Here is a 444,561-nt window from a genome sequence, read left to right as displayed (position 1 = left end):
ACATTAACAGCATATACCTAAGATGTTCATGTAATGACTAGACATGCAATTGTGTAAATAAAGAAACTTTCCATTTTTAGAGTACCTTTCAGAATCCAAAGGATATGATCATGCATAGTGCAATAAATTTGTTCTGTTCTGTGCCTACAGACATTTATTTGAAAACAGTGCCACCTACTGTGATAAGGGTGTGCAGACAACTATAGCTTCTTAGGTTGTTTTTTTGTTACATTTTAAATGTAATTAAATATCATTAAATATATGTGACAAGATTTTAAGTACCACATAAATCATGCCATTAGAAACATTATTTACTTTTCTGAAAAATTGAAGCATTATCTATTTTCAACTGAATAGCCATATTATCAAGTAGTAAAGGTATACGCTGGATCATGGAGAAAGCTAGGAAGTTCCAGAAGAACATCTACTTCTGCTTCATTGACTATGCTAAAGCCTTTGATTGTGTGGAGCACAACAAATTGTGGCAAGTTCTTAAAGAGATGGGAATACCAGAGCATCTTATTTGTCTCTTGAGAAACTTATATGCAGGTCAAGAAACAACAGTGAGAACTGAACATGGAATCACTGATTGGTTCACAATTGAGAAAGGAGTTTGGCAAGGCTGTATACTGTCACCTTGCCTATTTAACTTGTATGTGGAGCACATCATGAGAAAGGCAGGATTAGAGAAGTCACAAATTGGGATCAAGATTGCAGGGAGAAATATCAACAACCTCAGATATGCAGATGATACCACTCTAATGGCAGAAAGTGAAGAGGAACTAAAGAACCTGTTGATGCGGGTGAAGGAGGAGAGTACAAAAGTTGGCTTGAAACTCAACATCAAGAAAACAAAGATCATGGCATCCAGCCCTCTCAATTCCTGGCAAATAGATGGGGAAGAAATGGAGATAGTGACAGATTTTATTTTCCTGGGCTCCAAGATCACTGTAGATGGGGACTGCAGCAAAGAAATTAAAAGACGCTTGCTCCTGGGGAGGAAAGCTATGGCAAATCTAGACAGCATCCTAAAAAGCAGAGACATCACCCTGCCAACAAAAGTGCGTTTAGTCAAGGCTATGGTATTCCCAGTTGCAATGTATGGCTGCAAAAGGTGGACCATAAGGAAGACCAAGCATCAAAGAATTGAGGCTTTTGAACACTGGTGCTGGAGAAGACTCTTTCGAGTCCCTTGGACTGCAAAGCGAACAAACCGGTCAGTCCTAGAGGAGATCAGCCCTGACTGCTCCTTAGAAGGCCAGATCCTGAAGATGAAACTCAAATACTTTGGCCACCTCATGAGAAGGAAGGACTCCCTGGAGAAGAGCCTAATGCTGGGAGTGATCGAGGGCAAAAGAAGAAGCGGGCGACAGAGAATGAGGTGGCTGGATGGATTCACTGAAGCAGTAGGTGCAAACTTAAATGGACTCTGGGGAATGGTAGAGGACAGGAAGTCCTGGAGGATCATTGTCCATGGGGTCGTGATGGGTCGGACACGACTTCGCACCTAACAACAACAAAAAGGGAAAGGTATCCCCTGTGCAAGCACTGGGTCATGTCTGACCCTTGGGGTGATGCCCTCCAGCGTTTTCATGGCAGACTCAATACAGGGTGGTTTGCCAGTGCCTTCCCCAGTCATTACCGTTTACCCCCCAGCAAGCTGGGTACTCATTTTACCGACCTTGGAAGGATGGAAGGCTGAGTCAACCTTGAGCCAGCTGCTGGGATTGAACTCCCAACCTCATGGGCAGAGCTTTCAGACTGCATGTCTGCTGTCTTACCACTCTGCACCACAAGAGGCTCTTTATCATGTAGTAGTGGGACAAAATTCAACCCCAATAGCACCTTAAAGACCACCTAAATTTTTCTGTGTATAAACTTTCATCAGATACAGAAGAAGTTCCAACAGCCATTATATCTTGTTTAGAAGATGGGATGGTCAGCTGGAGTTAGAATGCAGTGCTACAATGCAAAATGTAATCAGCTTGAGTTAGAGCTAGGAGCTATTCATAGAGGTGGAAATGCAGAAGATTAGCATTTGTAATGAGATAAGAATCTATGTCCTTATTGAGCCCTGAGGGTTCCATTGTCCTAGACTTGTGAATGAATTTAGCAATCTCAGATTGTAATCTCCCTTTGAAACTTCTCTGTAGGAGAACTGCCATTCTTAAATCAGCATGGAACGTCCTGGAAGATTTAAATTTCCCACTGGTTTGTGTGTTAATTCATTCTTTTTCATAGGAACTGGCCTGTCTGTCCAATGTAAATAGAAGGGCACTAACACTTGATGGTGTATAAATTAAAAGATGAGCTAGGGAATCAACCTGAGACAGTGTGTCTAGTTTTGTTAGGTACAGTGATTGCATTGTTAGAGCATGTTGGTGAACAAAATTGGCACCCTTGTTTATTGCAAACCCTGGTCCCAGAGTCCTTGTACTGTACTGTTTAGGAGTAGCGGACTCTAATCTGGAGATCAGGGGTTTGATTCCTCACTCCTCCACGTGAAGCCTCCTGAGTGACTTTGGGCCAGTCACAGTTTTCTCAGAACTCTCTCAACCTTGTCTAATTTACAAGGTAACCATTGTGAGGGGAGAAAGGGAAGGCAATTGTAAACTGTCCTGAAACTCCTTAGGATAGAGGGAAGTGGGATATAAAATCAACTCTTTGTTATGTAAAAAGTGAGAAGCTGCTTAAGGTTAGGGAGCTATCTGTGGGTGAGAGGTCTGCCTCCCAGTGTTAGCCTTCCTACTAGAGTTACCAGTACCCTGGGTTTCAAATTCTAAAGTGAGATTGGAACCAGGTATGCAGAGTGTGGAGGATAAGATCTACATGTTATCCATCCTCTATTGGCTGAAGCTAACCTATGACCTGAAGCGCTTGTCTGCTTTGATCTTGAGACAACTTTCAGTCAATTTGGTTTAAAAACTGTGAAGTGTAAACTATAACAGCTTGGCTTTATGGAACAACAGTTAGCCAACTTACATCAAGATCAAGCTAAATCCATAATCAAACAGAGGGCCAAGGACATTGGTCAGCAAAGGGATCTAGTCAATACACCAGAGTTTCTGTGTCCAGATAAGATCAGATATAAGCTTGCTCTGGACCCATATCTGTCAGGCATAGAACTGAACACCCATAGAAGGGCCTTTGCCCAAGCAAGATGTTCAGCTCTACCCACAGCTATGTTGGAGGGGCGTTACAAAAAACACCCCCAAAAAACAAAAACAAAACCCTTGCTCAGAGATATTGTCCTTGTTCCAGTGGATGGATAGAGACAGATGAACATGTGCTTTTGTTCTGCACCATTTATGATGCCATCAGATGCAATTTTATCCAGCCAACACCTACCTAAGAACTTCCCCTAAGGAGAAAATTAAGATGCTGCTTCAAGATGAAAATAGGCAAATAACTCTTTGCACAGCTAAATTTTGCACTGCCGCCATGAAATTGTGTACTATGTATATGGATCAAAAAGTTTCTGTTTGATCAGAAGTCAAAAAGTATAAAGAGCCAATTGCCATTTTAAGCATATTTTAATATTCATTTTAACATCTTAAAGTTCCTGTGAAGTCAGACCTTTTAATTTTTTATAACATTATTATTGTTTTCTCTCTTTTTGAATTGCTTCAATTTTCAATTATGGGTATTTGAATTTTGGTCTAAATGGATTGATTGAGAGTTACCAGTACTTGGAGTCACAAAGAAACCGCCAGTTGTGTACAAATGTTATTTATGTGTACCTTACCTTTTCTTCCCCAACATAAACTTCTGTGTTCTTGGTAGATGGTGTGTACTTTCTATATAGAAAGTAATGTGTCATATTTTGAGCATATAAATATTTGTTTTAACATATGTACAGTGGAAAGAGTGCACTGAACTTTTAAACTCTTCATTTCTAAAGTAGAACATTGTTCACATGCTGCACCTGCATGTTTACTGCCCAAGTGCAATCGTTTTCATTCATTTAAAGTTTCTGATTTTAAAGTTGGGAAATTAGTGTGGGGAAGAAGTTTTCAGTAAGTCAGCAAGTATAGGAGACCTGCAAAGTACATTCAGAAGCCCAGATGCTGAGCTAGCATAGGTTTTAATCCTATTCATTCCCTGCTGTTCACTGCCTACTGAAAGCCATCAGGCTTTTTTTGTGATTTTTTAATCTAGACTACATTGGCATAATATTGAATTACTTTGAAACTGACTTGCAGCAACTATTTTGAAGCTTGTTGTTGTTAGGTGCGAAGTTGTGTCCGACCCATCACGACCCTATGGACAATGATCCTCCAGGCCTTCCTGTCCTCTACCATTCCCTGGAGTCCATTTAAGCTCACACCAACTGCTTCAGTGACTCCATCCAGCCACCTCATTCCCTGTCATCCCCTTCTTCTTTTGCCCTTGATCGCTCCCAGCATTAGGCTTCTTCCTTCTCATGAAGTATTTGAGTTTCACCTTCATGATCTGGCCTTCTAAGGAGCAGTCAGGGCTGATCTCCTCTAGGACTGACTGGTTTGTTCGCCTTGCAGTCCAAGGGACTTGCAAGAGTCTTCTCCAGCACCAAAGTTCAAAAGCCTCAATTCTTTGACGCTCGGCCTTCCTTATGGTCCAACTTTCGCAGCCATACATTGCAACTGGAAAGACCATAGCCTTGACGACATGCACTTTTGTTGACAGGGTGACGTCTCTGCTTTTTAGGATGCTGTCTAGATTTGCCATAGCTTTCCTCCCCAGGAGCAAGCATCTTTTAATTTCTTTGCTGCAGTCCCCATCTGCAGCGAATTTGAAGCTAGTATACCTAATAGTAAAGTAGGTGGCTTCCACCAATGATAGAAGTCACAAAAAACTGTAGACGAGTTAGTGGGTTTTGCATAATGATGAAACTTAGTCATATATACAGAAAAACAGGACTTTGTAAATTAAAACAGGTTCTGATGAGAACTAAACATTTTCCAGAAAGTATGAGTATTGAAAAGAGAATCAGTTATAAGGAAGAGAATACACAGGATGATGGGCAAATTGGCTTGCAAGTAACTGTACATATTCTTTGCAGAGAGATTTGGGGATGGGGGATTCCAAATAGCTCACACATAGACATGCACAGTTTTTACAAGGCCCTAGCAAGGTGCCAATGATAGTACAATGTTCTAAAATTGAAGAGCTGGAACAACACTGAAAGAAACAGAGGTGGATCTCCTACAAACAAGCAACATTTTTGCTTGTCTGCTCTGGATTCAGAAATATATTATTTTGTCCATCACTATCCAACACTGACTAGGGCAGAGTCTGCACTTACTTTGTTTATTCCATTGTCAATCCTGTTGAATTCAGATCGCTTTGAACTCGAGTCTTCCTCTCCCCCCCCCCCCCATTGAAACAGGAAAGTGTTCTGCACATGGTTCGGGAGGCTCAGAAGAGGGGGAGGAGGCAGAAAATGGGAACTCTTTCTTCGTTTTTTTGAAGCGGGGGGAGGATCCAAGAAGTCAGAGGAGGGAGGAAAAAATCCTTTCTTTTTTTGAAGGGAGAGGGACAAAAAAAATCCAAGACTGACAGAAGTTGAGAGAAATTAGGGGCTTCTCCTTTAAGGCAAGTTTGTCACATGACCACCTGTAGCCAATCATGGATTCTCTACCACGGTGGAGAGTCCAGATTCAAAACAGTGCGATTTTAAAATATACTGAGCTTTAAAAGCACTCTAAGATATCACAGAATAAAGGTAAGGTCACTCCGGATCAATCCTTCTTGCTGCAGAAGGAAAATTTAAATCGTCCCAAATCCAAACGGAAATCGCATTCTGTGTAGAGGGCAGGGACTGAATCGATCTGGGGTTGGAATAAAAGTTCCGTGCAGTTTACACCTAATAGGAATTACAGCGTAATGGGAGGGACATGAAATAAAAATGAAGGCCTGTAATTTTTCTTGAGCTACTTTTATTAACACTAGAGAACATCAGTTGTTCTACCCTATCAAGGGTGTGCTGCCAACAGGGAGAGAGCACTCTGCCAACGAGGGTCAATCGTAGGGTTTATCTGTCCTCTTCCTGCTGCTTGCTGGGTAGACGAGGTGCTGGCCTCTCAGAATGGCCCTGCGGTTGGTAAGTTGTCCCATCTCTTCCTGGCAAGGGAGGGAAGCCAGCTGCTTCCTTTCCTTCCTGTGTTGGTCTCAGGTTTCAGCTCTCTGCTTGAAGGAAACACAGATGAGCTAACACAGGAAGGCAGAGAGAATCACCATTTCAAAAACAGAATGCCAAGGAACAGACAAAATGCAATGAATGTCTTAACTCAGTCCACTGAGTCAAGGGTTAATCTAGGCAGTCCAAGAACCTCAGCAGAAGGAGCAGTTCCACAACCCAGGCCTCTCAGTCCTTATTCTGTGATGACTCAGACTCCTGCAGTCAGCAACTGTCTTGCTAATATGGTGTGGTGCCTTTTAAACTGGAGCTCTCTTCCAGTATATAGCTGGCATTGCTTAACTGGCTCAGGTAAGCCAGATGGGTTGACAAGGCAGGGAACTGCACCTGGAGGCTGGGCAGAGAAATGAAGAGATCCTGCAACAACTTTGGCATCTAAACCCTGGTTTGTCTGCCTGAATGCTGGGATGTTTTCTTTGCTTAATGTTCTTTTATCTTGGCCAATGAGCTCAGACTCTTCTAACCAGAAAGTAGTCACATTCAGAATCCATGCCTTATTAGAAGAGCTTGATGGAGCTGGGCATGTGTAGCTTGGAGAACAGAAGAAAAAGGGGTGATATGATAGCTGTGTTTAACTATGTAAAAGGTAGACATGCTGAAGAGTTGAACTTGTTTACTGCATCTTTAGCAACAAGGACTACATGCAATAGATTCAAATTATGGGAAAGGAGGTTCCACTTAAATATTAGAAAGCATTTTCTGACAATGAGGGCTGCTGATAGATGGGATGTGCTGCTTTGGGGGTGGGGGTGGAGTCTATTGGAAGATTTTAGGAGGAGATTGTATGAGTACCAGTTAGGTGTGTGTGATTTTTGAGTCCCCAAGAAGGGGGAGGCTGGACTGCATGGCCCTTTGTGTTCTTTTTCAGATCTATGTGATTCTAATCTGAGCACAAGGCAGGCTGAATTATCAAATATTTAATCATATCATCAGAAATGTGTTCAGTATAGAAAATTAGACCTAGTGTATGGCCTTTTTAATGTGTAGGGCCCATTTTTTAAAATGTATATATCATCCATTCCTTTAAAAGTGGGCTTAGTTGCCCCGTGGTGGCCATGGGACTCATCTGGATGAATAGTGAAATCACTGAAGGCTAACAATCTGGGGCGTTCCAGCACTATTGTAGATACCATCTCTAGCAACTCTTGACAGGGCAGCCAATAGCTATCCAAGTAGTAAACCAAAAGGTTCTCCAGTCTATCTCTGGTGCCAACCACAAGGAACACAATCGATATTAGCAACAGTGGGCATTGGGAATGTACAGAATGAGGAATACTGTCAAAGGACAACTGCTACTCCATCTTACCCACAACTTCCCACTCAGGGTGGATGAAGGCCCGCAGGCCTTCAATACCAATTGAATACCAATTGAAACAGAATAACATGATCAGAATAATTCAAATCTTAGTCAAGCATGCCAAGTCATATTATTCTTTTGATGGATCATTTAAAATGGCAACTGCTGAAGGCAGTAGAAAAGAACTTTTTCTTTACCTGTAGTTAAAAAGAGCAGAAAAAGGACGAGAAGAGAATGTATTATTCTGGAGATGACTGGCTACACATCAACCACCCCTCCAAAACTACACTTATGTAACGTACAGAATAAAAAAACCAAAATACCCTTTTTTGCTGTACCATCTGGATTTGGGACCAGATTTGGTTTCTCAGCTAGCCTCAGTCCACAGCAGTAAACTTTATAGTCAATGTGATTTACTGTTTAGTGGCAGGCTAGGATCTAGGGAACCCAGATTCGAATCCTCATTCTGTTATGGAAGATGGCTAAGTGACCTTGGTCCTACCACATTCTCATCCCAACCTACCTCAAGGATTACGATGATAAAATGTAAGCTGCTTTAGGTCCTCACTCAGGAGAAAGTGTATAAATAAAATGAATAATAAATATAGCTATTGTGCTATAACATTAGGCAAGGTGGAAGTTCCTTGTCCTCAGAATTCCACAATCTTGTGTTATTAGGCAGAGTTCATTTCCCCCAAGTGATTTCTCATGGACCCCCAACCTCTCTGAATACTAAACAGTAGGTTCAGGCTTCAGTAAATTTGTAATAGTGTCTAAACTTTTATAATTCAGATTTCCAAAAAAAATTTATATAAAGAGCCTGTTTAAAAAAAAAACTTTATTGCATATAAAGTATCCAGTGCTTCTTCCAACAATTGTTGAAGTTGGTTCACAGCATCATTCAGAACAGTTTATTAAATATGCAATAAACTACAGCTATGAGCTCCATCTTAGTTCCTTGGAGATGAGTTGATCTGAATGTTAGCTATTCAGTTGAGTCCGACTCTTGGCACTCCTATGGCACAACTGCCGTCATGATTTCTGATCTTGCACCATTTCTTTTACTTGTGTAATGTTCTGACCAGTGTCCATTTTGATCATTTCTGACCACATTCTTTGTCAGCCTGGCTTCCTTTTTCCACTGACCAGTCCTAGCATAATTGCTTTCTCCAATGAGTTAGATCGCATGAGATGGCCAAAGTAAGTATGCTGGAGTTTTGTGAAATAATGGATGTTCATTATGTTTAAAAACATCATAATCCAGAACTAATGCTATTGTAAATATGAAACATATAGGAACTTCTGTGCAGTTTATGGATTTAAATTTTGCAGTACTCATCTGTAGGAATTGACCTTATTTAAATGATATATACTTTTAAGAGGTAATGTACACCATCACACATTCCTGGAGAAACTTGATGTATACAAATTAAATATAGACACTGCTGAAGTAAACAGATATTTTTGTGTGTGTTAGTCAAAATATTTCCAGCAGAGGTCAGCTTTACTCAATCTCTCTCTCTTACATACACACACATACACATTACCTCACACTTAAAATGTATTCAAATTTTGTATTTTTTCTGAAAGCCTAATGAGAAACATTCAAACACATGAATGCTCATATGTAGAATATGTATAATCTATTATAAGAGTTTCTGATAAAATGTCTGCGATGATGATACTGAACAAAATATTTGGACTGTGTGTATGTAAGTGTGTGTGTGCATTTATATTGTCCAAAATAATGTCTGCTTGAATGCTGGCATGTTTTCTTTGCTTAATGTTCTTTTATCTTGGCCACTGAGAAGCTCAGACACTTCATGACTTATTGTGACACTATGAAGTAATGATCTTCAAAATGTCCTGTCATTAACAACCTTGCTCAGATCTTGCAAACTGAGAACTGTGGCTTGCTTGACTGGGTCAATCCATCTCATATTGAGTCTTTCTCTTTTCCTGCTGCCTTCAACTTTTTCTGACATTGTCTCTTCCCATGACTCTTGACTTCTCATAAAGGGACCAAAGTACAATAGCCTCAGTTTGGTAATTTTAGCTTAAGGGGACAGTTCAGGCTTGATTTGATCTAGAACCTACTGATATGTCTTTTTGGTAGTCCATCGCATCCATAAAACTCTCCCCCAACACTACATTTCAAATGAGTCACCTGACTTCCTGTGAGCTTTCCTCATTATTCAAGTATGGGAGGGAATTCACACATCTACTTTTTTCCAAATGTACCTGTCCACTACCCTTTCCCAAAAGGCCTGTTGCCTCAGCAACAACTTCAACATAGCTTTGTAGGTTTTAAACCCTGGTAGACTACTGCTCTGGAAAAAGACTATGGCATTGTGGTCTGAACATTTTCATTGATACTGGGCTTTTTGCAGCAGCATATAATCTTGGGAAGTGACCTGACCAATTTTACAAATTATTGTTAAAGACGGTCCTTAATTTGCTAGAACTAATCAATTTTTGCAAGAGACAACTAGGGATATATGTGATTCTACTTTTAATAATAATAAAATATCATCAGCTTGTGACCTGCAAATTCATAAATCTAAAGAAATGTGCTGTGGGGCAAGAAACAGTGCAATTTTGTCTGCTTTTATTGTCACCCAGATGTTTCATATAGCATTCAAATATATGAATCTTCAGATGTGGCAGAATATCAAATGAAAACTACAGTATGGAAGAGTTGTCTACATTGGTGTAAAAGTCAGTAAAAGGACACAAAGGGTTTTTTAAAAAAACATGGACAAAAACAGATAGCAGATGTTTGAAAAAAGATTAATTTTAAATGTCAAAAATATTTCTATGTCAAATATGTCAAAAATATCTCACTCATTATTTCATTACATTCCAGGTGAATTTTTGGGGGAGAAAATATGTTCAAAAGTCAGGATAGAAGAACATGATATAATAAACGTGATGCTGGCAATAAAAGAGCATCTGTGGGCAGAGTCCTTCATTTTCACCCAGCAAAATTTACTCTGTTAATTAATATCATCACATTTAATGTTTCCTGTTTTTGCCACTGGTGTGAAATGGGAATGGGGAAATACACCAGTCCAAACGCGTTTCAGACTGAAGCGCCACAAGCTAAGTTTAGCTATTGTATGACCTTATACTCTGTAAAGAGATTCCTTAATAAGCTGAAGTTGGTCCTTAAATATAAAAACCGTCCCTTGAAAAAGCTGTAGGCAAAACGCGTCAGGACGTGTGAGATAAGAATAAAAGAATTACTGAAACTGAGACGACTCTATATAAGTCCAATTTGGATATTTTATTGCCATATTGGTTTCCCAGTGCATCTGTATTATTCTATATTTGTTTCTTCACAAGGACCCACCCCTCCCAGTTCATTATTTTGACTGCCACAAGGCAACCAATAAATGTTTTAAATAAATAAATATACCCATGGAGGATTGTCTTGTGTATCAAACTTCTGGCATACACTGTTTACTCAGATGCAGTTTCATCATGACAGGTTGCTAGCATGCAGCAGCCCAAACAGTTCAGTTTAGCCTAGGCTTGTCACCGCTTGGGAGCTAAGCAGGGTTGGCCACAATTAGTATTTGGAAGGGAGATCACCAAGGCAGACATGCAGAGGAAGAAAATGGCAAACTGCCTCTGCTTGTCTTCTGCCCGGAATACCTTGTGGATGGGATTGCCAAGAGTCCATTGCGACTTGAGTCCACTCTCCTTTGAAATAGTATGTAGCATAGTTACATCTAGGTTGCTAACAGCCTGAAGAACTATTTTGTCCCTGACACAGAGGTTTAATGAGATGCTATTTTCCAAGTGGTTATTTACCTCCATGTCATGAAAAGCTTCAGCTCCCTATTTCAGTACAAGAAGTCTCTTTTAAAAGAGCAAGATCCTTTTTTGTCCAGTTTGACAACCCTAATAACTCTAACATTGGTCTTTGACTTTTGATTAATGTTAAATGCCGCTGTTATCTGTGATGCTTTGTGATGGTATCATGATTTTATTGGGTAAGCTGTGTCCTGTGCAGTTAGAGACATGACACGTTTTAAATACAAGCATACTGTAAGTTTCAGTGATCTGAATTTCCTTCATGCCCACCATCAAACACAAATTGAGATCTCTCGTGCAAAGGACAGTGCCTTGCCAATTATTAAAAATATCACTGTGTGAACCAATTCAAATGCATGAAGATTTAAAGGAGAGAGGAACCAGGCTGATGAAAATGACAAGCTCTTTTTCAATACCCTGAGGAAGGAGGCAGACACTAATACAGATGCAATGGAAAGATCAGATAGGGAAGCAACATTTGTTAATTGTAACCAAAAAGATCATTCTGTTTTAGGTGGTGAGGTTAAAATAACAGCCGTGACTAAATATTGTATGCACAGTTCTGTGGAAATAATAGTGGAATAGTGGAAATAATATGAATGTGCTTTATATAGATTGCAGGTGATACAGAAACTTCTGAAAACTGAAACATGATTTTAAGTCTATTTTCCTAAATTATCAGTTGTTTTTAAAAATCTGAAGTATGTCTCTGACTTTTATTCATACATATCAACAGTGAGGGAGAAATGCAAAAGCACCTTAAGTGGCAAGTGTGAAATGTCTTTTTTCCTGTTCACTATATTTAAGCTTCAACAAAAAGAGATTGTATTCAGATTTCTAGCTATAAGTTTTGTTATAGCCACTTCATGAAAATAAATTTGAGAAATCATGTTATTAGAGCCATCTACAAAATGATGTTTTAATGTGGATATAATAAACTGTTTTTAATGTGGATATAAACTGTTTAATCAGTTCTTTGTCCAAGAACTGCAGCATGCTCTACCTTGAAAATGACCTTCACTGAATTCATCAGGATAATCTTGAGTAATATCGAGTAACATCATCAGCTAGAAAATAAAACCTGTGGTTGCTAAGATAAAAGTACTTAACATTCTGTGCACAATAAGACAGTGGACACAAATAGCCAATCTTGTAAGATTATCCCATCAAAACAGAATCAGTGTATAAGGTATAAGCTTTAGTATTACAAATTATCTGTAATATATAGAATGATTCTACATATCTTCAGATTACAAATTAATGTTATGCTATGCTTGAAGGAGAAAAACAGTTAGACCAATTCCGCACAAGGAATTTGCCCCCTGGACAGCTTTTCATTGCTCTTGGGTTTTAGTGCTGCTTCCACATAACATTGGCAGCAACCTGGAGCTCTTTGGTGGGTGGCATTTCATAAGATTTGCTCCGCGATGAGGGAAATCACCAAATCCCAATTTCCCTCATCTTGCTATTTCTGCAATACAGGGCACAAACAGGCAAGCCTATGTGGAGGGAGAAACGTGTGACAGTCTTGGTAGGGGTTTGCCCACCCTTGCAGCTGCCCTCCCCTCTCCATTTCCTGACTGAGAATTTAAAAAAAACATGGTCTGTATTGCTGCAGGACTGCAAACCTACGTCCCCTCAATAAAAAATAAAATGTTATCATTGTGCTCAGTAATTTTGGGATCAAGCACCCAAAACACATTCCTGTGTGTTTCGGGAAGGGGTATTAATGGGGAAAGTGTGTGTTTGTGTGATAAACAGCCCTTTCCCTATCAGCTTGGCGTCTGTGTTCTGTGTTTTAAATCTTTACTGTGAAAACACAATCATTGGTGTATAGTGGCCAGCCTATCACAAATGGCCAGCCTATCACAAATTTACCTGAAAATAGATACCGTTAAAAGAATCCCAAAAAGAGATCTAAGGGAATGTTGCATTGTTGTGGCATGATTCTACATCAACGCAGAAGTTTAAGGGTTTTTTAAAAAAATGTTTTGTGGCATTTCCCCATAGTAACGCGTAAGTGGATTTTTAAAATATATATATTTCGAGACTCAGGGGGAAGGAAGTTTGAGTTCCCCAAAAAACAGCTGTGAAGGGATTGGTGGCTTGCCTTAATTGACAAGCTGAGAAGCGGGGAGAGAAGTTTGGGTTGTTCTTTCTTCTGGCTTCTCCGTCACCTCATCAGGAGGTAAAAACCTGTGATGAGGTGGTGGGAAAATGCAGGAGAGGTCTCCCATCAGGAAGCTTGCAAATGTGCGGTTTCCAATCGCACGTTTGCAAGCAGGAGGCGGAGTGTGTTTTACACCTCCATGCAGAATGGGTCTTACTTCATTATGATGTCAACACACACCCACATAATCACTATAATCTTAAAAAGTAAAATATGGAACCATTTATTATAGACATTTTCAAGTTGTCATAAGCATTAACAAAATCAATCTATCATTAGAAATCTTTGAGACAAACAAGATACAGACAGGAAAGCCATTACTTGATCTCCAACTGTTTTTAAAATTGTTCACAGCAGCTGTATGAGGGGCTCAAATCAGATAGGAGAAAGAGCATGAGTGAGGCCATTAAATTCCCCCATGTCACTTTGTCAACTGAAATTGTCTCCCTTTCTTTGAAGCTCTTACTTCAAGGAAACGTTGAGTATATGATGTTTTCCTAAAATACAACCCTGATGATACTAAGTAGAAATTTCTTATGTTTTCTTAATCATTCTGTGAAAACTATTCTTTAAAGAAAATGGGATAAAGCTGAATTTAGCTGTCCAGTTTAACTGTAGTTAAATAAAAATGTGTACAAACCAGACTTCTTCCTCTCTTCTCTGTTTTTTTGTGTGCAGAGCATGATATAAGATTACTAATATCTTAAACAAGTCTAACTACAGTTGTCTATGACAAATGCAGTCACAGCTTCCCTTCCTCTAGCAAGAATCTTAAATAGGATTATAACCTGATTAATGGTACAGTCCTAAAGAAAACTATACACAAGTTTTGGTGAGCTTAGAAGTGTGTACCTCTGTTTAGGACTGTACTATATGAATCAGAGAAGAAAACTGACTCCAGTTATATTGTGGATTAGTATATAACAGATAACCAGACTCAGTCCTAACCTACCTGCTCCATCATGCTCTGTGTGAGGAGGGAAACAAAAAGAGGAGGAACCTGGTGTGCCCATCATAAACTGGGTTTGTGGACTTTTTATTTAATACAGTTATACTGGACAACTGAATGCAGCCAAAGCATTTTACCTAAGAAAATTCTAACATGTTTCTGAAAGCCTGAAAGGATTGATATATGCGTGTAAACACTGGGCTTTTCCACATGTGATAAATATCATAGAATAACAGAATCATAGAGTTGGAAGGGGCCATACAGGCCATCTAGTCCAACCCCCTGCTCAACGCAGGATCAGCCCTAAGCATCCAAGAAAAGTGTGTATCCAACTTTTGCTTGAAGACTGCCAGTGAGGGGAAGCTCACCACCTCCGGTATAGTTAAATATAGTTAAATGCTTACCTTGTAGGGATTGTATTCTGGCTGCTCCGCATAACAATGCCCACATCCATTGTCTGGCCAGCTCACAGCTCGCTACATCCTCCATTTTAAAGTGTGAGGTGAGGAATCACATAAAGTGGATTCACCAACTTAAAAAGTGCTAGCTACCAGAGAGCAACCAGCAGAAGAAAGGTATGGAGGTTCAAATGCACTAAGGTCCCCTGCTTTGTCCCACCCTTGCACCTGCCTCCCACTCCCTTGTTACCAGGGCCAGGAATTTCTTTTTTAAAAATAGCGATGTGTAGGCAATGCCAGAAATAAAAGAATATTTTTCAAAGTTGTAACCCTAAGTGTGCCTCTCAAAATATTTCTCCCCCCCTCCCGCATCCCCAATCAGGAATTATATTAATTTTTACATGTATCAAACAATTCGTGATCCCATAAGGGGTGACATTAAAAATGCACTATGCATCTATGATTCCATGCATAGGCATTGCTAGGTAGAAGTATGATTTAAAAAAATAATAATAGTGGGCATCACAGGACCTTTAAACTGCGTCAGAATATGGAGGAAGAAAATTGGTTGCCTGAATTGATTGACAGATGGAAGTGAGTCTCATATAAGGCACATTGCTTTCTTCCGCCATTTCCAACTGCAGATGTGGAGGGTGAGACGTGCAAAAAGACAGCAAAGGCGAAACAGCAAAAAGGTGAGAAGGGGCTGGGAAGCAAGATAAAATTTAGCGCTTTGCCATTCAGCTGGTGTAGTGCTATTTTTACTGATGTGTGGAAATGCCCATTGTATTTTATCTTGACAGTTTAACTGGGAATATAACTTGGGGGGGGGGGGTTACTGACCATGGGGCACAGTAGTTGTCATCCAGCATCACCTCCTGAAGTCAGGTAACTGAAGCACAGTGTCCCTAACTCCCAACGCAGTCAGCCTCTCCATGTGTATACCATGGTTTATTGGCATCAAGAACTATCAACAAGGAACACTTCTCCGGTCACTCTTCCAGAAGAGATAGTCAGGGCAACCTATCAAACCTAGGCCTGATTCCAGATTGTAATGGGTTTGGATAATCTCTCCTCCAAGCTCATCTGAAGCACATTGTGACAACTCCTCTCTCAATCTGTTCTTTGGTATAAAATTACTGAATTGAGCTATCCTAGGATAAATATATCAGAATGCAATCTATTTGTATTAATGAGTTAAATATTTTACATTTATAACATCGGGATTAAATTGAAATAGTTATGTTGCTGTTTAAACAATGTAGAGGATTTAATCAATCCATTTTAAAGATTGTGTGTCTTTTTGTGGATTATTTTAAAGGAAATCATGGCTACAGATTACTCTGTTTGAACTGTAAAATTAAACAAATCATGTGACTAATTCTTGCAAGACAAAAATATTCTTTAATACAGATATACTTTAGATATGCTACTACATGTTTACATAGTAGTAGGAATCTGGCATGAACTGAGAGACTCCTGCCTGAGAAAGAGAATTAATGGGAAATTCTTACCGCATTCCTCACTGTGAGATCTTGGAACAGTTCCCTAACAATGTGAAATTATTTGCTGCCACCATGCTGTATACACTCAAAGCCAGATGGCTCATTATGGCCACTGACAGTACAGTATTTAAATTTTGCATTACAAAGTCATTTGCAAAATAAACACAAGGCATTTTCTGTTGCAGCCCTTTCCTCAGATACGCTTTAAGGTTTCTGTGATTGACTGCATAAGGGCTTGTTTATATCTTCATAGAGCCGTCAGTGATCAAGTTGGTTCTCGTTTGTACTCACAGAGGTTTATTTTTCCCTGAGAAACTATCTTGTTGCATTTCTGAACTGCGCAAATACCATGTCTGAGTAAATGTGTTACAAGCCCCTTGTAGTGCATTGGTAGGCTTTGTAATTAAAATGTTGATAAGAATTCCACTAGGATAGCCAATCTGGTCAGTTGCAATGAGAAATCAACAGGAGTCTTTAAGGCTAAGAATTTTATTCTAAGGTTTGTAAGGTACTGTCTCTATCAGATGCTTGAAGTGAAACATTTCTGAGAGAGAGGCAGACATACATTCATAGCTCCACACAGATGGGGAAGAAAAAATAATTGTAAATCACAGAGTTGAAGGAATTATAAACCACATACAAATGACAGTACAATCTCTGACACCTGTACCTGTAACTTTATTATCATAACTTGTCCTACTACATTGGTTCTTGCCCTACTGCATTGTTCATTGGATGTCTTCTATAAAGAGTAATCCACAAGTCTCCATGAGAAGGGTGAGTTATAAATGAAGTAAAGTCTTCATAACTGAAAATGTCATTGCTGGATCCTTAGGATCCGACCAATTTCTACCTCGTTTCACATCTTGCATTCGGGGGGATCTACTAAAAAGGATTCTCGCCCTGGCCCAACCTGGTGGAATGAGCTCCTGGAAAAACTAAGGGCCCTGTCGGAATTGTCAGCTTTCCACAGGGCATATAAGATGGGAGGTCTTCCGCCAGGTATATGGTTGAGGCCAGCACAGGGTCTCAGAGTTACCATCGGTGGATCCCAAATGTGTGTGTCAGGTCAGAGCCCTTGCTCCCAAGGAAAGAGCTTTTGACCCATGTGCTGAACAGGAGTGGTGGTGGAGGGTTTTCTTTCTTTTGGGGGGGGGATTCCTATCAACTGCCATCTTGTTAATTGTATTAAGGCTGGTTTTTAGGAGTTTAACTGTGTTTTATCATGTTATTGTTGTTGTTGTTGTTAGGTGCGAAGTCGTGTCCAACCCATGGCAACCCCATGGACAATGATCCTCCAGGCCTTCCTGTCCTCTACCAGTCCCCAGAGTCCATTTAAGTTTGCACCTACTGCTTCAGTGACTCCATCCAGCCACCTCATTCTCTGTTGTCCCCTTCTTCTTTTGCCCTCGATCGCTCTCAGCATTAGGCTCTTCTCCAGGGAGTCCTTCCTTTGCATGAGGTGGCCAAAGTATTTGAGATTCATCTTCAGGATCTGGCCTTCTAAGGAGCAGTCAGGGCTGATCTCCTCTAGGGCTGACTGGTTTGTTTGCCTTGCAGTCCAAGGGACTCGCAAGCGTCTCCTCCATCACCAGAGTTCAAAAGCCTTTGACGCTCGGCCTTCCTTATGATCCAACTTTCACAGCCATACATTGCAACTGGGAATACCATAGCCTTGACTAGACGCACTTTTGTTGGCATGGTGATGTCTCTGCTTTTTAGGATGCTGTCTAGATTTGCCATAGCTTTCCTCCCCAGGAGCAAGCGTCTTTTAATTTCTTTGCTGCAGTCCCCGTCTGCAGTGATCTTGGAGCCCAGGAAAATAAAATCTGTCACTACCTCCATTTCTTCCCCGTCTATTTGCCAGGAATTGAGAGGGCCGGATGCTATGATCGTCGTTTTCTTGATGTTGAGTTTCAAGCCAACTTTTGCACTCTCCTCCTTCAACCACATCAACAGTCTCTTTAGTTCCTCTTCACTTTCTGCCATTAGAGTGGTATCATCTGCATATCTGAGGTTGTTGATATTTCTCCCTGCAATCTTGATCCCAATTTGTGACTCCTCTAATCCCACCTTTCTCATGATATGCTCCACATACAAGTTAAATAGGCAAGACGACAGTATACAGCCTTGCCGAACTCCTTTCTCAATTTTGAACAAATCAGTGATTCCATGTTCAGTTCAGTTCAGTTCTCACTGTTGCTTCTTGACCTGCATATAAGTTTCTCAAGAGACAAATAAGATGCTCTGGTATTCCCATCTCTTTAAGAACTTGCCACAATTTGTTGTGCTCCACACAATCAAAGGCTTTAGCATAGTCTATCAAGCAGAAGTAGATGTTCTTCTGGAACTCCCTAGCTTTCTCCATGATCCAGCGTATGTTGTCAATTTGATCTCTAGTTCCTCTGCCTCTTCGAAATCCTGCCTGTACTTCTGGAAGTTCTTGGTCCACATATTGCTGGAGCCTAACTTGTAAAATTTTGAGCATAACTTTGCTAGCATGAGAAATGAGTGCAATGGTGTGGTAGTTTGAACATTCTTTGGCATTGCCCTTCTTTGGGATTGGAATGTAAACTGACCTTTTCCAATCCTGTGGCCATTGTTGAGTTTTCCAAATTTGCTGGCATATTGAGTGTAGCACTTTTACTGCATCGTCTTTTAAGATTTTGAATAGTTCAACTGGAATGCTGTCACCACCTCTAGCTTTATTGTTGCTCAGACTTCACATTCCAGGATGTCTGGCTCCAGGTCAGTAGCTACCCCATTGTGGTTATCAGGGATGTTAAGCTTGCTCTTGTATAGTTCTTCTGTATAATTTTGCCACCCTTTTTAAATCTCTTCTGCTTCTACCATTTTGGTCCCTTATCATACTCATCTTTGCATGAAACATTCTCTTCATATCTCCAATTTTCTTGAAAAGATCTCTGGTCCTCCTCCTCTGGTCCTTCTATTGTTTTCTTCTATTTGTTTGCAGTGTTTATTTAAGAACGCATTCTTATCTCTTCTAGCTTTTCTCTGGAATTCTGCATTCAATTGGGTGTATCTTTCTCTTTCTCCCTTGCCTTTCACTTCCCTTCTTTTCTTAGCTATTTGTAAAGCTTCCTCAGACGGACATTTTTATTTCTTGCATTTCTTTTTCTTTGTGATGGTTTTAGTTGCTTTAGTTGTAGTGTTGCAAACCTCTGTCCATAGTTCTTCAGGCACTCTGTCTATCAGATCTAATTCCTTATATCTATTTGTCACCTCTACCGTGTATTCGTCAGGGATCCCCCTTCAAGGATTGCTGCCTTGCCGTGGCAAGGGGGCTTGGGTAGCTCAGTGAAGCTATGAGCTATGCCGTGCAGGTCCACCCAAGACGGACAGATCATAGCAGAGAGCTCTGACAAAAGGTGATCCACTGGAGAAGGAAATGGCAAACCACTCCAGTATCTTTGCCATGAAAACCCATGTTATTGTAAGCCACCGCAAGTCAACCAAGAGTGATGGTGTAGAAATCAATCAATCAATCAAACAATCAATCAATCAATCAATAAACAAACAGTTATAAGTTGCAATTTATGTATGTATGTATGTATGTATGTATGTATGTATGTATGTATGTATGTATGTTGTGGATTTATGAATGCTTATGTATTGTGCCAATAACTTGTGTTAAATTGCCATTTCAGTATTTTCAATGTAAACCACCCTGAGCTGAAAGGGAAGGTGGTATATTAATATATAAACAAACAAACTGGTAGCCAGCCCAGAGCACAGGTGTGGTTCTGTTTACAAATCATCTGAAAATATTTCTGCACTGTCACTTCCTGTGCTGTGGGAGTGGCCTGGTGATGTCATATCTGCTGGGAGTGTCTAGGTGAAGTTGAGACATCTGAATATAAATCATATTTGCAAAAAAAAATTAACTTGATACATCTAATGAATTTTTTGAAAAGTATTCTATAATGGGTTTGAAACAAAGGGGGACCTGGATTCAATAAATCACGCTCTTCATTATAGAGATTTTGAGAGTCAAAACTCCCTTTGTCAGATACAAGTCAGAATGTCACGCTGTTTGATTTTAAATTTACATGAGCACTTGTATCTGTTATTTGTCTATAGTGGCTTGAAAAAGATTTTAACAAAAAGGGTTTATATAGCTGGGCTTTTATTGCCTTCACGCTGCCACAATCTTTACAACAAGTCCATGGTGGGAGGTGGGGGGAGCCCTGAAGTACCCACTCTTCATTTTCATCTTAGCCTAGTAATACAAAAATGGACATGGATACATTTTTACAAAACATCAAAATCTCAAATTCTAATTAAAGCAAACAGAAAAAGGATTTTGCTTCACTGCCCAAACTTTTAAATTCCATCTGCAGTCTTTAAGATGAGGCTGATGCAATTTCTTATCTATGTTAACAAGCTTTAATTAAACCCACAAGTAATAGTCAATGTACTTTAAATGTTATATATCTCTGAGAAGGCATGCAAATGTTGGAGAGCATTTTGTGTCTTTAAAACTCATCCTTTCTTAATTAAAATGAAATATTATGTCTATAAAATGTGATGTTACATCCTTGCATCTTTCAACAATTGTACCATATATAAGTCCTATGCCCTCATGCCTAAAGGTAAACCCTCCTGAATAAAGGGAGACTAACATCTGAGTAAACATGTACAGGCTTGCATAATAAGACTGATATTCAGTGCATACTATCCTGGGGGGGATTTGTATTGAACTAAGATGTCTAAATAAACATGCAGACAATTAAACTGCATTATAAATTTATGTTACTTTGCATTAAGTTTTCTAGCACCAAGCAGCAACTCCTTGACTGAATGAATGACAATGAATTTAAATTAGGAGAGATGTGTGATGGACTGGAGTTGCCCTGATCATTTCGACAAGCTGCTGGTATTTTTTTAAAGGCTATATTTCATTTTGAGGAGTCAATACCATCAAACTGCTTTATTTCATATATACAAATGTATCTCACCTGAACTGCAAAACCTGCCTCACCCTGTCAGTGCTACTTCTGCAATTGTCTTTAAAGTTCCCGAGCACAATATTGTTTGACACTGCCCGTAATTTCGGCCAAAAATTGCACCCATGGGGGGCGGGGATTTTTTTTTTTAACTTGAAGAGCATGTAAATGATTAAGCACCAGCTCCTACGCCAGCGTAAAAGGTCTTGAGACATCGAATGAACAAATACTCATTGCTACTGGAAGAAGCGTAGAAAAATATGGGACTGGAAACCTGTGGGGAGTGAATAGACCACTACTGGGACTTCAATATTCCATTAGAATTGAAGGTGTGCGGAATGATGAAATTGCACTATTAAATATAGCGTTTCTGCATACTGCAACATTGGTCATTGTGCGGAATGGCCCCAAAATTTGAATCCAATAGCCCCTTTAAGTCCAACAAAGTCCAACAAAGATTTATTCCAGGCATGAGCTTTCAAGTGCATGCACTCTTCCTCATGAAGCAAGAAAAAAAGTACAATAAGATATACAAGGTTTAAAAAGCAAAAGAGAAAACCAAAGCCATGAATAAAAATGTAGAGAAATTGGAAATGAAAGATAAGCAGCAGATAGAGAATGAACACTATTCAAAGGCACGCAAGAGAATATTAAATTGAAAGTAAGAAATAAAAGGTAGGCAGCAAAAAGAAACCCAAAGCAGAGAAACAGGATTGTATTTACATATGGCGGGGGATTTATCTGTGAGGATTACTCTGTCAAACCAAGGGGACTACCCCCCCACACACACACACCTGGAGAAGAAATGAAAGAAGAATATTTCTATCCTCAACAAGCTGCAGGGATAAGGTGGCTCCATTACTTCACAAGCCAAAGTAGAAAGGAGCACAAGCCTTATAAGTCTTCTTAACAATTTTGCTCTCAAAACTGAGCAACATATCTCTTGGTAAATTTTTGCAAGCAGCTGCTTTAGAGTATACTCTATAGTAAGGTGACCAGATTGTCCCACTTTTGGAGGGCCATCTGGGGGCACCTGGCAAATTGTACTTATGTTGGATTAAGAAATATATATTACAATACTATTTTTGTGTTCTAGGCATTCTATTAAAATTTTGTTGCTCCATATAGAACAAATTTCTAATCAAGAACCCCCCCGGTCAATGGTGTCCTGCTTTACCAATGTTAAAATCTGGTCACCTTACTCTATAGTAGTGGTTCTTAACCTGGAGGTCGGGACCCCACTGTTGGTCAAATGACCGGTTGCAGCAGGGCAAGCAGTTTGGCCAGGGAGGGTGCTGCTACTGTTGCTGCTTCTCCTGCAGGGGCCTGCGTTCAACCACCAGCAGCTCCAGCAGCGCCTCCAGCGCAGTGCACTCTCCCACCAGGCACTCCAGTTGGCAACACAGCTCGGTGGCCTTGGGCTCCAGGGGGTGACGCAGCAACTGGGAGTGGCCGCCGAGCTGTGCACTCAGCCTCTCCAGGCATGCCTACTTGCTGCGCAGCGCGTCCCACTTTAGGGCTGCTTCCCCGTGGGCTAAGCTCAGCTTAGCCACCACCAGCCACAGCTTGGTCATCCCCTCCACAGGCTGCCACTCCTGTCTGTGCCGCACTGCTAGCTCCCACACCAGGCACCTGTTCTCCTACTCCGGCGCCCACCCCTGCCCCACACAGGCATACAGGTGGCAGTTCAGCTCCTGCAGCTTGTCCTCCTCGTACCACAGCTTGCCCTGCATGTCTGCACCTCCACCTGCTTGCCTCGCTGAGTGCACTTGCCCCAGCAACTGGTGTGCCCGCTCTGCTGCACTGTTTTGGGTCTGGCTTCAGCTGGCCAGGGATTGGGTAGCCAAGGCCGGACGGTCTGAGTAGGCAGCCAGAGAGCAGCCCCTGCTGGACATAGGCCCCGGCCCAGCCCAGACACAACAAGAAGCTCTGCCCACCTTTGTTGCCTCCTCCAAATCATGGGTTTTCTTGGCTTCTCCCCCACCCTTATCTCCAAGGGAGACCCAAAGTGGCACACATCTCTTTACTGATGTCTCCAAAACAATTTTTTTCTGTGGGAGAGTTCCTGCACACAAAAGCTGAATAAATCTTTGTTGATCTTAAAGGTACCTCTAGACTCAACCAATGATTTGGAAGAACAAAAATTGTCATTACTCAATTCATACCTGCCCTTCTCTCCCATTTCATCTACACAACAGCCTTGCAGGGTAGATCAAGATATAGCATTCATCTGTCTGGAGAGCAGTGGAAAAGAGCGAGATCAGCATGGTGGAACAAGAGGCAGAACTGAACTGAGAAATCCCAGGAAAAAAAAAACAATTTATATACAATCATGAACAATGGATCTTCATGCCATTGGTCAGTTTCAATTTAATTTCTGTGAAATTAATACACACTTGCATAATTTTATGGTTGGGGTTCACCACAACATGAGGAACGGTTTTAAAGGGTCACAGCATTAGGAAGTGTAAGAACCACTGCTCTATAGGCCTTCTCTATAGCTATATCCTCATCCGATAAGTACTCTTCTAGGGATGTCAGTAGTTCTTTTGGCAAATCTTGTTTACCGTAATTTTCCAACATCCGTTTAATTCTTAGAATCATAGTGTTGGAAGGGGCCATACAGGCCATCTAGTCCCACCCCCTGCTCAACGCAGGATTAGCCCTAGCATCCTAAAGCATCCAAGAAAAGTGTGTATCCAACCTTTGCTTGAAGACTGCCAGTGAGGGGGAGCTCACCACCTCCTTAGGCAGCCTATTCCACTGCTGAACTACTCTGACTGTGAAAATTTTTTTCCTGATATCTAGCCTATATCGTTGTACTTGAAGTTTAAACCCATTACTGCGTGTCCTCTCCTCCGCAGCCAACAGAAACAGCATCCTGCCCTCCTCCACATGACAACCTTTCAAATACTTAAAGAGGGCTATCATGTCCCCTCTCAACCTCCTTTTCTCCAGGCTGAACATTCCCAAGTCCCTCAACCTATCTTCATAGGGCTTGGTCCCTTGGCCCCAGATCATCTTCGTTGCTCTCCTCTGTACCCTTTCAATTTTATCTACGTCCTTGTTGAAGTGAGGCCTCCAGAACTGCACACAGTACTCCAGGTGTGGTCTGACCAGTGCCGTATACAATGGGACTATGACATCTTGTGATTTTGATGTGATGCCTCTGTTGATACAGCCCAAAATGGCATTTGCCTTTTTTACCACTGCATCACACTGCCTGCTCATGTTTAGTTCTTACATTTCACGCCCTGGTTTCAGTCTCCAAAATATCTAATTTTGCTTCTGCAGAAGTTTTCCAGTCTTGTAGATCCAGTTCAAGGTATTCTATTTTGTTTTTATGTTCTTCCAGCTGTTTGGTGTTATCATTCACTACTGCCTTAAGCCCATCAATCCTGTCAGAAAGTTCTTTTCTTTTTACAGTCTTGAATTGCCTTGATTTGTTGGTTATGTAAGCTTGCTACAAATGCATTCCTGAAATGCCAGCTTGTGTCCTAAGGAACTGATTGTTTCCAACTATCTGCTGTATTATTTAGAAGTCTCTGCAATTTGTAGTCATATTCCAGCTGTGATTAGCAATATACTGACATGCCCAATGTCTGCCAACACTTTTATTGCACATAGATTGGCCTTCTTTAATAGTTGATTTTGTTTATTCATTCACAAGCACACTGACATGATGGCATGGCTGCACCCTACAAAGAAAAAACTGACAAAGCACCTGTTATTTCCATGCATACCGGACATTAGGAGATCAATGTCTATCTTTCTATTTACCTTTCCTCTATTATCTAGTAGCAAAGTGACTGGCTCCTGTGCCACTTATGAATGCAGCCAACCAGATAGGAAAGATAGGAAACTTTCCAGGTATATAGAAAAATATGACTTCGTAAATTTACCAGAAGTGGAACAAAAATGAGAACCATATTTGTTCCCAGAGCATAGAATGTTGAGAGTAGTTGAGAATCAGTCAGAGGAAAAGAGTGATTGCAGATGAAAAATTAATCCCCAGTAAAAAAAAAAGGGGGGGGGGAAACTCGGGAACTCTCTAGGTAAGCAGAACAATGCTACCTTTTAATTAAAAAAGTAGCACCCTCAACAACTGTCTTGGTGAGGACAAATTGCTCATTACGCTCTAGAAGCTAAATAATGAAGTCCTATACAGCAGGAGGCTCCAACATGGTGCCTACATGCCATGGCACCCACTGACACCTTTTCAGGCACCTGCCAAATATTTTTAGGAAGTGAGTGGATCCAGGCAGGGCTTTTGCCCCGCAAGGCTTCTGATTGACTTATTGGGGATTTAATCATTTGTTAGATTTGTAGATTTGTTAAAATGTAGATTTGTTAAATTTGTTGCTTTGACAGGTGCTTCCATGCAGCAGAAGGATCCGCACTGTTAGTGATGTTCAGCAGTTACAGTCATTTTGTGGCTGGCTCCACCTCCTGTGTCAGCCATTTTGTTGCAGCCATCTTGTGGCTGCACCCACCTTGCTATGTCAGAATTCTTAAAAAGCTTGTGGACCCCTGTTATACAAGCAAGACTAATCTTGTCAGATCTTAGAACCTAAGCAGATCAGCCCTAGTTGCTACTTGGATCAGAGACCACCAAGGAAGTCCATGGTTGCTATGTAGAGGAATACAATAGCTTACCAACTCTGTCGGTCTCTTGCAATGAAAACCCTATGAAGTTGCCATAAATTGACTGCAACTTGATGGAACCACCATGTCCATATAGAGTTATTTCAGTCAAGTCAATTAATTTCAATAACTGTATAGGACTGCACTGATGAAGTGCTCAGCACAGCTGAGCTTCAGTTAAAGGGAGAAAAGAAACAGAAAACTGATATACTCAAAACACATATGAACTCACCATTTACTTAAGGGAAAATTTCATCTTGTGGAAAATTGCTCATATGAAAATCCCCATGTATTTTGAAGGTTGGTTCTTCTTATATTAAAATTTAATCAAATAAATAATAGCAAAATGATGTAGAAAGTCTCAAAGAATATTGTACTCTAAAGATTAATGAGTTTATGGAGTGATTTTTTTTTAAGTTATGGAATTTAAAAAAAAATCACTATCCATAGGACTAGAACAAAGTTTGAGTCCAGTTGTACCATACACATTTCTTCAGATAGACCATATTCATTTTGAGATATATGAGATCTTCTGGGGGTGTTCAGAACTGAATCTGCTGTCTCATACTACCAAGCTATGAATCTTTCCTATAAGCATTGCCTACACATCCTTGAAAATTATTTTTCCATGAAATATTCATGGCAACAAGAAAATCCTACCCAAGCAGGTTACTTGAAATCTCTGTATACAAAGGACATTCTGTATTTTTTCAGGATTGTCCCTCATGCTAGTATTGGGGTTTGATAATTTTGATAACACACTATAACATGTTTTTTTTTTCTAATATGTCTTTAAAGAATAAGCATACAATTAAATTTTAAAGCAACAGAAAACAACTTGTTTCCGAATCAGTCAGTATAGCAGCAGAATGCTACCTTCAGTTATGTATACTAGCAGGGGGTTGGGCAGAGATCTTGGATATGAAAACTGGGATGTTACATTCGTGTTCCTCTGTGAAATATTAGCAGATATGATATTTGCCATGCCAGCTATGACCATCACAGCTTGCACAACAAAGATGATCTTTGTCAAGGCAGAAATTGTGTTGTGATGATACCATGCTGCTCATATTCTCTTTGCCTACTCTGACCATGACTCTTGTGGGAATAAACTCTAGACCATTCAGGCTTTGCCTACAGATCTGTAAACAAACTGAAAGCAAGCAGATGGACCTAGACAACACTGTCATACAATGATGGCATAAACAGAGAGAATTAATGAGACCATGAGTTTACTGTTGTTGCCATGTTGCTCATCAGGATCAGGACTCCTCCTGGAAGTAAAACCTAGGGTAGCAGTTGGCATCAAACCAAATCTCAGTGGTGCAGGCTAGACCAGATGGTGTGTCCAAAATGAGATGGGTTTGCTGTCAACCTGCAAGTCACAAATGGATGCTGCTTCTTGCTTTCTGCTTCATAGATTACTAATAATAGATGGGTGAGTGAATAAATTCATAAGTATGCAGAATTTGTCTGTGGATACTTAAATCCTTCCTTCCTTCATTCCTTCAGTCTTCTATCTAATGATGGGGAGCAGATTATAAGATGGGAAGGGGAAAGGGAAACAGAGAACACTGAAGATATCAGGGCTTCCAGGAGGAGGAAAGAGGAGGAGGTAAGGAGGAGGATAGAGTAGAAAGTAAAGTACTCAGTTTAAGTTAAGGTGACCAGATTGTCACAATTCTGGAGGGCCATCTGGGGGCACCTGGCAAATTGTACTTATGTTGAAATTTAAAAATATATATTATAATACTATTTTTGCGTTCTATGTGTTCTATGAAACTTTTTGTTGCTCCATATAAACCAAATTTTTAATCAAGAACCCCCCCCCCCGGGTCAATGGTGTCCCGCTTTACCAATGTTAAAATCTGGTCACTTTAGTTTAAGTTATATGTTAGATCTGCATGCCTCTTGTCGTGTTACTGCTACCCAGATCTCTATGTATAGCCATCACCACTCATGGGTCATGTTGGAGCTGGGTAGCATAACTCCTTCCAAGTTATGGTCATATCACTTGAGGTAGCAGATTGAGTTGAACTGGGCCTAATTGCAACAGTCTGTGCTCAAAGCTAAATCCAAACTGCCTTCTGCACATGAAGGTGGTATAGCAGCCCTTCCTTACACCTGCATGAAAGATCAGAACAGGATCTCATATTTCTTGGAACTGAAATTAGTTTACCAGTTTTGTGGGAATCATGGCAGTATGATTCCTGCAAGAAATAAAACAATAATCATTCTCAATATGTAAAGTAACTAAGTTCCAACTTCCTTCTTATTTTCCTGTTTAGAAATTATTTGGAAAATAATACCTAATTATTCTCCCCCCTGTGACTCTCCCCCCTATATCCTCTTTAAATTCAAAGAGCATCTGCAGCAATAAGGAAAGTTTCTTTTAATTGATCATGTTTATAACTAAGCAAGCTGCAACATTTACTTTTGTTCCAATCAGTCTGAAAAATTAAAATGAAAGTGATTACTTCTGTTGTCTTGAAGGTGAAGGTATCCCCTGTGCAAGCACCGAGTCATGTCTGACCCTTGGGGTGACGCCCTCTAGCGTTTTCATGGCAGACTCAATACGGGGTGGTTTGCCAGTGCCTTCCCCAGTCATGACCGTTTACCCCCCAGCAAGCTGGGTACTCATTTGACCGACCTCGGAAGGATGGAAGGCTGAGTCAACCTTGAGCCGGCTGCTGGGATTGAACTCCCAGCCTCATGGGCAGAGCTTTCAGACTGCATGTCTGCTGCCTTACCACTCTGCGCCACAAGAGGCTCATTCTTTACCAGTTCTGTTGTCTTAGTCTATTCTTATATGCAAAGGTTATACTGTTTCACATTTCTAAGCAAACAAACAACTCTCCTTCTTTCATCACACAGCAAACTGCTTTTGAAATGAGGAAGAATGTTCAAAGCACTGTCTGATATGGCTGTTGAAACCTCATTTGGCAAGTTCAAGCCCCAGAGATACAGGGTTATCATAGAATCATAGAGTTAGAAGGGGCCATACAGGCCATCTAATCCAACCCCCTGCTCAACGCAGGATCAGCCCAAAACATCCTAAAGCATCCAAGAAAAGTGTGTATCCAACCTTTGCTTGAAGACTGCCAGTGAGGGGGAGCTCACCACCTCCTTAGGCAGCCTATTCCACTGCTGAACTACTCGGACTGTGAAAAAATTTTCCCTGATATCTAGCCTATGACGTTGCACTTGTAGTTTAAACCCATTACTGCGCGTCCTTTCCTCTGCAGCCAACGGGATCAGCATCCTGCCCTCGTCCACATGACAACCTTTCAAATACTTAAAGAGGGCTATCATGTCCCCTCTCAACCTCCTTTTCTCCAGGCTGAACATTCCCAAGTCCCTCAACCTATCTTCATAGGGCTTGGTCCCTTGGCCCCAGATCATCCTCGTCGCTCTCCTCTGTACCCTTTCAATTTTATCTACGTCCTTCTTGAAGTGAGGCCTCCAGAACTGCACACAGTACTGCAGGTGTGGTCTGACAAGTGCCGTATACAATGGGACTATGACATCTTATGATTTTGATGTGATGCCCCTGTTGATACAGCCCAAAATGGCATTTGCCTTTTTTACCGCTGCATCACACTGCCTGCTCATGGTTAGCTTACAATCCACAAGTACCCCAAGGTCACACAGTGTTACTTAGAAGAGTATCCCCCATCCAGTAGGCATGCTTTTCATTTTTCTGACCCAGATGCAAAAATTTACACTTATCTTTATTAAATTGCATCTTGTTCTCATTTGCCCATTTTTCCATTGTGTTCCATCTCGTTGAACTCTGCTGTTTCTTCGTAACTTCCAATTCTATGATTCTATCATTGTTTTAGTGGCATAAATTTGTGCATAGAGCACATTTGGAATTACTGTAGCTATACACCTCAATCATTTCTATAAATCATCTCTAAGAAGGCCTTAATCTTTTCCTTAAATCACCTTCACATGCTGGTCATTCTAGCATTATGGCATTCCACCTACCCCTCCAAGATACCTTAACTTAGATTTTACTTTTTCCCAGAAGAGCCAAATTTAGTTCTGTACTGAGACACATTTGGCCCTAGAGATATGGGTTGCATGCGTATACCTTTATAGGAAAAATTGAATCACAAGTCTGATGCTCTGAAAATCTTACAATATTTAACAACAAGCAACTAAGATGTGCCTTTTGCTAAACATTTGGAAACCAATTTGACAGTGTTATACCCCAAAATATATGGAACTTCATAACTTCCCTCATAATGGGTGTGGGGGTGGATCCATGGTGATTTAATAAAAAGCATATTTTAGGAAAATAATAACTAATCGGTGATCTACAAATCCATTCAAAGGAGTTAAGTTTTCTTAACAATCACCTATTATGCTTGTGTACCCTATTACATAATAGACTGGTTTCTTTTGTTTGTTTTCAGTTTTTTTTTCAGGGCTGACAGTAAAATCCTTGAAGGTTACTTGTTTAAACATGCCTGTTTCTAGGGAATTCAGCTGTTCTTGTTATAATTCTTGTAGTCAAAGCCTTGAGCTACATTTTCTGTTGTCTCAAGCAATCTTTTGCAGAAAGGATGCAAAAGTCACCTAATAAGACTGTAGTGTTTGCATGGGACGAAATCTGAGCAAGGTTCACAACCAACAAGACCCATTCTAATTAACATAAAGATCAGAGTATGGGGGTGGGGTTAATATTGTAAATAGCAGCAGTGACGAAACATAAAAATTGGCATGGGCAAAGGGAGAGGAAAGCTCAGAATTAGTATTTTTTCTCTACCCTTTAAAAGTCAGGAGAGAAATCTGCTGTACCGGGGTCTCATGCATATGTGCACATGCATGCACACACACACGCCTCCCCCTCCCCAGACCTGCCCCATTCCTAGGACCTTCACATAACTGTTCCTGGTTCCAACGATATTGCATATTCTTCTGATAAAATAACCAGCTGGCATACATTTTAATATATTTAATATATTCATGACATACATTTTAATATATTTGATATGGTTTCTAGTAGTATTTTAAACAATATCTGGGCCAGATGGCATATCATGTCCAATGGGTGGTCCCAATGAGAACTTGCATCAGGATTCCAGCTGTCAAGTTAATTTAGAAGAATGTCAAGTCAATTTAGAACAATCATAGCAGCCCATAGCAGCTCAGCAAAGGGCACTATTTTCCTCACCCAAAATGACTCTGGGGCATTATTTGCCCCATCAGGGAGACGCACGTGCAGCCCTAATAGGACAAATAAAGGCTTCCCTGGGCTGTTTTGGGTTGGGAACTCTTCTTTCCTCCATGCCAGAATCCATATCTCAATCAGACCCCAGTTTCACATCTAAACTGAGTTGTCTCAGGGAACATGCAGAGGCCATATGGCTGTAACTCCCTGTCAGGGTCAGCAGGCATGCCAAGCATGGCCAGGCAAACAGTGGGAGATGAGGAAGATTTGCTGCACGAAATATGGCAATCTTTGTTGCTGTATGATAGTGTTGCTCCTATCACTGAAAGCACCAGCATCACACCAGTTGGGTGCTTTTAAAGGGGTAGGTCACTTAAGCAAATAAAAAATACAGCAACAGCCACTGATAATTTCAAAGGGCACAGAGTGTTCTTGAATAGATTCCCCAAGGGATGTTTGCCTTGGGCTAGCAGAGCAGGCAGCTCTATCTTGTAATCATGCACTGCTGAAGGAGACAGCTATCATTATTGCCTGTCAAATTCACCTACCTCTGTTGCATACACAATTCCTCTTCCTGTTTATTACATCTAGACAATTTGCTCCAGTTTTTAGGATCTAGGATGTCCTTTTCCTCCATTAGGCAATGGAGCCATTTATATGTACTTATTACAGCATAGCTGTAACAGCTGAAATAGATCCCAATTCTCAATGGCATCCTTTCTGTAATAAGTGTGTTTACTATCAACAACTGGTAGACTTTCCAGCTGAAAAGGATGATACACACAGCACCTGCACTGTATTATATGGCCATTATACTTGGCTAATTTTATTTCTTACTTCTTTTATTCAGTGCTTTTCCTTTTCCTTCAACTGTGATCTCAGATTTTTTTTATTTTTTTTTGATTAAAACATGTTCACTTCGAATATTGCAACACAGTGTTACAGAGATTTTTTTTTAATTTCTCGTTGCTCAATATATCAGATGTAGGAGTCAGCCTGGGATTCGATTTTGTATTGATAATTATGCCTTTATTGCCATGTTTCATCATAATTGTTCAGTGCACAATTTTTACAGTGCCGTTCTTTAAAGCATGAATTCTGGATCTTTTGACGTGGACGTGGATGGAGGCAAGCACACAAATGTCCATGCTGGTATCAGTCTCTAAAGTACACACGAGTACCCACATGAAAGCTGCCTTATACAGAATCAGACCCTGTGTCCCTCAAGGTCAGTATGGTCTACTATGACTGGCAGAAGCTCACTGAAGCCTTTCACATCACGTGATCCCTTTTAACTGGAGATGCTGGGGATTGAACCTGAGATCTTTTGCATGCCAAATAGATGCTCAACCATTAAGGCTGCCAGTGTGGGTTGCCAACCCAGTATTCCTACTGATCTCTAAACTGAGGTCAGTTCCCCTAGATAAAATGGCTGCTTTGAAGGGTGGAGTCTATGGCATTGCACTTGAGCTCCCTCCCTTCTCCAAAGCCCAACTTTCCCAGGCTCCACCATCAAATATCTAGCTATTTCCCAAGGAGAAGCTGGCAACTCTATCTACCACTGAGCCATGGCCCCTTTCCTAAATAGTGTCATTTTATAATATATTATTACATCACGCTTCATAATATATTTTGCATTTTTCCTGTATAGAAAGCAGTTAAATTGTGGATCTAGTTGGTATTTGAACTTGAAACAAAGAACTCTGTCCTGAACATGCATTTCATTCATAAGCTGAAACTTCATAGGAGTTATTATGCTATAAGCTAACAATATAGTATAGATGAACAGGCAAATTTAACCAAAGGCTTTACTTGGTTTGCCAGGAAGGTGTGTGTCCAGGGGTGGGGGATTACAGCATAGCTATTTCGTATAAGCTCCCATCCGCCGACATTCCTACAGGAGGGAATATTGTCCAAAATGCCATTGTGGCCCATATAGTGACTAATTACAGAGAAACACGCTTAGGGGAAGGCTTCAGATCTGCACCACTAATCTGAAGGCAGTGAAAATGATGGTTGTTTTACATCTTAAATCCTCATTTCTCAATAGAACAAACCTGGCAGCATTCTGTGTTGGCGCCATTGTGACTACTTCGCCTTGCGGAAAAATAATGCACCCGGTGCCACACAATGACAACATGAATGCTCTGTTTACCCAATATCTATTGCAATCCTGTTATAATTTAAAATGCTCCTCTTTATGAAATTAGGAACTCTGGAGTTTGATTTGTCACCCTGCCAGACCTTTTAGATGCCTGCATTAGATCTTCTGTTCAAACAACCCAGTTTGACAAGAGTGGCTTAAAATGAGTCAGGCAGAGCCAGCAGGTTTCAGTCAGCAATCCCCAGCAGACATGGTGCTTTAGTCTTTGATTAATTTTGCTTGTGATGGAGGCAGGATTAGGACATTTCCCTGCAGGGTCTGTCTTTCTGTGATGCTCCTCGGAGTCTATGAACAGTGAAAGCTGACTAAGAACCAAAACGGTTCATAGTCTCACAGAAGGGATGGATGCAAAAAAAAGGCAAAATTCTGGACAGGAATCCTCTGAAAGAAGAGATCAGAAAGGAAGATAAAAAAAGCCTAAGGGTTTTAATGTTCACTGGAGAACACTTTGTATTAGATATTATTTAAACATATAAAGGCAGAAAAAGGCTTGTCAAATCAATATATAAAAGATGCAGGCTAGAGGTGAGAAACTCAAAAGGATCTCCCTTTGCGTCCGAGGTTTTAAGGGTATGTCTGTGAGGCAAGCCAGTGAGTGGCACAAGGCAAAGCAGAGCCAGGCACTGAGGCTGCCTTTTGGGATGGGCTGTGAGAATATGAGAAACAGAAGTGCTAGAGTTTGACTGTTCCTTCTCATTTTGAGCGCCTTCAACGGTTTAATCAGGACTCCAAATGATAAAGTATAATAGCAAACAAGTTTGTCCAGGCTCCAAGGTGCTTAGGTATAAAGACTCACTTTGCCAGGGGAAAACATACAGGCCAAAGCATGCACCTCCCTGAGTCATTCATTCATCTTTGAATGCGTGCCTTGTACATTTGGCACTACTCTGGTACCAGAAGGATCGCCCTCTTAGTCTACTGCAGCAAACAAGAGTTTTGTGACACTTTAGACTTTTATTCCAGCATAAACATTTATGGACTGGACCCCAATTATTAAGAACCAGCATGGTGTAATTCTTAAAAGTGGCAGGTTCTAATATGGAGAACCAGGTTGATTCTCCACTCCTCGAAATTAACCCTACAGTCACAGTTCTCTTAGAACTCTCTCAGCCCCACCTACCTCAAAAAGGTGCCTATTGTAGGGAGGGAAAGGTGAGAGGCCTTAAGGTAAAGAAAACAGGGCATACATTACTATTATTATTATTTTATTTATATCCTGCCTCCCCCGAGAGGCTCGAGGTGGGTTACATAAAACAATCCCATTAACAATATCATAAAAGCATGAAAAACACATCTGCTGAGGCACAGAATCGATCATTACTATGCCTGTCATGGAGATGGTGGTGGAAAGCCTCCATCAAGTTGTGACCAACTTAAGGTGACCCCCATGGGGATTTTCAGGCAAAATGCAATACTGCCGGCCTCCGTGGTCTCCCATCCAAGTACTAAGCAGGGCCGACTGTGCTTAGTTTCCGAGATCTGATCAGATTGGGCTAGAACCAGCCAGCTCATACTATGTATTACGAAAAGGCAAGGTTTCATTTCACCAGGTTCTTTCTACATTCCACGGCCCCTGAACCCTTCTGCTTTTTAAAAAATATCATTTTAAAATGAAGCGATGGGGAAGATCCACTCGGCAACTGAAAAGATCTAGTCCACGAAAACTGGAACCAACTGTTGTTAGTGTTTAAAGCGCCATCACACTCCTCTTTATTTCCCCTTTCCATTGTTCCTGATTACTCATCCAGAACGCAGAATTCGTAAATCCAGGCACGTTTCTGGCCTCGCTCGCCCACCAATGCACAACCGGAACCAGCGCGGCAGCTCTCAGAATACCCGCGAAGGGAAGGGAAGGGAAGGGAGGGAGAGGCCGGCGGGGCGGAATGGTGGTGGCTCCCGCCGAAGCCGATACCGCTCTATACCTTAAGATGGCGCTGAAGTACGAGCCCCGAGCTCCTCCTGCGGGGACGTGTGAACGGGAAGGGGGGGGGGGAATAGGAAGTTGAGTCGAGGCCGTCGCTCTGGACTGGGGGGCAATCGGCTCGAGGTCAGTGTCTTGAAAAGCACGAATTAGCCGTTCAGCTTCTCACAGGCCACTCTTAAATGTGATGTTTATTGTCTGTGCCCCCCCCCCCCCGGGTCTTTTCCTTTGCCTTCCTATCCTTCGGAAGCTCACGCCTTGAATAAATCTTTGTTGGTCTTAAAGGTGCTACTGGACTCTGATTTTATCTCTGCAATAGTCTGGTGAGCCTAGCCACACTCACTTACACGCAAGGAAGTTTGCTTACGAGGGCGACGCCAGCTTTGTGTCTCCTTCGACTCAGTGCTGCGGTAGCCTTAAGCAGGGAGCTGAGCTCTGCAGCCAAAATGGCGTGGGGGGGGGGGGGAGGCTTGTGGAACGGCGGTCCAGGATTTGCCAGCTGAAAGGATTTGTTTCGCTTTCCCTGCCTGAGTGTTTCTGAGTCCGGCTCATTTCCTGTGACACTCTGCTTGACAGCTAAACAACTCTTTCACTGTTTCTACTGAATCCCTTGATTAGCAAGTGGGAAATGGTTCCCTACTGACGGAGTTATTGACTTACATTGGAAAAGAGAATCATTGTTTATTTTATTATGATTGTTATTATTAAAATGTATAGCCTGCCTTCCTCCCAAGACTTAAGGCGGGTTACCTAAAAATATAAATTCCATAAAATCCCGTAAAACCCCTTAACCCATATAACTCCCAAGGTACCAGGCCCCTCCTACCTCCCACAGTACCTCTAACAAGGGGTGTGCTAAAGGTTGTATAGGGAGTAAGATAAGAAGTGGAGGTGCTAGTTAAATTCATATTACCGGCAACCAAGATTATAATAAGCAGGAGAAGGTGATTGGTTGAAACATGAGGCCAGCCCACACTTGTGATTCTCCAGTACATTGATGCCAGTGGGTGGATTCTCTTGTCTTCTCCATATTCTTTTTAGATGACCTTCCATTTGATTATAGGCAAGACTAGACTGCTTAAGGCTGCAGGTGAGGAATGCTGTTAGATAATGCTTTCCCACTCACACACAATCCCTGCAAGTAAGAAAGGTAGCAAATCAGAATGAAACACTTTCTCCCAGAGTGTTTCCTGCTGTGCTTGTTTCCCAGTTGTGCAACTTTCTGGCAAACTGTGTGGGATATACTGATGTATATACTGATATATTGATGTATTTACTTCCTGTGTACCTTGCCTTTTTCCTCAATAGGGACCCACAGCAGCTGACATTGTTCACCTTGCCTCCATTTTATCCTTGCGACAGCCTGTCAGATAGTTTAGGCTGTGAGTGTTTGACAGGCCTGAGTTCATGAAACAGGCTTCCATGTCCATTTAGGGATTTAAACCTGGGTCTCCCAGTTCCTGCACTGCCATGCCAACCATTACCACGTTCTGACACTGTTTTCTTTTTGCTACCTCTCCTCATTTCTTCCTGTTGCAGGTGTAGACTAGGCTTTCGGAATTATGAACACAGTGATACCCAATGGGTATTGCAATATGGGCTGAGAGGAATTGTGATAAGCTCTTGGGTGAGGTCTTATTAGAATGACAGCATTACCAGGATCAGAGTTGCTACCTAACCTGGGAGAGCTGGCTTATCCTGCTCATACCTATTTTCTTATGGAGGGTGGTTCACTGACTGCTATTAGCCATAGTACCTCTGATTACCAATTCCTGTGGCAAAACAAAAGTAAATAAACAAAAAACACATTGAAGTTTTGATTTATTTGTGCATGCAGTGCTTGTTGGCTTGTCAAAAAGCTCCTGTAATCCATTGTAGGATGCCAGCCTCCAATATTTTAGGATCACTGTAGTTTTACAGCCAATGGGTGTTATTTCAAGAAGATGTTTTCCAGATGATCTATTGACATTTGAACAATTCCATTGAACTTACTGCAGCATTTATAATTGTAAGCCAGTAGGAAAGCTTTCTTGTTGAGGCTGGAACATCTAAGTTCTAGAAACAAACAACCTCAGCAAGCCAGAATTAACTGTTGTTTTTTAGGACAGCACAGAACAGAATCTTAACCAGGTCGAGTACGATCTATGGCTCAGTCATCTGGGAGTTGATTTACTGCAAAGAATGTGCCCCTCCTGCTTCCAACGCTAGGGCTGGGCATCTTTACAGTTCTCAGCCACCTGGAATAGTGTTGTCTCTGTGTTTCATATATCATCAAAAGAATAATGTGGTTGCATGACAATTTAGAGTTATGGTAGCTAGTAGTTGTGTTACACAAGAAGGTTTCATAAGCAAGACAGTATGTTGCATATCAGAGAGGATGAGGCACCTTGTATTTGCCTGTGTCCACTACTCTGAATGCTGACAAGAAGAGGATAAAAATAATGCTAATGCAATAATAAAAGCATTATTTTTAACATAAAGATTCTTTCTTCTTTTTTGTGAATGCAGATATATCAAGGGATTTGTGGCTTGAGAATTTCTTTAGTATTGCACATTAGAATTTGTGATAGCATACAATATTGCAGATGAAACTCAAATACTTTGGCCAACTCATGAGAAGGAAGGACTCCCTGGAGAAGAGCCTAATGCTGGGAGTGATTGAGGGCAAAAAAGGAAGGGGACGACAGAGAATGAGGTGGCTGGATGGAGTCACTGAAGCAGTTGGTGCAAAGCAGTTGGTGTGGGGAGAGGAATGGGAAGGCGACTGTAAGCCGCTTTGAGCCTCCTTCGGGTAGGGAAAAGCGGCATATAAGAACCAACTCTTCTTCTTCTTCTTCCGGTGCAAACTTAAATGAACTTCGAGGAATGGTAGAGGACAGGAAGGCCTGGAGGATCATTGTCTAGATTGGTCAGATTGGTTGGACACAACTTCGAATCTAACAACAACAACAACAACAACAGTATTGCAGAATTATTCAAACATCATTCTTTTTTCAAGTTCTTTCACTGGTAAAATTTAGTTAGCATTTTCTTTCAAATCCCCAGTCTTATCAACAATTAGAGAATAAAACCTTTAGCTCCTAGTAGAGAAAACAAAACCTAACTCAAGCCCGCCACAAGGAAACCAAACACCTTTAACTTTTAAAACAACGACTTATTTTATTTTCTACACCCCTAACAGTTTTTAAATCTTAATGTTTTACCATGTGTAATTTTTATATCCTGTCTGTGACCTTATAAATAATAATAAAAGAACCTAAACACATCCTAGATCAACAAAATAAACAAATTATTTTCCCCCTCATTTTTGACCTAAAATTTGCTCCAAAAGCTGCTGTCAGCCATCAAAATTGAATGAACTGGAAGTTAAAATCCAGCACTGAAATATGTTCAGGTGTGATGGAAGAGCTCCTGGCTGCCTCCTGTCTTCTCTCTGATGGTCCTATTGATAGTAGTTGGAAGCTGGAGGCATTCTCAGAAAACCTCCCTGCCTGTGTTCATGCAGGAGTGATTGGATTCCAACCTCCTCTTGAAGCCAAATACCTTTACTCAAAAGCACAAAGGAGCATATGAGGCTGCTTTGTATGGAGTCAAGTACATGTAGCTCAGTAGCAGATACTTTGGCAGGCAGTGGCTCTCCTGGGTCTCACACAGTGAAAGCTTTCCTGAGTCATCAGTTAACTTTTGAAATTTCACTGTAGACCCCATAGACTGAACTAGGAACTTCTGCTTGCATGCTATGTGTGTTGTGACTGAGCTATAACACCTTTCCCAAACTACATCAAAAAGTATAATTTAGTGAAGCAGAAACAAAGTAGGGCAGAGGGAGGAAGTCATGGGTGGAAAAATTTGGACATGAAAACAGCTGATGAAGCACAGAACAACATGCTCCCAGTCGATTATCTAGATAAAGGAAATTGCTTGAGAATGGGGATGTGTAGTTAATAGAATAATTCTTTGAGCCTCTCCGTCCAACAAAAAACTATCCCTTCGTGATGCCATTTGAGGGGGGGGGGGGCTGAAAAGCACGCCTGAGGCTTTTTTGCGTGCTGAGAGCCATGCACTTGCACTAGCTCCAAAAATTGCCGGTTTGTTCTCTAACCAAAGGGAGAGAGAAAGAGAGGTAGGTATAAGTGAACGGTAGAGAGAGAGTTTAGAGAAAAATAGAATAAGAAGCAAATAAGTCAGAGCAAGCCTGGGAAAGGTGCGCTCCCAAAGACAGGCAGGAAGAGAACTGGCTTGAATAGGTGATCCCTCTCTTGGAGACAGGAAGTTAAGTTTTTTGTCCTGCCTCCCTGAGAAAAGGGCGGGAAAACCATCCAAGATGTCCTCCCCTCAGAAGGAGAACATGACATTCCTCAAGCCTTCATTTCCATCTGGCAAGGTTTCTTCTGCCACATTTAGCACTTACGCCTCACCTTCTCCACCCCTTGTCTAAATGGATCCATATTTCTGGCTCCCCCTTTTAAATATTTATTGTTGTTGTTGTTGGTTCTTATATGCCGCTTTTCTCTACCAGGAATCTCAAAGCAGCTTTCAATTGCCTTCCCTTTCCTCTCCCCACAACAGACACCCTGTGAGGTAGGTGAGGCTGAGGGAGCCCTGATATTCCTGCTTGGTCACAACAGCTTTATCAGTGCTGTGGCAAACCCAAGGTCACCCAGCTGGTTGCATGTGGGGGAGCATGGAATCAAACCCAGCTCACTAGATTAGAAGTCTGCACTCCTAACCACTACCCCAAGCTGGCTCTCATAGCAACTCATAGCTGCCTGTGTTTGTGTAATTCTTTTTTTGCTGATGAGCTGTGGTGGAGGGGAGGGTGGTGGTAGGGTTACATGGAGTTTGTTGTTACATGGGGAAACAATTTTAACATTTAAGTGTGGGGGATTGTTGTAGCCAAATAATGTCCAACAATTCTTGTACTAATTTGCTTATTGATATATTTCTAGCAAGCTGTAGTGCACATGAACATGAACCACAGTCTTCATCTCTTCAATGTTCGTGAAACAATATACAATCTGGTTTTAAATCTTAAAAGAGCTGCAGTATTCCGGTTAGCTCTGACTTTCTTGGTTATGCCCTATCTCTGAGACTATGCCAGATGTAACCATACTATTGGCTACCACTTAAAAAATTTGTAATAATTTTCCGGTCCAGTGAGCCATTGCATCCAGTGGCTTAAGTCTTGGGGGGAGCTGACGGTGTTCTTCTATGGGGCATTTTCAAAGCAGTCTCTGTATGTCAGCCATATTATCTGTCTATTTGTATGAAAAGGTTGTGCTGACTAGATCAATAATTTTCAAAGAGATTTTCGAAGATATATTTTACATTGTACATGATAAAAGTCTGGCATCTTTGGTTAATTGATTTCATTGGTCTTATTCGTGATGCTGCTGATTTATTTTAAAGCTGACATAGGAAAGGGCTTGGGTGGCAGCAATATGCAGAATGATTCAAACAGGTACAATCTCATAATAGATACCATAACTGTAATATTTGTGCTTCTTGATAATACTTTATTTTAACAGGAACGGCAACTTAGATAACCCCCCAGAGAGGTCAAACTAGTGAAAGCCATGAAGGAGGTGTCTGGAGGGGGTGTGTGGACCCATAGATGTTATTGGGTAGGGCAATGCGTGGTGGAGGAGCTCCCTTTTGCAGGCCCTGCTGAATTGCGGTATTTCAGGGCCCTAATCTCTTCAGGGAGCCCGTTCTACCAGGTGGGGGCCAGGGCAGAAAAAGTTCTGCTCCTTGTTGAGGACTGCACGTAAATTAGGTATTTAAGAGATGGTGCGGGACATTAGATCTTAACAGCTGATTCCAGAAAGCCATGTGTGCTTAATAAAATATCATTCAGTATCCCCTGGCTATAACCAGCTATTAGCATGAAGTTTAGGGATTATTTAAGAACAAGACATTATTAAAAATGGGAAATTGAAAAATGAGGCCTATTTCCTAGTTTTACAAACAGGCTATTAATTGATGTAAATTATAATTCATTGTAGTATCAGGACTTAAAGTATAAGTAAGGATTTATTGTTTTGCTTCCTAGAATGTAGCACTGGCCATGTTTTGATATCCCATATTACATTTATATGAATATTATGGCTACTTTACAAAATGATGAATGAGAACGCAGGGAGTACTAGTTCTAGATGACTTTATTATATGTTAGATTTATAACATACTTTATCTATGTAGGTTTACAGTAGAGAACATCGCTACAAAACAAGGTTATAGCTTGAGGAATATTTGTAAACAATAAATATAAAACATACATTTAAAATATATTGGCTACAATACCTCTTACTGCCAGCCACTGAGGGCCTTTCTTTACAATTGGTTTGTTTTGTGAAATAAATGCACTGCTGTTTCACATTTTAGTACAGAGTCCACATACTTTCTTTTCAGGTTAGATTACTTTTATAGAGATACTGTACCTAAGAACACCATATATTTTCCTAAAGAGAAAAACTACCCTTAACCCTCACCAGGCCATATCTGTTGCTTTTGTGATTGTCTCGATTTTGGGAGTATTGCAGGTTGACACTTAGGACCATTTGCAGTGGTCATAGAACTCTGTGGTAGTTATGTAATTCAGTTACAATTGACTTGGAACTAATTTCAGATTTGTATTGAATGAAAAAGTATAGCAACAGCAGTTGTGTAGTATAAGGAAACCTGGATCAGTTGAGACTAATTAATTATAAGTTATTTCAGGTGTTATTCATAATTTTTCTACTGTACTTGCCAAAAGAATTCTGCATGAATGAATTAGAAACCATGTACTTGATTGGCTCCATTGCCTATTAATATCGGAGCAGGTTCAAAATGTGAACCTTAACTTTGTGAGAAGTCACTTTCGTGGTTTCTCCAACATGGGTTCAGTTTCTGTCTTCCTTGATCCGTGTGTTTGCTTTCTTTTTATGCCTCCCTTGTCACTGCATCCTTGGTCTCTCACCTAGCCTTTCTCACTTGATCACCCGTCTTCTAAACTTAGTGTTAGTATGTGGTTTCTTGGGTCCAGTTCTGAAAAATGTTCCAGTCTGTCAGAGACCTGAAATGTCAAACTTTTGGAAAGTTCTTTATTCATTTCTAGCTTCCAATTATGTCTCATTATAATTCTACTTTCCCTCAACATGTTGTTAGCTAAAATTGTTACTACACTTCTAATAACGTCATATAGCCAATTGTTTTTAAATTGGTATAAAACATAACAGTGGGACTAAATAGAGTTTCTGTGTAATTACCTTGAGGAGATGAGTTGATTTCTGAAACCTACCAGTAGTTCATCTTTTTAAGTGTAGGGTTTTATTGTTGTAAGATGTCTTTGAGTAGGTACCATGCACAGTTTAGGTGTTGTAGTGCAGCAGGAAGTTTTTAGGCACTTGTGTTACTCAACATTAAGGGATTCTCTGTGCTAGAGATGGTGGTACTGAACAACTAGATCAAGTTCTAACATATGTATTTTGGATAACTAATGATACATCATTCTGTATAATTATAAAGAATGGACAGGTGAGTTCTGCTGTCAGCACCAAACCAGTCATCATCATATTGACCGGGGAAGTCAGATCGGGTCCCTGTATTCCTTTTGTAATCTGTACCCCCCCCCCGGGACAACATCGTGTGGAGTCATCTATTCTGACACTACGACTGTGAGCAGAAGAGTTGAAGCTTCTCAGGGGAGAGCTGGGTGTTGATTGTTGCCGCCATCCAATTGTCTTGACTGTATTAATTGTATTGGGTTTTAATGTTTTTAAAATATTTTTAATGTAAACCGCCATGAGCTGGCCAGGCTGAGAGTGGTAGGTAGGTAGGTAGGTAGGTAGATAGATGTATATTTAATCCCAGTTAAATAAATTTGTTTGAACATGCCCCATTCTGCACTGGATTATAGCCATAATCCCTACATGCTAAAAATTGTATCATGATTAATTATTTTGTTTTTCTCAGGGTTAGGTTGCTTCCAGCTGTCACTTCCCCACCAACTCCCTCAACACACTTCATGAACAATTATATCAGTTTTCTTTTAATTTTCTTACTTATTTCTAAGCTGCTTCAGATATACAAAGAAAGAGGGTAAATATATTTAAAGAACAAAATAGAAGATGAATTGATGATATCTATTCATCTATCTCAAAATAGGAGAAAGAAAAAATTAAGGGTGAAAAATCAATGTGGACTATAGGCTCCCAAAATATAAAAGATAGCTCAAACTACTTTTTAAAAAAATGTAAAGCCTATTTTTAGAAGAAGAAAAACCAGATTCCATATATTAATTTAGTGCTTTTCTTCCAAACTGCAAGCAAATTTGAAAGCTTTTAAATCACATTACATGTTGTCTGTAGTTTATGCTTTCTGCAGAAAACATTAACATCTCATCAAAATACAGAACTGGTTGTTACAATAATTTTGATCATCTACAAATATTGTATGCTAGGCAATGCAATAAGATAAAGAGAATTTCAAAGCACAACACTTTGCATTATGCCTTTGTGGTATAGTGGTTAAGAGTGGCAGACTCTAATCTGGAGAACTGGGTTTGATTACTCGCTCTTCCATACTGGGTTAGCTTGGGCCATTCACAGTTCTCTCAACTCTCCTACCTTCCTCACAAAGTGTCTGTTGGGAAAGGAAGGAAAAGCAATTTGTAAGATGCTTTGAGAGTCCTTTGGATAGTGAAAAGCATATTATAAAACCAGCTCTTCTACTATGGGTGTAATTCTTAGTAGCACATGTCTGCTTGAAACCAGGATTGCTAGGTACCTCTTGGCAACGTGTGTGTGTGTGTGTGTGTTGGGGGACTTTCCAGCAGTGGGGAGAGTTTGAGGGGGGGGGGCTTACTGGCAACGGGATGCCTATTCCAGTGTTTTCACTGGTGACATCACTTCACTTCTATAACATTACATCAGTAGCAATGTGATGATGCTCTGGTACTTGGGCAAGCTGTTTTTACTATAGCATAAAGAATTTTTGACCAAATACCAGAGCATTGACATATTGCAGACAATGTCATGACATCACTTCGAGTGCGCGCCAAAACTGCATTTTTAGTGATGCTAGCCCAGGGCTCTTTTTTTGCTGGTGAACCCCCAACCATGGCAGGGGTCCAGCAGCCTTACTTGAATCCTGTAGTGTTAATATCAGCATATGTGTTAGTGAATTTTAAAAGGCATTGTGTTACTTGAATATTAAACTGTACTTTGTGGGTCGAATTCAATTATTGACCTTGTTTTTTAGTAAACTTTTTTTCCTCATTGCTATTTAGTGTCTGTTTTCTGGTATATAATGTATGGTTTGTAATTAAAATGTACCATGCATGTAATTGCAGAAGAATGCTTTATTATTTCAACAGAATAAAGATGTTCCAATTCCAGAGCTGGACACTGCAGCTAGCAAAACATTCTTCAAGTTCGCTCCAAAGACTATTGTGTGAGGCTGTTAGCAGCTTACCGGTGTTAACTTTATTCACCAAGGTAAATACTATTTGAGTAAACTTGATTAAGTGACTTAAAACAGAAGTTCTAAACTCATAATTTTCTTAAGAAACACTATTATAATGAAAATCAGAGTTTAGTAGCACCTTTGAGACCAACAAAGATTTATTCAAGGCGTGAGCTTTCGAGTGCAAGCACTCTTCCTCAAACTCGAAAGCTCACACCTTGAATAAATCTTTGTTGGTCTTAAAGGTGCTACTGGACTCTGATTTTATTGTGCTACTTCAGACCAACACGGCTATTCATTTAAAACTATTATCATTATAATCTCAACATAGTCCAGTGGAGATTGGAACCATGAACAGATAAGATAGGCTTTTCTACAAACCTGAAAAGCCTTCCTCCCCCCCCCCAATACATTGAGGGGTTAAAACCATCCAAAATAACAGGGACTCTAGCATTGCCCTCAGTGGCCATTGCCAGGAAATCCCGTTATTGGAAATAGACGTGTTTCTTGAATTTATGATAAGGGATTTATTTATTTATAAGCGATACGAGAGGAGGTAACAAACAAGATATTCTACCTATGTATATGAAGATAGTATCTTAGAGGCCATTCTAAAAATAAAAAGGAATTGTATTGAAAAACAAGATAAATACAATTTAATCTCATTCAGTCATACAGAGGGTTGATCAGGTGTGATAGAAGTTCAATTCTGGGTCAATAAAGGGTATATCTACCATCCATAGAATCAATCATAGAGTTAGAAGGTACCTCCTGGGTCATCTAGTCCAACCCCCTGCACTATGCAGGACACTCACAACCCTGTTGCTCATGCAGTGTAACCTGCCACGCCCTTGAATCTTCACAGAAACAGCCTCTCCATCAGATGGCTATCCTGCCTCTGTTTAAAAATTTCCGAAGATGGAGAACCCACCACCTTCCGAGGAAGCCTGTTCCACTGAGAAACCGCTCTTAACTGTTGGGAACTTCTTCCGGATATTTAGACAGAATTTATTTTGAAAAAAACCTCTAATGGCCCATTAAGAGTATCTCCAGAGCTGGTGAAAGTCTCTGGATGACTTCTTAAGAGTGGACTACATCTGCATTCTGGTTGGGAAGGGGAGTCCAGGTATTGAGGATCCTCTGTTAATCAGATTTTGATGTGCAAGCAATTAAAGACAGGACGAAGCTGCTAGAAGTATTACTTCACCAGGAAGAGCATAGAGTGAAATAATACAGAATAATTAATTAGATCAGCTGCTAGTCCTGTTCCTTTGCTCCAGTTACGCTTGGGTGGGGAAGAACATACTACCCAGCCCTCTTTGTGCAGATAATTGCATCACTTTTGTGACAGTCAGGAGATCTCACGCTGAAACCTGACATCAGATAGAGCCTTCCAGTTTGACCTATTTCAGTCATGCAAAGCATTATGGGTAGCCATGTGTTTGGCCTGACCTGTCTTGTTTATAGTGAACCAGAAATAAAAATGTAGAATTGCAGACACTTTCCTCTTTGCACAGCAAAAGACATACCTAGGGCATATCAACACAGGGAAAAAGTGATGTCCCTTGCAAGTCCTTGCAGGATTCTTGCCATGCAGTTGGGTTTTTTCTAGGTAATGTCTGCCTGGGCAAGGAAAGAGGGGTAGATAAAGGTCAGTTGACTCTTGGATGAAAATGAGAGAAGGAAACAGGAAAATGGGAGAGGCTGTGGGGGCTTTTAGAGAAAGGAGAGAAGAAATAATGGAGAAGGGAGAATTGAGATGCCCTCTTGTAGTCTTTGTAGATCCTTATTATTTGCTAAGGTATATGCAACTGGTCAGTTGTTCTTACTGGGAGTAGGATGGGATCAAAACCAAAACAGAGAAAGGAACTAAGCATTGGGTTGAATTTATACTAAACTGGCAATTTCCAATGATTTTTTCTCCCCACTGTAGACTCACCTCATGCCTTTCCTCAGGGTGGCAGTCCCCCAGAAGTAGCATTTTCTGATGATCAGTGGGAAGACAGAGGCATAAGTGTTATGTTCTGTTGATGGAAAACTTAGTCTGGATCCAGCCCAGTGAGAGTTATGCAGTTATTAGAGTAATGGACTAGGATCCGGTAAAACCAGGTTCAAATGCCCACTCTGCTATGTTGTAGTATTTGGGGCTAATCACATACGTACAGCCTCTTGTCTCTTGAAGAGTTGAGGATAAAATGGAAGAGAAGGATATAAGCTGCCTCAATAGGGAGAAAATGAATAAAGTCAGTAAATTAACCAGTGTTAAGTTTTCTCGAGCTACTTCTGACTGACATTTAATGAACTCCCAAATGTCCTATTGTTAACAGATCTTGCAAACTGAGGCTCATGGCTTCCTCAATTCCTCAATCCATCTCATGTTGGGTCTTCTTGTTTTCCGGCTGCCTTTAATTTTTCATAGCATTATGGTCTTTTCCAGGAAGTTTTGTCTTCTCATAATGTGAGAAGTATGATAGCACCAGCTTGGTCATTTTAACTTCTGGGGAGAGTTCAGGCTTAATTTCATCTAGAACCCACTTATGTATCTTTTTGGCAGTCTATGGAATCTGTAAAATTCTCATGCACTATCACATTTCAAATAGATCGCTATGTATTTTTTTACTTATTGCACAGTTTAGTAGCATGCTGTATGACAATCAGCTTTTTTACAGGGTTCTGAGTAATCAAGGTTTACAGTTTTATATGTTTACAAGTCTGCGTTTCACCCAGGAAACTAGAAGCCAAGGCCACAAACAAGTTACAAATGAATGTGTGCAGGAAGAGTCAATTGCTGCTTTTTAACTAAGAGATACTGGAGGAGCTAGACCTAAAATACCCACAGGAATAAGATAAATGGCTGGTTGTTGTCAATTGTATCTTGGGTCACCCTGGCAATATTTATTTATTTACTTTGTATTTATATGCAGCCCTTCCCTGATGGTTCAGGGCAGCTCACAAAAGTAAAAATACTACATGATCTAAAAAAGATCTTTTGTAGATATGTAGTTTATTGTTAAGTACAGAAGTGTCCCAACTTGTGTCTCCTATTCCCACAACCCAGTTGGTTGCGCAAATAATTTACCTACTGACAGCAGCTAAACAGTTGTTTTCAGGAAATGCCCAAGAAAGGGCTAATAACATATTCTTTTACTTCACCCATCATAAGATAAGCTTCTAGGTAACACTGTGTGTGAACGAGACCTTGGGGTACTTGTGGATTGTAAGCTAAACATGAGCAGGCAGTGTAATGCAGTGGTAAAAAAAAAGCATAGGCCATTTTGGGCTGTATCAACAGGGGCATCACATCAAAATCACAAGATGTCATAGTCCCATTGTATACGGCATTGGTTAGACCACACCTGGAGTACTGTGTGCAGTTCTAGAGGCCTCACTTCAAGAAGGACGTAGATAAAATTGAAAGGGTACAGAGGAGAGCAACAAGGATGATCTGGGGCCAAGGGACCAAGCCCTATGAAGATAGGTTGAGGGACTTGGGAATGTTCAGCCTGGAGAAAAGGAGGGTGAGAGGGGACATGATAGCTCTCTTTAAGTATTTGAAAGGAGAAGGGCAGGATGCTGCTTCCGTTGGCTGTAGAGGAAAGAACGCGCAGTAATGGGTTTAAACTACAAGTAAAACGATATAGGCTAGATATCAGGAAAAACATTTTCACAATCAGAGTAGTTCAGCAGTGGAATAGGCTGCCTAAGGAGGTGGTGAGCTCCCCCTCACTGGCAGTCTTCAAGCAAAGGTTGGATACACACTTTTCTTGGATGCTTTAGGATGCTTTGGGCTCATCCTGCGTTGAGCAGGGGGTTGGACTAGATGGCCTGTATGGCCCCTTCCAACTCTATGATTCTGTGAAGATTGTCAGAGATCAATGAAGATGGGGCTGCTAATACAGCTATGAAATCTGAATCACTGGGAGGCACTGATACACCTATTCTTCGTATTTTTATTGGATTCTTTGTTTAAAAAGGGATGTTCAGTATTAGCTATAAAGAAGACTGCATTAAAGAATTGGTTATCTATTTCATTATGTATTCTACTGCCCACTGGCTTCAGTAGATGACCCCATGGATTAGCCACAAAGGATCCTGCTCTTCAGAGCAGTTCATCTGCTAGACAAATGTTTGGTTTTGTCAGAATGCAATGAGAATTTATAGAAAAAGGCTTTTAAAAAAATGGATAGAAAAGACTGCTGGCTTTTTCGAATGAGTGGTAAATCTGATTCCAGAGAATTTTATTTAGTTAATGTGATCCAATTAAGCCAAGTCAAAGCTTTATTGGGTGCATTGTTCAAAGCCGTTCTTTCAACGAGAAAATCTTAAAGTTGCAGGTCTGTCTCTGCCAGCTGGCTGTGCAGTTTATAATCCAGAAGGCAATGAGGTGATGAATAACAGGATTACTTTTAGAGGTTAATAATTGGGTAGAGGAAAAGCCTTTTGTGATGCTTTAGCACATGCCGAGTCTTAACAGTTGGAAATTTAAGGGCAAATTTTCACTGACAAACTGGAAATAGTATTCCAAACTGCCCCCTTTATTAAATGTATCCTTGTGTTAATGTGCTTTTTTCCTTTTTCTTTCTTTTCTTTTTTTGAGTAGAGGACGTGTGGGATCACTGGCAATTGCAGAGCAAAATTATCTCTCTAAAATGCAGGCTTCTTATAATAACCTAATTTTTTTGTTCCCAGCTTGGGCCCACTCAGTCCAGCCTCAGAGATGTTTTTAAGTAAGGATGGCACAATACACTGAAGGGATAAACTTCCATTGCATGTTCTTGGTGCCCAGCAGGTTTGAATGTTTCTTCTGTAGAAAATTCAGTTTCCCTTTTACAGTTGAAGCAATTGAGGCCTCTTGGAAGGAAATTAAGGTTGCCTCAAAGTTCTTGAGTGTCTGTTCAGAGCAGCTTAAAGCAAGGCTGCTAAAAATCTTAACAGTGAGGATATTCTTAGTGGAGAGGATTCCCACTGGAGTTATATCCTTTTTTCTGAGACTGGGATATCATGCAGTGGCTTTAGTATTTTTTATGGTAGAGGTAAGGAGAGAAATGCCTTGTTATCATCTTGCTTTTTTGAAATATGAATAGTACATTCTAAAGTTTTATGGCCCCTGGCAGTAGCTGAATAAAGATAGGGCCTCTTTGAAAGTTATTTCTGAGATTTGAAAATGAAGTTTCTCCACTTGGCTGAGGACAGTTCTGATTTAAGTGGCCTTAGACTTTCAACTTTAACTGTATTTAGAGCTACTTAAGGGAGCTTCAGTGACTCACTGACAAGTTCATGTCCTTTTGCTCTCTTACTCTGCATGCATCTTATCATGGACCATGTGATTTGTAGACCTGATATACTATGGCTTGTAGGGTGAAGCATGGGGGGGGGGGCTAGATAATTAGTATTCTAATCTTCCTTGACTGTGCTCCCCTTATCTTTTAATCTGTATTTTTCTGTATTATAAAATTCAAAGTCATCTGCATAGTAGGGTACAGGCACTGATGAAGATCTTATTGTAGTCAATTATCTCCTAGCATCATTGTCTGTTTCATTTTTCTCCTTTTAGAAACCATGTCCCTTATGTGATGAAGCCAAAGCTGTTCTAGAACCATATAAGCATAAGGTAATTAATATAGTCCTATGTTTATGAGAGTCCAAGAATACACAATATAGAGATAAATTTTTATTTATGATTTATTTATATTTTTTATTATTAAATTAGAACTTCTTTTTGGAGAATGAAATTTAGCTTGGCTTTCTTTGTAAACTTATTTCTTTCTCCAAATAATTATTTCAATTGGTTTTCATTTTAATTTTCATAAAATAGATCATTCTAGAGTATTTTCATTCTTTGTGATTTAACTGAAATGCCACCTATCTGAGCCATTTGTGTAAGAACAAATTCTCTCTTTCATGTTAATCTTGATCCCTCCCCCTCAAAAAAATATTTGGAAAAAATAGAGACCAGTTTTGTTTTGTATTTTGCATGCCCAGCACCCATAACTCTCTGTTATATCCCACATCTGGTAATTCTGTCGTCTGTTCTGCATGGATTTGGGCCATATTAAAACTCAGTTGCATGGATGAAAAGGAAGGTGCAGCAACACCATAATCAAAACTGTTCATCACAAATTATAACTGGAACAGAAACTGAGCATCTTGGCAGGTATTGCATGAAAACAATGGAAATTGCAATCCTAAATATACTTCTATGAAAATAATATATGTGACAACTTCCTATTTAAAAGGATTGAATTACAAGAGTGCATTCCCATGTTACAGGTGATAGTAATTGGCTTTTTTACTCAGAAGAAATAAGTAATAAAGAAAGTCACTGTAATTTGGAGGGAAATGGATTTTGCTTCTTGATTGAAGGGATTGACAAGTGGTCTCAGCTAGGCAGAGAAACCAAAAACTGCAGTATTGGTTAACTAAGCCTGGCCTCCCTCCAGCACCAGCAAGCTTTGCTAAGAACTGCCAAAAATCCTAGTAGGCAACAGCAACTTTGAAGACAACCTGTGCACGTAGCACCTGAAGGACTATAAGTTGGCCAGTCTGTCCCTGTACAAAGATAAATGCAGCAAGAAGAACCAACTACAAACTGTGCCTGACAATTTGTGCAAGGAAAACTTCAGATGCTGAAACTCAGCACACTCCAGAAAGAGAGCTGAAATACATGTTTGATTATCTAACTTGTTTCACCTAATTCTTGAAAAATGTTCTAAGTTACTGAACTTGAAAAAACAAACACCCACCCTAGAAAAATACTACTGTTCTACTTATACTGGAGGCTTGTAAAAATCTGTATAATCTACAAGATGTAGATTTCATAATCCCTCAGTATTGTGTACCTTGGATATAAATAGTTTGAGAATTACATTTGTGAATGCCCGTAATACAGATTCTTACTGGAATCCCCGAATCTAATTCTCAAAATGCTCCCTGCTTTAATAAAGCTTGCTTCATTTTGATAGAAATAACATTTTCTTTAAAATTTTATTGATTGATTGATTTGATTTTTAGGCCAACCCTTCCTGCACAGCACACGTTGATCACACTATGATCAAAGTCAGCTATTGGTTAATAAACAGCCTATACCCTGTTCTTAAATGTATTTTCTTGGAGCTGAATTTATTATTTCAGTGCTACTTTCTTTTAAAATATGCATGCTTAGATAGCTTGTGTTGTTGCTTGTTGTTGTTTATTTACTAATTATTTGTTTCTAACAGTTCATTTTGCAGGAGGTGGACATCACCCTCCCAGATCACATAGCCTGGTATGAAAGGTACAAACATGACATACCAGTCTTTCATTTAAATGGGCAATTTCTGATGAAGCATCGTATGGATATAGAAATGTTGAAGAATCAATTACGGAATATAGAGTTGCAAGATGGCAGCAAGAGGTGAAGTGAGCAAGTTGCAAGCAATACACAAATAATTTTGTGCTGCTTCCCAAATAAGTAAAATATTAGAATTGTAAGAAGTTAATGAAGATACAACTTTACACGTTCAACTTGATTTTGTAATAATAAAAGCCATCAGACTTCATAGCAAGGTTCCTTCTATTACATATGTGAATCTCTGGCGTCATATTCCATTCTTCTATTATATATGTGAATCTTTGGTATTGTTAATGTAAAGCCTAAATGGCTATGTTCTTCACTGACAGAACCTTGTAGGCAACCAATTTTAATATCTCATGTTCAAAATGGGAAAAGAGCCCCTGCTTCTTAGGTGACAGTGACTTTGCAAAAAATGATTGCTAGGCGTCCCAAAGCAACAGCATCACTTTTCTGACAACTGGGTTTCGTTATTGTTCTCCAGCAAAAAGATTTTTTTAAGTTAGTTGTTTGTATGTACTGCAGTCTGTTCAGGTACATTTGTTCATAACATTTCAGATCTTTAATGCTCAAGCAATATATCAGATCAAACCTATGAGTAAAATAGAAGCAACAGAACAGAACATCAATTAATCCTGAAGTAAGACTGAACCTTCCTAGTATGCCTCTGGGTTCTAGCCTCCATTTTCTGTTTTTTATTCAAAGGGATGAAATTATCCTTGGAGGTCAGCTAGTGTCCCTCTGTTGAATTCACACTATGAATCTTGAAAGCAATGGCATGTGCTCACACACGTATAAAGATGTTCACATTCTTTGAAACTATCACTGGTGATATCTTTAACCGCTCCTGCGGAGCGGATTAAATAAAGGAGAAAGGGCTAAAGGGGAGGAGATAGGGCAGGCTCTGTCTGGGATGAAAACTCAGAGGGCCCAATCAGGAACCGTGAAGCGGCTCCTGATTGGGCCCTCTGAGTGTCACTCGAGGGCCAAGCAGCCAATGGGGAGCCGCGCAAAGCAAGTCTCCCCATTAGATGGTTGGCCCAGCTTCACCTGGCCTGGCCGGGGAGTCGCCGCTCAGAGGAAGAAGCCTTCCCCAGCGGTAAGTCCTCCGGCCGGCTTCCCCTCACCCAGGGAGCCTTCTGCCGGGCCCTGGGGCAGGCTTGCCTGCCCCTGGCCCCGGCAGAAGGCCGCAAAGCCCACCCCCACCATCCCGAGCCTTCTGCCGGGCCCTGGGCCACCCTCGCCTGTCCCTGGGCCCGGCAGTAGGCCGCAGAGCCTGCCGCCCCCTTCCTGAGCCTTCTGCTGGGCCCTAGGGCAGCCTCACCTGCCCCTGGGCCCGGCAGTATGCCGCGTAGCCTGCCGCCCTCTTCCCGAGCCTTCTGCCGGGCCCTGGGGCAGCCGAGCCTGCCCCTTGGCCCGGCAGTAGGCCGCAAAGTCCCCTTTCAGGCCACCTACCTTACTCTGTTCCTTCCTTCCTCCCAACATTCCCTTTATCCTTCCCTTCCTCCCAGCATTCCTTTTGTCCTTCCCTTTCTTCCTTCCTCCTTCTCCCATCTGCCTCTTTCTGGCTACCTGTTTCTCTCCCTCTTCTTCTGTCTCTTCTGTCTTCCTCCCTTTCTTTCTGTTTTTCTCTCTGTCTCTCTTTCTCCTTTTCCTCCTTCCTTCGCCCCATCCCTCCACCCACCCACCATGCTAGGGCCCGCTGTATTTTGCCCACAGCGGGCTTAGTATCTAGTTATATGTATGTTACACAAGTAGCGTTTGAGTCCAAGCACCTTCTAAATAAAAGAGCAAATTAAAATCAGGACTCTTGCTTTTGTTTTGTTATTTTTGGGGCAAGGGGTCTCGTCTTGAAAAGCCACTTGGTAGATTTACTGGCAAATGACCTGAAATTCAATTCAGTAATCTGTCCTGCCTTCCCCTTGGTTCAAACAATTTGTCTGGAGATTTGAAGCTTTTTTACCAGTTAGGAAGCCCCTGAAACATTCTTCAGGCTTTGAAAAAAAAACAGAAGTGGTGCAATCATGCAGAACATGGTTGGGAAGCTTAGCGATGTACATGCCCACCTGGGGCACCTCCCCATCACACTGTCTCCAGGCTCATCATTGGCCATTTTGGGAGGGGGGGCAGGTTGACATGACCATATCTGGTCATATCACCCAATAAATGCTTGACAAATTTTAAACATTATATATTGTCAAGTAATCCCAGGGTTTCATGAAACTCTGGTTGAGAAATCCTACTATAGAAAATTGAGGGGGGGGGTTGCAACAGGGTACAATGCCATGGAGTCTACTGTCCAAAGCAGTCCATTTTTTCCTGAAAGATATACCAAAGCATGTACACGTGAATGACCAAGACATTATAAACAATGTCTACTAGGCTATCACTAAAAACCTTTTTAAAGCCCTTCCTGAATGTGCCCCAACACTTGCTTTGTGGAACATGACCTGGCCTATCACTTAGCCACATCTAATTATAACAGTTTCTCACCTGGGTACTTAATGACAGCCAGGGTTTCCAGCGCCAAAATGGTGGGGCTAGGTTATCAAGCCCCAGGTGGTGACTGGAGAAGACCTCATGGGATTACAACTGATCTCCAGAGGATAGAGGTCAATTTACCTGAAGAAGATAGCCACTTTGGAAGGCAGACTCTGTGGCGTCATACTCCGCTGAAGTCCTTCTCCTTCCCAAACTGTACACTCCTCAAGCTTCACCCCCAAATTCCCCAGTATTTCCCAACCCAGAGTGGGCAACCCTAGGTGGGAACAAGTGATAAGCATTGATTTGCTCAATGTCCTATGATTGAACGAGCCTTTCCAGGAAAGGCTGACTTATCAGTGCCGTAATTACATATAATTATGCTGGCTGTCCAAAGAAAGATAAAGAGAGGCTATGACGTTCCCAGGGTATATAGATTGCAAGACAGTGTTCTTTTTGTGTGTGTGTGTGTGTTCTTTTCTTTTGTCTGTTCCTTTACTGGGGGGGTGGGGGGTGGGATTGCAACTAATCACATCAATTTATTTGTATTCATTGGCAGTTTTGCCTGGGGCTGACCGCTCCCTCCACCCTCTGCTGGGTGGGCCTTTGTGCTATAGGTGCACACGGAAGGCAGGAGCTAAAGGCTCTTGGCTTGTGGATCGAGCCAGGGGACTCTGTAAGTGTTCCAGGGTTTGCAGAAGGGGTCTGCTTCCTCTTGCAATGGATCAAAGCGGTGTAGCTGGCAATGGACCTGAGGCTGTGACTTGCACTGTCTGTGGCATGTTTGTGTTTTTACTTCAGAGTAACTTTAAATATACATGTACCAAGTGCAAGTTAGTAGTGCTCCTGGAGGAGAAGGTAGAAAGCCAGAAGAATGCCTGGTCACACTATTCTAAAAAGGAGGGTGAAGAGTCCTTAGAAAGAACTCATGGAGCACTTTTTGGAGGGCAATAGGGAGAGGTGGGAAAGGTATCTCACCAATTAGAGGAGAACCCAATACAAGAGGACAGCGTATGGTAGAATGTTACCTAAAGGTGTTGAAAAATAAGGAGATATTCTGCCCCTCTGACACTCATAAATCATTTCCAGGACTTGTCCATACAGAGTGACTCTGGACCACAGGATCAAGGGTTATTCTCCCAACTCCCCCGAAGCTCATGGACCATGGATCATACAACCGTGATGAGTCTTCTCTTGCGAGGAGAATCATGCTCAACCTGGCAAAATCATTTCACGTAATGTGGGATGGGAGTAGGATCACTGTAGGGGTAGTCTATAAACAAGTAGTTTCTTTAAACAGAATGTCAGTGGACAAGTAGAAGAAGAACTGGCCCATTCTTAGCTGTATCCCTGAATCCTGGGTCTATTCCCTGTGGATCTTTTTGGTGACTGGATGTATGAACCCTCTACATTCTGTGTAGGAAGACACCTCATCCATTGTAGGTACCAGACCCATGCGGGTATCATTCCTGAAGAGGATAGGCCTGGCTGAAGGTGAGTTCAGTACAGTTATAACTTATTTTAGTCTTCTATGCCCCCCCCCCAAATAACCCAACCTATGCTTGAAATTTGCTGCGTAAGGCACCATCTTCCTCAGCAAAGTTATTTATTTATTTATTATTTATTTATTTATTGCCCTCCCCAAAGGCTCAAGGTGGTTTACATGAAACAAGAAAATGATACAGGTAACATCATTTATGGTAACAACAAGGTGATAACATTAACATAATAACAACAACAATAACACCAAATAATAGTGGAAACTGTAAGGAGCCTCAGCTCAACTCTTACTGACACCCAGTGGGTTGGGCAGATTAGTAGCAGTTCTGGTAGTGGGGGGGGGGCTTGGGGGCCAACTGGAAGCGATGGTTTAGGTCAGAGGTAGTCAAACTGCGGCCCTTCAGATGTCCATGGACTACAATTCCCATGAGCCCCTGCCAGCATTCGCTGGCTGGGGCTCATGGGAATTGTAGTCCATGGACATCTGGAGGGCTGCAGTTTGACTACCCCTGGTTTAGGTGGACCTCAACCAAATGCCTGACGGAGGAGATCCTTTTTGCAGGCCCTGCGGAACTGTTCTGGTTCCATCAGGGCCCTGATCTCCTCTGGGGGGGGGCAGAATGGAGAAAGCTCTGGCCCTGGTTGAGGTCAAGCGGGCTTCCTTGGGGTCAGGGACCACCAGGAGGTTGGAGGTGGTAGAGTGTAAGGTTCTTTGAGGGGTGTAGGTGGAGAGGAGATCCCTCAGGTATACTGGGCCCGACCACATATGGCCTTAAAGGTGATAACCAAAACCTTAAACCTGATCTGGACTTCAACCGGGAGCCAATGCAGCTGCTGGGGGATGGGCTGGATGTGGGACCTCCGAGGTGTTGCTGTGAGGACCTTGGCAGCCACGTTCCAGACGAATTGCAGTTTTCGGATCAAGGATAAGGGCAGGCCAGCGTAGAGCGAGTTACAGATGAAAGGCCAGCTGCATGGTTGAGGTAGGAGAGAATACCTGGCCTGCCCTCCATGGACCTGTAGCTTCATTCATGGAAAAAGAAGGATGTCTCAAAAACAAGCAGCTCTCTGGGGTCTTACAGTTTCTCCTATCACATCAAATGAACCAAAATAATAATTTGATAAGACTGCATTAAAATGCCATATCTTCATTCAAAGAAATTATGTTTTTATTAGATTTAGCTGGGCTACAGCAGCTTCCTTTGCTAGTCTTAACAAAGGAGATCCTTGCCTTTCTGAGAGCAGCTGTCAGTGGGGGGAAGACTGGCCCTGCTGAAACCAGCAAGAATGGGTGAGCCATACCATGCTGCCGAGATCATCTGTGGGCCCATGTCTGGTTGAATAATGAAATGAGTAAGCCATACACTTCAGTTGTGTTTGAACTAACCCAATGTTTACAGCTGAACTGAAGAATTATAAATCTAACCTCTGCTGCCCTTATTTCTATATAATTGATCTTACAGAACAGTGTATGCCTCATTATCCTGAAGTGCAGCTACCCTGAGCTGGCAATTGAAATGAGGAAAGGACCGTGCAACCACTGTGTGAGACAGCCCTTGATGCAATCTGCTGTTACCCTCCTGAACACATAGACACAACAAGTTAAGAGGGCTCCACTTCAGTGTAAGTGCACTTGCTTTGAATGAAGGACTAAGACGCACTCTACACAATGGTATTCAGTCTGAGCCTCCAGTTAACTCAGTCTTTCAGAGAAGCCTTTTAAGATCTCTTTCTTCTAAGAGGAACTCTTTGAAGAACTGTATTTTCCCAGCAAACTCAAGAGTATTTTTAAAAGGGTAATTATTCATTAATGCTGAAAATTAAATATTTCAGTAGCCAATTTAGATGTTAGCTTTTCTGTAAAGATTTTTGGCAAAGACAAAATGTTGGTAAATGGAGATTAATATTCCCTTTCTGTACTCTCTCTCCCTTGCTCTTTAATTCCTCCCCTCCCTTCATTCATCTCAACTCTTTGATACTTCTGGGTGCTTTGATTGCAATTTGTGTTCTTTTTACTGAGCACTTTGAACATTACAGTTATGAGCACATTCATCTTCTTAGCTGGCTGTATTGCAAGTGAGATTTTTAAAATCTTTGTGGCACAATTACAAGTCCATGGTGCAAAACACAATTCTGTTGAAGCAAGTTACAATAAAATTGTTGTACTGCTCTTTGGTGTGATAGCCTTAGTCTAAACTTTATGCTTCAGTGGTTTGTGCTCATGCGGTTGCACACAAGGCTCTTCTCCCTACATAAGAAACGATCATAATCACCTACACAAAGAGACAAAATGATGATGAGAATCAGCCCTCCCACACTTCAGGTACCTAGCTGATACTGTCTTTGATCCACTAATATATGGGTGTAGCCTTGATCTCACAATGATATTTGATTCCAACTATTGGATGTGGATTTTCCCATCCATAGTTTTGGGGTACTGATCAGCCTTGCTGGATAAAGGGATGGTCGTGAGAGTTCTGCTCTGCACTCATGTCATGGTGGCAAAGACTCCATTAGCTATTAGTGGCAAACAATATATTCTGGGTCACAAAACGATATTTGTTCCAGCAGGCTTTCAAATATCCTTTCCTTCCTAGTTGGGTTGCTTCCCAACTGTGTGTGCCAATACTTCAGCTCTTGAGGTTCAGCTTCGTTTCATGTGGCACTGGCACTTCTTGGCCAGGCATCTGGAAATCTTTACATGTTCCTGATTGGGAGGTACTCATGATATAAATGGCAGCAACCATACCAGGAAAGGAAGCCATCAATGAAGCGTCAGAGAGGATCTATTCATATGCCATTTTCAGTCCTGTAGAAGTTAAAATGGAAAGCCTGTGCCAACTTCCACATACATCATTCTGGACTCAGCTGGTGGAGTGTACAGGTGCACTGAACCTAGACCTGATTTTTGGGGGTGGGGGTGGGGGTGGGGTATGCTGCTGTTATATGTGTGGAAGCTGTATCCCACTTTTCACTACCCAAAGTAGTCTCCAAGACCGTTTACGCACTGGGAACTTCACTGTTCCAGCTCCCATGCAGGAGCACAAATTGGGGGTGGATGAGGTGCAGTGGGCCAAATGCTTCCCCATGTCGGCGCAGGAAGAGGTGGGGCAACCTGCCACGACTAAAACTCCAGCCTGCATCCCAGCATGAAACCTCCAGTGCATAAATGGTCCAAGTGGCTAACAAACATCTTTCCCTCTCTCTCCTCACAGCAGACACTCTGTGTGGTAGAAGAGGCTGAGAGAGCACTGAGAGAATTCTGGCTGACCCAAGGTCACCCAGATGGCTACATCCTGCACCTGTCCAGTTTGCCAAGGGCAAGTTCGTGTAATACTTGCTTTCTCCTAGAACTGCTACTGTGTGGAAAGCATAGAATTCTTTCCTAAAGTTACCTTAAGGCAGGAGAATAGCTCGAGCCAGATGGTAGCTGAGCCTGCAGAGTTATTCTAGTATTGGATGGTGCACAGGCAGCAAAATTCAGATGAGAACTGTCTTCTATCTCCTCCAAGGATCCCACTGGGTTTTGGAACTCAGTTATGTAGAATATATGGGGAAGGGGGGGTCCTTAGGGTTGCCAGTTTAGGATTGGAAAATTCCTGGAGATTTGGGGGGTGGAGCACTGGGAGGGCAGGATTTGAGTAGGGGAGAGACCTCAGCAGGGTATAATGCCATAGAGTTCACCCTCCAAAGCAGTCATTTTTTTCAAGGGGAACTGTTCTGTCATCTGGAATTAGTGGTAACTCGTGGAAATCTCCAGGCTCCTCCAGGAGGCTGACAAAGCTTTTCCTGCCAGTCTGTGAAACGGTATGTGCTTTCAAGTAGAGTAAACGCAGCGAGAATTCTGCATTCCCGTTTCAGAAAGCACCTGAGGCTCTGTGGTCCTTAACTTTCATAGCTTAGAAGTCACAGGGACATTCTTAGTGCTGCCCGTTTGTACCCTCCTGCCCCTTTTCGTGTTTCACACGATCACCACAACCCACCCGCTGCAAAGCATGCCCGTGACTCTCAACATCTTGTTGCAAGGAGAAGCGAGGTTTGAGAAGATACGCCCCCCCCCCAAAAAAAAAAAATCTGAAACCTGTTTGTTCCCCACACGGCCGGTGATGGTTTGCTTGGCGGTGGTGCAGGAGGAGGGATGTCCGCAACTTTCTTTCGGGGAGAACAAATACACCCGGATTGGGCGCAGGGGGTGGGGGCAGGTTGCGCGGCTGCTGCGCCTTCCTCAGCCGCCCGCCCGGCGCTGGGTTCCAGCTGCGCTTCCGCCCTGTGTCCACCAGGGGTCCTCACCCCTCCCGGCGTCCCAGCCGCCCGCCCTTTGTCCTGCCGGCGCCTTGTCCCCGTGGGCGCCCGCCCATCCCGAGCGGAGGCGAGGCGAAGAGGGCAGCCCGGCTGCCCGTCACGAGAGGCGGCCATGCCCACCGCCCGCCCCCTGCCCTGCTCCGCTCCGCTCCCTCGTCCGCCCGCCGGCTTCGCTGCCGCGCTCGCCTAGGCTGGCGCTCGGCGGGAGGCCAATGAGCCGGCGGAGGGGGGGCCAGACGGCCGCGGCGGCTCGGCTTCCCGTCGCTGGGGCAGAGATGCTTCCGGGCGGCGCTCCGGGCGGCTCCGCAGGCGGGACAGCCGCGCCTTGAGCACGGAGGCAGCCCGGCGGGGCGCGGAAGGGTGAGTGCGTGGGCTCTTTCCCCGGGGGAGGGCGCTGCGGGACCCCCGGGCGGTGCCCCTGGGCCCCTGAGAGCGAGGCAGGGCTCGGAAGGCCACGCCGGACTCTTGCTGCGGACCGCCGGTCGGTCCCTTGGAGCTCCCCTTTTCGCGAGTTCCAGCGGCGCTGGCAAAGTCGAGCAGGCAGTGCCGGTCGTGGGAACAGCCACAGCGACAGAGTTCGGGGGAGGTTCGCGGGTGGGCGCGATCTCGACCGTGAGAACTTTTAAGGAAAGGGTTTCTTTCCCCCCGCCCCGCCCCCGCCATGCTCCTGGCAGAAATTTCGCTGCCAGCTCTGTGCTTCAAAGGACAGCATTGCTGTGTTTCAGTCTACAGAGGTAATGATTACCAGCCGAGATAATTATTCTCAGAAGAGGCCTGTGAAACTGGCCAGAGGATGCTCTAAATAAACACGACGGCACTCCGTCCACGATACAGGAGGCAGTTGCTCTAGATGCGAGTTGTGTGTGTGTATCTACAAATATAACGCCCCTCATGGCAACAATTGGGTTGTAAACACAAACTGACAAACCCTGGATTGCTTGAATGGTGTTACCAATCCATCTTGGTGTCCGTTTTCTTTGGAGCATAGGAGGAGCCAATAATTTTTTTTTTCATATGGTAAAAATATTCTTGCAGCAATTGCACAGGTTATTTCAATATGTGAAGAATGTTCCTCCCCCTCACCATATAACTTATTTGGCAATGGACAGGTTTCAGCCAAACTGTAAAATGTAACCTTTTAAGTCAAACTGAGATCCTGTATCTGTGTCAAATCAATGTTTGTTTGCTTATGTTAATATATGCTAATTTATCGAGAGGTATGAATATTCTGGCTGTGGTATGTTTGCTTTGCCACCCTTGTTTATGCCAGATATGGCCTTTTAATATGTGTGTTGGAAGTATGAAATTGTCTTGAACTTCTGCTAAATGGGGGGGGGGGAGCATCTGGTGAGTGCTGTGTGTGTTCCTTTGTGTATGTGTGTTTGTATTGGTTTACAGGTCTGAGTCTGCCTGTGCCCGTGAACTTTACAAGCATTCAGTTCAATATCACTCAGTGCGGATTCCACACTGCTTGCTAGTTTACAGCTTGCAGTCTGCCACCCAGCCCATCTGTTAAAACACAACATGCACACTCCAGCCAAGGCTGAGGAATCCAGGAAAGGATAGCAAAACAATACTGGCTGGCCCAAGCCTGTATACTTGGAAGTAAGGCATTGTAATGTTTAAGTGGAACTTGTTTCTAGGTAGGCATGTTTAGGAGGACAGCCTAACAAACAGTGGGTTAAGAATCAAAATGTATGCAGTGAGATGATACCCTGGCAAATCAAGTTAGTTTCTTTAAAAAAGATCCTGCTAAACTGCTTTTAATGATAGGCTTCTTCTGAATGGCTGGTTTGTTTGGACTGTTTGAAGGCTCAGAAGCAATTATCTAATTAATCAAATCTTGGGTATTGTTTCCTTCCCAAATTGATTAATTAAATGGTGCACAGAGTTTTCCCTACGAAATGGCAAGTTCCAAGCCGTACAGTAAACCATGTCTACAAAAAGAATGGATTCTTATTTGTATTATTATGTTATTTATAAAAACTAAAAGTACAGATATTTATTTAGAAGGAAGTCCAGTACATTTCAGTTATGCTTACTCCCAAGTAAGCGTGCCGATAATTTTAACTTGAAATGACTAAACAGTCATTGATTAAAAATAGCATTTCTCCTCAATAATCAATGATTCTCCAGTCCTTTCCCAGGAAAACATAAATTCTTTCTAAACAGAAGATGCTTTCACTGGTTAGAGTTGCATGAGGGGGAAATATTTCCATCCCTTTCTGGTTCTTTATTTACACTAGCTACAAAAATTACAATCCTTGATGATGGAAGGAGAGACAACCTTGTGCAAAGCGGATGTTCTATATAAATTTGGTGTATATGTGCAAAAGATACATATGCTGAACAGATGGATTTCATGAACTTTGGGGGGGGGAGATGGAAAACAAGCCACGTGCTTTTTGAAAATTGGAAGAATTCAACATGGTGTGGGTAAGCAGGTGGGGAGGGTTCTTGGACGGAGCCTGTGACACTGCTAGCACAAGGGCATCCTTATGACAGAACAGCTGCAGTATCTAATTTGCTGGGATATTTTCCATCAACTGCATCTCCCAAGCTGAATTCTGGGAAACAGCAGTTCCTTACTACTAGATCCGGGACAGTAATTTGAGTAATTTATCTGGTACTGCAGAGCCCTCTGGGGCAGACTCATAGGATCTGGAAAGTTCCTTGTTTTGAAAAAATTCTGAATTGTGCGTTATGTATCTGAATGTGTTCTGTTGATAATGAAACATTGGTTGCTTATCTCTGAGAAGAGAGCAAGAATGTTTTGTGGGATTTACTGGATGGCAGCTGTTGCTGTGATATTTCTAGTGTACTATGAGTTTGTGTTTATCTTATTGGGTAGTACAATAGAGAAATACATTTGCAGAGAGAAGGTTGCCTGACTGGTTCCTTATAGCAATCTAAAGATGCAATGATATAATTTTTAAAAAGGGCACGTGTCCATGTTGATGATGATATTGTTGTTCTTTATGTTTTGGTGTTTTAAAAGACATGATGTCTCACTCCAGCATATTCTGGAACACTTATTTGAAGAGCTGTGGAAAAACAGATATTGATTTTAAAAACATGGAAGAGATAATGGCGCTGGAAGTTGAGCTTAATTTTAAGCAATCACTCCTTTTAATGATTTGAGGGGCACAAGTTCTGAAGTTTGACAGAATCCTATCAGTGGGTGTTTGAAGAATTAAAGCTGGTTTATATGTCACTGTATTGGTTTGTTTTCTGCTGAGCTTAAAATGCATGTTGTTATAGACAGGGAACTGAGCAGTGGCTCCCCCGGGGGGGGGGAGCGGTGAAAGGATCTAGGGGGACAGTGAGGAATTTGGGGGCTGTAAAGGGGTAGTGAGGGATTGGGGCAGTAGGGGGCAGCAGTCTGACTCTCCCTTTGGCTGCGGCATTTTCTTATCAAGAGATGTTCCAAAGTGGCTTGCTGTTACCTGCCTCTGGATAGTAGCAACCCTGGACTTCCTTGGTGGTCTCCCATCCCACTGCTGACCAGGGCCAACCCTGCTTAGCCTCCATCTTTCTGTACTGCTGGAGTCTTCACCATAGACCACAGTCAAGCTGACTTTTTTGACAGTATTTAAAAAAAACCCACAAGAGAGCACCTTTCATCAGAGTTTTGTCTTGTCCTTGTTTATAAAATGGCAGCTATTCAGCAAATGTTTGCTTCTCATTGTCTGCCTGCTTCCATTTTAGAAGGGAGGGCCTCGATGTTTTGTTTAGTCTGGAATTCTTCATGTTTCCTGCAAAGCTTCATGCCAAGCGCCATGCAGTTTGGGCTCATCTGGCCTGAGAGCAGTGCCACTGGATTAGATTGAGAGACACCTGAGCTGTTATGCTACCACCAGCAAAGAGAACTGGGCCTGTGCAGGAAAACTCTGACTGCTTGCTAGTTCTTCATGGCTGCTCTGATGACAGCTGAGGCAGAAAACCATCAGCCTCATCTGTCATCTGACACAGAAATGATGAGGCTGTAATGTCGACCTTGAATAATTTTGTGCCAAGTGAAGCCTGTACAAGAATGGGCACTGAACTGGACTCCAAATTAGTTTAGCAAGAGCTGTGCTCCTCAGCAGAGCTGGAATGAATAGAATATTTCAGATCTGTAAATCATATTTGAAGTGTTTCATTACCCTTAACGAATGCATTAAAACTTGCACTTTGGCTAACTTTGACCTGATCGCAAAGTTGCAGCTTCAGCAAATGGGTGTAGTATGGGAAATATTGTATGTGGTGCCAGAATAAGAAAAAAAAAGCAACATTACTCCATCAGGTATTCTATCCCTTGTGCCAGTGCGTGTGTTAGTATCGAACTGGACTCAGGATTAATTAGTTAGGTACACTTTAGTGGCCACAATTGCATAATCATATAATTGGGCATCTGAGTTTCAAGCTTCTTTGCATTAATTTTAATCCATTTGGAGCTTGTTTACATGATTAATTATTCTGTGATTACAGACCTTTAATTTGTCACAATCAGATTTGTTTACTAAACAGACACAAGGAAGTATACCCTTGGATAATTACAACATCTTGCTTATTCTCTGTAGTAATAACCCTTTAAAGAGTATCATGGGCATGGCCTTGGGTGTAGAGAGTAGTCCTGAAAAATTTACTACAGATATGCATAATCAGTGGGGGTAATGGTGGCATATCTGTGAATTGTGACCTATTTGTGAATCCCTGCCTGTGTGAATACAAGGTATTTGTCAAGATCAAAACCAACAGTATGGGAGTGGGGTGGGGAGCTTGAATGGTATGTGCAAGTCACCTCTGTTCAGCCTGCCATTGTTATAATTGGAACTTGGATGGGTAAGTACAAGACTGAACAGGGAGACCACTTAAGGTAGTTTACATGGTCTCCTGACATCTTTGTGCAGACTAAGTGACTGAGGTTGCAAGGGGCAGTGTTGCCTTATTGCAGCCTATAAGAATACCTGTTTTATATTCAGAATTAATATACAGTGTTTATAATATTAGTTTTAAATTACCAGTAAGCACAACCAGTTAATGCAAGGGTCCTGAAAATGGCACCTGTAGGTTTTTGCACAGAAGGGCTTCTGACTGGCAGAAACTTTGGCCACCACAGCACAGGGGTATCCCCAATGTGACCAAAGATAATACAAAAAATAATTTATGTTCATTTTAAAAAGCATCCTGCTTAGGAGAGCTTCTGCCTGAAATGTTGAAGAGGTATGGTTTGGACTGTGTATAACCTTCCCCCCTCCCTCCAAATTATTATGGTTGACTCCATCACCTATGGCTTTTGTTCTGTGGCTGGCACACAACCCTTTCTCAAAACTTCAAAAGAGCCTTCCGGCTCAAAAGTTGTGTAATGAAACAAACGAAGGGTGCTTGCACTCGAAAGCTCAAGCCTTGAATAGATCTTTGTTGGTCTTAAAGGTCCTACTGGACTCTGATTTTATTGTGCTACTTCAGACCAACACGGCTACTCATTTGAATCTATCCTTAATGAAAATCTGTTAACTTTTTAAGCATTGAAAAATTCATACTGTTATTTTGAATTCTGACTTTGCCATCTACGTGTTCTTTAATTGAATAGCTTGTAATTTTTTTGCAGCTATTGTGTTCATATTCAGCTGTTGAAAAGCTGCTTTGCATTAGATATGGATTTGGAAGACATTCATTATACATTAATGGTGCATCTATCACATTGCCTGTTAAAGGAAATGTCTTTTAGTAGTGAAGGGCTGCCTGCTTCTCAAGATATTTTGATGTTATTCATATTGCAGCATTTGACATGAGACAGTCACTGTTGGTTTGCTAGAGACTCCAGACATGTGAAAATGCACTGTACATGCCCACAGACTTGTGAGAGTCATTAGGAGAGCAGGATGTATGCACACATCAGTCTTGCTTGTCTGGTCAGAGAGAGACATGAAATACTTTTATCTCAGAACATCCCATCCAATTCCACATAGGTTGGTATGATTCTACATGCAGAAAATAAAAATTGGGGATTTTTAACACTACTGTATTCAAAATAACAGTTTCCTTAATTTTCTTATTGCTCTTTTCATCTGCCTCATTGTTAGATATAGTCATTATTTGTATTAGAGTTGCCACTCTTAAGTTAGAAAATATGTGGAGATTTTTGGGGTGGAGTCTGGAGAGGGTGGGGTTTAAGGATGAGAGGGATTTTGTAGGGTGCAATATTGTAGAGCCCAGGTCCCAAACATTTTGGCACATGGGAGCCACATTAGCGTGCCCACTGCCTAAAGAGGGCCACATCTTAAACCTAAATGTAACAAAATTATTAACCTACTTATTTAGATCAAAAGTAAACATTCAAAGGTAAATGAAGAAATTTTAAGTTAAATGCAATCCATTTTGGAACAATATTTTACTGTGGAATTTAGCTACACATGCTTACCTAGTCAGTGTGATTTTTTGTGGCTATTTTCTGTTAGCTAAGGCAGTGGTCCCCAACTGTTTTCAGGCTGGGGACTGGCGGCAGCAGGGAGGGCGATTGCCCGGCCATGCATGCCGCGGATGCGTGAAAGTGCCACGCAAACGCGTTTCCGGCTGCGCATGTGCATTGCGCGTTCACGGCCCTGCTTCTCTCTCCCCACCCTCCCACAGTAAGAAGCTTGCCGGGCCGCAAGCTTGTGGCCTGGGACGTTTCTTACTGTGGGGGGGCGGGGAGAGGGAGCCGCGGCCCGGTGCCAGGGGACCACCAAGCTAAGGCATTGATATCTGAATTAAGGTTTGTGACAGACACTCTTAAAATGACATGTATATGTTCATCTGTAAGTCTTGACCTACACTTTGATTTCACATCTTGGAAATGGTTTGTTCGCAGATGTATGTGATGTCAAAGACTGAACATACCTGCAGCAAATTTCTTTAGGTTGATAAATATATCAGGTAGGCCAGAATAGAAATCTAACAGACTATTTTCTTTGTAAATATCTTTGAGAACGATCACTGGCTTGCAAATCAATTAGTTCCATCTGAAAACAAAATTACTTGCATTTTCTGGTGTTACTTCAAATGGATTCTGAAACATTTTAATTTCCTTTCCAAGCTTATGGCAATCAATGAATCTGTTCTGAAATTTTACCTGTAATACCAGTGCTTTGATGTGTCTTTCAACATTGAATTGTAAATTCCCATCCTTCTCAAATTTTAGTCCATTGCAGCATGAGAAGTTTGAAGTTACCTTCACTAACTAACTTGCTTCAAAAAATGTTTAGTTTTGCTTCAAAAGCTTTCAGTTCACTATTCATGTCACACACAAACTTTTCTTTCCCCTGAAACGTTAGATTCAATGTGTTCAGATGCTCTGGGATATCTATTAAGAAAGCCAAATCAAAAATCTATTCAGGGTCAGAAAGTGCTTCCTGACCTTTTCCTCTCTCCTTAACACATCAGTTTAATGATGAGGAATTTGCCTCTGCTAAGCCACCTGAGTTCTGCATGGTACAGTACATCCCCATATTTTGCATCTTTCTCTGAGATAAAGTTTTGAAACTGACAATGAGCAAGACCATGATGCCTGATGTAATTAATGCTAGATACAACAACACACACTTTCCCACAGAAAAATCTTACTATACAAGGCTTGCTTATAGATCATGCAGTAAATTGCATGGGATGTGTACAATTTAATTTCAATATCTCTTCATTCATTTTTGCAACGACACCAGTTTTACTTCCCACCATAATTCTTGCACCATGAGTTGTGATTCTTTTCAATTTATCCTAAATCAGACGAAGATTTTCTGCTGATTTACACACCTTCAATAATATGTTTTTTGCAGCTGTGGTGACTTTCAAACTCTGCAGTGCACACAACTCTTCTGTAATTCTGAAGCTGGAATCTATCCCCCTGATAAAAATTAGGAGTTGAGCAGTGTCTATAATGTCATAGCTCTCATCTAATGTCAAAGAAAAAGATCAGAGCTTTTTGCCTTGACAAGCAGTGACATATGCAGCTCTTCTCCTAGTTCTTCAACACACCTGGTGATTGTAGATGCAGATAAATTGACACAACTAATGCAAGATACTTTCTCAGGGCATATTTCCTCCATTAGTTTAACCATGTACTTTTAAACAAATTCACCATCAAAGAATGGTCTACCACTCTCAGCAATACATTTAGCAACATGATAGCTGGCCCTCACAGGAGACAGGTTCTCTTTAACATGCTTTCTAAAATTATTTTGTTGCAAAAACATTGCCTTTTTAAAGAGTTTATCTTGTTCACTCTTTGATATATTGAGTAGCTCTTGTGACAGGATTCACAGTGCCTTTTAATATTGTACGCCTTTAATACTGAGACAGTTTCAAGACATATCAGGCAAACTGCTTTATCCTTGTTTAAAACAAAGAAGTACTCAGTAGTCCATTTGTCATTAAAGACAGGGTGCTCATCTGCAATTTTTGTTTCTTTGAAACAGAACTTCCTTTTGCAGACATCTTACAGGGTTTTGAGCAGAGCATCAGTTGCAGAATTTCAGTGTCATAATTGCATAAATAAAAAATATGAGTAGTTTAATCTAGGTGCCTAACGCCTCCCTTTCCCATTAAATCCATTTGTCATTAAAGACATGGTGCTCATCTGCAATTTTTGTTTCTTTGAAACAGAACTTCCTTTTGCAGACATCTTACAGGGTTTTTAGCAGAGCATCAGTTGCAGAATTTCAGTGTCATAATTGCATAAATAAAAAATATGAGTAGTTTAATCTAGGTGCCTAACGCCTCCCTTTCCCATTAAATCCACTCTAGATGCTATTTGCTGGGGGTTTTCAATTAGACCATGGCAAAGAAGAGAAGAGACCCCTGTCTCCCCCTCCCCACCCCCATCCACTACAGCAGGGGTCCTCAACCCCCGGTCCACGGCCCGCAGCGAGAGGAGGGGAAGAGGCAGGCACGGCCGCCGGCACGCCAGCGACACAAACGCGCACGCACGGAGCTGCCGCGCATGCGTGTTTGCGCCACCTAGTGGCGGAAACGCGCATGCGCAGCAACTGCACGTGCACGTTTACATGCAGCTACGGCGGCCGGGCCGCCGGCTCTCTTCCACCCTCGGAGGCGGTCCTCGACTGCAAGAAGGTTGGGGACTGCTGCACTACAGTTCTCAGAAGCACTGGGCTATATACACAGGCTAGGAACAATGTAAAAAAAATGGATTGTGAATCTGGTCTACCAGATGATAGAGCTGCAATCCTAAGCACATTGAATACTATGAGATTTATTTCTTAATAAACACAGTCCCTTGAAGGATAAATATATACCTGCTAATATGTTTTAATTTTAGTATATTAAAAATTGGGGGTCCTCCAAAAAAGGGCAAGTAGACAGAAAGAGTGAATGAGGGCAGCCTTCAACCTACAATATGTCATTAAGCCTTCCACCTGGATATGCCATTAAGTTGGCTTCAAATTTTATGCTGGGTGCACATACAAATCACTGTTTGCCAGCCAAGCCTCAATCATGAAAAGTAAAATGGCAGCCAGAGGGAGTGAACTTGGCTGGAGTAAGATGTGAGAAGGGGAATCCAACAAGCTTCCCTGCTAAGAAAGTACTCAAGGGGCCAGTCATTGGCTCCTACAAGCACAGATGCGTAAGAAGACAGGAGTGAGTGAGGAAGGGAGGAGAAGCAGAAGCAAGCAAGGCCAGAAATCAGAGCAATCAGCTCTGGAGGGAATGCTTTTGCTTGCTGTAGCAACCTCACCAGTAACTTAGTTAGCCACTTGCTTTGATGAGTGGAACCTCTAGAAATGTTCAGTATGCAAAACACTTTGTATGCTTTTTTTGCAAAAATACCTGGTCTTTTATTGTCCTTTTCCTACTGGTAATTCATGGAGAGGGGGACTTAAAAAGTTGAGTGGTATGGGTGCCTGAGCTTTGCTGGCTAGCAAAACACCTAGAATGGCCAAAATGCTATTATAGAGGATGTGAACAACAGGGGGCTGACAGAAGGAACCATGGGAACCCAAACAAACAATGTTGCTATTTTGGCAAGAAAGGGACGGGATGAACAGCAGTAGATGGTGCCTCTTGAGGCAGGAAGAACAGTATGGGTCTGAGGGAAAATGCCCTGAGGGTGATAGCAGCAGACAAGCAGGTTGGAGGGCCACACAGCATGTGGCCTGCGGGCCTCTGGTTGGGGAACGATGCTGTAGAGTCTAGTCATTTTCTTCAGGGGAACTGTCATATGAAGCTCAGGTGTAATATGGGGAGATCTTTGGGCTTCCCCTGAAGTTGGCTACCCTAATCTGTATGCCGCTGAAATGGTTAAAGATGGATAGATGCTTCTAAAAGAATAGCTATTGCCATGACTCAGTGGAATTATATGATGAGATTTGTCATTACAACAGAACTACTGATGCTGCAATTATGAATGGAGGCCCTGTGCTATTGAAAAAGATGGTCCCAAAACTATCTTAGGTCATGTCCTTCAAACAGCCTGCAACATGTGCCCCACAATACCGGTATAAAAAGAACTTTTGAGACCCTAGGATTTCCTCAATCATAAAACTGTTAATTAAAAAAAATCAAATTGATATAGTACTTGTTCACCCATGTAAATTGTGCCCAGAACTTACTTCTACAGATAAGTAGGTTCCGTATTGCAATGTTCTACTTACTTGAACAATGATGTTGCACTAATCTATAAAGACAGTTTCCTATTGTAGTGTAAGTTTTTTAAAAACTAGATTGTTTTGACATTTATTACTCCTATTCCTTCCTCCCATTCAACCAAGGAAGTTCTCACTAGTTCTCAGAAGCCATCCATCTGGAGGAAGAGTTGGGTGTCATCTGCATACTGATACACCCAAGGCCAAACCTTCAGACCAGCTGGGCAAGAGGGCACATGAAGATGTTGAATAGAATTGAAGAGAGGACTGCCCCCCTGTGGTACTCTGCGCGGGAGTTAGCAGCAGTACAATTGCCCCTCTCCAATAGCTGCCCTCTGTCTGCGACCCTGGAAGAAGGAGATCAGCCATTGGAAGGCTGTCCTCCATATTCCAGTGTTGACAAGCCAGCAAGGAATAAAGTCAGACATGGGCAGAGGTGAGAAGGGCCCTCAGTGAAGTATAATGCTATGGATTCTATCCTCCAAAGCAACCATTTCATCCAGGGTAACTGATCTCTTTAGCCAGGCAATGAGCTGTAATTGCAGAGGATCCCCAGGTCCCACCCAGGGACTGCCATCCCTACACTTAACTCCAATGAAGATCTATTATGGCCCCCATGACTGTTAATATTCTGCACCCCTCATTTAGGCCATGCCTTCTGTAAGTAGCTAATCACATATTTAGTTTTAGACATGCAGATAGCTGATTTATGCTTTGGCTGACTTCCACTAATAGAGTTATATGTAAAAGGATCTTAATGAACAGAAGATTTCTTGTTTGCTGCCGGAATGTAGAAAGGAACTAAATCCAGAAGTTGGAAGTAATGACTTTCAAGGCAACTATTAAATGGCAACTATTACTGCTGTGCAGGATTAGTAATCTGTTATGTAAATGACCTGTACTAATCTTAACCAATAGCGGGTATCCAGGCTGAAGGAGCATTACCCACCACTTCTTTTACTTTGATTATTTTTACCAATTTTTTTGTGCAGAATAAAAATAGATTATGGAAGATATTTTATAGAGCATTTTATAGATATTTTATACAGTCAGCAGAGAAGACAAAACTTCTTTGATATGCCTCTCTCGAGTATTTCCCCTTTCTTCAGGATTCTGGATACAAGTTTCCTCTCAAATTTAGATTCTACAAGGTAAATGACACTTGGGTCGGGAAAGGGTTATACATACCATCTCCCACTTATCCAGAAGCTCCTTTCCTTATTTATAAAATGTTATGAGAATAATGTTGCACATTCCTTCGTGTGTGGTCTTATTTAGCTCTTTCAAAAGAAAAAGTTTGCCTTCTTTCCTCTACCATTCTTTAAAATTGTTTCCATTTTAATTACTATGTTGCAAAGTCTGTCACAGAAACCCTTCTCATTTTTAGCATAACCTTTGGGATGCCACTGTTAGACCTATCATTCCTCTGACAGCTATTTAGAATTACCATAATAGTAATGGAGAAATCAGTGTCTTTAAGCCATGTACCCTATGTCCCTTATGTTTATTTTTATTTTATTTATTTATAATTATATTTATATACTGCCGCTCATGGTCTTGCAGCGGTTTACAAGAATGAATAAAATACAATAAAATCCCCAACAATTCCCTTAAAAACAATATAAGATTACACTAAACAAGATGGCGAACCATAAAACATCAAATTTCCCCCCTCCATTCAGCATGTAGGTCTGGAAACTGGGAGCAAGAATCCTAGCTAATCTTTGTTGGTCTCAGATGGAGATCTCAGATGGTACCACCGGGGACATCGCCCCATCCTCAATCATATGTTTGGCAGATTCATACCTGCAGAGCGTAACATTCTGCGGGGGGCATAAGTAGATAAGAGGCCCCGCAGATAAATAGGACCCAGACCATGTATAGCCTTAAATATGGGCCCTCCAAGATGTCCCAGTGAAGGCCCTTGAGGCCGCATTTTGTACCAGCTGTAATTTCTGGGTCAAAGCCAAGGGCAGGCCCACATAGAGCTGAGTGTGATTATTCCTTTCAAAGGCACCTGTGGAGATAAATAAGGCAGGTAAAGAAGCAGAGGAGGGGAAGAATAGGTATGCTTTTGAAAACTACTTTTTCTCTCAAACCTTATGTTTTCATTCACTTGGGGATTATTAATATGTGTATCCCCAAGGCCAACAAAGTTTCATGCAAGCACACAAAAGCTTATATCTTGAATAAAACTTGGTTGGTTCTTGAAGGTGCCATTGGACTCAAACTTCAGGCCAACATGGCTACCCACCTGAAACTATCCAGGATGGCCATGTTAATAAATTGGGGGTCCTATTCTCACTCTGGGCCCAGCCACCTTCATTGTGGATATTATTGCTGACTGTATCTGGATCCCTATAACAGGAATTCCTCATGTGCTTCTGTACCTGGGGATGGTCAGAATGGTCCCATTGAAGTTCACACTGAAGATTTGCCGTGCACTCACTGATGGCTGGAGAAAGAGGCTCCGGGCTTGCGAGTGCTATGGCACTTGGGTTCCATGCATGAATCACAAAAGAAATGTACAGTAATATCAATAAATGCTTGAATGGCAGGTAGGAAATGGTAGCTTTTCCGGGGAGAAAACAGGAAGTTAGTGTGAGTTTTTATAGGAGGTACTCATTTACCTCTATGTGTGCATGTGTGCGTGTATGTGAGTGAGCGAGCGAGTGAGTGAAAAGAAGAGATCTTCTGGATCAAAAGCAGTAGTATGTTAGTATTAACAGCCTGCCTTACTGGGAGAATAACCAAAACCTTGCTTGCAAAACTGCAATAATACTAGCACAGTGATCACCTCTACCAAGATCACCTAAACGTTTGACAGCTGACAAAAAAAGCCTTATAACCTGCCATTAGACCAGTGGTCTCCAACCCCCGGTCCGGGGACTGGTGCCGGTCTGTGGATCAGTTGATACCGGGCCGCGGCTCCTCCTCATCCTCCTCCCCGGCTGCTGCTCACCTTTGATGATCTCCGGTGGCCGCCATGGCTGAAGCTCCCCCTCAGCATGGCAGTGCACAGCTGCTGCTGGCAGTACCCCCCCAGTGGGCGGTGGGAAGTCAGGAGCACCAGCGGGAAAGCCAGCAGGAAAGCAAGTGGAGCAGCAGCTCAGACGGTGGCAGCGATGTCCCTTGGCAAAAGACTACCCTCCCGGGCCTCAGTAAAATTGTCAAGCGTTGACTGGTCCCCAGTGATAAAAAGGTTGAGGACCACTGCATTAGACCATTCATTGACGTCTCAAAGAAAATTTAAACTCTTGATAATTTAATATCTTGCTCCACTGTCACAGTCAATATAGCAACATAAAATCAGAGTCCGGTAGCACCTTTAAGACCAACAAAGATTTATTCAGGGTGTGAGTTTTCGAGTGCAAGCACTCTTCGTCAGACAGTCAGTATAGAGCAGCCTTTCTCAACTTTTTTACCATTGAGAACCTCCTGAAACATTCTTCAGTCTTCTAGAAACTCCAGAAGTGCTGTGTACATGCCCACACAGAGCCCCACCCCTTCTCACCCCATCCATGCCCATCATTGACCATTTGGGGGGGGGGGGTCAGGTTGCTGTGAATATATATGGTCATATCAGCTGATAAATGCTTTAAAATTTTTAAGAATATATTTAAATGAATTAACTCCCACCCATTCAGGTAACCCTTCCAGGGCCATGAAGAGACCCCAGGGTTTCCCAAAACCCTGGTTGATAAAGCCTGGTTTATAGAATAGATATCCTGCACTTTGTCTGCTTTGTTTGTATTCCTTTGTCAGGATAATTTTCAAACATTATGCTCTAAAATGATGAGAAAAATTATGTACTCATTGATGTAGCTGATTATGTCCTGTTCCTTGAATGGTGAAACTGAAATCACGCTTGAGTTCAGTGGCACTTTTAAGACCAACAAAGTTTTATTCAAGGTTTGCTTTCATGTGCATGCATACTTCTCCAGACACAACTTTAAGTTAAGTGGGGAGGAGGGGGGCTTCAGCTCTGAGCTGCCATAGACAAAATCCAGTTAAGTCAAAATATTCTCAGGTACCCCACAAATGAAAATAACAAAATATTTTATTCCAGATATTCAGAATACTACTAAAAATATTTCGAAAAACTGAACTTTTTTCTGCACTACTGCTAGAAAAGGAAACATGCTTTGTAACAATCTTTAACCGCTCCTGCGGAGCGGATTAAATAATTCGTTAAGGGCCCCGAGGATGGGCCCTGTCTGTGATGAGGAAGGGTGCCGATAGGCCCCTTCCTCCGGACTGACAATTGGAGGGCCCAATCAGCAGGCACAAAGCGCCTGCCGATTGGGCCCTCCAGTTGTCACTCCGCCGGCAAGGGACCAATTGTGAGCCACGCGCAGCACGGCTCGCCATTGGTCCCTTGCCGCCGGACTGATGAATCAGAAGGTGCAAAGTGCCTCCCGATCCGCCCCCCCACCTCGGACCCATGCGGCCGCCCGTCATTACCTCCCAAGCCATGGAGGCGGCAGGTTCACGACCATATATGGTCATAACACCCAATAAATTTTAACAGTTTTTTAAAACTATGTAAAAATCAATTCTGACCCATTCGGGAATCACCATACAGATTACAAAAAGACACAACCCTTTTACTTCATCACAGTAGATTATTATGAGTTTGTTCTGGTAGATTGTTGCTGTGTATCAGGGTTTCTGTAGAAGGGCATCTGCCTTTCCAAGTCTTTTCCCATGGTCTTGTTTGTACACTGAACTTAGCGTGGGAAACTGCAGGTGAATGTGCCCTAAGACACTCATATCCCATTAAAACTGTTGGGCACTTTGTAATATAAACACTGCAAACATCTCATAAAACTATGCTTGTGTTCTGAAGCCATCCATAGACCAGAACTCTCAAATTATTCTCTTGTTGAATTCTGATTTCCTTACATTTAAAGAACTGAACTAATCTTAATACAGTTTAAAAACCATAAATAGGGTTCATGGGCAACAGGTGATTGAAAGTATTTTTGCTGAATCATGTTATCCCCAATAAACCAGATATTTTGTGTATCATGGTATAAGGTAAAGGTATCCCCTGTGCAAGCACCGGGTCATGTCTGACCCTTGGGGTGACGCCCTCTAGTGTTTTCATAGCAGACTCAATATGGAGTGGTTTGCCAGTGCCTTCCCCAGTCATTACCGTTTACCCCCCAGCAAGCTGAGTACTCATTTTACTCATGTATCAAGGTATATCTAAATTAAAATACTATTTTTCAATTTTTCAGAATGTGAGGCTCTTCCATCACTGGTGCCCCTCCTTGGCCTTCAGCCATTGCACTGCTTTATTTTTCTGAAGTCACCCAGACCTTGGAATTGGGAGCCATTATCTAGACTGGAGTTGGAGTACCATTTCCCCCAGTCTCCCTCTATATCCTTCCTGGCCCTTCTCCTTTCTCCCACTGGACAGTTCCTAGGAGGCCATTAGTCAGGCCTTCTCTGCCCAGGTCCTCCTTGCTTCTTTGGTGGCTGGATTACTTTTGTGCCTCACTCAGGCTATCATGGTGGCTTTTTACTAGGTGCTTTCATGCTTGCCAACTGGCCTGATGCTGAACCCACCTGCTGCCCAGGGTACTGTCCTGGGAGTTCTGGCTGAGCTAACAGTGGCTGCCTAAGGTATGAGAGAGGTGAGTGGATCCTGCTCAGCTCTTGCAACATTGGGGAGGTCCCTGGCTTTGCTGCAGACACCTAGGCCAAGAACAGTCCAGGCACTGGCTCCAGACACAGTAATTTCCCAAAGAATATCTTGGAATTCTTTAGAGTAACAGAATCTGGTCTTTTAGCAGTACCATGTTTTCTGGTGCCAATTTGAGCCTTAGCTTTGGATACTTATAGAAATCATCCCTCATGCTAGATTAAGCAGTCGAAACAAGATGCCCGGGGTTATTTGGATGTGGAGATGGAGGCATGCAGTGATGATTGAATCTGAATCTGTTATGAGAGCAAGAATTTATTCAGTCACCAAACAAAGTCCTCAACAGAAATAACCTAAGCTTATGAATATAGGGTACTCTGCACAGATGGTGGCAGAGCTGTTGCCATTAAGAGACGTTACTGGGCTCACATTTTCCAAGGCAGTTAACACAGATTACATATGTTGCCATCAAACAGACTTCAAATTGCTTTTACTGTTGTTGTTTTTTTAAGAAGATTTATGGGGACGTTCTACTTTAAGGAAATCTTCACAGGACAAGTGACCTTTTAAGTTGAATTTGAAATCCATATCCTTGATCAAGACTGAGCAGCTGACTTAGAATTTCCTTCCCTCCTCTTTCTTTTGATACTTTTCATAACTGTTGGGAAAGTGGACTGAGTTCCCTCAGAAAACAGCAGGATATTACACTGGTTCGGATAAAGGATCTTACATCGAAACACACAAGCTCTTTGAAAATAAATTTTAAAAATGAGAATGGAATAGCTTGGCCTGATAGTGCTTTGCCCATGAGGGGTTCATCTTCATCCTGACATTCTCTGCTGCCATGAAAAGGCACAGCTTTCTTTGTTGCTGTCTGGCAACCATTTTTCCTGGTGCCAGACGTGACATTGGAGTGGGGGGATATAAACACATTCTGGGGCAGATTGTTAGTCTTCTGTGAGTTTGCCAGATTCTCTTTTTTCTAGTTGATGAAGAACCTAGCATTGATAGAAGCTTCATGTAAAAAAGGAGGATGCATAGTTCTCCATCTCCAGCAAGAAAGCAAAATAAGTTTTTCTAGTAAAGCAGAGCTAAAAACTCATCTGGATCCTGGAGCAGAAAAGGAACTTTATTATTTAAAAACAAATTGGTACATAAATGCTGTTGTGTTTATGTGTAAAGACTGGCAATGGAGAAAGGCAGGTATAAATGAATAAAATCAATAAAGTAGTGCAGCTATGGGGATGAGAGTTGGACATAGAATAACAGAATTTCTATGTATCCCCTTTGGATATTGACTTCCTTGATAGCTTTAACAAAGTTGTTCACTCTAGCCCTTTCCAGATAATTTAAAATCAAATCCCCCTTAGTGCTAGCTGTGATCTAGTAGCATCAGGGCACCTATCCAATTTGTAAATAATGAGATGGGTGGTAGGCTTAACATTAAAATAACATAACTAGAGCTCGTTAAATCAGGCCAGAGTTCTGTCTAGTCCAGCAACTTGTTTCACACAGTAGCCAGCCAGCTGCCCTGGAGGGTCACCAAACAGGCCATAGAGGCCAAGGCTGGATATTACCTCCTGTTAGAAATGAGCAGTGGCTCATGATAGCTCATACCCTGCCACAAATTCTGTTAGTCTACAAGTTGCTACTGGAATCTTGTTCTTTTTTTATGGCTTCAGTCATTAATATTCAGAGGCTTGCTGTCTCTGCCTGAGGAGGTTCCCTTTTGTCCCTATGGCAACTGGTCATTGATGGACCTCTCCTTTCTGAATCTTGTTCCTTTTTAAATCCATCTATGCTCATAACCATCACTGTGCCCATTGGCAGTGCATTCTGCAGTTTAAGTATTAGTTGTATGGCCTTGTGAGGGATTTTGTTTTCAGTTACACTATTTGGAAGGGGTGCTTTCCTCCTCCATCTGCGTTTCAGACCATGCACAGTTATTTCTCAGGAGCACCTATATTTCTCATAATTAAGTGAATCTTGCCCCTCCCTTTCAGTTTAAAATGGTGCCTTAATTCTTTTTCACAGCTGCTGGTACAGTGGTTCTCAACCCTCCTAATGCCATGACCCTTTAATACAGTTCCTCATGTTGCAGTGACCCCCAACCATAAAATTATGCAAGTGTTCTTCACAGAATTAAACCAAAACTGACCAATGGCATGAAGATCCATTGTTCATGAGAGTATATAAATTAGTTATAAACTATCTATAAATTGGCAGGTACCTTCAGGAGGAGCGGCAACAGTGGCGCCCCCCTCCCAAGCTGTTCGCCTTTCCGCAACCCCTGTGAAAGGGTCGTCTGACCCCCAGGTTGAGAACCACTGTACTGGTAGAATGTATTGAGACAACATGCCAAGAGTACACGTTTGAATAACTTGTTAATATGTATCCTGATCCATCACTTAATGGTGGTGGGGTGGACAAAGAGAGGTCTCTGTAAGATTGTGTACAAGACATCCTCTCTCTTCAGAGCTTACTATCTACGCAGGCCTTCCTCTCCGTTGTCCCTCTGTGAGTTCTTCTTTTAAATGCCATCAGTGGATCAGCTCATCCTTTTCTGTGGATTGTTTTGCTGTAAACTAAAATATTGTCTTCTGTTTTGTGTTTGTGTTTTTGTGTGTTTTTGTTTGTTTGTTTGCAGTGTCGCTAGTTGTGCAGATAGGCAGGGCATAGCATTTTGGTATTAGATGTACAGGTTTGTAGCTTGATATTGGGCTATCAACTCCAGATGGGTAAATTGCTGGAGGAAGGAACCTCAATGGGTTTTAATGCCATAAGAGTCTACTCTCCAAAGCAGTCATTTTCTAAAGTCTGAGTTTGGAGATCAGTTGTAATTCTAGGAGCTCTCCAGTCCCTGCCTAGAGGTTGGTAACCCTAGTTTAATATTGATAGCAGAGTACAAAGCATCAGTGTGTAAATACAAATCTACGGAAGGGCTGTGGTTCAGTAGTAGAGTATCCACTTGGCATACTGAAAATCCCAGGTTCAGTCCCCCGCATCAGTTAAAGGGTGTAGCAGTAGGTGGTGTGAAAGACCCTAGAGCAGGGGTAGTCAACCTGTGGTCCTCCTGTTGTCCGTGGACTACAATTCCCATGATCCCCTGCCAGCAAACACTGGCAGGGGCTCATGGGAATTGTAGTCCATTGACATCTGGAGGACCACAGGTTGACCACCTCTGCCCTAGAGGGTCACTGCCAATCTTGACTAGACAGTACTGACTTTGATGGATCAATTGTCTGAATCAGCATAAAGCAGCTTCATGTGTTCCCCTGAAATACCATTGCAGCAGGACTTCAGATAGTTTTGTTGATCTTAATTTTCTTTTTTTGAAGGTGCACATCTGTAGTTCTGGGCTTAAATAGTGTGGCAGATGAATGTTAGACCTTCAAAGAATATTTAAATGGAAACACTACACTTTCAAAATGTTCACAATATGGCATGGGCATGGTAATATTTATATCAGTATTACAGATGTGAGTATTAACACACTGTGCATTGATTGAGGAGAACAATCACATTTTCCCAGTTTGGAAGGAAATTATGGCTTGTAATTTTCCTAGCACTCTGTGTCTCGGCAACAGAAATTCTGCCTTAAGGAAGTATATTAGTTTCTTCAGAAATGGATCCTCTGGCCATAGCCTCAGCCTCATCTTCTAATCTTCTAATTATTTAAAATGAGAACAGTGATAATTCTGCAGAGCTGTTGTGAGGACAAATGAGGTGGTAATATGTTGCCCTTGAGACTTGAAGTAAAGTTAGACTACAGCTCTGGACAATTTTAAAACAAATGCTTTACCGCTTGCTTGGCAATTTGTTTGCTGTGAGAAAGATCTGCTATTTGTTTGTTTGTTTGTTTGTTTGTTTTGTTAGAAGATTTATAGGCCACCACTCCTGGCCAGCTGGCTTGCAGCAGCTAACAACAGAATTTAAAACACATAAAACACAACAATTACAAATATTACAACCACACTAAAACATCACCACCACCACCCCATGCACCCACCTTTAACATGTCTGACAGGATTGCTTTTAACATACTTGAAATACGAATAAAAATTCAAGTTTTCAGAGGCACAAATGGTAAGTGTTACCTGTAGCAGCTAATCCTCTTGTGTCAGGTTGATTACTTCATAAACACACTTCTTCCTTCGCCATGGACTTTTACACTGAGAAACGTCTCTGTAGCCAATTAGTTGTTTTGACCTTTCCTGGGCTCTCACATTGTCTTCAGTCATAAAAAATAGACAGCTGCACTCATTGACTAGAGGCATGTATTGTTGAGGGGGAAACTGTGTCACAAGAGATGAGAGTGACAAAGTAAGAAAAGCTGTTAAATTGAACAGACTCTACTCCTTCAGGGAAGGCAAGGTTTAGGAAGCTGAAAACTGTGTCATTCACTTTGGGCATGTGCAAGAAGAAGAGTAATTGTGTTCAGCTTCTTCATAATTTGAACCTGAGTTTAGGTATTGTGATACCCAATGCACCTGGAAAAGTAAGCAACGTGAGAAGCAGCATTTCCATTCAACTTCTCTGGATTTAACTGCCTACTCTGATGAATGTTGATACATACATTTTTTTAAAATAGCCTCCTTTTTACCTTATGGAAATCAGCAGTTTATGTTAAAAAACCATAAAGCATAAAAGCTGATGAGTTAAAATCACAATTTGAAACTGCTGATATTTAGAAAAAATAAACCTCTGTCCCTCCTACATCCATTGGGATATGTTGTGCCCTTAGTGAATAGCAATGCAATCCTAAGTATGTATACTCAGTGGTAAATCCTCAGTGGGTTCCGTGAGGCTTACTCTCTAGAAAGTGTGCATAGTGTTGCAGTCTGAGTCTTTATTTTGGGGGGGGGGGATGTTTTAGAGGAGAATATTACTCTTTGTATCTCTGTGAGTCCTTGACTATTGATGTGGTGCTTTTGGATATAGATTAAAAAACTTATTTCTCTCCCCCTTCTCACCAACAGCTAGATACTTTCCACCCAGGAAATAACTTGTTCCTCTTAATAAAAGGCTAAGAGGGTGCTGGGAGGAGCTGGGACTCATCACCTACCCACCAATCAGGGAGGCTGTCCCATCCCTGATTGGCTGTCCATCCAACAAATAGCCAATCAGGAGGGATGTCCTGCCCCTTGTGTGACCCCCTCCAACTTTTTCCATATGGAAGAGGTGCCAGCCACTGGTAAGTTAGGCAGGTAGCTGGAGCTGGGAGGGAGAGTTAAGGGCCATGGACTACAGACAGGGACAGTGAGGGTGAGGGGAGGAGGGAGGGAGGCCCTGCCAGTGCTCCCACCACACTGAGCAGCTCCAGCCATTGCCATGCAAGGCCTTGACAGGGCTACTGGGGGCGGTGCGGGGAGGAGCAGGATGCCCGCCAGCACTTCCCCCAGAAAAGGCCCACTAAAATCTCAGTGGGCCTTTTGGGGGCTGGTGGGGGGGCCTTGGCTGGACTGCCCAGGGTGGGGGAGAGGGGGCCTAGCTCTCATTGCATTCCTGGCTTTGCCCCTAGTTCACTCATAATGTCTATATTCAACCCAAACACTTTATGAAGCAAATAGGGATGCCAAGCTTTGGTGGTAGGAAAAGAGGCAGATGTGCTGTGGCACTAGGTAATACCATAGGGCATTCAGAGTGTTGGTTGAGGTCACATCTGAGTTTACACCTAAAAATGACATCATCTGAGCCAAATCATTTCTGTCCCTCCACTGCTTTCCTGCTGGCCCCAGAGGTAAGGGTGGCCAAGCAGCAAGTGCCATTCCTAGAGGCAAATGCCTTGCTTGGTAACGGGAGCTAGGGTAACAAGAAACTCAGGAATGTTGCACCTTTAGTCTCTCCCCTCCCCATCCCAGATATATTTCCTCTCAGCTGTTACCAGAAATGGGATAGATAAATGTAGTGTATGAAGGAGTGATGGTACTTCAGGCATAATAGATAACTGTGTAATAGCAGGAGATATCCATGTAGTGGTGGGTTTTTGCTTTATACTTTAACTGGTTAACACAATATGTTTCTTGCTTCCCTCCTTCATTAGGGTTCACTGTCTTTGATCAAAAAAATAGACAACTGTACTCATTTACTAGACTTGGGCAAGAGCATAGTGGTTATACTGGATCCAGCATTACTGCTGGAGAAGAAAGATAATGCCATTGATTTCTACCAGTTAGTTTAGCCCACGAGAGGGCCTCCTACTTTAACTTGGTTGAGCTGACCAACCTGGATCCATGGCATGGAAAAATTGAGACTAGACTACTGTAATGTACTCAAAGTTAGTTTGGAGACTTCAGTTGGTTTAGAATGTTGCAGCTTTGTTATTATCAGCATATTACCCCCATTCTGCTCTTTCACCACTGGCTGCCCTTCAGTTCTTGGGTTCTGTTGAAGGCATTGGCTATCATGTGGACCTGTGGACCTTTAGATTTATGGACCACCTCTCCCCCTGTGCTTACCTATGCAGGGCCTTCTGTAGGTGCTACCCTTCAAACAATCAAGATCAGTAACAGTCCATACATGTGCATTCTCCAGCCTGCTTTTATTGGATTGATTAAGGTTTGTCTTGTGGCGCAGAGTGGTAAGGCAGCCGTCTGAAAGCTTTGCCCATAAGGCTGGGAGTTCGATCCCAGCAGCCGGCTCAAGGTTGACTCAGCCTTCCATCCTTCCGAGGTCGGTAAAATGAGGACCCAGCTTGCTGGGGGGTAAACGGTAATGACTGGGGAAGGCACTGGCAAACCACCCCGTATTGAGTCTGCCATGAAAACGCTGGAGGGCGTCACCCCAAGGGTCAGACATGACTCGGTGCTTGCACAGGGGATACCTTTACCTTTACATAAGTTTGAAATTTGCATAGTCAATAAATCAAACTTAAAAATGTTTTTTTCCATATAGGAACCATAATAATTTATAGGGGGGGGGAAACCCTGCAAAACACTTTCCATGTTAGGTGAAGAATATAGTTAATACTCTTAATTTGTAATCTAAAAACAAAGAATTATTTTAACAGTCTGAGATGGCTAATTAATGATATGAAACTGAATAAACGGTACTATACATTTCTTCAGACTTTAATCATATTAGGACACCTTTTTCTTTCTTTCTTTTTTTTTGGCATTGCAGAGGGGAGATTGTAGTAGATAGGTTGCCATTTTTAGAAATGTTTCAAAATATTTTTTGCCCTATTGGGTTGAATAAAAAACTAAGACCACAGTGATATACTCTGAGTGGCTGCTTCTTCATATCTGTATTCCATTCGAGAAAAATAGAAAGGAAGAGGAGAAACCTCAGATAGATTCAATCTACATTGATTGTCTCCCCCCCCCCCCTGTAAGATGTTTTGAATGTCATGACAATACAGTTATTTTCATTGCAAACATTTGGCTCAGTAATTTTCCTGCAATTCAAGAATATTTTATTTTTCTTTTCTTTTGTTCATAGAATTGTTTATATCAGAAACAATTGCAAATTACAAAAAGAGGAAATATTCTTCTATAACCAGTTTTCCTATTCTCTATCTGCTATTGTACATTTATGAGCCTACAGATGCCACATGATGGCTAGGACCCCAGTCGTTCTAAGGGGAAAACCATTCCCATTGTTCATCTTAACAGTCAGCTGAAAGGCACTATATTGGAAAAATGGAACTGGAACTCAAAGAGGAGCAGCAATAAAATTATTAGAAATAAAAATACAAAAAGTAAAATATCAGAAATATAATGCAATCATTTCTGTATTAAAGATCAATTGAACTTTTCAGTCTCAGTGCCTGGGGGAAGGGATAGGTTTTTAATGTTTTTTTCTGCCCTTCTTCTCTTTTACACTGTTCATTTGGATAGTGATGTTTTAATGGGGTTTTTAATGGGGTTTTATTCAGACTAATGTAACCCACCATGAGCCACTGGGAATGGTGGGCAATAAAACTATCTAAGTATAATAATTATAATAATAATAGAGTATAGTGAAGTGGTGGGCACATGGAAGAGAGGCTTTTTCAGACTCTACCGAGTGCTACTGAAGGACAGAGAGGATTTATTGTGTTTTCTGGGATGTGAGAAGGCAACAATAGAGACAGGAGGGTTGCACTGTGCAAGACATAGCCACTGAATGGGTAGTAGAACTTGGCACTGGCAAATCGTTGTCACCCATTCTAGGTTCCACCATCCAACCACTGGCTGCTTGGCTGCATGATATTGCAGCAGTAGCCCTGGTACCCCCATCACCACCTCCTGATGTCCTCTGGCAAAGGCATCAAATTACCTTCCTCTTCAGTGGTGGCAACCTCCACATGAATAGAGGCTGAAGAAACACCCAGAAGTGCAATGGACAGCTCCTTCTGAAGGTGGTTACATTAGCTTGTATTGCACAGTTTGGGAATAATAGGGTGTGTTTCAAGAGAGATGCTGGCAAACGCTTGTAAATAAAAGTATGTTTTCCCCTCAGATAAATACTTTTCCTGAAATCCTAATTTTTACCCAGTGCTATGAATTAAACCATTTCCATATGAATTTAAGAATTTGTTCTCAAAAACTGAGAATGCAGTCCTAAACGGAATTACAGAAGTCAATAGGCACCTTAGAAGATGGGCTTAACATGTAATATTCTTAAGGGAACTACATTAGTTAAGTGGATTATGCATTTGTACAGGTGTATTATCACCCTAGAGAATTTGTTTGTCATGTAAAATAAAACTGTGACAAATATAAACAAAGAGAAGAATATAATAGAAGAGGATGTCAGACTATTGTAGCTATTCTTCAAGGGGGGCCATCAAAAGCTAATGTAGTCCATGAAAAGCTTAACCAGTTGTACTGAGATCATTTGGCATCACAGATGAGAAAGCTATACTACTGCCAATTATATTTCCAGGCCAGTTATATCACCTCCACCCTCACCCACTTATGTTATGCTTTTTGATTTCACTTGCTTGATCCGTACTATTGGCTGTATGACAAATATTGCACTCAAGCCAGAAGCAAGAGATGAGATGAATCTCTGCCAAACCAAAGCTAATGTAGTGTTGGTTTATTCTGTTTTTACAATTTAGTGAGTTTAGTTGGCAGTCATTGAATGACATTCAACACATCTGCTCTATTGCTTAATATACATTTGATATAAAATACAGAGAGAGAGGAGCCACAAAGGGCCAGAATTTTGATGCAAACTTGATTCAATTGCTCATCAGGGCAGTGTTAAGTTTACTAATGCTTTTGTAGTCTGACTTGCTTCAAATACAGATTTGAGTTAGCATAGTTTAGAACTTGGAATACAGAATCAAAGAGCAAAAGGAGGTCGAGAAACCATGACGGAAGGGGCACAAGAATTTATGTTACAGTGTATTTAGGGATATATATGACACCTATCCACTCACCAATGGCAAAGACAAGTGGCAAAAAGGGCTTATTGACAAAATGACAAAGCTCCCTGCATAAATTTGGAAGAGGTACTAAGAAGATTGGGTAGGGTGAAATTGAAGGGAAGATTATTGAGTGGAATAATTAGCAAAACTCATGCAGGCAATATTAAGGATATTGCAACCGTGCTCAATACTATAATGTTCATTTGTATACCTATGCACACTGTTCACACTATTAATCAAGAAGGAGGGAGATTGGGAGCCAAAGAAGTTCAGCAGGTGTGGGTTTTTCTAGTTACATAGACCTGGCAAGGATCAAACACTCAGGCAGGTAAGGATCCCAATGATTTCATGGGGAAAGCCTTGCTATTGTTCCAGAGCAGGTTAGTGAGTCAGCGGTAGAACATCTAGAACTGGAATGTTTCTATAGCAGCAGGATGGCACATGAATTTTGATTTCTGTAAAGAGTCTATCCTCAGTAACACAGAGAGAGATTATTTAAGAATGAATGATCATTTTCATCTCACTCTAGAAGAGTAGAAGAGGGACCCAGGCAAGCTAACAAGTATGTCTCCGATCAGCTGAAAATGAATAGGAGAACGATCAAGAGAAACTGAAGCGATATGTTACTGACAGTCTTGGGTATACGAGAGATTTAGGAAGGAGATATCAGCAATGCAAATGACATAATTCTGGACTGAGAGTTTTCTTGAAGAGGGATGCTCTAGTAGGCTTTAATTCCTTCTAAGCTTGAGCACTAGGATGACCTATTCCTTTCATCTAAATAATCTTTGGTTAAACACTGGAGCTGTGGATAACAGGTTTAGGGAGGGACTTAGTTTCTCTCAGGTGCTGTTCTTGTCCTCAGCTATAGATTGAAATGTGTGAACATGTACTAGAAGTGGAAGTTATCAATTTGTAGGCTCTACTGTCTGTACAAGTTGGACAAAACTTTCAGCAGACATCACAGTGTAATAACAGTCCTACCCTCCCTTTCCTAATTGTGGCTTTGTATTGTAAATGGTCAAAATTTATCCCATGTGACTCACAGAAAGGAGCTGCGCTTGGTAGCAAGAAGGAGATGGGGACAGATAAATAGGCCCCAAAGGAGACTTGATAGAAATAGGGAAGATGGCTAGATTTTATTAAGGAATACATGAAGAGTTACCTTATACTGAATCAAACAATCAGTCTTTCCATTCAGTATTGTTTACTCAGACTTTCTACTCCAGGGTTTTGGACAAAGGTTTTTCACGTCTCCTCTTACCTCACCCTTTTAACTGCTGTGCATTAAAGGAAGTAGAGAGAGTTTCTCATATATACCAGTTGAATTCAACCCTTGGTTTAGACTCCTGATGCTGTCACTCTTTATCACGTCAGAGGAGAGTAAGAAATTGAACAAATAACCTTTTGCTTTTAGCTGATTGGTACCACAGTATCTTCTAGCAATTATTAATCATAGCAGTAGACAAACTGAGAAGAATGTAGACAGATTCTGGGATACTGGATGAGAATCGGAACTTCCTGAGGGTATTGAGGTTGAGGGAATATAGTTCAAATCCGAGACACTTGACAAGTAACAACTCAGTAAACAATCTATCCAATCTAGTATAATTTAGAATAATGCCATTAGATTTGGAAGGGAAAAAGTGTATTTGTAAGAGTATAAAGTGTAATGATCTAATGACAGACTTCCCTGGTAGATCAAGAGCCTATAGTGGTTTTCTGTATTTGATTAGATACCTATTTTACAGTCCTTGCAATATATTGGTGTTAGTGCATGTGCACAAGAAGTGGAAGTTGTAAATTTGTAGGCTCTAGTGTCTGTGCAAGTTGGACAATACACTAGTATTAACTAAATGTGACATTATCAAAATTTGTCATTACATGTTTGATGAATCATAAGGGACATCTTCAGGGGATAAACCATCATGTCCAACAACAGTGAAAGAATCTCAGCAGTGAGGGCGCTCAAGAAATCTGTTGCTAAGAAAGCACAACCCCATGGGATAGATAGAAGTGAGAGATCCAATGCTGATCCCGTTTTAGTGAGTATCTTGCTCCAAGCACCAGATTTAAGTATCCACAGATAGGCTGCCTTCATGATTGGAATATAAGATATATCAGAAAAAGTTGCCAGCTTTCAGAAGGTTATATCAAGTACAGGGTCTCAGCTTCAATCTTGGAGGAAAAACACTTTCCACATGTTAAAAGCGTGATTCCACAGTATAAGATACTATTTGAATGAATTGCATAGACAAGTAGTCCCAACCCCCGGTCCGGGGACCAGTACCGGTCCGTAATTCAGTCGGCACCAGGCCGCGGCTCCTCCTCGTCCTCCTCCCCGGATGCTGCCTCAGGGGTTGCCCTGCCACTCTGCTGCCCACTCACCTTTGGTGCTCTCCAGTGGCCACCATGGCTGGGGCTCCCCCTTGTCGTGGCACTGCGCAACTGCTGCTGGCAGCACCCTCCAGCGGGTAGCGGGAAGTCAGGGGCGCCGGCAGGAAAGCAAGTGGAGCAGGGGCTCAGGCGGCGGTGACGTCCCTTGGCAAAAGACTATCTCCCCCCCCCCCCCCCCGTGCCTCAGTAAAATTGTCAAGCATTGACCAGTCCCCGGTGATAAAAAGGTTGGGGACCACTTATCTAGAGCCAATTGTCAAGCAAATGTTTAGAAGTATTCTACAATTCTTATTTGCAGTTTTTCTGAAGACCATTCTGAAAAGCTTTTTCTCAGGAAATGACTTTTAGATATTGTACCTAAGAAACAGGGAGATCACCTCTATCTTGTCCACTTTTTCCAGGGCATTCTGGGGAAAACAATCAAGAACTTAAAGGACAGGAACTGAAATCAGAGAAGTTGGGTCATCTAGGCAGTTGTATAATCAAGGGTCAGCACTGTAAAGCAGAAACACAGTAGGTCAAATATTTGCCTCAGTTTAAGTACTCTGCCATAAAAACAAACTTGTTAGAGGAAGGAGGAAGTTGTAACACCTTTCAGAGTTTGTTTGGTGGATTTTAATCATAGATGAATGTGCTTAGTATGTCTAAATGTCTTATCCCTCCATCACAGCATCCCTGAGGCAACATCCCATATGCATGCTTCAATGTTCTGGGCCAGTAATCACCACCCAGATGCTAACTTAACAAGCTAGAGTGCTTGTGTGAGGGGTTTGGGGGAGAGGAAGCTGCTGGGCTGGGAGAAGAGAAATCCTGACTATGTGTACGTGTGTTAAAACTGTAAGATACAAGAAGTCATTTAAAAATAATAAAACTTGTGCCTATTACAAATATGAAAAACTTGTGTCTATTACAAACATGCTTGATTTTGTATGCTGTCCAATTAAACAACAGCTATATACAGTTAATACCTTTGGAGCAATTCGTGGCAGTAACAGTTTCTAGCTGTAATTGATAAATGCAAATAAAGATTCTCTGTCAAGTGAAGGAGGGCTTACTCGCAAGAAACTTTATCTCTGTGAAATTCATACTTAAATGAGCCCTGAAGAAATGGACAGCATTCTCCCTGTGGTGATGCAAGCAAGCAACTTGCCTCCTTAGCATTCTCTCTGTGCTGATGAGAGGTTGCTTGTGCTAGGCCCTTTTGTGAAGGATTTAAGAACCTGCTTATGCTGTTTTGCATATTGAAAGTCAATTTAGGTTAATCTGAGAATGAGGGTTTACAAAGACAAGGCACTTTGTTATCACAATGACATTTCGGTAGCTTCTGGGGCAGTCACAATGGATTAGACAAAATACAAGCTCAGCAAAGACCCATTCTGTTGCACAAGTATACACTTCAGAACTTGGCATTAGGGTCATGCAGCTGGATGTACTTCATATAAGTCACTACCATGCTGTCTCAGCAGCTAAAGTGCGAAAGTAGAAAGCTTCATGGAAAGGGGGGAAAGCTACCTGCTATCCATAAGATAATTTTCCACAGTGATTGGCTTGCTAATAAAAAATGTGGAAATAAACATATATGATGATAAAATGCCCATTATAAAATTGCAACCTTTAGTTGATTAATCATGCTCATTAATCAATTAATGTTTTTAACTTCTCTAAAAAATCTCTCCTCTCCCCAGCTTTATTATTTAGAACATTTTTTTGATGTTTTATAAGATACACAGTCACAAAGTATGTTTAAAATGTGGGAAATATTACTTCTAAGGTTAAGCATCATAAGCAAAATATGTCATGTATTTTGGTCTTCCTGTTTGTGAGATATCACATAGCCTATCCCAAGTATTACTAGGATCATCCATTGAGTACAGGAGTTCTTCTGTTTTATGACTTCCAGATATCTGAGATCTGCAGTATATTCCATTCACAAACAATAAATATTTATGACTGCTAAACAAATACTATGGACATTTTTTTGCTACCTCAGCACTGTTTTGCCCAGTAATTAGTCGTGCCTTTTTACAGATACTTTTTAGCCCAGAGCTATTTATATATACTTGTAAGGAAGTTCTATTTTGTTCAGTGGTACTTAACTTTTATTTATTTTTTGTGGGATTTTGATTCTGCCTGTCTTCAAAAACTCATTATGCAGGGAGTGGCTGTGGCTCAGTTAGAGAGCATGCAGGTTCAGTCCCCAGTGCCTCTAGTTAAAAGATTCAAGTAGCAGGTGACATGAAAGTGGGTGGAGAGCTGCTGAGTAAACAGTACTGACCTTGATGGACCAATGATCTGAATCAGTAGCTCTGTGTTGACTTTCCTCATAGGGAAGGAAGCAGGCATAAGCATAGTAGCCCCATTTCCAAGTCGTCTTCATGGCACAAATGTGCAGAGGAATTGCTTACACTTACTCTAGGAGTGCTCTTTTCTGACAACCCTTCTTGCTGCCAGTTCACAGGGCAGTGGGAGAATGAAAGGGGGGGTGCTGCTAGCATCCTGACACTTTGATGTCACTGCTATTGTGATCAGAAGCAATGTCAGCATATCGCTGGTGACGCTGCAGCATTGGCCACTGTTGGTGAGCCCTCCCCCCTTCCAGTTGCCCTAGTTTACACCACCCTCCAGCAGTGTAGGGATGTATGCATGGGCATTTCCTCCATGTGTTTGCACCCTGCAGATGATTCAGCACCAGTGCTCTTATGTTATCAGTACTGAGGTAGAAGGATAGGCAGACTGATGAATTCATCATTAGATTTTCTTTAAAAATTAAAAGCAGCCATGGGAGGCTGGTGTGTGTTCAAGGTATTTTTTTCCTCAAAACTTTCCCCTCCAACTTTGGGAGGAAGGAGAGATGTGGGGACCTTCTACTTAGGGCAGAAAAGTACCTTGGCAGGTGATGGGGGGGGGGGGGACTGACAGGAAAGATTTAAGTCAGACCTCTGTTTTCAAGTATAGCCTCTCACAATGAGTTTTAATTTAGAAAAAAAATGTTACAGGAAATTTATATTATCTCTGTAATTCTTGAAAATGCTCCTAGCTTGTCATGTTTGTATATGAACTATGGCTTTTCTCCTGTCAAGTAAGAGAACAGGAAACTGAAGCAGACAGTGTTCACCTGAAATCCTTGCTGGTATATCTCTCAGATGTGCAGACTTTATTTTACTAGTGAACCTTAATTTGTTTATTTGATCCCTGCAGCACAACTCATCTAGGAAAGGTTTGTTTTTTAAGCCCTTAAGGGGCTAAAGAGAGGGGAATGACATGTAATATGAAGAAGAACCATGCCCTCTCTGTTTTGGCCAAGGGCAGAGCATCTAAATGGACACTTTGCTTACTGTTGTCCTATAAGTCTGTGGAAAAATATGGGAGGTCCCACAAGTTGTGGCTGTATTGATCTTGACATCACATTGAAGTTTCCAAATACAGCAGGGGGTTAACTCTCTGTAGTATGTATGCAACTAATTCTGTAGTTGTATTCTGTAGTATGTATGCTGATAATGGTGGTTGGCCTCTGTGGTATTTTGGAGCAGCACAGGAGAAGCAGACATGGGTATGGTGAGCTCCCCCTCACTGGCAGTCTTCAAGCAAAGGTTGGATACACACTTTTCTTGGATGCTTTAGGATGCTTTGGGCTGGTCCTGCGTTGAGCAGGGGGTTGGACTAGATGGCCTGTATGGCCCCTTCCAACTCTATGATTCTGTGATTCTGTGGGGTGCTATGCTACAAATCCTGCCATTCTGCACTCTGTAGTACCATGTTATTGCAATGCAGTGTCAAAGTTTTCTTTTTAACTGTAATTGGTCTTAAAGACTTTCAGACAATCTCTTGCAAACCTTTTAGGGATGAGGAGTTTTCACAGGGTCCCTTCTCAAGGAGTTCTTTCTTAATCTTTAATTCAGGTCAGGTTATAGAGAACTTTCTTCTGTTGTTGACTTATGTTCAAGGAATTTCCATGACCAAAATACTCTTGTTAGTAATTTCGGAGGAATACTCATGTTCCTGTGTTGCACCAAAAACAAGGAAGAACTTCGGCAAAAGTTCATACCATTGTGCAGTAAATGTGGGGTCTTAGATTTCCCATGTAAGCTGAATCTATGTTATTAAGTATATCTCCGCAATTCCTCCCAGCCCAAAGGGGACACTTAATGGAGGGGGTTTAAGTGTAACAAATGAAAACTATATTTTATTGTTCTTTGTATTAACAACTTATACTGTCTTATTTCTATATTTCTATCTTTATGAAAATAAAAATATATATATTAAAAAAAAAACAAGGAAGAGCTTTGTGGTACTTTAAAGACAGGCCCACTTACCCCTTGTGTTTCTGAGTGTCAGATAACTTGCAAGAATACATTTCAACAGGCTGCAGCAGCTAGAACAGTGGTTCTCAACCTTCCTAATGCCGCATCCCTTTAATACAGTTCCTCTTGTTGTGCTGACCCCCAACCATAAAATTACGCGTGTTCTTTCACAGAAATTGACTGATCAAGGGTGTGAAGATCCATAGTTCATGATTATATATAATTCACCCCCCCCCCCGGTCGGGCTTTCTCAGTTCAATTCTGCCTCTTGTCCCATCATGCCGATCTCGCTCTATTCTGCTGCTCCAGACAGACAAATGTTCTATCATAATCTACCCCATAAGGCCGGTGTGTGGATGGTGCCCCCCCGGCCAAGCTGCTTGCCCTGCCGTGACCCCTGTGAAAGGGCCATTTGACCCCTAAAGGGGTCCCGACCCCCAGGTTGAGAACCACTGAGCTAGAGGGAAATTATTAGATCTCTTTGACCCCTTAAGAAATGTTTTAAATTTTTACTTTTTTGCGACTGAATGGCTGGATTAAGGCCATTGTGAGTAGATCCAGCTGTGGTAGGGTGGTAGCACTGAATAAGGTACTAGGGTTGCTGACAAAAATTGACATTATGCCTTCATGTTCTCAAATGAATTGGGGAAAAGATTTCCAATTCATTTTTCTTCATCTTCCGTGCAATTGATGCCTGAGAAGGACCTCAGGTATAATGGAGGAAAACATTGGGTGGGAGACTCTGCAGTTGTTGCATTTTCCATATCTTTGAGGAATTTATTATTGGTATTATCCAGTTGGGCTTGGGAAGGTTCTCTGCTGCTCAGGGAAGGGAGTAGGGCAAAGAGGTGGTAATGTTTGTTTTCTTGGATACAAAGCTGATGCAGCAGAATAGAATACTCAATGACATAGATTGATAGATTGATGATAGATGAGAGAGAGAGAGAGAGAGAGAGAGCCTCTTGTGGCGCAGAGTGGTAAGACAGCAGATATGCAGTCTGAAGTTCTGCCCATGAGTCTGGGAGTTCAATACCAGCAGCTGGCTCAAAGTTGACTCAGCCTTCCATCCTTCTGAGGTCGGTAAAATGAGTACCCAGCTTGCTGGGGGGTAAACGGTAATGACTGGGGAAGGCACTGGCAAACCACCCCATATTGAGTCTGCCATGAAAAGCTAGAGGGCATTACCCCAAGGGTCAGACATGACCTGGTGCTTGCACAGGGGATACCTATACCTGTACGTACGTAAGTACGTACGTATGTACGTACGTACGTACATACATACATACATATGATTTCTTCTCTATGGTTATTTCCCCCCACCTCCAAATGTTGGACATGACCTCTTTTTGTCTTAGCAGTGAAAATGTTTGGTTCTGTGTATCACGCTGCTGCATAATCAATATTTGGTAGCAATAGGTGATGATAGTTCTATTGTGAAGGATACATTAATTTTCTGGGGCTGTGGTGCTCTTTCTATTTTTACAGCATCCTTGCCAGCCATGCCATCAAGTAGTTATCTTAATGGATGTTTCACATCTAACCCTCAACAGCTGGAAGAAAAATGGCTTTGTTAATGGCCCCTGCAAGGCTGGGCTTTGCATTCAAAGCAGATCTGCAAAATTAAGCGGTGGATGAGGTATGACCCCCTTTGTACAACAGAGTCCTCTAGCAGCAAGTGGGACTTTTAAAAGACTGATTAAGACCTACATTAAATTTGCTTCAATTAACAGAGTGGTAAAATGCATGGCAGTTAAATAAAAGCCAGGAATTTAATTTGGCTGTTTACAAGGCTGTTATGTTTTTCCTATGCAACCACATGCTTCTTTTATTCAAAAGAACCACATTTGCAATTAAAATAACCCTCTCTTAATATTTGTTTTGTTGAGATCACCTTGAAGATCCATTCTGTACAATGCAGTTTTGAAACTGGAACGAACTTTGTGAATCATCCTACCTGGATTTCTACCTTTCAACAAGATATACTATGCTTTTGGGTTCCAGTGTGTACGTCAGGTCAAATCCTGTTTATCAGCATTTATCCTTTGGAAGAAATAACCCCAAATGTCAGTCTTTGCAGATAAGCAACTCTGGTTTAAGTAAGATTCTTATTTTACATGAGCTAGAAAAGATAGCACTGCCTGTCAAACTTTGAACAGCATGCCTTCTTTCTAGGAATATTGACATGCAGTTTGCATGGCTTGGATCCAGTGGTAATTTCTGCTGATGGAAGAAGGGATTTCTATCAATGGAGCATGACTTTCTTGCCTCCTCTTTCTGGGGCATCCTCTGAAATGCTGTCAGGGGTGGGGGCAGGTGACCTAAGAGAAAGCAAGGGGAGTGAATTGAGAGTCTTCATCAGGAATAAGAATTGGTGAAAATGGCCCTCCTTTCTGTCAGCAGAAATTTACCTTATGATCAAATCATAGAGCTCTTGCATGAGCATCTTCTGATTTGAGAGCATTCTGGCATTTGAAAATATGCTGTAATATAGTTGGTTTTGGGAGCCTAGATCAAAAGTACATTATTGTTTTTCCGAATGCTGCCATTCCACCCTTTGGCATACATACATAACTTCAAAATTGGGTCAATATTTACTTTAAAAAGTGCATATTGTTTCTAGTTCACCAACATTTGAAAACTTGTCCATACAGCAATCACGGTAGTGGAGATGAGTTGTTACAGGACAGGGTTAGTGGACTCAAGGTATTTCAGTGGCATCAATATAGCATCAATATAGCACAATAGCTATAGCTCTCAACTTAGAACATTCTGAAAAAAACCTCACAGGAAGACTGTGCGGGGGTGGCGGCAGGGGGAAATTAGCACTATTTGAAATGACAACAGCACTTCAGAGACATCTCATTAGAAGAAGGACATAAGCTGTATGAAAACCCCATCCCTGTATCGCTTTACTTGAAGGCCAACAATTAATTACATCCAGTTTAGAATGGCAAATGTGAAAATCTTCTCTTTTTCTCTCTTTTCCTATCAGCACTGAACACAGATATATTGCATTTCCTTTATCATTCTCATTGTGAATACAGCTTAACCCAGCCAAGAACTTTTCTGTACCAGAATAGCTTTGCAATTATTTTGATTAAGTCAATGAAGATTGAACTGCAGAAGACCTTCTAAGTGAACTTTCTGCTATCTGTCCCATATATTTCCTTAGCTTTAACTTCTTAAAATTTGGTATTTCTGTGGTTCTGTGGTTAAGCAGGACTGCCAAATGAAGGAACAAAACCTAAGGTTACCAGGTCCACCCTGCCCAACAACAGAGGGTGGTGGGTGAGAGGATTGCTAGTTCCAGGTTGTCCAGCTCCTGGACATTTAAGTGTAGAGCCTAGGGAGGACAGCAGGTACTTCAGTTGGTATAGTGCTATATAGTCTTGTCTTCCAAAATATCCATTTTCTCCAAGGGAATTGGTCTTTGTAGTCTGGAGATGAGACTTAATTCTTGTGATTAAGTGCCAACAATGCCCTTTGATTCTCTACATTGGCAAACAGGTCAAGCCCTATACCAAAGGATAAATGGACATTAATTATTTTATTGCAAAATAACTTCAGAAGCAGGGAAATTGCTAAGGAGCAAGTTATTACAAACTCAGGACAATGGAATCCCCTGGACTTAACAGGGATTTTGGTTACTGTGGGATTTGCCATCCTTCCGCAGGGCCTGCAAAATGGAGCTCTTCCAGCAGGCTTATGGTTGAGGCCGGCGCCTCCCCTTTTAGATTACCCCCCCCCTACATCTACATTAGCAGTGACCCCTGGTTTCCCGGATAATTCCGCCGCCATCAGGTGGGGTGGGTTGGTGGGCTGGGGATTGTTTTTAGATGTTTTATGTATTAGGGGTTTTATGGGGTTTTTACATGTTGTTACCGGTCACAAGCCTCAGGGGAGCGGCAAGCTAGAAATCCAATAATAATAATAATAATAATAATAATAATAATAATAATAATAATAATAATAATAATAATAATAATACTTATCTCACTACATCTGTATTCTCATCTTTCCTTCAGAAGGCCCATAAATCCAACCTTTTTATTTTATTCTTATTTGGAATGGTAGATTAGAATAGTGGCTTATAATGGAATGGAATGAATAGTGAAGTGTAATGTAATTGGAATGGTAGATTGGAATTTATTTCTCTGGCCTGGAAACAGGGAAGACACAAACAGTCACCCCCTTCAAAGAAGAAGATCCTGTAAGGTCACCTCCATGCTTGAGAGGATACAGGTGAAGCATAATGGCAGATCTCAGTTAATTACTCTCAGTATTCCACAACTGACGATATATCTGCCTATCAAATTCCAGTGTTGATATATTTATTTCCTTCATTATGTTTACCCCTGGAATTTAACCCAAACATATGGTAACCATATAAAACAAGCTTGCTTTCCCTGTTTGGTCCTTGAATCTGTTAAACATCTTAATTATGTTGAATGCTTATTTATTGTTCACCCTCTACTTTTGTTCTGCTTCAGGCAGGTGCCAGGATAGGCCAAAGAACTCAGCCAGATAACTGAGCAGGTTATCAGTAGAAGCATCCCTGGCAGAATCACATATACAAAAGACATAGATTTTAGAATACGGGTTCCCAAAGTGGGGTGGTAGAAGGATCAAGAGGGGCAGTGAGGAATCTTGGGGCTGAAGGGGGCAGCAATCTTTCTGCTGTGGCTGCATTTTCCTAGCACGAGACATTCCAGAGTGGTTTGTCTTTACCCGCCTCTGGGAAGTAGTGACCCTGTACTTACTTGGTGGTCTCCCTGCCTAGCTTCCTGAAGAAAATGACAGCTTCAGAAAGTGGGCTGGATGGGATCACATTCCTGCTGACCTCCTTCTCCCCCTCAGACTCTGTCCTTCCCAAGTGGTACCCCAGAGCTCCAAGAATTTCTTAACCCAGGGTTGGCAACCCTTCCCCAAAAGTCTCCATATCTGGAAGGCTGCAAAAGCCTTATCCTGCTTGCACCTAGCAATGGGATTTTCCATTGCTTGCTTCTCTCTCTTCCCCCCCCCTCCACATATAACGTGTTTTCAATTTGCAGTAGACCTAACACCAGGTAAGAGATATGTGTTTGTATGTGCTTGGGGAGAGGGGCACTAGGGATGTGGCCTGGGAGCCAAGGGGGCAGAAGCCCAAAAAAGTTTGGGAACCACTGGTTTAGAATATACCCTCAGGAATTTTACTGTTCTTAAACATAAAAAGTTTCAAATTGATTGATACTCCTTCCCCCTTCCTGTAAATGTTCTTTTTAAAATTCAGCTATGTCAGCTACTTCAGAAGTCCTGGGATGTCATAAACTCTTTTCACTTGCAAATGCAGTTTAAAAAAACACACACACAAAAACAGAAGTTCCTTTCATTTTTATAAAATGTTAAGTATAATAAATGTCAGTTTCCTATATATTATATCTGACCTTTGACTATACTTTGGTGGGTTAAAGAGCACGGAAGAATTATTTCCACATCAATTAAGCCCAGTGATTGCCCAATGCAATGATTTAGCCTAAAGAATCATAACATTGAAAGGGACCATACAAGCCATCTAGTTCAATCCCTCGCTCAATACAGGATCAGCCTAAAGCATCCATGAAAAATATCTGTCCAGCTATTGCTTAAAGACTGCTAGTGAGGGGAAACTCACCACTTCCTTAAGCAGATGATTCCACTCCTGAACAACTCTGACTGTGAACATTTTTTCCAGATATCTAGCTGGTACCGTTCTACATGTAGTTTAAAGCCATTACTGTGGGTCTCATTCTTTGCTGCCTACAGGAACTGTTCCCTGCCTTCCTTTCAAATAAAGAGAGCAATCATGTCCCTTCTCAACCTCTTCTTCTCCAGGCTAAACATTCCCTTCAGTCCTTCAGCCTTTCCTCATAAGGCTTGGCCCCCTGCCCCCAGATCATCCTCGTTGGTTTTCTCCAGACCCTCTCAATTTTGTCCATGTATTTTATGAAGTGAGGCCTCCAGAACTGTACACACTATTCTGGGTGCATTCTGACCAAAACGGTATATTACGATTTTGATACAGCCCAAGACTGCATTCACCTTCTTTATTGTTGCATCACATCACACTGCTTATAATTAGCTTATAGTCCACAAGTACCCCAAGATCTCATTCTCACACACTGCTACCCAGAAAGGTATCTCCCATCATGTCTTTTTGCTAGCTGTAGAATAAAAGAAAAACTGGGGTTTTGTGCCTGAAGGACTCTTAAAGCCGTTTACAATCATCCACCCTTCCTCTCCGCACAACAGACATTCTGTGAGGTAGGAGAGAATGATATATTTCTGGCTGCATGTGTAAGAGGGTGGAATCAAACACAGTTCTCCAGATTAGAGGCCACCACTCTTAACCACTATACCAAGCTGGCTCTCTCAGGAAAAAAAAAATCAGCAAGTGGTGATTGTTCTCCAGTTTCAGTAAGATGGACTGAAATTGTAAAAATTTCTCCAGATTTTCATAGTATTTGTTGTAAGAAGAAGAAGCTGTATCTGCCAAGATTGCATTCCCCCTCGCTGCTTCAATTGCATCTAGACTTCATATTAGAGCTGGAGGAGAAATAACAGTTGGCTACACACAAAGAGCACAAGGTTAAATGTGGAACTTTTTCTAGATCAGTATAAACTTGGTAAGGTCTAGTTTCATTACAAAACACCAGCTGCTGAGATGTAATAGGCAGTTTAAGGAAGGAATTTCAGTTTAAGGAAGGGAATGCAGTGTTTCATTTACAGCTATATAAGGTAGATTTTAAAAGAGAGGTTTTCTTAATAGTAATATTGTATATGGCAAATATATGGCTTTTAAAAGATGATGGAATTTCTATATATTCTATATATATAGAATATATAGAAATATATCCATAGATGGGACATACTAGAGAAATGCTGTGTACTGCAAAATTTGAGTATCCATGCACATCCCAGTCAGTTTGGTGCTATGTTCAAAATATGCTTGTCCATCTCTAACCCTTTTAATGAAGACCAGTTGACTCAATTTTGTTCCTGGATATTCATGGTATCTATAAAGATAAAGACAACAGAGAACACATGCTTCGGTTGATTTAGTTTTCTTTTTAAGAGGTGTAGAAATAGATTAAAATGTCAAGAAATAAGTATTGTTTTTGTTTCTAAGGAAGTGGTTGTTGGTACTGAAAAATGGGATGAGAATGTGCCATTTTGTAATACCATAAATGAGCTGTAAATGAAACTATACATTGAAAAATGCAGCAAGATTTAAGGTGCAGTCCTAAATTGATAGAAATGAATGGGTTTAGACGTGTTTAGGATTGCACTATTAGATGTTTTCTAGATATAGCTGTTGAACAGTTTCTACCTTATATAGCTAGTAATCAACCATCCCTATACCCATGAGTATATTCCTCATCAGTATATAGAATAGGCGTGTGTTTTGAGAGAGTTAACAAATTCACACTTAACTAATTTTGTGTTAACTAATTTTTATTCAGGCTATGTAATAAACTGATGAAAATGGTGATACTGTCCAGTTTATGATCAGAATTTTCAATGATACTCTGACAATGTAAGACAGAAACTTCATATATGAGCTAGTTTAGAGAGTAATAGATCAACACTTTCTCATTCATTGAAAGTTTTTTATTTATTTAGTATATTTCTGAACCGTACCGAAGCAAACACCTCGGGGGGGGGGAGGCTTCCGCCCCATCTACCCAGCCCACCCTCCCTCCCCGCTACCCTCCGCCGCCGCTTCCCCGCCCCCACCCCGCCCCCACCCACCCACTCTTCATTACCCATCGCTACCTTCCCTCCCCCCTTTTCCTCCCACCTCTGCCCCATCCCCTTTCAGCCCACCTTCCTTCCTTCCTTCCTTCCTTCCTTCCTTCCTTCCTTCCTCCCTCCCTCCCTCCCTCCCTCCCTTCCTTCCCTTCCCTTCCCTTCCCTTCCTCAATTTCTCTCGGCTATCTGCCTCTATCTCTCTGCCTCTCTTCCTTCCTTCCTTCCTTCCTTCCTTCCTTCCTTCCTTCCTTCCTTCCTTCCTTCCTTCCTTCCTTCCTTCCTTCCACCCACCCTGCTAGCGCCCGCTGTATTTTGGGTACAGCGAGCTTAATATCTAGTAATTCCATAATTCTGTGGTACTTGCCTGGTACATGATGGCTCTTGAGCTTTTGGAGCTTTGCAGTTCTCTGCTAGCCTTGCAGCAGATGTAACAAAGAGTCTTTCATTAAGGAGAGCTGGCTAGACTTGTCATAATGTATAGTCATTACAACCCTGGTCTCAGTTTTTGTAGGACCACCTAATGTATTTTTTACATTAGGATGAATGTATCTGATGCAGCTATCCTCAGATAATGATCCATCATGACAACAAATGGGTAATATCACTAGAGTGTAATAGGAGCTCTGCCAAACCTTTATTGTATAGTAGATATACTGTTAGTAGAGAATCTATTTAAGAAGAAGAAAGTAAGTTAGAAGGAGAACTGTAAGGAGTTTGTGGGACTTGAACACAAATTTTCTGTAACAATCTCGCTGGAACAGAGACTGCACAATTAGAAAGTGAATTTGAGACAGATAGATTGTGCAATCTATCTATAAAGCTAGTGGTGGTGACAGCATTCCAGTTGAACTATTCAAAATCTTAAAGGAGATGCAGTAAAAGTGCTACACTCAATATGCCAGCAAATTTGGAAAACTCAACAATGGCCACAGGATTGGAAAAGGTCAGTTTACATTCCAATCCCAAAGAAGGGCAATGCCAAAGAATGTTCAAACTACCGCACCATTGCACTAATTTCTCATGCTAGCAAAGTTATGCTCAAAATCCTACACGCTAGGCTCCAGCAATATGTGGACCGAGAACTTCCAGAAGTACAGGCAGGATTTCGAAGAGGCAGAGGAACTAGAGATCAAATTGCCAACATACGCTGGATCATGGAGAAAGCTAGGGAGTTCCAGAAGAACGTCTACTTCTGCTTCATCGACTATGCTAAAGCCTTTGATTGTGTGGAGCACAACAAATTGTGGCAAGTTCTTAAAGAGATGGGAATACCAGAGCATCTTATTTGTCTCTTGAGAAATTTATATGCAGATCAAGAAGCAACAGTGAGAACTGAACATGGAATCACTGACTGGTTCAAAATTGAGAAAGGAGTTCGGCAAGGCTGTATACTGTCGCCTTGCCTATTTAACTTGTATGCAGAGCACATCATGAGAAATGCGGGATTAGAGGAGTCACAAATTGGGATCAAGATTGCAGGGAGAAATATCAACAACCTCAGATATGCAGATGATACCACTCTAATGGCAGAAAGTGAAGAGGAACTAAAGAGCCTGTTGATGCGGGTGAAGGAGGAGAGTGCAAAAGTTGGCTTGAAACTCAACATCAAGAAAACAAAGATCATGGCATCCGGCCCTCTCAATTCCTGGAAAATAGATGGGGAAGAAATGGAGATAGTGACAGATTTTATTTTCCTGGGCTCCAAGATCACTGCAGATGGGGACTGCAGCAAAGAAATTAAAAGACGCTTGCTCCTGGGGAGGAAAGCTATGGCAAATCTAGACAGCATCCTAAAAAGCAGAGACATCACTCTGCCAACAAAAGTGTGTTTAGTCAAGGCTATGGTCTTCCCAGTTGCAATGTATGGCTTTGAAAGTTGGACCATAAGGAAGGCTGAGCATCAAAGAATTGAGGCTTTTGAACTCTGGTGCTGGAGAAGACTCTTGCGAGTCCCTTGGACTGCAAGGCGAACAAACTGGTCAGTCCTAGATGAGATCAGCCCTGACTGCTCTTTAGAAGGCCAGATCCTGAAGATGAAACTCAAATACTTTGGCCACCTCATGAGAAGGAAGGACTCCCTGGAGAAGAGCCTAATGCTGGGAGCGATCGAGGGCAAAAGAAGAAGGGGGCGACAGAGAATGAGGTGGCTGGATGGAGTCACTGAAGCAGTAGGTGCAAACTTAAATCGACTCTGGGGAATGGTAGAGGACAGGAAGGCCTGGAGGATCATTGTCCATGGGGTCGCGATGGGTCAGACACGACTTCGCACGTAACAACAAGATTGTGCAACTTTGACTTCCTTAAAATGAGCTCATATATTTGCCACAAATTTTGTTAGTCTTGTGGGTGCTACTGGACTCTTGCTCTTTTCTATTTTGACTTGTTTGGATTGAAAATATAAGCAAGGAAATTTCCTTTTAAAAATTTGCTTCTACCATTGTCCTGGTAGAACATCTTTGGTATGGTACGATACCTTTGAAACTGAATGTGACTAAAGCTTTAGTTTGTAGTGTGCTTTGAAATTGGCAATGTACCTGTTGAATAAAGGGTTGTACCCTTCCATACTGTTCTATCTCCCATATAATATCCTCTACCTAAGTTTGTATGCCCTGCCTACAGCTATGAGGCAGGAGATGGTTGGTGGTGGTACCCTTCTTCCTTGGCTTTTTGTATTAATAAGATGATTGGCCATTTCTAACTTGAGGACAGTTCTTCATGCCATAGTCTATACCGTAGTCTATATTTGATGCAGTGTGCTCGCACTCAAAAAGCTTATACCTTGAGTAACATTACTAGTCTTAAAAGTGCCACTGGACACAAATTTTGTCCTAATGCTATAGTAAAGTGTCTTGTTAATGACCTGCAGCTGCTGAGGATAACTGAAGAACACTGAGACAATTTTAGTTAGCTTTGTGACCAAATTGATACGGAAATAAGTCAATTTGATATGGATACAGAATTGATATGTATTGCTGCACAACCATGGGTTAATTCCAGCATCATTGCTTGGGTTGGGTACCACGAGAGCATCTTGGTCCTGTAGAGCCATGTTCCCTAACCCCCATGCTGCGGCCCGGTACTGGGCCATGAGGCCCTTGGTACTGTGCCGTGGCGGGGGGGAGGGAGGTGCCGGCGCTGGTGTGGCAGTGGGCGTGCCTCCCTCCCCCTGCGGTGTGGCCCGCTCTGTGGGGGCAAAGGCACGGGCACAAATGCACAGGCGCAGAAGCTCTGCACTTGTGCGTTTGTGCCCGTGCTCCCCCCCTTTGTGTTTGTGTCCGTGCCTCCTGCCGGCCCCTCTCTACCCCCCCCCGGTCCCCAGCCCAAAAAAGGCTGGGGACCACTGCAAGTAGAGCTTTGGTGAGTTAACAGGCAGGTTGACAAATACACTGAAATGAGAACTGTCTTCCCTCTTGGAAGCATGATGAGCCTTGAATAGGTCACTTTTTAAATTTGAAATATTAGAGCTAGTAGAATAATACTAGTATTTCAAGTATGTGTTGCAGAAATGTTTATGCCAGATGAGTGCTCTGAAGATTTTTATTCATTGGGGTCCTTTATGTTTTATAATAATTTGTAGTTCATTAAATTGAATGTCTCAGTCCCTGTTGTGCTGCTTCTTCATTTAACGGACAGGAAGAAAAAGCAAAGTTAATAACTGTTCCCATTTAATTTCATATAATGGAGTCATGGGCTTTATTAACAGACAGCAGGAACTGAATAGAAATATGTTATCTTGTATGATGTTATTTAATACTATACCTGCTCAGAACAAAATAGGCCAGGAAATCTGCCTCCAGCAAGCACATAACCCTGTCAGAAATAGTGATTAATTTGTACCCCGCCTTCCCCCTGCCCTGCAATGTGAACCCAAAGCATTATGAAAAATCACCCAACATTAGGCTAGACTCTTGTTTTGTCCAAATCTATTTCTCTGTTACTTGTCTTTTTGCATAGTTTGCTGACATTCACTTCAACTGAGTAGTAGAGTTTTTCCAGTTGTTATGGTTTACTTGAGAAGACAGCTTTCCTTGAATCAGTTTTGATTGCTAGGGTGCTTGCCTCTAGGGTGAGGGAAGGATAACAAGTTGAAGACAGGGGTCAGATAAAAATAAGTTGGCTGGTGGGTGGGAAGGAAAGAAGGAAGCAGGAGAAGGAGAGATAGTTTTGGAGGCTTTCATGAGAAAAGGAAATAGGGAGAAGAAAATGAGACCCCCCTGCAAGCCCTTGAATGTCTCTGCTTGTACTGATATAGTCAGTGGTCTCCATCCTTTTTATCACCAGGGACTGGTCAACGCTTGACAATTTTACTGAGGCCCTGGGGGGGGTGGTGGTAGTCTTTTGCCAAGGGATGTCGCCGCCACCTGAGCCCCTGCTCCACTTGCTTTCCCGCTGGCGCCCATGACATCCTGCCGCCCAGTGGGAGGCGCTGCGAGCAGCAGCTGCACAGTGCCATGGTGAGGGGGAGCCCCAGCCATGGCGGCCGCTGGAGAGCACCAAAAGTGAGACAGCGGCAGAGTAGCAGGGCAGCCCCCGAGGCAGCAGCCGGGGAGGAGGAGGAGGATGAGCCACAGCCTGGTACCGACTGATCCACGGACCAGTACTGGTCTCCGGACCGGGGGTTGGGGTCAGCTGGTCTAAATGACGAAGCTGCAGCTCGTAAAAGCTGAAGAAAAAGGGATGTAAAATTTGCAACAAAAAAGCTTTGGAAAAGTTCAGGTGTGCCATCTCCCACTAAGTATTGCAGCAATGCAGAAAGTGCTGCAGGAGAAGACGGTCGTTTCTTTTTGTGCTTATGGCTGGAAGTAAGTAAAGCAAACTACACAGCTATGTGCTCTAATCTAGAATGCTGCTGGCACCTCTCAGCCATATGAAGTCTTGACTGCTCAGATTGGAAGTGGTAACATGGTACTTAAAATTCCTGCAGTCATCTGTCTGGACATGCTCATAGTTCCTAAGGAGAATGTTTTAGTCATCCTGCTACCAAATAAGAGATAACCAGAAAGTTTTGCTATCTGCTGAAGGATGGTACATTCAAAACAGGATAACTGCTTGTGGTTCTTGAGAAGCAAGTACATTTAAATTGAGATAGTCTGACAGGCTCAGAAACTTGAGTGAATCTAGTGCAGATAGGTGAATTATTATTGCTTTAGGGCAGGGGTAGTCAACCTGTGGTCCTCCAGATGTTCATGGACTACAATTCCCATGAGCCCCTGCCAGCATTTGCTGGCAGGGGCTCATGGGAATTGTAGTCCATGAACATCTGGAGGACCACAGGTTGACTACCCCTGCTTTAGGGGTCAGTAGTAATTGAGGGAGAGAGTCAAAGATCTGTGAATCCTGAAGACAGCAACCCCATTAAGAAGTATTGTGGCCAGTATTTCTGCCCTGAACTTCACATCAGCCAAATGCATTTGGTCAGCTTGCTGTTCAGGGTTATATGCAGCAAACAGTGTGGCCACAGTGCTTTCCTGTTTTGTCCTCAGGAGTCTGCAGCACCAGGTAACCTTCGGAAATATGCTTTATCAATACTAGAATGGTGGCTCTATATGTACTGCCTATCTTACCTGAAAAGAGCTGGACAAAGTAGGGTTTTCTACCTAGTAATCTCTTGTCAGTTAGACAACATAATTTTGGGGGGGGAGGGGGGAGGGAGATACCACTGGCTTGTGAATTTAACTAGTTTATGGAAGGACTTTTAAATTCCTTTGGTGAAAAGAAACACTTCAGAGACAGTTGCTTGAAATACTTTTGTAGAAGAGCCAAGTAAGAATTCAGAAAGTTAGGCATTCTAGGTCAGAGAACATCTTTTTAACCGTAATCTCTTTAGCTATTGCTTTTTGGCAATGGCATATCCAAACCAAAAGAACCTTATAGTGGGTCCTAGATGTAGCTTTTGATGGATGAAAAGGTGGTAAAACATCCATTGTATCACTTGTTTATAATGAATGGACATTTAACTCACTACCTGAGAAACGGACTGATCTTGGCATTCTTCCACTTGGATACCAAAATGAATAATCTTGGAAAGTAAATAATATATTTTTTAAAATTTATGACAAAGTGGTCCTGTTGAAGGCTAAATGATCATTAGTGAAGTCAGTAAGGCCAAGTGGACACACAAGCTCCATTTCCATTTCATTTGTTAAATATGTTTTTCTTCTTACTTCACCAGGGTAGGTCTCTGGCATTCCCAGCTCAGAAACTAGTTGATTAATACTTAGGGGCTTTACGCACCGGGATCTTTGTTGCAAATTGGTCACTGAATGAAAAATCGCCATTTAAAATAGTGGAATTCGTTGTTATGCATACCTGCCTTTGTAGTGGAATCCAGTTGCTTTTTGTAGCGTTTCCCACAGCTTCCGGTCTCGGCAGAAAAGGAAGCGCTATTGCCAAGCTCGTCCCGCCCCTGGCCGTCAAGCAGCCAATGGGCAGCCGTTAGCATGCTCCCAAGCAGCCCCTTTCCCTTTAAGAAAGGTTTTTTAAAAAAAAAAACAGACCCATTGTAACGAATCTGTGTAGATTCGTTGCAACGGAGAGACCCATCCAGCTGCCTAATGTGAGCTGTCGTTTGATCGTATGATCGTTGCCACGCTGCCTCGAGTGATAAAAAAAAATCCCCCCCCCCTCTCACGGGCCCGATTTTCGGCTGAATTAATGTGTAAAAAATAAAGGGACTTTATTTCAGCAAACGGGCTTTTATGTGGTTTGTGCTTAGTGACTAAAGGTGAAGGACTGAAGCCAGGGAAGCCTCTAAACAGAAAGAGGCTCGCTGGTGCGTTTATCCCCGCTCGCTCGGAGAAAAAAAAATGGCGATCGCTTCGCCGGAAGTTTGGAGGACAGGCTCAGGAGGAGGGACTTTGAAGAAACCGCAACAATGTTAACGCACAGGTCTTTTTCGCTAGTGTTGCAGATTGGTTGCAAGTGTGTAGCGCTTTCCGGAGGGTGAATCCACTTTTTGGGATTCCCCTGAAAGCGCTACAAGGAAGCGCTTTTTGCAGATTGGTTTCAGGTGTGTGGCAGATTGTCTACGACGTCGTGCGTTATGGCAAATCAATAGCGTTTCCAATTGGCAACCATTGTGCGATTTTGAAGCCGTGCAAAAAGCCCCTTAGTATGGAAGACCCAATTAAGAGAATGAAGTAATAAAATTGCAGAATTCACTAGCAGGTGGGTAGATAGTGAGGGCCACAAGCATAGACAGCTTCAACAGGGGGTTAGACAGAGTCATGGAGGAGAAATCCATATTAGTGGCTACTTGTCGTAGAGACAGAAGGGAGCTTTCGTAGACAGTGTCAGTAAGCCTCTGAATATCAGTCCCAGTAATCTGCTATTCTAATTGTTTGCTTTGACAAATTAATAATCTCTATTGAAGCTCTTAAGTATAAATTCTGTAGTTTTCAGCTGAAATCTAGGAGCAATTTATTTCAAAGCAGAAATTAATGTCTGTTGAACTGCCCTGGCATGAACTGCCCTGGCCTCCTTTGTTCACAGTACTGCGCTGGTATCTGTGATTGACAGAGGGTTTTTTGAACATGGGTTCTTTTGCTGCCAATAGTAACAAACCAAATGACAAACACACTTTGCATTTGTCACATCGAAATCTTGGAGAGCAATGCTGTGTATTCATTGCCAGATGCTTTGCAAACATGGGAAAGCTGATAGCTGACAGAATGACACTCTCCTAAGTACATTGCAGGTAGACATTTGGTTTCTGAAGTGCTGAAGAAAGGCATAACAATAGCATATAGACAGTCTGGTTTTCTTATCAGCTATGAAAGACTCCATTTGCATTTCTCTAAAGGGTGCAAAAATGAGAGTAGAAAGTTCTTTGTATTTCCTTTCCTTTCTTAGGAAATGTACAAGATACATTTACATTTTTCAATACTGACAGTCATCAACTTGTGGAGGAGGGTCGTAAGGAGATCATGCTGGAGGCATATCTGTTGGAATGGCTTAGATGTGCAAAAGTAGTGACCTCTCCATTCTTTAACATGAAGCAAAGATTAGGGGTCCACACAGAGGTATTACAGACATTTACCTTGTTGTTACCAAACACAACATTTTAACCATTATGCTACTTTGTTGCTCAATGAATCTATATTCGGAGGCCAGGCATATCAAATGAACAATAGTCATGGCATTTGTGGCTTAATATCAGAGCATTGCCCAAAAAGAGTAGTAATGATTGTGAATTGTATTTGTGACAAAAATCCCGGATACTTCCAGGTCTTGTAAAACATTAGTTAGACATGAGTAGATCAAATCAGGAAGCGCTTAGGTAATAATTTGGTTTATTCCATTAATGTAAGTAATCTTCCTACACCATGCTATATAAATACAGTTAGCTTAAATTATTCTTTGGGTTCCACTTTTAGTATATCTGTAACTATTGTAGATTTCTGACCAAGGGCAGTAGGGAAGTGTGTAAATAGCCTTCTTAGGCACAAATCAGGCCTAAGTCTTGCCAAGTTTCATTTTAGCAATGTCATTCACCATCCTGATATAAATCTTTGCACATCCTTCATATATACAAGCTTCGATACCCCTCTGGTAATTATAGTGTCAGATTTTCATGTGTTTATTAATGTTTAGTAAATTTAACACATGATTCCAAAAAAGAGGTGGTGGTAGAAATTAGAAAGGAAGTCAGATTTGAGAATCATTTAGCAAAAAGAGTTATTAAACCATTCTTTGTTTAAAAAATATATATCTTCCAGTTTTCTCTCAGTCACCTGGAATCATACTGATATTTTGTCATTTTAGAGATTATAGTTTCTGCTAAAAGAAATCAGTGAACAGGTAGTTAAATGCAAATTTTAAAGCATTTGAGGTAAAGAAGTCCCACACTGAAGGAGGGGGCAGGGCCATAGCTGGCATTGGGGTGGGACAATGTAGCCTTCTATCTAAGCAAAATGTAGGAAAGATTCAGAAGGAATCAGTCTTTAGGAGAGAGATGGGGGAGACTGAGAAGTAGTATGGTTATAAACCATACAGTTACAGGTCATACTGTACTGTGAACTACATGGCCATGTGACATGGGAAAAGGAGGCCGATCATGTGCAGACCTGCCGGTTTCGATACATAGACCCAGTCACCATGGACTCTTAAACATCTGCTTTCCCCTTCTTATGAAGGGTTGAGAATCTATAGAAATCCATAGATTTATTGTTTAATTGGAACATTCCCATCCTGCCATCACTTCAGCAAACGTAGATTAAGCTTGCTATTTCCTTCAGTTTAATATAATTTTCCTTACTCATATTAAATAGTACATGTGACTTCATTCACTTCTTTGCCTGTTTTGGTGATTATTTGGCCTTTAGACTATGTTATGATTGGAATAATTTTCATTGCTCCAGCATTAAATCCACATTGACCATTAATGACCATAAAGAGTCTATATTTCAGATAGGCTTCAAGCTGGAGCTTTTTCAGTTTTTTAATTTAGTTGACAAGGGTTTTTTAATAGCAGCTGAAAGATTCACTGTGTTCTGTGTCTTTGAGCACACACCATGAAGCCGTCCTTTTGGATCATTATTTCCTTCAGATTAGGGGAGTTGAAAATAAACAATAGTCTTTAGCACCAGGAATTCACATTATGTTTCAGTGTAGCTCTGCTATTGTGTCTGGAATCCAACATTTCCGCACTTTTCTCTCCTTCTTTCCCCAGCTGTGGATATAACGAACCTAGAAGGAGGGAATGATTGGAAAGTATAAACTCTAGAGGAAACAATCTGCTCAACCAGAGCTGCTTTTGACAGACCATTAAACAAATTGATATCACATATGAATAACCCAGAACAATGCCCAGATGGTGTGGGAACTGTAATTAACCAAGAGCAATTCAGCCATCTCAATTGTGTGAATAGCAAACTTGAGAGAATTAAAAGTGCATCGGAGGAAAAAAAATCCTGATAATTATACATAAATGGGATGCTGCCATGAAATGAGGATCTTGAAGAGTTTATAAATATGGTAGGGAGTTTTCTAAATTTATTAATAGACAGTTCATAGCCATCTGTTTCTGCACTCATTATCTCCTTTAATGTAGATAATTCTCTTACCTTAGGCATATTAGTGCAGTGCATCCATACCTTTTGCCATCTTTTGACTAAAAGGTGATAAAAGAATGACTGGTAAAAAGCCACTGAGCAGATTTAATAGTTGATGTGTGGCTTTGGTATTCTGACCACTTAATACGCCCCATTAAACTTGTCGTGAAATGCCCTCACAAATAACAGTTCCTCCTGCATTCCCCAATTCCTGGGCTAGCTGAATTACTTTGTGGATTGTTTTATTCAGAGTTATTACCAGCCATATTCGTAAAAGGTTAGGACAGATACCAACTGTGAGAGAACCCTCAGGGGCAGGGGGGATTTTTACAAAAGACACATTTATGATGGATAGAATCATAGAATCATAGAGTTGGAAGGGACCTCATGGTTGCCCGCGGGAACAGGCTTTTCCGGCAGGAAAGGAGCAGGGCCACCGCGTCTTCGACCCTGCTCCTTTCCTGCCGCCAAGCCAGGGACCTTGTCCGGGGAGGGGGCTGGCGGCGAAGGAGCCCCAGGAGAACTTTTGCTGCAGCCTTCTGCCGGGCCCTGGAACAGCCCATTTTTATAAATGGGTTTTCCTATTAGTTTGTTCATATTGCTCTAAAGTAGCATCAGAATGGCTGTTATCAGTTAGAGAGTTGTGGAGTTGAAGAATCATATCTGAATTTAAAAAATTCCTTGGCTGTCTTGGCTGCATTATTAGAACATTTGATTTTTGGGGGTATATAGAATTATGGAGTACATTCACTTCAGTTTTCTCAGTTAAAACTTTTGATGCCTCTGAGATCTTCAAAATTAACTGAGTAGGTAAGTGGTCATGCCTGTACAAATAAGCAAGACTTGCTCACCTGTTTAATAGCATTTATAAGAATTATTACTGAACTAGTAATAAAGCCCGCTGTATGCCGAATACAGCGGGCGCTAGAAACTGACCTTGTCGGGCGGCGGCTCTCTGCCTAAGTAGGCAGCCCTGGCTAACAACTGAAATCATTGTGCACTCTGAAATCTGTGCACTCTGTAATGCAGTGGTCCCCAACCTTTCTGAGGCTGGGGACCGGCCCGGGCTGTGCCCGGGCCGCGCCCGCGCAGGAATATATTGCTGTAGCATGCCAAGTAGCCAAGGCAGGTGGGTAAAGACATGTGCAGATGTTCTCTAATGCAGCAACTTTATTTCCACAAGGCACAAACCCAGGGTATTACAAAAACAGCTCTAGGTGCACTAAGCAAAGTAAACCAAATCCATGGTCTTTGTTAGCTATATGATGTCCTCCCCTATACACACATCATTAGCATCATTCTCCTCTGTCATCCTTCATAGCAAAACACAGAGAAGAGACAAACTCCAAAACAATCCCCAGACAAAGGACAGTTCCCCTTTTCCAGTAATAAAGGTGGCAAGGGCGATCTGTGGGTAGGGAGTCAGAGGCAGTGGCCCTCACCAGAAGTTCTAGTCCTGGCCATTGCTTCACCAGTGTGGTGTGGTGGTTAAGGGTGGTGGGTTTGATTCTTACTCCTCCCCATGCAGCCAGCTGGGTCAGCCCCACCTCCCTCATAAGGTACCAGTTGTGGTGAGAAAGGAAGGGGATTGTAAGCTCCTCTGAGATTTGTTCAGGTAGAAAAAAGTGGGGAACAAAAACAAACTCTTCTTTTTCTTAGAGTATGCTGGCACCAGCCCTGCCACACATACATATTTGTATAAGGGTGTTTCTGAACTTGGTGTTCAAATGAAATTCTACAGTTGAGAGTTTCAGTGAAGTTCAGTTCAACAGAGTGAAGGACTGAGAAGAATCATGAATTAGGGAAATGGAACTAATAGTACTTTCTTTAGGGAAATAGATAGGGAAATAGAGGGATGACCTCTACCAAGGGTTTAAGAAGGAAAATTGGAATTTGTGTGTATGTCCCTGCCTTAAAAGCCTTACATAATTTTGAGACAATTAAGTTATGCCTGTTTATTTAAGCAGTGGCAGCCAAGAAATCTTTCTCAACAGTAGAACAAATAAGTCCTGTGACACACATGGCCTCACCGGTCACCACTGGCCAGTGGATTGCAGCCGTGGGGGGCAGAAGAAGAGCCGCGCCCGCGAGCCGCGCCCGGGCCGCGCCCGCGCCTTGCCGCGCCCGGGCCGCGCCCGCGCCTTGCCGCGCCCGGGCCGCGCCCGCGCCTTGCCGCGCCCGCGAGCCGCGCCCGGGCCGCGCCCGCGAGCCGCGCCTGCACATCGGGCCGCTGGCTGGCAGGGCCGCTGGTGGACTGTTTCTTCGGGGGCGCTGCAGAAGGCGGGGCAGGAAGCGAGCCGGGAGCGGCTGCGAGGACATGGCGGAGACCATTGTAAGTTGGGGGCGAGGGGGTGGTGCGCGGGGGCTGCGGCCTGCGTGGGAAGATTGGGGCCTCTTTCTCCGCTTTGCCGTGCGAGTTTGCGGTCCCTCCTGAGCTTCGCCGTGCCCCAAATCCTCCCCACTCCTTGGAGGTTTCTGGATTTTGAAGTCCGCAGCCCAGTTTTGTTTTTCTTTCTGCGACGGTTCGAGCGGGCTTTAGGCGGAGAGGCTGTTTGCCTTTCGCCCCCCTCTCCCCCCCCCCAATTTTAAAATGCTTTAATGCCTTACAGTCGGCAATGTGAGGAATGTTGCCGGAAAACACAGAGGACATCGCTTGCATCTCTTTTGGCTCTCTTTTGGCTCTTGCGATGGCTCTCTCGGGCAGGGAGCCCCGGGAAGCTGCAGTCTGCTGAGGTTCCCTCGGAGGTTCCCTCGGGCATCAGGCCAGGAGCAACTGCGAGCCGCGCTGCGCGCGGCTCGCAGTTGCTGGGGCTGGGAATCAGAGGGACCAATCGGCAGGCGCTTCGCGCCTGCCGATTGTTCCCTCCGATTGTCTGTCATGAGGAAGGGTCCAATGCGGACCCTTCCTCATCCCGGACACATCCCGCCCCAGAACGCCTTACTCTTTTATTTAGTCCGTGGCGCCCGTGGCGCCACGGGCGGTGTTCAGATAGTAAGGAGATCAAATGTCCTTGCATACTTGTGAAGCCATTTGGCCTTGGGAAACACTGCTGTTCCTAGTGCCCCCAGAATTAGTTTCTTGGCATACAATGCGGACAAAGCTGCAGTGTTCCCTTTACCTAGATGTGTCCAGGCTTCAGGATTCCCCAGTGGCATCTGCAGACACTTCTGTAGTGGCAGTACTTGAAGGACAGTAAGATTTAAAATAGGATATAGGGTTAAGGCTGAATTAGATGGGAAAGTCTCATTTTGAATAGAGATCTAAAAGAGGAAACGGTTTCTGAAGGAACAGAGAGAAATTTGCTGGATACTTCCGTTAGAATTTCAGAATATAATATGTCCCCATCAGGGATCCCAATCATCAGAAGGTAGGACCTTCATGCAGTATGGCTGCTCAATAGGAAGGCAGTAAAAGCAGCCAAATGTCCAAGTGTAAACCTAGTTTATGCTTTAGCTTTGTCCACTTGTTATTTCCCCGAAGCACAGAAGCTACATAGCGAATACCTTGTCACCTTCTCATTTGGCTTTTGTAGCCAAACTAAAGTGCAATGTGCTAGCTTTTCAGTTAAGCCTATATATGTGAAAGTCAAATTGAGGTCAGATTGAGAGGAAATAATGTGCTACACTAAATCAACATGGCAAAGGATCGAATGAAGCTTTTTCCCATTTTGGGGGAATGCACTGAAACTAAAAGATCTGTTATCCGTTATCTATATAGATGGTAAAGTTTCAACAAAATAACAGATTCTCTTGACTTTCTCCCTCATTGGAGGAAGGGGGGGAAATGGCCTTCAAATCCTCTCTCGGCCACCCAGCCGTGATTATATTATTGCGTTGCTTCTTCAGCGATAAGAAAGATTTGCCAAGATTCATGATTCTCTGAAAGCTGCTCTGCTGAACTTGTGAGATAGCAGTTCATTACAAGATGAAATTGACTTACATGAAATACATTGGAGCTAGAGCTGTTTATTTAAACATTTCCAGTTTATACTCTAATATACAAGAAGAATAAAACAAAATTAGGTTTTCAGATATTGCTTACTGAAGGGGATGTTTAAAAACAATGCAAAGTAATGTATTAATAAGTATGGGAATGGGCCTAGCTCATGTTATTATTGTTATGATTATTATTTATTGGATTTGTATCCTGCCCCTCAACAGCATCTCTGGGTGGCTAACAACTTAATTAAAATACAACATAATGTGGCATTCCTTCCATGATCAACAGAGGGTTTCTAATTAGCATTTCTTACTGCTCCCTTTTTATTCTGCTGCAATTTAGGGGATCAGGTCAATTATGGGCCAAGATTCTGCAGGAAAATTGGTTCCACCAAAGAAAGATGTCCAAGAATTCTGAAGAAAAGTGTGTTTCTTTTTTTGCTGAGAGGCTTTTATCACACATTATAGATTCCTTATAGTTGAAACATTGTTATTGATGTAATTCATGCATGCAAATGTGAATATTTCATTCGTGACTTCATCCTGTGCTCGGGATGGCTAACACAAACTGCACAACAATATTTACAGTTGATACATTAAAACAAGTTCGGTAATCAGTTTATAACAGTAGAAACACAAGCAGACAACACATTGACATTTCACATTAAAGACCATAAAGTTAAATTTTGCACAGTTCCTGAAAGTAATGCAATTGAAGCTCACATTGGAAGAGGTCCTGATCTCAGTGATCTTCTGAGGTAACTCAAAACAACATCCTCTGATCTGATCTAAATCACAAAACAATGCATTAAGAGAAAGACTGCCCATGAATTGTCATGGGACAATGGCATACAGTTGCATGTGCTTGTGGCAAACCATAGCTGATTGCCTGTGGAGAAAGGTTTCTGAAAGTATCTTCCTAGACAGAGTTACACCCTTCCAACATTTCAGTGGACATAGAAGAGTCTCACTGCTTAGGAGGACATTCAGTCTCTCTCTCTGTAGCACATGTACATGTGCATACACACACATGGCTATCATAGTTCTATAGAAGGGAGCATAGCTGGGAAGTTGTTGGAATTAATTGAGAGCATTGCCCTACCAGGAACTGTACAAATTAGTTTGAAATTCTAATATTGCAGTCCTAAGTAGAGTTGCATCTTCCTACATCTGTTGAAACTAGTTGGCATAGAGGAGTGTAACTGTGCTTAGGATAGCACTATAAAAGCCAACCACCCAACCCAAGCTGTACCTGATGGATCAGTAAGCTAAAAAGAGTATCTTAGGACTCAAAAAGAGGAGCTGTTTAAACTAGTCAGGATACCTGTCCTGGGAGAAGTGAGGGGTGATTCCTGTAGAACTTTGAAAGCTCTGTATTGTAGATCAGAAGTGTGTTCAGACTTCAGGACATGTATTGTCTAGGCATATCTTCAGTGAACATGAAGATAGTTTTGTAAGTTATACCATATTGATCAAGGACAAGTTGTATGTTTTTTAATAAGTAAAATAAGTTTCAAGACATTTTGATTTTGAATGAAACAGTGCCTAGCCTTTTCTCCATCCATAATTCTTTTACTCCCAGATGCTTTGCTGCCACAAGGTTTCATGTGTTTTTGCTGGTAGTGATGGAAAGTTCCATCATCACAGCCAACTTATGGTGACCCCATAGGATTTTCAAGGCAATAGGTAAACCGTGGGTGGCTTGTGATTGCCTTTCGGGTTTACAGGTCCCCCTTGGCCACTGGCAGGGAGAGGTGGAGTAGGGTTGCCAGCTCCAGGTTGGGAAACTCCCAGAGATTTTGCGGTGGAGTCTGGGGTGGGCAGGGAACTCAAGAGGTACAAATTCATAAAGTTGTCCTCCAAAGCATCCATTTCTTCTATAGGAACTGATCTCTGTAGTCTGGATATGAGCTGTAATGCTGGAGGATCCCCAGATACCACCTGAAGCCTGGCATATTTCCTTCTTCTGTGTAATGACCCTGGACATCCTTGGTAGTCTCCCATTGAAGTACTAACCAGGACCAACCTGCTTTACTTGTGAGAACTCATGAGAATGGGATAAGCACTGCTGGAGCCCAGGGACATAACTTAAGTTCAATTAAGAGTGAAAACCCTCTGCAGACATAAGAATCCAAGTGTCCTCTCATTCCACACAAAATCCCAGCCTTCCCAGGCTGCTTTTCTTAACAAAAATGTCCATTGAGCCACCATAATGTGCATTTGTGTGTAATTTGTAGCTTGCCCCTCTGGCTTTATGTCTTTTTTATCATTGAGAATTAGTAGAATTTGCTATTCCAAACAAAAATTAGTATGATTTGCATGTACTATAGCTTCTGCTTTATTCTCTTTCTCTGTTCTGCTTGCCCCTTTTGTACTATAATAGTCAATAAACTATGTATGTAATGAAGTGATGTTATTTGCAAATGGATTTCATTATACAGTTTTACAAGGGGGAAAAATGGTCATTGGCAGAGAATGGCTTGAATAAGACATACTGAGAAGTACAGTGACACATGGACATGCATGGGAAGAAAGCAATGAATCAAGAAATAGTCACAACCGATTTCCTTATGCCCATATCTAAAGCAGTTAATTCCACATTTTAGAATGTATTTTTTCCATTTGCAGTATATAGACAAGTTACTGCTATAAGGATGTTAAAGCCCTGAAGCCATGTTCAGTCGCTGTGACCAACTGAGCTGAAAGCATCTTCCTCATCAGAATTTAAAGCTGAAGTGATGGAGTCTGAAAGGGAATTAGTTCATATTTCATTGCTGAATGAACCAGATCCAGAATAAATATGTGTTGTAAATATTTGATAGCAAACAATGCGACAGAAGTGTAGTTTGAATATAAGGGAGACCTGGATTCAAAGCCCCATTTAGCCATGAAATGGTTCATCTTGTAACAGTGATCCAAGCTCACGGGGTTGTTAGCATTAGGTGGGGAGAGGTACCTTACATACTACCTTCTTGGACAAAGGCAGGATACAAATTAAATAAATGAGCACATGATTTTTTTTCCCCTGTGTAAATCAGGAATAAGTGCTGTTGGGTATAAACTTTTGATAATCAAAGTGCCCTTCATCACTGGATCCTAAGATATGATGCTTAGCTTGGGCTCTGTATACATATACATTGTGATGGAGCATATGTCATTATGATTATTTATTTGCAACTTTTGGGGGGGGGTATTGAGATCTTAATGCAGCTCCTCAAAAAACATTTCTGTACAATTTAATCATATGATGAAATAGTAACTGGTATCATCCAACTATACAGGCAAGTCCAGCAATAATATCTTTTTACTTCCTTCAGTTTTGGAAGAACTACAGAGGGCTAGGAGTGCTGGACAGGACAACCATGTTATAGGCATTGCACAGTAAGCTTCTTATAGGGCTATCAAATGCACTACAGGTCTTTAACTTCATAGAAGGATCCCAATTTGAGGTGATCTTTTATTGCATATAAGCACAGTGCCCAAGATTGTCTGTTTGCAACTTGAGTCTATTTGCAACTTGATTTTGTCTGTATTTTGAATAAAACTAATATCATTAATTGGGTTTGCCTGTATCATTTATAAAGTTTATATCTGAGGTGTCTGGCATTGCAATGTATGGCATACATAGTCTGGCCTGACAAAGTAACATTTATGTTTGATCTAGTCCCCATAACAAATAAGTTCAACACCTCTGATTTAGATCTAATCTCCTTTTTGAACTGTTGCCATTGCTACATCCTGCAGCAGCAAGTTCCTCAAATTAATTAGGGACTGGGTGCAGAAATTCTTTTGCCTATATTAGATTTGCTGCCTATCAACTTTTGATTATTGTATGAATTCTAGTGCTATGAGAGAGGAAGAAAGTATTTTCTATTTTTGCCAGATTATTCATATGCAACAGGGGTTCAACCCCCCCCCCCCAATCTATTTTCCTATGTAAAGGCTGCTTGTTTATGCAAACTGAGTGCACATAGGTTCTGCTGTGAAGCTAGACAGAGAATCTGAGATGTAACTGGCACTGGGATTTAAAATACTCTTGCTTACATTTGCATCAGAAGGACTTGAAAATGCCTTCTGGAGAACTGAGTAATGATTGCAGGAAAATGAAGTGGTACAAGGTCATATCTGAATTTTGAAAAAGCCATAAATAGTCTGTAAGCCCCTAGATTCATATCATTGAATAATGATTAGCTGTGGATAATGATTAATTCCAGAATTAATGATACTTTAATAATTAAACATATTTTGAAATTAGCTAATATATACATTGCTTGTTTACAAAATTCTAGAGACCTTTACATCTTCTTGGACAGTATCTAATAATCAAGCACTGTTATTCACAATCCCAACACACCCCTTTCCTTTCCTTCACTGAAAGGCTGATGGGGAGCCTTATTAACAAGCTACCTGTATTCTTCTCCTTTTGGTATTGAAGTCTGAAAGCTGCTTGATATAAGTTTTTGAGTTGCATTTCCTGAAACTTAATAGGAGGCTCTTGGGAATACGAAATAGGAAGAGCATGTGGGTTTCAGAGTGCTTGGAAACGTATGAATACTATGGATGCATTATGCGTTGTTTTTAATAAAGGTGCTGAAAAAGCACAAATGGGCAATTCACACAAGAGCTCTGTTTCAATATTTGTATAACTTCTGCCTCCCACAGCGTTCAGCATAAGAGCTTTTTGTCTCATGTGAATCAAAACCCACTCAGGGTTTTCAGCAGTGGCTTTAAGGAGAATCTCTCCTTGTTGGAACAGAAAATCCCATTTGGTAATTGAATTCATCAACATGATAGCGCTTCATGTGCTAGAGAAGTTAGCTCAATTTATGCACAGTAGTCAAAAGTGCAAGGAGAGTTCCAACTTGGCTTTCTGTTGTAAATGCAAATGAGCCCTTGTTGAAATTCATCTGCAAGCTGGAAGACTGCCGTTTGACATCTCCATATGTTTGACTATAGCTTAATAAGACTCTCCATGGCTTGCTTTCAGGCACTTATAGAGCCCTGCAGTACATCTCCCCCACTCCCAAAATGCTGGTTGTCCAAAACCACATTTCATTGATGGGACCATTTGTTGTGCTTGCTGCAAAGATGTTGACAGAGGTATTGGCCTGTTGGCATCACCTGCGTATGGAAACTGCCTTGTGGGATCACTGCCTTGGATTGCCAAACCTGGATGGATTTTCCCTCAGAGAACCCAGTAGGGACATTTTTGGTCAGCTAACATGATAATACAGAAAAAGCCACCGTGGATTTGCATGTGTGTCCTTTTGCATTTTAAACACACACTTAAGTGGAGGGGTTAGTGTGCTAAAAATATCTGTGGGATAATACTGTCGCTAACTGGAGTAATGAACTAGATACAGATGAAGATGAAATATTTTAGTGGGCTAATATTTTACTATATGTATTTGGATTTCTTACCTCACAAGTTGGTTACAGCAACAGGACACAAATGTGGAAATTGTCGAATTATAAATTACAATTATTCCCAGCAGACTGAAAGCACAGTTAAGGCTCCACTCTACTCCTAGCAGCTTAATCTCATAGCTACAAAGCCTTAAAAGCAAGATCTTTCAAACGATACTTAGGCTCTGACTGTGGCACCTTTCCAAGAGGAAAGTCAATTACATAATTGTAGGTCAGCCACAGAGAAAACACTGTCTGCATCTCATTGTCCAGACATGAAGTGAGGGCACTGTAAGTTGATTGTAATAGGTCATATGGGACAAGGCAGTTTCTGTATTAATCCAAATTCTTTAGAGAGTTGTACATCAAACCACTATTTTGCTAGCCTAAAGTGCCAGTGCATGGCCTCCTGGAATCATACATTTCGGGTTGGGGGAGTAGGGGAGAGGGGTTGCATTATTTTCAGTTGCTGGCATCTCCAATGACGCCTGTGGTACCTTTTAGAATAGGATGCTCAAGCTCCTTCTGACTCAGGTCAGGTCTTACTTGCCCATTTATACACAAGGAGTGGATTGTTCACCAGGCAGTTCAGGCCACTCATGTGCAGATCAACTGTGTTTGACAGGTTGTTTTCCATGTATGCTTCCCATGCATGTGTGCACAGCATGTATTAAGCCCTGTTAATCATTACTGCAAATTATTTAAATGAAAAATAAAAATAAATAGCCATATAGATATAATTTTGTTGTTGTCAAGTTGCAGCCGACTTATGGTGGCCCTGTAGGTTTTTCAAGGTAGGAGACAAACAGAGGGGATTTGCCATTGCTTGCCTAGCAACCCTGATATTCCTTGTTGACTAGGGTTGACCCTGCTTCACTTCTGAGATCTGATGATATCAGGCTAATCGGGGCCATCCTGGTCAGGGCATAGATATAAAGAATGTAATGCCTAGTGAATTGTCAAAATGAAGAGTCTGTACTTAACAGTATCAATGGCATTGGACCATCAACAAGCTAGGGAGGGAAATGTCCTGGCTTTCAGTGGAGGCTTATTTATCAGGTGATGTGATTTATCTCCATTTACCTTTGACAGAGGCTGCAGTATGTATGGAACAGATATTCAGGAAGACATTTTATAAAGGGATTAGAACTCTAGAATGATGGAACAGCTCAGAGGGACACTTTTATAAGGAGCCTACAGCTATCATGGGAGAAAATTATTTATTTATTATTTCCATTTCTAGACTGCCCCTATCAAGCCTGATGCCTTGGGATGGTTTACAACATTCATAAAATACAATTTAAATGGTTTTTAAAAAATTAAAAATTAATAAATTATTGTTTGTGGTACCAAAACTCTAGAGCTGATTTTGAGTATTTATTGAATTTCTCCTTTGATGGAGGGCAAGCGAGAGTGGAAAGTTGGGAGTGTTGCAACAGGGGAGCCCCATTGTTATTCAAGTTATTTGCTTGTCCGAACTGGCCGCAACCATAAGCCTGGTGGCAGAACTCCATCTTGCAGCCCTACAAGTTCCGTTAGGACCCTAATGTTCTCTGGGAGCTCATTCCGCCAGGTAGGGGTCAAGGTAGAGAAAGCCCTGGGCCTGGTCAAGACCAATCAGACTTCTTTGGGGCCAGGGACTACCAGATGATCCACAGAGACTGAGCGAAGTGCCCTCTGGGGGACATAGACAGGTGGTCCCTTAGATATGCTGGGCCCAGACCATGTATGGCCTTTTAGGTTAGAACAAAACCTTGAAGCAAACCTGGAACCCTACTGGGAGCCAATGTAACTGCTGCAGTACCAATCTAATATGGGCCTCCTAGTGAGGATCCATGCGGCAGTATTTTGGACCAGTTGTAATTTCCAGATTAGGGTCAAGGGAAGGCCTATGTAGAGCAAGGGACAATAATTCAGTCTCTAGACTGTCTCATGGATCACTGTTGCCAGGTGCTCAGGGGCCAGATAGGGTGTTGGTAGATTAGTCTGGCAAAGACAGGGAAAAACAATGCAGGGAGGACCCATCAGGCAAATCTCAGGAGCAGGAGGAAAGAAACTCAAGCTGACAATGGCTGTTGCTTTAAAAAGCTCTGTGATATTTATTTAAAGGAAGAGAGCGAGCGAGCGCGCCGCCCCCCTGCCCAGCCTCCCTGGGCGGCTGGATGGCGGCTCCGCGTCACACCGCCGCCCCAGCGAGCCGGCTTCTCTTTTTAAAGAGAAGCCTCCCTGTCCGGCTGTCTGGCGACGGGGACGGCGGGGCTCTCGGGGGCCGGCGCGCTCGCTCGCTCCCTCTCTTCCTCGCCCTCTCTCTTCTGGGGCAGCGCGGATGGCGGCTCCGTGTCACACCGCCGTCCCAGCAAGCCGGCTTCTCTTTTTAAAGAGAAGCCTCCCTGCCCGGCTGACTGCCGGGGGCTCCCTGCCCAGCCTCCCTGGGCGGCTGGATGGCGGCTCCGCGTCACACCGCCGCCCCAGCGAGCCGGCTTCTCTTTTTAAAGAGAAGCCTCCCTGCCCGGCTGTCTGGCGACGGGGGTGGCGGGGATCTCGGGGGCCGGCGCGCTCGCTCGCTCCCTCTCTTCCTCGCCCTCTCTCTTCTGGGTCAGCGCGGATGGGTGCTCTGCGCTCCCTTGGGCGGCGGCCTGACACGGCGAGAGGCGCTTCGCGCCTCTCGCCGCGTCAGGCCGGGAGCAACTGCGAGCCGCGCTGCGCGCGGCTCGCAGTTCCTGGGGCTGGGAATCGGAGGGACCAATCGGCAGGCGCTTCGCGCCTGCCGATTGGTCCCTCCGATTGTCTGTCATGAGGAAGGGTCCAATCTGGACCCTTCCTCATCCCAGACTCATCCCGCCCCAGGACCCCTTACTGTTTTATTTAGTCCGTGGCGCCCGCGGCGCCCCGGGCGGTTTACAGATGGGGAAAAGCTAGCTTTGCTACTCTTGTGACTTGAGCCTCCATTGATAAGAAGGCATAAAAAATCATGCCCAAATTCCTGAGCATCTGCTAACTCCCGTGGGAAGGGGCCATACACACCATCTAGTCCAACCCCTCACTCAATGCAGAATCAGCCTAAAGCATCCAGAATATGTATCTGTCCAGCCGCTGCTTGAAGACTGCCAGTGAGGGAGAACTCACCACTTCCTTAGGCAGTTGGTTCCACTGCTGAACTACTCTGACTGTGAAAAATTTTTTTCCCTGATATCTAGCTGATATCATTCTACACTTAGTTTAAACCCATTACTGCGAGTCCTATCCTCTGCTGCCAACAGGAACCTTTCCCTACCCTCCTCTAAGTTAGCGATCCCCAACCTGTGGGCTGTGGACCACATGTGGTCCTTCGACTAATTGGAGGTGGGCCCCGAAGGACGCCTTCTCCCCCCCTGGCCCTTTACTTCGTCCCCCCCCCCGGCCCTTTACAACACACTTCGGGTGTCATGGTCTCCCATCACTCCCAGATGGGACTATCTCGTTGCAGAGAAACAAGTTCAGGGTTCCCATTGATTTGTCATTGTCATGAGTTAAAATTTTCATGAAAATAAAATGTTCCTTATGTTCATTGTTGTGGCGTGTCTGTATCTTATTTTGAAGGGATGTTTAAACATTACCATAGCGATCAGAGAGCGTTAGGGCAGTGGTTGAGAGTAGAGGAGTAAACTATCCCCCCCACCGGGCCTCAGTAAAAGGCGTTGAGTGGTCCCCGGTGATAAAAAGGTTGGGGACCACTGCACTAAGTGACAACCTTACAAATACTTAAAGACAGCAATCATGTCCCCTCTCAACCTTCTCTTTTCCAGTCTGAACATTCCCAACTAGTCCCTCAGCCTTTCCTCATAGGGCTTAGTCCCCTGGCCCCAGAGCATCCTTGTTGTTTAGCCTCCAGACCCTCCTAGCCTCTGCTGCTGGGACTGCTGCAGCATCCGTCTCCCATATTATGCCCCCACTACTGACCTTGGGCCTAGTGAGACTCCCAACCTCTGCTGCCAGTTGTATTATGCCTTTCCTTCATCGTACTCTACTGCCACCACAGTTGACCTGGGCCTGAGGAGGCTCCCAGCCTCTGCTGTCAGGTTCACTTTGGCTTCCCTTCCACCTTCTTGGCCACCACTGCTGATCCTGAACATGGCAAGGCTCCTAGCCTCTGCTGCTGAGCCCAATGTGGCTTCTTTCCCTCACATCACTACTGCTACCTTGCCAAGCTCCCAGATGCTGCTGCTAAGGTAGTAAGTTTTTACATTGTTGGCATAGGTGAGACAGCACTTTGTGTGTGTGGAGGGGGAGCATTTATGTACCTAAAACAAGGTGGACTGAACAAAGTGGGATGGGATTGATTTTCTAGAAGTTGTCTGGCCACTTGCTGTTTTATTGTAATTTGGGGTTTTATGGAGTTTTATTGTATTTTAACATTTTATTCTGTGAACCGCTGTGGGTTCTTAGGAAAAGCAGTGGTATACAAATTGAAAAATGAATGAATGAATGAATGAATGAATGAATGAAAGTAATTTACACACCCCAAAGTAATTTTTCAAGAATTTCAGATTTTTTTGCAAACCTGGGCAGTTCCCTAGTTTTCTGTGTGGCCCTGATCTGTGGATTTAAATACCTACTGGTGATATATATATATATATACTCTATATTGAATATATAGATTCTAGAAGGCAAGCGTGCCTCACGTTTTTCTACTCCAGTCTTATCCGGCAGAAATCTATTCTTTTCCACAGCCCTTCCATGTGCAATGTTGCATTACTATTTTCTTGCCTCACAGGAGAGAGTTCATTCATTAGCTGTAAGAGTCTTAGAGCATCCCTAGTATATACTACAGTGCTATCACTATTCAGCATTGACACCTGAGTAGTCAATGAGGAGCAGTCTGATGACATACACTTTTCACACCTGTCATTTAAATCAGGAGTAGGGATGCAAAAGGGAAATATTTGTATGGCTCTGTGATGCTCCCTCAAGGAGCAAATGGATGGCACTGTGTCAGAATGACAGTAGCCTCTGCAGGGACTAACATGATTTCTTCTATCACATCCTTTTGCAAAAATAAATTCTTCTTTGTTTTACCAGCTCCTCTCAGATCTTTCACTGCTCAGCACAACTAACAAGATAACCACAGAATGACAGGCAGGTCTTTAAGATGTAGTGATCTTGCAATTAACATTTTGTCAGTACTACCAAATACGAGCAGCAAATCCAAATACTAGGCCACCCCTTCTGTTTTACTTCTTTCTGTCTGCTGAGCAAGAACTCACTCTTTTCCAGCTATTTCTTGTGCAACTATGTCCAAGTTACCTAGAGTGAAGAACAGGTTCCTAAGAGCACTGAAGATTGCAGAGAGATTGACCTTAAAATAGGATCCCTTTGCATGTACACGCTTAATCACTAATTATATCCTGATATCTTCTTCATCATCTGTCTGTTCAGTACAACTAGGGTGAAGTGTGTAAAATTGTGATCCCTGCATGATAACATTTAGTAACCTGAAATGTCAGTTTTGCTTAATTTTGGTAAATGTCTAGTTTTAATTTTAGTTTTTCTCGAACAATAGCTTTTTATATTATATGACAAACTAGCCTTCAAGCCCATTGCATTCAGGGATGCAATGGGCGCTAGCGGGGTAGAGGGGGTGGGGGGAGGAGGCAGCCATTCTACCCAAGAGGAATTCGGCTGGGTAGAGCATCTGGAGGTTAGTCCAGTTGTTCTGTGCCAGTTGTTCTGTGCCAGAACAACAGGGTGTCTCTCACCCTGTTGTTCCCTATTTTCCCTTCCCTTTCTCCCCTTTTCCTTGCTTGTCTCATGTGTTCTGTCTGTCCTGGGGGGCTAGCGTTGTTCTCTCCCCCCCCTAGTATGCATCCTCCAGGGCAGGCTGGACCCCTCCAACCCTCCTTGTATCTCCAGGGAGGTCTTGTCATGTCGCTGTGCTTCTCAGGGTCGCAGGCAAAGCTGCATTTTCCAGCGACGAGTTGGTGGCATGCGGCAAGGCTGTGTGGCCGGCGGGTTTCTCTAGGAAGTCCCAACAGCTCCCGCAGGCTGCCCAACCCCCAGGACGTCTGGCAGGAGGATGGGATCCATGGGGACACCACCAGAGTAGAGGGCGTCTGCCTGGAGACCATCCATGAGGAGGGGGCACGCGGGAGCATCCCAACAGCCACCTACCACCTTCCACGGTGGCAGGCAGGGGCACACTGGCACCTTTCGCACCAGAGTGCTGCTGCCAGGTTTGGGTTGCAGACCAGAAGTGAAGTCTGGACAGGCACCACCTGTTCTGGCCTTTCCCATTTATTTTAAGAGCCACAGCGGTCAAGGATTGATATTTAGACAAATGGAATAAACAAAACTCTATTAATAATTGCAAACCGTTGGACTAGCCAAAATAAGCTTTTTGCATTCTGGCTGGGATTTCTGTCTCCCTTTTTAAAAAGTTAACATCCTTCTTATTTAAAAGTGTACCATGTGTCCTTCCAAAGGAATACCACATTCAAACATCACAAGCAAATCTCTGTATTTTCTATAATAGGCAAGAATATAACTTTTTTGCCATGCTTACAGACAGCATGTTTTCCTAGTTTTGGAATTCTTGGTTTGGGAAGCCTTAAATCCACTTTCAGTTTGTCATGTTGTCTGAACACAGGCTCCTGGGCAAACTGTTCAGGTTTTCTGCATTCAAATTTAATAACAGATTAAATGGAGGTGTGCTAGCATTCTGAACACACAATACTTGATTTCCAGTTTAGAACCACAGTTTGTGGGGGGGAATGAGGTCTGGCTTTTCTATTCTGTCTGCATATTTTGACATCACAGAAAATGGAGCATGATCAAGCCACAAAGTGTTCAATCAAGCTCCATGAGAGAAGGAGGCAGATGGGAAAAATCAGGGTAGTGAGTGAAGGAACAAGCTGTGTTAGTTCCCAAGGCTAACAAGCCTTCAATTAATTAGATCTGGATCCAAATAACTGGAATTTGTCATGACATCTGAATGTATCTTCTGTTGCTAGGGATGCCAGCCTCCAGGTGGGACCTCAGAAGTATAGCTCATCTTCAGACTACAGGGAGCAGTTCCCCTGGAGAAAATTGAGACTTTGGAGGGTGGACTCTATGGCATTGTATCCCACCGAGGTCCCTGTCCTCCTCAGACTTCACCCCAAATCAGCAAGAGTTTCTCCATGTGGAACTTTCAAACTTACCCTCCCCCCCATACTACCACCACCTATGGTCAAGGGGACCTGGCAAACCTATCTGTTAACTCACCACAAAGCCAAATTCCAAACTGGGATTAAAGCTGCTTTAGATTCCCAGTTTTTAAGAAGAGCTGAACTTCAGTTTGCACAGGTACTTGCAATTGGGCATCATGGAAAAACAAAATTTGAATGAAGGCTTCCCAACTCAGAAACATTTCAGTCATGCATTGTGAGTACGAAGAGACTTCATGAGCGTGACACTAAGGCCCATTATGCACGGCCACTGAAACGGCAATTTCGGGTAACATGGAAAACGCGGAGGGGGAAGAAGCGAAGCAAACCACTTATAGCACGGGACGGGACGCAACGGCGGCAAAACCCAGAGTAACCGATTATGCACGCGGTGACCCTGGCGCCGCTTCTGGTTGAGCCCCGATCACCCGGAAGCTGCGCTTTCTTCTGCGTTTCGCTAACGCGGCTTTTTCTGCGGCATGCGCCGAATCTGCGGCTGGTTGCAGATGGCTCTGTGCGTTATTGGTGATTTTAGTCGCCGCCATTCCACCCTGAATGCGCGCTATCCGCCCCGTGCGTAATGGTCCTAAGTCATGCTCATGTTTATCACAAACAAAGTTGTTAATAGTCCTGTTAAATAATTCACCATCACAAACTATGTTCATGTCTTTCCTATGGAAAACCAGCTAAAGAATACAGGTGTATCTATATCCTTGGAGGATGGGGTTAGGAAGAAAGGTTTATTTTTATCTTTGCATGTCCTGGCATTTGATTTGCCTTAGTCAGGGGGTTCTTCTCAGTACAATTAGTTGCCTTTTACTTCAGAGTTCAATATGTTCTGCTTTATACTGACACCATTTTCAAAAGTGTATTGCACAGGTCATTTGTAAAATAGTGTTAAGAAAAGTGCAGTTGGAATTGCACAGAGTTGGCATTGTTGGCTTTTTCCATTGATTAAATCTTTGTTTTTTTTTAAATGCATGCCTGCAATGCTGATATTCATTTATATATTTTTATTCGGTGCATAGGAGCCTTCTAGAATTTGGAATAATTAGCAACTAGGGTGCTGTGGCACAACATGTAAAATACTGAAATGTAACTGTTCTCTATTGTCAGTTGTAGTCCCCTGTAGTCAGGTGTAGTGGTTAGGAGTGTGGACTTCTAATCTGGAGAGTCGGGTTTGATTCCTACTCCCCCACATGCAACCAGCTAGGTGACCTTGGGTTCTCAACTGCACTGATAAAACTGTTCTGACGGAGCAGGAATATCAGGGCTCTCTCAGCTTCACCTCCCTCACAGGGTGTGGGGAGAGGAATGGAAAGGTGATTGCAAGCCACTTTGAAACTCCTTTGGGTAGAGAAAAGCGGCATATAAGAACCAACTCTTCTTCTTTTTCATGTCAGCAGTGAGCCTGGCCAAGTTGTTATCTCACCAACTCCATCTGTAAAATGGGAATAGTAATGACTTGCCTCATATAATTATTTAGAGATTTTAAAGTACTTTCAACAACAGAAGGGATACATCAATTTAAAAATAATGGCTGCTTTTTCCATTTAAAAAGAAATGTTGCCAAGCTGAATTTTTACTTAATATGCTGGGCATCCATATAGCAGCATAACCAATTTTTAAAAAAATTAGTAGCACAGATGGATATAGCCACTACAGCAAGGAATTGGGTGCACTTTAATATTCTGCACTTAGCTGCATCATCTGGTGGCTAAGAAACGCTCTTAAACTCCTCAACTGACTGATGGATGCCTTTGTAAAGGCTTGGATGGTCACTTTATGCAGAATGATAATCTTGCTGCTGTACATAATGAGGTCAGTGAAGCAGTGAGCAAGGAAATATACAATTCTGTAGCATGGGTCTGTAAGCACAGCGCTGTCTAGGCTATTTAAGTTTAATGAGGCAGCTACTGTGCTGCTGCATACTCTCGTTGAACAGTCTCAGCATGTATTTCAAAACGAAAATGTGGCTTATAATCCATGTCCCTCTGTGCTCTTTCGAGAGACTGTGGCTCCAGTTCTCATAAGTCTGCATTCTTCTGCATTTGTGTGCTAATGGTATTGGAATTAGTCATTTGCTTCATTTTCATTGTAAATGAGGATCAGTACACTATTTCCTTTTCTTTTTCTCTGAACATTGGAATGGCTGTAAAGTAATGCATTGGCAGCTTGCACTGCTCTCTGTAGAGAGCATACTCTCTGCAAAGTAGTTGAAACAATCCCTACAACGAGAGTTGTATTTTTGGGCATTCATTCCTATTCTTAGAAATGTTTCATTTATGTATTTCTGGCATGACAATATAGCACACCATTCTGCTTGGCTCAAAATTTTTTTCCTGCCATGGATAGCTGTTTAGAAAGCTTCAATAAATACAGCTGTGTGGTTATGCCAATCAGTAATCAAACTACCAAAGGAATAGCTGATTAGACACAAGATCTCAGTGCTGCTAGGCAAAAATAAAATTTAAAGAACAATGAAATTAAATGATGGTGTTTAGGGTTGTGTGATGCGGCTGCCAGCCCGTAGCTGCCAGCGCCGCACCACAAGGGGTGGGGAGGAGCCAGCACCGTTGCGCCAGTCGACATACACACGCAGGCACAGAGCTCTGTGCCTCCCCCCCACACACACGGCGCGGCGCTGGCTGCTAGGGGTGGGAACGACTGCTTTGGCAGCCGCACGGCACAACCCTAGTGGTGTTCTTTAGATAAGAATCAAATGGGTAGCCGTGTTGGTCTGAAGTAGCACAATAAAATCAGAGTCCAGTAGCACCTTTAAGACCAACAAAGATTTAGTCAAGGCGTGAACTGACGAAGAGTGCTTGCACTTGAAAGCTCATACCCTGAATAAATCTTTGTTGGTCTTAAAGGTGCTGCTGGACTCTGATTTTATTGTGCTTTCTTTAGATAAATTACATATACCATTCTCAGACTATGCTGGTTGTTTTGCACATGATGTGGCATTAGTTAGTACTTGAGCATAATGAGTGCAGGATGCAAAACTTATAATGTATCCATCACATCATACCAGTTTCACCAGAGGGAGAGAGGATGCAGGGACCCAGGACTGCTACTTTCTGCAGCAGTCACATATCTCTTATAGCAGTGAAAATATGTATTTTAAAGTGTCCAGGCTACAATAATTCAGTGGGCTTTGTCTCTTCACCCAGGCATGAACCTTAAGTAATACTGGAATTCAGCGACATGTTGCTCAGCATAGACAAACATCTTAAATGAAATAATGGTGTCAAAACACTCAATGGACTGTCTTTTTCACTCATGGTAACCATAGCTGGTCAAGATTTCAAGAATGGAGGAACTATGGTGGCTGTAGGTGTAGTTTCCATCCAAATAGTACTGGAAACCATGCTTTGAACCCAAAATTATCAGAGAGAACTGGAGCATTGGAAGAATGTTGCCAAACATTCTTCCAGAGCTGCGGGCCCTGCGGGATCTTCCATCGTTCCGCAGGGCCTGCAAAACGGAGCTCTTCCGCCAGGTTTATGGTTGAGGCCAAGGCTGACACCTATGCCCCCCCCCCGGGATTCGGGACTTGGGATTGGGATTTAGAACTAGGAACCAGTATCCTAGAACTAGTATCCCCTCTCCACCTGCCAGTAGTGGGAGGGGGGAAGTTGATTAGCCGATCTTGCCATCTTAGTTAGTTAGTTAGTTAGCTAATAATGTCAAAACTGTAATTATTGTTTTAATGGACTTTTAATGGGGTTTTAAGATGTTGTAACCCACCACGAGCCGCAAGGAAGTGGCGGGGAATAAATATAATAATAATAATAATAATAATAATAATAATAATAATAATAATAATAATAATAATAATAATAATAATAATAATAAAAACAGGGTTTAGTAATGAGTTCTGAATAGAGATTGAATGTACAGTGCGTTAGAAGCATGCATTTCCTGATTATGTGGATAATTATTCTTTGAGTGTTTACGAAAAGGTAGAAAACTATTTTCTGTCATTATACCTAGAGGACTGTGGCCACCAAGTGTTGAAATACTGCCACCTGTATGTTGATTTAGGGCCAGAAGAAGGCACACATTTCAAGGCACTTGATCCAGCTTTTCTAGCATCGTATATTTCTGCTGAATGTGTCCCTGTGAAAATATAGTCCCAAAGTTATGTGTTGTAAAGCTGCAGTCAGCCATTGCAAATTGCAGGTGTTATTTTCCTGTGCAATCACTTCAGTCCCAGGCAATGTATAAAATTCAGCTCTTGGAGGTGATAAGGAAAAATGAATCTATGATTTCTTTTTTAAACCTCCCCTTGCAGTATCTATTGTTACTACAGGCAGGTTATCATTAAGGGGACTGGTGTAAAAAAACCCCCAAAAAACCCTCTGTCATGAAATACAGGTTTTGGTGGTGTGCTCTCTGCTTGATGATGTAATGCACTTAGCAATAATGGATTGTTTTCTCTGAGGAATTCCAAGTTTATTGTCTGCCTTTTTTTCTTAAGGTATAACTTTGTTGGTTTGTGGTCAGAGCCTGACTTGGAGTTGAAATGAACACAAACTGAGGGTCCTTTGCACTCTACAACCAGCGTGTGGGGGAGACAAAAGGTTTTCATCTTTCCATTTATCACCAAGACATTAAAATCTGGGGAGAAAAATAAAGCAAGGGAAGAATGCTTTTAAAGATATAGCTTAGAGGTACCATTTCTGAACTCTACGTAATTTTTAAATCTTCCCATCATAGCAGGTGGCTTTTTTAAAGGGGGGGGTGGGAATCCTCATTTCAAAGAGAATCAATAAGACAGTGTTGCGCATTGAGGAGCCTGCTGCATTGTTAATAACGATCCCCGCTTTTTCCCTTTGTTAAAATTTGTAACAAGAAATGGTGCTACTACAGTCTTGCTGAATTTTAATGACTTGAGATGTTGGTGGCTTTTTTTCTTCTTCTTCTTCCGCTGGCATTCACTCTTAGCAGCCCTGCCTTCACGAAATTGTTTTCTAATCTTTTTTCCTAGATGGAAATCCTGTATAAATGTGGAAGCCATTAGGAGAGTAATTGCTGTCTGTTACCATGACAACCAGCCGCTGCAGTCACCTGCCCGAAGTCTTACCAGACTGCACCAGCTCAGCTGCTCCCATGGTAAAGACCGTGGAGGACTGTAGCAGCCTTGTGAATGGACAGCCGCAGTATGTCATGCAAGTTTCGGCCAAGGACGGGCAGCTGCTGTCAACGGTAGTACGGACGCTTGCTACGCAGAGGTACAGTAGTACCAAGCCAAACCAACGTCCTGTTGGTAATTAAACTATGTTTGGAAGAAAGTGAAGGGAAAGGAGGGGGGTGTAATTACCCGATTCGAGTGTCTCTATAAAGAGTTCGACTTTTTTTTTTTTAAGAGGCTAAGTTTGTATCTGTTTCAGTAACAACTAGGCTAGAAGCTGCTATTCTGTATGTTCACTTTCTTTGTGTTTTAGGGCACATTTATCCATCAGTGTGCAAGGTCTGCTCATTCCTCTGAGTTTATGATTAGATTCTCATGCTCATCATAACTTTATAATTAACACTTATAATTAAACTCATTCAGCATTCAAGCATTACACACAAAAGGTGGGGGCAGAACTGCTTGGAGATGCAGGTGGCAAAGTGAATAAGTCGCAGTAAATCCTCCTGATGTATAAAATAAAACTTTACGAATGACATTTTGCTGAGTTATGTGTGCTGCTTCTTGGCGAGAGCAATCATCACACTGAGGCAGTCTGTGATCTCAGGCTTCCTCTGTCTGCTCAGTGTGGAGAGAATTGTGGGCTCTTCTTCACTCGTTCAGGGGCTGGCATATGGACTTCCAAGGCACATCTAGGGCTGCTGGACAGTCCCCGACTGTCAGCAGCAGACACTATCCCACAGCACAGGCAGAATCAGCCAGTTGAGGTACCCAAGCACAGAAAGATTTTCTTCCCAACAAATTTATAATTTTTTTAAAAAAGGACACCAACATTTTAATGGTTTTGATGTTAGGGTTTTTTGTTTGTTTTTTTGTTGTTGTTTGTGTTTGTTTTCTTGCAGAAGGGTGCATTAAGCTATCTTATAGTGAGCCAGTACACCTATGTAAAGTTATAAAAAGTCATATTTGATTCACACATTTTTACCTTCACATTTTTTTTATTTTTAAAATAAGTAATTTTGAAAATAGAGATTTTTTAGGGGGTGGGGATGTAAAATCCTGGTTGTATTCTCCCAAAAAAGGTTGTATTCCCTCTCCCAAAAAAGAGCTTAATAGAGCATCCTTAGGACTCATTTTGTCCTTACACTAACCATGCTGAGAATGAATGCCTTACTTAAGACTACCCAGGGAGGTACTTGGGCAAGAAAAAATTTGACCCCCCCCCCCCCCACAAACCAACAATGTTGCTGGATTCCAACTATCTTGCTAAGAAACAGTGGGTTGGGTTGGGTTGGGTTGAGGAATAGAAGTGTCAAGGCATTGGTGGCAATGTATTTACATTTTTGTGAATTAAATGTTTCACCTTGAAGCTGGATTGAATATAACAAAAGCCTAATAGAAAAGCCCCAGGCCTGTTCCCCTCCCCACACAGTATTCTCAAAAGATGGAACAAAGGGCTGGTAAAGACCTTCACCTGAGACTTTGGAGAGCTGTTTCCAGCCTGAGTAGACAACACTGGCTCAGATCAACTTAATGTGATAAAAGGCAGTTTCATATATTTGTATGTTATGTGGCAGATCTCCTAAAAACATTTCCCTTTTACAGATTTGGGGGGAATCTGCTCTATTTTGAGGGAGTGTAAATTGTTACATAGGTTTATGGAACAGGGGAGACAGCCAAGACATACAAAATAACTGAAAACTCAAAGCTGTGGTAGCAGCAGTGCTGGTGGGCTTTCCTTCCGCAGTTCTTTGACTCCAGCAATTGTAACCTTTCCGTAGAAAAATGAACACTTCTTTCTTCAAAGGCAACACAGTTCTGATCCATTCTACTCACCAGACATGGGCACAGCAAAAGTGAGGAGGAACACTGAACACAGCTAGGGTTGCTAGCCTCCAGGTGAGGCCTGGATATGCAAAATGATTGCTTTGGAGGTTGGACTCTATAGTATTGTACTCTAGAATTGTCCCTCCTTAGGCTCTAGCCCCAAATCTTCAGGAATTTAACCAATCTGTGTTAGCTAATCCTAAATACAAGGAGTTCATAGAAGGATAAGATTGTACTGTTTTTATTTTGAAGAGAGGGTGTCACAAACAGAAGTTGGAGTCACATGGAAAAAGAAAGATGACCACTATGGTACAATACAAAGTGAAGCAGTAGAAACCTAGGGATCAGAACTCGGTGGAGACAATGTGATACCCACAATTTCTAATAAAAGGAATAAATAATATTAACATAAAATAGACTTGCACTGGAGAACTGATGTGTTTCTGTTGCAACCTCGATCTGACAGCTTGGATAAAGATTTCATTTCAAACAAAGAGTCTAGTTTTGGTTATCCTTGTCCATGAGGAATAAATTCAAATGATATCAGACATGAAGTACAATAATTAAAATTGACTGCAGGAATGAAAAACAGGTTGAAAAGCTTGGCCTGTTTAACCTAGCAAAAGGGAGGAAGGGGGTTGAGAGAGCATATAATTGCACACTATAAATACACAAGAAAGGGCAGAATGATTTTGGCTGAGAAAACTATGGGTGTAAAAACTAATGGCTATAAAAGGTCCATTAAAAATTTAGGTTGAAGATCAGAAAATGATTTCTTAGGAACAGTGGTACAAAATTCTGAAAGGCTCTTTAGAGTAGTCATAGGAACAAAGAACTTCATTGGTCTGAAAACAGGGCAGAATACACTTAGAAAGTATTTCATTTTAATAAATGGCATGTATACCTGGGGTGCCAGTAGTGGTTGCTGAGAGTTTGCTGAGAGCCATCCTGAAAGACAGCTTGGCACAGGCTACAGATTGCATTTCAATGTTTAGCTGCTCAGAGGAGAGTAATAACGGTTTAGGGTTTTAGGGTTTTGTCCTTCTCATCTGTGTGCTCTTTTTGTTTAAAAATAGATCTTCCTTTCTCTAATTTCTTTACATAGGAATATGCAAACTCACGTAATTGCACATCTCTATCACATTTAAGTTATCTCTTAGTTTATTTAACTTTTAAAGATTTTTCCCCCTTACCTGGTATAATTGCAGCTGTGAGAAGGGGCAGTATTTATCTGGGTTTGGGGGTAAGACTAATCTTTCCCCGTTGTACCTCTCCAGTTGTTTGTAATGATATTTAAATATGTCAAGCGATCTCTGGTCCTAATTACTGATCTCTTCTGCCTCCTCTGGTTTGGATCAATCTGTGTAACTCTGTGTCACTGATTTCACTGCAGACGCACTATTGATAATAGACACTATGGCAGATATTGCCTGCATCAGGGGTTTTGTATCATTTGTCTCCATTTCCTGCCTGATATGAGCACAACTTGCCTGATAGACAGCATGTGCAAGCAAAGCAGTTACTTCTGTGCTTAACAAGTGCAGCCAACCAGAGAGAGAGAAAGAGAAGAGCAACAAGCAAACTGGAGCCAGTGCTTGTATAAAATCAAAGGGCTCCTGAAGCCAGTGAGCCAGGAATATGTTTGTTGTGAATAATTCCTTGAAAAAACAAAGTTATTGACAAATCTTTTTCCATGTATATCATTGCTGACTGGAAAATGTCCTTGAAATTTCATATATAAGTTACTTTTCCAGCTTTTCACTTGAGAGATCAGTAAATAACTCTGGCTCAGTTCAGACAGTACATGAAACCATATTTTAGTTGAACATATTATGGCTAATGTGATTGTCTGAATTCATACCATCCTACTCACTAAGTTAAGGTTGGTCAAACCAGGGTCTGAATTTACTAATCACAGTTAATAAATCATAGACATCACTATGGTTTCATGTGATGCATGAATACAGACATTCTGGTGTAATTGCTGGTTGAGGCAAATTTGAGTGATTGGTTAAATTGGTTTCACAAACTAACCATAGTTAAAATAAAATAAATCCTGATTTTGATACAGGCATAAGATGCATGAGAAAAGTAGAACAAGAAATGCTTTACAACAGCAGGTTGGACCTTCTGACTGACTTTCAACCTCTCCATTTTGTCTTGCAGTCCTTTCAATGATAGACCAATGTGTCGGATTTGCCATGAAGGCAGCAGTCAAGAGGACTTGCTTTCACCCTGTGAATGTACAGGGACCCTGGGAACTATTCATCGCAGCTGCCTGGAGCATTGGTTGTCGTCCTCAAATACCACTTACTGTGAACTCTGCCACTTCAGGTTTTCAGTAGAGCGCAAACCCAGGCCGTTGGTTGAGGTCAGTAAATGGGGCATGTCCTCAAAAGCTCTGCTTTAATGATGTATGTTTTTACACCCAAATCACAACAGCTTTGCAGATTCAATGAAGCAAAAGAAAAGCTATGAGTTTGGGAAGCAGAGAAGAGGGTAAAGAAGAGCAGGGAGGAGGGCAGGACTAATTAAAGCCTTCAGTTTTCAACCCCAGACATAAGTGATGGCTCTGTTTTTCTGGATTCTTCTATATATTCTTTGGTGCCATCAGAAGAGAATGTTCGGTTTATACAGTGCATCCTTTGCTTTAATTCAGATAAAGACAACTCAAATCTTCTGAACATTAGGAGGGAATTATTGGTAGGGATAGTAAATATAGGTTAAGATTTAATTTTAAACCACCCGGCTCCTAAGCCCATTGATGTATTATATTTTCAGTAATGGTTGTTTTATCTGTTTTTTCCAAATGCTAGGAGTAAACCACTTCCCTGCTAGCTGCTTACATTTTGAATATTATGGGCTGGGATGCCATTATTCTCATTTAATTGGATGGAATGGGCGATATGCTTTCTTATCTGTCTTTTGAAATGTATTGCAGGTCACTTACAAAAGTAAAAGTGAAGTGGCGATGGTGACGCTGCAGAGTAAGATCTTTGAGATATAAAGAGTTAATTGAAAAATAAAAAATATAAAATAAAAATAACATTTATCATTCACTTGGTAAGCGTCAAATGTCTGGTTATAGAATATCTTCATGTGAGACTGCTAAAATTCACTTCTTTCCAAAAATGATGCCTTTTTTAATCCGGTTTCAGAAAATGAAATAATTTTTCCTATCTTCTGTCTCTGCTGCAATACTAACTAGGTCAGAGGGTCATAAATGAACCCTTCCAAAATACTTCTCCCAGCCCCCCCCCCCTTCATTGCTGTCAGAATCATGTCTTCTATTCTGCAGCAGGGTCAACAACAAAGGCTGTTGTCAAGGAGTCCAAGCCTGAACCTGGTGAGATCCCAGAGCTGGTGTGCACAAGAAAACAACCCTTCTAAAATATACAGAGATAATCTGTTTTGAATAAATTTTAGAAAGTAGTTTTATCTTTAGGCAACATACAACTCTAAAATCATACAAGTAAAACAGGAAAATCTAGCTTAACTATCTAATACATTTGAAAATCTGGATCACACAGCACAATCTTACAGCCCCAGTCAAAGGCCATAACACAAAGCATTTTCTATATTGCGGTCCATTGCAATCTCAGCATTAGAAAGGAGCACAAACCTAACATTTCTAGTTTTGTTTTGGTAGCCCTTGAACCAGGAACTGAACCAAGCTGAAACTTCTGCAAACTGGCTTGTTCAGATCTCCCTTTCTCACAGCCACAGCAAACCAAGAGAAAGAGGGGGAGGGTTACACATGATTGTCTGTGTGCTTAATGGCTCACCGCCATTTAAACCTAGCAGCTGATGGGCAGTTACACCCTGCATTTAGTTTTAATTGGCTGGCAGCCATGTCATCCTAACAGTGGGATGGGTGCACCCAATCTGCTGTTAAGCTGAAATGGCTGTGTGCCATTTCACTGGTCTGTTTCACTTCCCCCCACTTGGAAGTGAGAGATCTTCAAGCCGCCACCAACTCACATGCGGGGTCCTCTCTCCAATCCTATTTAATATCTTCATGTGCCATCTTGCCCAACTGGTACAGATGTTCAGGCTGAGTTGCCACCAGTTTGTGAATAACACCCAGCTCTTTCTCCTGATGGATGACCGCCCTGATTCTCCCCAGAAGCATTAGCTGGCTGCCTGGAAGCAGTGATGAGGTGGCTCAAGCAGAGTCATCTGAAGCTCAGTCCTTCAAAGACGGAGGTCCTGTGGCTGGGCAGGAAGGGTCCAAGCGAAGAAGCGCGTCTGTCCAATCTGGACGGAATCAACTATCAGTGGCTCACTCTGCCAGCAACCTGGGCTTGTTCCTGGATACTTCCCTCTCCATGGAGGCCCAGGTCACAAGAGTAGTGCAGCTGGCCTTCTACCACCTTTGCCAAGCCAAACTACTAGCACCCTACTTGGCCCAGGAACATCTAGCCACAGTGATCCCCACAACGGCCACCTCCAGGCTAGACTTCTGCAACTTGCTCTATGTAAGCCTACCATTAACTTTGATCCAGAAACTGCAACTGGTCCAGAATGCAGCAGCCAGGGTCCTCATAGCAGAACCATGGAGGTCCCAAATCCAGCCCGTCCTCCAATAGCTGTGCTGGCTATCAGTCAAATTCTGGACCGGGCTTGAGGTCTTTGTAATTACCTTCAAGGCCATATGCTGTCTGGGCCCAGTGTACCTGAAGAACCGCCTCTCTGCCTACGCCCCTCAAATAGCCCAGTGCTCTGCCACCTCCAACCAGTAGTGATCCCTGGCCCAAAGGAAGTTTGCTTGACCTCAACCAGGGCCAGAGCCTTTTCTGTCCTGGCCCCCACCTGGTAGAACGAGCTCCCAGAGGAGAACAGAGCCCTGATGGAACAAAACAGTTCCACAAGGCCTGCAAAAGGAAGCTCCTCTACCAGGCTTTTGGTTGAGGTCGACCAAAACCAAACAACACCTACAAGACCTCCAATCCTCCTTCCCTTGAACCCATGCAACAGATCTGACCAACCAGGGGCCTGTTAGATTGTTCACTGTTAGAATGTTCTCGGTTTATTGCTATTTTTATTGCTATGTTTATATATTATAATAATCAGCCAGTTTAATGTTTTGTTCTGTTACGTTTTGTATGAACCGCTCTGAGCCTTAGGGAAGGGCAGTATACATATGAGAGAGAGAGAGATGAGTCGCAGCCATTTAAACCTAACATTGTTCACAGGTTGCTCAAGTCAGGTGACTGGTGTATGGGTGATTTGCTGAAGGAAATTGCCAACCTCTCCCTTTCATTGGCAGCAGTTATTCATCCTCTTCTGAATAAACCACAGCTGGATCCACAGGACCCCCCCCCCCCAGCAACCACCCAGTATCGCATCTTGTATTCCTAGGAAAAGTAGTTGGGAGGGCCACTGCGGACCAGCTCCTGGCATTTTTGGAGGAAACGTTAGTCCTGGATCCATACCAGTCTGGCTTCATGGGGTGGAGATCATGCTGGTTGCTCCGATGGATGATCTCCAGCTGATGGGCAAACCCACCCTGTTCAGCTATTAGGTGGTAAATAGCCTGAACCACTAAAGCGAACTGGACAAAAGTCAACAACTCATAGGCCCTTAGTTCATAAAAATCTAAGCTAGTTTTCCTCCAGACTCTTAGCTCAATTATATCTTTTTGGCCAACCAGCCTTAGGTGGTGATATTTCAATCAAGAAATTTTCTTGTTGGCACGTTCTAGAAAATCACCTCATAACTCTTGATTCCCTGCTTCCATCCTGTAGGGTTCAGGTTCTCATGAAGAACCCATTTCTAAGTCTGGTCTTGAAGATGATAAGGGTCAAGTAGGCAGGGAGACCCAATTAACAACACCTGCAAGATGGAATGGACCTGTTACTATACACATTAATCCTTGGGGGGAATCAGGGGTGGTTTGGTAGGATTTAATATAGGTATACCTGTTGTTGAAGCTGAATAACTCATCCAGCAATTGCACCAGTGCCTATGCAGCCTGTTCATATTCATATCACTGGAAATGAAAACTTTGTGGGCTCATCACTTTGTGCATATTGAAATGAATTCTGCTCTCCAGTTGATTTGTACATGAAGGAATGTTAAGTATACCTAAAACATCTTGGAATTATGGGAAATATCCTTAAGTGGCAGGAAATGTGGAATTTCTGATCGCAACTAGAATATTAATTGTACAGATTCTGTTTTTTGTTATACAAACAATGAATAATGGCAGAACTTCAATCAGTGAACTATATGCTTGGGCAACAGCAAATTCCTTCTCAGTCTAAAGCTATCCTGAGCCTATTAGACTTTCCAAGAGAAGGGGGTAGAGTCTTCTGTTAAACCAGTGGGCAATAATAACAAAAGAGAATTTTCAAAATGAAATAAAATAACAAAAAAGACAAAATGAAAATGAAAAAAAAGAAACAATAAGAAAACCAAACTATTAGGGATGCCAGACTCCAGCTGGGGTTGGGGAACCACCATTTTAGCATCTCCCCCCCCCCCCCTGTTTTAGGGGTTCTAAAAAGCAGGGAAGTAGAGCCAGCCAGTATATGCTGCTCCACCAGCTGACATCAGGCTCACCAGTTCTTCCCTTCACTGAAACTTGCTGTGTTGCCCGGTGTGGTCAGTCAGCTATGCTGCTACTGCAGCACAGTGCTGGGTCAGGAGGGAATCTGGGAGCATGAACAGCTGCTGGGCATAGTATTTACTCAAGCTGGAGCTTCCTGCAGCCATGGAGGACGAATTGAAAGAACTGTTCAACGTCACAGTCATAAACAGGCCAAGAGTGAAAACACAGAGGGTTAGCAGAACACACCAAACAGTCAAAACCGAGAAGAAGGTGCCAACAGGGAATGTCCAGAGGCAAGGTCATTGTTACCGGTCCAGGAATGCAGGAACAAAAATGTGGAGTCAGGCTGTATTAGAAACTAAGCACGTTGCATCCACTGCATTCTTTGCTGCTGTTCCTTAAATCGGACAGTCAGGCTACTTTGCTCACCAGTGGCTCAGCAAGCATGATGAACAGCAGCATGACCCTACGTTTTTTTCAGCATCATGTGACTGCTTTGGCCAAATCTGAACTGCTTGAATCAGGTGCTGTGATTCTAGAAACACAGTTTGATGCTCCTGGCCATGCCGGATCTGTCTTTGTTGATGCAGCTGGCTGCATTTCTGCGTGTGCTGAGCTGACAGCTATTTCTGCTCCCGGAGACGCTAACTCACCAGCTTCATCAGACAAACTATCATCAATGGCAAGGGGAGCTGTGACACTCACAGAGCCACAAACTGCCGCTGTCATGTGCACCTGTTCCCCCTTCCTCCCTGAAACTCACAGAGCCAGTGTTTGCCACTCCATGCACCAACTCCCCCACAGTCTCAAAATTTGCTGAGCTAGCTGCCAGCTTCACAGGTTTCTGGTATGGGAAGGAAGTGGATATACACAATGGGGAGATACACAATGCACATGGAACAGTGTATGCAACAGAGCCACAAATGTCAGCTTGGCAACTTTCAGGTGGGAGGGAATGGTTTGGGAGCAAAATTCTACCATAGTACCATAGAAACCACCGAGGTGCTGACATCATTTCTGTGTGACATCAGCATGTCAGGGAGCTCCTGACCACGCCTCCAAATTCCCGTGTCACTAGCCCACTTCCACCTGGCAACCTTACAAACCATACAAAATGAACTCCTGAGCACAAGTTTAGAGCCTAACAAAAAGACAGCAATATCCTGATTTGGAGTGTTATAGTACCTTAAAGGCTAACACATTTATTGTGGCATGAATTTTAGATCTGAGTGAGCCATTAGATTGCATATCATTTATGGCATTACAAATGTGCCTTCTAAACCCAAAGCAAAATTCAGTCACTTTTAATTATCAGTAAGTATGACTTCTGCAGGGAAAAGTATAAACCTACCAAGATAAATAAATGGTCACAAGTTTGTGCTGAGTAAATAAATAGATTTTAAGGCTCAATCTATTTCAATTTCACCCTTGGGATTGGCTGTTCTCAAAAAATGTTCTTTGCACAAATGGAATGTGACATTTCTTCAGAATTAATAATGACTAGGCAAGTTGAAAGTTAACCCTTCCAGAGTATGGAAGCTTTGCTCATAGAGCATCCCATAGTGAAGTAAACTATTCCGTTTTTAAAGGGGGGGATAATAAATATGTAATGTCTCCTGAGAAAAATTTTGGAAAACAGCTTGCACACTACCCGCTAATGTTTAATTCTTTGCTTCCTAGCTATTTCTCCTAATAAGGTTTATCTGGAATTTAAGGTTTTGGAAAAAATTAGGTTTAAACCCAAAATATGTCCTAGGATTAAGAGATCAGGGTAAATGTATGTTGCTATGAAAACTAATAAAACATAATATAAAATAAAAGTTATGTAAAATAATGTATATTCCTATTAGTCTGCAATTAATAGGAACAAATGCAAATGATCTGTTGCCCCCCTCCCCTTTCCATATTGATCAATTTTGTTTGGCAAAACTTTTAGTTATTAGAAAACCTGATAGTTACTTCATTTACTCCCTCCCCTGTTATGGCTTCTCCTGTCTATTAGAGCAGCATTGCCTAACCGGTGGGTTATAACCCAAAACAGTTAGTTGCAGAGTTTCTGAAAATGGGTCATGGGCCAGCCCTCCTTAATCACCATTTCCGCCATTTCCATTGCTCTCTTTTGTATTTTAGAAGCCAAGATCTGACCCTGGAAACAGTCTCTTCCATGTCAAACATTAGTTGGTTCTTTTTTTTCTGTGCTACGTATACATGTCTGTCAAGTCTAACATGTCCTGATGGTTACTTGAGCGAGCTTTTTAGGCTCTTAGGGGAAATTAGAGGGAGCCATGGAGAAGAAAAGGGTGGTCAAAGGCTGGAATGTAATCTATATGCAAAGTCTTTGTATGTAAGAATGCCAGTTGCTTAAAGGTCATAGTGGGGACAGCTGTGCTCTTTGTGTTGTCATTCTTAGTTTCTCCTAATGGTCTGATTGGCCATTGTAGAAAATGGAATGCTGAACTAGGTGGGTGCCATGATCATAGTTCACCTAGGCCAGGGTTGGGCCAGCCTTGGATGAGTCCCGTGGGTCAGCATACCACTGTATCAGAGTTTTCATTGTGTCATGGTACCTTGTGTCGTCTTAGGGTTGCTGATCTCCAGGTGGGACGAGTTCTTCTGTAATTACAGCCAGTGTTCAGACTATAGGGATGGGTTCCCCTAGCACAGCAGTTCTCAACCTTTTCTTTGCTGTGACCCCAACTTTGGCACCAAAGCCCAGCAGGGACCCAGCTGGAGGAGCTGCCAGTTTAGCGCTGCAGAGGCGCTTCTGCCGCCCCCTCCAGCAATGGCCATGGGCGACCCCCCACAAGGTGACTCGAGGGGGGCGTGGGCCCTTCCCAGGGGAGGGGGATGCTGCCGCCACCGCCACATCCACGTTACTCGCTGTCTTGCTCTGGGCCAGGTTTGAGCGCATGTCTTACTCCCCTGGCTCGCTGCTTCTCTCCTTCTTCCCTTCTTTTAACCATGGGAGGTTCCGTGTCGGCCCTGCTACAGAGCATGCGCAGTTTGCTGGACGGAGTCTGGCAGGATAGGCTGATTTTGGACCCATGGGGGGAGGGGGTTGCTTTCCTGCCAGCTCTGAAAGAGCTGAGCAAAGTGTTTCAATGCATTCCTTGGCAGGTGCTGGCGCAACCCTCCAGGCAGGCTGCTCAGCTGCAGAAGGAGCCAGTGGAAACCTGTGTGTATGGGTGGCGTGTATGTATGTGTGCATGCACACAACAATTGAGGTGGCATGGAGGCAGCCATTGCCATGGCTCTGCTGCCTCTGCCACCAGCCACCACCACCACATGCCTCCACACGCTGCTGCCGCTGCCATGGTGGCAGGCAACCTGATGACCCTGGGGAAGGAGCCAGGTGACCCCAAATGGAGTCCTGACCCCAAGGTTGAGAACCACTGCCCTAGCAGCTCTATGGCTGAGTTCTGCTGCTTTCCCAAATTAAGCTTTCCCCAATTTCCACCCCCAAATCTCCTGAAATTTCCTGACTGGGAGTTGGCAATCTAATGCCAGTTTCACACATCATTTGTCTTGCCAAAGAGATAGGCTGCAGCCTTCAATAGACAGCTTCCACATTATTTTTTAAATCACAACCTAGTACTCAGATCCTATTTGTAGAAGAAAGCACAGAGCAAGACCTTTTAAACATTCGGGAACTTAATACAGATCCTCCATTATTTCTCACTCTCACCTGGAATCATTTTGGGTTTTGGACCAGTAGTCCTAGAGTGAAATCAGGAGGTCAGCTGCCTGCTTTATAAAGAGAAGCAGGAGAATGAAAATTCAGATGCACAGTTTTACATGGTGATTTGATCTTTCTGATGGATAAAAAGGCATATTTGTCTTCCCTTTCATGGCCCTAGTGGGAGAGATCAAATTGTCTCGTTTCTTTTTCCTCTTAAAAGACCACAATGCCCTAAGAATTGCATAAAAGGTACTTATTCTCTCCAGGGTGTAGAATTTTTAACAAAATAGAAGAAAATAAATAGTCTTTTATAAAAATGTAAAGCAATAAGCATTTTGAAGGTGTTTTTAGTGATGCTGTAATAACAAAAAGCTCCCATTAAAACATACAGTAAAGTCTCTGCATGCATTATGTACTGCTGCAGTATTCACCCCTCTTCATAGTAGCACCTCTTGATACTATTTTACAAATTACTGCTCACTGGCCAAAGGACTGCTAAAATCGCACACTTTTATCTCTTCATGTGTTTAGATGTATCAAACCCATGCATGGATGTTGGTCTCTCTCTCTCTCTCTCTCTCTCTCTCTCTCTCTCTCTCTCTCTCTCTCTCTCTCTCTCTCTCTCGGACCCCAGCAACATTAATGAAATGATCAGTTTAATAGCTTTTGTCAACATAAAAGACAAAAGAACCAATACCCCAAACATAAAATGACACAATAAATAACCTATTACAGTAATTTGTTCTTTCTTGTACCTCAGTATTCTAACATTGCTTTACTGATGATTTGAGATCTACACTGAGGATAAATAAATATTTTATGCCATTTCAGCTGTAGCCACCATTCCTGGATATTACATACACAGGACTAGTATCACACAGGTTTCACTCGAGCAGAGGTTCTCAACCTCGGGGTCGGGACCCCTTTGGGAGTCGAACGACCCTTTCACAGGGGTCACGGCAGGGCAAGCAGCTTGGCCAGGGAGGGGGCGCCACCCACACAACAGCCTTGTGGGTTAGATTGAGACAGAGAGTCTGTCTGGAGCAGAGGAAAAGAGCGAGATCGGCATGGTGGGACAAGAGGCAGAACTGAACTGAGAAACCCCGGGGGGGGGGGAACAATTTAGATACAATCATGAACAATGGATCTTCACACCATTGGTCAGTTTCGGTTTAATTTCTGTGAAAGAACACTTGCATAATTGTATGGTTGGGGGTTACCAAAACATGAGGAACTGTATTAAAGGGTCATGGCATTAGGAAGGTTGAGAACCACTGCATTAGACATTAACTCAAGCAATAAAGCATGCCCAAACAGATTTCAGAATTCTGTCTCTAAGCAGAAGTATGTTGCATGGAACATTTACCTAAGCTAGTGCAGCACAGTGGTTGAAATGCCAGACTAGAATATGGGAGACATAGATTTAAATCCCCACTTTGTTATGGAAGCTTGCTGGGTGATTGTGTAAGTAGGCTGGCCAGTCTCCAGGCAGTGGCTGGAGATGTCAGAAATTCAACCTGGCTCCAGGTTACAGATATCAATTTATCTGGAGAAAATGGCTGTTTTAGAAGGTGAACACTATGGCATTATACCTCACTGAGGTACCTCCCCTCCCCTAGCTTCACCCCCTAAAGTGCCAGGTATTTCCCATCCTACAGCTGGCAACCCTATGCAGAAATCACAGATACTCTGAACCTGGATTGTTGTGAGGATAAAAGGGAGGAGAGAACAAAGTAAGCTGCTTTAGGTCCCCATTAGGGAGAAAGGTGAGGTGTAAATGAAGTAAAATGAATGAATAAATAAATAATAAATACTTCTGTTGGCAGATGTCGTAATGGCACCCGTATGTTCAAAAATGTAACCTGAACATCACTGAAATTAAGGAGAAAGTAAATTGTAACAATATTTAAGGACATAGTGATGACTGAAATGATGCTGCAAAACATGCAACAGTTGTGGTTCCACAGTCCAAAGAGGACTTCCCACGTGAAGTATGGGAATTGGCTACAGGAGATGTGAACTCCCACTGGGCACCTTGCATTGGATGCAAGTGTTTACTGATGAGAAGGCAGGGAGCCAGTGTGACATGGGGGAGAACTTGCCGGACTGCAGGAATTATCAGGTCCAAATTCCTTCACAGTTCCTTAGCTTCCAAATTCCTTCACAGTTGTTTAGCTTCCTTGGCCTGGTTGCTAATTCACAACCTAATCAATCTCACGGGGTTGTTGGGGGAGTAAAAGAAAGAAAGAATCATCCATATTGCCCCGTGCTTTTTGGAAGATGAGATAAAAAATAGTACTGTTGTTTTGTATAGACGGTATACGTTCAAGTCATGGTTCACTGGGTACCGGATCTTGGCTAGCAGGTATTGAGAAAAACATTTTTCTGCTTTGGAGTGCTGCTGCTAATCAGAGCATACAGTAGTGACCAAGATGGATTTGATGTCAGGCCATTTCAAAAGGTCTAATAACAGTTATTCCTCCACAGCTAGTTCCACCTGCCAGAAACGTAGCTTGCTGTAGGTTCATGGAGGAACCATGCATATTTCGCAAGATTCATCTTTGCATATGGCATGCCTGTCCTTAGGCCTAGAATTCAATCCAACGGTGATTGTAGGTGAACCTTCCATTTGTATTTTAACTGTTTGAAGAGAAACTTCCAGGAGTCTCAGATATTTATTTTCTTGACTTGGGAAGATCCATTATGGCAAAACATTTGCAAAAATCATCTTCCCTTTGCCACTTTGAGATTCCTTTTGTGTCTACGAAGCCTTTGCAGGACAGGGAAGCCAGCATCCTGCTGCTGAAGTGAAAGACAAAATGCTCATTGACCCAGTGCACAAAGAGTGCACTGTCAAGGCTAGAAGGAAAAAGGGTCTTAGGTGTGTAATCAACAAGATGAAATGGCCCATTGCCCTTAAGAGCTAAAAGAGACCAGAGCTGGCAATTGAGCCTGTGGCAGCCAAGGAGGGGATAAGTTCATTACATTCCCCAGAAGCTGTTAAAGGCTATGCCAAAAAGATTTATGGTTTTCTTTTAAAAGTGTGTTTTAAAGATAAGAAACGAGAGCACAGAGAGACGTTAGGACAGAGTGAAGAATTATGATACCCAACAAAAAGAAACAGTTTGAAAAGGCTGGTTTTGTTCCTCGTTGGATATTAAAGCCTGCTAGCTGTGATGATTTATTTAAATATTTTGATCCTCTTACACTGGGGACTCAAAAGCAGCTTACAGAATAAGACAAACAAGAGAACTGTAAACAAAAACTGCAGAGGCAGAGCAGGGTTCTCAGTCCAAAGTGAAGCAGGTGTTGAGCCCTGAGGATATCCTGGTGGTGGTTCTGCTGGACTGACTCATGCAGGACCACAGGCTGAGGAGCAAGAGCTTGTCCCCTTTCCTGCTGCAGATGCAGTTTGCTCCACACCTGTCAAGGTCTCCAAACCTCCACAGAAGCACCCTTTGGCACAGAAGCACGAAAGGCTGAAATGAAGGGTCGCAGGAAAGTTGTCTTCCAGCAGTGTGACTCCACTGGTGCTGCTTACGGCCCAAGCCTTTATGTCTGAAAATGTGCACCTGTCTGTAGTTGTGAATGACACAAAAATGCCTGCAGGTATTTGGTCAGGGCGCCTACTGCAGATCGAGCTGGTGGTGAAAATTTCTTTGACTCATCAAGAGGCCTCCTTGGACGTGTATATTAGCACCTTAGGGCACATGTTTCTTAAAAAAAATTAAAATGTATCTACTGAAAGTGATTTTTGCTTATTTTTCTTTGTTGCAAGCAGAAATCCAAGATGTTTTTTAAAATCTCTGCTGCTTCTGAAATATTGTTTACTAAAAATGTTCCCTAAAATTAAATTAGCTGAAAGTAGATAATGGAAAAGCTGCTTAGAACAACTTCCTGGTAAAGAAGCACAACATTCTTTGTGTCAGGAGCCTTGTACGCTTTATGTGTGCAGCAAACACTGCCCCTCCAGTTTCCAGTCCTAGATAATGAAAATGCTTTTAAAGCTACTGATTTTGGAATAAAAAATTTACTTGAATCATACAGTTTCTTATGTTGTGGGAATGAAGGCACAACAACAACTCCCTCCTCCCAGGAAAGTTTTCAACATTTCCTTCTCTAGATGGGAAGCAGCAAGATTATGGGTGATTCCGTGGCCCTGCAAAGGAATAACTGTGCTAGTTTGTTGTAGCAAAACAAAAGTCAGGTGACCCCTTAAAGTCTAACAACATTTATTTCACCATGAGCTTTTGTGAGTCACAGCCCACTTTGTCAACTATATCAGCGGTGAGTGGCACCTGCCTGTCACAATGACTCATAACAGCCAGAGCCAGCTCCCATTTCGTAGCTCCCATTGCAGCACTGGGCTGGCACATCCGGAATTTAGCTTAGCTTTACCTAGAAGGGATGTGTGCTTGTGTGCCTGCATCTTGGGGCACTGGCATTTTAGAGAGAAACTGCTAAATTTGGGGGGAAGATAGTCATGTCCATTGGCATCTGTGAGCCTTGGCACTGCGGCAGTTCCCCTTGATCTGGCTTTCAGCATAATCCTTTTATGTTATCTGTCTTTGTTCCAAAATCACTTCTTAAGAACATTAAAATCCTGATGCTACAGCGAGGTCTTCGTGGGAAGGATTATAAAACCGTCAGGGTTAAGTTAGTGGTTGGGATGCAGGATATTAACAGCCATGCCAGTACATTATTGCAAATCTTAATGTTGTGCTCGTGTCACTGCAACGTGACATCCATTCAGCCGAGAGATATGCTGTCAGAAATGCTTAAGATTTACTTGTTAATGGATTTGCGGTTGCAAAGAGATGAGCCTGTACTGTTGTAGAATCAAGATTGAAGCTTCTCTGGAAACTTAGCTAAATTCCATCTCATAAAGGATGCTGTCCAAGATTAAACCAAGCAGTAGATCACAAATGATACAGTGAGTGCCAACCCTGCTTCTGCTTAAATCAGTGGAGCTCTTTTTGTTTAAAAGTTTACTTGTTAATGGGTGAAATCTACTGGGAATGTCATATCACAAGCCCCTTCAAAATTGTCAGGTGTATTTTAAGAGAGCTTGAGCTGTTCTGGAATTGTGTGCATTATGAGCAGCAGTTGGAAGCCAGTTGTAATTGAGAAGTACACCAAAAAGCTACTATAGCTGCTATTTTTTTCCATATCACCTAGCTAGTTAAGGAAAGCCTCAAAGAGGCCATAGGAAATGGTGGTAAATATAGATAATATCCTGAGTACAGTAATAAATTTCCAACCCTTGTGAATCTAGGAAGAAAGATGTTACGTGTAACATTTCCTAATAATTCTGAAGCAACAGGCATCTATGTTAGGCATTACGGATCAGATGGCAGGCTATCCATATCCCATATTCTGCAATGGCATGGAAATTCAGAGACAGCTGAGTGAACTGAAATGCAATCTGACATTTGGTATAACCTGGCTTTAGATGCTGCTGCAGCCACCATAAACATTCCTGATCTGCTTTCTTTTTCCCACCTTGGCATCTCAATGCTCATCCTTTTCTTCCTTCTACACTGTCCTGACTAATTCACGTGTTCTGTGCTAATCTCATTCCAGATGTCCACTAAATTGCACTACACTGTAGCCTTATTCAAAACGTGTTGCATCCATCTTACTACATATTCACAAAACACAGTCTTTGTTCAGCATTATTTCACATGTAGGACATAAACCAGTTTAAGATAAAGTCTGGCTATTGATCCCAGGATGTAGACTTTTCTTAATATAAACTGAATAACCTTTAACTGTGACCTTTAATTATCAGCAATTTATATTGCCATTGTTGCACACTGGTGAGCGCAAGAGCCGTGTCTAAGTTCCCATAAGCTGCTCTGAATTGCCCAAGGACCCTAGACTTCTTCCATGTGTCTCTTTACAGCTCAGTCTACAAATCTATGTAGTTCAACGCAGGCCTGCTTAATCATTTCAGACTTTGCTAATTTCCACATGTGAGATTTAGAGCCCTTCCTGTGCATGTTTTACTTGGGAGTAAATTCCACTAATTTCAGTGGGATTTAATTCCCAAGGATGAATTCCTGTGCATAATTACTTGGAATGTAAGCAGCCAAGTAGGATTTGTTTCCAAATAAGCATGCATGGGAGCAGGCTGCAACGTGGCAATTCTAAGTGCAAGTCCCTTATTTAGGATCATGTGTGCAATTGTAAGCCTACTTAGCAAAATGTAAAAGCACTAAAATAAATGGGGCTTAGTTCTGAGTAAAGGTAGAATTGGGCGGCTAATTTACTTAAAATCCAAGTATTTTATCTAACTCTGGATTATTTCCATTGCTACTTAATAGATAAATGATGGATCTAAAATCCCCCAGGGAATTAAATCACTGACTGCTGGAAATGGCACTTAGATTGTCAGGCTAGCTTGAATATGTTATGGGTCTCAGGAAATTGGTTGGCTATATGCTAATTGTTCATCCAAAGGAGGTCAAGAGTCCCATTTAATCCAGCTAAAGCAAATGATTGCCTGACATTTGCTTGTGCTCTGAAACAAGGCTGCGTAAGAATGGTGGTCTTGCCTCCAGACATGCTCATTCCTGTCGGCTATGTAAAAAGCTATCTAAAAGGGAGTGAGTTACATCCCATGTTTTCAAGTAAAGGAAGAATGTTATATGTGAATTCAGATACTGCAATAATCAGTGAAATACCAGAGCAAGTATAACTGGGCACTCAGAAGAGAAATTGGAATAGTAATTTCTACAATACCCTGTCAAAATCCAGTGAGTTTCAAAGATGCCATTATTAAGTCACAGAAATTCCAAAGATGGAAGAAACCTTAAATCTTTCTGATTATCTCATAATTGTCATGTGTCATTCACAAATGACAGACTCACTAATAAAGACTCTGTATAGAGAGTTCATGTCCTCTTGTACACATTTAAACAGCCTATACACAGAATACATTTGTTGGGTAGGGTAAAAAGAAGGGAATGTGTCAAGATTGTGCATTTTTGGTTAAATGGAGCATGGTCACTAATTCTGCTGTTCTCCTTTGTTTTTTATCAGCCATCCATTCGTTAACTTTTTTTCTGGGGTATTTCCCCACCTGGATATGGTAATGTCTACATATGCCCCAAAGGCGTTTATTCCCAGACAAGAGTCTTTCACAGCCTGCAAGCATCTCCTGTAGGTCTGCATCAAATGGCCCACTCAGCACTTTACACGATCATTTTGCTTCTGTGAAAGGATCTGCTGGCTTGACTTTTTCAGCTTTAAAGCAGATTTACAATGCCATTTTCAACAACAAAGGACTGGAAACTAGTTTCAAAACAAATATATCAGTAAAATATTGCATAGTTGTTATATTAGAATGGCAAGGGTTTTTAAAAACTTTATTAAAATGCAGTAAGTATATTTATAGGTTTTTTCTTGCATGTTCAAAAGATTTAGTTGGTTTTTCCTTTCTTCCACTGACATTTAAGTGATTTATGGAAAAGAACATGGAACTTTTACTTTTGATAGGCAATGGATGAGGTAGAAATGGCATTACATATTCCAACTCTCAGTTTAGTGAAGTCCCCATCAGTCAAAGTGGACTGGGTTTTTTTTCTTTTGTTGAAGTCAGAGAATGTCACTGTTGCTTTCCCTTGGGAGCCCTGCCTGAAGACTTCTGCTCCTCAGCTGGGCCCAAGAGGAAAGCATGCAGACTTAGTAAGCTGTAGCTTTATGGGTGGCTGAATGCAGATGCTCCTTCTCAAGCAGTTGTCAGCTTGGGTACAAGCCTTAAGCCTCATACTCATCTCCCCTTAGCTGAATCCATAAAGGGAAAGCATTGTCACTTTGGTGGGTGGTCACTGAAAGAAAGGAGGCAGGATCCCACCAGCATTCCAGCATCATCAAACTCAGGAAAAATCCACTGTTATGATGGACAAGGTGAGTGAACATCAAGAGATTCCCAGGAAACCACCATGCGCATAGAGGCATAAAGTACTTCTGTCCTGCATAATCTCTAGAAGTGGCATGATGGTGCAGAATATGGTTGCAAAGCAGTGCTGTATACACACCCACCTGGGGTTCTTCCCCTTCCAACCCCCTCCAGATCCATCAATAGACATATTGGGAGGGGGTCAACATGACCATATATGTTCATAGCACCTGATAAATGTTTAACAAATTTTAAAATATATAAAAAATTAATTAACTCCCAACTATTTGTGAAACCCTTCCAGGGCCATCAAGAAACCCCAGGGTTTCATGAAACCCTGGTTGAGAAAACATGCCTTAAACATTGCTCAATGCTGTGATGGAGTGTTATGAGGGGAGAGATGGAGCTTCTGATTTCCCCTCCTGTCTTGCAGAAACAGCAGGGGGGGCACTTGTGTATTTGACACCCAGAGAGGCTCATTTTTAACACCCCCTCCTGCTTCAGTTTGCCCTGACATGGATAGGCTAGTCTCGCCTGATCTCACCAGATTTGGGAAGCTAAGCAGGTTCAGACTTGCTTAGTACTTGGATGGGAGTGAAGTCTAGGGTTACTATGCAGAGGAAGTTAAGGCAAACTGCCTCAAGAGCCAGCGTGGTATAGTGGCTAAGAGCAGCAGATTCTGATCTGAAGGACCAGGTTTGATTTCCCGGCTCCTCCTCCATGTGAAGCCTACTGGAGCCTGGGACAGTCACATTTCTCTCAGAACACTCAGTTTCACCTGCATCACAAGATGCCTGTGTGGGAGGGGAAATGAGATTGTAAACTGCTTTGAGATTCCTCAGGGTAGAGAAAAGCAGGGTATAAAAAACAACTGCTCCTCTTCCTTTTCCTCTTCCTATCTCTGCCTCTACACAGAGGCAAGCAATGGCAAAACTTCTCTGTGTCTCTTACTTTGAAAACCTACAGGGTTACCATATGTCAGCAGCAACTTGACAGGCCTTTCCACTACTATGCTCTACCTCTCCTCCTGCACCTTTTAAAGGCAACAGAATACACAGACAAATTGAAGGTGGAGAGAGGTTTGGGAAGATCTTCACCTGCTAAATATCTACCAGCAGCTTGGGCATATAAAGGAAGCCTTGTGGCCTGGAACACAGACAGAAGAACTCACTTTAACAGCCAGGATTCAAATAACCCTTATCTTCAAGATTAAGTTTGGATTTATTTTGAAAAGAACTTTTGGAAGGCTCTCTTCTGATTCCTTAATTTTTCAACAGAACCCCTTGTTCTGACCTACTTTCCCATCTCCTGGGGAAAAGTGACAATTTTTATAAACAAAATGATGAATCTTGAATGAGATCCTTGCTTCTCAGAGCATCAGGGCTGTTTGTTCCTCTCTCCTGTCTGAGGACTGCTATTCCTTGGAGTGCAATCTGGTTCTTGTCTGAATGGTTAGCATATAGTCAAACATTGATTCCAAAGGGCCCTGCCCCGCCCCGTCCTCAAAAAAGCAGCACTCAATTTGTAACAGGATATGTGCTTTCCATTGTACTATGTCTGAAGGGCCAGCAGCTATGTCACGAGACTCAGCCTTTTGGCATCTCTATTATCCTGTGACTAAGGACACCAACAGAGGCCTTCTGGAGGACTCCTGCCATTGAGTAGAGTCACACTGAGCTTAGACACTGCAACTTCGCCCTTCTCAGGGGTAAAGGGAAGAGAGGTTGGCACAATTATGGAGTTTTGGCGTCATAGACAAAGGATGAGTAAACACTGTGTAAACATGCAATTTTAAAGGTTTCAGTAATCATTTTGAAAGGTGTAAGCACATTTATTTGATGTGTTGATTTCAAAATTCTATACAGAAAAGCTGTTGTAAAAAAAATAAAACAGGCACTAGCCTCCCACCCCCTCAGCCCAGGCAAGCACTCCGAAGCCTGGAGGGCCATGGCAGGACTTTTCCGGATGGGGGGGACCACTGGCAGGGACTTCCCTTCTTCCCCCCCCCTCCAACTTGGGCAGGCTCGCTGAGGCCTGGAAAGGCTGTGGAAGGCTGTTTTGAAGTGGGGGGAGTGCTGGCAGGGGGCACCCCTTATGCGCCGGTGAAGCCAGGACTCAACCCCTTCTCTCCCAAGCCCCATTTGCTGGCTGGGCAACCTTTTGGAGGCCACCCACCGCAGTCCCAGGGCCCCTCCCTCCCAGCTCATGGTTGCTGGCTGTCTTACACTTCTTGCCGTTAGTTGAGTAGAGGGGGCTGGCACTGGAGGGGGATGCGGCTGGGGGCAGACGAGCCTACCTGATAGGTCATTTGTTGGATGAACGGCCAATCAGGTTTGCAATGAGGCCCAACTCCTCCCACTACCCCTGTCCCGTTTTATTTAGATGTTAAAGATAATGCAGTCCTTTACTTCCTGTACTCAGAGCAGACGACCCTCACTTCTGGCCCTTGATATGCCATTTCTGGCCGGTGGAGTGGGAGGGTTCACCCCTTTCTTCTGAACCCATGTGATATTCCTTGAGCACATAGATCCAGTAAAAGGGGATAAAAGTCTCTCCCCCACTTGCTGTTTCTACTGGTGAAAACAGGCCAGAAGTGAAAGCAGAAGCTCCTTCTCCACCCTGACAACACTCCTTCACAACAGCAAGCCACCAAGACACTTTTAAGGAAAGTGTCTCTTACTGTATGTCTGACTATGAGTCCAGTTGTGCACCTGTAACATTTGTCTGGCATATGGCGAGTTTGAGTCCAGAGTGCTTAAAATTATTATTATTATTATTATTATTATTATTATTATTATTATTATTATTATTATTATTATTATTATTATTATTATTATTATTATTATTATTATTATATTTATATCCCGCCACTCCCTTGCGGCTCGTAAAATACTAGCGACTGTTAAGAAGAGCAACTTTTATACACTGCTTTGGGAACCATTTCTGCAATGCAGCCTGTATATCAGAAGTCTCATCTGATGGTAGGGAAGGAAGGCACTTTTCAAGCTCAAAGTAAAACTCACCTGAATACCTGGATCTTTCTGTACTTGCATCTGTATTGTAAAGATCTTTGATTCCATTTTCAAGGTTTTCTGAACAACAAAAAAGATATAAAAAGCAAGTCCTGAGAGAAGCACAAAAGCATTCTGGTGTAAAGGGATTGCATTTTTCCCCACTGCAGCGTTTGTGAATTCAAAGGTGAGTTGGCAAAGGGAACTTGAGGAGCCCTGTATGAATACAGGAAAACTGGAAACAAGGGGGCAAAACTGCCAAATTCATTTCCATTGGGATTCTACCAGAAGACATTCCCAGCAAATTGCACTTTTACCTGCACCTGCAGTTCCCAGAGAAATCAATGACCAGTCCAGGTACTCATCATCTAATGTTCCTAGGTCACCTTTTAAGTAAGCTCTTTACTCTCCGACTCCTTGACAGGAGTCACACTTTGAAAGGAGTGTTTCTTCCCCTTTGCACAGCACACTTTCAGTTCCTCTCTGTCATCTTACAGTTTCTCATTACGAGGATTCATGGAAATTGAACAAGGTGTAGGTTGCAATCAATCAGGCCTAGCGGCAACCTGGCTATAATGGGGAATTTGCCACCGCACCCGCATCCCGCTGCTACCCTCAGCAGTATTTCCTAAGGAAAAGAGAGAACTCCACCAAATATGACCCTTCAACCTCACAAACTCTTCTTGAATGTAATGTTATCTCCTTTTTGTTCTGTGGGTTTTTTTTAAAAGGCTTTGCCCCAACTGTCTTGCCAAACTGTTTAACTAACCCTGAGTGACAGAAATATACCTTCTGCAAAGACCATCACTTTTTTTTGTTACTCTTTAAAGTCTGAAAGGAGTTGGCAGTTACAGGGCCTTGTTAGTCATAGTTTAGAAATGGCCTCTAATTAGTCCTTTAAAATAACTTACACTGCACATGTTAATCCATCAGTTTCAGACTATAACTTCAAGAGATTAAGGTGCTTGTGCAACCCACAGCCCAGACTGCTCAGAGCTCCTGCAACACCTTGAAAGCGAAGTGGGACAGTGCATTTCCCAAGGTTCATCTTCAAATCATGTGCAGTGATCATGCAAAGAATAATTAGCCATACAATCCTAGACAGAGATATACCTTTCTAAATCCATTGAAGTCCATAGGTACAACTGTGCTTTGGATTCCACTGTAAGTGATGTGAGTGCAACTAAATCTTGTTCAAATTGCTCCTACATTTTACAGTCACTAGAAGCAAATTAGCCTGAACATCCAAAGGGAAGCAGTATTAAGTTCATGATTACAACTACTTGAATGCTCCAGACATTTTCATTTGGAAAGATTGTTTGAGGTTTTCTGAAATTGGTCTGAGACAAAATTTGCATTTTTTGCAACAATAGCAGTGTTCACACTGGGTAGTATTGATGGGTGACAGGCACAGAAGGTGCTTTCTGTGTTATGTATGAAAGCCATCATTTTTGTGGTGAAGCAATTAAGCCTGACTACCAAATGTAGATTAGCTGGATCTATCATATTTCCAGTAGCCACCTGTGGCTGTGAAATTTGGACAATGAAATAATCCGACAAGAGAAGAATCAATTCATTTGAATTCTGGTGTTGGAGAAGGCTTCTGTGGGTTTCATGGATGGCAAACAATAAAATATTACAGTGCATAAAGTCTGATATACCATTGATAGGAAAAATCATGAAATTCCACCTCACTTACTTTGGCCATATCAGACCAATCCCAACTCAATGGAGAAAGCAATTTTGTTGGGATTGGTCAATAGAAAAAGAAAACCAGGCAGACAAAGGGCATGGTGGTTGGACACAACTGGAATGGACACTGGCCAGAATATTACACAGCTGACGGAGGCAGTGCGGGATCAGGGACCATGGCAACAGCTGTGCTGTGGGATTGCCAAAAGTGGGACTCAACTGAATGGCTGATGACGACAACAACAACCATTAGGCAGTTGCCAGACTGGCAGTTCTGCACAATCTGCAGCTGAGATTTGTTTTGGAGGGGAATGCAGTCAATGGCTTCACTGACACTTCCTTGGGGGGGGGGGGGTGCATGCATGCACAAAAATTTGTACTTCATCAAAGAAAGACTCTTAAATGTAATTAATCTGTATAGAAGTCTCATGATGACTGTAGCTTTTTTACTTCTTATGGAGACTCCTCTTAACGGGCTTAAATCTAGTACATTTATATTTTATTGTAAGCCTCCACAAGCCAGCCTGGCCCAGGAGTGGCAGTTAAGAAGTCAAATAATAAATAAAATATGTTCTACAGTATTTCTTATATGTTTTCTGCAAAAGGCTCCTCAAACTTGTACAACCTCTTGCATCCTTTTTGTGGATTTAGTTCCCCTTTTCAGTCTACGGTGAGTGTAAAATAATCCTCCAGTGATCAGAAGACATCTTCTGCCTGTTAAATGGAACCGTAGAGGGCAGTTTCATATCATCCTGCAGATGCTGATTCTTACAGTTCCAGGCCTAAACTCTCAAGAATAGCTTCCTGCTGTTGGAAGCCTACCAGATAGTACAAGTACAGATCATTTCAACTACCATCACTTGATCTTAGCCAAAAGGCCAAGAAACAATTTGACTGCCATTTTCAAGTATCAAACACTTCTAAAGTAAAAAAAAAATGATCCTTGCAAAACCACCCAGAAGGATGCCTCTTGTACAGATAATTAGCATACATCAAGCAATTTCAAGCTATTTCCATTCTCCCTCAAACCATAAACACTCATTAGCCTACCCACATATCTACAGTTATGAAAATCCAAAACAAATGTTTTTGATAGTTACTGGTTCTCATAAGAAACATCGACTGACCTCAATACATGACCTAAGTTTGCCTTGAATTCATGTTATTTATCAAGCTCAAACAGATGCATGGATCCATTAGTCTGTAAAAAGTATGGCAGCTGCAATTTGAGTTGGAGCTGTACGGAAAAGAGATTTGTCCTTTCAACCCCTCAGTTTTGTGAAATCAAAACTTGGGTCCTAGTGCTTTTATTAGTGATTATTATGATTAATGTGTGGAAAGGGTTTCTTAAGGACTTTTATTTTTTCTCTTTCAAACACTAGGAGTAGGGGTAGGTCAGCTGTGAATAGCAAAATCAAATGGTTAGATCTCCTCTGCTGTTCCCTCCTTGTCTAACTCTGATTACATGTATGCACTGTATTGCCTTACATAGATAGTAAAGAAGTATCACTATGGATGATAAAAAATAGTACTGGTTACCAGGAGAAGCTGGAAAGAATCTAGACTTGCATTTCTGACATTTGTATTTTTGTATTTTTAACACTCGAATAATTGGTATTGAATATTATTATACTTCAAATATGAAGCAATTTAAGAGACAAGAAATGTACTCCTAGAAGACTAAAGGACAGTCCTAGTATGCACTGTTTCAGCTAATGAAGCATCTCTTTTTTTCTTGTCTTGGCGGGTGGGGGGTGATCTTAGGTGTCTTTTTAATGCATCCATTTTACTGGAACCTCTTTTCTAATATATTCAGGCTTCTGGACAGTTAAAAAGATGTAGGGTTTTCCCCCCAGCCAATATGTGAGAGAATGAAATTAAAACAAAAGGAAATGTTGCAGATCTTGCCCTTTTATGTCAAGAAACCCTGGTATCTAGTTGAAACTCTCCATTTTTGCTGCAACTTACTGTGTGTCAATTCCTTCTATAGTGGCTAAGAAACCCGGGCCCGCAGCACGAGAAACGGACATTGTTTGGGGATATGGTGTGCTTCTTGTTTATAACACCACTGGCTACCATCTCTGGCTGGTTGTGTCTGCGAGGAGCAGTGGACCATCTGCACTTTAGTAGTCGGCTAGAAGCTGTCGGCCTCATTGCACTCACTGTCGCACTCTTCACAATTTACCTCTTTTGGACATTAGTAAGTATTTGTTTAAGAGATGGGGGAGGGGGAAGTTTTCTCATGACTGTGATGCAACATGCCAAGACCATCTTTCAGCTATGTTCATTCAAAGTGGGTTCAAACTTACACAGAAGAGCAGCAAATTCATCTAGTACTTTGCAGTCAAATACCTGAAAGCCCAAATTGCAACTGTGATCTTAGATTACAGTTCTGTAGAAATTCAAAATTATGAGCTGTTTTACTGGATTTATTAATGAACGGGGAAGAGGAAGGGACTTAACTGATGCTTGGAAAAAATAGGCATGAAGAGTCCAGGCAAGGTACTTCAACCTGTGAAGCCAAGGTAGAGGCTAACCCCCCTCCCAAGGGCTTGGTACCCAAGCAGGACAGGGCCCACCTTTTTCTTTTGTGTTGCTAGCAGCTGGGTCCAGTACACCCTGCTGAGGTCATGGTAGAGGAATATGGTTTGGATCTGGCCAGCGGTGGCATGGACCCCGGGAACAACCACCATCCCTTCCTACACCACCAGTGGCTGGAAGGAAACCAGGAACCCCGATTGCATCCTTGGTCTGCTCTCTCACAGTTGCTTGAGTGGCTTGGCCGGATCCCACTTTCAGGGGTGTGTTTTTCCTTTCATGTGAACCCCCAGAGAGTGAAGGGTGATGGGATTCATCTCCACAACCTTACTTTTCCTTAACTCGGAAAGGCCTCGATTAATGTTGTAGTGTAAATGCTGTGAGACAACTGCACTTGCCTTCAAGGCCATAAATTGGAGACTTCTCTTCTTAATGAGTTCTTGACATCATGCAGGAGCAAATTGGAATGATCTGACCAAACTACAGTGGATAATATCTTAACAGTTTCATCTCTCTGATGAGGAATAACATTTTCCAAAGCTTTGTATTGTTCAGAAATAACTCTAAAACTATTAGTTTAGCATGGGAAGGGCTGAGTTAGAGAAAGAATGCTGTGGAACTGCTACACAGGGGTTTTTAAATTTGAATTTACATTTTACTGCATTTGGAAATACAACATGGTAGAATATGGTTCAAGGGGTTTTAGGAAGGAGCTCCTTATACATATGTATATGCATGTTGATATAGACCCATTTTGAAACTGCATATAGATTCTGGCTAATATAAATTACATTTGAATTAGAAGAAGAGTTGTTTTTATACCCTGCTTTTCACTACAAAAAGGAGTCTCAAAGTGGCTCACAATAACCTTCCCTTCTTCTCCCCAGAACAGACACCCTGTGAGACAGGTGGAGCCAAGAGAGTCCTGACATTACTGCTGTGTGAGAACAACTCTTATCAGGACTGAGACTAGCCCAAGGTTACCCAGCTGACTGTATGTGGAGGAGTGGGGAATCAAACATGGCTCACCAGATTAGAAGCTGCCACGCTAAACCACTACACCAAGCTAGCTCTTTACATGCAAAACACAAAATCAGATATAGTATGTAAAAAGGCCGCCTTGACCCCTAAAATAAATTGTCAAACGCAATCCAGAAAGGTACCTGATTTGCCCCCATCCACTCCTTGTTTACCTAGGGGAGAAAATACTGTGATAATGTAAGCAAGAGAGACCTGACTGCAGCAGGTTAGCAGCTGTCTCCAACAACTACTGTTGATGAAACAGATAAATACTGAAGTCTTCTCATGCATCTTTCATGCAGATGCACCCTTCACTGTTGTTTCAGCAATGCCAGCAAAATCTTCTGGTGCCTTTAAAGAGTAACAACTTCATTGTGGGAGAAACTTTTAGGGAGTCCACTTCATCAGGCTCGTGAAGGGTTAAACTTAATACACAAGATAAGTATACTTATGAAAAATTAATACAATGCAGGTGGGGAAAGTGTCAACAGTGAGGTCATGAAATGTCTCTGATATTTCTGAGACTGTCTTAAATCTCATGACTTTTCAGAGCCACTGTTTATGTTTTTCCCTCCCTTGCATGTTTTTTGTAATGAGCGGATTTTCTTTTATAGGTTGATGTATATATCTACCAATGGAACATGCAACCAACAAAGTGGATGCTAGTTCTAAAAAAACTTATGGCTGGTTAACTTCTACCCTGCTGTCTTTAAGGTGCCACAAAGCTGTTGCAGCCAAACCCGCACAACTGTCTAGTCCGTTAGTAACTCACAATAACATGGAGCAGTTCATAGCCACAACAGTTGCATAGGTACAGGTTGTGTCAGAAAAAATCAAGTGGTAACTTGGGTTAAATCCAGTGTGCCACACCTGGCTTGGATTGCTAAACACACGAATGCCCTTCTTATGTTGAATCAAAAGATGTTTCAAACAAATGTGACCGGACTGTTTCTCATTCACTAACGTGGGTTACCAGCTACTGCTTCTATACAATAAAGTATAATTTTAGTGCCACACAGTTCAGTGGTCTACATTTCCTATTATTCTGAAGTCTTTCCAACAATTGAACAAAGCCTTAACATAACTTAATCATGTTATGTCTATCCAGTTGGTTCATCACAAAGACAGACAATAAGCTGCATGGTGGTTGATTTGTTTCCATCCAAATCAAAGCCCCCAGACATAGCAAAGCTCCTGATCCTTTCTGCATAGTTTTATCTGAGTTCCAAATTAGTAGGTGTAAGGGAGCCAGTGTAGCAGCTGTACAGAAGCCCAGGCATTTAATTTGAGAGAGCCCTATTGTTGCATAACTTACAAACTACTCAGTACAGATAGACACAGTTGAAATCACATTGCCTGTAAGACTCAGACCTTAAAGTTTTTCTGGTATTGCAAAAATCTTGAAAGTCTTGGTTTTGGTCTTGACCACTATCCACCAAGGAATGAAAGTAAAGCATAGGATACCTGCCCTTATAACAGGCAGAAAGAATTCAGTGTAGCCTGACAAGAGTCAAGTGATGGACATGGCAATAGCTAACACTGCAGTACTCTGTAACTCAGCCAGCTTGGTGTGGTGGTTAGGAGCATGGACTTCTAATCTGGCGAGCCAGGTTTCATTCTGCACTCCCCCACATGCAACCGGCTGGGTGACCTTGGGCTCGCCAGGGCACTGATAGAGTTGTTCTGACCGAGCAGTGATATTAGGGCTCTCTCAGCCTCACCTTCCTCACAGGTTGTCTGTTGTGGGGAGAGGAAAGGGAAGGCAACGGTAAGCTGCTTTGAGATGCCTTTGGGTAGAGAAAAGTGATCTATAAGAACCAACACCATCCTTTCTGGGGAGAATTATTTGCAACTTGTGCCCTGCTTCAGAAGGACTGGGCAACCACACACATACACACAAACCCTATTAAGCTCCCTCAGGACTGAGGCACTTTGTAATGGCCTTTTTAAATAATTAAATTGTATCTGAGTAGGTTGTCACCCCAAAGACATTGGATGGGGTGGTTGCATAGGGACAGATGTAATGGAAATATGTGGAGCAAGTATATCACCTCAGAACACGCATGGATGACTATGTGAAAAGCTTTTAACATCTGGAAAACCAACATCTGGAAGGAAGCAGCAATGCTGCTTAAAAGCTTTTGTTTTAAAACCCCTGGGCATGGTAAGTATGGCACGATGCCATGAGAGCTGTACCCCATGCCTGCTTGCATACTTGGATTAACTCCCACTATTTTTGTTTTCATTCTCTGAATGTTTTCAGAACTCAGATGACTTGATGTCCTGTTATCTGAAATAGTCATTTCTTCCAAGGTAATTTCTTTCTTCAGAAACTGCAGAGTTTTTATTGTTTTAGAAAAAAATAATAAAGAGGAAAAAACCTTTGCAACTCAGTGCCACATGGAAGAACATGAACTTCAGCGTTAGCCTCACTCACTCTGATTTTCTGGCACCCTGAGAATGTTCGTAGAAATCAAGTGAACAGTGATTAAAGACAGAGCTAACCTACCCTCTCTTCACCAGCACGCTGAAATCTCTTGCTCCATTCTTTCAACCAAGACCCTAACTTAATATTTCAAAAAAGTTAACAGTTCTACACCACTGCTGTGTAGATTGGAACTTTACATAGTGCCTAAACTTAAGCTACTTCGCTGGAAAGTTTGTTTTCCTATTGGTGCGTGAAAGCATGCCATTTAATGATTTCAGTAGCATGTAGTATACACGGGACTTCCCCCCAAAGTGCACTGATTGCTCGTAAAGCTCAGGAGATAAAGCTTTGAGGGAAAGAGTAAAAATAAAAATGGAACAGCCCTAGCAGATGCTGCGCTGCATGGGTTTCCGTTTCCAGAATAAATTTTAGACCTCGTTCAATTAATCAACCACTCAAAGTATATCTCCTCATCCCAATCCTTCTGTGCAAGAGATATACATCTCTCTCATGCCAGGCTGTTTAAATTGATGAGTGCATCTGATGAAATGCACATCTCTGGCCAAGGCCACTAGCTGCTGGGCTGCAAAAGACCACTGGAGCTGCATCAGGGTATATCTGTACTCAGAAAAACAAGCATTTCTGCAATTTGCCTGTCTCTATAAAACTATATGACTTTAATTTTAGTTTGATTGGGCAGTCTTTCCTAACAGATCTTATGCTTTCCAGCAGCTTTTTAAAAGGATTGCAAAGCAATTACTTTATCCAAATTAACAGCAGACAGAGCATATTAGCACTTGCTTTATTTCTTACTGATGATCATTCATTTGCTGCACTCCACAGCCTGTAAATGTCATTGTATCACAATACCTATCTGGTACAGATAACTCATGATCAGGACCCAAAATACTTCCATCCCTCAGTATACCAATGTGGACTGATACAGGAAAAATACTTTCCTGAAAAGCAATATCTGATTGCCATAAATACCTCGTTATACAATTGATATATGTTGTTACTTCTTAAAATACATATTCTCCTAAGCCATAATTAAACTGCAACTGTTAACATCTATTTGCGTATTGAATCCTCCCAAGAATAATTTGCATTCTAAATTTTTAAAGAACGGGTTTCTTTTGGGAGCAAGAACCAAACAGCTGTAGAATTTTTTTCAGTGCTATTTTTTTACATAAGAATGAACACCTGAACACTCAGGTGCAGTATCAGTTGCCTGGCAGTCTCTAGCTTGCCTTTGATTCTGTTGGGGAGATCAAGTTGCATTCCTACAGTATAATTATTAAGTCCAGCAGGAGGGGGTAATATTAATAAGCCCATGTGCTCTCGAGTTCAGGAAGGGAAGAAGTTTCAAACTGTCACTATGGAGCAGCAGGAACTCTGCTTAATAGGGAACATACATAAGAATCACACACAGGGAGAACATCAGAATACAGAAAGCTTACAGGGGCCTCGTACACTGTAATCCTTAGCACATTTACTGGAAGGAAGGGCTGCTGAAAAGAATGCCACTTATATGATGGTGGTACCCAGAACAGGACTGATGTAAACTTTGGACATGTATGCCTTCCTTCCAGCACACAGAAGTCCTAATGTGAGCTGGGGTCTGTCAGATCCACTCATTGAAAATGATGTATGTGTCTCATGGGAGGTGTTTTAAGATTTAAAGTATTGGTTCCTATTCAAGGATCTGCACACAGTGGGTCAGGCACATGCACCCAACGATTACTTCTCCACCTTGCATCTGGCCACCAACCCCCAGCACTGATACTCATGTGTGCGTACTCAAGACACACATACACAGCGTTCTGTGAAGCAGAGCCTAGAAGGCTTTCCTAATATATTGTAGGGACATGACCCATTTGTCAGGAGGCAGTTGTTCATGTTAGCCATTAGGAAGCCTGCCAGGAGCTCCTAGGGGCCAAAATACATGTACAATTCTATGCACCTTATTTTAAAAGCCCCCTCCCATTCCTCCGTATTTCTGCACTGCATCCTATTGCCCCAAGCTGTGGCACCGCTCTCCCATCCACTCAGCAGCACCCAGCCAAACACTCCACTGGCAAAGGCATCATTATTCCCTGTCCAGTTGGCTTATTTGCAGGAGATCATATTGGAACCCTGTTTTGGAACCCAAAATCCTGTATAAGTTATTTAAGGCATTTCTTTGATACACGTGGAGGAAAGGAATCAATGCAGCTCAGATCAAATCCATTAAGTATAAACAGGTGGGGGGAGTCCTAAGCATACATATGCACTGTGTTCAGAATTGAATAAGGCATCTAGACTTCAAACCTAAATTTAAAGAGGAAATGAAACCTAATAATATGGTTCACTATCAGTACTGTATAATGGGTTCAAGCAGCCTTTTTCAACCTTTTGACCATGGAGGAGCCCCTGAAATAATTTTTCAGACTTTGAGGAGGCCCAGAAGTGATGTCTGCTGGTCACGTCCCCTGCCAGGCCCCCAAAAGTGGCATCACTATCCACATCCTTAGCCCGCCTTGTGCTCCCTCCTCCCCCTGCTTCCCTCCTGCTGCTCTGCATCATGGAGGCCAGAAAGAAGAGCAGGAGCTGAGAAGACAGCCTGGGCTTCCCACATGCCATGCCACTTCAGAGCTCCCGCAGACCCCTGGTTGGGAATCCCTGGGTTAGAGTATTGGGCTAAGACTATTCAGGTGGGTGGCCATGTTAGTCTGAAGCAGTACAAAATTTGAGTCCAGTGACTCCTTTAAGACCAACAAAGTTTTATTTGAGGTGGAGGCTTTTATATGCCTGTACACTTCCTCAGATAGAAGTATACATACATATGGAAGCTTGAATCTTGAATAAAACTTTGTTGGTCTTAAAGGTGTCACTGGACTCAAATTTTGTTTTACTGCTTCAGACCAACACAGCTCCCCACCGGAACAGCTGAGGAAGTGGTATCTGAAGAAGTGTGCATGCACACAAAAGCTTATATCTTGAGTAAAATTTTATTGGATTAAGACTTGACAGACCCCAGTTCAAATCCACATTCTGCCACAGAACTTTACTGTGACCTTGGGTCAGCCACACACATTCACCCTAGCCTACCCCACAGGGCTGTTATCAGGATAAAATGGAGGAGAGAATAATGGGCACCACTTTGATTTCCTTTGGGCATAAAGACAGGGTATGCGTGAAGTCAAATGCATATATAAATTCCTTAGGGTATCTCCAAAATATGGTCAGGCTGCATCTAGTAGTAGTCCATTAAGGTGATCCAAGAGAGAAAGAGAAGGATCCCTTGTGCCAATCTGGCCAATGCAACCCACCAATGGTTGAATGAATTCCGCCAGCCAGCAGTGCACACCTATGCGTATGCATTTTTGAGCAAGATATGCACAGTCAAGTCTCAAAGCAACTGAGTTTCTTCAGAACAGTGCTGGGCTATGTAGTGTCAGTGCCCCATTATTGTTGAGAAAGTAAGACAGAAGAAAGTCAGATGTAGCTATTACCATTATTTCTAAAGTATTTGACTGATGTTTGCATAAATCTAAATGCCATCTGGGTAAATCATCAAATATTGTATTGTTCCTCTAACTTAAGAGTTTAATGAAGGTAACTGTTCTCAGGACAGAGATCCCATACATTTGTACACAAATGACTTTCCACTGCCAGTGTCCCACTGATCTTCTGCATGAATCTAATAATTGTTTCTGGAACCAGCACACAAACTATGCTTCTGTGCTGGACAGGAAGAGCCCTAGACTCCCAAACTGAAGCTATTTTAAAAGAAGTACTGAAAGGGAGATCCTGCTGCCAGTCCCTTTCTTGCCTTTAAACAAGATTATGCAGAAGTTGTTTCTCCTTGTAATAGGGAATAAATATGTAATCAAAAAGAGGACAGGATTCAAAAGAAATCTGGAAATTGTGCTGGACTCCAATGTACTAGTGAGTATCTTAACTGCTGGCACTTCCTGGACAAATTCAATGCTGTACTCCCTGGCCCTTGCTGAAATTCAGTAACTGCATCACTTTGAAATTGCCTGAAGTCAGAAACCCTTATAAACAACCTGTCAGGCTTAACTAGGATATCCTAGGAAAACGTATTGAGCAAACAAATGCTTGGAGCTTCCTATAGAAACCCTGTTTGGTTTCCCACCCACATCTTTAAGCCATGCATTGTATCATGACCATTCACTTTTCTACCACAGGGCAACAGGTGCTGGTGGCAAAAGAAATCTGACTCAGCACCTGAATCTCCCCGTACATGGGTTGTATAATCATCATCATTTCTATTCTGACCATATGGAGCTGCCTGAATCAGACCATGGATTCTTCTGACCTGATACTTTATTCTGGCAGCAGTTCTTAGAGATAAATCAAGTGGAGGAAAGCCTTTTCCTGTACCTGCTAACATTTAAGTGAGGGTACCAGGGACTCAAGGCTCCTGCATGCCCCAGTTCTTCAAGGGAAGTTTTCACCACCAGCTCATCTGTAACTAGGAATATGAATGACACCACATGATTTAGGTGTAGCAGAGCTCAAGCATAGTACTGTATTATTGCTTTTGAACTGCATTAATAAATGTAACTCATGCCAGAGGAAGCACTTAATGCATTAGCTGTGCAACAGCCCAGTGAAACTAGTTATTATTTCCATTTTATAAAGAGGATCAAGCCAAAGAACTCGTGAACTTGCCTCAAAATCATCCCTATTGAATCCAATACAGATTAAGCAGGGATTTAAACGCAGCTGAATATCTAGGAGACAAACAATACAAGTAACTGGTAGACTTAGTATACATGAGCATACCTTACCAACAGGCTAAAATTTTCCAATTCAAATTAAGCCACTTATCATTGAGCATGCCCTGAACTGACTAAAGTACATCATAATATTTAACTCATTTAGGTTCCCAGCAATCCTCTGGAGAAGGGAAGACATTAGGATCATTGAACAAGTGGGGAACTGGAACTAGGACAACAGTATGCTGCCTTACCACAGTCCCCACTGAGTTGGTGGCTGTGCTGGGCCATCAACTGATTGTCTATAGAGTTTTAACTTTACTCTCCCACTGCCTCCCTGTGTTGAGTTTGCAGGTACTACACATCTTCAGTACCCTACTACTGTAGCAGCGATCACTGCTGTTGTGTGCTGCTCATCCCAGAGTGCCGCATAACACTGGAAGTTCCCATACCAGTTGGTTGGGGCTAGTTGCACTGAGTCCTTCCTATGAAACCATTGCCAGACAACAATACAATGGACAAAAGACCTGCATATCAGCCATGTGGCTACAGCACTGTGGAATGAATGAAGCCACAGAAAAGCAGTTGGCATACTTTGATTGCAACACAGGAAAGGGCACCTTATCTTGTCCCAAACCCGTTTTTGTCCTCCAGTCTCAACCATTTCTTCCTTTTCCCTTGCTGCAGGTATCGTTTAGGTATCACTGTAGATTGTACAATGAATGGCGTCGGACCAATCAAAGAGTTCTACTTCTCATCCCAAAGTCTGCCGGCATCCCTTCCAACCAGCAGTCCTTGCTGGGCCTGCATTCAGTCAAGAGGAACTCAAAGGAGACAATCGTCTAATGATGCTTCTCTCATACTGGGGCCATGAACTACATGAGGGAGGGGCTGATTCTGTCCCAAACTTGGCAGTGTTATAGTCCGAATGACAAGAGTCTTTGCAGAAGAAAGACAGCTTGACTGTTGCAACTGAAATCATGGACGCAGCAATCATATATTTGCTAAGATGCCAAACATGTAAAAAAATTTAGCAAATACTGTATGACATTCTCCAATACCATGTTGATAGCTGCACCGCTAGCGATGCAACCCTTTTTTATCGTTGTTTAAAGATATTAAACTATGAAGGCTAAACAATACAAAACACATTTGTTCTCTTATTTCTTTGGCGATTCAGCTTGAATCAATGATGCATCTTCTGTTCAGATGAACAAAGAGAAAAGAATATTTTTCCACGTTTGGAATTATCTGGAATATCTTGAAGTGACATTTCTGTTTACAAAGAGAGAAGTCATTTGACATTTAGGTATATTAATTTCAGAGAGGATCAATAGAGGAAGTTCATAAGAAACACCTTGTACACAGTGTTGACAAGTACATGAAGTATGCACACTTGAGACTCTTAAAATCAAGCCAACAACAGTCCAGAGCTACAGGTGTTTTTAGTGAAGCCAGCACTCCATGTAAGTAAGAACCTCCTCTCTCTCCAATTTCAAAAGGAAGCTCCACTAATATAGGCTTTGGCCCCAAAACTAGAGAATAAGGGAGCCTCTGCTCATGAGGAGCTCCTCATAGCAGCAGTATCATAATTTCCCACCAAATACAAGATGTTGTAGGGACAATCAGATCCCCCTCTACAAGTTTTCTTTAAATTGAGAGAATCTAATATTTAACATGGGCAACACTGAATGGATATTTGGTAGTTTATCATTAGGTACTAAAAGCTGTCTGGTAAGGAGAGTGTGTACTCCACCTGGTCTGCTAATGCTGCACTCAAGCAATACAATAGGGCTGACAAGAGTTCCTGACAATCCCCTGCTTCCAGAGTCCAGGGAGGATAGGGGAACGTGTTGGGGAATACTGCAGCCCACCTGATGCCCATAGCACTGTTGTAGAGCACTTCTTCCTTGATTAGATTCTCAAAGATGCCTGAAGTCCTCCTCGGAAAAGACAGTAAGGGAAAAACACATTGGGGGGGGGGGGTTAAAAGTTGTGTAACATCCTGGGTGAACAAAGTACGCCAGAACAGAGTTTGGCTGAATTATCCAAGTTTACTTAGTGGGGGAGGGGAGCTCCTGCATACTTAATCAAGCACAGGCTCATTAGTCATGTTTGAGGAAGCCTGGACCTGCCTTGCATAACAATGAATTAAGCTACAGCCCTGCTGGGTTTCCAGCTTGACAGGTAAATTTAGATGGGAATATATATAAGCCCCAACTTCTTTATGCCAGAGAGAATAAGGCCTCTTTGTAGGCATATTTACAACAGCTTTACAATTACAGGCAGCTCACAATTTAGAACTCAGTTGCTCAAAATGCTATTCCTGGGTGGCACATCTTGCCTGGAATGACCCTTTCTCAAAAAGAGGGAGACAAACCAGCCATCATTCCAGTCAATTATGTTTAGAACTGGCAAATGTTGCTGCTAAGATAATGACATGCCACTTATTTGCAATTTTAAAATATTTCCCCCCAAAATATAGCACACATTTAGAGGCATTTTCAGCATGTGTGGCATTTCTTGTTCTGTAGGGGAAAAATAAGAATGTAAGTAAAATGGCAATAAGGAAGCCAAGCTTACATTGTTTATGGGCTGGAAAGCTGTTCTTTAATCACCAAGATCATTAATGCTAACATTTACAGCTGTCAAACTAAGAAGTCCTTGATCATCTGCCTTTTAGAAATGGTAAGAGAATAGTTACATGAATTAGAGTATCACCAATAGTTCACTATAAATGCCTTTTTTCTGTGTCCTTAAAAGTATAAAAACTTACAATATAATGAAAGGTATGGTTCAATTTTAGAAGGGCAGCTTTAATATTACCGTATATACTCCTGTATAAGCTGAGTTTCTCAGCACAGTATTCACTGAAAAAGTGTTCTTTGGCTTATACATGGGTATATACGGTAATTGAAATAACAGCCTACTCCCAGCCAGCCAATCGTTACATTGCTTCTGCAAGCCTCCTGCAAGCTGAAGCTTGCTTGCTCTAGCTGCTTGTAGGACAGCAAGTTTGACTGCCTTCCCTTCTTCCAAACTATTCTTTTGGTTTCTGTGGGTGGGGTGGGTTTTGGGGGTGCTTTGGGATTTACTATTTATCCTAATGTTTATTTCTTCTTTTTTCTGAGGGGCTGCATTGTTTGCCTTTTCTTCTTGGGGTTGTGTTTCTATTAAAAATGGATTTTTGCAGTTCTTTCTTTCAGTGTTGAGTTTTATAGTTCTTTATTTCAGTGTTTTGTTCTGGGGGGGGGGCACTGTAGCTGTAGTTAGAGTAGTCCATTCTCCCAGTTTGGTAGCTGTTGTACTTGTTGTAGGAGGTTGCCAACTTTGGGTACTGTTCTGCTCTGGTTTGCTGCCCCTCTTGCACTTACAGAGCTAGTTTTCTGTTTTTTCTTTGAAATAAGTATTCAAAAACATTGAACCTACTGGTGCCTCAATTAATGTAAATTTACCAGTAACTGCTGCATTTTCCACCCTCGGCTTATACGAGAGTCAATAAGTTTGCTCAGATTTTGTGGTAAAATTAGGTGCCTCGGCTTATATGCGAGTATATACGGTACTTCCTCATGGCTTGTTAAAGTTACATGCCAGAGCCAAAATAACAATGAGCCATTCAGTTCACAGTGCCAATGATTAAGACCCCGCCCCCAGTACTCCCTTGCTTTGGCAGACGGTTAAGGGATATCTGCTCAGCTAGCAACTGGAAGCACTCTCAACTGCTTCATGTACACAAGTGATACTCAGTGACTCAGTAGTCATTGGTGGAAGAGGAAGTAATTTCACCCCTGTCCATACTGTAGCCTCCAGACCCATTTGGATATTACTCCCCAGGTCCAGCAACCCTGGAATAAACTTTTCTGGGCTCAGAAATGGTTGTGGCAGTAGAGGGGATCCTTGCACAGACCAAGCAAGGATACAACCCATGCTGGCAATATCCTTGTCAACAAAGTAGCAGGTCTCCCAAACAGCAGCAAGTCAACCTCTGAAAAGAATAGCAGTGAAGCATGAAAGAGACAAGGGCACAGGAGAATGAAAAGGTACATCTGGACTTACTCATTTATATGAGAGGGGAGAGAATACTTGTGTCTAAGACTTTTTGGTAGTACAGAATATTGCATTATTGCCTACATGTCCCAGTCACTACCTACTGCTTGGGATGAGCGGAAGCAGTGACAGGGCCACACATCTTTTTAATAATTTCAAAGAGGAACCAGCGTATGAAGCAGGCTTTGTCAATCAGAGTTTCATGAAACCCTGGGGTTACTTGATAGCCCCACAAATGTTTTCCAAATAGGTGGAAGTTAAAAAATGTGTTAAACATTTATCAAGTGATATGACCATATATGCTTAAGTTGAACACCCCCCCCCCCCAATGGCAGGCCTTGAGGGGATGGGAAGGGAAGGGTCGCCAGGTGGGCATGTACACAGCTATGCTTCCAAGCCATATTCTGCATGATCACACCACTTCTAGGCTATCTCGATGCCTGAAAAATGTTTCAAGGGTTTCTCAACAGTAAAAAAGTTGAGAAAGGCTGATATAAAGGATCATCATGTTGTAAATTGAAATCGTAACAGAGACAGATAAAAAAAGGAAGTGGAAGCGTACTGCAATGCAGAGAACTTGCTATGGAATGAGGACTGTAAATTACATGTAAAATTGCACATAAAGACCTGCATGCAGGTTTCATACTACCTTGCTAACGATGGCCACACAGTAGCAGCCACAAGTTTAGGCAGTAATTTATGTTTGGTTTTTTAAAAGGTTAACATTGGGAACCTTCCCAGGAAAGTACACATGAGCTGTTTTGACCTTTGTGAGATGCTGAAGAGTTTGTTTAGGATTGCATTTGACCAATTTGGTTTTTATTGATACAGCCCTAATCATGATTTTAAAGTGTGGTTTTTCTGTTTTAATAGTTATTTTGTTAACATTGCTAGCTGCCTTGAGTTCCATAAAGTAGAAAGACAGATAATATATATTTTAAATAAAATAAAGGCCCAGAATATGTCAGATCTGAGAAAACTCAGGACAATAGTGTTTTATGATACTTACTAGTAATCAAGCCCACTGTAGCTGAAATACAGCGGTCGCTAGCGGGGCAGTGTGCAGCCCCCGAGCCGGCAGGCCGCCGGCAAGTGAGCCACGGCAAGCTGCACTGTGCGTGGCTCGCAGTTGCCGGCGTGCCGGCGTGCGGCCAATCGGAGAGCCCAATCGGCAGGCGCAAAGCGCCTGCCGATTGGGCCCTCCGATTGTCAGTCCGAGGAAGGGGCCAATCGGCACCCTTCCTTATCCCGGACAGAGCCCGCCCTAACTCCTCCCCACCAGCCCTTACGGCATTATTTAGTCCGCGACGCCACAGGCGGTGTTAAGATAACAATGTGTTGATGTGTGCAAATTTATGTTCCTCATCTAGAGTGATTACATCCAGGATGTAGACAAAATGGGATGTACAAAACACATACAGAATTTGCTTTAGGCCTACTGTGCAAACTGCGAATCAAAAGGAAAAACATTTAAAAAATTTAAAGCCAACAAGCCTTCCTTTAGAGTAGTGATCCCCAACCTGTGGGCCGCCGACCACATGTGGTCCTTCGACTAATAGGAGGTGGGCCGCGAAGGACGCCTTCTCCCCCCCCACCGGCCCTTTACAACACACTTTGGGTGTCATTGTCTCCCATCAGTCCCAGATGGGACTATCTCGTTACAGAGAAACAAGCTCAGGGTTCCCACTGATTTGTCATTGTCATGAGTTAAAATTTCCATGAAAATAAAATGTTCCTTATGTTCATTGTTGTGGCGTGTCTGTATCTGAAGGGATGTTTAAACATTAACATAGCGATCAGAGAGCGTTAGGGCAGTGGTTGAGAGTAGAGGAGTAAACTACCCCCCCCCCACCGGGCCTCAGTAAAAGGCGTTGAGTGGTCCCCGGTGATAAAAAGGTTGGGGACCACTGCTTTAGAGAACCAATTCTGTCTTAATATATTTCCTGACCTCCTGAATAAGAGCATTTCAAGACAGGTATTTCAAACATATCAAAATAAATATAAATTGTTATGCCATTTCAGAAGATAAAACAATGCCTTCAAAAGTTTACTTTCCAGTACCCAGTGGTTTATTTACCATATTTATTCACTTAAATTAACACCCCTCTCTTTGTCCAACAGGGATCTAGAATGGATTATGTAATTCTCTTCATCCTCACGTAATTCTCTCCTTCACTTCATAACCTAAGCGGTAAGTCAGATGCAGTTTGTGGCTGGCATAAAGTCCCCCCAGCAAATTTCCATGGCTCACTCATGATTTCAACCTGGGTCCCCCACATCCTGGTCTAACACTCTAACCATTGCACCACAATTGTGCCTCGTGTTGAAGCTTAACATTCCAAAGCCAGGTCTGTTTGTTGTGTATGCAGAGTAAGAAACAGCCATGAATGAAGAAACCAGAGGGGAGAGGGGAAGGAAAGCTGTTATAATGTTGGCTTAGATCAAGTATGGTTGTGTCTATAGGGGAGCAGGCTGAAAATTCTCAGAACTTTGATGCCTCAACCTGTCTGCAGGCTGAATCAGTGAATGCCTGAAGAGCCACTGTCAGCCAGCTTACATATATGACAGACACAGACAGCCTCCCGAGAGGATTTTCAGCCACCCCTGCTGTTAAGTGCAAACCCAGTGTTTGGTTTTGTGTTCTCATCAGGGCAGGAGGAAAAATTCCCACAGGAAGCTTTCAGATGTCTCAGAATCTGTCCTCTATCAAAAATCAAGCTAGTACAGTGAATGCCTGAAGAAGAGACTGCAGCTATTAACAAAGCCAGTTTCCATAAAACTGGCCTAACATAGTTCTTTCTGGAAGAAATTCACATCTACACAATGAGAATCTATTGGAAGGCCAACATTTGTGTCAAGAATAAGAGCCTGCCTCTTCATTGTTCTCTGCACTCAGGAGTTGACAATTTGTATCTAAAGCTATGATACTTTACTGAAAATTTTTATCCTATCCATAGTAATGAATAAAAGTTACTTTCCCTGATGTCTCATGAAGTAACTGCTTTTAGGAGATAACTTGGATTTAGTATGTCCATAGAAGGTGTGTGCAGAGGGAAGACCATCTGGATTATCAAACTTCACAGTATGTTATCTTCAGACACATAGTATTTAAAATCTGATTCTGGACCTCTACAACCAGCTCAGTTTGTAATCTAAAAAGATTTTTCAAGAAGAAAATTGGGTGAAAAAGGAAGGAGACATTCTCACAATACCAAGGGAAACTCACAGCTGACTAGAACTCAAGCAAACAGGCTAGGTGACGTTACATAATCTAAAAGTTTTTGATCAGCTTGCTTCATGAAACTGAAATGGCTATTGTGGAAGGTAGTTACACAATAGGGACCTCCCATTTAATTTGGAATCTTGTACTAGTTTCAGGAAAGATATGTGTACACCCACATAAATGACTTTTCCTTTCACATAAAGTGTATTATGAAAAATAAACAACCAGTTCATCTACCATCTACCTTAAAGACATATTTAAGAAATCAGAATCAGGGTGATTCAAAAGCTTGAGAATGCAGTAGTTAACATCTCATAAACCTCTCCCATTCTCTATAAATCCTACTTCAACTAGACTTTGAAAGCAAATATTAATACATTACCATCTGCTTAATGTATTTCAGCTCAATAAACAATTTTCATGAGCTCCCCACTTAGTAAGCACAAGCTAGTTTCCCAGCACAAAAAAATAGCCAATAGCCCTTTCCTCTTTCTGCCTGTTTTTCAAATAAGTGATCACAATTACTGGTATCCTCCTTATTTTCTAGGGGTGGTTTAAAACTAATCTGTACCCAGTAGAAGAAACTCAATAGCAACTTCCAGTACATCTTCTTAAGATGACCTTGGCTGTTTTTTTGGTTTGGGGTTTTTTTTTGGGGGGGGGGACAACATGGGTTGGACCCCCCCCCCAATAATATACAGAAGATGCTAGTAGAGCAAAGGTTTCCTTTATGATATTATTTTCCTCCTCCAAGAAAATTATCAAAGCAAACAGCAGGATGTTTGAGAACGATCCACTCTACCACTATCCTTGGTAAACTCTTTTAGTGGGTTCAAGCCCATATAAGATTGACACTGTTTTATGTCTTGACAATGTAGCCTCCAGTGAGACAGAATTCAGTGGGGGGGTATACTTTGGGAAAATCAACTAAAACCTTAAAGGAATCAGATATATTACACTTTTTCCACCCAATGGCTAGAATGCTCTACAGCAGCTTTTCTTAGAAGCTGTATAATAAGGTGTGTCTTTTTTTTTGGGGGGGGGGTTGAGTGGGAGTCTGTGTAACAGGAAAAGTACCTCAAAGAAAATATAGTTCAGATATCACTTCTTCCCACATCAATGCATCATGAGGAATAATCAAATAGGTGAGTGAGAAGACTTTTAGGTTGGTGTACTAGTACAAGGAGTACTGTATATACATATACTCTTGGGTAGCAATGAGTTACTTTAATAATCATCTGCCTAAACAGCATCTTCCTTAAAAGCGTTAAGCAGATATTGAACATTCTTATTTTTATAATTATACACCTTTTATGTACCCTTCTACTATATAAAACAGAACCACAGTAGATACAGCACAAAAGGGGACTCCACTTTTATCAACTTTCCCCACCTTCATTGAAAATTCTGCTAGCAATGCTCCCATCATGTGGCAGAAGATGTCACTGCAGCCATGAAGACAAACCTTTTGGGTTTGATAACTACTGCAGCTGTTCTTGAAAAATTCAGTCAGATCTTACCTCAGGATGGTCTCTCTAGTACTAATGGAGAAAACAGAGCAGGGCATCCTGAACCAAGACAAGAAGCCAGTCATCCTGCGAAGGAAACATCTTTTTGGACAGAATGTTTTACCCATATGAGCAATTGGATTACCCAGATGAGCAATTTTCCCCTCACTCCCATATACAGAAGTAAGCAAATAATGGAGGGTCATCATTCCACTGTTTCATCTTTAGATAAGACCATGAATGTTTGCCCTCTACCTTAAGAAGAAGGTCTACAGGCAGTATCTAAGAGGTGACCTAGAGTCAAAAAGGGAAAGAGTATAAACCTAAACCAGTATAAAATAAAAGCATATTTCTGTTTAGTGAATGAATGCACATAATCCAGGGCAGGAGTACTGAAAACCCTGCTGGTCAGCTGGGTAAGCCACCACTTTCACCTGCACACAACACAAACCACATTCTACCAGCAAGCAATACCTGACATAGCCCTCCAAAATTCATCCATGCATACATGTAAGGCCTGTGTGAGATACCCATAGAAATATTGATATGGAGTTTACATACAAATCTCTGACCTTTAAGGCTATATGCAATCCAGGCACAGTGTGAGGGACTGTCTTTCTCTCTACTCTTATCACACGGCGCTCTGCCCCGTTGTTTGTTATTCCTAGCGACAGAAAGTTTGTCTGACCTCAACCAGGGCCTTTTTGGTCCAGGCCCCCGCCTTGTGGAATGAGTTCCCAGAAGGGCTAAGAGCCCTGTCAGAGCTGACTCAGTTCCACTTCCACCAGGCTTTAGGTTGAGGTATGTCAAACAGAAGATCTTGCCTTCCTCTGGAGTGAAGTGGAAGTCTCTCATCTGCAACATCACCCCCAAGGGACTTGGTGGATCTGGCAGACTGGTGTGTGTGTGGGGGGGGGGGGGTTAGAATCTGGGATGGTTACAGAATTGTACTGTATTGTTTCTTTTATTATGTTTTACAGTTGTTAGCCACCACAAGATGGCAGACCTGGGAGTGGCAGTATATAAATATAAAAACAAACAAACAACTTCCTGTTCAATGTATGTTCAACACAGATGTGAGCTGAGTTTACAAGGACTAAATAAGCTCATCTAGGACATAATAATAAGCTCATCTAAGACATCTAAGCTCATCTAGGACATCTGAAGGTAAAACTTTTTTCTTATCACAGATACTGGAATAACTTGGGTAGGTGTCAGAAAGAGGGGGAAATCGTTTCTTCTCTTGGCCACCAAAAAACAAAAGCAAAGTTTGTTTTCAAAGTAACACACAGGTCTTAAGATGTTTTTTATTTGTTAATTTTGACATGGAAAAATTATGCAAGTTACACTAGAATTTAAAAACACATCCAACACATTAAACAGAAGCCCCTTTTCCTGGTTAAGAATCTAAGTGAAGTAAAACTAGCAAATAAATTTTGTTGCATCCTTCATCCTCTAGAGACTGGTAGACAATGCTTCAGTAAAATTTGTGTAACTTCATTGCTAAAATACAAAAGTTTTCAGTACAAAAAGGTTCTGTTGAATATGTATGTCCTTCTCACTCCAAAAAGCACCTAAAACTGTAAAGGGATGAGAGTAGGTAGCTAGTCTAACAACCAAATCCCAATGGAATAAGTTTATTCCATGAATTCGGATATTAAAAAAGGACCATCATAAAAGCACGAGGGCCATTTTGAAAAACAGTATATTATTCAGTGTCAATATTTCACATTTCAAAAAGCTATATATATGGGTTCACTTACAAAAGCCTCCCTCTCTGTGACAAAGGAAATTAAGGCCAGACACAGCTTAAAATTCACCAAGGGGGAATACAAAAATATGTTGTGCTTCCACGAAGGTTCTCCTCCACAGGAAGGGTTTAATGTAACTGAAGAATATAGATGACTGGAGTTTACATGATGGCACAACTTCTGTTGGCTGCTCGTGGGTCTCCCTGTTTTAAATACACAAAACATTGTTTCACTAGCATGCTCCTATTATAGGGTTATGTTCATCTAAACCAATTAAAAGTCTGATATGCTGAACAGGATTATGCAACGTTTCTTCCATAGATCCATTAACAGCACTTTCATCATGGGAATAAGATGATGTGAATAAACCCATGTGCATACCGCCAGTATTTGGAGCCTCCTATAAAACAGCAGATGTTCCCAGTTTTATACTGGTCTACCTAGGAAAAAGAGCCTCTTGTGGCGCAGAGTGGTAAGGCAGCCGTCTGAAAGCTCTGCCCATGAGGCTGGGAGTTCAATCCCAGCAGCCGGCTCAAGGTTGACTCAGCCTTCCATCCTTCTGAGGTCGGTAAAATGAGTACCCAGCTTGCTGGGGGGTAAACGGTAATGACTGGGGAAGGCACTGGCAAACCACCCCGTATTGAGTCTGCCATGAAAACGCTAGAGGGCGTCACCCCAAGGGTCAGACATGACTCAGTGCTTGCACAGGGGATACCTTTACCTTTACCTTACCTAGGGAAGAGGTTTGTAAAGAACACTTCTAAAACTAAAATTTTATATAGACTGGGAGGCATACTACAGATGACAACTTTAATTACAGGCCAGAACTTCGCTGAAATGACTGAACATGTCTTCATGTGCCCACAGCTGCTGTCTTAAACATCTAATAAGTTACTTTAAGGCCCATCTACACACAGGTTAAATTACTTTAAAGCTGTAAAGCTTCATGGATGGGGTAAGGCAAAATTCTGACTGTTCTTTAAAAATCAACAATTTGATTAATAGCAGTTCCAGAGGAAGTACTGTAACCACTTTCACTTTTTCAAATAAACAAATCTGGTTAATAGCACAAGGTCAAGTAGATTTAACACTTAATTCAGTTGCCCTATCCACACATTTCCTTGCAGTGTTGCCCCATAAGTTTTAAGAGATGATGCTACCAAAGCGAGAGTTTTATTTTTTGGCACAAACAATACCAATATTTTCTTGTCCCTTTAAAACTAAGAAAGCCAGTATGGCATAGCACTTAAAAGCAGCTGACTCTAATCTGGAGAACCCAGTTTGATTCTCCACTTTTACACATGAAGTCTGCTGGATGACCTTGAGTCAGTCACAGTTCATTCAGTCCCACCTACTTTACAAGGTGCCTATTGCAGGGAAAAGAAGATAATGTAATTGTAAGCCACTCTGAGACTCCTTAAGTTAGAGAAAAGTGGGGTATAAAAATCTATTCTTCTACGTTTCAATATACTAAACCTGTCGCACTTTCCTGCTGAAAATCACTACTAGGACAATGTATGTTACCTGCTGGTGAAACAGATCTTCCTCCTCTACAGCTTCAGCTGGTTCTTCTTCTACTTCCTCTCCCTCTTCAGCTTCAAGTAAAGTTGTTTTGAAGACAGTGCTTCTCTGAGCAACTTCCTGTAATAGACACGACTATTCTATTATCTGAGGTTGGCAATGTTAATACAGTAAAGCGCACATCAAGACCCTTTCTGCAGTTATATGTTGGCTATATAATCCATCCATACCATACCAGACATGTAGGCTAGCTAGAAAATCATATGCTCAACAACTGGTTCATAATGTGTTCAGGTTAAGTGTAGTCAAGGGAAGTTTCCCCACATTACCTCTCCCTGAGAGTTTTTCAGTACAACCTTCACATCTTTGCCAGTGCCCCAAGAGTTCTGGTTCTTCCAGATGAGGTTAGAAGGAGGACTGGCTGTTACTCCAGCATTAGCAGCCCAAACCTAGGAAAGAAAGAACAAATCATACAGGATTAAAATGCATCTATATACATAAGATCGTGACCCTGACAAAATGCTGAAGGCTCCAAAGCTTCCTATTGGTGGAACCTCCCCCACTCAGGGCAAATTGTTGCGTTTGCTCAGGATTCTGCACTCCCCTCCCTTCAGGCCTGCTGTAAAGGAAGCCTCTAGCAGCCCCCTGAGGCGAGAGACACATTTCCGAAAGCAAAGCAAGGGAGCCTGCGAGCATGTGTGTGCTTTCCTTTTGAGGAGGGAAAGCTTTCCCCTTCTGCCTAAACATTGGCTGAAAGGGGGGGCCACAGAAAAGCCGCTTCTCACTTAAAATACTGCTGTGGCTGGACTTGGTGCTAGAGGGAAGACACAGCCAAGCCATGCATGTCTCTTCTCCACCATTCTCTGAACATTTGAGGCCTACCACAGAGGAGGCAAAAGAACCCCCACAACAGCATCCAGTTTATTTATTTATTCTTTGATTTAAATACCATCGCTCCCAAAGATTTGCAGCAGTTTACAATAAAATAGTAAAAACACAGAACCCTTAAAATCCCAACACATTAGAGTAGTGGTCCCCAACCACCGGGCAGTGGCACAAAGGCCCTGGCACTGGGCCGCGGCTCCCTCTCCCCGCCCCCCCCCCCGCAGTAAGAAATTTACCAGGCCGCAATCTTGCGGCCCGGCAAGCTTCTTACTGTGGGAGGGGGTGGAGAGGGAAGCAGGGCCACGCACACGCACATGGGCAATGTGTGGCCGAAAACGCGCATGCGGGTCACTTTCGCGCATGCGCAAAAGTGCCGCTCATGTGTGGCTGGGCAATCACCCTCCTTGCTTCTGCCGGTCCCCAGCCTGAAAAAGGTTGGAGACCACTGCATTAGAATATTAAAAGATGGCTATTCATTGGAGTAAGAGCCTCTTGTGGCGCAGAGTGGTAAGGCAGCCGTCTGAAAGCTTTGCCCATGAGGCTGGGAGTTCAATCCCAGCAGCCGGCTCAAGGTTGACTCAGTCTTCCATCCTTCCGAGGTCGGTAAAATGAGTACCCAGCTTGCTGGGGGGTAAATGGTAATGACTGGGGAAGGCACTGTTAAACCACCCCGTATTGAGTCTGCCATGAAAACGCTGGAGGGCGTCACCCCAAGGGTCAGACATGACTCGGTGCTTGCACAGGGGATACCTTTACCTTTATTCATTGGAGTTAACTCCCCATCTCCTCCCCTTTCCTGTCCAGCTAGCAGTCCGGAGCTATAACATTAGAGCTCATAAATTTCATCTGCACAACAACTCTGTGCAGTAAGCCTCATCTTCACAACAACCTCTTTGGGAGGCCTCAAATGTTTATTTTGCATAGCAGCCCTGTCCACCCCCCAAAGCAGCCATTTCTGTCTGGGGAGTTGATCTTTATAGTCTGGAAGTGATAAGCATTAATTCCAGGAGCTCTCCAGGTCCCACCTGGAGGTTGGCTACCCCTAGGTTGGAAATATTCCTTGTGGTTTGGAGGTGCGGCCTCAAAAAGATACAATGCCTCAGAGTCCAGCCTTCAAAGTAGCCATTTTTGCCTGCAGAGCTGATCTTTATAGTCTAGCAATGGCCAGCAATAGTAGAGACAATGGTAGGGACTTGCAGGCTGAGGTCGGGGTGGAGTGGCACACGGTTGGGGTGGAGTTCCAAGCCCTTAACAGCAACAATTTTTTTATTTTCTGGCGCAAACAGACAAACAGACCAGCAAGGGTTCCGCAAGTCTGGAAAGTGGAGGAAGATCTCAATAAGGAATATTTAGAGCTTGTAAATGTAAATGGTGAATAAGCAACTGGCTGGAGAGATATAGGGGCTGAAGTGACTTTGCTCAGGCCTGGCCTGACAAATAAAAATGAGTATTTGCTATGAAGGTCCAATAAAATAAAAGTCATAAGTTGTCCAGAATTTCAAGTGAAGTTAGCTTGGGAGTTCACATACAAAGGGTTTATAGGAAAGCAGACTGTGACTTTGGAGGGAACCAGGTTTTCCAGTTTTATTAGGCAACAATTTGGCTTTGAGGACAACAACAGGAACTGCAGTTGCCAGCAGTAGGCCTCAGGCAGACATCACCAGCCAGAGTCAGAGTACCTTGATTGGCATAAAACCAATCAACAGACTGTGCTAGCTGAGCCCAGTGAGGGGGTGGTGGGCTTGAAAAGGGTACAGTGCCTCAGAGTCCACTCTCCAAAGAAGCTATTTCTTCCTGGGGAGCTGATCTTTATAGTCTGGAGGAGATGAGCATTAATTCCAGGAGATCTCCAGGCCCCACCTGGAGGTTGGCCACCCCTGGGCTAGAAATATTCCTGGAGGTTTGAAAGTGGGGCCTCAAAAGGGGATAATGCCTCCACAGCCACCCAACCAGCCACACAGTGCCCCTGGCCTATTTCAGGTCAAGAAAACATTGCCGAGGAGGTAAGGCTGCCTGGATATGTGTAGGTTCATGTTCAGGAATTCCACAATTCCTTCATGTGCATAAACCTGATTTGGCCTAGGAATACTGTGCACAGAGAGACCTCCTCTTAGGGTTGCCAGCTTCCAAGTGAAACACTAAACCCACACCAAACCATCAGCTAGCGCCTGCTGCATTACAGCACACAACAGGCTTTGCCCCTAGTCTTCCATAAAAGGCCTAATGCAAGCACAACCTACACACACTAGTTGCTGGAAATTTCTCCACTAACCCCTTCCAATATAAAAACTGGAAATTTTGGAGAGAAGAACTCCTGTTATATGTTGCTACAGTACTAAAATAAATACAAGGCTGGTAAGTGCTGCATATATTTCACACACACACCTTGGGGGAATTCATTATTTAATTAAGTAATTAATTATGGGATTTATAATCTGTCCTATCTTTGTGAACTCCGGGTGGATTACAATAAGAAAACACCCCCGCCTCACCCCCAGCCTGAATGTTTCTGGGAATTTTACATCTCTGTTCATGCACTATGTCTGCTACCAATGTTCAGAAGCCTGCAAGGTGACAATTGCTGCCACTACCCTCTCACTATTTGCCAGGCTCATCCTGAGGCTTCAGACACAGCAATGGCCAATGTACTGGTGGCTCCAAGACTTGCAAGCCAAAGCAGTGCTACTAGATCTCTTTTATTCCCTAGAAAGCAAACCAAAAGGAAATACATCTGAAGAGGAAATAGGAGGAACAGACAATTGTTGAGTTCTCAACAAGCACAAGACAGGGTCAACACCTCTCTTTCTTTCCAGATAATCCAGTTACTAAGTGCCCTCTGGCTCCTGCATTTGTTCTCAATGAAGAACATGTCTGGGAATATGCATTTATCAAGTTAAAATTTAGTTTTACCCACAAATGTGCAACTTCCTAGTTGAATGGTTTTTTAACAGCAACTGAAGCCTACACAGAATTACTGTAGTATCTAGTGATGCATCCACTGTATTAACAACCCACATATTTGCTCAGTCCACTAATCATATTGCTTCAGCTAAATATGCTTTACTTACCGTAACAGTCTGACCTGCCTTCAGCACATATCTTGAGGTATATTTATAGGTAGCAGAACTGTCTCCTATTTTTCTAATCATCTCCCAGCCTCCCAATGGTTGGTCCTAAACAGAAGCAAAAAACAAATACAGAGGCCTTACAGCTGTAGCCATAAAATGGTATATGGAACATCACAGAATCACAGAGTTGGAAGGGGCCATACAAGCAATCTAGTACAACCCCTACTCAATGCAGGATCAGCATAAAGCATCCATGATAAGTCTCTTTGCAATCGCTGCTTAAAGACTGCCAGTGAGGGGGAGCTCACCACCTCCTTAAGCAGCCAATTCCACTGCTGAACTATGTTTTTCCTGCTATCTAGCCGGTACTCTTCTATAGTTAGCTTAAACCCATTACTGCAGGTCCTATCCTCTGCTGCCAACAGGAACCACCCCTTGCCCTCCTCTAAATGACAACCATTCAAATACTTAAAGACAGCCATCACGTCCCCTCTCAACCTCCTTGGTCTCCAGGCTGAACATTCCCAACTAGTCCCTCAGCCTTTCCTCATAGGGCTTGGGTTTTTTTTGTTACTACAGACAAATTATCACTTTCAGAAGGTTACTGCATATTATTTTCCATCTTCTCCAATCATACAGAAGAGTTTCAAGGAGTTCAGAGAAGTGCTCATTCCCATTCCCACAGTGTCTTATCCTCATAACCACCCTGAAAGATGGGACATAATCCTGGTAGCAGCATCATGACCACAGACCACATACCTGATCCGAAGTGTTCTTCAAACGGATAAACTTCCCATCTACATCTATTTCATCAATGCACACGTTCCCAGTAGCAGAAGCTGAATGAGAAATGCTAACGCTACTGCTAGCCTCAGATTCTTCAACGTCAACTCTCTTCCGCTTCCCCCTGGTTGTGCGCACACTGCGGCTTGATGATGCCCGAGAGACTGTCACACGAGAAGATGGGCTAGGAGTAAGCTTCAACCTGATGAACACGAAATTCAGATGCAAACAACATTTAAACATGTGCTTTTATCCATCATCATTACAATTTATATTTTATGAATATTTCTCTGTGATGTGGCACCTGCAATTTCCTTACATTTATCAGTTTCAGGACATACAGATATTACATCATCAAGAAAAATCTTCTTATACCCATTTTATATGCCAAGTGCCTTTTTCAAAAAGGAAAGTCGAAATCTGAGGAATTTACCTGAGTAATTGCAAAATCACAAGCTACACTGTTGAGAAATGCCTTGTGAGCCTCTCTTAATTATAAGAAAATTGGTGTATTGTATGTGTTAATCTCAGACATCCAAAAACCAGAGTTTAAAATTATGGATAGGGAACAAAATATATTACAAAATTTATGCAGAAGGAAGCTGCATAGATGAGATTCTAAACAAAGGCTACATGGGATTTTATGTAATCCCTTCTCCCCACTTGCAATGGCTTGACACCCAACCATTAATTTCTACTGCTCACCCAACATGAAAGATAAAATCCCTCATTTTTCTCTCAGAAAAGTAACATATAGTAAATAAGTATGGAATTCAAAATTAAGGAACTGGCTGAAGGTCATCATCAAAGATGGAACTCAGAAATACTTTCAATGAGAAACCTGTGCAGATGTCTCATTGAAAGTATATAAATGAAGCTATTTTATTTGGAGTGCTGCTTTTATGTTCTAATCCCCCACTCCCACAGCTTGGAGGACATTTGATGATGACATGGTATACTTAGTGGGGCAATGATGAATTCAATGTTAAGATGGCCTGACTACATGATTGTCACTATCATTTCCATAATTCCTCACTTCAAAACCTTAACAACTAACCTTACCTTTCTTCTTCACCTTCCAAAAGCTTCCTGTATGCATTAATTTCCATATCCAAAGCCAATTTTACATCAAGCAGTTGTTCATAATCACTCAATTGCTGTTGCATCTGATCTCTTATTTCAGCCATTTCTCTCTCTTTGTCAGAAAGTGTTCTGCGGAAGTTATCCCTTTCTTTAGCCAGGGTGTCCTCCAATTCTTGAACCCGCTCTAGCCATCCTCTCGACTAAAGTTACAAAAGAAAAAAGCCTCAGAAATAAGTTCTAAAAACAAACACAATATTACAAAATGTATTTTAAAATTGGCAAAACAGCTGCCTATGGATATAAAGCAGTCTGAGACACTGAAGTGGAAGAAACACGTTTTCTATGTTGGGCAAGAATAAATCAAGCAAAACATTGGACAATTGCACAACAGGCTCATATCTGGAGCAGAGAGATGTTTGTCATTTCAGATATTATTTTTTATTATTTTTACTATACACTACAATAAGAAACCTAAATGTAGCTGCTTATGATCAATATTGTGCCCATACTATAAGAATACAGATTACAGGGCCAATGAACATAATTCAGGATGGTTCTGCTAGTTACGGTGAAGGGCTAGGGGTTCAGTGAAACCCTGAACCCCGACACTGGATGACTGCAAATTATATCCAGTCAACCCTTTTGGACATGTCATCGGGTCCTATTTAATTATTTTCAAGCATATCTTCAAAGCATTAAAGGCTAGAGAACATTTTTTTAAGTATTAAGGAGTTGGAATTGATTCACAAAACCAGTTTTTTCCCCACAGAACCTCTATCATGGTCTAACTCTAAAAGAACACAAAAAGAAAAAAAAACTTTCAAACATTTTGTGCAGTGACCAACTGAGAATTACAGCTGTTTTACCTCTTTCTGTAGATTAGCCAGCTGGGAAGAGAGGCTATCAATGCGCATGCGACTTTCCATGAGTTCTTCTCTTATAGCACTGGCTGCAGAACAACTTGTTTCAGAGGCAAGTCTCGCATTTTCAAGCTACAGGTTGCAGACACACACACAAAACCCCCAATGTTTAATTTGCCAACAGATACATAAGTGTGCACTTCTACTTTAGAGTTCTGCATTGTCACTGAGTAATGCACCAAATTCCTGTAATACAGGAAGCCTGTCATACAGGCATTACACAAACTGGAAGCGAAAAAAAACAAGTGACTGACTTGGAGGAAACCTTTCAATTTCAGAAAATATAGCTTAACAAAATTAAAATCCGACAATGCACACTCGAAGCTTCTTTGTAACTTTATAAATTTAGCCAATATGGTATTTCCTAAGCAAATAAAACCTTCAAATATAACTCTTGAGCACCAACTAGAAATTATTCATAACCTGAGTCCTAATGAATTCATACTAAATTACCAGTGATTTTATTAAGAGTGTAATATACTCCTACAGTGCATACCAATTTAATACATTCAAACATGGATCCATAAGGCAGCTTACACTGAATTCTTAAGAGTTATTACTTAAAAAACAAAAAGACTTATGGCTCTCAATAGCCAGGGGAAATGCAGTAAGCAGGAAATTGCTTTGACTGTTGAATGATTGGTTCTTGGCAAGACAAATATTCACAATGCTAAGAATTTCAGGGTTCACGTAACACTGACATTATTTTTGGAACAGCCTGCCAGACATGAAACGGACTGCTACTATACTCTCTTCTGTAAAAGAGGTAGAGCAGAATTATTGTAATGTGCCTTTGATGGAAGTTACTCTGATCAGCAGCTAGTGATGATATGTCACACAAATTGCAGTTTTAACCTGATGCGTTACTTTGTTTTAACTTTGTTTATATTCCAACCTTTCCACAATGCCCAGGGTAGCTTAGAACATATTTATATCTACCTACCTACGTAATCTATTTTATACCTAATCTACATACCATCTAATGTTCACATGAAGAGCTTCTGTGGGAGTATTCTACCCCCAGTTCCACCAAGTGGCATTCAAAGGATATGGATAATGGGAAACTGTTTGCAGATGTGTGCTAGCAGCATCAGCCACTTGATCTGCACTAATCAAGCAGTGCTTAAATGCCTACTTTTAAATATATATTTTGAATTCAGAAACAAATAATATGTAATGAAGCTAGAACTATAAGGTATCTTTCAATTTGTCACTCAAATTTAACATGCCCAACATATCCTAAATGTTCAACTACATAATTTTTTCCCTTTTGACTATGTTTTGATGGTCAAAGTTAATCATTTTAAAATATGCATTTTCTCTTGAAGAATATTTAACATAATATGTTAATTTCTGGGCACCTACAGAATTTTATAGGTGAGTCTTAAACTAAATATAATTAGAATATATTCAAGATCTAGTCAGTTTACAATGAAAAGTTATCTAACGCAGCTACTAGAATGTTAAGATACCTGAGAGCAAGTATGAATACCTTGGCATGGTAGGTCTCTTCAAGTTCATCTTTGTAGAGTTTCACTTGTACATCATGCAGCTCTCTCATTTCCTGAAGCGCTTGGGCCAGTTTGTGTTCATATTCTATTTGGCGCCCAGAATCCACCTCTACCAGACGAGTCTCATGCTTTCTCCTAGTCTCATTGATTTCCTACAAATAATGCAAATTGTGGTAAAAGCATTCCACTAGGAAAGTTAAGACAGTGCTAACAAAGCTTGTCAAATTTTTGCCATTTTCTGTCGAGGCACAGTCCACTGACTTTCCAACTGGACCTTGAAATTCCTTTATGTTCTACCAAGTAGGGAGAAAACTTCTCTTCAATATGCTTACTGTTGCTTAACTCTTCTAAAGAATCTTAAATATAGCAGTTCAGAATTAGAAAGCATTCACCATTTAAATAGAGGCATTTAATAACAAATTTTAACTATATCACCTAAGTGACTGTTCACGCATTATCTTACCACAAGGCTATTACTTTGGAACCCCAACAGTTACCTCTTCATACATATTTTTTCGGAATTCCAGGTCTTCAATCAAACTCTGACAGCGATTTTCAAAATCCACCTTCAGCAATGTTTCATCTACCAGTTGTTTTTTAGCGGCTGCTAAAGCAGCTTCAAGCTTGAAAGAGACAACATGACAAAATATAAATGTGGCACTATATCAGAAGCAGAAACTAAGCATTCATACAAGACTTCAAACATCTGAAACTCTCATTTATTCCAGCTTGTGCATATAAAGGAGCAAATATTATGCTAGTCTGTCCCCAGTAAACGAACATCCAGTCAATATGCCACAATTTAATCTTAAATATTAGTCCATGCCTGTAAAAACTGCTCACATCTTACCTGAGCAATTTGATCTTTCAAATCCTCAAGATCTCCCTCTAGACTTTTTTTATCCCCAAGCGCTGTGGCAAGTGCTGCTTCCTTAGCATTTAGAGCTGCTTCAAACTCCCGAAGCTTCAGCTGGGCTCCATTCAGGTCAGATTCTTTTTTTGCATAACTAAGAAACCAGAGAAGTTAAGTTCAATTAAGTGTTTAATCAAAAGTGAAACACTTTATTGCAACAGGGAGGAATATGTAGGTTATTTTTGGGGGAAAAAAGAAAGCTCTAGATATGCCTGAGCACTTGTAGATATATGCTGGTCTACCTGTGGAACTCTTTATGTTCATCATAAAAAAGGACTTTAAAGTGATAAAAGACTATGAATTGCATCCAGCCCCTTTCCAAGTGGAAACCTTTTTCCAATCCCCTGCACCTCCCTGCCCAAATCACAGCAAGAGACCAGAGGATCATGAGGAACAGGACAGAATGCAACAAAAAGAGTGACAGAAATCTCTCCCATCCCATTTTTGCACAGACTTGAGTTCCAGTTTCCACTGATTTCCTAAAGGGCTCTCAGACTTCAGGACATTTTTTAAACACAAGGGACTGAAGGAAAAGGAAGACATCTTTTCCATGGGCTTCATTCACAGAAGTTTGAATCCATCCCATTGACTGATCATTTCAGCACATGAACCATCAGTGGTATTATTACAATGCAAGCACTTTTAGCCCAAACAGAATACAACTACTAATTTAAGATCAGAGAGAAGCTAAAATTAAACATAGCCCTGATTTTAAAAACCAAAAACAGTAAATGGCTGATTAAGGAGTTTTGGTAAAGACAGAACCTGAACAGCACATAAATCCATGTGCTCAACAGCTTTTATTAGCCTAAACCATTCATTCCAAAGTAACTAGTACCCACACATTGAGCATGTACTAACAACGAATTACATGAATTTTTTCTCCAGTAAAAAGCCCCCAAGACTCATCTAAAGCCGCTGTGGGGGAGGAACGCCGACAGGGACCTGGCTGGTGGGAGAGAACTCCCAGCACTGGCATTCTCTGGGCAGGGTGTGTGTTGGCATGGCAACAGGAGGCGTGGCTGAGCTAGGCGTCAGTTAAACGGATGGCCTGACATTGCTCGGCCTCTTTTCCCCATCAGGGCGCCCAAAGACGCCTGGGGTAGGCTGAATTAATCTGTGTAATTTAGTTTTGGTGTTGCTAGGCGTGCATCAGAGCAAGAATAGTGCAAGATATAGAAATCATTCATCCAACCACTAAAAAATCTTAATTCATCACCCCCTCTGGCTCTTTATTTCAATTCCATGCACTTTCAGTCACACATTGCAACCTTGTAGACCTTACAGCAGTTTTATTTTAAAGCCAAATTTCCCTTCCAATAACATTGTCACTTCCACAGGAACCAGCCACATGCTGGTTACGATAGCTAAGATTTATGTAATCACAAAGGATAAATACTGTGGTGGCAGTGAATGAACTGGAGACCTGTAGGATTAGTTTCTTGTGTATCGGGTAATTCAATGAATGTACACATACTAGTATTAGCGTACCTCAGACTACTTACTATTTCAGGTGAAGTGGCCAGTAGGCCCAGTGTTAACCACTAAGAAATCTTCCTTATGGGATCACCACAGTAGGCTTCACTATAATCCACAGGAAGTCAGATACTGTCCTCTCATAACTCTAAGGAACTAGGCGGGTTCCATCCATCCAGAATTACTACTTTTGCAAGTACATAAGCAATAGGCTTGTTCTCATATCTGACACTTGGCAACTAGTCTCTTCCTGTGAGTTGTATCCTGTGTGTACTGCCATGCTGTCAGCTGGTGATGCAACTGCCCACAATTCTGTTTCCCAGGAACAGAGGCTGCTTGAAGAAGGAATGCAGGACCATGAACAAAAATTTCACCCATCACTAAAAGAAAGAAGCCCAGAGATTGTATGAAAAGTTCAACTCTTGTCACAGGACAGAGAGAGACCTTTATTTCCCTCTTCCCAAATATTATAACTTGAGGCCATCTAATGAAGCTTATGTAGATTCAGAACAGACAACAGAAAATACTTCTTTACAAGAGAGTGATTTAAATGTAGAATTTAATGCCAGAAGATGCAATAATGGCTACAGGAATAGACAGCTTTAAAACTGGATTAGGGATTCATGAATGACAGGTCTATCAGTGGCTAGTAACAATAATGACTAAAGGGAACCACCAAGTTCAGCGGTAGTCAACCTCTGAATCCAAGAGACAGGAGGCAATATCAGGGGGAGGTCTCCAACCTCTATGCCCTACTGTTGACAATCCAGAGGAACTTGTTGGCCACAGTGTGAGAGAGGACTCACCAGAGTCAGACTCACCAGAGCCCTTCTTATGTACCTTGGTCTTACTTGAACAACACCAAAACTGCCAGGACAAACTTAGCATACCATTTTATTAAATTCTTGCAAGTTCAGAATTACTTTTTTGATTCAGTGAACCCCGTTGTGTCAAAAAGAACCCATAGTGAACTGTTACTATGTAACACGACTGGTTAGAAGATGCCTATCAGTCTGCACTTGAAGAAATGAGTCTGACAAGTTTATTGAAAAACACATGCTGTCTAGCATATTATTGGAAGTCTTGTAAGACAGTGGTCCCCAACCTTTTTATCATCGGGGACCGGTCAATGCTTGACAATTTTACTGAGGCCCATGGTGGGGGGGGTAGTCTTTTGCTGAGGGACGCCGCCGCCTGAACCCATGGCTCCATTTGCTTTCCTGCCGGTGCCCCTGACTTCCTGCCGCCTGCTGGGGGGCGCTGCCAGCAGCAGCTGCACAGTGCCACGCCAAGGGGGAGCCCCAGCCATGGCGACCACTAGAGAGCACCAAAGGTGAGCCGGTGGCAGAGTGGCAGGGCAGCCCCCGAGGCAGTAGCCGCGGAGGAGGAACCATGGCCCGGTACCGATTGATCAACGGACCGATCCCGGTCCCCAGACCGGGGGTTGGGGACCACCATTGTAAGAGACTGAACAGTTGTCATGAATTCACTTTGACTGACAATACAAGTAAAATAGAACCAGTGGGCATAGGGTGTCATGGCTACAACCTGGGAGACTCTAGTTCAATTCCCTACTCTGTCATAGAAGCTTGTGAGATGACCTTGGAACAGTAACAAACATTCACCCTAATCTACTTGGCAGAGTTGTTGTGAAGATAAAATACAGGAGAGGAACACAATAAACTGCTTTTGGAGGAAGGTGGGGAACAAAATAACCAAATAAATAATAAAAGGAAGGGGCACATCCAGTAAATGTGAATGCAAGAATATAAGCTTACAAACCTATTAGTTGAAAACTGGCATGTTGCATGAGCATTTCCCCAAGCACAAAGAACATATGAATTGACCATCCTGCTGTTCTGCAACTGAGAAAGCAACTGTTTCTTTATGCCAGGTTAAACTAACTCTCTTGTTGAGATCCACTATATTTCAGAATGTCAATGTGGAACTTAGGACAGCTGCTTCAACTTCTCTTGCCTTCTAAGGATATCCAAACAGTTGCCCTGTGCACCAGCTGAATCATAATTAACATTTGGTGAATCAATAAAGGCACTGTCTCAACAAAACAATGAAGGTGCATTTGTAATGCTATTTCACTAATATATTTTAAAATGGGAGGTAGCAATTAAGATTCTGGTAAAGGAAAGTGCAATTTGTACCATTCCTGGCACTGAATGATTTTGTAACATAGTTGCTTTACTTATAAGTAAATTAGACTATACTTAACTCCATGGATTCACATGGAACACTTACCAAAGAAAATTTTCAAATCACTTAATGGCAAAGAATAACAAAGCTGAGGCATACAGTTTCCTTCTTTGAGTGATGGGCTTACTAGATTCTATCAACTCAGTTGATGTTGTTTACCTGGATTTCAGTAGGGCTTTTGACAAGGTTCCACAGGATGTTCTGATGGATAAACTGGAGGACTGCAGACTGGAATTTCGAATGGTTAGGTGGACAGGGAACTGGTTAGAAAACCACACCCAAAGAGTAGCTTTCAATGGAATTTCATCAGATTGGAGGGAGGTGAGTAGTGGGGTGCCACAGGGCTTGGTTTTCTCTTTTGATTAATAGCACAAACTTTCAAATGAATGCTAAAACAGCAAAACTGCCTTGTGCTTGTCATGTACCAATTTGTTGGAGTTTGTAAACACCTATGATTTAAAGCAACAACAGTCTGACCTTAAAGCACAGAATCTAGATCTGATTTGAGCATTTTTCTGGGAGGAACTGGTCAAATATTTATAATATGCAACTTCACAGGTCTCTCCTATGGCTTGCTTTGATCATGTTGACAATTTCCACTTAAAATGGAAATCTGAAGACATTTCTATCTTGGAAGATCTTTGAGCTGAACTGAATAGACAAGGTATGGTCCTGTTGATTTTAGCACACCTATTTTGACAGTATAATTTAAATTTTCTTTCACTTTAATTTTAGTCGCTTTAGGGGGATTTTAGCTGAAGGGCAGCATGATAAATAAAACAATTGTGTTTCCCTTTTTACAGCACTATGAACTACAAAATGAATACTAAAAATGTATGAAACAGGCAAACCCTACTGCTATATGCATAAGGCTTCTTAAATCTTTTTGATCTGGGTTTTATTCATGGTTAGCAGCACCCATCCAAAACTGCACACATACAGAATTGTCCCCAATGTCTGTTCCCAAGACAGCTTCCCCACTAAATTCATCACTTTAAAACAACTACCCCATTTGTAATAACTCCTCTTTGGCTTCCATTCTATCACCTCAGTTGGCAAGCAATGTATATGTATTTTTATCTTCCCAACATCCTAAATTTTCATATTAATGTATTACAAAACCAGCATACACTTCTTTGTCTCCTGAATTTAGCACTGGAGACAGGTTTATTTGTGACTTTGAACTATAATTATGAGGCATTCCAAGTGTCTTCAAAGCTCAGGTTTATTATAAGACTATCTCTGCCACAGTCAAGAAAGAATATTTATACGATACCAAGCTATTTTACTGGAATAAAATGGAACACTGGACTTGCCATGAAGGTTTCTTCTTCTCGGGGGCAAGGAGGACACTCTGATGCCTGACACTTATGTGTTTGTATTAAATGCTGCTGACATGAAACTACTTCACATTGAATGTGCCATGATCCCCCCTGGAGCCTGAAGGCCTGGGGGTTTACATGCCAAAGAAATGCAGTTCTTTAGCCACTTGTTTTGTGTAGCCTTGGAAACCATTTTTGCACTTGGCTGTTTGATGAAAGGTTGCAAAATGGGATCAGACTTCTGATATAAATGTGACGTGCTCAATGAAGGTCCAATGAGCACTTATTCTTCTCTAGATGAGAAGTTTGGGGCAGGATGGCAAGTATGGAAAGGTGTGCTGACTTTAGGTATGGTGGGATTTGTGTGCAGGATCACCATGTCCTTATGGAGGAGTGAACAGAGCCTGAAGCCTTGAAGTCTTCAAGAAGGAAACCAGTGCACAGGTTGAGATGTGACTTCCCTCAGCAATTTCTTCACAGCTGCTTGCATAGAAAGTGGCACATCATGAACTGACAAAAGTACAGTGCTCAAGGCAGCTAGCTGGCAATGCAAAGTACTCGATCTTTGACCTTGGAAGCCCCATAAGTAGCAAAGGCAATATTCTGAGGAAAATCAGAGGTGTCTGGTTGCAGATGTTTCGTCTTACACCATTTGAGGAGGGTCTTCCAAGACCTGCTGTAAACTTTAGAAGTTCTCCAGGCCACTATCATGGTCTGAATGACCTGACTGGAGAAACCATGCACAATCTGTGTTTTCTGCTTAATCGCCATCCTGTTAAATAAAGCCAGGTTAGATCCAGATGAGAGATTAGTATGCTGGGTGACACCAGAAATTCCCATGGAGATCGAACTGATTATTTCAGCAAGCTGGAAAACTACCATCTCCTGGGCCAATACAAGGACAGGCAAATCAACTCTGCCCTCTTCCGTTTCATTTTGTTCAAAACCTTGTTACAGAACTTACTTGCCTCACTGTAAGTTACAAACACTGCAGAGAACATCTGAAACCATTAATGAAAAAGTGATGGCTCTCATGACTACAAGAAGTTAACTAGTTACTTTCTCCAAAATCACTACCCTCAGATGACCAAAATTATTGACAGGTTTCTGTATCTATCTATTCACAATATTCACAATATCTCTTCTCATACCTAAAGGGAAAGAAGTAGGGAAGCACAGATCTTTAAAGAAGAGTAACTGCATGTTACATGGCACTATAGGTCAGTCATCATAGAGGGCAAAGATGGCAGTGAGCTGAGACTGGCCAGGGAAGCCCACTATAACATGAAAAGCTTCTTCAGATGAGGGGCAAACATAAATAAATGAGGTAATAGGCCCACTGCTGGGTAAAGATGGAGAGATTCTGGCAGAGGACAGATAAAAGACAGAAATCTTCAGTATCTATCTGGCCTCTGTTCCCCCCCCCCCCAAAAAAAAAAAGAATATGGACATATCTAGGAATGGTAGTAGGCAAGATATAGTTTCTGGGCAGGTGGTTGACATGGATACAGAGGTTAATGAAAGGTACCTAGCTGCACTGGATGAGTTCAAATCCCTGGCCTGGATGGTGTGTACCTGAATGTGCTCAAAGAACTTTCTGGAGAGCTTGTAGAACTTTGACCATCATCTTTAGGGCCTCCTGGAGGACAGCAAATGTTACCCCAATCTTCAAAAAAGGGAGAAGAGATGACCAGTGAGTATGATTTCCGTTGCAAGGAAAATAATGGAGCAGATTTTAAAGGGGCTATCTGCAGACATCTGAAGGACATGTGGTGATCTGAGGAAGTCAGCATGGATTTCTCTCCAACAAGTCTTGCCAGACCAACCTGGTTTCCTTCTTTGAGTGATGGGCTTACTAGATTCTATCAACTCAGTTGATGTTGTTTACCTGGATTTCAGTAGGGCTTTTGACAAGGTTCCACAGGATGTTCTGATGGATAAACTGGAAGACTGCAGACTGGAATTTCGAATGGTTAGGTGGACAGGGAACTGGTTAGAAAACCACACCCAAAGAGTAGCTTTCAATGGGATTTCATCAGATTGGAGGGAGGTGAGTAGTGGGGTGCCACAGGGCTTGGTACTGGGTCCAATACTTTTCAACATTTTTATCAACTATCTAGATGAGGGAGTGGAGGGATTCCACATTAAATTTGCAGATGACACCAAATTGGGAGGAGCAGCAAATACCCCAGAAGAGTTCAACAGGATCTGAACATGCTGGGAAAGTGGGCAAAAGAGAACAAGATGCAATTCAATAATGAGAAATGCAGAATTCTACATCTGGGTCACAAAAATGAGAAGCATGCATACTGGATGGGAGATACGCTTCTGGGTAGCAGTGTGTGCAAACGAGATCTTGAGGTACTTGTGGACCGTAACCTAATTATGAACAGACAGTACAATGCAGTAGTAAAGGCAAATACAATCAAAATCACAATATGTCATAGTCCCACTGTATACTGCATCGATCAAATCACACCTGCAATACTATGTGCAGTTCTGGAGGCCTCACTTCAAAAAGAATGCGGACAAAACAGAGAGTGTAGAGGAGCACGACAAAGATGATCCGGGGTTTGGGGACCAAATCCAATGAGGAAAGGCTGATTGACTCAGCAATGTTCAGCCTGGAGAAGAAGAGACTGAGAGGGGAAATTATTGCTCTCTTTAAGTATTTTAAAGTTTGTCACTTGGAGGAGGGCAAGGGGTGGTTCCTGTGGGCAGCAAATGAAAGGACCCACAGTAACAATTTTAAACTTCATGTAAATGTCATTCTGGCTAGATAGTAGAGACAAAAATTTCACAGTCAGAGTAGTTCAGCAGTAGAATCAGGTACCTAATGAGGTGAGCTCCCCCTCACTGGCAATCTTTAAGCGGCAGCTGAACAGAGACTTATCACGGATACTTTATGCTGATCCTGCATTGAGCAAGGGTTGGACTAGATAGCCAGTATGGCCCCTTCAGTCTCTTGAGATCAGAGCAAACTCAATTTTCTCCTTTGCAGAATGCCACTTTTATCCTGTTTTTTTCCCTTGGGAATTTGCTATTAGGAATAAATTTTACTGGTGGCATTTTTGGATCCTCTCCATCATTGGGCCAAATCTTCAGAATTCTGCATATGATTGGAGAAATTCTGGGAAACTAATACCTATTGCGAACAAGCCAGAATACTGGCTCCAACTGGGTTCTTTTTAATTGTCCAGAAAATTTAACAGGGGAACTGAGAACAACTGACAAGAAGTAGGGAAAATGGGATAATTGTATTTCCTAAGAGGGAGTCCTGATTACTGTCTGTTAACAAAAGGCTGAGAGGTGGGTGATAAGACCTAGCTTTACTTATGGTTATGTTTCCAGAAAAGTTTGCATTGTAAGACTGATTTCAAGATGGTGAAAGGTTGATTATTGTCCTGAAATCTCAAACATCTCAAGGTCTGAAAAGTCATTGGAGAGGGGTCTAAAAAGGACATCACATGAGCCAGGGCTGCTGAGGGGAGGGATAATATTATGTATGGGTGGAAATGGGTCCATCAATAATCTTGGACCCAAGGTAATTAATGATTTAGCCACAGCACTTTGGTTGCCAGCATATTTCCAGACCCAGTTCAAAAGAACTGCCACAAGAGGGGGAACAATGTACTCATTGAAGCCCATCCCATCTTTCCTACTACATTCTGAACCAGTTCTTCTGAAGTTCAACAGAACACATGAAGCTCACTTGTTACAGAAGTTCAACAGAGCACATGAAACTATGGTCAGGCCCACCTTTTCTAGCAAATGCCACAGTTTGCATATCAGCTGAAGTGGGAAATACACACTTGAGCACCAAGGATCAATAAGGTATCCAGCAGCAGATCCAAATGGTAGGCTTACTACTTCAGGGAAGAACAACCCACCAATGGAAGTACAAGCTGAATAACTATCCCCAGGTCATCTTTCTATCCATTCCACGTCTCTCTTTTCTTATAAATTAAATCTCAGTTTGGTCACCACTCTTACAGCCTCCAATTACACAGCTTTTCAGGATCCTGGAGACAATAGTGAGATAAAATGGTTAAATAGTGAGGTAAAATTGTCTGTATACAATTCACTCCAAATTCCCAAATTCTCTTTCTCACAGGTTTCTTGTAGATGTTAAAAAAGAGGCAAGTCAGAACCTTGCACATCCGCACATGCCAATGTCCAAGGGGTCAAGCAAGCCTCCTATCACCACCTTCTGACTTACAGAAATGCCTCAAATGACTGCAGCATAGCACCAATCAGACCCATCTCTATCAGAATACGTGGCTGGTGGTACTGTCACTGAGAGGACCAGGGGAACTAATAAAGGCATTTTCCCTCTGTTGGAAGACAGGCATAGATAATCCATCACAGGAACAAAAGGACCTAGCTGAACATCAAAATGAATGGAATCAAGATAATCAATTTCCTTGAGAAATGGACAGAGCTGCATGACCAGCCCTCTTTTTCAAAGCCCCCTTCTAAAAATGGGCTAATTCAGGTCTCATGGATCCAGAGTCGTCCCCTGCCCGCCCCCCAAGTGATAGCCTAGTAAAGCCCCCATAAGTGCTGGAGCAACTGAACCTTCTGTCATCGATTCATTGGTATTTGTCCCTCATGAAGTCAGCCCTCCTCTTCCAGACTTCATTTAAGAGACAAAGATCTAATATGCTTGTAACAGGCCTAGAGGCTGTAAGCATTTCATTCACATCTTCCGTTTGTACTAATTGAAAAAAAATTATGGAGGCCCACTTAACTTTCAGAATTTCTACGGGTAAAGTTACACTGAACCTGGATCATCTGTAAATTATATTGCTGACAAAGAGTTTGAGAGATAACAGCAAATCTACCAGGAATTTATGATTTGCATCCAAAAGGTCAGATGTAACTAGCTTCATATACATGAGCTACACTGTCAACAGTATACAGTTACAATGGCAGTAGAGATGTTTTTGCCATCTTTCTCCCCCCACCCCCACCACCCCACAGGTCCTTATCTGTACTTGGTCAGATTCAGGTTGTAGCAAGGACAAATTGTGGTAACATAGCAAGGCCAGCTAAACAAATCTGAATCCCTGTTCTGATCGATTAAGGAACAATTAACACCTAATTCCTTTCTAGCAAGATACAGAGAAACAGAGTAACAAAAATATCCAATGTGCCCTAAAAAGGAGAGTTACAAGGTCTCTGAAATAAAACTTTTACACTAGGTTTGAACAGTTGCCATTGTTTGGGTTGGATGTCCATAGGATGTGAATACCTCCTAACCGTCTTGTGTGGAAATTTACCTTCCTACTAGAATCAGTTACATAGCCTAAGAGTTCTTTATATGTCTCATGTAGTGTTGTCTAAATGCTAGGCATCCCAGCGTAGTGCAGCCACCTGTAATCTGAAAAGCTGGATTTGATTCCCTGCTTCTCCACATGCAGTCAGCTGGGTGACCTTGGGCTAGTCACAGTTCTGTTAGAGCTGTCCTCACAGAGCAATTCAGTCAAAGCACTTTCAGCCCCACCTACCACACAGGGCTCCTGTTGTGGGGAAAGGAAGGGAAGGCAATTGTAAGCTACTTTGAGACTTCTTTGGGTAATGAAAAGCAGGATATGAAAACCAACTCTTTTTCTGAGCCATGAACCACTGGGAGGGGGGATATTTTATGAACAATGTAAAACCATGTGAGCCTTCCTGACCTCACCAGGCAAACTATTCCACCTAGTAGGAGCCAACACAGAAAGGTTTTATGTATGGGCAACTGTTAATCTTATTAGATTCCACCTTCAGAAGACTTTGCACAGATGAGCAGATAATATTGAGAGATGGTTCTGCAGTACTGGTCTTAGGCCAGGAACAGCTTTATAAGTAATAATCAAACACTGTGAATTGAATTGAACTGAACTTGGAACTAATCAATAACCAAAGGAGTGAGGCAGAACAGGTGTATGTATACTCCACTTAACTCCTAACAGCAATTGAGCTGCAGCATTCTTAATGATACTACAGGCTTAACAAAGTTACACTTTTGGAATTAGTTTGTTGTTAATCAATTCCTATTCAGACTGTTGTATGTTGTTTCCCTAACAAACAGTATTCATTGCATTCTACTTAGAAAGATCTTGTCCTCCAAACCAGTGGTCCCCAACCTTTTTATCACCGGGGAACACTCAACGCTTGACAATTTTACTGAGGCCCAGTGGAGGGGGGGTAGTTTACTCCTCTACTCTCAACCACTGCCCTAACGCTCTCTGATCGCTATGGTAATGTTTAAACATCCCTTCAAAATAAGATACAGACACGCCACAACAATGACCATAAGGAACATTTTATTTTCATGGAAATTTTAACTCATGACACTGACAAATCAATGGGAACCCTGAGCTTGTTTCTCTGCAACGAGATAGTCCCATCTGGGAGTGATGGGAGACAATGACACCCGAAGTGTGTTGTAGTCGACGGACCACATGTGGTCCGCAGCCCACTGGTTGGGGATTGCTACTCCAAACAACTCAATAAAAACAGTAATTCAAATATCACCAAATGAGTGAACTAGTATTTCTACAACTGAGAAGCAAACTACAAATCAGGATATTCAGGGCCAAATACTACAGCATCAACCAATGATACCTCTTCTGTATGACAGACCCCACAGTCAATACAGCTTCCCCCAATACATGCAAATGAAGTCATACATTTATATATGCCTTACTACAGTGGTCCCCAACCTTTTTATCACCAGTCAACGCTTGATAATTTTACTGAGGCCCGGGGGGTCGTCTTTTGCTGAGGGACGTTGCCACGGCCTGAGCCCCTGCTCCACTTGCTTTCCCACTGGTGCCCCTGACTTCCCACCACCTGCTGGGGGGCGCTGCCAGCAGCAGCTGCACAGTGTCACGCCGAGGGGGAGTCCCAGCCATGGCGGCCACTGGAGAGCACCAAAGGTGATCCGGCAGCAGAGTGGCAGGGCAGTCCCGAGGCAGCAGCCGAAGAGGAGGACAAAGAGGAGCCGTGGCCCGGTACCAACTGATCTATGGACCAGCACCGGTCCCCAGACCAGGGGTTGGGGACCACTACCTTACTATCAATGCAAGAATATTGTTTGATCAACCAACAGTTCATAACTGTAATAACAGGCACAAAAGTGAGCACACGGAAGATATACGTCTCATGTTTGGAACAGTCAAAAAGGCACATACCTGGGTCTATATAAGATCATCATCTTCTCCAGTATGCAGAACAAAACTCTTAAGCTACAGCACTAAGACAGGTTATTCTTCATCTCAGACATTTTATGTTCTAAACACCTTTTACTAGACACACTAAAAGGTATTATTTGTGGTTATAAACAATGTTTCATAGCAGTTTTCCCAACACTTAAAAGCTTACTCATCAGAAATCATACAATCCCATATGTTGCTGAATAGTCACATTAAAACAAGTGGATGCACAAAACATGAATACAAAAACTCAGAAAAGACCACCACAAATTTAATCTAACCATAAAGGGATCTCTTTCTCTCTTTTTTACACAATTGTACCTTATATCATGCAAAGCTAATGGCACAGATTCAGCCAATGAAACAATTGCACTTGCCTCACCAAATTTTATCCCAAAAACATGAAACACCTGCCCACAATTTCACTGTTAAGACAAAGAAATACCAATTGTTGAGGAACGCAAAGAAGCGTAGGCTTTTATGTATTTTATATATACGTGCATATATGCTTTTTTCTTATAATCATGAAAGCCTTTGTGCTAGATAGTACCTAGCAGAGCCAGAGCCATGATAAGATTTTTGTCTGCATTCAAGTGTCCCCTGACAATACAGACCGTCATTTTCACCTTAAAACACAGGTAAAGTATAACAGGAATACTCAGAAATTACACTGCACCTATAGAGTAGTGATCTTTGCATGTTTTTCATTGTGGAAATGCTGCCAACACTGAACTGATATCAGACAAATTGTCCTAGGTACAGGCCACAAAAAAGGTTTTAAAACCCAACTGACATCTAAAAAGTAGGAAATCAATTCTAGATACTATTTTCTAAGATATAACTTGTTGATTGCTAGTCTGCAAATCAGACAAACAATGGACAACCTAGAATAACCAGCACAAACAGATCCAACATATTGATTGTTCCAATTATTCTGAAAAATGTTTAGAAAACCCTGGAGATGTGGCTAAAATGTTATCTGTAAACTGCTCTGAACAGCAAGAGAGGGTGGTATCTAAATGTAAACAAACAAATAGTTCAAAGTACTAGACATAAAAGCAAATTAAAAGTTTCACAATCTTCACAAATCTCATGATCAGGCAACTGAACAAAATATGAGTCACTGGAATTACATATCCAGAAAATAATCCTCCTTACATTTGCTTTGAGCTTTCTAGTTATTCAGGCAAAACTACATTAGCTTGGTTATAATAGGCAAAGGGAAAAAGTTTATGAAAAGCACTGAAAAATATATAAGACCAATTTTTAAATTTATTGTTCATTTATTTTATTTAGATCAGTGGTTGTCAACCTGGAGGTCGGGACCCCTTTGGGGGTTGAACGATCCCTTCACAGGGGTCGTGGCAAGGCGAGCAGCTTGGCGGGGGGCACCATCCATGCAACAGCCTTGTGGGGTAGATCAAGATAGAGTGCTTGTCTGCCTGGAGCAGCGGAAAAGAGCGAGCTTGGCATGGTGGGACAAGAGGCAGAACTGAACTGAGAAACCCCAGGGGGGAAAAAACAATTTATATACAATCATGAACAATGGATCTTCACACCATTGGTCAGTTTCGGTTTAATTTCTGTGAAAGAACACTTGCATAATTTTATGGTGGGGGGTCACCACAATATGAGGAACTGTATTAAAGGGTTGCAGCATTAGGAAGGTTGAGAACCACTGATTTAAGATGGATATATGCATGGATCTCAGCCGTCCAAATACCTGGTTGCTTGACACAAAAATATAGCAAGTACACAGTTCTAGAAGATTGACAGTGACCATAAGCCACTGATGACAGGAAAAAAACAGGAAATGAATGCCACATTTTAAAGCCCAAGAATATTTAGAGATGCCAAGGTCAAAGCGGTACTGGTAGTAGACAGAACTATACAGCAGCTTTCATGGCAACAATATAGGTATTCATCTGTCCATGTTTTGCATGCTATTAAGTGCAAGCACCCACACATTCCAAGGAAGGACTGCTAGCACGTGTCATACAACCAATACCTCAAAGGAGTAAGAATGCAATGGTATCCTTAGGTAAAGCACTCACAGAAGCAATAGGCTCAGAGGACAACTTACTTGTTCTGAAGGGAAAGGACCTCCACTAAAACTTATTAGAAAATCTTACATTCAGCAGCACTCTACCTGACCTACACTGATCTTTCCAGGTAGGTAGCCCTGCAACATAGCCCCACTCCAAGTCACATGTCAATATTTACTTGCAGTTCTCACACTCCTGTGTGCCCAGTATGCCACCACCACAATACTTGGCAGATTATTTTGGCGCTGGAATAGGAAAAACCTATCTGACTAATCTTTCAATAGTCAATTTCACAGCCAAAATACCAATGATTGTGGAAGTAATTTAAATAATGCATCTCAAAACACTGTAAATCAACAAAAACCAATATAGGGAAGCAATCCTTTCATTTTAGAAAAATGTTCAGAAATAATTTGAGTATAACTTTTAAAACAGATGAACATTTTAAATCCAGCAACAGCTATCTCTTAAATTGTCACTACCAGTGACACTTGTCATTACTATTTAGCATAGGAATACAGGACATGTGCTTGAGTGCGGGCCAGCACTAACAGTCATACATTACACTGAACATTGTTCCTTCCTCAAGAAGGCCGGAAACCAACATGAGAAAAGGATATGGGGCTACCATTTGAAAGTGCAGGGACCTTCTCATTCATTCAAACACTGTAGTCACAACCGCACATGGCAGCAGCTGGAATCACACCAGCATACATACTACTAGAGAAAATGAATGGGGGAGGGGGGAAGGGGAGGACATAAAGCTCTTAGAGTGTCTTCTTTCCATACCTTGCCAGAATGAACAGAGACGGGAATGAGGTTTTGCTCCCTTGCTAGAAAAGTTAGAACCATCAAGACCAAACACAGTTCTGCTCAAGGCAGCCCCTTAATAGCAAGCACATAATGAAAATGTGGAATCAGAGAGTCAAAGAAGCAGCAGACAAAGAAGGATGCCATTTACAGTCTCAATCCATCTTATTCTAGGCACCGCTATACAGTGGACTCTAGGAATGTCCAGGGCATGAAAACAGGGAATCGCAAGCTTCAAAATCCTTCAGGAACTGAACCATTCAAAACAGAGTCAGGAAACCTCTTGTCAGGTGTCAAGTGTGTCCTTCACGGCACTTCTCGAGTCTGGGAAAAGGTAAGCTTGGAACAATCTATATAAATCAGACTTCTTATCCACATTACTTGGAGGCACCCTCACATGCAAGGTCAAAATGCGCATTTTGGTAAGCAGAGTAGGCGATTTTAGCAGTGAGCTACCATAGAGCGAAATGGTGAGCGCCCCTCTTATATCGGTTACAGCAAGGAAACTGAGCCCCCCGCCCAATCCAGCGACCCGGCTGCTAAATTAAGAAGCAGCGGAGTCGAGAGGAGCGAGGCGAAGGGACAAGGGCGCGCCTGTAAGGGGAGCCGCAGGGGCGGCGGAGCGGCTACTTACTTGCCCAGGAGCTGGTCGTGCTCGTTGCGGATCTTGCCCAGCTCGATCTGCAGCTTGGCCCTCTCGCGGGCCGTGTCGTCCAAGGTGCGTCGGGCATCGGCCAGCTCGGCCTCGTAGAGCGCCTTGAGGCCGGTGAGCTCTCGGCCGCGCACCTCCTCGCGCTCGGTGACCTGGAGATGGAGCGCGCTGTTTTCCACCTCCAGGCTCCGCACCTTGTCGATGTAGACGGCCAGGCGGTCATTGAGCTGCCGCAGTTCCTCCTTCTCTTGCAGCCGGGTGATGCGCGTCGGGCTCAGAGGGGTGGAAGCGGCGCTGCTCCGGGTCCGCTGCCCCACCGGCGTGGAGGCCGCCACCGCCGCCGCCATGGCGCGAACAATGCGCGGGGAAGCAGGAGGGCAGGAGAAGGGGCTGCAGGGCGGGAAAAGGGAGGGCTGGCTGGCTGGCCGGCCGGCCGGGGAGGGGCCCGGGTAGGGCGGCAGAAAAAGAGTCGGCGGAGGGGAGGGGGGCTCCGGCGCTGCACCGAGAGAGAACGCGCCAATGCAAAATCCGAACGGTGCAGGAGCAACGCCAAAACCGAGAGTTGCAAATGCTAAATGAGGCGAAGGCAGAGCGTGAATGAAGGAAGTCGAAAGTCCGGAGAAAGGAGTCAGGATCGGACGGGGAGGGGGGGGAGGCGGGAAAACAAATTAAAGAGCCCTCGCAGGTGTAAAATAAAAGCAAAGGAAAATCTTTGCTCAAAGCAAGGGAGGGGGAGGAAAAAAGGGGGAAATTAAGCGCCGGATGGTACCGCCGATTCAAAGGAGTGAGCCCGCGCGCGCCGATTCCTCCCCCTGCCGCTCCTCCCCAGGCAAAATAAAACAAAACAGGCGGGCTCAGCACAGAGCCAATATGGCCGTCGCGCGCTCAGAACGAGGCCTCCCTGTCCCTCCCCCACACACACTTACACAGATGGCTTCGCACGTGACGCAAGCTCAGCCAGTAGGACAGGGAAGCGCGTGGAGCTTCCCTCTTTATGGCAGTCTAGACGCTAAATTCAAAACCCGCCAACAGCAACTGACAGCGGAGTGGTGGCGCGCGCCCGCTTCCCCCTTCTCCTCCCCTCGACCCCCAGCGCGCGTTCACTAAGAGGCGGCTGCCGTTCTCGTTTCTCAGATCCTGCAAGGCGGAGGGAAGGGGCTGAGGCCAGGCGCTGAAGGGAGTGACTGCTGAGCCCCCGCCTGGGGACGGGGATGGGGTTACATTGCTTTTGGCTCTAATGAAGCGGGTTGTCCCCGCTTGCCTTTCTGAACGCTGTTTGCCGGGGCTGGAAGCACGGGAAAATGGCCTGTGAGCGAAACATCACCCATTGCTGTTTCCAGCAACGTTATCGTGGCAAGTTAATAATTGTGGCTTGAATACCTACAATGCTCACCCAGAACAACAAGTCAGGCTTCTATCCCGCCATCGAATGCGGAACAGGGAGCCAAAGGAGATCAAAGCCTTTTGACTGGACAAAAGCCGCGCTTCCAGCCTAACCGTTTGCTATGGGACTGGGAACTTCCATTGTGTTCAAAGGGATTCCTAAATTAAATGTGTTTGGCATTGCCCCTTTACTCCCATAAACATGAGTAGGTTTAAAACTGAAGTGGCATGGTGTAGCCGGATCTCCTCAGATCTTGGGAGCCAAGGACGGTACTAGTTGGGAGGGAGACCACTGAGGAAGGCAATGGCAAATCACCTCTGCCTCTCTATTGCTTTCAAAGCCCCTTGCTGTGGTAGCCATATGCTGGCTGCTACAAACACACACAAATCTGGGCTATACTCTGGCTGCAGGATATTACCAAAGAGCAAACATTTCAGATACTGAGGAGTCACTCCAGGCCATGAAGCTTCCTGCATAGCTTTGTAGGATCTTGTCTGGTTGAGCAGAATTAGGAGAGGCAAAGGGATAAACAAACAGTTTTAAAAGTAACCCAGTTATCCTCAGGACTCCCTTTTGCTATGTCACTGTTCTAGAATAATACTAATAATATTGTTTGGAAAGTGCCTTACAACTTGGTACAATATAATCCTTATCAATGAGTTCTCTTAATATTTTGAAAACTGGCCAGGGGGTGGAGCATATCTGGTCAGGTTAGTGCCTGAACTCAAATCTGGCCCAATCAGAGTTTGGGCTGGCTCCTACAGCTGCCACCCTCTGACATTCCTGGCTGCCAAAGCCAGTGCGTGCGTCTGCCATGGTCTCCACTCCACCTGCATGGTGGACGGCTGTGGTGGCGAGGAGGGCCAATGACAGCTCCCGCCAGTGGCCCCCATGGCACCTGCCAGCACCAATGCCGCCACGCCTCTACCCCACTGCCTCTGGGGGCTGTGTGGGGGGCAGGAAAGGCAGGAGCTGGACCACCGGAGCCTCCAAGAGGCTACTAGCACCCGCTGCATTTAAGAGTGGTCTTCGGGGCCAGTAAGTACATAAAATAAGACACTTCTCACCTGCAGGTTTATAGGGTAAAACCTGATAAAATACCAAAACTGAATTATGAGATGCATAAAGCATATTGCGCATAAAAAGCTTTATAAAACCGTGTGTAAATGTTATTGTTTGATGTGATATTTGTTTTTAGGCCCATGTTTTATGGTCAGGGTTCTAACTTGAACAAAGTTTTAGTCTAGTGATTTACTTTGTTCTATTGCTTTTGACCAACATGGCTGCCCACCTGAAATTATACCAAACGTATTAGTGTAAAATAAAACGACTCATGTGCTCCTTAAAAACTAGCAAGTTTTTTTCCACATTATTATTATTATATTATTATTATTTCAATTTATTTCCTGCCACACTCAGCTATCCCCCATACAATAAATCTCCCATTAAAAACCCAAATAAAATTAACAAAAACAGTGAATAACAGCATGGCGGTAAAAATAACCCCACCTCTAGTCCAACCAACTCCCTGGCGGGTGCCATAAACAAAACACTAACACCATTTTGTGGTCCTCGTAGCCTACTTTCTCAGATTCATGATTTGCCAGATGCTCCTGTCAGGCAACAGCAGACCTTTCCTTTGTTGTTTCCTCTGAAGGTTGAGCTACATAATTACAATTTTTTAAGACAGAATGCTATTGTGACTGAAGGACAGAAATGGGAGCAGTCAGTGAGAATGAGACTATGTAACTGTTTCCTGTTGAGCTATTTTCCCACTGAAAATTGCCTCCTCCCTAGCTGATTTACCCCATTTGAGAAAATTTACAGGCACCTGAAAGGCCCTGAGGATTAATTCAAGCTAAAATAAGTGCAAAGAAGAAGTGAATATCATAGGCACGGAGCACATTGCTTCATTGGTATACTGGAGAACAAGCAATTAAGCCGCATAATTAATTTACAGTGTAATATGTCTAAAAGCTTTATCTGTGACAGGAACACAACAGTTCCAAAGACCAATGACCTAGCTTACATAACACAAATGTTAACAAACTACTTGCATTAGGTGAAATGAATTAATCTTTGATTTAATCATCTTACAAATACTGAACATGTACAAAATCTGAAGAAATATATTTCCCAATGGTGACAACCACTAAAGATAATCATTGAGTTAAAGTCAACTGAGAAAAATGTGGGCACCACCTTTGGGGAGGTGCCATGACTTAATGGTAAAGCATCAAGGTTCTTGGTTCAAATCCTGACAACTCCAGTTGATAAGGCACTAAGTGATGTGAAAGCCTGAGACACTGCCTGGAGGGTGGCTGCTAGTCTGAGTAGATACAATACCCACATTGATAGACCTACAGTCTGATTCAGTATATGGTGGTTTCGTGAGTTCACCAAAATGAAGAAACAGCAAAGCCCAAGCAGAGCCATAAAAGATGCAACAGAAAATGTTTAATACAAATACTGGAAACAGTTGCTGACATGTTTCAAAATATTTTTCAGAGGAATTATGAGTGCATGCTTGTGGACATGTTGGTAATAAAATGGTGGTATTATTGCAGACAGGCTTCCTTGAGTTAGGGTTCTATTCAAAGCAGAACCAATTTTAACACATTCTTGTACTGGAATAGAATCATCCCAACATATACAAACTGGTTTCATCTGAACACCATGTTCTTCACAAGACAAGTTAGTACTAGGCAGTACTTTGGAACTTCCAGAAGAGGAAATAGTGATGACAAGTGTAAAAAGGGCAAGGGGGAAATTGCTGTCAATAACTTCCTTTTCAGGTATACAGGAATTGTTATAGAATTAATCAAATGACCAGCATAAGGACAGTTCAAACTCAATCCATCAAAGATGTGATAAAAGTACCAATAATCTATTATTATTGTCACACAGGACCTCAGGCAGCAATCATGGGTCTTTTCAAAACAATTGCTAATGCAGTAAAGCCTGTTAAGAAGATTATTTTGAGCTTAATAGTACAAAAAAACTATTTCACAGTACATATTAAAAAGGACAAACCAGGTTAGTTACTGGGAATATAAGATTTTAAGACTATATACATACAGCCTTGATTTCTTTTCTGATTTCTAACTTCAACTTCAAATAGCAAAGGCATTTCACAAGTTTTTAGACATGAAATATAACCTGCCAGCATGTTCTGATTACTATAAATGGTGGTGGTAGGGGAGCTAGTTTTTGCCAAAGCATTGTAGGCTGTAGTTGGCTTGCACAGAACAGTCTTCAATGGGTTCTCAGTATATATGAAAGATTGGTGATAGTTCTTTGATTATTGCTTTCTCATAATTGGTCTCCAAATAATTTTTTCATCATAATAGACATGTTCAATCAATATGAACCTAACTGATTAAGTAACCCATTAATTAAATGCCATTTTATTATTTTTTATTGTAAAACAAATTAAAGACTCATCTAAAAGGGCTTTGAACTGAATTGGTTTACAGGGATGACTATTTGTTTTTTATACCCCTTTTTGTTTCCTTTTTCAAATATTTTGTGATTTTTTAATATTTTTATTGTCTTGTATTTTAACCTGCCTGTTAGCTGCCTTGAAGACTGATATGGGTGGAAAGGCTGTCTAAATAAATAATAGTATATATCTAAGACAGGCTGGAGTTGTTATAAGCATGCCGGTAAATCTGACAAAACATTTAAAAGAAAGGCAATTTAACAAGATGAACAAACAGTGGTTCATGAATATCCTAAGTGCAAATTTTCTACATAGTAGTTTTCAAACTGTTCACAAAAACGGTGATGTAGACTGAAAAAATGTGAACTGACTGAATTATCATTTTAATCCCACATCATAATATTGGGAAGAGCATGCTTATAATTAATGTATTAGAATGAGAACAATTTATGTATTCATAAATTTGGATGTGCCCCTTATTGCCTATGGGGAAATTACTCAGGCTTCCCAGAGTGACTGTATTTAAAAAAAAACAAATGGCCACCAAATCTGCAGGTAATTTTGTCTTCCCTCCCTACTAAAGAACCCACCCCCATGTTTGAAGGGATTTCAACAAAGGAGTCAAATTTTATAAACCCCTGAGATGGATGCCCCCAACTATCCATTGTTGTATCCATTGTTACCTATGGGGAAAACACTCTGTCTGAGGACAAACAAGTTTCTGAGAAATTGCTGCAAGATCAACCAAGCAGAAAGCTAATATGTTCTTCCTAACTGCTTCTCTCCTCTCCCATTGACCAAGGAGAATTCCTTATCTGGCCACGGGAAGCTCCCCTGATCCCTTCCTGGGATCGGATTGGCTGTGAAACCCTCCCAGGGCAATAGGAAAACAACAAAGTCCAAGTAGGCTGAAAAACTTCTGGAACTCTGTCTGATTCAGAGTTCCAGAGTTCAAATAATGAATGCATTATTTATCAGGAATGGAATATCAGAAATATAAAATATCAGGAATGCCTTTCACATGTTTGCATATTGTTAATCTTATCTGATTCTGGAAAAATAAGCTATTTATCAAGTTAGTTTTTAACAGGCTGCAAGTCCTTATTTATTGATTTCATTTTTTTTAACCTGCAACTCCCAGTAAGCTGGTTTGCCTGGGCTATGACAGTATAAACTCATAGTAGAATATAAAATCTGTTCAATGCCCTTTCCCCCCATCAGTTCCAAAAACTCTCCTGTCCGGCACATCCAGGGCATCAGATGTAAGTAGGGGAAGGCTTAATATCCTGGTCAATCTGAGGAGGGGCCATGATCTTAGCTATTACTCAGCTTCAACCAAAGACCTGACAGAAGAGCTCTGTCTTGCAAGCCCTGAGGCAAGCTTTGTCCAGGGCCCATAGCTTTCCCGAGAGCTCATTCCACCATGTCTGGGCCAGGACCAAAAAGGCCCTGCTCCTGGTCCAAACCAGGCGCACTCTTTGTGGGCCAGGGACCACCAGCAGATTTATACCTGCTGAGGACAAGGCCCTGCAGGTGGCATAGGGTGGTAGGTGGTCCCTCAGGTATGTGGGGCTGGGACCATGGTTGGCTTTAAAGGTTAGCACCAGAATCTTGAACCTGATCTGGAATGCAACTGGCAACCAATGCAGTTGCCTCAGCACCAGCTGGATGTGGGCCCTCCATGATGTTCCCATGATGACCCTAGCAGGTGCATTCTGCACCAGCTGCAATTTCTGGGTCAAGGACAAAAGTAAGCCCATATTGGCTGGGAGTGGCAAGCTGTAAATCAAATAAATAACAATAACATAGGTGGGCTACTTGGGCCGGCACAGCGGAGCAGGCCCAAACAGTCTTCCCCGATCTCCTGGCAGCCAGAAGGCAACAAAGTGCATCTGGACAACCTCCCTCACTTTCCTGGTAGCCAGGGAGAGCAGCATGGCAGAGCTGGCCTGGACGGCTTCACGTGGTCTCCTGGCAGCCAAGAAGTCTGGGTGCATAGTGCAGCCATGATGGAGCAGCCTCAGATAGTCTCCTCTGGTGGCCAGGAATTCAGGGAGAGCAGCATGACTGCAGCAGAGCATACCTGGACATCCTCCCCCACACACACACACACTCCTATCTTACCTCCTGCCAGTTGTTCCTCCTCATGCCAAGTGCCAGGAAGTGCTGGATGGAACTACATGGAACAGATGCATGTAGTGACTTCATACACAACCTTTTGACACATCCATTGTCTGATGGGAACATTCCACAACACCACTCCTGTCCATGAGATTCTGTCAAACAGTTTAAAACATCTTAAAAACCTAGACAATTTCACCACCACCTCCTCTTCTTCTGTTCTGAAACTGTTCAGAGCCAATGATGGGAGAATCTCCTGAAGTGCAGGGAGGCACTGACGTAACCCAAAGGGACATGAGATGGAAGATTGGAGGGAGGAGACCATGCTATTCAATTTTAATGGAAAGCCCTCTGGAGAAATCATTAATGGTTTTGGTGTAAGATGATTTGCTGTTAATGACTAGATTTTTATTTCTTTATCCAAAACTCCTCAGGATGCTGTGTAGAATAACAATTCTACTATATTCTACTATAATAACAATAACCAGTGCATTCTTCTAGCCTCATTTAGCTCAAAAGATTTACTCTTTAACTCAGATGACCTGGCCATGTGGATCCATGCTCATTCTCTTACAGAATGGCCTGCTTGAGGTCTGGAAGGCACCTATACATCTATCATTGTGTCCAATGTGCAAAAGAGAAATGTTCAGGAGGGCATTTTTATAATAGGATTAGAACTATAATAGAACAGAACAATTCAGGTAGATACTGTTATAAAGGAACCGGATTGTAGTCTACTGCAATGAGTCCACTGTAACTATTATTCTTGCTATCATCTTGCATTTACTGTTGTTCTATTGACTGAGCTTATGGTGAGAATACAGCTTGATCAGTAGCATAGGAATATGTTGGAATTGCAATTAGCAAGTAATTTGGTGAAGTCAGCCTTGAAAGGCTGTTGCTAACTAGTAGCTAAGCTGCATCTATGTGCTCACTAGTGATGCCTAATGGTCACTCTGAGGTGGCTGTGGAGAAATCCCAAGCACATGTCTGGGGATTCCTTTATTTAAGATGGGCTCCCACCCACTTCCTGTTTCTTCAAGAAGTAGAAGATCAGTGTGTGTGTCTTTGCTGAAGCAAGGAAGTAGCTATTAGGTGCTCTGCTCTCTCTCTCCATCTGCAGATGTGTGGCATGTAGTATGCCTGGAGTATGGCATAGAGCCTTGCAATGTGTTTTCTATGTAACTATCTTTTAAGATTTTATACTTTGCTTTTGTAAGCAGATAGAAGCAGATGAATATGATGTATTCTGTAAATAACTTTTCCTAGTAAAGATTCTTTCTTTTGAACCTCAAAGGTGAGTCTGGATCTGTGTCTCAGCCACAAAAGTAACTAATAGATACACACTTTCAACAAGCTCTGTTACCCTGCAGCTCTATTTTCTGGAGGGGTTCATGATCAAGCCATGTCTAAAAATCCCAACAGAATGACTTGCCCCTTAAAGAAGGCAACTAAACCCAATTCTGGTAAGTACAAACAAGATGTCAAAAAGGGAGTGTACTCCCATACCAAGGTAGGGTCTCAACTCTGGACTATCTGCTAAAGGTTACTACACTGCTTGGGGCCCCATTTTTTGAGGAAAGAAAGGTGTTTTAAAGCTCTGATCTAAGCTATTTGTTTAGTGGGGAAGGCACTGGCAAACCACCCCGTATTGAGTCTGCCATGAAAACGCTAGAGGGCGTTGCCCCAAGGGTCAGACATGACCCGGTACTTGTGCAGGGGATACCTTTACCTGTAAACACAAATCAGTTTTAATACTGAGTAATTGCCAACAATGATGTAGTTTTTATAGCTTAGATTCTATTTTATATTCACATTTACTGCACTGTTTGATAGACATTTCTTCATATGCATAGCTGATTAGATTGTACAATACCTAATGAATATTTTTATCAGATTTAACACTTGTATAGAAATACAGCTTAGCATTGTGACTAAATGTTGAATGTGTTTTTATATTTGTATGATGGAAATTTTCTGGTTGACAACTGCATTATTAAATTGAATTGCAATCCATCTTGGTCTCCATTTTCACAATAAAAAGCAGAGATAAATAAATAAATATATATTTTCAAGGATACTGGGCAATGGACTACAATGCTAAAGGAAACAACAAATTAGGAATTTTGGCAAAGTACCTGTTACAGATGAAAGTATTTCCCATGTGTGCACAGGCAGGATAGAGCAGCTGGCATTTATTGCTTCCCATGCAGTCAGAGCTTATATCAGGTATTATATTTTCTCATTCACCAAGCATTATATAAATCCAGCAAGAGGAACTATAGGCAGAATAGTTATGATCCTGCCCAAATAATCTAAACAGAACGGTGAAATTAACTGTGTATGGAAAAGGAAATATGTATTGTATTAGGACAGCATGTTTCAACAGGAATTTAACATCATCCTGTTGAAATGCATTCATATGGGATTTATTTTCTGCTTCTTAGAAACTAACAAGAGATTGTGCAACTGATTCACCTGATGAATGCAAAGAGAATTCTTTTCAGCTTTAGGCCACATTTTGTTAGCATTCTTTGGTGCTGAATCATCACTAGGCAAACATGTACACAACAATGGCTAACTTGAAACTCACCTCTCCCATAGAACTTCAATCCTTCCAAGAAAAACATCTGTCACTCTCATATAACCTTATCTACAGGGTGGCAATTTCCCTTGTCCAAACATGATAGGGTTGTCAGTGAATTTTCATCTTGAACTTAAGCACAGAAATGAACATGTAGCTGGCCATTAATTCCTATTTTCTTGTTAGTGTGATTTTTCCTCCAAGGAACTCTCTGGTGGTAGGCTGCTTGACTTTCAGACTATAGGCAGTTCACGGGAATGCTGTTAGGCCTGCTGATTTGGAGCACAAGTACAATGTGGAAACTGCAAATTGGAGCCACTCTTTTTCTTGGATGCACGACACTGGCTTGCTGAAGCTACTTCTAATTTCATTTTGAGAGATCTGAGGGAAATTGAGGAACATCATTTCATTTTCCAGGCAATGGTAAAAAAGTGCCCTCAAAGAGTGGAACCACTCCGCACATTCACAGATAGAAGTCTGATCCTCTCTAGCTCTTCCCATGGAAGCCCCCTTTGTCATCCGTGGCAGGTAGGTTGTTTCAACATAGAGGGCCTTTTCGCACAGGGATCTTTGTTGCAAATTGTTTGCGGAATGAAAAATCGCCATTTAAAATAGTGGAATTCGTCGTTATGCATACCTGCCTTTGTAGTGGAATCAGTTGCGTTTTTTAGCGTTTCCCACAGGCTTCCGGTCTCGGCAGAAATCGCTAGAAAGGAAGCGCTATTGCCAAGCTCGTCCCGCCCCTGGCCGTCAAGCAGCCAATGGGCAGCCGTTAGCATGCTCCCAAACAGCCCCTTTCCCTTTAAGAAAGGTTTTTTAAAAAAAAAACGACCCATAGCAACGAATCTAGGTAGATTCGTTGCTACGGAGAGACCCATCCAGCTGCCTAATGTGAGCTGTCGTTTGATTGTATGATCGTTTGCACGCTGCCTCGAGTGATAAAAAAAAAATCCCCCCCCCTCTCACGGTCCCGATTTTCGGCTGAATTTATTTGTAAAAAATAAAGGGACTTTATTTCAGCAAACGGGCTTTTCAGTGGTTTGTGCTTAGTGACTAAAGGTGAAGGACTGAAGCCAGGGAAGCCTCTAAACAGAAAGAGGCTTGCCGGTGCGTTTATCCCCGCTCGCTCGGAGAAAAAAAAATGGCGATCGCTTCGCCGGAAGTTTGGAGGAGAGAGCCAGGGGGAGGGACTTTGAAGAACCAGCAACAATGGTAACGCACAGGTCTTTAGCGCTACTGTTGCAGATTGGTTGCAGGAGTGTATCGCTATCCGGAGGGTGAATCCACTTTTCTGGATTCCCCTGAAAGCGCCACAACGAAGCGCTTTTTGCTGATTGGTTTCAGGATTGTTGCAGATTGTCTACGACGTCGTGGGTTATGGCAAATTAGTAGCGTTTCCAAATAGCAACCATTCTGCTACTTTGAAGCCGTGCGAAATGGCCCAGAGATTTTACTGCAATTTAGCATGCAAAGTGGAGCATTTTTTTTAAAGCATTTAAACTATGTTGTCGTCAAAGAGAGGGCTCTGGGAAACTTTGGACCTGGTTTGATATTCTAATATCTAGGTGTAAAGAGCATAAAGCTCTTGGCAGGCTGGCATGATATTGGGATGGGAAGGGGGTTCCTGAAGTGAGAAAGTGACTTCTGAAGATCTGTGGGTCCCATGTTAGCAATACAATAGCTGGGATGTGGGAATGCCAGAAAGGAGGATGCGTCTTTAAGATTGAAAGCAGTTTGTATGTGCTTCCTAACTAGAGCAAGGAAGCAGAGTTCATGAGAGAGGTCAGTTGGGCATGTCATGTCCACTGATACCCTCTTTAGAGTGATTGGCCTGACTGTGCTTTTGCCTAGGCCAAAGTGAATGTCCAAAGTCTTGATTATAGAGGCACAGGGATGCCATTCTAGTCCAACAATGAGGTCTGTTGTCAGAGGCAACATTCCAAGATCTGTTGCTATTGGTAACAAGAGGAAAAGGTGAGGTTCAGAAGAGGAGGGTTTCTGTTGATGCCCATGTAAGGAGGGTTGTGCTCAGCAGGATGGGCTTCACCACTTTTCCTGATAAGAAAGTCAGCCTCTTGTGGGCATGAAGCACTGTAGGAGGGAGAGTGACAGGGGAGCTGCAATTGTCCCTGAGTGCTGGGCAGATCCCTTGGACTGCCTTTTCCTATTGTGGAATACCCCCACTCCATGTGATCCTTTCCTCCCTCTCTCAAGTTCCTTTAAGCGCCACAGCTTGCAGAGGCTCTGATCGGGACTATGGCCCTGACCCTATCCCTTTAAGCGCTCTCACTGGGACTATGGGAAGGGAAGCACCTGCAGAACTGGTGCTTGCCCCTATAACTTCAGGACTTCCCTGGCTTGCTGAAGATTCCAAAGCCTCCTCGTGTGGGTGGGACTCTGTGTGGAGGCTTTGGAATGTTCAACAAGTCACCATAAGTATACACACTTCTTTATGAGTTGTAAAGATGCCCAAGAAAGTCTTCTAGGTGATAGAGCTGGAAATGGCCATTGGGAAGGGAGAACTAAGGTAAGGAAACTGCAGGAAAACCACCTTGAGGTTCCCACCCTGAATCCCACCCATTCCTGACTCCACCTCCAAAGCCTCCAGGTATTTCTCATCCCAAAGCCGGCATCCCTAATTACCATTTATTTGTTTCACATGTGTTACCACTAGTGAGGAAAGTGATATTCAAGGCAACAATGAATACAAGGCTAAAGTTGGACAGGGACACTTAATACCAACCCCTACTATTATTTCTCTAACTCAGCATTGGATACAATAACACAGTAAATGCCCCTTCATGACTCCCCACATTTGCAAAAAAGAAAGGAAAAATAAGCCCAGTCAAGCTCAGAAGCAATGCTCTGTTCAACACAAAATTAACTCACAGAATTCACTGAAATATGATGTTAGCATAAGGCTAATAGCATAAAAATAAATTAGAGAAATGCACCCATTGGCCATGACAGCAAAATGGAATTGTGGTTGTTCAGAAGTGGTAGAACTCTAAATACCAAATGCTAGGGAAGGGGAGGGACAAGAACTGCTTCATTTCCTGTGTGTGAGTGTCTATTAGCTGCTACCACAAACAGAATGCTGGACTCAATGGACTTTGGTCCAATTCAGCTGTGATTTTCTTATACAACCTATTCCCCATTGCTCTGCCACACATTTATTGAAAATATTCTTTCTCTTCATGGATTCATTTTCCTCCAAACATTTATTTTCTTTTCAAGTCTCCACAAGATAATTTCCCCTTCCAAAAATAAATTTCCTCACATCATGTATTCATTAATTTTCTTTCTAAAAAATCACATCCCAAATTTAGAATGCAAGAGAAGCCAGATCACACCAATGGTCCATATAGTCCTGTTTCACACAGTGGCCAGCCAGGTGTCCTGGAAGGTTTACAAGAAGATCGGGGGCCAAAGATTCTCACATAGTTGCTCCCTATCACTGATACTTACTGCATTTCATTTGCCATGTTTTTACCCACGTACCCAGAGATTCTTTTTGTTCTAACCATCTTTAACCGCTCCTTATTATATAAAAAGGGTAAGGCCACCTAGGGAGGAGTTAGGGCGGGCCCTGTCCAGGATAAAAACTCAGAGGGCCCAATCAGGAGCCGAGTGTCCATCCAGGGCCAAGCAGCCAATGGGGAGGCGCACAAAGCACCTTCCTATTGGCCCCTCACCAGGACAGACTAAAATTCCATTCACCCAGCTCAGTCTGGCTGCCAGTCTGCTCCTGACCACCGCAGGGAGAGGAGGTCAGCAGAGCTGCCAAGGGGGATGGGAACACAGGCTGCGCCAGCCCTTTTCACCTCAAGGCTGTCCTAACTGTCATGTCCAACTGCAAATTCCCTCAGAACCCTGACAGAGCTGGCAGGAGGCTGCAGAGTGCTTCCCCTCCACCCTTCAGGCCTGCTGTGAAGGAACCTCTGACAGGTCCTGACTGAGGGAAGGAGGCCTTTCCAAGAGCAACGCAGAGGAGCCTGAGGGCCTTCCTTTTGAGGGGGGGGACTTTCCCCTTCTGCCAAACAGTTGCCTGACAGGGAGGCCACAGAAAAGCCCCTTCTCACTTAAAATACTGCTCTGTCTGGAGGTTAGACACAGCCAAGCCATGTGTCTTTCTTCTTTGCAACTCTCTGCAGATTTGAGGCCACTGCACAGCATTATTCTGCAGAGGAAACTGGCTCTTTTGTCTCCTGTATCATCTGCACAACAACCCTGTGCAGTAGGCCTCAAGTCTTTCAATTCAACAACAACCACCTGTGTGGGAAGCCTTAAATGTTTCTTTTCTACCACAATCCTCTCCAAAGTAGCCCTTTCTGCCTGGGGAGCTGATCGTTATACTCTGCAGGTGAGCTGTAATTCCAGGAGCTCTCCAGGCCACACCTGTAGGTTGGCTACCCCTGGGTTGGAAATATTCCTGGAGGTTTGGAGGTGGGACTTCAAAATCATACAATGCCTCAGAGTCCAGCCTTCAAAGGAGCCATTTTTGCCTGCAGTTGGGAGGGAGTGGTGCAGGTGTGTCCCTCCTGGCCTATGGGTTATGGCCAGCCCTTACCAGCAACTGTTTGTGTTCTGGGGCGCAGACAGGCAGACCAGCATCAGTTCTGTGAGTCTGGAAAGTGCAGGAAGATCTAAATAAATATTTACAGCCTGAAACTGTAAATAGAGAACAAGTAAATGTCTGGAGACACATCGTAACTGAAATGACTTATTGGCCTGGCAAATAACCTTGGCCCTGGCAAATAAAAAAAACAGTATAAAAAACCTTACTGTGCTGTGCACAGAGAGTCTTCCTCTTAGGGTTGCCAGCTTCCCTGTGAGGCTCGCTACCCCACCTCCCTCATGGGGAGTCTGCTATGGAGAGAGAAGGGGAAGACGATTGGAAAATGCTTTGAGACACCTGAGGCCTGCTGGGTCACTGCGGCCCATTCCCAGTTCTCTCAGATCTCTCACAAACCCACATACCTCACAGGTTGACTATTGTGGAGAGACAAATGGAAAAGGTGTTTGTAAACCGCTTTGAGACTCCTTTGGGTAGTAAGCAATAGGGTACAAAAATCTGTTCTTCTAAGGAGCAACCATGAAAGAAGCATGTGGGCATATAACATTTTACCAACAGTGAAAACATGGGAGATAGAAGGAACAGGGTGGACACCTGTGTACTGTGACTACCCCATGTGTATTAGGGCAGAGGGGCATTTTGGTGAATGTGGCGTAATTCACACAAGAAGGGAAATGACGCATAACTGGGAGGAATTGGTTGCCATGTAATCTTCCTCTAAGAAGAGTCTCCAGTCTGATTTTCCCTTCACATATCTGAGGACATGGCTCTGGAAAGCTCATCTGTAACTACTATGCCACAATTCCCAAAGGTCAGTCCTTTCCCACAATCAACGAACATTCCACACCACAGGTTCTTGACACCCATATCTCCACACCCATGGCCTCATTTGCCACCATGCCACCACAACCTCCCACACAACACACACATTCAACTCCATGCCCTTACAGACTGGACAACTCCTCCCCTTCCTCTTATCACTGCCAAGCTCTAGCGCCCGTTGTATTTTTGGATACAATGGGCTTTGCCCCTAGTCCAAAATAATTCGGTATCACCCACAAAAAGCCCATCTTTATGTTCATTTCTGATTCTTGTAAATAAGATAAATCATTTACAAACTCAGCAGCAAAAACTGTGAATTTAGGCAGGTCATGAGAGGGAAGGCCAGAAGGAGCCAGTTTTCAGACCTTGTGGCCTTTTCTTACATGCCCAGGGTAATGTTGATCACCACTTTGGGGGGCAAGAAGTTAGGCCCAGGGATCCAGGAGGTTTTTTGCCTTATTCTAGGTCAGTGGTTCTCAACCTGGGGGTCGGGACTCCTTTGGGGGTCTAACAACCCTTACACAGGGGTCTCAACAGGGCAAGCAACTTAGGAAGGTTGAGAACCACTGCTCTAGGCATAGCGCAGGGGTCACTGGGGAATTGAGTGGAGAGTAGTTGTTATTGTGCTGTGGGTTGGTCAGGATAACCCTTGAGATCCCTTCCAGCTTTATGTTTCAGCAGCTTTTATACTAATCCGTTAAACTGCCATTTCCTCTATTGCAGGAACTGTCCATTCACTTCTACTCACTGCTTATCATTTAATTAGTTACAAATCCACAAAAGGATTATATTCTATTGCAGGACATGAATTTCCTACACTGGAGGAATTCTTCAAGTATTTCATGTCCACTGAATCAACCTTATCCATTCCTTTAACTCTGCCCAGGAACTCTAAAAAGCACATTCCCTTTTACAGATGCCACACCGATTCTTCCTCAGTAATTATTAACAGCTTTAACCTGTTTACTTGGAACAAACTACAGACTAACTGTTCTGTAATATTCAGATCTCTTCAGGATCTTGCAAACATCACATTCCAGTATTTTGATCAGTGTGCCATGAGAAGATGAGAACCACCTGAAGGAAATAGACGACTGGGGATATTTCTATTACATTTGCATGTTGTTTTCTACAAAAGGACTAAATCTTCTGCTAGTGGAATGTTCCTTCCCCACCCCTCCCCTTGCTGCAGTCCTCTCATCTCTGCAAAGAAGCTGTTCCTGGGGAGAAGGGGACCTGAGTAACAGCAATTGGAGCAAACTGGAAGTATAAAATGGGAGGGGAGAAACAGGGTATGTTGCTTTCCCTTCTCTTAGCAGAAAGATTGCTCTGAATTTAACCCATCGTGTTTAGATTGGTTTGCATGTTTCCTATGCATATCATTCAACCAGCATTTATTTATATCATGTCCTTCTTCCAGGGACCTCAGAGGTGTATACATTGCCACTGCCTTTATTCTCAGAACAACCCTGTGAGGTAAGTTAGAAGAAGAAGAAGAAGAAGAGTTGGTTCTTATATGCCGCTTTTCCCTACCTGAAGGAGGCTCAAAGCGGCTTACAGTCGCCTTCCCTTTCCTCTCCCCACAACAGACACCCTGTGAGGTGGGTGAGGCTGAGAGAGCCCTGATATTACTGCTCAGTCAGAACAGTTTTATCAGTGTCGTGGCGAGCCCAAGGTCACCCAGCTGGTTGCATGTGGGGGAGTGCAGAATCGAACCTGGCATGCCAGATTAGAAGTCCGCACTCCTAACCACTACACCAAACTGGCTCTCAACAGGCAGCAGCTAACCCAAAGTCACCCAGTACGTTTCATGGTAGAGCTGATATTTGCATTTAGGTCATTCTAGACTTAACTGTCCATAGAGTTTTCATGGCAAAGATACTGGAGTGGTTTGCCATTTCCTTCTCCAGTGGATCACCTTTTGTCAGAGGTCATTTAGGTCATTCTAGACTTTTGCAATGTATGGCTGCGAAAGTTGGACCATAAGGAAGGCCGAGCGTCAAAGAATTGAGGCTTTTGAACTCTGGTGCTAGAGAAGACTCTTGCGAGTCCCTTGGACTGCAAGGCGAACAAACCGGTCAGTCCTAGAGGAGATCAACCCTGACTGCTCTTTAGAAGGCCAGATCCTGAAGATGAAACTCAAATACTTTGGCCACCTCATGAGAAGGAAGGACTCCCTGGAGAAGAGCCTAATGCTGGGAGCGATCGAGGGCAAAAGAAGAAGGGGACGACAGAGAATGAGGTGGCTGGATGGAGTCACTGAAGCAGTTGGTGCAAACTTAAATGGACTTAAATGGGGAATGGTAGAGGACAGGAAGGCCTGGAGGATCATTGTCCATGGGGTCGCGATGGGTCGGACACGACTTCGCACATAACAACAACAACAACATTCTAGACTTAACTTTATAACTGCTATGGCTTTTAGAACAGTGGTGGTTGGTTGTAGCCAATGGACAAGAGGGGCAGTTGTCCTGGGCCTCATAGTGGGGGGATCCCTGACCATCCATGGCCACAGTCTCCCAAGGAAGGGGGGAAAGAAGAGCAGGCTCCTCCCACTGTTCACACCTGCCCTGCCAGCTAGCTTCCAGCAGCTGCAGTGTCTCCTTCTCACCTTGCACCTTTTGCTTAGCTGGCCGGTGCAGGGATGGCAACGATTCTGGTACCCCATCCTGGACTTTGGCCCAGGGACCAAGAATCACTTAAACTGTCTCTTTTTCAGAACATACCTTGGATTTAAAACGACTGTTTTCTGCATAGCACCATCGACAATCAAACAATGTGAAATAAAGTCCAAGGTGTATTGGTGATACTGCCTATATAAAGGTTCTGCTATGTAGTGGGAATATATTAGTCTATTCAGAACAATGCTATGTGTTATGTGAACCATGCATCTGCAGGGACTTGTAAATTAAGCAATTATTCCAGACTGATTTGTTAGATAAAACAAAGAAACAAGGCATTGCCAGGGCATGTTTAAGTGTTAGAGTGACACTCAGTGGAAGGAGAAGAAATGCCACCCTCTCTATTTCTCTACAACAGATTACAAATAAATATGGAGTGCTGTAGCAAGTGTAGCTACTATGAACTTGAACTGTGACTGACCCAAGGTAGCTGCATGTGGAGGAGTGGGGAATCACGCCCGATTCTCCAAAGTCCATTGCTCTTAACCACAACACCACACTGATTAACTGCCTAAGTGTACATGTTTGTGCTTGGAAACAAGTCCAAGTGAGTTTAGCAGAATTCAGTCCCAAATAAACCTAGGCAGCAGCAAGACAGACAGACTGACAGGCAGCAATACTACTGGAGTGGTCAACCTAATAATTCTACTCCTCACTGATTTATGATATGAATGTTAGTCAATTAATTAATCAGTTAATTTCATAATCAGATCTTTGACATAGACCTGTTAGGCGATTACTAGTTATGTCATGTGAGCAGGATCCAGGTATTATTAATAGTAGCATGCCCTCATTACCATCAATAGATCAAGATAAAAATTAAGACTCTGCTGTTTATTAATTTACCCACTCAGATCTTCTGAAGATTGAAATTTGATGGCAGCATAAATTGAGAAGAGGCAAGGGAACCTCTTTTATAACGCTAGTGCATAAAGGGACTGAAAGAGACTGAAATGTTGATTTTATGGCAAATAGCTACTCTTATGCAAAGCATAAATCACAAAGTATACTTGGTACACTCTACTGAATATGGGCTAAAAAGGTTTTATTACTGAATAGACAATGACTTGTTCACAAGATGTAAAATATAATATTGATTCTGACCACTCAGGAGGGAAAAATCCAAACTGCAAATGCCATCATATGAGGCACTAGAAAAAGATCGATAACTCATTACAACTAATAGTTTGATCATAAAGGAAGTTCAATCTACTTTTGAAGGTTATCCACCTTTGAATGAACAACTTTGCCAAAGGTACAGTTAGATGGTTTCAAAAGTCCTACAGCTTTCCTGGGAAAATTGGTGTGGTTGTGAAAGAGTATGGCATTGTAAAAGGACTTGTAACAGAAGGAATAATAATCAAGTATCTGTCAATATAGGTTTCAAGAAGCAGGCTAAATTTGCTATCAAGTAGTGAAAAATAAACAATTCTTTGTAAAATTGGGACCAATGATTTCTTCTGGCCTGTGTTATACCTCTATTATGATCACTACAAAATTAAACAGAAGCAGCCAGATATCTAGGTAGAAAGGTATTTTCCTGTGAAGCAGAGGAGGAAAAAATGTGGGTTCTTGGACTGCAGAAGCATCCCACTTTAAAGGGTGGAACTTATTTCCTTTCCTTTGAAAGCACTCAGGGGTGTTTCCCACTGCCTCACAGCTACCTCGGCCCAGTCCATCCTGGCCAGACCCTCAGCTGAAATACCTACATGGAAATTTTCATGAGGCAATTCACATCAAGGTGTTGGAATAGGCAAGATCTGTAGTGTGCATGATTCAACAGCTTATGAAGAATATTCTACAGCGGGCATCAGAGGAGAGGTGTATAAAGCATATTTAGATAGGAATTTCCTGGAATTTTTTCATATAATTTCTTCCTATGCTCAGTTGGAGATTTCCCTGATTGCCTCCAGAACAACATCAGTGAGTCTAACTGATAGGACTACCTCTTTCCTCTCTTCTTTACATAACTGATTCTCTTCTTAATAAAACAATTTATTCGTTAAGCAGCCAATACTGCATACCTCCTTTGCATATTTAAACTCTGCCATGATGAACCAAAGATTAATAACAATAACAGAAAAACTGGTTCTGATGAAAATACCTCAAGAACACGAATATACCTCAAGAACACGAACAAGGATTTTTGACTGAAGAAGGGAAAAGCATAGAGAACCAAGTAAGGGATATAGTAATTCATACAGAGATGTGCATAACTATCATAGCAAGATTTTCTTTAAAAAGAATACAGAAGAGACTTAAGAAGTAAAGATGGGAAATGCAGCAGCAGCAGAAGAAATCTCAAGGCAGCTTACAATGGCCTTTCCTTTCTCTCTCCACAACAGTCACCTTGTGAGATAAATGGGGCTGAAAGAGTTCTGAAAGAACTGTGGCTGACTCAAGGTCAAGCAGTAGGCTTCATGTGAAGGAGTGGTGAATCAAACCCAGTTAAAGCCCACCACTCTTAAACTGATCAGTTATTTCACTTGAGAGTTTATGGGTCCAAGATGCACATAGTCATACACTTTTAATTTTTGTTTGGGTACTTCTCAGCTATCAGCCATCAGCTAGCTTACTACAGTACTGTACATTCTGGACATTCTTGCGCACACTTTCACCAGCTTTCATAGTTTCCCCTTATTTCTTCCACTGGGTTACTTTTTAAAGCTATCACAGCTACCTCTTCTGTAGAAACTGCCATGTGTTTATTTCAAGAAGGAAACATGAACTTGACAAGTAACAGTTCAGTGCAAGATGTTTTGGTACCTGAACTGGTGCTAGAGGCAACAGTAATGGGAAACATATTTTTCTATGGTGCCTTAATGGCTCTTGAGGAGTGCCTATTTGATACAGGGTCCAAAAGATTGTGGTGTTTGATGATGTTATGCATTGTTTTCAGACTTCTGGTCTATTAAAAAAAAGTTATGATTTTAGAGAATCTATGAAAGTACATATAGGGGTATTATAATATTTAATGCTTGACTGTTTTGTTCATACTTTTTTTTAAAGCCTCTCTTCATGCAATGACACAGACATCTACCTTTTGAAAGACAGGCCTTCCTGCTTATTTTTATATGTTCAGATTCAGAGATACCATATATAACATCTTTGCACCTGGAAATGATATTATCTGTACACCGCCCGTGGCGCCGCGGGCGCCACGGACTAAATAAAACAGTAAGGGGTTCTGGGGCAGGATGCGTCCGGGATGAGGAAGGGTCCGGATTGGACCCTTCCTCATGACAGACAATCAGAGGGAGCAATCGGCAGGCGCAAAGAGCCTGCCGATTGCTCCCTCTGATTCCCAGCCCCAGCAACTGCGAGCCGCGTGCAGCGCGGCTTGCAGTTGCTCCCGGCCTGATGGGGCGAGAGGCGCAAAGCGCCTCTCACCGCATCAGGCTGCTTCCTGAGGGAGCCCCCGCGACAACAAGGAGATAGCCGCCGCCTCCCAGCCCCAGCAACTGCGAGCCGTGCGCAGCGCGGCTCGCAGTTGCTCCCGACCTGATGGCCGCTTCCTGAGGGAGCCCCCGCGACAACAAGGAGATAGCCGCCGATGCGACGAGAGGCGCGAAGCGCCTCTCTCCACGTCAGGCCGTCGCCTCAGGGAGCCCCCGGCACAACAAGAAGATGGCCGCCGCTCAGAAGACGCCGCTCTGGAGCCGCCTGCCTCCGCTCAAAGGAGCCCCCGGAAGTCGCGCGGAGCGCGGCTGCCGGGGACTCCCTGCCCGGCACAACAAGAAGATGGCCGCTGCAGAGAAGATGCCGCCCTGGAGCCGCCTGCCTCTGCTCAAGGGAGCCTCCGGCAGCCGCCTCCCTGCCCCGCACAACAAGAAGATGGCCGCCGCCGATGCCGCCCGAGGAACCAGCCGCCGCCCAACACTGGGAACAGACGGGAAGCGCCGCGTCAGCCAGCCAACAAGGGAGTCCCCGGCAGCCGCGCACAGCGCGGCTGGCGGGGGCTCCCTGCCCGTCGACCTGCCCGGCTGCCTGGGACTCCCTACGGAGCCACAGCCCAACAGGCCATCAGGAACATGCCCGCCGCCAAGCCGCCGCCGCACACGCCGCCAGACCACCTGGGAGCCGCCGCCCGAAGCCACGGCCTCCCTTCTCCACTACTTTACCTCCCCGCCGCCGAAAAAAGGACGTCCCGCCGCCGCTGCTGCTGACCGCCCTCGACTATGCCTCCGCTTTCAGGTGCTCTTTCTTTCAAAACGCTGCCCTCGCCTTTCCCCCCCTCTACCCCCGCTTTCTAGTGCCCATTGTATTTTGGGTACAATGGGCTTAATTACTAGTATTATATTAATTCCATAACTTGGCAAATCCCCTCTATCGCAGAGCGTTTTCGCTTGCTCGGCTTAACGCCTTTCCATCCAAAGTATTACAAGGGTGATTTGCCAAGATCCCCTTCGAAAATAGACTATGCACCTGTGAATCAAGTTCTCCTGACACCATCCAACATATCATACTGGATTGCCCCTTGTTCACTCAACAGAGAAGGCATATCATACCTCTTATACCAAAATGGAGAAACCATTCAAGAGACTTGGTTTGCCAATTTTTACTGAGTGATAAGGATGCCGACGTCACTTTTATTATGGCTAAATTTCTGTCCTCAGTTTTTAAACTTAAACTGTCCGATGTATCTTGACTATCTTTGTATATCCTCCTAATCTGCTTTATGCCAATAAAGGTATTGTATTGTATTATATTAATCAGGATTGCAAAAAAAAGAAAGAAAGAAAGAAAAGTACCACTGAAATACAAAACCCACCTTATCTACCATTTACAGTAAAAACACAAAAGCCATTGTTAGTGAACCCAAACGGCTGTTTCATAGATTGGCCCATTAAAGATCTGTACGTTTAAGAAGAATCAATAACATTGGACTCTCAAGCGAAATAATTTGAAGATGGTGGTCAAGGAGTCATTAATCAAATAAGTTCTGTAGGCCATAAACATTAATAGAGTCAGCTAGGGTAGCTATCCTCAGGAAATTCAAGACTTGCAGCCTTTATGCCAGCCATACTCAGCAGGGGTCATATGACCCCCTGGGAGGTCCTGGCTCATTTGAAGGGGGCCACAGAGTGGAAAATGTGAGGTTTTAGAGGGGCCCTGGTAACTGAACCAATGAAATGCCATTTTTGTCACAAAAAGAAATCATGTAATTCGTTCCTGTGTGTGCTACAATTCAAGAAAAAAAAACACACTTGCTTTTCTTGGTCAAATGGTCTAGAAATCTGTCTTGAGTATATATGTGATAAGGAACGTTGAGTATAGTTCGTCCATTCTTAGTTTAGCCTAGCTCATTGGCAAGTGACCAGCTTACTGCAGGGGGCCCTAGAACCTGAGAAGAGTTCCTAAAAAGGTAAATAAATAAAGGTAAGAATGGGGGCTTTGCACATACAGATGGTAAGGCACTTCCTGCTCTAGGCCAGGGATCCTCAACATTTTTGAGCCTGTGGGCACCTTGGAAATTCTGAGATGGGGGGGGGGGAGTACAACCATAAAATGGCTATTGCAGGAGGCAGATCCAAACAGAAAATGGCTGTTGCAGGAGGGGCAGCCAACCACTAATATTAGGGAGTGAGGTCATACATAATCTCATAGTGACTCTTCAATATTTCAAGCAGAAACACAACATAACACTTTTTATTTTATTTATTTACATCATTAAAAACATTTACTTGCTTTCATACAGGTTACCTTCAGAAGAGCCTCTTGTGGCGCAGAGTGGTAAGGCAGCCATCTGAAAGCTTTGCCCATGAGGCTGGGAGTTCGATCCCAGCAGCCGGCTCAAGGTTGACTCAGCCTTCCATCCTTCCGAGGTCGGTGAAATGAGTACCCAGCTTGCTGGGGGGTAAACGGTAATGACTGGGGAAGGCACTGGCAAACCACCCCGTATTGAGTCTGCCATGAAAACGCTAGAGGACGTCACCCCAAGGGTCAGACATGACTCAGTGCTTGCACAGGGGATACCTTTACCTTTACCTTTACCTTCAGTCACATAATGAAGATCCTTGTGCTGCTAAGGCAGCTCCTCACAAAGCAGTGGATGTTCACAACCAATCGGATCAGCATTCCCAGACAAGTAAATCAAGCCACAGATTAAGAAGGCTAATGTGATATTAGGCTGAATTGCTGGGAGTAGAGAATCCATAGCAAGAGAAGTAATAATACTACTCTATTCCTCATTGGTTAGACCTCATTTTGAATATTGTGTCCAGTTCCGGGTGCTGCAGTTCAAGAAGGCTATTGAGAAGTTGGATGTGTTCAGAGAAGGTCAACTAGAAGGGTTGAGGGGTTGGAATCCTTGCCATATGAGGAAAGGTTGAGAGAGCTGGGTATATGTGACTTGTAGAAGAGGGGGGCAAGGGGTGATATGATAGCTATGCTTAATTACATAAAAGGGGACATGTTGAAAAGGGGGCTAACTTGTTTACTGCAGTTTTAGAAGCAGTGAATTGAAATTATGGAAAAAGAGGTTCCACAAGTATTAGAAAGTATGTTTTGATGGTGAGGGCTATTTATAGTTGGAATATGCTGTCTTGGAGGATGGTGGAATCTCCTTTGTTGGAAGTTTTTAGGAGGAGATTGGTGAGCACCTGTCAGGAGAGTATGATTTTTAAGTACCTTGGGAGGGGGGCTGGATTGGATGGCCCTTTGTGGTCTCTTCCAGCTCTGTGTACTTCCAATTTTGATATAAAACTTCTCACAGATTCAATGAAAATTTAACTGAATTCCAAAAAGAGTCAAAACTGCACTTTTCTTGCATGAGATTTTTTAATTTACAGCTAAGTGGCTACATTCCAGCTGGAAATTATACAACTCAGAGTTTGAGCCTGAATCCATAAGCCACCATGGACTTGTGGTACCTGGAGAGATGTGAATAGATGGGGATATCAGCAATTACCATTTGCTGTGGAACTTTCAGTAGGAGTTGCTTCCGATCCTCACCATGGCAGTGCCTCTCACTTTTGTTTAAAAACAGAGTGTCTTCGGGAGCTCCAGAATATAGCCCAACAAGTTCAGCATGCTAAGCAAGAGAATTAAAGAAAAACGGTTGTCTTCTTCATAAAAACATTTTTTACTAATAATGCCAACACCTATTCATAATCATTAAGAGTTTGTGAAAATGTTTGTGAAAAAGGAGAGAAAAGGAAAAGTGGCAACTCTAATAATGATTAAACCATATCTTGGAAGTCTTTAGAGCAGTGATTCTCAACCTGGGGGTTGGGACCCCTTTGGGGGTCGAATGGCCTCTTCACAGGGGTCATGGCAGGGCGAGCAGCTTGGCCGGGGGGGCGCTACCACTGTTGCCCTTTCTGGACACATGGTCCGGCCCAGACGTGACGAGAAGCTCTGCTCTCAGGTCCACCAGTGTTGCCTCCCCCAAATCATGGGTTTTCTTGGCTTCTCCCCCACCCTTCTCTCCAAGGGGGTCCCAAAGTCGTCAACATCGCTTCTCTTCCATTTCATGCACACAACAGGCTTGCGGGGTAGATCAAGATAACAGTGTTTGTCTGTCTGGAGCAGGGGAAAAGAGCTAGATCAGCATGGTGGGACAAGAGGCAGAACTGAACTGAGAAACCCCAAGAAAAAAACAATTTATATACAATCATGAACAATGGATCTTCACGCCATTGGTCAGTTTCGGTTTAATTTCTGTGAAAGAACACTTGCACAATTTTATGGTTGGGAGTCACCACAACATGAGGAACTGTATTAAAGGGCCGCCATATTGGGAAGGCTGAGAACCACTGCTTTAGAGAATTGTGAAGGGAGAGGGGGACAAACACTTGAGAAAACCCGCCCCTAACATATGAAGACTGTAGAATTCTGCAGATAGATGAATAGTTTCTTGCTCACTTAGCTATGAGTCAGAGAGGTCCAGCACTAGCAAAATTGTCTTTGCAGTTCTGAGTGCTGAGCAAGACATTGCGCATCTAGCCTGAAAATCGATGGTACAAAACAGGGGGAGGTCTGTTTTGACCTCTCCAGTCCTATGATGTCTGTGTAAGTGCTTTGGGAGTGGAGCTGACATGATTATACATCTGCAACCCTTATTTCACATCTCATTCCAGGAAACTATAAAATGCTATGAGCTCTACCCCTTCTGCAGTTTAAAGCTTATTTGGGAGTGTAAGGTGAATCAATACAAGAAAGAGGGCTTTCCTTTTTATCATAATTAGTCTACCTCTCCAGGAGGTCATAGCCCTTATATGGGGCCTGGGGGAGTAAATTAGGTTTGGAGAATGTAAATCTCAGAGCACAAATCCCCTGATCCTTATTTCTAGGGTGGTGTGCTTCAACCACCAAAGCAGCCATTTGAGCCCAAAGCAGCCAGTCGGCACACACCGGTGCAGAGCTCTGTGCCTTTGTGCGGGCACTGGTTCATGTGTCGCCGCCAGTGCCATCTCTCCCTCCCCGCACTGTGGCACTGGCCGCTTTGGGCTTCAACGGCCACTTTGGTGGCTGAAGCTCAAAAACCTATTTATTTCTGATCTCTAAAAGGTGAAGGTAAAGGTATCCCTTGTGCAAGCACCAGGCCATGTCTGACCCTTGGGGTGATGCCCTCTAGCGTTTTCATGGCAGACTCAATACGGGGTGGTTTGCCAGTGCCTTCCCCAGTCATTACCGTTTACCCCCCAGCAAGCTGGGTACTCATTTTACCGACCTCGGATGGAAAGCTGAGTCAACCTTGAGCCGGTTGCTGGGATCGAACTCCCAGCCTCATGGGCAAAGCTTTTAGACGGCATGTCTGCTGCCTTACCACTCTGCGCCACAAGAGGCTCTTTCTGATCTCTAGGATACTGTAAATTGTTAGATCACTCCAGTTGCACTTCCCCCAGTATAAAATTGACTTAACTTCCCAGAGCAATAAACAGGCTGTTATTACTGAGGAATTTCTTTTGGGGAAGACAGGGCATTTTTATTTACAAATGAATATCTTCCTGCATTTGTCTCCCAAGAATGCAAAAGAAGAGTTGGTTTTTATACCCCACTTTTCTCTGCCAAAAGGAGTCTCAAAGTGGCTTACAATCACCTTCTCTTCCTTTCTCAACAACTGGTACCCTGTGAAGTAGGCGGGGCAGAGACAGCTCTGAGAGAACTGTGACTAGTCCAAGGTCACGCAGTAGGCTTCATGTAGAAGAGGATTAGGGAATCAAATCCAGTTCGCCAGATCAGAGGATATTACATTTAACAACTACACCAGGCTAGCAGAAACTTCTTTTGTTTTTCAAGTGGTGTCACTGTCCTATGGCTGCTTACTGGATTGTCAAGGTCTGTTTTATTTTTTGTGTAGTTTTGTGTTTAGGGGTATTTTTATTGGGGGTTTTATGTATTCTGTAACCTGGCCTGAGCCATTTTGGGAGTGGTGGGCTAGAAATCTAGTTAATAATAATAATAATAATAATAATAATAATAATAATAATAATAATAATAATAATAAATGGTAGGTATGCTGTGCTGATTCTAAGTGAGCTATGCTGTGCTGATTCTAAGTAATCAGTCGTCAATGTGTACTGGCAGTGAGATAAGAGCATGCAGAAGTTTGGTAGCAGAGGAAAATTCTTCAAAACCAATATTGGGTAGGTAAAGTTCAAGACATCTATATTTTACAGCAGCTTACTACTCATCAAAATAAAGGCAATGATGAGAAGGTAGGTGCACAGTGAAATAATCTGATATAACATATAGAAGGTACCTCAGGTGAAATTTAAGCTAGCAGGTAATTTATAATAATAAATCCAGTTGTGGAGCATTGATGTATTTATTCTGTATGAATATATTTCTTATATATTTAAAACAATGAACTGCAAAAGAATTACAGTGAAGGAATGTGATTATATTTTATATGTAATTATTAAAGGAGAGCCAACAGAGAAGGAAAAACACTGCAGTGGATGATTTTCTTTTGTAGATGGTGCTTTTAAGAAAAGTAGAGTGCCCTGCAACTCAGACATATGCAGTGGGATTTGTATGTATCCCATCTCTTTCAAAATGACAGCCCCCTATTAAACAACACAAAAAGGTTACATTGTATTCCTAGTTCCTGTACCTTTAACTTTATCTTTCGATACTTCATATCTTGTTTCCAGGGCATCACGTAGCGGTTTGGAATCATCCCATGTCTGTAGGAAAATCTTGGCAAGTGGCAGTGAACTAGCCTAGGGCAAAAACATGGCAGTTTTTGAAAAGAAACAAACATGAGCTTGATTCTATTTAAACTTTGTAAGTGAAGAGGAAAAAAACTGCTCTAAGCAACAGATAAACATTTCTCCCCAAATATCCGCCCACTAGTCATCCAATACCTTATGTAATTGTCTTTCTCATTTATCCACATAATCTACTCTGTAATGTTCCCAATACGAGATATTTGTAAATCTCAGATGTTAAAACTTTTGATTCAGCCTCTTGTGCCAGCTGTATATTCAAATGTTGTAGGATCTCTAGTGTCTTATGTGAAAATTTCATTCATTTATTATTTTTATTCTCGGTCCGGCAGGCTCAAGGCAGTTTACAAGAGTAGGCATGAAATGCAATAAAATCCTCACAGTACCCATAAGTCCCACAAACCAACAGTCCCATCCCCCAACAGACACACGGTCCCCTTTGACCCAGTGCCTCAGGGAGGGCGTTCATGAAACAGAATGACTGTCCTGTAACCACTGAATCCCTGGGTGGGATTTGATCACATTCTCCTTTGTCAGTAATCTTTCATATGAAATAAAATCATCTCTGCACAACCAAGTCTTTAATATATCAATTCTATGTTTACCTCAGACACTTTTCTGTTCCAGAAATAATGAATGAGAAGCAAGAGGAAAAATGTTAAATGTTGACTCTGTTTTAAAATTATGGAATTGTTCAGTTGAATTATGATTTGTGATCCTTTGTTTTCCATAAAAAAGACATTATCTCTTGCTGTTTCTTTGTTCCAAGTTTTCCTAAAGTTTATTTGGGTTTTGACTGGTCTACTTAATAAAGAATACCTATATATGTGACAAATGGGAGAGCTGCAAGGACTTGTGGGGGGCATTTCATTCCCCATCCCCCACTATTTTCTTTCCTTTCCTGGAGAGCTCCCATAGCCTGTTTCTTTCTCCCGTTTCCTTCTTTCCTGCACACCCATCACCTGTTTCTCCTGTTTCCTTCTTTCCTGCCACCCGGGAGAGGGCTTTCACCCTCCCTTTAGCCTGGGAAGCTCTCTCGCCATGGTGAGAGAGCTTTCCAGCCTAAAAGCACCCTCCCACGGCAGTGCTGCCACCAGGGGGGGGGGCTTCGCCCTTCCTTTAGCCTGGGAAGCTCTCTCACTGTGGCGAGAAAGCTTCCTGATCTAAAGGGACCCTCCCGCGGCAGCGCAGGCGATGGGGGGGGGGCTTCCCACTCAAGGGAGCCCCATCCCACCCCTTTCAAAGCCCATTTTTATAATGGGCTTTGATACTAGTCTTCCCATAAAATACTAAAACAACTTTACCCATATTGAAGTAACTGGCCAGTTGCACCAAATAATTCTCATCAAGATAACATTAAAAAAATGTTGTTAACTTATCATGAAGATATGCCATTTTATATACATTTATATTTTAAGCATGTAACAGTTATAATTGCTTTCTGGATTGGTCCACTGAACTATTTGAATTATTTTATTATTCATAGAGTAATTAAATCCTGTTCAATTAGAAAATAAAAAAGTTTTGCTTCTTCCATTTATAACAAGCACCCATCACAACTCAGATACTCCAAATACCTTTTTCGAGAACATGCAACCGTCATTTCCTGAATGACTCCTGCTCAAGGAATCAATAGAATGGAGTCTACTACTTACCCTTTAAGGTCAGTATTAAGCCCCACAGAAACCATATTGGGTCTGGGTCCCTGGGGGACCATAGGCTTTGGTTCACTCATGCTGCAGGAGCTGCTTTCTGAGAGCTATTGAGAAACCTGCCACCTGTGCCTAAGGAGGGATTATGATGCAGGAATAGCTGCCACGCTAATGACACCAAGATTATGACAGCAGCCAAAAACAGTAGCAAGAGGCTATGACAGCTTATAGTTACAGTGAGGAATTTTTAAATTTTAAAAACAAAAATAATTTTAAATTTAAAAATAAAAACAGAAATGGCAAATAGCAAAATCAAGCCTATCTAAAACATTAATAGAGAAAATGAGTATTAGGTGGTAGTTTCCTCAAAGGTTCTCAAGCCTTTGATCAGAGGTCTTATAGTATCTGTTTCAGGAAATAAAAATCTTCAGTTGCTCTTCTGGGCTGTCTACAAAAACTATTTGGACTCAATTGGCCTATAAAATTGCCCAGTACACAAAATGTGCATGTATGCATGAATGCAGAGGGCAAAGTAACTTTTTAAGATACATTTTCCATGATAAAACCTCTAAGACAAGTCAGTAGAGATTTTGTATTGAAATTAAAGGGTGATACAATACAAATAAATGAGCCTCTTGTGGCACAGAGTGGTAAGCGGCAGAAATGCTGTCTGAAGCTGTCTGCCCATGAGGTTGGGAGTTCGATCCCAGCAGCCGGCTCAAGGTTGACTCAGCCTTCCATCCTTCCGAGGTCGGTAAAATGAGTACCCAGCTTGCAACGGTAAACGGTAATGACTGGGGAAGGCACTGGCAAACCACCCCGTATTGAGTCTGCCATGAAAACGCTGGAGGGCGTCACCCCAAGGGTCAGACATGACTCGGTGCTTGCACAGGGGATACCTTTACAATACAAATAAAGTTGTAGAAAACTGGATCACAAAATAGTTCTTTTCCCCCTTGTTACTAATGGTGGTGAGATTTTAAAAAAAGACAAATATTTAAGGTGTTGTTTATCTATTTTCCATGTCGTGTTGCTAATCCCATGATGCTCAGCTATATCTGACACTAATCAAAGGAAACACAGGTCTGAAGCAGCCAGAGAAGTCCACACAGCATAGCTGAGAACTCCCTTCCAGGAAACAGCATTTAATTCAGCTATCCCGTTACTTCCCATTGTCCAGTAAGATACTTAATCAGGATTGTTGTAAATTCCCATGTGGGCCTGGTGCAAGACATACTTTCCCCCCCAAGGACACTGTGGAAAGCTATGATTAATGTTAATCTTTCCTGTGAGGACATAATACATAAAATCAGTCCTTAAACTAAAGACTCTGGCCCAAATCACTTTCACTGAGAAGCTAAACTTGCAGGACTTCCTATCTAGTAACGTGGCTTTGGATCTCAGCCCTAATTTACTGTTCCTTCTCTAGCAGAAGCTACAGTTCTCCTTACTCAACACACTGCATGAGATATAGTAACATTTTATGCCTTAGGGCTTAGGATCTGAGAAGCAAGTGCACAACAAGATAGCAGGGTGAGCTGTACTTGAGCAAATAATGAGACATACGGATCAGCTTCACAGGCAAACACCGCAACTATTTTCTTTTCAGTAAAAGAAAAGTTCACAGGCAGTACAGTTCCCTTGCAGATGCAAAGGATCATTTCTTCCTGTCAAGTTCCTGAAACTACTAGAGATTTTGGGTGGGTGGAGGGGAGAGATTTTGCCAAAGGCATTTAAGTAATCAAATACTTTTTGATTTAGCATATTGTAGTCAATGTCATCCATATCACAATGTTATTGTAAGCTGCCCTGAAACAATAGGAAAGGCAGCACATATATGTTTCAAATAAACACTTGGATGGTGATTTATTGTGCAAGTTGATGCTCTACCAATTGGTTCTGTGGGGAGGAGACAGAGACCTTGTGGACAGTGCAAAAAATGCTGCCAGAGCAGCAGCAGGATTCCTTGCCCAGAGAAGCATTCACACACTGAACATTTTTAAAGTATTTCATTTGTTAATAACAACAGGAACAAGAATTACCACAATAATCCAAACCGTGTGCTCTTTTCATTTTACCTCCCAGTCTTATTTTTAAAAATTGGGAAACATTAAAAAATTCATCACAACCCAAGTTTTCAAAATCAACCATCTTTATTTTTGTGCTCTACAACTGAAAATTAAACCAGTGCACCTTGATTTTGTCATTTTGCAAAGAGGTCTTTTCAAAATAGGTACTTGCATGTCTAGAGTTATGGTTCAGGCAGAGAAACTGATAGTTAAGCTGTTCAGTTTCATTCTTTTAAGATCATTTAAATTGTTGTGGGGGTGGCAATAGACCTATTCAACACAACTGGCTGAGACGTTTTGAATCTGAGGCAAAAACAAACAATGGTAGAGATGGGAAGATGATTGGGACTTAATTTGGAAAATTAATTCAATGTCTGATTTTGAGATTTGCTACAGTCAGTATGTGTGGTGTATTGATGTGGTTAGATGTGGTGTATTGATCACCACTGTAGGAAACATCTCATTTAATTATAATAATATTCTATTGACATCTCAGATAGAGTTAAGATAGCAGGCTAAGAGTCTGCTTCTGTGTATCTATACTATGATGTAAGACCTACCATGTTAAAATATGTACTGTTGCTGAGATTTGTAGCCTCTGAATATTAATGATTAGAACACCAGAATACCTGGTTTTTCAGTGACAACTATCTTCCAAAGATTACTGTAACAGGATGAGCCACTTTAACAATATGCTATAGCCATCTTTTAAATTATTCAACTAAAGAGAACTGTAATCTGTCTACAACACAATAAAGTTCTCTTTCATTATACTCAAACATAAGCCATTATTTCCACATTTGAAATGGGTCTTTAATTCAATGTTTTGGGAAGAAAACACAAATCAATTCAGGGCTGCATACGCAGAAGATCATATATATATGATGATAGGATATTAAGACACATTGCGCAGTCCCTATGCAGCTATTCTGGCATGAAGCCTACTGAAGTCAATGGGCTTAAAACTCAAGTAATTCTGTCTAGGACTGCACTGATAGTATTCTATCCCAAGAAAGGCAAATAGCAGCAATTGGTCAACTTAAATCCCAAGTTCATCAGTGAACATACAATAGCTTAAATTGAATTGCTGTTGCTTTAACCCCCCAAACAATCAAGCCAACATGCATATAGATTCAAGAGTGTGTAGCATGATTGACTTGCACATCAGATTGCTGAGCCACTGAAGCCCAATGGTGGATCACAGCCTAAGTCTTAACAACCCCTTTGTGATACAATTACAAGAGAATAAGCCCTGGAAGGATTACCAGATGGGGCTGTTTTTCTCCTCAGACTCTTATGCTATCCCTCTTCATGGTTCTTGCGTACAACTAACATTGCTATGCAGCTGAAGTATGTAATTGTCTCTAGGTATAGTGAAGCAAACCAAAATGTTAAATATGTCAAAACAACTAAAAGTATTGTGACTTGGATCTTAAGCATTGTTTCCACTTGTACCCTCTTTATCCATGGTAAAGGTGGTCCAACTGTGTTGCAGGAAGCACCTTTCAGCTCATTGAGACATCGGTCTTAAGGAACACTGCCTAGTACTTTGGGAACAAGCTCTGTATAAGAGGATTACCTCTGCAACATAAAAAGACTCTGTGCAGATGGAATAAAGCTTAGAATCCAGACCTTTACCTGGTCTACAGGAGCTGCTATTCTGTATTTAATTATGTCCTGCTCTTTTCAGGAGTGTTTCATCACATTGGAGGAAAACTACAGCATTTGCACAAGACTCAGGCTTGAGTAGAAAAATATTCAAGCAGTGGCATGAGGAATCAGCTTGTCTTTTTCACTGCAACATCTCAGAGTGTTTTACAGATTCTACTGTTCCAATATCACAAGATGGAATCAGAGTTCTGTAAAAATTTGCAGCATATATTCAGAACCCCATGCTTCACATGTCTAGAGAAAAAACTGGTACTGAAAACATAAACAAATGTGAACATCCCTTATAATCTTTAGAAGGTACTCTTTAAGACATAATGGGGATTCTAATAAGAGAGAGTTTAAAAAGGACCTCCAAGTGCTATTCTTTCCTTTCTTAGTTCTTAGATATTGTTTCAGAACTTGGCAGGCAGGTTGATTAAACCAAATAGATGCTTCAAAGCTGTGTACTCAGACTCACTGAATGAGGCCATGTACATGGAACATGCTTTCATGTCAAAATACATTTCAGAAAGCAGTGCATCACCTTGCTGCGTATTACCTTTGGTTTCATGCAACTTAGAGACAACATAAATTAGTTTTCCTGCAGAAACAGTACTGCTGTTATCTGAAATGAATCCTGCAGTGAGTGAACACAGTCTTAACAAGGGTTGAGAGAAGACAGATACCATGGAACCAATGATGGAGATCCCAAAGTATTCATTGCCTGAAACAAACTGAAGTCTTATTGAAAAATCCAGATGTTCCCCTGAAAACTGACATACGTAATATCGTAACTAATGAAAACAAGAAGTAGTCATAAAATAACAGCTATTTAACATTTTTCATATAGATTATAGTCTTTCACGTATACAATATATTAAAAGATGTCTAAGTCATGAGTGTTATCTATTTCAATAACATCTTCTGGATCCAGCTTCATTTCATTTTGTCCTTCCTGCAAATCATCCAGGGAAGCCAGTGCCTCATTTGTGTCACTAGCAAAAGTCTCTCGAGAGGCATCATCATATTCTTGAAGGTTGAGCCCTTTAATGGCTTTCTTCATTGTCTTTCCCAGGACTTGAATTCTCCTCTTTTTTGCAGCTTTTTTGTTCTCATATTCCTTTTGGTTTTCAACATAGAAGATTTCCTTCAAAGAGAATTTTAATACCCCATGAGGTGCTAAGGAATAATAGGTAAAAAATAAAAAGCCCCACCACTTCCACCTTTCAGGAATCACTGGTTCCCTTTGCTCATCTTTAAACTAAAGATAAAAGCCAACTTTCTGACAAAGAACAAAACCCCCTTTTCAAGACTGCTGTATATTAAAATGCTTTGAAAGACAGTTAAAGAAAATCTGAAAACTAATGCTTGAGCTTCCTAAAGTTAGAAGGGTGCTCTGTTTCAAATTGCTATAGGTCAGTCTGCCTAGGCTATGAAAACGAGCAAAATAAGTGATTTTCAACCTGGCGATGGCAAATAACAGTTTATTTCAATGTAAAACAATCTCTCAAGCTTTCCAAATCATCAAAATAAACTCCTAGGTATATTCTGTTTTCGGTATCTTTGCCAGTGATATGTGATACTCTTAATATTTTATCAATGAATCCTTAGAGCATTTACACTTTGTGATTTTAATACTTGTAGACCTCTGTATATTGGATACTGACGAACCATTTGGAGAGTGAACCATATAAACTTACATATCACTATAGGATTAAGTTTATATTCTTCTGATATATTTCAGTGTTGTAATTCTTCCATCAAGCCAAGCATATACTCTGAAAGCTTTATATACCTGAGTCACTGCTACCCACTTCTCTTTTCTTTTTTCTTTTTCTTATGAGGGAATATATTGGTGGGCAGGAGGGGTGCTGCTGGTAGGAAAGAAGGCTTTCTACTGGATTTTATTATGTTTTAAAAATGTGTTTATTGAATTTTAACATCGGTTTATTGCTATTATGTGTGACCCAACACAAGCCGATTTTCAAGAGCAGTGGGCTATAAATCCAATAATAAATAAATAAAAATAAACCTCCCTGAACCTGCTTGCAGGAAGGAGTGGCATAAAAGCCAGATAAATAAATAAATCCTTGCCTTTATTTGGATTAATATTTTGGAAAAGCCCCTGAGGGTGGAGCGCTGTCAGGGTCACGTCCGCTGTCAAACCGGCAGCGCTCACCGGATTGTGCTGACCCCTGGAACACCCGCCTCCAAGTGCCGGCTGTGAGGCTCACAGCCAGCCTTGCGGCCCGATGCTGCCTTGCCGTCGAGGGTGGCACTACTCCAGAGCCCTGCCATGCCAGCCAGTGGCCGCAGTGGGCTGGCCGCCTCTGCAGACATCGCCCCAACCTCCACAAGGGCTACAGGCTCGGCCGTCACACAACATGATGCCTGGATGCCTTGCTCTCACCCCAGCTGGCAGCACGGTGTGGCTCCAGCGCCACACGCCAGCCTGCCCACTTCCAGATGCCTCACCCCAGCTGTAAGCCAGGAGCAGGCCCCTCTGTGGGGGTCCTCCACTAGCACCCGTTGCAACGGGCTTTCAGGCTGGTAAATACATACGAACATAATAGAATACCAAGCAAAAATGCTTAAATAAGTTTTGGATATGAAGAATGTCGGAATGGGAAAACCAAACTATAATTCACTCTAAACAAGCTTTCATAGGCACAATCGTCCTGATCTCCAAATTCTAACAGTATAGCTTTGGGTTGGGATTTTTTGCTGTTAGTTTCAAGTACTGTTATCATTCAAATGTTATATTTTGAAATAATTTACTGATTGACTGAATAGTTCTATTGTATTTCTAATATGCTTTGAATCCCAGTGATAGAGGCAGACTATAAATAAAAATGAATATTCCCAATGATAGAACAGGATAGATCCTTAGATGACAACCCTAGATGAGCCACTACTATTTAAGGCTGGCCAGGATGTTTCATAGGCTGTACTGTTGCATGATCACAGTCTAAAGATGCCACATGGAAGCAGGCTGGCGACGGAGGGATTCGGGGAGAGGTCAGGAGTTCCCCTATGTGCTTACATCGCACAGAAATGACATCAGCATGACAGAGGTGATGTTCTAGTTTTTGGGCAAAGCTCTATGGAAGAGTTTTGCCCCAAAATTAGAGCAAGCACCATGTCTCATGCCCACACCCCTAACTGAGAGCTGGTTTTTGAGGCTCTGACACAAACACCACCCACAGCTGTTGCATGTATTCACTTCTCCCCCCTGCAACTTGCAGAGCTAGCAGCCAGCTCTACAAGTTTTTTTTTGGGGGGGGGGGGGAGACTTGGAATGTGTGCTTGCAACAGGTAGCATCTGTGCTGGCTTTGCAAATGTCAGGTGTTTGAGGGAGCTTGTATTTGACAGCAGTGGGCTGCAAAGTCACCAACGCAGCTCCACAAGTTTCAGGTGAGGAAACTGGGGTATTCTTCCACTTAAATAAACCCCTAAAGCAGGGGGGAATGTCAAAGTGGGAGTTCCCCTGGGCCCAACAGAGGCCTGGCATCCCTATCACAGCCCTAAATGAAGACTGTGTTAGTTTTCTTATCAGAACTAAATTTGTTATTACGAAGGACATAAAACTAACTATGTAAAATTATAAGCTGATTCCTTATGAAAATTAAAATTACCAGCTACCAAATTCTCTTCATATAGTAATCAAATATATCTAGCTTTTGACAGAACATGAGGCTGCTACATTCCAAAGTATTCTATGCATATTTTTTTACAAGCTGGAAAAAGGGTGAAAATAAAACTGCATACAAATAAAATCTTTTATCTTGTTTTAACTATATGAGGTTTGAAAAAGCCTACATAGGCACAAATAGAAAACACAAGATTGCAACAGCTATTTACTAGAGGCCGCTAAGTGGTTAGTGTATATACCATATGCAATGATCCTTCTTTCAAACTGCTTCCAGCTCTCTAGGGGGAAATGTGTGCTTCTTAATAGTATTACAGTTTCTAATGTAAAAACTTCAATAAAGCAATCTCACACAGTTATACGTTCCATTGAAAAGCATGCAGTACAATTCAATGCAAAGTTATTCCAGGCAAAACCTATTGACTTCAGTGGAATATGATTGGAATTAGGCAGTTAAAACAATAAATCAGCATGCCCACCAATTTCAGGGTCATCATCTCTAACATCATCTTCTAGATTCATGAAGAGGCATGAGATAGCATTACAAACACATGTGCTCAAAAATCGTATTAAATAGAAGTCTTTTGAAATTATTTTAAAATAGAAACAAATGGCACTAGCATATATGACATTATTTACCTTGATTTGTTCTCCAGTTATATTGGGTGTATTCTTCAATAGATTTAAGTAAACTCCACCCGGTGTCCTCCTCCTGGAACCATTCTGGACACCAGAAAAAGAAATTTAATGGTACCAGTACACAGCTGGACTAAATAGATTGAATTAATTCACAAAAATATTTGTTTTAGCAGAAAAGTTTATTTACTTTAACATGCTTAGGCTTGTACTATTGGAGGGCTCTGTATTGGTTGATAAATTAACCATGTGATCTGACTAAGTCTTCCCTGAAGAACCAGTATTTCAAGAAATGTTATTGTGGACATCCAAGATCCTATTTTCCTCTCTAAAATCTATGCTATGTTACTTAGAGCAGTGGTCCCCAACCTTTTTATCACCAGGGACCGGTCAACGCTTGACAATTTTACTGAGGCCCGGATAGTCTTTTGCCGAGGGAAGTCGCCGCCGCCTTAACCCCTGCTCCACTTGCTTTCCCACTGCCGTTCCTGACTTCCCGCAGCCCACTGGGGGGTGCTGCCAGCAGCAGCTGCACAGTGCCATGCCGAGAAGGGCCCCCAGCCATGGTGGCCACTGGAGAACATGAAACGTGAGCTGGTGGCAGAGTGGCAGGGCAGCCTCCCAGGCAGCAGCCAGGGAGGAGGATGAGGAGGGGCCGTGGCCCAGTACTGACTGATCTCCAGACTGGTAGCAGTCCATGGCCCGGGGATTGGGGACAGCTGACTTAGAGCACATTTGTATCTGGTTGCTCTCTCTATCTGGTTTTCCTGTTAATAATGTCTGAGTTAAATTATTCTAAGGTAAGTAGTACATTATGGGAGTTGCAATGACACAACTCAGGTGCTCTCATTTTCTAAGCACTGAATTCTGTAAGAAAACAAAACATACTTGTAGTTGTCACTGTTACTTGTCTTTCAAATAACGAAATGCAAAAGATCTTAGCTTTCTTGGCTGTCATATGACATATTTTCAAAGCTGCATAACGATACAGCTCTAGAAGGGAGACAGGCAACTTTTGACACACCAGACCATTAGTAGGTCACAAAAGGCTAGGTTTGAGAGTAGAATCAAAAGGGGTTTTCCCCTTGCTTGAAATAACCCCCTCCCTGCTTTATAAGATGTTTGGCATGAGATGAAAAGCTAGGCTGGTCTTCAGCAGAAGAGTTTGATTTGAGTCCAGTAGCACCTTAGACCAGAAAACATTTATCAAAGTTCCAGGGTATCCAATGAAGGAAGCTTTGATTCTCAAAAGTTTGTACCCTAGAAATCTTGTTGGTCTTTAAAGTGCAACTGGATGTGAATCTTGCATTCATAACAATTGATTTTTGTTCGACCCACTGCCTTTAAAAATGAAATGCACAGGAAGCATGATCCATGTTGTTATTATCAAATCATAGCAGCTAGGTATACCCAAGGCAATTTATGAGAACATTATGTTAGTTTTTTAAGACTTCTGAATTTATCTTCCCATCCTAAACCCCCATTATAGTACATGCAAATCACAGCCAGTTTTTATAAGGTATACTACTTGTGCCCTATGAAAGGATGATGATGTTATCCGTTCAGTCGTGTCCGACCCTCGGCGATTCTATAGGAAAGTCTTTGCCATGCGTCCCTGTCTCTGACTGCTTCTTTTAGTTGGTTCATGGTCATCCCTGTATCGGCTTTGATCATGTTGAGCCAGCGGATCCTTTGGCGACCACGTTTCCTTTTGCCGCTGACCATGCTGAGCATTAATGATTTTTCTAGCGAGTTTGATCGCATGATGTGTCCAAAGTAAGTGTGTTTTAAGGATAAAAAATCCTTAAAGAAGCAAGCATAATTTTCATAATTTTCACAGGTACTTCAGAAACTTCCATATGTACTGATACCACATTCTAATTACATCTAACAGAAGTTAAAGACCAGATGGCGTGCTATGCTGGAAAAAAAATGATCCTAATTTAAGTGCTATGGACATTTTGTACAAACTGAGAGAGATAGATGAGTTTAAAGAAATCAAAGAATTAATCCTTGCATTGCAAGCTTTTTAAAAATAATACTTAGAGATCATAATTTATCTGTATTTTAAAAGAATGACAGTCTTCAACCTCGTTACTATTTCCTATAGCACTAGCATGCTACACCGAATAAATAACATAGGTTTTTGTACTCTCAGCTACTTATAACAGAAAAAAACATATATGTCAATATTTTCTTTACTTTTTAGTTATTTACTTAATTTATGTCCAGGGGGGACCCAAAGCACTTTACATCAGTGTTCCCCAACCACTGGGTCGCGAAGGCCCTGGCACCGGGCCGCAGCTCCCTCTCCCCGCCCCCCCTGCAGTAAGAAACTTCCCAGGCAGCATGCTTGCGGCCCGGCAAGCTTCTTACTGTGGGAGGGGGGGAGAGGGAAGCAGGGATGCACACGGCGCATTGCGCAGCTGCGCATGTGCGGCCTGGCAATCGCCCTCCCTGCTGCCACCGGTCCCCAGCCTTAAAAAGGTTGGGGACCACCGCTTTACATCATTCACCTCTTCTTCATTTTATCCTTACAAAAACCCTTCAAGTATGGTTAGGCTAAGTATGTGTATCTGATCCAAGGCCACCTTGCAAACTTCCATGGCAGGGCTGGGATTCGAACCTGCACCTCCCATACCACACTAGATATTGTTAATCTCATATACTGGGGTCAGAGATTATGTAACCCTCTTTGAAGAGCTAGCTTTTTTCCTCAACCCAGGAAAGGAATCCTTGACACAAATAACATGACAGTAGAAATCCTAGCATTTGTTGCAGAAAGACGTTCTAACAGCATCTGATCAGTGATTATCAATAGGCACCAAATACTAAATTAAAAAGTTCTAACAACAAATCTCTATTTTCCTTACCATTATCAAAAGACCTCCATTTTGTTCCACTTCAGCAGTCTCCATCAATAATTCAATAGCTTTCTTTTTTCCAATGATTTTTACTACCCGCACTATCAGATCCTTCTTTGGTTCAAATAGCCTAAAAAGAAAATTCTAAAAATCATGGACTTTCCTTGCACTTCATAACCAGTTTGAGTGATAAATTGTTAACTTTTATCAACAAATGTACCTATTATTGCCAATGTTAGTATACTGATTCTTAGTTTATGCCAACAACATGATTCATGATGCACATTTATCAGATGTAAGGCCACTGAACAAACAGCAAAATTCATTTGCTAGTAGACATGCGTAAGCTTTAATCTAACAAGCCTATCAGTCTTCCAGTGCAGTCCTATGTGAAGTTGACTAAACCCATTTAAATCAATGGGCTAAGATAGATATTACTATGTATAGGATTGTGATGTTAAATGGGTTCCTTGTTCTCATTACTGAACTTGTAATGAATTTGTATGAAAAACATACCTGAAGTTTAACAAGGGAATCAAAAATATTATATCCAACACAAACAAGTATGTTTTAAAGAAGCATTTTAAAATTTTAATTGGGTAATAAACTATCGGTTTTTTAAAGGCAGCATAAGGATGGCGGTTGATCCAGCAGAACTTCTACCTGTGAAAACTATGTTTAAAAATACATGTATGCTCTCATTCTCTGAAGCCTAAAAGAGACAATACACAGTTGCTTACTTGTCCTGAGGTGCACACTGGCAGCTGCAGTCTGTGCAGCCACCGCTTTTAGGCAAGGAAAAAGACTGCATTGTCTAAATGACAGCTTTGCCTTGCAAGCAGCTCAGAGAGCAAAAGGTTTGTTCATTCCTTCCTTATAATGTACATACATTTAACAGCAGAAACAAAAAAGTATATAATACAGAAAATATAAAGAATAAGTAAGGCACATTATTTAAAGAAAAAAGATACACAGAAGTGCAGAAATGTTTGCAACCGGCTACAATTCTATATCAGCTATAATTAGTTTGTATTCCTTCTTACAATTTAACTTCAGATTGTGCTGCAGCTAACACAAAAGAAGCAAATTCCTCACTAACATTCAGGACCTTCTACATGAACTGTAAACATGTTTTTAGGGACCAATAGAAGAAAACAATGTAGTACCAAAACTAGAATGGCATTTCCCTCCATAATTGCACCCATATAAATTAAGTTGTGTTTTAGTACTGAAAATAGTCATAGAACAGTATTAAACAACAGCAGAACAGAAAATGTAATATGTTTTCTATGCAAGTTGGAAAAGTTTTATTGGGGGATGGAATATCTGTTCATGTGCATTAATGGATCTAATTCATATATTTAGCTTTCTTCATATGATGTATTTCAGTCACCTAGGGAGTAATGCAACAGGTCAACTCAGAACTAATTCCTATTTTATTCAACAAAGCTTACTCTCAGAAAAGTGCCTTCAGAATTTTAGTTATTCAGTTTTAAGAGTACAAAGTTAAGGATGAACCTGAGGTTTACTCAGTACAGTTCCCCAAGTGTAGACAGAAACACTTTAACTAGTGCTGTCCCAGCCCAGAAATCTGACTGAACTAGCACCTATAAATTCCAGTAGCTGGAAAAAATGTTCTGTCTACAAACTCTGTATTGTACCTTGCATATTAGTTAGTCAGTTTTTTTAAATCAACCAAAACATCTGAATTCAGCCACATCTACCAACATTGTTCTTAAAAAATATACTCTGGATCCAGCAAACAGACAAACATGTAATTCTGATAAATCTTACCGGTAGGCAATTTCATCTGCCACTTTTTCCTCAGTATCATCTTCAGTAATTTCACAACTCCCTTTATAATTCATTTCTTGTCTTTTACCCAATCTGTCTTTAACAGGCCGTTTCCGTTTTAAGAGACCTTGTCCATTTTCTTCCTCCTCTGGTAAGATCTTTTTGCCATCCTGCATATACTCATCCAATTCTTTATCCAGAGTCTCAGTTACTTCTGGATCAGATGGTTTCATCAGTTTTTTCGCCAACAAGTAATTGTAGGTCTCTGAAGACCTGCCTTTGTCAATAGTACCCTCCATCCCTAGAATTCCAAGTTCTGTGGCCACTGCATCGTGATTTTGTTCCTGCAGCACTGCTCCCCATATGTTGTTGATCTTTTTACCCCCCATGGCCAGTGGCTTCTGGGAGTTGTGGTTGAACTGAAAAGGATCTGGTTTAGGGGGAGGAATGTTAGAACATTTCTGGCGCTTTCGTTTCCACAGACAGCTGTCTTCATCTGAATCCGAGAAGCTTTCTTCACTTGAGTCTACATTTTTCATTGTCCGATAAGGAACACTTGGGACACAGGATGCAATGCTGCTTGGAAAAGATCTGGCTGAACTATTGCTATCATGTTGTTTCTGAAATTTAAAGAGAACACATAGGTTTGTTTAAAAAACGATTCATTTTTCTGATTGCTATACTACAGAAAAACAGAAGCATTGATCAACATAACTATTTCTTAAGCGCTGCATTTATGACAAAGTCATCAACACAGTAAAAAGGAAATCTAAGATTTGCTACCCAAGTTACAATGTGATTTTACTACAGCTGCTAACAATTCAGCCACATGTAAAGTTACTATTTTGTCTATCTTTTAGTAACCAAGAAGACTTAGCTTCTAAAGAGACAGAGTATTGCTTAAGCAAAGCAAAATCAAGCTGTCAAATCTGAACATTCAAGGTAATCCAAAATAATACGATCTCTAGAGACAATTTGATTAGTACCACATCCACACGGTATTCTAGAGTATGGAATACCATTAAGCCTTCCTAACAACACCATGGATGGCAAGGTGTTCAGTCCAAAATTACACTTTGAAGCAAACTCAAGTAGAGATGTGGGGAAAGGTCCATGTTACTCTTTGGATCATTTTAATTTATTTATGTAACCTGCATTTCTTCCCAAATGAGGAACTAAAGTGACTTACATGATTCTCCTCTCTTCTATTTTATCCTCACAACAACCTGTGAGGTAGGTTAGCTGAGAGAGTGTCACCCAGTGAGCTTCCCTGACACAAATGGGGATCTGAACTGGGGTCTTCCTGGTACTATTCTAACTACTATGCCACACTGGCTCTCAGAATTCACAGCCATCCTTCTCCTGCCATTTCTCCTTTTTTTTTACAGGATACATAGATATAAGCAGAATGGCAAAGTCATAGAATCAGAAGGGATCTCCAGGGTCATCTAGTCCAGCCCCCTGCACAATGCAGGAACTCAAAAGTACCTGCCTACCCACAGCAACCCCAATTTCATGGCCAAGTGATACTCCTCAACCAAAAATATCCAGAATCCAGCCCGGCCTGGAGGAAATTCACCTACCATCCCACAGCGGCGATCAGCAATTCCCTGGGTATGCATGGAAGGGCCACAAATCACAAGTCACTTTGGCTTGTGTTCATTTTTTCTGAGTTATTTAAGAGCTTCCTTATGATTGGGCAAACACAACCCTCATACCTGAGAAGTTTCTCTGGTACTAATTTGGACAATAGAATTACATATCTTTTACATATCCCAGGCTGGGATGAAGGCAATCAAATACCTACTCAACTGTAAAGCTCACTGTGGCTTTGAGCAAAATACAGTGGCTCAGCCTAACTTACCTCAGAAAGGTAAAATGCCACTTTGATCTTAAGAGAAGATGGATATCAAAAAGTTTTTCAAAATTTTCCAAACATGCTAGCATCTTGAAAATTAATTGCCACTTGGACCTCTAAGTGATTGTATAATGTTACATAGGGAAAATACAGCTGACTGAATATCACAATATACAAGCATGATGTAGTAGCTAAGAGAAACAAACTAACAGAGTACAACCCCCCCACTCTGTCACATGAAGCCTGTTGGGTGACCTTGGGTCTGTCACCATTCTCCCAGAACTCTCTCAGCTCCACCTACCTCACAAGGTGTCTATTGTGGGGTGAAGAAAAGAATGTGATTGTAAGCTGCATTGAAGAACTTACTCTCCTTTATCATACAAAAGGAATTTGTTTCCTTGTTACACGTTCGACTAGTCTAGATGCTTAATAATGTCAAAATGTATTTCTCTACATATATTACAGTAAGGGTTATAGACACACTATACAGTTTCTTCTTTGGGTACTAACTTGCAGCAGCACAAAGCGTTCATGCTATCTTGCTCACATTATGAAATATTTAACTACTTTGCGTATAAAGGATATATGATAGTATAAGACATTATAAAGACATTTTAGCAAAGTCACAACTCTCAAGTTCTATTACTAGTGTAGGTCAGTATCATATTTGTATTTTATAAAAAGATGTTGAAAGTTAAGAAAACAAAATTACCACCCCATTTCCGTCATTACAGAACATCTTCTTTTGCTCATAGGTTATCCTAACTATAGAATATTCAGACTGACAAGAAAGTTATGAAAATATAATTTAAAAGAGTCATGCAAAGAAAGGCCATAAACAGGCTTAAACCAGATAAGAATGTACTCAGTGTTCTTAGATCAGAGGAAACGAGAACACACGCATAGAACACAATCCTTTCAACTGACAATAGTTTCTCAGATCATGTTGTAGTGATTGTTACTTGCCAAGTGCGACTGGGCACATGGCTATTAAGGTCAGCCCGGTTCCATTATACTGGCTTCCAATTTTCTTCTGGACTCAATTCAAGGTGCTAGTATTGACTTTTCAAGCATACTTAAAGGACTGCCTACTCCTATATGGACCTACCAACCTGCTTCACTCATCTTCAGAGGCCCAGCTTCGAGTGGCTCTGCCAGCTAAGGCTAGACAGGTGGCAACCTGACAATAGGCCTTCTGAGTCATGGAGCTGAAATTCTGGTACTACCTCCCTGGTACTACCCTACCTCCCTAGGATCTTCCTGTCTCCTATTGTCCTCCATCAGTGGGTACAGACTTCATTTGGCACTTCCCTGCTGTTATTGGCCATCCTTCCTGGTTATATTCCTATGTGTTTTATGTGTTTTATATTCAAATTGTTTCAGTATTTTATAAAAACTTTATTTAAAAAAAATGGTTTATTATCTCAGATGTGTTAATGGTGAAATGTTTTAATATTTACCACGTTGGGTCCCTATTTGGGTAGAAAGACATAGCAATGTTATAAATACATAGCTTAGCTAATATGAGTTTTTATTTTGCCTTTGTAAGATGGCAGTCAAATTCCCAAAAGTTGGCTCTTCCTTTAGCAGAACTGGGACAACAAATTAATGAACTCCACAGACGATGACAACAGGTCTCCTTGGTTGTGTTGAACTTTATGCCTCCTAGTTGCAGCCAAAGGCAAAGGACATATAATCTGTCCACACAAATGTTATGAAATCACAATAAGACTATACCACACCACAGAGTGGCTATCTCTGTTTGAATTTGATCATTATCTTGACTCTGTTTTGTTGCAGTTTGTGTTGTGGAACGCCCATGCTGTACTACACTACTGATATAAGGCCCTTGGTAGTTCTGCAGTCTGCGTTACTAACTTCTTGTGGCGTCTAAGAAGTCCTGAAAGGAAATATGTGCTTCTTGAGTCTAGATTTCTGCTTATGTTGGTTGAATGCTAGACTATTCAATCTGGATGATACTGTTTTGATGTGCCCAAAACTAGAGCAAGTGAAATTAACCTTTTGTTCTTCTTTAGAACCCTTGGGGTCAAACTATAAAGCCATAAAGTAGAGAAGCCAAAAAAAAGTTGGGATTTTGGCAATACCATCCTAATTTTCCAGCATCAAATCTCATTTGCATATCCTTAGTGAGAAATTCCCAGCTCTATATTAGTCTATAATGTCTTTGGAGATTTCCAGAAGGTGCTGCAGGCCTGCTGTTTGCCAAAATTTTGTAGGAGATTGAATGGCAGGCATCTTTTAAGGCAGAAGGGGAGAGAAATTTGGAGTGTTATTTTATTTATGTATTTTTGACTGAAAATGTTTTAAACTATTATTGTAAGCTGCTTTGAACTACAAGGGGAAGTGGGATATAAATGTTTTCATAACACATAATAAATTCCAGATTACAAGCCCTGTATGATCTGAAAGATTATATAAACAGTTTATTATTTGGTCCAGTATACAATAACATCTTATTTTATTTCACGCTCCCACTTCATGATAGCCAAAACACACAAGACTAAATGACCAAATAAAATGTGGATACATTCTTCAGTCATATGCACACTCTCAATTATTCTCCATGGAAAGCCATTAACTAGTACATACAACATCTTTCACCTTTTAGTATACTATTGACATGAATAAGCAACTAAAAATACATCAGCAAGATCTGTGATCAAGTTCCACTTCTATCATGGGGCACTCTTTTGATCAACTCTCAGATCAGCAGATATTACTCCAAAAGTCCCCCTTCCCACACATACACAACAAAGCTTTATTATAACTGTAACAAACTACAGGAAAGCAAGAAATCTGGTATTCTAGGTCAGCCATTCTCAGTCTTTTTGACTAGGAGGTCTTCTCAGATTCCAGGGTTCTCTGCAGAAGGCTGGTTGCTTGTGCAACGAGCTAGGTTAAAAAAAGCCTAAGCTAAGAGTGAGATAACTATACCTCATGTGCCTTGTCTTATATATTCGATAGACAGATTTCTAGAACATTTGACCAAGATGAGCATGTGCATTCAATTTTTCTTGAAAGCATTAATTCAAAAACACAAATAAATGGATTGCATTATTTTCCTTTCCTCTGACAAAGGCTGAACTTTCATATATGACGAAACGGGTATTGCATCGGTTCAGTTACCACCACCCCCTAACATAAACCCCAGGGGCTGTGGCACCCTTAAAATGTGCTAGGACCTCCGAGGGGATCATATGGCCTCCCTGAGAACGGCTGTTCTGGTCGGTCAACAAAACGGGTGGTCGCAAAGTTGGACCCTTCAGTATCAAGCCGAAACCCAGCATGCCCCATCAATGACATCTATTCAACGAGCAGGCAGGTGCTGATAAATAATTGCCCAGCTTGTGCCACTAGGCTGAAGGCGTGTGAATCTGGAAGAGAAGGCAGCCCTTCGTCAGGCGCAGCTTTCCTCCCTTGGGGTTGCAACTTGCAATGACGAAAGCAGCCGCATTCAAGGGAAAATTCTGCCGCCAGATCTCCGTGCGGTTTATTCCAGAGGCAGGCTGGCCAGCCTTGCTCTCCAGTCGGGGCGCACAGGAGCCCCGAGGGGTCCGGCCCCAGCAATTCCCCGGGAACCATCCCCATCCCCGCCCCCAGCCCTCCGCTCTCCGTTGGGGGCGGGACGCTCTGCCGGCAGCGCTGTGAGGCCGCAAACCCAGCCTAGGAACACGCAGGGCGGGAAAGCAAACGCGCGGGAAGGTGTCTCTCGGCCGCCTCACCTGCTGCGAGCTGCCGCCGGCGGCTGTGACCGGCATTTCGCAGTCCGAGCCCGAAATCTCCCCGTCCTCCAGGTCCTGCTCCATCCCCTGAGCCTCCAACGCCATCTTCCCGCCCGTCCGGCACGCACGCAGGGAGAAAGGCGGAAGGGGGCGGGGAGCCCAGGCGCGTCTCTTCCAGGGGGACTACACGGCCCGGCCGCCCGCCCCCCGGCTCCTCGAAAGACGAGAACCTTCCACTGTGCCTACACACTCCACAACGCTTTGCACCGAGGGCGAAAGGCGGGAGTGCAAATCAGGTTAGGTGCAGCAAGGCATGCCGGGAGTTGTAGTCCTTGCCTCCACATGCGTAAGGCTCTCTCTGTGCCATGAGCGCCTTTTCCCAGAGTTATGGTGAATATATCTCGATGTTAAAGCTCGAACGTTAAACTGCGGGTACACCTGGTCAGATTTCGGTAAGATCTCAGCGGCACCGTGAAAGTCTCTCTTAAGGAAATGTTAAGGAAGAAAACAACCACACCAAGTTTCCAATTTTAGTATATGTGCTGCCGAAGCGAGCACAACCCCAAGTTTAAAAACACAAAAAATCTAATAACTTGGCAAATGACGGAAAGGAAATCCGATGCAAAATCGTACTTATAACATTTCCCGCCATGTATCGCTATTTTTGTATATAAATCTTCCCTGATAGTAGAGTTGTCAAGTCGTCCGTCCGTCCACGCCCCCCCCCCCCGCCAGGAAATGAGAGGGTAGGGTTGCCAGCCTGGGAAACTCCGGGAAATCTGAGAATGGAACCAGGGGAGGACAGGGACCTGAGTGAGGTGGATGCCATAGAGTCCTCCCTCCAAAGGATCTAATTTTTTTTACCAGGGAAACTGAGCTCTGCAGTCAGGAGATGAACTGTAATACCGGGGGACCCCCAGACCCTACCTGGTTGGCTAGTGTCATCACTGTGTGATGGTGATCATCATCTTCGCCCATAGGACACTTCCAACAACTTTCATTCCATCACCCGCTGGAGTCTGAGAAAAAACATTTCCAGCAACTAGAGCGTATTCCACAATCTCAAGCAGCCTTTCTCGACTCTTTAACCACTGAGAAACCCCTAAAACATTGTTTAGGTTTTGAGAAACGCCAGAAGTGATATGGTTGGGAAGCATAGCTGTGTACACATCCACCCAGGGCCCCTCCCATTCCCACCCCCTCCAAACCTGTGAGGGGGAGAGCAGGTCAATGACCATATATGACCATATCACTGATGAATGTTTAATGAATTTTTAAAAACATAAACAATTAACTCCCACCCATTCAGGAAACCCTTCCAAGACTGTCAAGACTGTTTCATGAAACCCTGGTCGAGAAAACCTGATATATAGTCACGACAGCCGGTTTCTACTATAGAGTTGCAATAACTTGGGCTCTTCATATTTACATCTGAAGGAATTACACTGGGCATTCTTAACCTAAACATCAATCCAAGTGCAGAAAGACTGAAAGCTAACTTGTTGACTGCAAGTTCCAAGCTACAAGAGAGACACAGTGAGAAAAAGTCAGAATTTATTTATTTATTTGTTTGTTTGTTTTTGGATTTATACCCCGTCACCTTGAGGCAGCTTACAGAGTATTACATTAAAACATTAGAATAGTATTATCCACAATATCAAACAATTATGAAGAAGTCAGTATAAACTCATATTCCGGAAACCAACTCAGCTGATCCCGACCAGGGACCAGTATCATTATCCTGATGGTGTAACTCTGGGTTTTGATCTACTGTGTTAGTTATAGAAATGCTTAAGATAGGGCGGGACCCCAGTTCTTAACAACCCCCCCAGCCTTGACCAAATGCCTTGCAGAAGGGCTCTGTCTTGTAGGCTGTGTGGAACCTAGATAGCTGCATGAGGCCCTTAGCTCTTCTGGGAACTCATTCCACCAGGTCGAGGCCAGGTGGATATCCCAGGGGCCTGGGACAACCAACAAATTCATACCCACAGAATAAAGAGCCTGGGCGGGAGCATAAGCAGATAAGCGGTCCCGCAGATAGGTAGGTCCTAGGCCGCATATAGCCTTGAAGGTCAAAAACAGAACCTTGAATTAGATCCGGAAGCAGACTGGTAACCAGTGTAGTTGTCTCAAGACCAGCTGAATATGGGCCCTCCAAGATGTCCTCGTGAGGACCCTCGCAACTGCATTCTGCACCAGCTGCAGTTTCTGGGTCAAAGACAAGGGCAGGCCCGTGTAGAGTGAGCTACAGAAGTCTAGTCTGGAAGTGACCATTGCATGGATCACTATGGCCAAGTGTTCGAGGACAGGTAGGGTTCCAGTAGCTGTGCTTGGCACAGATGGAAAAATGCCATATGGGCTACATTTATGATCTGAGCCTCCATGGGAAGTGAGGCATCAAATATCACCCCCAAATTCCTGGCGGTTGGTGCAGGTGATAATTGCACCCCATCCAGGCATGGGAGGCATGCTGTCTGCTCCTAGAATCACAGAATCATAGAGTTGGAAGGGATCTCATGGGTCATCTAGTCCAACCCCCTGCACTATGCAGGATACTCACAATCCTATCGCTCATCCACTGTAATCTGCCACCTTGAGCCTTCACAGAATCAGCCTCTCCATCAAATGGCTATCCAGCCTCTGTTTAAAAATTTCCAAAGATGGAGAACCTACCACCTCCTGAGGAAGCCTGTTCCACTGACAAACCGCTCTAACTGTCAGGAACTTCTTCCGGATGTTTAGACGGAATTTGTTTTGCATTAATTTCATCCCAGTGGATCTGGTCTGTCCCTCTGGGGCAAGAGAGAACAACTCTGCTCCATCCTCTACATGGCAGCCTTTTAAATACTTGAAGATGGTTATCAGATCCCCTCTCAGTGGTCTCCTCGCCAAGCTAAACAGACCAAACTTCCCCAGCCTTTCTTCATACGTCTTGGTCTCCAAATCCCTCACCATCTTTGTTGCCCTCCTCTGGATACACTCCAGTTTGTCTACAAACTCTTCAACTGTGGTGCCCAAAACTGAACACAGTGAGGCCGAACCAGAGCAGAGTAAAGTGGTACCATCACCTCCTGTGATCTGGACATGATACTCCGTTTGATACAGCCCAAAATCCCATTTGCCTTTTTAGCCACCGAGTCATACTGCTGACTCATGTTCAATGTATTGTCTACTAAGACTCCTAGATCCTTTTCACACATACTACTGCTAAGACAAGTCTCCCCCATCCTATATTGGTGTACACGGTTTTTCCTACCCAAATGCAGAACTTTACATTTGTCCCTATTGAATTTCATTTTATTCAGTTTAGACCAGTTATCGTGCCTGTCCCCTTCTACCCAGCCACAGGACCTCCATCTTGGAAAGGTCCTGTGGCTCCATCTGCCTGAGACATTCAGTAACTGCTTCCAAACAACTGACAAATGTATCTGAGGGAGGGTCCATCCATCTATCCATCAGGAGGCAGAGCTGGGTGTCATCTGCATATTGGTGACAACTCAGCCCAAAGCCCTGGACCAACTGAGCCAGAGGGCACATGTAGATGTTAAGAAGTGTGCGGGAGAGTATTGCCCCCTAAGGCACCCACATGGGAGTACCAAGGGATTTGACAACTCTTTCCCCGCTGCCACCCTCTGAGACTTATTCTGGAGAAAGGAGACCAACCACTTCAGCACGGTCCCCCTAATCCTGGTCACAGTGAGTCGGTGGGCCAACATCTCAGGATCAACTCCTTCAAGTGTGACTGACAGATCTAAGAGTACAATGATGGCTGGATTGCCCCGGTCCAGCTGGTGCCGGATATCAATTTGTTGTTGCCTATTTCACCATCACCATTTCTTACTGTTAAAACTGCTCTACTGTATCATTAATAATGTACAACCCATCCAGACAATGATACTCTTGCCTTACAGCAGTGGTCCCCAACCTGCGGGCCGCGGCCCGGCGCCGGGCCGCAAAGGCCATGGTGCCGGGCCGCGGCTCCCTCTCCCCGCCCCCCCCCGCAATAAAAAACTTCCCAGGCCGCAAGCTTGCGGCCCGGGAAGCTACTTACTGCGGGAGGGCGGGGAGAGGGAATCAGGGCCGGGCCGCGCGGCCCGATCCACGGGTGCGGCCTGCGGGCGCGGCCGGGCGCGGCCTGATTCGCGGGCGCGGCCGGGCGCGGCTCGCGGGCGCGGCCCGATCCGCGGGTGCGGCCCGCGAGCGCGGCCCGATTCGCGGGTGCGGCCGGGCGCGGCCCGATCCGCGGGGGCGGCCGGGCGCGGCTCGTGGGCGTGGCCCGCGCGGTCCCTGTGGGCGCGGCCCGATGCCCTGCCGGTCCCCAGCCTAATAAAGGTTGGGGACCACTGCCTTACAGGACTTGGATAGCTGGCACCACCACTAGAATACCAATAGAGCCATAATAAAGAGACTAAGCCCTATACCAATTCTAATGATAGTTTCAGGCAATGTCTCCTCTTATTTTCTTCCTTACTGAGTTGATCAGCTTACATCCTGAGCAAACTGCTGTAATCTTAAAATGGGCCCTGGGCAGTGCTCACATTGCTGCTGAGCAAGGCTTCCCATGTTAATGCTCACACAGCTTCGAGGGAACATTGGTTTCAGGGTATCTGATAAAGGGAATTTTGACTCTTGACAACGTATGAAGTCTATATTTCAAAAATGTTGTATGTTTCTAAGATATTACCGGGCTTGAGTCCTGATATGGCTATATGGCCAGACGTCCTATAGGACCTAAAAATAAATACATGTTCACTCTCTTATGTGTTCCCATTCCCTGTCAATCATGTGCTTTTGCTGTCTATCCAGGCCAATTTTAATCTGCTTTCCTCACTACTATTACTATTATTTTGATTTTGTCTGTATAAAATCCCAGGAAAACTCCATTAAACCCCCCAGACATAAAAACATGACATAATCCACCCAACACAATAACAGAAAGAAACACGGAAAAACCCAACTACCTTCAGTTATCCATCCCCCCCCAAAATCTCCTAGCGGGGATGGGAAGAGGGGTACTGATGGAACCCGCAAGCACCATTCACACTACTCTATCCTGGGAAGGGGGCTAGATAGATCTTCCTTGCCATGCTGGCCTCAACCATAGACCTGGTAGAAGAGCTCCCTTTTGCAGGCCCTGCGGAATCCCGCAGGACCCACAGCTCCCCGGGTGCTCATTCCACCAAGTAGGGGCCAGGACCAAAAAGGCCCTGGCCCTGGTCAAGGCCATGCATGCTTCTCTGGGGCAAGGAATGAACAACAAATTAGTGCCCATAGAGCATAAAGCCCTGTGGGTGGTATACGGTGACAGGTGGTCCTTTAGATCAGTGGTCCCCAACCTTTTTATCACCGGGGACCACTCAACGCCGGGGACCATTCACCACTCAACGCCTTTTACTGAGGCCCGGTGGGGGGGGGGTAGTTTACTCTTCTACTCTCAACCACTGCCCTAACGCTCTCTGTTCGCTAGGGTAATGTTTAAACATCCCTTCAAAATAAGATACAGACACGCCACAACAATGAACATAAGGAACATTTTATTTTCATGGAAATTTTAACTCTTGACAATGACAAATCAATGGGAACCCTGAGCTTGTTTCTCTGTAACGAGATAGTCCCATCTGGGAGTGATGGGAGACCCGAAGTGTGCTGTAAAGGGCCGGGGGGGGGGGGGATGAAGTAAAGGGCTGGTGGGGGGGGAGAAGGTGTCCTTCGGGGCCCACCTCCAATTAGTCGAAGGACCACATGTGGTCCGCAGCCCACAGGTTGAGGATCGCTACTTTAGATATGTGGGTCCCAGACCAGGTAGGGCCTTAAAGGTTAAAACCAAAACCTTGAACCTGATCCGGGCAGCGACTGGCAACCAATGCGGCTGCCTCAGCACTGGCTGGATATGGGCCCTTGAAGGTGTTCCCATGAGGACCCTAGCAGCTGCATTTTGAATCAGCTGCAATTTCTGGATCAAGCCCAAGGGCAAGGCTGCCTAGAGCCTAACTAATAGGTTAGGCAATATGTGAATGAACTTGACGCCAATACTGGCAATGTTTGAAATAGGTCAATGAGAGAATAGTGTTCTGCTGACATGAAAACCTTTTTTTAATGATAACAATTTAAATGCAAATTCCAGCATAAAATTCTGAGCTAGACAAAACAAATTTGATTCTACTCCTATGAAATCTGTTGTGGGGGGAAAAATCATTGTCTTCAAACCCAGTTGAAAAAAAGTATCTTCAGATTAAGTTTACCAGTCTTGAACTGGCACCAGTGGGAGAATGGTGGAACAGGGACATGGAATGAAGCTGTCAATGCTGCAGTGATGTCACACCTTGGAAAAACCCAGAAGAGGCATCACAACTTTCTAAGAATTGCTTAAACTCTATGATAAACCTATATAGTTTTTGCTGATTCCTTGAGATGGGCTTTTCCAGGAAGTGATGATAAACCATTGCAGATACAAGGAATAATTTCAAAAAAACCCACTGGGTTTACCACAGAGTTTCTAGTGATTCCTAGAGAGCTGTTGTGTCACGTCCAGGTTTCCTTTTCAGAGGGAATTCCCTGTTTTAGTTGGAAGACCGGCAACCCTACTTCTGATACATTTTATTTCCTTTTTCTGAATATTATCAAATAGTGGTGTTATTCTACTATTTGTAGGAAGGAAACCATTTTCTATTACATTTATTTTGGAACCTATCTTTCCCATGTTTTCTTCTAGGATGAGAGTGAAGGAATATTGGGTTAGGAGAGTACTCAAAACAGTACTCAAAACACAGTGAAATGTACCTGGTCTGTGTGTATTGTTGAGAAATAAAGTTACACAGAGAGCTTTTTATATTTGCAAAACTAACATGAATCCTTTATTGTAAGGAACTCTGTTCTAGACAGGATAGAATAGAGATAGGACTCTAATCTAGTCTAACCAACCAGGATAGATGGAGATGGACGAAACATGTTCTGCCCTCATTGTACCAAAATGGAGAAAAGTGGTTGGAGAAAAGGTGTCAGCTGGAAGGAAGGAATTATCTACACATCAAAGGGATAGCATCAGAAGGCTGCTGAGGTTCTTGAGCCTCTCAGGGATCTATCTCTCTGACTCTGTATAGTCCCCCTCTGAAAAGACAGCTCAAAGTCCTTCCCTCCCAACAGTAAATTTGTCCAGGCAATATTCTGTGCCAAAGGCTGCAATCCTAAGAACACTTTCCTGAGTATAAGCTTTTTTGAATTACATGGGACTTACTCCTGAGTACTTGGAACTGTTTTCATCTTGGATAACTTGATCTTTGCATAGCTGTATCACAGCCCTGTTGTATTTCATGGCTCCCATTGTTTGCATTTCTTCTCTGTATGTCTATGTATTAGGTTAATCTTCAAGTGTCATCCTGAAATATCATGTTCCCATAATATTACTTCTGAAAACACAGTGCTATCATTCCATAACATTTCCAAAATGATTTAGTAATGCACTGGATAAAACAAGAACAACATGCTAAAAGTGTTCCATATCCTTTACACACCAGTAGTAGGTCCCAGGTATGTACAGTAAGAGAAAATTTAATGTGGCAGGAAAAAAATAGGTAGGGCAGTACAGTACTCTGACTTTGTTTCTTTGAGAGGTGTCAGAGTCAGAACTCCTGAACAAGATCTCTCTGAAGTGTTGGTAGGGTCACCTGAGTTCATAATCTCTGTGAAGCATCTTGTCTATTTCAAAGGCCCATGCCTGGGCTGTTTCTTTTTCTGGGGGTTCATTGTGTCAGTGAACAGTAGACCACAGCAGCTATGGCCACAAAAGCCTTTTAATTAAGTGAAATCAGAGACCTCTGTGTTCTTACCTGATCTACCACCTGAGCTGCTGAAGTTCCAGCTGCATCAGAAGTGCATAACTTACAACCAGCTGGAACCTACTTGATGTTAGGAACCAAATGGGACTAAATTAACCTTTTAGGCATAAGACTTGGTCTAAGGGTCACTGGGACCAGACAAGAGAAGGACTCAAAAGACTAAGGGATATGATATAGGAAACATATTGCACTGTGCCATAGATTAAACATTGAAAAATAGAAGAAAGATGGAAAATGTATAATTTCATACTTTTTAGTAGATGCTTCAAAATAATATTATAACAGAATATCAGTACCGCAATAAGAATAGTAAAATCTGAATTTGATATTTTCCAGAATAGTAGAGCCGCCCCAAGAATACTTTACTGGGAGTAATTTCCACTGAATACACTTGAATAGGATTCTGACTAGAATTGCTCTTGGAATCTGCCACAGGACTATAGGATGGCAAGGACAGGGCTGGTCTGGTGTAATGGTACTTTCCCAGTTGCTCTCAGCATAACCCACCTCACAGGGTAGTTGTGAGGCTAAAATGAATAAGTGTACAATATTCACTGTTCTGAGCTCATTAGGTAAAGGGCAGGATAAAAATGTATAATATAAATAAAGAAACAGAACTGCTGTTCCCTTCAATGTTTTACTGGGAAACAGGCATTCTCTGTGATCTGAAACAAATTCAGTCTATATTTCATGATGCTAGCTGCTATGTAGACCAAGCCATTCCACAGAGGCCAGATTCATCTTTGCCTTGTGACAGGTGTCAATCCTGCACCACAAGTGATAAAGAAGTGAGCACCTCTACCTAATCAAGTTAACTACAAGCAGATTCCACACATCTGAAATTAAGCCTCTCAGGGAGCAATCACGCTTTCCTGGCAGGCTTACATTTGAGCACTTATCATTTTTAACATAGCTCTAGAAATAAGGTCAGGTTATATACATTAAATAATTAGAATTGGTGGTGGATGGGCAGGTGGCCCCTTGCATCTCTGAATTCTCACGTTAAAAAAGCCAAAAGGACTGTACATGGCTCATATGAAGACTACTTATAATTGAAAATGATCAGACGGATTTTGCTTAGGACTTTCACAGGTTAGCAGTGTTGGTCTGTAGTAGAAGAGCTCGATTTGAGCCCAGTAGCACCTTAGAGACCTGCAAGATTTTCAGTTATAAGCTTCCGACACTCGAAAGGAGCTTAGACTCTCAAAAGCTCATGTCCAGCAAACCTTGTTGGTCTCTATGGTGCTATTGGGCTTAAATCTAGCTTTGCTAAATACTACATATTAGGGTTGCCAACCTCCCCGTGGGAGCTGGAGACAGTGGATTGCATGGCATTATATCCGGATAAGGTCTCCTCCCCAAACCCTGCCCTTCCCAGATTCCACCTAGAAGCATCTGGGATTCCCCAACTCAGAGAACTTCACAGCGTGCATTGACAGCAGCGCAGCAACGAGGCTTTGGATTTTCACGTGGACCCGAAAGCGACCCCCCCCCCCCCCGGCCTGCTCCTTTAATTCATTAACGACGAGGACAGACTACTGTTGCGCGTCTCTTCTATGGGGGCGGTGGTTGGAGGAGCTGCTGGTGGGTCGAGCTGAGCATTCGCCAATCGGCTGCTCGAGTTTGAGGGCGAGACTCTCTTTCGCAGCCCTTTCGGGGCGCGGAGAGCTTTACGGCTCCGGTGCGCGATGTCGCTGAAGTTCGGCCTCGCTGCGCTCTCGCGACGTCTTCTGCTGGGGAAGAGCCCGCCGGCCTTTGCCTGCAGACTCGCTGCGCCCATGTCGACGCTGCTCGTCAGTCAGCCGCAGTATGCGTGGCTCCAGGAGCTGGGGCTGAAAGAAGAGAACGAGGGTGTCTACAATGGCACCTGGGGAGGCAGAGGACAGGTAGGGTTGCCAGAGACGGCCGCGCTGACTTCCCGAGCCAGATCCTGAAGGCGCGCGCAGCCCTCCCATCGGCGCCCTCGCCTTGGCCTCAAATCGGCGAGTTTTTTTGTTGGTTTGTTTTGCTTTCTTCGGAGTGCTCGCCGGCTGTGCAGGACAGCGTCTTGGATCCGGCAGGGTGGGGGAAGGTCGCCGTCCCATTACTTTGGTCAAGTTTGGAGGCGTTTTGTTTTTTTTAATTGTGCTTTAAAAATTAATCTCTGGTCAGTCAAGAGCCTAAAACCAGTTTATCTCTGCTGCACCTTATATTAGGAAGTCACTGTTATATCTAAAAAGTGTTGTGCACCAGTGCTGACCTTAAGACTGTTATGTGTACAGCAGTGGTCCCCAACCCCCGGTACCGGTCCATGGATCAGTTGGTACTGGACTGCAGCTCCTCCTCATCCTCCTCCCCGGATGCTGCCTCGGGGGCTGCCCTGCCACTGTGCTGCCAGATCACCTTTCTTGCTGTCCAGTGGCTGCCATGGCTGGGGCTCCCTCTTGGTGTGGCCCTGCGCAGCGTACTAGGGCGGGAAGTCAGGGGCACCGGCGGGAAAGCAAGTGGAGCAGGAGCTTAGGTGGCAGCAACGTCCCTTGGCAAAAGACTACCCCCACCTCTGGGCCTCAGTAAAATTGTCAAGTGTTGACCGGTCCCTGGTGATAAAAAGGTTGCGGACCACTGGTGTACAGAACTGAGGCTGATAGCGACTTGCTTACCACTAGCTGGTGGATTAACCAGTGTGGCTTCCTACTTCTAAATTAGATACGATGTTTCCTGGGTTTTGATTTAAGTTTACACCTATTGTGTCACTAAATGGTACTGCTTGTGGAAGTGCCAGAGCTTCACATGAAATGTATTTCATCTTAAGATGTTGAGGTCTAATGTGTGTCCAGTGAATCATGCAAGTTAGGCACTTGGGTTGGTAAGGCCAGCTTTCTTGGTTTTCTATGGAGAATGGATATCAACACCCCCCCCATCCCAAAGCAAAGAACCTTTTGAAAGCTGGAAGCTTATTGATTATAGGTCAAGAGAATGTTGAGCCTCCACTGGACAGTCCATACAGCCTCTCACTGGATGTCGATGTTTCTCCTTTGTGCTGCTTCCCGTTATGAGCATACTATGTGCAGAATGTTTGTGTATGCAGACTGCTATGCTGGTCTATATGCAAGGCTGACCATGGCTAAATAGTTCATGCATGTTTTTTGATATGTAGTGACTTTTAAAATTATGTTTCTAATCCATCGGTGTAAGAGAATTGTCTCCTGTTTAGGTTGTGACAACGTATTGCCCTGCTAACAATGAGCCAATAGCCAGAGTTCGTCAGGTAAGGTTTTCTTGTATCTCCAGTATCAAGCTCCAAAAACTGTTTTGTCCTTACACTGTCCCAGTTTAAATTTGGAATATTAATGGTGTAGTCCTAAATAAAGTTACTCCAGTTTAAGGCCATCAAAATAAATTGGCCTCATTTCTTACTGAGAATTCCAGTGGACTGACTGTGGGATGTGGATGCTGAAGGCCTGTGGGTAAGCCTCTCCTGTCTTTTTCAGGCATGTTGAAATGGTACTTTCTGGGAATATCACTGTAGAAGCTGGGGAGAGATGTTAGCCTTCACCTCTCTTTTTTTGCTGTTTGACATGAAGTGTCACAGGATGTTCCCATTGGCAGGCAGGAGAATGTGCCAAAGTATCAGATATGATATAGTTTTCTAATATGAAACTCAGTTTTCTAATATAATTCATACTGCTTATAAATACTATGTTCATGTAACTGTTTTTCAGCTTGACAAGATTTGGAATTAGTGGTTTATAAAATTCTAAACTGAATGTCTTCCCTCTTCTTTTAGTTTTAAATCTTACAGTCTTGGCTAGGCTGATATACAGTAATATTGTAGCATTTTCACTTCTGAAAAACCTCCCATCTACAGATCTGAGAAAGGATATGCAGTATGTCCCATGGTCTCTAGCAACTATTAGAACCTGTTAATGCAGCATTCCTTTCACTTTGTTACTTTTGTATATATATTTTATCAATCATAGGCAAAGTGGATGCTTCTTTTTAAACAAACAAAACCTGTCTACTTTTTAGGCCAGTTTGGAAGACTATGAAGAAACAGTAAAGAAAGCTAAAGAGGCTTGGAAAGCATGGGCAGAGGTCAGTGAAATTACTTCACGTTTTTCCCAGAAATCTTTATTTTCCAAAATAAATAAAAACTTGAATAAGCTGTGGATCCATTGAATAGTCTTTTATTCTTAAAGAAGATATGCATGCAGTTTTCGATCTTTCTTCAGTTTTTTTTGCATGTGTCCCTTGAAAGGCTTAAACATAGTACTGCCCCTTGCTGTATGAATTATGCTGATTGTTACAGATCTGTGCTTATTATTAGCCTGTCATATCAACCTTTTGCTGGCATGATCTGAGTTTGAATTAGAGCTGTGCAGTCTCATTCCCAAGGGCTTGAAGAAGAACCTGGAAGTTAAATCACGTCGGCAATCCATTGCAATATGTTGTGGCTCAAAACCAAGTACATCAATACATAAAAGGTTTCTCAGGCTATTTTAAAAATTGTATGAAAATCCAACGGCACAAATGTTTGGGAGATAAGTTCAGCCATAAACTCATCTGGAAAACCCATGTCCACTCAGCTACTGAAATTGCTAGGGCCAATACAAAAACGCTTTAAAGTATTTTTTAATTTAGGAGGCTGATATGTACCTGCAACTGTTAAGGCTTTTAATTCTAAAATAATTTCTCAGTGCTTATTCGAGACCAGGGTTTGGATTGCTGCCTTTAATCTGAGGCTGAAGGTCCTTTTTTCAGTACCCAAGGTACCTTTTTGAAGGAAGACAATATCAGAAGTGCTTGGGAGAGATAGGTAGATAATAGGCTTGAGTCTCAGCCTTTCCCTCATAATGCTCAGGAATATGGATTGTTGGGAATCTTTGAAGTTGATCAGGTAATTGACCTTGACCATGACAGTACACTAATCCAGGCAAAGCACGTATGCTTTGCATCTAAACTAGGGATTCCTCCCTGTATGCTATTTCTTTCTTATTTGAAACTTTTCACAATCCTTAGCCACGGATGTGCTTGCCAGATTGAATGTTCTGCTGACTGCAGAATTGAGAGGATGATTTACTTACAATCCCATTTTCAGATTTTGATCCAGAAATAAGTATCTGTTGCTAAATATTTGACAATAGTGAGTTCCTTAAAATGCTGCTAAAATAAATGTTATCCTGCTGACCTTATGAGAAGTTATATAGATCCACTATTATATATTATCAATTTTTATTTTTTGCTTTTTGGAGATGCATATGCTTTATTGTTTTGGTATTTTGCCTTTTTTCCTGTTGTGTTTTGTAACATTGGTTATGCTTCTTTGCCTTGTTAAGGTATATTGCTTTTATGCTTAAGACCTTTTGGTTTGGTGCCATACTTCTCTAAACTACAACAGTGCCATCATCTTTTGTCTCCTGACAAGACTTTAATTGTGGGGTCCTACGGGGTTTGAACATTGAAATATATATATTATATAATTGTATTGCAACTTTAAAACAAGAACCAAAATGTCATTTGTAAATGTTTAGAGATTACCTGTATGGAAGTTCCATCTTTGTATAAGTTTTGTGCATTTTCAAAACAGATGTATTCAGTTAACAATCAGTGTTCAAAAAAGGTCAATTGTAGCTTTTAACAAATGTTGGCATGTCTGTACTTGGGTAGTCTTAAGCAGTTTAAGAAAACCATTATTTAATGTAACATAACCAATGCAGTTTTTTACTTCTGACTATTTTTGAATAGTGGCCAAGGATGTCAACAAAAGTTGTTGCAATTTGTAGGAAAGATGTTCTCTCAAGGAGGGGGAAATTGGGATGTGATGCCTTCTTTGATGAAGGATAAATGGAACAGAAAATTAAGTTTACTTGGTCAACATTTATGTTGAATTCTGGATAGAACATAGTAGAAGGAAAAAGATACCAAACTCAGGTATCACTCTTAAATAGGAGACTGAGCCTGTAAGGGCTTATATAATATGGAAATCAATTAAAGTTGAGGCAGGTGCAGGTGAGTGAACTTGCATTTGTCCGTCCTGAGCACAGTCTCAATTAGCTTTCTTTCCTTCTGAAGTGGAGGATGTGCTTCCCTTCTCTGAGATTCCTTTCTGCCCACTAGATTAGAAAAATACATACACTCCTACTACTTGAAGTTTTTGGTGAGGCCAAATTAAGAAATATAATAAAAAATGAGAGTTAATTCTGAATAGACCTGTTTACGATTGCTCTCATAATTTATATATTCTGTTTCTGATGTTGAATTAGCTATTCACCATATTCTTACAGAGTGTTTTTAGATAAGATTTCAGGTGCCTTTACTCTATATTGAGCAAATTGATTTTAAAATCCTTTCTTATTGAGTGAAATTTTGAGGATCATAAAGTGTGGTTTAAAGAAACTTTCTTAATTTCTTATGTAGGTTCCTGCACCTAAACGGGGAGAAATTGTGAGACAAATTGGTGATAACTTACGAAAGAAAATCAAAGTCCTGGGAAGCTTGGTATGTTTTGCTGGAGAAACCATGGTTGTTGTTACAGTCATCATTTCCAAAATTCTTTAGTATATGGTAAAAGAAATATTACAATTTCTTGCCCTTCTCACTTGCCCTGGCAATATAAACTATTTTGGAGTATTATACTATGATTTACTAAAGAACTCTCCAAAAGTAGCATTTATAATGGGAAAGAAATACTTTAAATTGTGAATGTGCTATACTTATGGAACTTGTGCCAAAAGAAGTGGAAGTCCTCAAAAAAATTGTTGGGTTAATTCTTAAGTTGATCTCTGCATCCCATTAACTCCAGGATGTATCTATATATATGTGTGGACATGCTGAGATGATGGTCCAAACAAAAGTTTCCCTTACTGGTAAAGGTGTCTAGAGAAACAGATCATGTGTGAAATTTAAATCTTCTGTGCAATCGTAGCAGATCACAATAGAAGAATTCATGGTCACTCAATGAAATTAATGAGTAGTAGAACAGATACAAGGAAGTCTTTTTCATTCAAAGAATGATTAACATATAGAATTCATTACCACAGGAAGTGGTGGTGACTACAAGTGGAGATTGGTTGAATATATGGCAGGGACTGAATAAACATATGGGGCCAGAGGTTCATGTGTGGTTACAACAGGTGGTCACTTGGACTGGCGGTTCAGGAGATAAAGAACAGACCCTGTGTAAGCTAGATACATGAAACTTGCAAGGAATCTCTAGCTGAACTGTCTTCTACCTGCCCTCCATGCTTGAAGAGGATTGGATTTACAAGGTTGAAATTAGCCCTTCCCCTCCCGAAGGTGCCTACAGGAAAGTCCTTTGGGGAAATAACAGATGATCATTTCCCCCAAAGCACTTCCTTGGGAGCACTTTCTTTGGGGGGCTGTAACATGGACCCCGTAAATCTAATCCTCACTAAACTTGGAGTGTGTGTAGAGGAGAATCAGCCAAAGATCGCCTGTGAGGGGGCAGTTCTACTGCCTCACAAGCTGTGAACTGTTTTGTTTGGCCCCTTAAGGTTTATGACTGTTCATGGTGTGCAGAGTCAGCATGCCACAAATTGAACTGCATTTTCCCAATTCATGCCCATCCCTAATCTTAATACTTCCGGAGATTTTTTTACTGGAGGTTATTGATTGCTGATATCTGCTTTACTTACATATAGTGTCCTCATCCTATGGGCTGGGACGGAGGCATTTAGGTCATTTATTGTATAGTATATGCTTTATATTTTATGCAAAAAGAATTGTTGTGCCCTCCTCTCTTTACTTTTCTAAGCCATTCTGGCAAAGATATGTTCTTTGTGCCGTACTTGGTACACTAAAAAGTCATAAAGAAATGCTAATTTGGTCGATTTCCAATACATCTATGACATATCTTCAGGTTTCCTTAGAGATGGGGAAAATCCTTATTGAAGGTGTTGGTGAAGTCCAGGAATATGTGGATATCTGTGACTTTGCTGTTGGTTTATCCCGAATGATTGGAGGACCAATCTTGCCTTCAGAAAGTAAGCTTTCATATTTTCTTCCTTATATCCTATATTGCTTCCTATTAAAATATCAGACTGTAGAGAATGTCAGCACTGTGAGCTCTGCGAGTGCATCTACTGCCATTGTCTGTAACTTGAGGCATACAGCTGAGATTGGGTATGTTTTCAGAATCTCCAGCCCTCAAGAGCAGACTGAGATATACTGCCTATGTCTGAAGCTTTGCCTGTTACTACCTTGTATGACCTTGAATCCTCAAAGTTACTAAAATGAATGGTATACGCCCAGATCCTATGCATGCTTATAAGCCCACCCTGTTCAAGTGCACAGAGGACTGTAGTTTGGGGAATGTTAAAATCCTTATTTTAGTTTCTGTAAAATCTCCCGCAATTGCTTTCCCCTTCAAAAATAAGAATAAAAATTGGAACGCATGTAATCTTTAACCTGAATTGCCCGGAGAAGGACCAGAGAATTAAGCTTTTGTTCTGTGTATGATATCGGAATCTGTGCCCTTTTCATTATTGACTAAACTAAGCTCAGTGGACCAGACTAGCCTAGCCTATCACACAAGGCAGCGATTAGGATAAAATGGATATGTTGCTTCAACTCCTTTGAGAATGGGATAGATAAATAAAAAGAATGAAATTCTGTGCTTGCTAAACAAAAACTGTCTGCTTCTTAACCTTTTGTTTTCAGGACCTGGTCATGCCTTAATAGAACAATGGAATCCTGTGGGATTGGTAGGAATCATTACTGCCTTTAATTTTCCCGCAGCAGTTTATGGCTGGAACAATGCAATTGCAATGGTCTGTGGCAATGTCTGCCTCTGGTAAGACAATCTGGTTACCTTTGTGATGAATATTTTAAGTGGTGACTCCTCTAACTTAGAGAGCAAGGTAACTCTGCTTTGAGAAGGGATACAGAAAGTACACTTGTTTAAATGTTTAGGAATAATTATTTATGTGTCACAAAGGGAAGCCTCATGGAAGGAGGGGAAATCTCACCCCGCAGTGCAGGGGAGGGAGGGGAGGTGTGGACCAACAGCCAGCTTAGGGTGGGAACGGCCACTTGGGATGCTGAAGTGCCCAACCCTAGACTGTGCAGTGTTGGTTGCCATTTTAGCTTGCTAGAGCAATCTAAAATTACACCTAAATATTACTGCTTCCCTGTGAGCAGATGTTGCTTTTTTACTTTAGTTTGTATGTTTCCATATTTTCCTGCAGTTCTCTTGGATTTGTAAAAACATCTAAACTATGCTTGAACGGCCCCCTTTTTATTTGCATGGTGTTTCTTTGTTAATAATTAAATATGAGTTGCCGCAGTAATTCTTGTACCTTAAGTTTCAGTTCAGATCCCATTTACTATTATTTTCACTTTATCTCTTAGTCTCACTTACCTCACAGGGTGTCTGTTGTGGGGAGAGGAAAGGGAAGGCGACTGTAAGCTGCTTTGGGACTCCTTCTGGTAGAGAAAAGTGGCATATAAGAACCAACTCCTCCTCCTCCCTTAAAGGCTATCATTGGAAGCTTGCTTTTAAAAATGATTGTGTTTCTTGCTACTTTATCTTCTCTTAAAACATCTCCCATGCAGTGGACCACTGCTGGACATAGTTAATCAGTGTCACTGGTAATGATACTTATACCCTGACTGCGGTCCAAGCCCATTGCATTCATAAATACAACGGGCACTAGATTGGCAGTGGGGGGTGGAGGTGAAGTGGAAGAACTCTGTGGATGCCCTCTCTCCCCCTCCAGGACCTGGAAAGGCAGCATGCAGCTGTTAGGGAACTCACCGGCAGGGGCAGCTCTCACACAGCAGGGATCTGCAGCCTCTGAGTCTTGGACGGAAGTAGAGGGAGGAGGGGGTGGTCAGGGGAGTGGGATGGAAGGCTGGCCGCTGGACAGACAGGCAAGCCGGTTGGAGGAGGAGGCACTCACAGGTGGGACAGCCGCCCTGAGTGGCACAAGCCATGAGACCAGCTCCTCCTCCAAGCCCTTGCCAGAAATATGTTCTGTGGAACAGATATCATGTTGGGTGATTTTTGCTTTGCTCAGGTTGGAAATTCAAATGCCCAGCCCTTGCATTTATAGGAATAAGCTGTTAACAACTTTACCATGATCCAAGTTGCAACAAACTAGAAAAGGCAGACACATGAAAACATTTTTAAAAAATCCTTAGCAGTATCTAACTTGGGAAGCTCCCCAGTAGTGGCAGTTGGATATAGAGAAACAAAATAACAAGGCGATATATTTAGTTCCGGCTTTGTTCCCTGCTAGACCAGTGTTGTGTACTATATCAACCAGTCATGGTTTATAAGCCTGCTATTGTGGAGACTAGAAGAGCACCCCTTTCTCGAGGAACAAGATGTAGCTTCTTCTGCATGACTGTTGGCTACAGTAATTTGACCCTGAACATTTGTTCCATTTGGATGTAGGCATCAGCATGTTGTATCCTTAGCATTTATTAATGGATTCAGCAGGTGTTTGGCACTTAACTTGAGGACTGAACAGGTAGAGTTTTGGATGCTGGCACTGAGCAGTGACTGTGTTTTGTAAACCAAGTTTCTTTTTAACACTGGCTAAACGTATAACTAAACCATCTTTGCATTACAGTAGCTTGCCATTAACTTTTGCTGCTGAAAGCTTGGGTAGGTAGATAATAATTGACTGGTACATCTAAGCTCTCCATGACATGAGTATGTATTTTGAATTACACTGCGGTAACTTACCATATAGAGCCTCTTGTGGCGCAGAGTGGTAAGGCAGCAGACATGCAGTCTGAAAGCTTTGCCCATGAGGCTGGGAGTTCGATCCCAGCAGCCGGCTCAAGGTTGACTCAGCCTTCCATCCTTCCGAGGTCGGTAAAATGAGTACCCAGCTTGCTGGGGGGTAAACGGTAATGACTGGGGAAGGCACTGGCAAACCACCCGGTATTGAGTCTGCCATGAAAACGCTGGAGGGCGTCACCCCAAGGGTCAGACATGACCCAGTGCTTGCACAGGGGATACCTTTACCTAACTTACCATATAAGCTTTTAAAGGTATCTGACTATGTATCTTGATGCAGAATTATTCCAGTTTAAGCCTGTGGCAAATAATAGTTTAGGCTGGAGTAACTTTGTATAGGATTACACTGTAATAAGCCTAGAGCTTGAAAGGCGTTCTCAGGAATAAGTTCCACTGAAAAACACTTACTTCTGAGTAGATCTGCTTCAGATTGCTCTCTCAATATACTGTACAGTTTATCTTTGAAGCAGGAGTACAGCTCATCTTTCCTTCTTTGCAGGAAAGGGGCTCCTACAACATCCCTTGTGAGTGTAGCTGTTACAAAGTGAGTTCATCTGTCCTGTTTTGTTTGTTCTTCACATGTTAAAGAAGGTTGAAGGGGTGGTTGATTTCATGTTATGGCAAGAATTGTTTCCCTGTGACTTCATTCTGAGCTGCTTTGGTAATGTGCACAAGAAGGAAAAAGCACTGAAGAGGTAGTGCTCACATTAATGCCCCTACTACATTTTGAGCCAAGGGAGGGCACTAATCAAGGTGGCGTTTCTTTTCTTGAGTTCTCAAGTGAGTTGTATTGTGATACTTCTAGTATTGGTAACTGTTCATCATCTTACACAGCAAAAGTTAACAGTAAATTTGGTCCCACGTCAATATGTAAGTTGCTGTATGTATGTTGCTTCCATTCTTGGGTGCTGGCATGCCATTGCGGCAGGAGTTATTACCAAATCACCTTTGAAAGGAGAATGTGTCTGGGTCTGGTGCTCCTGATCCGTCACTTATTTATTTATCTAAAGCATTTTTATGCTGCCTTTCCACCCAAACATGGTCCACAAGACAATGGGCATAAATACATTAACTCATTTAGACAATTAAAAATGAAAATTAAATTAAAAATGAAAATTAATTGGAAAATTCAGTTAAAAACATGTAAACACAAAGCACTAGACAGAGGGCCAAAAGTAAATTGGAAGCTAGCATAGATGGAACAAGACTGGAATGATAAGGCCCTTATGATCCACTCCTGCTAACACTCAGGTGGTAGGATGCTGTACTGTCGCTTCAAAACAGTCTTTAAGGGCAGCCTTGCTCAGAGCATTGCAACTATCTAGGGTGGATGTTACTAGGACATGCACCACAGTGGCAAGATCTTTTCTGGCCAGGAAGGGCTGCAGCTGGGAGCTCGTGAAAGGCACCACTGCTATCTGTTTATTCTGTAGGAGGCCTGGATCAGGAGTACCTCAAGCTATGCATCTGCTCCTTTATGGGGATTGCAATCCCATCCAGAACAGGGGATAATCAATTTCCCAGGTCAAATCTTTCTCATCTCCAGTAGCACCTCTGTTTTGTTGGTATTAAGTTTCATATTGTTAGCACTCACCTACTCCATAACTCCACAACTATCTCCAGGCTCCTCTTCACAGTTTCCATAGCCCCCCTGGGATCTGCTGGTAGCATGAAATATTGATGAATGTCATCTTCACACTGGTGGCAGGCAGCTCAGTCTAAATCTCCGGGTAACCTCTCCCACAGCAGCTTTACCTAGGTATTGAAAAGTATGGGGGGAAGATGGTACCTTAGGGAACCCTGTAGACCTAAGACCAAGGGGCAAAGCAGTCATGCTCTAGCACCACACTCTGAAACCTACCCTCAAGATAGAACTTGAATCACTGCAGAACAGTCCTGATAGCCAATCCAGAAAGACACCATGATTGATTGTATTGAAAGTTAATGGGTCCAGGCAAATTAACACTCTCACTGTCCATCTACTGGCACATCATCCAGCAGAGTGACCAGGGCCATTTCAGCCCCATACCCAGTTCTGAAACCAGACTGGAATGGATCTAAGTCATCTGCTTTATTCAGGTATCTCTAGAATTGGCCAGCTACTGTGTGTTGAGTCACCTTGCTCAAGAACAGTACATTTGAGATTTCATGGTAGCTATTTAACTCTCCTGAATCCAGAGTAGGTTTCTTTAAGAGCGGATGCCTACTTCATGAGCGATCACCCTTTCTCAGGTGCTCTTACTGTCTCACAGATCTCGTCTGCCAACTGCCCCCCTCACAGATTTAAGCAGCCAAGAGAGGCAAGGGTTATACAAACAGGTAGTACGTCTCAAACTGAAGAATCCTGACCAGATATGCAAACTGCACAAACTGAAAGGACAACTGGACAGATTGGTGCTCTGGGACCATTCATTTCTGTTGCTGCTAATGTAGAGTCCGAGTGGGAATGAATGCAAGAGACTTTCCCCACAAAGTGGTTAACAAAATTACCCCGGGAGGCTGCAGAGCAGTCCACCTCCTCCCGTTGGCTAGAACCCAATGTTCCCTTGAACAGCGTAGGTCTATACTGTGTGGATGCAGCGGTGGAGGAAAGCTGTTGCTGCTTTGCTGCTGTCACAGCCTCAGAGTAGGCTCTCAGAAAATCTCCAGTCCATACCTTGTCAGATTCATCCCGAGTCTTTCTCCACTGTCGCAATAGCTGTCTCCTCTGTCTTTACATCACCCACAGACCTGCCGTGAACCAAGTGGTTGCCTGAACTCTTCAGATGTCCAGTGTAGAAATAAAGGTCCAGGCTCAGCTTCTGTCTAAGTGCCAGAGGCAAGATTCCCCCATCTACTGTAGCCCATTTGACATTCACTCTTTCTGCAGACTGAGAGCCACAGGACAAGGACCCTTCAGCTCGTGCCAGAGGCTTTGACCTTAGTATGTGCATTTGTTTAAATAGGCCTGGTACCTGTGGAAGAGCCAAGAGCTCCAGTGAGACAGCAGTTCATGTCACTTTGAAGGACCAGGTGATAAAAGCAGTTAGCACCCTGTTGGAAGCCTTAGTGGCACTGGCTCAAGTCAGTTAGTATAAGGAAATTGAATCTTTTAAGTGGTGGGAGGAGCTGAAGTGCCAGTTCACTTCATAGACCCCTTTGGAGAGGACTGGGGTGGTCAGGTGAGAGGGGTCAGGGTGTGAGTTAACTCCCCACTCCCGCTAACCAAGGTTCTTTCAAGGCACCACTGGGGAGAAAGGGAAGTGCTGGAGGGTGCTACAACCCCAGACTCTGTCCCTGCACTGAAAGAGTCAGATTAACTTCTTTGAGCTGTTTAGTATTGCCTGTGATCATTGTCTCGATTGAAAACTGGAATAAACTGAGCAGCTGTTTGAGCGGAAGTTAAAAATGTACATCTTGCCTTGTTGAACAGAAACATACTCGAACAAGGATATGATAAGTAATTCTTTGCTTAAACTTTAGCAGAGGGGATCAGTGAGTCTAACAATTTCTTCTTCTTGGTTCTAGAGTAGTTGCCCAAGTTTTGGAGGATAACAAACTCCCTGGTGCAATTTGTTCTCTTATATGTGGTGGAGCAGATATCGGGTAGGCACAACCTTTTTATTTTGAATTTGAATTGTGAATCCAGTGGAGCTCAGATTGTGTCTGTTTAGCCTTCTAAGAGTTTTATTAAAGTATAAATTATTTGATTATTTAAATCTTTGAGATCCTTAAAGGATTATCTATTTTTCAATGGACATTCAATTGGAATCAGTTGATACACATAAGACAACAATTAGGAAACTACTTCTGTATTTGAACCTCAAGCTTTGTAGTGTTTGGGTGATACTATTAAAATAGATGTTCTTTAAAATATCCTGTTTAGACACACAGATGATGATGCTGAAAGAGTACAGCATGGATTATATTGTATATGCTTTGTTGTAAATATTCCAGATAATTTAATGTTCTTACTGTTCTATTGTATCTGCATGCGCTATTGTTTAATGAGAACACTCCTGTATTTTCTTGTATAGCAAAGCAATGGCAAGAGATGAAAGAGTTGATCTGCTCTCCTTCACTGGGAGCACTAACGTGGGCAAGCAGGTAGCACTGATGGTACAGGAAAGGTTTGGTGAGTAAAGTATAGCTCAATAGCTCCTCCCCCTTCTTCTAGCTCCCTTAAAAATGGCAGAGAGAAGTTGATGTGTGGAACTCAGTTTGTACAAATGTCTGTATACTGTTTTGTGTAACATTGGACCTCATTAAAAACGTAGTAGGACGTTTATGTATGTCCCTTATTCCCCAGTGGACACTCAAAGGGACTCACATTGTTCTTCTCGCCTACATTTATCCTTCAACAGCCCTTTGAGGTAGGTTAGGCTAAATGCATGCAACTGGCTCAATGTCACTCAGCCAGCTTCCATAGTGGAGTGGGTATTTGAACTGGCATCTTCGGATTCTAGTCCAACCTTCTGACTCCTACGCTACACTAAGCTTGTAGGCATCTGTAACTAAGAGAGCTAAAAGCACCTTCCTGCCTGGATTGGATAACACAGGATTGGATTAAGTGAGAGGTGCCCAGCCTTGAGTACTCACAGTACACTCATTAATTCTCAACATTTGGGTCAATGTTTATGGGGAAGGAGCTGCAGAAAGGACTCCTTCTGAGTAGTTCTGGGCTTTGTACCCCACAATTGAGATGTAGTTGGTTGTAGTGGAATTCCCGCCTTGCTGAATCGAGTCTTTGTAGCAATCTCAAGATGGCCATGTACAAAGAGATGCATTTATAGGCAGACTTACCTCCCTTATCACCCAAAGTTTGTTTACAGTTCAAGTATATGTGACTGTCGAGAGGAAAAAGGGCATAATATTAGTGTGAACAGCATATAACTTTCTGCTTGTTTGTGTTAATAGGGCGGAGTTTGTTGGAGCTTGGTGGAAACAATGCTATTATCGGTAATGAATTCTCCTGTTTTCTAAGTTAGACTTACTGTTGATATTCTGACAACATCTTTTACTTTGTGTGAGTTTAGTGGCACCCTTCAGATCAGAAAAGTTTTATTTAAGATATATATATAATATATAAGCTTTTGTACGTGTGCACACAAAAGCTTATCTGTTGAATAAAACTTTGCTGGTCTTAAAAGGTGTCACTGGAATCAAACTTTGTTATGCTGCTTCAGACCAACATGGCTGCCCACCTGAAACTAATTGTGCTTTAAGTGTGAGGGCTATGGAAGGTCTTGCCTGCTGTGCCCATAATCTTTCTTCTAGAATGGTGAAGACTGAACTGTTTTCATTTTGGTTACTAGCATCTGTATTAGTAAGTTGTTCAAATTCCTGTTGGAGCCAAATATTAAGCATCCTTGTTTGCTTAATATTTCCTTCTTCCTTGCTTCGTCTGTTACTTTTCATTTATTTGCCAGCAGAAATTCCACACAATCCCTCATCTGTTACTGTATTTGAAAAATATGCCTGGAAAATATCCCTCCCCCTTCTTCCCCAGTCCTCAGAAAGCCCACCTGCTGGCCTCTTTCTAGCGTATGTTGTCATTTTTACACTGGCTTTGAAGAAATAGGAGCCAAAAACTGCCTCAGCTGCCCATTGGGATTTATTCCTCTTCTCAATAAATGACAGGTAGATGTTGGCCTCATAGCATGTGGTGGTAACATGTGTCATTGTGAACAGCTTAATGTTCTGCTGATGTCTCTCTTGGCACCCCACTATACCAGTCATGTACCTTGAAGCTAACTTAAAATTATAGATGCTCTTTCTACATTATAAACCTTTGCAGAGTTTCTCTTTTTGTATGGCTGTGCAAAGCTGTGATATGCCTCAGCAGCAGCCTTGCGCTGAGGAGCAAGCTTTCCCTTGATTGAAAATTCTGTTTCTTGGCAAGCTCTGTGTCCCATGGCCTTGGCAGATATGTAGCTCTTGGCTCCATATGCTGTTGGATGTACTTAGACTCAAAATTGCTGTCACTTCCTCTTTTCTCTAATGCTTCTTGATGGATTTTTTTGAGCCACCAGTTAGTGTCTCTTTTTCCCTTCCAGTCTCATCTGATCTGTTACCTGTCTGCTTTTGCTCAATACTTTGCAGTGTTTGAAGATGCAGACCTTAATCTTGTCATTCCGTCGGCTCTCTTTGCGGCTGTGGGGACAGCAGGCCAAAGGTGCACAACAGCCAGGAGGCTGGTAAGTTAACATATAAAATTTTAATGTACCCGAATGCTTATCAGATGATAGTTGTCCTATGCTGTAATGACAGTAGGAACTGGATCCTGGGTTTACACATGCCTCTAGTTCCACTCTACATACAATGACTTATCTAGCTCTTTTAAAAATGTTATTTCCTGGTTTCCCAGTGTTCAATGTGTAATGGTGCTTGTGTTGGGGCAAGCAGATTTGTTTATGTCGCTGAAGATAAGGCATGTATTGCTGACTAATATTTTATCATGAAATAATCAGTCTTTATGTTCCATTTGTCATTTGAGCAGTAGAACTAATTAATTCAGGAGCTTTCATGTTTCATGCTAGCTGACTGGCTTTGTATGTGCATGCATTTGTATGTGAAAGCAGTTTGGTTCTGTGATACTAACCTGTTTGTATCTTATGCTAGAAAGATTAAGAGAATATCAGCCATGCATATTTAACAGATTGTGCAATGGAATTTATTGTTCATGGAATTCATAAAATATCTCTGAAAAAGGCAAATCCTTTTAACATTCTTGAAGGGCTGTTTTAGACCTTAACACACATTGAGTTTTCAGTTTGCTCTTGCGGTTAAAGAAATGGCCAGTTGAAATATCATTAATGCTAAACTCATGATAACTGCTAGCTGTAAAAATCAGGTTGTTTTGAGATCCACTTACTGCTGCATAGGTGGTGGACCAATTCACATGGTTGCTTCAGAGATTAATGGATCCTGCTTCAGAGATTAATGGATCCTGCTGGTATCCAGGATACTCTGGTGGGTTTTGAGAGCCTTCCTGGTGACTCTGGAGAGCCTTGTAGCTGCATGGAAGGGTGGACTTACTGGGGCTATAAATAGAGTTGCTCCTTCATGTTGTCTTCCACACTCGGTGAGGCCCCCAACTCCTTGCTGGGTGACATGAACTGGGAATGAATCAGACAGAGCACATTATAAAGCCCATTTGTAGGTCTCTGAGGTGGTGGTGATGGCAGCAAATAAAAGTAGTGACACCCAGGCTTTCACAGGGTAATCCAAATCCGTCCCTGTCTCCCTCACCCTCCCTCCCTCTCACAAACACACACACAAACTCACACATGCAAACCCCTTCCCTCCTCACTTCCCCCTTCCCTCTCCTTCCCAAAAAAACGCACACAAGGAGTCCTCCCTCTCCCTCCTTATCTCTTTTCTCAGGAGGGCCTCAGACTCCTCCAGCCTGGATGGCAGCTCCTGGGCCTGCGCTGGTGTCACAGCCTCTGCTAGTCCCCAGAGGCCTAGAGGGCAGCTGCCCCACCCCTGGGAGCAGCAAGGCCTCTGCCATGGCCCATGGAGGCCTCTGAGGTGGTGCCTCTGCCTCAGCAAGCCCCGCGGCCTCCACAACAGCCCCCAGAGGCCTCCAGGGCAGCACCTCTGCAAGCTGCATGGCCTCCATGCTGGCCCCCAGAGGCTTCCCTACCACACAGACTCCCTGTTCCCCCCTCCCCCCCTTACCTTTGCAGAGGCCTGGCCTCTGTGCTGTATCACAATGTCCCCTGGCTGGTTGGGGCAGTGGTGGCCCACCCGGCTGCTGCACTGCCCCACAGTGCAGCTGTGGCCCAGCCTCCTCCCAAAATGGCCTGTATTGCCTGTGGATGACCCCTTTTTTGAAACTCAATCCTTCAGAGGTCATGTGGCTGGGTAAAAAGGGTCCATGTGAGGAAACATATCTGGCCTCCCTGGATGATGTGCCAGCTCTCAATGGCTCACTCTGCCAGGAACCTGGACATGATACTGAATGCTTCCCTCACCATGGAAGCCCAGGTCACAAAGGTAGTGCAACTGGCATTTTACCACCTCTGCCAAACCAAACTACTAGCGCCCTACCTGGCCCTGGAACACCTAGCCACAGTGATCCATGCAATGGTCACCTCTAGACTGGACTTCTGCAGCTCTCTCTATGCAGGCCTGCCCTTAACCTTGAACTGGAAACTACAGCTGGTCCAAAATGCAACGGCCAGGGTCCTTGCAGTAACACCATGGAGGTCCCACATTTGGCCCATCCTCCACCAACTGCAGTGGCTATGAGTTGAATTCTGGATCAGGATAAATAAAGATTCTGGTAATCACTTTTAAGGCCATACGAGGTCAGGGCCCAGTGTACCTGAGGGACCTCCTCCCTGCCTATGTTCCTCAAAGAGCTCTACACTCCACCACCAACAACAGGCTAATGCTCCCTGGCCCTAAAAAACTCTGCCCGGCCTTGACCAGGGCCAGAGCATTCTCTGTCCTGGCCCACAACTGGTGGAATGAACTCCTGGAGGAGATCAGGGCCCTGACGGAACTTAAAACAATTCCGCAGGGCCTGCAAAAGGGAGCTCTTCCACCAGGCATTTGGTTGAGGTCGACCGGAATCAGCAACACCTGCAGGGCCCCTGAACCTCCCTCCCAGGAATCCATAGACTCAATCTGAGCCTTGGACCAGTTTGATCGTTATTCTGATTAGACTGTTATCTTCAGTTATGGTTGTTATTGTTATCATTGTTGCAATTCATTTATATGTTATGCAGAAACAATGTTCTATGTACTCTTTACGTTCCATGTGAACTGCCCTGAGCCTCAGGGGAGGGCGTTAAACAAATATATAATAAATAAATAAAATAGAACAGAATTTTAAAAATTTAATACTAGTAATTATTCTAGTTACAAACCCAAGCCTTTATAGCATAGCCTTAATAAAATCAATGATTAAATGCATGCCAATGCCTCCACTGACCAGATGTGTTTCAGCGTTACCACCTTTATCAGGCATCAAATAAAAATAGCATGCAAAAAATACAAGAATTGCTATATACGGTTAGCTTCTTTACATAAAATTATATATGCTCAGGACACTATGAACCTTAGTTGACTATCCCACCACTCACTGTGACACAGCTGGCCTTACCTAGAGCCTGGGCCTTGTCTGTTGTGGCTCTGGCTCTGTGGAAATGGGCTCTCTGAAGACCAGGAGCCCCTTCTTTGAAGGTTTTTCCATAAGTGCTGTAAGGCTTATCTGCTTGCCAGGGCTTTTGAGGGGGCTTGAATAGCGGGCATCTTTTAAGAAGGAAAAGGAGGAGTGCTATGGGGCTTATTATTTGGTTTTAGTTGGATATGTTTTAGCTATTGCCGAAAGCTACTATGAACCAAGCGGAAGGGCAGGAGACAATTAAAAAAAAACAACCCAAATTGGACAGCAGCATGAGTGACTGAATTCTGCTAATCAATAAAACCAAACAGTTACATATTTAAATTGATGTTAGTAGTACTTAAACTTGTTAATCCACATAGCTTTTGGAGGAATTGAGACATCGTTAAGTCTGTCCTTTGTACTTGGCTGCTGTTGCTATTGCTTTTATGTTAAGTCTTGCTCTGCCTGGCTTGTTCTGTGTTTGGCTTGGAAGTCAGGATGGACATTCATAATTTGGTAGAGATCTTGGTTTCTAGTCTGCGTAAAATGGGTTTTCAGCTGAGTTGTGTACTGCAAGATGACCATATCCAGGAGGCCTTTACAGCTGCTTTGGCAACATTATGGACTTTGCTTTTGTTGTATTACTTTGGACTCTGTTAAAGTTTTCCTTCTCCAGTCCATTTGCTGTGCATTCTGAAATAGTTTTTGTATTGTTTTAGGGGTGATTTTATAGGGGATTTTATGCACGTTTGTAACCCGCCACGAGCATTTTTGGGAGTGGCAGGCTAGAAATTAATAGTAATAGTAATAGTAATAGTAATTTGTCAGAATCACCCTGAGATGGTGAACTGCAGTATGGCTGGGAATAAATATGTGTCTTAAATAGGTGCACAAGGGAAAAATCAACACACCATAATTCTCCTTTTAGTTTAAAGAACCGAAGGGGATGAGATGGAAGCACTCTTTCTCTATGATTAGTGGGATCTTGGGAAGATGGCAGTGTTGCATGAGTTTCTGATGTTCATTAATAGAAACAATCTTGTGCTCCTGACTTTCCCCCTAGTTTTTGCATGAAAGCATCCATGATGAAGTAGTGGAAAAACTCACTAAGGCATATGCACAAATCCGCATTGGAGACCCTTGGGATGGTAAGAGCTCATCTGTTTATGAAAGCATAGAATAGTAGTCTTTTCTCATTCAAGAGGAGTTACTGGACATATAGTAGAACCTAAGAGTTTAGGGCTCACCTACTTTAAAGTGATCAGTGAGGGAGCACCATCCCTTTCTGAGTTTAATCCCTACCAAAAAGATCCATGTACACAAGAGATTGAGTAGTTAACCCACTCTGGCTGTTCCTGGGGGTTCCAGCTCCTCCAAGAACAGCATTTCAGGGAGCATTTTGGGCTGATTCAGATATGGCAGAAGAGGCAAAGTCATACTTCTGTGCATGGAATTTACATGAGATCCAGCCCTCTAATTCTTATCATCCCCAATTATGGGAATAGTACTGATGCCTGAAAAGGACCTCTGTGTGTTCATACTTGCACAAGGATTTATACTGCACAAAGGAAATAATGTGTGCTTGCTTTCAAAGTCTTGCTGCTATTTGCAAGGCACCTATTCCCACTGCAGTGCATGTTCCTCTAGTACTAGTAGCTTTGGTTCATGTGAGTTCAGCAGTTTTTGGCATCCTTAAAAATGCTGCACAGCAAAGGAGCACCTCAGCAATGAACAAATAAGGGTGCAAGCAGAAGGAAGGCTTAGGGCCTAAACCTCTAAACTGCCAGTGAGAGGAGGCAGTTTTTAACATAAATGTATAACTATGTTGAGCCCAGGAGATCAGTAGACTATAGAAGACATTGCTGAGTGATATAGCATAAGCCTTCAAGGCCTGGGACTAATTCTTGTTCTCTTCAGTCACATAGTAGGGCTATGAAAGACATCAATTAGACTGTGAGCTTAGAGATTGCTTTTAATTAAAGTACATAGTACAGTGCAGCGTTGTCCATTGACTTTTATGGAATAAGGCACCTCCCTTTATCCTTCCATTCTGAGGTGATGAAATAATAGGATTGTTTCTCCTTCTCTTGCTTAACTTGAAGCCTCTTTAACCATGAATTGAGTGGACAAGGCTTCATGATGTCTGAAAGCCCTTTACCTGTTATTTGAAAAGCAGCTATTGATGTCTCAATTCACAGCTGCCGTTGGAGGAGTTGTTATGACAAAACTGGCTGAAGTGGTTCCCAGTGGCTTACTGGATCTGATTATTCTATAACTTTGAGATGTGAATAATAATATTGTTCTGAGAACAAGATGTAGATACACATGACACTTATAAATATTTATTTGCTGTTCCTTTGCAGCTAGTACCTTATATGGTCCCCTCCATACAAAGCAAGCGGTGAAGATGTTCCTGGATGCAGTGGAGCAGGCCAAGCAGCAAGGGGGATCTGTGGCCTATGGTGGGAAGGTGACTATCTCCGGTCTCAAAGCTAATTTTGCTTGAGCAAAGTATAGAGTGAGTGCATATCCTCCATGGTCAGTTCATCACACAACAATATGCATCTCTTCTGCACAACCCATAATAGAATAAACCCCTTTTTTAGATATTGATTGCATTGATTCCACAGAGCTAAGCAGAGCCAGCTGGGTTTTATAAAATAAGATGGTCCATGAACAGTTTATTTTCCGGTGTGGTAATTACCACTCCTTACAGTCATGAAAAGATTGTGCGAATATGAAGAATACATTTGTGTTTGAACAGGCTGTTCTATAAACAGTTGATGGGTTTGTCAAGATTATTTTTGGTAGACTGAGCTATAGGTGGCGACTCTCTGAAGGTTTGGAGCAATAGAGACAGTACAAGGATTAAATTGTAAACCTTCCTGTGCCTCTAGGATTGACACTTCTATTAGTAAGCAATGGATATCTTGAATTCATTGTACCTAGCCTGCAAAGGGAACAAAGAATGATTCTAACCCTTAAGTTTGCTTGAGGCAGAGTTGGGGTATTTTAAACGAAGCAAAAATTCCTTTTGAAACTGGACTGAACCATGTTTTCCAAAGTTATATTGTTGAAATGGCACCTTTATTTATATCCAATGTTTTGGCTGTCAAGACCTCAAAGCACTTTACAGCACTATAAAATACCATGTTATCTACTGCTTTCCCCATTCCCCCAGTTGTGAAGGCTTTCGGAAAGCTCCTTCCCTGAGGGACTTACTTGAATTTTTCCAATAGAAGTACTGGAAAGTATGCCTCACTGAGACAAATGCCTGAGAAATATTTTCTTGGTTTAAAATTATTGAATTGATTTTAAAGGATTTTAATTCCCTCAGAATGTGTACATTGAGTGAAGATTCTTAAGGTGGTATGCTAATTTCCTTCCTATTCTGTTGACATATACAACATGGTATGATGAATGTATTCAGTTTAAAAGTATATAATTTCATTGCTACAACTGAAAAGATCCTTTCCCAGGTTCCTACCCATAAAATCTGAGAATCCCCTAATTTAAAAGCCCGAGTGAACAGAAATGCTTTTTGCAAGCCTCAATCTACAAGTGAGGGACCACTTTGGACCAAGCTGCCTCTGCTTGCCACCTGTTTCACCTCCAAAGATAGTGGCCTGGAGCAGGGCTTGTGAGGCCAATCATAATTGATAGCATGGATAAGTATAGCAAGAGGTTGTCCTTCAAGTACCTTGATCCCCACCCATTTATCTGTCTATTTTATTTCTTACTGAGACTGAAGGCAGATTATGCAACGTAAGCCAATACAGTCAACATCATGGGGCATCCAATAAGCAATGTAAAAGGTTAGGATTCTAGAAATCTTAAACAAAGTTGAAAAGGCATAGTATTAACTTGACATATTAAAAGGTGGAGAAATTATGTTGCAGGGTAATAATATAACATATAGTGTATGCTGTGCACAGTAGTATATTCCATATTCCCTTTCCCTTAATTAAAGCCACTTTCTGAACCAGTTCATTATAATGTAACCCTATTACATGTGTAAAATCACCCTCCCGGATAATTCAGTGTTGGGTAATTTGCAGAATGCCAAGAGAGTGGGAGTCTTCCTAACCTCCCCTGGCAGGCCATTCCCTAAGGTGGGAGCCACAACGGAGGAGGGATGCATATCGGCACGTGTTGATTTTTGTCCATTCGCAGATTAGCATCTGTAGAAGGTCCCACACAGATTAGCAAAGCTATCATGGGAGATATGAGGGCCCAAGCAATGAAGAGCTTTGTATGCGATAGCCAATACCTTGAATTGAACATTGTAGAGTCTCCCCTTTCCTTAACCATAAGCAAGAGGTTGAGCATGTCACTTGGCACATTATCCCGTTCTCAAGGACTGACAATAAAAGGTTGGAAGACAGTGACAGGACTGTAGAAAGGTGCCAGCATTTTATTTATTAATTTTCCGCCTTTTTCCCCAGTGGAGAATCCCCAGTGGTTTACATCATTCTTTTTGTAACAACCCTATGAGGTAGGCCAGGCAGAGCTTGTGTAACTGCCAAGGTCACTCAGCAAGCTTCCATGGCATAAGCAGGGATTCAAGGCCAGGTTTCCCAGATAGTAATCTGATACTTGTAACCACTATACTGCTGTTGCTGTTCATGAAGGGAAGGGAAGACCTCAAGCTTGGTAAATTTTCACTGTATATTACTTGTTGAAAGGTTGATGAGCCATAATAATTGGGTCCAAATACTGCCTTCCGCTAAGACTTTCTGAGCTAGAGAAAGGCATCTTTCCTTGTCAGTCAGAGGAAGTTTGCTTCACTTGTCTGAACATTGGCCCATTATGCACGGCCGCTGAAACAGCGATTTCGGGTCACATGGAAAACGCGGAAGGGGAAGAAGCGAAGCAAACTGCTTATGCACGGGATGGGACACAATGGCGGCAAAACCCAGAGTAACCGATTATGCATGTGGCGACCCCGGTGCCGCTCTGGTTGCGCCCCGGTCACCCGGAAGCTGCGCTTTCTTTCTCGTTTCGCTAACGTGGCTTTTTCGGCGGCATGCACCGAATCTGCGGCTGGTTGCAGCCGCAGATACGTTACCAGTGATTTTAGTCGCCACCATTCCACCCCAAATGTGCGCTATCCCCCCCGTGCATAACGGACCGTTATGGGTACCATTTGTTTTCCTTCTAGGTTATTGAGCGCCCTGGAAACTATGTTGAACCAACCATTGTGACTGGTCTCCCACATAATGCATCCATCATGCAGACAGAAACATTTGCCCCTATTCTCTATGTGCTAAAATTCAAGGTAAGTAAATCAGGTCTATGGTGAGATACAAGAATGCTTTCTAACATATTGGTAGCCAAAGCTCTTCCCTCCACCTGTACATTTAGAGGCATAATAAAGGATTTGTGGTGCATTTATTTATTTATTTATTTGAACTTCTATTCCACCCTGTCTCAGCTGACTCAGTTTGGGTTGACTTCTGTGGCAAGTGATCAAGGTGTTGAATTGTGGATTATGAGCCACTGTAATGACATGAACTGGTTAGTGCTGGAAAAAAATGCTTGTCTTGCACTTAAAAGCCTTCATTTTTTAAAAGCCATTCTGGAAACAGTAATTGATGTCTGTATTATAACTGCAGCTGTGCTGTCTTAAACGTGACATAGACATATGTGCATGTATTTTTATTACCTTTCTGAACTAAACAATGGTGTATTGCAGCATAGAGCAGTTAATGTAACTTCATAGTATGCTACTTTCCTCTCTTGTCCAGCCAGTTAGGGGTCAACTATATAATGCACTCTATCAGGGTATCCTGGTGCATCTTTATTTCCTTTCTTAGGATAGTCTGAACCACAGTGTACTCTGAGGCTCAACCAGTAATCCTATCATGGTCAAATGCATCTGTCAGATAGAGCAGGCAGGAAGTCAGTGAAGAATTGGATAGTGAGTTCATATTCACCTGTATTGTATACTCTCCCCCTCACTGATAACCTGAATTTTAAGTGTCTGCATCTTTTAATTACTCAACAGTTTTTTTCCCCCCTTTGCACCCAGGCCAGTTACTGATCTGTATTCATATGGGCTTGCTTCTGAGTGAAATAATTGTGCAGAATGTCTTTGTGTTATCTTAAGAAGCTATGAATTGGGACCTGATTGCTCAAAGAATAAAGTGTTATGCATGGGCTGAACTATTTGAAACTTTAGGGCCTATGTGTTGCTGTCCTAGAAAACTCTTGTTTGCCTTCCTTCTTACTTGTGATGATTTGATATCCAGTATATTAGGCAGGGAAAATGGTAGCCATGTTGTTTTGTATTCTGATGGGCAAAGTGTATTCTGATGGGCAAAGTGACATGTGACTACAACATGGCAGCTTGATTTTTCTTCAGTGCTCTGTTGAGGTGTTTTGGCATGCAGCTTTGAAATCTGCATAGAAATCTGTCTAGTACTTTTTTCCTGCTTAAATGTTCAACTTTCATGTAGTTTTGGTGCATTTACTTCCAGACAGAAGAAGAAGCCTTTGCTTGGAACAATGAAGTAAAACAAGGTCTCTCCAGCAGCATCTTTACCAAAGACTTGGGCAGGATATTCCAATGGCTTGGGTATAGTTCCTGTTCTGATTATGTGTAGATTCTTTGTAAACTGAGAAACATCTGTATGAACATAAGAACTTCCCTGTTGGATCAGACCAGTAGTCTTGTCTAACCCAATATTCTGTGTCACACAGTGACAAACCAGCATAGAAACCAAGACTTTCCCCTGATATTGCATCCTGACTTCAGGATTCAAAGGTTTAGTGGCTCTGAAAGTGGAGGTCCCCCTCAGTCACCATGGTTTGTAGCCACTCATAGACCTATCTTATATGAATTTCTTTAATCCCCATTTAAAGCTGTTTGTTCCTGTGGCCATCTCTACATCCCCTGATAGGAATTCCACATTTTAATCATTCTCAGTGTAAAGAAGTATTTTCTTTTGCCTGACCTGAACCTATCAGCTTCATTTGATGCCCTCAAGTCCTAGCATTTGGAGAGAGGGAGAAAAATGTCTGGTTGTCAACTCTCCATCCCATGTATAATTTTATAAACCTCTATCATGTCATCTCTTTTCTAAACTTTAAAAGTCCCAGGCTCTTCAGCCTTTCTTCATAGCGAAGATACCCCCAACACCCAATCATCTTGGTTGCCCACTTTTGTACTTTTTCCAGCTCTGTAATGTCCTTTTTAAGATACAGTGACCAGAACTGTACACAGTATTACAAATGAGGCTGCATCATAGACCCATACTGGAGCATTACAGTGTTGGCTGTTTTATATTCGGTCCTTTCCTAATCCTAATGTAGCTCTTGGATCCCGTTTCCATTTTCAGCCTTTTCATTGAAGTTTCTCCCTCACCCCCCCCCCCTTTTGGTAACATTATTTTGGTAACATTATTTGTGTATTTTTACTTTCTAGGCCTAAGGGATCAGACTGTGGCGTCGTAAATGTCAATATTCCAACTAGTGGGGCTGAAATTGGAGGAGCTTTTGGTATGTTCTGCTTTGTAGATCACTGCTTGTCCTACAGAGACCCCACATGGATGCAAGCGTAAAACAGCCATTCCAAAAATCTGTCTCATGGTTTTTATCTTCAGGTGGGGCAGAGGGATGGATGCCTTTCTCCAAACCAGAATAGAATCTAAGGGCACTTTTGAAATGGTGTGAAAGAGTAATGGGTGTGGATTTGTTCCTTGTAGAGCCAGAGGAAAAAGTTTCTATGCCCAGAGAAATGAGAGACCCTCTGTCCTTGGCTAAATAAAGAATACATATTTATGAGTTACCTGCCTAGAATGAACTCAGCTGGCAGTGTGTAGTCCAAAGCTCCCTGTTCTTTCTGTTACATTCAAGGCTATTTGTATTTTGTCTCTATGCTTCAAGACCAAGAATTGAATTGATCTCAAAATCAAATAGGATGTGCCTAGGAGCGCTATCATAGAAAGAAGTATTCTTAACACTGGTTTGTTTGCAAGAAGTATATTTTTCTTATGCAGACTCATAAGTTGGCAGCTTCTCATGATAGGGGCTTCACTGTTATGTTCAAATAGAATTTTATATTTTATATATTTGCATTCTATGTATCATCTCTGTGAACTAGTACATTTTTTATCCCACCCTTTCTATGAGAAGCTCAGAGTGGCACACATTTCTTTTCCCCCCATTTTATTCTTGCAACAGCACTGTGAGGTATGTTAGACTGACTGACTGGGTCAAGTCATCCAGTGAGCATCATAGTCAAGTGGATGCTTAAGGATGTATTTCCTAGGTCCCGGTCTCTCACTCTGGGACTGACTGCCATGAAAATCACCTGTACAGTAATGAAGGAAAAAAAACAAATGCTGGAATTTCAGTAGATAAGCCAGTGAAATATTTGATTTGTGTTAGCTTTTTGCTAGCTGAGGGAGAAGGGAAGCTGCTAGCAGAAATTCAAAGCACTATGTTAGTTCTGTGCTGTTCTTATATTGCTTCTGAAGGATTACCTGGTACTAACCTGTGCAGCCACAAGGGCTTTAAAAGTCTAACATTTTTCAAAAAGAAAGCGGAGTTTCCAAGTACTCTTAAGTCTTATGCTAAGTGCAATCATAAGTATATAGACTATAGGTAGCCCTGCCCACTTCCAATCTGTTCTTGGTTTTATACAACGTCTTCAAGTTGGTTGAAAGAACATCTGTTTTACTCTGATAAAACATATGTTATTGTGAAGTCTACAGAACTGAGATGAGTTAAATATTTTCAAGTAAGAAGATCCTGAGAATTATTCACTTTCCAGAAGAGAAAAATGAATTCTGTCTGTCACTTATTAAATTGTCTTTGAAAAATGCATAGCAGTGTTCCTTGATTATAGATGTGTAAATCTTGTTTTTCTTTCCCTCTCCAGGTGGTGAAAAGCACACTGGTGGTGGAAGGGAATCTGGCAGCGACGCATGGAAACAATATATGAGACGATCAACTTGGTAAGAGCTGTGGGTTAACATGTGTAGGATCATTCCCTGGCAGGTTTCCAAACTGTCTGTCCTGTGCTCCCTCTTGTGAGATGAAGAATTTCTAAATAAAGGCCCCACTCTAAGAAACAGAAAAGGAGAGGTGTACCAGATAGTTTTCTTCAGTCATGTAACTGTCATAGGCCCGTAAGAGAGGTGTCAATTCATAAGTAATATACAGAAATATTTGAAAGAAATTAAGGGAGGAGTACAATTTCAATATGTATGCATGTTGACATGTGAGAATGTGTGCTGGAAAACGATCCTTTGTGGTATGGCGAGAAAACTGAAGGTATATTTATAATTTCACTATAGACTTTGTTGAATTTTCTGGTTTTGAGTTGGGCTAATGTTTGGTCAGCAGTCATGAACATGATGAAGACAGCTTTTCCAGGAGATATAGAATTTCCCCCCAAGTATCTGCAGTTTGATTTTAGAATTTGAAGTAGAGCTATAGTATTAACTAGATGTGTTTGACAATGTAGCAATAGAGATTTGATAAATACTCTTTCTGTGAATGACAACATTGATCATGATTTATATGTATTTTACCCAGTCTGGTTTTGTGATTATAATTCTATAAATTTTACAAATTCCAGCCAAGCTGCCTAAGTACAATTTGTGGTCAGGCAGTGGTGCTGGGTTTTGTGTTGGAGCATAATATCAAAGGGTGCAGTTTCTTAGGTGCTGACATCCTTTCCCTGGGCATTACAGAATGTGCAAGGAGGAAGTACAGTTTACATTTGCTCCCAGTGTATGCTTTCATGTCTTCCTCTGCCAGCCTGTGTATCAGCATTAATGCAGAAACATCCTTGGAAGACCTGTGTATTAGTGGCTCTTCAAGTATTCTGGCACTAGCGAGAAGTAGTTTGCTTAACCCTTGTTTTCCCCGACCTTTTAAAGGGCATCCTTAGACTGCACATCTAACTGATTTTAGTGATCAAATCTGCTTCTCTGTTTATCCCTCAGCACAATCAATTACAGCAAAGATTTGCCTCTGGCTCAAGGGATCAAATTTCAGTAACCACTTTCTGGACGCTCCACCTTGGCTGAACTTGGCATTTAAGAACCCAGAATCTGTTGATTTGAGTCTGGTGAGATTGCTACATGAAAGCATCTAGCACCAAGGTATATAGTAGTGGTTGTTGTTTTCACATCCAAAAAAGGTGATTATTTTAAACAGTGCAGTAGTTTCAGTATTGTGTGCAGGACTCTGCATCTGTTTTCAGGGCTTCATCTGATGGCCAGGGAGAGGAATGGGTGGGAATATTTTCCCATGTTTATTTGACACTTAGGTTGTGACCTGCAAAATCAAAATAAGTTTTTTGTATTTGCATTGGAAATAAACTTAAATGTCCTGTGCATCTGAAAATGTGGATTTATAAAACTTAAAAATAAATTTTTTAACCTCTGACTATTATGATGTCTCCAGTTATTTCTTTTATTAACCTCATATTTTCTGAAATCAAAATATAATTTCCATTTCATCATACCTTTGGGATTAGTTAGGAAACACTTTCTGGCTTTTGCATAGCTAGGAAAGGTGTATTGCTTGGGATGAAACACTTTTCCTCAACCTCTGTGATGTATCCAAAAAAGAACTCTCCTTTAAGACTTATATGAAACAATCTGTGGGTTGTTGTTGTTGTTGTTGTTGTGTGTGTGTGTGTCGTTTCCCTTGGTGTTCAAGAATATTGTGAAGTGGTTGCTGTTTTTCATCCAAGAGTAGACTACAAAGTGCAGGACGTTAGGCAATGCTGCATAATACTCCAAAGGGCTAGTTTTAATGTTTATAAAAACCTGTGTTAATAAGTTTTGGGAGGTTAGTCATGGCCTGCAGACAAGGAACAATGTGCAGCACTGTGACTTCTGATCTTGGGAAGTCCTACTCTTGTGCTGTCACATGAACACTTCACACAAACATTGAGTGTTTTATCAGGCATTACCTTCACAGTCTTTAAAGGATGAGGAGGGGAGTTAATCGAAGCTGAGATGTGTAGAATGCAGAATTCTGAGCTCTTCTTGGAGTGTTATTATATACATACAGTTAAATTCAAATGGGTAGCCATGTTGGTCTGAAGTAGCACAACAAAATCAGAGTCCAGTAGCACCTTTAAGACCAACAAAGATTTAGTCAAGGCGTGAGCTTTCGAATGCAAGCACTCTTCCTCAGACTGAACTCCCCAAGAGAGAAGCTGTGTGTGTCTCCATCTCCATGGTGATGCACACAGGTTCTCTCTTGGGGCGTTCTTAGTCTGAGGAAGGGTGCTTGCATTTGAAAGCTCACGCCTTGACTAAATCTTTGTTGGTCTTAAAGGTGCTACTGGACTCTGATTTTAAAATACATACAGTGTGATTGCAGAATAGATGCAGCCTCAAGATAAAGCTTGGGTGTGGATTTGGAAAGGAAGGTGGAATGACACATACAGTCATATTGTCTTGTATTTTTTTCCCAGTGGATCAGAATGTTTCAAAAACTGTACTGTGGCAGAGCAGCATACCAAGAAAACCGATTTTGTTCCTTTGGAGTTGATTTGTGTGACTGGGAGAGGGGGGGTAGCTCCTAGTAGCCCATTCTTTTATTTTGTTCTCTTCTTGTCTCCCCTCCCTGTGTATGGCTTTTTTGTGTTTGTTGCTGAGCCGGCTGTTATCTTTCTTTTCTGATTCTTGGCCTGGAACATTCAGGCAGCCAGCTGAGAGAGCCCGCTGTGGTGCACGAATGAGTGCGGGGCTCTCTGTTCTCAAAGCAAGATCTGAAGTTTCGTGAGCAACTTCTGTGAGGCAGCCCTGTGTGAAAGTGTGGTTCTGTGACATGCTGGTAACTTGGTTTTTCCAGGAATGAAACTCTTCTGAGGGCAGCATCTGTTTCTGACACACCAATGTACATGAATAATCATCGCAAGCCTGATAATGCTTGTGAGAGAGTTGGTCTTGGAAGTATCAAAGCCCATTACTACAGTCTCTTGGGGCTACAGTCCCATAAGTAGATTTATATTGGGATATTTCTTTTCTGCTCACACCAATAAATTCAAAGAAATCTTCAAAATGTAAAACAAGTTATTTACATTATACATTTTAAATAAAACAAGATCATCATGCACATGTCCATATTCACTGAGCTGGCTAATGTAGGCACAAGGCTACAAGCCAATAGTCTTTTGGCTACTGCTCTCCAATGTGCATAGCTAGGCACCAGAGAGATGGACCAGAATGAATGGGATGAAATTAATTCAAAAGAAATTCCATCTAAACATCCGGAAGAAGTTCCTGACAGAGTGGTTTCTTAGTGGAACAGGCTTCCTCAGGAGGTGGTGGGTTCTCCATCTTTGGAAATTTTAAAACAGAGGCTAGATAGCCATCTGACGGAGAGGCTGATTCTGTGAAGGCAAAGGGGTGGCAGGTTACAGTAGATGAGCAATAAGGTTGTGAGTGTCCTGCATAGTGCAGGGGGTTGGACTATAGATGACTCATGGTCCCTTCCAACTCTTTTATTCTATGATTCTATTCTATGACCTGTAGGCTTAAGTAGCTGCAAGCAGAGGAGAAAACAATGCTAAATGGTATGCGGCTGCTGCTAGCAGAATCCTCCCAATGTCTCACCTACCATATCTGTAGTTCAGTTCAGTGGCCTTGTTAGTCTTGTTGCAGTAGAACCCAGACATTTTGTGACACCTCAAACACATTTATTCAGGTGCACATTGTCATGAGCTTGAAATAACAAAACTGGTAGCATGGGATGTTATCCTTTCGTATAAGGTGCTGGATACCCGGCATGCGTGCCAGTTATACACATATGTTTAAAGAACGATTGATTGAATAAAACTGAGTTAGATTCAAAATTGAGCTGAGGGTCTCACAATTTCTATTTTATAATGTTATTATTGTGATCTTGTTAAGTTATTATTCTTATAATGTTATTACTGTTACTGTTACCTGTTACTATATGTTAATTGTATCCTTTCCTGTTTTCTGTAAACAATCCTGAGCCCTTGGGGAGGGAGGTATATAAATATAATAATAAATAATAATAATAGAAAATATTATTTTCTACAAAGATAATGACTGTAATGAAAGGTGGGAGGTGATTTTTGATAATTCTCCCTGCCGCTGAGCTTCATGAAGATTTATTACTGGAATGGTTTGGAGGGTTGAAGTAAGGGGTGGTTGCAATAGAAAATAGCTTACTTTCCACTGGCAGAAAATAACCTTTGGATTGAGCCCTGTATCAACAATTGAGCTAAAAGGACATGAAATGGTTGTAATGGATCAATTATATGTCCATTCAAAACTAAATTACATACAGGATAAGAAAAGTGACCCCTCACAGCCATAATAGTGATGTTACCAGTCTTCTTGGTATGCAGACTTTGCACCTATCACAAGAGAGATCTGTGAGCTTGATTTAAACTTAAACCAATAAAATTACATTTCTTAGAAATTCCAGTTTAATGCTCTTGTGCTGAACTGTTATTTTTACATTTTTTGGATAAAAGATTATGTTGTAGTCTGTAGCAGTGTTCTTTCAATGGTACATAACATTGTCATTTCTATGTCATGTGTTTCAAGACCAGGTTTGGACTGGGAGGAAAAAGCAGCCTGCTGCTACATAGGGGGGAGGGAGAAGGAGCCAGCCAGCACTACACCTTGCCTGACTGGGTGCCTTGCCCAGCTCTGCTGGGACTGGGGATTGCCATCTGCACACTTTTGCCAACTCACACTGCTTGAGGGCAGCCCCCCTGGGCCAGGTAATTCCCAGGAGTAACCTTGCCCAGGCTGGCTCAAGGGGCAAGCCATTGGCTCACCAGGAAATTCCCAGGTGGCTGTAGTATTAAATGGCTACAATATTCAGATATCACAGAAAATCTTCTTATGCATATATTGTATAAATATATTGCTTTCCCTTCTCCTTGATTCTCTTTATTTTGTTTGTTGGACCTTTTTGGGCGCTTTTACATATATAAACACGAGCATGATATTACAATCAATTTGTGTCTGTGGAAAAAACCCTTATACGGTAGATGTGATTCTTGAGTTCCTTGACATGTACCTAAAGCTGCCTGTTGCTTGCTCTTTGCTTCTTGCCTGTATTTGAATGCATGGCAGCATTCAGCTTGGTGTTAGGTTAGGAGTGCAGCTAGTGGTTAGGAGTGCGGACTTCTAATCTGGTGAGCCAGGTTTGATTCCCTGCTCCCCCACGTGCAACCAGCTGGGTGACTTTGGGCTTGCCATAGCACTGATAGAGTTGTTCTGACCGAGCAATAATATCAGGGCTCTCTCAGCCTCACCGGGTGTCTCTTGTAGGGAGAGGAAAAGGAAGGCGATTGTAAGCTGCTTTGAGACTCCTTTGGGTAGAGAAAAGCGGAGTATAAGAACCAACTCTTGTTCTTCTTCAAATGGAACCCCAGGAGCTTCCTGCTACCTTCATCTCTGCATTGGCCACAGGCAGTTCCAAGTGATAAGCTGCTCAAGATGAAAGGGCTAGTTACCATGTCTAATAAACCGGATTAACTTCCTTTTCAAATGTGTATATGTTTCAGAACTACTAAGTGGCCTTCAAAAGCATGGTAAGGGGGCAGCACCATTTTTAAACCTGTGCCCATGGCCTCCTACAAACATTCGTGTCATGGATTCCAGTGCTACAGATAAACATTGTAGACAAACGGTATTTACGAGGAACTGATAAAACCAAGATGAGCTTAAAGGTACTGCAAACAAGTTGATGTTCCTTAATTTCTGGTTTAATTATCAGAGGCCATTGAACAGATTACAAACTGCAGTAGCTGCTAGTTGATTATTGTTCCCTGAGGATCAGTGTTTGGTTATAAAATATGTCCTCGAGCTGCTACTGTATTATGTGTTGAGGGGGGAAAAGCTGCTTACAGTTTAATACAGCTGTTGTTTCTGCTGTAGCATATACTTAATTACCATGGCATACAGAACATCAGTGAATCCTGAGTGCTAAATTACAAAGATGATCAATAATTCATTTGTATTGCCTTACTCTAGTATGACCTTGAAGGAAAATAGAGGCTGAAAATAATGTTCCCCTTTATATCCCCTTCAGCAGCCATTCTGGAACGGTTAACACTTGTGTAACTGCGGTTTGTATTAAGAAAAATACCTACAAAGCTCTTCTGTGTTTTTGCAACCAAGTAACTAAGCAAGGAAGAGTAATCTCATTTGATAATATCATGATTGGCCGTCTTTGGTTTTCTTCTATTTCCTCCTAACTATTTGTGGTTGAAGAGAAATGCTTGCTTGAACTGAGTATGTCATCTTAATGTTTTAAGGTTTGAATTGATGTGGGTTTTTACTTTTTCTTAGTAACCCTCCACGAGATGTTCTTGAGAGTGGTGGGTAAGAAATCTAATAAATACTGATAATGAAATACTGTATCTCTGGCATGTAACAAGTAGGTGTGTTTCTTATACCACAGGGATTGGCTGATTCCAATCTCAGATTTTGTTTTTTAATTGGATCCACAGATTATGAACGTAATCATGATGTCGTAGCATAGTTAGATTATACCTTAACTATTTACATTTGCAAGAAAGTAAAAGGTTCTTTTCCACTAAAGAATTCAGAGGCAATAACCACATAAGGAAAACAGTTAGTTTTATTGAAAACTCTGATAATTCTTGTAGAAATCAACAAGTCATAAAACAGAATACATGCTTATTTATCTTCTTATAGTGGACTCAAGGCACAGCTGGTTGACTTATACAACAGACCAGTGTGCACAGTGCTGTTCCCCTGTCCACCTTGATCACCATTTGCTATTTGGGGCAGTTCCAAGGCACTTACATAGCATTAGGAATGCAATATTTTTCACCTGTGTGTACATATGTTTCTCCATAACTGACTTTGTGGGGGAATAATTCATCCCAAGGCCAACTGATAAGCGATGTGGTGTGGCAAGTGTCTGATATAGATACTCCCTGTGTTCCAAAATCTGGCCCATCAGCATGAACATGAACACAGCCCATTTTCCAAAGTGCAATAACAGGGGATTAAAGAAAGAAAAACATATTTTTAAGACAGAACATTTCTAATATCTGTAATCTCTTCAGGTCTGGCCTGGCCCATAGGACATCTTGGGTACAGATGGTGGAACTGTTCATGAGCAATTTGAGGAGATGTGTTCCATGAGATCATACCATGGTATCCTTATGCAGTGTTCTTTGGATCCTTTTAAAGAGCCATCAGTCATCTATGCGGACTCCTGGATGTGATTTAGTGCACCACTTATAGATCATTGTTTATCTTATCCTCCCTATGTGCAACTGGTACATGTGTATTAAAAACTATGGCCTGTTACAGCTTCCTATTATGTGTACAAACAGCAAGTCAGACATGCAGATTCACAGGGCCTTTTATACTATCAAGTTTGTATATGAATCGGCTTAAATATATTTTGAATCTTTTAGTGTCCTTTAGGTTATAACAACCATGTGAAAAATAAGATTTTGTAGCAGCAAGTTTTGAGATGTTTGATCATTTCATTTAGTGTTTACTTTTGTCCTATGGAGTTTTCTTTTTTTCTGAGATCCTAGCATTTCAGGGTTCATATTATTTCTGGTAGATGATTCTTATTCATTCCCATGACTGTAGGCTATTTACTGAGCTTTTGTCTGATATGAAAGCTTCACAAGGCAAACCCTGTACTGAGTTCTCTCCTCAAACAGGGAAGCCAACCCAAATTACCTCAATGCTGCAGCAGCCCAGCACAGTGAAATTGTGTAGAAAGATTCTTGAGCTGTATTCAAGGTGTTGTTCTGCCAAATACTACCCTTTTTAGTGGTGTGGGAGTGAACCCAACCTACCCACTTATTTCCTGTACAACTTGAGTAATATATGAATTCATCCCAAAAGAAAACAATGTGGTGGCACTACTGAATCACGTGCATTTTTTTCATAGTAGACTTCAAGGAAATGTAAAGGCTGTCGCCAGATCTTATAGTAACCACACGTGGGCTGCTTTTATGTGGTAATCTTTCAGCTTTCTATCTATTGAAAAAGCGGCTTTTATTTAAAATCTCATACTTCACCGGTTCTTAAAGTCTTGAAGCTGCTTGCACTGGTTAACATAAAACAAAACACCATTTTACAGCAAGTTGCATTGTCATCAAAACAGCTTTTATAAATACCTCAGTAACACTATAATTTCCCCCTTGCCATTGCTCTTCAGTTGCTTTCTGTAAAATGCTCACCTTGCATGTTTTATGGTGGGCTGTGAGGAGGGTGCTTCATCAAGGCCATTACACAGAGACACAGTAACAAAAGATGGAGCTCTTACTCAGGAGGGCTAGATCTGACTAATAAAGGGAACCAGTGGTGGGTGGAAGTTGGTTATTCCAGATCAATTATCTTCTATCTATGGCAAAAGGTCCTGTGTCTTTAGGCTAGCAGATTTCTAATGACAAACTTCTGTGAACTAGAACTCACTGTGTCAGGTAGATTTATTATATGGCACAAAGTGTAAAAAAAAAGAAAGAAATGCTGGAGCCAGAATGCCATGGACTATAAGGGGGAATGATACATCTATGAGCCAAAACTGTTCACAGCAGTGACTGATTCACAACATCAGTAATACTAATTTTTTTAAAGCTGTGCTCTGCTGACTTAACATCTGTAGTGTTAAAGAAACCCATGGTATCAGGATTAATCTGCACCATAGGTTTCTGTCATTGACTGGTTTTGATGCAATTTGCTTTGGTATGCTGATTACTAATGTTGAAGGTTGGTCATTCTGGTCTTGAAAACCTTTGAGGTCTGCAGGCATAGTACTTTATATTAGCTCTCATGGTCCTAATTGTTCATGTCTTTCTCAGTTGTCTTGTGTGCAAAAATTATGTGCAGATATGTTGACAGTAATAGTTCATGCATCTGTCAAAGCAAATTCACACTGCAACTGTTAGTCTTTTAGGTAACTTAACAATCTGATGCAATCATCTGGAATAAAACATACTTTAATTATATGAATACAAAATAGATTCAGGTGGGTAGCTTTGTTGATCTGAAGTAGCAGAACAAAGTTTGAGTCCAGTGGCATCCTTAGGGCCAACAGGGCCAAGGCCGCTGCATTCAGGAATAAAACGGGCACTATATTAGGGGGGTGGAGTGGAAGAACTCGGTGGACAGCTGCAGGCAGCTGTTATGGAACTCACTGGCAGGGACAGTTCTAATGCAGCAGGGATCTGCTGCCTCATAGGGAAGTGGGAGGGGTGGTCAGGGGTGGGGGATGGAAGACAATTGGATAGCCGTTGGACAGACAGGCAAACCAGTTGGTGGAGGAAGCACTCCGGGGCGGGGCAGTGTGTGTTAAGCACTGAGTGGCACTTAAGATGTGAGACACGCTCCTCCTCCAAAGCCTTACCCAAAATATTAAGTGGAACAGGAAAGCTTTCATGTTTATGCACACTTCTTCAGATACAAGAACATGGAAATTACCAGCCCATACATGTAGGTAGAGGGTGAACAGTAAAATAGCATACAGCATAATGAAAATGTTTAACAGATTCAAGGACCAAACAGAAATAACAAACTTAGGTTATATGGTTACCATGTGCTTGGGTTTAATTCCAGGGGAAAACAGTAAAAGAAATACATCAGAATTGGAGACTGATGGTCAGGTGTATCATGTGGGATGCTGAAGGTAATTAACTGAGACTCTGATATTACATTCCATCTTATCACAAGCATGGAAGCAACCTTTCAGCATCTTCTTTGAAGTAAGGCAATTGGCTGTGTAGAGTTATCTCCCTTGTCCTCAAGTCAGAGAAATACATTCCAATTTACCATTCCAAATTGTATCACATAACATTCATTATGTTACATTACAATCTATTATTCTACTCTATTGTAGGAAGTGCACACACACACAAGCTTATACCTTGAATAAAACTTTTGCTGGTGTTAAAGGTGTTGTCGCCCTCAAATTTTGTTCTAATACAAAATGTTTCTTTTTAGAGGTTGAGCAGCCTCTTCTCTCTCCTCTCCCCATCCCTGCTGGTCTAGATAAATGATCCATGCCATTCCACTAAGTCTTTATTAAATGTTATCAACGTGAACAAAGAGAGCTATAAATGGAATTCAAACAGTGGAGGAAGAGGATGCAGCAACTGTGAGCTTTGTGGGGTTTCTTAAAAAAAATTCTTTTGTAGCCTTTAGGGGTCGCTCTTGGTCAGGAGAAAGAATCCTCTATCAGAAGGAACTGTGCTTTTCCCAGTTCTCTCTTTTTTTCTTATGAGGTCACAGTGGATCAGCCTTGGCATTCATTAAGGCAGATGTGTGAAATGCAAGCCTCCACTTTTATGAGCTCCTTTACTTTCCAGCACAGCTGGGGACATTACTTTTTTCAGTTGATAATTACCTCTACTTCACTCAGTTTAAATCTCATCTGATTAATATCATTCTGCATGTGCATACATACACAGCTCAAAAAGTAGGTTGAAAATAGGGTTTCAATTTAATTGTAGTCTACCAACCAGGATGTGACTGCGAATTGCATGCCCTGTTATTTAATGAATCAATACACTGCCTTAGTCTCTTAAGTGTGCCTTTGCCTATTGTAGGATGAGCATGATCTCCTGCATTGTGAAATAGTGTTAATTATATGATTGTTGGATAAGCAAAACTCAAGAGCTATTTTTGTTTCTCTATTTCTGTTTGCAAATGCTGGCAGGGGCTCATGGGAATTGTAGTCCATGGACATCTGGAGGGCCGCAGTTTGACTACCCCTGCTTTATAGCCTAATGACTGTCTTCATTTACTGTTACACAAAAAAATGGACGATTCCAAATTAGTGACAAGAGAAAAACAGAATCTATCCAGTGGCTTAATAAAGCTTGAAAAGGTAAAGAGTCTCTTATGTTATAACATAAGAGACTCTTTATCTTTTCAAGCTTTATTAAGCCACTGGATAGATTCTGTTTTTCTCTTGTCTTCATTTACTCCCAGAGCTGCAGTTTGGAGGTACTGATATTGTGTTTGCTCACAGGGCCCTTGCTTTTGAGCTATCTGTAAGCTATAGGACATCATGTCTGATTTTTCCCTAATGCAATTGAAGGAAACTATATATGTGGAACTTCACAAACTTCTGTAATACTATACTTGCTTTTCCTTTTCCAGGCAAGCCAAGAAACCACAAGAATGATTATATTTTACTCTTATGCTGAGCTATTAAGGGTTAATAATATCTATATGTAGGATTTTAAAATCAGCACCCACAGAGCTGTTTTTTTTTTAGAATAAAAAAGAAATAAATCTGAAGTCAGTACAATGGACAGCCAGTAATAGCTTTTCATGCTACATAATGTCCTAACATCCCCACTACAAATGATACAAAAGGCCCCACCAAATCAAGCCCCACATTATGTATATTCTGATTCTTCTGTACTGCAGTTTTAGTTCCTTTGTATTAGTGACATTCTTCTATCCTGTGTAGCTCAAAGGGGCACATGCTCCACTTGTAAGTTCTAGGTCTAGAGCAGGGGTTGTCAAACTGCGGCCTTCCAGATGTCCATGGACTGCAATTCCCAGAAGCCCCTGCCAGCATTTGCTGGCAGGGGCTCCTGGGAATTGTAGTCCATGGACATCTGGAGGGCCGCAGTTTGACTACCGCTGGTCTAGAGCATGCCTATGGGCATAACTCCTCAAAGTAAGCAAATGACAGTTGTACTCTGTCCTTTGTTTCTAGAGGCAACTGACCTAGCTATCAAATAGTGCCATCTCCTGGGGAAGAAAACAATTTTTTAATCATTAAACGGTGAGGGGTAAATACTCAACAATAGAGACCGGGTTGGTAAGGAAAAGAGTGTCATATATTAACAAACACCCAGATTCTACCATGATGTTATGCACACCATAAGAAAGGTGAATGAAGGCACCTGAAAGATGTTGTGTCCAATTAGGATCTGAATGGCCTAGCTTGAAATCCTCACTTTGTCTTGGAAATGCACCAGGTAACCTTGGGCCTCTTACTCTGTCATTCTTGGGAGAGTAAATGCACATTAATGTGAGACCTGGTGTGGAAAGATCTTTGGTACCATAGATACCTAGATTGTCATCTTGAAAATTGTGAGAACTTTGTCCACTTAAAATGTATGCATTATACTACAGGAAAGACAACCATAGTTTTTTTGGCTGTTTCTTGGTGGTTGAGGCTGAGCCCCTCTTATGACTTGTTTTATTGCTATGGACATATTAACTCTAAATGTGCTGCCACAGCATCTTGTCACTATTTCCTTTTTATTTGTTCATGGAATTAGTTGGTTTATTTTAATATTTCAGTGATAAAAGTTATACCAATAATGAATTTTTTCCATCAGCTTCCTTAATTTTTTTTGAAACACATGCACCCACATGCACACCCACACTCACACCCACACCCAATGTTTTCATGCTTTTTCTTCTTAAAATATAGCTTTGAGAAAATGTCTGGATTGTTTTAAATGATGATCCTGTAATAAATTATCTATATGGGTGGGGAGTGGGGGGAGGAATTAATATTAAGTGGCACCCAATTCTAATATCCATGTATATTTCCTATGGACTTTTACTTTAGTTTTTTGTTTCTAGTTTTTTAATTATTAGAAGATTATTAGAAGACTCTCCCATAATGCAAAAATAAAATTTTAAATATCATACACCCTAAAAAAAAACCCCAACCTTAGTTAATGACACATACACATCCCAATCCATAAGCACACAAGCATGAATTCAGAAATATTAGAAGCTATGACCTCTTGGTTTTATAAATAATCCACACCAAAAATAAAACAGGAAAATTAAAATAGCTCTCTAATTTATATTATTGCAAATATGTAAAACCTCCCTAAGAACTGTGAAATCTGAAAAACATTCCTAAAACAAATTGCCTTGGAACTCCATAGCTTGAGGGTTGAGATTGGAGAGGAAGCTTTCTCCTCAACATCACTTGTAACTAATTATATCCCCTTGAAACTAATGTAGCCAAACATCCACTTATAACTAATATATCCAAACATGCTGCTACATGAAAAATGCAGAGAATGTGTGGGCAGGGAAAAACGGACATCGGATGAGTAAGTAACTACATGACTAGGCAACCATTGATAGAAGTCCTATGTGTTAAACTGATTGATTGTATTCCCTCAACCATACTGGGCCACTCTGGAAGCAATACAGGTTTTATGAAATACCATTTATATAGTAACTAGTAATTAAGCCCGCTGCAGGTTAAATGCAGCGGGCACTAGGGGGCCAGTGGAGTTTTTCGGGGTAGCTGTGTGGCCTGTGGTCGGCCAGGCACGCACTGGAGGCTGTGGATGGGCCGGGACAAGGCCCTCCCCCGTGGTCTGGCGGCGAGGCGGCAGGCGGGGTCGGTGAGTGGGCGGAGGGCAAACAGCAGCGGTGAGATAATGAGCGTGAGGCGGCGGGAGAGTGAGGTGATGCAGGGCGGCGAGCACCGCTCGGCGCGTTTCCTGGGAAAGATCCTGCCGCTGGGTGCCGGGGAGAGCAGCAAGGTGATGTGGCGGTAGCAGACGCGGAGGCGGCGATTGGGGGTGGCTCGTCCTGTGCTTGTGGGGCAGCGGACGGCAGCAGCTGGATCCTGGGTGGGCCGGCGGGGTGGGCGAAGCAGTTGGTGGCCCAGCGGCGGCTCGCGTCAGAGGGAATGCGATGGGGGAAAGCGGCAGCAGCTCGGGATGGCGGTTTTTCGTGGAGGCTCAGCCGCAGGTGGAAGGAAGCTGCGTGGGACGTTGGTGAGGCAGCCTGCTGGCAGCTGGGGCCAACGGCTGGACCTCCTGTCTGGTCGGGCAGGCGGCAAGCTCGCGTATTGGAGGTGAGCAGGAAAATGGTGGCATTCGGCCGGATGTGGGTGAGTTGGTCAATTGCGCGGCTTGCAATTGGTCTCTTGCCACCGGACTGACAATCGGAGGGGCCAATCCGATTGTCAGTCCTGAGGAAGGGGCCTATCGGCACCCTTCCTCATCACGGACAGGGCCCTCCTTAGGTGCCCTTACCCAATTATTTAATTTGCTCTGCTAGGAGCGGGTTAAAGATTTTGTACTCTGTTGTAGTAGGAGAAAACATACCTGTTTTGAAAAAGCAATTGTGCGGCAGACTAAGCAGATGAACAGGGAGAAAAAAAAGCCTGAATAAGAGAGAAGTAGTGATAGTGGGGAAAATGAGGGTGTTTAATATTGTTGTCATTTCACAGTCTCCTAGCATTCGTTACTACAGTGTATATTTGTGGCAGGTTATCTTCAGAGAGAGTTAACAGAAGGCAGTGTTCAAAGTCTGTGAGCAAATTGATTTCAGCTGGTCTGAGGCAATAGAGTGCAAGGCCAGGCTTCAGAGTGAAAAAATTAAAAACAACGCCCCATAAAGCAGATTCTGGCTGCAGTCATCTATACTCTGATCACAACCAAGTTAGATTACAGCATTACAGTCTCTGTGGGGCAGCCTTTGAAGACTGGAAACTTATTGGTTCAACATGCTTGCAGCTGGTATAGATTATAGGGATCATATCTCACTAGTGCTGAAAGAATGCCCCTGGCTGCCTATTCATCTCCAGACACAGTTCAAAGTGTTGGCTCTTGCCTTTAAATCCCCAAACAGCCAGAGACCAGGGTGTCTAAAGGACTACCTGCTTCCACATGAACCTGATTGATAGTTACGCTCACAATCATCCTTATGGGTCCAGGTCCTGTACTCTCACTTCCAGAAGAGAGAAAGGTGGCTATCAGAGTCTTTGCTATTGTGATGACTTACCTTTGAACTTCCTGTCTCTTCCTATTCACCTGGTGCCAAATCTGTGAAATTTTAGTTAACCATTTTTTTAAAGTGAATTAGGTGGATTGATTTGAATCTGGCAGATAATAGTTATGGCTGTTTTTTAAAATTTATTACTTTGATTTGTTTCATCTCTGATAATAGCCTCTATTTACAATTTTGCAGTGCTGACTTTATTGGCTTGGCTACTTGCTTTATGCTGCTTCTCTATTATGCTGTTTTTATTATCACCTATTCCTGTTGCATTTATTGTTTGAGTGTTTGTAAGCCACCTTATGAACCTTTGGTTGAGAGTACAGGGTAAAAATGTTTAAAATAAATAGTACACCTGAAATGTTACCAACAGCTACATTTATTGCTGTGAAATACATTTTTGGGGGGGAGGTCTGAACTGAGCCAAACCAGGAGTTTTTAAAAGTTTTTCTCACTGGGCAAAGAACAGGCAGGAAAGGGGGAAGTCAGTTCAATGGCTTTCCAGCCTTGCCTCAGTTACCTCTTAAGAAATGCTAGTCGGTCTAGCAAAGACAGTGGGATGGTTTACCTCCCACTCCAGCAGGAAACAGATTGGGAGGAATTAATACTAGGAAGAGCAGACGCTGGGTGGCAGGAAACAAAGAAGCAAGGCCTCTCAGACCTTGGAAGAAGAAAAGTGTCAAAGAACTGGGTTTTGTTGTACCCTGCTTTTTACTACCCAAAGGAATCTGAAAGCAGCTTACAATTGCCTAGCCTTCCTTTCCCCACAAGAAGACACCCTGTGAGGTAGGTGAGGCAGAGAGAGCTGGATCTTGGTGTTGTTAACCCATGGACCATCTGAAGCAACTGGGTTGGACAAGATGCTGCTGACTCAGTAGAAATGGTAAAGAATGATTTCATCACCAACACCTCTGCTCCATAGATATGCAAAGGAGCTCTAGAGCATCTTCTGTCTACATCGGAGTTGTTTTTTGGTCAAAAGTGCCCCAGCCTTTCCCCCCCTATACTGCATCTTCCCTAATTCTCCCATAAACCATGGTGATTAGAAGTGGGAGAAGTACAAGAGAGTAATCTTATCAATAGCTCTGGTTCAGTGATTCAGGGGATTCTTACTGCTTCCAAGATTGGGTGCGCTTATAGCTTTTCTTCATCTTTTATGTATACTTGGAATAGTAGTCTATGTGCTGCTGTGTAACATTAATGGCAGTTGTCCTTGAAAGGAACGGGATACCTCTGGAAAATACTAGCTTTAAGGAACAGGGGAGGAACATTTGGTCATTAAGCAACTGGGCAGTGTTCTGTATATACCAGGCTGTTCTCAAATAGCAGCATTTATGGCCCATCCTAAATATGTCCCTTTTGCTTATATTCTAGGATGTTTTGGTCTATTGATCAAATACAATCTTTTAACAGAATAGTGGCGCCCCTGTAAAGATTGTGTTAAATTAGAATACTGATTCTTTTCCAGATCTAGGCAGTTGCTAAGCTACAATAAAATGCTGATTAGTTTAGAGATGGAACATACAGGGGATGAATAAGTGTAAAATTGCATGCTAAAATGATGGATAGGAGATACACTCAGCCCTTTGGAACAGAGTTTGAGACCAGTGGCACCTTTAAGACCAACAATATGTTATTCAAGGTCTGCATAGACATGAAAGCTCGTACCTTGAATAAAACTTTGTTGTTCATAAAGGTGCCACTGGACTCAAATTTTGTTCTTCTGCTTCAGAGCAATACAGATACCAACGTGAATGAACCAACTTGTAAGGTAGGCCACACTGAGAGAGTGGCCCAAGGTGACTCAGTGAACTTGTTGAAGTGGGGTTTTGAACCTAGGACTTCCAGGTCTAACAATTTAACCTGTATATTACACTAAAGCAGAAATGAAAGGTCAGGAGGCATTATTTAGTTAAATCAGTGCAATCCTATTTAGACTCTATACATTCCTTCCATTGTCTATTACCTCTGTGCCACAGTTCATAGGTAGGTCACAGAGATTCATACGGGGAAAAGTAATGTATGCAATAACATAAATTATTTGTGGCAAACAAGTATGCTTATAGTGGTGGTGTACTAGGATGTCTGTGATGTACAAGGATGGAGAAGAGGAGTTGGTTTTTATACCCCGCTTTTCACTACCTGGAGGATCCTCAAAGCAGCTTACAATCATCTTCCTTTCCTCTTCCCTCAATGGAACCCTATGAGGAGAGCAGGGCAGAGAGAGCTCTGAGAAGACTGCTCTGTGAGAACAGCTCTAACAGGACTGTGCCTAGCCCAAGGTCACCCAGCTGGCTGCATGTGGTCCAGTGGGGAATCAAGTCTGGCTCTCCAGATTAGCGGCTGACAGTCTTAATCACTACACCAAGCTGGCTCTTGCTGGTACAGAAGATATATGTAGATGTTCAATCCCACATATTTATTTCAGGTAATAATGAAGTTTATATTTCAACTTTCATTTTTATATTTAAAAGAACCATCATCAATACATCTATTTCTCAAAACGGCCAAGTCTAATGATACTTGAATCCAGATATTGGAGGTATGAGCAGCTGAAAAATATCCCACATTTTCAGAAAAATCTGAAATTAAAAATATACATATACTAGCTTCAAAGCCCGTTCATAAGAACGGGCTTTGAGACAGGCCTCCCCCTTGCCGCTGCCATGAGCTGGTGAGCCTTGACCCCCTGCCCCTCCTGTGACAGCACAACTTCCCCGGGGGTGGCAAAGGACACCCACAGCCTCTGTGCTTCGTGGGCTGGGGGGAAGCCGTCCAGGACCCCCTCCACCCCGCAGCCATGTGGCTTCCCCCTGGGCCGTGAAGCACACCCGCGCCCTCTGTGAGGCACCGGGTGTGCTTGCCAGTTCCCAGGGAAGCAGTCTCTCCCCCCTCCCCTTCCGGTGACCTGAAGGCTACCCTGTGGGACGGTTGGCTGCTGGGGAAGGGATGCCTCCCCCCCCTTGCGGCCTCTTACCTGGGGCCCTGGAGCTTGGAGTCTCACAAACGTACCGGCTGTAGCAGCCAGTCACGTCTGTGAGGCGAGGGGTGAGAGCTCGGTGAGGGAGGTCGGGAGCTGTAGGGCAGGGCTAACCCTGATTGGCTCTATTTCCAGCTCAGGCAGCCAGAACCGTTCCACCCCCAAGGCTGTTTCATAAATATATAGAGGAGGAACCATGGATAAGGATATGACATTGTTTGGCAACCACAACAGTATTGCTAGGCTTCAAATCTTGGTTTATATCAGGAGAAGGTGGGGAAGAGGGCAAAGCCCTTTCTAGGACTGTTTAGTCTTTATGAGAGGGCCAGGCCTGGCATGAACCACAGGATGACTTTCAGGATTCATGCAGACCCAGCTGTTTGCCAATGTTTAACAGCAGCCATCCCATGGAGGCCAGTGTTGCTTAATGGTTAATTTTTTGGATCCTGGAAAAACTTAGGTTTGAATGATCATTCTGCTGTGAAAGCTTATTGAATGACCTTACACATTCTTGGCCTAATTTACCTCACAGGATTATTGTGAGGATAAAATGTAGGAAAGATGATATAATCTGCACTGGGTCCCCAGTGTGGAGAAAGGTCAGTATGACTGACTATTGTTGAAGACAGATGGCAGACATAATGTTGGTTGGTTAGTGGGTAGGAAGGAGAGAAGGAAGCATGTGGGTTTCCAGGAGGGAAAGAAGAAATAGTGTGGGAAGGAGGATTCTTCACAAAAAAGATAGATGCCCCCACAAGTCCTTGAGGACTTTCCACTATACAGCTCATAGAGTTTTCCTGGGTAGAAAGTTCCAAGGGGAGAGAAGGATAAAAAAGCTTAAGAGAACAAGGGCAGATAAAACTAGGTAGGTTGCTATTTGGGAAGGAGAGAAGGAAGCAGGAAAAGGGGAGATTTCAGGAAAAGGAAAGACAAAATAGTAGGGAAGGGGAAAATGAGGGTTCTTGAAATATATATATATATATGTGTGTGTGTGTGTGTGTGTGTGTGTATGTGTATATATATATATATATATATATATATATATATATATATATTTGTGTGTGTGTGTGTGTGTGTATGTGTGTATATATATATATTTGTGTGTGTGTGTGTGTATGTGTATATATATATGTATATATATATGTATATATATATATACACACACACACACACTTGCAATGAACCTATACAGGAGAGAATTAATTTTTAATTTTTCACTTGGCAGCTCATTCAAATTATTGCTTTCCAATTTCCTTCTAAGCACTGGCAAAATGCCCTCTCAGTGGAAAATTACCTAATCTAATCCTAAAAACCAGGATCATGCAACTGCCTTCATGTTCTTGACCTATATGTGCATTATCTACATTGTCACAAGATAAGCAAATTTGTTTATAAAGAACTTGATGGATTCAATATTGAAAAAAACAATACCATTTTGCTTTGTCACTGTAGCAGGAGTTAGCCTATGATCAGCCGGTGTAGGAAACCTTTAGAGCTAAGGTAATAAATGAGTATTAAACCTGAGAAGAAAGCTGTAATAAGAGTACTTCTGTGTGTGGTTGTATGGACATCAGAAGACAAATCTTTATCTAATGAAGTAAACTGTATTGAAAGATCATATTGCAGTATTTGAGACTTTGAGGTACTCCAGAATTTTGAGGAGGAGGAAGAGGAAGAGTTGGTTCTTATATGTCGCTTTTCCCTACCCGAAGGAGGCTCAAAGCGGCTTACAGTTGCCTTCCCTTTCCTCTCCCCACAACAGACACCCTGTGGGGTGGGTGAGGCTGAGGGAGCCCTGATAACACTGCTGGGTCAGAACAGTTTTATCAGTGCTGTGGCAAGCCCAAGGTCACCCAGCTGGTTGCATGTGGGGGAGTGCAGAATTGAACCTGGCATGCCAGATTAGAAGAAACATGACTAGTTCTCTGAAACCTATGGAGACTGGATTTATTTTATGATCAGGGTTTCTTTATCTAATGTTTCTTTATCTAATTTGAGCTTCACAGCAAAATCTGAAGGTAGCTTAGATTAAAAGACAGTGTCTTTTACGAGGAGACATTCTGACATTCCAAAATGAAATAGTTTCTTTTTTCTTTGTTCGCTGGGAATTTGTATGTATTCTTCAGTATGCATGCTACGTGATGATTTTGTATAAGTTGCTGGGTAATCAATAGAATGAATTAGGTTTTGTTTTATAGGAAGCTGCTTTAAGTTGCAGAGCAGGGGACTGAATTTAGGCTCCCTAAACCAAATTCTACATACTGGTCCATGTTGACTCTAATATTAAGGTCAAGTTGGCAATTGGTTTTTATACCCTGGTTGTCACTGCCCAAAGGAGTCTCAAAGCAGCTTACAATCACCTTCCCTTCTTTTCCCTACAACAGATACTCTGTGAGGTAGGTGAGGCTGAGAGGGCTGTGAAAGGACTACTCCAGAGCAGCACTATCTGGACTGTAACAAGCCCAAGCTCACCCAGCTGGATGCATGTGAAGGAGCAGAGGATCATGTCTGGCTTGCCAGATTAGAAGCCCCTGCTTTTAACCACTACACTGTGGTGGCTCCCATATGCATCTTAACCATACAAATATGCAGTACCACTTACTGTAATTTTGTTGTTGTCACTGAATACATCTGCAGCTTTAATTTCAAGGTTAGAGACAAGCCCATCATTGGCATTCGAGTTTCACTGATAAGACATGAGTTATGTAATATGTTTGGGATAACAACAGTGAATCCTATTGTCTATTACTAGGATGAAAAGGGAATAAATAGTTCCGGGGGTAGTAGTAGACAGCCATGAGAAAACTGGGAAGTGTTACTACAAACGTTGACCTTCCAGACTCAGCTGACCAATTGCCCAGTTACACGTCTCAGGTCATCCACGGCAGGCAACCTTCTACCCTGTTACTTCAACTCCCACCATTGCTCAGTGGAGCAGTGGAAGCATGGAAGATTGGGACTAGGTTTTAAAAAGGCATAAAAGAAATCTTATACATGTTAGGACTTTAAATTTAAGAACTTAATGAGCTGACTATTCTACTTAATAAAAATAAAATGCCAAATCACTGGCCAACAATAACAATGAAATTCTACTCAGTTTCTTTATAAAAGCAAATTGTGAAACTGGACAGAGAATCCTATGTTAAAATAGGATGGTAGCTTTTTTAATTAATTTTTTTTACATAATGTTCAACATTAATTTTTTGTCTAAATTATCTAGGGTCCATGTTTTGTTCAATATCTAGCACACTTATGAGATTAAATAAAGGGTAATGATAGAGAGGAAGTGTCCAGTTCTTAGTGTTACATAACATTCTTACATAACCACTGTTTGATTTTGTTTGGACTCACCTTTATTGGAATTTTGCCATGTAGAACAAAGTCCTAACAACTCCTAAGCCTTACAGATTGTTGAAGAATGACAAAAGCACACAGCAGAAATTACCATGGCTAGAAGAACAGAGGCAGTCTTGCTTTAGATGGATTTTCCAGAGAAGTATGATAATAAAAACACCATAACAGACTGGCTTACATGGTCTACTTCATTTACATGCAAAATGTTTATGATACGAAACATCTGGTTACTCAAAGGTATTATGTTTACTGCTGTCAAGGCTACCCCTGCCTTGGTGCAGTAATATAACCAAACTCTGGCCTAGGTAGGCTCAACCTACTCCCCAGCAGCAAGCATGAAAATGAAGAAAAAAAGCTTGATTGGTGCTGGTTATTGCGGCTGAAGCATGATTGTCCAAAGCATACACAGAATATTTTCAGGAAACAAGGGTAGTGGAGGAGGTGGGATAAGAAGGGAATGTTCTCTCTCTACTACAGTCTATAAATGTTGCTTCCTGACTTTCCCAACTAATTGCTGGATTGTCTCAATGGTACTTTCTGGGGTGCAGCAAGTTCTCACCTCCCTTGCCAGATCCTCAGCTTGATTGTGTGAATTAATTAATGATCTCAAGATGACCTTGGCAAGTATCAGTCAAACAGGGTGACTGATAGCTACAAGAAATCACAGTTCTGGAAGTTGAGAATTTTAGCTTTCCTCTAACATGATTTCTGTCTTGACAACTATCACCTTCATATTTCCATTTTGTTTATTATTATAATGGAGTACAGAATTCATTTCAAAATCACACACTTAAAAACATATGCACACTCACTGCACTTTTCCAAGTACTTTATTTAAAAAAACAACTTACATTTCACAGAAATGATAAGATATATCCCTAATATGTAAACAGAACACTATCTTATGTCATATCTAAGGAGTTTAAAATAATTTCTCAAGATGAGGTAACCTGTTTGGTGAACAGGAATTAGATCACCAGCATGTGCATTGGTAAGGCACTGTGAGAAAATAAAGGATTGGCTCTTATATTAGCTTGAAAGAAGTCTTTCGCAGTAGCTTGTGCTGTTTCCATCACTACACTAAAAGGTGTTCCTAATGGCCAAAATGTGGGATGTGGCATCAGGGAGCTGCAGTTCAAAGGGAGTAATTTGTGCTTTGCTCCTCTTGCACTTCTTATAAGAAACATGGGGCTCATGCTAAGAGTGGGGAGGATGATTTCTGTTCACTCTCTCTTATAGTTTCAGCTTCAGTTCCATATGCTATACATCACAGCATTTCCCCCCAGTCCCAAGGAGTGGCTTTGCAGGAAGCCCAGGAAGCTGCAGTTGGGAAGAAGGTAGCAAAACTCACTTCCACAAACTTGTTCCATTCAAGGTAGTATATGATCCAACCCACAAATATGTATCAGAAGATAAGTTGCAGAAATTCTGCTGGAGGAAAAATAAGTTTCCTCACACTTAAAACATTTTGCCTCTGGTTCCTGCTATAAAATTGCAATAAAAACGGATACAAGTTGCAAACTCCAAACTCAGTAAGACATGTACCTAAATTTAAATAAACTTCATATGGTACTAATTTAACTCACTTAAAGTGTGTCAGTTTGAACATATGAAGCTGCCTTGCGGACCATTGGTCTGTCAAAGTTAGTATTGTCTACTCAGACTGACAGGAACTCTTCAGGGTCTTGGGTTGAGGTCTTTCACATCAACTATCACGTGATCTTTTGAACTGGTAATTATCGGATTGAATCTGAGGCCTTCTTCTGCATCAGATATGTGAATTGTCTACCTTTGTGCATTCCACAGACCATTCACTTCACGCTCTATGTTATGGTAAAAGTTTTTTTTTTCAAATACAATTTGCTTACTATAGAAATCAGTTTAATTCAAAAACTTGTGGGGGTAATATTTGAATGTTCTTTTCTTTACAATTATGACAAACTGACACTGTATTATTCCAGTTTCTGGATTATTCGAAGTGCAGATTCAAAGCAAAGAAAATAATTTGACATCAGACCAAATGACACCTAATTACATAATACCTGTATGTACTTCATTTTTGTACCTAATGGACCATATTTGGACTACATTATTTCTATTGACAATAATAGAATTAGGATTATCAGGTGTCCCCCTCAAGCAGCTCTTTCACAGCAGCCTGACATTTTAAATTATCAACTGAAGTTTTTTTGTGTGGCATGGAGATTTCTGGGGAAAAGTCAAGCCTTTGTCCTTAATAGAAATCTGGTGTACAGAATTAGGCTACTTGGCAACTCAATATGGAGTTTCAAGAACATGATCCAAAGGAAACAGATAATTCAGTTGGTTGCAGAATAAAGCCCAGAGAGGCCAGCTGATTATGTTTTAGACATGTGCCCAAATATCTACATCTGAGTAGGAAAGGAAGCAAATGGACATGTGCCGTCAAAGATAAGCATCTGGAAGACACCCACCTTTTCAGCAAATTATACATCAAATGCCAAGCCCTGTCCTTTGTCACACCACTTAAAGACAGAAAATCACACACTCAACATAAATGGAATTACTGCAGATTTAGCAATAGAGCAAAGTGCCAAATCAGTCTTGTCAGTTATTCACACACCATTATAGATAATAGAAAGGCTTCTTTTGAATAGACCCACTTTATTGCACAGATACAAACTCTCATTGGTGAGTACAAGAGCGGCAAACAATAAAACTCTGGCTTTGGATTTAGTGGAATGACACCCACTCTGGCCTGCAGAGCTTCATGTCATATTTGGAATTGCTTATCAGGAGCATGATGAGGTATGAAGTAGCCCCAAGGGACTGGTGATTCATCTACTATCTTCAAGAAGTCTCTGTAGGTTGCTCTGTATCTTTAAAAGGAAAAAGACAGAAACAGAAGGATCTGAAAAAAATAAATTTCTACTACAAGTGCTTCTACAATACATAATCAGCCAAGTCCCACAGTTGATCTGAGCTGGAGCACGTCCGTGGGACCAAGCCTGATTAAATCTGTTTCTAGAGGTTGTGGATTAAGTAGCACAAAGTTGCATTCAGCATAAACTCCATGTGCTGTTAGTTCTACTGCAACTATTTGCTTATGCAAGAAGGCTTCCTCTTCCACTGACAAAATACTCTCTATGGGATTTGCTAGCAGCAGCTATTCTCCCAATTTATTATTTATTTGATTTATTAACTGCCCCTCTCTGTTACCCAGCTCGAAGTAGTGTACAACATATTCAGCAACAAAGTTAGACTCAGAATATTAAAATGACACAATAAATAATTAGTGCTAAATTCTGCATAGGTCCAATATAAGGGGCTGGTGGACATGGGTTCCTCCCCCCCCTTATACTCCCCACCCCAGAAACCACCTGTGTGAAATAGTAGTAGCCCTCTGCTACTATTTTTCTGGCTTTCCTCGCCACAACACGTCGTATGGCTTCTCAACCATAATGTTTCCACAGCGTCACTTAGGTACTTGGTGGGGAAAGTGAAAAAATCACTTCTGCCTTTATGCTGATGCTGCCAAAAATTCAACCTCCAATGGGTTGGAATAGCTGTTATATAAGGAAAAACAATGTGTAATCATGAGCAGCCTTTATTGAAAAGTGCCTGAGTTAATGTGAGATCAAAATTTTGCCTGCCTTTTCTCTAAGACCGTGAAGCCTTTCTGTTAGGTGAGCCTAGCTGAGGATATTTCTGATGTCTAAAGGTAAAGGTATCCCCTGTGCAAGCACCGAGTCACGTCTGACCCTTGGGGTAACGCCCTCTTAGCGTTTTCTTGGCAGACTCAATACGGGGTGGTTTGCCAGTGCCTTCCCCAGTCATTACCGTTTACCCCCCAGCAAGCTGGGTACTCATTTTACCGACCTCGGAAGGATGAAAGGCTGAGTCAACCTTGAGCCGGCTGCTAGGATTGAACTCCCAGCCTCATGGGCAGAGCTTTCAGACTGCATGTCTGCTGCCTTACCACTCTGCGCCACAAGAGGCTCTTTTTCTGATGTCTACTTGCGAACAAACATCAGAGGAGCAGCCCCTCTGTTCTAGATTTACAGAATTTTGAAGAGGACAAACAGGAAAGGCAATGCAGAGACAAAACACTTGCTATCCCTAGAACCAACTTGGAGTAGTTGTTAGGAGAGTGGTCTTCTAATCTGGTGAGCCATCTTTGATTCCCCACTCCCCCTCATGCAGCCAGCTGGGTAACCTTCAGCTTGCCACAGCGCTGATAAAACTGTTCTGGCTGAGCAGTAATATCAGGGCTCTCTCAGCTTCACCCACCCCACTGGGTGTCTGTTGTGGGGAAAGGAAAGGGAAGCTGCTTTGAGACTTCTTGTAGAGAAAAGCGACATATAAGAACCAACTCTTCTTCTTTAAGTACTGAGGGTCCTAGTACTAAAGCTGTATGCATGCTTTGCATCATGAGCTATGGAGCAATTCTAAAAAGCTACAGCTGAGCATGCAGAAAAGAGGTTCTGTGGCTATTTCACTGATATCTCAAACTCTGTGTGGATCCTTAAAAAATGTTATATTTATATCTTGTTATATTTATATCAGAATGAACAAAGATGATGCTGGAGAGAAAGAAGCTGGAACAAGCTGAGCAGTAAGTTTGTTCATGACAACAGCGTTTTGAAAACCCCGGCTATGTGCCATTCTCTTTGGCTGTAGGTTGTGGCTTCTGTTTCCCAGAATATATGAACAGAAAAGAGCACTACGATAAGTTACTACAGGGGTCGTTTGCTTAGCTTTATTCTCCCTCATTATAGTAAATTTATGAGGACAACTTCATAATAAGCTGGCCCAGGTCTATAGGATGGAGAGTAAAATAGTAGATATATTTTTTCATGCCTCTCCTCAGGCTGTGCTAAATACAGCTGTGGTGTACTGATTTATTAGCACATGAAGTGAAACCAAAATCTAAAAGCGTGAGCAAACACCAAAAAGTAATACAGATTTACATACATATTCAAATAATGTGTGTGTCAACACTTAAACGTTTTCTGTTCTTTCAGGCATTACAGCTGAGTTAGCCGGTGTCTCAGTCAGAATAGGGGAAGGAAGTAGTATATGATCCAATATGAGGGTAAGAAGCAAGGCAGATGTGTGTGTGGCAGGCAACCTTTCAGTCATAATTACTGCTTTTCAGGGAGGAAAACCAATAGCCTAGTGGACACAAGCTAGTTTTAGCCTTCATTTAATCTCTCTGGTAGGGGTTAGCAATACATTTATTTCTGCAGTTAGCAAATGAACCAGAACAGATGCCATCTGCAGGGAGCAGACAACTAGACGAACAACACTTTTAATAACAAACAGCAGGAGGTAAGCCCTCTCAGCTAGCATTTCAAGACTGTTTGGAGAAAGAGTGAATGATTAAGAAGATTCCCTTCACCATAAGACTTTGTCTGTCACATGAAACTCTAACGACTGTATCAAGCTCTGGAAAAAGGTTCAATATGGTATGTTTCAACTGTCCCCAAAGGCTTAATTTGACAGGGAACAGTGGTAGGTAAAGTGATCCCTTCACATCTCCCCTCACAAACACATCTGTTTAAAAAAAATTGGAAGCTGTGGCTCTGTTGACATGGCTCCTATGCTATGATTCTCCATACGTTGTCATTCATGGGGATAATCTGGGTGCTCTGCATGGGGATGATCTGTAATGAGTAAGCTGGAACAACGAATGTGGAAGTGTTTTCAAAAACAAGCCTCAGCTATCAGCCAGAGCTCCATAAGACCACTTTTATGAACAGTCTTGTCACCTTTCAATCCTTATCACTGTGATCCTATGCAGAGGGGTTCCATTCTAACTGAACCACTTTCAGCAGACTGGAGGACCTTGGCACAGAACGGCACTGTGAGATAATCCAATAGCTGTTCTGTTTCTAAGGTTTAGAAGGTTCTGCAACTTTGATGGATTTTTAAAATCCAAACACATTTTTAGAAATAGAATTACTGAATTATGACACACCTTTTCCAGTTTGATAAGATTAGCCATTAGCTCGTCACAGAGACCAGCCACATTAAGATGCAGATGAGATTCCAAATCTTCTTGCATTGGATGTCTGAAATGGAAAATGTGGATGGGGAAAGAGAGAAAGAAAATGAACAAATGTATAAATGGAGATGAGCTGGAAAGGCAAGAAACCAGAACTAGCAAAATTACTTCAATGTTGCCTTCCTGCATGCTCTGTTCCCACAGATTAACTTGCTTAAGGACAAGGCAAAAGAAAAAGAGCATCTAGTACATCAAGTACATCCAAAGCACACGGCAGTTATTTTTTTATTCTAGTCTTGGAGTTTCTTGGAGGCTGGTGGAGTTTTGACTTTGCAGTTCAGGATGCCTTAATTTATTTCTCCCACAGAATGGGAAAAAAGGCAATTTGAGCCATACAAATTTTGGAACTGCCACAGGACTCTTGCACAACAGGAACCCAATGGAAATGTTGTTTATAAGAACTGATGCCTCCACTTGCTTGTGTTACTGCTATGGCTCCTGTAATCATGGCAGCTTGAAAAGAGGTATCATGACAGCACATGTTGCAGCACTGAGGTGAACTGTCCTATATTACAGTGCATTCCTAGGTCTTATCTCTACTGAGTTTTTGAATCTTCATCAGGTCAATTTAAAAAACTTAATTTGTACCTGATTCTGATCTCCAGTCTGATGCCGTTTGTTCTAATTTTTCCATCTGCACCATCAAGGATCGACTCTAGGGTCACACCACTTATTTCCTGGAATATCTGAGAGTAGATTTTCTCCATTTAATTGGAGAAATGAGGGCTAATCACACACTATTCTGGGAGCAAATGTTTTGCCTCTTTGGGATTTTCTCACCCCCCCCCCCCCATGCCTCCAGCACTGATATGTAGAAGTCTCTACTGATTGGCTAGTTTCCAGCAGGAGCAGCCCTTTTCACGTTTGGTCTTTCCATTTTAGTCCTGCCTTAATTTTTATCTCAGCTTCAATGCTGTAAAAACATTTTCCTGCTTTATGAGCCCCCTTAGGCAATGTGATAGGCATTCATGTCAGAAGGAGTTAAAGATGAGCCTGTCTTTGCCTCCAGCTGCCTCTTCTTCTTCCAGTCTCTTCTCTTCTCCCTATCACTCTGCAATTTGGAAAAAAATCTGAGAAAGAAGTTAGGTGCAGAGTGCAGAAACAGATGTGAACAGGTTGTGGATTAAAGGGATATCGGCTTCAAATCAGTCAGAATCGCAATTAAGCTGTCAATGCAGAAAGCACCCTGCACAGAGTTATGCCCTCTAAACCCACTGACTTCAACAGAAGGATATAATTCTCTTGAGAATAGTGCTCTTAGTCAACTTTCCCAATCATTTTAACTCCATGCTAAGAAATTATTAGCTTGCTTCTGAATATCGTTTCTATTAAAAGCATGTGAGTAGGGCTAGCAAAAATGCTGGCAACTTTATGGCAACACTGGACATTCTGACAGCCCAGCATTCATGGTTTGATTAATCTCTTGTGTAATGTGAAATCTGAATGCATGCTCCCAACAAACTGATTTCTCATGAGAACTACACTGGGATTTTAAACATGCAGTGTATTGCTATGGGGTACAATGTATGGACTGGAATTTTGATATCTGTGGTGTTAGGTGAAGACTGGCCCCTCATCTATTCTGTGTCTGAATCTACCACAGGCAAGAAGAGATGCCAACAGCACAGTGGCAAAACAAAATGAACAAATTTAGGACCAACTTCACATATTTCTAAGTTTTAAAGCATTTCATTTTCACATACATTTCCCCTTAATCATGATGAATGAACACTTTCAAATAAAATCTGACCTGAGTTACTTAAAAAAATAAAGCAAATCACAGGACTGAGTGGGAACAAGAGTACAGCTTTTGAGCTAGTTCCCATATATTATTCTCCTAATTACCCTGCAATATGTGTTTTGCCTCTCTATAGATTGCCAAGTGGGAAACTTCATTAATGAATGCTTTAAAGTGATAATTTGATGAAGAGGCAGAACACAACTCTAGGGAAGGTGACCTTGATAACTCTGAAATAACGTATGGAAACTTAATCCAGCAGGATGAATATTAAAGTAGAAAAAGACAGAAGATTCCTTTAAAGAAAAAAGTACACTTACTCATTAATATGCGAATCCACAAAGGATGCCATGGAACCAAGTTGCTCCTCCAGAATGTGGATTTTATATCTCATGTAGAATGTAGAGAAAATTAGTATACAGACACTGTAGGAGAAGGGTGGGAAGGAAAAAGGATATCTATGACCACCAGGCAAAATAGGGAGAAATTTGTCAATTTTAGAAGCATATCAAAGAGATTTAATTCATGTCTTACATTAATCTAGCCATCTAATATTATTAAAGATTTAACATTCAAATCCCCATCCCAACAAAGTCAATATGTTTCAGTTTAAGAAAGAAAAGCTCAAGATCCAGTGATAAAGACAGACTATATGAGGATTTCAGTGCAAATGATACAAAGACCCATAAACAAGACCAATCTTATGAATGCAGCCAGAGTTCCCTCTGTAGAACAGGTGTCTCCAATGTGGTGCCCATGGGCACCAAAACCATTTTTGGCATTGGCCAAGTGTTTTTAGAAAGTGGTTAGGGCAAGGTGGGGCTTTTACCCAGCAGGGCTACTGATTGGCCACTGGAGATCTGATTTGCTGTGCAGATTTTTAAAAGTTGCTTTCTCAGCAGATGCCACCACAGCTTGAAGGAGCTTGTGAGAAAATATTTGTAAAACTTGTTCATTTAAAAAGGCATCCTGTTAATCAGAGCTTCTGCTTGAAACGTTGAAGTGTGTTATGATTAGAATGGTGCATGGCCTCAGTTCTTGACATTGTATAGTAATCTCTGCTTCTTGAAGCAGTCATTTTGTACTTGGGCCCACATCTTTTGGCAGCTACTAGGTCAGGATTCCAAAGGTGCTCTAGCTTCAAAAAAAGTTGGGGACCCTGTTGTAAAAGATTATGTTAAAGGGCTGGCCTCATACATGCTTGGACTTCTAACACAGAGAAATATTCCACTATCTTATAGGATTTATTCACTGATGTTCTGCAACTCAAACCTAGCTGTGCTGATTCATGTACCTGCCGCTAAGTTTGTGATGGTATTATCTACTCCAATTATTATTAATTCTTTTTTTTGGGGGGGGGGGAACTGTCAGTCTTCCTTCAATTAGCTTCTTCAAGTTTGGCAAAATTCTTTTTGAAATTTTGTGAGTCTGTTATCTACATACACCATATAGCTCTGAGCCAGCGGTCCGCAAGCTTCTGCTTGCCATGGACCGCTGCGGCGAAGTGGTGGGAGAGGGCGGCCCCAGCACAAACGCGCATGCGTGGACTGCCACGCATGTGCGTTTGCGCCCGGCAGGGGTGCAAACGTGCGTGCGCGGCGCCGCCATGGCGGCGGCCGCGGCTTCCCCTCCCGGCCCCTCCAGGCCGCGAGCAAATCGGCCACTAAAGCGGCCGATTAGCTTGCGGCTCGGCAAGCTTCTCTTCCCTCCCCTCCCGAAGCGAGAAGCTTGCCGGGCCGCGAGCTAATCGGCTGTTTTGGTGGCCGATTTGCTCGCGGCTTGGCGAGCTTCTCGCTTCAGGGGGGGAGGGAAGAAGGAGCTGCGGCCCGGCGCTGAGGCCTTCGCGGCCCGGCGCTGGGCCGTGGCCCGCGGGTTGGGGACCACTGCTCTGAACAATTCAGAAAAGTCACATTTTTTTCCTCCTGACATTTCACACAATGGAAACATTGCATGTGAAATATATTCAAATACTTTTTGGTGTGCAATAAATAAGAAGCAGGGATTACTAAACCACAGGATGCCCAACTCTCAGAATACATTCTGGATTTATATTAGTAGTCTTTAGTGTGAAGGTGCCCTTAGACATACAGTGTGGAAGTGGATGGTTCATACTTACATAATTGCATATAAAACAAGTATGTGGTTCACAGACAGAAGCTTTTGGTAATTCATTCTGTAGACGGACCCAAGGATTCTAGGAGGAACTAGAAATGTACAAAACATTTATGTCCATTAACTACTGAAATCCCAAAAATATCATAACTAAATACACATCAGGAGACTAACACAGATTGGATAGGATACCACAGAGGATTTCTGGTGATTGGGGGGGGGGGCTTTTCAATGTCCTTCATCAAACTGCAGACCTCATATTGTTCCTTAAATACTCCTGCCCCCAAAGCGTGCCATTGCTGAGATGCAGTTGTGGCTACAGTGGGAGGGGGAATGAGGAGATCTCATGCTGCTGACAGAAATTCTTCTGACAGTGGACGTTTGCAGCAAGGCCCAATCTTTAACCAACATTACTGACATATGCACACAGCCCTGGCATTTTGTCAGTTTTTTGAGCATTTCTTCTTCTCTCCTTCCTCATCCGTTTTGCACATGGATAATATTAGGTGGAAATTAATTGTAGTTACCTGGAATATATGAGTGTAAGTGTGTGAGTTAACTGGAGCTAGTTTCCCTTAAACAAAGTAGGATTCAAAACTAAAGCTTAACTCAACCTTAGAATCTTGGTGGAGTAGGGACTAACTCCACTTAACTTGTGAGCCTATTTTCATTATGTTTTGGGGAGCTGAAGTGAGTTCTAACTGGAATTCTTTCATTGCATTCCCCATAAAAAGAAAGGACTGCGGCAAACACACAAACCTGGCAACAAGCTGGGTTTACACACATGGTTATTTAAAACTAGTTAAAGGTGGGCCTGCTTGCAGTCTAAACTTCCAAACCACCACACAGGATTTAATGTCTAGTTTTTCATCAAGATACTACCATATGTTAAAGCAAATAATGCTTTGAAGAGACTGAAAGAAGTTTGAAAAGTTTTTGTCTCCTTTGAAATAGACACATCACATCTTAAATCAATTGAAAAGTAATACCATCAGCACTGAGCACTAATCTATAGGAAAGCTTTGATTAAAAATCCATAGTTTAAATAGATGGTCAATTGTTTAGTGGACTTCTCAGCCATGTGGGAATCACATACAAAACAGTTTACAGTTTGCTTTAGGGACTATATGCTGAATGATGGGATACAGAGAAGAATGCAAGGTTTTTCTTGTACAGCTGAAAACAGGAAGCTTTCTTAAATTCACTCATCTCCTTCTGTCCACTCAGATCATTGGCTGATTGCTCAATATGCCCTATTCTAATTGCTAGACCTTTTTAAGGAATCAGTGAAAGGTCTTTTCCAGAATTTTGTATGTGTGTGTGTGTGTTTATGTGTGTGTTTGAGAGAGAGAGAGAGAGAGAGAGAGAGAGAGAGAGAGAGAGAGAGAGAGAGAGAGAGTCCTCTCCTCTGGAGGTTAAGCCTTCTATCATAATTCTCTACTGTTGTCAAAGGTGGTCTCAGAACTGTGTGTGTGTGTAGGGTTTTTTTTTTTGCATCTATCTAGTTTCTTTTGCCAGTCCTTTCTCATACAACTGGTGGAGGATGGCTGCATATTTCCAAGACCCCATGGTAGGCTACGCTTGTTCCCTGGCTGTTTGCAACCTATACGAAGGAGCCGCCTCAGCGGTCTTTGTTGTCCCACTCCATCCCTGTAGCTAGTCAAGGATGCTGCTGATAAGCTACAAGGGTGGTAGTGTCCCTTTAAAGAGGAGCAGCCCCACTGCTGCTGCCGCCCCAGGGAGCAGTGACCTCTCCTCCTTCCCATGGCAGCCTCCTGGTAAGACCAAGTACCCCCCTAGCCCTGACACATTTTGTTGCATCTGATTCCTTTCTCTATAGACACCAGGGATCAAACTGGAAGATTCAGCATGCAAAGAAAGCATTCTGCCTCTGAGCCACAGCTCCTCCCATACTTATCACAGAATCTGATAGCACGTGGAGACTCTCAGCTACAATTAAATGACAGCTCAAGTATGTGAGCTAGGTTTGCTAGAGCAGGGGTAGTCAACCTGTGGTCCTCCAGATGTCCATGGACTACAATTCCCATGAGCCCCTGCCAGCAAATGAATTGTAGTCCATGGACATCTGGAGGACCACAGGTTGACTACCCCTGTGCTAGAGGATGTGAAACTAGAACACACTAAACCTCTGCTCATTGCTTCTAAATATATTTAAAAATGCGTAGCTGTCCCTCAGTACATTATTCTCTCCTTCCTGCTCTAATTCCCAGGCTCTATTAAAAATGTTTAGATATGCTACCGTCTTTCCTACCATGCCAAAAGATTGCTTCTAAAAATAAATAACAAGTATATCTAAGCACATCTTAATTGCATCTTTGCAAAACTAGAGTTTCAATACAAATACGGAGATGAAGGGAAGGGAGAACTCAGGGAAGGAGGCAAATTCACCCTGTCCCTTACCCCAAACTGGACTTAGTTTATTTACCGTTGCAAGAAATATTCTTGAGTTTACCGTCATATAAACATTTTGAGTGTACATCTGCACAGGAAGGCGATGCCTCCAACTTGGAAGCTTTTAGATGAGTCTTGGTATCAACAGCATGGTAATCTACTAGAAACAAAAAGTTAAAATTATAAGTAAAGCATGTAATTTTGCACAAAGTATAATCTTAAACTCACAGTGACCCATTCTGTACCAGCGGTGCTGTACTGGGCTGCCGCCAGGTGTTTCATCTGGGGCAAGTTGCCCTGCTTCTTCCTGGGTCCAAATGGGGAAGCATTTTCCCCACTGCACCCAGTCTGCCCTGGATTTGTGCCTCCAGATGAGACAGCCAAGGTGGTTGGTTTCCACCCTGTGGGGTGGCAGGGACCAACTTTGATTTTTAAGAATGGTGTATTGCATTACAACATTCTTAAAAGTAACTTTAAAAATTCCCCAGGAAACTCTGCCATGCTACGTAGCATGGCAAAGCTGCCTGGGGCATTTTTTTTGTTACTTCCAGGATGCCGTAATGGCTGCACATGCCAGGATGACCTGACTTTCCTTTCCCCATGGCCCAGGCCTGACATAGGCCCCATTGGCACCTGGGACACAAAAGAGAATGTGGATATACTAGAACCATTCCATACAGTGCTAATGCAGTCTAACTGTTGTGTAACGCTATTTTTTTAACATTATGTATGACGTTGTACACAATCTGCAACACTTTCACAAAAAGCGCTTCAATGTAGCGCTTTTTGGGGAATCATCAAAAGTGGATTCCCCCTAAAAAAAATGCTTCACTCCTGAGAACAACCTGCAACACATCTGAAAAAGACATGTGCATTCTCAATATACCAGTAGACTGAATGTCGATCACTAACTCTCGCCCCTGAGCTTCTGGAGACGCGATCACCATTTCCCCCCCCCCTTAAACTGGTGAAAGCAATGAATAAGCGAGGCTTCTTTGGCTGAAGTCCCTCTACAAACAATTCAGAAGTGCTTAACAGTAAAATGAAGCTCCCTTCTGCAATTGTCTTTAAAGTTTCCGAGCACAATATAGCCCCCTGTTCGACACTGCCCATAATTTCAGCCAGAAATTGCACCCATGGTGGGGGGGATTTTTTTAACTTGAAGAATGTGTAAACGATTAAGCGCCAACTCCTACACCAGCTAAAAAGATCTTTCTGAGACATGGAATGAACAAATATTCATTGCTATTAGTGTTTTCGGGTTTTTAAAAAACAGTTTTTAAAGGGAAAGGGGCTTTTCGGGAGCACAAACATAACATTTCATTGACTGTTCTGTTTGATTGATGGTCGGGGGCAGGAAGAAGTACAGAAAACATTGCCACTTTTGTTGCGATTCCAGCGAGACCGGAAACTTGTGGGTAAGAAAAACAGCGCTAGTGGGAGAGCCTTTTTTTCCAGTAGGAACGGCTGTGTGCGTTATTAAGACCTACTGCTATTAATTGTAGCGCTTTACAATAGCCCCTACATTGGCTACATAGGCGGTTGTGCGGAATGGTCCCATAGTGTTCTCTTGACCCAGCGCAAATGAACGCCTGAGTTGGGCCAGGTTTGGGACAGCCCCAGCTCAGCAACAATGCCATCTGGAACCAGGAATTTGTTGGGCCAAAGTCCTGGTGTGGAAAAGATCTGTATTTTTATGTTTTTTGCTACAATTCCAATAAGATACATTGCGTTTAGGAATGGATTTCTCTGGTAATCAGAATCAGAGAACATGGTGTGCAAAGGTAGGGCATTTCTTTTATGTACTTTGCACAACTAAGTATGTTATTTCAGTCAGAAAGAATAATAGTTTCATTTATGATTACCATATTTTGAAAAGCAAAAAAGAGGACATATTTCTAACTGACTACATCAAATAAGTGATTGCTATGACAAATCTTATTTTAAGTACCCCTACTTAGCTGTGGTAATTAGCTGTGGTAATTCCTATTAACTAGGAATATACATAATGTTCCAATCCCCCAGAAAAGGACATTTTCAACAGTTTTTAAAAGGAGTCCCAAATAAGACAAAACACACACAAACATGTCCTCTAAAAAAGAGAACATCTGGTAACCCTATTGCAGTGGATTCTCCAACACTTGCTGGAAGCAAGTTTTTAAAAGTGGTGATTTACAAATGAAGGCATAGATATAAGAAGTAAAGAATGAACTACAAATTCAGTGTTTAACATATTGTATCCAGATTTACCTGATTTGGTCTCAGTCACATTTTAACTGCACTGTGGTACTATTTTGCTAGGTACCCTTAGATAGTGCCCTATTGGACCAATGTGGGTTGGAAAACAACAGGGGGGAGGCTGGAACCCTTCCCCCCCCCCAAAGGTTGTCACTCCACGTATAATGGCTTGTTCCAGCTGTACTGGTTCCCCAATCTAGATGCTGGAATTGACCTTTAAAGCCATATTGATCTTTAAAGCCATAGATAGCTTAAAGACTTCTTACACTTATATGAACTTACTCAACCATTATGGTAATCCTCAAAGGCCCAACTTCATGTACCTCTGCGACCTGAAGTTAGATGAGCAGCAAACCCAAGAAACCTTTTCAGTTGTGGTGCCAAAACCTGGGTTCACCCTCCCCCAAACACTTAATCTGACCCCGTCTATTGTTGTCTTCTGCCAGCAAATGAAGGCTTTTGTTTTGTTTGGTATTCCCTTATTTACTATCATTAGCCCTTCGCCTTGTCTACATTCTCAGGCCATTTCTGCACTAGTGATTTCATTAGGATTTGCTTTTTTAAAGTGCTGCCTTTTTTGTCCATTTCCACACTAAAATCTATCTTTCCGGGCACAGACCTGAATTGCCCTCTTATTTACCCTGCAGCAAGTCCATCTTTCAAGGTGGAATCTAATTTGTGGCTGCCTAATGGGGAAATGCTTGCATTCAGGGTTTCCCCCCATGGCTGCCATTTTGAGTCATTTGTGTCCATCATCTTCCTCTACCATCCTTCCCTCTCCCTTCCTCTCTCCATCCACATAAATCTGACTTCTTTTTTTAAAAGATGTGATCAGGTTACATCATTTCCAGCTGTAAAAACATAGTGGTCACACTGCAACAGCATTGTAACGTGATAACCTACATTTTTTTAAAAAGCTCACATACTTGGGGAGAAGTGGGGGAGGTAATCAAGGGCACTGAATGGTGGAATTGGGTGCAAGCAGGCACCATTTTGTGAAACAAACATTTTTGGAAAAGGGGAAGGGAGAAAAGTACAACGATAACAAGTACAACGATATAGGCTAGATATCAGGAAAAAAAATGTCACAGTCAGAGTAGTTCAGCAGTGGAATAGGCTGCCTAAGGAGGTGGTGAGCTCCCTCTCACTGGCAGTCTTCAAACAAAGGTTCGATACACACTTTTCTTGGATGCTTTAGGATGCCTTGGGCTGATCTTGCATTGAGCAGGGGGTTGGACTAGGTGGCCTGTATGGCCCTTTCCAGAATCTATGTGATTCTATATGATCAAGTCAAGATAGTTCTTTCCACTGCCTTGAACAAAGGAAATCTTTTAAAAAATTAAATTGGCTACATGTTCCAGTATATTGGGGGAAATGCCATTTAGAATGCACAGGTAGCCATTTCTGCATGTCTATATTGCAGCATATTCATCTATGAAGCCATTAAGAAAATGCTCTGCAGTGCTTGCTGCCAGCAAAATTATGAGGCACCATGGAATTATGAACAGCTCCCTTTGGATGCCAAATGAGTTGATAAGGTTTTGTTTTAATGGAGTGAATCCCTTCAATATGACTGGAGATATTCCAACTGATTTTTCACAGTCAGAGTAGTTCAGCAGTGGAATAGGCTGCCTAAGGAGGTGGTGAGCTCCCCCTCACTGGCAGTCTTCAAGCAAAGGTTGGATACACACTTTTCTTGGATGCTTTAGGATGCTTAGGGCTGACCCTGCGTAGAGCAGGGGGTTGGACTAGATGGCCTGTATGGCCCTTCCAACTCTATGATTCTATGAAAAGCATGATGAGAGGCACATATGGCAAATTTCAGCCTGGGAAACAAGGGGAGGAAAGACCAATTACAGAAAGCCTAGGGTTAACTCATAGCATTCAAAGGAAATCCAAAATGTGGCTAAAACAAGGTGTGTCTCTTAGGCCCATTATGCACGGCCGCCGAAACGGCGATTTCGGGTCACATGGAAAACGCGGAGGGGGAAGACGCGACGCATACCGGTTATGTACGGGGCGGGGCGCGACGGCGGCAAAACCCAGAGTAACCGATTATGCACGCAGCGATCCGGGCGCCGCTTCTGGTTGCGCCCCAGTCACCCGGAAGCTGCGCTTTCTTCCGCGTTTCACTGACGCGGCTTTTTCGGCAGCATGCACCGAAGCTGCGGCCGGTTGCAGCCGCCTCCATGCGTTATCCGTGATTTTAGCCGCCGCCATTCCACCCCGAATGTGCGCTAAAACCCCCGTGCATAATGGGTCATAATGTGGAAATGGTCTCAGTATTTATATGTTTTATTTAACTGTTATATTTTATATATCTATCTGTATTTTAAAAATGGTTTGATTGTTTTCTACCTTGGGGACCCCAACTTGGGTGGAAAAGCAGCATACAAACATTTTAAATACATCTACATATATAAAAATTAATGTGACCTGACCCTCCATACAATATTTTATCTTAACCTTGAAAATGTTCCAATTCTGGAGTCTGAGAACCAGTACTGCTGGATTCTTCCATTTCCTGCCTCCTCTGCCGAATGATGCCATCCAGTTCAGAATAATCTCTACTGAAGTCCTAAGGGGAAGATGTATCAGAAAAGCCAGCTGTGATTGAAGGGCATGTTAGCTAGACCCCCTGTGTCCTCAGTGATTCACAACAGTAAGAGACTTTCAGAATATCCAAGGCAACATAGTTCAATGAACAGGAAAAGTAATGGTATAGATGTGGAAGACTTAAACAATAGTCCCAATAGTCCCATGAAGCTCAGCAGATAGCCTTCATCGTCACACTCTTTCAACCTAATGTAGTTTGCAAATATTTATAATTAAACTCATTTGATTGAAGAAAACAAATACTGCAGCTTAACTCCAAGTGCAGTGATCAATCGCTGCTGTGTTTGCTTTGAGGTAGTTGCAAATCTGCCTGCAAGAAGCCACTTGGAGTAATTCACTGTATGAGATAAACTGCAATTTAAATCTGAAGGACAGGAAATTTTGAATAAAGCACTGCAAATCTACAAAAAATACAAATAAACTTTCAGAGTTTTGTGGACGTATATGCATATGTGTCACTCATTGTAGTCCTCAAGTGAGGACCACAATGATGTGGTCACACATCACTCATGTGACCTCAAGCTAGGCATCTTGCAGGCCTGGGAAAAGCTCAACTCCAGTAAAATGTGTTCTATCATTTGAAAATTATAAAGATTCAAATCTACAAGCTGGACCTCAGTGTCTGGTACATGCAGTTTGGGGATTTTCTATTAAGCACTGCAGAATATTTTATATCCACATGTACAAAACTCTTAGCTCATATTCCTGACAATTAAAGAAACAGAAAAAGCTAAAACAAATTGTTAAGGGGTGGTAGTGGGGAAAGCTGGAGTAACAAGTTCTTTTTCTAGACATATGATCTGATAGAGAACATCCTGTTCCTAATGAAAGTTTGTATGTGTCTAATGCAATAAGCTCAAATTGAAAAGCCACATCACAGTTTTTCATCCAATTTTCTAATGCAAGCATGATAACATTTTGTTCTCTGATCCCTCATCTTTCCTGAAGCTAGTTTTCTCAAATAATATGAGTAGATTAATATAGTGTTGTCATTTATAGGGAAAGCAGACTCTTGTACACATTGTTTTCTACTTTTAAAAAACAATCAAGCCTATATTCCCTCAAAATACTTTTGCTTATCTTACCAACAGTCCTGTGAGGCAAGTTGAGAGAACATGATATGCTAAAGGCTGCCCATGGCTGAATCTAATTCCATTAATGGAATATAATTCTATCAAACTCATAACCAATAAACTATTCCGTGTGCTACAACCACCTTAGATCTGTGCTACTAGCTAAGGTCACCATGGTGGACTGGATAGGTCACTGGATAGTTCTCCACCCCCAGCTGTAACACAAACATTTATGATGTGAAAAACTATTATCCCATTGCAAATGATACTCTTGAGGGATGGTAGGAATACGTGGATGCAAAATAGCCAGTTCTAACCAATAAATGGACAGTGGCATTTTGATTTGTTTTCAAGAGCAGTTCTGTGTAAATCACATTGCAATAATCAACAGCATGACACTGCCACATCTCATTGTAAGTCCTTCTGCATCCTATGGCATGGGAGTGGAGATCTTCATACTGGGATATTGAGCCTTTTGGCTACTATAACACGGTCTATGCAGTTTGTCACAGGCATGGTAGTTCTCTGTGACTGAAACAAAAACCTTTTCTAATTATTAAGCCAAGAGCTCTAAAGGAAAGGTAGATCCCCTAGTTCATATCCAGACTCTGCATAGTATTCCTTATTGATTCAGTGAGTGCTTACTTATGTGTCACTTGTACAGGTAGTTTGATTTCTTTGGCATCTGCTTGCTTTTCTCTTTGCTGTATGGCGTTTCAGAGAGCCACAATGATATAAAAAACTCCCCCACCCCCAGTAAATGTAACTATGATAAAAAATCTGTGCTAAGGATTTCTTATACATCCCTCAATACTACTTATAATTTTATTTAACAATATTTTAATATATACAAATTCCTTTAAAAATCCACATTATGAATAAAATATGTTACCAAAGGTAAGGTTGTAGGGCGATCAGCTCTGAAGCTATTTTCTGGAGAAGAAGGATTGGGACTGTTGCCAACACTCACATCCTAAAAATACAGGGTTAAAATAATACTTATTGATCAACTACCAACACATTACAAATAAAGAGAAACAATGTATAAAGTGTACCCACAAAGAGAACAGGCAGCATGTACCTCTAAGTGCTGGCAAACAGATTTTAGTAGTTTGTAAGCTGTGTCTCTGGAGAGAAAGGACACGAACATGTACTGAAAAGAAAACCAGCAATAATTATTGTTCAATGACTCTAGACCTTGTCTTACTAAGACCCCTACTGAAGCATATTTTGGTTTTATAATCAATTGGTCATGGAGGTTTTTCAGGACTGAACAACTTAGCATATTTTATTGAAAATGGTTTTCAGAATAATTATGGGGTGCTAACTAGCTTTCTGGCCATGACCACAATCCCATTTTATACTCTTTGTTTTTGTCTTCACAATGGGGCACCAGTTAGTAATCTCAAGGGCTTGGATTGGACCCAACACTGGCTGAACTGAAATTGAATTAAATCACAGGGGACAATATAGTGCAAATGGGGAGTTTGTACAAAGATAAACAGGAACAAAAAAGACTCCTATATCAAAACATGAACTTACCCTATCGGAGACTGTCGATATAACTAGGGCATTTGGCACTAGAAGGGCAGTTTTAGTTTTCTTTAATAGGGTTACTGAGAGCACAGGTATACTAATCTGAAATGAGATCAGTTCAGACATTAGAGTGTAAAAACAACAGCTAACAATCCACAATATGATATCTGTTCCAGAGAAGACTCTTCCATTGAAATTTTCAAGCAAAACCAGCATCATATATATTTTAAATAAATAAATAAATCTTTATTTTTATAGCCCGCCCGGTCTGAATGCTAAAATGACAATTAATAAAATATAAAAACACATATGAGTATTCAATAAAACATTTATATTTCAGTCACCCCCAACTAGTTTGGGTTGGGGGTCAGATTTTCCCTCAGGTTCCAGCAGTGAGGCGAGCACTTCTTGGTGGTCTATCAAAGCCTCGACCCTTCAGGTTCAGGAATTAGTGCAAATGTGTCAGGCATTCTGTATGATGACAAAGGTGCTATTGTTTTTCTAATAACTGTGCATCATCCCTATCCATATGAAATAAAAATTAGGCCTGACCTCTCTGAATCCAAGCTTTCATGACAAGGACTTTACTAACCTTAGTGTCTTTGCCGAAGACCTTGGAATGGAAACAAATCCAGTTTTCTGATATGAACAGCTTCCCTTGGTACATAATTTCTTTCTGCAAAGCACAGGTGAAGCCTACAAAGCAAGCATGTTATCAGACTAGAATTTGCACAAGATAAATAAAGGTAAAGGTAAAGGTATCCCCTGTGCAAGCACCGAGTCATGTCTGACCCTTGGGGTGACGCCCTCTAGCGTTTTCATGGCAGACTCAATACGGGGTGGTTTGCCAGTGCCTTCCCCAGTCATGACCGTTTACCCCCCAGCAGCAAGCTGGGTACTCATTTTACCGACCTCGGAAGGATGGAAGGCTGAGTCAACCTTGAGCCGGCTGCTGGGATCGAACTCCCAACCTCATGAGCAAAGCTTTCAGGCGGCTGCCTTACCACTCTGCGCCACAAGAGGCAATATTAATTGCTATGTGGAAAATCTTATAGATGTTTCCTCATGGGTAAATGTAAATTTTTGCAAAATACTGCTTGCCTTGGATTATGTTCTCGGCGCCTCATAAAGTTTAGCAAAAGCTACCCAGCGGCAAATATCCAGTGGATTGTTACAAAAGTAATCTGAAGGGATATTTTTGCTGTGTCAGGCTTTCTCAACCATGGTTTCATGAAACCCTGGGGTTTCTTGATGGCCCTGGAAGGGTTTCCTGAATGAGTGGGAATTAATTAATTCTGCATATATTTTAAAAATGTGTTAAACATTTATTGGTTAATATAACCACATATGGTCATGTCGACTCACACACCCCTGCCAAAACAGCCAATGATGGGCCTGGAGGGAATGGACAGGGGAGGGACCCCGGGTGGAGATATACACAGCTATGCTTCCCAATTGTATTCTGCATCATCACACATCTTCTGGGGTTTCTCAAAGCCTGAGCAATGTTTCAGGGGTTTCTTCAATGGTAAAAAAAATTGCAAAAGGCTGGGCTATGAAATAAAACAGTCCATCAACAGCTGAATATCAGGACCAAGAATAAAATGGCAGAAATCCTTTAATAGATAGAAAAACCAGTAATAGAAGTTGCTGCATAAAATTTGTAAGAAATGCCAGCATAAGAGGAAAAAAAGAACACAGTATATCATATCATCAAATACCAAAAATTGATGGATATATAGGATTTGACTTACTTTGTCTCAAGGGCTCATCAATTGGGACATCCAGAAATAATTTGTGAAAGTGAGCATTGGACTTAAACTAGAGAAAATACACACATGCATTAATTTCATCTGCTGCTATATATTTTTGCCTAGCATGCAAAGATAGTGACAGCTAGTCCTGATAAAAACCATGTTCCCAGATCCTTTTATTGCACTGACACTGTACCAGTATGAGGAACATTTTTTGCTGGAGAAACTAATTTTCTTCTCACTCAAAACACTAATACATGGGATACATATGGATGCACTACCAAGGGTGCATTGTTAACAACTACAGGTGGAGTTGGTGGGGTGAGGGTAGTTTGAAGAGAAGAAAAGGACCTCATTGCTCCTTCTGGATACTCTCCCCCCCCCAGTGCTCCTTAGAATAGTGGAAAGGAAGGTGTGGCATCAGTACAGCCCTGAATCCCCATCTTTAGAGCCTGCTTATACCTAGGTCACCTGCCACATCTTACAACAACTTTACCTCCCCCTCCCCATGTGGAAATTCTCCAGTACCTTATTTGAAGCGTGCTTCTTCCTTTCTAGCTTTGAGTCATTCTTGCCATCTGCTGACAATATGGTATTATCCACAATTGTCTTTGACCTATAATAAGGAAATACCCTATGCTTAGCACCTTCATTATTCTTCCCTCTCATTTTTCACTTTTAAAATTTCTGTTGGTACCAAGTCAGAATGAGCATGCTTTTTACCAAATCAACATTATTGATATTTTATTATTTCATAAACCATTTAAGAAGAAAACCTCGTTAGGTCTGGTATCCATAAGCTTATTTTGAATTTTTCTATTACTTCTGGAAGCTCTGAATCACAGATAAACCTATTCACTCACTCACCAGGGAAATGCATGTGAATTATGGATTTTAAAGGGGCCAGAACTCTCAGCATTGCCTTTTGAGGTAGATGCTGGGGAAAGGCAAAAGATGAATAAATTTGGCCTTCCCAGCACAGCATAGAATTCAGCCTGTTGTGTGTATACAATTTACTGTTCCTACCCTCCTCATTAATCAGTGCTGGTTCTTCATTGCCATGCAGGCTAAGAGATTATGGAAATAGGTGGCATTCTGCCCAAGTGCTCAGCTGGTTACTTGCACTGACTGAGGAAGAGGAAACGTAGCATGGAGTTTCCCCAAAATGAAAAGAAGTAAATTTGGTTATAATGAAGATAAATAGGGGAAGCAAAGAAGGAACATGAACGAGGCTGAGGTAGACAAGTTTGCACATTTATATAGACGCTGAAATGCATGTGCAAAGCAGAAAGCAAAAATGGGGCTCCAATATACACCCGTATTATATGCCCAGGATGGAATTCTTGGGGGAGCCTGTAGATAAGAGCTGCCATGCACTGATAGTCGAAGCCAATTCTGCTACCTGGTGGCCATTAAAAACTGGCAGAATTCCAGTAGTCAGACCTTCATAAGGGATGCTTGTATTGGTTTACTTCGCTTATACCCTGTCTTTCTTCTCAAAGGTGGCCCAAAATAGCCTCCATACTTCTCCTCTCCTCCATTTTATCTCCACAACATCCCTGTGGTTGTAGTCTGAATTCTTATCCTGATCCAAAAATCTGGATAAATCTGCTGAAGTAAATAAGATGACTAATGTCCGCAAAACATGTAGGATGTTTTCTTGCAAAGTTTTCAGTAAGCCGAAGTTGCTGAAAAATGTTGGCCATCAGGAATAATTACCGTGAAGTTGTGGTTTTCTTATGGTCTTCAAGATATTCTGTATCAGTCGAGGGTGTCTGTGCCACCACAGCAGATAGCTTCCCACTCTTCCTTTTTTCTTCTGTTCCATTTTCACTTTCTGAGCTGCAGGAAGTAACATTTTTAATTGGTGCTAGCAGGAAATAAAGCCATTGTGTAACTGCTCGAATTCTTGTTGTCAATTTTGCACTTGCTTACCACACTGTGAAAGCTTTTTAAAAAGCACAAGCCACATAGTTCCTTCAGCTGAAGCAGCTCCAGGTGTTATGTAATGCAGAAGCAACAGGAAGCACAACTGACTTAGGCCTATTATGCAGGCATAGTTTAATGCAGAGAATTTGAGCAGCTAAGTCTTTAAGCATGATTTTGGATTCTGTGCTGGCTGTATGCACCAATCATTTTCCTCTGATGTTCTTGTTCTGGAACTACAATAGAAACCCACAGTTTTTCTCGGGTGGGAATGTAACCTGTGGAATGTGGGAGGGGGGGTGTCCAAAGGGTTTTAAAAAAATTACACAATTGCCCTATTGCAGCTGCATAGTAGCATCAAGTAAACATTTAAATCCTTGTGGTCGATTTCCCTGAATGAAAGGGAACACAAAGACCGCTTCTGCACAAGGAACCTACCCCTGGACAGCCTCTCATTGCTGGCTGGTTTTAGTGCTGCTTCCACATGATGTCAGCAGCAACCCAAGGCTGTACAGGGGCTGGTGCAGGTTTTGGCCAAATTTACCTTGAGATGAGGGAAATCGCCAAAACTGGATTTGCTACTTCTTACAGCACTTCACATCAGGGAGCAACCAGATGCAAGCCTATGTGGAGGGAGAAACCCGTGACAGTCCCTGCTGTGTTTTGCCCATCCTTGCACCTGCCCTCCCCTCTCCATTTCCTGGTCCAAGATTTTTTTTAAATGGCATTGCTATGGGACCGCAAAGCTACATTCTACTGTTTACACACAATCACTCATCAGGGTCCAGTCACCATTTCCAGCACTTACAAATATACCCAAACATAAATAGAGACCAAAACACGAAGAATCCCAAAAAGCGGGGGATGCTTTATTGTCATGGCATTTCTCCATAGCAATGCGGAAGTGTTAATTTAAAAAAATTGTTTCTGTGTTGTGGGGTGACCACAAAGCAATGTGGAAGTGACTTTAAAAAAATTATTTTGGGGTTTGGTGGGATGGAAATTTGAGTTCCCCAAACAACCACTATGCTGGGATTGGTGGTTTGTAGTGATTTATCAGCTGGGGAGTAGGGGAAGAAGTTTGTGTTGTTTTCCTTTGTCACTTTGTTGGGAGGCAAAAGGCCATGACAAGGTGGAGGGAAAACAGAGCAGCTGCAAAGCTCCTGTTCTTATTGCCACTGTTATGGGCCACTGTTTAAAATGGACAGGAGTCACCAGTCTCTGCTATTCCCATCTTTCATTGCTACACAAGTGCCAGATCTACATGTACTCATGGGCAGGAGACTGGAAAAAGAGAAAAGAGAAGAGGGGGAGATGGCTGGTTGTGTGCGTGTGCAGAAGAGAAAAAGCTTCCAGCATGCCATTCAAATTTGTTTTCAAAAAGGAGCTCAGAGTCATTTCCCCAGTTGCCACATCCATCTTTCGTAAATCCACTTTGAGCTCATTGCCAAAGCACTTGGGATGCTCGCTGGGTATTTTGGGATATTTAGCTGGGCAGGTTAAAGCTTTCTCTCCATTTCTCCCATGGTCACCAGATGAGAATTGGTGGCTGTGGCGCTCACTACTAAGGTTAATTGGTGACACATGTCCTGGTGCCAGTCTTTCCTTCTCTTTTCCCCTCTCCCTCCCTCCTTTCAGTGCTTGCAAAGAGGCTTTGTGGAGAGCTGCCAGAGAAGCATGTTTCCCCCCCTGTGATTTCTTTTCCCCTCAGTGATTTGTGACTGGCAACAGTTTGATAACAGAAGAATCATGCTGCTTGTAAAAATATAAAACAAAATGTAAACAACAAGGGAAAAAGTAATCAATGGAGCTTGCATAATAAGTGATTATCAGAAGGCTTAGAGTTGGTGGAAGACATTCATGTGGGCAGGGGAGCGACCTTTGAGGGCAGTGGCAGAGGCGGGGGAATCAGGGCAAATGTACACTTCTAAGTTACTTGGGGCTCAGAAGTGAAACAAAGGAACATCAGTACAAAGCCACCCAGAAAACCTGGGGAAACAGCAACTGGAAAGCGAACTGAGTGCTGAAGGGAGGAAAATCAATGCAGAATGAAAAAGAAAGGCTGACAGAGATGCATGGCAAAAGTGAGGGGAAATGCCCATGCAGAACAGGCTGTAGACTGGAGGCTGCAGGAAGTTTCAAGCAGGGCTTTTGTACCATCCCATCACCCTCGACAGCTAAGCAGAGAGATCTATCACATCTCACAGTGCAGGAGGTGAAACAGGGAAACGTGAAGGAAGTTACTTAGGGCACTAAAGAGCTGCATAGAGGGCTTCTTCCTTCCCTTGGGCTTCTTACTACATAAAATCAGTCAGCTACATACAACTCTATAAGTTTTACTGAGCCTTCTATGAATCAGGGAAAAGGACTGTGTGTCATGGCATATTTCAGACTTTATCCTGCCACAAGGTTGCTGACATCTAGGTGAGTGGACAAATTCAGGCGTGATAATCAAGGGCACAATAATCAGTTATACAAAATGAAGTTCCATGAAAAGCAAAGAATAGTGGAACATACAGTATAAACACTCTGGTGATAGTCCCATATAAGGAATCAACAAATGTAGACAAAGAGCAATCTGAAGAACACAAGAAGCACTCCATTAGATCCACATTTAATCTGATTCTGTACTCCTCTTCTTCATTTTCCATGGAGCTTCATCTTGTATAACTGATTATTGTGGAGTTCATGTTTTTGATCATATATTGCACCTTCGATTATCACACCTGAATTTATTTTCTCAGTACTGTTTTTGTGGTGCTGTTATTATCCTGAGAGTTCCCTCCGTGTTGTTGTCAACATCTAGAAAACCCAACATCCAGAAAACCCAATTTCATCAAACGGGGTCTAACAGGGCATAATTTGAAGCTGCCCAGTATGGAAATGCATGCAATCAAGTTCTCCCCTGTGCCTGCCATTTTGAGTCATTTGGGAATGTCCCTTTTCTTGTTGCTTCCCACCCTCCATTCCAAAAAATTCTGCCTTTAAAAAAAAAGGGTGATGGCATTACACTGTTTTTAAGTTTTTTTTTTTTAAGCAGTCTCTCAGTCTAGCAAAGCAGTGTTATAATGTTATAACTCAGGGGTTTGTTTTGTTTTTAAATTACACTCAAGACACTTTGGAGGGAAGGGGGGGATGGATCAAAGGCACAGAATGGTGGGATTAAGGAAGCCAATGAAAACAAAGGTGCAAGCAGGCACCATTATGCAACCCCCCCACACATTTTTTTAAAGGGGAAGGCAGCAAGGCATGATGGAAGGCTGCCTCTCTTAGACTTAGTGCATAAAACATGTCATGAATTTCAGCCTGGGAAATAAGGGGAGGATATCCCAAATGTGGAAACACTAGAGTCCACTTACAGCATCCAAAGGAAATCCAAGGGTAAAAGAAGGTATGTCCCCTAATGTGGAAACAATCCTGGAGGTCCCTCAGAATGACAAGTGATCTCCAGACATAAGAGAGCTGTTCCCCTGGAGAAAATGGCCTTATGGCATTAGACCTCAGCATTAGCCCTGCCCATCCCCAAGCCCTGATCTCTCCAGGCTCTACTGCCTCACTCTCCGGGAATCTGCAGCCTAGAGTGGGCAGCCCTATCCTGCCAATTCATCTACAAATCTGCATATTGATTTTTCTTACCTATAAACAAAATCCATGAAAACAACCTGCTATGCTGTGTGTGTGCGAACGCTTTTTACTAAAAACTAAACAAACTCTGCCTTCATTCTCCTTCAAGGCATCGTTTATAAAAAATGATGAATTTATTATTTTTTTCCTGATCAGATTTTTGAAATGATTTTCCCTAAGAGCAGATTCTGAAGGGGAGTTGTATTAAAATAAACTGAACTTTCCCCCTCTTTATGCTTTTTAAAGCCACAAGCTTAATAGGAGATGGAAAGATCTATTCCAAGTTACTGTTTATCTTGTTCATTTTGTTTGCCCTTTCCACCTCATTGGGAGACAAAAAGCCACAATGAGGTGGAGGGAAAACACGGGTGGGGTCTCCCCTCAGGAAGCTTGCAAATGCACAGCTTCCAATGGTGTGTTTGCAAGCAGGAGGTGGTGCAAGTTTAACACTTTCATGTGGAATTGGTCTAAGTTTTGGATCAGGTAACTGATATGAAACTGAAAGCTACTTCTTTTGGGGAAAATTGCAGTATGAGAGTACTGGTCTCCATCTTTTGTGGAGTTGCCTGTGCTTAAAACAATCTGTATTTGTTCATCATAAGGCAGTATAGTAAAAGAGATACTACAAGCTGTATCTGTAAAGAGAGCATTTATTTTGGAGCACCTTAAATATCCTTATGTACATATTGCCAATGGAGACAGGACAAAGGTAAACTACCTAGCTGAAAGATACCCAAATAAAAAGACTGGCAGTGTTGACAGAAGTCTACTCTGTTATACCAGTACAGTGTGCAAATATTGCATATATTCTAAGTAACATGAGCTGCAGGTTGCAATTTGCAGCAAAAAATACACCTTCAACATATTTGAAGTTTATATAATCACCTCAGTAGCTCTAAGGAGGGAAGGAGTAGATCAAAACAGACAACAGCTTAATTAGGAGTCCAATTTGCAATCAATGAGATTTGTACTTTCAAATAAAGGTGCTTAGGACTCCAGTGTTTAGTACAAAGTAAACTATTGTAAAATTAAGCCTGTTAAGTTTTTATTAAGGCTAAAGACAACTAGGGGAATCTCTGGCCCATTCCGCACAAGGATCAATGTGGCAAATTGCTTGCAGAAAGAAATAACGGAATTTAAAATAGTGGAATTCGGCGTAACGCATACCTGCCTTTGTAGTGGAATCCAGTAGCACTTCAATCGTTTCCCACAGGTTTCCAGTCTCGCCAAAAATCGCTAGAAAGGAAGCGATTTTTTCCATGCTTTGTCCCGCCCCTGGCTGTCAATCAAACAAGCAGCCAATGGGCGGGTGTTATCATGCTCCGGAGAAGCCCCTTTCCCTTTAAGAACAGGTTTAAAAAAAAAAGAAAAACACACGTTGCAACGAATATGCCTTGATTCCTTGCTTCCTCCTAACGTAGAGACCCATCTAGCTGGCAGTTGGCGTGTGAGCTGCCAATTCATCATTGCCACGCTCCTCCGAGTGAAAAAAATCCCCTTCCCCGTGCACGGGCACGATTTTCAGCCGAAAATAAAGGGAACTTGCAAACGGGGCTGTGTTGTGCTTGGTGACTTAGGGGAGCTTTAAAGCAGCTCTGTGGAGGGACTGCAGATGGAGAAGCCTCGCTGGGTGAATGAAGGCTCGCCGGCTCGTTGCTCTCCACTCGCTCTGAGAAAAAAAAATGGCGATCGCTTCATCGGAAGTTCAGAGGAGAGAGCCAGGGGGAGGGACTTTGCTGAAACTGCACCAATGTTAACGCACAGGTCTTTTTCGCTAGTGTTGCAGATTGCTTGCATGAGTGTAGTGCTTTTCGGAGGGTGAATCCACTTTTCTGGATTCCTCTTTAAGCGCTACAATGAATCCCTTTTTGCGGATCGGTTTCAGGAGTGTGGCAGATTGTGTGCGACGTCGTGCATAACTGCAAATTAGTAGCGTTTACAATTTGCCACCCTCCTGCTACATTTAACTTGTGCAGAATGGGCCTCTGTAAAGGGAGCATTCAATTAGTCAACTGGACTCTTAACGCTGATGAATTTTCAAAGTCTGTGTTATTTGTCCCTAAGGGTCAAAAATAAACCTTTTGTCCCCTCCTAGCCTTTTCCCTCAAGGTAATCTCTGTCCCCTTTTAATAAAGAAGTGGTGAGATTCAAAAGTTTATGCTGGTATTCAGTGACAGCAGGAAATGAACAAATTCTGCTCTTTGTAACATGACAATTTGCAGAATTTTCTTTCCACCACTAGAAACCAATTCATGATTTCATCATTTTCTAGGAACAAAAGAGTTAGCAATGAGACCTGTCACTGAGAACCTTCTTCCTTAAATCCTTTCACCCCTCACCCAGATCTCTTGATACAGAAAACCTTTGGTAGATGTTCTGACAAAACAGGCTTCTATTTGAGGAATTAATAATTCAGTAATCCCACTACAAGAGACGGAAAATCAATTCCAAAGCTACAGATTTCCATCCACACTAGACAAATATTATGTTATTGTTTCCAGGAAGCTACATTTTCAAGGGGACAGGAAGATTAATTTATTTGTGTAGGAAATCACAATATAATCTAGATTGACATGACAGACCATAGAATAGGGACTATGTGTGTTTCTTTGGGGATCCAAGAGGCACCCCTTTTTATCTTCTCAGATGAAGACTGCCATTCCTCTCCTTGTCCCTATGTGAAGGACAAAGGTACAACCTGATTCTGGCTTCATCTAGTACCATTTTATCTGTTAAAATTAGTCTGGTATTTGATCCCAAGGGCAAGCACAGGCCTTGTGAGTAGGGCCCAAACAATTCCCTTGTAAACCCTTACCTTTTTCTTAAAATTGAAAGCTTGTGCTTTGTTATGTGCCATTTTGGGTTAATTAAAAAAAGGTAATAAATGACTAAAGGGCAAACAAAAACAAAGTTAGGCCTTTCTGAATGTCTCTAGGGCTCCTCATAGGCATAATCAACAGCATGATTTGTCTGGATGGTATGAGCCATTGTTCAGAGACACGTGCATAAGCAGGACAGCCATGGGGGTGGGGCAAATTGCAGGATGCTGCTTTTTCAACAGCACCAGCAAATCCTACCCATAGGTTTGCCCCATTATCAGATGAGGATGCCAGCCTTCAGGTGGAACCTAGGGGTCTCGTGGAATTACAAGTTATCTCCAGACTACAGATGTCAGTTCCCCTGGAGAAAATAGATGATTTAGAGCAGTGGTCCCCAACCTGCAGTCCGCGTCCCGGTGCCGGGCCGCGAAGGCCAGGGCGCCGGGCCGCGGTTCCCTCTCCCTGCCCCCCCTGCAGTAAAAAACTTCCCCGGGCCGCAAGCTTGCGGCCCGGGAAGCTCCTTACTGCGGGAGGGGGGAGAGGGAATCAGGGCCACGCCGCGCATGCACCATGCGCATGCACGATTTCGACCGCACATGCGCGCTGCACGGGCAGGGCACTTGCCCCGCCGGTCCCCAGCCGGAAAAAGGTTGGGGACCACTGATTTAGAGGGTGGACTTGATGGCATTGTACCCCATTAGGGTAACTGTCCTCCCAAGGCTCCATCCCCAAATCTCCAACCCCGTTATAGTAAGCTATGCCCCCATTTAGGGAGGACCTAGCCATCTTTTTAGTGGGGAAATTACATGGCACTTAAGGGACTCCAAAGCTGCTGGACATACATTTGTAAAATGTGTAAAATTAAGTGTTTTCACAAAAATTTGGTGAATGTGTACTCTGTAAATTCCATTGATTTCAGCCTTTAAGACAGAATTGTTTTGTTGAGTTGTACATTTTGAAGAACACCTGTCTCCTTCTGAGATGCAACCCTCCCTAAATGTTTTTCAGACCGCACATAATGAATACCTCATTTACATCACAATATTTTTCTTTTTTTAATTTAGTGATACTCAAATGTTCAAGTCTCCTATACAAACAATTTAGTGATTCCTTTTTAATGAAAATTAAGTTCAATCAGGTTGTTTGGAGGAGAAAGTTTGAGAACTGTAGTTTGACATCATTTTAGGGACTTTATTCATTGCAGGAATTTTCACTATGAAAAAGGACTTGGAACTTGTTGGTTTTGCTTTATGCTATTTACATAACAGAAAGAACACCATAAAAATTCCTATTGTGCAATTTTAAGATATTTAGTCCAAGAGATATTGGATCAATTTTAAAATGTATGACCCATAACTTGTCATTTTGTAATTTCAATAAAATCACAGGATAATAGAATTTATTTTGCATAGTGATGCTGATTAGTCAAGTAGAGAGCGGGAAGGTCCTCCTCCCCCCACCAGTCAGAGCAGTTCAGCAGTGGAATCAGCTGCCTAAGGAGGTGGTGAGCTCCCCCTCACTGGCAGTTTTTTCAGGTTCAGCTGTTTTTGTGGCTTACCTGGGGAACAGAAACAGGGCTTATAGTAACTTGGAGTCCCTTTTTAAACACCTGCTTTCTGCTGTATCCATGAACCATCAGGATCTGCAAAGTTTGTGATAGCAGACCCATCAAGAACTGGTTCATGAACCAAGAACAGGGCAAAGTTTGTGATGAAGTTTTCTTTGTGGTTCGGTTTGTGCTTATCCTTACCCACAACAACTGAGTCAGGATGAAACAAAAACTGGAAGGGGGGGGGACTAGAACTGGAACAATAAAACTCAATTGATGACAGGCCCTTCAAAGGCTGAATGTCTGTATCAATGTTAAAATTATATAACTTTTATTGTGAACAATTTTTTTTTAAACATTAGGAATCAAAACATATATGCAACCCATAGACTATTGCAAAACAGTGTGCTATTCACTATAGGAACCAATAGACTGATGCGTTTTGGTCCTTATAGAGCAGTGGTCTGCAACCTTTTTAAGGCTACGGACTGGCGGCGGTGGTGAGGGCGATCGCCCGGGCGCACATGCTGCACATGAGCGGCCACGTATGCGCCATGTGCATGTGCAGCCGCAAACATGCATGCATGGCACTCCCACGCATGTGCGCACGTGCGAAACTGCCACGCATGCACGTTTGCAGCCGCGCACAGCGCAAACGCACATGCGTGGCCCTGCTTCCCTCTCCTCCTTCCCACAAAAAGAAGCTTGTTGGGCCGCAAGCTAACGGGCCACTTTTGCGGCTGATTTGCTTGTGTCCTGGGAAGTTTCTTACTGCGGGGGGGTGGCGGGGAGAGGGAGTCGCGGCCTGGTGCCAGGGCCTTCGCGGTCTGGTTTTAACACACCCGTTCATTGCATAAATGAGATATGTATAGCAGCCAAACAATGATTCAAAGAAAGAGCTTGTAAGAATGAAAAGATGCTAGGTGGACATCTGATATGATAGCCTTTCTCCTCATCCAAATAACTTCCACATCCTACCTGTGAAATTTCATAGCTGTTTTGCTAGTTAATATGTAATCAGAGCTTAAATGGACTCCGGGGAATGGTAGAGGACAGGAAGGCCTGGAGGATTATTGTCCATGGGGTCGCGATGGGTCAGACACGACTTCACAATTAACAACAACAATGTAATCAGACAATGCTACAGCTATGTGCATATGTAATAACTATGATAAGACCATTTAAAATTATTCGCATATGGTAAAAGTGTAGTAAGAGTCCAGTTAAACCTGTTGGAATGAACTTATTCAGGTGATACAGGAAAATATAACCATATGGATGAGGTTATAATAGCTATAGATTTGTTATTTAAACCCTAGCTGATAGCAATTCCCATTTAAATGGAGAGATTTTAATCTGCATCCTGCCTTTGCTTTCAAGTAGTCATAACAGGATAATTTAGATCTGAATGACCCACCTTATTAGCAAACATGCACACAGTTTTGCTCAATATAACATGTAATATGGATTGTTAATATGAGCAATGACTAATCACATTAGGAAATCTGCAGATTGTGCTATGACACCTCTCAGGTACTACACATGAATGTCTTTTAAGAATTTATGTCTGGCTTTTGGTCAGAAGCTTACATTAACATTTTAAACTAGGAATAAAATGTGGGAAAGCATTCTTGAGATACAGAAATAAATTGAAAGTTGTATTCACTGAAAATTTTTAGAGGAAAAAGAAGAATGGGGTGTATTGGATGCAACATTAACCAACCAACATTGTGTGAGATAACACTCCCAAAATGTTGGACTTTTCTGAATTGGGATTTCCTAATATCCCTTTCTTCCAAATACAACAAGCCATATCAGAATAACAAATCATATCTAAAAATAATCCTTTCTGAAACATTTTAATGGGGGAGATGTGGTCATACTTGCCACTGCTATGTGTTTTCAACTTTATGCCAATACTTCAGCATAGCTACATGACTCCCTCTCAAAACTAGCTTTGACCACCCTTGTTTAGATTTTTTAAAATTCCAGTATCAGTTAAACCACTTCTCTTTATGGGTAGGTAACACATCATTAACCCCGATGAAACAAGTCCTGTGATAGGAACCAATTTATTTGGCAGCTGGATGTGTTAAAACTGTACAGAGGAACAGCCATCAGTGTCATAATTACAAATGACTAGTTTCTTTAAGAACTGGAAGATATTTCTTCATTGTTACAGTTGTGTAAAACATACCATTACCAAGGCTTTAGGAATGCCCATGAGCAATTAGCAAAGACTATTGAGTTATCTATATAGGATGTGATGTTAGTAATAAACGAAAAAGCTGGCAGTTCAACTACTTTATGGAAGTACCCAATGAATCTAGTGACTGCCACCCCCACCCCCACCAGAAGAAGATACATATATTCTGACAGAAGTGGAAAGGATACATTGCATGCTTATGAGAACTCCACGGTGTAACTTGTCAATGATTTGCAACACTTGTTAGTACAGTACTGTTGACAGCCACTCCTTAAAAGCAGCACTAACCTAATGAAATATGTACATTCAGGTGTACTCAGCAGAAACTAATCCATGTCAAAAGCCAGCTGTGTTCACAGGAGAACTACTATTTAGACATCATCCAACTTCAGCAAAGCATGATATCTCATGCTTTCAATGGTTTTAGTAAATCATCGTTAAACATACAATATTATTTGAGTGACCTGAGGATCATCTAAAGTCTCCCAGTAATCTGTTGTTTGAATACATAATGAGCCATTCACAGAGGGCAATGTGTGGCTATAGGAAACAATACATTCAGGGTCTAGAAGCTGAGTTCTGTAGTGTTTCTAATGCTCTGGTAACACATGCTTTAGGATGCTTTGGGCTGATCCTGCGTTGAGCAGGGGGTTGGACTAGATGGCCTGTATGGCCCCTCCCAACTCTATGATTCTGTGATTCTATGATATAGATAAGATCATTGTACTGAGCTCTGTGTCATGCCACATAGCCTGGTCTATAGCCATGGAAGCCCCCTCCCCCACCAAATAGCCACTTTAGAGTGATGAGGTGACATGAATTCATTGGCACCACTAAGCACCTGATCACTGGCCTGATGGGTGTCACTCCAGGAACTCCCTTCTTGGCATGAGCGCGGCAGGAAAAGTTTCTTGGGGCAGGTTGAGCACTCAGCTGTTGGGGTGCCCAGAATTTTTGATGCTGTGAGGCTGGCCAAGCCAGGCTGTAGCCAGAGCGAGGATGTACACTGGAGGTTCTTTGTCTCCAGCATCAGATGGCTGGCTTCTTCACTTGGCTTGGTGCTGAGAGGCTACCCCTGTACCAGCTCTTAGCCTCTTTTTGCCCTGTGATGAACTGGTGGCTGGTAGTGCACACATTGGTGCATGTGGTTGGCCATTTGTTTGGGCTCAGGTAGCTGTGATGGGGGCTGGAGGTAGGCAGCCTGGCTGCCTGCTTGCAGGGAGGAGCAGATTTCAACCCCTGCATTGCTAGTAGTGTCAGCTCCATGTGGTTATTGAGGAAGAGAACTGAATTGAGAACTCCAGGATACTTTGACTGCTGGGGGAAGGAGCCATGTGCTACATGTGTGGGGAGCTGGTATTGTCTGGGCTCTCACAGGCACCCATGCCAACACAATTCTTTTTCTCCCTCCCCAAATTTTTGGCTGTGGGGTTGCATACAGACTCCATTAGTACTGCATTACTATAATGCCTTTCAGGGTACAGCTTGGTAGAGAACTTTACATAGTCCATCACAACTCTCTATTGATTTAACCTACCAAACTGTTTCTCTGTCACAGGTTGTTACAGAGCACACATCAAATCTCTAATGATCTATAAATTGCTTTTCCTTACTAACTTATCCATCTATATGATCAAAATGAGAGGCAGAGAAGAATCAACTTATTCACCCTACAATGTTAGAACTACTGTTTAGTAGTCACATGATTTTAGTCTAAGTACCTCACAAGGTGATTGTGGGGATAAAATGGAGGAGAGAAAAATGTGGTAGGCCACTTTAGGTCCTCATTGGGGAGAAACGCAAGATATCGATGGTCCCCCCTGGGGTTAAGCTACAACTTTTGGGTAACTCGTCTATCCTGCCTCTTCCCTCTGGAGGTAGTAGTAGGAATTAGCATTGTGCACGGGGACATCCAAATTGGCCATTCCAGGCCAATGCAGCCAATGCCACACCATGGTGGGGAGGCGCGGGCGCTGTTGCATCAGTTTGGTGCACACACCAGGCGTGGAGCTCTGTGCCTGCGTGTGTGCGCAGAGTTGTGCAGCAGCGCCTGCACCTCCCCCCCCCCGTGGCACGGTGCTGGCTGCATCGGCCTGGATTGGCTGATTTGGACGCTGCCATGCACAATCCTAGTAGGAATTGGGGATGGGGTGGTTCTGCCATGTTGCTGGGTTGTCAGGTTCTTTATCGGTATTTCTTGTCCATTTTAATGGGATTTTAATGGGAGTTTTAACGGGACACCTGTAACCTGCCACGAGCCTGCCTGGGAATAATGGCTAACAAATTAAATAATAATAATAGTAATAATAGTAATAATAGTAATAATAGTAATAATAGTAATAATAGTAATAATAATAATAATAATATAAATACTCACTGAAGATGTTAAATACCTTTATTCTGTGAAACATGCAGAATTTATTGCAACAGTTCTACTGGTAAAGAGAATGTATAAATCCAATTTTCTAGGTTTAAATAAACTTGTAGATGTTTCAGAGATGATTGGATGGGTATAGATTATGGCTTTCACCTTACACGTATTATTTACTGTGAGTCTGCTACAGTTGGGAAATGCCCCCCCCCTTCCTACAGTGTCATGGTACATTCCAATACTTTTTACTAATCTTTCTCAAATCTTCAGAGTTTGGGGGACAATCATAGGAAAGTCTCAATTGCTCCAGTGTGGGCAGTGTGAGCACCCATTTTCTGTGCTCCATACCTGCAGCAGCCACTCCTTTTTCTCCTGACAGGTGACATCGATAGAATGCTATATTGCCATGACAATGACCAAGGAGTGATGAGGATACCTCAAAAACCAGCCTGGTGGTATGTGTGGTAGGTAGAGGAAATGGGGGGACTGAAATGGTGAAAGCTCCATTGCTGGGCTCTGGCACTGGCAGCAAAAATGGGGCTGTAGCTCAAGGCACATAAGGCAAAAAAGCTACCTCACAGAACCACAGGGTTGCACAATCCCAGCAATTACAATCTACACTGTCCTTGTTAAACAACAACAAATATGGTAAGTTATCAAAAAAAGCTCTGTTCCCTGTGTGGCCAATTGCCTCAGCATACATCACTTGAACTGTCACAGATGCTGTTTCCCCATCTCTTCTCTCGAGTGCCATCATTACGTTCTGAACTGCCAGGCTAAAACAACAAGCATCTTTTCTCCCTCATTATAAGGAAGTCAGTAGTAAATAGTGGCAGTTTTGATTTCAGAATTCTGAATGCTTTTCTTGGGTAACATGCTGATGTAACTGAGTTGTTAGTACAAGTTTTACAGTAATGAGAAGAGCTGGATGGTGAAGACTGCATCTTCCCCTTGTGCTCCATTGCAGAAGAAAAGGCAGAATAACTTGACAAAAAAAAAGCATAAGTTTTTTTAAAGTCAATGTTAATTTATACTAGATTATCAAACATGATGATTTCAAAGAAAGTGTAGTAGCAGGAGGCAGCAAGGGATCATGAGAAAGGAGGAAATTTTGATCAAAGAAGCATCATAGAAAGGCCTCCTTTCACAATGGCTTCCCCCCCCCCCCCGCGTAACCCCCCCCCTCCAAGCTGTCTTTTTCACTATTGGAAAAACTATATGGATCATCTGGAAGTTTTGCTTGTACATAAAGATGGTAGGAGAAGCCATCTCATTGTTGAAAGAAAAGCTCACAAGGCTGCTTTCTGGTTCATCGATATGTTACAAATCAACAAGATGTGAAATTCAGAGAGTGATGACATAATACAAACATCTAAGCCAGGCTTTCTCAAACAGGGTTTCCTAAATGGGAGGAAGTTAATTCATTTAAAAATATTTTTTAAATTTGTTAAACATTTATTGGGTGATATGACAATATATGGTCACATTGACCTCCCTAAAATGGCCAATGATGGGCCTGGAGGGGTGGGAAGGGGAGGGCTCCCCGGTGGGGATGTACACAGCTATGTTTCCCAGCCATATTCTACACAATTACACCACTTCTGGGGTTTCTTAAAGCCTGAAGAAAGTTTAAAGGGTTTCTCAGCAGTTAAAAAGTTGAGAAAGGCTGATTTAATCAGTGGTCAAGTTTCAAAACTGAAGACACTACTTCTCGCATCTAAGCTTAGCCGTAGCCTAAGGGGTGTGACCAGAGCCACTCAATATTTTAGTCTTCCCTCTGCAATATGGAGATAAGTCAAAGTTATCAAGTCAGTATATGATTTGATTTATATAGTGAAGGGGAAAAATACAAGTTTCTTCCTCCCCCCCCCCACCAAACAATGCTGCATACAAGTAGTCCACTCTAACCATCCTCTCATGTCATCTTACTAAACAGGACAAATACACAATACACAAGGCTACCATGTCTTTGCCTTGGTGGGCATTCCCCACCTTTAGCTCTCATTTCCCTCCACTTCTGCTGCAATTAGTGGAAGAAAATTAATTTTTGAAAATGCCATTGAGGACATCAGTCCTCTCTAAAAATCACAGAAAACTATGTTTTGTCCACAGAGTTCTTGACTATTCCTGGCTTCTCTTCATGAGTGATGCTGCCTCTGACAGCATTCCCTCCAATGTTCCCACCACTCTGTTTCCAGCTGCTCATCATAGATGTTATAAGCATATATATGCACACACATACTTAACTGTATTTTAATATTTTCAAAAATGTCACACAGTACTTGTTTAATGGGTACCTGGGCTCATGGTATGTAATAAAATGCAAAAATGATACAGCATGTAACAATGGCCCCCGAGGTATGTACAATGGCTAGTCTTCCTAATGACATGCACAATGGCATCATTTGATACAAAGGACTGATCATAGTTTTGGGGGTTGCTTGTCACTGCTAGCATGCGGCATTAAGACAACAATGATATATTGCAAGGCTTAATGTGTCATATTTATAAGGCTTGTTTTTGTAAAGATTTTTTCCAGAGGATCCTTAAGTTATGTAGAAAAGCAACTTTTGACCCAATAAGTACAGCCATTGATGTACTTTTAAGAGGTGCTAAATTCATGTAATATACTTGTATTCAGATTAAATTTAATTCAGAATCCCTTAAAGAGATGTTAACAGTTGTTGTTAGTTGCGAAGTCGTGTCCAACCCTTTGCGACCCCATGGACAATGATCCTCCAGGCCTTCCTGTCCTCTACCATTCCCCGGAGTCCATTTAAGTTTGCCCCAGCCGCTTCAGTGACTCCATCCAGCCACCTCATTCTCTGTCGTCCCCTTCTTCTATTGCCCTCAATCGCTCCCAGCATTAGGCTCTTCTCCAGGGAGTCCTTCCTTTTCATGAGGTGTTAACAGTACTTTACCTTAAAAAACCCTCTGATTTACTGAGAAAGTAAAACAATTTGTGTAGCAAGGGAGCATGTTCCGTGATGGAAAGATGACTCAATGCGCAAATAGTTTTTGCAAGAATTTTGGCCACAGCTTTATTGTTATACAAATGAGTGTAGGTGCACAACTTGGGCGGATCCAGCCATCTTGTATCCAGCAGACTGCAAGAAAGCCCACACATCAGCAGCCATACCCACAAGCTTTTGACCATCCACATGTATATCCCTGCTTGCCAAAGTATGGCAGGCCGCTGGGACACCTGTGGGTGCCAGCCTCTACTGTGTTCCCCCTGCCACTTGGAAATGTGAGGATTCCCCCTCTCTGGAGATGGTGATGTGGCTCAACATCCACACAATCTCTTAAGGATGCCCCCTGAAATGGGTGAAACTGGCATGAAAGTTTGGCCTCTCTCCCAAATGTATTAACCTTATTCAAAACTGCCAGTTGTGACTGTACTGCCAGTTGTGTACCTGTAGCTGCTTATTATTACAAATGATAAAGATTGACAAGTATTTGATGTCCATGTGCCATGAAAATGTAAGCACTCTGACATGTAACTTCTGACAGTTACATCTGTATTACTCTATGGAACTCCAGTTCATCTCCCTGACACTTTTCTTGTACAGTAGCTATACCCTTATTTAGTAAGAGCCACTGAGCATATAACCCTGGGTGAAACAACAGTATTCTGGATGTTGCTTAACAACCAAGAAAAGGTCTGAACACGCCTTTTGTGAATAACTCACGCATGGGGGAATTGGCAGTTCCTGGAATACATGAAATGAGAAAGAACTTCAAAAGGGACATTTCTTGTCTGAAATTTCAAAAAACATTCTGCCTTCCTCACTGTACAGAACATGTGCAAATAAGGATGGCTGACACATATATAGATCCCAACCATTAATCTAACTGCATCTACCCAATATCAACTCAAATCGTGGAATGCATCTGAAATATTCTATATTAATGCAAAACTTTATAAATGTGACCTCTACTCACCAAGGTTGCTGATTATGGCTTCAGGGAATTCTGGGATGGAAGAGGGCTCAGCATGGCCAGAAGTGGCCTGCTGTAGCAGCCCAGCCTGGTCAGCTTTTTCTAATACCAACAGGATTGGTGCACATTGGCAGGGGCTGGGGACTGGGTCGTTGGTCCCTTTAAATCCAGCCAATTGCTTCTCTCCAGCTTGGTGGTGATCCCACCCTTCCCACCCTTGTTTCCTACTATATGTATATGTTCTGTTCAGTTGTGACAAAACAAAAAACCAAAATGCAAAGTACATGAAGTGAAGCCAGTGCGGTAGTTTGAACATTCTTTGGCATTGCCCTTCTTTGGCATTGGAATGTAAACTGACCTTTTCCAATCCTGTGACCATTGTTGAGTTTTCCAAATTTGCTGGCATATTGAGTGTAGCACTTTTACTGCATCGTCTTTTAAGATTTTGAATAGTTCAACTGGAATGCTGTCACCACCACTAGCTTTATTGTTGCTCAGACTTCACATTCCAGGATGTCTGGCTCCAGGTCAGTAACTACCCTTTTGTGGTTATCAGGGATGTTAAGCTCGCTCTTGTATAGTTCTTCTATATAATTTTGCCACCTTTTAAAACTCTCTTCTGCTTCTGTGAGGTCCCTACCATTTTGGTCTCTTATTATACCCATCTTTGCATGAAAAGTTCTGCACAGTGAGGAAGGCAGAATTTTTTTTTGAAATTTCAGACAAGAAATGTCCCTTTTGAAGTTCTTTCTCATTTCATATATTCCAGGAACCGCCAATTCCCCCATGCGTGAGTTATTCACAAAAGCCGTGTTCAGACCTTTTCTTGGTTGTTAAGCAACATCCAGAATACTGTTGTTTCACCCAGTGTTATATGTTCAATGGCTCTTACTAAATAAGGGTATAGCTACTGTACAAGAAAAATGTCAGGGAGATGAACTGGAGTTCCATAGAGTAATACAGATGTAAGTGTCAGAAGTTACATGTCAGAGTGCTTACATTTTCATGGCACATGGATATCAAATACTTTTTAATCTTTATCATCTGTAATAATAAGCAGCTACAGTGCATCTCTTGACCAATGATGAATCCTTTCAAGCTGTTTATTGTATTCAACACCAACATTAGTACAAATTATACTCCCATTCTCTTTTGTATGGCTGGTATCTCTATAGATATTCCTGATCCTAAATCTAAAAAGTAGTTTCTCAAACAGTAGTTTTTTTCTTTAGCAAATACAGCAGCAAGAAAAATGCCTTGACCTGGATGGTCTAGGGTTGGTCCTGGTTAGTATTTGGATGGCCAGGGTTGTTATGCAGAGGCAGACAATGGTGAATCATCCCTGAACATCTCTTGCCTTGAAAATCCTATGAGGTTGTCATAAATTGGCTGCAATTTGCAAGTTGATGACACTTTCCACCACCATTAAGAAAGTAAGCAGTAGGTAGTAAGATCATTGAAGAGTGAATGTTTTTGGATGCCACAAGAGAATAATCACCATTAGTTATGCTGGTCATCTCCCTTGAATTGTCAAGCCACTAGCAGACTATGCTGCCATGTTCCCCATCTTTACTTCTAATCCTATGATATAACTGGAAGGGTTGTGATATACCGATATTACTCAAGTTAAGCAGCACCTGAAAAGGAATCCTTTGACAACTCAGCGTATACTCCATGGGACAAAAGGCAGTCTAAATTTTTGTAAAGAACTCCAAGTATAGCCAGAAACTTGTTTTTAACCTGAGGAATCTTAGAAATCAATACTCCCTCCATATCATACACTGACATGGCAACCCTCCAACTGATTTCATATGGCAGTGGCCCCATCAGGCGACTGGTGGTACGTTGCAACAGAGAAGCATGCTCTAATACCTCCTCCATCCCCATGGGGGCAGTTCTGGCAGCATACCAGGTCTGCCCTGGATTACTGCTTCCTTATGGAGGCAGGAGGGGCAGGTGGTGGGTTTTCTCTTAATTTGTATGCAGGTGGAATCGCAATCCCCCTTTCATGCAGATTTTAAAAATGTCCCATTTGGTCCTGCAGTGCTGCGAAACACCACGGAGCTGAGTAGGGTATTTTCTGTCCCCTCCATGCTGCCATCCCCCATCCACACAGGCCTGCGGTGGGACAGGCCCTGTTGGCACCTATGGCAGACCAGTGAAGACGGATATTTCTGCATTCCCGTGCTGCGGGGCAACAGAGCGCCTAATGAGGTAGCCATGGGGATTAGCCCTGCTGCCATACATGTGCCAGCCCGGTTTTCTCTGCCTGTGTGGAATTGGTATCCCAGACATATTTAAAAAGTCTCTGAAAGGGTTCCTTTCTTCATACCATACAAGGATGTAGAGGTCAGAAGGTACCTTTAAAGGTGAGTCTTAGTCACGTATCTGACACAAACTGGGTCAGGGTTTTTCAGATGAGTTATCTAATGAGACCCACAGGACTGCTTTCTCATTTGTGTATGGAACCACAGGAGATGACTATTCATGGGATCAGCAACTCACAGATGCTCTATTTTGAATGATAGTTGAGAAGGGTGCCTGCTAAGAAGTGGACTCCTCAGCTGCAGTTTTGTGTTTTGATGACATACTGAAAACATATAAAAATAAAAGTTGATAGTCACAGGTTTCATCCCATAACAGAACTGCTCCTGAGTCCAGATATCACAAGACACTTGACCGCACTAATTTCTAGCCAGAATTACAAAAATAAAAAAGTGTAGGTAACAGTGATGCTGGCAGACCTATATAAAACCTACCCCTATAAAATACAATATTCATTTGACCTAATTTTCTCAAAGTAATTATATAAAACGATAAACATCTCTCTCTGTATTTGTGGCTTGTTTAATGCTATGGGAATGGTAACTGCAAAGTCAAGTGATTAAGCAGAAGCAGCGCTATATATTTAAAACTAATCCCAATAAGCACTCTCATGTGAAACCATTAATCACATGGGCAGAATTCCACACCATCATTTGACTTTCTAAATGGAGTTTCCATGCTATACTCTTGCACAGCTGGCTACTTTTGTTCATATGACAAGAACAGAGTCTGATTCAAAAAATAGATAGTAAAGGAGTAGGGTGAATAAAATTAGCTAACTAGCAGAACTTTCTCATTTGAAATATTTATGTTGCTAATGCAGAATAAAACAAAACAAAACAAGCTCTTTGCTGTCTTTAAACTGTTTCTGTAACAAGGTAGAGACACCAAAGTTTTGTGACAAGACTGGGGAGGCAATTTATCCTTTCCTCATCTTTCTTGTTTGTCTGTCTCTCTCTGCTGGTGACCTTTGCTCCCTTCCCCTTCCCCTTCCCTCTTTCTATTTCTCCTTCACTGTCCCGCATTTCACTGGGAAGAAACGTTGGCCACAGAGCTTTATTTTACTTATGCTTCTCTGTAAACTTCCATGTACTGAAATGACTGTAGACTCAACAACATGAAACTTTTATAGTTTACACCCCACACCAACATTTGTGGCATATCAGCTTTTAAGGGAAATTATATTGGGAACAGAGTCAGCTGAAATATTTGCCATCTGCCATATAATATTTTAACAAGAACTTCTGCAGTGATAAACATGCAGCATGAGTTTTGTTCTTTTTCCACGAGGCTTCTTGTTCCTGAAGTGCTGTCTCTAGTTTAGGTGCCCAGGAGCAATTTCATGCAACCAAAAGGTTTGGAATACACAGCTTGCAATGGCAAAACCAAAACCAAAACCAAAACCAAAACAAACACCTCTCTCCAAACCAAACGAGCCACAGGGAACAAGAAAACTTATTTGGTACAATTTACTGGTTTGAAATATTTCCAGACTTCCCCTTTTCCCCAGCACAGCTGGAATCTCAGGGCTGGCAGCATTTCTTTGACAGAGGCACACCACCAGTCAGAATTTTAGTGGAAGAAGCTTCCCTATTGTTTCATCGCTATGCCTCACCTGCTCAGCGTTTGCCTGACGTGTACATGTGAAAGGCACAAAGGCATGGCTAGAAAACAGGCTGCTAACTCTACCTAGTTTTATGGTGTAACTGTCTGAGCATGAGAAGTAGCAACCTAAGCATGACCACAAGAGTAAGATTATTAGAATTCATCAAGTGAGATTCATCCTCAAGACAACTTACTGGTTTTGCCCTCATACTTGGCTGCAAGTGAAACCGAGTAGCCAGAAGAGACTTTTAAGGGAAGACTAATCTATATTGGCCCTAACTTGGATCACCTGGGCTAGCCTGATCTCATTATATCTTGGAAGCTAAGCAGGGTGGACACTGCCATGTATTTGGATGGAAGATCTCCAAGGAATACTAGGGACATGATGCAGAGGTAGGCAACGCACCTCTCAATGTTTCTTGCTTCCAAAACTCTATGGGGTGGCCATAAGTTAGGTATAACTTGGTAGAAGAAAGGGAAAAAATCTGTATTGAGATACTATGTATAGTCTATTAAATATTACTTGCATGTTAATTTCCCCCACCCCTGATCCTATGAGTCTCTCCCCCCCCCCACCCACAACTGGGTAACAGGTGTTTTTTCTCAATTCCATAGAACAAGTCAAAGGACAGTGTTCAAAAGCTTCCCCAGCTGATCAACATAAAAATCCATAACAGTAAGTCTGAAATGTAACCTTTTAAACCCAAGGTAACCAAAAAGCTTAACTGTGCACAATCTTCTGCAATTGGACAGGAAAACATGGGGAAACTACATAAACAGAATGCCTTTTGCTTTATCACTGAACACAGCCCCACAGATAAAAAGACAGGCCTACCAAACAAAGGACATGATTCCAGGAATACATGAACCTTTATTAACCCCTCTGTATGATATATAGTTTATGGTGTATAGACTGTCAAAACCTGCTGAACAGGACTCCAACACAGAATGCAAGATGTAATTTACCAGACAACAAACAACAACTGCTTCCGGCTTAGGTACGATGGAATGCGAATTTCCTGTAATACCTGTTCAGTGTTCAATCAAATATGGGAGAAGTGGTGTTCAAATCAGTCATATGTCCCGTTTCATCAGTTTCATACATGATGTTCATCAGTGACTGATTTTATACGAACATATAAGCATATAACCCAACTCAGTTGTATATCTGTTCTTTTAGACTCACATATGGCACAGAAAACTGAACAAGCCACTAAAATGCAATCCAAATGAAGGCTGTGATTGATCAGATGGAGAGAGTTCATACATGTATGTTCACCCACAAGAGCTCATGTAAGAATGTGCGCCACTCAAAACAACATTAAGAAACAATTTCCAAGGGTGAAGCTACCATCAGAGATCAAGGACCAGTCAGTGCTTTCATATACCTCCTGGCATCACCTCCAATATGTACATTTTGATTGGTCAGTTTAGACCAGTGGTAGTCAAACTGCGGCCCTCCAGATGTCCATGGACTACAATTCCCATGAGCCCCTGCCAGCAAATGCAGTTTGACTACCCCTGGTTTAGACACTCAGCTGAGATGATCAAGTTACAGGATATTGACTTACTTGCAGGTTTTAGACCTAAGCTAGCAGTGAATTATCATTATTGTTCACTTTCTGAAGATTCAGGAGGTGAATGTTTAACATTGTTTTCATTCTGCAGTGCAGTGTTTTACCATCTGTGGAACCACAAGTCTGGCATAACTGCACTATGTGTGATGGAAGTCGTATAAACCACCCCAATAAAAATGGGCGAAATCCAGTGTCACATTCAATTTTAGGCTGATCATTCCACTTAACCCTATTTTATCATACCTTCTTCAGAGGATACTGTAACCCTTTTAAATTTCAGCTTAAAACCACATGCAACCTCTATCCCCCTCCAACACTAGCTGTAGCCTTTTGAACTACACAAACAACTACACAGGGATCCACCATAAAAAAAGATAATTGCTAATTCATTTGAAACAAATCAAGTTTACACGCAAAACACAATTCTCATGGCAGATGAGAGGCCAAGTAATCACTGGAAAACTTTTGGTTAAAGTTTACTCCTTCATATGATTGCAAGATTTTGTCAGGCTTGAAAGGTAAGCATAGAGCCATTCTACACAATCTATTGCCAAGCAAGAATACTTACGGGGTGAAAGCAGCTTTGTTTTCTTTTTTACTGATCACCCTGATAGGTTTTAGTTCTTCCCCCTCGTGTGGTTGATCAGTCATTAGCACCATCTGAAGACAAGATCCTCCTCTTGTTTGCCTGGCTCTGTTGACTGCTCTCTATTCTCCTATCCCTGGCAACGTTTGAACAGGAATTCACTCCAGGCTTTTCCTTCTCGCTTTTCTGTCACATTACACTGCTTTGCAACCTTAGAGTGCAAGCTGAGAGAAAGCTTTTTGTCTCCAACTAACCTGAGCAAGTTTAAACTGGTATTGTTGCCTGGCCCTTCGTTGACGGCAATGAAGAGAAGGGAGGGGGAAAGCCCAGGGAAGAAACATGCCTCTTCTCAACCCACAACTAGTTGGGAGGAGGAAGGGGGTGGGGGGAAGAGAGACAGAAAGAGAACCTGTTTGACGTGTTCAGCAGAGAAGAAATAGTTCAGTTAAGCACATGGAAATCCTAACAATAACTCTACAGCTGCTTTAAGCTGGAAAGCATTACGATTTTTTATTTCAAGAAGGCTGTCAGAATTGGATATGGGCATGCTTGACATAGGAAGTCCTATTAATAGAGCAGCCAAACAGGAATCCCGGGCTGGGGAGGCAATCCGAGGCAACTGCCCGCAATCCTGGCTCCTTATGTCCCACTAGGGGCTGACCTATTACCCAGCTTTAATGATTCATATGGCTAGTGGCTTCCTCAGGTATTGTCTCTTGGTTACTTAAAACAAAAGGGCTCCTGCATGTTTTATATGGGAAGGATCTAAGTGACAAGAGAAGGAAAAGCTAAGGTGGCAAAACCCATTGGTCCCAAGCAATTGTTAACCTACAACAACTGCTCCCCCCTCAACAAAACATCTATTCAGAGAAAGAAAAAGAAAATGTAAAAACTTTCCTGCCAATCTGGCTTGAACTATACTCTGTTTCTGGCATGCTTGTTAGGCATCTAGCATGACAACACAGGGCCCAATTTTGTTGTGAATTAGCAGTGTTGTCAGCTTACTTTTCTGGCAGTGCTCCTGTCTTTTTCCTGCAAATCAGAAATGTAGCTGGTGAAATTTTACCCATTAAAAACTTGCTAAATGACTGTTAAAGATGTGTGTGTGTGGGGGGGGAGATCTATGGCTCTTCCAGAAAAAAAGCGAAAGACTGTACTTTCTCCACTCCCTGATTAATATATTGGATCATGTGGTTTCCTTCCAATTACTTAAACTTTGCTTCTTTGTGTGGTTCAGTGCAACAATCAAAAATGCTGTTTAGAAATTGTTCTTGCAGAAGCATGCACAGAAGGATGGATGAAAAACAATTGCCTTTACGATCTAACCACTTTAATTGTATTGATAAATGGGTCAAATTGGTTAATGTCCTTTGACCTGAATCCAGGCTTGCAACCACAACTATTAACAGAATTGCAACTGCTGTTATCAAATCAATTTAATGTGTCATGTATGAATAGGATTAACAAAATATCCATGCATGTAAAAACTGGGATTTTCTGACATACCTTTGTTTGATATTAGTTTGCATTCATTTATTCCAAAGTAAATAATATGGTGTACTTTCACTTCTCAAAAATTGATTGATGGGCTGCTCAACTTTTAGACTTCATTTAGTTCAAAATTTAATCTCCTGTAATGTTGATATAAATTAATAACATATCTATGTTGCTAACATTAGAGGCATATTCGACACACCAAGACTAGCCGGAGGTGCATCAAGTCCCTGCTTGTGGCAGGAGAACCCCCATTGTCAATGGGAACTTTGTTCTACTGCTCAGCTGGCCAGTGAGGCAGGGAGGATTAGCAGGATACTAGAGGAAATGTCAGTCACTTCCCAATATGCTTGTGCAACAGGGAGTAATGCCTGATGTCACCAATGGCGTGCTGATGTTATTCAGCATGACACCAGGGGATACCAGGGCTGGCCTGGAATTGGGGCAAGCTTCTGTAAAGCATTCCCAGAATCTCTTGGCAATGCACTGAAATATCTTGTGGGCACACAGGGACTGATTATGCACGGGGCGGGTAGTCTGGGTCGCGGCTGCAGGGCAGCAGGGCCAATCCCTGATTATGCATGACTCTGCCACCATCCTGGCCCTGGCCTGGCACAGCACTCCGGATGGCCCATGGTAAGTGAACACGAAAACTCCCACGTTTTGTTTGTTGCTGTGGGTGCCATCTGCAGCCCTGTCAGGCCAGCCCTGTGCATAATAGAAGAGGCACGAGGGACACCTTGTAGGGACACCAAATGCTCCTGTCAGCTTTGTGGAGCTGCAGAGCATGCTGCTCCCCTGCCATTGTGAGGTGGCGGCACCATGCCCCCCACTCCCTCCCACAGCTGCTTCCGCATAGCACACCAGGCTATCCCAGCCCTGGCATTGTGCTGTACATAATTGGTCAGGGAGTGACTTTCACACTTTTCTGATGACATCTCTGTGTTGCTGGCAAGTACTCCGCCCCCAACAAGGTGAGTCTCCTGCCAGTTGCCAGAGGATCCTTCTGAGGCAACTTCTGCCTCAGCCATAGTGTGTTTCAACAATTGTATCAAGAACTTTAATGGGTAGATTAAGCACACACATGCATTCTCATGCACACGCATACACATGAACAAGCTTCATCTAAAAATGGGTTTGAAGGGCTTATCTTTAACTAGGTCTTATATGCTTTTCAGTGAAGCAGGGAAAGATTGCTGATTCCAAGTCCTTTTTTCTGGGGCTCTCCTGACAAAGCATGAGTTTCATTTTATAGTAGAACTCCGACTTCTGACAACTCTGTTGGTGCTAGTTTGTCACTTACTTGGTTCTGGCAGTAATACTTCCAGTTCCCCACCCTTGCTCAATGGAGGGGAATGGCATCATCAACATTTGGATGCAACTTCCTGTTTTGGTCTTCTAAAGTTCCGTGCATGCCGTTTACTTTTAAAGTAACATACATGCTTTTGAGGACACTGTGCTGCAGTCATGAGCATGCTTTTCTAGGGACAAGCCTTACTGAATAACATGTACCCAACAACTTTGTCAGTCTGGACATTTCACAAACTTGCAATGTCCTCCCAAAGTTTATAATGGGCTTCTTTTAGAAAAAATTTCTGAAATAACCAAATGGTATTATTCTGTTGTTCTGTTGTCCTCTGCCTTCATTGCTACTAGTTTCCTTCTCTCCCTCTCTCTCCCCTTTTAAAGCTGAAACTATTAGCAGAGGCACTGATAAAGAAAGCATCTCCTTACACTCCAGTCTTTGAAATGTTTTGGGAAGTATAGTATGCCAAGGATTTGGGGCTTCTCTATAGGTCTAGAAAGCTGGCCAACAATTTCCAAGGAGCTATGCACTGGAATTTTCATATGGGTAAGGTGTTGAGACCTAATGAAAGTGAGTAGCCTTTTACCGTCATCAGTGTTCAAACTTCTTGGAAGGTATGTTTTGGGACTGGCTCAGAATTACCTCAGATTCTTTGAGTCCACCAGAAATTTAACAACATTTTGGTGCATTTCATTATAAAAGATATTTCTGGCCTGATGTGGGATTTTTTTGGAACCAAGTTCATTATTTTGCATTTCTAACTCTCCCAAATCTGTTAGTGTTTCTCTTGTAAGATTTTGTTTTGCGCTAGGCATGCCAAATACCCTCTTTGGGTTGGCAGTCTCTCAGCAAAGGGACTTCTAACAGTGCTTGCCTCTTGGGCTGGTGGGAAGAATGGTGGGGAGGAGAAATAACCTTGGGTGGTGTGCCAATGTCACATCTAGGCAAAACCTTGGACAAGATGTCAGACATTAGTCAACACACTATGATAATACTTATGGTCATTCTAGTGTGCTATAGATGCTCTGACATAATGTCATTTTTGCTTGGATATGACAACATTACATAGCCCAACATCATTTCCATGGTTTATCCCAGGCTTTCTCAACAAGGGTTTTGTGAAACTCTGGTGTTTCTTGATGTCCCAGGAAGGGACTCATTCCCAAATGAGTGGGAATTAATTAATTTTTAAATATATTTTTAAAAATTGTCAAACATATATTAGGTGATATAACCATATATTGTCATGTTGACCCATTTCTACCTCTCAAAATGACCAGTGATGGGTCTGGAGAGGTTAGGAAGTGGAGGGGCCCCAGGTGGACATGTACACAGCTATGCCTCCCAACTATATTTTGCATGATTGCACCACTTCCGGGGTTTCTTGAAGCCTGAAGAATATTTCATGGGTTTCTCAATGGTAAAAATGTTGAGAAAGGCTGGTTTATCCTAATCTCAAAGTTCCTGTGGATTATGTGCTGCCACCTGGCATCCCATTTTGTGCTCATGATACATTTTTGCTTGTTCCTTTCTATTACTGGGTATTCTGGATAGTTATATGACAATATATTTCTGATTAGCAAGTGGTTCCTTGATAAAGTTAAAGTCAGACGGATTCTGATAATTGCATGATCTCATCTCTGTGCTATCATAAATCCTAGTACTATAATTGGATTTACACTGATGGGATTTGACAACTTCCCTTTATTCTTTTGCTTCAGTATGATTAAGATCATAGACTCATGAGCATTGTGTTTTATATCTGCATAGAGTTTAATTTTAACATCCTCGACTCCTGTGGGAGGAGAGTATCTGGTAATTGACAATGCATATTTCTGTTGGAAATTACTATGGCTGGAACACTACAGAGATACTTGGGGCTATAGGAAGTTACATAGTCTGCCATTCTAACAGCACTTTCCTGAGTGTAAGCCCTATTGAATTAAAATGGGACTATGCTAGAAACCAAGACAACTGACTGCCTTTGCTTTGCTTTCAGTTCTATTTCTGGTGTCTGTGGTTCCCAGTCAACAAATCCAGCCCCATATAGTATGTTTGGCCCTTTCCCACTGCCTTCTAATTTTTCATCCTGATGCCCTCCTAGAACAGGAATAGTTTGGGTCTTCTGAGAACTCATGCTTTGTCTACTCTTGGCTGATGTAGAATGTGTAAATTCAGAAGCATGCACATGTCTCTAGATTTGCTTCAATAGAAGAAATGATACTAACTGATTTTCTCTCTATTATGTGTGCACCTGGATTTACTGAAATCCTATGGATTCTGGCTGAGTACTTCTGTGTTTCCTCTTAGGAAGCCAAATACTGTAAGAAGGCCTGTCAGGCAATTGTGTTCCAGTGTTCCTTTAATAGAGGTTACTGTATTTGGAAATTGTTTTGTGAGCAACAGCTGGTTTATTTGTTGGTTTTTGTGATAATGATTTTATTGTTTGCTGCATTTAGTTCCTGGGGATAGACAGGATAGAAAGACTTTAATAAAAAGAATATGCAAGATGCCCTCCATTGAGTAGAAGTTACAGACAGCTTCTTTATGGTGTACGACACAATCATGGAGAGTTATGGAAAAGTGTAATGAGAGGCAAAAGAGTAATTAATTTGGCTTATGGTTGTCAAAAAACTGCTAAATGGCCAAAAGGTCATGCAGAATTCAAAACTTAACTGGCTTTTAGAGAAGTCCCCAGCCCTGCTCCACCACCTAAAAACGAAAAATCCAATCAAATAAAACACTTTCACTGCATGTGTTTTATATATCCAGTTTCTAATGTAGCCTGGAAGACGCTGGACTCAAACAGATAAAACACTCATCATCATTTACCTAAATTTATGCATTTGTGAATGGGTCATCACATTTTTTTAGCATGTCTCTTCTTAAATGGCATGTTTCATGATGTGTCATTATGCTTCCACTGAGGATAAGCATTGTTAATTCTAACCAGCTAAGGGTTTGAAAAGCCTACAAGAAACTAGGGTTGCTTCAACATGGGGCTTTTGTGCAATGCCTCCCAACCCAATATTGTTTTGTTGTTAGTTTTAAACATTTTAATTATGATCTTCCTTGAGTGTTCCTGAGAGAGGCAAACTAAACGATCTGTATAACAAATAAATGAGAACAGAAGGACAGGAAGAGGCAGTGTGCAATCCCACAACACATTTGTAATTACAACATCTTCACTGGCTCTTTCTAGTCGGTGCAGAACAATATTAATTGGATTAAAGTTTCAGGTCCAAATCCTGAAAGGGCTCCTATATCTTCTAAGAGTTCTCTGGCTATTGTAGTATTGTAATGGGGAAAACACTGGTGACATCTGGTGACATTCAGTGCAGTGCCTTCATTTTGATGTAATGATAAACTATGTGGTTTTATCATTTTTTTCCAAATAGTTGCATGTTCTGAATGTAGTTGGTCCAGGAAAGTGATTATTCCCAAGCTGGAATTTCAAATGATTTATTAATTCATTCAGTTTATATACCGCCCCTTTGCGGTTGGCTTGTTAACCACATGGCATACTAACTATAGTTAGCGGTTATATCTGCTTCTACAGTCCAAAGAATTAGTTTTGCCTGAGAACTAGTCAGAGATTGTTACTCAAACTAGAGTTAAAAAAACAACCACCATGGTTTATTATGATATTTGAATGCTACCTTGGAACTCATACTTGGCAATTTACATACAATGGGGCCACCAAAGAAATCAAAATAATGAAATCTGTGCAGATGAGAGCAGAGAGGATTTCTGTTGTACTCCTGATTCATTTTGGAGTGAACTGAGCCACTCACAATTTAACTGACATTAAAACATTAATGTTTCAAAGTGTCCTTGTGTTTCACAGAATCTTATAAAAAATAAATAGGAAATTGAGCAGTTGCCAGTGTGGATGGAAAATATTCACAATGTGAGCTTATATTCCAGTGTTCAATTGAGAGCTCTTGTTACTCAAGTATGAGGGTCAATAGCAGCTGTATTATTATGTAGTCTTAATAGCCTATGTATTATACATGCTGTAAAACATCTCAGTGAATAGCAAATGGAAGGTAGTTGAAACTCACCATTCTGTTTGGCAATCCATACCCTAAGGGTGCTTCTGAAGATTAACAAAATTGCATTGTTACCCTTTAGTGTGATATCCTAGCCCTGATCTACTTGCCAGCAGTGCAATACCCACCAGTTCCATTCTGTTCTTACTAGATAAGAAAAGCCTTGCTGGATCATAAATGTGCTATATCCATTCCAGCATCTTGCTTCCCACAGTGGTCAATCAGATGCCATCGAAAGCCCGCCAAAAGGACACAGAAACTAGGGTTATTTTTGTCCCTCAAATACTGGCTTTGAAACTCTGAGCATGGAGGTACTCCTTTGCCCAAAAACAGGCAGTGTGAGACAGGAATAATCCAACTATCAGGCACATAAGTACATGAAAACTTTTTAAATATCTACTCTGTTGTCCTGCATGGCTCCAAGGAGAAGGAGGCATTTTAGGCTTCCCTTCAATGCTGTTTTTGCCAGTGGAAATAGCCATATGGGGGTGTCTATCACAGGTCACTTGGATCCCAAGGAAGTGGTAAACAACATCTCTAGGGTCATTTCTGCTAGTGAAAACAGTGTGGGGGGGAAGAGCAAAACCCCTTGTTCTCCTTTGAAGCTGTGTGAAGTGACAGAAGTTTTTACAGGCTGATCCCTATATAAATGTGTGACTGATAACTGAGGCAGGTACCCATGAACCAAATTGTATAACCTGTAATGTATAATCTAAATGTATATTCTTCCAGGAACAGTTGCAATGTTATATCAATTTCATGTAGTGAGGAGCAAATCTTTCTTGGATAAAATTTGGGTTTCCAGATCATATGATCTGATATGCTGACAAATTTAATTTCACGTCAGGATGTTCTAATAAGGCAATATTTTTTCTTTATGGGTATGTTTTGGCATAATATGCAGATTATTGTGGAGAAATAGGAACAGATTTCTAAAGAGCTAAATAAAGCTTAATTGTTATCTAAATTGTGTAAGAACTTGATGAAATTTGGTATACTGGTGAATAAAGGTAATATTATGTGGGAAAAGGATTTAAGAAAATATTTCCCTGTTGAGGTAGACTGGTTGTTGCTGGGAAATTAGATCATTTAAAATGTTTTTGGTGTTTTTATTGGGAACTGTTGGTGTTTTATTGTAAACCACTACGAACCGGCTGGACCGAGAGTGCCAGTAAATAAGTTTAATAAATAATTTTTTAAATGGCCCTGAAAAAGGGTCTTCCAAGGTATTGGCCCTTCTCCCCAAAGGAGGGAGGGAAGGAGAAAGAATCAGCTTTCCAACTGACTAGTTAAGCGTCTTACACACCTCTTCTGGGCAAATGATCCATCTGCTGTGTGCACTGCAGTTAGGCACCACTGTCCAGATGTATCTCACCTAACCAAGGCACCATGTGCTACATACAGCTTGCCCGCTGCAGGCACTACTTCCCCAAGCTATGCAGATACATTCACCTTTCTACTCCTGGACTGGAGTAGCCCTAGTTAGGGCGGCAAGATAATGGCCCACTGGTAATTTGCCTAGTGGCTATAAAGACCAGTCTGCCTCTACTTTCTCTTGAATGATGTCTGTGTGAAGTTGAGAAACAGAACAGTAGGTTTTCATAACCTGCTTTTCTCTCCCTTAAGGAATTTCAAAGTGGCTTGCAATCAACTTGCCTTCCTTTCCCTACAACAGGCATCTTGTGAAGTAGATGGGACTCAGAGAGACCTAAGAGAGCTGTGACTGGCCCAAGGTCACTGAGTAGGCTTCATGTGAAGAAGTGGACAATCATATCTGGTTCTCCAGATTAGAGTCTACTCTTTTTAACCACATAGCATCCAGATTAAGTAACACTTAACTGTTATTCTATTTGCAGATGACAGTTTGGAAAATGTATCTCAGAATTTTGTGTAAAAATTCAAACTTGGATACATGTCATATAAAATAATGTGCCATTAACTAATTATGTATAGACTAAAGGCAAAGGCTGTTGCACTCAGGGAAACAATGGGCACTAGGATGAATGCCTACACTGTGGCCTTCCTGGGGGATGGTTACATGGCAAAAGCTCCTGCCTACCCCTGGACTCTTGAGGCCCTGCCTCCAAACCTCAAGGAACATTCCAAGCAATCCCCGCTTGCTCCAAAATAAAAGAACCCCTACTGCCCACCCTCATGCGGCAGAACTATTCAGCCACTGACATATTTCCTGGAGGAGCACATTTCAGTGGGACACAAGGTATCCCACTGAACTGTGTCCCCCATGGGGACACAGCATGCTGTAGAACCATGGTCCCCAACCCCCGGTCCGTGGCCTGGTGCTGGTCCATGAAGGCCTTGGTCCGTGAAGGCAACGGCAGGGCGCAAAAGTGTGTGTGCAGCAGCTCCATGCAAACGTGCATGCACAGAGCTGCCACCCATGCACGTTTGCATCCACCGGGGGTGCAAACGCCTATGCGCGGCAGCTCTGCGCATGTACGTTTGCACAGCGCTAGAAAAGGTTGGGACTGCTGCTGTAGAGCATAACACTCTGCAGCAATGCACCAGTGGCAACATGGAGTGATGCCACTGATGTGGAATCAGCCCTGGTTACAATGAGTTCTCCCTCAAAGATCAAAGCAGATCTGGAAAGGGCCCTACCCTCCTTCCTTTTACTGACAGAAACCAAGGGACAAATTTTGTTGTGGTTGCCTTGCACTGGTCATGGAGGGCATTTATTATGTAAAGCTACATATACTTCTCCATTTTAGAAGGTATTAACCCCCTATAGGATTAACAAAAAAAATCAGATTTTTCTGCAAATCTGGGGCTTTTTCAGGTTTGTAGAAAAATCTGTCTTGTCTGTTCATAGCCCCAGTCTCCAGATTTAAGTAACCACAGATGGAGCATGTTGAGAATTGATTTTGAAATGCATATCTGATCCAGGAATCAAAGAGTTACATTAGAAGCAGTTAACGCTCTGGGTACTCTTGTTATAACCATTTGAATTCTTTGTTTTAAGAGATGACCTCTGCGCCTTATTAGTCTCAAAATCGGCTTAGTTTCAAAAAAGATTTGCTATATGACATGGGGATCTGCTGTTGAAAGAATGCAAGGCTAAAGCTTTGAACACATGGAACTAACTGTGCAATTCTTTGAATGTTGGTCATGGTTGTAAAACAGAAGTGCTATCGTGTATTTCTAGTTTTTCTGATATTGGGGTATATTTATCCATTGTATACAGTTTCAAACAGCAACATGTAAAGAATCCCTACACCACTTCACCAGGTTGTGAAAATGGATATACGATCTGTTCTGAATATTACTTTTGTATTGTTTGCTTGACTTGAGTCTAAATAAAATGCAACACAATGGTTACCAATTAACACAATGTTTGAAAAATGCGGATTTTAACATTTCATTAAACTGTTAGATTCATGCCAGTGTTTTAAATGTTTAATATCTTTTAAAGAAGCTTTTATGACTGACTCCATTTCATCCCATCCTTAGACTGCCCGGAGAAGGAAACATGTCTGCCCCTTTAAGGGATGTTGGCTTCTACACTTTAGAGCAGGGGTAGTCAACCTGTGGTCCTCCAGATGTTCATGGACTACAATTCCCATGAGCCCCTGCCAGCAAATGTTGGCAGGGGCTCATGGGAATTGTAGACCATGGACATCTGGAGGACCACAGGTTGACTACCCCTGCTTTAGAGCACATTTGTGTCAGTGCACAGTCCAGATTCTCAAAGAACATTGGTTCATTAAAACACCTGTTCTTTTTCTAACACACATTTGACTACCAAGTATGCAACAGAAGAAGAGCTGGAGGTTTCTAACCTTGTTTGCCAGCACCGCTCTTATCTGATCAGTGCTAATCAAATATATATAAGAGAAATTAATACCTTTGCTCCCTATCCTGCCTCCCCCCTAGCCCGGGCTTCATATACATGTTGGCTCCTGCTTGCCAGTTGTCAACTCAGCCTCTAATTACTGCCTCAGACCACTGATCTGTCACTGCTGACAATTAAATGGATTTTGACCAACTTGAATCCTTTCATGTCACTTAAAGATCAAATAGATGTGAATACTATCCATAAAGATAAGAAGGGTTGTGCCATTTCTATTATATTTTACCAAATTAGCTATTAGGAACTACCAGAAATCTGTACTTTTGCAGCTATACTTAAAATTGCTGACCAATACTGTCCCTGAAATGCAGATTCTCTACTTAGATATAAAAATACTTTGCATTTTTTTAGAAACTAAAGTTTTAATTAAGATACATTAGAATTATTGGGCCTGTGTGAATGAGGTTTATATACATTTATTTAATCATAGATAGATACCAAAGATATGCTGGAGAAAGCCTAGTGCCTTGCAGCCTGATTAATAGTGCATTCCTAAATACAGTTCTGCCTTTCTAAGTTCATTGCTTCAATGGTTTTTGAAGATTGTAACTGCACTTGGGATTGCACTGACAGTGCTGTAGAAATAATGAACACGTTATTCCTTAACTCATGCTAATTGTGCCTGAAAAGCACATGGTGTATTGAGGACAAGGAGAAATGTTACAGGAGAAATGGATGAATGATTGATGCCAAACATTTTCTTGAGTGGGGGTTCTCCTGAGGGATCAATGTTCTCTCTCAAGGTCTAATGCACCATCACCACATTGTTATCCCTTTCTTTCACATTGGTAGAAGGGTCAGTCATGCTAATATGCTATAGCAAAAATAAAAAGGAATCTTACGGTATTTTACAAGAGCCTCTTGTGGTGCAGAGTGGTAAGGCAGCAGACATGCAGTCTGAAAGCTCTGCCCATGAAGCTGGGAGTTCAATACCAGCAGCCGGCTCAAGGTTGACTCAGCTTTCCATCCTTCCGAGGTCGGTAAAATGAGTGCACAGCTTGCTGGGGGGTAAACGGTCATGACTGGGGAAGGCACTGGCAAACCACCCCGTATTGAGTCTGCCATGAAAACGCCAGAGGGAGTCACCCCAAGGGTCAGACATGACCTGGTGCTTGCACAGGGGATACCTTTACCTTTACCTTTTATGGTATTTTAAAGGCTACACACTTTATTGAAGCCTAGGTTTTAACTGGCGAAATCCCTTTACATTAAATGGGTGAAATGAATTCTCAGTCAAGTATTAGGGTTGCCGGTTCTGGGATGGGAAGCCTCTGGATGTTTGTGGGTAGAGTCTAGAAAGGGCCTTCAGCATGGTCTTACCTTCCAAAACAGCCATTTTCTTTATGGGAACTAATATCTATAGTGCAGAGACCAGTTATAATCCTGACAGATCTTTAGGAGGCTGAAGATGGGTAACCCTACTCAAATGATTACAGTAAACAAAGTTATTTATTTATTGCATGGTATAGTATAATCAGGAGATTCTACAGTTTAGGACTGGGTGGCAGACAGGAAAGAGACATTTGGAGGTGGTTTGCCATTGTCTGTCTCTGTGTTCTGACCCACATTTTCCTTTGAGGTCTCCCATCCAAATATTAACCAAGGCCAACCCTGCTTAGCTTCTGAGATCTGATGAGATTGAGTGCACTAAGCTATCAAGACCATGAATAATAAAACCAGAGTTTTTTTTTATCAAGCGGCTAAATGTGGTGCTTTCCATAAGGATAGATCCAAATGGGTAGCCATGTTGGTCTGAAGTAGCACAATAAAATCAGATTTTATTGTGCTCTCATTTTATTGTGCTACCAATACGGCTACTCATTTGAATCAAGGCCAAGGATAATAACTTCAAAGACAGGTTAAACATGCTTGTGACAGTGATCCTGTACAGCACTGTATATTTGTATATTTCTTAGTTTTATCTCACGCCAGGAGGTTTAATTCTTATATTTTCACTAGGATTAAAGCCCGTTGTAGCTGATACAATGGGCGCTAGCAGGGGGGGGGAGGGGGGAAAGTGGGTGGGAGGTAGAAAGGAAGAGAGTGATTAAGATAGAGAGAGCATGGCACTGGGAAGACGAAGGGGAGGGGTTGTCCAGTCTGTAAGGGCATAAGGTTGAATATGTGTGTTGTGTGAGGGGTTGTGCCGGCGTGGTGACAGTGTGGGTGTGGATGTCAAGAACCTGTGGTTTGGAATGTTCTTTGAATGTGGGAGAGGACTGACCTTTGGGAATTGTGGCCTAGTGGTTACAGATGAGCTTTCCAGAGCCATGTCTTCAGATATGTGAAGGGAAAATCAGACTGGAGACTCTTCTTAGGGGGAGATTACATGGCAACCAATTCCCCCCAGTTCTGTGGCCCTGCTTCTTCCGTCTCCATTTTTTTAAACTGTTGATATAATGTTATGAGCCCACATGCTTCTTTCTATATGGCCCCTTAGAAGAAGGAGGGCTGGATTTTTGTACTCTGCTGTTTACTACCAAAAGGAGTCCCAAAGTGGTTTACAAACACCTTTTCCCTTCATCTCCCCACAATAGGCAACCTATGAGGGAGGTGGGGCTGAAAGCTCTGAGAGAACTGGGAATGGTCCACAGTCACGCAGCAGGCCTCAGGTTTCTCTAAGCAGTTTAAAATTGCATTTCCTTCCTCTCCTGTGAGGCAAGTGGGGCTGAGAGTTCTGAGAGAACTGGGAATGGTCCACAGTCACCCAGCAGGCCAAATGGATGAAAGTTAAATCTTTTATATATTTAAAATGTCTTAAACATTTATTGGGTTATATGGCCATATATGGTCATGTAGACTCCCTCCCAAAATGGCCAATGATAGGCCTGGATGGGGTGGAAAGGAGAAGGGACCTGACTGGGCATGTACACATCTATACTTCCCATGTTCTGAACAAAGTGGTTCTTGAATCCTGAATAATGTTTCAGGGGTTTCTCTATAGTAGAAAAATTGAGAAAGACTGATTTAATAGATGTCTGACATGAAGAAATTTAGCAGATTAAGTTCCTTCAAAGAAACCAGAAGACTTTGGGAAACAACATTTTTAGAAGCCAAACTATAAATCTTCTATATAGTGATATTGACCAGAATCATCAGTTACAGCATTGCAGTTTATTTAGATATATAAGCTCTGTTTATTTTCCCTAGGAGACCTAAAGCAGTTTACAACATCATTCTCCTCTCACCATTGTGTCCTCCTAACAACAACCCAGTGAGGTAGATTAGGATGAGAGAATAATTGACCCAAGGTCACCCAATGTGTCTCTGTGGCAGAGTACAGAGCCAAACACAGATCTCTTGGATCCTAGTCCAACACTCTAATTATTTTAGTAGGAAGAGGAGGCATTCCATGTTTTCAATGGTATTCAGTAGTTTATTTTATTTATTTATTTATTTATTTATTTATTTATTTATTTATTTATTTATTTATCATACTTCTATACCGCCCTCCCTGGAGGCTCAGGGCGGTTTAGATTATAACAGGGAACCATACATAAAACAGTCTGTAGAACATGTACATCGATAACCAACAATTGCAACCAAACACAACACAGTATAACAGTAAACAATCGTAATACAAACAGGGCCAGGGCTTGTTGATGGGATTCTGAGGAGGGGTGGGGGGGAGCAGGGGCCCTTGGTCGCTGTAGATTACGTCTGGTCTCAGCCAAATGCCTGGTGGAGGAGCTCCTTTTTGCAGGCCCTGCGGAACCGTTTAAGCTCCGTCAGGGCCCTGATCTCCTCTGGGAGCTCGTTCCACCAGGTAGGGGCCAGAACAGAGAATGATCTGGCCCTGGTCGAGACCAGACAGACTTCTTTAGGGCCAGGGATCCTTAGCTGATTCGAGGCAGTAGAGCGTAGAGCTCTTTTGGGGGCATAGGCGGGGAGGCAGTCCTTCAGGTACACTGGGCCCTGACCGCGTATGGCCTTGAAGTTTATCATCCCTTGTAGTTTTAAAGCATAAAAAGCAGTTAAAAGTAGATGGTAGATCTTATTGATAGCATATCATTCTGGATATCTCACTAATCATACAACAAACGTGTTGTAATGACATTATAGCAGGCACAGCAGAATTTATTGTATCAGTACCGATTTTCACACACTAATCTCCATTACTTGGTACACAGAGCTGTTGGACATGATCCAGATAATATTCCTTGTTACACCACAGTAGTTTGATTCAATCTACTTCTCCAGCCTGCAGGTACTTCCTCATTATCATCGAGACATGTGAAAGTATGCACTCTTATAAATGATTGTACCCTATAAACTTCCTTTTGCTTAGGTCAAATGGTGACATAAAATCCACCATACTTTGGAGCCCAAATATGACCTGTAAACTGTGGCTTTTTATTTTATATTTCTGACTTCTGATTATCTCTACATCATGTTCTCCAAAGATTTCTTTTAGATGGCTCTTTATGGGTAGTTTCAATATATGGAAAGTTGAGCATGGAAAAACATTTTATGAAGTCTTATGGGTATTTCTTTTATAGGATTTTATGGGTATGTCTTTTATAGGATTAGAAATAATGGTGGAGGCCCAAGTTTGGCAAATGGCCTAACATCCCAGAATGTTACAATTTTCACTTCTAATAATCAAAGGAGAAACAATGTAAGAATCCTTATTTTACCTGTGTCACTTCTTTCCAATTATGGAGACATAATCCAAGGGGTTTGCTTATGAATAATCAAAATTCTGGAGGTAGTATACTTGTGATTAGATGCCTTTATATTTTCCAAGTGATGAGAACCCCTTTAACTGGGGCACTGTGTATGAACACAGAGAACTTTGAGAAACTTTCATAATGCTACCAATGGGCTAGTTATAAACTTCAGTATTGCTTATGCAGCAAATGTAAGAAACTGAATGAACTTTAATATGTTGTCTCCTCTCCTCATTTCCAGTTACTTTGTTCACTTGAAAAACTAGATAATTTCAAGGTCACTTGTAACGAGTACAATCATTTGCCTACAGACAAGGAATAAGGAAAGCCACCTTTCTTCAGCTAGATAATAAGAGGCCAAATATAGTTGTTACTTACATTGATCAAAAGGAATATGCACAGCCCACAAACCAAATACTACTCCATACCTACTCACAGTATGGGCCATTGGTGGGATACAGAAAAGCCAGACCTCCTCTTGTTTGTGATTTCTTGAATTTGTTTGTGAGGCCACCCATACATATAGCTCAGGCTTTTCCTTATTGAGCCTGCAAGATAGCCAAGGGTCCATGGGTCAAGAATGATCACTGCTGAAGAGCTTCCTGTCCCTGGTCCATGAAGGCACTGAGCACCCAGGCCAGGTCTGAGGGTTTACACTTCACCATCCAAACGATGCCCCAGGGTGCTTGACCTAAGCTGTACTGAGTACCACTTGAGCAATTTGACCCACAATTTGACTGTTACAAGGAGAGGCTAGCTTGCTGCTTGATCAACCCCCAACTGCCTCTGATAGATGCCATGCCTCACAGATCCCCCTGAAAGTATTTTGGCCTGCATCCATGCAAGACCCTACCCAATCAGCAGGGTGGCTGTATCAGACTCCCCAAACCAGTTGCTGCCTGCCTGGGCATGCCATGCCTTTGCCAAGTTCCTTTGTCAGCTCCACACTGGGCCTGCCAGTCAAATCAGTGCAGTAGCCACACCAGGCCCCAGTTCCAGCATGGCCATACTTGCAGTCACTGCATGCTTCCATCATGTGCATCCAACCATGATCTCTGCTGGACCTGTCAGCCAAACCAGAGCATGCCCAGGTGGGCTCCAAGCCAAAATGGCAATGCCAGCAGGTATCCTTTGGCCCTGTTAAATGTGTCCACCTATATCTCTTTCTGAGGTTGACCTGCTTGCTGTAAAATGTCCCTCACACCCACAGCTGTGGTTGCCTGCTGAAAGGATAAAATGTTTCACTGCCCCCTGACAGGCTACACCTGGAGAGGTTAATAATTGTGGGAATGATACTTAAATGGTGATGCCTGCTATTGGCAGGTGAGTCCAATTCAACTCCCCTGATAGAGCAAATGACAAATATCAGTCAAGGAACAGTAGTTAAGATTGCAGTGTGGATCAGACCCCCTCAGTGCTTAGGAGAACCGTCTTTTGTAGACAGCCCCATCAAGTTCATGGTTTGGGTAGCTCCCAGTTAGCCACACTTTGAGAATAGTAGTAATGGCTGCTCTTATATAGGTTTCATCTCCCTCCCCCAAATATGAATACAGCTAGAACAGTGATTGTCAACCTGGGGGTCGGGACCCCTTTGGAGGTCAAATGACCCTTTCAAAGGGGTCGTGGCAGGGCAAGCAGCTTGGCCGGGGGGCACCATTCACACAACAGCCTTGTGAGGTTGATCAAGATAGAACGTTCATCTATCTGGAGCAGTGGAAAAGAAAAAAAGCAATTTCTATACAATCATGAACAATGGTCAGTTTCAGTTTAATTTCTGTGAAAGAACCCTGGCATAATTTTATGGTTGGGGGTCACCACAACATGAGGCACTGTATTAAAGGGTCGTGGCATTAGGAAGGTTGAGACCCACTGAGCTAGAATTTTCTGTGCTGATCTGAAGTTATATGTTACAGTAATTGGGATGTAATTAGAAATGATCTCCTTCTAGATATCCCAAAGTAATTTCTTAACCTTTTATCTAGGGAATTCTGCTCTGCTATAGACTATCATACACACCTGAAGCTACATTTGATCTAGGCAGTTACTTTTGTGGAATTTGAGGTCTGTTAGCCCTGGTCAGTGGGGTAGAGTGTTTAAAAAACAAAACAAAACAGGTTTCTTGAGAATCTCCATTTGTGAGATGGGTTATAAATGAAGAATGATGCCTTGTCATACGACCTTAATAAATCTATCATGAATATCCAGTTGCTAAACTTACCCAAGTTTCTTAGAACTCAATTTGTAATTTTGGAAACACCTTAAAAATAAATTATTAGACTCAAATGGTTACTAAGCAATTGAAAGGACCTCCCCCCCCAACCATTACAGCACATACCTTAAAAACATGGATCCGGTACTATCAGTAGGGCTTAGAAAAGACGGCTCGTCACTTGACTTTTGGAAACTGGATGGATTATTGTCATAAAAAACTGAGTCATCGGAAGAATGCCTTTTTCTTAGCATGTTAACCAAATTAAATAGGTGATTTAAAAAAAGAAAAAGCATTTAATGCCTGCTTCAAACAGATTGTTCCACAGTACAAGCATTTGCTGACTATAGGATGTGGGTTCTTCCTATCAATCTAGTTCAAGCAGGAGTGTTTATCAGTTAATAAGTTACTTATTGCATGATATCACATGGTCTATTTTTCCCCTCATGTGCAATCCTTCGTATATGCATCTAAAGATAGTCTTATTTGATTCTCAAAGAGCCAGACTAAAAATTATAATAAATAAAATGAGATATTCGTAATACAAAAGGATGAGTAAAGAAGTCTTTTAATAATTTGAATTTTTAATATAACATACAGATATTAAATGAACCAATGGGAGAAAAAAAAACATAGCTGAGCAATTTCTGTAGTAGACTGAACGCTGACATGGGAAGTGGGTTATGTTTCTACAAATGAGTAGATCCTAGGTTAAATTTAAACCCTCCTAAATTCATGTTAATTTTAATGGTGTGAATCCTAAGTAGTAGAACACATGTTTTGCATGTTTAAGGTCACAGTATCATTTAAGTTTTTTTAAGGGTGCTGGCGATCTTGGAACTATGATGTCTTTGATGGCCTCTTCAGGTTGTACATGTATCAAAGAACAGGATTGTGCCCCCTTTGTTCATTCTTGATTTGTGTATTTCCACATACTTTTGTCCACACAGAGGCAATGAATGAGAGGAGGTCAGGAGTGGATTCTGCAGGCTTTGATACCATTCTTCCTTTCTTGTGTTGGTTGAATATAATTTTCTATTATATCAAGAAGACTTTGGAGATGATGATTTTAGGCTCGAGGGTTTGACAATATTATTATATCACTCTATGAATCTTCATTCTTGTTTTCTAAGCACAGCAGATGCTCTACTAGGTACGATAATGGGACATAGTAAAACTAGTGGATAATTTGCCTTCCAGAAACCTAGAAGCTTGTTTGTCTTCATAAATCCATCTCTGAGGAAAAATGTAAAATTTTTAAGCCTGATTCAAAATCCATTGGGGTGAACAAAGAGGCCTTGCCTGTGTGTATGTTCAGTCTCTCTCCCCTTCTCTCTCCCTCCCTCCCCCTGAAAACTACATGGCCCTCAGCAATATTTAACAATTTGTTTTATCTAAAATTTGGGAAACTGCTGCCTGGGCGGAGACCACCCAGGGATTGTCCAGCCAGTCCGGACTCTGCTTTCCAGTCCTGGGGGCCAATCAGGATTGGCCTGCTCCCTTAGGCCTGCCCCCACAAACTTGCCACCACCAGTTAATCCCATTGGGTGCTTGGACGTCGCTGTGCATGGAGGATTATTGCCTCTTGGGATGGGAGGAAGGACTGCCTGGCTCTGCTGGCCAAGCCTTGGAGGGCCGCACATGCCTCTGTCCACTGGGGCGAGGGTGGGCGGCCTGCCTGAAGAAGAAGAAGAGTTGGTTTTTATATGCTGCTTTTCTCTATCCGAAAGAGTCTCAAAGCAGCTTACAGTCACCTTCCCTTTCCTCTCCCCACAACAGACACCCTGTGAGGTAGGTGAGGCTGAGAGAGCCCTGATATCACTGCTCGGTCAGAACAACTTTATCAGTGCCGTGGTGAGCTCAAGGTCACCCAGCTGGTTGCATGTGGGGGAGCAGGGAAAAACCTGGCTTGCCAAATTAGAAATCCGCACTCCTAACCACTACAACAAACTAGATCCCATGCCCTCTGTAGGCCTCGGCAGCCCGCCAGGCTGTGTGCTGCCGCAAGCTCCGCACCTCCACCCTTTCTTCATTCCTTCTTTCTCCTCCCTCCTTCCTTTTCCCCTTTCCTTTCTTCCACCTTTCCTTCTTCCCTCCCTTCTTTTACTGGTAAGGGTTGCCTCAGAAGCCCAGTGCCTGCAGTGTGGTCGCCGTAGCAATGGGTGTTGACTGCGCTTAATTCAGCCCCAGCTGCTTCACAAGCATTGAGTCTCTCTTGGCTGTCACCAGGATTGTGTTGCGCATACCTGCCTCCTTGGTGTTCTTCCCTTGACCTAACAAGTACATGTAAGTCAACCAAACAGCACTTGGTGGAGGGCACCGTGGCCACCGTGGTCTCGCCAGGGCAGCCTGGCCGATGGCTGGCTGAGGTGTGCCCCCACAGCATGCAGGATGCCTGCGGTGGCTCCCATGGGCCCTCTCTGGGGCAGATACATGGGGGGAGTAGTGGCAGTGGCGGCCCTGCAAAGAGGCTCCGTCAGGAAGTAGATAAGAAAGTGCTTTTGAGGGAGATTGCAGTAGATAAGTTGGACAGAAATTTCTAGCGGTGAACTTTTTTCTATAAGAAATGTTCCTGGTTGTCTTGGTCTAATGTTTAGCACCCCATAGTATTTGATGCTAGGCAAATAAGAACCTCTTATTCATATGTAAAACTGATGATGCACAGACAACTTATTAAAACGAATGGGCTTCTAAAATGTGCCTTATCTTAATGTAACATGACAAAAATCTGGCTAGTAGAACTGTTTACAAGATGGAAAAGCTGTTGTTATTATTCATGTGGGCTCTTTATGCCCAAGGGGGGTGGATTTTTCCTGATTTCCCCTCTCCTGCAATAGACCTCTGCCTCATCATGTCAGTTATTCCAGTGGGTCTCCTGTCCCTCAGATACAGCAATTTGGGCTGCAGAAGGAATGTGAGGAAGTCCCAAGTTGTGAAGAATCTTTAAAAAGCCAGTGTATATACTGGTAAATAGAAATGCACGTAATTGCATTTTAAGTCCTGTATATGTACACTGAAACAGATTCTGGGTTAGGGTTGCTAGGGAAAACCAGAAAACTGAGGAGGGGGAGGGGCTTACCAATGATGGTGTAGAGTTTTGTTCAAATGCCAGAAGATCTCCTCAGTCAGTCAGTGATGTGCTAATGTCATTTCCAGGTGTACAGAGAGGGCCTTCAGTGTGTTGGCATGCTGCTGGTGTTCTTCCCTGTTTGCTGCAATCCATTCCCCTGGCAGCCAACTGAGCGGTGACAGGGAAATGCTTGATGGGGGCAGAGAATCACCCAACCTCAGTGGGGGCAAGGCAGCCTATGCTAAGTAGATATTCAAGGATTGTAGAGTTAACCAATTAGACAAAAGGGAAGGGAGATATAGCAATTGTATGGGTCCTTTAGCAGAGCTAGAAAGGAACCAATCCAAATTTAGCATTTACTGTTCTGTTGGGTATAAGTAGGCCTAGATGGGACAGCAAAGAGTTCAGGTAAAGACTGAGACCATTTCTGCACTAGTGATATGATCTGGATTCACATGTTTAAAGGGCCAACTTTTCTGTCCATTTCCACATTAAAATCTGCCTTTCCAGGTGCAGAACTGAATCGCCCTCTCACTTACCATGAAGTTAAGAAATTCTCGGTTATAGCAGTTTTCATTTTTCAAGGTGGAATCTAATTTGGGGCTGCCCAATGGAGAATGCTTGAGTTTGGGTTCTTTCCTATAACCACCATTTTGAGTTGTTTGAGCATGCCCCTTTCCATGTTACCATCAGTTTTATTTAGCTATTTGTCTACACCCTAGATTTTGAAACTTCCTTTTACCAAGAAACAGATTAATTTTGTTATCTTTTGTTTATTATGCCTTTGTTAAAATCTTGTGGTGATATGTACTATTTGCAAAAGGTGTGATTCTCAAACATTTAGCTTTTGGTTTACTTATTGCATTGGCAAAAGGATGTCAGTGAGCAAGTTGCATTTCCTCTTCCAGACACAGTACTACTTGCTATATAGCTAGACTAGTTATCTCCTATTTTCTCATTTACCACTTAGAGCCAGCTTGGTTAAGTGGTTAAGAACAGTGGCCTCTAATCTGGAGAACTGGGTTTGATTCCTCAACTCCTTCACATGCAGCCAGTTGGGTGACTTTGAGCCAGGCACAATTCTCTCAGAGCTTTCTCAGCCTCACCTATCTCATAGGGGGGTCTGTTGTGGGGAAAGGAAGGATAGGCAATTGTAAGCTGATTTGAGATTCCTTTTGGTAGTAAAAGTGTGGTACAAAACCCCAGCTCTCCTTTTCTCGATCACCAATTGTGAAGATTCACCTAGCTTTGAACAAGATTTCTTCGGTTCTGCTTTGCTGGAGTTCCTTTTAGTCAACTACTTAAAACGGTTAAAGGGCAGTAACATCATTTCCACTCTGCAGAACCATTCCAGTTCCTAACATCATATTGCTTATCTTTAACCTTTATGGAACTATACATCTTTTGGGGCATAGTCAGGGTGACAGCTAATCTTGAACTTGCCAATTTGGCACATTATTGTACTGGATTTACCACTTAACTTACCACTTTGTCTGATAGTTGGTATTTTGTATTTGATCTTGGATCAACTGATTCTGTGCTAGGCCTGTTTTTTGGAGCAATTCAAGTAAAATCTCTTCAAACTGGGTGGCTCCTCATTAGAAGAGCAGATATAAAGAACCAAGGTACACACACACACATACACACACTGATGGAGACTGTCTAAATCAGTGAACAATCCAATCCTATCCATGGCTATAAGTTCCTCTGTGATCACTGAAGGCCAGTTCCCAAGAAAACGTTAATAGAAAGAAATATCAGTTTCTGTTGGCAAAAATCACTGAAAATACCAGATTAATGTGCTATGGTAGTAAAAATGACAATTCAGTAATTAATAAGACAATTTGGGAACCATTAAGTAGAATTATAACATCATGTAAGTTGATGGTATAATCTCATTTGTGAGTACAGCATTCAATTCTGTTCCCCCCCCCCCAGACTATAAAGAACAGCAAAGAGTCTACAAAAAAATGGACATGGTTGTACCAGCAATGGAATTGCAGGTCAGGGCCTTCCATGGTCCATGCCAGCAGAACAAAGATCATAAATACATATGGATAAAGATTCAGACTAGGAGTTTAACTTTAAAAAAAAGTTCTGGCAACCAGATTCTCTGCCATTATGGGGAAGCATCCCATATAATGGCCGGAGCGACAGGTGGCAAGTCCAGGTGCCATGCCCCAGCCGCTATGCTGCCTCCTTTGCCACTGCCTCCTCCGCCCGTCTGCACTCTCTTGAGAGTAGGAGTCAGCTCAGAGGGCAGGCAGCGGCCGTGTGGCAAACGGGGCTTGGCTCTAGTCACCCGGTGCTGCCGCTTGTTCTTCAAGGCTGGCCACACTCTCCATCTACTGTGTGTTCCCTGGAAGCAGGACTACGGACACTTCCATTTGAGGGGCCACACCAGTAGATGTTTCCACACCAAAAATGGACTCTATGGCACTGTATTTGAATACTGAGAAATAAAAAGCAGCATCAAGTCTACATATGGAACTAACCATTATATATACTTCTATAAGTTCCGTAAATCCATTTTTTAATTATTCACCTAGTTTTTATTTGTACTTTGGTTCTTCTGTTATGCACTTCTTGTATTCATTTGCATCAAGTAACAATAGGGGGTGTCTCTTGGTCACTTGAAGAGATAATGGGTGAGTAGGCTGAAAAGTTGCTTGGAGAACTACCGAAATGAATGTAGCTGGAATGATGGTATTATACTCTAGACAGAGTATAAGATAGCTTCATATGGTTGTAGGTGTAGGTATATTTTTTAAGTGCATGAATGAGAGGAAAAGAAAATAATACTGGACACAGTTCAACCTATTGATATCAGTACTTAATTATCTTCTATTAAAATAAATGAATCTTTAATTTGCTTAGCTTTGACTAGATACAGTATCTACTTATATCTTGCTTAAGAGCAAGTAACTGTGTAGAGGCTTCCTTCAACATCACACAGTGTAATTATGCCATCTGCTGTTCTGCTTCAAGTATCACATTTAATTTGGCTTGGTACATTGGTTTGCTAAGCCCACTTATTTTACTTGAGACCCATTTGAAGACGGGTAGATAAGCTTGGTCCTCAGAATCAAAGGCACAAGCAGAAGGGCAAGCAGATGAAACAATACACGACTTTATTTTTATTTAAGCTAGAGGTCAGAACTTATATCTGGGTTGAAACAGATCCCCCCCTTGTTTGATAACACGTCTCTACATTAAGGACACTAATGTAATGATAACAGCCCTTAGCATTAAAAACAAAATTCCCATAATAGTGAATCCTGTCAGGACTTGGGAATTTTCCCACCTTTGTTGCTGGATTCTGTTGAGGTCTTCACCATTCTTTGGAATAGGTAAATGGTCTAGGGGGCTGTTGGCAGAATTGTCCCTATGCATCTCCTCCCCCAAGCAGAGCCAGTGTCCCTGGTTCACTGAAGAGCTGTTAGCAATGATACAAGAGAGATGATGACTAGAGCACCTCTGAAGTGCTTGAACATGTCATGGATCCCATATTAGAGCCTTTTCTGCGGCAGTGACAAAAAGGTGGTATTTCTCCAACATCATTGCATCTGTATGTAGTCACCCAGCTGAGCTGTTTTGTGGGGTTTGGGGACTTTTACATTATATCCCAAAGGACCTGGAGCACATGACAGCCTGCTGTGATGAATCTGGTAAATAAAATTGTTCAGATTTGTGCTGTATTGGATGCTGGCATAGTTGTATGTGCACATGAAGTACCTTTGCCACTTACTTGCCCAATTTATATAGATACTTTTCGGTCTGTGAATTTTAGGGATGTGGACAAGATCACTGGACAGTTGAGATCCACTTCCTGTATTCTTGAGCATTTATTTCTTTGCTTTATTAATAGCCTGCCTTTTATCCTTCAACAACCCTGTGATGTAGGTGAGGCTGAAAGTGTGTAAATTGTTTAAGGTCACCTAGCAAGTTTCTATGGCAGAGTGCAAATTCAAACCTTGCTTTTCTGGCTGATAAAAACTGAGTAGGTAAGGAGAATAGTAAATGCTTCCTTGACAGTGGGAGTTGTGCCACCCATGCTCAAGGAAGCAGTGACTAAATCTGCTTTGAAAAACCTGCCTCTGAACCCAACTATGTTAGATTTCTGGCCATTCTTCAAGCTTCCATTTTTGGGCAAGGTGCTAAAGCATGTTGTTGCCTCTCACCTCCAAAGGGTTGTTGGGTGAGACCAATTTTCTGGATCTTTTCCATCTGGTTGCCTTGGTTGATGACGTCTATCAGGAGCTAGAGAAGGGGAATGTGACCCTGCTAGATCTGCTGGATCTGCTAGATCTGCTGGATCTGTGACCTTTGATTCTGTTGACCACAGTATCCTACTGAACCACCTCTGGGACTAAGGTGCACCATATAATGGTGGGTCAAGTCCTATCTGGGGTGTTTATCTCAGAAGATAGTGTTGGGGATTCCTGCTGTGCTCCATGGCTGTTGACCTGTGGGGTGCTGCAGGATTCCATCTTAGCCCCCATGCTATTTAATATCTATATGAATCAGAGGTTATCAGGAGGTATGGGCTGTGATGGCACATATGAAGATGATATCTAGTTCTACCTTCCTCCCCATCCAATTTCAAGAATGATGTTGATATTCTGAACTGGTGCTTGGAGTCAATAATGGGCTGGATGAGGCTGAACAAGTTGAAGCTTATTCCTGACAAGATAGAAGTTCCCAGTGTTAGTAGCAAGGCAGACCAGAGACTTCAGATTTCCCCTGTCTTGGATGGGGTTATGTTCCCTTTGAAAAGCCTGGTTAGGAGCCTGTGAGTGCTGCTTGACACAGAAGGCCTTTTCAGTGGGAGTCCCATAATTGTGGAACAACCTCCAATAAATAAATAAATAAATAAACAAACAAACAAACAAACATGGCCCCCCTCGTTGTCAATCTTCTGGAGGCAGTTGAAGACAGTTTTATTTAGGGCCACATTTTGATTATTATTGGGGGCCCTAACTAGAGTTTAAAACTGTGACTTTAAAAGGGTTTTATTATTGTTGGTTTTTTATAATATTTTATTTATGTTGCAAGTCGTATTGAGTTCCACAAAGGATAAAGATAGTTAATAGATGTTTTAAATAGATGTAAGCATGTAAGTGAATTTATATTTTTTATTGAAGTGTGTTCTGGACACAATACATGGATGTAACAATTTAACAGGCAGGATGGGGGAAAGTAGAACATACAAGAGAGAAAACCTGCCTCTTAGATAAAATGCATAGCACAAGGACAGAATTATACCATTATTGCTCGTCTCTCTCTCTTTCTCTCTCTCTGTCTCCCTCTCCCTCTCTCTCTCTCTCTCTCTCTCTCAAAAATCTAAAATTAAAATTCACACATCAATTTAAAACACAGTTTAAAAACAGTTTAAAACACATAAATGTATAAAACAATAAATAGTATCAGTCTGCTTGATCTCTCTCAGTACTCCAGGGGGATCATATAAGGGGGGAGAGAGACTGAAAGTGCATTTCAGTGCAGTTTCCGGGCAGATCTGGGAAAGGAGGCGAGCAGCATTTTGCTGTTAGATATTTAGATGTGTTTCACAGGGACACAAAAGAATTTGATTTATAGTTGAGCTTATTTTGACTTCTCAATGTTTGATAGTCAAGTGAAAGAGAAATGTCCAAATAGCCATCCTCTGTTTTCCGTCTCATATCACCAACGTTCACATGCTAAATGATGCATTTGATATCAGTTGAACCAGTCTTCCACCAGCCAGCTGTCTCTTCTTCTGGCTTTACCTCCTTGTCCTGGTGTACCTCTTGTCATCAATGATTAATTTCATTCTTTGGTACAATAATCCAGCTTGTCACTAAGATTCAGATTGTTGAATTGATAGCACACAAACGATACATGCAAAGTGCCTTTAAGGATTTCATCCAGTACTCCTGTGACAAAATCTTGCCTTTCCATTATAATTCATGACAATGTTTGAATACTTATAATAGCCTGTAATGATAACAGCTCACTGTAACCTCATATAGATTTTCCCAATCTCCTCTGTATCTCACACAACAGCAAATGTGTGGTGAAATTGTCCCCACTTCTCCTTGGCATTTTATGAACTGCAATACAGTTCATAACGTGTGTATAAAATGCTAGGTCCAATAATAAGTCTGATTATATAGGGTATAACTATGAAATAGAAATAGAAAGAGGCAAACTATTGTGCACATAAAGGTGTCTTTTTTAGGTTTGATTTATTTTTCTCATTGTCTCTAGCTACTTGCCACCTCTTATTGCTTGCAGAGCCCTGGAGTCTTGATTGTATTTCCATTGGTTGCCAGAATATCTGCTAATGAGGGCAAAAGGGACAGGAACAGAACAGATTCAATAAACTCTTAGTTGCTTCAGTAGATGATGCATTTGCATTTCAACAAATAGAACTCAATGGATTTCTGTGTTCAAGCTCCTCACAGATCAGTGCAAGGCCACAACATGCACAGAGACACTTTACCTATATGAGAACAAAATTATTTCCATACTTATCATTGCCAAGAGCTAAATTAATTAATGTTGCCCCTTCTATTACCTTTCCTTTTGGGGAGCACACTCTTCCCCCTGCCCTGGTATAGTTCTAAACACATTTCAACCCTTCTAAATGCAAATAACTTCAATGGACTTCTCTGATAGTCTCCTAGACTGTTTACACACTGGAGATTTCATGCCAGACTGCAAGCTGAATTTTTAGTCATGACAGGTTGCCCCACCACTTCCTGCACCCACACGGGGGAGCATTTGGCCCGGTGCATCTCATCTGCCCCCGATCTGTGCTTCTGCACGGGAGCTGGGGCAGTGAAGTTCCCAGTGCGTAAACGGTCCTAAGAGGGCAAGTCTATGCAGGTCTTTTCAATAGTAAGTCCTAGCTGATTCAGTGAAGTTTACTCCAGGAACGTGGCCTTAGGACTTCAAACTTTGTCTGTCCAAGAATGACCTGATGTCTGCCTCATGAAATCCTTTGAGGTTACTGTAAACATCCAGGCTTGCTTAGTGATTCTGAAAGCATAGCTCCATGTTGGCCTACATGGGGAAGGGGGCTTGCTGGAGCTCTGGTATGCAGATTTAGTGTATAGTGCAGCAACTCTTCCAGTGTCCATAGTGACAATTGCCTGTTATTACTACACACTACCAGAGAGAGAAGGGGGAAAATACGCTGGATAAAGCAACACCCATTTTTTCCATGTTTAAAAAAAAATATTATTATTGCAAAGCAAACTCAAAAAGATTTAAGTGGCTTTTGGCAATTGTAGAGAATTGTTTCCAGACAGCTGAACACAATTAGGCACTAGTGCTGTTAATGTTTACTTTGAACAAATCGAATGCTGCTGGACAAGTCCAACAAATAATGCAACATTCCTCCCCTCTGCTCTGTGATGTTCTTATTTATGGTATCCTTAATTGATTCTGGGATGCTGAGAGATCGCTTCAGCAGCCAACAGAATGATTTCAAGCAGATTGAAGTGTAAATAACCAGATGTTAGTGGAATTTCAGACAGAGGTCACTGCAGGAAAACACAAAAGCAGTTGCCTTTTAATTCCATTGTAATACTTGGTACCTTGTCTAATTGATGTGCATTACTGAGACACTGGTTTAATAGTGTCTGACTGCTAGTCAGGCAAAAGAACAGGCTCCTTGTGGTTTATGGAACGATCTCTCTTTTGATCCGGGTGTTTATTTTTCATCTGTAAAATGGGGCAAAAGAGAGATAATTTGCAAGGAAATGTAGAAATGGATTCTAGCAATTAGGTCAGAAATAAAATATTGGAAGATATCTGAATCTGTCAAAAACTGAAAATCCAATTCTGATCTCAAAGCATGGCTTACAAATGTGATTGAATGTAAAGTGTTATGGGTGTTCTCCTTGTAAGCTTCAGTCACCTGATTAAATAGATGTCTTTTGATTGTCTCAGATGCGCTGGAAGGGGCTAATGGAAATTGTAGTCCATGGACATCTGAAGAGCCACAGTCTGGCCACTCCTGGATATCATTAGTTTAAATAATTTTAGTAACGTAATTTGGGCATCTAAGGGACCTACTGTTTTTTATTGTTTTATTGTGTAAATCGCCGTGAACCCAATTGGGAATGGCGATATATAAACCCAATGAATGAATGAATGAATGAAACCCTTCTTTCTCTCGAGTGAGGACACAAAGCAACTAATTACATCATTCTCTCTTCTTCCATTTTATCTTCACCACAGCAGTCCTGTGAAGTGGCTTAAGCTGAGAGAATGACTGACCTTAGGTAATTCAGTGAGCTTTTATGGCAGAATGAAGATTCCAACTCTAGTCTCTGGGATCCTAGTTTAGCACTTTAACTACTATGTCACACTCACTGGTTCTCATAGTGATATGTATGCAGACCCAATAGTGCTAATCCTGAACACTATGCAAATGAGGAATCATAAGTGAACCAATCATGGACTCCTGTTCTAAGAACTCATGCAACCAATAGGTAGCCTGCAATGAGGACCAATCAGGTCCTTTGGTGGGCTAACTAAACTGTGTATAAGTTAGTGTTGTTCCTGCGTTCCCTGTTTGGTGTTTCTGGTTGGAGTAGGAGTTAATAAAGAACTGATTGTTTTCAAAGAGTGTCTACCAAACCCACAGACCTAATACATAGGATTCCATGACTTTGTTCTTCCATTTCTCTGTTCCTAGCTAACAGTTAGCCTTCTTTCCATTGCTATAGTATACCCATGGATGTATGTTTTCTGGAAAGACATGGATGGGAACATTTTCTGGTGCCCAAAATTAAGCATGTTTATTTTGACACTTATAGTCAGGACACAAAAATTTAAGAACAACCCCATATTAATTCTATGTTCCAATAAAACCAATACTGAACTGAAATATATGATTAGGGAAAATATTGAATGTGGTTTGTTACATTCCAATGCATTAAATGTAGCACTGCTAGGCTTCTAGACAGACTATGGGTAATTCTTTGATTTAGATTGTATTTGCTTAACAGTCACACTTACTGCTTCAATTGTGTTTTACTTAGGGATAAGTTACCTTGACCTGCATAGCCCAGGCTTACCCAATCTTGTCTGATCTTGGAAGGTAAGCAGGGGGGTCAGCCTTGGCTAGTATCTGGATGGGAAACCTCCAAGGAATACCAGGCTAAGGATGCAGAGACAGGCAATAGCAAACCACGAGGCTATAATGAAGATCCATAAATGTATGTTTCATTTGTAATGTTGCTTGTAGGTTGACATGCAGACTGAAATTCTGAATACTACTCTTGTCTCTAAGCAAAGATAAGATTATCTTAACTAGTTATTCAGCATTGTATCCAGTTTTACTCAAAAGATGTTTCCAATCAATATGAGCAAATTGTTTAAATAAAAGAAACATTTCCCTCTAACCCTAGGGCTAAAAGCAGAAATATGCCATCTATTTTTGGAATTACTGTAAGTTTCTAACTTGAGATGGGCACAAACCACATTTTTGTGGTTTGGTTTGTAGTGCATGGTTCAGCCATGAGCCATTTATTGAGCCATTTAAAGTTTAAATTCCTGCTTTCTGCAGAAAGCAGGGGACTCCTGTGAAAGGAGCTTTCTGCTCCTCATTAACCACCATGAACTGCATCAAAATCCATGAAAATTCATGGCAGTTCTTCAGTTCATGAACATTGCCTCACCAATCACGAACTGCCCAATATTCATGATTAACTCCAGTTTGTCAGCTGGTTCGTGCCCAATTTCTAACATATTTGAATTAATCAGATCCAAGAATATTTAATTTCTAGATATTGTTCATGACTTTGCAGATCATAAAAATATCTATGGAGATGATAGGAGCAAAAAAGCTCAGGCATGGCACAGTAAGATAGTGGTTTCATTTGAATATGATTTTGGAGGAGAGTTTTATAGATGCCATGGACCTCCAGAAAGACAAAAAAGTGGTTCTAGTTCAAATGCAGAAGCTAAAATGACCAATGTGAGTCTATCATAGTTTGGTAACATTAGGAGAAGTCGAGGCTCACTGTAAGACAACTGTGCTTGGAAAACAGGAAAACTCAACGTGAGATGGATAGCCTTTATAATGGAAAGCAGGGCCCTCAGTTTGCAACACCTGAGCAAGGCTGCTAATGATAAGATATTTGTGAGCTCTTTAATCAATACAGTTGCCTTAAACTTAGAAGTGTCTTGATGGCATTTAATACACACAACATGCATAAACCTAGGGTCATTTTATTCTAAATGTATTCGACAATGGCTGATTATTAGCAGTCAATTTGTACTTTCCCTAAAACCAGCTGAAGCCCCATAATGACTAGGATTGGAGTTTCATAATCTGAATTTACTTAACAAGATAATTAAATATTTAAAATCAGTTCATTTACAGGCTAGAAGGGATTATCTCTCAGCACATGCAGATTTCTGTCCCTTCATTAGTATGCACAGCTGCACTCCCCCAATTTTTGTTATAGCTTGTCTTTCAAATCTCATATCTCCATTTTTGGCATAGCAATTAGGATGGTAAAAAGGGTTTCATTGTCCTAGGAACTAAGGGAAAGGAGAAAAGGATGAAATGCTGAATAAGGCAAAAATAGATTCGGTGTGCAACACAGTTGAGAAAAGCATTCCGAAAAATGAATTAAGCTCCGGAAACAGTAGCAAGATAATTAAAATAAGGCTTAATTTTATACTGTGTTCATTCAGGGCTGCTTTTTGCCTGCAATGAAGAGATTATCAGAGAGAGAGAGAGAGAGAGAAAGAGAGAGAGAGAGAGAGAGAGAGAGAGAGAGAGAGAGAGAGCCTGATACTCAAGAGCCATACGTTTAAAGGGAAGGGAAGGTTGGGTGGGTAAATAAATGCCTTTTACCATTTGCAACAATGTTGCCATAGCTGTCAAGACACAGAAGCAAGCAATAGGCTGCTATGGACAAGGAAACACGTAAGTGGATTATTTTTTAAAATATATATTTTTAAAGGGCAATTAAAATATGATGTGCCAGATGAAAAGTCTACACTTTACATTACACTGTTCTAGAAAATTCCCAAGCAATTGCTCTTTGTATTTATTGATTTAATGAATGTAGGATCCAACAACTGTGGACATGAGTGGCCCTTGCTGCTGAAATCAGCTGACATGTGTCTCCTCTCATGCCTAATATAACATTCAATAAAACAAAACATCTGAAACTGCTGATGAATTAGAGCACCAGATAACTACGTGCACTGTGACATCCCATCATGCAGTTTGCATTATGGGAAGAAGGGGGGGGGAACCATGTGGGATTTCTGGGCATGACGGCAGATCTTTTTGGTCAGTAGTTGGTCACTGACAGTGAAAAACTGCCCTCAAACTAGAATTTCACTATCTCTAAAGTTTGTTTATGAATGCCAAATCCACTGAAAAAGAAATTTAAACAGGAAAGAACACCATCAACTCCTGACAGATTGTTTGCATGTATTGATAATATGATACAAATTTTGCTGCAAGCTCTGCTACACATAGCAACAAGCATCCTGGGAATTAAAGTGTAAACACAATCTGTGCCACTCCGTTTATGTTCAGGGGCTTGGAATCAGTTATGTGTGTGTTGTTCATGTTTATAGTCAATTATAAGCCTCAAATCACTTGTTGAACATGATAATGCCATTTCTATGGGATACCTTGATTAGTAATGACATGTTGATGAAATCCAATAGTATACCCTCCCCCTGTTCTGTATGTAGGCTATATATATATATATATTTCGAAGAGACAGAGGAACGAGAGATCATATTGCCAACATACGCTGCATCATGGACAAAGCTAGGGAGTTCCAGAAAAAAATCTACTTCTGCTTCATTGACTATGCTAAAGCCTTTGATTGTGTGGAGCACAACAAATTGTGGCAAGTTCTTAAAGAGATGGTAATACCAGAGCATCTTATTTGTATTTTGAGAAACCTATATGCAGGTAAAGAAGCAACAGTGAGAACCGGGCATGGAATCACTGATTGGTTCAAAATTGAGAAAGGAGTTCAGCAAGGCTGTATACTGTCGCCTTGCCTATATAACTTGTATGCGGAGCACATCATGAGAAAGGCGGGGTTAGATGAGTCACAAATTGGGATCAAGATTGCAGGGATAAATATCAACAGCCTCAGATATGCAGATGATACCACTCTAATGGCAGAAAGTGAAGAGGAACTAAAGAGCCTGTTGATGCGGGTGAAGGAGGAGAGTGCAAAAGTTGGCTTGAAACGTAACATCAAGAAAACGAAGATCATGGCATCCGGCCCTCTCAAATCCTGGCAAATAGATGGGGAAGAATCATAGAGTTGGAAGGGGCCATACAGGCCATCTAGTCCAACCCCCTGCATATATACAAACAATATATATTTTATATACAATCACCTTCCCTTCCTCTCACCACAACAGACACCCAAAGAGGCAGTTGGGTCTGAGAGAGCTCTAAGAGAACTGTTTGGTGCAAACAGCTCAAACAGGACTGTGGGTAGTTCAAGTCATCCAGCTGGCTACATGTGGAGGAATAGGGAATCAAACCCAGTGTTTATTGTTAATTGTTTTTAAAAGATTATATAAATTATTTTTATGTTTTAATAATCAAATGTGTTTATGTTTGTTACCTCGGGGACCCTATTTGAGTGGGAATATGACATTAAAATGTTTTAATTTAATAAAGAAACTTAATGCTGACTTTTATATTCTCCCCATGATGATCACGCATATCACACTTGTGGCTTGGAGGAAAGTCCCAGCACTGAACACCTGGATTTATAGAAACAATATCCCCTCCTTGATCATGATTGTATGGGCAATGGCTGTCATTGCCAGCAATTTGTTTCTTTAGAATGGAGTACATTGCGTATCTTCTTTCTATATCACAAGGTTTGTCAATGATGTGGCTCAGATCTTTGTTTCCTTTGGATCAAAGATAACATTTGGGTAAAGTAACCACATATTAATAATGTAACCACATATTAATAATATTAATTATCAGTTAATAATAATTATCAATTAATAATATTAATGTTATAATTAGTTATATGTAATGTTTCATGTATAGTTTCTTCAGTTCCTTGTAAACCACCCTGAGCCTTTGGAGAGGGCGGTATATAAATGTGAATAAATAAATAAATAAAAATATATAATGTGCGTATATAACTTACAATTAAGTATGAATGTATTCCTCATACATACTTACTTATACAGCTGTAACATAATATAGTCTAATTTTATTCTAAGTACTTCCTCCAAGGAAAGGATTTTAATGATATTCTCTTAACCCCCTTTCTTTTTTCTGAGTGTTTGTACAGTGTAATGTTTATTTTTATCTTTCATTCATAACATGAAGGCCAAAATGAGATCCCCTGCTCTGTGACAAAATGTACTACACGTACAACAACATGCCCTTTAAAAAGAACCCCTCCACACACACAAATTTCAGCTCTGTGTGCTGTAACAGAAGGAACAAGGAACGTAATCTTTATGTGCTGTTGAAGTGACATTGAACTAGCAGAGATACATGAGCAGATACTAAATATAATCAGGTTTTATGTAAATCACATCTCTGCGATATCATTTTAATGACAACTTAAAATAACTCACTATCTTTGAGCAACACTTATTACACTTACAATTGTGTACACAACTGTTTCATCAAATCAGCTTACATTTCACATTGCACAAAAGAGACTGCCAGGGAGTTCACTGAATCATCCTGCTTACTAAAATACCACTTATTTATCCTGTTACATTTAGCTAAATGCTCTGTGATTTTTAATTTTCTTTGTGCTGAAGGAGAGACACAGAAAAAGCAACCCCAGTGCATTAAAAGACAAACTGAATGTTAGGCTTTTTAAAGGACATTAATAAGAAACCTTATAAAACACTATAAAAATGAAATAATTGTATAAAATGTTATGATAATCAATTTTTGAGTTTTGAGAAACATCATGCAAACACATTACTGGCACCTGAATTCTGTCCACATAAAAATGTGTATATAGTCCAGTGAAATGGTTTCATTATGGATAGTATAATTTCATAGGCCAGAGGCTGCTTCACAGGTGCATTTGTCTTTGTATAATCACTGCACTTCTAGCACAAAATTTGGAAGGCAGATTGAATAAGACATGAAATTCCATGCTGAAGAATTGAGAGAAAACAAGTAAGTGGGGTTTTGATTGAAACAATACTATGGAATAAATCTTATTGCTATCTCTACTATTATGAATGGATGGGTTATGGTGGTACAGTGAGCAGATACATCCTATTATTTCTCCATTCAACTATTGATGGTTTTTATAGCACTCCAAAACCCCTTTCAACAGAAGGCCAAACTAAATTAATGAACAGAGGAAATTATACTATCTAATATCCTTTTAAAAAGATGGTTAATTTTATACCTTCAGAATTGATATCTTCAGAAACAATTCAGAAATACCTTTTATTCTTGATCAGGTGATAGAACCTGACTATAAAAATTAGGAATGATATAAAGCTTTACACAATTAGGGCTTACTACCAGGAAAAAATCCTTGGACACCCTATGAGTTAACAAAGCCAAAAGTAATGAAACTGAATAAACAATACGGCAACAAAAATGTGGAAAATATAACTGAAGCTCCATCTGTCCCAGAGTAAATCAGTAGCAAACCTAGAGACTTCAACAAACTTTGGCAGCATGCAAATTTAGAGTGTATGGGAACTCAGTTTGCATTTAAGAGAAAGTGTTAGAATCTGTTAGACAATATATTCTGTGATGACATTTATGGCCCCAGTGAACCATCTTAGTGCACTGCAGTAATTAAAAACTCATTTCACAGGAGTGTATTATTCCTTGATTCACAATTACGGTGTCTTTCAAGAGCCTCCAGGACCCAGGCATTATGAAAACACGAGGCTTCCTTTACTTGTGCAATTCCTAACAAATCTTCAAAGGAGCCGTAAAACCTTTCTGAAGCTTGCTGATGAGAATCATGAATTTAAAAAAGCACTATACGAGCATTTTAAGTGAAAATAATTAGGCCACAGTGGATGCTTTCAAAGATTTAAGAGCCATGCAAGTATGGGAGAAATTCTCCCCACTGTTAACTTATGTGCAAAGGAGACATGGAATTAGTAGAGAAACACTGCATTAATTAACGTGCAAAGATTGCATTAGGAATATTAAACCTCCCCCATCCTGGTTGGTTATCTTTTTTCTATCGTGAGTTTTCTAGAAACACGAACAATGAAGTTAAGTAAGTGATTGTGGTGTAATTTGCTTGCAGTACTATGATACACAATGGATTCAACAGCCCCAAATGTTTCTTTTAGATGGCCTTCAGTGATAAGTTGTCTGCCTTCTTCATGACTTGTTAAGGGTTTAAGACTCAAAGCTGCTTCAGCATTCCATCTTCCAACTTTCATATCCATGTCAAACATATTATAGTGTCAGATGGGCTTTGTATGGAAGCCCTTTTCAAATCCCTATCCAACCTCTAAATTTAGCCATGGCAATCACTGGCTACATAATCTTGCATTCCAACCTGCTATACTGGAGGATCCACTAACTGGATATACTTTAACATTTACTGAGTTTAACAATTGTTACCTTATTATAAACATCTAACAATGTTAGGGATTTGATTCATACATATTGCTAGTGGCATTGTTGAAACTCCAGTGGAATTAATCAAGGCTTCCTTCCCATGAATCCACACAATAAAGGAGTTATAGGTGAATGTCAAGGGGGCACTTGAAGACAGGACAGGAAGTGGTGCCCTAGGTCTTTAAAAGAAAGTAGACTGTTGCAAGCCAGACTCAGAGTTAAGAGCAGGGAGAGGTCTGGTGCAAGAGCTGCCTAAATGACAAAGCAACTTCACCGTTGAGCCATTCTGGCCAGGCAACTCTGTAGGTGCTGTGGGCATGTAATATAAAAATGTGTATTTTTATATACACAAGGAAACAAACCAGGGCTGATTCTGCTCTTTGTTTTTTTCCATTGTGACTCCTGTTGAATTCAGGTTGATTTGGACTTCCTCTATCCGCCCCCCCCCCAACTGAAACAGAAAGCATTCTGCAATTAATTGGAAAAGCTAGGGGGGGGCAAGTGCAGCAGGAACCTCTTTCTTTTCTTTAACGAGGTATGAAGACAGCAGAGGAGGGGAGAGAAAAAAAACAAGGGGCAAATCTCTGCTGAGAGTGGAAATTGAATTCACTGTAGATGAGAGGGATTCATTTGAACTGGGATTGGGTAAAAAGCCCCGTGCAGACTACACCCAGGATTAAGCTAGTTTAGAATCATAGAATCATAGATTCATAGAGTTGGAAGGGGCCATCTAGTCCAACCACCTGCTCAATGTAGGATCAGCCCAAAGCATCCTAAAGTATCCAAGAAAAGTGTGTATCCAACCTTTGCTTGAAGACTGCCAGTGAGGGGGAACTCACCACCTCCTTAGGCAGCCTATTCCACTGCTGAACTACTCTGACTGTGAGAAATTTTTTCCTGATATCTAGCCTATATCGTTGTACTTGTAGTTTAAACCCATTACTGCATGTCCTCTTCTCTGCAGCCAATGGAAACAGCATCCTGCCCTCCTCCAAGTGACAGCCTTTCAAATACTTAAAGAGGGGTATCATGTCCCCTCTCAACCTCCTTTTCTCCAGACTGAACATTCCAAAGTCCCTCACCCATCATCATAGGACTTGGTCCCTTGACCCCAGATCATCCTCGTTGCTCTCCTCTGTACCCTTTCAATTTTATCTACATCCTTCTTGAAGTGAGGCCTCCAGAACTGCACACAGTACTCCAGGTGTGGTCTGACCAGTGCCGTATACAATGGGACTATGACATCTTGTGATTTTGATGTGATGCCCCTGTTGATACAGCCCAAAATGACATTTGCCTTTTTTACTGCTGCATCACACTGCCTGCTCAGGTTTACTTTACAATCCACAAGTACCCCAAGGTCTTGTCCACACGCAGTGTTACCTAGAAGCGTATCCCCCATCGAGTAGGCATGCTTTTCATTTTTCTGACTTAGATGCAGAACTTTACAATTATCTTTATTAAATTGCATCTTGTTCTCATTTTCCATTGTGTTCAGATCTCGTTGTATTCTGTCTCTATCTTCCGGAGTATTTGCCAGTCCTCCTAAATTGGTGTCATCTCCAAACCTGATGAGTAGTCCCTCCACCCTCTCATCTAGATCATTAATGTTAAAAAGTACCGGACCGAGCCCTGAGCCCTGAGGTACCCCGCTACTCACCTCCCTCCAGTCTGATGAAACACCATTGACAACAACTCTTTGAGTGCGGTTCTCTAACCAATTACCTATCCACCTAACTATCTGAAAATCCAGATTGCAGTCCTTCAACTTATCCATCAGAACATCATGGGGAACCTTATCAAAAGCTTTACTAAAATCCAAGTAAACAACATCAACTGAAATTCCATGATCCAGCAAACCTGTTACTTGGTCAAAAAAGGAAACCAGGTTGGTCTGACAGGACCTGTTGGAGACAAATCCATGCTGACTTCCTTGGATCACCAAATTGTCCTCCAGATGTTTGCAGATCACTCCCTTTAATATCTGCTCCATTATCTTCCCCACAACAGAGGTCAGACTCACAGATCTGTAGTTTCATGGGTCATCCTTCTTCCCTTTTTTGAAGATCGGAATAACGTTTGCTCTCTTCCAGTCCTCCGGGACATCTCCAGTCCTTAAAGAGGTCCCGAAGATGATGGACAAGGGCAGTGCAAGTTCTCTGGAAAGTTCTTTGAGCACTTTTGGGTGCATTTCATCCAGCCCAGGGGATTTGAGCTCATCCAGTGCAGCTAAATGCCTCTCTACAACCTCTCTATCCATGTCAACCTGCCACCCAGACACTATCTCTTGGCTACTGCCATCTGTAGATGTGCCTAGACCCTTTGACCTGTGGGGAAAAACAGATGTAAAATAGGCGCTGAGCCTTTCTGCTTTCTCTGCCTCCTTTACTTTACGTTTGCTCCTCACATAACTGAAAAATCTTTTTACAATGGGCTTCCCTGGCTAATCTTAGCTCACTCTCAGCTTTGGCCTTTCTGATGAGCTTCTATGTATTCATCATGTTTAATAAACCAGTTGCAGATATTGTTCAGAGGTCCCTTAAATAGACATAGTTTGCATGGGATGAAATAGAAAAGTCGATTAATTATGTCTTGACTCACTACTGATTTGGTGCAATTGCCATTCTGAAATATGTATTTATGAAAACATTCCTTGTGAGATAGCATGAGTTGCTGGGACTTCTGATGGGGCTACATGTTCAGCATTAGGCATGAGATCTGATGCATGCTTTCTTTATGTGGGTTATATTAATTTTCACAACAGAATGGAAGATAGAAATACTCCTGGAGTATGTTAGTGTCTCTGAACTATCTAAATAACTCACCTCACAGGGTTGTTGTGAGGATAGAATGGAGGAGAGCAGAATTATGTAAACTGAGTTCCTCTTGGATATCTGTCTATCTATCATCTATCATCTATCGATATGTTACTGAAATTTCACCATTTTGTGTGCTGATGGTAGCTTAAAGTGTGAAAGTAGAATTGTGGAGAGAAAATAAAGAAGACACAATATGTTGCTGGTGATTCCTTCTCCAAAGTGTGACAGGAGTACCTCTTTCCTTGATACTCTAGAGCAGTGGTCCCCAACCCCCGGTCCGGGGACCGGTACCAGTCCGTGGATCAGTCAGTACCGGGCCGCGGCTCCTCCTCGTCCTCCTCGGGTGCTGCCCTGCCACTCTGCTTCAGGCTCACCTTTGGTGCTCTCCAGTGGCCGCCATGGCTGGGGCTCCCCCTCAGCACGGCACTGTGCAGCTGCTGCTGGTAGCACCCCCCAGAGGGCAGCAGGAATTCAGGGGTGCCAGTGGGAAAGCAAGTGGAGCAGGGGCTCAGGCGGCAATGGCGATGTTCGTTGGCAAAAGACAACCCCCCCCCCGGGCCTCAGTAAAATTGTCAAGCATTGACCGGTCCCCGGTGATAAAAAGGTTGGGGACCACTGCTCTAGACCAGGGGTAGTCAACCTGTGGTCCTCCAGATGTCCATGGACTACAATTCCCATGAGCCCCTGCCAGCAAACACTGGCAGGGGTTCATGGTAATTGTAGTCCATGGACATCTAGAGGACCACAGGTTGACTACCCCTGCTCTAGACCAAAGTTTTGCAAATCATAATTACATGAAAAGACCTTGAAATATGTCTCACCTGAAATTAATTTACATTACTCTAATATGTATATGTCTTTGCATGGTTCAGTTCACCTTTGCTTCATTAATGATGCACATGAGGTCAACTACTACTAACTACACTGTTAAAATATTGATTTAGTCATTTTTCTAAATGCAATTTTCTGCCCCTTCCCCGTATATAGCAGGGTTTCAGTGACCCAGTAAATAAGATCAATAGTCCTCACAAGATGCTTACTCTGAAGCAGTAATTTACTTACCTTTGTCCTTTAGTCTGCTTATTGCAGTCTGAAGCCAAATTATCATATAAGCCATCTGTAACAAGTTGGAAGTATCCAGATATATGAATATTCCCTACCAGTTTTGATATTCATTGTCTCAGCATTTTCCATTTTGATTTTAAGCAGCCTTCTCTTACTTTCCCCCTTATTTTTAAACATGTAGAGAAGGCACAGAACCCTTCCTGTATCTCATGTCAACACAGCTCTTGAAAGACACAGATTTCTGATCTGACAAAGTGCAACAAGCTCTACTATTGTGGACTCCCTGGCAGCCCTGTCTTTGAACATTGCCTGGTGATAAGCAAGAAAAATTGAATTTACAGTTGACCTTTCCAAGGCTGTGTTGCTAGATTTATAATTTTAATTTTAAAAACAGAGCCTCAAAATTCACATTTTTGCTCACATAGGCTTTTAGCAGAAGTAATGATGGGTGATTTGTATATAGAGGAAGTGTCCAACATCAACTTCTTCTTACACTTTTCTTTCCTCTCAGATAGCAGTGACCTTGGGCATGTCAGCTAGGGTTGCTGATATGCCGTCAGACCCGTCCGCTGGGAATGGGGTGAACTTACCGGGAATGGGAAGAAGCTGGAAATAAATGCAACATGCCTGCATCACCTGTAAGTGACATAGTCATGTTGAAGACATTGGAGGTGACATTCGGGTTTGTGAACAAAACCTCTATGGTTGAATTAGCTTCTTAACATAGAGTTTTGCCTCAAAAACAGATCATGACCCCCTGACATCACTGACATGTTACTTCTGGGTGACATAGGAACATCATGTTTATTTCTGACTTCTAGCCTAGGTTTTTTTTTTGGGGGGTGGGGTCTCTCTTCTGACGAGCGCTGGGCCCCACCTGCATGAACCAAGCGTCATGCAACCGGAGATCCCAACGCGTGGAAGCGTTGTGGGAGGCAAGTTCCCTGAACTCCTGATCGTAATCCATGGCGGCCTCCTCGCCACCCACCTCCCAAGCCTCGAGCACGGTATAAAGATATCGGGCGAGGTGCCAGCCCCTCTCCGGATACGCCCCTCTCCTTCGTTGTCGGGGGCCCTGTTCGTGCACCAGAATGGGACTTGCCTGTCCTGGTATCAATTTGTAGCAGTTCTCCGGGCTTGTTTGCAGGGGGCAGGGCTTCAACCTTCCATGTATGGGGCCCATTCCTTCCGCATTGGTGCCACCACCGAGGCCTATTTGGCCGGCGAGCCGCCCAGGGTCATCAAGCGGAGGGGGCGGTGGCGTTCACAGGCTTATAAGTCATACATTCGCCCTCAACATGCCGTTTGATTTATGGTTTTTTCCCAGGTGTCCCAGGAGCAGCAGCGGTCACGGTGGTAGGGCACAGTATCCCGTACTGGGCCGGCAGGCAAGCAGCTACTACCGGATGGGGAGCGCATCTCGGCCTGGAGGATGTTTGCAGGATCACCTGGTCCAGACGGAGAGGACTACGGTGGTCATCCTTGCTGTGGGTCATGGCCGACGACGTTCATCGCTGGGGCATTCCTGATGTGTTGGTGATACACTTGGGAGAGAACGATCTGCCTTCTATGACTGGTCGTCAGTTGAGCGCAGCCATAACGGCGGACTTGATGATCCTGCGACAGCGTATGCCACATACCACGTTGGTATGGTCTGAGATGTTGGATCGGTTGGTTTGGCGGGCCGCTAGGTGGTCTGATCGCGTGAACTGGGCCAAACAGAAGGTGAACAAGGCCGCATTGAAGACTGTAATTTCATTGGGGGGTGTGCATGTTCCTCACCCCAATATAACTTTTCGTTCCTCGCTGCTATTTCGGTCGGACGGGGTTCACCTTTCCGACCGTGGTTGTGACCTCTGGCTGTCTGACTTGCGGGATGTTTTGAGTAAAGTTTTGTCCGAGGGTTGGCGGGAACAGGGACCTACGGTTCCTGTCCAGTGGCAGGTCATGCAAGGTAGGGAGCCCGTTGGCAGGGAGCCCGTCTGCGTACCGGACTGCCTGGAGTAGGGGGTCTCATTAAGGAGACCAGCTATAACCGGGCGCGGCCTACCCAGCTGGGAGGCCAGGGGCTCGGGGCCAAGCGAGGGGAGGGGGCCCCATGGAGGCGGACGCCCGTGGGGTCCTCGATGGTCGCTTCCCAGGGATCCCGTGGCGGAAGGCATCCCATCCTCCCGGCTGGGAGTGAGGTGAGGAGCTGGAACGCCGCGGGCATGGTGGTCAGCCGGCCGGTTGACAAGGCATGGGTTCCTTTACCTGGCATGCGGGCCAACCCTCCGGTGGGAGGGGTCCTGTTAATAAATGGCTGCGGCCAATTTGTTGCCAAGTTTGGGTCTGCATCGTTACTGGGCTAGTCACCACCTGCTAGGCAATAGAAGCATTTTCCCATTCTCTGCATTCTTCTCACTATTTAATCTCTTGCAAAAACGGAAACCTTCCCCACTTTTCGAGTGATATTGCTTGCACTCAGTGTTAACAAAAGCTACTAGAATGCAGTGGACAGAATTGCTTCCCCTTTCCTAAGCCAGTATCTGATCAAAACATAAGCCCAGTGGGGAACAAGAGGTTGGTTAACCAGGGGATGAGTCATCTGGAGGGCCGATTGCGGGAACTGGAGAAGACCTGATATAGGAAGAGTTGAAGTGAAGTCTGACTTGGGAGGAAGCTCTAATAGCAAATAGGGAGAGAATTCAATGCCAGATGATAGTCCAGAAGAACTAACTTGAGGTGGCTTGAAGCCTAGAGAAGAAACAACAACACTATACTTAAAGGGTCACTATATATTAGCTGTATATTAAAAAGAGACAAAATAAAAGGCCCAGAATCAGTGGATGACTGAGCAAGCCGGATATACTACTTGTTGATCTGTTGTGGACTCTTCCCTGAAGGTTTCCCAAGTAGGGTTTCCAGCTCCATGTATCCAGGTGAGGGTCCCCTGATTTCTGGATGCACATGAACCTCCCAGACACCCCCCAAACTTATCCAACACTGGAAGAATGCCACATTTTAATTTATTTTATTATTTATTAATTAGATTTTTATACCACCTTTCCATATGGCTCATGTGACATTGCTGATGTCACCCAGAAGGGTTGTTGGTATGTTGGGATTGTCAGGGAGGGCTTGCTCTGTTTTTTGGACAAAAATCTATGGTTAGAAACAAATTCTACTGGAGAGTTTTGCCCAAAAGTCAGAGCATTGCCCCGTGATGTCAACATCACTTCTAGGTTACATACGCCCATCACATCATCCCCAGAAAGTGCCCTTCTATGTCCTTCTGGCAGTGCTGATGGACCTGGCATCCCTGTTCCCAAGGGATATGTCTCTTTTGTAGGACTGCAATGACTCCATCTCATGATGCAGAACAGAGAGCCACGGCAGCAGTTGGCCCAAGATCCAGTGGGCCCAATTAGAGGCCCTTTCTTAACTGGAATTGCTTTAACCGTGTATTGCTTGTTAAATGCCTGTGATGCTGTAGATTATCAGAAACTGAAAAAAGCCCTGTTTCAAAAGGTCTTCAAAAGCCTGGCAATCTATTGGCAGAGGTTCCACAATGATATGAGAACAAAACGTTGGGGAAGGGCAGCAGCCTGGGTTCTTGATTGGAATGCCTTGCTGGGGTCTTGTTTTGTAAAGCAAGGAAGGAAGGAAGGAAGGAAGGAAGGTAGGTAGGTAGGTTTGGCTGTTTGGCTGAATGCCAAACTGATATGAAAGGAATGGTCAAGGGCCCTGTTTCTCATGCAGTCATATGGGCTATTGTCAAAGACTGTCCACTGATGGAATATTAATTCCCACCTAGTAGAACTGTCCCTGGAACTGACTTACAGGCCAAATAAGACTCTATTGGTAGATACAGTGCTAGGTTGCCACTACTAGACACATGCATCCATGCAGGGCAGACCTTTTGGTGAATGTTGAGGGAGACTCTGGTGTTGAGACCCTGTACCTCCATGGTCCTTAAAACACTCATGCCCAATATAAGCCTTCCCTGTCCCCATTGACGTAGATTTCCTGAACTGGAGATATGTCATAGTGCAGGCTGCACTTTGGGTTGAAAATGCAGTTGCCTACTGTTTGCCGATTCTGCATGAGAGTGCCTCACAAAGGCATATTATACACAGTGGCAGCTGTGCCTGGCCACCAGCAGTTCCATGCAGTGGAGTAGCATGCCCCACCACTGCCCGTGTATGCACAGGAGACAAAATCCCCCGGTGCACATGGGCTGCCCTGGAGCTGTGCATGTGCACATCTCTGGGGCAGATAGGTTCCCTCACACTGCGCAGCAGCAGGGGGGTGGGGGTGTCCCTGCACAAGGGTGGGATAGCATGGTGATGCTAACCCACCATCATGGGGGTCGACGAATGCCCTGTTTGGTTCTGCAACACAGTAAAGCTGAATGGGGTATTTCATGTCCCTTCAGGGACACTGTAGGCAGGGGAGAAGCCTGGCCTAGATGGCCTGGTTCTTCCCTGTATGCACAGGTCCAACCTGGCATAGGCACCAATGGCGCCCGCATTAAGGAAGGGAATGCTGAAAAATCAGCATTCCCTTCAGGCGGGGCATTGGAGGCCCTTATGTGGACCACGGGCAACATGAATTATTTGGCTTAAATTAGTGCTGCACTGAACAATTCCAAATTATTTGGGAGTACAAACAATCTCCTACCACCGATAAAAGCTGTTCTTATTGCTGCATGAAGCCTGTCACTCGTCCGACAACATTACACTAGCAGTTCCTGACTAATTCACCTGCACCACCTTGTCTTTTCATCTGACCATCTGTGCTATATCAAGCATCATGAAGGAAAGAAGGACTTCATTGCTGTCTAGATAGGCCTCCAGTAGCATCAGCAGTTACAAAGGATTTCAAAAATCCATGTTCAGAATGGGTGTGTGTGTGTGTGTGGGGGAGATAAATGCGCTAAAGGTATCTAAAGCATTTCTTGTTAAATATGGAAAATTAGCAGGCTTGCTTCTTTTTCCACATTAAGAAATCATTCCAGCTGATGTTGCTGGGTATTGAAGGAGAATTCTGTAGCATTTGGCTAATGCAGTGATAAGAATACAGAAAGCAGCAGGGATAACACAGGCACCATATCCCCCCATCTGATGTGCATGACAGGCAAAAGCATGCCGTTCTCTTTTCTCCCTCCTTTGTGCAGTTTATGGAATATGATTAGAAAACAATAGCTTAAACTGGGCAAGAAGAATTAAATTAAGTGGAACAAAATGGTAAAGTGGAACCGGGCCCTTTGTCCTAACTCCAGATTACACAATAGAGCACAGCAATCAATAATGAAAACCACATGCCTCCCCCCCCCCCCGTGCCTTCCCTTCAAATAACACTTTGGTTATTTTCTTTAGCTCACACAGGCATGTACAGAGCTTATATAACACTTTGCATGGGTAAAAAATAAAATTGGTTTGCTAGCAGTAGACATGAAGAAGCCAATGGACAGAGAAATAAAACCATTCCAGTGCAGGCCTGCATATAGAAATCATAACATTAAAATCTAATTTATCAATTGGGCAATTTAGCAGTGTAAAAGATCCACAGGAGCTATCTCTATATGGATTTAGGACTGAGAATCATACAATCCCAATTTACAATCCCATGATTATATAAAGCTAATCTAAATGTGCTTTGGTGCTTAAATAGGGGTAGACAGCATTCTTTGTCATCCCTGACTATTCTTGTTCACTTTGTAACCCTTTCTACTGTATGGGAGTGTAACAGATTAAAAACTACCTCCAGGGAATCTTCTTTCCAAACTGCTGATTTCCTTGTTTATTTTGAAAAGGCTGTCTCAATGAGAACAAGAGCCACTTTGGCCTCATGAATATTCCTCCTTCTCACATCCTCCTCCCCTGCTCTTCCTTCTCTCCCACTAGGCTTCTCTTCTCCCCCCCCCCCCCACCATTGTTTCATCGACACACTGAAAGATAAAGTGATGATTAAAAATTCTCATCATGACCATCTGCGTGTGTGCCCTGTCCTTTGTCAGTCCGCAGTTGGGTATCAAAGCTGTATCATCAATGTTCTTTGAAGACTAAGCAGGTTGGACATGCAATTTAGATGAAAAACAATTACGCTGTGTTAGCTTGCTTTTGGCAAGAGGAGTGGGTCTCATCTCCGAGACGAAACAAAAGCAGCACTTCATCTTCATGAATTTCAAATGAGGAGAAGAGAGAGAAAGGGGGACTGGGAGCCGTGCCTGCCAGGAGTCATTCCACATAACCTTCCTCTAACTAGCTCCTTTCTCCGAAGAATATGTTTCACTTCTGCCACTGACTGCAAGGAAAGAAGCATTGATTTCAGGTCTTCTTTTTCTGAGGACAGATAATGCTAATCATTTTATCACCTGAATATTTTTACAGCCACCTTTTGTTAGACTATTTACATTTTAAAAGGCAAACACAAGTGGGACTAAATCCATCATTCACAAAGCAAAAAGGGTTCATATGACTTAAAAATACATGAATGTCATGTTTATAATGATGTAGGGGCTAGTTTTTCCTTACTTTCTTGTGGATTCAAATAGCTTTTGTTTTGATTCGTTTTTCCTTAAATCATCATCATAACCTTTGGGGATCATTTGTTTTAAATCAGCTGGCTGGCCAGTCAGATGGAAACCAATGTAGCTTGGTAGGCTTGCTGTGACTCACTGGTATTGGACAAACTGGTGGTCAGCCAGTTGGTCAGTTGGCTGGTGGGCAAACAGGAAAGGAAACTCTTTCCCATATCATCTTGGATACTGTTTCCTGACATGTCAGGCACTCTCAGAACTAGGTATTCCATGGTGTGCTTGGGTGTGCCACCTGACTGGCTGGCCAACAGAGCACTACCGCAAACCTGGCCAACCACTGCAGTAGTAGCAGCACCCCTTAAGCTCAGTGAGTGCATGGGGAGGAGATAGGAAGAAATGAGTGAACAAGACTGTTGATTCTAATATTTGCAAAGCATACACTTGTAGAGATCAAAAATAGAGTCCAATAGCACCTTTAAGACCAACAAAGATTTATTCAAAGAATGAGCTTTCTAGTCACTCTTCCTCAGACTAATGAACAACCAGATATAAGGCAAAAGCTAATTCTGGTAAATTGAATCTACTCGTAGAGATGGGTGTGAACCGGGAAAATGAGGTTTCTTTTGGTTCATGATTTCATGGTATGTCCAAATGAATTGGATCAGTTTGTGGGGTGTGTGATATAGTATAACACCCCCTCCTTAGTGTGCTAGAGACACTAAACACACAGGAGAATATCTGAATGAGTTTCCTGTAATTGCCGTCCAAGTTTGGTGAGGATTGGAATTATGGGGTTCAGGTTATGCTCCCTAAAGCAAGTGCCCACAGGAAAGTGCTTTCTGGCACTGGTTCAGTTCAAATGACAGGTTCAGTTCAGAAGTGGATAGAACAGACTTTGTGTAAGCTAGAGGCAATTCTTTTTTTTTAAAGAAAATTATTAGTATTTTCTGAAAACCTAGGTTTCAGTTATGCATGCTGTTGATGTTCAACATGCCTAAGTTTTTTTAAAAAAATTTAAAAAAACCTAGATTTTGGCACCAAATAACATCTTTGCTTTTTTGATAACTATCCCCAAAACATTTTTTTCCTGTTTATTGCAGAAGTCAACCACAACGTATCCTGTAATGAATCTTATATGCATACATTTGTATTTGACAGCTGTGGTTTTATAAATACTTATAGCAATAGCCAGATACTGTTTTATGTTTGACAGCTTGTAGCTGTTTTCTTCCTGATTCTTCTGTAAGTTTACTTTTGACTGTACCCCCATGAGAATTCACAGCCATAAAAATTCCAGATGCCATTAAAAACACTTAAAAATAAAAGCACCACAAAACTTCTTGACAATATGCACACATTTTGGGTGGAGTGAGCAAAAAATAGATCATGAAATGTTTCCCCTTCTTCCAGTTTTTCATTTAGTTTTTCCTCCTATGACTAACAAATATGTTGCTTTCATACTATCACATGAAGTTGAGCAGAAACTGTTCTAAGTCTTGGAGCCTAGATGTACTTCCCACATTTATATGTTTTTGTTTGTGATATGATGACAATCTAAAAGAAAGATCATGCTGATTTCCGGTTTCCCCAAATTTGGTTACCCAAAGGCTATTCTAACTCTTTGTGTATTTGTGTGTATGTACAGATTTCAATTTTTTCCCTCTCTTGCTGCCACTCCAAGCAGAAGTGGGCACCAGAGGCAATCAGCAGGCAACCCTATAATATAGACTGGTTATGCAGTTGTCACAAACATCTATTGCAGAGCTCTTGAAATACTGCCAAGTATGAATCAAAAGAACTGTACTCTGACATACCTAGACTTTTTGTGAACTTTTAAAAAGATTTATTTAGTTTATTAATTTTGACTATAACAGCAGGAGTGCTATTTGACAAACTAAATGAGCCATAGTCCTGGAACCCTTTAAAGACACCAGCAAGTTTACCTTTGTCCATGGAACAATTCCTCCCCTGTCATTTTAAAAAGAAATAATGCTATGAAGACTGTGCGCTTCACTTTTTCCATTATTACAACATGCAGTTTCCGATTTCTTTTAAAAAGAAAACAACTAGAAACAAAGCTGCCTCTCTTCCCCGAGCAAAGCTGTCCTCCTTTTGTTGTCTTTAGAAAGGCTCTAGTACAATTGTAGTGCTTTAAAAAAGTTATTAGTGTGATAAACTGGAAAGATGATTTGTCTCTTTACTTCCCAGACCTCACACTAAAGGCTTAACTGAAAAACCCAGGACTGTTTCTGCACAAGGCATCTACTCCTGGACAGCCTCTGATTGCTAGTGGGTTTTAGAGCCCCCTCCATATGACATCACCTGCATCCTGAGGCTGTCTAGGGGCTTGCTTACGTTTTGCCCATATTTCCCTCAGGATGAGGGAAATCACAAAAAGTGGATTTGCCACCTTTTGTCTTGTATTCCATCAGTGAGCAACCAGTGAATAACCAGGGGCAATACCATATGGAGGGGGAAAGGCATGATAGTCTATGTAGCATTGTCCTGCCCTCACACCCACCCTCCTCTCTCCATTTCCTGCTCTGAGTTTTTTTTTAATGGCGTGGTCTGCATTGTAGCACAACAGCAAAGCTACATTATTAAGGGTAAAATAAAATTTTCTTTAAAGTGTCTATGGTCTTCTTGGGATCTGGCAGGCAAAACACAGCCCTGTTTCTGTTTTCTGGAGGTGGGGAATGAGCTGGGAAAGGGGGAGGGCAGGTTGAAGCAGCCTTCTCCCAATCATTAAAGAGAGCATGCTGCTTGTTTTAAAACCTACCGTTCATACAAAGCACTCTTTGAGTTCCAGTTACCATGTTCAACCTCTCACAAATCTACCCAGACATAAATAGAGCCCCAAACACCACAAATCCCCAAAAAAGGGGGGGAATGTTGTATTGTCCTGACATTTCTCCATAGCAACATGGAAGTATTCAAAATGCATCTGTGTTGTGGCATTACCGCATAGCAATGTGGAAGTGCCTTTAAAAAAATTAATTTCAGGGCTCAAGCAGAAAGAAAGTTTAAATCCATGAGAGAACTGCTGTGCTGTGATTGGTAAAAAAGCGGTAAAAAGGCAAATGCCATTTTGGGCTGTATCAACAGAGGCATCACATCAAAATTACAAGATGTCATAGTCCCATTGTATACGGCACTGGTCAGACCACACTTGGAGTACTGTGTGCAGTTCTGGAGGCCTCACTTCAAGAAGGACATAGATAAAATTGAAAGGGTACAGAGGAGAGCGACGAAGATGATCTGGGGCCAAGGGACCAAGCCCTATGAAGATAGGTTGAGGGACTTGGGAATGTTCAGCCTGGAGAAAAGGAGGTTGAGAGGGGACATGATAGCCCTCTTTAAGTATTTGAAAGGTTGTCACTTGGAGGAGGGCAGAATGCTGTTTCTGTTGGCTGCAGAGGAGAGGACACGCAGTAATGGGTTTAAACTTCAAGTACAACGATATAGGCTAGATATCAGGAAAAAGTTTTTCACAGTCAGAGTAGTTCAGCAGTGGAATAGGCTGCCTAAGGAGGTGGTGAGCTCCCCCCTCACTGGCAGTCTTCAAGCAAAGGTTGGATACACACTTTTCTTGGATGCTTTAGGATGCTTAGGGCTGATCCTGCGTTGAGCAGGGGGTTGGACTAGATGGCCTGTATGGCCCCTTCCAACTCTATGATTCTATGATTCTATGATTCTATGGTAACTTGCTGTAATTGCTGTAGCCAAGGAGTGGCGTGGTAGGGAGAAGTTTGTTTTGCTTTTGTTTTGCACAAAAATTGTGATGGGGCAGAGGGAGATTGTCAACATTCGGAGCCTAGCCAGCTACTGCCTGGTATCACATCTTAAGTTTCTGGGTAAGGTAGTTGAAAGGGCTGCTGTGGCAAGCTCCTGGCATTTTTGGAGGAAGCTGGCTTCTATCCTGGCCATGGGATGGAGACTGTGCTGGTCACCTTAATGGATCTCCGGCACCAACTGGATCAAGGAGGATCAGCCATTCTTTATTATTAGATCTATTGGCTGCATTTGATGTGGTCAATCATGAGATTTTGACCCACCGCCTTGCTGACACAGGGATAGGAGGAACAGCCCTTAAGTTGCTGAACTGCTTTCTTGAGAATAGGTCACAGAGGGTTGTGGTGGGGGAGAGTTTATCTTATTCCTTTGCACTTCCTTTTGGAATGCCACAGGGAGTATTACTCTCCCCAACACTTTTAAACATCTACATGCACTCTCATGCTCAGCTGGTCTGGAGAGCTGGGTTGTTATCAATATGCAGATTATACCCAGCTCTATCTCCTGATGGACAGCTGGCCAGATGTCTCCCCAGAGTCATTCGCCAGCTGTTTGGAAGCAGTGGCTAGATAGATCAGGAAGAGTTGCCTGAAACTCAACCCCTCCAAAATGGAGGACCTGTGGTTGGATCGAATGGGACAAGATCAGGAAGCACACCTTTCCTTCCTGGATGGGTGCAACTAACATCTGCACATCTAGGCAGGAATTTGGAGTGCTCATTGATGCCTTACTGTCTATGGAGGCTCACATCACTAAGTTAGCCTGGACAGCATTTTCTCATCTGCACCAAGCTCAGCTACTAGCACTCTGAACACCTGACCTTTGTGATCCATGCAATGGTCACTTCCAGATTAGACTTCTGAAACTCGTTCTACATGGGCCTACCCTTGTCCCTGACCCAGAAACTAAAGCTGGTACAGAATGCAGTTGCATGAGTCCTCACTAAGTCACCATGGAGGGCTCATGTCCAGCCATTGCTGAGACAGCTACATTGGTTGCCAGTCTGCTACCAGATCAAGTTCAAAATATTGGTCTTGACCTTTAAGGCTATATGCAGCTCACGTCCTACTTACTTACAGGGCTGCTTATCTCCTTAAGCCCCACACAGTGCTCTCCACTCTGTGGGTTCAAATCTGCTGATGGTCCTGGGGCCCTGGGAAGCACGCCTGACATCAACCAGGGCCAGGGCTTTTTCAGTCCTGGCCCCTACCTGATGGAATGAACTCCCAGAAGAGCTGCAGGCCCTGACAGAGGTTTCATGGTTTCACAGGTCTTGCAGAATGGAGCTCTTCCACTAAGCGTTTGGTTGAGGCTGGGTTGAAGCCCCGGGGTATTCGATCAGGTCTTCCCTCCCCCTGGCTTCCTGGGCTTAGTGCTTGACCAGACCCAGATGATAACAGCTTACCCAACCTACATCCAGAGCATTGCTAACCATACCAGAGACCGCAGTTATGAGTCATTGCGAAAAGGGTTTTATATCTTATTATCACCATCTTAATGATAATTGTAATTTTCATGGATTTTATTATTGTTTTATGGGGTATTTTAAACTGTTATGATTTTTTATTGTTAACCACCATCAGCCAGCTTGCTGGGAGCGGCGGTCTATAAATTGAATAAACAAATAAACAAACAAACACAGGAGGGATCTCCCGTGAAGAGAGCTGCAAATGCAAGATTTACCATCCCAAGTTTACAAGAAGGAAGTCACTCCCGTTTTAGCCCTCCATGTAGAAATGGTCCAGGGTGTAATTTTGAGTGATGCCAGCAATACAAATTGCCTACTGAGAATTTGCAGGGCACTTTTCCTTCAACAAAAATGTTTGCATTGCCACCATGTATATATATCTAGAATTAAGAGCAAAAGCTGACAGGTCAGGGAATGCAGAATATAAGGAGGAACTGTTCTTCTTTTGAGGGAATTATTCACTGGCCACAACTTGTTTCAACCCTCTTTTGACCTGGGCCTATTATGCACATATTGGATAATGCACTTTCAATGTGCCTCTGCAGCTGGACTTTCCTGTGTGAAACAGGATAATCTTTGAAAGTGCATTGCAAGTGCATTATACAATGTGTGTGGAATGGGCCCTGGTTGGCTTCTTCACTTCTAAGAACCACCCAGGACAGGGACATGCTTTGGAAGAAGCTGTAGCAGTACCAAGCAACATTAGACACTGAGGGAAGTTTGATAATTTGACATAGCCATGATTAATTCATGAAAAAGTGGCCACTAGATAAAGTGAGCTGGAATCACTTCTCTGTCTGTGGCCATATCAGGTGACAGGAGAGCCCCCTTGTCCTTATAGGATACTTCATTTTATAACCACAGAATCATGATAAAGGATAGCCTAGCCTAAAATCTTTTTCACATTAAGTGAAACTTCCTTCTAAATACTGTGATAGAAATGACTTTTCTCCTGACCTTTAACTGTGAATTATTTCAGAAAGCTGTTCGCTTGAATCTCATTGGAGACAAATATTTGGCTTATAAAATACAATATATGCATTAGAGTTCTAATTCCCTACAGACTTTTGTCTGGCAATCCAATTCAAGCGCTTACATTATTTTTTAGCAGTCGCCAATTCTTACAAAAGCTTTGGCAGCTAACTAAACAGCAACAACATGTGTTATGTATTGAAGAAACAAGCACAATGCTAAATGGCAATGAATTTCAAAATAGGAAGTCATTTTACAACCATTTTCAAAATGTTTGACCTAAATTGTTGTTTTACAACTTATCAGCATATGGAGATACTTCTCTAGTGACCTGTGTATGAGGCCTAGTAGAAGTGATTGTGAGGAAATAGTCATTTAGAGTCTTGGAATATCATTAGGTTATTATGTGAGCCACTCCTAGTCACCAAGTGTGAGATCCTTCCCCCCATCTGTGGGGGGGGGGGGAGCAGCTGGAAAAACATTTTTTGAAATGGCTATCAGCCTATGGCATAATGTCACTTCTGGGAAAACTAGAAGAAATCATAGAGTTTTTAGAGATGCATACAGTGGCGTGATGTCATTTCTGTTTTTTCCTTGAAAGTGACATCATGCCCTTGTTAACAGCTGCCCCATGCCCTCAGCCCCAGCTTGTAGTAGTAGTGCTTAGACAAGTAGTCACATACAACATTTCCAATAAACCAGTGTGGTACAGTGTAGTGTCAAACTAGTATCTGGGAAACCCGGGTTCAAATTCCCATGGAACCTTGTCAGCCAGTCACATTCATTCAGCATAACCTAGCTCACAGGCCATCCGTGGTTTGGAGCCTGCATATCTGAGACACTGCCTTTCTATCTATACCCCACAAGAGTGCTCTGCTCTTCTCATACCAACCAGTTGGTAGTCACTGGTTCCAAGGAGATATGTCTGGCCTCAACCCGGATCAGGATATTTTCCATCCTGGCCCCTACCTGGTGGAATGAGCTCCTGGAGCACATCTGGGCCTTGTCAGAACTAACACAGTTCTACATGACCTGCAAGACAGAGCTGCCAGGCTTTTGGTTGGGGTCAGTGAAGCAGTAATATCTACTGGGCCATCCCTATCAAATGATGCCCTAAATGCACTCTAGTTCTGGAAGAACAGGAGGCATACCAAGATTGTCGATACTGTTATTCCCTCAATATTAGATAGCAAATCAAACTCCCATTCAATTTTTAAATTTATTTATTCAGATTTTATAATTGTATTTTAATGAAATGTTTTAATGACTGGAGATATGATGTATACTGCCCTGAGCTGACTGGCTGGATAAGGTGGTATATAAATTAAACAAACAAACAAACAAACAAGGGTTGATGTGAGGATAATGTGTAGAAAAGGAGACTGCTGTATACCATTTTGAGTTCAGATAGAGAACAAGGGTGGGGGAACAAACAAACAAACAAACAATATTGGTGCCATAATTGTGTAAATACTTACATTTCAATCTGAGTTATCAACTGTGGATTAACTGTTCACCACAACTAGAATGTGGAGAACTGTAACTAAAAACATAGAGAAAACAAAATGTCACAGATGAAAATGGAGTTTTCAGGCAAATCAGGCAAGTTATTATGTAGTCCAAATGACAACCAGAGGTTTTGTGCCCTCAAGGAATGGCTGTCTTTGTGGTGCTTGCATGTCCTCTCTCCCTCCTGTTTTATATTGAACATCATTCTTTCTCTCTCCATGCTGTATGTGTGTATATATATTCAAACACATTTCGTGGCACTTTAGAGGCTAACAAAATTTTATTCCAACATAAGCTCTCGTGGACTAGAAGCTGGCTATAATCCATAAAAGTTTATTCTAAAATAAAATTTTGTTAGTCTTTGGCAGCAGCAGGAAGCATATTGTTACCTTGTGTGCTCACTGCTGCCACAAATGAATAGGCATTCTCTGCAGTAATTGAACATTCACACATGGTTTCCTCAGAATCCACTGGTGCTTGTCATTCCCTGGCCCCCAACTCATAATATATTGGAGGGCTTTTATCAGCTTCAAATCAAAACCAAACACCAGTGTAGCTATGCAGCTATAGAGACATAATATCACCAAATGCCTTCCTGATGGTGGTGAAACAAGGAAGGTATTTCAGCAAGCTAGCAGTCACTGAGTTCCACCTGGACTTCTTGCTGGTTCTTAAAGCCTGGGGAAGGCCAGAGGTGTGACCCAAAGAACCAGAATTGAAGGATTCTTGGCCTTGGGCTTATATTAGTTTCTTGTTGATCAGGATCAGCTTTTTTTGTTTGTTTGCTTTTGCTATTTACTTGATTTTGAGAAATTATACGCTGGTAATTTTTTTCTTTGCTTTGTCTCTTCATGGAGATAAGGACCATACAAATGTTGTACATAATAACTAATGAAGGAAAATAGTCCTGACTTGGTTGTGGTGGCTTCTTGCTAGTGTTTCTTTGCTCTCATATCCCTACATGGGTGTATGATGAAGAATTAAGGTTTCAGCCATCATCTAGTTCACTGGGTTCCTTGTAAGTTATACTGCTGTCATATCTATGCTAGACTGATTTCTTCTTGCTTCAAAAGACCAAACACTAGTCCAGTCCCTGCCAACATCTTTTCTGTTGTCCACCAAGTGTTTTTGGAAAGTGGGCTTCTGTCCAGAAAGGCTTCTGAATGACCTTTGGAGATTTGATTGGTTGTACAAGTTTTTTAAAATGCCATTTTGGCAGCTGCTGGCATCAGAGCATAAGGGTCTTCACTGTGTGACTGAAGATAAGCTGTGGAAAAGAAGACCAATCAGCCGGGGAATCCATGAAGAAGAAGAAACTAGCTGACTTTGTGGCTCAAGAAATTTTTATTATGTGCTGTTCATATAACTTAAAAAAGCCAGAACAAGTCCTAGTGGATGTATCATTTTCAGAAATTAATATCTTCCTCAGTGGCTAAAAATGGTCAACAAATCATTACAACATAATAAAAAAAAGTGCATGATACAAGAATGCCACAATGATTGATTCTAACAAAGGACAATAAAGATCCTTTGCATACCTTGCCTGTATACAATGTATGTCACTGAATATGCTTTTTGAAATTCTTTTGGCTATACCTAAATAAAAAAATAATGTAATTAATCTTCATTGAATTAATATAACAGTAGTTGAAAAAATGAATTTTTTACAAATGCAATGAATACAATAAATGAATAAATACCTTCCAATATCACTTAGCCCATAGGGTCAATTTTTTTTAGTAGAATGCGGGGAAACCATGATCAAAGCTTTCTGTTGATCCCCGGAGAGTATGAAATTGATCTGTATTAAATCCTGGCAGCAATGCACATAAAGGTGCATCATTTAAAGTGATACAAACCAAGATAGTTCTGAAAAATGATTAAGGTCTCTGCTTATAACTATGTAAAATAAATGGTTTATGGAACCTATACAAATATTACAATTCCGATGTGTTGTTCAACTCAGCCAGTGTCAGTGTATGTAACTGGAAGATCAGTTACACCTCTCACCTTAGCAACCTTTTTAAAATGTCCATTTTCACAAAGCGAAAGTCTTGACTGAGTTCCAGTCTACTGAAATGTAATTTCTCCAGCTTATACCATTTCTCCAGAAAATGCATCACCAGTGGGGCATCTTGCACCCCATTATGAACTCTGGACACATATACAACAATGTTTGCTCAAAGGAGATGTGAAAATCCCCACGTACAAAAGAACACAAGGACATTTCAACAAATAAATAATGTTAACAGAGTTGAAATTTATAAACTCTTTAATGGATAATGGATGAGGTAATGTCTTTAACTGGATGCGAAAAGGAGCAATCCTCTATCATAAACTTTGCAATTCCTACATTTAAAGTAGCTTTTTGGTAACCTGTCACCAGAGTGAGCCATGATCAACTGGGGAGTAATTAATTCATGAAGCTTCCTTCCCCTTTTCCAGGCAAATATGGGGCTTTGTTCACACCCCGGAATGTGAGAAATTAAATGCCAGTGTTTCTTATGACATTTTTAATGTTTTGAGTATAAACAGAAAATTCTAACACACACAAAAATCTGTTAATGGGAGAACAATCCTTGTACTGAAGTTCAAGGTTGGGGACAATTGTACTAGTTTTCTCAGTAAGGTTCTCTTACTAATATGGGGTTGATGGAAAGTTTAATGCATGCTGTGCTGCTTACTAACCCCTGGTTAAACTTCATACTTTTATTGCTGATTTATATCATTCTCTCTTATTGCCTTTTTAAATATTCCTGCAGACATGCTTAAAGAGGAAGAGTTGGTTTTTATATGCTGCTTTTCTGTACCAGGAGTCTCAAAGCGGCTTACATTTGCCCTCCCTTTTCCCTCCCCACAACAGACACCCTGTGAGGTAGGTGAGGCTGAGAGAGCCCTAATATTACTGCTTGGTCAGAACAGCTTTATCAGTGCTGTGGTGAGCCCAAGGTCACCCAGCTGGTTGCATGTGGAGGAGCAGGGAATCAAACCCGGCTCGCCAGATTAGAAGTCTGCACTCCTACCCACTACACCAAACTGGCTCTAATGGAGTAGCAACATGAATGGAATAGCAACAGTTTTTAGACTCAGGAGGAACATATAAGGAGAAGAGGTCTTCCTACAGGTCCAGATAACTGCAGATAATTGTCTTTTTAAACAAGTTCTTGGAGAATTTTCCATTCAGAGAGTGTGTGAAGGGGAAATGTTAGAACTTGCTATTTAAAATTAAATGCCATTCTTACCATAATCGACAGATTCTCCTTCCATCACCCCTTTCCTCTAAAGGGTCTTTAGAATTAGCAAGCAAAGAAACAGCAGTTCCTGTGGATGACTTGTTTAGGTGTGTTAGAATATTAGCAGGCAACTGAGACATATTTAATGTTTTGTTGTTAGGCTAATCCTTTTCTGTTTAAGCATGAACAGTTGCTCTGCTATTCTAAATGTATTTTATTCTAGTAACCTTGAACATGAAATGGAATCCTAGTGCTATATCTCAGATGAGATGTGCTTAAGATGTTCTGGTTCTGAAAAAGATCTGTACTTAGAATTCCTCTAGGTGTTCACCTTTATCATCCTTTAAAGAAAAGAAGTGCTTCATCTCTGCACAATGAAGAGCATTACAAGTTTCTGCTCTCCTGCTCTTTTAAAAACCTTTGTCTAGTTTTGAAGTTCCAAAATAAAATAAGGCAAGGGGCATTCTCTATTTGTCATTAAATTAAACAGAAGTCGAGTCACATCTCAAAGGCTAACAAAATTTATTCCAGCATTGGCCTTCGTGAGTTAGAGTTCACTTTGTCAGACACATGAACTGTACATCTGCAGCAGATATATTTGCTGCCGCAAACAGATACCTCAGTGGAGTTATTATCTCTATTTGTTCGTCTGGCACCTCCCCTGCTCCCCAGTCCAGATGCTTTAGATGACACTAAACAGAGGGTGGCATCAGAAACTGGATGCTATCATTTTTTCTTACATATAGCAAATGGAGCCTTCATTTTGCATTCAAAAAGAAATACGTATCCATGATTCAAAATGCTGAACTCTGTCTTGCTTCCCCCTCCAATCTCCAGGTGAATGGCCTGCCTTTAATTTTTAATAGAACAGCAAGAAATTTATTCATGCAAGGGGAATCCATATTGTAAAAGCTGCTAAACTGCTCTTGAGATGCTCACAGGAATGGTTTGTGACAGCTGGTGCTGTACAATGTTGGCCTGTACTGCACATTAGCAGAATTGCCGCCCCCCACCGCTCTCTCCCGGCAGAGAATGGCATGGATATAATTCAGTTATCTTTCATAGTCCACCAGAACATGTCTTGAAAGAGGGACAGAATCCAATATCTAACATGATAACAAAGTGGTAACTCTTATAGAACATGTGTTATTTCTCAGTTGATAAGATTCAGGACTCAAGTCTGCTTATAACCTTCATTTTAACTGGACTCTCTCATCTGTAATTTGGGAACATGTAATCAGAGTGTGATCAATCAAAAAGCTTTGAGATATACCCTTGGAAGGCTAAGTAACCCAGTGAATCCAACTCTTTCTTTCTTTCTTTCTTTCTTTCTTTCTTTCTTTCTTTCTTTCTTTCTTTCTTTCTTTCTTTCTTTCTTTCTTTCTTTCTTTCTTTCTTTCTTTCTTTCTTTCTGATCTGGAATTCAACCAGGAGCCAGTGTAGTTGTCAGAGGACAGGTTGAATATAAGCCCTCTAGGGTGTGACTGTAAGGACCCTTAATGCTGCATTCTGGACCAGTTGCAGCTTCCAGAGCAAGGATAAGGGTAGGCCTGTGCAGATCCATGATGGCACCTTGCCATGCCTGTTGGCTTCACCAGTGTCTGAGGCTCCATTCATCTTTCAGTTTCTGTTCTCCATACTGCCTTTCATTAACTGTTTCCATGGAATAGAAACAGGGAGTGTGAGTGATAGGCAGCTATAGACACTGTCAAACCAGAACTTGCAAAACCCTTGCTCACAAGGCACAGAGTTATCATTGACTGAGTCCCCTTTTTATGTACAACATTTTCACCAATCATTTTTGGCCTGTATCAAACGAAGTATAGTGTCCAGATCGTGCAAGGTGATGATACTGCTTTACTCTGCTCTGGTTAGACCTCACTTACAGTACTGTGTTCAGTTTTGGGCACCACAATTGAAGAAGGATACAGACCAACTAGAATGCATTCAGAGGAGAGCAACGAAAATGGTGAGGGAGACCGAAATGTATGAAGAAAGGTTGGGGGAGCTTTGTCTGTTTAGCCTGGAAAGAAGATCACTAAGAGGTGATATGATAGCCATCTTCAAGTACTCGAAGAGCTCTCACATAGAGGATGGAGCAGAGTTGTTTTCTGTTGCTCTAGAGGGTCAGACCAGAACCATTGGGATGAAATTAATTCAAAAGAATTTTTGTTTAACTTTCTGAAGAAGTTCCTGACAGTCAAAACAAGACAGTGGAAGAGACTTCCTCCGGAGGTGGTTGGTTCTCCTTCCTTGGAAGTTTATAAACAAAGGCTAGGTAGCCACCTCACAGAAATGCAGATTGTGCGTGGGTGGGAAAAAGGGATTGTGTCTGAGTTTGGCTCTTGTGGTGCTTTTGTGCATGCCCAGGGAAAGGTTGATGGCCACCTCAGGGGTCAGAAGGCAAATTTTCTCCAAACCAGACTGACCAGGGATTCTGGTTTTTTTGGGGGGGGGGGGAAGAATCATCTGGGAATGGAACTGGGGTCACTGTGGGTGGGCACGTAGTTGTGAATTTCTTGCATTCTGCAGAGGGTTGGACTAGATGACCCTGGAGGTCCCTTCTATGACTATGACATTGCAAGCATACTGGCCTGGGAAAAGCTATCATTACATATTTAATTTTTCACTTCATTTGTACTCCTCCTTTCTCCCTAGTGGGAATTCAGAGCAGCTTAAATGGGCAGCCAGTGGAGTGACTGTAGACAACAAGGGTCAGCTGAACACCATCAAAGATGTCCATCAAGATTTCTGCCTTCCCAGCCAGCATGACCTCATTTACCCAGGCTGTGATTTAGAGCCTCTACTGGAGCACCAGGAGATTTAGATAATGTATCCAGTATATAGAACTGGATATCATCTGCACATTGATAAGAACTAACCTCCAAGTTATGAATTGTTTGTCATATGTGCTTTACAAAGAGATTGAAAAGCATGGAGATAAAATTGCTTCCTGTGGAATTCCACAAGTTAGGTCCTATGCTGATGATAACTGTTTTCCCATAGCAACCATTTGTGTCCAATGTATGAGGAATGATTTGAACCAATTCATTGCAGGAAAGTCAATTTTTTAGTGATTCCTGGAGAGGCATGATATTACATTCAGGCTTTTCCTACAATGTAATGTCAACATGGCATTGTCTGATGGCATTCCCCCCCCCCCCAGCTACCAAAGTAGTAGTGGGCAAAATTAACAGTGGTCTAGTGAGCAAAGGCAAGCTTACCTTGGGTATTATTCTACCGCAAGGGGAAGGGGAGCAGTCAAGGGGTTGATCTCCCCCCCCCCCGATGCTCCTCTAGAATTTTCAGGAAAAAACCCCAGCTGCACAGTCCTTTAGGAATTAAATGTGATAATTCTGGGCTTCTTCCTCAGGAGAGACAGCCTACTTTGTGTAATGGAGGCTAAGGCGCCCATATACTCCCAACAAGAGGCAAGAGCTCTGCCTGAATTTTGGAGCAGGATCTCCTGAGTAGCTAATTTTTTAAAAGAATTTAATTCCTATGAAATTCTGAATTTACCCAAAAGAAGACTTTTGTCATTGTTATCCTAGATGGTTTATTATTTATCTAATAATTGAAATATGTATGCCTAGCCTTTCATCTTGACCTATGGGAGTTGGATGACAATGGGTAAACAATGCTTCATATCAGTTGCAATGTGGGACATGCCAAGTTAAATGTCCTTCCCCTGGGTGATCTGAGCTCTGCTTCAGGCCAGAAATTTCAGAACTAGTGCATCAAACTTGGAATTAAACAACTGCTATGTAGGAAAAAAGGACAATAATGTGGCACACGAAGTGGTTAACTGTCTCCCTTTGCAATTAGTGAAAGTGCACAGAGCTTAACTTTGGACCATAGGTGTAATGAATATATTTGTGTGTAATGAATTAGGTGTAATGAATATATTTTTTCACTAGGTGACAGTGTGGCATATTATTAACTTACCATATTGCCTGTGAGAAAGAAGAAGCCATGTTGGCAAAATATCTTTCTTTTTTTAAAGTAGCTGCAGTATAGGTCAAAGTGGAGAACTTTCTCATTTGCAGGTACAAAGGAAGACTGTAAGAGAGTACATGTGAACTCCAACACAAAAGTAAAGATTAAAGATACCTTTCTTAAAGAAATATGTGGTCACAGATCTTTGCCTTTAAAAAAGATCCTCTGTAATAATTAACATCCACATATATTTCCAAGGTTACCTTCACTGTATGCAAGAATTCTCTTTATTGCATTTCCCAGAAAAGAAATGGTGGGAGAACACTTTGCTATTTTAATGATTAGCAAAGTTTCAAATTACAATAGAGAAAGGACATTTTTAATTTCAAGGTGTCAGATGATTGGATCTGTTATGACATGGCATTACTTACAAAAGCTATTCTCCAACTAGGGGGAAAAATCTTTTGAATGCTGATAGAAATGTGTATTATAAGAAGTTTCTTTCTTTTTAAAAATAGTCGTAATCCTGTTGGTTAGGCTGAGAATGCTTTACTTCAGTTTGTGCTCACTATGTCGTTACGAAGGTAGTACCATTATAACAGTCCTAATATGTTTTCTATATCCTGACTACTAAGGAAGATATTTCATGCTGGCAGAGTAAGATTCTTCATGCTGGCAGAGTAATTAACACAGCAATGTTGCATAACCTGATTAAAAAGCAGATAAACATTTATTTAGGAATTAATATATTTTGTCAGAAAGAGATGAGACAGAGAGAGGTTCTTAGGTGAGAGAGAGAGGGAAAGGCTGAGTGTGGTCATTCCAAGAACATGGAGGAGAAAACCGTCCTAAGAGTAGCAACCTGGAGACAGACAAGTGATGACACCTAACAGAAGAGAAGGTGCTGACTTCACTATCCTGTCTTGTCTTCTTCCCATCTTTGTACACCATGGGTCTTCTTCCCATCTTTGTACACCATGGGTCTTCTTCCCATCTTTGTACACCATCCACTGCCTTTTCCAACACTTCAGATATCCAAGCTGCATTCTCCCCTCCCCTCCCCTCCCCTCCCCACCCCTGAGACATTTCAACACTTCCTAGCCTGCACTAACATCTGTCTTGCAGCTGCTGCCAACAGCTTCGTAGGAGGCCCTTTCCCTGTCAGCCTCAAACCTGACTATCATGACAACCAAGAGATCATTTTAGTGAATCTTCATACACAGCACAGAGATCCACCACATTTTTTTTCTGAGCAAGAATAATTGGTCATCGGTAGATCTTTGGTAACTTTTAAAAATACTATCATAGACAGATTATTTCCTGGAATAATATCACTGGGCCAGGGATTGGGATGACTGAAAGAGTTTGGTGTATCCACAGAATTTCCTTCTTGATGTTGGTAATTTTTTCACTGATGTTGCATGCATATTGACCCAGGGAGGTTGACATTATTTCTCCTAGGCATCTTCTCCCACTGACCACAATCAAGACAATCTTCTGCTTTTCATCAGAGTTGCTGTAAATGAAGTGATTGGGATGAGAACCAGAACACAAATGGTGAAAACTGGGATCATATCAGACCAAGCACCCAAGATTTTACCCAGCAGTCATTCAATCAGAAAACTGTCTGTGGCAGTGCTGATGGTGAAGAGATTTTATTTCCCCTCCCACACTGCTTACACTCAGTGTCATCCACTGGAGATAGCTTTGCTTGTTAATGACATTTACAATACCCTCCTGTGGGACTTGTTGAATCAACATAGCCTGCTGCAAATTTAGCTTTTCTATTAGCTGTGTTCATACTGAATGTTTCTGTAAGTCAGGATACTTTTGAATTGTTATAGCTTGAGAATGTGAATGACATACAGGACAATCCCATACAGAATTATTCTAGTCTAAACCTATTTAAATCAATGGGTTTAGACTGGACTAAACTTTGTACAGAAGAACAGCTGTTTTTTTGAACCCTACTTTTTACTACTCAAAGTAGCTTACAATTACCAACCTACGCTTTTTCTTCCCACATCAGACACCCTATGAGGTAGGTGGGCATGTAAGAGCTCTGAAAGAACTGTGACTGGCCCAAAGTCACCCAGCCAGCTGCATTTGGAGGAATGGGAATCAAGCCCAGTTCTCGAGATTAGAGGCCACTGCTCTTAACCACTGCTTTTAGTCAAGCTGGCTCTTGTAACAGTGCAGTCCACAAACTACCTTCTATGGCCCATTATGCATGGCCACCGAAACGGCGATTTCGGGTCACATGGAAAACGCGGAGGGGGAAGACGCGACGCACACCGGTTATGCATGGGGTGGGGCGCGATGGCGGCAAAACCCAGAGTAACTGATTATGCACGCGGCGATCCGAGCGCCGCTTCTGGTTGCGCCCCGATCACCCAGAAGCTGCGCTTTCTTCCGCGTTTCACTGACGCGGCTTTTTCGGCGGCATGCACCGAAGCTGCACCTGGTTGTAGCCGGCTCCGTGCGTTATCGGTGATTTTAGTTGCTGCCATTCCACCCCGAATGTGCGCTAAAACCCCCGTGCATAATGGGTCTCAGAGACTTGTGACATCTGGAAAAAGAGGATTAGATAAATGACTTTCTAATTATAAGCAGCTCTCTTTTGGGCTTTAAAAGATGTCCACTTAAAAAAAATATCTTGATATAGTTGTCTTGAAAAATTATCAAGCTGTTTCAACCCCCTGTTTCTGACTAATGTCTTAGAACAGTGGTCCCCAACCCGCGTGCTGCGGCCTGGTGCCGGGCCGCTGCTCCTTCTTCCCTCCCCCCCTGAAGCGAGAAGCTCGCCAGGCCGCAAGCAAATCGGCCGCCAAAGCAAGCTTCTTGTTTCGGGAGGGGGGGGAAGAGAAGCTTGTGAAGCCACAAGCTAATCGGCTGCTTTGGCGGCCGATTTGCTGGTGGCCCAGAGGGGCTGGGAGGGGGAGCCGTGGCCGCCGGCACGTGCGTTTGCGCTGGGGCTGCCGCATGTGCATGGGCCCCCGGGCCGCCCTCTCCCCCCACTCCGGAGCAGTGGTCTGCGGCAGCCAAAAGGTTGCGGACCGCTGTCTTAGAAGAAGTGGTGGCTCACCAATTTCAATTTTTTTGGATGAAATTGGTGAGCAGTATTCTTTTTGGTCTGAATTCTGACCGTGGCATGTAAACTGCCTTTGTTCTCCAGTTAGATGATTTACATCAATTTATTAACATGGAAACTTGGATTTTTCAACAGCTGTTGATGCCATCGATCATTGTACACTTCCTCAATTGCTGCGGGGAGAGGGGCTGATTCTGGATGCCTCCAAGAATAAAAAGGTGGCAGAATTAGATTTTCCAGCTGAAGCTACTTTATTAGATGTTTCTGCAATAAGCCAATCTCATCACAATCATGCTTTCCCTGTTAACATCCTGATTAAACTCCTGCAGTGCACTCTACAAGAGGCTGCTCTTGAAGACTGTCCACAAGGTTCACTTGTTCAAAATAGAGGAACTAGAGTTCTTCCTGAAACCTGTTCTGGTAAAGTTACATTGGTTTCCAGGCACAAATCAAGGCTCTAACCTCTAAGCCCATCCACAATGTGTAAAGGATAATCTTCTCTTGTATCAATCTATTTAAACTTTGAGATCAATTGATGGGGATTTCCTGTGGGAACCTACCTTGTCTGAAATTAGATTCATGGAGAAATGTTTCCACCCAGAGGATGAGGCTCTAGAAGAGCAATTATTTCTATATGAAAAGGGATTTCATCCCATTCTAATTAATATTTCAAAGTGGAGAATTCTAAGTAGCTATTTTGTTTTTATATATATACTAGCAAGAAAGCCCGCTGCAGGCTAAATGTAGCACGTGCTAACGGGGCACTGGGTGGGTGGGGGGAGGTGGTGGCAGTGGGGAGAGGCAGTACTGGCAAGGCATGGAGCAGCCTCCCTTCCCCTCTCTCACCTTCCATGGGCAAGGCGCTGGGGTGAGTGCATGGTGGCCTTGGGGCTGGTGGTCCTGGGTGTGGTTGCTGCTGCCTCACAGCCAACACTACCTCAGAGCCTCTGGTGGTGTCTCGGAGCCTCCGGCGGTGCCTTGCAGCCACCACTGGTGCCGGGCAACTTCTGCTGTCGCCGGGCAGGCTCTGCTACCACTTTGGAGCCTGCAGTGCTGCTGGCACCGCCTCACCATGTGCGCGCCTCATGGCCGGGTTTTTGGGTGGGCGCTCCAGGGACTGGCCCAATCTGGGTGTGGCCAGCTTTGGCCCATGCAGCAGAAGTGGTGTCCAGACACACAGACAGGGCCTGACCACTACTCCACACATAGTGGCTCTTCTCAATTATATAAGAGCCACTATGTTGCAATTGAGAAGTCATTGACAATAGCCAGTGGCCACGGTGCCTTGAGAAACAGCCTCAGTGTATCGCTTACAGTGAGCTATGGTGTATCTGGTAAAACCAGATAGCATCTAAATCAGTGATGCACTACTAAATCTGAGGAGCATCCAGTAATGGCATGCTTCACTACTGCTGGAGAAGACTTGTACTAAACCAATGATGTTCCACTAAATCCAGACAGCATCTGATTGTGAGTTGTTTCACTCAATCCAAATATGTATTAAATCAATGAAGAGCCACTGAATGCAGGTAGCACATTGCAAAATGTGTTGTTGTTGTTTTTTTTTGGGGGGGGGGACTGAAACAGGACTTTGAAGGCTAACAAAATTTATTCCAGCATACATTTTCATGAGTCAGAGCTCACTTCATCAAATGGACTGGAGTGCTCAGTGCTCTAATACTTCTGATAAACAAGTTCTGAGTCACAAAAACTCATGTTGGATTAACTTTTGAAATACAAACTAAGTAGCATCTTTATTTGTGTTTGTGTGGTTTTATAATTGTTTATTTTTCTCCTTTGATTTCCCACAAAATATTAATATTGCTAACCTTTTGAAATTTTTGTTATGGAATTTTATTCATCTATAAGATACCATTGGACTCCTGTTTTATTTTGCCACAACAGACTAACAAAGCTCCCTACCTACTTTTTAGGGAATTACTTAAATAGCCTCATACTCTTCACCTTGTGTTTTGCATGATGTGAATTCTTTCTTAGTGGGCCCCCTCCAACACCTGTAACATTTCCTGAAGTATAGAACTCTCACATTTCTTCTCTTACTGCTACATTTAGGGTTTTCTATATGTCACCATGTGTAAACTACAGGACAGTAATAATGACTGGCAAATGAGACTCAGTACCACTGATCAGACTTGCAAATTAAATTGCCAGCTAGGTGAATGGGCTCATTTATGACTAGGTAACCACTCAGTAAAGTGATTCCAGTACAGCTGAAAGTCTCATGAAAGGATCCAATTACCTGCAGGAGTCAGAAGACACAGTTTAACTAAAACCATGGGAAAGCATACACGTTTATTTTCTACTCCATCTACAGATCTACAGGCAAAACATGGTGAAGCAAAAGCATTGGAAGTGCTTTCAGGAATACTTATGATTGTAAATCTAATCTGTCTTTCAACTATGATACAATATATTTACAATACAAAATAAAAGTAGTGACAGTCTGACTCTCACAGGTAAGTATAACACATACTTACTCTGGGGCTCCTTAGTCCTGGCCCCCTCCCTCTCTCTGTCTCTCTCTCTCTCTCTTGCACACACACACAGACTTCTTCCCCCCACTTCTCCCTCTTCTCTCCCTCCTTCCCTATTGCTTCCCCATCCTTCTCGCTGGTCCTTCCCCCTCCCTCTCACTCAGACACACAGGCACACAAAGACTCCTTTCTTTTGAAAATGCAGTTCTGACAGCAGCCTCTAGGGACACAGGGAAGTCTGAGCAAAAGCACTCTGGAGTCTACTTTCTCTAAGACTAAAGCAAACTTGCTTAACAGATCATACAACCAAGCCAGCAAGCTGATAGCTGCCACAGTAATTGCCAGCCTGTAGTTACTGTTATCCAGATTTATCTCTTTTTTTCCTTGCACCCAACTCAGACAAATCTTGCAAAATAAGGTGCAGCAAGATAAAACAATATTTCTCTCTCTTAATTTCTTTCTGTATTTTCCACCCATTTCCCATTCATTTTTGACTCCCTTCACCTACTTTTTCTGGCTCCCCCACTTTATTTTTACTTCTTGGTCACAAGACCTTCTAATTCCTATTCAGCTTCATGACAGAATATGTTTTTAATCAATCTTTGTTAATATTATGAACAGAAAGCAGTGGGTTTGCTGAGCTATGATTCTGGGCTTGAGAACAGCTAGCATTGTCAAAATGGTATTGGGTTTGCTGGACACTATATATGATACTGGTAATGCTTCCCCCCCCCCCCCAGTTTCTCCTCTGATTTGATTTTAGTCCTTTGGAAACAATGCAGGATGGGGCATCTTCTTTTGGGGGTAGTGTGTTTCTTAAGATCCACTCTGGTGAAATGTATGATCAGTATTTTGTGATGCTTTGGTTAGTGTTAATTAATAAATGTTAGTACAAAGGCAGATACCTAACTCTAAAAAATATTGTGTAGATGTTTGGGATGGTCAGCTCTTGGTTTCAAAATGGAGAACAAAAGCTCTCCCAGGTGCCTGCTCAGAACTCATGTGGTGTAATGGCTTTTTTTTTTTGCTACTAAATCACAGCTTATTTATTTATTTATTTATTTATTTATTTATTTATTTATTAGATTTTTATACTGTCCTCTCTTATGGCTTAGGGCAGTTTATATATAACGTCATGGGGTGATACATGATGTGACCTAAACATATAACATAGTCAAAAGTAACATCAAAAATAATCCAACACAATTTCAATGGATCAACAACAACATAACAGGAACGGCAACTTAGATAAGGCCTCCAGAGAGGTCAGACTGGTTCAGGCCATGGAGGGGACATCTGAGGGGACCTGTGGATGTTATTGGTTTGGTTGGTCTCAGGCAAATGCCTGATAGAGGAGCTCCCTTTTGCAGCCCTGCAAAATTGTGGGAATTCAGGAAGGGCCCTGATCTCTTCAGGGAGCTTGTTCTACCAGGTGGGGGCAGGACAGGCAAAGCTCTGGCCCTTGTTGAGGACCAACATGCTTCTTTGGGGCCAGGGATCACCAGAAAGTTGAGGCAGAACATAATGCTCTTTTCGGGGTATAGGCAGAGAGATGGTCTCTCAGGTACACTGGGCCCAGACCACACATGACCTTGAAGGTAAGAACCAAAACCTTAAGCCTGATCCAGAATTCAATTGGGAGCCAGCTGAGTTTTTGATGTGGGATCTTCATGGTGCAATTTTTTAAGGCAAGAGACATTCAGAGGCGGTTGGCCCTGCTTAGCTTATGAGATCTGATGAGATCAGACTATCATAGGGCTATCCAGGTCACAGCTAGGCTGACAGTAACATGACTGGCCCAGCAAGCTTTCATGGCATGAGTGGGAATTTCAATCTGGATTCCCAGCTCCTAGTCCAACACTTTAACCACTACACCATGCTGATTCTCATGATGGAACAGCATGTTAGAATTTGATTTTTTTACTAGCATGATTATATAGATATATAAAGTTTATTTAACTTAATATGGGTATGTGTTAGAAGTTAAATAAAGAATTTTTTCACTACCCATGTTTCTTTTCTGGTCATTGAAACAAAGTTTGGGTCCAGTGCCACCAGTTGCCATGCTATTTCAGACAAACATGGCAACTCACCTGAATTTATTTTCTGGCCATTATTGTTCTTTTATTTCATGATTATTTCTGAAAATAATTTTGTTGAATAGAAAAGGGTCCCTGATCTGGATAGCCACAGCCTACCCTGATCTCATCAGATCTCAGAAGCTAAGCAGTGTTGACACACAAGCAGCCAATGTTAAACTGCTTCCAAATGTTTCTTGCTTTGAAAACCCATGGGGTCACCATAAGTAAGCTCTACTGAATGGCAACCCCCCAAAAAAATAAACAAACAGAGGAGGGAGGTATATGCCATTGTTGCTGCAGTTCTTTCTGCCTGGTTGAGTGCTCTTCAGCTAGCTTGGTTGGATTCCATGAATCCTAGTGTCCTCTTTTGTTCTTTTGTGCAATTTGAGAGAGAGAGAGAGAGAGAGAGAGAGAGAGAAGGGGGGGATCTTTCTCAGGTTCTCATTAGGACTTTGTCAGTTGAGGCTGACAAGTGCCCTTTCCTTTTCTTTACTTGAAGTCCTCCATGGTATTTCCTAGCATATTCCCTGATGTCTTCTCAAGATATCTCTCCAAGCTGACCAGTCTTTAATTAGTGCCTGGGCTATTGGGATACTCTGAGTCCTTCCATTTCACTATTGCATTCATTCTCCAGGTGCCCTATCCAATCTGGTCCAGTGTTGTTAGTGACTCTGGCCTCCCTGGCGCCTTTAATTCTACCACCAGCATTAACACAGGCTTCTGCTGCAAGTTTTGCGGCCCTCTCAGCATTGGAGAGTCCTGTGTGTTTTTTCGTCTCATCCAGGCCAATATCTGCCACTACACACTGCACAACCCCTGTGTTTGTCCTCCTCTGGCTCTCCCAGCCTTGAAATCTCCTGGCTGGTCAGCTGAATTCTGCTTTCCTAGTGGCCGCATGTCATTTCTGGCTCAGTCAAGTTCACATGCAACTGGTCAAAGAGGTATTCAGTCACTGCTTGGGACTCTCAGGGCTAACTTGTCAATCACACAAAACTTCAATTCAATACAGGGTGCCTGCATTGCACCCTAAAGCCCTAACAAAACTTTGCAAATACAAGACAAAACCAACTTAGATTTGAATCTCTTTAAAAGTTGGCATGTAGTGTTTTATGTGTTGGAGAAAATACATTTTTCTTGGAAGTGTGAGCTAGCTTTGGCTTTTTAAAAATGGTGTGCTCTTTCATTTTTGTCTCTGGCTGAATAGGAGATGGTAGCTCAATGAAGGAGGGGAAAAACATTAAAAATTGCTTTACAGACCTTTGAAAACAAAGGCTGTCTTTTGTATTGAACCTTCTGGGCTTGCTGAGAAACATCTGAAGGGGTCTTTACTACCAGTATTTTCCCCTAGCTTATTGGAGATCCATTCTATATTCTCTTTGAGAACGAAAGGGACTGAAAATTCTCTACTAGGGTACTAAGTCTATTCTGTCTTCAAAATTTGGATGAGGAAAAAGAAGACTTTTTCTTTTAAGTTTGGGGTGTCCAGTGATACATGTGCACAAGAGGTATTTTAGCTTAGCTCACTGAAAAACTATTACATATTCTCTTTCAAAGTGAGTGAACCAAGAGTTCCCATCTACTGTTCAGTCCATCTCATAAAATCTGGAGCTAAGACTCTGTCCAGCTTTTAAAGAACTGGATAAGAAGAATTCTTGTTTGAAAAAAATGCATACTAATAATGCATTGCATACAAGTGACCAAAGAAAATAAAAGGCTGAAAATCATCTTGACATTATACATTCATCAAGAAAAGATCTTTGATAAGTGATTTAGCAGTGTCTGAGAAGGCTAGACACAAGAAAAACTTTTAAAAACTTCAAAATACAGGATTCTGAGTCTGTGTAAACATAGGCAAAATAATGGGATAATATTTTGGGAAACATGAGAGACAAAGAGAGAGGCAACTCTGAACCAAACAGATTTTGATTTTTAATGAATACAAGGATAGGCAGAAAGGCAATGAAAAAGAAACAGATTTCAAAATGTGTGACAATCAAAGACAATTCAGGGAATGTAGTGAAGAAGCAATCAAATATGGGAATCCAACAGAGACCAATTAAGCAATGCCAAATGGAAATGGTCTCTTTCAAGCTAGAAGTCTCAGTTCAAGGCTGAAAAGCTCATGTTTTAAAAATGTCTGTAACTTGTTTTCAAAGCAAAGCAAAAAAAATGTAAAATTGGCATGACCAACATCTTACTGAACTATACAGCCTAGGTTGGATTCTGGAACAGATAAATGGTATACAAAGGTTTCTCTTATGGGGTTTCAAATAAACAACAAGCAATGCAATTCCTGGCTAGAATGGTAAAAAAAAACATAACAAGAATCAGACTTTTCTGAGTTCCCTTAATTATAAAACAACTAGGGGCAAAGCCCATTGTCTCCAAGAATACAACGGGCGCTAGAGCTTGGCAGTGGGAAGAGGAAGGTGGGGAGTTGTCCAGTCTGTAAGGGCATGGGGTTGAATGTTGAGGCCTACTGCACAGGGTTGTTGTGCAAATGAAACAGGAGACAAAAGAGCCAGTTTCCTCTGCAGAATAACACTGTGCAGTTTCCTCAAACCTGCAGAGAGTCGCAAAGAAGAAAAACACATGGCTTGGCTGTGTCTAATCCCTGGCCAGAGCAGTATTTTAAGTGAAAAGGGGCTTTTCTGTGGCCTCCCTGTGGCTCAACAGTTTGGCAGAAGGGGAAAGTCCCCCCCTCAAAAGGAATGCCCTGAGGCTCCCCTGCATTGCTCTTGGAAAGGCCTCCCTCCCCTCAGTCAGGGCCTGTCAGAAGCTCCGCAGCAGGCCTGAAGGGTGGGAGGGGAAACACTCCAGCCAGCTTTGTCAGGGTTCTGAAGCCATTTGCAGTTGGACATGACAGTTAGGACAGCCTTGGGGCGAAAAGGGCTGGCGCAGCCTCTGTTCTCATCCCCCTTGGCAGCTCTGCTGACCTCCTCTCCCTTTGGTGGTCAGGAGCAGACTGGCAGCCAGACTGGGCTGGGTGAATGGAATTTTGGTCTGTCCTGTCGAGGGGGCAATAGGAACGCGCTTCGCATGCCTCCCCATTGGCTGCTTGGCCCTGGATGGACACTCGGAGGGCCCAATCAGGAGCCGTTTTGCGGCTCCTGATTGGGCCCTCCGAGTTTTTATCCTGGACAGGGCCCGCCCTAACTCCTCCCCAGGTGGCCTTAATCTTTTATTTAACCGCAGGAGCGGTTAAAGATGGACAGTATGGGAGGGGAACAGGGGAAGACAGAAGAGGTTGACCTTTTAATGCAGACAGAGGTTATGATTTACTAGATATTACAGGACCTTGGTGGGATGATTCCTGTGACTGGAATATACTAGTGGATGGATATGAGCTGTTCAAGAAGAGCAGAAAGAGTTGAAGAGGAGGTAGAGTGGTACTGTATGCGAGGAGAGGGTTTCCTTGTCAAGAAATACTGGAAGAGGGGGCTGAGAGCCCAGTGAAAAGTATCTGGGTGAAGATAAGGGAAGGAAGAACAAATAGTATTGTGGTTGGAGTCTGCTACAGATTGCTTGACAAGGGTGAGAAGGTGGACACTGCCTTCCTTATTTTGATGGTCTATCCAAGCAACACAACCTTGTAGTTACATTTATTTAAACTTCTCTGATGTCTGTTGGGAGACACATTCTGCTAAATGTCCAAAAACACAAAACTTCCTGATTTGTCTGGCCAACAACTTCCTGTTTCAAATGATGAAGGAAGCTGTGGAGGGCTCAGCCATTCTCCATATTAATCAACAGGCAAGAGTTGATTGATGGGGTGAAGGTGGTGGGGACTTTTGGGTGAAATGACCATATCTGCCTAGAATTACCTTTGCTGTGAGAGACCAAGAAAATTAGACATGAATGCTAGAGTTTAGTAGGACAAACATTACTTTACTCAGAGGTATGATGAGAGTCACTCCATGGGCAAGAAGGGTGGAAGGGAAAGGAGCAAATGAAGGGTGGACTCTCCTAAAACAAGAGCTCATACAAGCTCAAGCTATCACTATTCCAGCAAAATGGAAACATGGTAGGGGATCCAGGAGGCCAATGTAGAGGAACAGAGAACTTGGTGATGAGAAAAAGAAGAAAAATGAGATGTTGAAGAAATGGAGGGGAGGACATACTTTTAAAGACGTATATATGAAGGTTGTTATGCCTGTAGGTCAACCATCAGAGTGACCAAACCTCAGAGTGAACTGATGATGTCTGTGGAGGCTTGCTACAGCAAGAAAACCTTTCTCAGCTATGTGAAAAACAAACAGGCAAAAGAGGCAATAATTGGTATACCTTTTGATGAAAATGGAGAAACTTTGACAGAGGATAAAGAGAAAGAAGAATGGCTCAAGTCCTGTTTGCCAAGGACAAGGAGGTTGTTGACAGGCTTTTGGCTGCACTGATAAGTACAGATCCCTAGGCCAGATGGTGTGTACCCAAAGTGCTCAAAGAACTTTGTAGAGAAGTTGTAGAACCTTTGTCCATCATCTTCAAGTCCTCTTGGAGGACAAGGAGATCTGCCACAAGACTGGAGGGGGGGAATGTTTTCCTAGTCTACAAAAAATTACAGATCCACCAATCTAATTTATATCCCAGGAAAGATACTGAAGCAGATTTTGAAGGGGTCAGTCTGTGAGCATCTGAAAGACAACCTGGTGATATGGAGAAGTTAGCACAGATTTGCTCAAAAAGGTCCTGCTAGACCAACTTCATTTCTTTCTTTGATCTAGTGATGAGTTTACTGGATTATAGGAATGCTATCAATGTTGTTTATCTGGATTTCAGGGAAGCTTTTGATATTGTTCTCCATGATGTTCTGATGGCTAAACTTGCAAACTGCAGACTCAATTCAAGGATAGTTTTTTTTGGGGGGGGGGACCACACCCAAAGAGTAGTTGTCAATATCATTTCACTCCTTTTGAGCCTATCCTGGTGAGGTGTACAATATTATGAAAAAAAACATTAAAAGACATTAAAAATGCTAAAAAGTGAACATTAGATATTTGTTGAATCTCTTGTTTCCTGGTTTCCCATAGAGGAGACCCCAGACTGGTCGGGGAGGTCCATATAGTATTCTGATCTTCCAGACATACTAGCCTCAATGATATACGTGGTGAAAGAGTTCTGTCTTGCAGGCCTTGTGAAACTGTGCTAGCTGTATCATGGCCCTGATGTTCTTTGGGTGCTCATTCCAGCAGGTACAGGCCAGGACTGATAAGACTCTGGCTTTTGTTGAGGCCAGTCACACTTGGGGCCAGGGATAACTATTTGGTTAGCCATTGCTGACCACAGCATTATCTGGGGGACATATTCAGACAGGTGGTTCCTTAGAATTGCAGGTCCCAGACCATGGATGGCCTTGAAAGTTAGTACTAAAACCTTGAACTGACTTTGAAACTCCACAGGGAGGCAAAGTAGCTGCTGCAAGACTGGTTTTATATGAGCCCTCCCTGGTGTTCTGGTCCAGTAGGATTCTGGACCAGTTGTAATTTCTGATTTTTTGAAGATGCTATAAAATAAAGATGACATTCAATGAGATATGAACATACTGGGATAGCAGGCTAAATATGAGCAATCAGTATGATGCAATGGCAAAAAAAAAAAGTCTAATGTGGTCTTGAGGTCTTGGGGTGTAGCAACATCCAAACTACAAATTACCACCTCTATAGACTGCATTGGTCAGGAAACAGCTAGATGACTGTGTGCACTTCAAAAATAAAACAGAATTGAGAGGGCACAAAAGAGAGCTATGAAGTTGATCAGGGGCCTGGAGACCAAATCCTACAAGGCTATGGGATTTGGGAATGTTCCATCTCGAGGAGGTTGAGAGAGGATATGACTGCTCTCCTTAAATATTTGAAAGGCTGTCAGAGGAAGGCATGGAGATGTTCTTGTTGGTAGCAGAGGATAGGACTCATAATAATAGATTTAAATTATGGGCAGATCATTCTGGACACTTTGGATAATGCACTTGGAGTGTACTTTAGAAAATCCAGCTGCAAAAACAAATTGAATTGTCCAACGTGTGCAAAATCACTAGCATTTCTGCATGTGTAAAGGCTCCTTGAAAAGCATCCATCTTACACCTGCAGATGTGGTATACAGGAAGCAAGCACTGAAGTGGAGGAAACTATCTGTAGTGGATGGAGAGAAGCATAAGCAAACAATGTCATTAGATCAAAGTAACAGTTCGTAGTCCAAATTGTGATAATGTCAAGAAGCATGAAAAGCAGTTAAACTCCTCCACAAAAATGTATACAAGATGAGACAGCAAAATATTGTTGATCTTGTAAGGACTGTACAGAATTAACCATAAAACATATGACAGGCTGAAATTCAGGGGTTACGTTGGCTGAAGAGTGCTAAGAGACCCTAATCTTGCTAGTGTTTTTGATCTTTCAGTTCTCTTAAATACCATACTTACCCTGCAACATGTAAAAATAAGAGGTGGAAAATTAAGATCTATTATTCCAAGATAAATGAGCATGTAAATATGCCTGAAAGGTGGACATCTTATATATCAGATTTCCGTTTGAGGGCATGGAAAATTTAGAAAATGTGATAAATGCTTCACAGCCCCCAGAACTATAAAATCAAGGTATGTTTGAAAGATGCTCCACATTTCCTCCCCCTCCCTTGATATTTTCCCCTCAGGCTCAGTAAATTATTCATTCATTTATCAGTACTTTTTGGAAGCCTTGGGGTCATTTTGAACTATAATACTCAATATCCATAAATTGTAATTTTTAACTGGTGTTTTAAATTCTTCCTTCGCTCTTACCCTGACATAAACTGGTCAAATGACTAATGCAAATGACATAATTGGAGTCCTATCAAATGTCAAGCTTTTCAAAAGCTTTTCTTCAAGTTGTAATAACCTAACCTTTTCCCTAGCTAAAGATTCTGAAAAAAAGGAAAAAAAATATTCAGAAAAGAATGTGATATGCAGTAGTGCTTTCTGCAAAAGCTAGGTTACTGTATTTTAATTTTAAGCACAACAGTTAATATGGGGGTCTCTGAAATGTTCTCTAAAGGACTTTTGAAAGCTGCCACTCCCTGCTATAGGAGAATGTTTTTATCTTTATTCCATGCCCACTAAAGAACTGCCAAAACAAGGAATGGGGTTGTATGGGTGTGTAAAGTTTTATTAATTTTTTGTCGCCCATTCTGGCTGAGTTCTACTTGTTGCATAACATTTTATATATATTATTTAAAAACCCAGTGACTACATCTACACACACTGTTATATCCACAGCATACTTGTTAAAATGTAGGTATGGTCCACTCAAAGAACAGAAATTTAAATTCCAACACTGACACTGAAATCAAGGGGACTTTAAAGGGAGCAACCGTAAACCAGTCCCATTTTATTCATGGGATTACTTCCAGGAAAGTATTATTGCAGTCAGAGTGTTTAATTTTCTTTGGATCATGCATGCCCCATAATTACACTAATAAGTATGTCATAAAAACAATGTAATCGGTCCTGATTCTCTTTACTATTACACCAGTGTAAATAATCAAGTAGTCAAAATGACTGAATTATGAAGAAGAGTTTGTTCTTATATGCTACTTTTCTCTACCAAAAGGAGTCTCAAAGTGGCTTACAATCACCTTCCCTTTCCTCTCCCCACAACAGACATCCTGTGAAGTAGGTGAGGCTGAGAGAGCCCTGATATTCCTGCTTGGTCAGAACGGCTTTATCAGTGCTTCAGCAAGCCCAATGTCATCCAGCTGGCTGCAAGTGGGGGTGGAGCAAGAAATCAAACATGGCTCACCAGATTAGAAGTCTGCACTCCTAACCACTACACCAAGCTGAACAATTGATATACAGGGTATGTAAAAAAGTATTGCTACTCAGATTACAGTTCATACATGGGTTTATTCCAAACAAAACATTTATTTTAAACAAAAGGATTTTCTCAAAGGATGCAGGAGAATCACAGGACGCAGGAGAATCACTTATTATGAAGCAGTTTTAAGAACAATGAAATCTGTACTGGTGAGAAGAAGGCCAGGAATATTAAGCTGAGGAATTTTTTCCCATCACAACAATGTACTTGCTCATTTTTTGAAGGTAGCAAGGGATGTACTATGAGAATTTTGTTGGGAAATCTTACCCTATCCAGCCTACAGCCCTGGGTGTAAACTGCACGGGGCTTTTATTCCAGCCCCAGATCGATTCAGTCCCTGCCCTCTACACAGAATGCGATTTCCGTTTGGATTTTGGGCAATTTTAATTTTCCTTCTGCAGCAAGAAGGATTGATCCGGAGTCACCCTACCTTTATTGTGCTTTATCTTGGAGTGCTGAAAATCCTGAATATATTCAGAAAATCGCATTGTTTTGAATCTGGGCTCTCCTCGTGGTAGAGGGCCCGTGATTGGCTACAGGTGGTCATGTGACAAGCCTGCCTCAAAGGAGAAGCCCCTAAGTTCTCTCAACTTCTGTCGGCCTTGGATTTTTTTGCGTGCCTTCTTCGTTCCCCCCCCCTCCTCAAGAAAAAAAAAGATTTTTTTCCTCCCTCCTCTGACTTCTTGGATCCTCTCCCCCCTTCAAGAAAACAGAGAGTCTCCATTTGCCCGCCCCCTCTTTGGAGTCTTCCTAACCATGTGCAGAAGACTTTCCTGTTTCAATGGGGAGGGGGTGAAGAGGAAGACTCGAGTTCAAAGCGATCTGAATTCGACAGGATTGACAATGGAATAAAAAAAGTAAGTGCAGACTCTGCCCTGGTCTTGCCCCTCCAAACTTCTTTTTGGTATCCTAACTCAAAGAATATTTAAAAGGAGCACAATTTGAGCCCCTTGAGAATGTCAAAACTACCATTTCAATGTGGTATAAATCAGAGTGCAGAATTATTTGTGGAAGGGTTAAAGATCGAAACACAACTTTCAGAAATATATAGAAACTAGGGACCAAGCCCGTTGTACTTGTAAATACAATGGGTGCTAGGTGTGCTTTTGGGCTGGGGGGAAAGCTTCCTTCCCTCCCTCGGGCCCAGAAGCGCACCCGTGGCCTCCTTGAAGGCTGGACTCTGAGGGATTGTACGATTTTGACATCCCACCTCCAAAACCTGAGGAATATTTCCAATCCAGGGATAGCCAACCTCCAGGTGGGGCTTGCAGAGCTTCTAGAATTACAGCTCATCTTCATAGTATAAAGATCAGCCCCCCAGGCAGAAAGGGCTACTTTGGACAGGGTTGTGGTAGAGCAGAAAAATTTAAGGCCTCCCACACAGGTTGTTGTTGAATTGAAAGACTTGAGGCCTACTGCACAGGGTTGTTGTGCAGATGAAACAGGAGACAAAAGAACCTCTGCAACAGCATCCAGTTTCGTCTGCAGAATAACGCTGTGCAGTGGCCTCAAATCTGCAGAGAGTTGCAAAGAAGAAATACACATAGCTTGTCTAGAGCAGTATTTTAAGTTAGAAGGGGCTTTTCTGTGGCCTCCCTGTAAGCCGTTTGGCAGAAGGAGAAATTCCCCTCCCCTCAGAAGGAATGCCTACCCCCATGCCCTGAGGCTCCCCTGCGTTGCTCTTGGAGCAGGGGCTGTTAAAGGCTCCTTTGCAGCAGGCCTGAAGGGAAGGGGAGGGAGCACACTCACGAGCCTCCTGCCAGCTCTGTCAGTGTTCTGAGGCAATTTACAGTTGGACATGACAGTTAGGACAGCCTTAGGTTGAAAAGGGCTGGCACAGCCTGTCCAAGCCGCTGTTCTCATCCCCCTTGGCAGCCCTACTGACCTCCTCTTCCTGCAGTGGTCAGGAGCAGACTGGCAGCGATGTCTCCAGATTGCCCCTGACTGGGCAGGGTAGGTGGGTTGGGAGGCACCTCGCGCCTCACGACTGGATGGAACTCTGGTCTGTCCTGGTGAGGGTCCAATCGGAAGGCGCTTCGTGCCTTTTGATTGGCGCCTTACCTGACTGGCTGGAATTCTTGTCAGTACAGAGCCAAGGGGCCAATCGTTGGCTCCTGTTTCTATCCTGGACTCAGCCCACCCCCCACCCCCTTAGCTTTACTGTTTTATTTATACCACTCCTTGAGTGTACAGATTATCATCTGTTTTTCTATCATTTTTATTTGTTTTTTCATTTGTATTCCGCCCTCCCACAAAGGCTTTGTTATGGTATTCGCTACCTTATTTTTTGAGATCTACTTTGATAGACTTAACTCAGGTCATAGTAATCATACAAGATGATCACTAAAAATGACCTGATTTAGTGGGCATTCAGGTTCTTCCAGGCTGCATCTGCAATATATTTCTTTGTTGGTGCATGTTTAAGTTCAACTATCTCTTCAGTTGTAAACACAAGAATAACATGCTTTCCCAACTTACCATGGGATGAAATTGATTTGTGCTCTTGAATATCCCATTCTTCATGACAGTTCAAGTTTACTGCCAATAGTATAACCAGGCTCTAATGAATGTAACTCTGAATTACATGTGATTCAAATTATCATTACTTTTTGGAATTTAGACACTTAGTTGTTAAAATTCACTAAAGCACATAATTATTTCATTGCTCATTCATGGCCCTTATTCAACAGAAATCCAACAGCCACAGCTGTCAGCAATGGAAGTTATTTCAGGGATCTGAGACAGAGTTTCTCAAGTCCTAATTCTGATGAATCAGGGAATACCTTCATCCTAGGGTATGGCTGCTGTATTGCATTGCAATTCCTGAAACAAATTGTTATGACTGCCTTTGGCCAAGAGACACAGTACCATAATATCTTTTTATTAGGATCACTAAGAGTGACACAAAATAGGGAATACATTTTTTATCCCCCCCCCCCCAAATCATCAAGCTGAATGTTCAGTACTAAAAACAGAGGGATGTTTTAGGGCTTAGTAAGGAATCTCTTGTCGGCAGTTGATAAAGTCTAGGGAACTTCTCCATCACTCAAGGAAATATCTTTCTCTCCCCCACCTCGTTTTTGTACAAAGTATTCAGCCCAAAGAAGAATTCTGAAGAATTCAAAGGTTCAGTATTTGCTTTATTTTTGTTAGTACTGAACACCTTGATGGCAAAAGCAAACCTAATTATGTTAGATCTTCCAACTTGAGCAGGTTCAGCCCTCGCTAACATTTGCATGGGAGATCACTAAGGAATTCCAGAGTTGCTGCACAGGGGAAGAAATAACAAACCAACTCTGGATGTCTCTTGCCTTGAAAACCCTAAGGGGTCCCCATAAGGCAGCTGGAATGTGATGGCATGTTACTGCATTCCTTAGGATGTTAAACCCACTCTATGCTCAAAGGCAGCACATTGCTGACCATGTTACTGTTGTCAGATGTTGATTAGGGGACATTCAGTGCCTTCCCAAGCAAAGTTATACCCATCTATGCCTGTGGACTTCAATGGGTTTACAGAGGTTTAATTTGGCTTAGGATGGCAGTGCCTAAATCTTTTTTAGTAAGAAATAAGTTGCAACCAACAAATAAATATAGAAAACTCAATAGAGAAAACCAGATGATTAATGGCTGGATGATTACCAAGCACACAAGACACTTCCACTGTTTAAGTATTTTTAAAAATCATGATTAAGGATTTTTTAATTTAAAAAAAGACATAAGTGGAATAAAGACATTCAGATTATGCCTGACATCTCATGGAAGTACAACAGAGTGGCAGGGTTATTCTACTACATAAGAGTCTTCAATCCCTGCCGTCTACACTGAATATAATTTCTATTTTGATTTGGGGCAATTTTAATTTTCCCTCTGCAACAAGCATGATTGATCTGGAGTGACCCTACCTTTCCCCTGCAACATCCTGGAGTGGATATGACCCTCGATATTTGAAAAATCGGCATGAGTAAGTGTTCAGCTGTCTGCTTTCCCCAAAATAACTTGCTGCCAAGCCTCCAACACTGTAACTGTTGGTGGAGAATGGGCCAGATGTGGGACCTCCATGGTGTTGTTGTGAGGATCCTGGCCACTGCATTTTGGATCAGCTGTAGTTTCTGGGTCAAGGCTAAAGGCAGGCCTGCGTAGAGCGAGTTACAGAAGTCTAGTCGAGGTAACCGTTGCATGGACCACTGTGGTTAGGTGTTCCGGGGCCAGATAGGACACTAGTGGCTTGGCTTGGCAGAGGTGGTAAAATGCCAGCCATGCTACCTTTGCAACCTGGGCTTCCATTGTGAGGGAAGCATCCAGAATCACGCCCAGATCCTGGCTGAGTGAGCCATAGAGAGCTCTGATGAATCAGGGACTAGTAGTCTGGGAAACTGTAGTGTCCAAGCTGCCACCGCCTCTAGCGGGGCAGGCAGGGCATCTGGCGGTGCGTTGGATGTGTGGCACACTAACCAGATGGCCACGCTCTCGATTGATCCCCATCCAAGGACAACACATTCAATACCAAGTATTGATGGTACAGGAAGGGCCCTGAAGGAGAAAGCCTCTTGGGTCAGGATTGCCACCTCTCCTCCCCGCCCCACTTTCCAAGACTGTTGGGGGACAGAAAACCCAGCAGGGGCTCGGTCTATGTAGGACATAGGCTGATTTCGTTCATTTAGCTATTTATAATCCTGGTCATCCAGTGAGATGGCTAGAGATATAAGGAGTAATTACTTGCATAAAAAGTGATGTAGGGCTGGTCACTCCTTCTAACCTGAAATAGCAATTCAGGACTATGGTATACTCCTTATTGTTTTGAAAACTCTCTTACTGACCTCAGTTATTATGAAAATTCCCACAGCCAGTTTGTAATATACTTGAAGACAAAAATACAAGAAGTAATATGAATTTTCATTTACCCCTTTGGGTCAGGTCAAGTAGAGAATTGTCTAAATTATTATTCTGCATTTTTGGAGAGGCATAAGTCTACTCTTTAGAACACTGCTCTGATATTAAAATATCTACTAGTTCTCAAATGCATGGCTAACAGGGTTTTGTTGCTGGGCAGCAAGCTAAACTAGGGGACAGTGTGTGCAAGCAAATGCTATTTAAATGTGATTAAGTACCATATTATTATGTAAAGAGCGTTCAGCCTATAAATGTCTTTGTAGCATTATGAAGAGGTCAGGTTCCAATTTATGTTTAAGTATATCTATGACCTTGGTTGATGGGCCACTTGACACTTACCTCTTTGTTCAGGTTGTTTGCTTCTAGAATGGAATGTAATTGAATTTAACTTGCCTAACTGAACCTAGACTTCACAAGCCCTTGAACTGGGTTCATAAACTTTGCCCCCACCCCAAATTATGAATATTCAAAAGAACTGATGAGGGCCATTGCTGTCTAAATATTTGTTAATTATTAATACTGACAGTATGGCTAGAAAATGTCCGTAAAATTGAAAAAAAAACCCTGTTAATGTGGGTATGATCCGTGGCAAATACCTTGGCATGTGGACATCATGAAGTCCTCAGGTTTTCCAGGTGACAAAAGGAAAAGAGCATGGAGTTGCTTGTACAAAGCTTCTGCTCTATCTTAATTAGTGAATGCAAGTTCAGAAGCAAAACTAATAGTTATAGTTCTCCATTGGACTAGATAGTTAATGGGAGAAGATATATATCAACTCCCTGTTCAGACTGAACATTATTGATAGGTGGTGATCACCTGATAGGTTAATATATGTATATGCACTAGAAAGAACCTTTAAAATATATTTATATGCACTAGAAATAACCTTTTTTTTTTGCTAAGAGACAGTTCAGGAATGGCAGTTGGGAACAGACAGTAGAGATAGTAAAACATTGACTGTGGACTGGGAAGGCTGCTAAGAGAGTGAGTTGATCAAGGAGGAGCCTAATTCAAGCAAACTAAAATATAGGAGAATAGCTTCTATTAAAGAGAAGTGATTCCTGTACAGTCAAAAAGGGAAATAGCTCATAAAGAAAGACTGATCCCTGGTCTATGTATAAAGAAGGATTTTGAAAACTTGCTTGCATATTCTTGCCTTCTAAACATTATTTGTTGATGAAACTGAGAAACTTATGTTGAGTGTTTGAGCAGAAAAGAAAGCCTCTTTCCTCAAAGTCTTAAAGATCTTGTTGTATAGGAGAAACTCTTACTTGTTGGCAACACATTACTTGGAGATAGTGTGGATACAAAGCTATCTTAGTTTTATTATGTGTTTGCACATCCTATACCTGGTTCCACCAGGCCTTTTTTCTTCAAGTTAATTGAAATGTTTTTTATTTATTTTGAACTTTCAAAAACCTCTCATGTGCCATATAATAAGGTGACTGGGTGGGACAGCCATAGACAAACAAGAAAGAAAATAGATAAAGGGGCTGCTCAGCAAGGAAGAAGGGAAAATCCTGAATCTAAGGGAGGTAAGAAGACAAAATTGCCATATTAAGCTTTAATGCTTTTAAAATGTATGCGTAGTGGGTATTTTATTCTTTAATTTATTGAATGTATATACTGCCTTCCCAGTGAGCCAGCTGAGGGTGATGTACAGCAGTGGTCCCCAACCGTTCTGAGGCTGGGAACCGGCAGGGCATCGGGCTGCACCCACGCGGACTGCGCCCGCGGGCCACGCCCGCACATCGAGCCGCGCCTGCGTATCAGGCCACGCCCGTGCATCGGGCCGCACCCGCATGGGCCACGCCCGCACAATGCGCGGCCCGGCCCTGATTCCCTCTCCCCGCCCTCCCGCAGTAAGAAGCTTCCCGGGCCGCAAGCTTGCGGCCTGGGAAGTTTTTTACTGCGGGGGGGGGCAGGGAGAGGGAGCCACGGCCCGGCGCCATGGCCTTTGCGGCCCGGCACCGGGCCACGGCCCGCAGGTTGGGGACCACTGATGTACAGTATCATCTATTCTATAACATATACAGTAGTTAAACAATTAAGTTAAAATTTAAGGTTTAAAATTAAATTAAAATGGTTAAAAGGGCATTTAGGTTTTAAAATGTCAGCATCAGCAGCCCATTTTCTAGAATCTTCCAATTTCTCCCAGGCCAAACTACAGTAGTGTCTCCCAGGCCCAGTTTATGTTAAGCATATCACTAGCCCCAATCAAAAGCCCGGTGAAAGAACTCTGTCCATGTAGAATCTAGCTATATCTCTGTGTTAAGTTGCTGTGATGAACCACCTAGGAGAGTTGTCATCTAAATTTGCAAATAAATATATTTGTTCAATTGCAGTGTCATTTGTGGAAAAAGTTATCTACCCTACTATGTTCTGACCCTGATCAATTAGAAACAATGTAAAAAGTATCAGAAACAATGTTCAGAAATATTGTTTTTAAGCAAGGGGAGTTGAAATACAGGCTAGAGGAGTTAGTTCAAGGACATGGTATTGATTTGAATGCCATTAAATTAAATTGAATTTCTTCAGTGAAAATGCCCTGTAATCCTCTTTTCTCCTCTTTAACGTGTTTGATTGCCATCAAATTTTACAATTAACTCATATCAAGCGTATGATAGGATACTTTCATTTGGGGACTTGAACACAAGACTCATCCCACATCATTAGCTATTGTTACCACCTTCACTACACTCTCCCCATTTCTCTGTTGGCACAAAATTGTTGATGCAATGTCAGTTGCCCCTCTTCCCATAGCTCAACACCACCACCTTTCTTTCTCCCTGTACCACAGTTCATCCATGAATAGAAAAACAAGGCTGAAAGATAAAAAGGGAGAGAAAATACGGATCTCAGCTCCACCCCCTTCCCCAGAGCTCCATATAGATGTTTCAACTTCAGTCACCCCACAGTTCCTCCTGTGTCCATTTTCCTTTGATAAGACTCAAAGGAGAAAGTACTGGGAGGCCATGATCATAATGAATTCAATGTTGTGAAGAAAATGCAGGGTTATGCTGTTCTTCATTCAGGGGAAAAACACTATGTGGAAGCAACCATAATTGCCCTTTTCTGGTGTGGATGTGAAAGACAATGTATAGAATGATAATTTACAATTCCTGCATATTACACCTGTAAGTTGCTTGTTTGGGTAGATGCAGAGGGCCATTTTGACATGCATTTTATTAAACTTCTGCAGCTGTTAAATAAAGTTCTCTTTGCTACTTGACAGTACAATACAGAAGATAGAGCTACCCTGTGATAAGAGGACTTATCGTCAGGTATTCTGTATGGGTTTTCTGTATTATCCTGTCAAATAGAGAGTTATATGGCATATCAAGCACAGATGTATAGTTAAATGGTTGAATATATTTGTTACGCCTTACTACACTTTGAGTAGTTGCTTTATCGTGTCCTTATAGCAGTTTGAAATACTGGGATAAGTGGAATAGGCTGCTTTGCTTTGCAGCCTATTTTGTTGCAATCATCATTGAGTTATCTCAAACAAATTGGAGAAACCCAGGATTTGCTGTTTCTTTATACATTCCTAGTTTTGCCTTAAATCTTGAAGTCAGAGTTTGTGGGGGTAGATAAATAGTTTGTAGTTAAGCATAAAAGTGTTGAGCTCTCTTCACAACACAATGGCTGCAATCAGACAATTTATTTGGTGCCATCACACAAGTGTGAACAAATCTCTCATTATATCTCATCTCCTGGATTTCTCATTCTCAGCTGCCACTCAACAGGGTGGTGGGGAAAATGCGACTAGTGATTTCTGTCTCATGTCAATGCTGCAACATTTGCCCTGGAAGTGAAAGCATCATATTGGTAGATCATGCCAGAAGTGACATTTGACACTGGTGTGACATTGATCAGATTGGTCCCTCACCCCTTGTAATCTTTTGCAGGATGCAAGTGCTGGGTTAGCAATCCTATGATCATATTCAGGTCTACTCAATGTGACTTACTTCCAGGAATGTGTTCTTAGATTTCACTGTTAAATGATGGCCAGGCATTAAGGCAGAACTTCCTGGCTTGACTGAGCTATATACATAAAATTGTGACCATACACCCAGACAAACTTCTGAAGGTTCCAAAGCCCCCTGTTGGTGGAATCTCCCCTCCTCCCCAATTGTTGTTCTTGCTCAGGATTCCACCCCCTTTCCCTTCAGGTCTGCTGCGGGGAGGGACAAATTTCCAAGATAAATGCATGGGAGTCTGTGGGCATGTGTGTGCTTTCCTTTTGAGGGGGGAAAGCTTTCCCCTTCTGCCTAATGGTTGGCTGACAGGGAGGCCATGGAAAAGTCCCTTCTCCCTTAAAATACTGTTGTGGTTGGCCTTGGTGCTGGAGGGAAGACACAACCAAGCCATGTATGTCTCTTCCCTATCACTCTCTGAACATTTGAGGATGATCTTTATAGTCTGGAGATGAGCTGTAATTCCAGGAGCTCTCCAGCCCCCACCTGGAGGTTGGCTGTCCCTGGTCTGGAAATTTTCCTTGAGGTTTGGAAGTGGGGCCTCCGAAGCCACCTAACCAGCCACAAAGCACCCCTGACCTGTTTCAGGTCACAAAAACATTGTGGAGAGGAGGTAAGGTTGCCAGATAGGTGTAGGTTCATATTCTGGAATTCCACAATTCCTTGGTGTGCATGAACCTGACTTGGACCAGGACTGCTGTGCCCAGAGAGACCTCCTCTTAGGGTTGCCAGCTTCGAAGTGAGGTACAAAGCTCATACGAAACCATAGGTTAGCACCCGTTTCATTATAGCATGCAATGGGTTTTACTACTAGTTCCATCATAACATCTAAGTGCAGGAGCCTCAGTTGACTGGAGTTAACATACTCTGCCAGCCAAGCATCTAAATAGCAGACTGAATTCTCGTTTAGATTGCTGGTTTCTGCGTAAACAACTTCTAATTAAATATGGCATTTGCACTTTGGATGTCATGGGGCTTGATCAAACTGGAAACTATTCAGACAAGCTCTGTGCCCTAATGGAGAAAGGAGGCGAGAGGAGCAAAGGCCACACAGCAGCAAACTCTGTTCATGCCTGATGGAAATTTAACTGGTATTAAATTGTAGCTTTGCAGAATAGCTGAATACAGCCAGTAGTACCCACCCCTAATAATGTTAACAATGCTGAGCCTGCAAGATGGTGCTCTTCTGCCAAGCATATGGTTGAGGCAAGTGGAGAAACTGACTGGGCATCTTATCCAGTCCTCCCTCCACTCTCCACCCTCCCTACTTCCTCCCCCACCTTTCCTCACCCCCCCACAGTGCTTGTGGTTTTAGATAGAAATCAGATTTTTAAATTATTGTTCTTTTAATGTTTTAACACTGCTGATTACTTATAATTGATTATATGTATTTTTATACAGCTACTAGCTTCAAAGCCTGTTCCTAAGAATGGGCCTTGAAAGGGCCCCCTCCCCTGGCCAGGCAGCTTAAGGTGGCTTTGGGCTGCAGCTCGCAGCCAGATCAAGTGGGGCAGGCGGGGGCTGGGCAGCTTGTTAGCAGGGCTGGGACAGAGCTCCTTAGCAGGCAGTCAGCAGGCCCAGCCTAGCAGGCTGGGAGGCCATTGTTAGCAAGACCAACCTAGCAGGCCAAGAGGTCCTCATTAGCAAGCCCTCCACCATGACCCTTTGCCCAGGGCCCTCTCCCCTTACCTGCTGCTGGCTCCAGGCACTGAGGCATCTGAGAGCATGAGAGCAAAGAGGCTAGAGTCCAGGGACGGAGGGCGGGAGCTGCAGGGGCAGGGCCAATCAGGGCCAAGTTGGCTGCACCCTGATTGGCCCTATTCCAACTTGGACAACCGGACATGTCCCACTCCCTAGGTTGTTTCATAAATATATATAGGAACAACAATGAATAAGGATTGTAAACCATCTTGAGGTGACTATACATGAGGGCATGATATAGAAACTCCAAAATAATAAAAATAAACAACAAGCTGCCCCAAATAAAGAAAGTTATAATTGCTGTCATGTGAATAACAGGATTGCAGGAAAGAAGGCCAAGTAGTTTTCATGTGAGAATAGACAGCCAAAATGGCATTAGACCCCAAACTATGTAGTGTCACAAAATAGAAAAAATTATCTCATCAGTCATTTTACATATAGACACACTTACTACTGCAGCTCTGAGCACAGTTGTTTGGAAGAAAGCTTACTTGACAGGGATGCCAACTCCATCTTGGGAAATTCTTGTCAAATTGGAGGTGGTGCCTGGGGATGGCAGAGTTTGAGGAAGGAACAAAGTCAGCATGAATATGTATAATGATTTGTCTCTGTTTGCCTTCTTTCAGTCTCTCCCAGACTTCAAGTTTGCATTGATCATTCCCAGCCAATGAATATTGCCTTCTGCGTTTCCTTTCTCTGTCTTTGAAAAAGTGTGCCATGGGCCAGGTGCTGGTACTTGACTGCAGTTAGTCTTTAGCAACTTTTATAAAGCTAGACAAGCCTTGAGGAATTTGGGTCTTGCTTGCTGATAGGGACCAGAAATTTGACCTGTGGCATAATACCTCAAGTAGACTGCCAGGGACCCCAGGTCTTCAGGGAGGAATACAACCATCTAGTCTAACTTTGCTTGCTTTTGCTTTGATATGTAGCCACGGCCCTGGTTATAACCTCTACTTAAACGTTAATAAACACCACTTCAGTTGCAAGCAAGCAATTTGTTCTTCCCTATGAACCTAAAAAGAGAGTCTGACATGCGCTG

General features: G+C 42.1%; 6 protein-coding genes and 1 long non-coding RNA gene across 21 annotated transcripts; 4 read left to right on the top strand and 3 right to left on the bottom strand.

Moving 5' to 3' along the window:
• The first annotated feature begins 35,247 nt into the window (after nucleotides 1-35,247).
• On the top strand, nucleotides 35,248-58,824 carry C7H5orf63 (chromosome 7 C5orf63 homolog). 7 transcript variants are annotated; one of them, XR_013232492.1, is made up of 6 exons: nucleotides 35,248-35,317; nucleotides 44,550-44,670; nucleotides 50,193-50,249; nucleotides 51,856-52,031; nucleotides 55,539-55,943; nucleotides 57,413-58,824. XR_013232492.1 is itself a non-coding variant. In XM_077344452.1 (6 exons), exons 2-5 carry the CDS (start codon nucleotides 44,557-44,559, stop codon nucleotides 57,223-57,225), a joined length of 447 nt encoding a protein of 148 aa, XP_077200567.1. In that variant the 5' UTR covers nucleotides 35,248-35,317; nucleotides 44,550-44,556; the 3' UTR covers nucleotides 57,226-57,240; nucleotides 57,413-58,820. The 7 variants fall into 7 exon arrangements, 4 of the variants coding, with proteins under 4 accessions (XP_077200567.1, XP_077200570.1, XP_077200566.1 ...); XR_013232490.1 differs by lacking the exon at nucleotides 55,539-55,943 and adding an exon at nucleotides 57,126-57,302 and having other exon boundaries at nucleotides 57,413-58,820; XR_013232491.1 differs by lacking the exon at nucleotides 57,413-58,824 and adding an exon at nucleotides 57,126-57,240.
• A 1,450-nt stretch (nucleotides 58,825-60,274) lies between these two features.
• On the top strand, nucleotides 60,275-168,583 carry MARCHF3 (membrane associated ring-CH-type finger 3). 3 transcript variants are annotated; one of them, XM_077344450.1, is made up of 6 exons: nucleotides 60,281-60,611; nucleotides 131,915-132,158; nucleotides 136,052-136,256; nucleotides 158,714-158,923; nucleotides 162,545-162,594; nucleotides 168,124-168,583. In XM_077344450.1, exons 2-5 carry the CDS (start codon nucleotides 131,971-131,973, stop codon nucleotides 162,578-162,580), a joined length of 639 nt encoding a protein of 212 aa, XP_077200565.1. In that variant the 5' UTR covers nucleotides 60,281-60,611; nucleotides 131,915-131,970; the 3' UTR covers nucleotides 162,581-162,594; nucleotides 168,124-168,583. The 3 variants fall into 3 exon arrangements, with proteins under 3 accessions (XP_077200564.1, XP_077200565.1, XP_077200563.1); XM_077344449.1 differs by lacking the exons at nucleotides 162,545-162,594; nucleotides 168,124-168,583 and adding an exon at nucleotides 160,584-162,531 and having other exon boundaries at nucleotides 60,275-60,611; XM_077344448.1 differs by lacking the exon at nucleotides 162,545-162,594 and having other exon boundaries at nucleotides 60,283-60,611.
• Nucleotides 168,584-173,265: 4,682 nt separating this feature from the next.
• On the top strand, nucleotides 173,266-204,340 carry LOC143840960 (uncharacterized). 2 transcript variants are annotated; one of them, XR_013232493.1, is made up of 4 exons: nucleotides 173,266-173,674; nucleotides 177,195-177,381; nucleotides 192,892-192,997; nucleotides 203,887-204,340. It is a non-coding gene; the product is annotated as an uncharacterized LOC143840960 (long non-coding RNA). The 2 variants fall into 2 exon arrangements; XR_013232494.1 differs by lacking the exons at nucleotides 173,266-173,674; nucleotides 177,195-177,381 and adding an exon at nucleotides 189,699-189,751.
• On the bottom strand, nucleotides 177,508-211,333 carry LMNB1 (lamin B1). 2 transcript variants are annotated; one of them, XM_077344444.1, is made up of 11 exons: nucleotides 211,315-211,333; nucleotides 188,587-188,743; nucleotides 188,234-188,359; nucleotides 187,718-187,888; nucleotides 186,172-186,297; nucleotides 185,285-185,505; nucleotides 184,199-184,424; nucleotides 183,440-183,544; nucleotides 179,816-179,935; nucleotides 179,490-179,606; nucleotides 177,508-178,168 (listed from the first exon to the last, which is right to left on the bottom strand). In XM_077344444.1, the coding sequence occupies exons 3-11, from the start codon at nucleotides 188,243-188,245 to the stop codon at nucleotides 178,127-178,129; spliced, it is 1,140 nt and encodes a 379-aa protein (XP_077200559.1). In that variant the 5' UTR covers nucleotides 188,246-188,359; nucleotides 188,587-188,743; nucleotides 211,315-211,333; the 3' UTR covers nucleotides 177,508-178,126. The 2 variants fall into 2 exon arrangements, with proteins under 2 accessions (XP_077200559.1, XP_077200558.1); XM_077344443.1 differs by lacking the exon at nucleotides 211,315-211,333 and adding an exon at nucleotides 204,347-205,253.
• A 17,402-nt stretch (nucleotides 211,334-228,735) lies between these two features.
• On the bottom strand, nucleotides 228,736-252,347 carry PHAX (phosphorylated adaptor for RNA export). Of its 2 annotated transcripts, XM_077344447.1 has the most exons (6): nucleotides 252,066-252,347; nucleotides 246,465-247,084; nucleotides 244,680-244,800; nucleotides 241,810-241,893; nucleotides 232,035-232,143; nucleotides 228,736-229,007 (listed from the first exon to the last, which is right to left on the bottom strand). In XM_077344447.1, the coding sequence occupies exons 1-6, from the start codon at nucleotides 252,168-252,170 to the stop codon at nucleotides 229,000-229,002; spliced, it is 1,047 nt and encodes a 348-aa protein (XP_077200562.1). In that variant the 5' UTR covers nucleotides 252,171-252,347; the 3' UTR covers nucleotides 228,736-228,999. The 2 variants fall into 2 exon arrangements, with proteins under 2 accessions (XP_077200562.1, XP_077200561.1); XM_077344446.1 differs by lacking the exons at nucleotides 228,736-229,007; nucleotides 232,035-232,143 and adding an exon at nucleotides 235,936-238,667.
• Nucleotides 252,348-261,527: 9,180 nt separating this feature from the next.
• ALDH7A1 (aldehyde dehydrogenase 7 family member A1) lies at nucleotides 261,528-290,145 on the top strand. The gene is made up of 18 exons (XM_077344442.1): nucleotides 261,528-261,786; nucleotides 263,094-263,147; nucleotides 263,909-263,974; nucleotides 266,297-266,377; nucleotides 267,759-267,882; nucleotides 268,559-268,691; nucleotides 271,147-271,191; nucleotides 274,155-274,232; nucleotides 274,664-274,761; nucleotides 275,544-275,585; nucleotides 276,729-276,823; nucleotides 280,808-280,892; nucleotides 282,108-282,214; nucleotides 284,906-285,022; nucleotides 286,224-286,321; nucleotides 287,171-287,244; nucleotides 288,629-288,704; nucleotides 289,701-290,145. The coding sequence occupies exons 1-18, from the start codon at nucleotides 261,589-261,591 to the stop codon at nucleotides 289,753-289,755; spliced, it is 1,626 nt and encodes a 541-aa protein (XP_077200557.1). The 5' UTR covers nucleotides 261,528-261,588; the 3' UTR covers nucleotides 289,756-290,145.
• A 20,482-nt stretch (nucleotides 290,146-310,627) lies between these two features.
• Nucleotides 310,628-373,837, bottom strand: GRAMD2B (GRAM domain containing 2B). 4 transcript variants are annotated; one of them, XM_077344438.1, is made up of 14 exons: nucleotides 373,594-373,837; nucleotides 333,058-333,180; nucleotides 331,867-331,954; nucleotides 331,339-331,405; nucleotides 330,177-330,280; nucleotides 329,591-329,686; nucleotides 329,130-329,201; nucleotides 328,941-329,021; nucleotides 326,826-326,937; nucleotides 322,156-322,281; nucleotides 319,714-319,801; nucleotides 317,918-318,022; nucleotides 315,773-315,866; nucleotides 310,628-312,671 (listed from the first exon to the last, which is right to left on the bottom strand). In XM_077344438.1, exons 1-14 carry the CDS (start codon nucleotides 373,761-373,763, stop codon nucleotides 312,630-312,632), a joined length of 1,368 nt encoding a protein of 455 aa, XP_077200553.1. In that variant the 5' UTR covers nucleotides 373,764-373,837; the 3' UTR covers nucleotides 310,628-312,629. The 4 variants fall into 4 exon arrangements, with proteins under 4 accessions (XP_077200553.1, XP_077200554.1, XP_077200556.1 ...); XM_077344439.1 differs by having other exon boundaries at nucleotides 322,156-322,278; XM_077344441.1 differs by lacking the exon at nucleotides 373,594-373,837 and adding an exon at nucleotides 355,851-356,323 and having other exon boundaries at nucleotides 322,156-322,278.
• Nucleotides 373,838-444,561: the final 70,724 nt, after the last annotated feature.

This window comes from Paroedura picta, chromosome 7 (genome assembly GCF_049243985.1).
Source record: "Paroedura picta isolate Pp20150507F chromosome 7, Ppicta_v3.0, whole genome shotgun sequence".
NCBI classification, from domain to species: domain Eukaryota; kingdom Metazoa; phylum Chordata; class Lepidosauria; order Squamata; family Gekkonidae; genus Paroedura; species Paroedura picta.
The sequence above is the reverse complement of the archived record's forward strand: the minus strand, read 5'-3'. Positions and strand labels throughout refer to the sequence as shown.

Bases quoted from the DNA above. Each gene is read 5' to 3' on its own strand.
- GRAMD2B (XM_077344438.1), bottom strand. From the start codon at position 373,763: ATGCTTTTTCTTTTTTTAAATCACCTATTTAATTTGGTTAACATGCTA. The intron at 331,406-331,866 runs GTACTGGAGAAT...TATTTTCTCTAG, and splicing joins AGAAGCACGCTTCAAATAAG to TTTAAGTCCAATGCTCACTT. The intron at 322,282-326,825 runs GTTAAGATAAAA...TTTTGTTTCTAG, and splicing joins AGAATTGGAACATTTTCAAG to TAGATTACCATGCTGTTGAT.
- ALDH7A1 (XM_077344442.1), top strand. From the start codon at position 261,589: ATGTCGCTGAAGTTCGGCCTCGCTGCGCTCTCGCGACGTCTTCTGCTG. The intron at 271,192-274,154 runs GTGAGTTCATCT...TCTTGGTTCTAG, and splicing joins GTGAGTGTAGCTGTTACAAA to AGTAGTTGCCCAAGTTTTGG. The intron at 286,322-287,170 runs GTATAGTTCCTG...TTTACTTTCTAG, and splicing joins AGGATATTCCAATGGCTTGG to GCCTAAGGGATCAGACTGTG.
- C7H5orf63 (XM_077344452.1), top strand. From the start codon at position 44,557: ATGTTCCAATTCCAGAGCTGGACACTGCAGCTAGCAAAACATTCTTCA. The intron at 44,671-50,192 runs GTAAATACTATT...TTCTCCTTTTAG, and splicing joins TGTTAACTTTATTCACCAAG to AAACCATGTCCCTTATGTGA. The intron at 50,250-51,855 runs GTAATTAATATA...TGTTTCTAACAG, and splicing joins TAGAACCATATAAGCATAAG to TTCATTTTGCAGGAGGTGGA.
- LMNB1 (XM_077344443.1), bottom strand. From the start codon at position 204,711: ATGGCGGCGGCGGTGGCGGCCTCCACGCCGGTGGGGCAGCGGACCCGG. The intron at 187,889-188,233 runs GTAACTGTTGGG...CATTATTTGTAG, and splicing joins GAAAAAATATGTATGAAGAG to GAAATCAATGAGACTAGGAG. The intron at 186,298-187,717 runs GTATTCATACTT...TGCAACCTGTAG, and splicing joins AAGAGACCTACCATGCCAAG to CTTGAAAATGCGAGACTTGC.
- MARCHF3 (XM_077344448.1), top strand. From the start codon at position 131,971: ATGACAACCAGCCGCTGCAGTCACCTGCCCGAAGTCTTACCAGACTGC. The intron at 132,159-136,051 runs GTACAGTAGTAC...TTTGTCTTGCAG, and splicing joins CGGACGCTTGCTACGCAGAG to TCCTTTCAATGATAGACCAA. The intron at 136,257-158,713 runs GTCAGTAAATGG...TTCCTTCTATAG, and splicing joins AACCCAGGCCGTTGGTTGAG to TGGCTAAGAAACCCGGGCCC.
- PHAX (XM_077344446.1), bottom strand. From the start codon at position 252,170: ATGGCGTTGGAGGCTCAGGGGATGGAGCAGGACCTGGAGGACGGGGAG. The intron at 247,085-252,065 runs GTGAGGCGGCCG...TTTAAATTTCAG, and splicing joins CCGGCGGCAGCTCGCAGCAG to AAACAACATGATAGCAATAG. The intron at 238,668-241,809 runs GTAAATAATGTC...TTCTCTTTGAAG, and splicing joins TAACTGGAGAACAAATCAAG to GAAATCTTCTATGTTGAAAA.